This window comes from Trichoplusia ni, chromosome 22 (genome assembly GCF_003590095.1).
Source record: "Trichoplusia ni isolate ovarian cell line Hi5 chromosome 22, tn1, whole genome shotgun sequence".
NCBI classification, from domain to species: Eukaryota; Metazoa; Arthropoda; class Insecta; order Lepidoptera; family Noctuidae; genus Trichoplusia; species Trichoplusia ni.
The window spans coordinates 782,474-1,281,862 of NC_039499.1; the positions used below are offsets into that span (position 1 = coordinate 782,474).

The 499,389-nt window shown below is 35.7% G+C and overlaps 18 protein-coding genes and 1 long non-coding RNA gene across 36 annotated transcripts; 7 read left to right on the forward strand and 12 right to left on the reverse strand.

Annotated features, from left to right (window-relative positions):
* Window positions 1–1,335: 1,335 nt before the first annotated feature.
* On the reverse strand, window positions 1,336–9,967 carry LOC113504496 (intraflagellar transport protein 81 homolog). The gene is made up of 11 exons (XM_026886824.1): window positions 9,173–9,967; window positions 8,672–8,877; window positions 7,292–7,479; window positions 6,957–7,078; window positions 6,537–6,668; window positions 6,020–6,151; window positions 3,906–4,106; window positions 2,835–2,954; window positions 2,576–2,749; window positions 2,090–2,476; window positions 1,336–1,790 (listed from the first exon to the last, which is right to left on the reverse strand). The coding sequence occupies exons 1-11, from the start codon at window positions 9,317–9,319 to the stop codon at window positions 1,623–1,625; spliced, it is 1,977 nt and encodes a 658-aa protein (XP_026742625.1). The 5' UTR covers window positions 9,320–9,967; the 3' UTR covers window positions 1,336–1,622.
* Window positions 9,968–10,082: 115 nt separating this feature from the next.
* Window positions 10,083–46,265, reverse strand: LOC113504494 (trafficking kinesin-binding protein milt). 7 transcript variants are annotated; one of them, XM_026886818.1, is made up of 17 exons: window positions 46,172–46,265; window positions 44,841–44,886; window positions 43,656–43,745; window positions 42,539–42,588; window positions 38,239–38,343; window positions 32,996–33,100; window positions 21,471–21,547; window positions 20,962–21,126; window positions 20,426–20,624; window positions 17,837–17,967; window positions 15,912–16,001; window positions 15,271–15,482; window positions 13,773–13,967; window positions 13,263–13,405; window positions 12,669–12,824; window positions 12,396–12,546; window positions 10,083–12,313 (listed from the first exon to the last, which is right to left on the reverse strand). In XM_026886818.1, the coding sequence occupies exons 4-17, from the start codon at window positions 42,543–42,545 to the stop codon at window positions 11,572–11,574; spliced, it is 2,478 nt and encodes an 825-aa protein (XP_026742619.1). In that variant the 5' UTR covers window positions 42,546–42,588; window positions 43,656–43,745; window positions 44,841–44,886; window positions 46,172–46,265; the 3' UTR covers window positions 10,083–11,571. The 7 variants fall into 7 exon arrangements, with proteins under 7 accessions (XP_026742619.1, XP_026742613.1, XP_026742620.1 ...); XM_026886812.1 differs by lacking the exon at window positions 46,172–46,265 and adding an exon at window positions 45,953–46,148; XM_026886819.1 differs by lacking the exon at window positions 46,172–46,265 and adding an exon at window positions 45,913–45,942.
* LOC113504500 lies at window positions 26,195–30,725 on the reverse strand. Its single transcript, XR_003401572.1, has 2 exons — window positions 28,577–30,725; window positions 26,195–26,289 (listed from the first exon to the last, which is right to left on the reverse strand). It is a non-coding gene; the product is annotated as an uncharacterized LOC113504500 (long non-coding RNA).
* Window positions 46,266–48,127: 1,862 nt separating the features above from the next.
* LOC113504498 (DNA primase small subunit) lies at window positions 48,128–54,031 on the forward strand. Its single transcript, XM_026886825.1, has 7 exons — window positions 48,128–48,294; window positions 48,371–48,627; window positions 48,757–48,926; window positions 49,261–49,459; window positions 49,751–49,961; window positions 50,098–50,437; window positions 53,885–54,031. Exons 1-7 carry the CDS (start codon window positions 48,292–48,294, stop codon window positions 53,902–53,904), a joined length of 1,200 nt encoding a protein of 399 aa, XP_026742626.1. The 5' UTR covers window positions 48,128–48,291; the 3' UTR covers window positions 53,905–54,031.
* A 132-nt stretch (window positions 54,032–54,163) lies between these two features.
* On the reverse strand, window positions 54,164–63,102 carry LOC113504495 (peflin). 4 transcript variants are annotated; one of them, XM_026886821.1, is made up of 5 exons: window positions 63,032–63,102; window positions 62,798–62,829; window positions 55,544–55,871; window positions 55,091–55,234; window positions 54,164–54,743 (listed from the first exon to the last, which is right to left on the reverse strand). In XM_026886821.1, the coding sequence occupies exons 2-5, from the start codon at window positions 62,807–62,809 to the stop codon at window positions 54,520–54,522; spliced, it is 708 nt and encodes a 235-aa protein (XP_026742622.1). In that variant the 5' UTR covers window positions 62,810–62,829; window positions 63,032–63,102; the 3' UTR covers window positions 54,164–54,519. The 4 variants fall into 4 exon arrangements, with proteins under 4 accessions (XP_026742622.1, XP_026742621.1, XP_026742624.1 ...); XM_026886820.1 differs by lacking the exons at window positions 62,798–62,829; window positions 63,032–63,102 and adding an exon at window positions 61,021–61,605; XM_026886823.1 differs by lacking the exons at window positions 62,798–62,829; window positions 63,032–63,102 and adding an exon at window positions 56,173–56,284.
* Window positions 63,103–63,448: 346 nt separating this feature from the next.
* LOC113504499 (NECAP-like protein CG9132) lies at window positions 63,449–66,350 on the forward strand. The gene is made up of 5 exons (XM_026886826.1): window positions 63,449–63,735; window positions 63,806–64,011; window positions 64,094–64,275; window positions 64,472–64,662; window positions 65,499–66,350. The coding sequence occupies exons 1-5, from the start codon at window positions 63,650–63,652 to the stop codon at window positions 65,560–65,562; spliced, it is 729 nt and encodes a 242-aa protein (XP_026742627.1). The 5' UTR covers window positions 63,449–63,649; the 3' UTR covers window positions 65,563–66,350.
* A 22,093-nt stretch (window positions 66,351–88,443) lies between these two features.
* On the reverse strand, window positions 88,444–182,274 carry LOC113504398 (potassium voltage-gated channel subfamily H member 8-like). Of its 6 annotated transcripts, none has more exons than XM_026886655.1 (17): window positions 181,992–182,274; window positions 180,070–180,247; window positions 119,812–119,925; window positions 104,343–104,573; window positions 102,185–102,322; window positions 95,846–96,030; window positions 95,420–95,654; window positions 95,186–95,349; window positions 94,786–95,002; window positions 94,354–94,533; window positions 93,722–93,921; window positions 92,829–93,078; window positions 92,584–92,705; window positions 92,177–92,466; window positions 91,730–91,931; window positions 91,258–91,407; window positions 88,444–91,174 (listed from the first exon to the last, which is right to left on the reverse strand). In XM_026886655.1, exons 3-17 carry the CDS (start codon window positions 119,885–119,887, stop codon window positions 90,674–90,676), a joined length of 3,141 nt encoding a protein of 1,046 aa, XP_026742456.1. In that variant the 5' UTR covers window positions 119,888–119,925; window positions 180,070–180,247; window positions 181,992–182,274; the 3' UTR covers window positions 88,444–90,673. The 6 variants fall into 6 exon arrangements, with proteins under 6 accessions (XP_026742456.1, XP_026742455.1, XP_026742454.1 ...); XM_026886654.1 differs by having other exon boundaries at window positions 95,837–96,030; XM_026886653.1 differs by having other exon boundaries at window positions 88,444–91,153; window positions 95,846–96,093.
* A 13,037-nt stretch (window positions 182,275–195,311) lies between these two features.
* LOC113504465 (protein kintoun) lies at window positions 195,312–200,200 on the reverse strand. The gene is made up of 3 exons (XM_026886757.1): window positions 198,039–200,200; window positions 197,355–197,475; window positions 195,312–196,660 (listed from the first exon to the last, which is right to left on the reverse strand). The coding sequence occupies exons 1-3, from the start codon at window positions 200,057–200,059 to the stop codon at window positions 196,271–196,273; spliced, it is 2,532 nt and encodes an 843-aa protein (XP_026742558.1). The 5' UTR covers window positions 200,060–200,200; the 3' UTR covers window positions 195,312–196,270.
* Window positions 200,201–200,532: 332 nt separating this feature from the next.
* On the forward strand, window positions 200,533–204,394 carry LOC113504466 (rRNA methyltransferase 3, mitochondrial). Its single transcript, XM_026886759.1, has 5 exons — window positions 200,533–201,120; window positions 201,295–201,542; window positions 201,812–201,967; window positions 202,219–202,516; window positions 202,606–204,394. Exons 1-5 carry the CDS (start codon window positions 200,717–200,719, stop codon window positions 202,772–202,774), a joined length of 1,275 nt encoding a protein of 424 aa, XP_026742560.1. The 5' UTR covers window positions 200,533–200,716; the 3' UTR covers window positions 202,775–204,394.
* Window positions 204,395–205,689: 1,295 nt separating this feature from the next.
* LOC113504653 (transmembrane protein 132B) lies at window positions 205,690–282,483 on the forward strand. The gene is made up of 20 exons (XM_026887073.1): window positions 205,690–206,589; window positions 265,755–266,586; window positions 269,091–269,237; window positions 270,286–270,553; window positions 272,429–272,572; window positions 272,707–272,881; window positions 274,201–274,349; window positions 275,037–275,232; window positions 275,522–275,694; window positions 275,847–276,015; window positions 276,310–276,582; window positions 276,696–276,827; window positions 277,003–277,043; window positions 277,122–277,311; window positions 277,631–277,925; window positions 278,293–278,398; window positions 278,808–278,926; window positions 279,010–279,302; window positions 279,390–279,470; window positions 279,610–282,483. Exons 1-20 carry the CDS (start codon window positions 206,556–206,558, stop codon window positions 279,774–279,776), a joined length of 3,984 nt encoding a protein of 1,327 aa, XP_026742874.1. The 5' UTR covers window positions 205,690–206,555; the 3' UTR covers window positions 279,777–282,483.
* A 432-nt stretch (window positions 282,484–282,915) lies between these two features.
* On the reverse strand, window positions 282,916–284,680 carry LOC113504650 (39S ribosomal protein L16, mitochondrial). The gene is made up of 5 exons (XM_026887071.1): window positions 284,541–284,680; window positions 284,389–284,466; window positions 284,009–284,166; window positions 283,500–283,742; window positions 282,916–283,189 (listed from the first exon to the last, which is right to left on the reverse strand). The coding sequence occupies exons 1-5, from the start codon at window positions 284,569–284,571 to the stop codon at window positions 282,974–282,976; spliced, it is 726 nt and encodes a 241-aa protein (XP_026742872.1). The 5' UTR covers window positions 284,572–284,680; the 3' UTR covers window positions 282,916–282,973.
* Window positions 284,681–285,762: 1,082 nt separating this feature from the next.
* On the reverse strand, window positions 285,763–288,372 carry LOC113504651 (glycolipid transfer protein). Its single transcript, XM_026887072.1, has 5 exons — window positions 287,815–288,372; window positions 287,676–287,731; window positions 287,492–287,604; window positions 287,059–287,209; window positions 285,763–286,723 (listed from the first exon to the last, which is right to left on the reverse strand). Exons 1-5 carry the CDS (start codon window positions 287,939–287,941, stop codon window positions 286,559–286,561), a joined length of 612 nt encoding a protein of 203 aa, XP_026742873.1. The 5' UTR covers window positions 287,942–288,372; the 3' UTR covers window positions 285,763–286,558.
* LOC113504649 (putative zinc metalloproteinase YIL108W) lies at window positions 288,144–290,668 on the reverse strand. Of its 2 annotated transcripts, none has more exons than XM_026887069.1 (2): window positions 290,264–290,668; window positions 288,144–289,977 (listed from the first exon to the last, which is right to left on the reverse strand). In XM_026887069.1, exons 1-2 carry the CDS (start codon window positions 290,264–290,266, stop codon window positions 288,322–288,324), a joined length of 1,659 nt encoding a protein of 552 aa, XP_026742870.1. In that variant the 5' UTR covers window positions 290,267–290,668; the 3' UTR covers window positions 288,144–288,321. The 2 variants fall into 2 exon arrangements, with proteins under 2 accessions (XP_026742870.1, XP_026742871.1); XM_026887070.1 differs by lacking the exon at window positions 290,264–290,668 and adding an exon at window positions 290,139–290,246.
* Window positions 290,669–319,350: 28,682 nt separating this feature from the next.
* Window positions 319,351–325,018, forward strand: LOC113504576 (cell surface glycoprotein 1-like). 3 transcript variants are annotated; one of them, XM_026886946.1, is made up of 4 exons: window positions 319,351–319,385; window positions 319,475–320,607; window positions 324,289–324,666; window positions 324,799–325,018. In XM_026886946.1, the coding sequence occupies exons 2-4, from the start codon at window positions 319,498–319,500 to the stop codon at window positions 324,970–324,972; spliced, it is 1,662 nt and encodes a 553-aa protein (XP_026742747.1). In that variant the 5' UTR covers window positions 319,351–319,385; window positions 319,475–319,497; the 3' UTR covers window positions 324,973–325,018. The 3 variants fall into 3 exon arrangements, with proteins under 3 accessions (XP_026742747.1, XP_026742746.1, XP_026742748.1); XM_026886947.1 differs by having other exon boundaries at window positions 319,352–319,385; window positions 324,289–324,531; window positions 324,733–325,018; XM_026886945.1 differs by having other exon boundaries at window positions 324,289–325,018.
* An 11,107-nt stretch (window positions 325,019–336,125) lies between these two features.
* LOC113504562 (cytochrome P450 306a1) lies at window positions 336,126–342,993 on the forward strand. The gene is made up of 8 exons (XM_026886924.1): window positions 336,126–336,389; window positions 337,286–337,610; window positions 337,688–337,833; window positions 338,002–338,201; window positions 338,284–338,734; window positions 339,240–339,386; window positions 340,096–340,270; window positions 342,759–342,993. Exons 2-8 carry the CDS (start codon window positions 337,292–337,294, stop codon window positions 342,938–342,940), a joined length of 1,620 nt encoding a protein of 539 aa, XP_026742725.1. The 5' UTR covers window positions 336,126–336,389; window positions 337,286–337,291; the 3' UTR covers window positions 342,941–342,993.
* Window positions 342,994–346,170: 3,177 nt separating this feature from the next.
* LOC113504547 (cytochrome P450 18a1) lies at window positions 346,171–349,784 on the reverse strand. Its single transcript, XM_026886894.1, has 6 exons — window positions 348,936–349,784; window positions 348,467–348,588; window positions 348,150–348,374; window positions 347,831–348,035; window positions 347,457–347,721; window positions 346,171–347,374 (listed from the first exon to the last, which is right to left on the reverse strand). The coding sequence occupies exons 1-6, from the start codon at window positions 349,327–349,329 to the stop codon at window positions 346,951–346,953; spliced, it is 1,635 nt and encodes a 544-aa protein (XP_026742695.1). The 5' UTR covers window positions 349,330–349,784; the 3' UTR covers window positions 346,171–346,950.
* A 49,674-nt stretch (window positions 349,785–399,458) lies between these two features.
* LOC113504539 (serine/threonine-protein kinase fused) lies at window positions 399,459–409,916 on the reverse strand. The gene is made up of 11 exons (XM_026886884.1): window positions 409,676–409,916; window positions 409,209–409,468; window positions 408,809–408,977; window positions 408,366–408,521; window positions 408,060–408,247; window positions 407,080–407,888; window positions 406,883–406,989; window positions 406,331–406,471; window positions 405,922–406,016; window positions 405,533–405,666; window positions 399,459–404,768 (listed from the first exon to the last, which is right to left on the reverse strand). The coding sequence occupies exons 1-11, from the start codon at window positions 409,784–409,786 to the stop codon at window positions 404,416–404,418; spliced, it is 2,523 nt and encodes an 840-aa protein (XP_026742685.1). The 5' UTR covers window positions 409,787–409,916; the 3' UTR covers window positions 399,459–404,415.
* Window positions 409,917–416,385: 6,469 nt separating this feature from the next.
* On the forward strand, window positions 416,386–425,378 carry LOC113504660 (troponin C-like). The gene is made up of 6 exons (XM_026887081.1): window positions 416,386–416,464; window positions 418,466–418,496; window positions 423,698–423,841; window positions 424,151–424,270; window positions 424,393–424,524; window positions 425,085–425,378. Exons 1-6 carry the CDS (start codon window positions 416,441–416,443, stop codon window positions 425,111–425,113), a joined length of 480 nt encoding a protein of 159 aa, XP_026742882.1. The 5' UTR covers window positions 416,386–416,440; the 3' UTR covers window positions 425,114–425,378.
* A 328-nt stretch (window positions 425,379–425,706) lies between these two features.
* On the reverse strand, window positions 425,707–468,730 carry LOC113504659 (BMP-binding endothelial regulator protein). Its single transcript, XM_026887080.1, has 8 exons — window positions 468,384–468,730; window positions 452,393–452,564; window positions 447,529–447,629; window positions 433,445–433,715; window positions 429,732–429,941; window positions 429,170–429,426; window positions 427,670–428,807; window positions 425,707–427,391 (listed from the first exon to the last, which is right to left on the reverse strand). The coding sequence occupies exons 2-7, from the start codon at window positions 452,478–452,480 to the stop codon at window positions 427,722–427,724; spliced, it is 2,013 nt and encodes a 670-aa protein (XP_026742881.1). The 5' UTR covers window positions 452,481–452,564; window positions 468,384–468,730; the 3' UTR covers window positions 425,707–427,391; window positions 427,670–427,721.
* Window positions 468,731–499,389: the final 30,659 nt, after the last annotated feature.

Here is a 499,389-nt window from a genome sequence, read left to right on the forward strand (position 1 = left end):
ATTAACGAGACGTTCTGCATGACGCCGTCTTCCATCAAAGTTTTGTATTTTCCTCACGGTTATGACTTAATTTGTAATGTTTGATCTTGAGTAACAATTTAAAGCATGTAAGAAATTAGTCTTCAAATGATAATGTGGTGGCAGCTATATAAATTGTAGAACAAGAATAAGATGTGAATAAAATCAAGGATGATACACGCAATTAGTTGAAAATATGAGGATCCGACTTCGGTAACGTCCTCAAAGTATGTTACTATTAACGACATTATCTTATTAATTCCTTTTGTGAAACCATATCCGTATTTGAGGGAAATCACGAATTCTTTATTTCAATTAACTAGGTATCGTATATAAGGCGACATTGAAACAAATTGAATGCTCTGTAAAAGGAGATTAAAATAGAATGCAGAACCTTTGTTGTTAACCGCTTAGAAGTTTGAGCTCGCGAATCGAGGAAAAAAGTAAAAGCATTTTAATGGTATGTGGTGCTCGCACCTTTCATTAAAATACGTTAGCTATTCTCAGAATAGGATAGAATTGCAGTAAGTGCTTTGCAGCCGGCGTGGAAGATTCATCTGCATTGCAAATGACATCAGCATCGATGCAGCGCCGCGCCGAGCCTGCTAAATGTCATAAAGTCCTTAGAAATGAACTTTCATGAACCCACCTCATTTATTATGTACCTATCTAGTTCATTAAAAGGATTAAATAGATAATAACACGTGTAGCATGTTTACTGGAATTTAAATGTTAACAGTTTATTCGTAAATTCCAAAGTTAGGATATTTACAAGATTCTTGTTTTAATTTATAGGTATTTATTAGGAATGTAGGAATTTGACTGTGATCAAAATTCCCCTCCTTTTTATAGACCAAAAAAAATAAGTGCTCAGACATTTGTTTTGACGCGATAAATCTTATCACGAACCTTCTTGGATTAAATTGTGATAAAAGGGATGACTTTCCCCAACTACTTTGAAGATAAAAAGAAACGTGTAACTAAATGACATGTAATAAAAGTTTTGATGAAAATATCGATTAAGTTTATAAGCAGCGTAGCTTAAGTTAAATTAGTTTTTAAGTACTTATTTTTGTATTTTTTATGTTTACTAAGTTTCTTTATTTACGAAATTTAGTGGAAGCTTTTAGGCAAAAGACAACACTTGCATTATGAAACGCCGGTTTGTACAAAAAGCAGATAGTGACCGCTGCTGTTGCAAGCTGTTACAGACTTGAGTTTGAACTTGATGGTTAAATAATTTATCTGAATACAAAATAAAGTGCCAAACACTTACGACAAAACATCGTGCTTAGTTGGTAGGTAGTTAAAAACACATTCAATCGTGCGACATATTTATTTACTTGTAGCTTATGCGACAACGGCAGCTAGCTAAGTGTCTTTTCATTGTACTTCTTTTTTTAAACGACTCCTGCACTGAGGATTTTAATCCTTGTGTCGCGGAGGGTTTCACAAACATTCAAGGCGTATGCACAAAGACAGCACTTAAGGGCGATACTTAGATCAGAATGGTATCGCTTTTATACACCTCTATTTTATTAAAAAAAACAGTGTTATTATCATTATTTAAACTTTTCATATTATTTGTAATAATACACGTTTATTTATGTGAGTGTCAACATTTGTGAGTGCTGTGTGATGTGCATGCGTCCCTGTCGCGCGGCGGGCTCGTTGCGCGCGCGCATCTTACAGCGCAACAGTTGTAGAGTATTCTCCCACAGTCGAGTTTGCTCCTCCACAGCTCCTTGGCGAGAACTGATCGCTTGTTGTTCCTAAAACACATAACCTTTTTTTTCATAAGCTCATGTTAAATTTAGTCTTAATAATGATTCACGGCACTAAGTGTTCCGTGATAAAAGACTAAAAATAAATAAGTCGGCCAAAGGAAATATATTTTACAAACAATATGGTGTGAAAATTTTAACTGTCTAGCTGTCACGGTTTATGTGACACACTGGTAATGGAGGGATAGACAGACGGACAGGACAGCTGTGCCCTAGTGGTAAGTAGGTGCGGACTCTACAGAACTAATTGTGCTACTACTACTCGAAATGGAACACTGTATGCGCACCTCTTCTAACTGCTTAACAATTTGTTTCGTGTCGAAAACATTTTTCTTCAAAGCCTCCATTTTGGAGGGCTTCCTCGGGGACTGCATTGAATTTTTCATTTCAAACAATACGACTTCTTGCAAACTTTCAGCTTTTGTTATTTTTTGTCGTAAGTTTTTCCATTCATCCTCCTTGCTATTCAGGCGGTCAGTCAAATCCTTTACTTGGTTTTTAAGGGGCTCCATTTGTGAGGTAATGTTGATGGATGTGGCCTCGTATACTCTTTTCTTCTGTTCGTATTGTTGTTGGACAGTTTGAAACTCTTCCTTGACAGGCTTTATGCCGTCGGCGAGAGGTTGGATTTCTTGGCGTACTTGTGATAACTTTTGGGCTGTTTGAGCGACAAGCTAAACAGAAAAACTGGTTAAGAAATTGTTATAACATAAACTTACGCTAAACAACTTTTGTTAAGTTAACCAATTTACAAATCTAATATATTTATTTACCTGAGATAAATCATGCAAAGACTTCTTTTTTAATTCCGCTGTCTTATCAACGCTCTTGTCCATAGTTTCTTCGTCTTCTATCTTAAGTTTCTTATGGTTTAGCAGCGCCATTTCCACAGTCGGGTCAGCCGCGCTTATAATATGTAATGTTCTAGCTAGAATACCAGCCTCAACCTTTCTCGCAAACAAAACAAAATGACTGCATTAAAATAACAGCTAAGGACGAAAATAAGCTTTTTCAAACAAAATATCTACTTACTTTAAACGTTGAGAGATTGGCTCTTTGCCTTTTGTATACAGTGCTCTTTGTGCGCAGAGAATTAACGTATTTCTTTAATTCCTCTCCTCTAAGCACCGTATCCCCCAAGAGTTGTCGAACCTGAATTATTAACAATTCATTGTTTGCGTAAGTGACAGAATTTTAAATTCAAGCTTGAAAAATCACAAGACACGAAATCATAAACCAAAATATATAAACAAGAAGAAAAATATACGAAAACCAATCTAGAAATAAGATGAAAGCTGAAATATCGATCTTGAAGGGAACAGCGCATTATCTCAGTAGACAGTCTCGCTTCTCGACATAATGACCGATTTATTTGTAATGGGAAAATGTTTTATCTGAACGTTGTGTCGCATTCGAAACATTCCGACAACAGCCTTCGATTACGAGTAAATCCTGACTGACATTCACCGTCGTCCTATCAGATACGTGAAATGCCGGTCATCTATTTTTTTTTGCGGACGACGTGCGTCGTAAAAAGTAGGAATAAAAAGTTTTCTATCTTTCTACTTGAATTCTGAATAGACAGACAGGCTGACGAATCACAAAAATTTAAGGCGTGGTATTTTTTTTCCTGTGTGGTATAGTTTTGTAACGAATGATAGATAATGTACTACAAAACTGTACCAAATTATAAAAATAATTTAGTAAAACCTGTTTAAGGTACTTGTAAAGTAATTAAGTAAAAGTGACTTAAATCAAATATTCAAATGCTCAATTAACACTTTTTGCAGATCAATCAATTAATAGATAGGTTGACTGATTCGTTCACCCTTCACCGCTTCTGAAATGGCGCTAATGTTGTTAGCTCTTCACACGCCACATATCTTGCTACTAAACCACGGAACTTACTACATAGCAGGGCAAAAAATGCCTTCTTATATGATAATTATTAAATGACACACGATTTACTCTACCGTATTTATCAGTATTTCCCGAGTAGTTTCGGGACGTGGCGGAGTCGCGAGTCGAAGTGATTCCTATGTAAACGACACCGTGTATCAATACACAAAAAGGATTTATGAAAAGGAATAAATGCTTCCATACCTGAGACTGCAAGTCAGCTAGTGTGGCCTCATGGTCCTTTAACGTGGCGGCCAGTTCGTGCACCCGCGTGGCGCTGGCCTCCTTGTTGCGGCGTATCACCGCAGCCTGCTGCCTGAATGGAGCCAACTTGTCTTCTTGCGGTCCCGCCATCGCTAACTTGCGTTGCACCAGATGTTCCATCTCACTGTTCACTATTGCTATCTGTTTGAATAAGTTCCAGCTGTTAAACTAAGTTCAAATGTTTCAAAATAACAATAAGTCATATATAAACTACATCTCTTATAACGGTTACGTTAGTGAAGCGAAATTGCTACATAATTTATAATTAAAAAAGAGACTGCTTTTCCATGCACTGGCTAGTGTTTTGACAATGCTATCATTTTTGGGCAGTCTGAAATTGTGGGTTTATGTAGATGGCAGTTGTTTTTAATTAAAATCTTACAGTTTAAAAATCAAACCAGGTACTTATTTCAAATGTATATTCTACAGGAACATAAACTGACAAATAAACCGGGCCACCCTGTAACCTTGGAATACTGACTCTATTACTTCCTTTTTTTTTCAAAATATGTACTACCTACTTACATATACATATGTATAAGTTATACCTTAAAAATGACTTTACAAGTTGAAATGTATGGAAATTAATTAGCACAAATCACTTAATTAAGCGTTTATTTAGAATTTTAGAAGGAAAAGTCGTCTTGAGCCGTGTTAATTGTAAGTAACCATAAGATGGAATCAAATAAAGCAAGAAACAACAACAATAAAAAAAGGTTTTGTTTGGCTCTCCGTGCTTTCTTTCCCCCTACTCGCATTCTCCACAACTAACATTCTCCAATTGTTCGACCTCACAAGCCTCCAAGCATTCAACACCTCTTTAATTTCGATTCGCAGCTGAAGCCGAATCAGAGTCCCAAGGTAGCGGGGTGACCTGGTTTATTTGCCAGTACAGTGTAGCTGTAGGCTAAAAACATACTAGGTTAACGCTTTATATTGTTGCACTTTCTCTACCCGAGTCTGTTTCATGTCAACACAAACCAGAAACTGCGAATAAGCTTTCTTAGAAAACTTTCGTAGAGCAAGCATTTTTATATCTCTACTATGTCCTCAATTTCTTTTACTTGCTTTTCTGTTAAATATTTTTAAAATGGAAATAGCATTTTCAAAAAAAGTAATCTATTATGGCTACAGAATATTTTAATATGAAAATTCTTATTTTTAATAACACGCAGAGTTTTCTCTACTAAAAGGGTAATGTTTGTAAAGCTTCAAAGTTGATGAATTGGGCTTTTAGATTTACCTGCGAGTTGCTTACCATCATAAACCAAGCATAACTTAGGTACTCGAAAATTGAATTACTGCGTCTCCTTACAGTATAGTTTATCAATATATAGAAATAAACAATTTTATAGTATAAAGGATTTTAGTAACACTTTTTAAGACTGGAGTCCGACAAAAACCAATCAAAATCAATGAATTAAATTAAAATATAATGTTACTTTATGTTAATAGACATATTTTAGTTACTTAAATTTTTGAGCTTTTCAAACGAAAGCGCTATGTGATATGTTCTTTGATTTTGCTCATAAGTAGATATGTAGGAATGCAGTCTCTAATGCTTTCTAAAGTGAATTTTAAATAGAGCGCTGTTCGCAAAGTAGACTTAACACTACTGGCGGGTAAAGTGTACTCACCTGTACGGATATTAGGAACACGTTCGAAACATGATCGACTTACTGAGAGTACGGAAAAGTGAATCAAAGAGGAAAATGAATTACTGATTATTTCGAGTCGATTTTTGTAGCACTAGCTACCAAGTTGGCTAATGAGTCGGTTTCTGTCAGGGAGGATCTCCTTGACAGTAGGCAATGTATAGGCAGTCGCTGCATATAAAATAAAAAAGGAAAGCGATAATGGTTTCGCTGAAAAATAAGTCATGTTTTCATACATAGTGGTAGCGCGTTAAATTCTCATTTTCTTTTTACCTTGCTATCCTGTTGCAATCCTGTTCCTTATTGGATGAAGGTAAGAGAGAAGGATACTATTGCGTCGTACATGGCTACTTGTAAAAGGAGTTTATAACAGGTCTCTCATTGGGATTTATTCCTTACCTTGTCTTGTACAGCAACTAAATCAGAGCGAGTCGGATGCTGTTCAGCGGCAATAGTCTGCATTATATTCAACTCCTTTTGAAGATTAGCAGTCTCTTGAGGTAACTTCTCTTTTACAAGGTAACTGTTCAACTAGAAAAAGGGAAAACATAATAATACACAACAAAAAAGTACAAAGGACCATAAATTTATTTATTTATTAAAATAAAACTTCTCAGGCACTTGGGTATTTAATCATTCTGTCGCGAGGAGTTTCACAAACATTCAAGTCACATGGACAAAGACACCTAGACTTAAAACAAGCATTCGTGGATACCACAAACGCTTGTCCTACTCGGGGATCGTACCCGTGACACGTCTCGCACATGGTGAGCTGACCTCTGAACCACTCGCAGTCAAAATAATGAATGCTCAGAGATTTTACAATACTATTGTTCAAGTAAGTACTTAATTGGATTCATACATTCGTAATAATAAGGATATTAAAATGCATATATAGAAGTTCAAGAATATTTACCTGGACCTCTTCTTGTAAACGTTTCATAACATCAGTAACAGTTTTGGGCGTAGCACTTTGACCATGAATTACGTTTAGGTATCTTTTTAATTGATCAGACGCCATTTTTAATTGAGACTGCTGAGTATCATACTAAAATAAAAACACTTATGTCTAAGTACTTGTAGTGTAGATAGATTTAAACTTTAGAACTGTAGATAAACTTAACAAAAGCCACGACAATATATTTTTAAGACACACTTTAGAAATTATGTAGTGTCTAGGAAATTAGGTAAACAGGTCAATTTGATAATCATATAATAATAGTCTTGGTACTCGTTTGACATAACAATATTTTTATTTGTTTAATACCTGAGGTGTGACCAACTTAATTATAAACGTATAAAAGGAGTCTTGTAAAGCCCTAAGAGTGTTACTTACCTGGTTTTCCAATTCCTTAGCTTTCTCTTGCTGTACCCTGAGCGCTCTACTTATATTCAAGAGTTCTTCTTTATCACTCACATCCACTAAATTCACTTGGACATTTTCTAATCTTTTTATCACTGAAATCAGTTGTATAAAACTTACTTTTGAAGTTCGTTGGACACATTTATAACAAGTCATCTAAGTCTCATGAACGTTGAAGATTTAAATTTAACTGTCAAAAGTTTATTGTAATTACTGAAGTTGTAAAGATTCTGCATATACCTAATCTCTGTAGACTTTGTTGTTCAGTTTTGTTTCTTTGATAACTTCTTTAACATCGCTTTACTTACCGATGTCTCGTTCAACTGCCATTTCTTTGATATCATTAATGATTTCTGAGGCGTTTTCTTTTTGTAGCATCCTTGTTCGCTTGTGAACTTCTTTGAATTCGTCAATTAAATTCTGGTAGAGATCAAGTAAATCCTGAATGTTGTTATTCCGTGCGACGTCTGGCGGTATGTCGGGTAGTTTTAAATATCTAAAAATATATCATTTTTATAGTATTTTTTTAAGTAACGTTCTTTAATTAAAAAAAAATACTTTGAAAGATAACACGTTCGCATGTGCAAATAACGTGACCTAAATGTGTAAAAATATAGAGTGGGGGTTTATATTGAACACGTGTCTACTGAAAGAGACAGTGTCTACAGATATGGTAGTACGTACTTTAAGGAACCTATCTCTAAATAATAATAATAATGCGGACAACATCACATACATTGTTCTGAACCCAAAGTAAGTTGCTGAAGCACTTGTGTTATGGAATTCAGATACAACGAAGGTACCACAAACACCCATAATCCCCATAGTAAATATTTCACTTAAACCATAAATCTCATGATTTAATTTAGTTTACTTCTAGGTGTGTAGTTTAATTTTAGTTTATATTTTCTAACTAACACGAAAAGGCACGACGTTAATTTTGTGTCGGCAACGTCGCGTCGTGTAGTGACAATGATGAAGTGTTTAGATGGTACTTTCACGTTTGTTTGTTTTCCTCGAGTAATTAAAGTAAAAGTACCAAGATAGCACCTAGAGTACTGCTTTATCAATACTAGATACGTTAGATAGGTTATATTACAATTTTCGATTTGTGGTTACTGACGCGCGACCATGCCATCGCGTCAGCTCATAATTGAGGACTCCGAATTTACAAAGCTACTCGGCCTATCCCATTAATTACGTGTGGATAAGCCGATGTTGAAGAAATAATTACGTCATATATAGGTACCTATCCTGTGTTACTTCTCCGAAAAGTTATTTCTTTGAAAATAGACTTCACGTACAACGACGTAGACGTCACGTACTTAGCCTTATTTTTTATTCGCTCCAGTTAATCCTTAGCTGAACCTAATTCGTTCTTTGTTAATGAATGTCTTTGTCAAGAAAAAACAGCAATTTGGGTGATCATACGATCATTAAAGTTTTCTGAACAATTCTTAGTTGGTCAAGATGTATGTTTCCAATTATTGTTTCGTCTCTAACGACATTGTAAATAGGTATTTTGTAAATGTAGGTATGTTGATTGTATTTTGGTTGTTTCAAAGGTATTTATGTGGTATAATATGTCAAGTTTTCATGTAGGCTAGCAACAAAACGCTGCAGTCGATAAAAGTTAGCAAGTAAGAAATTCGGAAGTACATTTCCAATTTTCCTTTAGAAGAACCTACTTGGCAAGATAAGCAGTATTCTTAACTTGATCCTTGTTAGTCAGAAGCCAGTGCAAGACATGATGTACGGTTCTGGCCTCGCCTGCCAACAACTGCGCTCTAAACCGCGTAGGTTCGACGCCCGCAGGTGGTCGGTATTTAACACTTCCCAACATTTCAAGCAGGCGGAGTGAAACTGTTTCAGAGTCATCTTCGTTTACATCTAACTGGAAATTAAAAAAAAACTTATATCTGGAAGAGATCGTGGCTGCAAAACTTGATCGATCACATTCAACAGGATGAGCTACACTTGATATCGTCAGTCTATGGATGGGTGCCCGCCTATGTCATAACGAGTTCCTCCGTGTATATTCGCAGTAGTAGCGTAATTAATGCACTACAAAGCTTTACTCTTAGTAAACTTAAACAAAATAAATACCGACCAGTCTTTTATTCCCGAGAGCTAAGTCGGTTACATACTTGTATGTTATAATAATAATTATGAAGTACAACTAAAGTTACCTTTTCCCCAGCATTGAAATTGACGAGTAAATCCACAAGCAACTGTAGAAGTTGCTTCTCGTTCAACGCATCAAATTTTATTAGGTCATAGTTTCTTCCAAGGGCTGCGTTTATTTCTTTTACTATATACTTCATTTGCTCCGACATTTTATTACTATATCCTGAGCAATAAATGAACACTAGCAATTCAGTTCAATTCAATTCTGGAAAAGATCAATCCGCTTGACAATATGTTTGTTGTTCTTATACGTTGTTATGGCAACCAAACGTAGCAACCAAAAGAATACCTACCTCTGTGATTATGTCTTGTCTATGATAAGAACATAAAGGAGTAGAAAGAGAAATGTTTTTGCTATTTGTTGTTTACATGGTGATTGATTAATTTGTGAGGACTTGAGGATGGATAGCAATATAGACTAATTTGGTATCTTACTACCAGTTATTACAAATTAGATCTGTGTTATTTTCTTTTTTTAAGCATGTATGCTATTTATTTTACCTTTGATTATAGGTATTATTATTACCATTACAAAATAGTTTAACCTATAAGAGTTAGGCTGAAATATTATATCATTGTTTGCTGGTTTGTATCAAGACCAACTTTGTATGTTGTAACTTTACAGCGAAGTATTTGAGTCTATTGTATTTTTTTTTCATTTTGAGTGATAAAGTTATTTGATTTAGTAATTGGCAATTTTCGTATTACCGTCCACTTACAAACTTCTACTCCTTGTACATCATAGTAAGTGTAAAGTGGCCTTAACACATGAAGATGGATAATATTATGACCAGCGGACAGTCCATAGTTGTAAGTCGACAACCAAGTGGCAGGATGAAGGTGAGGACAAGGATATACTATAAATAAAATACCTTTCTTTTCAATAAATTATATCTCTTTACAATTCAATCATTTTCCTTTTTTCATAATCGTCAAAATATTAACAAATTTTCCTTAGACTACACAGTTTGTGCCTACCTCACTGTAGTAATTGTAATCTCAGATATTGACAACACACACGTTAACGAGTAACCATCGCACATTCAATCACCTCACAGCCGTTACATTTTACTGCCTTTTTACATGTAATGATCCTTGTAATGTTGATTAACACAAACTCAAACCCTGGCCCAGTACATGAATTATACAACTGCAAATCAAACTAATAGAATGTAATGTACGTACGAGCAGTATCTTCGCACCCAACATAGCATCACTGGCTCAAATAATAATAATCTAGCACCAATTGTAATAACCTAAGATTAATAACTTAAATCAAAGTATTAATTGGCAGCTATAACAAACAAGAAAGTTAAGATAAACCAGATTCCGTGACTACGAATGTGTATTCACATAAATAATAATTTCAAAGGAATTCAGTACTACTTATCCTATGGCATGCACCATTTTTATTTAATTCAGACCCTATGTTATTAACAATTTAAATGAAGTACCATGTTGACTATGTTAATATTGTGATTATACCAATAACATACTTATTCACACACAATACAATGGTGACGACTTCCGACCAAAGATTCGCAAATAAAAAAGAACAAGATCGACATTCATTATGAATTACACTAAATCGGATTCATTAACATAAATACTTTGTACTCTTCTAAGTTAATGGAAATTCAATTATTTACAGTAACACAATGTATAAAATTTATAACTAGAGAAATAGTAATTATCATAAGCATGAAAATACTACGCAATGAATGAGATTTGGGAATATGTAAATTATTACTCATAAAGCACCTACAAAACCTAGTGTTAAGTCTCACTATTCACCTATCCTAAGAAATATTACAACCCTTATATAATTATAATAATATAATACTACAGACTTCTGTTTCAGGATTGTTTGGTTCATATAACTACAAAATCTACAAAATCAATATCATCAATTAAGTAATAAAACATTAAAGTAACAAAAATGGGATAATTCGTGTGATGAGCCTTTTATTCCGGATTTTTAATCAATATAACTTTTCAGTTTTTCATTATAATTCAAATACCAGCCAACTATGCCCACTCTCGAAAATAAGGGAAATCTCCCAACACTATTTGATACGAAATTGTAATCAAAGAAGTGATGTCGATACTGCTATCACTTTCAATTTTGTTACAATCAGTATAGACAAGGTGATAGATTTGATTTGAATACAAGCAACTAAAGATTTTAATTTCCCCTTATTTTGTCTATTTACCGAGAGCGAAACGAATGTACACATAAATGCATTCGAGCTAATCTCGACTCGGAAAAGTAATTCCAAAATACACACGTCAAAACATAAAATATTTTTCTAAATAATTTAAGACACCAAGGAATAAAATCAAATCTGGGGACGGTGACGAGCCAGGTGCTCGATCGAAGTAGTTTCCTGCGTGAGAGCGCTCACAGCAGGCCTCCCTTGCGACCGAACAGCAGGCTCAGCGTGCCCAGCGCCGACGTGTGCCCCTCGTGTGCCGGCGCCGTCGGCGTCTGCGGCGGCACACCCGGCCCCACCGTGCCCAGGTCCGAGCGCGGGCGCGGCGCGCGGGCCCGCGGGGCGCGCCGCAGGCTGCCCGCCGCCGCGCCGCCCGCCTCCAGCGCGCCCGAGCCCGGGTGCGCCGGCACGCCCAGCGGGGCCTCCTGACTCTCCGACGCCCGGCGCTCGGCCGGCGGCGCGGCCGGGGAACGCAGCGTGCGCTTCAGACACGTGAGCTGCTCCATGGGGCTGCGGTGCACGAGGCCGGTGTAGAGCGAGCCGAGCGCGATGGGCGAGGGCGAGCCCTCCCCGCCGGGCGAGGCCAGGTAGCGGCGGCGCAGGATGGACGTGCCGCTGGCGATGAGCGCGTGCAGCGAGGGCGGGCCGTCGCCCGGGCGCGGCGAGGGCGGCGGCGTGGAGTCGGGCGAGCCCAGCAGCGGGCTGTTGGCGGGCGTGGCGGTGGGCGTGTAGTGCGCGCGCGAGGGCGGGCCGCAGACGGACTCGCGGCGCGAGTGCACGGGCGAGCCGCCGGCGGAGGAGCGGCGCGAGGTGAGGCGCGAGCTCCAGGCGCTGCCCAGCACGCTGCTGGCGAGGCTGCTCATGCCGCTGCTGCACACGGAGCTGGCGCTGCTGCCCAGCATGCTGCCGTCGTTCGGGTGAAGCACGGTGCTGCCGATACAAAAACACCATTGAAAATAATGTTTTCACTTTCATACACCACTTTGGTTATTTATGTTAAGGTAATGCTTACCTGTTGACAAATGTGTAAACGTGACTAGAGTGTGGTAGACGTGGCATGTCATCGTCTTCTTCCACGTCAGACAAACGATATAACCTCATACCGTGACCTGGAGTATTTCGCGAACCGCGAACTCCGACGCCCTCTTGTTCTTCTAATAAACCTGAAATTATAAATGATGCATTGTAGTACGCAATATTTAGAGGCAATTTAAAAGTGCATACTTCAAATATAAGTCATTTTATTCCCTGTATTAATACTATTGATATGTTATCCGGTAATTACCTGACATGGAAGGCTTGGCCAATTGTGCCCAAGTATGTAAAGTGAGTGATCCCTCCATGGGCTTGACGATCTGCAGCTTGTGCGGCGTTCGAAACCGCGCCATCCCTCCAGCTGCGCCTGCGCCCCATACGGCACTCTCCTCGCTCGGTTCTCGGTCTAAATAGTAACAACAAACAATATATATAAGTAAAAATCTTTAAACTTCCTCTGTTCTTCACCCAAACAACTGTCATATTCTCATGCTCACTTAAATGTGGAAAATAATAGATTTGACCGAGGAAAAATATTGTCATTGTAATTTTCCTTGACCGTTAATTAGCTAAAACTCGAAGAGCCCAATCGACTCTAGTAGAAAAAGCCTATTATACTTAGCCTATTATATTATATTATCAGAAGGCTGCGCGACCTACAAAGGCGAGGTGCGCTTGAGACAATACATTGACTGATAGTAATAGGAAACAGCACGTCTTCCCCGCTCCCGTTTCACGTATCTTCGTAACACAGCAGCCCGTTGGAAAATAGGTTCGGGACGTTATGTCCTCCTCTCGGAACACTGATCGCCGTGGAGTGTTGAAGTAGTGTTGTGATAGTTACCGGTGTGGCGGCGATGTCGCAACACGTGCGAGGCGGCGAGCGAGGCGCGGCGCGAGTTGATCTCCTGCGGCGTGAGGCGGCGCAGCGCCGCCGCCAGCTCCGCCGCGCCCGGCGCGCCCGGCACTCCCACGCCCGCGCCGCCGCTGTACACAACACATACATACTATATTACTCAATACTCAATCATTTACTGCATTCCATATGTTACAGAGTTGGTACAAAAAAATAACAGTTAAAAATCAATACGGACCCTGTTGGGCATGCAAAAATTTTGGAGAGAGGAAGAGAATTATTTTGATGACTATTCCACAAATATACATTCAATCACTTTTAATTTAAAAAAAAATCTGTTATAATATGAACCAATGAGAATGTTATATGTAATGGTATAATCGAGACTCAAGAAGTGTGTTAGCTATTTAAACTAGATCTGTGAAGTTATTGGTAATTAACCCTTATCTTATCACCAATTCCCCACAAAAAAAAACTTTAGATATCCATAATACTAACGGATAAAGATCATCAGAGTCAGTATCCGACGTGTCGTCAAGGAAGGAGTCGCTGGAAGGCTTGACGGGCGGGCGCAGGAAGGTGGCGGGTGCGTCGGCCACGTCCGAGCCCGGTATAGACGCGCCCGACTGGCCTGACGCGCCCGACCAACGCGATGCGCACTGCACGGTCTCAAACACTTTGTGCATGCTTGATCTATAACCAAATGAGTAAAAAAAATGAGTTTTATATTGCATTCAATTTTTACGCACATGTTGGTTCATAAAATATAGGACATATTCGTTCGAAGACGCTAATTATTTATTTGCAAGGAAAAGTAAGAATTCCAAAAAAAAACACCCTAAATCAGAATAACAACAAGTTTGAATGGAAAACTATAATTTCGCATCTACTATCATCTCCCGCAATGCTCTGATATAGAAGAGCATTTCTAAAAATAAAGTCAGAAAAAGATGGCTAATAGTGGCCAAGTCAGCTTTTTACGTCAAAATTGTTCTAGTAATTTTATTTTAAATACAAATTATGTCAACGGCTCCAAGTCATTTATCACTTTTGTTTACGTTTGGTTGGTCTACTTTTTTGCCTGTGGAGATAAAGTTATCGGCCAAGAAAATATTTTTTGTACGAAGAAGTAGAAATAGCTTTCCAATATATATAACCAGTTATTTAGACATAGACACCAACACGTTTGACATCTAAGTATTTAGTCATGTTTCAAATAATCAGTTGAGTAAAGAAAGATAAAAAAGAAAGTTGAGTAACTAAACTCTTTTTATCTCATCCATTTGTGTGAACATCATCACCATAAAAGCCATTTATAGTAAGTAGGTTATCAAGTCATGATACATCATTTATCTCTGCATGTAAATATTGTTAATTGTACTATCTTACATAATGGTGTTACTAACATAATCAAACTGTAAGGAAATGAAAGCAAATTTTACCCTTGGTTTCTTTGAAGATTGTTTATAATCCCGTGGAATTTATCTTTGACGAAACAATGGTGAAGTTAGGTATGACGATGGTTTATGTAGCTTTAATTATGGACGTGAAATATTACCAGAAAAATTTGTTAATAACGACATAAGATTTTTACGCTTTAGATGTAATTTTTTACTTTAGTCAAAATAATCAAGTTGCTGAAAACTAACCTGTCAACTGAACATAACAGTATTTCAGTCTAAAATACCTGCTTATAAGAAAGTTCAGGGTTTTGCTTTCAGGTATACTTTTTGGTGGATATGAGGAAGTAGAATAAATAATTCCTATAAAATGTCTGCTTATGGAATGCCATATTATTTGTGCATGAGATTGAACTGTTTTTGTAAACCCTTGCGACAATTTTTGTTTAATTAATGAATTTATTTTTTACGATGTTTGCGCACGCTCTTAGAAAGCCAAGCTAAGTAAATATTTATAGGATTATACCAGTGCCCTAGTCGGCTTTCACAGGTTTAACAAGAAAATATGTAATGGCAATAAGAGGTGTGGTACTGACTGTGCGAGCGGATCGCCGATGCCGGAGTCGAGGCTGAGCTCAGAGTAGATGGAGGAGTGCATCTCGCGGTGCAGACTGGGCGGCAGCAGGCCGGCGGCGGCCGCCACGCTGGGCATGAGGCCGCGCGCCGCCGCCGGCTCGCCGCGCCGCCGCAGCGCGCGCAGCTGCTCCTGCGCCTCCGCCAGGTGCGCCGCCACCTCCATGTAGCGCTCCTGCACACAAACGCATCCGTTACTACACGTGCATAAACCAAACTACAAACACGTCCAGTATAATAAAAGACACGATACAATAATAAGATTTTAGGTGTTGGTCAGTAATGTAAAACGACTAATGTGTTGAACCATTAGTTGTAGGATCGGTCCTGTGTAAGGTGTAAATCGTTTGATAATAACTTGTCTTTAATTATGTGTATTAGTCACGAAATCAAACAGTGTCAGTGACTGAAGACGGTGCCAGTAAAAACACATATCCACTGTATCGACCCAACGACCAACAACATCAGTTTGTTGTTCGTTATGTCGATTGTAGATTGTTTATATTCTTTAGCACAAACTTAATCACAATTTTCTTCGACATCCTTAGAAAAAAAAAACAAATTAAATCAGTCAAGCAAAACAATCAGTAACAAAAATAATTACCTTCGTATCCGCCAATTCCGCTGCGAGAGCATTTTGATTTTCTTTTGTTATTTCTAATATCCGTAACGTGTGTTCATGTTCTGCATTTAACTGCGAACAATTAAAAAGAAAAATAAACTTACAGATCCATAGTTACATACAGTTTACAATATAAGCTAAAATCTATATTTATAACAGAAAGTGAGGGAATTTTAAAACATACAAACGAATGAGGTTTATACTGATATTATGAATATGTTTTATTCTATAAGTCAAATTACTATAAGAATAGAAACATGATAAGGTTATATTCTTTAATATGCAGAGCTCTGCTAGATCCTCATAAATAGATATAGCATTTGCTAATATTGTAATAAGAAGCCTATGTTGTAGACTAAACTGTAGTGAATTGGATTAGGCAATAGCTAGAGCTTCACCTTTAAAATGACCTAGCTTATTGGGTTAGCAAGTATGCAAGACAGTTTAACGGATTAATGTGAACACTAGTAGACAGTTAGACAGTTCATGCCTGTGTATTATGTAAAAGATAATTCAGTTACGTGGTACATGTTTCCGGTAATTTAAGAAGGTTTTAATTTGCAAAACGAATCGAATAGTCATGCAGCGTTTTAATTTTTCTATTTTAAGATTGCTTAAAATATTAATATCAATGAACAAAAGTTTAAAATGCAACTTTTGTAATAATCTTTGTCTTTTATTTTACAAGTATGTGCTTTTGTCTTTCAACACTCGTGTCTAACACAAGTTAAGTACAAATTATATCATAAATAAATAAAACTGATCAATAACAAATATTTCGGAATTTTCCATTCATTTATTTATATATCAATAAAATTAAATCTAAGATAAGGCTTAAACAATAGCGTTGTTTAATCTATAATTCCTATAAGTACATGGTATAACATGACACATTCGTTAAAAACGTTTATCAATATCGCAAAATGATAAATATTACACACCAAATGAGCCTTCTAGAATATACATAAATATAAATGAACTAGCCTTTGTAACACTATGTACAAATTGAGTCTTAGGAAACATTAAGGCTTGTCCTTATAAAATTTCGAAACTGATATTATGTTTGATCTGTATTACACATTATTGAATGGTTAAATGTTTTTGACACGCGTGCATTCCGTCCTATCATTAATGTAAAATAAATCATTACTCGAGGATTTTTAAGTAAACCTTCCTAAAATGTATAGTCTTCGATAAACAAATACCTATTAATAAAATCAGTTTGTTTGTATTGTTCGTGTAAAACAAAATTAATACAGTCTTGTTTAATATCCGTTAACAATTGGGGCAAAGGCATGCGGCACACGCCTTGAATGTTTTCAAACAGTTTTGACATTGTTTTTGGTTACTTCAACGGCAACGCGCATGGCGTGCTCAATAAAAGGAAAATATTTACGTTGACTTTTACAAGCACGGTGAATGGAGCGAGTTAGTATTACAAGTTACATTTTTTAATGAATCATTACCTACGATGGGGTAGCCTTAAAGTCTGAATAAAAACTGAAAAAGGTTGACTTTCCTTTTTTAAAGTCTTACTAATATTTTAAATGGGAAAGTTTGTAAGGATGTTTGTACCCTTTTAATATAAAAAATACAGAACGGATTTGGTACACAGATAATCAATAACCTAGATAATACATAGCATAGATTTTATGTTTCCGTTTGGATCATCTTCGATTTTAAATGGGCGCACCCGCTAACAACCATGTATTTGTATATTTTGAGGATATCATTATCAGATAGATAGGTGGTGTAATTAGTTGGGGTTAAAAGGGGGTGGCCTATACCTAACAGTGGGAATACCGGATATGAGTAATTATAATAACGATGATTAATCACAATTTGATCAATAGATATTATAAATGATTATTTTGATCCTCAAGCCGGTTATTAAATATAACATTTACCTGTTGATAATTTCGCTCACTGACGCCCAGCCTAGCATTGATATTCTCAAGCTGTTGCTGAAGGTCCACGGAGCGCTGTCTCTCCTCAACCAGCTCCGAGCCCAATGCACTCGCTTCAGAATTTGCACTGGCTGGAAATATAATAAAACATTTAGCATACTAAATATTAATATAAAACACCATATCTATCAATAACACAGTACTAATAATTAAGACTTTTTAACAAATTATTTCTACGTCACTACATTATCATTTACAGCACACACCTTAGTTAAATCAGCAGATAAAATAAATTATAAAACACAAAACATACAATAAACTTTGAACCGTCTCATTACAAACTCATTACAGATTTGAAGATAAAATAATCTTGATTTTTTTTTCCACGACGATAAGAGACCAGTTGAAACAAGTATGGTCTGACAGGGTGCAAACCTTATGAGAAAACACGCTGCTAGGCCACCTTGTCTCACCAAGTTCATAATTCTTGAAAAAACCTTCTTTCTTCTTTAAATAACACGCGTGAATATTGGCTAAGAATAGAAAAGAAACCAGAATATAAAAAAAACTGACAAAAGCAAAAAAATACAAACATATTTATGTTTAATTAGTAAATTAAATATAATTCAAACGGGATAAATCTTTATCACCTAAGAGTAGAGTTAAGATCTAGTTAGAAGTGTTATTTTTACATTCAGACACGGCAGCATCTGCTGTACGACATTTCTGCCCTCATTAGCTGACGCACACATACATATTTATACATATATTCCTAGATAAAGTATAATTCTAATACTATCATAACAAATGTGTGTTATCACAAATTCGCATCGAATTCCTCTGATAAAATCAACATCAAAATTTTGCACCTTAAATACTGTACAGTACGCATTTTTTCCGATACCTGAAACGTGATATCTAAAGAATACAGTTATGATAAATTATTCATAAATGCTTCATCGATCATTAAGATAGTCTACATTCTAGCTAAGTAGGCTGCAAAGCCGTTGTAGGTCGTTCGTTTGACTGATAACGATAGCCGACGACCTTCTAAACACCAGACGCAACACAAACAATCAGAAAAGCAATTGTTTTGTATCGCTTAACTCGGCTGCCACTACCGGTTAACACGTGTGATAATACGTTACATAAAGTCATATCGTCAGACATAAATCCCTTGCAACATAACACAAAACAACATTTATGTTACATTACTTGTAAGGTGTTTTAAATTGCAATTATTGTTATGAAAACTTTGTAGTCAATGATTCTGTGTTGCGTACTTTACACCCTATATGTCATGACGTAATGTAATCACACTTGACAAGTTAATTACTCACGCAGTTAGCAGTTATTATGCGCATAATACACCCCCTCGGCAATTATATTTTTCTATTGTCTGACTTAGGCCCGATTTTTCAATCGTCAGATAACTTTTATCTGCGGAATAAATATGGCCGTTTGACATTTTTTCTATACAAAAGCTGTCAAAACGTCAAACATATTCGTCGAATAAAAGTTATCTGACGATTGAAAAATCGGCCCTAAGTCTGTTTGGAAATATTGCTGTAAAATTATGTTATCGACCAAGCTTTGTGATAATTGAAGTAAAATCGGTTTGACAATTATGTATTATGGTAATCGTAGTATTACAAATATTTAACACATTGGTGAGGACAACAATTCGTGATTCGCAAATAACTAGGGAACTGGATTCTGAACCATTTTTAGAGATTTTTTTTTTAATTTACACATATTAAGGCAGTCTAAAAAGCTCTAGACAAAAAAGACTTAAATTACTCCTATGATCAACAAACAGTTAAAGCACACGATTATCTAGAGTCACAACATTATCATTAATATTACAGATAATTCCAGAATATTTATAAACTATATCTGTTATTTCCTGTACTCTGTAGTGTAAAAGAACGTCGTGCGAAACCTCAGACATAATTAAAGCATGAGATCTTAGCTGCATCAACAACAGTTATGGGAAACAAAGAATTCCACTTATTTGCTGCGAACCTCTAACGCTTATCGCGGTATTATAAATGCTGCAAGCTTTAATAGTAGTCGTTAAATACTTATTTCTTATACTGTTATTTTTAAATCTAAGTTGTAGTTTCATTACCTTAATCACAAAGTATCTATTTTAGACTAAGCAGAATATTTTGTAGCCCATAAATATACATGGTATTAATTTATGTATTATCTATAAAAGTCAATATATCGCTATATATACAGACAAGTGAAGTAAATATTAAACTCGTTTACAAGATATTTTAATAGACCCCCAAGGTTTCTAATAATTAATTTAAAATTACATAAACAACTTTTCTTTAGAAAATCAATCAACGCTCAAATAAAATCAAAATTAGGTTCATACAAATTGTCAAAATTATCGTTTCTGAAGGGCCTTTTTAAAATTCAACTTAGTTTTTTAATGCCTAGATTACGATATCAAAATCTAAGCAGTGCACATCATTTAAACAACTTGTACCAGGGTTTTTTTTCTACAAGTACAGACTTTTTGTTGACAGTGAAGTTATTGGTTTGGATATTGTGTATCGTAATGTAGGTATGTCTTACCGAGCTGGTGCGCGATGTCCCTGAGCAGCTGTCGCTCGGCCAGCTCGGCGCTGTCGGCGCCGGCGGCGAGGCGCGTGGCCTCCTCGCGCAGCGCTCGGTTCTCGCGCTCCAGCGCGCCCGTGCGCTTGCGCAGCAGCGCCGCGCTAGCCGCCTCCTGCTCCGTCGGAGACGATCCCTCCTCTGTGTCATTTGTTAACACCTGCACATCGTATAATCTCTTGTTGATTCGGTTTAAAGTTCAAAATCGTATTATTCGTTAAAAAAGTAGTTTTATTTTAGGTTTTCATAGCAACCTTTTACTTGCGAAAGTATGCTGTCACTGGCAGGAAAGTTATGCACTTAGTTTTTATAATCATAAAAGCTAATAAAATCGTATTGTAAGTGCCACATTCAAACCATGACAAATGGTTCATTCTTTGAATCTCACAATTCGTTCTCAGTAGCACTTCTAAACAGTTTTTCTGCATGTTAGTTAACTCTTCATTCTAGATTGACATGGGAAAGATTTCGATTTTCATAAGTTCCAGTTTCCCTACCTGCAGTAGATCAGTTTTCGCGTTGAGGTCGTGCCTCAGCTGAGTGATATGATCTCGCGCGCTACGCAACTCCCCCTCGAGTGCGGTGACTCGCGCCTCCAATCGCCCATTAGCAGTTAGCAATTCCTTACCGATGCGAGCCGTTAGCTCCAAATCTTTTTCTTTCTGTAAGCGGTTGTAAAAATGCACTTGTACATGGAGTGTTGAGTGTCACACGAATATTAAATTAAAAGTGTTTTCTAATGAGGTACAAGAATGTTCCTACATATTAAGGTATCTAGATACGTAGCCAAAATAATAATAACAAGCGCCAAATATTGAAGCAGAAACTGAAGGGTCGTTGTCATAAATATAAAAGAGTCAAACCGTACATACAAATGCACTCTGATGGCCACGTTTGTGACCCCAGTTTATTCGGCAAACTGTGTTGTTTGCCTTGAAGTACTTGTCTCCAATTAACGTAATGTACCGTTTAAAGTGTAATTAGCAAAACACAAAACAAAACTTACTTCTTCTAAGAGCCGTGTTACCGCTTCGATGTCATTGTAGGTTTTTGTCATTTGGCTCACCCTGTTGCTGCATAGAACTGTAAAAAGAACACGACTATGTAGCGAACAGCCAACCATCTAAGTTGTTTGCAGAAGCATTTATACAAGCAAGCGAGAAAAAATATAAATACACATATAGGTTAAATATACAGGTCGATATGTACTGCTTATTGTAATATCACAGTTAATAATGCAGACGCATAATCATTCGTCATTTTAAAGTTACATTATCTTTATCAACAAAGAGATCGAACGTATCGGATTGATAAATGGTGGTGTTGCATCAAGATATAATGTTGGCGCCGAGTCTGTTACACATTTGTTAATACCCTTTGTCATACTCCGTTTTTACGGTTTTTAGACGTATTCGGTTTATCAATTTTCGAAGGTCCACGCAACTCCTTGAAAAAACATCGGTAAATAGAGAAATGAGCCTGCATACGCGCGTTTAAGAATAAAACAAGCAAGTGATAATTCCTACCCGATGAGTAACTGTGCAATAAGTTACAAAACCTACTTGGTCAATCGATTGCGAACTTTTTTCTTAACGACGAAGGTGACAGACATATTGGCAGATAAAATGTATGTATACAAATATTACATTGTGTGAACCGGTCTCGTGTAAAGATAGAATGTAAGGTGCTTATTATGATACGAATCACGACCAGATAAAGGTATCCAGATAAACCACTTTCATTAGTTTAATTAAAAACAAGATATCGGGTCTTGTTTTCTGTTGATTGCTCAGTATAGCTTGTGCTCAAGTTAAAGGGATTACTTTATGTGCTTGCAATAACGTAAAACTTTATCATACGAATGATTTGAAAGTCGCAGTACCGGAACGAAAGAAGAAGTTATTTTAACACAGTGTAATGAATGTATAATTAGTTAATATCGTTTTACAAAGTCAAATTAAATTAAGTATATATTTTTAAATTTCAGATATTTATTTATTTATAATTATTAAAAACAGAAAATATGAGACTTATGTTAATACATTGGTCCACAAAATTGTTTTGAACAGTTTGACTGTGATAGAACCCTACTTGATGACCTTATTTGATCTATATGTTGTAAATGATATTACTAAGTTTAATAGATTGTAAACGCTATTACTTCGTGACTCTGAAGAGATTGAGGGATACATTTCGTTCGTAAGGGAAGGAAAAGTGGTTAGGCGGGAATTTGGAAAAAAGAAGTTAAGGCATTCTGATCGGACACCTCGTCTAGCAATTAGAAGTGTTACTTTACGAATGTGAATTATATAACCGTTATCCGAAGTATGCAGTTTTATTAATTTCCTGAATACCAAACACGAATTGTGAGAGTTCTTCACACAAGTAAGAAAACTATTGACAAAAGCAAATTAATGATATGTTTATCCAGCTTTTACGCTTGTGCAGCCACTTCCTTTTAACCGAAAGGTGCAGGTTTTTAATTCGAATTGTTTTTCGTTTTACGCTCATTTATTTCGCTTTATTTAATCTATTCACTTATTAAGCACATGATTTATTCGCTTGTCACGATAAAATCGCCAGTATTTTATGGTTAGTATGTTTCCTTAAGTAAATTGAATGTACTAAACAAATACACGTGATGTGATCAAACATGTTACGATCTTAACGTACGTTCTGTCAACCTTCAATAACCACAGACTGCGGTTTTTACCTTAACAGGTATGAGATCATTTCGTATATGAATATTTTGTAAGTATTACAAACCTTTAAAAGATAATTTTCTAGTATTAAGTAGGTACTTGCCTACATATTACAGATAAGCTTTTAATAATGATTAAAGACTGCTTAAGCTATCAACCAAGCAAAGAATGTTAGAACATTGTTATTTTTATTCGCTGTGTCATTTCTTTTTCAAATCCGTTTTACTACGTAATGTTGGTATATTCCACGTATCGAAACCAATGTTTATAATTCTGAATAGCTCTGTCTATTCTCGGGCGATTCAACTCGGCTCAAGTCATACACATTATGAAATAGGCCACGGTCGTTCAAGATTTTATAATTAAAGGTACTAAAATAGTATCAAGTCTAAATTAATCACAAAGCTGTTTTAATTATAGTTTTATAGTTCGAAGCGGCGTCAAAGCTGTGCATACACAAAGTGTGAAAGAATGCGACATAACATTCCATGTCGAACGACAGGCAGGAATGTGTCCGCTTGTGCTTATACAACTTGATCGCTACATAATAGTAAGCCTTAGTTCAAATTATTGCGGAACAATTGATAAATGAATAAAAAGTATAACAATCAAAAGTAAAGCTGGCTGACAGAACACGCATTCACTGGAATCCATTCAATAGAACTACACATTTTTTGAGGCATTCGTTTTTTTTTCGCATTCGATAAAATGAATCGAGAATGAATGAGCTTCATAATTTAAGAACATAAATTTTAGGACATGACACCAATTATGAAATGTATACTAAAACCCACCAGTATTAGTCGAATAGGGACACCGCTTGGCAAACCCAGGCGTGGGATTTACAAAATAATGTTTAGACATAAAATGCATAGCTGCGGCCGTTTAACGATCACATGCATAATTCTCTCATTAGTCCGATACTCCACCAAACAATCACAGTAATGCACTGGCACAATAGACGGATAGTTCAATACTACACACGCACTGAAACATTTAAAGTCGTAAAATGTCGTGTAAGCGCTCACTCGACTGTAAACACCGAATAAAGTTTAGTTTCGCCGATTGTTCACTCCAATCACACTGATAAGATATCACTGCATTTTAAATTTAGCGCTATAAATATTTACCTTTTGTCTATTGTTATGACAATAGTGTGTTCTACTTGGAGAAATATCTACTAAATCTACTAACCCGGGAGTACATCATTCGTGTTCGGCTTCCGGGCGTTCATCGAACCCCTATTGTTCGATCACTAAATGCAACATTACACATGAACTCAACGATTCGCGGAATGACACTGTCTGGCTCTGGCTATAGATGTTACATCGATAAACAGCACTCTAACTAATACTTGTAACGTTGGCGACAAAGCAGCAGATACGAGCGCGAAGCTCCCGATCAACTTGGTGACTGGAGTGCGGTGCAGCGCACGCACTACGCAATGAGGTGTGGACTCAAAGTCGCTATTGCGGAGGGCGTACAAAACATAGGTACTATTCTATTGTATCAAGTCTGTGGGAACACTGAATTACAAAACAAATACACATCGAATTTTTTTATAGATAACTCAGAACTTTTAATGTACCTATCACTAAACACATTGTTTCAATTAATCACTCTCGATTCTCACGTGATTTCTTATTTCAGTGGTGGGTACAAACAAATAATTTAAGAATTAAATATTATTATGTTGACTGCCGGCACGCAATTTATCAAATTGTTAAACTACTTGAAAGATGTTTATTTGAATGTTTATTTTTGGGGAACACTTAATTTTTTTCCATGCCTATGGTTATTACTAATTTACTTAAAGTCAAGTCAATGTTTTCTTGAGTAATTCATTATGATGTCAGTTTAAACTGTAAGGAACGTACTACAAAACGTTTAAACAGCGAAGCTGCTTTCCAGATTAAAAACTTATGGGAATGTGTGGTATAATAGCTCCATTGAATGCGGAGCGAGCGCCGGTATGCGAGTTTTTCCCACTCTTACCTAACATTGCGATTACAACGGATATCGATTGTCTTCGTGGTTACATCTCTCACACGATACTGAAAGACTTTCACAGTTTTTGTTGTAAATATTTCCCGTATCAAGCATCAATCTTGCCAAATCAATCAAAGGAAATAGGTAAGTGAAATGACATTTTTTATTAATAATGTAAAGAGCCTTCGCATGGTTTTCTTATATAAATCATTAAATCATCGTTGATTTCGTATTACAAACAACCTAAGAATCGTTTTTCCAACAAGCTTCCAAATTTTACACAAACAAACTGACAAAAAGATGGTAGTTTTAAGAATTTAACAGGATGGTCAATGAATTTGTTGTTAGTATATATTATTATCATGACGTATCTACATTGTGTCACAAGCACATTAAGAATGTGATAGCTAAGAAAGAGCAATAAGTATTAATTTGTTATGGCAGGAAATTAGTATGTTCAAATTACTTTAAATACTTATAAAGGATAGCTGTGCCTTACAGCCGTAAAAAGTCGTAGTCGTAGTTTTGTTAGTCATAGGAGATAAGATATTCATGTATTTCATAAAAATTGTTAGTGATAACAGGAGCAAAGCACAACTCAGTTAAATGACTTAGGCTAATCACGGCGTGACATATATAAGAAGAAGCAACATGATGAACAGTCAACATCGGAAAAGTAATGATGTGTCCGTACCCATCTACATGATAGTATACCTCTATCAAGGAGCAATGTCCTGATGACGCGAAAGTATAGTTGTCCGAATCTGTCGCGTGCGACGTGGTACAGGAAGTCCGGGTATTCTCCGAGACACTCGCGGAGCTCCGCGTCTGGGAGGTAGCTCAGCTCTTGGAAGAGCTCGGGATCGAAGCCCGGCGGCGGCGAGGCGCGCGGCCCGCCCGCGCACCCCGCGCCCGAGCCCGCACAGCCCTCCGCCGTGACGCGCCCGAGCCGCGACCATCTGCTCCGCCCGCCTCACGCCGGCGACGACTCCCTCACGCCGAGAGACCCTCTAGTGTCCACACACTCACTAACGATATCTATGCACAATGTGTCCGTTGTAGCGTTTCATATGAACTGAACTGGCAAACCATTTTACACTTTGCTAAAACCAATATTTATAGTGACGTAACAACCTGTAAAATCACGAGAATCGTGTCGACCACTCATTTGAGTATGTAATGGAACACGTCTGACGGGATAGTGTAAGTAGCTAGTGTGCAGTGTACCTATCTTCAACACGCTCGGGTGACCATGCGAGCTGCTGTTTATATTAACTCTCTTATGAAATTCTTAAAACGCGAAGCACGATCGGCTTTAGTGTTACTAAAAGTGTTAGCAAGGGTGAGCGAACAAGGTTTTCCTACGGCGATGAACTCATCGAGTAATTTTACAAAAATGAGGTCGGCGTCAGGCGTGCCCATCTTTCCCACACCTATTTACTTAGTTATAATGGTAAATGTTATGCATAAATAATGTCGTTAGATGGTTTTGCGATTTATAATAAACCAAATTAAATATAGGAAGCTTAATGTTATTAAATAGAATAATAGCAAATTATTCATATTTTTTTAAAACTTGAATAGAAAGGAGAAAAGGACATTTAACTATAATCCTCGTAATGCTATTTGCGTCAGACATACAGAACCATAGGTAATGCTAGCGCAGAAAAGTTACATTGAAACAATAGAGAGACCATTATTATTATTAAGTTTATGTTTGTCAATCAATATAAGAGGTAGTTCACAATACATAACGTACATAACTATTGAATGCGATGATCTCAGGCCAAACTCAATGGACTGTAAATCATCAGGTGAATATTTATATCCGCAGCGTTTTCATGGTCACTTGAAAAAACAAACGCATTAACGGTGTAATTGTTTAGTAGCCTCCAATTTCCTAAGTAGCCTTAAACGATGAGCCTGAAGTGCGCTACTGGCATCGTTGAACGCACAAAAACAAAAAAAATACTAAAGTATGTCGTAATAAATTGCTTGCAAAATTTCGTTGTATTAAGTTATGTGGTTTGTCTGCTGCCATATTACAGTTTGGACTTCTGATATTGTACAGTTTACGATTTTTGTCGTTCTATGATTATATCAAGCCAGCGGTGAAGGTCGATCTGCACGTGATTTAACTGTGACGTCGAACAACCTCCGCGAAAGGCTTTACCACTACAGCCGGTAGACGATTCTATTGTTAATTAAATAACGTCACTTTACCATCGTCTTTGACCTATTCGATGCAAATTTTAATTAATGGCTAAGAACTCGCATAAATCAAGAAAACCAGCTTACGAACTACGATATGATAATTTCAAATAATTTGAATGAGAGCGCTGATTTACGGTTTTACTATGTTATTATTTTACTTTTCTTATCTCGTGGCCACGGCCATTTTTATTGGCCGTTTACCTTCGTTGGTTCCCGCTAACCTTCTGAATCTTCAGGCGGTACCTACTGGCTGACAATCTCATTTTTTTCCTTGCTCGACGTCGTCTCGCTAGAAATCGCGTGTCTTGAAATCACTAAAAAGTATATTTTGAATACTTGTAGTAATTAAAACTTCATTACATACATGTCACGGATGAGTGACCTACACGTTTTTGTGACACTCATAAGTCGAATGGACAAAATAATGAGACAACCAATCGAGCGAATCTTACTAGTTCAAGTTACCAGAGCGAGTGATTTATTGGTCTGTATAATTTTTGATATTATGTTACGTGTAAGTTCATTGGAGTTCTTAAATCAATTAACGTCATTTAACAGCACATTAATTTTGGTAGACCTATTTTATTAATTTTAAAGAAAATAGTCTTTGGCCCTGAAATTATTTGAACTGATAATTTTCTTTATGATACACAAATGTATATTTTAAGTATATTAACAACAGCTCTTCTAACAATTTAATTTATTACGTGCTTTATCATGACATTGATCTTCTATTTGTTATAAGAATTACCTTACAAAGTTTATAGCGAAACGAAAGTAGGTTAACTGAATGATGATGTAATTCTGGCCCTGTACGCACACCCGCCAGTACTCATACCAACGAGCAGACATTGTCAGACGTGTTTATGGTCAAACTTTTATAAGCAGCTCACTCAAATTATAAGTCATCATAAACATAATAGGGTGCGTCACATGAAGGGCAACTCCCCGCATACCATGCGAAACAACCATACCTAAGTGAAAGGTATTATTATAATATCACTACATCTTTTATTCGTAAACATCAATTTGTATGATCGCCGTTCCACTACCTGTACAGTTGTACACTTCACGTGATTCACTTCAAACACCGGTTGTTTTAACAAAATTATAAGACATTACATTAATAACCGATCAACTTCTAGATTAGGCCACACAATGACAATGTAAATTCCAATCTAACCACTGAAATTACACACAAAACAACCTTTATCTCAAAACAAGGCGATTTCTTTTAGTAACGGTTCTAGTGTTTGAGGCCAGTTGTAATAAACTTTCACGATCAAGTGCAGGCGTCTGCAGTACAGAGGCAGCACGCTATTTGCGCGATCACGACACATATGAACGGTATCGGAACAGATTGGCGCAGAACGAGCGACCACGTCCACTTCCGTCGATACCATACTAATAACTAAAACGATATTAGTATTCTACACTCACTTCAGAGCCATACTGACATTACGCACGAGGTTACACTACGTTATAATTAAACGCGTTATAATACTTTAAAAATTTCATCGTACCAATACAAATAAGATAAGCTGAAAGAGATAGCACGCATGATATGACAAAGACAAACAAGTGCAAATCGCCAATTAATTATATCTAAGTAAGAAAATGTTAACTACCTACAAATAATCATCAAATAATGAACAATTCGTAAAAACTATAGGCAAAGCTTAAATATCAAGCGTTATTATCAGATATAATTTATCAATAAGTAATTAAGTTATTTATAAATGAGACTTTAAATTTCACGTCGCAAAGAACGGATATTGTCGAATATTTATCTAAAACAGAAACAAATAAATAATTCACTCTTCAATTTTTGAAAGGTATCTCAATCAAAATGGTAGCCGACCCCAACATAGTTGAGAAAAGGCTAGGCCGATGATGATCTCAATCAAAACTTAAACAATGTTTTTCAACAAATCTATTTGGTCCATAGCCATACTACATATTTCTCAGTGTTCACAGAGGCTATAAGGTTAACCAATGCTGCAACAAATACTCTGTTACTGTAATTGAAATAGTAGACAGTATAATTGAATCAAAACAATAAATTACACATTACTAAAGGAAAATACGCCTCACGTTATTTATTTTTAGGATAGGTTTTTAACGTATTATTTGCTGATGCAGCATTAAAATTTATTAAGTAAATAAATTTTCAGCACCTATTTCATTTGTGTTGCAGCTTTAAGGGAATTATTGTACAATATTTCTGTGTATTGCATGTTTAGTTCGAAAGTGATTTGCACTTCATAAACTCAATCGTTGCCCGTTACGCATCATGATTTAGGTTACGATTTAATAATTCCTACTATTTCCTAGTCAGCGGTTAGGCGAAATCTAATATTTCTATAGTTGTATTGTTGCTAAACCTATTTACTTTATCGTATAAAACATGAACCAGGAATTGAGTGCAGCTACATGTTTTATATGACCTCTATAGTAAACCTGTCAACTACCTTAACTGCCTTGTCACGCAGGTTTTGTATAATAATGGTTTACACACAAATGCTATTATTGAAATTGAGTTCCATAAATATCCATTCCAAAAATATGGAAACTAATTATGTAGCGAAGGTGAACATTTCGTTGTCATGGCTGCGTGTTCTACTAATGTAAAATGTGTTTTATTATGTAAAACCACGCTTGCTTGTTTTTGTGAATAAACAAGAACAATTAAGCTGACAAAATGTCTATCTTCCGTACAATGTCTACTCCAAGTCCGAAGAATAGACAACAGTCGAAAACTTCCTAGAGCTCGATTCATGTTACTTGTGTAACAAACATTGTTAAATGACGAACATATGACTGTATTATTGAACATATTTTATATGATGTTTATAATACTCATACGAAAGAGTTTAAAAATTACTGGTTAATGCCCGTTGAATACGCATGCCCGTGATACAACTGATGCCCCTTGTGTTACGTTGGCGAAATGGTGGACCGACGGAAGCCCTTCAATTGATCAAAATTGGCATAACAAAAGGAGAAATTATATTGAGTACTGAAATATCTAATAATTAACAAATCTACGCAATATATACATAGTATACACACGAATACTTCAATTGTTATGAATAAATATAATAAAAGCCTACGTAGCGTTATCGATATGTTTATAACCTTTTATAATAAAGACATAAAACGAAGGAAAATTATAGATTATCTTAACCTAAGCCTTGTTTATTACAAAACAATAAACTTCAGAAAAGAAAACTCTGGAAAACACAGTTCACTTCAGGCTTTAAACGCTCAACTAAATGTAAATAGATAAGAAATTGCAATTACGTGAAAATTTGGAATAGTACTACATAATAAAATAATGAACATAATAATTATGCTCTCACGGTCAAGATAACAGATCTGGCTCACAGCTGTTGCGCGTTGCGACGCCGCGACGACCGTGGCGTCTCGCGTCCCCCAACTCCCGAACCACCCCAATCGATGACGCAGACTTGCCAATTTACCTTCAAAGGATTGCCCAATTTCTTGCGCTGTTACTATAGTGTCGAATACGATCTTTAACCGCGGTTTGCACTAAATAAGTAAGACCTCTTGCTCTCTTACATAAGATAAAATATCACAAATACAGAGTGTGTTGACACAAACGTGGTCAAGTAGTACTTGGTGAGCGTTCCAACGATTTCGTTGACGGCAGGACGAGTCGTTTGTTATAAACGCAATGTTAGACCGGGCGATGCAACGGTGCACCTCCACTCTCTATGTTTAGCACGGGTCGGGGCTAGGGATGCGCGATGCGCGTTGCGTGCGGCGCACGGCGGCGGGTTTCGGCGGCGCGGTATTGATCGGCACGTTGCGGCGACGATGGCGAGCACGCGTGCCGCGTGGCTACCGGCGCGACCGGCACTGGTGGACTCGAGTCTCTATGCCCGCGCAGGCGCAGTGCTGCCACAGATATGACTGGCATGCTGATACCGACCACCCGCCCGTCTACTACGTCATCCACATAAACAATGCGGTCGCTTGTGTATAATATATCTCACTGATTGAAGGGCATGGCATTTTTTTTGTATAGATAAGTTTATAGCACGAGGTTAATTAAAATAGTTAAAGTAGTCCAGATCTAAACTAGTCATATTCTGTTTCCCCGGGGTTCAATAATTATTTTTTAAATGTCTAGTTCTTTGTTCGGTTTTACCTTAAAATATGTTATGTAACCTATTTAGTATTCCATCACAAGGCAAAGGTCACCTCTATTATAATTAACTCTACAAACCTCAATTTAAACAAATAATTTTCATAAATTCTTAAAACGAAAAAATTTTTTAAAGTGACAGAATCTGCTATCAGTCTCCAAAAAAACAAATTACGCAAAAAAATCCCAACTTACTTTATGGTTATACTGCTTCAGCTTATCCTTAAATGTATAAAATCACTCGCATGCTAAGTATACAATAAATTGTCAAGAAAATTTCCCAACTACAATTTAAAATTTTAAGCGTCGTTTGACCAGGTATAATATAACTGCCAGACTAAGAACGTTCTAAAATTAAAGCAAATCATCTAGGCTATAGGTCCTATAGGTGTTAGGTGGGTGCTAAGTATGATATCGATCGAGAAACGCGCCACACCGCCCACCAAAGAGCGCAAACTGATGCAGTTTCTCTATTTTCAAATTTCCAGACGTACATCGTATTGAATAATACATGTACGTATACTGTACGCAAAAGAATTTACCGTGTGAATCAATGTGTGTAATATGTGATACAAACAGATACCATTCAATAATCATATTACGAGAAAAAACATAATCGACTTCCAGTCACGTTCAGATCTTATTCATAACATCTCTTTATGAAATTTCACATGGCCGCTACAGTCCTTGCACACTTCTTTTATTTCTTTTCACGCCTATTTCACATACACGCGCTGAGATTGTACCACGGTCATGACCGATAAGGCAAGTGAACGAGTGAACCCTTTAGATAAGTTACGTTTAGGAGTGCTAACGCAGATCGAATCGGTCAAATATATTGATAAATTTTAATAGAATATGTAGCCTAGGCTGAAATATCTTGCCTGTATTTGCCTGCGAATTTTAGTTGCCGGTTGTTTACCACACGAATGAAATTTTGGAGCCGCTCGCCGAATCGTTAGATCTGTAACTATGTTTCAAAAACGCGTACTTTAGGGCTACTAGAATTATGAAAAGAAACCATTCATTCGCGACGCATATCGGAATGAACTGTTATTCACAAACATTTCAGCGTTTCGACGTTCATTTAGTACGCTTGTAAAAACAAAAATTGTGTAATGAGCACAGACCCTCCGCCACATGGCGTCCCTTCTAAATCGTTCACTTTACTTTTAGCCGACTTCTCCTATTGTTTACGCCTTTCACTTATCCATAAGATACACTATTAACTATAGTAGATAATAAAACATAAACGATTGAATGATCATGCAACGCCTGGTTTATATTTTCAATAATCGTTTCCAATACATTAGATCCATTTGCTGAATACCAAGGGTATTGCGTTGGGCTTGCGTAACTTTTCCATAAATATAACAACGAGATTCAAGACAATGCATAGTTTATATAAGCATAGGTAATGTTGTTTAAAGCTTTATATTATTTTTGAATACTCACGGAAGTAATTGAGAGTCTCCCTGATCTGGTCAGGCGTAAGCGCTAGATCTTTGTCGCTGACAGGCAACGCAGGTGATGGTATGAACCAATCTTGGTTCTCGTATCCTGTAAGTAAATGAATAGCATTAAGACCTTATTTATTCATATTAAACTTCAACCTGGAAAGTTACTAGGCACTATGACTCGATGTATATTAAGCCTAGTCTAAATATCGTTAAAGTAAATATACAACGACAGACATGATTTTTCCTAACCTATGGTGATCCACTGCTAAGCATTTTGTAATATTGGTAAATATAATTTACCAAACGATTTTTCTAGAGATATACGTTAATTTGATCAGCTTCTCTTTACTTTTCGGTTCCGTGCCCAAAGTGTAAAAAGCAACCCTATTACTGAGGCACCGCTATTTTCTCATCAGATATAAATTTCTTTTTCCAAACGATACTAAAAATAAAGATCGAGATTAAGCAACAGTTGTTACGGTCATATTAAGTGGGTGACAAATAAATTTGTAGATTGACCTACAAATTCATTTCTTAACCTCAAGTTAAGTTAAGTTTATTTGTTACCCAACCAATTTGCTTTTTATCATATTTGTCCTGTCATTCAATAATTCACTCCAAACAGTAGATAAACGTCACAGGCTTCGTGAGTCAGAACCTCGACCGGCGTTAACCGCCTCATCCCGACACACCCAGCAGAAACCTATTCAGATCGCATCGTAATCGTAATACGCTGACTTTTAACTAAATGTCAAGAACTTCTCATGACTAAGAATACGACGATTTAATTTTACACCTGTGAGCTTCACACAGTTACTATGGAGCAATAGTAAATCACTGTTGAGCGAGAAATAATGTGCGAGGATTAGGTTCAAATTTTCCAATTCTCTTACATTCCGAATTATAAAATTGGTGGAAGGAACAGAATTATAGTTAAAAAGTAACTTTTCTCCTTAGAAATTGCTTCTTGAAGCTTTTACCTTATGTATTTTCTAAAAATAAGAATCTTGATTGATTTAACTAGCCTATAAAGTATGAATCGATCTCGTTTTGAAATTGCCTGTTCGAAATACTATATAGCACACATACACATACCTTATTACAGGTTTGTATATGTGGGCATCAAATTTTCAGATCCAGAAATAAGAAGTTCTATTTTGAACACTTTAAAAATCCAGAGCAAGTATCGTGGAATTTAATCCGAACTTTGTTCATCATATTAAAAAGGTTTTTCATCTTCAAAGACTTTTAGAATAATATTGTACATGAATAGTATAAATACACTAGCTGACCCAGCAAACGTCGTTTTGCCTGATAAATTATTTCTTTATTATAGTTGGATGTATTTTTTAATGTTACATTATAAAAAGTGAAAACAAAAAATTTCGTCCAAAAAATAAAAAAATATTTTTTTGTGTAGGCAACCCTTGTCACTTAGGGGTATGAGAAATAGATGTTGTTCTATTCTCAGTCCTACCCAGTATGTATACAAAATTTCGTAAGAATCGGTCGAACCGTTTCGGAGGAGTACGGTAACTAACATCGTGACACGGGAATTTTATATACTAGACTAGATAAACGCTAGCAGGACTAAGTAGTAGATATATATTTTATTTGATAGCAAGTAACCAATCAATAAATATGGCTCTGAACTTTAGGAATAACATTTTCTAAAGTTCACACGATAAGCAGTCTAAAAAGTACGTTGCTGCTTTACCTTTGCAAGTTACACAATAACCTGCAAATAAACAACTTGTCCGACTTAGAAGCCACTAAAGGTTCCTTATGCAGTTACAGTTGAACGTATGTAAGTAGATAGTTAGATGAAAAATGTAATTATGCGCGAGCCCTGTACCTAACGGTACTGGATCGGCAGGCTAGGTACTGGTCGGCATTCCCGAAGTGAATAGCGGTGGTCGTGAAGCTACGCAACTAAGTAGAATTGCAGCCAGTTGACAGATGGCACGCATCAGACCGGTTGGGGACGCACACTGGCCGCCGGGCGATGACTCCAACGATGAGACACCATTATTTATAGCGTTAAAGACGGCGCCGGCGCCGGAAACCGCGCCTCAAACACTTACTAACACGGAACACCACATATAGCACGCGTCAACTTTGTTTAATTCCAAGCAATGTCTACACACTATTGCTTGAAATATATTCTGTATACAGAGATTCTTAACGCTATAGACACTTATCTTACACGAAGAATAAAATAAAAATATATTTATTCAGTCACAGCAAACAGACAAAGGTGATATGAAAAATGAATCATTTTTTGAAAAAAATAAACAGATCGAGAAAGAGATACAATTGATTGTGTGAAGGGCAAAATGAAAATAAAGTGTACAATACTGTGATGGCCGATAAAAGCGGATAAGTAAGAAACAATAATGTACCAACCCATAACGATTGGGAAAAAATAAGAGCGTTTATTCACATAATACAATGTAACTATTAAAGCTGAAACAAATGAGAATGGATTTAATTATTAAAGAATAGCATTGTAATTAATATACGAATATAAATTGGGGCTGTCAAAAGTAGAAAGTGGAAGTCAAATGAACTAACATTAAAATTTCAATATATGCATTGTGCAAGCAAGCAATCGTCTTTTTGTTTTACTTTCTTACAATTTAGCTAATGTCTGTTCCAGCTAACGACTGACAATTGGTATAATAATACTAACTTTTTTTATATCTTTCGTTTATCAATTTTGCTATGCTTGGTTGCGTGTAAAATAGCTCGTATTTATTTCTACAATGCCACAAGAAATGTGTGAGAGAAATAGATTCTTTGGAAAACTCAAAACAGTTTATCTCTTTTTACAGGCATTGTAAAGAACAAGTAGAAGAAGAGTAACATTAAGATATTTAAGAGATTCCATAATAATACACTGATGTGGGCATGTGTTTAAGAAAGCAACTGGATAATTTTGTATCTCAGTAACTGAACTTCACAAAGAAAAAAGTATGTACATACCTTTTTCGCAAATTAAAAAGGCTTCTCGTTATTCGTCTTAGAAATAAGCCCATGACATATTCGGTTTTACTCTTTTGACATTTAAATAAAGTGTTGCACCTCTTATCTTGCAAAAGACCTTGCCTTTCGAAAAGATTTGCACGATGTCGTTTGTACGATCTAGAAACTGGACGTTCTAGTTCATTGGTATGTATTGAGAGTGATGCATTTAATGTTATAAGTCAACTGCGACGACTTACAATGTAACACGGCAATTACACATTTTTCTGCCTTTGTCTCATTAGTCCTAATGTTGTAAACACAAAAGTGGCTCGAAATGCCTAGATATAGGGTTGCATTTTCTCTCCTTCACTCTCAGACGGCCAAGCTTACTTTCATGAAATTAGGCAAGGACTTAGCAGGCACCATGCAACAATTCAATCTTCTGTTTTGAAGCGTTGGAGCTTGTCGCAGAGGGTAATATTTTTGCAGCTAAAAGACATTCTCGAGGGCGAAGCAGCGGAAAAAAGTAGTAAAATAGAAAAGAACTTTTAAAACAATAGCAATATTTTTTATATGTCAGCCGGAATGTCTTATGCCTACCAACAATAAATAGCCAGTAAAAAAAATCTGTATGCGCACAAGTAGGCTACGCTCTAGTTACTGAACACTGACCTGATGAAATTTACGCAGCTCTACTGAAACAAAACTAGGACGACTCTCGAGAAGAACATTTACATAAGGCTTTTCGCGTATTTTGTACGTACAATTAAAATGTCAACATACATAGATCATGTAAAGCAAAGACAGAATGACAACTAACGTAACCATGTCAATATGCCTACCTATTTGTGAAGAGTGTTAAGACCAGAATAGATTATGCGTAAGTCTGCAGCAAAATTCGGCATGTTACGACCAAGTCGTGCCTGGCACTGATATATAGCCTCAAGACTCAAGGTTTAACCAAAACCAAGGAGTCTACGTATTGAACGAACAGACAAAAAAAACGAACTTTAATAGGTGCTTTAAGGGAACTAAACTTTTTTGGAACTTCATTTCACCTTCCAAGAAAAACCCACATTTCGCGTGTGAAAGCGTCGCATGTTCTAAGTAATTTATGCTAAACACTTTTTCAGATTAGTTATTTTTATTACCACGTTTGCAAATGACGTTAACAAAACTTAAAACAAGTTTGTAATTATGCATACAGGAAAGTCTGAATAATGTTTAAGCTATGGTTTCAGGGTAATTCGTCATCATTCGTATATTTATTTATTTGTTAATATTTGAATATTACATCATCCTCAAGGGCCAAATGCAATGACTTGGTTAGCCGAGTGGTTAAGGTAATCGTGCCAAACTCACTGCGAGCAACGTATCGTGGGTTCGGTCCCGGCGTAGGAAAAGTGTTTGTGTGATTCACGATTGCTTGTCTGACATGTGAATTGAATGTTTGTAAAATAACCGCGACACAAAGATTAAATCCAGTCTGCGGGAGTCGTTTAAAATTATCATACGCTTCACAAATTACATTCAAACAAAGTTAACAGCTTGTCTGAAACATGTCTAGGCTACGTACGTAAGCGCACATATGTATGTACACTTTGGTATTCCTTGGTTCCAGCCATCAATTTTTAACTAGCAACCGAACGCCTATTGTCTATCTCGTTCCCTCCACACTGCTCTGGGTCGAGTAATCTGTCTCGGCTGAAGTGCAAAGCATCGATCCGAAGTCGATCTACTCGTTGTACGATAAAACTGATTGCTGTTCACACGATCAGAGCATAAACAGAATTTAAGTATGAGTTATAAATTGGGAATTAATTTCATAAAATACTGGACGGTTCGTCATACGTAACTTTTATCTGTATTATTTTTTAATGCGAAATAATATCTAATTTAATCCAATTCTATTTGTGCCAATTGAATACAGGCTATAATTGATTCAGTTTTTAGTTTAGCGCCTATCTATCACTGCCAATTTATCATATAGTATTTCAATATAAAGAATGCCATTCTTTAAGGCGATTTTTTTTAAACAAACCTTATAAACAATGAGGCAAAGATCTCATAAATTAGTATAGAGGCAAAAACTATCATACGTTGAAACCTAGAAAAGCAATTGTTTAAATTTTGATATGAGGCGTCTATGAATGGAACATGATAAATGAGTATTTGAACAGTTCATTTAAATTGACGCTGTTAGAGATAATGACCGTAATTAAGAATCAATTTCAAATAGTGTCAATTTAGAAAGCATAAAAAACTCTGTACCTCCAAACTGTGTGAGACTATCTGCTCTCAATCGATATTTCGGTATGTGTTCTTGTAAGAGGCTGACAATCTCTACCTCGGGCACCTCCTCGCTATTGCACACCTCTGTTGACAAAAGAAAAAACACATAAACATCTGCCATCATATCGAGAAACTCTTAAGCGTTAGTATAAATATGGATAAAGATAATTAACAGTTGGAAACTTGGAAAGCTACAAGTTTCAATGCAATGTCGTGACTAGAAAAGTTGAGCGCATTGCAGTATTTAACTATGTATACGAATGTTGTACGGAGTGTCTACTTTCCGTATTTAGCTGCGGAGCTTGCAGACAGAATCGATATTTGCCTCCGGGGCGCTCGGCGGAGGTTGACCGACCATCTGTGGGGGCATGCACTTTGGAATGCCTTTACACTAAAGCAATAGCGTACAACTCGTTCAATTTAGACATTGTTAACGCAATGAGAACAAAATGAACAGTTGTTAAGATTAAACATTAACGTTATTTCTCAGATCTCCTCACACAATGACTCATGATCCAGATGGTTAAGTACAGAAAACCAACACAATTAGATGTTCAACACAAAAATATAGGTTTAGTAAAACACATTTTAAACCTATACCTATTTATAATGGAAGAAATCATCACCGTGAAGTGTTTAAAACGGAACATAAAATGCGTTTTAAATAACTTTAACTTAAAAAATCTCTAAGAATTTTGTTAACGTAATCACATTGTCTTATGTTTTATTCATGATCAAATTCGCTGAGTCATAGGTTCTTTCCTGAACTCAATACTTTATTCGCTCGCTACAATGTACAAAGCATATTGCAAATATACAAAAAAAAACTAATTTTAATCAGTAAAGTACTTAAAAATATACTAAAAACATTGAATGTTTAGAAAATGTTGGAATAATTTGCAAGTCAAATATGCAGTACGTAACATTTTTCCAGTAAACGTTCTAAAAAATACCAACAGTCACCTCATGACTTCATCGCCACTTTGATAAAATAGCTTCTACTTCACGCTATCTCATGACCTTTATACATTTACAATTACTCTCAAGTTGTAGACAATTGGTAATTTATTTTTAGACCCTATAATTGCTGTACTTTGCGACTCTGATAACCATTGGATTATCATGCTGGCCCCCTATAATTAAAATATTAACTTGTTCATAAGTAAGTTACAGAAATAGTGTTACAAACGCTTTCCTCATACCTACTATTTATAATAATGAAATCATCTCTACCATGTGATTTGTAAGCCAAGAATATCATTTTACTTTTACTTTTGTCAATGATGCGTACTCTACCTAAATTGGCGAGATGTATAAACGTTCCTAAAAATAGAGATATTCCAATATTTATCTATAACTGGAGACGGTTTCTCCGTTTTGAAGAAATGTGGAGAAGACTGGGACCGGCTATAACAAGAGGAACTGTAACCTTTGTTAGGCAGAAATCATTACAAATCACGGAGCGACTTGGTATCATAATAAGACTTCGCGTTATGGTAGCATCATCCGTTAATACGGTTTTGAAGACTGACAATGCAATCTCGTAGAGCCAATATAATCAGTGCAGTACCATCGGAAACAACCGTATAAAATGTATTTAGTATCACTAATAGCCGTTGAAAATTCATCAGTTTCCTTCGTCGAATCATTGTTACACCGTATTGAATTCTGAATAGTACTGACATGAGTTTTGTATCAGTCAAGGCTGTGTTTTTGTCACCGTACCGGCGAGCACTAACATTTCAATGTTATCACTAGCATTCAGGGAAATTTTAATGTAGTTCTACTTTCGAAACAGATAAATATATTAAACGTGACGTCTTTTCGATAACATAGTACTTTTAGGTGTTTTATTGTAATCTTTTATTTTTAATAGTAATGCCTTGATGCCTTTATCATTTATAATAGCAATCACGCAACAAAAAATAATATGTAAATTGACTGTCAACATCAAATAAGATATTATAAATATTTTGATTCGTGTGTTAATGAGAACATAAATCTATAATATTTGTTATGAGAATTGTATTCAAAAACTCAAATTAGGTAACTCAAACGTGCCCATTCTCAATAGTTTTTATTTTCGTGTATCCGTTGGACGTTATCCAAACATCTACGGTTACGCATCTCTCAGGTGTAAACATAAACACTGTTCATTATGTGATACCGATCAATATTCCAAAACACAACCGCATCATACCAAATTTCCACTTTATTGTCTTTTGTTTGTTATATAATGCATGCATCCACTTGTAACGTAAAACCTTGCATCGAGATAAAGTAAAACAGGTGTATTAACAGATGTTTTTAGAGGACGCCGGCGATAAAAACAATAGATGATATACACTTTTAACAAAAATTTATATCATTTATATAACCAATTTTAATTTTTAAGTGAAGGCGGGAAAGTCAAGTAACGTTACCTTTCTGTAACACAATCAATGCTAAACAAACTCTAACCATTTACGTTTAACAAGTTAACACTACTAGTCTAGTAAAGCAGCTTGGTTAAAGCATTGCGTAATCAGTAGGTACTATTTGGTGTTATTTAGACTAAGATTTGTCTCACCCTCACTCCAGGCAAGCAGCAAATCCTGCTGCCTCTCGTGCAACTCATCTCGACGTCGCGGCCGCGGCCGGTGTCTCTTTTCATTCATAATCTTAGCACATGTATGCACTAACATACACAATACGAAATTTCACATCACAAGGCACAGATTTCAAGCACAGGTCACATCACTTTCACCTATATGTCTGCAGACGTGCAATATGTAACGCACTCCCAAACAATCAACGATGTAATTAGTTACAGATATGAGATAATGTATACACCGTCATAAAATCCGATAACGAACCGCGCGAACCCGATCGGTAACAGCAAGCGACTATGATCGAACAAATAAAAAAGAATAACGTGACTTATCAGCGATTAGATCCAACAATGATGTTCAATAAAATATAACAATCTCTTTGTTTCAAACCCGCAATGAAATCTCACGCTATAAGGTAACTGCATGTACCACAGCGCGAGTCTAATAGTAGACTAGAAATTGTTTGCTCCGGCACCGGTTCTCGAGGCAGAGTACATTGTACATCGATCACATGCAAATTTATCATTGCACCAGTATCCAGCGCAAGCTGCTTGACAATACATACGCGAATATTAACATCACGACACTTGATTATGTAGTTAATATCTGTGTCGCCACTATTGTCAGCATCATTGCTTAAGACTGCAATGTTTAAACTTTCAATTGACACAGAATATTTTATCTAAGATCTGCTTGCAAGTTTCACTATAATAATAAAATAAGATAATATAGTGTGGTAGCTAACGTTGGACATGATTGTATGGAATATAATTTGCATCGTGCATGCAGGTCAAGTGCGGTCTCGTCCTAATTTCCCGAGAACGGAGAAATTTTACGGGCTTTCTATTTTAGACCGATAATGGGATAAAGCGTACATTTGACATGTAAAGCCCTGTAAATAGACACAGTGCGAGGCCACACGCACAGTTCAGCGGCGGAGGCGGTACGGTCGACGCACTCATTCGAATAACCAATAAAAATAAGGATGTCGTCAATATGTTGGCATCGCTACCATGGCGGGGTCACCTCCGCCACGGGCTGCCCTGCTAACTAAGTGACGCAATTGTGTGACCTTGTCATTTACAAACATCATTCATAAGGGCCTGTGTCGGTGCCTGACATCATAATATTGTTTAATGTGTGAAAAAAACACAGCGAGTCTCCAATGATTACATAACGGCATCCTAAGGAATATTGTTTTGAATATACAATAGTAGAATACTCATTCATGACCTAGTTCAGTTCCTTCGGCGCTAACCCTGCATCCTCTAGAGATTTGATTAAGATACCGTGTGAACTTCACTAGTAAATCGATTACATAAGATTGATAGCTCAAAGCGCTGCTACGATGTATCGCCTCAATCAATACAATAGATTAATTGGTTCGTTTTCATTGACATTGTAATTTCACTTTCGATTTACTTTCGGTTTTTAGCTTTGTTATCAGATAAAATGAAAGTCCATTATCGGCTGTCGATTAAGTACTTAGTTTATTAAAATTTTATTATTGCCAGGAGAAATGCAAAATGGCGTAAATAACAAATCCTGTGTTAAGTGTCTATAAAATGTTGCAGTGATATCAAAATTGCCTTTTAAGATTAATATAAATAATAGTCTTGTTAATGTATTAAATTTTCACAACGTAAAAACATGCCATAAAAGTCAAACTTTTACGATGTTTATAATACCTTTCATTCTTGTATTAGGTAGGTTGGTTTTCAGGTTGTCATCAGTTGACCTTGATGGTAAATAAATAAAAAACACTATAATTACATCATCAACACAATAGATTGTTATAAAAACTGTGTACAGTGGGTTGATTGTTCTTAATCAGTTATGATTAGGACTGCTTATAATCCCTACTCGTCAGCACACTACATACGTCTGCACATTACATACGTCTGTATTAAAACACTGTTTATTATAAAGAACTACTATTGTTAATTACGTTACAGGTACTGATTGGCGTTTCTTTTATGCACGGTTTTGATTAAACAAAGAAATGAGGTTTGATGGCGCGGTAACTTTTTTAAAGCATATTTTTTTAATTTATTAATAAATTAAATAAAAACCGGCTGGTATTGTATGTTATGTATTGTGCGAGCTAGTTACTCGCAAACAGTTTGAAGGCGGACACGCGGCGAACGACTGGAGGTGCTCGCGCGCCGCCCGCCCGCCCAAAATAGCTGAGAACTGGCAAACAGCCAATCATGCGCCTTCATTATAATTTTACCCCATTCATAATTTTAACTTAAACCCTTTAGACAAACAACCTTAACTTTAAGTATACTGCTTGTTGTCTACCTAATTACGAAAATACGAGCTTAGTCATACCATTTAATTCACACAATTATACATGTATTTATAGAAGGGCAGATTTGAACAAAGCACAAAATTTTATTAGATCCTTTGTGTTGATACTTAATGCAGTGTGTTACTAAAATATTTATTTCACAGTCAAATCTCACAGTATATTGTTTGCTAAAGACCTCCAATCTATAGCAGTAATTAAGTAGAAAGTTTTTAATTAAAATGTAATTTTTTGATAATATCGGTAGAACGAATGGAAATACAAAACTGTTGCGCTTGTGGAAGCGAGAGGCACTACACAGTGTAAAACGGCATTTCTCTTCCACAACAGCAAGTTATACTTTAAAAGATGGTAAGATTATGATGGTAGACCTCCTTGTCTACAGACTTTCTATTCAGGCTTCTTACATATTCACCGTCATTAGCGAATCTTACTAAGAGATTGTACGTAATCATGTATTATCTATTAAAAGATTACACGTAATTAATTCATACCTGTAAGTGTGGCGACGTGGCGGTAACCGCGCGGTGCTAGCGAGGGCGCGCGAGCCACATCCTGAAGGGCCGCCAGCTTGACGAACTGCCCTACAAATATAAATTACAATTAAAAGAAGCAATCATACAGAATCTCCAAAAAAATGCATTATTAAGAAAGAGGCGAAAAACACAATCAGATTTCAAAGTAACTGCACACAATGTAAATAACGTACTGTTTTGCTATTATGTAACACAGGCTTTAGACTCGAAGTTACTTAAGTTACACTAAAGACCATTGTACATATATTATTATCCCTGAAAAATACTGCTACTTTGAGAATCTGATATGCTCATTGACTTTTGTTCCTGACTATATATACCTAACTACATAGGTAAGTAGCACTCATTAAAAGTCAATCAAATTAGTAAATGGCTCTCAAAATAGTCCATACTTCAGCACTTCCTAAGTACTCTAATTAAGGAGAAGAATTACCTGAGCAAAACTACAAGAATCATTTTCTTATATTTTACTGTATAATAATACATTTAACCCCATTGGATAATCCATGTCACATAACACAAATATGTCTATTTCAAAGTCACAAGATGCTAATGAATTGCAGTTTTAATCTTAGCTGATAACTGATTATCAAACTGCATGATTGATGGGTAGCAAACAGAGTATTGAACAAAGCACATTTTATTAAAGCACGCAGCACAGTAAAGGTGCCTTTTACATGCAGAGTTATATAAGAAAAAATACAAGGTATTACAGACTAGAGCAACTAAAATGCCAGAGTCCAGAGTAAGGACTGTGGCCCCTGATGTAATATTATGTTCGTTATTGCAATATCCTGCCAAATTAGAGAGACCCTGCTGCTTTACTCTATTACTATAGTGGATAGTATGTTAGTTCTAAGGACTCTTATTTTGTGCTTTAAAGTATTCAATAAAACTATTTATTTTTCATGTATCTTAAATCAACTGTCAAACCTTCCCCATATGGGAAGTGGTTTTTGACAGGCAATGGGGCGTTAATGGACTGAGAATCTTTAAATTTTTCATAGTCTATTAAAATTGTCTTTTAATGTTACTCCACCCTATATACAAAAATTAATGCATATGTTTGAGAAAGTAGCAATAGGACTCAGTAGATGATGGATCTATGTGTGTTTAAATATTAACTTTTATGATTTTACTCACACAATCAATTTAAAAGACTGCAGCTGGCATGCGTTAAAATTAATATCTGAAAAATAGAGAGTTGATTGAAACATTAATACTTTAGAAGATTCTTAAACCTATGTAGTGATGTTATTCGATAATATACAGCCTAACAATCTACATCTATTTGTAAACAAATTTTATATTTTCTGCAGCATTATATAGCACAAATATTATTTAGCATTATAAATATTTGTTTTACTACTTTTCCTTCCCTTCTAACATTTTGAAAACAGAAAACAATATCTTTTTTAAAGCAGGAAGTAACTAAATAATTCAAAGTTTTATTTGTTTTATTGACATATATACATATATATAGGTCATTCAATTTATTTATATGAATGATGCTTGAACATAACTAGCCCAAAAAATGCATTTTAAATGAGTATAATTTTGAAAAAAAAAATGTATCACTAATCCATTTGACGTTATGACATTATGACTAAATTATAGTAAAGATTATCATCCAGTGCAGTAATTATTATTAAAATAGTAAACAATTACTGCATTTAATGAACATTACATCAAAATTATTTTTTATGAAATAGTTAAACTTCTGCAACAGCATGTCTTCACAATCAACCTTGTAAAAACATCAATTTCATTGAAATAATGAGTTAAAACACTTATTGATTTTACTAGAAGGTAACAAAGCAAGTTCTAGAGATTAGCTTACTTCATGGGCACTAGTCATAGAATTATGAAACTAATAGCAGCTTATAATATTAGATTTTAAACCTTATTTCTTTACAGTAAGGTAAAAAAGACAATGAAACAATCCACTGAAGGAAACAACTATTTCATAACTTTTGGCAAAAAACTAGGTAGTTATTAGACATCTACAAGCCACAACAGGGAAATCATGTGATGTAAATTATAACGAAAATAAACAGCAACTTCACTTGAAATAAACTTAAGTACATGAAAATAAACAACTTCGAATATAAGATTATCATACAAAAAATATTTAAGATTTTCCCGCGATTATTAACTTTAAAGCACAATAACGCCCGACGTGTGAACTGAGCATTCGTCACACATGAACACTTACTGGAATTATGAGTAACAAACAAAATAATTGAAGCACTAACTCAGGGAACAGTGAGTAGTTATCCAAAAGTGTGAAAGACTTATTGTAGCCTGTAGAATTTCTGTATACGTTGAAGTTTCTATCATTTCGCATGTTAATTCTGATGGGGAACCTAATTTAGGTAACAATGCGATGTAACGTTGAGATCCTTACTAGAAATGACGTAATTTTTTTGGCAATATTTAAACTGTTTTAGTGAACAAAACCAGTTAAAACTTACTGTCATAATTTACATCATCGCTGCAACTGTGACCTTGCTGCCAAAAACCCCAAAGACTCCATAAATGACATTCGTCTTGTAAGTTAGTATTGCACGTTCACTGGTATATTGGCAAATTTTGTAGCACATGCTATGATAAACACATAAAACTAATAAGTTATCTAACTTGGTATCACTATTTTTATGGCGTAAATATACTACAAATTTATTTTTTGTCCCCGCGTTTCTCGATCGGTACTATCACTCAGTTCGTTCCGTTTTTTTACTCATTTTCATTCATCACATCACAATCCTTCACAAAAATTACAGACAGTTAAGATTCAGTGTTGCCATTACACGCTGATTTCAGGTTAGATATCCTGTCCTTTCTTTCTACGTTTCAATAGATATTATGAGAACCTCGCATGGTAATTACATTACTTATAAACAAAACATTAAATAAAAAACTGCATTCTATAGTGAGATTGATTTATTCAGAGATTATCATTATGGAATTTACACCATCTGCGCTGTGTTTGAAATGAAATAATTGAACATTGAAACTTAATTCGAATATAATTAAACAAACAGCACTATTTCAGAGTCTAGAAATTTAGTTTTTTCAAGTTTCAATCATAGGTAACTCGAAAGATTGGTCAATTATTGTTGTATTGTATTTAATTCCGAGTATAATCATTACAAACAAGACTACTGTAGCTATAGTCATACTAAATATGATAGCAAACACTATGAAAATCAAACCTGAAACAAAAATTTCAAATTTTAATTATATGTTTAATATTTAAGAAATGCAATGGCAAAATATGCTCTATGTTAGTCTAAATAATTGTAAACTTCTTATTGAGGAGACTACTGGAGACTCTTACCTTCTACAAGCAAAGTGATGAAAACAAAGACCAGAACTCCTAATAACGGAATGAATGCTATCGATAATACAATAATGACGAAAATCATAAAAATCGAAAATAATACCGTAGTAAGAAGAGGTTTCCTTAAAAAGAAATTAATTACATCCAAACATATATTTTCCAATTTGTCTCTCAACATTCGATACTTTAATAAACAATGACCTGAAATTGAAAACAAAATTAGTTCAAGAATATACAAATAAAACAGCTATGTATTTACGTAACATACCACAAGAGAGTTTTACTGCAATTTTAAAACCATCTTTCATATTTATATCCATTGTTATGTATTATTTTAGATTATTTTGCTGTCACGAACTGAATCTAGCGATCAAGACAATAATGAATGATGAAGGTAATTTTACATTTTACATACTCGTTTTAAAAATCACTGAAAAGGCGGGTACTTATACGTATTAGAATTTATCATAAGAAAGATAATACTTTTATTATTTTATGTGTTTGGTTTATTCCATTATTTTAATTATTTGTTTATTAATCTTCTTTAATTATTACCCAAATATTTCTAGATAGTTTTAACAAGAAGAGGTACTTGTATTGTTATGAAATATTTATTGTACAAGACTTGACTGCTTATATTTATTCAATATCAGCGTTATTCAACAATGTTTTATGATTGAGGATATTATAATTTCTTTCACTCAATGTTCATATGGTCACGATTTCTCTTAAATATTCTAGGTCTTTGTCGCTAATCATGTCCACGTAAAAGCAATCACGTTGTGAGTAATACATACGTTATTTTATTGAGAAAAAAAGCCTTAATTTAAGACCGTTTCCAGTTAAAAATATCTCAATCAATGAGACTCATTGTAGTCTAATACTCTATTTAAACGTCTGGTCGCATTGAATACGCAGGCTGTTGCTATTTCAATATAATAAATTAATCATTATTTATTGCAGTAGCCTCCTTAGTGGCTATAGCTTAGTTTTTTTTAAAGATTGTTGAAGTTATGTTGCCATGTACATTTTATTAACAAGAAAATTTGTTATTTCATTTTTTTTAAGCAACACTCGAAAACACTTTCGCGCCCAAATTTGACAATGACATGTTTCGTAATTTCAACTTTGTGTATCAACTACCAATATTTGGAGATAAATATTAATTCAATCAAAGCACTTTTCCATGTAAATAATCAAATTTACTAATAATACGCTGTGCTTTGTGATTATTTGTAAAAAGTAACCACAATGGTAAGTAAATGCTATATTATAGGTTTGATAAAACGTTTAACCATGAGGAAAATTGAATGTCTTGTTTTCTTTTCAGGTTGGGCTTTACGATGAGAGTATGCTACCGGAAATGTTGCCTATATACTATACTAGGCTATTCCCTCAGAATATATTCTGTAGATGGCTCAGTTGCGGTAGTTCTCCGCAACCTCTATCTAACAGAGAATTGTCGTTTACGTTAGCCGATGATGTGTATTTGAGATACTTATCCATTTGCAATCAAAAGGAATTGCAACTTTTATTACAGAAAAAGTGTCCTCATAAGTTGGATATAGGAGCTGTTTACAATACTAAGTAAGGTTTACCTTTTTTATCTTCATTTGTTGTTCACTAATACTTCACAGACTGGGACATAACATGGGGCGTACTGGGGTTTTCTTTAATACCTATATATCACATAATATTAAATTCATATTTTTTTAGACCCTCTATAGGCCGTCACGATGCTGTTGTGTTGTCAAGAGAGCTGGTATTTGATATTGATCTCACAGATTATGATGAAGTCAGGACATGCTGCCAGGAAGCTAAAGTTTGCGAGAAGTGTTGGAAGTTTATGGTCATAGCTTGTGAAATTATTGATAAGACACTGAAAGGTATATAATTTTTTAAATCACTTCAATGAGATAATGGTTTTGGACTTTGACTATCAACAAAAAAAATGTCCCAAAATTCAATATAAATATTTATCTACTGTGGTCTTGTATCTATATTCCAGTTTCTGCTACTTAAATTATGTTTACCTCATAATGTACTTTTTTGCCACCATAAAGATCAATGTAAACTTTTAGATATCAACTGGCACATCTGGGATTAGGTTTCATGTTTAATTCTGTTCAAGAAACACTCAATAAACAAATTTTAATTATTGTACAATCCACAATTACCTTAAATATTCTAATATATGAATGTTTTTCCATTAATTTGCAGAGGATTTTGGATTCCAAAGTATTTTGTGGGTCTTCTCTGGTAGAAGAGGTATTCATTGCTGGGTTTCAGACTATGAGGCAAGGACATTAGACAGTCCAGGCAGAGCAGCAGTTGCAGATTACCTGTGCCTTATAACAGGTGGAGACAATCAAAATAAAAAAGTAAACTTGGGCAGTGACAATCTACACACAAGCATTAGGTAAATAAAGGCAAAAATAATGGTGTAAATTAGTTATGATATTATTTAATAAGACTAGATTAGACCCGCCAGGATCACAAAGTCACATATCAGAGGTGTTTAACTAGTTCTAGAATTGAACTGACCCCTTAATCATAATCTCATATTTTATTTTTAGCAATAGTTAAAAATAAAATACTTCTCTCTTGCCACATTTCAAGATTCTGGATATTAAATGAATAATAATATTTAATAAAGACTTATCTGTAGGTGTACTGTATTATTTATGAGCACATTATATTTTCTTTTCAGGAGAGCTCTCACTGTAATTGATAAATATTTTGACCAGTTACTCAAAGATCAAGAATTCTTGAGCACAACAGACAGGCTTGATAAAATGTTGAAAATGATACCAGATGAAACTTTAAGATCACAAGTACAGAAGTCATTAGAAAGTATGCCAGAAACCTCTTTAGAGAGATGGAAAATGTTTCAGAGTGTCTATGAGAATTACAGTAGAGAAGTAAGTTTTCTTTTATTGTATATTATGAACATTTTTTTTATTTAAAACCAAAATTAATAGTCCTCTTTTAATTGAAGTCTTGGGAATATTTAATGGAAATTGGGATAGTACAAATCATAATATTATACTTTTTCAGTCAAGTAACAACAACAGAAAAATCAGATATCTAGTTGAAGAAATCAAAATACAGTACTGCTACCCTAGACTTGATGTCAATGTTACAAAAGGATTTAACCACTTGCTAAAATCCCCATTCAGTATACATCCAAAGACAGGCAAGGTATCTGTGGTTTTCAAACCTGGTAATGCAAAGAATATGAAACTGGATGAAATACCTTCAATTTACAGTTTGCTTGATGATAGTTCACCAGATAATGCTCAACATGAGGCAAATATGAGGGTAGCTGTGAAAAACTTTCAAGAAGTTGTATTCTCATTGGAAAAGGCAGAGGCAATCAGAAGAAGGAATGATGCTAGTGAGTAAATACTGTTAATGAGATAAACTTAAAAAAATAAAATACCAGACATTCATGTTCTGTATTACTTTGTTGTGGATGTGTGTTATGAAAATATACACTCACAGGCACAATTAACCGCCCACCTATATCTTTCGTCGCCCTGTTTGTTTACGTTAACTATGAGTTATCAGCTGTTTAATTTTTTGTCAAGTGGGTACTCTAGCAATAAATTAAACACTTATACCCTTATTTAATTTCTTAAATTTGTGTCGCTGAAGGGTTTTTGGAATTTAGTCGTTGTTAGACATTGTTGCCGTTACGTTACCGTGTTAACATTTCCTGTTCTTTTCTGCCATAGTGAGGGAATATTGTTTAATTTGAGTTTTGCAGTGTTCGCTTATTGTTGTGACTGTAAAAATGCCACTGGATGCAACTGATGCGGCTAGAGCAGTGGCTTTAGCTGACGCTGGGTACAGCCAACGTCGCATCGCTCGTGTACTCGGTGTACCTCGAACTACGGTACGGGATGCCATCAGACGATTTCGGGAGACAGGCCTGTACACCCGCAAGCCAGGTCAAGGCCGACATCGATGCACTTCAACTCGAGATGACCGTTTCGTTGTCAGCAGCGTATTGAGAAATGCTTTTGCACGGCTACTGAAGCTCGTAAGCGCCTTTTTGAGGTGAGAAATGTCAGTGTGAGTGAGCGTACGATTAGAAGAAGATTAGCAGAAAGAAATCTGAGGGCTTTTCGTCCAGCTCGCGCCCCACAACTGCTCCCACAACACCGTAGAGCTAGACTTGCCTTTGCGCGAGAATATGCTGATTGGACTGTGGCGGAATGGAAGGACATTCTGTTCTCAGATGAGAGCAGAATAGCCTTAAGAGGTCCAGATGGACGTCAGCGTGTCTACAGACGCCGAAATGAAAGGTTTGCTCCATGCACTGTAACAGAAACAGTGGGTTACTAGGGAGGGTCCATAATGGTTTGGGGAGGTATCTCTTACGAGGCTCGTACTGATGCAGACGACATCACTATTCTAATCAGCGGACCCTGTGAGAGCACTTTGTGCAATCTTATGAACTCTGCGTAGACCACGAGCTTTCCGTGAATCCGACTAAGACGGAACTCGTACTATTCACAAACAAACGCAAACTACCAAGACTAAAACTACCAAAACTATTTAACACCGAACTTTGTTTAACCAGTGACGTCAAATATCTGGGAGTGACCCTGGACAACAAACTGTTATGGAACAAACATGTAGAACAAAAACTCAACAAAGCCTGTATCACCTTCTGGCAATGTAAAAGACTAATGGGAAAAAAATGGGGCCTCTCACCCAAGATTACCCTATGGTTGTACACAGCCGTAATCAGGCCAATCATCACATATGGAGCGGTAGTATGGTGGCCCAGAACCAAACTAAGTACCGCCATTGACAAACTACAAAGCTTCCAGAGACTAGCATGCTGCGCCGTCACGGGATGTATGAGAACAACACCAACAGCGGCTCTGGAGGTGCTGCTTGGACTGCCGCCGCTGGACCTCTTCATACAACAAGAGGCAGCGGTAGCTGCTACAAGACTAAAACACTCGGGACTGTGGCGCGCACAATCGAGAGGTCATGGTGACATATGGCACAAAAGCCTTGAGTCCATACCAATGCTGAATGCACCATGTGACCGAATACCTAGGGTGTATGTCTTCAACAAAGCATACACAATACAAACGACAGAAAACGAACAAGATTCCTCGGGAACACACGAGGTACGCGTCTACACAGATGGCTCAAAGACGGACTCAAGCACAGGCGCAGGAGTATTCTCAATGGACCTGAACATCAACATATCAATACAACAGGTGCAGACAACTCGATCTTCCAATGCGAGTGTGTAGCCATCACCCAGGCGGCCAGAGCTATAGAAAGGAGAGGGGTCCAGGACCAAGCCATCAGGATTCTCTCCGACAGCATGGCGGTTCTTAAGGCACTGGACAACTACATCATCACGTCGTCGCTGATACAAGAGTGCCACCAAGCTCTCGAGCGCATTGCTGTGGGCAACACGGTGACCCTGCAATGGATAAAAGGCCACAGCGGATCTCTAGGAAACGACGCTGCTGATCAGCTGGCGAGGAGGGGATCGGACACGCGGATTTTTGGCCCCCGGCCATATCTGCCTGTCCCCTTTGGCCAGTGCAGGTCATGGTTAAGGCGACAGACTACTAACAACCACAACGACCGCTGGGCCACGGTAAACGGCTGCAGACAGTCAAGGGAAGCGGTCCCTATCCGCTCACCAAGACTGTCTCGCAGCCTGATTGGGCTAAAGCGAGTCGACTTACGAATAGTGGTGGGCTCGCTGACCGGGCACATTCCACTAAATAAACACCTTTTCACCATCAATGTTACAGATAGTCCACTATGTAGAGGCTGTCTTCAACATGAAGAATCAGCGGCACACGTGCTCCTGGAGTGCACGAGGGTCGCGGAATGCCGGGCAGGGATCCTCGGTTCACCGAGCTCCGTCACAGAAGCCTGCGAACGTCCCAGGAGACTTCTGCGCTTCTGGAGGGAGTTGGGAAGCTGGACTGACAGCCTCCCAAAGCCACCTGACGCACAAAGGGCCGACTTGGAGCCTACGTGCGGAAAAAGGAGCCCATCACCAGAAACCAGTAACCAGAGGCTCGTACTGATCTTGTTGTGTTCGATAGAGGCAGTGTAAACGCTCAAAGATACGTGAAGGAAGTTCTTCAAGACCACGTTATGCCTTTCGCAAATTTCATTGGTGACAACTTTAGATTAATGCATGACAATGCACGTTGCCATACCGCACTGTCCGTCACTGAGTACCTTAATGAGGTCGGGATACAAGTTTTACCATGGCTTAACCCAATCGAGCACATTTGGGACAACCTCAAAAGACGTGTCCGAGCAAGAGTACAAGCCCCAACGACCCTAGGAGAGCTCAAGAGAGCTGCGGTTGAGGAGTGGCACAATATCCCCCAATCGGATATCCAAGACATCATGGATGGATTGCCAAACCGGCTCCAAGAAGTAATAAGGGCCCGAGGTGGTAACACCCATTATTAATTTTAAGTTTTCTTTTTAAATGGACCTTTCCTTTTAAATTTAAATTGTTACATTTTCATCGAAAATTTGCACTAAATCAATTTTTGGTAAGAATCGTGTAATAAACGATTTTTTTTTCCAAGTCTTTTGTTTTTTATTTGCCTTAAAGGTAGCTTTCAATGTACCTCTCATAAAGTGTGGTCTAAATTTGAAGATTTCTGCAAATTTAAAGAAATACAAGGTGGGCGGTTAATTGTGCCTGTGAGTGTAGATAGAATAGTTTTTAATTCTAATTATATTGATGGGAGCCATTAATAGTATTTGAACAATCATGATTTAATTTCCTTCAATCTGCAATCAATTAATTCATTCCTTTTTTTGTTTGTTTCAGATATTTCACTGGAGTTTTAAGAACTATTTTACCGACAAATTATTAATTAAATCGCTGGTTCGCGTATGATTGCTAATGGCAGGAAAGTCAAGGAAATATAAAAAGCAAAATTATTAAATAAAATATCTATTTATTTCCAATACCCAAGCAATAGCTTCTCCAATTATTAATACAGACGAATAAAGTCTATCAAACACATTTTAGAAAATTTATATTGCATTTAAAATTATGAGGACAAAGTAACATTATTTAAAAATTAAAAATAAACATTATTAGAAGTTGGTTTGATGACTTTATATTTTTGCAAAACTAAAGCTTATCTCTGATATTGTGAAATGTTTTTGTGATTGCAAATATCTCAGATTGCGCTTTTGATGCCACTGCAGTAGCAACACACATAGATTGCGATAAGCTTTTAATATTTTTAAACCTAGTTTATGTCATGCGATTTTTATAAATGAAGCCACGAGCGCACGAAAACATTCATTTTCTAATAATCGAGTTATTTGTACTTAAAGATATATTTATGAGATAGTGGCAAATTAAAAATAAAGGTGGAATATATAAAATGCTTTTCTCTTCCATTTAAGGAACAGAATTGAAGAATTGCCGAACTCCGTGCAGGCGTTGGTTTTTCAGATAGAGCAACTTAGCGCTACATTGAGGAAATCTTCAAATCCAATCGTAACTGTCCCATTTTGCTGGGTGTCGCGTGCTCTAAAAGCTTCAGTAAAACGTTGAATTTGTACACACAACACAATGAAGCTGTCTACTGAAACTTTGCCTTCCTTGGGGTCGCTTCTTTTTACTAAGAAGCTGATGAAGTCCGGAGTGAATCTGAAACCCATCTGGGCCAATGCTGAAACAGAAAAAAGTTGGGATCAAACTTACAGTAATTCATTTATCAACCCGTAACCTGCTGCCTGCTGGCGCGGAATTCGGTAGAAATACTTTTTTATTATTATCATTGATGAAAAAATATTTTATAATGGTAGTTTAGTGCCAGTTTTCGAATTCCAGACGCTTTTTTAGAGGAAGCAAGCGTATTTTACAAAAATAAAGCTTCAAATCTTTTCTGGCTACTTTAAAAATAAATCCTTATATTGCTTTTATACCTAAATTTTCGCTTATACCTCCTTTCCTTGTAAATTGCAATACAAAATTCCACCTCGTGTATGATGATTCTCGATCATAGTGATAACTCACCGTTAGTAAGCTCTTTCTCCTCAATATTACCCGATTGATCAGTATCGTATGTTTTGAATACGGCAAGCCATTGATTAATGTAAGTGTAGAGCTTTTCAAATTCTTCGACATTTATGTGCCCAGTTCGATCCTTGTCAAACATGCCTGAAAAACAATTAACATAGACGTAAGCGAAAGAATACCTGTTGTTATAAGTCAGTTTTATTTGTAAATATATAAAACAGTAAGTAGGTAACTCGGTACTTGAAACCGTGCTAATTGATTAGATTGATAAAATAGTTTTCTACACAAACAATGATTTTGCATTACGTATATAATATGTTTACAACGTTTTGGTTAATTGTTCAAGCACAAACATGAAATCTACCATTACCCTGCATACATAATAAGTATACGTAATACTTCGTTGATACTTTATATCACAGCTGGGAAAAAATAATAAAAAATACGTACCCAACATCAAATTGCAAGCAGTTTCAGAAAAGGTTTGCCCTTGTGCATTGACTAATGCAGCCTTGAGTTCAGCCGCAGTAATAAATCCAGACTGGTCTTTGTCAACTGCACGAAACCATTGTTGTACTTGAGGGTTGACTCCGCCTCCCGATCCAATTGATGGATATGGCCCATGCCCCATTTCCAGTCCTTGTGGAGGCGCCCCGGGCTGGCCATATCCAGCCGGTGGACCGCCTTGTCCGGGCTGGCCATAACCAGCTGGTGCACCGTAACCAGGCTGCCCGTAGCCTGCTGGTACTCCGCCGTAACCAGGTTGACCGTATCCAGGCTGAAATAGGACAGAATGAATTTGTTTAAGAAAGCGCATAAAATAATAATCTTTTAATCTGTTGCAGACCTGTTACGCACCAATGAGTATAGATCATAGTAATTTAAATAGAATCTTAAAGACTTGCCATCCTTGGTTCTGTACTGTCCAAGTTGAGAAATTTTTCTCTAGGCTATTAGTTTAGGGTGCAATTCGACGCCTAAGTATCTCCTTTACTTCTATCTTTGAATTGTTTGAAGGTTTTTGTGCACTATGATATTTAGGGTAGGTATATCATGAACCGTGAAAACTGGTAAATTACCAAAGATGATGTTTTCTGTTAGCGCATCAACAAATCGGTTCTTTAATATATTACTTGAATATTCTGTGCATCTAGATTTAATATTTATTCCCAGTTATGATCTGTGCAAACATATTTTTTAAATCAAAATGATATATATTTCAAGTAGGCCGTTTTCCAGTCACTTTAAAAAGTTACAATGATGACTCTAGTTGCGCGGTTCCAAAGTGTCATTCTTATGGAGAAGAACCGGCAAGAATCTCAATTAAAACCGATCAAATCACTATCTAAAATGGGGTATACTACAATGAGTTATTAAGTGAGAAACAAAAAGATTTCTTAGATTATTTTATTTTCGTAATGTATATAAATAGTTACCGTATTTACACAGTATAAACAATAAAAAACTGCATTATTACTATTGACGTTTTTACAATTAGTATACCTATATTATAGTTATAATTATAAGCTGTAAGTAAATAACAAGACTGACCTACGATCAACAAAATATTGTATTAAAAATGCGAAAGTGTAAGTCACTGAATGGTTTCTACTAAAAAAAGCTGCAAATTAAAAAATAAAATGTCAATTTTAATTCTACAGTAATGTATTTTAATTATATGGCGAAAAAACTGCTTTTCGAATTGCCATTGTTACATTACCCTCTAAAATTGCCTTGGACCTTGAAAAAATAAATTCAATCGTAATAAATTAACAATCAAATAAGTTCACAAAAAATAAAGACTCATAAATACTTTTTACCACTAAATGTTAAATGGTTGCAATACCTTGTGACAAGGCGTGTTTCTAAATATGCTTGAATTGGTACCAGCCCATACAAGCATTATCAGGCCTAACAGATTAAGTTGATTTTGTATATTTTAATCTGAATGTACAACAGAATATATGAAAAACCTTAACAATAAGAAGTTTTCTGGGATAAGTCTTGTTATTTACCTACATCTATCAGATACATAAAGAACATTTGTTTGAAAATGGGCAATACTTATTTTCTTTAACTATAATGTTAAGAGTTTATCAGAGACAGTTATCTATACATTTTAATCATCCAGAAGCAGATTATTCAAAAATGCTTTAACAGAATTTATTTAATTTTGTAACAATTAACACCCAAGATCATAATTCATCATTAATCTCACTGCTTCCACACATAATGCTATCTTAACTAAATATTTTATAATAGCTAATTACTTAACCTGCTCTATACAATATAATAAATTTACTTTTTTTTATTGTTACTCATTTGTAAATCAACAAACATTTACACTCATTGGCTTAAAATAAATCAGTAGGCAGGTAGGTGGATTATATTACAGTAATACAATTTTCAGTGGTATGCCAGTAAAACTATTGTTATATTTGTAGTATATAAATATTTGCTATCATTGATTATGAAGCAGCATAAATAAATTGCAGCCAACAATATGAAGCTGAAACATTATCAATTTGTATATTTTAAGTGCACTTGAACTTGGCTATTGGCATATCTCTAAGTATAGTGGCATACCTATTAAATATTATCATGTGTTGTATGTGTATATATAATATAAAAACCTATATCAAGTTATATTTAATATTTAATAAAAAGCTGCTAGGTAAATCACATGACATAGCATCTAAAAATGTTATGAATTAACAAATTTAAAAATATTTATTGCCTATTTAATATTACAAAATAACAGTAATCATACACTTATACTTAAATGACATTCAGTCTTTTACATCAAAACCAATACTGGCAAGTTTGTTACATTTTGTACTAAGCAATCAAGTTACATAGATGCCTAACTTTATTGCCATTTCACTAACTACACAGCAATTCTACAATATTGTTTTTTTATAAATAGTTAAGTATATTGTAACTGGGAGAAGAGACACTTGTTTCTAACAATACATACTTAGACAATTTTAATCAGATACTTTAAATAGTGAAGTTGCATAAATATGCAGCCACTTCATAACAATATCTGCTTGAAATGCAAACAATTTATGAATATAATACCACTATAAACAGTAATTAGATAAAGGGCTGGCACAAAGTTGGCGGTGCACAAAGCAGGTTCTGTATGACACTCAAAAACAAGCTTTAATTCTATCCACATAAAACTCGAAAATGTTTGACCATCGGAGAAGTTTTAAAGACTATTTTAGGTGTTCTAAAGTAAAACTGCAGTGAGCCCCACCAGCTCTGCGCAGGTCCTATGTAGCAAGTACTAGTAACAGAGTGTATAAATATTAACTTATCTATATACCCTCCAATATACCTGCTTGAAGGCTTATGTTATAGATCTCAACACCTTATCAATAAACTAGGTCTGAATTAACAAAGCCACTTGAGAATATATTCTTTGTTAACATTATATTTAAAGTATATTTATTGTATTTGCAACCAATTGAACATTAGATTGAGAGAAGTAATTTTCCAAAACATTTAAATGTAATTAGTGAAACTGCAGGAAACATAGGTATTATTGTAGCTATTACTTACTATTAACTATAGAAATTTACCTTGTAAACTTAAACATTACCACTGTGACTAGAAAAACTATAAGTAGCTGGTGTTACAGATGTATTTACACACACTTGTATTGAGGGTTTAAAAGAAGATGGAAGAAGTTTATGTGCCTCTGGCACTGGAGAGTAGCTCTGGCACACAGTCTCAAAATGAACCTGTTCACTCCTATCAACAGGCACACCATCAAAGCTTGTCTGTTTAGCAGAATCACCAGTCCCACTATCTTTGCATGACGAGTGCTCTGATATATTGTCTGAAAACATTTGTGGAGAATCACTGTCACTATGCACTACATGTGTCATTTTTATACTTTCGGCGGGAAAGGTATGCACAGCACTTGCCATGCGTCTACGCGTATGATAAATAATAACCACCCAAATTATAGAAGTTCCTACAGCACAACACACAACTGTGATAATTATAATACCAGCCATATTTTCTTCATTAACCATAATAGCTACTGGGGGCAACACTCGCAATTCAGTCATATCCTTTTTAGTGCCTAATTCATTAGTAATCTCACATTCGTAACGGCCAGCATCACTGGACTCAGCTCCAATTATTATTAACAGCTGATCATCAGCTGTCAAATAATGCCTCTCAGTAGGCATCATAGGTGTTCCATCTTTAAGCCATTTTATTACTGGTTTTGGTGACCCTGATATCATGCACTGCAAAACTACAGAATCGCCTGTTGTCACTTCTTTGTTTTCCATAACCCTTACAAATGATGGTTCTTGTAGTACTGTGAGAGTAGCATTTGCTATGATAGTACCAGCAGGATTTTTAGCTGCACAACTGTAGATTCCCATGTCTGTAGTTTTAGCATTTACAATAAAGAACAAGTGATCAGTTGGCATAACATTCATTCTCCTCTCTCTAGCAGCAGGGAAATCATTTCCACCATCCTTTTTCCAAGATATTTCAGGTGTGGGATCACCTGTAGCTGCACAGTTAAGGGTGACAGTTTCTCCAGTCTTTACCGTCACATTTGTGGGAGTTTTAGTGAACCTTGGGAATGTTACTATGTTGACTTTAGCTTTTGTTGAGTAAGTTGTCCCAAAATTATTGCTAACAACACACTGATATTTCCCAGAGTCTATATGTGTAACATTAGGAATTACCAACACCGATGTTGCCCTTGGCTGGCCATTCGGTCCTATGGTAATATTTTGGTAAACAGTAGGATTGCTCACATTTGCATTGTTTTTTCTCCACAGGAATGTCATATTATTGAAAGGGTTTGATGTTGCAGAGCAGACTAAATTAGCTGACCGACCCTTTATAGCAAGGTGAGTTTTTGGATGTTCCACAACTTTAGGCTTTGGAGAATCACCACAGTTGTCTTCCTTTAACTTTGTGACAGATGTCCCCCTTACTTCAGCTGGATATGCACAGTTTGCTGTCACATATTTCTGCTCAGCCTTCTCTTTTATCCACTTCACTATCCATAGCAGGTTACAATCACAAAGAAGTGATGAAGAGTTTAAATGCAATTTTCTTAGTTTAGACATGGAATCAAACGCATGTTGCTGGATAGATGTTATATTATTTCCTTTTAAATCTAGTTCTACCAGACTTGACAGCCCATCAAAAGCTCTAGCATTAATAGATTTGATGTGATTGACTGCCAGGCTAAAACTGTTTAGATTTTGTAATTTAGAAAATGGTCCCGACATGTCTTCCACAGTCCAAGATATCTTATTATTGTTTAACTGTAGTATTTGTAATTGGGTCATGTAATTAAAAGCATCTTGTGAGATAGAGGATATATTATTATATCCCAAGTATAGAGTCCTGAGCTTAATCAAATGTTGAAATGTTCTCCCTTCAACTTCAAGTAAATGGTTATGTGATAGATCCAACACTTCCAGGTTGGTACACAGCTCCCAGCTCCCAGAATCAATTTCTGATATCAAATTGTTTGACAAAGACAAGGTTATTAATGATTCCAGTCCATACATCCAGCCTTTAGAAATATTTCTTATCCTATTATGATCTAGTTGCAACAAATTCATAGATTTGAATCCAAAAAAGGCACCATCCATTATATTGTCAATATTATTAAACCTCAGTTTGAGTGTAGTCAAGTTAGACAAACCCTGAAATAGTAGTGGACTGATCACATGTAACTTGTTGTGGTTCAGCTCCAAGGTTCGAAGGTTTGTTTGATACTTAAACAAGTGGTTAGGAAGTGATTTTATCTCATTCCTATTTAGCTTCAAAACCTCTAAATTAGTCAAATTCGTTAAAGCTGCTTCTTGAATGTATTTTATATGATTACTATTAACAATCAATACTCTGATAGAACTATACGCTGGAAAAGTACCTACGTCTATTGATCCAATATTGTTTCTATTCAAGCTCAATTCCTGTATTTGTTCATGATGTAGCAGGTTTGGTATAAAATTGAAGTTGTTCTTGTCCAATTTAAGTTCTTGTAAATTGAGTAGTTTGTCGAAAGCTTCCGTTACGTTTTCATTCAATCTATTGTAACTGAGATCCAATTGTTCCACCCACTTAGGAATTTTTGGCACAGATACGAAATTCTTCTTAGAACAATCAACGTACTGCTCCAGGCAATCACATTTGTGTGGGCATTCGATGCTTTCCGCTTTTATTGAAAAACATATCAAACGGATTAGCGCTATAAACAACAACAAATGAGAGAGTCCCATTTTCATGCATTTGTATAGCTGCCCGATAGATACAACAAACGACTATTTCTCTTCGTTCTTACATAATTCACGACACTAATGAGACACACACAAAGTCTTTATTAAAGTACACTTTTTTAATACTCATTTCTGACAATGTACGCATTGTAGTAACGATAAAAACGAACGATTTGATAAATAACTCAACATATTTACGGCGATCGACTCGACGGCCATTTTATTTTCATCGACCAGTGACGTGCATAGCCATGGTTAGACAGTTATCGGTTTTTAATAAACATCGATGTTTGGTTAAAACCGTAATTTGAGTTAATTTCATAAAAATGTGTATTGTAATTATATACTCATATAAAATTGCTTTATATGACTATATGTAAAATTTTATACATCTTAATAATTGCAGGATTCTCTTTATTTCCTATTTAAGATGAAGTGTTAACGTGTTAAAGGTTAGGCTTAGAGAACGAAGTTCAGGATTATACATTTCTAAAATTTTAATAAAAAAAGGTTTAAACTGTAAATTAATATTTGATTTAAAAAATTTAATACCTTGAAAAAAATGTATTAAGAACCTCTAAGCGGTTTATTGACCTTCCTGTTCAAACAATTTTTTCAATTTTTTTTTATGAGCGTCAGCTAATTTGGTGGAAAATGATTAAATAACGGTTGACTGCAAGAAAATCACAACATCACTAAATTTTGTCAAACCTATTAAGGTTTTCATTGTTTTAAAATTCTCAAAAAAAAACTAATACCTTACTGATGTGATTAAATTTTTACATCCAGTAATTTACATTAATCTAAGGGCACCATAAATAAAGTAGGTGTTTATCAGTTGTAAAATCAACAACAATTATATTTAGTTAGCATTTGTATAGTAGGAAATAATATAAATAATTAAAAAACACATTATTAGTCTTAAAAACAATATTTGGCGAGCTGATGTCAATATTTATGTACCATACTCCAATGGTGTAGATACTTAAAAAAAGGTAAATAATTTTGATTCAACTTGTTCTCTAAGAAGTCTTCATAAAAATAAAAAATGCTGAAAACAAATGTAAAACAACAATAAGGAATACCAAATCTAATACATTTAATAAATCAAATCCTCATTTGATTAAATACTAAAAAGTTGCTATGAAAAGGCATCAAGATTAAGATTCACTATTATAAGATTCCTTCTTAATACCTTAACTCGGGATGTTTTGTATGAGTACTGGCCCATCAGACAATTCTAAAAACTTTAAGTTGAGCATTGTTATGGAACTAGTAATTTAAATTTAGAAAGTATTTGAAAAAATGTATATGCTCTGTCTTGACTCAAGGATATACTCACAAGTTTTAATAGATCTGATTAATTCTAATTAATTAGAGTAAAAGTATGTTATATGCTAAGTCTCAATGTTATTTTTGATAAATTTGTACTTACATTGTAGGCCATTGATGCGTTTCTTTTCGAATCTAAAACAAAAACGATTGTTGTTATTTTATATGATTAAATAGATAGCCGATTATCATAGAAAACGCAGTTAATAAAAGTTTCTTACAAGAATAATTTGGTTATATTGAAAATTTAATAAAGGTTTTTATTTAATAATAAAACATTCGTTTCACTGAAGATGTACATGCGAATGCAAGGAATATTATTGTGAATTAACTGTACCTTCTGGTGATAACTTTCTTTTTTTAATTAGTAAACAAAGTGATATGAATCGAGATAGCTGTCAAAAGTGTCAAACAGTGACATTGACAATTAATGTTGTAAAATATTACAGATTACTAATGCGTATCATTATCATTTTTTGGTTTGCACAACTTTGTGAGTAGTTCATTGTTATGTAGGCCCTTTTTATTGCCAAGAAAAGTTTTTCTCATTGGCGTTGGGGGCCACAGTTTTTTCGAAATTTATGTTATATAAGAAAGAAACATTTTACAATTTATATATTTTTAAACGTCAAAGGGCCTTAAATAACTTTAATTTTAAATGAACTAAGATTTAATTGGGTCACAATTTTATGTAGATTTGTTGCAATAACAGTTGTGTTTCAATTCGAGTTACTATACATTTGTACAAGCACTACCTATTGCTTTGTTCATGATGCTGTCACAGAGTACTAATGCTAAATAAAATATTCAAAGCTGCTGTGGATGTAGATTGAAGCACTTCTGGATTTACAAATTTTTGTGCACGTCACGTCATTAACGTCAGTCAATATCTTCTATCAAAATACTTGTTTCAAATTGTAATATTTTTTCATGAGAAATTGAATTGTAATTAAACATGGAATCTTATGAAAGTGTTATACTTGTTAAGAATGAAGTGTTTGTGTTCAAAATACCTCCCAGAACTTCCAATAGAGGCTATAGGTAGGTGTATTTTTTTGTTGTCTAGCGGGTAATTGTTTAGTGGGACACGATAAAACGGTGGGTGTTTTAGGGCAGCTGATTGGAACCTACAAGAGCCGCAATGGACGGGGCGTATGAGGCTGGTTGCGAAAGCAGAGGAATTGATTATGAAATTGGAAGACAAAACGTCTGGAGAGCTGTTTGCCAAATGCCCAATAGACAAATATCCTGGGGTGGCCCTCGAGTCCGTCACTGACAGTTCGCGGTACTTCGTTGTAAGAATCCAAGACGATAATGGTAAAAAATATTCATATCAATTATATTTTTGCTAAATTAAGTTGTAGGGTAGCTAATTAAATTTATCTTTATCTGATTTCAGGGCGCAGTGCTTACATAGGTCTAGGATTTGGAGATCGATCAGACTCCTTCGACCTTAATGTTGCTCTACAAGACCATTTCAAATGGTTGAGGAAAGAGCAGGAAGGAGAGCAAGCCACTCCACAGAACCTTGATTTAGGCTTCAAAGATGGGGAGACTATCAAAATCAATATGAAAATCACGGTCAGTATCATATTACTACAGTATCTGGCATTTGTGTTGAAATAATACATTGAACATCTATATTGAAATAATACAGACACTCTTATTGTATGATTAAAATGAGTCATGTTAATTGTCACACATTTGCTATAGGTTAAATTAGATTAAACAGTATTCTCATTATAATATATGTCACATGTTTGATTATGTTTTACAGAAAAAGGATGGCAGTGAAGGCAGTCGGCCTCGTCGTGGAGGTGGTGCCGGGGCAGGGGGTGGTCTGCTACCACCCCCACCAGGTGGTTCAAGGCTTCCACCACCACCATCCCCACAGCATGTCCCATCACCATCGGCTGCTGCTGCACCTGCCCCTGCCAGTTCTGAATGGGGAGACTTTAATTCTGCCAGGTAATCTTATATTTCATTTACATGTGAGACATCAAGTCTTTGATTTTTTATTAAGAATGTAAAAGATCCACAAAAAAGCAATTTTAGAAAAGTTGTTTTCCTCATATGAAACAGCAGCCAGCAGCGAAGTAGAAAAATTCAAAGTCACATGTATCTCAGTGTTGGGTTTGTCTATTAGCATTTATAAAGTTCAATTGACCTTAAAAAGTTATCAAAGAATTAACAGGAATTGATTTACAGCTTTGAATCAAAAATTGTCAAGTCAACAGTTTTATGCTGTAACTGGGCATTTATGTCTACCGGATATCTTAACACAGGATTTTTATCATTAGTGACTTGAAACACTAGATATGAGGGCATCTCATTTAGATAAAAAACAGTATTTGTTAATAATTCAGGTGCAATGGTTCTTAAATATGAAAATTGAACATCCTCTGGACTCCAGATAAAACTGTGATGTTTTTGTGGATGATTTTGAGATGATTACATGATTAAACAAAATTTTTATACTTTATTTTCCTTGATTAATACAATTTACTTGTGCTTACTATATTAGTGTAAGTAGTGTGGATTTATAGTGTAACTAGCTGTTGCCCGCGACTCGTCCGGTTGGTTAGAAGATTCCATTGTATCTTCGCTCCTATTAGTCGCAGCGTTATGGGATATAGCCTGAAACCTTCCTTGATGAATGATCTGGTCAACACAAAAAGATTTTTTCATTTTGAACCAGTAGTTCCTGAGATTAGCGCTTTCAAACAAACAAACTCTTCAGCCTTATATTTTATGTATAGAAGTATAGATAAATAACAATGCGTAATAATGCTTTTTATTTTCAGTGCTCCAAGTCAACAACAACCACCAGTGACACCCGCCAACCAGCAGAACTGGGTGCAGTTCTGAGCTCATAGAACGCTATTGTGATTTGGTGTCTTGTAGGACGGCACTAACGTGTGTTGCACAATACTTAAAATTACTTAATTACGTAGGCATACTGTATCAATAGCTCTCGTATTTCTGTAGTAAGTTAATAAATATCATTATCATTGTAGGATATATTATATTATTGATACTTTACTGTTGGATGCCAGATCACAATATATTACGCAATAAATACTATTAACTATTGATGTACTTTACAATCTGTATATGTTGTAACACTTGTATGATTACTTAGATATGTCGTAGAATATGTTTGGCTCTATATTGTTGTTATTGTACGTTGTTGAACAATGCATGTCATAGACAGTTTCTATGTAAATAGTTGAGAATCTTTAATAACATTAATATTGTTAGTAATTATGATACATTCAAATTATCTCTTACATGTTAATGCAAGATCTGTATTTGTGTCAGGCATGATATGTATGAACTCAACGAAGGTTTAAAAGTTAAATACGAATCTATTTATTTCAAGAAGTATTAGTTATATTTTTTAAGCATAGTTACCTATGCAGTACAATACTGGTGATGAATAAAACAGGTATTTTCTTCTGACATTCCTAAATTATTGTTATTCTGTGGAATTGGCTGCTTTGAAACGAGCTCTAACTATTTATCAACATCCCTTATAACCGTCGACAGCTAATAGATTTAGGTTTTAATATATTGTACAACTTAACAAGAGATCGATAAGATATTATAATTTTAATTGTTTTAGGTTCACATTCGAATACAGACTACAAAAATAATGTTTGTTTTTCTTCCTATGTTATTACCTACGTGAAAATAAGACTTAAGTCGCTAATTAAGTTACACGCTGGAAATTGATTAGACATGTCGGAGTGTACCCATTTAGTGTTAACTTATATTGGATTATCATAACGCGATTAATACTTTTCTCAGCTGAACAAGTGAATGACACCGTTAGTGTTGACTTTCGTTCTCGGAAACTTGGTATTAAACAATCTGAAAACTACTAAAATTTAAGTTGTTATGTAAATTAGGACATTAGTGCTGTCGCAAAGCTTTCTAGAAGAATAAAAACTACCCAGTTATTACGCAATTTCTTTCTTTTCAATAACTCGACTATGAACTTGCTCTGTAATTGGGTCAACAAATGTAATGTATGTGATATTAATAGGCTCGCAGTAATTACCGAAGCTTCTCTTTTTATTCAAAGAAGTCCAGGCGACCGAGATGGCAAGTAAATTTCATTCATTATTTTCTACACAAGGTTTTCTAAGGGGCACGTCATTTAATACTTTTCGACAATTGTTTTGCGCTAACTCACACACAGAAAGTGGTTAAAATGGAGGGTATAAAAGGCCCAACCACACGCCACCCGATCTGTTCGTTAATAATTGCTTATCAGCAAGGTACCGTATTTGCCAGTAGAACCCAATATCACTGGCGTCTTATGGCAGCTAGGTACAGTACCTAGGTACCTCTGTGTAAGTATCTAAGATGTCTGGATAATAATGGACGATCATTTGCTCAGTGATAGCGAATACTAAGAGTTACTAGACCCGCGAATGTCGTTTAGTTAGGAGCTTTGTCGCGGGATATAATATCTACTTCCTAGTGTCTCATCACTGGGTAACCGCTCGTCCATTCCATAGGTACTTTTGAGGACTAGGTATATGGGAAATATCTTAACGGTTTTGATTTCCTTAGTGATATGTATATTACAGTTTTATTGCAAAGTCTTAAACACTGAGACTGAGTTTGCCATAGCTTTGAGGGACTGCACATGCACAGGCAAAAACCAGTATATATTTTTGGACGTCTATTAAGTATGGATTCTACTGATAGTCAGTCGCGGTCTTGCCCGTAAGTCGAGAAGGCCTAGACCTAGGACAAAATTTTGGCCGTTGAGGTTCTCTTCATTAATAAGTAATTTAAATTATTTGAAGGATAGTTTTCTTGTTCTAGTTCATTTAATTAATTAATTCTTAAAGTGACTAATAGATGGGGCAGCCATCTCTTGAAGGCAAAGAGCAGCTAATTTATAAAATCCACCCCTGCTTTTAGTCACACATCGATAACCTTCAGCATGTGTCCATGCACGAGAGGACTTGTGAATCTACATATTTTAAAGGATTGCGCGTGAAATAGAAATTGTCACGGAGGTCGTCCGACGAATATTTACCGAGGACGCAATAACATCATCCCGACATACACCTTTGACCCTTTTTGGGAACTGTCGGTTTTAAGTGGGATATATGGACGCTGGCAAACGTTTATTCAGTATCATAAAACTTGTAGAATAAGATATAATTTATTGAGTACTTAGACTAGCTTCTTCGATATTCAAGTTCTGATGCCAGGTTAAAAATTACGTAAACCGTTCAATTGTAATTTATTTAATTTCGGGAAACCCTACATTATCTAATAACAGTGTTCTCAATATAAACTTTGTCGGTTAGTTCTCGTAGACCGTAACATTATTACATTCTGAATGTTCCAGAATTCGCTAATCGAATGCATGGTACCTACACTATCACGACGCGTTCCGCAAAATGGATGAACGAATATTCCGAATTGTTAAGTCAGTTTTGCTATGAAATTCTGTTAGACTATCGAACTCGACTCAATATAACCAAAAACTTTGAGTTAGGTACGGTACGTTTTATAATGAATAATATTTATTCAGAGTTTCCGAACTATTCAAATTTTAGGGTTGATTGATTCTTATATTTTTGAAAATGGCTTTGTTTTCTGATATCCCGTAGACCATGGCTCTCGCACAATATGCTGATAGCGGTATTCGGAGTCCCCTCTCATTCATGCGAAAAAAGACTTGAATGAAAATTTCACCCCAATATGAATGATGGCTTTTGTGATCCAAGTACCTACTTACCTTTTGGGAATTGAAAGAAGTTGCAAAGAAAGATGGGACATTGATTGACGGACGATGGATGTAGTAATATCATTACTCCATTGACGACCGAGTAGTTATTTATTTTTCGAGGAAAGAAAATAATTTCGGCAGTTCTTTCATCCGCCGTCATGAAACATAGTGATATCCATGTATTTTACAACTGGACCTATGCACCTTCAAGTAGTTAGGGAATCATCTCGTTTTTAGTGTCTCATTTTTATCGTGAGGGCAAAGATTCCACTACAGCGTCTTCAATTGTCTGTCAGACTGGACTGTAGCACGTGATGGGAACACAGCCTTGATACAGCAATTAAAAAACCTAGGTAAGCAGGCATCTGAATATTAATTGGATTAAAAGTAACAAATAATAAGACCTAATCACATTCAAACTGGATTTCACAGAAGTAATTCTGGTTGCTGGGCATCTTGGTTGGTCCAAGTTCTACATTCTGTGGTCCAAGCCAACTAATCTTATGAAGGTATGTACTTATATTTGAGATATAGGTACATGATTTCTTAATCGAAATACCAAGTCAAAGCAAAGATTTAACTCGTTAATATTAAACAAGAGTGTTTACTTCAACGAAACACTTCTTAAATTGAGATGCGACATACAATTTCCATTATCGGCGAATAACTTATGGAAGACGAAAGTGCGCTACGAATTTTAATCGTCCTTTATAACGTCTGCTATTTATGTGGGAGTAAGATTTCACCTGGAATTAAGCTCTGTAATTTAACGGTGTTGTTATGTTTCGCTGTATTTCTTCATGTCATAAAGTGTTAAACTGCCTTCGTTATGAGCTCTTATTGTTTATATCAGTCAATAAATCTAGACTGTTCTGGGCTCATGACTGCTTAGGTAATTAAGGTACCTACCGTTTTTATGAAAAAAATCTCTTTTTGGCACTCCAGTTGTCGGATTCACATAAATGTTCTCTCAATGTAGGTTAATCAATACATTTTGTGTGCGTGTCATAGATATAATTTGCTATTTTGGCATCACTCATAGTAAAAAAAAACAAGTTAATTGTGTTTAAATAATCATTTGGGTACTGTCACTATTTGGGTGTGTATATGTACCTACCTATAAAAATGTGATGTGTGTGTAAACGCTATAGATAGATAGTATCATAGTAGATAGGGAGATAGTTGCTTAGTTATGTAGATTATATTTGTGTCACCATTAACTGCGTTTGACCTTGACATGTTTTACTTACGCGTAATATAAGTTCTGTTTTGTGTATTAAATTTAAGGCAACATCTTTTGCTTGTGCCTCCGCCTACGTTGGTTTAACGCCAGAGAAAAAAAGCAGCTTATTTGAAATGGATCTCAAGAATATCAATGCAAAGTTGATAAATAATCCTAATGTTTTTTGGTAGATAAGAATCAATTCAAAAAGAAAACTATAAGCGTATTCTATTTAAAAAGAAGCAGCTATTTAAATAAGCAGTGAACGAAAGGACAGAAAGATAGAGTTTCTCGGTGGACTGTTATTTTTACTTTCTTGGGATCGCGAAGACTTTAACTAGTCACAAAGTACAAACAAAGTATCCATAATTCCATGCTTTCTGAAAGCTCGTCCGAGTATTTTTATTTTACAGGTAGTAACAAAATAAAAAGACTTGGCCGAGCTTTCAGACTTGTTTCATAAACTACCCTCATTTAAATTGACGAATACATTTAACAGTAAAATGAACTGTAAAATGCAAATCAAGGCTTCTAACTTAATATTACAGTCCCTTTAAGAAATTGCGTTATTATATTTTTTTAAAGAGCTTTTTCCGTCTTATTAAATTTCACAACTTTTACGTAAAACAGCAGTGAGAAAACTAGATACGTATGATAAAATCTGCATGAAACGGAGCTTAAAGTAGGTATACTCCTAATAGGTACCTAGTATAGGAAGATTATGTAGATACCTAGGTGCCTACTCTATTTACTAAATAACATTCACCTATTTTCTTAAAGTAAGACAACTTTAAGAGAACTTTTATACGAAGCTATAATACCTAGGGAGAAATATGTAGGTAATTCAGATCATGTAGTACACTTTGACAGCTTGATTTTTACCCAACATTACAAATATGTTTTATTTATTTCACAGAACGACAGAATTCTACACAGCCAGACATGACAGTAAGTGCCTTCCAGAATATTTTATATTTTCGTTTAGATCCAATTTGTCACCTAATAATACCACCATTACTTAAAATCTATCAAAGGAATTCCATATATTGTTGTTGGGAAAATTCCTTCAAATGTATAGGTACAAAATTCATGCCGCAAAAAAACCCTTCCTTTTAATCAAAGCAACGTAATCCATCTAAAAGTCATTTTGTCACCAAAAATTTTGAACAACAGTGAGCCAAAGCTAGCCAAGATATTCTATATTACAGTAGGTAATATAATTTTATTAAGGTAATAACAGCTATTTAGACCCTAAGCTTTTAGGAGCCCATAAATGAGTGAATATGTGCGGCTGTATAATTCTGAAACTGAATACTATATGAATGAAGGAGGCTTTATGTAACTTGATATTATGTTATACTGTGTACAAATTTTGCTCCAAAATAGATATCGAATTTAACATAATTATACAAAAGGACTTAATGGTATTACATTGTCAGGTCCTTTCGCTAATGAACCGCAAAACACTTAGCAATATCAACCTAAATAATATTTGACTTAGGCCCTGTTTTTTGCAATTAGTAATCTAAGCAACGGTCATAAATCTTTGTCGTATCCTTCAGATGAAGTTAACAAATGAGAATTTATGTAAGTACTTATTACGTACGAAATTCCGTTATGAAATTAAAAGTTAATTTGGCGTAAAATGTTAATGCCGGTTATATTTTACACGATTTTATAAAACGTGAATTGTGTGGTTAATTAATGTTGTGATGGTCTTCTTGTTCTTTGTAGGGATTTGTAAGCAGTAGCAAGTTAGAAGGTGCAAATTGTATGCAGGTTCTTTCTTTACTTAGGCAAATTAACAATGGGACTTTTTTTGACTTAAATCAACTTTCTTATCTTATCTATCGAGGATAGTAACTCTAGACACCACTGACCACTAGGACACGGTAAAGGAAACCAAACATTTCAATCTAGAATTGCCAACCTTCACTGAGCTTGGATTTTGATCGATTTTTAAAACCTTCCCTACATGGAAAGCGGCCTGGACCTGGCAGTAAGCATTTAAAAGCTGGCTGTTATAATTATTATGTAAATGAGTGTTTCATCCCGGGGATTATTTATTTTTATTTAAGTGATAAGTCCGTATGCACACAGAAATACGGGAAATCTGCGATCATTTGCATACAGTTATGACGGGCACAATATTGATATTACGTTATGTGGGTCAACTGTTTTTACGTATAGGTTAATGAAATGGAAAATAAATTGCCGTTTTTGCAACTTCACGCTTCGTTATATATAATTCCAACTGTATGAATTTTAAGTGATTTTTAACGTTTATGATATTGTAGAGGTGTAAAATATTCATCATGGTAATGTTTATATTTTGTCTTTGTTTTTTAAAAAGAACTGTGAAAAGGAATCGGTAAGTCTTTTTTTAAATGAATTACCCCTTTGAATTTCTGTCATGATAAACCGATTTTGTTGATTTTCTAACGTGAAGTTGTATCGTTTGGTCCCATATAAATTTTATCAAGTTTTCAGATTTGGTTCAGTGGTTTTATTTGCAGTCGATTTTAAGTCTTAAATTATATTATTCGTTTGATTAATGTCGTATGTTCCTACGGTGGCAAACCTTTAAGCTTGATCTAAATCCTCTTCTCCAAGTTCCGAATACCAATGCACCCATTGCATTGGTCGCAGTAAAACTATTTCTTTACCGACTGTTAATCGTAACTCACCAAAATCCTTTTGTAATTCGGAGACGTATATGCCTTAAGATTAACTCTGCCACCTCTTACCATGTCTGCATCGGAACTTTCATTGCATACACATTCAGTATTATACTCTAATCTTGTAAGTAAATCAGGATTTAATTGGATTATTAATAAGCAAACAATTCATCGACGCAGCATGCATTATTAAACCCGTAAGCGCTAATACTGAACTAATCGCGAACAGAAAATTATGTTCGTGATTTTAGCAGCACCCGAATACAAATGACCTATATTCCGTTTATCGACAAGAAAGCTGTTGTACATTTGAACCAGTCAAGTGTGAGTCGGAAGAGTTCACGAGGGTTCCGCTCAAATAGACTAAAGAAAAAAAAATCCGGAGAAAACGGCCTCCCTTCAAATTTATTACCGCCCCAAACACCACTTAACCTCGATTTAAAATAGTACTTTTTTCTTGTAGCGACAGCAGAAATATCGATCTATAATAGTTTATTAGATGCAGCCTACTGATAGACACACTGTCACCGGAGTCTTAGCAGCAGGCTTCCATTTTTCGGTATGGCTGGCTCGCTTTCAATACTGCAACGGATTGAATACTTCATTCACTAACGTAACTTAAAGAAAACTATTCAGTTTTCGGAGTAAATTTCCACGATCGTTTGAGCTCTGGGAACTTGCCACAGTCTTTCAAATTAGGTATTATTATTGCAGTTGCGAAAAAAGACGCCGCTCTACACCACGAGTTGTAACTAGCGATTGCAACCCAGCAAAGTGATCCAACGTTAATTTAGGCTCAGTTACGACAGCCTATCACGCTGTGTTTATTTTGACGTGTTCTGCCACAAAACAATTATAGTAGATATATAAGATGATATGCCTGGCTGGTGGGGGCTGGCTAACATCACTTGCTAGTAAAAAGCATACTGGTAAGTGACGTCACATGACATTTTATTTCGCCGTATCCTCCATAGAGATAAAAGAAAAATACTTATTCAATATTATTTGGAAGTATGTCCAACGGATTATTCTAAATTTATATTATTCTCGGAATGTTTTTTAGCAAAGAGTAATCTAAATGTCAAATGCAGTAGTGTAGACTATCAGAAACCTTCGGAAAACAGTCATAATGTAACTTAATACCATTGTAAATAAAACGATGTACTGCACAAAACAAATCCAATTGTTGTGGAAATTGAAATAACGAAGCAGTGTTTTTTAAAGCTTACGTTTCTCTCTGACAAACATTGATTGTAAACATTGAACTTATTGATAAGTTTTGTACAATCTAGTGTCAACAAACTATAAAGTTATAATAGAAGCGGGTACTTCAATAAAATATCTGATTTCTTTTGAATGTCTTTATTTGTTTTTTCAAGTTCGAAAGACTGGTGATACCTCCAAGAGGGTGTTGAACCTATCTAGAATTGCTTTTATTTTATTCTGAACAGTTAACAAGAATCAATAAAGCTAACTTTAAATAAAAAACAAAAGACCCGCCTGCACGGATAACTACAATTAAAAATCAACTGAAAAGACTGAAACAAGATAAAAATTCAAAACAGAATTGCAGTCGTAACGTAAGATTACGTAACCGGATTAATTCCTTAAATGAGTTCATGTCATGTGGTTGATTTAGCAATTTTTTTTTTATTATTTATTTATCGTTCCATTTAATATTAAAAATGCAAGTTATGTACATACTTAGAATCAGGGTTTAAAATCCTTCATTTTGATACCCCACTTAGTATGCCTGGTAGATTTATTTTTATTTCCTCACATTATGGCTTCAAACAGCCGCTATCTTGTTTTTTTTATTTCACCTACCTAAGAACACTCGGGCTATTAAGACAAATCTAACGATACCTCAAATGTGAAAATCCATTTAACGGTTCTAGAGATACAAGGTAATAAAGAATATTACACAAGATACGCGCTAAACACATAACCCTCCTGGCAGTCGGGTAAAAAATGCTGTTTAGCTTTTTTTCTTTATGTGTATGATTATGGTTTAGCTCCTATTATTATTATTATTTATTTATTTATTTTTATTCGTTCGTTATGGTAAACTTTCAGCTCTAGCATCAGATTAGCTTCATAGCATACATTATCAGCTAAAAATATTTTTGAAAAATTACGGTTTAATCGGGTTGAAACTTGCAAGATTTCATTACAGACAAAGGCTTAGGTGAAATTCGTGAAACAAAATAAAAGTAAGTAAAAAGTACTTTTCAAAATCATTTTTAACATTCTTGGCAAGAAATGCGTACACACAAAGAAATCATTCCAACAATGCGTTATTTCCAAACGTCAGATTTGTGCGTAAGCTCGAGAATTGTTAATGATGTATTACGCCCTGTCTTGTCATCTACAAGGACAATATAAGCCCATTCCACTTAAGCATACTGAAAACAGTAGAACAATAATATTGTTGTTTCATTAATCAGCTTGTCTAAATAGATTTCCTAGAAAGACGAATGCTTAAACAACTTAAAACAATGTAGTTTGATAAACTTAATGTTACACTCACATTTGTACAAACACACACACACACATATATACTTAATTGTGATACACTTTGAAAACAAGTGAAAAATCCAGCTGCGTTGAACTATTGTTCGTTAAAGCTACGGGTTTTCAAATAAAAGTGGGTTAGGCAGACGATTTACTGCTAACGGGAGAGAACCGTGAATCGTTCATTTGACCGTAGTTGGAATTTACAAAATAGTACGCAGTGAAACGAACACACTATGATACAAATGCATATACAACACGATATCTACTGAACGGCTATAATAAGCTCTTGGAAGTAAGCTTAGGGTGTACAAGGCACTGCAACAATGATAAACTAAAGGTTTTCAATGTGCGGAGCTTACTCCAAAGCTGCTACGAATCACTTGAATATGCATTTTGACGTTGCGCATTATTGGAATAAAGTAACTAGTTAAAGAATATGTTGTTGAAAAGCGACAGATTAAAATTAAGAAGCGTAGGGAGCGTATTGCAAAGAGGGCGTAGTCGCAATTTCATCAGGTAGCTATCGAATAGCTATAGCTACATTGTTATTGATTGATTTTTCCCTTAGAGTTCACTGAGGCTCAGTTCCGCATCAACCGTGATAAATGATGACGAAGTGTGAACCTGTAACATCGTTAATGTTGCCACTTACGGTGGTGAGTTTCAAATATTTTCGCAGCCTCTTCAAGTTTAATGATTGTTGGTATGTTTTGTTCGGAGCTGTCGTTTCAGTTTGTAAAATGCTTGAAAAGGAGCACCGTTACACGAAGTTCTTATGTATTCTTTACGCTGCTTCGAGCGGGCGATAGTTGTTAGTTGAGTTGTGCAAGTTTCATAGGATTTTTCATCTTGTTGGCCTCGTATCTCATAAGTGTCATCTAAAGTTTAGATGACTTTCGAGTTGAGTAGGACTTGCTAAAATGTGAGGCATTGTTGTAAAATATAACGATAGGAAAGGGGAACAAATGAAAAGGTGCTTCATTATAAACGATGGTATTTTGAGTATCTCACTAGGAGCGGTTTATCCATTGTTTTTCATCACACTTCATTATATAATCCTAATCTTTTCCATGAATGATTGCAGTTTAGAATTCATTATTTGTCTGAATTACGAACCATTCTTGTCGGTAGCACTCCGCTGCTGTAGCGATGTTGTGTCAAAAAATCTTATGTAAATTCATTTCAGCTTACAATGTAGGTACAGCAATATTTTAGACGGTAAGAAAGAATACTGAATATGCTCATAACCTATGCTCGTTACGCCAAATTACGCTATAAAGTGCCAAATGGTGAGGGAATTGCGAATTCCGAGTGCTTACCTAAAGTTTGCAATGTAGACTGAAACAGTTCAAGCTTTGTTCGTTTAGCACAAATTTCGCTTGCTGCATTCATTATCAGATGACAGAATTTCGTTTGCTTTATGTTTACAACTTTAATAGAATTTATTAGAACGTTTTTTGCTGAATACGACTCTTTTTTTGTGTTTGTCCAGTGAGATTCGTTTTTCCTGGTTTTCAATGTGACTGTTTTTTGGTGCGTTAATAATTTGGCAATCAAATTGAGGAACGATTTTTAAATTCATTTATTTAATTTACGGATTGCCTTTTCAAGCTTTTCGTTTCATCAAATATTGGCGTAGTTTTTAATGTATGTAAGTGACGCAAAATATCATAATTGACATTTCAGTAGGTTAACAAAATTTACGCTAAATCAATTGTTACCGTCTACAACGCTTAGTGCTTGCACCGTTACATTACTTTGTTTTATTATTCTCCCTCTCGTGAAACAAGTGCCGATCACATTTCTCTTTTTCTGTTCGCTAAGTCGTCGAATCTCCGCCGGCATCGAATTCTCTCATCCGGTATTATGTTCGTACATACGGAACAAATGGGCTCTTACGTGCAGATGTAGATCGATAAACAGTAGCCACAGCCGCTGCATTCGCCATGTAATACGTCGCTTTTATATAGACCTGATTTTGAGAAAGTTTTTCAGTTTTCTTTTTGAGTTCAGGTTTTAGAGGGGATATAACGTCCTCTTAAAGTGGTACTGTTACTGTTGTGGAAGCGAGAGGGCACTAAACAGCGTAGAGCGGTGTCTCGCTTTAACAACTGCAAATTTTACATTAAGAGGTTGTGGTAAATCTCCAGGCTCATTGTTGCTGATTCGAAAGTTCTTGTTTTGTTTGGCTGGGCCAAAGGAGTACGTAATTTATCAGGTCATTGTGTTACGGTTTGTGATTGGAAGAAGTATAGTAGGTTGTTGGTAGAATTGTTCTGAAGGCAGATCAATTGGGTCACAGGCCAAAGCAAAAAAACAGCAAGCCTTGCAGTTGTTGTTTTGTCTAAGGAAGACTCCGATAGGGCTTATGGCAGTAGTCACTTGGAGACTATTCTCTTGATTTCCAACTATTCACCAAAACTTTATGTTATTCTTAAAATGAACTTTCATAAAGTTCGGTCTTCAAAGAACGAGGAACACTAAATTTTTAATTCCTGAAGATGTAGCTTAGTTAGTATTAAGTGGGTACAATATAACGTGTTCACATTTACTAAGTCCAGAGCAGTCCAAAACACTTTATTACCCAGACTTCCCCAATTCCGTCTTGTAATTTGGATGCAACAGAGACAATGGCAGTTAATATACAAGTGCCTACTAACACTTGGAAAACGCTTAGAACAACGCTGTTTTTATAGGCAATAGAAAACGTGATGCGACTAGCAATCCTGTGCTGGTCATGAACTAGTGAGTTGTCCTTTTCCGTGATTATACATATTTAAATTAAGTGAGAAATATTTCGGTATTTTTTTTAAGCATCTTTAGTTTCAACTGTTTTAGCTGTTGAGTGCCACTACAGGTCAAAATCATTTTACTTATTTCCAGATTTCTACAGAACCAGTTTCAGGATATTATACATATTATATAGCTTTTTTTAAATCTCTATCCATGATATCAGTTTCTTCGACGTGTCTCTAATGCTTTAAGGTACTTATACAATTAAAAAGGGTTAGTTAAAGTTGGCAATTATTCAATCTTAAATTCGCCAACCTCTATTGTTTTAATGGGACATTGATTGTTCAAGCTATTAAAACTTGTGACTGCACTCAATATTATAGAACATTTTAAACCTTTGAAATCCTCGGTACCCCGCCTACGCATACATTAGTACCCACGCATTCAGCGACATACGTAATACCAGATTGCAGTTCCACAAACGTGTCAGCCAATCAATCACGCTCCCGTACCACGTGATGTCCCTTCCCGGCGATAGTAATTATACAGCAAATAAAACTATTTGCGTAGTACCGGCAATGTTTGCAGTGTACGGTCGAAACCAAATATGGTTTAGATAGATATCGGTAATTGTGAATAGGTTGATGGATTGACGTAAGTTGGTGTAAGAGGATTGAGGATCGTATTGATCGAGTTGATACGGGGTTGAAGGTTTTCGTGATAGTTGCAAGCGTATAGTTCTGTTAAACGTTCTGATTTCTATCAGATCATTGTTATATTTTTTAATTTTCGGTTGTTAGAAGGATAAACAAAATAGGTTTGATATATATTTTATCATTATATATAAATTTCATTTGTAGTTTTTTTATTCGTTGTTATCGCTTGATACCAGACGTTAGTTTAATAATTTGTAACTCATAACCTCATTTCAGGACTGAACTGAATTAAAAATAATACATTATAGACTAATTTTCGATTACAATATTGGTTGATAAATCATTTAATATTTAAGTAGTTAAATTGTATGCGATTTAGGGTAGAATGAATTAACATAGGGTAGTAAAAGCTTGAATAAATAATCTGGTCAATATTAAAATTACACATTTGAGGGTTGAAATTATTGAATAAACAAGGTTATTTCCGACTACTCACTATACTATACCCACGACGGCATTTTATTTTAGTATCGTAAATCGAGTCAATCGATTTTATTCATGCAACATTATAACATTTTATTTTATGTCAAGTTGATATCGAAACGAAGTAAATAGAATGAGTTTTTAGTGACGGAGCTCGCTAGCGTCTGCGTAAAAAATATCTATGACAAAATGTACAGCGCCCCTAGCGGTCACTTGAAAAACTAAAATCGGTAGTATGAGTTGACAAATAAAACCTATCGAAACATTCAAAACGTCTTCGACAGCGAGTAGCGAGAGCGTAACGTTTTGCGGTGGTTTCTCTAAGAAAACGGTACCATGAGTCACAAATTTGACAGATGGTATCGACAAATACCATTACGATTGTAGTTAAGTAACTCACTTGCTAAACAAGGTGTGAAACGGTATTCGGTTTATAGTAATTGTTTAGTTTTGGGTATTTCTTGTGAGAATCATGTCAGCAAGAGAGTATTTAAAATCAAGTAGCACTAGTTAAAAGTCAATTTACATTGAATACACGCTGTCACTTTTTTACAATGAAACATACATAAATTCATTATTAAGGAAACGCTGGAAATAAGACAGCGTTCACAGAGGGCTCCATCCCAACCAATAGTTCATTAAGTAATATTAAATTATATTAAAATATACTGAATATTTTACGCTCTATGAAGTTTAAAAAGTATTAGGATTATTCAAACACTAGCTGTAGCCCAGGACTCCGTCCACGTGGACTTCAGTTTATAGCGTTCGGTGGTCTCCGTTTCCATCAGGCTATCTGTCAAATTCAATACAATCGGTTCAGTAGGATTGGCGTGAAAGCGAGACAGACAGACAGATAAATTTTCGCATTTATAATATTAGTTTCAATAGATGCACAGTTTATCGGTATATGAACAATTCTACAAAACTATCGCGATCAATCGGAAGACATAGGTACTCCCCAAAGTTGCGCCACATAACCATTCCTAGGTACCCACGACACCGCTTTCAATTTAATAATGAAAAATTACTAAAACCCAAAAGAGCAAGAAGAAAAGTGTCCATCTATTTGTGATATCAAAAGAGTTCGTATATCTACATCAACCGCATATTTAAAAAAAAAACACTTTGCGAAACTTCAACGGCAAAGATGGCGACTTGAGCGGTTTGTTTTTTGCCATCGGAATTTAACGAAATTCTCCATAATCCGAAATCTGCGGATATATGTTGTCGACTCAAAATCAATATTTTTTTATGTTTTGTTATTCATATAAGGTTTCGATCGAGTTTACCGTAGTCCTGCATGAAATTATTAATGTAGATTTGAAGCTTTTCGGGAATATATATCTTACTCTGTCTTTTAAGCAACGTTAGAAAGAAACAACTACATTAGGCGTGAAGTTAGGCACGTTCGACAACATGACAAGTATGACAACACGAATACTACAATAACAATCGAGCTCTCGATAGCGAGCGCGTCAAGGTTTTTTAAACTCATGGTATGAGTCCAATCGAAAACTATTCGATCCGCGTTTATACGCTATCGACTGTAGTAAAGTCATTGACGTTTTCGATAGCAACTCATGGTAGAGGTACAGTACCTCTACCATGAGTTTTGAGTGACCGGGCTCGCTAGCGTCTGCGTAAAAAATATCTATGACAAAATGTACAGCGCCCCTAGCGGTCACTTGACAAACTAAAATCGGTAGTATGAGTTGACAAATAAAACCTATCGAAACATTCAAAACGTCTTCGACAGCGAGTAGCGAGCGCGTAACGTTTTGCGGTGGTTTTTCTAAGAAAACGGTACCATGAGTCACAAATTTGACAGATGGTATCGACAAATACCATTACGATTGTAGTTAAGTAACTCACTTGCTAAACAAGGTGTGAAACGGTATTCGGTTTATAGTAATTGTTTAGTTATGAGTATTTCTTGTGAGAATCATGTCGGCAAGAGAGTATTTAAAATCAAGTAGACTAGTTAAAAGTAAATTTACATTGAATACACGCTCCCACTTTTTTACAATGAAACATACATCAATTCATTATTAAGGAAATGCTGGAAATAAGTCAGCGTTCACAGAGGGCTCCACCCCAACCAATAGTTCATTAAGTAATATTACATTATATTATTATATTATATAGACAGACAGGCAGAGAAATTTTCGCATTTATAATATTAGTTTCAATAGATGCACAGTTTACCGGTATATGAAACAATTCAACAAAACTATCGCGATCAATCGCAAGACATAGGTACTCCCCAAAGTTGCGCCACTCCTAGGTACCCGCGACACCGCTTTCAATTTAATAATGAAAAATTACTAAAACCCAAAAGAGCAAGAAGAAAAGTGTCCATCTATTTGTGATATCAAAAGAGTTCGTATATCTACATCAACCGCATTATTTAAAAAAAAAACACTTTGCGAAACTTCAACGGCAAAGATGGCGACTTGAGCGGTTTGTTTTTTGCCATCGGAATTTAACGAAATTCTCCATAATCCGAAATCTGCGGATATATGTTGTCGACTCAAAATCAATATTTTTTTATGTTTTGTTATTCATATAAGGTTTCGATCGAGTTTACCGTAGTCCTGCATGAAATTATTAATGTAGATTTGAAGCTTTTTCGGGAATATATATCTAACTCTGTCTTTTAAGCAACGATAGAAAGAAACAACTACATTAGGCGTGAAGTTAGGCACGTTCGACAACATGACAAGTATGACAACACGAATACTACAATAACAATCGAGCTCTCGATAGCGAGCGCGTCAAGGTTTTTTAAACTCATGGTATGAGTCCGATTGTAAACTATTCGAACCGCGTTTATACGCTATCGACTGTAGTAACGTCATTGATTTTTTCGATGGCAACTCATGGTAGAGGTACAGAGTATTCTGTTTTCAATTTGAAAGTTGTCATCGTTACAATAAATTTTAAAATGGAATCGGCTTCAAGAAAGCAAGAACGTTTTACATTTTAAAGTTGCCATCGTTTGCGAAGCATGATTGAAAAACTAACTTTGATTATATTTCAACATTGATACGTTCAATATTTGTGGTAATAATAAAACCAAGTGCAAGGCTTTTCAATCGTCATTATTCGTCGTTATTTGTCAATTTGAAAAAAATAAACCAGAGATCTAGCATAGTAGCATACTCTTCGTAATATATTTTTTTCGGCGCCACGTTCGAAAATTACTAGTTTTTTTATTTAACTATTCAAAAAAGCTCCTAAGTAGATAAAGCAAAAGATAAAATAATAACATAGCAAAATAACAATGATATTAATGATTGAAAATGAAAAGGGTTTGCTAATGGTTAGCAGATAATTAAGTATTTAACTTTAACGTGCTCAGCGGAAAATGGCGGAGAAAATTAAGATAAATTCTACCATTACCTCCTGCTCGTTTACGTACACAAAATAAAAATAAAACAAAATCAAGCTTGTTTACTAGTTTCCTTCGCTTTTCCGATACTTTCTAATTTCACTTTCTGAAATTGACAGTTGCAATGGAGGTAAATGAGATTCTTTCACGAATGGTTGAGAGAAAAGTGTACTGGGAAAGCAATGCTAGAAAAGATTTTTATTGAATTCTAACATGTTGATCAAACATCACGTTATAGGTACTCAATCTAATCGCCAAAAATGTTGATCTTGATGATAATGAAATCAAAGTGCACGTACCTCTTAAAAAAATTGGGGAAGCGAGGCACCACTTTTCGCCATATCTGTCTCGCTCTTGCGATTTAAATTTTAAAGGAATTGGTAGGCTGCTTTAATTCGTAAATCTTCATGACATTATGTTCTTTGATACTTTACAAGGTACAGGACCGTAGAGCTTTTAATAATACCGAAATATGAAGCGGTGGCTTAAAAATGAAACCCAAAATAAATCAAATAGGCTTTAACGAGAGTATATATAGGGCAGTAGTTTATAAGGACGTAGTTCGCCCGTTGCAGCGTCGGCAAATTGCATTTCACGGCTCGCGAGCCCTGAGCGCACGGTCCATGAGCCGTCGACATGGTTCATACCAAACTGGGGAATTTTAATTAAATATTTTACAAATGCCCCTTACACAAAGAACATCCTTATCTTGACTAGAAAGGATAATTAGCTAGATATTAGCTCTACAAATGAACGATAACCCGTTTTATGCTAACTATAAATTAAAAGTGCTGATGACAGTTTTTAATGAAACCCTTCATTAACTTAATAATGGATAAGTAAATTAGTTTCAGCTGTCTAGGCAAGATCTATTAAAATAAAAATCGTTGCTGTTTTAATAATTTTGTACTGAAGATTTCAATACAGCGAAAATATTCAATTTCGCTACTTCATTATTTTTTGTAAAGTTATCGTTACCCATTAAAATGTTCTGAATCTGTTTTTAAAATCATTCCGCCATTGTAAGACGTAAATTGCGATGGAGGCCATTTTTAAGTATAATTTCCTTCTTCTTTCATACAATCTATTGTTATGATCTAAGTTTGGGTGTAATAAAAAGTATTTTAATTTAAACGAAAACCTTTTTCTTATCTTAACTAGGCCAGTCTCAAGTTGGAGCAGCTTTAAGAAGATATAGATTGTCAGATTGCATTATAGTTTCAGAGATAGAGCACAAACTCTTAACATTTTAATTTAAAATAAATTCTAGGTCATAACACATAACCTAGTATTATTAAATCGGTTTCGTTGACTTATATAGGTGCTACAGATATAGTGGTGAGTAAAAACTAATTGAACAGGACTGTTCACAATACAGTTTCATTTCATTTCATTTCGACACAAAGAGCAATGATAAAAGGTAAACATGGGTCTGTGGACAGTATTCGTATTCGGAAAATTCAATACCTGTGTGTTATGGATATCGAAATGCGCATTTTATTCTGAAATTTAAATTTATAAAGTTTCACAGTAAATATTCTCGTTATGTCCATATTGCACGTAGGTATACGTCAAACAACGCTGAAATAACATAATTGAACTTTATTATTCAAAGTAAAGAGCTAATGATACCATTTTTATAAGCTTTTTAAGTAATAATAATAATCTCTTCCACACCGATATCGGTAACGGCGACTGCTTCGCCGCTGTTCTCTATTGGCGTGCGTGTGCTCTCATGTGGCTGGAGTAACCAATTTAGTGCGTAAAAGTAAGTAGGTAATAGTATGCTTTTTAATTAACATTTAACCGAATACTCAGTTTCCGATTGATCTGAAATGTAACATCAAGTAACATGCCTATGTATATTGCGTGATAATGCAATTGTATCGTGGTGAAGATTCCATGCTGAAGGTTGCAGGTGTACCGCTAGTTTAGTTTTTTTTTGGCTAATGTGTACTTTGATCTCGAAGCAAGAAAATAAGCAAATCGGTTTATCAAAAAAAGTAACACTATTCTAGTATCTAGGGCGTCTAAGTACTAGTGTAACTATATTAATTGACTATTAGTACCTGCAATTCTCGTTGGAAACAATTCTGTCTTTGTTCTGATAATTTCAACGAAATCTGAATACCAGAAATGCGCGTTTAAAAATGTTTTTCCAATAGGTACTGCGATTCAAATGCGTTGTTTAGGTATTGAAATGAAATCATTTATTCCGCAAATAGGATAGACGTCATCACTTTAAAGTGTACTTTTTTGAAAATAGCTAGATTCGACATTTCCTAGCTGGTTACCCTGAAAAGAAAGGTCGAAACAAAATCAAGGGTCATCGCCTCTTTTAAAGTCAATGTATTTTTCATAATGGGTAAATGAATGAAGTGCCTTTTCTGGAGTGGATGCGTTTCCATGGACACGGAGCTGGGTGGAATGGAGTGTAACAAATCTGATGTGCCTAATGAAAGTCTGTTCCGCATCAGAGATGATTAAAAATTCGAGTACTGTGATTCGGCAAACATGGCGCTGCGGTACGATCTACCCAGTTTCGCATCGGGGGAAACGCACTGTTATTGTACGGTATTATTTGCTGGAATTCATTACAATGGTTTTGGGACCTTGTATACTACCGTAGAATCAAACCACGCCTGACATAATTCCTAATGTAGAGAATAAAACTGTTATTCAAGAAAGAAAACTTATATTTTTGCTACGAAGAAACTGTCCGACTTTTCACGTTAATCATAAAGTAAATGATAATTCAATTATATCGATTTAATTCACATAGACTCTATGGTTAAATGAAGTGATCCTTAATAGTATTACACTTATAAATATTAAAATAAACGGTACCTACCTGGTGAAAATGAAATACGGAATACTTGGCGCGGTTTTGCGCTGCAGCAATTTCGGTAAGAGCATTGATAAGCTGTAAACAAATCCCTTTTAAATGTGTGCTGTAGTATGAGTGTATGACGAATGTGTACAGGCGCCATCATGAACTCAATAATAATGATTGTTTTGTAATCCATATATTCACTGTATACTTATATTAATGTATAATGTCTTAGGTAGTGGGTGTATTTCGACTATAGATATACTCATCATCGTCGTAGCCTTTTCACAGACTGTCAATTTCACGTGCCTTCTGAACCACTGAGGAACTCGTTATGACATCGATGGTCACCTATCCTCAGACCAAACATATAAACCTTAACTTGTGATCGAGCAACTTGTGCGTTCATGCTGAATAGCTTAGCCACGATGTCCTCATATGTCGTCAGTACAAGCCAAAATTCAAATAATTTCAATGTTCATGTCCTCGTCTACTTTGGCCTATTTTGTACTTTTGCGGTTAAAAGAACAAATTCAGTAATAAGTCAGTATCGTGAAACTGCAGGGTTTGTCGAGCGAGCAGCTCAGCAGCGGCAAATTAAAGAGGGCTCTGCCTCCGTCACGACCTACATTTACATCATTACTTACTTTATTACTCGGCGAAAGCAACAACTTGCACAGCTTTGCATTTTATGGATAACTTATTTTCCATGTTAATGGGAATTTCTGTTTCATTTCGAATGTATGATGTACTTTCATAACACGGCGTATTTTTTGCATTAGCTCTAATTAAAAAAGCTTTTGTTTTAAGTAAGCCGCTTTTGGGTACTTTTCTAAACTGTAATTCTATTTTTCCCATAACAAATTGGCGATGGTAATGAACTGGCAAAAAAAAAATCATAGTATAGCTATTTTCAAAAGTGTTTGCAGCAGAAATGTCGCTCTAAAATCATGATAATTAATTTAAGAGACTTGATTAAAGGGCTGAAGAGTGAAAACCGATGTCTTTATTCATTGTTCGAATTTCATAATTCTCTTAAGTGGCAAACACTGTTAAACATGACGGCGCTCGACAGGGTATCAGAATAACGTTCAACGTTTCACTAGTATATTACTGGGTTTAAGCTGATAGATGCATTATAATATGCCTATGTGTAACTCGAAGTCGAATTTTAAGTTATTGGGATTGGACACATCATTTCATACCTTTTTCCGGAAGGAAAATCATCCAATGGCTCCTTACGCTTTGGGTTGAGCAGAAGTGAGTCTCAGACTTCTACTGACTAAAACCCACCCGTGTTCCTTCCTCTGCCCATCATTTAGTATGGTCTAGTAGCTATGAAGTCTGGCTTTTGCCAAGGAACCCCTGCTCGATCTTCGATTCGGAAAACCTGTGAATATTGTTTCATATCTAGCTTCTAGTTTTGTCCCAAGTTGTATTGGAGGTTGGCTTGCAACTTACCAAGCACAAACATTAGTTAGGTTATAATCAAGATCAAGAGATTTAAAAAGCGCTGTAGTTATACAACCTTTTACATCACATTTTATCTGATTGTCTGTCAGTTAAATTGGCACTAGCGGTAGCGATAATATCGAATGCGGCGGAAGTTCTCTTAGTTTCAGATTTATTTTTCTTTTATTATCTTACTTGCCTATGATTATCACAAAAGTTTTTGACTTCTATGTAAATAACATTATTACTTTTTACTTGAAAAGTAGATGATCAGGTAGGTAAGGATATGGGTTTCTTTTCTACAACTCATTGTTTCACAAACATTAAAGTAGTATGTACAAAGACACCCAGACCAAGTTAAAGCATACGTGTATCACATAAATGATTGCCCTATGTGCCCTACGTGGGGATCGATCCTGCGACACCTCGCGTATGGGAGTTTGGCGTGGCGATTTCAACCACCAAGGTATCCTTCAAGTACCTCAATATAGATGTCATACAAAAATATCGTTCAAGAAATTTAATTTCTGCCAAAGTACATTTTAACAGGAAAATGGGGACAATGAAACACAATTTTGAGGAAAACGCCGAACAATACGCAGTCGTTGAGGGTGTTCATTTTTTCCTCTTTTGTATCTTTGAAAAGTGATTTCCTGCCAGTTGTTGACAAACATGCTATTCCAGTGGAATCCAGTGCATATTTGAACGTATGCCGACTTCATACGTCATTTCCGTTCAATTCGTCTGAGGAAACATTGTCCGTATTACTGACTGCCATATTACTTTTTCCAACCTATTGTAAATATTCAGGACCAAATAACTATGGTCTATTCATATTCCGGTCAAATAATTTGATTTTATTAACAATGCCGCGATTGATTTCAAGGGATGTTAGCATGGATACTAATCTTGGGAGTCCTTTCACGTATTTTTTTGTTGGGAATTAAAGGTATTTGCGTATCCAATCATATTTAGGTTTTAGAATAATGTAGTATTATAGTGTATTTTTAGTATTGTTGGAAGCCGAAACGAATTATTAGCGAAAGCAAGATTTTTGAAAAGACTGGGTTAACAATTCATGTCATTCTCAGAACATTGAAAAGGTTCCATCGTACTCACTAACTCCAAAATACAGTACTAAGTAAGCCTCTAAGATTTTTGTCCCTTAAAATAAAAATAATAGCGCGCCATATCCGTCTGAAACAACACAAGATTTGAAAAAAAAGGGGGTTGTATTCACTGAAATAGCCTCATTGTTTCCTTAAAAGGATAATACAAAACAAAAGATGCTGGCATGAATATAAGTTCGAATAAATTTTCCCTACTGAAGCTTCCTAAATGAGTTCTTGGGTAGAAGGGTGTTTGCAGTCATTATGGTACGCCCAATAATAATAGAATCAGGTGAGCCAGTATTAACTTAATACTAAAAGGGGTATATTCTACGCCCAGTTTAATAACGGTGATCAAGTTATTGTAAGTATATGTTTTCCAACATACCAGTTCCATTAACGAGGTATCTTATACCCTAATCTATTACCTATTTAAGGTATAAACCTATTTAGTTTTTTTATGAAAAACCTTCGACTTTTACAAAAAAAAACGTCTTTTGCAATAAAAAAACACAAAAGAGGTTTGATGTAGATATTTTTTTTTATGATTCCTAATTCAAATAAGGCGAAACGAATGAGGTCGGAAGCAATGAGTACTATTCTTAACGCTTCGAAACACATAATGAGGACGAATTTTCAATTATCTGTACCTGTCGTTATCGTCAAGGTCAAGATTATCTTGTTTTCGGTATTTGCGGTCCTATATTATTCAATATTCTTTTTATTTATCTTCCAGTAGTATATTGAACCGAGGTCCTGCTAATATGAAAGTACCACGCACACATTTATTTATCTAACCATTTACAACTTCCTCCCGTATGAGTTTAACCGCCAGATAACATTATTTTTCCATATCCCTAACGACCGGCTAATTACCACGTAAAATTTTATATCTTATTCTAAAAATAATAATCATATTCCAACATCAATTTGTCTTTATTAAAGTTTATGGTAACTATTACTTTGTACTACAAGATTAAGTTTCAATATGTACAAAATATTTAATACGTACACGTAATCATAACTTTTAGTAAAATAGTTTAGATTTTAATAAAAGATACAGCATTATTAAGTAAATAAATAAATAAATGAGATTTTAGGCACTGCACGTGTGTTTAACATCATATCACATTCATGGGTTCTATACAACGTACACCACATTAATTCTAGTAAGCGTTTCCGTTCTTATAACAATTATTATCAAGGATACAATTTGAATTTCATTTCTCTACAAGAATATACATTTATAAGTATATATTTTAGAAGAGCTGGCTTAACACAACATTTGATGCGTCTTTCATGCTGAAACGTTTAAAAACAAATGCCTGGTTCCAAATTCAATATGATGATAGGTTATTCAATTATGCATAAAATAAAACATTAATCAGACTAATTGCTATTTATACTTATAGAAATATCTTCGAAACAAAAACAAAGAATCATAAGAACTACAAGGTATTGCTTACAAACAGTTTATAGATAATATTTATATAACGTTGGCCATTATTGGATTTCAATTAATTAGTTATAATCTTCTTAATATCAGATTCCATCGTTATTTTTCCTCTTGTTTATAAACCGTCATATTGGGTAAACTGTGATAATGAGTTCTTGGAATAACGAAAGTTAAATTCTCATCCCATTAGGTACAAGACTTTGACATTGATTTAACGTCGAAAGGGTCGTTCAAAACTTACTTATCGAGTGTCAATGTGTTTTACGTACTGTCCCTCTAGCCAATACACTTTTCGACAATCCTTATACGATGTATGGAGATGACAGGTCTGTCACGTGATTAATGGAACTGAACTGTAATTTCCACACATTTGACCGTTTTGTCTTGACGCCAACGTTGCAGAAATGTCATTTGGCTGGAGGGCATTTTAGGGACATTATTATGTGACACACCATTCTCAAACCTCGATAAAATGCAGTAGTAACGCGTTAAGACAGTGCCTATGGAACATCTCATAGTTTTGACAAATACTTGTAAGTATCACTTACGATAAAAAGTTAATCAATGATTCTCTTCTATTCTAACTTGGTCACATTGGAGAGGGGACAAAATTTCTAATTACAAATAATATTTCCAGTAGAAAAGTAAATACTTTCGAAATTCAGTGTCTATTTATAATAGGCATTTCTAAATTGTGACAGTTACACTTTTGGCACGTAACATTTGTTTAGGGGAGACTTGGTCAAAATAAATCGAAGTCAAATGAACAATCCAGTCCAAGGTTTTACTGGTTGGAAACATTGTCAGTTCATGTGACTAAAAACTTTAAAGGAAGACTATAATGTGATTCTATGAAAAGGTTTAAAAATATACTTTGAGATCAGGGGAAACTTGGCAAATACGGATTATGTTCAGTATTGTCTTATACATAAGTATACTATTATAAACACACCGAGTTATTGGCTTTATTCTAAAAGTTTTTATAAAATAGAGAACAGTTTCGTAGACAATATAAATAAAGTGAGTGACGTAGACGTCTTCGAATCTTTACAATTTTTTTTCGAGTTTTTCAAGGGTATTTACACATACGCGTTTCTTGTATAAACGCGTTTATATTCTATTACGATCAGTGAGATATTGTTGAGTATGAGCAGAATGACAGCCCTGACATAGAGCATGCTGTAAATATAATAAGGAAATATACGATGAATAAAACGTCCAATATGATTTACAATTAACCTAGTCAGTTATTAAAATCTTCTAAACAAATTATCTAATGGTTCACAGAACAAAATAGCCAGTATGGTATTTATTAAAATGGTTCTATTTTTAAATAAACCGTCGAATCTGTCCAAGAAATAATTCCCAAAATCTCTCTCTCTTTCATTAAGCCTAACAGTGACTAGACGAAATAGTTTTATAGGCTAAGCTAACAATAAAACTTCTCGTAAACATGATATGTACAATCTTTAAGTATGTAATTGTTTAATACAACATACTAACTAGAAAATATTCGTAATAATAAAGATAGATTTCGTTGATTGAGAAGTAATATAAGTAGATGTATCTACAGAGGAAACAAACGAAATACACTTACATATAAAGTAACCGAATTTACAATTAAACTAATGGCTTTATTACTTGAAGTCTAAGGGCTAATGAGCATGTATTAACACGAAATGGAATTATGTTTAACTGTTGATGTTAAACTTGAGGCTGCGCGTGCTGGGGTGTGTGGAGCGCGTGGCGAGCAGGCGCTCGGACGCCTCGCACAGATCGCTCGCCGAGTAGCGGCTGCGGCGCAGACTCGCCGACGGACCCTCCTTCTCATTCACCTTCCTCATATCAATCTGAACTTCCAAATCCTTAACGCTATCACTTGGACTTCGGGTCTGCTCGAACTTCTCGCTGGTCGTACTTGAAGGTGTCTGGCTTCCAGTTTCTGACTCTACAATTTGTTCTAGCGTGGACGGCCGCCGGCTGCGAGCGTCGGTGTAGTAGTCCAAAGGCCCGGGCATAACGGGCGCGAGGTTCGTCATCGGCTCTATCCCTAGCAGTAGCATCACGGTGGCAGGGTGTTCCATGATATACTGCGTAACGCTGTGTAGGAATGGCTCAGTTTGTGTACTCTTATGCGTTTTTGGACGTTCTGGGGTAACCGGTCTCTCTTGCTGTTGGATACAAATTTTCAACTGTAAGTGTACAGTGCAAATTATGTTATTTGCCATTTTCTATTGCAGTATACTTATTTTATTTTAAGGAAGACGAATCTTACCTGATCCCAACAAAACACGTCAGGAGGATGGCTGCAGCTTCGCGCCAACTGGTTTGGTGGCGCGTTCCACTGCAGGTTGGGGTTGGAATGTGCCGCGTGCCAGCCAGCAGGAGCCGTCATTTCCTGCAGAGCTTGGATAGCATTCCGGACCTGTGCAAACAACTCGTAATCGAAATGTTGTTTCCAAGTATTAAAAGTTAGTCTACTTCAGAGTTTCGAGTACAGTTAAAGTCGTTGGAATATTACTGGAATTTCTAGTGTATTAAATCGCTACTGTTTAACATAAAAGTGTTACATCTTAGATAAACAGACATTGAGTGCTTTTGGATATAAAGTGATCATGAATAACGTCATGGCATAATGTTTTAAGTACTAAGATCTCAATGATGCCATTGTTTTGTGAAGGATTAGTTGCAACATCATTTCGGACGTGTTGGCTAGAGATAAAAGATGAGATCACTGTTATACTTGCCTCCATGCTGAGCGCTGCCACGTCATGGTGTAGACTAGACACCTGGGTGTCAAGCCTGTCAACAGACGATCGTGTGTTGTGTACTTCTAAATTTAGCCCTTCCAAAGAATCGGCTCTCGTAATTTTGGGCGTCGCCACCGAGCGCTGTCTTTCTATTCTCTCCCGTAACTCTCTATGAGATAGCCGCGGTTGTCCGTCCGTCCTACAAAACGTTTTAATGTTATTAAATGTTTAACACACACACACACACACACGTGTTAACATTTTAGAAATACGCAAAGCTTTACAAAATAAATATTTAATGCCAACGTTTTGCGGTAAAAGCTATGTCGAATAAGAATTTATTTTGACATTCAAAACAGACATGATGTATTATTTTAGTGTAATCCTGAAATCATTTACATTACATGTGTACAATGATAGAATTTTAAAGAGTTGGTATGGAACCTGAATTTCGTCGCGTGTCGTGGGCTGTTTGTATTGGAGGTTGGTAATTTTTTGGGTGTGAGGGCTGTGTCTTCGGCAGCATTTTCGTCATCTTCAGATATTGACGGCAGGGTCAGGGATGGGTGTCCGTTCCCGTCGGACTCCTGCTCAGCTTCGTAGCCTTCACGCAAGTTGTATGTGAGGTCGTGCTGGATGTCGTGGATGAACTCCTGCTGATACTCCGGGTATAGACGTAGAGCTTCCGCTAGGCCTCCCATGTGTATGCATTTTAGGTCACAGTATGTAAGAGCCTGATAATGTAAAAACGAAGTATTAAGGAAACTTGAAAGGGATTCAAATATTTATCTTCGTTTGAAATCTGCTCGTAGTAGAAATTTAGTAAGCAAAGACAAACATGAATAATTTACCTTAACATCGCTGCTAGATTTTACCACAACATCGGGATTATTGCCTTGTGGGTGAGACGAACCCGTACCGTTGTAAGCTTGCAAATGGGTATTCATATCGCATCCCACCAAATCTCCTTTGCCTATTTAACAAACGGTCCGTGAACGTTTTTGCATATGTCATACAACATCATAAATACTAGGTAGGTAGGTAAATACGTAAGCGCTACGAACAATGGATTCATTTGTCTGTGCGAACAACTCACCCAGTATAGCAACGACCATCTCGTTTTGCATCACTTCCATAGAACCGTTGCATATGTAGTAGATGTACGTCAGCGCGTCGCCTTTGTGCACGAGGTACTCGCCAGGGGCGCAAAAGTTGCTCCTAATGTGTAGGGACAGCAGCTTGAGACACCCCTGAGACGCGGACTCAAATATCGGAAGCGATAAGATCTCACGGTGTAGATGTAAAGACACATCCCCCCGCAACTCCTCAGGAAACTCTTTGAGGGTCTAAAAATAAACAAACCTTTTTCAGCTGAAAGAAATATTTTCTCATACGCTATTAAATTGGCGGCAACGTAAATTTACATTGATGAAACCTGGTTCGTTACATGTAGATAAGATTTTGAGAATATAATACCGGCTTACTAAAATATTATATTTTGAAAAACGTAGCGGCCAGAGTTTAGGAGATTAAGTTTATCGCATTATATTTCGTTTCCAACCCATTAAGTTCTGTTGGTTTACGGTCGAACTTCAAAGCGGTGTTATCTTATGCCCAAATCTCCATTTCATACTTTCCCGCCGACAGGAATTAAAAATAGGCACATTTATAACCGTTGTATTACGACACCTAGCTTTAATTTAGTTACGAGATAAATGTTATTTATAGTCATAGGACAAAAAAAATATTACGATTTCATTTATGTAATTTTATTTACAACTGAAACCTACCTATGGTGTAAATTTTATTCATACGCAGGTATTAGCAATAAAATACCGCAAGTGAATGGTTTGCAAATAACAATTACTCGGTTCATTAGTTGATAAAATGTATTATTATGCCAACACTTTTTAATATGCCCTTTATATTGAATTGGTGGCATTTTCATTTTCAGATCATAATTATTAAAATAAATACTTCATTAATTACCTCATGAATATCGATACCGTGGTTTAACGACCACATTGTTTGGAAGTAGTCCTGCATTCTCTGTTTCAACTCTTTCGGAACTTGATTGATGCTGAGAAAGTCTTTTAGATCACGCCACTTGCTTTGGTACATGGAGCGTCGGGAATACATCCTCTGTATAATGGCTGTTACATTACCGAACACTACGGCGTGCATCAGCGCTGGAACAGTCAACATGCAATTAACACCATATCTCGATTTTATGTAGTCATGAAGTGGTTAACGCTGTGGTTTTGCTTTATAATTGCGACCACAAAAGTTTTGCAGTCTCGTTAACTACGCACTGGTTACACAAACAAATTGTGCCACTGTTCCCATTTGGATACAACTGAGTAGTTTGTAACTAATCGGCTGGTATGCTCTATTTCATTTCTCCTTCAGTGCGTTCCAAAATAGATTTGACAGTTTTATAATAACCTGGACATTGTCGAAGATCGATCAAAGAAACAAGATTTTGTGTGATGTCGTTTAAATTTAGATTCTTCGAAATATAGTGGAGGAAATGTAACGAAACGTGTGTAGTCATATGCAAATACGGTTGGAACTCAGTGAGGAGTAATCGATGCGAGAGTGGGTGTCTTGGTAGAGGGTACCTCCAATCAACATAGTTATTATGCTGAATATCTTCTCGGCGAGCGTGTTGGCCGACACGTTGCCGAAGCCGACGCTGGTGAGCGACGAGCACGTGAAGTACAGAGCCGTCACATAACTCTCGCTGTGCGATATATTCGGTATCGGCACTTTCAGTCTCTCCGCCAGATTGTTTATCCATCCTAGAATTAAACAATTCGACTTTACCCAAACGAAGCAATAAAAAGTTTTACTTCGAAAATCTTATTGATGTATCGTAACAGCTGAAGTTTGCACAAGTTGAAAAGCGGATTCTATATTGAGAATATTTATTTAGGCCTATTTTTAGTGAACAGAGGTTATTATTATTTCAAGGACGTATACATTTTTTTATATTAGAATGACGTAAATAGCTATAATAAGCGTTGAGTAATAAGCTTCAGTAACAGCATTACCTAAGTCCCAACTTTCGTTTTTGTGAAGTTCGATTTCTTTGTCAGCTATAATGAACCAGATGCAGGCGAGCCAGTGCGCGACCAAAGTAAAAGAGAGCATTAACAATGTCAGTATCAAAGCCGAGTACTGCGAGTATCGATCCATCTTCTGTAGGAGGCGGGCCAGTCGAAGCAGTCGCGTTAATTTCACTAAATGCACGTTTCCATGTGTCGACTCCTGCACGAACAAAGTAGCAGTTTAATTACTAGAACTTTCAAAGCTAATTTCAAACAAGTTCTCGAGTCCTCTGAAGTACTAATTTAGTAAATGGGTATGCGGTACAAGGTGTAGCTTTTTCAAATTTTAAGAACAAATTATGAATAACATTGTTAAATTAATTAGGTGGCAGTGTTAACTCACCGCGCCGCTGTACACGTCGGACGCGTAAAGTAGGTCAAACGGGAGCGCCGCCAGGAGATCCACCACAAACCAGCTCCGGATGTAATTAAGGGCTATCGCCTTAGAGTCGGAGACTACTTCTCCCTTCTTACTTACGAATGTCGTCCGGAAATTAAGCACTATATCTGGAAAACGCACGTGGCTTGTAAAGTTTACCGTTATAGGAAATTAAAAAGTTATAAGTGAGTCATTTACCGATAATGAAGAGCGCTTCTACCACGACATCACTAGTTACACTAATCCTGGGGTGTCCTTCATCTACGAAACTGGCATTGTAAGGAACCACTACAGCGACATAGAACGTAGCTATAAGGATAAGCCAATCCCAAAACGTCTTAAACACCCCGTAGTGTGATATTATAAATCTTGACTTTTTTAATGCTGACGTTTTATATTCAGGAAGCGGAGGATCCGATGAGTGCAATAGATTCTGAAATAATTCCTTAATTTAGTTTCAGCTTTCGTTTCATTAATAAAATTCCCTCGTACGTAATGTGTTTGACTTACGGAAAGTTACATAAGTATCTCAGACGGGAAGATCCGCAGAGGGTACTCAGAATACCTATTATGCGTAAAACTTGAATGTGACTTTTGGTAGAAAACTAAGTTTACCTTACTAACATTGTTGAGTTTTAGTTTAGTCTTCATTTTGTCCGGTTTATAATGTCCTGAAAGCTGGTATAGTACTGCCCGAGAGCGCCGCCTGCCCATGTTGGCGGGCGACGGGGCTTCGGGGTCAAGATTGCCATTCGGGTCTGGAAGTAGGCAACTAGATTCAGCGCGGAACCGGGCGCCCAAGAGTGCCGCTGCGGGTACAAATGGGGATAACGCTAGAGTGACCACGCCAGCCGAAGGCCGCACCGCGGCTCCTGCATGCATAAACCACCCTGTTACACACTGGACCACTGGCCTCATACCAGCTACATGTATCTACTTATTGGAAGGAAAATTCGCCCCTTAAAGGATTTTCTTATAGCCGATTACAAGATATTTCTTGTTACTTATAATTAAAGTTGCCCCAAGAAAATATGTTACATGTTCTAGTCAAACAAAATTATGTTTCAAATAACGTCATATAAATTAGATAGACAGGTACAAGAAATATCTTTCTAAACTTTATATAGGAAAATCTAATAAGTAGGCAGTAATGCTGCTTTGATACAACGAAAGTTCAAAATACCGGGGAACAAAATTATCGGTATTTTCGATAATGCGGAAACTTTGATTGGATTATTATGAAGTTATGTATGGGTTTCATAATTCAATATATCAAAGTCGAGCGCCTCGGATATCTATATTAAATCTCCTGATAAATATTAATTAGCTTTAATGATGCGGTTACTGGGATTTTGAATTTTCGTGGGTGGGTATCAAAAGCAGAATGTCGCCAGAAACAAAAGTAAGCGAGTACCAAGCAGCATACGATGCGACAAATTATCAAAATTGTATTTTTTTTAACATTATTAAATAATTGTTAAAAAATAAATAACATCACATTATTTAGACGTGTAACAGGGCTAGGGTAATCAAATAAAAGTTCAAAAGCACGAGTAAGCCAAATTAAACTACTCCTAATTCGACAATCCGTTAAATTTATAGTTTCTCATTTATAACACTTACATTTTGGTTCATTATGATGGGTTTCTTTAATACTTAATAAGTTAATTTTGTTTAATATTATTTCAGTCTTTATGTTTTTAAGCCAATTGTAATTAATTTTATACCTATTATAATTTTTTTCAATGATATCAACGTATTTATTTCTTCCAGGAATTTTCTGAAGCGTGTTTTTTAAGCTATAAATATCTATACTATTGCATTCTCTTTGGTAAGTTCCAAAACTTTATCAACTGTCCGGACCTTTTCAAAATTAAACGTAACAGTTTGTAAACGGATATTTGACGTTCTACTGCCTCTGAAACTGACCCTAAAGTTAAGATTTACACTCCTTTCAATTAAGGTAAGATTTGTTTTCAACTTCTTAAAAATGATTAATTGAATATTCACGTCATAACTCCAAGAAAGAACAGGCATGTAATAGATGTGAGGGAATCGATGATTAAAAAAAACAACAAGTAGGTACCTATTAATAAATGGTGTCTATCTGTTAATATAATAGTGATAAATTACGTGTATTAGTAGAATCGGTAGCGTTTAGAGATCAGAATGACAAATGTTCCTTTTGTTAGTAACACTGCCAATAACAAAGTTACGACGTCGGGATCAAAGGAATATACAAGCAACAATATTGAGGTTAAACATTGTCTCCTATTAAATAATACGATTTATCCAAAGTTTATCTGTACTTTTTACAAAAAAGGACGATAAAACAACGGCTCGCTACATCAATTATACATCGTTCCGTTTGTTCGAGATCGCATCTCACTTAAAACTTTCCCTAATTATTACAAATTGCCGCATTTTAAGTCGTAGCCTTATTTAGTCCGGTTCCGAATCGAGTTCATTAAAAGAAAAGTTTTTACGCTTAGCCTTTCCCGTTTATCAATTCAGTTTACGGCGTTTTTCAAACGGAATCTGGTTAGGATTTTATTAGTGTTGATTTAATAGGTTTTCCTCTTTACCTTCTACGTTTTCGTTGAGAGGCCCTAAAAGCATTAGTCGGTATTAACTGCTTGGAAGCAACACATTTACCAGATTGGAAATGGACATTGGGCATGCTTTTATTGAGATTTGTAGAATTGATTTAACGGAAATTTCAGGTGTATTTTTTTGACTTCCAATTAATCTCACCTAAGGATAAGGTTCTTACGTTTTATTTCTGTAATTGTCTCTATGCGGTATAAATACAATAGAAGTGCCCAATTTGAACTGCTTTCTAAAATTAAGACGCAGTAATTGAAGTCTGTTCTTGTTAATTAGGAAAAACGTCCATACGTCATGTCGTCAGTATAAGCAAATAAGTCTTGCTTAGTCAGGTATTTCTGAAATTACGTCTGAGTAAAACGTTACGAATGTAAAGTGAACATAACCTACGTAACACGTGCTTCAATTATATAGAGCTGTTTGTTTACTCATATTCCCCATAACATATTAGGAAGTGATAGCTTTAGGTCTAGTTTGATACAACTTCCATTCCAAATAAACCAAGGAATACATTAAAATGTCACTCCACGACAAAGCCTGGCGGGTTGCCAACCACAATATTCGAGATTCGGGAGATGTTCGGCGCATTCATCAACCAAAGTGCATAAAGAGACAGGACGGAGAGAATGAATTAAAACAACCTTTTATATCTCTTTTTAGTAAACTGTTTTTCTCTTATTAAGGAACAATACCGTTCAAATACCGCTCCGTAAAGATGAGTTATGGGACTGTTTAAGTGCAGGTCGGTTCAGGGAAATTTATTGGCGTTTGTGGCTCGTCATTAAAGTTAACCGTGCTGCGGATAAAACGCTGACTACTCGGTTTATTGACTAACAATTCGGTTTATCAGATATCGAAGAATAGCAATATCAACTATTGTCAATGACGTCGTTAACTATGATAGTAATTATGAAATAAATAAGATAAAAGAATCTTGATGGAAGCGATTCATTAAAAAATCTTGTTTATTTTAATTGTTGTAATTTTGTAATAAGGGAAAATCGTCGGAATTATTTTTAACCCCGGATGAATTTAAATCATAATGATAAATTTTCAAGCTTACCGCTTTTTAACGGGTTACGTTGGGAAGTACACAATTTTCGGTAAATTGAGTGATGACGCAGATGCTGGTCGTACGGAAATAATTTCGTAGATGGTAGAGAATTAATTTTTAAATACACGTAGATATACTTATTGTACTGAAATATTTTAAGTGCAGCATTGTTTCATGCTGATAAAACAATATTTTTTATGTTAAATTAAAAGCATGCCCATATTTTAAACACATGAAGCAACATCTTTTCAGGCACCTCTTAATGAAAATAAGTTAAAATTTAGAAGGCAAAAGAAAGTATAGACCGAAAGAATATGACAGAAGAATAAAATAATATAATATAAAATGTTTAATAATTATGTTAGTTCACAATAACAGGCTACCATAGAGTGTATTAAAATCATTAAAGTACATGCGAAATATCATGCACAAAGGGTTCATAAGAAGGAGTTTAAACACAATTTATAACTGACTAGAAATTCGTTGAAGCAGACAATACAGCTGGTTAAGTATAAAAAATAAAACGATTCTTAATTTGAATTATTGCCAAGTTATTATATTCCTGTAACCTCAGTTATCATCAAATTCTGAGCCATTGAGTAATAAATATAAATATTTTATTAGTTTTAAAAGCATTTCGAGTTTACCTGACAAGTACAAAGACTAACATAATTTATTGCTATAATATACAATACTGGATAAAACACCGAACACTACTGGTAATTGTCTATAAGAACAGAACTGCTTTAACAAGTAGGAAAAACAAACACTAAAAATAAACAGGGAATTTGTTTTATCTTTAGAATGTTTGTTTTATTTAAAACATAATTCGAATCTACCGTATTCCTAAAAGGCTTTTTATGTTTTTCGTATGGAAATAAGTGGTGAGTAATTAAAATGTAAGCCTTTTATAATTTTGTAACCAAACTTTCGTGTATGATTGAAACAACTTTGTGTATTTAAAAGGGAATGTCTTTCAGCTTTCAATTTCGTGCGTACATTTTGATACGAGTAGTTTCACGGAGTTAAGAACCAAGGAGGCGCTTTACTTCGTAACGTGTTTTTTAGAACAACTACACCGAATGTAAGTGTCATTGCGACATTTCAATTTTTATTGTCATTGTACAAATGTTACTTGGCTTGACGATTTTGACAAAGTGTCTATAAATTCATTAGAATAGTGGTAGACACATGGGGTAAATTTTATTTATATAATTAATTTTAAAATTTTCTTGTGTTTGTGTTTGTACTTTCGTTTATATTATTTCGATTTTTTTTAGTTACTATGGTTCACATTTGGTTTTCTTGTTTCTTCAATTTCATTAAATGTTATTATAATTTGAATCTAGTGCTTCCGATATATGTACAGACTTATGTATATGTACTGTATATTGCAGTGTGTCTACTTCCATTGTTTGATGAGCCTTACATAATATAGTTAGTGCGGTAGTTAATGCCACTGTCCATTACTCGTATCTCGCTTAATAACATTATGCGGTAGTTTGATAGTTTCAGTTGTTTGAATTGTGTGATTGTTTCTCAAACATGAACTATATGACAGGGAAACGAAGGAAATTACGCAATGGCATGTGTGTACTTGGTTACGAAAAAAAAACGTGCTAAGGAAAAGCTCCGTGATATTGTAAATAATGCCTTGGCAATATACATGAAAATTGTCAATCTTCTTTAAGAAAAAAAAAAGAAGTTGAGTAATAAAAAGTAACGAAAAAGGTTGGACTTGTTTTTAATACTGTTTTTCCGTATGGAACTGAATAACTTTATACAAAAAGTTCTAGTCTATTACGGATAAAACTCCAAGAAATTTTCGCCCATAAAATATTTAATTATTTCTCACAATCTATCAGCCAATCTTGGTTGACTGCTGAATATACAGACATTTGATAGCCCGATGGACTGATGACCTAAAAGGTAGCTCGGATTGGATAGAGAAGGCGCAGGACTGGGTTATGGTGCAACTTTGGGAGTCCTATATCCAGTACTTAATCCCCATACAATTTTGACTAGCTGCAGACAATTTTGGATGAAAATATCCGAAATTTATTTTATAAATACTTGGAAAGGTCAATAAATATCGTATATCTAATATTTAGTTGTTGACATTAAGGTGGCAAACAAAACAAGTTTTTAGAATTGAAAACATACTCCTACGTGCCCTCGAAGGATTTTCTGTTATTATCACTCAGGTCGACATTTGTTTGTTTTAGTTAAACCAGCTGTATTGTCTTCTAGAAGAGATTTAAAGAAGAAGAAAGAAGAAATTTAGTTTTAAAACGATATGCGCAACGTATAGAATAATTGATAAACAAAACTGGCGACATATTCGTTCTATTCCCAAACTTTTAAACAAGGGATTAGTAAATCCAAGTTATTATTGTTATTCAAAAGTTAGATCGAAATACAGGGTGGTTTCAATTAATTTGATATACAAGTTTATGGTATTCAAAGGGTGTTTGAATTCTTGAGCAAACAGCCAATGCCTCAAGTTTTATTTAACGTTGGACCAACTTATCAAACCTTCCGCGAATTCAAATGCGTAATGTACAAAATTTATTCTTGTACTTCGACAATCTCTTCCGTTGTAAAAATATTTAAAGATTACCGAAAATTATGAACAATGAAAGCATGATTATCGTTAATATTAATTTTTCCGCGTAAAACTTGAAGCATTTGCTTTGTGTAATTTTATGAGTTATGAACGTTCACGTTATTTTAAATGCAGGCAGTATAATTATGGAAATTATTGTAATAAAGTGACTATAGTTAAGCTTGCTTACACCTACACTCTTTAGAAGTCCTTTGCTAATAAATAGATCAACGTTATTTTATTCCTTAACTTAAAACATGTTTAGTTTAGAGAGAATTATTGATACAAAAGAAAAACAGTTGAATCAATTTGTCTACAGATTGTTTACTTGCTAATTCTATTTCTATCTACTCAGACTTATTGCCTGTCTAGCTACAGACTAATTGTATAAATACTACACAGTGGGTACGATACAATACTCGTAAAGGAACTTTACCGTGCGGTGATGCTCGCAACTCGCTAGGCAACGGGGAGCTACGGGAGCTCAATCTAATGCTATCAATCATATAGATGTACCTATAGCACTAGAACAACGTGCTGAGTATGAGTTAATACAATGCACAACTGTTAACATCCTCAGAAAACATCATTCAGTGATCAACGCTTCAAAGAAGATTACTATTTAGAAAGTACTTGTTATTTTGAGGGTTGCTATTCGTTAAGGAGGTTCGAGTGTCGGCATTTCAAAGGCACTTACCGCTGTCGAAGTTCTCATTAGTGTTCATGGCGGCCATCTTAGTGTTGGTGATGTCCTTGAAGGAGGCGAGAAATAAAACCACTTCTCGTTTCTCATTCTTAATTGGGACGATGTCGAGCAAACACCAAAAGGGAGATCCTGTAAAGTTTAATGAATGTAAATTACTATTGAAATTCAAACGAATGAACGGGTGTCTTGTCGTTGATTATGTATGAAGCGTCCATTTTTCGCTAGAGACTTGAATGACGTGTAAAATATATTCAGAAGCAATTTCTGTGAATTTAATATAGTTTTAGTATGGCATCGTTCTTAAAAGCAATAAATGTAGGTGACGACGAACAGCTGGGTGCTTGTAAAATTTTAATTTTGTCGAATGGAATCGTAAACCCCTTATTGGTTTTGTTTACGATTGTGGCATGGACGACGTTTTGCAAAGCCTTGATTGCTATAGGATCGTGATGAGAGTATATACTATATACTTTTTTTGTTTTTTTTTTTATTTTTATTATGGAATGGATGATGACTGGGTATAAAAAGAAAAAATCTCATTAGTCCCTCAGTTAGATAATTGAAAAGTATGAGACACGTATTTTTTCCTTTTTCAGAAAAACTAGAATTGACAAAGATTAACTGCTTTAAAGTTTAGGAGAGGCGTAACGATAGAGTAAAATTTATACTCAATCGTGAAGTCACGCGTAAGTTTCATTCACTGTAATTTGGTCAATTTATGTTTGCGGGACAAATTAAAAAGTACGTATCCATTATTATACAAAAAACTACAAGACGCACGCTGCAAAAAAAATTGTCATCATCCCTATTAATTCAAATGTCATAAGAGCTTTATGATATACAAAATTGTTCAAATAGGGATATATCACACTTAATAATCCATTAAAATTGTTATAGATGGAGCCAGTTTTATCAGTCTTAAAAAAAATGAACGGTCAAAATCTAACCAAAAACATATTATACATTTTAAAACAATCAAAACGCAGCTCACGTTCGGATTTCAAAAATATAATATGGCGGTGTTACCATCGAAGCCCCGTTCTGATTACAAAAAAGCTAGCACGTATACGCGGATTTAAAGTGCAGAACTCATAATGGCGGTTTCATTGCTTTTACACGAATGCAATTCAGCTGTGAAGTTTCGCTCTGATATTGAGTTTGGCGCGCTCAATGACAATTTACTTAATGGATATTGTATTGGACATTTTGGATGGATGAACTGTTCTCGTTTGTAATTTGAGTGGTAACTACGCTATTATATTATAGTCAAAAGTGAAATTTTAAAGTAAGCATACAATGACGTAATATTGGTGGAAACGCAAGAGCTTTCAATTGGTAATTGTACTTATCATTTTAAAAAAACTTTTATCATTGAAATAACGCAATAATCGCGAAAAAAATCGAAAGCTCCATACACACATTATGGGCGCATGACTCGATAAAATGTACGGAACAGATTTTTTTTTGCGTTTACAGTATTGGTCCCATAGTAAAAGTTATTCGTAATCATGAGTAACAGCTTTTGCTTCTATTCTGTTACAAATTGTATAAGAAATACAATCCCTGATACTACTCGTTTTCAACTTTACGTACTTGCAAAAAAATATAATATCATGTATATCCATTTCGTAATTAAATAAAGCTGTTATTAAAATAATTTAGTAAAACAGGGTCAAAACAACAATTGAACTCAATTTCCTCCAAATTGAAACCATTCTTTAATTTAATGTTACGACTTTTTTAAGAACCCGCGTAATGATCGAGAATCTTTTCTCACATCGGAAAATAATGAGCTCAAACCCAGATGTTCGGAATTAAAAATCAAATTAGAAATTACTTTTTATTTTTACACGTTAAAAATTGCTATTACGAAGTGTAGGCAAACTAGACCTGATTAAGAAAAAAAATAACGTCTTTTTTAATAACAATGTTTAAAAAAAAATACCGTTCCGTCATCTTTAAATTATAGTTACTACGTGCACTTTAGACCTACTTTTTTGCATACTTATATCTTTGTTCACAACCACCTCCCCGGGTGAGGTAGCGGGCAGTTCCAAACTCTTCCTGCCTAAACCTGAACTGCTGCGCAACGGAAATACATAGCAATTCATCACATACAGTTAGAAAATTACAACTTGTAGGACCTTACCATTTTTCTTGTAGAATATGAGTTCCAGTTTAAGTTCATGTTTGGATTCCAGTGCTGCATCGATCTCATGGCGGTGTTCTTCCCTCGTATCTGGGCCATGGAGGAACTTGCACGCGCACCCCTTCTGCATAATGTGCGCGCGCGCCCAGCCTGTCAGCTCGCAGAACCCATCGGAGCAGTACACGATCGGGTAGCATGGTACCTGAGCGTTGCCCAGCACGAAGTTGCTGTCTATTGACAAAAGAAAATATTACTATTGAGTTTTAAATACAGCTTATGCTTAAAGCTGAAATCTTTCCCGTAATAATGTTACCCAGAATAGAAGGCAAGGTAAATAGCTATAAGTATGAATTCAGGTTATGCGAAGTCTGAACTAGAATTAACAGCTCAAATTAATATTATTTATATTTTTCTTGTTGCACTACCAATATGATCACGTAACACGTAACACATAACAAACAGCAGACGCATGAAGTTTTAAACCATATAACAAAAGCTAGCAATAAATTACATTGGAACACAAACAAGATTGACATTATTCAATAATGTTAAATCATTCAAAATACTCTTAGTATTAACTGTATTTCAGAGCGCATTAACGTAGAATAGAGTTGGCAGTCTGCTGAATTTGTTATAAAACAGCCAATATAATAGGCCTAAATTGAAGGTTATATTCTTTAACATCTGATCACCATGAAGTTTCTTACTTTTTTCATTTAAGGCACAAATACAAACGACTAAGTATTTGTAACTCAAAAGTGAAAATTGATATTCAATTCAGAGTTCAGATGATACAGTGTTTTTTCTTTATAAGAAATGAATACTTAAGCGTGCGTTTGTGATTAGGAGAACGGTACCTTTTTACCTTAACGTATTTTATCTTTTTTCCTATAATACGATAGAATTTCAACACATTGTTCTTAGCGTATTTACAGATGCGTAACAGTTTCACAGGCACCGATTTTAAAATGCACTGTGCCATTCTGGAAAAAGACGAACAATTGCACAAACCGGCCGTCCGTTTTTTTCCTGTACATCGGACCATAAAATAGTAAAATGCCTTGTAAGTGCACAAACGCCCGAAGCATTCTACCAGTGTTTTTCTGAACTTTTTATTATACCATGATTCAGTTTGTGGTCCGAATTCTATAACCACTCTTAGTAAGCTTCCCGTCGTAGCGCGTAACGTAGTAAATTCCTTATATTGCTCTAGATAAAGGCTATATCCGAACCGCAAAATTATGTAGAGAACCAGTAAAAACCTCGGGCTAACTGCGCCGGATAAAAACTCACATTTTGGGATCGGCATCTGGCGTACTGAATAGAAGATGGTTTTTGAAACGCCTGTTAGTTTTCCACATGAATATAGTCCGATTTGGGATTGGAATCTGTCTGTTTTCGCCTAAATTTTAGTCTGGGAACTGTAGGTAATATTGTTACGCTTTCCGGTACGTAAGCGGTGTAATCTCGGGCGTCTAGTTACTGTTGTAATTGTAATTAATTTATAAGGGAAACTAACAGTGGTCTATTTTTAGGTCGGAGTGTTTGTTGTTGCTTTGTTATTTCAGTTTACTCGTGTTTGACGTTCATTAGAAACTTGCGACACAATAGCTATTCTTTGTCATGACAAAACTACCGTGACATAAGTTTTTGAATTTTATTAATGCTATATTTAAAGCTGTATTTTTATTCCTACAGGGATTTTTTCCCAGATTTCAGTTCGTTCTATTCATAAAGCCTAGGATTAATTCGGCTGTATTCACAGGATTTTATGGAATTCGGACGTTTATAGTCGCCTCGCTTTTAAATAATTTCGAGGACTTTGGTTTTGTACCGTGGAGTATACATATGTACCATACCCCATAGAGGTTTTATAGAATCAAGGATTCAAAATATTGTAAGCGTTGAAAAGCTTTATAAATAATAAAAAAATAAATAGAAATATACTCCTATATGATCAACAGTATTTGAGCATGTGAATGGTCAAAATATATATGCAATATGCATTTTATATAAAAATAAAAATCTATTATATGTAATTCCCGTGTCATGGTGTTCGTAACGGAGCTCCTTTGAAATGGCTCGACCGATTTTGGATTGATCTGAGAATCGGGCAACAATTTTTCACAAACCCCTTCATTTAATTTTTTCCCTAGAACTCGTTGAGCCATACAAATGTATGACACAGCAATGTTTGATGGGACAGCCAGCTTTATTAAATTTTCGTGTCACGATGTTACTTCCTATCCTCCTCAGGGACAGCTGCAGCAGTGTCAATTACGTGTCACGTTGTTTGTCCGCGATAGACTCCTAAACTACTTTCTCGAATTCGATCAAATTTGTACTCCGCGTGCAATGATCCATCGAAAGACAGGATAGCTTTAATAGCTTATATCTCAATCTATAGTCGCAATATTATTTTCTTATAAATTATGTAGGTATCCCCTATACCCGGACGAAGTCGCGGGTTACTGCTAGTGTACTATACCACAAAAAGTTTGTGATGCAGAAAAGGTTAAGTTAAAGTTTTGATTGCTCTCGGTTGCCGGGAACGCCCGTCCGCTTCAACAGTTAAGCGCTGAGTGGACTATGAGCATTTAATCTCAAAACTTTGTTCATAGCGTGTTCCCTAAGTGCTTCTCACGTGAGACGCATACTTCCATTTTTGAAAGATTTAGACACCATGATAGAAAAGAGAGTTTGATAAAAGAAGTGCGTATGCTCTTTCTATGGGAAGAGGTCTTTGTATAGCAGTAGGGCAACTAATGGTGTGGTAATGATAATGATCGTAATCAAGTGAAAATAGAGCGATTATCCTGTTTACTGAATTGTCATACAGTTCCTGTTCGTGCCTTACTACTTACTAGTAAAGTAAGGTAGCGATGGATAGATAACAAAGGTCCACTAAATTAATATCCGGGTTTTTAATCATTTCATTCTGTTTATGTAATGGGATAAGGACGACTATGTCGTTTGTGGCAATGTCACTTACATTGCCAATAAATATTTTATACCATTTAGTTTAAGTAGATTCTTGAAACAAAAAGGTTTCTTAGCAATTCCTGATACTAAAGACCTTAGCAGGTTATTTTTGAATACAAATTTGAGCTGCTTTACAAACGCAGTAAGAGTTGAACGTTTATCTTCATTTAAAAGTCCTCTTAAATTTACTTCCATTAAAACTTCAGCATTTCCAAAGCTACGTTACAAAGCTATAGATATAATATGTGAGTATAAACACGAGATACCGGTATCCATCCTCAAAGTCACAAAGTTCACTCTACCGTAAACGCACATAAAGTATCGTGTAAAATTTACTCGGTGACTCGCCCCCCACGATACAGTATTTATTTACCGACTCTGGCAGTCAAACATCACATAACCTCAAAAAATATACGCTGTACGGGACGTTCGCCGTTCGCCGTATATGCCGTATACCAAGTATATGACGTACGATATATTTTCACAACACGGCGATATTGCTCGTTGGTTGTGTATGGGACTCAAATGGTATGGTTTAAGTTGAAATGGGAACTTTGAGTGAGCGTGTTTTGTTTTCAGTCTTGAGCTTGAATAAACAAATGGAGAATTGAAATAGTATTGCATGTTTCCTATGATGGCGCAGTATTGAATGACCAAGCGAAAGTTTTGTAGCGTTGTAGTCTCTTAGCGTTATAACGAAAATATTGGGTTTTTATTAGATCCCGAGTAATTTAATTGCCAACCCTGAAATAAGAAAAAGGCGAAAGCAATTAGAAGAAGATTGTATATTTTCATCAATCAATTCCCAGAAACTTCAAGGTTACCCGGATTACGATAAATTTACTCATCCAAAAGATAATAACCAAACAAAGGATCAAGAATAAATTAAAATCCAGATAAGTTATTATAATTTAAAACAAATCTCTAAAATTCGATAAATATTTAAAGTATACGTAAACAATTTGATAAGTTGATGCATATCTCATTTTGCATTTAATAAAGCTCTGTGGTTTTGCAAGATTAAACGGTTTTTTTAAATTTAGTTCGAGAAGGGTAGGAACAGAATCTTGTCACTAAGGCTCCGGTGTCTCTACTTCCGTCACCTCATGAACCTTGGTAGATATACACAGTTTATTTTGTTCACTGATGATTTATTCCAGTTGTAGCTATAACATCAAATACATAAAAGTAAAGATAAAAAGGTTAAGCGTTGCGGACATAATCTTTTTGGGTGACGAATAAATTTGTGTTTTGTTTTTTTAGCCTACACTTACGGCATCCTCGTAATATATCGAACTTTCCTTGATCGATATATAACGGAAACAGCTTTAATTTGGTGAAAATTTTAAACTAAAACCTCTTTCGCAGATAAACTAGAAGCTGTTGTGGCTTCCCAACAAACAATATAAAATGAATCAGCCCGCCTCTGATTAATTGTTTCGCCGCCCAAAAACCCGCGTCAAACTCCACACACAGTTTCTTTTAATTAAAATAATGAACGTAAATTACCTACTTACAAAACAAAGGCGGCTTATGTTTGAATAATAATAAAATTGGTCTTTATTATGTTAATCTAAGAGTTTAATTTAAAATGAAAAGTTGGAAGTTTTGTTTGACTGGTTGCTATTCACATATGTTGTAGCGATTAATCACGATGTTTATAAATACATTTAATGGTATTAATTGAGATTTGATTTGCCTCTATTTCCTTGAAAGGTTAATAACGCAAGGACTTGAAAATAAGGGTGAATGAACCTTATTTCGTTTGGCCTATTAATTCTTCAGTCAGTTGTCGGTTGACGTAAACAATTTATGGCAAGGTATTCTATTTTTTTGTTTCTAAAATAATATTTCGCGGAAATAATAATATTAAAACCAGTCTATTTGTGAAGTGGAAAGTTGGACTTACTGCGGGTTCTGTACAACTACGCGTAGGTTAACGAAAAATATGTTACCACTAGCTGACCCAGCAAACGTTGTTCTGCCGAATATTTATTTTAGTGTGAGCAACCCTTATCACTTAGAGGTATGAAAAATAGATGTTGTTCTATTCTCAGACCTACTGAATACGCATATAAAATTTGGTAAAAATCGGTTTAGCCGTTTCGGAGGAGTACGGTAACTAGCATCATGGCACGGGAATTTTATATATTAGAAGATTATATAATATTATAAATGCGAAAGTAATTCTGTCTGTCTGTTTGTTACGGTTTCACGTTTAAACCGCTGAACTGATTTTAATGAAATTTGGTGCAGAGATAGAGTTGACCTTGAGAAACAACATAGGATAGTTTTCGTATTAGATAATCGTTGTCATATTGGAAACAAAAATTTATCATCTGTGAAAATATTAAAGATGAGGTAACTGGTGACACTCGGACGGACACCAAAGCCTTATTAATTTTTATAGTGTTCCGATTATACCCCTTGTTTACAAAATCCCAAATGCCTACTGTTATATTTGTTAAAAAGGAGTATAGTATGCAATTACATATTATATTATATTATATATATTAATTAAGACTGGACGCGCCTATAACAATTCCTTGAATCAAACTTTGGTGTGGATTTTAATATTCTACAGGGTGTTCAACAAACGACGGCAGATAGATAACACGCGCATCTAGTTCATCGATTACAATTGTAGATGTTAGTTCCACGTCGTAGATTAATGAACAGATATCTTCTAGAACTCGCTGGGAATAGTTAAGCAACAAGAACTAATTGCTTAGACTTGCTAATATGGTTAAAACAATAAATTTAATGTAATTCGATTAAACCGCATTCGATTTTAAAGTGTGTGGTGTTTTTGACATAACGTTTTGTTAATAAAGACAAGAAAGTATACGGTGAGAAATTTTTAGGGTTCTTGCTAAATGGTGAGCTTTTTTTTGTATTTATCATAACTGCGGCAGCGAAAATACATCATTTATAAAAATAATCTTTCCTTTTGTCACCTTTCATGATTTACAGCATGGTCGCGGACAAACGGACAGAAAACAGAGTCACAATAATAGGGTACCCTTTGGGTATGAGAACCTCAAGATGAAGACCGAAGCTGTGTTAAAACGATGTTTTCTAGCTCTTCCTTGGGTCTACCAACACTTCCTTAAAAGTGAGATGGTTGCAGTTGTGGGAAAGAGATGCCGCTCTACATTGTAAGTTGTCTCGCTTCAACATTCTTACTTTTTGAGCCTTTGCATGGTGGTAGGTACAGGCTGGTTTTAAACAGTTTTCGTTGCTAGTGGCAATTTCTTAGTGGTCTGGACGCTCACACGCGATTCTTTTCATTTCAGTGAACGCGAGCGGCTAAAAATAGAACACACTTAGATCTTGGTTCTTTCACATTTTCTACTCCATTTTGTTGCTGTAAACAGGGCGTTGATATTGCCAAATATCTGAAATATCAATGTAGAGCTTGTGGAAGCAGTGGAATGGTAAAATTACATACATACTTTTTGGATATCTATTTGTATATTCTTATAATGCGTGAGTGGTTGCTACGCATACATATGTACGGTCTCAATTGCATACTTAGGCTAACCAACTAAGACTTGATGCTTCTTAGCGACAGTTAATGTACTTAGTGTTAAGGTGTCTATCGATGGCTGATGGATTTGGTGTCAAATTTTAAATCTCCATTACACCGCCGACTTGAATAAATACCTCTTTAAAAACAATATTTTTCTGTATCGTTTTGCCAAGTGATGGTAATCACTTTTTAATGCGAATATAAATTTTATTTTCCTTAAATTATGTTGTTGATGCGTTTGCTATACATAAATTGACCTAAATAACAATTAACTGTCATACAGCATTGATCACCAATACACCGAATATTCCAAACTTTAAATAGATTGATTAAAATTGAACCACCTAATAATTTAAGCTATCAGTTCCACTAACTTAAATGGAATTAACAATAATCGGCTTTTCCTTTCAAACAAATTAATGGGATCAACGGAAGCAAATAATTTCACGTATAGAGTTCACGGGATGAACTTCGGATGAAGGATTGACACCAGATTATTATTTCAACCCATCTCAGGCTGCCAATTATGATTAAATAATAACAATGTTTGATTTATTATCTATAATATATATTTTATTTCCTTCGGAAACTATCGGAACTACGCCGCGTTATGTTTTCATGAATTTGGTGCGGCGCGCGGCGTCTTGAAATTTTAGCGGGAAAGGTTACCTACTCATTTATTTATAGATTAGTTTTTAATATTGGGGATTTTATATAGTTTTAATTCACAAGTGTATCCTAAAACAAAACATTGTTTCCATCTAGAACTTATAATGTGCCTCAGTAGTATACCTATAGCGAACACGGGAGTCAAACAAATGCCATCTACTCTTTGACTTCAGTAGTCGCTACACCTCATCAAGATATTTATGAAATTAAGATAGCACATTTTCTAGCACATATTAATATTCATTACAAGCGACACCAAAAAACATATTACTTATTAGTCTGAAAGCTACTTATTCACCACTGAACATAGAAGGCACTAATAGCAACACATGTACCTATAAAAACAACCTACACGTAATTAAAATATTAATAGGACTGTCAAATGTTACAGTCATAATATTTAAACTACTATGGCCAGCTAGAAATAAGTTTAGTGCGGTCATGACTGCAAGTGTAGTGCACATTCGCGAATCTGTGGCTAATTTTACTGAATCGGTTCGGTCAATGCGCCGCGATCCAGGCGGAACAGAAATAACAGGCGGTTAATTGAAACTGGCGCCAATTTGGTCCGATATAATGTGCAATCAAAACTACTTCAGTCAGATGATGCACATCACAAGCTTACCTTTGGCTTACGCAATATATTACGTACGTGTGCATTCAATCATTCATAATTTGGTTGCGCTGGTAGACAATCTGATGGGAGTGAATCCGATACATCATATAACACCTACCTATGTACCTACTGATCAAATATCTCCCATAATCAAGATGTAACTGAAATTGGGGCACCGCATTACACGAGTTCCGTTATAATATTTGAAATTGTACGTCTGGGTGACCTTGTATGAAATAAATTGAGTTTGTTCAACTCCAATACAAATATTATTACTTTTTCTTGTAGATACGCTTTGAAACGTGTCTTTTGGCAAAGTTAATCCCCTGCATTCATCAGAATTTCTATAAAGCCGAACAGGGGTAAGATTATGGTTGCCTCTTGAATAGCATCTCATCCTCTTTTTACTTTTTCTCGTAGTGTTTTCTTTACCTTTATTACTTTAGGATATCGATTTTATTGAAAGTTCGGTACTTTCATTTTATGTCAGAAAACGGAATTTATAACGATTGAAATGGCTTTAGGATTCGATATTGTAATGATTTCGGTAATATCTATATTCCGCAGATCTTTTAAACTCAGTCTAAGGGGAGTGATGTTTGAAACTCTCACAGGCAAATCTATTTCGAAGTAACAGGCTAAGTGACGTGCTAAATCGAAAAAATATCTGGAAAAGTGAATGTCCTGTATCCGTTTAGGGATGATTCCAGCCTGATATGATGATGGAGAGGATATGTTAAATGTACTCAATAGCCTTTATTAACCTAATAAACAACATTAATCTTCAACCAACGACAACTAAATACCGTTTAAAGGTAATCGCGGCAATATCATAGTAAGTCTAACTGAATGAATACAACAAATTGTAACAGTAATGACGCAGCCCATTAAGTTGAGAGATAGTACATAATTACACAGCAATTTCAGAGGGCTCCAAAGTTATCTTTGATTTAACAAATTACAAGCTTAATCAGCAGATCTGAAGCACCGTATCTAGTTAAAGTGTGCGTTAAAGTAACAATGTAGATATATAATTAAATGTAAGAATTAAGCCCGAGGTTTCTCTCAGATATAAATTCGGGTTGTCTTTTTAATCTCCCAATTTACTGGCTTATCTACATTGCTGTTTTAGTCAAATTTGCTCTTTTAATATTGTTGTAGATACTTTCGTTATTAAAGAAATAATGATCGCATTTTACTACAGTTTTTGTGGTGTGGTTTATCAAAATAAGGAGCCGTTCTTAAAAAAAAAACCTTTCTTATAAAGTCGAGAAATTTTGTGGAAATAAAAGATTATAAATGTGTGAAAATACGTCTCAGTTCGTAGAAGCAAAATGCTTGATACAACAATTTTCTTTTAAGAAAAAAAAACAGACAAACACTCGCTAAAACACGTGTAAACAACTTGAAACGTACACTGCATGGGCGTGACACAGTTTAGGTAACAATTATTAAACCTCGCAAAATTGGTATCAAATTAAACAAAAGAAAACAAGAAACAGATGTTATTTTAAATGACCTTTGTTTCCATAATAGGCCGATCAAAGATAAATCCTTTTCGCTAGAGGCTATACGATTAATCAGAAAATATAATACCCATTTCATATATTTTGAATTTCAAGAGTATTGGAGTACCTGAGGGGCCGAATTCGTAGGCCCGTTTTCCTCACACGGCGAGGGAAACAATTCTATAACCTAATTGAACCGAAATCTACAATCATCTGTAGCTTTGCCGGCTGAGTAAGCAATTACCAAGTCAGCAGGTTGATAATGAAAGTGACTTTGGGATGCAATAGACACGTAGATATCGAAGCGAAATCATTTCGAGTAACGCCAGCAGCTGCAGAATGAAGTATTGAATATTATTAGTCAAAGGAAAATTTATTAATTGCATATTAAAACTCATTTTCATTATACGTGACAAAATATTTATAAAGCACAATTCTCAGAAGAGTCCTTCCCCTAAGAGTGAAACACAATAGGCAATAAAACTTTTAGTATGTCTGACAAAATTTTAAAAGTTAAAGAGAAGATTTACGTTGAATAAATATTTTCAATGATAAGTATGTTTCTATTGATATCAATAAAAGAAAAACTAAACAATGCCCTATTCAATGTTTCGGTAACCATTACAATTGATGGCGATCCACTCATCCCTTCACAAGGACTTCTGTTTTCACTTCAAGTGACATGAAAAGAAAAATGTCGTACCATAGTAAAACCTCTAAAATTAATGTGCCATAAATATAAAGAAAATATTCTTTTCGTTTTGTTACTAGTTTTAATATAGTTTCGTATATGTTCCATTGGGGGAGGCCTACGTTCAGCAGTGGACGGCGATAGGCTGAGATGATGATGATGATATGTTCCATTTATTTATTTACAATATTTGTGCACAAGAGTTTACAAAGGACATGACAACATTATAACAGTTTAGTACAAAGGTTCTTATACACTTATATATTTCTTAAAGAAATTTCGTAATAGCGTAGGGCCGTAGGTAATATGGCAAAGGATGGTAACTCATTGTAAAACTGGTACACTAATGGATCCGTTTAGACTGGAAACTGACTCCTACTGAGAAGTCACACTATGAGGAGTAACTCAAACTAACTCTGAGCAAAAGGCTGGGCAGATGATGATGTTAATAACTACCTCAGCTGAGTGATCATCCCGTTATTCATTTATTTATTCACACTCCAGACACACAATCTAATTCTCATGGGAATATAATGCAAAAGCAAACCCTCAATATTTAAGACCAACTTAGTTCTAGAAGATCATAAACTAGTAAACTTCAAAGTTTCCTCTTCCGTCAACATTAACTCAAACTTTAAGCAATTCATCGTGCAGATTATTTCACAGCCTTTATTTTCTGACAGCTAAGGTCTATTTTCGTGATGAATGTAAGTATCACGTGCCATCTGAATTTGAAGCTTATTTCGAATGAGATGGAACTATTATTACTCCGAGTCTATAACTATTGGTACTCTATACCAGTAGTATGAGCTCTTATAGTAGGACTGTGGTCTGTGTAGAAGCGAGATGGAGCACTTTTGGGTAGAATGGCATCTCGCTCCCACACCGGTCACTGTCTTACTTTAAGAACTTTTGGTAGGGTCGCAGGTTCTCTTGGATCCTATTTCAGTGTGGGTCGAGATTGCCCCAAGTATTCTTGATATTGTTATTGATTAATATATTTGTATAAGATATAAGCAGCTATGTGGGATGAGTTCACTATGAAGTTGATAATCGAATATGAAGTTCAATGAACTGCAAGTAGGTAATACTCATTTTAATTATCTTGGCTAACCTTTTATAGCTGTTCCCATTCTTTTAAGGCATAGGTCTTTTCCTATATGGGTGAGGTGTGAACATTAATCACCACGCTAGCCTTAGACGGCTTACAAAATGTATTGTTTAAATGAAAATTAGATACCTAACTTAACACTTAATCAAAATAAGTATAATATGTTTGTGCGCAATCATAACAAAGCATTACTCTTGACTCAGACAGGTAAAAACCAGGTAAACCATTTTCAGGTAATTGTAAACTTATCTTAGAAGATCACTTTCCAATCAAGACTGTTGTTACCCATCCACTCATGATGAGTCTACGAGGGTATATTATTAATGTGTTTATGGTTGTGTGTCTGTATTATATCTATGAAACTATTTGCTTCATTAATAGTTTGTGTTACGTTTATTTGCGGTTTGCGATGAAATCTCAGACAGCTATTTAGCGTCGGTTGTCTTTCGAGAAGGGTTGTGGTTACCAACATTTTCGGCGTTGGATTTTGAGTTACTGTTCTTGAATTTCGATATATGTGTGGTAGCTTAAATTTAATAAAATGTGAACATTTATTTTCTAAATTGCCTTCTATTATTATACACATTTTTATTTAACTGAATGTAAAGGAAAACTTGCAGTGTTCTCAATATTTTTGTGCAATAATTTTGTTACCGAACACAAATTGTACCTACAATAATTGCTCTTCAAAAAACACGGTTTAACATATCTTTGAGTTTCTTCGTACTAGATTTCTTAATTGTTATTTTTTACCTAGGCAGCTGAGCGAAACACCCTTAATCTTTTAAAATATTTTAAATTTCTGCCACAATTAAATCACCTGTTTTTGTTCAGCAACCAAGCGGTTATCATTTTATTCAGGACTCAGTCCTGCTGTACTACAATACAAGTTGTTAACCTACCAGCATAATTTAACATAACGTATCTTTTTCCGGGAACTGTCTAAGAATAAGAATAAGTGCGTAGTAAATATTAATAAGTTCTTACAGTTACGTGATGCTCAAGACTCCCGTGGGAAATAGAAACAAGAGCTAGCATCCTTATTGTAATATTAATGTTAATAGTTAGGAGAACGAATGTTATCAATCTTATCGTTTGGCAATTGTTGTTTTTGAATAGGGCCTTAATAGATATTTATATTAGATATGAACTAGTTGTGTCTGGCGATGTTGCCCACAGTCTTTAATAATACTCGAGCCAATTTAATTCTTGTGTTGCGGGGATTTCACAATAAGTTGTATGTGCAAATATACACTCAGGACACCCCAAAACAGATTCAGGGCAAGCATTCGGGGATCACACAAGCGATAGTCCTTCGTATTGATCTTAACCATTCGGCGTGCAGTCAGTTAAGACATTAAATTTATATTGCAACACAGTGGTTCTTATAGCAGATGCAGAACCTAATAGTACAGATCGGGAAGGTATCAATTAGCTTTGCTATTATCATATTCAAAATGGCTAACGAGAAGAGAGGATTATTAAAACATTGAAAAAATAAAATTTCCTTATTTCTTGTAATCAGCAATTCTTTAAAAGCAAGCTTTTTACCTGAAAAATATAAAGTATGTAATTCTTGTAATTTCTCGCTTGTTAGACTTAATGCATTAGTTGAAATTTATTATTTAGGTTGTTGGAATAAAATTGTTTTGTTCACATTTGCTCTAGGTATAGTAGTATTTCCAGCAATTATTTGATAGTTCCTGTCATCTCCATATGTTTAAGCATTTTTACATTAATTGCTGCGACTGGCCGGTTGGTCAAATGGTTAGTGGCCCTGACTGCTATACCGGAGGTCGTAGGTTCTATTCCCACCCAGGACAAATGCTAGTGTGATGAGCACGATCATATGTTCTTTGTCTGGGTGTAATGTCTATAATATGTATGTATTTAGAAATATATAAGTATGTTTATCAGTTTCGTACTCATAGTACAAGCTTTGCTTAGTTTTAGACTAGATAGAGTTGGAAAAAAATATATATATATATATATATTGTAATGCGACTAGAACGGCTGTCCTTTTACACACACTGTGTGTAACTACACACTACTTTTGTATTTATACACACTTAGAGTCGTACAGCTTTGTATATCTATAGAATACATTCTCTACATGAAAACTTGAATCAGAATTCAGTCGAGTTGCCTTCGAAGCCCGGAGCAACAACATGTATGCGTAGCCAAAGTTATGACTACAGTCTACACTATCCACTGCTCGACCCGTTTAATTAAACTTATGAAATTATAAACTAGTTTTATGTTTCAGTACTAATTAGAAATAAGATTCTTAATTTTGCTACGCTATACTCTGCTTTGAAAGTTCAAAACAATTGTAGTGTAATTTAAAGCAGAATTTAATTTGTAAGCTTTTTTTGTGTTCTATCAAGGGTACGCCATTCCCAAGTTGATTTGACCATCTGTCTTTCTGTTATAATAGGCTACATATCACTTAGATAGTTTATATTTACAACAGCAGATATAGGCGTTAAAAATCTATTTTAATTATTTTTTTGGCTAAGGTAATCCTTTTAAAACCGACTCGCTCTTGACCAGTTTTTTTCTTTAATGTACCTCCGAGCACTAAAGTCAGCTACCCAGGAACGCGCATCTCAATAAACTTATCATGGCTACCAGAAAAAAAAAATCGTTTGCGGTCAGATTACAAATCAAATCCCAAAAAAGTAGGGCATTGTATGAGTGCATTCATTTAAAACGGAAGAGTTCTTATAACTATAGACATTATACAATGTCGGAACATGTTTAGCTGTTGAATGTTTACTCTAGTGTAAATAATTTCCTGCGTTTAAACGAGGTCGCGTTCAAATCGTTAAACCATAACCTCCTTCGTGTCGAGAATGGAAATGTTAATTACGTTATTACATGCAGCGTCGGCGGCGGGAGATAACGATTTAGTTGCATCTGCATATGTACGCTACGTACGCTAAGTACATTACGTGCATTACGTACGTACCGTACAGTGTACACATAACCATTACTGGCTTCCATTGTCACATCGTCCTTGGTGAATTTGAAACGTTGTAAGCTCATGCTAATAATAGCATCAATCAATTCAACCGCTTCATTGCTTCTGTGGTTTCTGGTGCGTAGGTTTATGTGTTGACAGTGCGATTATCTGGTAGCTGATGTGTAAATCGGTTTACAAAACGCTTTTCGTACACAGATTGTCGTCTTTAAAGTGAAATTTCCGGCCCATCGGATATTTGTTTTTTATTATATTTTTTTTTGTAAACAAAAATACGGCAAATTGAACTATTGAAGTCAATTAACGATAGGTACTATAGGAGTAAAGAGTGAAAAAAAAACTACAACCTTCTACTAATTCCAATAAAGAATAAATCTATGGAGCTCTTCAAAAGAATGCCGAGTTCGAACAAGAATTTTTGTCCAAAGTAAACATTCTCGCTGCAAATTGGATGGGAGTTTAAGCACCATAACAAAATTACTAAGTTCGAAAACAGGAAAGAAAAGTTTGTAAAATTACGAAGGTGTTTAGATAAATCCGATAAAACCTGAAAATATGATGGTTTTCTGCGAAGATTACAGAATTATCGAGACACGGTAAACAAATTTTACTCATCTCGTCATGTATTTGACTTTTATCCACGAGTACCTACCTACACACGACATTGGGTATAAATATTCAATAGCTATTCAAGTATTACATAATGTACAGTGGAGTACAATATCTACTTCTAACTTCGCAGAAAACTCGAGTAAAGATTTATTTTTTCCTTTTAATATAAAATGGTACTTGAAAGAAATAAACGCATAAATTGTAAAACAGACAAATCCCTCACTGGGGAATGGCGGTACAAAAAGTTTAGCAAACATTTGATTTAAAGACATAAAATAGAAACAGGCTTGGACATTTTTGTGGATCGTAAATTTTGCGGACTTGACGAAATGCCCGTGAGTTTGTAGGACCAAAAGAACAGTAGCCACAGTTACACGTGGACTGGTATCCACAAGCGTGATGACTGTGACGTAATGGAAGCATCTGTGTTCTGTGAATCCAATGCGTAAGTGGATTCCTGGATTAGTCAGATGACCTATGACCTTCAGATTTAGGACGTCGATCCTTATTCAGCTGGAAGCTATGGAAATGGACTCAATATACTGCGAGTTCTATTGTGTGTGTGTGTGACATTCAGCCACACTCAAATGAGAGCTTTATCACTGTATGTTTACAAGGGTTACCCATACATTGCGGCCCGCACTAAGATAAATTGAATAGGATTGATAGACCTCATAATTATAGCCGATATGTTGTTATGGATTTCTTTGCTCTTTGTTCTATTGTGAGGAAATGCATAGAAGGTATTAATGGTGGTGTACTTACGAGTGCCATCGAAGCGAGTGGCGATGGTATCGAGGAAGGTGTTCTGGGGCGCGAGCAGCCCCTTGCGCACGGGCATCCCCCCGCGCCGCGCGCCCCGCGCTCACCACCCTCCACCTGAAACAACCAACATGTTACGTATAAAATAATTTTCTCCTTATGATATTTGTGATTTACGAGGATTACCTAAATGTTGGAGACATTTAATTAAAATCTTATTAAATGTCGAAGTTTCACACTTTTAAAGGTAACGCAGGAGACATAGTAACGGGTAAGTAAGCCGCGCAAGAATTGCGTGCTTTACGGTTGGGAAGGTACAGACATACCGTTGCAATAGGTTATCATAAACTCTCCATGCCTAGTAATATTTAGATTCTTACTTTATAGATTATTTTATTTCAATCTGTCTTCAAAGCACACGGTTAAAGAATTTTAAGTGAAAATCCCGTTGAGATAAATCGCACCTCGATATAAAACCTATTTGGACCCAGTCGCCCAAAAGCGAAAAGATTTTTCATATCTCGTATTTTACTCGCGCGATTTTCCACAGTTGCCGCTTCTGTAGATTGATGATTCAGTGGTTTTTCGACATTCGCTATTCACAAAGAGAAGCTACGTCCGTTAATGTTATATGAGATCACATTAAAGGTTTACTAAAAGTTAACAAATAATTCGTTCTGGAGTGGAGTAAAGAGGTTTAGGATAGTATCGATTTTATAAACAGCCAGTAAACGAAGTCTTTTTTGCGAGATTGTATTTCAATTAAATTTAAAAAATATTTAAGCCTAAGATTTTGTCAACAGATCGTAGTTCTTTTGCGAAAACATGCCTAATAGGTACGAAGTACTAAGTCCTGTTCTGTGTCATTTAGAATAATTGATACCATAATTAAGGCTAAACAAATAGAGGAATAATTGAAGTACTACATCTATTGACATAACGACAGTAATTACGAACGCGCTTTGTTAAAAATGCTGCATTGTACCTTTTTCATTCGTACTTAGTTTGACTCAAAGTATTCATTAAAAGCGATTCTCAAAAAGCGGCAGAACAAAAGCTTAATGAGAACAATCACCCTCTCGGATTGAGAACCGGCGAAATTTCACTGTATATAAAGCAATTTTGTCATATCCCTGGGTTCGTAGACATGTATTATGTAAATTAGGGTCAAATACATTACGTTATATGGATTAATTTAGCTGAATTTAGAGGCAGTTAAACGTTACTAATGTAAATATTTTGGAGGTATCTTCGTTACCCGGTTGTAAATAGGGTATCCTTCCTTTTGTTGAATATAGCAGGTCACCAGGGATTTTAGTAAGAGGATGAGTAGGAATGTCAACTTGATCAGTGTTCACTTCAAAAGCACACAATATTTCCCAGTGGGCTTCGGAATACTGCAGTTGTTGGGTTCGGATTTCAACTCAATCTCGCTGTTTTTATGAAAAACCATATATGTAAATGATTTACCATGTGTAAAACTCATATAATTTCGCCGTTTTGTTCACAGAAGTATTTATTCCAAGCATATTTATGTATATAGTAAATCATTATATTTTAAAAGTAATTTTCGGGATGAAATGGTTTCCTCACGCGTAGCTATTTACCGGTATTACCGGACCAGTTCGGACCCAATCGGAGTGTTTAATCGCCGAATTCCGATAAATACGCCTGAGTAAACCGTTGCACCAATTACTATTAGCAATTAATTGTTTGTCTAGTAAAATGTGCTCGGTGGACCATCGTTGCTTTAAATTACATAAATACACAATAAATCCAAGTCAACATTTCGACAAACTGTCTCAAAATAAAGACAAAGACTTTATAAAAGAGACATCAGCACGTGCCTGAAAGACATTTGCCGTTGTCAAAGAAACATGTCGTTACGTAATTTGACAGAACGTTGCAAACCCCTAATTGATTTGCGAATAGAAAGACATTTCCCGTTAGGCCTTTGAGAGACGTACAAATAAACATTTATGTCACACTAACATCTATACGTACAGCTAACAACATAAGTTCATGAATATTGAATGATACACAGGATACGTGAACACAAACTGAATATCAGAATGTCTTCATGTGTCTCAAAATAAAGTTTTTAGAAAAACCTTCCTTTTTTTCTTCTGTATTAAAGTATTCGTCAATGCTAGTCAAACAAGCCCATTTCTAGGGGGTTGTGCCGTTTTCTAGCAGTTCGCCTAGGGCCAGCCATCTAGCTCCAGCATCTGATCAGCTTCTTGTTGTCAAATTATTGTATTATGCAATTACCTAACATTGACCCAGATTGTAGGCCAATCGGAATCACAAATACTATATATATGTATAACTAGGGTCAAAACTTGGAAGTTTTTAGAAAATTATTAAAAAAATAAAAATATTTTATTCGACTTCGTTTAACTATGTACTAAATTGACACTTAAAAATTGAAACATAGCACAATGGTTGAAGATCTCCGACACCCAAGCTAATATTAAACTTGTGTTATGGTTGTCAGGGCTCTCTCACAGTAATTGACAATATTTAGCGACTGTTTTAGAACTATCATGTTGTACATAGCTTTAACTTTTTTATTACATCAAAAGAAAAATGTAGATATTAAACCTGCCTGCCTGCGTGTGCATGTGAGCGTGTGAATGGTGTGTGTGTGTGTGTGTTAGTGTGCGTGCGTGTGTGTGTGAGTGTGTGTATGCTCGCATATGTATGTATAGGATGTCCGAATATGCAATTATGTGTTAGTTTTAAGTAACTCTTCTGTCTCATCATAGGTGAGATCCATAAGCCACTTTATTAGTTTCTTTTTACACTCATATTTGCTACTCGAATAAATTTTGCAGTGTTGATTCCCGATATTATATAGTTTACTTCCGACAATGTGAAAGTGTCTTTCAGCCACACTGGTCCTACACAATCCTACATATAATATATGTACATAGGACATCAGGTGAATAAAACATTGTTATAACAAAATGCAAATAACAAGTGATGAAGCAAGAAAACAAAAAATCTTTAGCATCAGAAGTTTATTGAAAATACTGAATACTTGCATAAAGGTCACTGAACAATTGCAACTCTAGTAATTCTAACTAAGATCATCCGCTTTTGTGGCTGACTGTACCAGAAACAATTCTATCAATCTAAATTACATAGTTATGTTTTGTTCGTGAATGTTTGTGTTGATGGCTATGGGGAACCTCGAAAGGTAAGTTCAGTGATGCCTTGCGGTAATCGGTTTACATTGGGGAGACCCTTAGATGAGTTTAAAACGGTCTTGATATATGGAGCGTGAAGATAGGTGTTTATTTTTGGAGTTGTAAGGATGTTTTCTTGCAACGAACGTTTGTGTATGGGTGGGCGTAGGGAGGAAATTTAATAGGGCCTTTAAAAAGGGTTATTTTTAATGGTTAGTTGTAAGTGCCTTTAACATCTACTTGATATACGATGAACCTTATATACTTCCGATTTTAATTTCTAAGGACTGGTGCAGTCTTTTTACATAAAGACGTCGTTGTAAGCTTATTCGATCGTGAACTTGCATGTACTAATAGTACCTAATCGTTTGTTTTCAGTATAACGTGACTGTTTCAACATCATATCAATATGTATTATCTAGCTCACTGTGTCCTAATACAGGGCCTTCCCCAAATCATTCCACGATTCTCTTTTCTGGCCCACATGGAACCAGCCCAGTCGGGAAGCTTTTAAATCCTGTCACCGCTTCCCAGACCACCCACGGTGGAGTGGCCGTAGTGTAGATATTTTAAATAATTCAACAACAACAGATATGAAATAATTAATATTCTATTATGAAAATATAATTTACTACTTAACTTTGCAGCTGAATACTATAAATTATTTCATAAAAAGTAACGTTATGACGGGAATAAATAAGTTCCACTCAGTATTCGATTTCTTGTTACTGTTCTCCTGAGGCTTTTATTTTAAAGTGGCCGTTGATTTAAATCGGATCCGGCCGCGCTTTCCCGATGACCTATTGTTAACAAATAAGTATAGAGATTAAATTCCCAATAATGCGGCCATTATTTGCCAGTCTTTTGTTATTTATTTTTCTAAAAGGAGGGAGTTTTAATCGCGGGTTTCGTTTATAAAGTTTCGATGTTGCGCTTGTTACGCCTTTATTAATTTGTATTGGCTAATGGTGCTTTTTAACGATATCTCAAATTAATGTAGAGTTCGGGTAATATAATTATAATTTTTTTACTACTTTTCTGTATTTGCTTTTCTGACTGGCCATATTACTGTATTTCATAATTTATGCTTGAATGCTTCACACACAATAATTTCACCTTAACAACCCACGCTTTGTAACAATTCTTAATAAGAAGTTGCACATTCGCTTGCGAATAATTACTAGGTACCTCTATAATGTTCTATATGACTTACTTTTTCTAAAAAAAACAGTTGATATTTGAAGATCGTAATAATTGTGCTGATTCAAGGTCTTATAAAGCAAAATTGATTTTCCTCGGCGCGGACATTTTATGAATATATCTAATTGCTCAGTGGAGCATCTTCGATATCTTTTCTAAATCAATTGATCGCGAAAAATACGCGAATAAATCTGATTTGTTAGAAGGATGAATGTAATTCCAATACGTTTACCATTTAGGATTTTGAATGCTTATATTCATCATCATCATTCTAGCCTTTTGGCAACAATGTTGGGGTCGAGTTCCAGTCTCATTGGTTGCTAACACTGCTGTTTGACAGGGAGCGACTGCCTATCTGACCTCCTTAACACGGTATCCCTTAGTCAGAGTGATCGTCAGAGTTTTTAGCTTCTTACCACCGGTAACAACTACCAAATATAGCACGATAATGGCTACAGTTTAACTTGCCTTCCGAAACACGCCAGAACTCGTTACGACATAGATGGTCACTCATCCACGGAGCGCCGTATGAAGCGTAGCTTAACCTGTTATCGATCAACTTGTGCAGCTGAAGTAAATCCTCGTGCTCCTCTATTTGAATACCTATATAATCAACTTTAATACACATGATCGGCATGAATTTCATTCGTTAAGCATCCTAATTTCAAAAATATCTGACTGCGTGTTAAGTTTGCTTCAACATCGGAACGTATTAAGCAGATGCACAGCAGGTTTGGTATCATGTTCAGGGCACATTTCATTGGAATCTTTAAGCGCTATTACCCGATAGAAATACTTGTTATTCCAGTTGATCTCTTTGAAATAAGATGGTTCAGGAAATCGATAAGCTCTTTGCAGGATCTCCATGAGTCAAAGGGTTTGGCCTGCACCTTGTTGTTGGAACTACCATCAGTACTATCAGAAGTGAACATTTCAACTGAAATTCCGTAATGTAACCGTATTAGCAATACCGAGATAATTGTTATGGTATGTGAGTAGTTACCTAAGCTGAGTATTTGATAAAAATTTATAAGAGACGTCTGAGTAATTGAGGAAAACTGATCGATGTGAAGCCGTAAAAAGTCTTAAAAATAAGTTCTTTTTTCATAATTCTTAAAAAAGCCTTTGATCTAAACTGATATTTAAAAAAAAAATAACACAGCGAAACAGTTTTCTTCTTTTCGTCTTTTCATCAGGTATTCCATTAAAAATATCCCTGGTAAGCCATGGTTGACAGGTTCATTCATAAACCGCTTACATTAGAGGAAAAATATTTTGTTCCCCAGAGCAAGAAATAAAGCAACGTTACATAAATAACAGCTGTGTACAAATTGTCAAAGTTGCAGCGCGCGGTAAAAGCGAAATTACCCTTAATGCGATGCTTAAATCCCATTTATATCATAAGTTTGCGAAGCCTCACATCTATTACTTAAAGGATTTGTTTCATTCGTATTATTATGAATGATGTTCATGGAAGGCATTAGGAAAGTTCCAAGAAATGAACGTCGAAATTCCGAAGAATTGCAGTGAACTGTCACAACTCCTTGAAACACTAGATTGATGCATTTCCTAGTACACGTTCGTTCGCCTGCTACGTTCGAAAGTGATAAGTTTTCACGTCAGCGTCCACCCGCCGCTCTCATTAACCAACTGCTAATGTCTAATTAAAGCCCCATTTAAGGTGACCCATAAAACGTAGTGAACGGTGTCAGAATGCTGCAGCCTTTCTACTCTCCCATAAACTTTTTATGTTTCATAAATACCGAGGCAGTAAATATGAATTAATGGTTTTCCGAGGTTGTGTTATGCCCTTTTGCTACCCATATTCTTTCAGACGTATACCAGATATGTCGAGTTTGCAGGCCAAGAGCCATAAGTCTGCACATAAATTCCATTATAATGTTCGCTGAATAGTATTAATCGTTATTTAGGTAACGCGGTCTTGCGAAATATTAATACGTAGTAAAGCTATATAGTAAAACACACGTGTGATGATTGTATTTGTTTTGCTGTGTCAGTAACACCTAATGATCTCATTATAGGGGTATAAACTTACTAATTAAACATTAAACACGCTTCATATATTTTACCTTTTAATTATGCTGCGATGAATACAGGCATCATTAAATGAAAATGATCGTAAATAAAATCCTGTCTTTATAATTATGGAACAAAAGCTGTAAATAATATGAAGGGGGAATTTGCAGACATCTTTCAGCTGTTAATAACTGATGGACGTTTGCCAAAGGTTCATTAACATTTCTGAATTACAAATCAATGGTCTATTAAAATCGCACAAAATGTATAATTTGGTTCAAATCTCATGTTTCTTCTCCAAAAGATAAACGACTTCCGCATTCAAGAATTTGTGTCCCGGGGATTTTATAAACATTCAAGTCACATGCATAAAATACCCAGACTCGGGAAAAGCCATCGTAGATCACACAAATTCTTGCCCTACGTGGGGATCGAACCCGCGACACGTCGTGCGCAGTGTGTTTCTCGCGGTAACCGGCTATCCGTGCAGACATTATCAATCAAAATAAAAACATCTACGATATTTATAGAATCTATGAATAGCACAACTAAAGAGTACAAAAGGGGAAGTAATTGCGTCAGATCGACAGTCAATATATCAAGTCAAGGCGATAAAATGGGCTTTGGCGCGAAATTGATTCCACCAATGGAAAAACTTTTGTAATACATGTAACTTTTTCTAAACTACGTGTTGAAGGCAAAAGCCCCCTTTCATTAAAAAGTTAGTTTTTGTTTGATTGTTTGATGTTTGATGACATCAAACTTAGTAAAATGAAACTACGGTACATTCATGCATACTTGTATAGGCCCCCTTTTTTTGGTTAGGCTTTGGAATTCTATACTTTTATAATTTGGTTCTTGTACACGAACTTACTTGTGGGAAATGTCTTACTGACAAGGCCTGATGACATTGTTTAACAAAATTTTCCGCCATGGTCGAATCATAATAATGCAACATCAACTCACTGTAGTTCATCACGCACTGACTGCGGAAATAGGATCTGGATAGGTTGGAAGAATAGCCAGATTGCGGAAATAGGATCAAGATAGTTTCAAGGAAAAGCTGGGCATTTTCCCAGTTTTGATTTTTCTCTAAGTGGGCCCACATAAAGAAAAGTGGACACTTAAGTGGAAAACCTTTGCCTAGAAGTGGAACAATATACGTTAAGAGTCTATACATATAATAAAATTGTAGAAAAGTGAAAACTATACATTGAATATAAACAATACACTTTTAAACTGCAGAGTAAAGAGGAAGAAGCAACAATAGAACGATGCCAGTTTGAATATGTAAATGATGTAGTGAATGGTAGGGCATGTCTTGGAATTCAGTAGAAAAGTATGTAAGCGATCTAATCGACACTTAATACTTTGTAAATAAATGTCCATTGTCATGTAAAGGTAGGTAGGTACTTTCTAAATAAATCTGAGACGTCGCTCAAGGAAAAAACCCTAATGAACAGTCGTCTGAAATGCCAACACGCAATAAGGAAGCTTAATGATTGTTTGAGTCTATTCCGTGTGAAAAATAAATTCATGTCTGTTGTCACCTGTGTAGAGAAAGACATTCTTTGACTAACAAAAATTTATATCTCTCTCTATTGTATGAATTTATCGTGTCATGGTGAAATTGAACTCCTCCGAAACGGCTCGACAGATGCTTATGAAATTTTGTGTATGAATTCAGTAGTTCTGAGAATAGGACATCTATTTTTCATACCCATAAGAATTTTGTTTCATTCGATTTTTTTCTGCACATTCCATGGCAAAGCAAAGTTTGCTGGTTCGATAGTAATTTTGCTTTGCTATCGAAGTGCTCATCAAGACAAATCATATGAATTGTTACTTGATGAGTTGGCTTCGTTATATTATGGTGTTCCGATTGCTAGCTATAGCATCAGTTCAGAGCCACGGCATCATAATATTGGATTGCCACTCTGTATGTAAAATTTCCGCTCACCAAGAAACCAGGAAGAAGCCAAACTAAACTAGCATTTGATGACAGATATAGGGACAGGTGAAAAAATAAACGCTTTTAATAATAAAACATTGGCCTAGCGGTTACAGCTACACTAGTCGAGGGCTTGACTCCTACCCGGGACAAATGTTTTAGGATGAGCACGATCATTTGTTCAGTTTTTGGGTGTTATTTATGTATACACATGTATGTTTTTTCAGTTTTCTAGCACTTAAAATACACAAGCTTCGCTTAGTTACTTGAAGACGTTGTGTAAAAATTGTGGAGTATAATATTATATTACTATTTCTAGATAAGCAAATTTGTAGCAATTCGTAAAAGTATCGAGATCTTTAGTCATTTTTCAAATATCAGTTGTCAAACTATCATTCGGTCTGTATAGTGTCAGTTTTCAGTCCAATCAAATTGTTCTGCTGAATATTAATGTAGATAGTGAGGGTCTGTCGCTTGCTCCCACTCAATCACTTGGGGATAGCCGTTTCAGATTCTGGTTTCATGTAGACTCTATATCCAGTCAAGGTTGAATTGGAGATGGCTTGCCGAACTATTGCTAATGAAGGCAATATGATGCATGCTCAAAGTGTAGTTTACGATCTGTAGAAAGGGAATCACTAACGAGCTTTGCTTGCTTGAATTTCATTTGTTTTGGTAATGTTTTAACTAGACTTGTTGATTTGTAAACGTTTTCTTTGGTGCTAAAACTCGATTGAGGTGCTTGGTAGGGAATTTTATATTAATATATATAAAAATAGTATTCATGCTTTATTTGATACCCATATTGTACATTTTGATACACAATCGGGTAAATCTTCAAAGAATTGTCAAAGTGAATTCAAGTAAACGAGGAGACTCCAACACGCCTGTTATTTTACTTCAGTAAATGATAAAACGACTTGCTAACTTTTCCACGTTAAAGTCAGAAAGTATGGCGTCGACAGTATGTTTATATCTCGCTTTGACTATTGAGCGTTGGATCTGAGTAGCAGTTACCGTCCAACTTCCATGAGACTTACTGTCGTTTACATCAGAAAATATAAAACAAACTTTGCCATAGTAAATGTGTTTATGCTCAGCTCACGTGTCGGCAGAACGTGAGGGTTAAAACGTTATTGCTATTTCAACCCTAAGACACGTACAGCTGGATGTAGTGAGGTTTCAACACAAGACCATTTCTGAACTAATTAGGACACTCGCTCGAGGTACTTTGTGGTCGCTCCACTAGTTATTAGTGATTCAAAATGGAAGTAGAGACTGTCCTTTTGTGCTTGCATGCATATGCAATGTGGGTTGGGAGCTTTAGTGCTATTATGCCATTGTATACCGGCTCTCTCTTAATTATTGAATATTATTTTGTAGTTATACCTGCAAATATTGATTGCCCATTCCAGAACCTTTTTAAATTATTAAAGAGAAATACTTGAATATAACATTAATTTCCTCATAATTTGACGTTAATATTTTACGGTTTTTGTGAACATGCTACAATATTCCCGACAGTCGTAGCGTCAATGTCGTCCAAACCTTGCGGTTTACACAAAACAAACACGAGTTTTTATAGAAATCTATTTATATTAAAAAACCAGGAAAGATAAAGTAAATACGGCGTAACGCTAGTATTCTTGTCTTTATGATCCAATAATTTTGGATGCGAATTCCAAGAATTTACAAAGAACCGGACTGGCATGTGTGTTACGTCAAAAATATATCATGGAAGTAAAGAAATTTATATACGACGAACAGTAGAGGGAATTGTGACCGGTATAAATACTTCGAGGTACCTTGCTTCACCGTTTTCCATGTAAGGGGTAAACCACCGCCTCTCAAAGTACTTTTGTTAAATCTAATGTTTAACTGCACCGGTAGTCGAGTGGTCCAGGCAATACGCCAAACCTACAATTTCGATTACCTTTTTTTTAACGACTTGTCGTGTGTTCGATATGACGAGCATTTGTGAGATTCACGAAGGATTTTTCTGAGTCTGGGTGTCTTTATGCAAATGACTTAAATATTTTTGAAACTTCCGCGACAAAAGGTCTAAATTCTTTAGTGCGTGAAATGAGATGCCGCTCTTCTTCGAGTAGAGCACCATCTCTTTCCACAAATGCAACAATTTTATTCTAAAATGTCTTAGTAGACCCCTGACTATAAAGTTCTAGTGAGACGACACTCGTGTGTCTCCAGCTTCTAATTTATTTCAACTAAACTTACGTTACAGCGTCCGGCAGTCAAACTAAACGAGAACACCTCGTATTTTGCACAAATTGAAATATATCGCTCGCTATAAAATCTACTGGAGCTGAGTAGTCTATTTTTAAACTTTACATATATTTCGCGCATGTCATCACACAGACGTCTTTTGACATTTTATTTATCCAGCAACTGTTGTACAAATATGTCTGCCTGTCATTTATATTTCTTTACACACATGTTCCTAATGGATAGTAGCTGATGATGAATGAATTGTTATTAAAATGTATGTTTTCTTAAAACCATCATCAATAAAAATGTTGACAAAAAATTCTTACAAATTTTCTGCCACATTCATTACTTTGATGTGTGAATTTAGCATTTGACTTAAGTGATACACTTATATTAGCTAACATTTATTTCATAATAGTGGCTAAATCTCTTAGGTTTACTTATTTACTTATAAGTCTCATAATATATAAAAAACAAACATTTAAATCCCCAAATTATCACACGTATTGTTTAATAAACGTAATATGCTATTACACTGTTTGTTTCCATAATAGACTGTAATTATTATATTGCGTGGTACATAACAATAAATATAAGTACAGCAAACATGACGAGTGGTCAGCTTTCCTTTATGGTGTACAGTTCTGGAGGTGTCATTAAGATAATGTGTCCATTACTCGCGTCCTATGTCAACCAACGGCGGAGATGAAATGGTGCTATTCATTTTACGTCACTGACACGCGACTAATACAGTACCCTCTTATCGAAAAATATCAGCTGTGTATGAATGAAAGAGCTTAGGAATAAAGCCTGTTGTCTTTGTGGAAGGGAGATGCCACGATTCGCAATTTATAGCGCCGTCTCGCTTTAACAACTGGAGCTGCCTTGCTTAAAGTTTCGAGGGGCAGGGTTTTCGACTTTGTCCGGTTCGTAAAACAAAGTTTGGTATTTACTACTAAACCTATATATAACAATACCGTCGTAATATTTAGCACATCAATAGATTACAGTACGGAAAACCAGAAAACGTACTCGAAGAGGTTTATGTTATTGCGTTTGCAATTAGAAAGCCGCATTTAGATTGAAAAGTTATAAATGTGTTTGTTTCTAGCTTTTTCCTGTAGCTTTGGTGGTGTGGATGGCAGCTACAGCAGGAATAGCAGAACTCCTTCTGAAAGTGTCGAGTAAAAGCTATGCATGCCACCTAGACTGGCAGATAACTTCATACAAAATTTTATCATTTTTAATCTAGCCGTTTGTGAGTAAAGATATAACAATCACAAATAAACGCAAAAGCACTCAAATTTTCGCATTTAAAATATGAATGTGTCAACAGATCAATTTAGTTATTGCAATTTTATATCGAACTCAAACAAATTCATGAATGTTTTACATCTGTAAAGTCGTAAAACGGTAGTAATAAATTGAGACAGTCGCGTGCCACGAGTGCCAATTCTATGATTTGAGAGAGAAAGAACGGAATGTAGAGCTCAATAGAGCTGTAAAATCTCACGTGCGCTTTAAATAAAGCACTTTAAAATATTGAGTGCAATATTTCTCGCCATCCATTGATTAAATGACTACCCAAAACTAGTTATGTACGAGTCGGCATTACGACACTGATCGTTTCGGAGAAAAACGCTGAAAAAACCTTTTTTTTTTTTAAACCCATCAACTTTATGTCTATAATGATACTGCTAACGATCGATATTTTATTATAGTGGCATCAGAAATACATCATCTGAAAATTTGAACAACTGTTATGATTCTTGAGATAGTGCTTGTTGGCAGGCGGACAGATAATGGTGCACCTGTATTTAATAGGGTTTTACCATTCGTATACGGAACTCTTTAAAAAGAGTGTTATATTTTCATGGTTAATCTTCATGCATTTAATGACGTAGTTTTATTCCAACATATCTTCTAAATTACTAAAGGGTTCCCTTTCCCACAATTGACATTAATTTGGCAAATTAAGAAAAAAAAACTGTCTGTAATCGTGATTTAGTTTTTAAAATATATGCTTAGCAGATACCTATCTAAATGACCTATCTAAGTACCTAAGAGTTACAGCAAAAATAATTGCCAATTTTTAATGAAGTTACGCTCTCTTTGTTTAAAAACTAAGTTTAGAACTGCAAAGCTTCGCTCCACTGTTAATTAATTAGGTTATTTATTAAAAAGAATTGTGTAACGTTAATTAGCCCATTGTTAAGAGAATTCTTTAAATTATTTATTAAATAAGAGACATTTTTATATTAACTCGGCCAACAAAGAGGTTTTTATATATTTTATTTATTTACTTGGGTTGGCGCAGTCAGCGCTCGTTGGCGACATAAAAGTTGCAAGACAGTCTAGCAACTGTCTTCCTACTGAATTGAAACTTGCTTGATTCGGCGTAGGGATGAATGACGACTTATTGCTACGAAACAGTTTGTTTTATAAAAAGGACCAAGACCATAATCAAAAGAGGTTAGTATGACCTACTAGTAAGTTTCCATAAGAGTGTTTCAATCACATACATATACATTTTTAACAACGAAGTAGGTAGTCGCTACGTATTTACTTTATTTGTAAAGACATTCGGAGAAAGACACCGGCCTGTGATAAAAACATTAATTAATTTGTTTCTCAGAAATGTGGAATCCTGAATACCAAGAACTTTGTTAAATAACACTACATAATATGTTTTTATAGTAAACAATGAACAATGAAACACCTGCACTCACCTTTAATGGATGAAGAGGATTTTATATTAATTTTCACACGCTTTTGTAGACTCATTTTCTTGTTTGTTTGTTTGTCAACAACTCAGCAGCTGGAAATTGTCAGGGTAGCTCCAAACCCGATGACAATGCAATTTATGACTATAAAAATGTTGAATCGATTTTGATGAAGTTTGAATGGGAGTGACATTTAAAAACGTCGGTATTTAGATTTTTTAAATCTATTAATTAATAAGTTAATAATATATGACATAATCGGACATAGAAGGCCTTCATTTACGGTAGAGTTCAATTTTTTTCATAACTCTCTAAGTCTAGACTAACGACAACGCGACTACTTGAATTCTTTACACTATGGCATATTTCATTGGAGTTTAAATATGCCATAGTGTTATTGACTTTGTTGTTATTGACAGCAGATATCGCTGTGTCGTCGCTTTTGCCAGTTACATAAAACAGCTGATGGTCGTATGAAATTTGGCACGAATGAGTGCCGCACAAAGTTTTAATTGGGAGCAACTTTCCGTAGGTGTCGCACTTGACGAAACTCGACTTAATAGTACGAATGTGAGGTATATGCTTACGAAGGAGTACCTACCTAATTTAATTAGCATTTTCTTTTTAATTCTAATGTGTAGAGGCTCACAGCGAACAACTCGAAGCATTAAATTTTTCTCAAACCTATTGTATACAAAACAGCCTTTCCAATATCTGACACTAAGAGAATTTTTGAAACCATATCGATCGTCGCTTTGATATCAAAACTATTCATCTACCAAGTAGGTATCTCATTATGAAGGTATCAAAATCTAAATGTTATTTGTCGGTTCGCGGTGAGCTGTCAATATCAGGTTCCGTCTATTCAATACGCTTCGAGTTAACTTTTGATTGTTGGAAATGTAACATTATACAGACAAGTTAAAGTCTAGAAAGTCTGGTACACAAAATACTGAAACAGTCAATATGAATTATTCATTTCATTCTTCAGAGGTTTTCATGCTATGGATATTGTTTATTTTCAGAGAAATTTTAAAAAATAACCTTCAATTGTTTCATGAAACTCGTTTATTTATATTAAACCGGAATTATGCGTGAGCGTTTTTATTACTCTTTGTTAATATCTATAGTCCTATAGACTAGTTTTACTCCGAATAGTTAATAATACTTACTATTTTTTTGGTTAATGATAACTAAAAACAAAATAACTAGACAAATTGATAAATAATAAATCGTTTTCAAAAAGAGTAGATTCTCAATTCATTAGTATGAGTTTAAACTTATAGTTAAACCAAAACATGCTGTTACTTCTCACAATTGGCGCTTTAATAAAGCAACTAAACTCTACGTTAGCCTACAATAACTAGAATCCTCTTACCCCTGTTCATCCTAGAATCTAGATTAAACTATAATCCCTAAATGTTACGATGAAAATACTCCAGAGATATGAAAACATCTTAGGCATTCCAGAAATGTTCCTATTTCTATTTCAACGCTAATATATTACAATTATAACGAGCGAAATTAAACTTCAGCTAAGAACGTGGCGGGTATTTTGATATCTTAAACGAGACCACTTAGTTTCGCCCACGACTTTACTACATGATAATAATTTAGATTATATTCTTAACGTCTTCTTAAATCTTTGCGTTCGGTCTCTAATTTGTTATAAGTTATTGAAAAAATCGAAGTCAAAGTAACGAAACTAGTTTTTAAAAAGAAAAACAAGCTAGAGATAGTAATCCTCTGACAGTTCGTCTGCAAAAAAATGTTTTTTTATTGTTATTTATTCACGTTACAAAAAATTTCTTCGTCTGTAAGTTTTTTATGAATTATTAAAAAAATAGTTGAACACTACGGGCCCATTTAAACGATGCGAGAAATATGTATGTTTAAATGCATTGCTTGCGATATATATCACCTTATAACAATACATCATCTTTGCTATCCGAGCTGCGTGGCCACATAAAGTATAACAACTTGCATGATATTTCTTGCATCGTCTAAATGAGCCCTTATAGTGAAATGAGGGTAGTGGGAGGAACTTGCAGGATACGAACGCGTTTTTGAACTGTCATAAGTTAACCTTGATGGACCACTGACAACGGCAATAGCAAGTCAGCATAAAGTTTGTCGAAAATAAGTATTCATTCCTTTTAATTACATAAATGGATGGGTTATTTGCATTTTAAGCAGAGTAATCAAAAGAAAGTAAATATATCTTTATGTATTTTTTCAATTGATTGGTATTGAAAAACGATTAATCGAAGCAAACATACTTTTAAAATATGATATTAAAAATGCCTACGCCAATGAGCATTTTAAATTTAATAACTCTCATAATTTTCGGACTCTCATCTAAATGGAATCGTAATTAATTTAATGTTCTGATGGATAAGCCCAGTTGGAGTTCCACTTAATCTGTTTGTATACATTCGTATATACGATTTTATGTACGTTTACAAATCGTTAACGCTCCGAGAGTCAAAGGAAATGAATGGTTGATGGACAGAATATTATTGTGTGTGAAAATTATTGTTTCACGAGTTTCCAGACGTTACGACGCCTGTCCGGATTCTTATTGTGTAAAAATAAGAAATTTGTAATGCTATGTTGAATCTATTGAAACACACGTGCATTCTTATAGATTTCAAGTCATTTGGTTTCAGTTAGTATGTATTATATTCTTTAATATTTAGCATTTTTTATGAATAGATTATTTTTACATAAGAGGCTTGGCACTTGGCAGCCGTATTTAAGTATGAAACTGAGCAGTATGTCATCTTTGGACGTCATTTTCAAGTGACATTTTGAGACAAATATACATTTTAGTTAACAACTTCTTCACTATATTTTTTTTCTTTTAAATACTACTTCAGATAATTACCATTAAAATTTAACACTTTTAGACTAAGAATGGACCACAAGACAACCCCGCAATTCAAGAATTAACAAAACGATTAAACTCCTTAGTGTCGGAAACGTAAAGAAGAAAAAAACACAACAGGCAAAAAAAAATACATCAATACACGGTCGAAAACCTGAATACAATTTAAAAAGATAACATTATACCTATCTATTGTACTTACCACCAAGAGACAATACATTTCATAAAATATGGGTTCAAGGACATTAATAACGTTGTTATTGGTCTGGGAGTTCCACTTCACAGGCACATTCAACTCCAACTTATTCCCGTTTATGTATTCTTGATTACTCACGTTTGTTCGAAATCCTCGTTGAAAAGGATTTCCACTGGGATCCAACGGACAGGGGGTTTCATTTCAATGGAAACATTAGCTATATTGTGCGGTGACGTCTGGTAAGCTTTCACGAGTATTTTTGTCGAAGGACGTATAAAAATGGAGATTGATTGTAGAGCTATTTAAATTCCCGTTGTTATGCTATAGGTAAAAATTGAACACAGAATCATTGGAATAGGTACGCCCATTGCTGTGTAAAAAAATGGGGTTTGAAAAAAAGTAGAAACCTTTTTTTTATAACAATACTAAAAAAAAAAATTAAAATAAAAAATGACGTAGTCGACAATAACTAAACAATACGCGGCGATATTTTATTTAAATATCACAGTAAATTCAAATATTTTTCATAAGTGTTGGCTGTGCTGTACAAACGAATTCAAAGCCAGACCGATATTGAAAATTCCACTCATACATTTGAATGGAGCTCATGCGCGGGAAAGAAAACAATTGAATATGCTGAGCCATTTCTTTATTTGTTTAAAATCCTTTGGAAACGACGTCCGTGACGTTATTTTGTTTGAAGACAGTAAGAGTGTTGCAAACAAGTGTTTAAAAGCGTGAGGGTAAACAATAAAGCTACATCAAAATGTTAAAATGGATGTAATACTTCAATAACGTAATAGTCTATCGCTAGAAAATGGTCCTCCCAACTAAATTGTTTAGCTAATCAAAAAGTATAGGAGCTCCAATCATCCAGTTGACAGACTTTTAAATGGAAAACGTTATTTAAAAGAAAAAACATGCACAGATTATTCAGAATTTAACAACAGCTTTTAAAAGCACGTAGATTTTTTTTTCCTAAAAATGAATAATGTAATCCAAAAAGAAGAGAACGGAGATCACTTTTCTACATCATCTTTAATTTTGATACGAAGTTACCAATGAAAATTGGAGATCGTGTTTTGCTATTTCCCGGTGACGTCGTATAACTTGTTGTATACCCCGGGGCTACAATTAACCACTAATAATGTGACCCCAATTTTGTGAGCATTCGGAGTATATCCTTACTATTATCCGGGAACTCAACATCCCCTGCCATATACTGGGCAAAATGTAAAATGTAGACACATTTTCTTAACATCTTTAACAATTTAAGTAGGTCAAATGGAATTTACTATTTCTTAATCGAATAGTTTAACCCACGTGTACTAAAGCCATATTAAAATCATTGATATATCAATATAACAAGCCATATTCATTACAGAATCGCGTGTAAACTTCATCGAATTTAATTAATTAGTACGTATTGATTAAAGGGAATGTTTTGGAACCAGCCGACCGGTAACGCCTGTTCACCGCAGCCAATTAAAGTGGGTGCAATGCAATATAAACAATATTATACGTGGGTTGTGTTGTGGAACAAATTTCAACTAATTCTGACTTTCCACTGCTTGTACTAACTGTGAACTACTCTATACCATGAGCTCATCAAGGAACTTGTCTTTAGTAAGAGGGATGTCACTATTCTCAGCGTAGAGCATCGTTTTGCTTTCAAAACGACAAAAGCCCTACTTGAAGCTTCATGGTACAGGGGACTGAAATTTATACGGACAATTGAGCACTGACATTAGTAAGTTTTCCGACCCGGTCATAGTTTCAGTGCATGTCGGAAACAATTCCAACTTTCACTTGGTTTCCAATTATTCTACACAGCGAAGGATTATTTTACAAACTATTTTAGTATTCCAAACAAGAACGTGAGCCGTGTTAACGTTTGTCTAGCTTTTTATTAATTAAGCCGTGATCGTGTTTATTTTTGTAACATAACATAAATGTAGGCGAGAGTTATGTCGGCACAAAATAGATTGATTTCTGTTTATTCGAACGATCGATAAATCTTTGTAGTCATTAATCAATCATAGCCCAGAATCTCAGCGTATCTGAGGAACAAGAAAAGAAACAAACGAAGACGCGTATTATATGGAATATACGGAGAAAGAAATACAATGTCCTTGGACAATCCCCAGCTGGATAATACGACTAATGTAATGTCTCCGTAATACCTTTCAAGCCCATACGTCGGCGCGTACGACCCGAATCTCCCCTAATCCCTCAATGCAAGCTTTGTGAGTTTTCCATCTCATAATGTGACTAGATAACACACAGTTACTTTTATTAAGTACGCGATTCGTACTAAAGTGTAACAGGTTATGTAAAACCATGTTACGAGTAATTCAGGTAAGCGATTGGCTTGTTTTCTGAGAGCGAATTCGAGTAAATAAGTGATTATTGTTACCCCGTAAAGAGATTTCCAAATTCAATAGCCTTGTCATATAGGAACATTGTAACTTTATAATCGGTAATCAATATTGGTTAACGTTGTCTACTAAGTTATTTTGAGTACTATTGACAGGAGGTTGCCCTTAATATAATCATAAGAGATTATGGTACGTTCAAAGTAAGTGTGAAATATTTTTTTTAAATTAGTATCAGATATGGTATAAGGTATTAGTAACCTAATATATAAGAAACTTTTTTTTTTATAAAACACGATTTTAGATCGCTTTATTCACTATGAAATGAACATGGTTCATTCATACTGATTAAGGAGCCCGAACGCGAATTGTTGTTTAACAGCGAGTCTCTATTCTCCTACCTTCCAGCTCCAGCATCAGATCAGCTCAACTTCATCATAATACTGCACTGTCACGCCATAAACATATATACACAAACAAAATTCCAGTTTAATCGGAATCCGGAATTTATTTTGAACCTTTGATGACAGACAAAATGAACGGAAAAAGCATCGCAAAAAAGAGCTCGTAATATAATGTACAAATAAAAAAAAGCCAACTGTTCGAGAAATATCAAGATCCATTTCATATTAAAATTGAACAGGCCTATTAAAACCTTACGTCAAAACCTTAATTCATTCGAGGGACTATAGGAGACAGGTGAGTACAATAACGCGGATCTATTTACTCTTAGTGAGAGACAGGAAACATTGACATGGGAAGAGCATACAAGGGAGAACCAATAATTCCGACGCCGATTCCGTCGAAGCAACAAATCCTTTGTAAGTGGAAAAAACACTGGCCGTAGTAGAACAGACACACGGTTGATTTAAAGGGTCACCAATCACAGCCCATATGTATCGATTTTTTTTTTATTAGGTTTTGTATTTTCTATTTCAGTAGGATTTTAGGTTTTCTCTTTTCGGTCTGACGCTTTGACGGTACGTGAAATATGTGATAACTAGATGGGCTCCTCGGTTTTGCGTCCGTAATTTTTGTTCCCGAGGCTTTCGGTTGATTTCGTTCGTTTTGCTTCAGGTAATAAAACATATGTGTGCCGAATTTTGCCAATGCATTTAGCCAATGGCTAGCAGGACCTGAGTGCGAGCAGCCGAAGATAAATCTCGATGACTTGCAATTGGGGAGGCTCGTGCCCAGCGATGGACGAATTCAGGGTGATGATGATGATGATGGTGATGTGTTGAATTTCAATTAAATTCGTTTAACTCTTGCGGTGTGATTGAGTGACAAACAAGGATCCTTATTTACAATTTCCGCGTAATGAAAATCTAATAAGGTCATTGTCTTACAAAGAATTGATTAGCCCTAAAATGTGGTGATAAAAACTCATAAATATTTGTGAATGTTACATTACTGTGAACGATGTTTTTGTTAGCGTTCATTCTGACTTTCGTATCTCAGAGAGTGTTAGAATAATGCAAATATGCATTAGACATAGTAGAAGCTTCGGATATATGAGGAATTAATAACATGAAGTGCTTTATTCCATTCGTAAGCCGAGAACTTTACGAGAGTGGTTTTGAACACACTCGCAAAAGCTGTAGATGTTTACATGGCTCATGTTTCTGCAAAACCTGTCTTACCTGGTGCATTCCAGTTTATTATACATAATTTCATATTCGTTGTGGTATTACTCAAAGGTTAGAGACAAATGTTCATAAACAATATCAGATTTAGTCGGCTTCTCGTCAATAATGTATTACCTACTCATACTCTGAAATGAAGTATCTAAAGTACCAGATTCAACAGATAACTTGAAGAAGACCAATAAAAATATAATCGGTTTACGTTCATCGATTTTCTTTGTTAACTGTACTGTCAACAAGAGCAAATACAATAATAGATGATCTATCCTCTACTGATTTCCTTGACGTTAACAAGCGACAAGATGACAGCTGTTCTATCGCCATCGTTATGGCTGTCGATGTGCGCTTCGTAGTGCAGGGGATTGGTTGGAGTTGCAGCTGTCAATGTTTTGATTTATATACTGTTATAATTGATGTGGACTCCTTCGGCGCCTTCTATGACGTGTAATACGCTGTCACACTTTCAGAACTGTAACCAGCGAGGTTGACTGCACAGTGCACAGATAGCCGAGTGGTCGTCGTGGCCGTCACGGCAAGATCACTGCGCGCGACGTGTCGCGATTTTGATCCCCTCGCGAGGCAAGCGTTTATGTCATCCATGACTACTTGTCCTAAAGTTGGGTGTGTTTGTACATGTAACCTCAATGTATGTGAAACCCCCCGCGACACGAGGATTAAAAGCCATAGTGCAGAAAAAAACACTCGCCGGCTTCCCTTACAGTCTAATACGTTTGGTTTTCATTGCAATATAGCTAGATATGCCTTTAGGTACGTTTACATAAGTATTTTGACCTTCTATGTTCTTACGCACAGGCCATATATGTTTATATTGGATAGTAAATTTACGAACCGTGTTTTATAACCACGTAACATCTAATATTTATAGATCGAAGTCAAGGGCTGAAATGTCAAATATATTATGCCTGATGCTTCGAAAAAAGCTTAAGATATTGCCGTCATAGACTACGTTTTTGACCCTGTAATATATCTCAATTTAATGTTCATATTCGGGATGGAACCTAGATGTCACCTAGATATATGATCATGATAGATAGAAGGTGGTATTTGTCCAATATTCGATTTTTCAGGTTTGGAGTAATTAAATCTTTTTTGTTAATGTATTTCTAATGAGTCTCCGTATTGCATTACATTAACGTTACATTTCTTTAAATAGCCGGGACCCAAACTCTACTCAAAGAAATCTCTGACGCGTAATTTACACGGACGAAAGTTTACAATCACTTTCTATTGAACCCCATGACGTAGCTCATATCAAATGATGCGACAGTTCATAAAAACTTCCATTAAGAGTTTTCTTAGCCCCAATTTGAGGCGTCAAAAGTTACCACGGGAAAGGGTATTCAAAGAGGTAATATAAAAGCAAAATGTTCTAAAAGGCCGCTTAGCTGTACAAGATAGGTAACAAAGCTGTAAAGAAATAAAGAAAAATACAATTTAATGTACCTAAGTTAGGGAAAGAGTTTTACTAGATACTTCATAGCTGGTCACAAAATCACGAACCTGTTGAGCTGAAAACTAAATCCAGGGTCGGTCTGGCCACATAGCCTGGTCGTCCGAGCCCTAATCTATCAAGTCCACAGCCTGTCCCTGCTTTTCCAGCAACGACAAAAGATGCAGGATGTTTTATTGATTCAGTATGTGAGTACGTGAAAAATGTAAGCGAAAAAACGAGACAAAAACGTTAAATTTTTTGACCTGGTCTGATTCTTTTCCCATATTTTTTAAGTTTGCTGAAGATCCCAGTACGGCCCTGACTATATCAGCCTTTTAGATAGGTATACCACCACAAAGGCTAAAGGCAGCGCACAGGGTTGTAAAAACTACGACGCCGTATTTAGGTCATGTGATATGAACCTATTAGAGCACATGATGTACAGGCTCTGTCAAGAATGCTATGTCGCCCTGCGTTTATCTTGCCGCCTAACAATGAGAAGATAACGAGTAAATCACGAACGCTCATTTATTAGTTTGCCTGTCCTGGTTGAATGGATATAGGAACTAATCACATTATAAATTATAGGTATAGGTTTTGCAGGTGGATATTATGTTCGTGTGGGTGGAGTTAGGTTTTTTAGAGAATGCCGCAGTAGTTACTCTCGACTAGACTAGAATGGTAAATAGTTCATGTGGTTAAGCTGACAAAGAGTAAGGGGCTGATTGCAGCGTAACTTATATGCCCATGAATTTCTCATTCGAATTCTTAAGGAAATCAAGACATTAGTTAAAAAGTAAATTGTCATAAATTTAATCACATTCAATGTTGGGTTCTACCACCATGACTTAGTGTGGCTGTGGAAGTGTGACAGCACAATAAACGGCTTAGAGCGGCATCTTTGTTCCACAACCTGTAATAGATCCTCTGAAACATCAAAACAGTTATTGTTATTTTAGGCATATCCTACTCATGTTATAAACGCGAAAGTTTATATGTATGGATGTTTTCCTCTTTCACGCGAAAACCACTGAACGGATTTAGACGAAACTTGGTACATAGGTAGTGTTAAGTGTATAAATAGAATAACAACATAGAATAGTTTCTACTCTGATTTTATGTTCCTGTGTTATCATTTTTGTTTTGTATCGGGCGGGCTCGCGAGTTACAGCTAGTAATGTAAAAGAAATTGCGAGTATAATGAGAACTCACACTATCAAGCATTGCATAATATAATATTTCTAACAACCTACTGTAAAAGCGAGTCGAGATGTAAATAAGACTGATTCATTTAGACGTAAACAAACATAATTTCGAGTACTACAGACATTAAACAGTAGAGCAGCTGCCAGCACTGTGATGACCCATTTTCATAAGTTAAAAACCCACAACTTATGGGCCGGTAATAAACGTTATTGTACATAAAATGGTAAATGCGAAAGTAACGTTTTCTAGTATACTTTCACGGCTAAACTGCTGAAATGACGTTGATAAAAAATTGTATAGAGAAAAAATTTTTTTAATTCCCAAGCAAAACCGCGTTTAAAGTTAGGTGTCTATCTTCTAATATATAAAATTCCCGTGTCACGATGTTAGTTTCCGCACTCCTCCGAAATGTTTCGTCCGATTTTTATGAAATTTTGTATACATATTGGGTAGGTCTGAGAATAGAACAACATTTATTTTTCATATCCCTAAGTGATAAGGATTGCTCACACAAAAAAAATATATTTTATTTTTTGGCCGAAATTGTTTGTTTTTATTTTTTTATAATGTGGCATTAAAATATATACAACTAGAAAAAAAGATATTAGGCAAAACAACGTTTGCTGGGTCAGCTAGTAGTAATATAAAAATCAGAAAGGGACTACGTATATTATGCTATAACGGCTAAACCACTAAACCAATTTCGCTTAAACTTAGCATGGGGTAAACTTGTAACCTAAATTCTCGGGTCACCTTGGAGGCGGTTGGCATTAGCTTTATGATACTATACCTCGAAATATTTCATAATCTGTTTCACTTAAAACCTTCTTGTAGTAAAACTTTTTAGAAAGAGAGGGAGAAAGTTTGTAGTATATCGTTTAAAAGAAACGACTCCCGCAGTAAGGAATTTTATTCCTTGTCTCGCGGGGTGTTTCACAAACATACAAATCACATGCACAATGACACCCAGACTACTTTGTACTATTTAAAGTTATTCAAATTAAATGTGTCTATTAATAGTCAACAAGAAAATAGGACGGTGTGTACTGGGAACAATAAAATGCAGATCAGTCTCCGTATTGTTTGGCCGTACATAATTTACAGCGTAAGCTTGGCTGCGGGGCGTCCCGCTATCAGCTGCTAGCTGCCATTATTTCTTTGATCTCAACCCACCGACATACTAGCTACATGGAACAATTTTAATATTCATTCGCTATGAATCGAGCACGACCGAACGATATGCTGAGAGCCTAGAAATTGTTACATCGCATTACGAATAAAAAATTGAAATATATAAAGGTGTTATTTTTTTTGCGGCGTGTGACTTGTCTTAGGTTTGTCGGTTCAATACCTTTGCGAGATTCGATCACTGTTAACGCTCCGCGGAGAGATGTAACAAACCCTGCTAATTCCTACCCCTAGGGCCCCGAGACATTCAACTATGTTTTAGTTAAACGGTGTTTGTCGGGATCGTTTAGGCGTCCTTGAAATTAAAAAGGTCAAAGTGGGAGTCGTTCTATCGATACTGAGGGTTCCGTGTAAACAAGATCACATCAAATTTTTGACTTAAATTTTTTTAACGATTTAGAGCGGCGCTAGAAATTTATTATCTGTGAAAATTTTAACTATTTAGTGTGTGTTATATCAGTTCATAAGAAACAGCTTTTTGACAAGCGGTCAGAGGAATAGATAGCGATGACTTAGTAGCACATTGGAAAATTTCTGAAAAATATAAAATTTCTACTATCAAGCAGGCGGTTCGACAAACCTTTTCATAAAAATCAACATCATCACAATCATCCAAATAAACCGTAAAAATAAATATGATCTTATCGGACGTCATTTACACAAAAGGTCTCGCGAGTTCTCGAGTTTTTACACTCTATGGTCATAATGTGCTAATTCACTCTCCACCAAACTTGGGGTTCAGAGTTTGTTCTTATGACGTCATCATCATCAAAACTTTTGCATTACGGTCATAAGAGGGACATAAGAAAACCTCTTTGCTTACCTACTTTCAACCTTGAAACTAGTTAGTTACAGCCTATTGTTGCTCTTTAATTATGCTGACTCGTTCCGTATTTAGTAAATGTCATTTCACTCTTTTAATCTTCTAATATATAAAATTCCCGTGTCACGATGTTAGTTATCGTACTCCTCCGAAACGGCTTAACCGATTTTTACTAAATTTTATATGCGTATTCAATAGGATTAACATCTATTTAAAGAGTTAAGGGTTTCTCACACTAAAAAAAATATTTTGTTTTTTTGGACGATATTGTTTTTTTTTATGTTTTAATAATGTGGCATTAAAAAATACATGCAACTAGAAATAGTTTATTAGGCAAAACAACGTTTGCTGGGTCAGCTAGTTTATTTATAAAGAAGAATAAAAAGTCCGTGATACCCATTGAACTGCATACGAATTATAATTCAAAAATATTCATATTTACATAGTTCCATGGTAAAATTTCATTGCCAATCGTGAAATGAATACACATAGAAACACATTTTGATTTCACATACAATCACCTCACAATAACGTAATAACATCAACTTATACTTTCCATTATAATTTTAATAATCTGATAACATTTGAGTGCTACATTCCTTTGTTTAATACTAGCACTCACAACAGAGCAATATACATATAAAATCAACGAAAGTTAGCTTACATAAGTATGTTTGTTACTACAACATACTGACATTGCTTGATCATTTGAAGAAATATGTGATGGAGGTCGCTGAAATCCTAGATTACAACATGGGATTTGGAAAGACAGCATGCTGTGGTGCGGAGAGCGAGATAGAGCTGCTGTCGAGAGAAGGATGGGCGGAATAGGGTGTTGTCCAATGTCGACTGCTACTGATAATTATAATTAATAGATAAAAAAATCTGAATATTTCTTCGTTCCACGTTTTCAAATGTGCCGTTTTTATTTTTGTAAATTACATTGTCAGTGCGTTTGGTACCCCGAAATTTTCAGCCTGCTGGCTTAATGGGAAGTGCGTCAAAATTGAATTACAAACGAACAAGAAAGAGAGTTTTTAAAAATGGGAAAAAGTGCTACTAAGAAGCCTAATTTGAATAAACGATTTTTTATTTTACTTAGAAGTTTTTATAATAACTATCGTGAGACTGATTCATTAGACTCGCGATCCCGCCGCGTCTGCTCATGATTAAGGACTCCGGTTAACTAGTCGGGCACCCCCGATAAATACGCGTGAGTAAACCGTTACATCATTTAATTTTAATACTTAGAAGTTAATTCTTTCTAGCTCAGACTTACTCAAAAAACTTCAACAGCCATTAAAGTATCTAAGTCGAATGATAAAATAAACATTTATTGACTACGCAATGTTTCCTATGCGGGAATCGCACCCGCAGTAACTCGCACGATGCGAGTTTATAATACGTATTATACGAATACGTAATGTTCGACGTGGCGGTTACTTATGACATTCCGTTATGCGTGCAATCAAATTACCAATTAGCTTGTACTAGGGCGCCATATGTGGGTAATTTACAATTTTATTACATTGTAAATACATTTTATGCATAATTTAATTACTTGAAACGTTCTATAATTAGAAATTGGTGATATTAAGCAGAAATAACAGGATATTGCATGCTATTTGTGTCTCTTTGCAAGAAAAACGCGATGTAAACTCATTTGAAAAGAGTTTAAAATCACGTAACCAAATATACCTATAGTTTTTATTACTAACTGTACATCAGAAATTAATTACGAGACTTTACTCTTTGCTCTCGTTGTCAACTCTACTGTAGAAATAATTGCTTGCCAAGTACTAATGACATATTATTCTCCAGAAATGACTGCCTTATGCGTTCTCGCTATATCCTTCAACTTTATGAATGTTGTGTCACAAACTTTTCTATTTACAGACGCAAGAGAATCCAACATAAGACGTTACGATTTATTACTTATAAAGTTGTTGTTTTCACTTGCTTTCAGACTCATAGAGGTTTAAGGTAGAATTTATTGTCGTTTGTAAGCTGCCTTGTACTTACTCCAATATTTCTGAGTTGATTAATATCGATTGATAATGGTTATAGCGATGAAAATTGGGGAAGACAAAATGTTTCATCGCAATAAAATAATTCGCGTAAATGATTAGAATTTCAATTGTATAGCAATGTCACACTTTTTCCACTAGTGCCGTGATTTACTTGTCAGTTGAATCCATTTGAGCGATAGGTCAGCGTCAGCGTTCGGAACAACGCAACTTGGCTGTTGGCACTGTTCATTACATTTAATCGATTTATCAGCGTTAGAGCTTAGAGAAGTGTACAGGCTCAGAAATGTAAGCGTAGTTTTCTTTACTCTTTTGTTTTCTTTTCTGTAAAAACAGCCAGTGACTAACTTCACGAAGTCCTGCTATTGTTTTACAGCCAGTATGCTGCTAGTACTAGTTCGAAACTTTCAATTTTGAGTTTGGAATTTCGAAACTGACCGCGCTGCGAATGTGGCTAGTTTTTAGAGGAACGTACAACAGGACTCCTTTTTCAGAAACTTATTTGTGCCGCCATCTTTGTATGGATAGTTCTCTTTGGTTCAGGAGTTTGTCGTTCAGTTCCACTTTTAATAATGACATAGTAAGTTTTACTGTATTTTTTTCAAGTAGTGTTGTGCTTGTACTGTGACAACTAACAGTGTATTAAAAACTATGTTTTTCTGTATAAACTTTATCTAGAACGGAAACTATACTGAATGAAAGTCTTACTAAGTAAACGTTAAGTAAACATTGTCTAATTCATAAACACGTTATTTAACAGATGCTTTTTAAAGTGGAGTATCGACTTCCGAACTTACGAAACGATTAGTACAAGAATAGCTTCAAAATAAATACAAGTGCCAATCACATCATGAAATGTAGTATCGTGGTCAATGGTCCTGTTAATTTTTATGCGATAATATAATAATATATAGGTACTGATAGTTAAATATCTAAAAATCTTGTATAAATACTTTTAATTAATGTTTCCTGAAAATGGTGCAGTACATCATTGTTTTGTTGATATTACAAAATACCAACTTTTTAATAAGATAATTATACGTTCCAAAGCTACAAAAAAAAAAAACAAACAATAACAAAACTTGTACAATTACTGATGTAAATTCCTGGTTTTGCTTGCGTACGGTACGATCTATGTGGGACATAAGTGTGATTAATAATAAAATTTCCTTGCATTTCCAAATTCCTTGCGTCGTACCCCGCCCAAATCAAGCTTCTTCTTTACATACAGTCAGTATACAATCTGATGTCAAACTTTAAACTGTCCTTAGTTGGACTTGGCTTTACACACCATTCAAAATTATCAGGTACCTATGCAGATTTCCTCGCGATTTTCATCACCGTGAAAACGGTGACACGCAAGTGATAATAACTTTGTAATATGCATTCGAAAAGACATTGGTGGACTATCTACAAACCTTTGAGAAGGTAGACCAGCGGTCATGGTACTATACCAAGCTTAAGACTATTTAAATAAAACCTTTCTTTATATTACAGTAATTGCTCACATTTATTTTCGACTATAAGAGAGCTACCTGCTTCCCAGTTTAATTTTCGACTCGCGTTTGTTTAAATAACAGAAAAAGTTATAAATTCAAAGTTTATTTTTAAATAATCATAAATATCATTGGTACAGCTACTTTTTATATATTCAACCTTTGTAAGATGAATGGTACAAATGTTTATATCTGGGATCCTTGGATTCTGCGTGAGTATAAGCAAATATTATATGGAAATGAGTAGAAATGAGTAATGATTTTTGCAATGATGCCATTTAAACACGTTTAAATTCTGTTGTGTTACTTAATTTACATAACGTATGCGTTTTTTATTTATTTTTAATCACTGCTATAGTAAACGTAGGCACAATAGTAGTATATTACTCTACTGTGACGTAGGTATGTACGTTTGTTATTGCTTCACAATGTGTAGTATAATTTTTCTTCTTTTTACTGAATGTTACGGAAGCTATAACCGACATCTGAGAGATCGCAGTCGAGGCAAAAAGCAAGTTATTTAAATAAAAAGTACCTACTTATAATTCGCGCCAGTTACATTTTTATCATGTCTAAGATTTTTTTATTCATAACAGTCCAATTTTACGATCATAAAAACAATGATACCTAGTTACAAAAAGACAAGCAAATATAGAAATATCCATCCTACTCTATTTTCGTCTAAATGTAATATTTGTAAACATATTTCATATTTGCTGTAGTAGCGTAGGAGTATATACATACATACATACTTACAAACTGTTAATATATTCGTCTATTGTTTTCATAACAGTTCCTGCGATAACCTCGCCAGCTTAATACTAAACTAATTCTGATAATTCTATTAAAATAAACAACTCTAAATAAAGCTTGTGGTTATAAATTTCATTTCAAAATGTTGAAATCAAATAAATAAATTGTTTTATATTGTAAAACCATATAAGAATAAAAATCGATTTAAATAAATAGTTTGGTACATGGCCACAATTAGCTGTCTTTTAATAGCGATAGAAACAACCCTTGTATGGACTTTATTATTTATCGGCAACATTTGTGCAGGGCTCCGATTCCAATGCCTGATGAATGAATGGCAATTCGATTAAATAGCAGAATCGGGGCCCAGGTAGCCCGCGGTGCACAGCTCAAAACATGGTAGTAAAAATAAATAATTTTAACAGCAAGTATTGAAAAATGAAACATAACTCTTTATGATTAAAACGTATCACTAAAACATGTCCTTACATACATATCTGTACTAATATATATAGCTGAAGAGTTAGTTTGTTTGTTTGAACGCGCTTATCTCAGGAACTACTGGTCCAAATTGAAAAATTATTTTTGTGTTGAATAGACCATTCATCGAGGAAGGCTTAAGGCTATTAACCATCACGTTGCGACTAAAAGGCGCGAAAATACAATTGAAAATGTGAAAAAAACAGGGCAGGTATAAATCATAACTTATATCTTCTACCCACGAGGACGAAGTCGCGGGCAACAGCTAGTACTGAATAAGAGTAGGATAAAGGTAGATGCTACGTTAGTAATTGTACAGATGCAAATCAGAACGGTAATTAAACACTTGCTTAAATCTTAGTACGATTGAATAATAATCTAATTAATTAGCTTTTGACTTAGTAGATGAATCTATTGATGCTTTGATGGCGCATCAGTCAGCTTTGAATAAGCGGAAGAGAGAGATTTAACTAGCTTTTGCCGTGGCCTCGTCTGCGTCGATATCGGTTACAGCTGTTAAACTGACTTTCTATTACACTTGGTTATAAAGTAAGGTGTTTCTTCAGGATGACAGGTTTTTCCCAGTAGTCGGCGAAAACGTTCCCGTTTGACCGCTGATAAATGATTTCAGCAATAGAAATTAGAGTAGTATTCCGGAGGTTTTCGCCGGTAAAGACTGAGCTGAGTGTTCGCTTCCCTAAGGCAAAGAAGAAAAGAGTTGATAGGGATTTCCGTCGACCCCAATAAAAGAGGTTGTGTTTTTAAGTTACTGCCAAAATTCATCTTAATTGGTCTAACAGTTTAGAGTATCCCACTACCGTAGTAGACTAACAAAAATCCATACATCCTCATCGATTTTGCATTTACGAGTATAATATTAGTAGGGCCCTCTCGACAGAGCATATTAGTTCGTAGTTCAACAGTTTCTTTGTTGTCTGAGTGAATTACGAGAGCATTTGTTTTACGAAACGTTTTCATAGTCTTCTTATTTTGAATTAAGTTTGTTAAACTACTTTTGTTTCCTTTTAATTTTCGTATGACTAACGTTGAACGCCAGTTTTTTAATATTGTTTGCTTTTGAAGTGATAAGTGAAGGCTGTCGAAATGTCATCAATTTTTACGTAGTATAAAACAAAGTAGCTTCTCGTATACGAGTATGTCTGTTTGACCGACATAAATATAATACCCATGTTAAAGCACTGTTATTATTTTTTTATACTGAAAAACCTAAATAAATTATTTTGCATACAATACTGTTAGAAGGCGCCACTTACGATTGGCCAAATGTATATAGCACTTCTTTTTTTTACATTCATCGAATATTGTAAAGCTAGAAAGAACGTAAATGTGTAGTCTTTATACTATATGTAACCATAATACTATTATATCCAGTCTATCGATTATCTAAAATCACTTATGACAATATACGAGCGTATCCCAATTTATTGAAGCCGCGCAGACAGTGTGAGTCAACAAGGATTATCATATCACACGATACTCTACCAATATTTGTGAACTTGCTCATCATGTAGGTTTTACTCCAAGGAGGTGGCATAACCGACAGCGTGACGTTGTATTTTTAATATAAACCTTGTTTGTCGTCACGTCTTTCATACTACCGTATTTCAACTTAACTTGTACTGAAAGGGAAGTGTTTGAAAAGCTTTGTTGAAAATTTTCTAATCAACAAAGTTTTTCCATAACCGTCAGTCTACTCGGCTACATTTTGTTTGAGTTACTTCAAATGGATTTGACAAGTCGTACCCAATACGAAATTAAGAATTCAGCCAATATCATTTTGGAATTTCACTTTTGAAGTCAATCGTATTGAAATGCCAAAGGCAACCGCTAAATTCTAAAACGTTCAATTTCGTAAAAGGTGGAACGAATTGAATTTTATATAAATAACAGAATTCTCGTGAAAAAATATCTTGTATTGTGCACGTTTTAGGGTTCGGTAATCAAAGGGTTAAAATGGAACTCAATTTCTGAAGCTGTCCGTCTGTCTATCCGTCCGTTATCGGGCAGACAGATAATATATTTTACTGTCGCTGAAACAAAAATACCAAAAATTGTAGTTAAGCAATTTGTGCCGAACCCTCAGCGTCCTGTGTCCGTTTCGCACTTATCGGTTTTTATATTTCTATTGCTTTCTACACTTTCCAGATTCGCTTTGAATATGAAAATTAAGCAATAAATAACTCTAGGTCGGTTTCGCTGACAACCCGTCAGGTGTCGCTATTGTAGCCCTCCCGCCATTGACCCCGGCTAACCCCGTCTACTCCTGTTTCAATTTACTTCTAAAATATTTATGTTCATTTAGACGCACGCCACTTCCAGAGCTTCCGTTACGGAGTTTCTTTTAAATCATTTAAAGAGACGACGAATTTGGGGTATGAATTAATGAGTTTACTTCATTTATTAAAAAGCCAAGCAAAATTCTACATTTCTAGCCCTTTTTTTCTTATATCTCCTCCAAGGTTATCTTAAGAGAACGGTTTGTTATCATAAGATTTCACTACAGTACAGTTTTTTTGTCTATTATAATTATGAAACCCTGGTTTTAGCAGTAGACGAGTTGAGAATTAATGAATTTGCTTTATAAGTATAGCTAATATATACTCGAAACTAAATAGAACAAAATTCTTGCAAAGATGCTTTCACGAAGACGATCTTCTGATTTAAGTAGCTTCTGTTATTAACGGGTATTTACAAAGCTGCAAAGTTGCCAACAAAGATGAAAGACATGAGAAAGCGTTATAAATGAGCAATCCTTTGTCCATCAATTAACACAGATTGAGATCAATCCGAGTGCCAATCAAGGTGACGGTATCCATTGTCAAATTATAATAACGGTTATTGAGGAGCTGTGACCATCATGCCTGCTAACGGTAATGGGGCAATTAGAGCAATCGGGAAATTTGCAGGTAGTTACAGTGAGACTATTAGTGCTAAAGACTAGAGGGTAACCAGGAAGATTGTGCGTAAGGGTTATTGTGGCTCCGGTACACGAGGGGCAAATGAAGGAACATCGGTAGGTATCAGTCAGTAAAAGTCTGACATTCCCTCTCGCTCAACCCAAAGCGAAAAGAGTTATTAGATGATTTCCCACCTGAAAAAAAAGTTTTGCGAAATTCTGTGATCTATGTAAGACATTAGCCCTTTACTTTCTATATGGTACCGATATGTTCCTCGGTCTAGCCATCACGTCGTGTGGAAAGTTCTTTACAAGAACCTGTCGATTCAGGAAAAATGCTCTTATATGAGAGGAACAATACATTTTTTTTTGGAATAGACGGTCATAGAGCTCGGAAGTGGTATTTGACATGTTAGGTCTGTTTAAACGTGTATTCATTTTGGAGTCCGTTTGCGTAAACATCAATAATAAGTAGCCAGTAAAACTAGTGTTAACGAAACCTCCTTTTCAAAGTGAAACCTCCTTCAAGATCCTTAGTGAAACCTCTTTCGAACCTGGGATTTGACAAGCAGTCCGCTATAAAAGACGGAGCGCTCTTAGCAACGCTCTCTCCGGTGTCAGCTGGCTTCGCTGGAACATCTCCGTGACCTTCGTTGTATTTATTCAGCATAGCAGCCATATTGTTATTTCGATAATTGCCATTCATACCTATTCCTTTGCAGTAATTAGAGTTTGATGTGTTAACTTCAAGTTATCTTTGTAATTATTGGGTTTAATTATTTGTGACGTAACCGTGCTTTCTTTTTAAAAACCTGTCCTCACTTCTGGTTTCTAAGATCAGAAGTGGGATAGACCACGTGCTTTGTGCTGTTTGTGCCATCTGTTTTCAGTTAAAGTAAAGGATTTGTTGAATTTCATCTAATTACTGCAAATTTTAATTTTGACTGTGCCACGAGTATCGGTGAGCTTTTTATTTTTATTCTGCTTTTCCCGAGACATGTCCGAACGTTTGAAAAAGTGTTAAAAACCAAAACGATTCGCGTAGATCGTGTCGTAATTGTTCTCGCATGTTGAGAAGTAGATCGCTTTATCATCGCATAAACACCGTGAGTTCCGTAGTCCATGAAGTGGTCATAGACGTTGTGATAACTCATATAGCTGCCGTGATTCCACGCGTGATCGGGCCTTAGGTTGAATATTAGCTCGTTGAGGTTATGTGTAACATTTAAATAAGTTCATGACATATGCCGAAAGTTTCTTTTGCGTTTTAATACCAAAAAGGTTTGTCTGACGATCTGAAAGTTGCAATAATAGTCAGAGGTGTTACTGATACTCAAATGCGAAACTTAAAATAACAGACTTAGTTCAATTTTTGTTAGTACCTATGTGTCAAGAAGGACTTTATTTGTTGTCAAGTTTTGAGTACTGTCACGAATGCTGGTTTTTTTTCGGTTAATTTAAAAATATTTCTTTCGTAGATGCTGAAATAGATTACTTTGGATGTTTTGTTGATAATGGTCAGGAGCGGCCGAGCTCAAGAAAAATTGAGGCGCTGGTAGGCTTCTACACAAGTATCATGCTCTATAGTGTGTGACCTAACACTTGACAACCGTAACCCTAATCGAGAAGCATTTATGTCTCCAGGAGACAGCGTGCCTCAGAATTGTTTACAGACAATTAGCGGCGTCAATACGACTTCACCAAAACCAAAACAACCACAAGAATACGCTGCTGGCGACTCTGTAGAAGGCTTCGTGGAGTGCAGCAAAGCTGGACTCTGGCATGCGGGAGCCCTGTAAGTTCCTACGTGTACAGCTACATCATCGCTGCGAGCTGGAACTGCTGGCTGGTTCGGCTACGGCTGCCGGGCGTATGGTGATCTGGCGCGGCGAGTCACGCTGGACGCATGCTGTGCTGTCTTCGAGAATTCAGAGCAACAGGAAGACTTCTGTTTGGCCTGGACCTCTGGTTCACAGCTTCTGTTTGGTCTGAGCCTTTGGCTTATGGCTTCTGTATGGCCTGGACCTCTGGTTCATGGCTTCTGTTTGGCCTGAGTCTCTGGTTCATGGCTTCTGTTTGGTCTGAGCCTCTGGCTTATGGCTTCTGTTTGGCCTGGACCTTATGGTTCATGGCTTCTGTTTGGTCTGAGCCTCTGGCTTATGGCTTCTGTTTGGCCTGGACCTTATGGTTCATGGCTTCTGTTTGGTCTGAACCTCTGGCTTATGGCTTCTGTTTGGCCTGGACCTATCATGCCTTCTGATCTGGTTAAGTATATCAGCTTCAATACCATCTGTTTATCTTGGCTAGCATTCTACACAATGAAAGTTGGGAATTTCATTGCTTGGAATGTTACTAAGCTCCATTTACTTTTAATTTTAAGAATCAGATTTTGCTGTGCAGTATTTTTAAGTCTTAGCTTTTAAGTTTATTTACTTTTAAGAATCATTGATTTTGCTGTGCAATATTTTTAAGTCATAGCTTTTAAGTTTACCATTTCAATAACATTCCTGAAATCTTTCTGTTCGCTTGTTGGGTACTTGATGGTGGGAGTGCACGCTCACTATCGCGTACTTAACAAAATCACTTCAAATGGTTTCTGTTTTCCAGCTTCGACACAAGTGTCGCAAGAAAACAAATGTTTAGTATGTGTTGTTGTCATTTTGCAGATGATTATTTCTAGTCTGAGAGCGACAGCAGTCTGGTGATGCTTGAGATAGTGAAGACTCCAAGCAAGATGCGGTCGAGGACGCCTCGCTGTCAGGAACGGCCGTGTTAACGAAACCTCCTTTTCAAAGTGAAACCTCCTTCAAGATCCTTAGTGAAACCTCTTTCGAACCTGGGATTTGACAAGCAGTCCGCTATAAAAGACGGAGCGCTCTTAGCAACGCTCTCTCCGGTGTCAGCTGGCTTCGCTGGAACATCTCCGTGACCTTCGTTGTATTTATTCAGCATAGCAGCCATATTGTTATTTCGATAATTGCCATTCATACCTATTCCTTTGCAGTAATTAGAGTTTGATGTGTTAACTTCAAGTTATCTTTGTAATTATTGGGTTTAATTATTTGTGACGTAACCGTGCTTTCTTTTTAAAAACCTGTCCTCACTTCTGGTTTCTAAGACTAGAAATATTTTAAATTATAACAAAACAGTCGATGCTGGATACTTCAAAATACTTTCTTTCTTTTTTTGGCTCAAAACAAAAGAGCGCCATCCTTTTCTGTAATTACCTCAGGGATTTTTTTGTTAAAGAGTGCAGATTAAAACCGCTTGGTCATCAACAGCGCGTGCGGCCGCTGCCAATAGCTTTTGACTTGCTAATAAACCTTTGTAGAAGGTATCCATACCATCTAGTTTAACATCGCTTTGAAAATCAATCACTTTGTTCGAGTGAAGTGAAATTTGATTTCTAAATGAACGGAAAATGTATTCGAATTACAGTAGGTAGGTAGCTGAAAGCGGGCAATAAGAATAATTTATTTGAAATTGGTACCGTCATCTAATTTTAGTTTCGATTTAGATTTGTTCATTTCAGTTATTAGATGAGCAAGTCGTTCGGCTGGAACTAAGTCGTTGTTTTCGATATATAATTTTGTTAATTATACCCGAAATCGGACTAGAAGTACTTTGAATTCTGAATTTATGGAGAGAAACAACACACAGGTTAACAACTTCCTATAAAAATCCCATTCAGAAAAATACAGAATTCCACTTAAATTTTGAATAGTTGATGATAATTTTGTTTCAAAGGATATTCTGTTTTTGTTTTCACTAAGTTATTCACATTCATGTTCGGTGGAAATATTTTACTGGAGTTTTGTAAACACGTTTTTGGTTATTATATTAATAAGATTTCCTACTTATAGTATAAACGTTAGATAAAGTTTGTATGTATGGATGTTCGTTCCTCTTTCACGCAAAAACTACAGAACGTATTCAGATGAAACTTGGTACACCGATAGTTTCTAACCAGGATTGACACATGGATGACATTGAAATATGGACAGATAGATGAATTCATAAGATAGTTTTCATGTTCCTGTGGGATAATTTTTCGATTTATACTGGGCGGGCCGTCGGGCTTCAGCAAGTACAATTATAAATTTAATTATAGTGCTAAACTTGAAGATCTTGCCTAAGATTATGATGCCGACAAAAATACTCAAAGAATCATTGCCATTTCTGTTTCTTTGACATTTATTTTATTTAAGTATTGTGTAGAACTATCTCTACAGAGCACAAGTGTCGTTGACCGATTTATTTTTACATTGGTATATACAATCCCCTGTCTAGTGTCTCTGATCGAATAGAAGCTGAGACGTGAATACAATCTCAAAAAGAATGAACGAAAGAAATATATAGTCGAATAGAAAACCTCGGCCTTTTTGAAGTTGGCTCAAAACTTAGAACAATCGTCTTAAGCGTAAATATTGCACCTTATATTTGGTTTAGCATGGTAACTACAAATTCTGAAGATGTTTAGAATTCGTTTGCACAAAGTCAAAGAGTCTTAACGCCTTAATGCTTAGTAGTCAGAATGAGTGATGAGAGAAAGAGAATATTTAATGAATTGTTCACAGAATGTCTCAATAAAGCGTACCTGTGTTTTGACTCTCTGTGTAACTCTGTGTTGAGCAGTTAAACAAAAAGTATACCTTCCAAAAAGGCAATTTCGCGAGACAGGAAAACGTCTTCAGGAGGCAAAAGCGTTAGGATTATGTATGTGTATAAAAAGTAAAACCATTGATGTCATCAGCCAATAACAATGACCAAACAAAATACATTGATTATTAACACATCGACTATTAAATCCTTTAATCCCATTCTAAGAAGTGTAAGTTTTTATCTTTTAATATTCTACCTCTTCGATATTAAAACTGTCAATTAGCTTATTATTCATTACTGTCGAGTCTTCCTCGGTGAGAAGATAGAAGCAACTGACAAGTGGGTTTAAATTCTAACTTAACATGCAATACGTTACGCTGAGGATATTGCACACGTGCGCCGTGGTTTATCAACTTGGTAAGATCCTCCAAACCCTGAATGTATTACGATAAGCGCCATAATATGAAAGAACATTTATATCATAAGGTATAAGGTAGATGATAAAATACTTCAAGCTTATGTAAGATTTAAGGTACACGAAACAGTTTATAGAACTTAAACATTAATAGATAAAATCTTTTCAATGTAAAACAACTTTTTTGTACTCAGATATCGGTTTAAAAATCTCGAATTTCAATACATTGAATTCCCCAAGGTATTGAAAAACGAGACTATTTGTAGAGTTCCCAATTTCAATAGGTTTAACAACCGATATGGATTTCGCATTACAATTTCCAAAGTGACCTTGTATTTTTGAAGACATGAGCCGGCACATGACAAGACATACGTAAGTTTGTAGGCTTTCATTGATAGTATCTGAGACTGACAAGACTATCGGTAAGTCCTTTTTAATGAGCAACGAGGCGTGTGATACACATACAAACAATCTAAAAATATCTCTTCAGGCAAAACCGAGGATAGTCTTACTTTTGTCTGTTATATAACAAAATGAAAGACAGAAGGACAGTATTCTAAAATGTTTGATATTCCTAAATACCTACGACTGACTGAACCCTTTTATGGTCTTGTTTGAAACTTTCATAATTAAATAATAGTATTTTCTGACTGCGCGGGTACTACAGTGGTTGATATGACAAACATTTGTGTTATTTATTAATTATTTATAATTATTAAATACAGGACATATAAAACTTATGTAAGTACATTGGTCCACAAAACTGTTTTGAACAGTTTGACTGTGGACTCCGGTTGAGTCTCATATAGTAACGCAAAAATGTTAGTACAATCTAAGTAATCAGGTTTGTATATATAGGTATTTGTGACTCACGAATGCTTTATCAATTAGTCTGAGCTTTATTTTGTGCATTCGACTCGAATGATCGTGAAACCTATGCGACACAAGGCTTAAAACCCTTAAAGGATACCGCATAGAACCGTTTGAATAAAAATATTGTTTCTTTCGCGATAGATTCGACCTAGAATTTTTGACATTACCATACCTGTAAAGGGCAGTTTTTTATGACCAAGCACTTGCTAAGGGGTCAAAACATTTGAATTTCTAAAACGTAAATAATAAGCACCGGTATCCGTATAAAAACAACAGTATTTCAATGTCTAATCGCTTAAACCTCAGGAATACAACTGGAACGTGCTGAAATTGGATTAAAACGAAACCTTAAGGAAATAAGTCTTATCTCCGATTATCATTTTGAAATTATTTCTAATTATAATTGGCAATTTCGTTGGCGTTAAACTCGTCCTGGAAATTGTCTATTAAGATTTGACGGCGGAACCGTTAGCGTTAGCTTAACCGTATTGTTTTGGAATTTACATTAGTGTCGTAGCCATCTATTTATAAAGATAGCTTATAGTAATAGGACAATAGTGTGGGTTTGTGTTTAACGAACTTAAATCAATGAGACTATTTAAAAAATGATAAATCAGTATATAATCAATCATCTATAAATTGCTGCTGGTCGTAAATTTATTAGTATCAATACAAAAAAGTCAAACTAAAAGCATAAAAGTATAAGACGGAATAAAACGGCACAAAAATAAACATTTTAAAATTTCAACGTATAGCGGAAAGTAAGAGGAGAAAAATATTGAGCTCCATTTCGAGTCCACTCTTGAATGTGAAACCGTAATAAGCAAGGAAATAGTCGGTCAAAAGGCCACTTCTAACCGTACCTACATGGCTTTTAAAGGAAAAGCCAAACTGCCATCAGAAAACACACGAAACAAGGTCGAATATAACTCGATAGTTGTAATCAATTGCAAACGATAATTGGGTTTCCAAATTCGACTAATCTCTCACTGTTCGTCTCCGTCTTTGTAGATAAAATAATTAACTACTGTCGGTTGCGGTAGACAGATCCAGTCAGGAACTTAATCCTTTAGATAACCGCAGTGAGGCATTCATTTCCCTCCAGTCTGGCAGATAAGCTAAGGACCCTTCCAAACATTTGATTGAAGAACGTAAGACAAATGAAACCTATACATTAACCTCCTTACGTAATTTTCCGAATCGATTTTCAATGTAACGCGACGTGACAAAACTCTAACAAGGTCGGAAATATAATTGATAAAGTTTTGTTTCCGTTTGTTGTTGTCTGTATAATCTGTATAGAACAGGCAATAGGTACCTACGGGTAAGAGTTATCTTCATTGTAAAGAATTTTCATTTAAGCAAAAGCCTTAATTTTTTTTTTAAGATAATTATTTTTGCATAAATAAGTATAGTGTGTAAGGTTATAATAATCAGACCTCTGATTTTTGCAAAACATCTTAAAGTAAATTGTTGCAGGCATATAATAACTTTACGTCATATACATATGGTTGAAAATAGAACATTCATTTTTGAAGTCGTTTAAAAGCTCTAATTGTAACATAAAAAGTTTTAAACAGTCGAATAAGTCCTCTTTGTCCTGAGTAGTTAACTGCTTTAATTATAATTATACAGTGCCTAATGGTAGACTTCCTTCTCAGAATAGGCTGTGTTAGCAGCTATAATGTGAAGTAATTCTCTGTAACACATTAAGCTCACAGCTTGGCTCGAAGTATTACAAGGATATGCTCTTACTGTGTAACTGTACTATTATTCTTATTTTATTATATAACTATTCTTAATTGTCGTTCTGACCTTAAGATAAACGGATTTGTACAGACGTGGTTGCAGGGTCGAATGGTTTACTCAAATCAAAAGATACACAATCAATCAATTGGACACAACTCGCGACCCCTTGCCTCCAGCAAGCTCACGTCATGAGTTGGGACTTCGGTTATGTCTAAACTAGTCGGGTGATTCTGATAAACACTGGTAAATAAACCTTTATTACTGGAAATGGGACTTTTCTTTGATAAACGATTTGTGCGATAGTGATGGTGAAGTTAAATCTTGAGATAACGTTTTGTTTTCAAATATTATCTCAATGGGAAGAGGCCTTTGCTCGGATCAAAATAGGTAATATAATTTTAAAACTATTCTGTTCTTAAAATTATTTACTTAATGTGCCAAAACAAAACCAAACCAGTCAGTATATGTCCCACTGCTGGTAATAGGTTTGGCATAGATTTGATAGACATAGATACGAATATTTGAAAATCCAGGTATCCTTACTTGTGTCCTCTACGGTTTGTCAGTGGTATTTTAGAATAATTAAGAAAGTCCGCAACTGTGAAACTACAAACTTTGCCTGTAGGGATCGAACCGGTATCTTCACCTTTAACCTTGTCAGCCCCAAGTCCATACACTGAACCACTACACCAAGACGACATTTTATAGTACATACGATTTAATCTTATCAAAACAGATCACGTATATTATGTAGTTAGAAAATTTCCTCGTGTAGTCAAAAGGAAGGTAGAGGCCGTAATAAGCTGAAGCCTTACATCTCAACTATAGTACTTGTGTATAAGATAAGGGGATTGATAGGGAATACGAATTACATGTTATATTAATCGTCTCGAGTAACTTATATAATATATACCTATAGGTATATGTAGGTCAGGAAGTCACTCCAACTATCTATGTAATTTGCTTAGAGAATGGTGAGCGTTTGGGAATATATTTTGAAAAGTAAATTTTGAAAAAGTTGTAGCCGTAATTGTCTTTCTTTTTGTGTGGTTTATTTATATCACAAAGTCATAGTTAAAGCCACTTGTAGGCTTAAACTATGACTTTATATATTGAATGACTTTATATGTTTTCCTGTACCATTTTCAGCTAGTGAGCTGGAATCAATCAATTTATAGTTGGTCCTTTTTTTTTCTTTTAAATCAACTTTAACAAGCTGTAGCTTCGCAATTTGACTGTATTGTTTTTATTTTTTACCACAGAACTTCGGAATGGATGAAGTGAATTTGTTGATCCTTTTTTCATTTAACGTGAAATAGCTGTTATCGAGTTCGGTTAAGTCATTTTGTATTTGAAGTCAGTTACATGGTTTTTTTGTTAAAATAATGTTGTGACGTATTATTTCATATTGATAGTACCTGTAAGTAAATATGAAGCAAGTCATAATTTAGTAAAAAGAAAAACTATTCGCAGATACAGCCATTGGATATTTCATAAATTCTCTAGCTCATAAGTGGCGACAGATTGACATTTAGAAACACAGTATAATTAATTCTCGGGGGTGAGTCTCAAAATTAATAATGAACTAAAACCTTTAGAAACTCAAATTGAAATAGAATATCAGTTTAATCAAAGGTTTATGTCAACATTACTTCAAAATAATTCATTATTAAAGAAACTTTTCTACACAGATCTTATTAAATTTCAAACACGTTACACTAGCTTTTGCCGTAGCTCAGCTCTGGGGTGATTATATTTTTAAACTTCAAGCTATTCATACACCAGATTTCATCAGAATGGGTTTAGCAGTTTACGAGTGAAAGCGTAACAGCCGTATGGCGCGGACATATCGACATATTAAATGGAGTCTAAACATTCGCTCTTACTTCATTGAACTAGAATGCCGGCCGTGTCAACAATCTATTGTCTAGATATAGGCTGAAACACATGCATCCTAAAATAAAGCTCCACACGCCGCTTGTATGTCTCATAGCAATACAAATAGCTATCCAGTGCGGTGAACTGGAAGATTGTGGGATCATTTAAAAGAAAATTGTAGTAATACTCATACAAACCATAGAAACCATCAGATATGGGATAAAACAAACTTAATAATACCACTCAATCGTTATAAAGGAAAATGCAAAAAAAAACATTTCAAAAATTTGCCACCCCTGTTGAAGAGAAAAAGCAATATACATCTATCATAAATTACAGCGAAGAATGGAAGAAAAAGCGCATCAAAATCAGTTCATGTGTTTGCGAGCTTAATCTAAGATGGCTGTCACTTACATACAGTATTCACTTATTCAGATGACACCTGTAAGAAAGACGCTTCCTTTTTCTGTTTAAAAAATAAACCTTATGCCTTTGAGATAAAGCCGTTGTCGGTGTCAAACTGTCACCGCGTTTCAGTCGAGTGTAGTTCAGTCAAGTTTAATATTGCGAATATTAAAGGCTTTTACGACTCTAACCTGTAATGAAACATGCAATCGTGCTAAATATGTGACACGGATTTCTATTGTGTCAAATTGCAGTTAGCAATGTTATTAACCTGAAAAGCGCCACTGTGGATTTACGATTATAAAGGAATTTTAATATCGTTACCGCGTAACCGCCCGTAATACTTTATTATAGTAAGCTTCCGACTTTAATGAGATGTCGCAAAATCTGTATTAGAGTGATTGTCGACTGGGGCTGAGCTAAATTAAAATATATAAACTCGCAACATAAAACATCCTAAGCCTTTAATATGATGTTTTTAAAGCAAAACTATAGCCTTTGTGGAAGGGAGATGACGACTTACATTACTTATAACCGCGTCTCGCTTCTACAAAAGCAACGGACCTGTAAGAGCTCAGTGAGCACGTAGGTACAAGTCAACAAAAAACGGAAAAAACAACATATATTTTTCTTCCAAAGCCCCACGTTAGGAATTTTCCCATTACTCTAAATACCTTTCACAGACATCTCGGGTTCAGATCAAATAGCTAATACCCAAATAGGTTACACTTCAGAAATTCAATCACTTAGCCGCGGAACGTCAATTATAACAATATGTATAAGGACCAGATAATATATGACCCTCAAAGTATCAGATTAGATACTTATGTAATTCAATTACCCCGCCTTCTTTAGTAATTTATTACTGGCAATATATCAAATACGAAGAAAGGTCATAATAAGTTGGTTGGGAGCTCGTTAAAGGTATAGAAACTGTCATTCGACAATCGGCAGTAGATAACAAATGGACTTATTGGTTGACTGTTTCGATATAATTAAATGTCGAGCGTATTACGGAATGTACATTGTTATAGCAGCGTTTGTAACAAAGAACATAATAACTCTGTACTCTACTAAACATTCTATAGATGTTCAAATTATTTGACTGTTTTAGAGGAGAGTACTTTGTAATAATATTTTTTTGCTATAAAAAACAAACAACCAATTTCAAATAGGAACTGAGCTTATCAATAATGTTGGTTCAACCAGTAAGGAGTTCAGTCTGAACTCTATTCAACATCCTATAACTTGTCATTATATTCAAATTATCTGGCTGCGTTAGAGGAGAGTACTTTGTTATCATATTTTTTACGAAAAACACATACAACCAATTTCAAATAGAAACTAAGCTTATCAACAATGTTGGTTCATCCAGTACGAAGTTCTGAGGTAACAAATAAAAAAGATACCGCCGTACTGATGATGTCGGTTGGAAATAATAAGGAAAAAATCTTGGCTTGGCTTAACTTCTACAGGAGGAGCTTTGATAGTATTATAACTGTTGCAGCTGTCCAACTTACAACAGTAACTGCACGGATAAGCGAGTGGCTGAGGACACCAGGCCAAAGCCACTCTGCGCGATGTGTCGCGAGTTCGATCCCCGCGTAGGACACGTGTCGTTTTTAAAAAGAAACTCTGAGACGCGATTGTAGACCATCTTTACTTTGATACCTATTGTCAAATATTTTTATGCTTCTAACTATAGGTAACCCTGCCTGAACGTCGACCGCTGTAAAAGAACTAAGTTAACAGAAAAAATAGTAAATATCTGGATTTCCACGTATTTCTAGTATGTGAAGATTTTGTATTTATTGCTAGAAACTTTTAACAAGAGAGAATTCTCGTTTATGTGTACAGTACAAACACAATCTAACGAGCTCGTATTGGTCTTCTTAAATGTAACAAATAAAAAATTTAAACCCTGATTGCTACCCTAGGGCTGTCCAAAATTAAAGAATTTCTGGGATACAAAAATACAATGTTTTTATCATTTTACGCTTATCAATATTACTATTATAATAATACCAGATTGTAAATGGTCTCCCAACAGGCAACGACTTTCCATGTTTGAATTTGTTCAACTTTCAACAGTTTATTTCCTTTAATTAATTTGCAGCGCACTAGCACATTGACGATTGAAGTTCAATTTAAGTACATCCCAATTCCCAAAGTCGTATTTTAATTATTTTTAAATTATAATCGTAAAACCAGCCATAAAAAGATATGGCCAAAACACTCCACAGAACGTCACGCCTATAAAAGTTTAAAGTACATTAACCGCTTTTCTTTGTTTCCAGCTCATTATAAATGTGCCGTATATTTATTTTCACTTTTAAACAAATATTTCAACGAAGTAAAGTTGTTTGTTTGTAAAACTAACACCTGGAGCCATGCCTCCGATTAATAAGAAATACTTTTTTGGCACAATAATTTTTTAATGTCTGTAATGTACTTAAAACATTTTGTAAAAATATGCTTCCCTTATGGAATTCAATTCGATTCTGCAACAACCTATTCCCCTCTTTCCTTCAGAAAAACGAATAAAAAACACTCAAACGTATGTAGATATGACATTTCGTTTCGATTGGTCACGTGACATGAAACTATTAATTCCATCCATCGACCATTTTCAAACCACACCAACGTTTGCAGAAATGTCACTTGGCTAGTTAGGCCGGTGTCAAAAGCTAGTCTTCCATAAAAACTTTTATAAATAGATCTTCGGAAGTCTACATTAACTTTTGACTTTGATAAAGAGAGCTTCCTTGAGTGAGGTCTATTCGCAGCTGCGGCTGAAACTGATTGATGATAGTTTTGCATACAAGAGAGGGAACTTTGTGTCCACGACTCAACGGTATAAACTTCTCATTAACTAGTTTTACATCATCATCATCACATTCATCTTGGTGGGACTGTTAACGGGAATTCTCAATTTTCCAAACTGGGATAAGCGATTCTGCGATCATTACTATTTCAGGCTGAATTCTGATTAAGTGACTGCCAAAACCAGCAAATTATTTCCTTCCTCCTTCCTTCCTCTTTCCCCATTTTATAAGGTGCAATTACGCTATTATTTTTATAATCTCTTGCATAAATGTTCAGTCGTAATATGAAAACATTTATTTTCTGCATCTTCTTATAAAAAGGTCCAAAAATTTGCTTCGAGATAGGAGTAAAATATATTTTTTTTAATAGTTATAGCAATGAAACACATTAATAAACAACTATCTACATATTTTGCGGTTTCGTAAGATTTACAAACGTTACTTACGTACCTTTTAACTTTTCTAACACCTAAAGAAGGGATCTAATATTTTAAACGGACCATATTTTGCTTTTGAACTTTCTGAATCAAACTTATAAAGTACACGATAATCCTTGTTAAGGATTATCACGGCATTAGGATCTGACTGACGAAGCTTATTGTGAATTATTAATATGAGGGAGTTTGAGAACATTGTGTGTGTTCGTACATGTTAGTGTAAACTCAATAAATTGTAGCGTTGTGAAGGTTGCTTCGAGTTCTGTTAGCAGTTTATACTTAATGATGAATAATATCATCATTAAGTATAAACTCCTTTGTTTATATTTATGATTGTTTTCACGCAAAAAGAGAAGGATAGCGTTTAAAACTGATTTCAGTTACTTTAAAGATGCTTTTCTACTTTTACCGCACCTGAGGAGTATAATTCATCAAGGATAGGGAATATTCTTTTGTGCCTATAAAATATAAGGGTTGCAGTTACCGCAGCAACAAGATAAAATTAAAGTAGTAGTACAGTAAAAAAAATCACCCATCTCAACTTTCAAATGGCTTGACCGATTTTTATCAAATATGTCTTTGAACACTCGCACATAATTCACCTTTAAAACCAAACAAAACTTAATTGAAATCGCTCAATCCGTTCGATAGCTATAATGCCAAACGTACTTATTGCCTATGCATATCAGAATTATTAGAAAATTACATATTAAAACAGTTGCTGGAATTTAGACTTGCAACTACCTATGTGCATAATAATTCAATCTTTGAAACCCTAGTTCACATAAACACTAAATAAATTATACATAAATACTATAATAATATTAGACCTTTGTTTAGTCCTAGCTACCGCATTAGGTTAAGTTACCTGTAATGGTAGATTAGTGTGATAATTAAATAAATAAATAAATAAACACACTTTTTTTGCATCGGGTGTTTGTAAAAAGTTCCCATATTTTCTAGCAAACATTTTATTTAAGTCGGTGAATTTAAAACGTGAGACTAACGAAGTTGTCTTACGCTTCGGTGTCTCCAATTAACAGCATCCCATGTATTCCCCTGGCTTAGCAAAATCTTTATTAATATATCATACATTATAGTTAGCATTCTTGGTCAAGATTTATAACCCAAGTAATGGAACGAGACTTGGTCTTAAGGATGGTGACAGCGTTTTAAATTAAGAATTAAGGTCATAGTTTCATGAGTGTGTATTTATTATTTTTGCAGTGTAGTTATGATGTTATATATTTTTTCTCTCCATCAACAAAGGACTTGGATACTATGAACTTTAATTCTTGTGTCAAAGGAATTTAAGAAATATTTTCTAAATTAAAGCACAGCTTTCGGCGCTAAAAAGTTACTTTTTTGGGTCAGAGGTATTACAAGCATTTTTAAAATATGCTCTAAAATCACATTGATATCCCATTTCGCAAATCATTTGTCGAAAACACTAAGAAATCGGGTAACACTACTTGCTGAAAGTGTAAAGAACACAAATATAATGAAAATCCTAATAAACATATTTCAACGAACAAAAAATAATAACCTAACAACCTAATTCATTTCAAACTCTATTCAATTGCAACACAATTATTATGTTTGTTGTTACTTCACCGTATCAAAACCTCTTTATTACGACTAGAAGAGATTTCACTCTATACGCCAGCACCCACTTGTATCCACACAGATTCAGAGACAATTCTACCTAGCAAATTGGTTTTCCTACGCTTTGCGAAGCTTGGCCTCCATTTGATCCGCTTAAAACCATAACTTCCCCCTTTTTCGTTCAAATTGACTTTTTATTTGTTTGGAAGAAGGTGTGTAAGTGTAGTATAAATAATAAACTAAATAACATTATTGGATTTCTTTTTCATAAATAAATATAACCTACTGGATTCTGGAAATCTACTTCTAATTTTGAATTCTTAATTTAAAATTCAACGGGACTTTTTCGTGCAGATAAAAAATAGTAAACCAGTATTGCCACATTTTACTAGCTGGTAGTATAGTACTAGTATACTACAGTATGAAACACTAATACACGTCTAGGCAACAATAAGACAGATCTCACATCAGACGGTAAATTAGCATAATGGGCTTTCTAACAGTTTCATACAAAGCGCGACCACAATGAGCATGCTACAATAAACACGTAAACACGCTTTGTAACCTGATTCTCTCGTAACAACTAACTTGGCAATTTGTTAATTGCCGCAGTGTAATGTATAATGAATACATGCAAAAGGATGTGATGGTTCGATCACAACACACCCAATGTAGATACAATTTGTTTTTTAAAGATATATAACCTTCCTTATTAATATAATCGTAAGGGTTGGGTTACAAATATTGGAATCTAAAATCACCGATCGACAGGGAACTAGCGTGGTGATCAATGCTCAAACCTTTCCTGTAGGGGTAGAGGCTGGTACCCAGTAATGGGACGTGTATGGGTTGAATACCTGAATTTTTTTGAGAATGACCGACCCTTGATCGCACCCGCTTGCCCATGGTTTAACGATGTCCAATTCCAATATTTGCACTCTACATTTTTCTTTAACGAAACTATCTATTTTTTAATTTATAATAGATATGTCAAGCTATAAAGAAAATACTAAAATTGGCTTAAATAAAGGAATCAAAGTTTAACGTTATACCCACAGCGCCTGGTTTTGAACTTTCATTTAGCCAGCTTAAGCCAACAAATCCGATCCTTAAACCACTAGGTCACCACGACAGTATCAAATAACTAATACCATCTAAAACAACTTTAAACTAGTAAATCTGTAACCCATTTCTAGGTCGTAAATATTCAATGAATTGCAACGGACGAAGGTTAATACCTGACTTACTCAGGCGGATCAGATTAAATTTATCTGAGGGAAAGTTTTGCAAAGCTTCTTAGACAATGCCACATAAAGTTTGATCACAGTAAGATTTGAGGAGCCGCTGTTACTGATCAAGAAACTACTCGTATTACGATCAAGATTAATTTTCTGTTGATTTATATCTTCTTAAGAGACACTTTTAGTTGGCAGTTGTTTACCCTTCAGCTGTACACAATTTAGAAGGCGTGGCGTTTAATAGAAACTTCCAAGACAAAGTTCGCAAGTCTTTTATCTAGTTTGAGAAAAAACAACAGAATTAACTATTATTAACATTTTATTAAGAATTTGAAAGTAGCGGTTTTTAATTATTGACATCAAGTCATAATATAAGTAAGAAAGATAAAGGTATTTATTATACTCTGATTCAGGTAGAAAGTCTCATGGAATAACGGTGGAAAAAATAAAATTCAAACAAACAAAGAATATTTTTATAGAGTGTTTATTTGAAATTTTACAAGCTTCAAGAATTCGAAGGATTTCATCAAAATCCAGGCAGATTTATGAGAAGGACTCAGTTAACCTTTACTTTACGAATCTCTGAGAATTTAATAAAATCGAAGTTCGCTGAACAATACATTTTCAAAAACAATATATTTTTCATTGATTGATAAATATGTAGACAAAACTGTAGCTAATATAGCTATTTAACTGATCCTCTTTGAAACAATGTTTCTATGAAATACCAAATCTCAGCCTTTGGATATTGTTCGTATAAATATTTGATCGAATTGTGTTCTTTTTGATATACGTGAATAGTGAATATAGCGTATAAACCCTTTATCTCGTTTGGTGGCGTGTGGGCCGAGCGAGTACCTCGACTTGATAACAAGCCTCACTCATCTCATTATAAAAATATGCGGCTTAAAGTCGTAGTAAATTTGCTTCAACCAACAATACGTAAATATAGACCATCGTACAACTTTTTACAGAAGCGCAATTAATGTCAAAACACCTATAAAATTAAGCACGAGTACATAAATCTTGTATAGTTATCGCCAACACGCGTGCGCTGATAAAGTACTTTCATAAAAACTCTCTCGCTAAAATACGAGATAAGTATCGAGTACTGTGTGACCTATGCATGTATTATCAGATTATAGTGAGTAGCCTGTTATGCATACTGCTACCGTCCCTATACTTAGGTACAGACTCCCGCGTACATCTATTTAGGTTGTAATTATGCTAAATTTACCGTGACACCTCATCTGCGGTCCGGTGGCACTGGCGTCCGATAAACTGAAAAATTTTACGCGTAATCGTTGACAGCGATATGACGGCGTGATACACAGGGGATCTCTGTATTCACGCGAACATTGATATTTTAATACGTAAATTCTTTTGTTTTGCCACACGTTACATGTCGATTGAATGATTCGGATAGACGACGTTCCTCGTGGGAGCTCACAATTTCGAACGCGGCGAGTTCAAGCATTCGAATGCAAGTTTAACAAAATATTCGTGCGCTTGTTTGTTTTTATTTTTCACTCTATTTCGGTCAGGATTTATGCAAGGAGATGTTGTTTCTACACTGTTCAGCCGTTAATACAGCTCGCCTACGAATCTGTAAGTACCTATTTACTTGCAGTAATTATCAACTTTGCTAAATCTTTACTACTTATTTTTGAGGTATCTGGAACAAGTTCCATCTGTTTCAGAGCTATCGCATTCGACATGTAATGGGTTACCTACATACAGGCAAGAACACATTTATTACGTTCGGAAATCATTCAGTTTCGTTTCTAAACAGACGGATAAGACGCTCGCCTATTACCGTTCTACGTATACATAGCGTTGCATTGCTCACGTAATTTGTTTATTATTAAAACCTCTTTACTTCAATGTGTCTTTTTGAAGGTATGTTTGTAACGCAGGTGAATAAACTAATAAAATTAAGAGCGATGATAGATATACGATAGACTATTAACAACAAAGTGTGGTCTCATTGTTGGCGCAGTTCCAAATCTGTACAATGCAATCTGTCGATCGAGATCAGATCAAGCAGTATCTAATCTAGTATCCACTGGGTTAACACTAACAACGGAACATTGATGAACAGAAGACATCTCGCATACATACTGACAAACCTGAACCTATTTTGTATAGCATATAAGTCTATTTTAGGTTGTCGTCTCTTGTAGTTTTCTTAGTAACATAATTCTTGTAAAACAGTTCTGGGGACTGTGAGCATACTGAAATATTTTGCTCTGCTCCGAGAGTTAATAAATGTATAATAGTGAATGTTCTATTCGTAATAAATGTGCATTTCCCAATGAATTATATCTAAAATGTAATGTCATGATATAAAAATCTTGAAGCAGTTGTAGAAAGAAACGGAAGCAAGAGTATTTATTGTTTTATTGACGTGTTTACTGAAGCTATATATTTTTTATTGAGGGCTATTCCCATAATGATGGTTGGTAAAAATAGACGCAGTCGTATACAGAAGTGCCTACTGTAAAGAGAATTTCGGGATATCGTTTCATGCATTATTTGCAAGGAAACATAATTTGTGTATCTCGCCTCATAAGATTAACTTTTAAAAAGTCATAGACTTGTGTTTTATTGAAAAGCTGGCTAAATGCAAGTCAGACTCTCGAATAAAGAATGCCACCGTCATCTTTAAAAACAGCAAAAATATCACGTTTATTGTTAGGATTTTTCCCATAGAACTTTTTAAAACATTTTATGGGAACCCTAAATATATGGTCTAGATAGAAATTCAGTCAGTACCTAAAGTTACATTTAAATGCTCGCTGTATTGTGACTATCACATCGACTACCTAATTATCAATCGGTCAAGGCCATATTATAGCATCGATCCAATTGCCGATTATGATCATCGGAAGGATTTAGATAATTGGATGAACTCACTCATTATGTAGATTACTCATTTTGTAAGCCGAGGCTATATAAGGACATCGGTTTCAAGGACAGCCTTACATGTCGAAAATAAGTGTGTTATGAGCTTTCATGAAAAAAATCTAACAATGTTTAGCTTTAAAACCCCAACTATAGCAAATACATGGATAGCAAAATAATCGGCAATTATAGTCGAGAAACAGCTCAACAATCTATTGTAGATGCAGAGCTATAAAATTATAAAGATAAGAAATTTTATTCCAGTATAAATTACAAGCTTATTTTAACATCAACCTTCTTGCTTAAAGATTAATAACACCGAGGTGTTACTGATCAGATCAATCTTCGTTGTAAACATTCTGCAGAATTCTGAGCCGTGCAATTTTATATAATCTTTTTCAGTCTCAGATACTTTTCTTACAAGATTTTCTGACTATCTCAGGCGGTATAGATTCTTTGTTAGACATAATCCGATAACATGCGATAGTATTCTGATAGACGTAACATGTGCAGTGATAATGCCAGACAATACAATAAATCTAAATCAAGGACCTGATAAATACATACAAACATTAAACAGCTTGTTCTTATGCATTTCATTTTCCATTAACAAGCAAGCAAGGTAATTTTAAATGAACAAGTTCAAGAAAATAAGTGCTCCTCAAACGTTTTCAAAGGAAATGCACAGCGTCTGTACCAGGTAGTGTTAAACAAGGTGACCTATATTTTCTCCGCAGATTTCTATTAATTAGGAACCGATGCCGAGGAGCTTGGCACGTCGCCAAGATCTGGAAAACAATGCAAGCCTTGACTCATTCCTCGTTAATTGGCTTACTTTTTCGGGGGCAATAAAAATTGGTTTAAATTTGTACAATAGTGTTTATAAACTATTCCGAAACAGCTGCTGAGGTAATCACCGGTTGAAAAATATTTGCATGTTTCATGTAAAGTATTCTGTGTTCGTTCCAATTTGTGCGATGCAGAGTCGTGCTGTTGTGACTAAAGAGGCTATAAATAAATAAGCTTCAGCAACTTAACGGCGCTTAAACATTATGGCTTGGATGTATGTAGGTATATGTTGCTGACGAGGTAAAGGGGACTTTAATAGCGGCGTCGCGTCGCACCTGTCCAGTGAAGCAGACACTAACGCAGCAAAGGACGCTCGTAGACGCGAACTATAATAAGTTTACCGCCACCTCTCCGGTGTGAGCCGCTCGAACATAACTAACCGCAGCCAGCTAAAATAAACCGATAAATGCAGCAAAAATAGAGCAACTACGAATAAAAATCAGACTTTAAAGGCCAAAGTGATAGAGCAAACAGGGACGTCAATTTTTTTCTATTACATTTGGTGTCAGCCCAATTATTAGACTATCAAACTTTGAACAGTTGCCATGTGAAAAGGATGCGTTGAGTCATTTTAGTCGACAAGTATAAAATTTAATCAACAGCTTACATTTTATACCCACCTTGTCCAAGATCGTAAAACTCGAAGCGGACACAAATTACGGAACGAAATATTATAATCTCGAACAGAGGCATCCATCTCATCAGAAATTGAGGAAACGTTTATCAAAAATAAAATGCTTGCGGCAATTCCAAACAGCGCCATTTACTAGTGCGGAACGAAAGCAATCTGAAGGGACAGGATGAAAAGAAACGTACGCGCAAAGATGATACTTGACCCAATAAAATAGCAGATGTACGAGGACCGGGTCACTTCGGATATTGTTCAAATCAATTGGTAAGTGGAGCATAATTGTGACTTTTAAAAGTGAGTTCTAATTTAAAGAAGTGGGTTTTCATTCTATCTGCTAAGTGGATTTTATATATTACATATTACGTTGCTTACTAATAAGTCTGTCTTGATAGCTATCGGAGTACCTACTTACGTCACTTTAAGGGCAAATTGCACTTTTTCTATAAATTTACTAACTCAAGCTATCTACAAAATAATAATTGCTTTGCTGTAAGTTTCAAGAGCAAATGCTCTGAACAAGGTTCGAAATCAGAAATCTTCCGTACAAACAGCGATATTTCCGCCTTCCGCCCCTTCCGATGTCTGCCGCCTGAAATAACGCCCGCATCTTTACCGGGATAAATCAGGAAATATTCTTCCAAGAGTTTAAGTTACTACTTTTATATTGAATTCTGTTATGCCATATAAGAACATAGAATTTCGGCTAAGTTGAGATATAGATTCGTTGAAGTTTTTAGTAGCGGGCTTACAGCCACGTCTCAGTGTAATATATTTGCGGGTGTAGGAGAATGATGTCGATCTGCGCCATGTACTGGCTGTCACGCTTCTACAACCAATGCAATATTACTTTAAGTCGTGGTGGTTGACCCTCTGAAAGATTGACTTCAGACTCCCTGGCGAAGTGGCAAAAACATGTGGTTATTAAAATATTAATATAATAGTTAATACATTTTAACTTGGACAGCGGAGCCTTTGTTATAGGGTTCTATTTGCGAATTTTGGGAAGGAGCCCTAAAAAGGTAGTATTGAGTATACTGTATATCACGTAAGTATAGGATTCGACAAACATAAAAAGGTACATGGTGCCACGATTGACGGTCTTCTAAAAGCTATCTTCTACATGCAACCGTTGAATTGGCTTCATTGCGAAGGAGCAACATTCGTGCATATAGCCCTCGGTGCATACACATCAATCCACAAACATTATCCTGGTTAAAATCAAATTGACAGGCCGCTTGCATGAAGCTTATGCTTCGGTGGCAGAGTCCCAGCTTACGAACGATTCAATTCGGCGCTATTCCCGAAATTGACATTTTAAACAGGGCGTCCTTGTAAATGACATAAGGCTAATTCGGAAAGTCATGATCATTAGGGGGGGAGGACACTAATGCTGAGATTTTAGTTAAACGTGTTATGGTTAGAATATTATCACTAAATTATTTTGAGCTCTGATTTGTACATTGCTGTTTAAAGAATAAAATATTGCCTTGTACTGAAAAATTATGATAAGAACGAATTTATAAAAAAAAAATAGAAACTTCAATAAATCTAAAGGTAGACAATTTTTTTGTAACAATATTTTTTGGTACCAAAAAAATCCTTTTGTGTTCCATTGCCGGACAACGGCTAAATAAATTATGGTTGTAATACAATGATACACCGTAGTAAATTTCTGGATTCCAAAGGGTCTGTACACACCGATACATTCGAGGATTCGTTTCAGCGAAATAAATATCAATGACGTATGGCTTTACATAACTCTGTTCACAAAAGCTTGGCGACAAGTACTCTGATGATACAAAGAGAATGTACAAAGCAAGATTAACTAGTGTGGACCCAGCTTTATACCAATTCAGTGTTGCCAAGCTCGTTAAACGGGCGCTGCAACTGAAAAGGTTATTCAATTTGTAAATTTACGCGACGCTGACGATTGACTGGGCTAAGATTTTTACGTAGAATTTAACAATTCTGGTTCCAATTTGATAATATTTTATTAGTGCCTTAAAAATAATAAAAGTAGTTAATATATTTTTTATTGTTACTACATATTACGAATATATAACCTTTCATGACTAAATGTTTGATGAACGAATCGACGGATCTTCGAATCAAAATCCATGGCTACCTATTTCGTTCTCAATGAAAGTTATAATTGGAAAACCGTTTGCCAAAATGTTGTTTCAGTAGTTGGTAATTTCGTAGGTACTGTTGTAAAACTGATTAATAATAATAATTAATAACTTTTTGGTTTTATGTAGACAAATAAATTAAATCTGTCTGGTGATGTGTCAAGTAATCACATTTGGCTCATGTATAATATTACCTATATTAAACTAACCTAACCGAAAACCTCAATCTTAGCTTTTAAAACAATATATTTATTCTTTGATACAAATATAATTGAATTGCTTTTTTTATTAATTTTAAAAGTAATAAAAAGTCAAGTCCCAAATAACATTAAATATCTTCATTTCAGATTACAAGAATATATGAATAAATATTTTAATCTGTGCCTTAATCGGCGCAGCTTTGATACTTGCAATATACGGAAACGTTACAATCTGTTAAATCTCTGGAATAACCAAAACAATTCATTAGAACCCAGTTTGCAATAGTTTGCATTACCGTCACTCTGTTTCTCATGAATATTCCGGTCTAGGTTTTGAGGGTTCACTGTTTCCCGCAAAGATAATATTCTTAGCGCTATTAAACTCCGATAGTGGACCCAAGAAACTTCATTGTTCATTCGATTTCAGTATCTTACAAACAACCTTTTGACTGAAAAGGTTTTATTTATTTACTTATTTAAATGTATCGCTTTATTTTAGAAGAAGAATAAAGAAATAGATGCACGAAACAATCTTTTTTTTTTAGAATGCAGATTAGTATTTTTTCTACAGTTATTACTCTTACGGTAATTAAAGGACTTACGAAAAAAATACATTGTTAATTATTAGACATTACAATATATACCGTAAGATAACAGCAATATCATCGAATACTAGTACATTAGACACATCTATTTCAAACACAGCACAAATAAAATACTAACTAATTATAACCAACATTCTACCAAAATATTTGTTAATACCGAAATGCCGAAACTATTTACGTTGCTGTCAGTTGCAAACCGTACATTATTTTTTTACGTCAGAATCATAATTAATGCGATAATTTTCAACACGCGGTGACATGTACGTACAATGAATACATCTGACTGACAAAATGGTGGCACAAATTTTACGCGGGACGTCTCTCTCGAGTGACGTGTGATCTTTGCTTAATTATACCATAGGGCTGACTGTTCTTTGTTTTCTGGCCACTACGGAAAGTTAATTATATTGTTTTTCTTCAAAGGTTTTTTGAGTGAGTGTGCGTACAGGGAAAGCATTGGAAGGTATAGTTTTAACTTTTAAAGTATAATGCTGATAGACAAATATTCTATGTATGTATAATATATGAACATATCTCCCAAGTAATGAGATAAATACCTATTTCTATTAAAATAAAAAAAACAGACAGGAAAATCGGTTCACTTCGATATTAATTTTGTTATAGTACACCAGGTCTGCCTGTCTTTAAAATTCTGGACATAAAATACATAACACAAAGGTAACTCAGACATTTTTCTCAGTCGGCACTCACTAAATAAACAAAAATCTCTACGTAGCGTAAAATCCTAATAAGAGCAAAAATGTTCTAAAAGCGGCGATCCGGATAAAACATTTAAGCGAATATTATAAAGAATTCACTCTACAACATCAGCTGTTTTTGACCCTCGGAAAAACAAAATAGCGAGTTTTCCTAGCGTCCATTTTAATAAAAAGCTTTGAATTCTTGATCAAGGGAACAGTCTTTTTAACATATACAAAATCAGACTACTAAAACGTATTTTTTTTGGGTTTTTTATACCTTTTTTTCTGGTCATTTAAGGCTCGGACAAAAATAATCCCACTTCCCTGAATTTTGTGAAAGATGACTTATACTCGTGTATAGGGATAATTATTCTAAACTGTAGCCTCATTCAAGGGCGATTAATAATTAAAATAATTAATTAAAATAGTTATTAGGTTATTAATTTATTGCTTCAATAATTTAACAATTCCCCTGCCCTGGTACGGACAGCTTCAATCATGATTAACAAAAATGTGTTATTAACCTTAAAATGTGATGATATAGAAACATATGTAGTATTATGTAGGCACCAAAGCTGGACACACTTTTTTTTCGACTGTTCTTTAAAGTTTCTTAAATTGCACTCGTATATGCCTACATATTACTTATCCTTAATTACCTCACATATAAGCTTTCCAAACATCAAAAATAGTATTGGACGCATCTAACTGCATACTTCCTGTGTAAACGAGTGTTATAGTTTAGTCTGGCCTCAATTATAACAAAACTTAGATCATGATTGATGATCTGCGGAAAGTTGTGAAAACACAACTCGAACCGATATAGTCTGGCATGACTCGAACTAGACTGACACTAAGGGGATACACGTATCGGCATTAATCAAAAACTGTAAATATGATAAATAAGATTATTCGAAAGTAAGATTTTGAGGGGAAATTTAGGTTAATGTCATGTTTTTGAAATTGTTGACCTAACTGGTCAATAATTTCAATGCATGAAAGATTGAGGCATGAATTAGCTTGAAAAAATGTTAAAGGGGTGAAATAAAATACCAAAGTTAGCGAAACATCTATGAAAATAAACGAACATTTAAGACAAATAAATGATATTTAATCTCTTTAAAAACAACGGTTTAAAGAGAAGAGGGAGAGAATTATAGAACATAATCCGTAGAACAAAGGTCTTTATTCTAAATGAATCAGCCACACAACCGATATTATTGGGCCTCATGTTGAGAATAAAAAAGCATAAAACTAACCAGGAATTAACGAAGTAAAGATCCTAAGACCATTCATCAAATGATGAACTGGTATGAAAATATTCCGAAAATGGGAATTAAATTCCGAAGATCGATTCAGAGTTTAAATTTTCCCATGTTTTTTCTGTAACATTGTTTCTATAAACCAGCATGTCTGCTTAAAGCTCAACTTGACAGAAACTAAGTTATCTCACTAAATTGGTCTGTTGTCCTATTTAATTAAGTTACTAACCTAAATAAACTAACAATCGGTCAATTTGCTACAACATGGGTTAAATATATTTTCGTTGTTAGGGTTGGGCTGGTTGGACCCTTTGAAACATTTGAGTAAGTAGAATTCTAACCACAACTTTCCCTAAGTGTAAATTGATTTAAGCAAAGTAATAATAAGTTTTTATTGCCATCAATGCTTTTTCGTCGTCTTTCAAACACAATTTTCACACGCGGCAACATTCAACTGATTTAAAAAATTACAAGTTTTCCATATAATGTTAACCTCTTTCCTTCTTGAAAAAAAAACATTAATAAAATTAAACACAAACTATAGAAACTTCGTGATACGGCGCAAACTATAATTATTATGCATAAATTACTCATATTAATAATAGTTTTAAATGTCATATAACTGGTTACGTCCTGAATATTTAAAACCTTATTTGAATTTTCCATTTTGTTATGCTAAAACTATTTAGGTCAGTATGTTATTGAGGCTCCCGTAGTACGTCATGCATTGATGTATAGGCCTTGTATGAGCTAGGATTTAAAATGTGGAACTGGACTGGGAATGAAACGTAAAAATGTATTTAGCCAGAAATTAATTTGCTTGACTTAAGTAGTTTTTAAATATTTGAAATATAAACAAACTCTATCGAATATTTTTTATTCATTCACAAGATTCAATAAAATAAAAAATAAACAAAAAAAGTTTAAAGATAAACAATTTTGTTCTTAATTATTAAAAAACACCGTCACAATGTAATTTCAAGCTTTCGTTTTCGCTAGCTATTCTCAAATGCTGTTGTCAAAATTTTATAAAATTTAAGTTTATAAATCTTATATTTTAACTTCAAATATATTTTACAAAATGAGGTAGAAAATTAGCCATAAACAGACAAAAAACTGTGAAAATCTTCAGCAGAATTTATGCCTGAGCTACAAATATTTAAAAAATGTAAGATTTCGACTAAATTCTGATCCATTGGATAATTTATTAAAATCGCCATCCAATAATCTTGTAGTGTAAAAATGGTAGTATGCGAAGTATCGCAATAGCGTAGGTAGAAAAAAATGTTTTTCTTTACATTCTCTATATACTTTTGCTCCTCCAAATGTTTGGGATAAATTACGCTGAAGGTTAAGTGTACAAAAATAAGTAAATCAATACTCGTACCTACCATTCATATTTAATTCGGTTCTGTATTTATACACATCTGCCTACGCTCGAATAGCGACAGCGCGTTCCCGCAAAAAGGGTTAGCCCACTTAAGGATTTTATAAATACGTGGATTAATTATGTCTTTGAAGCCTGTCAACAATTAGTGGATTAATTGTTTTACCTGGATTTATATTTAAGCGGATAATGTTTCAAGGAAACAAAGTATCCCCAGGTATAAATAAATAACACCTGCTTTAGTGTTCGCGGTTTATGATTCCGATATTTCGGTGAAAGTGTTTTCATGTCGGCATCCGCTGCCTGTTCTAACAAACAAACACCGGATTAATTTATTGATATACGCTTTTGATTAAAGACAAACTAAGAAAACAGATTTGGCACTACTCCATTTGTACCTGTGTAAATATACCTTAGTTAGTTGTTTAATTATGAAACGCGAAACAACCGCACTACATCAAACGCGACTAAATATTAGCGAAACAGAGCAGAGATATACCATCAATATTAGAGTTGTGTAGGTATATTGTCAAACTGATCTTGTGAAGACATTTGTTGCTCCAATATCCTTTCAATAAATGCTATATCCTGGATCGCGTACAGCCGCACACCGAACGCTCAAATTTAGATACGAGTATTTCATAACAGAACATTTTGCGCACGTGCTTTGTGTTTGCATTACTCACGATATGATCGTATTTTTTATCGCGATTGAGTTTGAGTAGGCGGCTGTATGCTGAATCTCATGCGGAGTGAATGCATGTAGAGTGTAGAAGGTGGAATGCACTCACCGACGTGAGCCGCGCCGCTTTGGCGGGATCGATCTAGCGCGGCCGGGCCGAGCCGGCCATCGGAGCCCGCACACGGTACTCGCGACCGCACTACACTGCACTTGATACTTCTTTATCTTCCAACAGTCGATCACTAAACTTTCACTTGTTCACCACTAACGTCCAATCCTGTCTGGTCCTGTGTAAGTATACATAAAAAATATAGATGATCGCAAAAAATACCTATTAATTAAATATGAAAGGTATTAATGTGCTCTTTAGTCTTGTTACATAAAACTATTGAGTTGGTATGTGGTATTTATACCCAAATTATAAAAGCGTATATCGATCTAGATATCAGCAGAGATACTACGTATCTACGATAAGTTCAGGGCCTTTATGACCGCAGAATTGTCGAATGATCCCGTGTTGCTAACACAAACGGCTCAAGCAATCAGTTACCAATCAGTTACCAATCCTGTATCTATAATATTCAACACATTCATTGATTTTAAAATGCATAATACTGTTATCGCAACACATCAGCCACTGATTTTGTATTTACACCATTTATCTTTATGAGAAGTATCGGTACGATCTAATTTCATAGTTTGCTGCACGTCTGCTAGGTAATGGATGTAGTCTTGTTCCCTCAGACAACAACAACGCGTTGCGCTTTAATATCGTTTGGAAGATAGTATTTGAACTATGATGGATTGCAGTCCATCTTTAATGGATTAGACTTCCAGCACAGCTTCAGTTGGGGCGTGTACCAAGCACAATAAATAAACCGTCTGTTCACATAAATATTCCATTAGAATCAGGAATTCTTATTTATTAATTTCACTATAACCACCGCAGCTGTGCCTGTATTCATTCAAGGCGAAAATAGAAAAATCTCTGCTGAATCCGCCCAAGCCGAGGAAATTTATCGCTCAAGGTCAAAGACTTTATCGATATCACCTTGCTGAATCATTCATTACGACAAAACGCATAAATCTACATTTAGAATGTAACAATGATAAGGTTAAATGTTTTGATAAACTATTCCTGATAATGTCTACTGTTTGTTGTCGACTGTCGCTAGTTATTCAAGCTGACATAGAGCGGGATATGGCGCTTAAATCAAAAGATAATGCCCCCGGGTTCCGACGGCTGGGTTCCTTTGTGTGAATGTAAATATTGAGTGGTAAGGACCCCGCAAATCGCCGCACCGAATCCCGAAGGACAGTGATTTCCTTGCAAATTGATCCGAACGAAATATTCAAATACGTACAGCCCTACTGTCTTGTTTAAAACTTTTTTCAACACGAGGTAATAAATACAAGGGTCTTTACTTAAGACTTTTTTTATGCTTACTACAAAGTTTTTTCGAATTAAGAAATTGAATTTGTTGGAAAAGGAAAATTGAATTTGAATTTTGTGAGATACCTTGGAATGAAATGATTTTAAAATATTTAAAACAGAAACAGTAACAAACAAACTATTAATTACATTATTGGTAGAAAAAAATATTTATAATAAATTAATTAGTTTCATAGGCATCGTTAAAGAGGTATTGCTACAGCTTTCTGAAACGTATGCGCTTAAAAGCATTCTAGATTAATCTGCAAGAAGGTATTTTAAACACGAATGATTTAATTGTAAGGTATTTTAAGCTTAGCAATAATATTCATTCGGTACTTTACGTTAAAACCTAGAGTCATAATTTTTTTATCATGAATTTAATAGAGCATAAAATTAACAAATTTATTGTACCTCAATTTCTCTTTTAATGAATTTTCAGATAAGATAAGAATTTAAAGCTTATAAGATAATTTATGTTGCACTGAATTATTGAAATATTTTTGATCCAGATACCTATTAGTCGTTGTAATAATACATGTCTAGTATGTATATTGCAAATCTATTTTAAAATCTAAATTTCCTTATAATATACTTACACTAAGAAGACCAGTTTAGGGCATAATACTTAAACAAGTAATAAAAAACAAAAGACCCGCGATAATAACGAACTTAAAAGCACTTTTAAATAATTTTACGACTTCTTAAAAGAATCAGACGATTTTCAAACAAATATTTTGACTGAGAGAAATCACGAAGACGTCTTTTGTTAAAAGAAAATTTGTTTGATTGATTGATAATTAGACACGTGTTTTGAACCGGAAAAGTGTATGTGTTCGGTCGGGGGTGTGTAGAAGCGCGCGCGTGGCGGCGGCGGCGACGCGGTTACACTGACTGACGGCGGGCCGGGCGCGGGCCGCGCGGGCCGGCGCAACAGATACGCCACAGGTTGGGCCCGGGCATCCACCCGCCGCCCCGCTCCCACCAATTTACATCCTCATTATCGTCTCCTGAACACCAGTCCACCATCACATGACTTACAAGCTCACTTCTAACTTATCTCCTTCCTCCAACTAGTATCTAATAACTCTCATCATACATAATTTTTTCAGGAAAATCTAATAAAGCATTTATTTGGAAGGTTACAATTTTTCTTTGTGCCAGTTTCTTTCTTAGAGTTTATCGGATTTGTTTTGTTGCGTTGCCTCGGAATAATCTAATATAATTTTGCTTATTTAGGAAATCCCTTTGAGGGTTGAGCAGGCTACGCAGGACTCGTGTTCGTGACTCACGACCATTTGACTTTATTTACTGTCGAGAATTGGAGACATACATCTTCTAACATACCAAATAATTTGTTAGAAATGTAATGCCACTAGGTAGAAATAAATTGGCTAGTGAGTTATGTTACTGCTCCCATCATTCTGAGAGCCGGTACTTCATCATGAAGGTTTTATGTGTTATGAAACACATTAGTGTCACAACTCTTTCATTATTAGTATTTTATACACTAAATAAAATTTTTCGTGTTAGTTTTAAATGAACAAAGTGGCAGTTGTTCACAGTTAGAAGTGAAATGAGAATTGTTTTGTGTTTTCGGCGCGTTGTTTTCTCTGTGTCTACTCAAAAACTTCTAATTAATTTGACAGCGTGACTTGTTGGAAAAGTAATTTCAACTTTTAAGGTAAGAGCGGAACTGTGTGTGAATAGCTGTAATTGTCGTCATCCTTTTGATCGGTAAGTGTTACTTAAACTCTTATTTGATTCTCGTTAAAATAAGTTAAACGATAAGGTCAAGGAGAGCAAACACTAAAACCCTAATTTTAAACGGTTGTTTAAAATTTGCCGTCTTACTTTTATTAAATAACAAATAAAATATAAAAAAATGTCTTCTCGTCGTCCACTGCAGAACATTAAGAATGAAATTTTCTTTTTTCTTTCCTATCCTATTTAGAACCAAGCAGGCGTAGCAACTATCAGCCTATCGATTTATTAACCATTATCGTGCAGTATTGTTAAAGGTCATACGCAATATGGCTGTCGCGTCATCACGTTGGTAACACAGCCTACTCAGTCTGTCTGCCAGCTCTACTCTTGCAAATAATAAAACTGCAGATGTTGAAGCGGGACAGCGCTATAAATGTAGAGCGGCATCTCCCTTCCACAAAAACAATTATATTACTTTTAACTGTAGTGGTAGGTCCTCTGGAGTATTTGTCCATGATATCAGTCATAAATGTCAGACGTTAAACCCTACCTAATTGTCAGATTGTATAAACAAACATTTATGTGATAATCACTATGTGTAGCAATGGTATTGATAACAAAAAATAAGGATAGCTATCTCTTATCAACAGTTGATTTATGTTAATAGCCTGGTTTTTTGTCAATATATTTGTTAACCAATGAAAACTCAAGGATTCTTCACAAAAAGAACCTCAGTGTGATCTTTACCCAAGAAACCCAATCATAAAATATGTTTTCTTTAGATTATGTAGCTCTACATTGCAGACGAAATCTTTGCAAAGGTTTTGCATTACCCAAATTGGAGTAGCATCCCCCTAAAGACAAAACACAAAAATATTTAATTAAAAAAACTAACTAATAGCACTATAATACTAAATAGCTCAATCAGTACTGATTTTATTTCATGTCATCAAATTGTTCTCGAGAATTTCTTTATATTAGTAACGTAAAATACAGCTCCAATTAAAAATAACTAGAATTTTATTTGGTCGTTTCATTCGTAACACTAAAATGTTCGTAAACTCAAAACGAGAGCTGTTTCATACAGTTCCATACAACTATAAAGGTCCTGTGGTAGTTTCATATTAGGACCTCTTTGGTTTTGCTGTTTGGTTTACTTATAAAGGTTACGGATTGTTTTCCGTACCCTTTTGTTGGCAAGCTTGTGTGAGCATAATGCGTTGCCACTTTATGGAGTTATAAAATATTCCTTTGTTTACGTAGGTGTGACAGACGCTTATCCCAACTGAAATGAACGTGCGATATATAGGGATTTTAGGATAGTTTTAACTATTTGGGTTATTTGAAATATAGAGTACTTGTTTTTGTTGTTACAGGAAAAACAAAAAATGGGTAGAGCCATTTTAATATACATTTTTAAGACATCTTCATTTCGACCAAAGGATAAATACACAAGAAATGACGTCTATAAAGTACCTCTTATGTAAACAAGTATCTACCGTCAAAGCCCCCTATTACTAAGTACAAACTATTTTCTTGACGTTATCCAGATAAAAATAGAGCTCCCAGTAGCATGCCGAGTTTGATTAATAGCATAACAAGCGTTGTTAGAGTTTCTACGCTCACTGAAGCTTCCCTTTATGCAACGTAATAAATGTTTGTAAATATGAGCGCGAGACGTATCTGTGTATACGTAGACGGTCGTGCATGAAACGTGTTTGCATTACGTTATCTGGAAACTTTTACATGAGAAAAAAATATTTTAACCTTAAATATTTACAAATCTTGCTCCAGCTACAAAGTGTCTAAAGGTATCATTACACTATTAGACAAATTTCTCGCTCGTGGCGCAGCGAGTCGCTAACCTAGTAAAGCATAAATTATGGTAACGATAATAAGATTCGCCGTCGGCGGTATCAAATCCGAGTAACTCGAGGTCACAGCGTCGCAAATGCCTGCACCGGTCCCTCTCCACGATAAAGGCTCTACAAAATTGTGAACGTATCGATTTCCATTACGAAAACAGAGTAATAGGACCAATGCGCGAACGATAATAGAATTTATTGAAAGATTTTTGACGGAGCTTCAGAAATACGGTCTGGCGAACTACGTTAGTGTCGAGTCTTTCTGAACGAACCGAAACATGGTTTGTACGAAACGTTTCGTTGAAAGTGTGCAACTGTTGTTTTTACGTGCATCCGTGCTTGGAAAACGATAGATATTTACTACATTTTCACTGCAGAGCACTCTCCACTTTTTCATACCATTTCACACCTTTTCACAGATTCAACTTTTCTCACAGTGGATAATACGATGCTTCAGAAGTTTAGACGCTTTGTACATGATTGACATACACAAACATGGTTCCATCATATTTATGATAGCTAGTCTCATCTATATTCTTGAAAACTATTTTTAATCAGGCAATATATCTTTAAATCAGACTCTGTCAGGCGGCACAAAGTTGAAATCTCAACCCAGACTATCGTGATATAATTTACGTTGCGCCATCAACACGATTGAAGACTACCTATACTGAATTTTTATTAGCCAATCGCTTGGTAACTGCTGAACGATTTATTCTAAATACGATATAAAGGTAGAATGGCAGTATCGTTTCTTGTCCTTTCTTATCTATTTAACGTTAGGAGCTCTTGATTCGACTCTTCATAAATGTTTATGGTCGGGTATTTCGTAAATATTCCTCTTACGAACCGTTTCATACGTCTTTGAAGATTTCCCAAACTTTATTTCATACAGTCGATACTGTATAGAGACTTTTATAATTTTGGAAACCTCTCATTTATATAACGTCTTTCAGCGAACAAGCGCTACGAGTTGATTAACTTTATTTTAACAACTTGTTATAAACTGGGTACAATAAATATACAGTAAGTCACATAAACTTGGACCTAAATGTAGGTTGCGAAAGTAACTAGGTTTAGGAATAATGTTACGTTGTAAAATAGATTAAATACCTACCTACGAAAACTAAAACATAATCACAATTTCGCTATTCTTGCTAAATCGTGATTGTGCGTACGTCTCTTTCTTTAAAACTGTACTTTTTAAGGATTTGTTTCTTAATTGTAAAAATTGAACTCTATTATTCTGTTAGTGTTGTTCGTCCGTATGTCACCAGGCTATATCTCACGAACGGTGATAGTTAGACAGCTGAATTCAAAGATGTGATTTGTGAATGATTGTGATTTTTTTTTTGATGGTAGAACCGCATATTACATCGAGGTTAAGGTTACGGTTATAAATTAGATTGGTAACAAATAAATTTGTAGGTTCCTTACCTTCATGTTATCTAACCCCTTTTATTTTTGTTTCAAGTCCGCTTCTTACTTAACCTGGATTATTATTTTTCTTCTATTAAAATAATTAACTAATTTTCTTCTCTCCCTAGCTAGTTTTTTCATAAAACTATTAAACAGCTTCACTTTTTAATTACTTGTGGCTACGTCACCTGTCAGATTATTAATTAACGGTTGGCCGCAAACACAGGAAACTACAACAGCTACGTTTATCGTAGACCGTTCGTAGCACTTTTAATTCTCTTCAAGTATCATTTTTAATATTTTAATCATTTTTAGTTTGAGTTTTTCTTTTAACAAATACAAATACACGCTTTAAAAAACAGTTAAAACTGGTCTAAAATCGCTGTATACAACAACACACTTAAATAAACATGCCCAAACAATATACATGGTGTTGTTTTGTATTCTCTCCACAGTAACACAAATGTGAACGTATGAAGGACTCTACACATCATTTATCAACTCATTGTTAGAAGCACAATACTATTCAAGCATGGACCGTCCACAATTCTTTCTATAGTTTAAAACGTTGCTTTGGCGTTAAAAATAACACCCATTACACTCCATGTGACGTCATAACGTCCTTTGTTCTCGGTCATCGAAAACAGGTGGACTATTTGGGTCAAAAGTATTCACGAACCTGTAATATAAAGTCTGTGTATGTTTGGTATATTTATAGAGCAAATTACACATTTATGGGACACACTGTATACACAGTTTTGCTCTTTTTCCTTTAATTAAAAACGGTATTTATACTCATGTGTGTATGGGTACAGATATTGCGATATTGGTTCTCGGTGTTTTTCGGAGTAATTTTGCTCTACCTTGGACATTTCGTTTTGTTTTTGTGTGAGTGATGTTATGAAAACTAGTATAGTGATACTATTTTATCATCAAGACCGTTATGAAATAATTCATTATTTATAATGAAGAGAATTCATATAGTGTGATAGTGTGTAGCACTTGTGTGTTAAAACAAAAATGGGTTTTCAAGCTTAAAACTAACTTAGGTATTGCTAGCTATTTTTCATAAGAAACTAACTTCTAAAATGTTTAATTCTGGAAAATTCTGTAAAGTGGTATACAAAATTAACAGTTAACAAAATCTTTTAGAAACTAAAATTCTTCAGCCTTTCAATTCCCTTAATTTACTACTTCGTGAAAAAATAGGTTGGATCGCGTTAAGATGACGAGCTTAAATTTATCTTGGTACTTTTTGTAACAAATTGAATTTTTTGTTCAAAAAAATGTAGTTTCAGCGTTTTATTAATTCGTATACTCAAGCAATTGACCTTCTGATAATGTGATTAGACTTCGCAAGCTTTTATAATAAGATGCAGAATATTTTTCTTTTGCCCAGCGAAGGTTTCCAAGGAACATAAACGATCTTCATTAATTAATCGATTGCAGCGTAAACGTCACACACGCGATGTTAACGTAGAGTACTGAAGTGGTATCCACTAGTGGGCGGCTTGTGAACGTTTACGCAGTTGAAACGTCAGGAATACGTGAAGGGTGACGGTGTTGTTGCGACGTCTTTGCTGTGTTTGCGTTCATCAACTGCCTCCTTCAGCCAAGAGTTTCCGTGACGGAATCCTTCGAGCAAATATGTCATAACCTGTATGTAATGCGCAAGATAAAATAACATCGGACATTTTTTTAAGTGTCATCTCGTCATCTTATACATCTTATAAAACTATTTTACCTTTATAACTAAACACCTCTAAATAGAAAGCCAGAAATACTTTCAGGTCAAGGTTTTCAGGTTTTCCGAAGAAAAATCTTATTAACAGAGACTCAAAGGAAAACCAATAGAAACACAATTTTCGTAGCACAAAATCATTTCAAAAGCGAAAAAGTGAGGACTGGAAATTAATAAATCCTTATCAGACTCCAATAAATGAAAAATTGGATTTTATTAACGTGGATACGAGAAGAGGAAAACATAAAATAAACTGCTTATCTCAGAACATAAAACCGTAAAACTCGACGAAGGAAAATCATTCTTACTTGGGAGGGTGAAGGATTACTTAGTTGTTTATGGGCTCTCTGCTATTCATTGCACTATAAACTGCTTGGTACCTACTGCCTACCCCACGTCTGTAATCGTTATGTCATTGTACATAACAGAGAAAGGTTGCGCGGAAAGAAATTCAGGTGTTGTCAATTTAATATTTACAAGTTTCCGCTTGCTAGCGTAAAGGTGTGAAGCTTTTTACTACGATTTTCCGAATACTACCTACTAGACTATGCTCTTTCTGCATTTTAGTTATTTTTCAAAGCACTTCCACGCTTTTTGGATTAAAACTATAGAGGTATCTCGGAATTTCGCCCAAAAAATTGAAAAGCCATTCTACAAATATGCTTCGCTTGAGTGTTTAAATCAATGGCCACTCTTTTTCGCCTTATGCTTTTAGATGTTAGCATTTATCCTCTACTAAAACTGGAATGGTGACTTCGGAAGCACATTGAATGGCATGCATAAAATAAATACTGCCATTTTATCTTCTATAGCTCTCGTCGTCTGGAGTACTGAATGCCAATTTGGTATAGTTCACATGCTTTTAAGCACAATACTCTTAAATGGCCATTATTTTCCTCGTGTCTTGTTCGTCTTTTATTTGCTATGCGTTATTTTATTTTTGAGTCTTGTACATTGATCATTATTTTATATGATTTTTTCGTTCTTTTTAAAGGTTAGAAGAAAAACGACAATTTTTTTTCGATATCTAACTCCTTTTCTTTATACTTAACTAATTATCTCTGAAATGTAATTCTGAAGTAGAAAACCGTTATGTGCTAAATATCCAAGTGATATAAACTCAAGAAACTAAAAGTCTAGACGGTTCTAATTATTTTCGACAGCATCAAATTGTTAATGAACATTCGCGAACAAATTTAGGTGTCTGGAGCCAATGGACCCCAAAGGGCAGTTTATTACAGTTCTTTTTATTCCTCGACGACTACCTGGTAATGTTAAAATTCCGCTCTTATTTTCCAGACGGTATAAGAAAAGGTTAGACAGAGTTGTTAGAAAATTAAACTTTCAAAAATTTTGCTGATTATCTACCTGTACTATTATACCTATAGCTACGTTAGGCAGGTTTTAAGACAGTTTTTTACGGTAAGACGAAGACCCTTTTAGCTTCGAAGTTAGCAAAACATTCACAAGTTTAGAACTTTCCCTCACAAGACAGGTTAGGTATCTGTCAATAAACGGAAAATCAGTGGACTGGTTGATAAGGGTTCCCATAAAATAACCAGAAGCCAGGTAAGTTTTGATGAACCCATTACTCCTCATTTAATCCGATTCGATCCAATATTAATATGAATTACTTATGCGAATAAACGATTCATGTTTTGTTATATTTACCTTTGTGTATTATCGAATACCGGAGGAAAACTGAACAAAACATCTTATACATTATCTAAATTACATTTGAGTAACGATGAAATTGGAATAAGCTCTTATAGCTTATCTAAGATCATAATATATAGTACTTGTAATCGAATGTAGAGGTTGCAGTTATCCAATAAACAATTAGTACTGTTCCCTGCTCATTCTATATCTACTGCATGCAATTCGCTGAATCGATGCGCAACAAGCAAACCTCTGCAATCAACATGGCGGGTTTCCCAACCTCACGCCGAACCCTCAGTAGCCTGAGTACGTAATTACTCTTACCTAATTGGTTTCGCAGACAAATTAATTATTTAACGCTATAGGAATACTTTTTATTTATTTTTCAGAGACTTGGCTGCATACAAATGACTGTTAAATTAATTAGCTGTTTGTTTAACGACCTGTATTATATCCCCGCTATTATTTCTCCTTAAACGTTCTTTTCTGTAGGGAATAACGTTACAGAACTGTTTTATAATTTGTTAGATGCTCTTTGCTCGTTAATTAATTTTACAGCGTTGCAAGTTTTTCTGTCGGCTTTGGACACGACGGTAGGGGTATTTTCTACTAGGAAACTGTGCTAAGCCGGTATTTGTGTAGGTAAATAAGTGGATATAATTTCGTCGTAATAAGGACACGTTTATAAGGATTTATTATTAATTTCAGCTCCAATAATTGTACGTCGTTCCTTTTTCTAGATTCTCGTGTTACTAATCTCATCTCAGTCAGAGACAGACCCTGCGATCTACATCTGACTTGATCCCAAGTAATCGGATTAATTAATCCATCTAATGGGCCAATGGTAAAGGCAGGGAAAGGAAATAAAGTTTCTGTCGCACCGTTTCGTGGACGATGTTATACGTGTAACTATTGACCACACCCAACTTAAGACTTCGTCCGTCTTCGGGTTTTTTGTAAATTGTAGGATTTGTGGCAAAATAATATAAATATTAATAAAATTTGTTATTTACTTCTTAATAAAAAAGATTTCCAGCTAAGGAATTAAATTCTTGTGTCGCAGGCGTTTTAAAAACATTCAAGTCACATCAAGTCACATGCACCAACACAAATAGACTCAGGACAAGCATTCGTGAATTACAGAATCGTTTGTCCTAAGTGGTGATAGAACCCGCGATACGCCGCGTATGCTTGTCATGGTGACCTCAACCATTCGACTAACCAAGCAGCAGTCATTATACCCTCAATAGTATTGTTTGCTTCCTTCCAGTTGAGAAGATTAAGATTGATTAGAGGGTACACCTTGGAACTATGAAGATATATCTATCTGTTTTGGTAATTCCGAAGTTCCACTAAATTGTTTCCCAGTTGATTACAAGCAATCCAAATAACATACAATCCACAATAATGTCACTTTTCGTTTGGACTAAAATATCAAACTGTTTTAAATCATCGCTCCAAAAAAAAAAGGAAATAAGAAACGGAACCGGCCCTTGACCCTCATCGCAAATTGACGAATTAAAATCCCAAACTTTTTAACTTCTTTTCAAATCTAGTTTCCTTTGCGATGTTTTCCTTATTAATTTAGAAGGGTACGAAATGGAAATTCATGTATAAAGCAAAACTTTTACCTACTTTAAGACGTGTGCTATTTAATCTAATGCTCTCCTCTTTAAGTTTACGATCCACCTACATTTTAGCACAAGACCAAATTAGAAATAAGATGCCAGAAATAAAATTAATTAGATAGCTCTTTAGAGATGCTATAGACGAAGTTAGTTTAAGACCTGTCGTCGGCAAAGTTTCTCGTATCGTTATGAGATCTGTACCAACTAAGATAGGTCGGTAGGAACTAAGTAGTAAGTAGCTGTATCTAGTTTATGGTCTTAGTAATTACCTAAAAATTATATATCAAATTATTTTACTTTACTTAGCAAGAAGCTTCCAATAAGTATAAGATTTTGATGTGAATTTTATATAAAACTTATGTACCTATTTATGTATATGTAGACAAGTATAAAACCTTTTTTTGCTGAGCAAGGTTATCCTAATGGACACCAAACACTTTGGGGGAGAAAGCGGGTAGTGTCAAGCTCCTTCTGTCTAGACCTCAACAGCCGTGTACGGTGTAACTTTTCCAGTATTTGGTCAGCTTGCAGCATTAACAATACCTCGCACAACTAAGTATTCACCATTCTGATTAATTGCACAATACTCAATTTAGGGTCCTTTACAACTTATAGTGTGTAGGCAGAAAAATAGAAAAGCTGTTCTCCAAGATTGTGTTTCGGCACTGGTGTTAAGTACCAACGCCCACCCAATCAATTACCGATCTAATTAATACTTACTCGATTCGATTTTATGAGTTCTTTTAGTAATTACCATCCTTCACATACGGTAAAACGGGGTGAATAGAGTTTCAAGGGGTGAATAGAGAATAGTGTTTTTAGGGGGTTACATGAATATTTTCTTGCATTAAAATGCTTAGACACAGTTATTTTATGAAATACTTGTGAGTTTGCGTATAATCTTTATGTTTTGTCTAGTTAAACGTCCAAATTTTAATAAAAATTCTGTTTCTATCTACCCCAAAAAACTCTCTATTCACCCCGTTTTACGTAGGCATAAGTACTCTTCGTAATTAAAGAAAGCCGAACTGAATACAACCTCCTTTTTGAAATCGGTTTAAAAGATCTCGAAGTTCCTCTAGACTAGGTACCTAACACCTTATAATTTAACCATCATAAAGTTGCGACCCGTAACATCCTCGCTGCGGTAGTCGTCACACCTATTTGTCTGGCTCCACAGTCATTAGGAGCGCAGATAGTCATTTTGGTGTAAAATATTATACCATATATCAACGCGTAAGCGCCCACTGTTGAACATGGGTTCCCTCATAGACCGTTACAATGAAAAATTGTTCAAGCGATTAAGATTTTGATGTGAATGTTTTACTGTTTCAGATTGGTATAAACTGAAACATGTATCGAAGCATAAATTATTGTTTCGCATTGGATCTACTGTCACTAATTCTCAGGATATTTTGAAGCGTTATAGAAGTTTATGTATAGTGAAATAAAAAATGATAAATCGACGGGATTTTCAGAAATACAAAACGCAATGAGGACTTATAAAGAAGTTACTTATAGATTTCGACATACGAAAGAATACACCACATTCTACGATCTTTAAACATGTTTAAATCAAACCATCCGCATAGGTTAGCTTGCTCGGTGAGTAATTAACTACATATTAGCCACGGAGAACGTGTTATAAAAGAGCTCTTAAAACTTATGCCAAAACGGAGTTTGTTGTGCTCACTGCATACTTACACGCTTTAATCCTTAAATGGCCAAAAACTCATTTTACCCCTTCAAGAGTATACGCATATCAAATAACTGCACAGTTAATATACCACGCAATTATCCATGTAGTTACGTCAATCAAGGCCTCTATTTCAGTAAAAAATGCTAAGTGATACAAAGAAGGTTATATTATAGATCTACCGATCTATCCTTCATGCTTCAATAGGCGTATTGATATTATGATCAAAGATGAGAAACTTTCCGTGCAGTTCAGGAACGGAAAGCGAGTCTCAAGTATCTAATAGAAACTTATGGATAACTTTAAGAGATAAAGTTTTTGGAGTTCTTCTCAAGATCGTGGCATTTCTATCTGTGACGTAACTTGACGTAAGTATGTATCATGTTCTTGTATTGGTAAGTTCCTACCTTGAGTACCTACTTCTGTTGGTACTCATGGCCATAACTTTTGCAGCCTTTTACACAATTCTTTTTTATAGAATACTAGCTGACCCGGCAAACGTTGTTTTGCCGTATATATTTTTTTTTCTAGTTGTATGTATTTTTAATTCCACATTATAAAAAAAATAAAAACAAACAATTTCAACCAAAAAATAAAATACTTTTTTTTTAGTGTGAGCAACCCTTATCACTTAGGGGTATGAAAAATAGATGTTGTTCTATTCTCAGACCTACCCAATATGTATACAAAATTTCATAAAAATCGCTCGAACGGTGTCGGAGGAGTACGGTAACTAACATCGTGACACGGGAATTTTATATATTAGATTAGCTGTCCCGGCGAATTACGTAGATATCGCCTAACAGTGGATGATAACAATGCAGAAAACTATACATATTTTTGTACTTTTTCAGTTTTTTAAAACATTCCCTGGACTTTCACGAATATTTTAAGACTAAAATAAGCCATATCGGTTTAGCTGTTCCCGCATTTAAGCGGGACTAACGAGCAGCAATCATGTAAGTTCTGGGCCCAAAGATTGAAATGTGAACCTATTAGGTACTAAGATCTCAACGTCTTTTGCCCGTCAGCCTGTACCAGGCCGTACTTCAAGAACCTAAATATCTAGGCAGTTAAAATTATAAGAATACACAAATGAATTGTAGGTGCCTACGGTCTTAAATTTGACGAATGACCAATTTTAAATACTAACTTGCTTTATTTATATTAGCCATTTTGAATGAAACTCTCAGTGTTTAAAATCCGACTTCCACTAAGCAGGTTTTAATCTAATTTTGTAACTAGCGATTAGTACTAGATAGTCACATTTTATCTCAAACACACCTTTATATTTGCGATAACTAACTTGTTTCAATCATGTTTACCTTTTTATTAATTAGGATGTTGTAGAGAAGACAAAAACATAATAAAGAGTTTATACCAGTTTGACTGAGTAGGTAGACGGCAACCCACGCGAATAAAACATCTTTTTACAGAATTTTACTAGAACTCAGGTTGTTGAGGGTTACGAATCTGAAATATTTCAAGTATTTTTCGATATTTATGTAACAATAGCTGATATGTTATGATTGTCCTACGCCTACTAATTGCGCGGTGTTTTCAGTTTAATATGTGATTTGATAATACCTACTCAAAAAACAATCAGTACTTCTAAAATCAGTTGGAGTTCTTGAGATTACCAGACTGTTGAAGCCAGAGATCGTAGACCAAATCAAATATTTAGCTCTTTATAATCTTAATATACACGGTGATTTTTTAGTCGTCTTACAAAAGCACCCCAGTTCATGTATCCGACGTAAAATACCCCCAGGCGCGATTTTTTTTTATCATCAACTAAGATAATAAGTATGAAGAAAATTAAACAGGAGAAATCTGAAATAACCTCTTAATGTTTTTATCATGAACGTGTTCTAGTCATTGGATACATGAACTGGGCTGCTTTTGTAAGACGACTAAAAAATCACCGTGTAAGTATATAAATCTCGTGTCACAATGTTTGTCCTCAATGGACTCCTAAACCACTTAACCGATTATAATAAAATTCGCACACCATGTGCAGTTCGATCCAACTTGAGAGATAGGATAGTTTAAATCTCAAGTTATAGTCGCAATTTTTTCTAACCATGCGGACGAAGTCGCGGGCAACAGGTAGTATTGTATAACTTTATTGTAGTGTAGTTTCGCAAAAAGATAGCTAGGTAAAGTTGTAAATGTAAATTGAAAGGCAAAGTAAAACAACAATATCTAATCAATTCATGTATTAAACTAATTCACCAAACCACAATCATTCATTGTTAAATAAATTTGTAAACGTTACATCAAACATAACTCGCATAATTGCTCATACAATACACGCCTACGAGGTTCTTAATGAATAAAACAAAATGCATGGTTTATGACAATAGTCGACGGATACATTCCCACTGGTTATATTTTTTCGTTATTATAATACACGAAAGGCACTGATTTGAGTGTCAAATATGACAATGTTATTGTAAATTAGTAAACCAAGATTATGATTACACTCCTAAACATAATATAAATATTATTACTGTAGACATTTCCACTGTAAATTTTATACACTACAATCATGTGTTTTATTAAGTATTTGCATTGTGTAAACCTAGCAATCTATTGTTGCCGTGCAAAAGTGTTATTATCTAAATTAGGCGAGAGGTAGGCTTCATTCTCAGATAAAATCAATTCCCATCTCTTAACGAATTACAAATGACGTAAATCTAATTTGTACCATGAAATGCAGGTTGACTAATAAGTATATTGTCTAACGTGAGCAGAGTAAAATTATCAGACGTGTTTGTTGTCGAATGACTATAACTACAAACTTTAGATACTTTAAAATTTTCTAAATTTACTAAGTTCCGATTTAGTGTATACCGATTATAATTTTGAAATTTTTTAACTTGTATAAGTAATTTTGATTGTCCAAGATTAAAGACTATAAAGTATTTGATTAAATATAAAATATAGAAACCATTGCCATAAACTTAGCAAATTTGAAAATACATAATGGAAGGAACATTAACAATATACTAAATCATAAAGGAAATATAATACTAATCTAGCTAAGTATATCTAGACAAACAGAATCACTGGATATTCTAATACATTACATCTACTGGGTAAGTTATAACATTCCAAACAAGCCCTTTTTTAAAGGAAGCTGTAAAAGAGATGGTATATCTCACATGTCTAAGTCAAATATGAGATCATTTTTGAACGTAACTTCTAAGTATTGGCCCTTGTTTAACTTGTCTGGGTCATAGAAGTTGGTGTTATGTTGGATATTCTCACTGGTTATTGGTTCACGCTTTTCTGGACGTTTCGACGTCTCCGTTTCCCAGATATCGGCTTCTGCCTTATTAGTTACATTATCATTATTTCCTACTATATTTAACACGGATGTGTTTCTTTCGGAGGTTTCCTCTTCCTCATCTTTTTCGCTGTAGCCATCTTCGTGGGCAGTGTCAAAAGGTCCTTCGTCGGCAGTGTTTTTGCATTCAGATTCAGCGTCAGACGTGTCCGCGAGGCCGCTGTCACGGCGAGGCTTCAATACGGATTTCAACCTTGGCTTCTGTAACGAGACAATAACACATTAATTATATTGCACGGTCCATTATTAGATGGCTAATATTACATTATCTCTATGCCAATTTTACTAATACGTAGTGTCTGTTTTTTTACAGCGCGTTCATAGATTGATTATTCACCTTGAATTGCAAACAGGGAAATTTTTACATATACTTTGTTTTTGTTTACAATTCTTATCAATATGCAAACGAGATTTAACAAGCATGTTGACTTCGGAGGAGTTTTGCAATTTCATATAGGTTTTATATTACTCAGATAAAGAGCACAAACAACTGTTATTGATTGCTATGGTATTAACAGTTACGTAACCACAGTACAGTATTTTTTTTGTTACAGCTAGTTCAACTGTCGGTCATATCCACTCAGTCATGTTATTTATAAGATTGATGGGGTCAACGACACTACACATCGTATTGTGGCCAAGCAGTTAAATGAGATTTGTAAACAAAATGCTAAAGATTTTAGCCTAGAAATTAGTATCAATGACGTAATGTATTTTAAGTAAATATTTTGTACGTTTTTTTTATCATACGTCAATAAGACTTTTCCGATGTTTTTAAGCTAGCAGTATGATCATTGTTTGTTTTACTTTTAGAACTAAAGTGTTCGGTCTAGCATTGTTAAACCTATCTTATTTGTAACTTATGGTATTATACAAAAGTATTTATAGTATATACCTGAGGCATACTACTGATGTCATCCTCTGCTTCACTCTCGCTCTTTCTCCGGTCTTGACTACGCTTTTTACTCTTCTTCCTTTGATTTTTCTTTTTCTGGCCTTCTATAGACGAATTATACCTGCAATCATGCACATAAGCACATTGACTTGATGGAAAAATACGAAATTATTTGTTTACTATATCTTATCTGTATGCTAAGGATATTAAACCAAGCGATAGTGGTACTTAGATTACAGTTTATATAACTACAGCAGATAAGGTCTTAAGTCCAACATATTTCAGGCATACATTTGTTTTTATAGGCAGAACTATATTACTTATACACTTTATTTTTGTAATGTTACAATGATAATTGTTATCTTTTACTCTGTCATCCGCCTTTATTATTAATAACAATGCAGGGTTTCAGATAACCCACATTGATAATAAGCATCACAATATTATGATTTGAATGCTGCCAATTTACAGTTTTAGATTAATTGGTGTCAGCAGTTTGTGCAAAAGTTTTAATAGACTTTACAATCTCACTATTAATAGTGTTTAGTCATTGCTTCATAGCACTTTCTACATTAATCTCATATGAGTCAAATATCAAGGCTGTTTAATCAGTAGTTGACATGATAACAATATTATTTGATGGTGTGTATGTTATAGATACAAAATTTTTACAGTAGGGCTCACCTGTAAAATTGTTTTGCTATAACATCACTAAACCTAACAGTCTTCTTCAAGCTTGATTCTTCTGGGATACAATCTGAACTGATATAATCCATAGAAGAGGCTACATCTCCAACACTTGACTCGGAAAAGCTTCTCATCATGTTTGGTTTCCGGAGTATGCTCTTTGCACCATTCTCACAGTTACCAGAGTCAGTAAACACAATGTCCCTGTCCAAAGATGTTGGGGAATCTAAGTCATCTTCATCATATTCTATATAATTAGATGAAACAACTATGTTTGTCTCAGAGCCCAAGTTGGTTACCTCGACAACAGGAGTAACAGGCTCTTGTTCTAATTCCTCAGACTTTTCTTCTTTTGTCTTCTTTACCTGAGTCAGATCAAAATACTCACAAGTCATTGAGTCTTGACTCAACCCAATATGGAATTTCTGAGGTAAAGCTGCAGACAGTTCCAGCTGTAAAATAACATTATTGTCCCATGCCTCCCCTGTGACATTGTCAAATTTAACATCTTCATCAAATGAAATGATGGCTGCATAATGCACAGGTACAAAGCCAGCCCCAACTGATGTGAACTTAATGTAGATCTGATGGCCATCATTCTTCACCTGTACAGAGTCTGGCTCAGTGTTTTTGACATGGAATGTTAATGCTACTATATCATCCATCACATTATATGTGTATGGAGGGAGAGAGTACCCAAATGATGAGTCTAAAAATGCTTCAGAGTTATTATCACTTATGTTACAAGGCTCTGCTGGTACTGGGACAAGTTCCTGACTGACTACTTCAGCTGAGGTTGAAGACAGCTCTTCTATTAAGTTATTATGATTATCTTCATCACTATGACCTGAATTGTCCTCACTTTCCACACCACTATCCACTTTTAAAGAGTGTTCGTTACTGGTTAAGTTCTTTTTTATCACTGGTAAAGTCACTATCAACATATGTTTACTCTTATCGAACCTAGCTGTACCACATTCATCATTAACTGAATAGGGGAGAGTAATTTCGAGTTTATACTTGGCAGGTTTCTCTGAGGATAATTTAAGGTATTTCTCTTGAACATCCAGAGTGCAATCTACAGTTGATGACAGAAGTGGGAGGTATACCTCAACAACTATCTGGCTTGGTATAGCACTGTACTGTTTGCAATCTTTGTGATAAGTGTAGTCTTGAAGCTCTACATTTTTCTGCTGCTTGATGACATACTTAGGAATGGTGTATCCATTTTGAGATGAATGAATGAACTCAGAATTGCTTCTTCTTACTTTGCTAGATGTCTTTTTTGTTTCTTTAGGGATTTCTGACTTAGACTCGGTTTTATTTTCATTATAATTGCGTTGAGGGTAAAGCTTCTCCAACATTTCGGGCGATAAAGTTTCATCCTCGTCTTCCGCCGGGGGCTTATAGTCAGGATCTTCTTTCCTAATAACAGCCGCGGTACTCATCCCCTTATACTGAGACTTCGGAAAACGAAAGTTGTTACTATCTAGGTGAATGTTGTAAGTATTAGACAATCCCTCGAAGGCAGTTTTGTTTACTAATTCCCGAAATTGTTTGTTAACCTCTGCCATGCGGAGAGTGTCCGGATGGAAAACTACGTCGTAAATGACGCAACGTTGTTTATTACGGTCGTATTCTTCACGCGGCGGTATTATTGAGTATGGTATAAGCCAATTCATGCCTCTCTTCCCATCAACCACGTCAACCTTATAAGTCGGCTTATCCACTTTATCGTTGCTACAGATGTTGATGAAGGCTTTTCTGTCGCCGGCGACACTTGTTTTGATAACATAACCTCCCTTCGGATTGATAAACGTTACATCGTAACCCCGTTCTTTCTCAAGTTGGGTCATTTCTTTCTGATAAAGTTCCTGGTTAGCCGGGTCAAGTATTTCTTCGCAGTAGTCGCTAAGCAGATCTCGAAACTTCTTCGACTTCATAGCGTCTTGAATAGTCTCAATATCGTCTCTAGTGAGTCGAGGTTCATCATCACGAGGTTTTACTCCCGTTGCCATTTTGTTTAGCGTGTCTGTACTGATTTATAAATAAACACAATATACGCATCCACAAAATAATTTTCAGCTGACGATTGACGAATGATAAGATGCAATGTTGTACGGTTAAAAAAACTATGGCAATGGCCGTATGATCACAGATAATTTATCAATGTTTTATGTCAAATGGCGCTAGTAGCACCGTATAACACGTGTTGATTTTTGACTGAGAGATTTCATTTATTATTTCCAATTAAACAAAAGGGTAGGTATTTATAAACAAATATGAGCCTTTGATAAGAAGCCAGGTGCCAGGAACATGATACTTGGAGTAATATTTGCAACCATTCCACACACTGAAAGCATTAATGCAATATTTTTAGCATCGATTAGGTATTTTATATATTTTTTGTTTTACTTGGCTTAGTTGTACAATTATTCTTTTTGAAAGTAATTTAACATTAAAAAGTATCAAATATAAGCAATGTGATCAGTATGATCAGTAGCCAAAATTTATTCAAACGAAGACAGTGCCTTCGTTTATAAACGAATAATTTTTGACATTGACAGTTAGTATTCCTCAATAATTTTTGTGAGAGAAAATGAGCATTTTTTCTAATTTCTGAAAGATTAATAATATTTTAAGCCTTGTACTAAGTAGGTAACTAGATTATAGAAATGGCTAAAAATATCAATAAACTGTTCGTGAAAAAAATATTAGGACTATCGCCGGCGTTTCAATCGGTTAGGTTATATGCAAGGTGGTCACATAGATCTACGGCTAAAGTTTTGTTACCTTTTGACGAAAAATCGAAAGGAAATATTAAAAAAGAAAAGGTGATTGACCTGGATCCTTCCATCTTCAACAAGTCCAAAGCTCTCAAAGAAAGTATTACATCAGAAATAGACATAAAAAATCAAAACAAACAATCGACTTTGGCGCCTGAAAAATCTCAACAAATTAAACAAAAACGAGAAGAAAAGTTGAAAAAGCTCAAGTTTAATCTTAGCCAACAGAAAGTTTTTGATGAGAATAGCGAAATAATATATGAAAAATTGAAAGATAATGATGCGCGAGTAAGGTACGTTATTTTGTTGCCTTTTAGAAATGTGTGATTAACACCCTGATATGTGTATTATTATAGGTATTATAGATGAAAACGAACAGTTTGTTTGTCATTAATCAATTCCTTCTAAATTCAAATCCTTTCAGCTGTATGCTTCAAATAACTATAATAATCATATTTTTCTTTCAGTTCTCTTTTAGTAAAATTAAAGTCAAAGAAGGAAAGAATGCGGTCAGGACACATGCTAGTTGAAGGCTGGAGACTTATAATGGATGGTTTGGAGGCTAAGTGCCTGTTGAAATATGTATTCTTCAGTAGAATTGATGAATTGAACCGTTTACGACCATTCTTACCAAAAACTGGAGTTCAACTGTATAAAATTCCATACAAGGAGGTGACACTTTGGTCTGATCTTGAAAATAGTCCTGGTATTTTTGGTAGGTATAACCATTATGACTATAATTCTTTTTTCTTTTGATATTTCATCAATTTGTATTTAGTGACTGTGTAGTCATCTGGATATCTATCTTTAAAATATCTGTCATTTTTCTACATTTATTGTTACACATTTATAAATCCTGATTCATATAAATGGCAATGAAGGCAAAGCTAATGCCAAAAAAAATCATGCCTAACATTTTCTAACTGGCCAACCAGAACTGCCTTATTTGTTTTTTTGTAATAAATCCTCTTTTATTCATTTTAGGTGTGTTTGAGACTCCTTCAGCAGAGAATGTAAGGACACAATCAAAACCTCTGCCACTTCAGTTCATTTGTGACAACATAAGAGTTCCTGGTAACTTAGGTGCCATACTTAGAGTGGCTGTTGGTGCCGGCTGCGAGAAAGTACTGCTATCAAAAGGTAAGTAAATTAATTGTAAAACAAAAACTAACTTTTTCTTCTGACTTGATCTTCTTCTACAGCCCACATAAATCTTCTATTGGCCTCTCTTGGAAATAGTTATAAATTAGTTATTCCAGCTCATAAGTGGTCCTCAGCTGGGTAAAGGCCACTTCCTAAATAGAGAACTATAATAATTGAGAAAAACATTGTTTATGTAAGTTTATGATATTTTTCTTGTTTGTAATATAATTATTTATTTTTTATTTCAGGTTGTGTTGATGTTTGGGATCCAAAAGTGGTACGAAGTGCTGCCGGCGCGCATTTCAGACTACCTATTTATCATTCTATAGATTGGAATGAAATGCCAAACCACATGGAGGCAGATACATCATTATTTATTGCTGATAGCAACACTACACCTGTTGAAGATGCTACAGAAGCTGATGATAAGCTTGAAAGCTTACAAATGCGAGTGTTGCCATATTATGGTGTTGATTTCACAACCTTAAAACACACAACTTTGATAATTGGCGGAGAAACAGAAGGCGTTAGTTACGATAGTTATGCGTAAGTTTAATTAAATAAACATTAAATAACTTCATTAAAATAAGTACTAATAATCTAATATTTAATTAATTTATTATGTTTGTTTTCAGGCTAGCAGGAAAACATAACGGTTTACGGCTAAATATTCCTTTACAAAGAGGAGTTGACAGTTTAAATACTGGAATGGCAGCCGCTGTTATTGCATTCGAAATAAGAAAACAATTAATAAAAAAATGGACTCAAGATAAACTCGAAAGGCAATTTTCTGAATCTAAGTAGTTATGTATTATTTAACTAGTTGATAATATTGTGTAGATTAGTGTAGCTATTAGTTATTAAATCAAGTTAAATAAAAAACCGGTTTTTAAATTAATTAAAATTATGAATTTCAAACTGTAGATGCTATTCTTAACTTGCTGACATGATTAACAGATTCATTCTTATCAAAAGAAAAGCTTAGACCTACACAAATTGATTTAATTCATGTTTTATTTTCAAACAAACTGCTAATTGATGTTTTCTCCTCTGTCAATTTTTATACCAAGAATGTGATATACAACAGAAAAACAACAGTACAGTTAAAAATTGACAGATTAACACTGACCTATATTGAATGAGATGCCATGTACAGGGGAAAGCCAGTAAACAAAGTGCTAGACGAAGGATCAGAGATGGTCTTTTATTTTCAACTGCTGTCAGAGACACCTATCGAATTCCTTTGGTACTTTTACACCTTGCTTCTCACGAAAAAAAAGCTATCTGACATCGGCTGAAAGAAGTCGCTGTTATCAAATGGCTACGTGCTATTCAAATGCCATTCAAAATAATGCCACAGATATCTTTTCTTTACTTCATAGAGCAGACCAAAAGACATAGCCAATAATACGCCATAATGACGAGCGCCGTTTGGTTTAGTTTTAAATAGTAATGTTAACCGCGCCGTTCGTTTTACTCTACGGTAAGCGGAATAAAAAAATGAAAACTTTGGCGCAACAAAGATTTTAGTGCTTTTATTCCATCCTGGGCTCCTACCTTCACGTCTTAAAATGATATTGTTACGGTTATAGAAGAGAGGTGCTGCTCTATGCCATGTATTGCGTCGTCACACTTTCACAACCATGATAATATTACCTACTTTAAATTGTGTTGGTAGACTCCCAATGTTGCAAAAGGATAACATCACATTGAAGTATTATTATTAAATGGCACTGCCATGGGTACGGCTGAGTGAAGTTGTCTTTATTTCTCTTACCACACTTTCTACTACCCTGCAGCATTATTATTTTGCCCACGTATGTGTCCAGTTCTTTCTTCTCAGCATACATAGATAAATTATTCATAAATAGTTTACCTAATTTTGACACCTTTGGCTCTATACAAAAAAAGAGACAGCACCCTACGTCATGTAGCTCGCTGTCTTGCTTCCGCAACTGCAAAAATAAACTAAGAATATTAGATATTTTCGGCCCACAGATATGTTCCTTAACTTACTTATACCTACTTAACAACTATGTTTAGTCAGTAAAATAGCTTATGATAGCATTCGATACCGGCAACTGGCATTTGTTACGGACTGTGATTGTTATTTCTATCTCAGCGGCCCCGAGGCACTTACGAAGCCCTTTTGTACCCCCGGAGAGGTCGGACAGTAATTTAATATTTTATTGAAGGAAAATTGACGGAAAACTAAGGAATATTAGGTATCTGCTTAAAGTTACTTTATCAGAGAAAGGTTTTTATGTTTCGTATCTCTACTACTTACAACTATGTTTAGTCAGTTTCTGTTGCAAGAATTGGATGATATTGCGTGATGATTGTTGTTTCGGTACAAGAAATGTATTTCTTTAATGTTGAACCGTAGAAGATAAGAAAGAACTAGTAATAAGAAACTATTAAATACAACATTATTTTAATGTACTTAATCTTGTCTATCGAACCCTTAACATTAGAAAATAAGCATTTAATTATCACCAGAACATCAAACAGACATTTTAAAAGCCGACTTTTATATAAACCTACTAAGAAAGAGCGTAAAGTAACAGCGCAGAACCAATTTTAAAACGATCTCTATCTTTTTGTCTTCAACGCTCTTTCAATGTGCAATTCTGCACATCGTTATTCGTACTCCGACGAGGGGAAAATGTTTGTCAAGAGGCTCTGTGGAGTTCCGAATGTAGGAGACACTCTTTAATATTACACGGAGGCAAATCGCTTTAAGATTTGCCTTTTACGACTTCTAGGAGATTGGAAAATGCAAAAATGTGAAACAGGTCCCTATTTTCTTACATTTTACTTGACTAAAGAACCTGATGGTTTACTTCTATGCCTTAAACCTTATTATGGTTGTGGAAGCGTGACAGGGCAATACACAGCGTATAGCTCCATCTCCCTTCTACACTCTCGATAGTATTACCTTAAGACGTTTCGGTAGAACCCATGGGCCTGACGCAAAAAAAAAATACTTAAAAAAAGTTTAATATCATGTTTAATTTTCTTAAATCATAATTCTTTATAAAAGGAAAAAAGTAGCACAGGCTCCTTTTAATTTGGTAGACAGTTACGAGTATAGTCATATAAAGTACGTACATATAGTAAGTCGTGTAGCAGTTAGCATGATAAACTCGGTCTGGTTTATAGGACACAGCTTATGTCATCGTCGAGTGCGACTAGTCCAACATCCCAAGTTAATTCGCTTTGCGGGCGTCTACTCGTTGCCAACTTAGTTTGACGTCATCAACTGCGTAATAGGCTGCAGTCCAAGTAGGCTGTCGCCCAGACTAGATCAATCATGACCTTTTTATTATGTCTCCTAGACCAGACTATTCTTATTTGTTTTATATAATAGGTTTTTCTGACCCATAGATAAGTGTAAATAGTTTTTTTCTCAAGTATGGAGTTTGAACGTTTTGTTCGATTAACTAAGCATTATTTAACATATAAATTAAATACAGCGAAGACAAAAGGAAAACATTATTTTGGATGTCTTTATCGGGTAGTAATATAAAAGTCTACGTACATTATAAAAACGACGATCTAAAGTTATATATATTCGTACATAGAATATTAAAAAATAAATGTTTTAGCAAAGAGTAGTTTGTTAAGTTGGATTAAAATAATTGTAGTCTTTTTAGCAGCTCATGTTTTTATTTATAATTAATTAAAACTTTTCTACTTGTCATAAACTGGATAAAATATAGAAATAGTTCATACATATGTAAGCTTTATTGGACACTTGACTGTATTTTACAAGACATTCGATGTAAGGTTGACATTTTGGCCCGGCCGGCGGCGGCACTAACTTTGTAATATGGTTTAGAACTTTCATTACGCCTCCGGGATTAAAAATCTCGCAACCCGTAGGCAAGGACATTATAGCAAGCAATTTGGTCTAAAAGTAATTTTAAAAGTTTATTGCTTGTAAATATCAGGTTCTCTTATTTCATGGGCCATAGACGTGGCCTATCTCAATCGGAGGGATGGAATTAGGGGATTTTTCAAAGGAGAATTCGTAGTACCTAGTTAAGGATGTGAAATGTAGGAAGGAGGCGTCGTCGGTCAATACTGGAGGTGGTGCGGTGCGGGCGCGGTGCGCAGGCGTGGTCCCCCGTCCCCGCCGCGGCTGCCAGCCCACTCACGCAACTCGCGACTCAGCCGCCGTGCGCTGCGATCGCGCGCGTGAGAGCTTTCGTCGCCGCTCTGGCCATGTGTGATGTTTTCATCACAGAGAGAATCGTCGTCTAGTTTCCGCACTCGTTATTTTGCAAGATGAATGAGTAAGAGTCTAGGAGACAGCGGTTAACGCAGGACAGTTTCGTTCGAAATCCTGAAGGACAGCTTTCGCCAAGTGTCTAGTTTTTCTCGTAAGCTCGTGGCCGTTGACACTGCAGCGTGCGGATCCCGCAGTGCGCGAGTGTGTGGTTAATTGGCGAACATAATAGACGAAGACGTCAGCTGAGTCGCGTAAACATTGGCTACATAGTTGACTGACAGGACTGTTGACGATGGCTCCGGTAAACACACGCGCGTAAACGTTCCACGCTGTTCCTGTAAGCATTCCGTCATGCGGCGTTTAATTTTGCTGTTCCTACTAACAGGTAAGAATGCATGCTTCATTATTTACCATTTTATGTTTTGATCGCTTATTCTCATTTAAAATTCCATCAAATCAGTGTTAAATATTGATTTTATTACGTATTTTCTTCACTTATTTTGGTATTTTGGTTGCAGTATTTAAGTTGTTAGACAACAAACTGTTTATAGTTTAATATTCTCAATAGTTTCCTGTTAGCATTTACTTATTTCGTTCCATGTTTTATTCTATCACTTCATCAATTATTTTTTCTTCTGTTTAAAATATGTGATAAACAGTACCTACTTAGGTACCGTCTTACTATTTTCTGTTTAAAACAAATTGTTTATCGTTTGTAATATAGCCATAAAGAATGATAACTGACGTCATATAGTATGAAAAATAAGTTGTAATTCTGCTAGGGGACCCTCATCCCGGGCAATTCATGGAACAAATGGGACCGTTTGAGAAAGAGCGCTTTTTGCGTGCGCCAATCTCTTTTCTAAGAACAATTTATGGTTGTTTTTATATGAACGCTTTTTGCTCGGTAATCATTGAATACCTACTTCTTAATTTATTTATTAACAGTTAATCGTAACCTTTGACTTCATGATTGTAAGTTTTCGTGTATAGAAATCTATACATTATCTCTTTTCTATTTAATAAAAGAATACCTCTAGATCACGACGGAGATCGTTGTATTATTATTGAAAACGCACCTATTGTTGAATGGACATCTGCCGGCATTATCAATGAGAATTGCCTTTTTAAATGCGTTACATTAATCGTGATGCAGCATTCTACGTACTTTTTAGTTTCGAATACCATTGCCATTTTCAAATGTTAGTACGTGATTGAATAACGATTGCACGATTATGCGTAATTCGTTCTTGAGAAAAAGTAATGCGCTTTAGAACTAGTACATTGACAGCAAAAAGTTTTAATATATCTTGTATTTAATAAATATAAATAAGTATGTATGTATATTCAAGACATTCGTAATATACATCACTACAGCTCGGATTTATGTTCTTTATTTATATCAGCCTGCGACAGGTGTTCAATGCAGGTAGACGTGCCTCGGCCGCCCGACGGGTTTGCTTTTGTTAAAATAAAATCGCTCAATCACTGAACTAAAAATATCTGCAAGAATTTTATAATATGAGAATAGGATAGAAATACATTCTATAGTATACCTAGTTATTTGGCAACTCCGCTGTGGAATGTAGAGTCTGGTTTAATTTCTAGTTTGGATTAGCTGCCGTCATAATTCACCTATTAATATCTTTACTAATAAACTATTCTTTAGAATATCTTTAGAATAGACAAAAGATATTACAAAAACAAATGAGGGTGATGTCTTTGATATTCTGATACAGTTGGTAATACGGCAAACAAGTATGCGAAATACAATTTAGTTGCAGTATTATAGTTAAGCCAGTCTTCTTATTTTAGCGTCCTCGCCAAATGCCATAGCTAAAGATGTAGCTTTGGCAATCACTGGGGCATTATAGACGTTCCAGCAAAAGTTGCATCGCCTCGGCAGGTGCTCTACATTTGCAACTCGTCTAGACTTAATTTATAATGTCCCAATATAGTTCACGCTGGTTTTATGGGATCACATAAGACCGGCCGATCTTCAAACGCCGCCGATTAGTTTCAAGTCGTGTGCTGTCTCACTTTCCCTAAGGCGTAAAGTAGAGATGGACTATATTCATTAATACGGTTTAAGACCGTGAGAAGAGAATTGATAAAAAGACTCGCTCTACTAAAAGAGGTAGGTTTTGAGAAGAAAAGGTTACTATCACCAGAAGAAAAATAAATTCAGGAGCACCTCTCTTTTTGAATCATGTCTTAAAAGTATTAAAGAAAATTACGTCAACTCTATTCGTTCATTACTCTGTTATCGCTAAGGTCTTGGATTGCGTTACTCCAGGGGTCATCAATATATTCCGTTTGAAACAATATAAAACTGTAGATATTTCATTGAGCATTACTTTGAATAGCTCTACATTTTGTACCACTTTTTCATGGCATTAGGTACTTGTTTTTCCGTTATAGATCGATACACTAAACACGCGAATTCATGTCGAGTGGTTTATCAGACTAATAAAGGCAGAAATAATATTTATTTATTAGGAAGTAAGTGCTGGGTCGATAAATGCAGATAGGAATAGAGCATTGTTTTCGGGATAATCTCTCCCTCTTTAATTATAGAAGAATTAGCAGAACTAGTTCTAATACTGGATGACATTTACACTAATTGGCGTAACGAACTTTGGGGAACAATTCTGTAAGAGGTTTATGCCGAACCAGTACTTTAAGTAGGTACTTAATAATTTCTTTGAACTTCAAAAACCAGTACAAAAATATAGATTGATGTTTAGTTTGATATCTCTATAGAATCTTAAAATGGAAAATGCAGAAAAAAGTTATCATTTACGGAAGTCGAGCCTCAATGCATAATTGAAAATAGTTGCGGATTTCTCAAAGAAAGGTATCATTGAAAATTCTTGCTCTCCTAGAATCATTCCCCTAGTTTTATTAGAAATAGAATATGATAAATCGAAAACTTGATGGCGGGGAAGAATAGGAAAAGTTGGAAAAACTCGGGTCCTTTCCTCATCAATCTACTGTTAGGTGTATTGAATCCTCGGCTCAACTGCGTCACAATGCCACAGACAACTTCAAAGTAACGCCTCCAAACTTTTTATCAAACCTTTGCTTTTTATTGTGAACACATTAATCGTGATTACTTAGGCGGAAGTTAACACAATAGCGCCATATATCTTGGGATATCTTTTCTAAGAAATTTTGGTACCTCTATGTGCCCAATGACACGTAAACATTTTACATAGGGAAGTCGCATTTGCCTGATGTTGCTCATTCGTGTCGAATAAATAATACCTTGTACAATGAATACCTTAGAATGTTGCATACATTTGGTACGAAACGTTTTGGTCAGCGTTGTATGCATAAGTCAATCCCATATCGCGTGTGTCACTTTCCCAAGCAATAAACCTTAAAAGCACATTCAACACGAATGAACCGGTTCCCGCATTAGTCTTAGGATGCAGTTAATAACCAATTTCAATAAAAATCATACTTGATGTCGCTTCAAAGTTCGAACAAGCTATCATTTATCATGTAAATGAGTTGAACCTAGCCGTATTGTGCTTCTTTTTCAGCCATTCATTTTTCTAAGTACATTCGTTCTATCTTGTACCTATTGTTAAGAACGGCAATTTATCTGCCGATTTCAGAAATACACGACTTCTCTTTAGTTCTGAGACTTTCTCTTGTATCGAGACGATTTATTTTCTAGTTAGCAATAATAGCCAAGACGGGGTTTCGAGTAAATAAGCTGTCGGTCAACATGACACTAAGCAAGTCTTATTAATCCAGTCGGTGTCTTGTGTTGAAATCAGAATTTGCGCTACAAGATTTGATGAATAGAGTTTTGGAATTGTTTTTATAATAATTCGAGCTTATCCAGCAAACGATGTTATGGCACATAAATCGTTCCTGGCGAAGAAAAAACATTGCATACACATAAAAAAAATCTCAGATTTTCATGAGAATCGGTCGAGCCGTTTCGGGGGACTTTAAATACAAACACTGCGACACGAGAGTTTTAAATATAAGATTAAAATTTAAACGTACATATGGTAGAAAAGCCACTACCATAAATAAAGCTGGCCAAAGTGATGAACCCCTTATATTGAACATAAAAACAGATTCTGATGGCTAGTACTCCATTTCTTTAAGAGCACCCGTTTTTTTTTCTTCCCATCGGAGCGGATATGGATTGCACCTGGCCTCCGCTCATTTTTTATCAGAGTTTGAGACTGGGAATTATTTTGTATGGAAGTTTAAAATTAAATAACTTGGAGAAACTTTTAAGTAGGTACCTACATAAAAATAAAGATATAGAAAACAGTATTTGGTTTGATATACCTATCTAATTGATGACTATGATTGAATAATATCTAAAGAAATTAAATAGTGAAATTTTGCCTTGGTAGAACAGACTTCATCGACATTATTTTTTCTTCCAAACCATAAATCACAAATGCAGTACTAAAACTCTACTGCAAATGCGTGTTAGTTGTTACTAGCAAACATCATACTATGATTTTTTACAAAGTTATTAACTTATGTTTTCGGGTTTACGCGATACGAAAAGTCAACTTTTACCCAAATACGAGTCTGGTTTATTTCTGTATTAGGGTGTCGACAGAGCAGGCATAATCAAAACGGGTGCAGGAGTCGATAAGTGGCTAACGGCGGCTCCCATCGTTTCATCTTGGTGGTGTGTGTGTTTACACTCGGCCCACTGCGCCCGCGCGGTGCGGTGCGGCGTCTGTGGCCGGCGCCCGCGCACTTCGTTAACCCAAGAGGCATAGACTCGTGTGAATTATGTTTACGATCCCATTAACTTTTTCGCTAGTACTTTATTGTATTGGGTTTAAAGGGAATTTAGGTCCGCGGCTATTAGTAGTATATGTATATTTATACATTACAGTGCAGAAATATTCTGTAAATTATATTCTGCCGCGTCCTCTGTAATTTACCTTCTCTTATTCAGCTTCGAAGGTTAGAAATATTTCTGTTGTTTTTTTTTCGCACTTATGTACGAATATTGAATTTCTACAAAATAGGAAGATTCTATACCATAATCAGTATTACAGGTACACAGCTACAGATCTCTTTTTTGTAAAAAAAATGCACTCTCAAAACAGAAACTACATCTATGTCCTCAAAGAATCTCAAATCGCCAATAAGACCAATTTGAACGTTACAAGTGCACCGCAGTAAGAATTTCGTAGTACCATCGTTTGTTATTCCTTTAGAACCATCCTCGTAAGAATTTGATTTCCCAGGTGCAATTTAGGCAGCTTTAAATTTCCCCGAAGAGTCCGAGGCGACCCGCAATGCTTAATCCCTAGTATAAATAAACTTATTACAAAACTTTCCTCATTTAACGCTTATGTTAAGACTACTACAAAATGTTTGTACCAGCTTGAGGATGAATTTGCTTTCCGTAAATCTCGGAATATTTGGGATTCACAACGTTTTGCGGTAGTTAGTCATAATTCTTAATCCGCTCGTAAAGCGGCGACGTTCGTAATAGTTTGTGTTGGCTTCACGTTACACGGTTTTACAATTTTCATGTACAAATTCTTCACGTTACATTTTTATTATTCTCTTAATATGCATTATTTTTTATAAACTCTAAAATGTTCTAGTAAACCTTTCGGCTGAGATAATCAATATTATTTACCCGGCACAGATTATCATACTTAATCTTAATACACTTATATTAAATACGACGGTATGAGAACGTCGATATTTTTTAATCAAGTCAAGCCATATTTAATTAAAGTGGCGCGACGCCGGAGGCGACGAATCAATAAATATATTATATACTGTACTCATTTTATAAAATAGTTATTTTGCCTTAGATAATCTTCCTATCATCATAGTAACAGACCACGAAAGTTATTTCCCCAGCGAATATCGCTCACCAAATATCTAAGAGTTATATCATCTAACTGTTAACAACAGAGTTTGCAATTAATCTACTATCAATCTGATCAAACGGTCCATTGGGATTTGAATCTCGGCTAGATTAATAGCTTTCTTGTTCACGGTGAACTATTAGGCTAACACTTTTTACTGTCTATTCATTATAGCCTCAGTAGATAAGATAAAGCTTCTTAGAAGAACATTTTATCAATAGAAACAGAAGTTCAGAATTTATCAGCGTTAAACGACTCATCAATATTTATGAATTGTTTTTCAATGCTAACTTCTTGTAACTTTCGATTGGTACTTCAAGTAAATTACAAATGTTGAGACAAAATAATATTACGTAAAGAGAGGGTAGCGAACGCGGAACAAAAGGCTGTGCAGGCTGTAATTATCGACCTTGAAGAGCACAAGGGTGCCTGCGCAAGTCGGCACGTGCGTGGAGTAAAACGATAATGATAGAGTGGCCAGAGGGGAAGTATAATCAACTGAATAACTAATTCAAGTCATTGCGCTTTAGTTGGGATAATAGACCTTTTTGTGGCACCCTTTGACTCCTCGCTCAAGTGAAGGGTCATTTTAAACATGGTTTTATTCAAACATTTTGAAAGCCTTCAGAAAACATTGCGCCTTTTAAAATTCCTTTTCTTTTACTACTTGAATAACATTGAAGTTCTATTAAACTTTCATTAAGATGCAAAGCAAAGTAATATCTGTGAAAATATTAATTCTGACTCTTGGGAATTGCGAAAAGTAGAATTGCAGTATTGTGAAGATTGCTTTCCGCAGTAACTGAGGTAAATTAAATGAACAATGAATGAAACAGAGACATAAGCAAACAATAATGGAGATGCTCCTGATGACCTCTCAACAATATGAACTTATAATCAGAGAATCCTGGAACTGGAGCACACAATATCTGCTTATGATAACCAAGGAATGAGTGAGAACTCTGTCAGTTCACGCTTATTGATAATATTACATCTTTGTTACTTATCAAGAATGTGATCATAGTTCATATTCATAAATCGACTGAATTTAGAAGTATTTGTATCATCTGGTCGGCAAACCTGTTTCATTTGTTTCTATTCAAACTACAAGTACTCGTAGGTATAATACCATGGGGTCTAACCCTTCTTGTATTTCGCGAGATCCAAGTTCATGGTCATTTATTGTGTTATTATTAGCCATCTGTGAGCGCAGAGTTGAGGTGTAAGGGCTAAAAAGTATAATATGTTGCGCATAATTGGGTCAGAGAGGTGAAGGACGGGTTTATGGTGGCAAGGGGAGGTGCGAGCGTTATTCCACGTTGCGTACGAATGGCTATATTATTGCCCGCTATATTACAACACCACATTCCGTGCTGGAAACTTTATGGTAATGCGACTCGCGACCCTTTGGCTAAGGAAACTTGGCTACGTTTTGATTTTTCATTCGATTCATGAATTTTAATAACGGATTTTTTTGACCAAGTCTTTTAATTAAGGTTATGATGGATAGGTCTGGTTTGACACAATTTTGTGCGCCATAGTTAACTGCAAATCGATAATGAGAACCCAGTACTCGGAGTATAACATGAAGGGTCGTAGACGGTAATAAAATTTGATTAGAGTTTGATCATAAATCTTTTTTTTTTCATTATCTCGACTGGCGTGGCTGTCGGTCGGGCATCGGTGCGGGGAGAGTCAGCGCCCAAATCCCCCATGTTTTGACATACATACCCACTGTATTTATGACACAAAACGCGCTTCTACCGATCTGACATGAGATTTATGAAGTCCGCATGTGTGCTTAGGAGATTGAATTGCTTTTACGCAAAAGGAATCCATGTTTTGCGTTTTGAAATCCAGCTATCATTATTCCGAGGAATCTTTTTGTGTTGACACGGATATGTTGCGCATGAGGGATTATTTATGTCATTGGAGATTTATTTAACGTATTACGCACTACAGATTCTGCTCTATTTATGTACATTTTCCTCTTACAATTATGCCACCAATAAATGTTCTTATTTGTATGTTCACACTGCAAACAGTAGCCACTGATAAAGCAGAACAAATTAATCAATTAACTCAGGCATGTTATTTGCACTCACTTCATAACCGGACAGACATTTATTTCAACGTTTAATTCAGATCAATTAGTATTTGTGAGTATAATGTGAAACGGCGACATTCGTTTATATTTTGTATTTATTTACATGTTGCCAATTCAGAATAGAGAGAAATGTTGAAATATCGATTGTTATTTTTCTTAAAAACGATTAATTCTCAGTTCATTTGGAAGATCTTGATAAAGCAATTATGTATAGCGGTTAGGTTTGAGAATGTTTTATAATAACCGTTATATCGGCCGCTATAACATTGTATACTAACTTAAAACTTGCAAATTGACAAAAACTAGCATTTACGACTAAAACACATGCGAACCAAAAGTTATTAGCATTACAAGGCATTTATATTTTATGGGTACGACGGCGCCACAGAAAATTCTAAGCAGAGTCGTATTTTATATGATATTGTAACGTTATTTCGGAAGGGTAAGTTTTTGTATGCAAACAGAATGTTCCCATTCCCCATCGTTCCAAAAATAACGGACCCCGAACCCGCGTCTCTATAAAATCAGTCTGTGACTTACTTAAAGTGACATGTGGGACACATGACTCATCTTCTGGGAGATCCATTAGTTACAATTTGCCGACTCACGCTCGCTTTTTGAGGGCGCCTCTTATGCCAACTGTTCAATGACATAACATTATTTTTTGTAGATGTTTTTGTTACGATGAGATTTATTTACGCAAACATGATGTGATTAATAAACCGCTTGCGGTACTGGCAATTAAAAACGATTTATATTGGTTCTTAACTTGTAAGAATTTAAAATTACGTTAAAAATTATTAACAAATGGAAATGTTGACGTGACCTGAGTTAAGCGCAGCTACATCTAGTATATTACGGGGCTTTACACTTACTTCATACTTAGCAGTGTTATTAAAGCTTTATGAATGCTTATAAACTCGAAAGTCCGATAGGCTTATCGTAAAACGATCTCGCGCTTTCGCGTCCCGAGCTACAACTAACATCCTGGCTACAAGTGAAATTAATGACTCTCCGACATGGCGATTATTTATTTTCATGAAAGTTAAAATATTTGGATGCAGATAAGATGGAGTGAACGATTAGATTCCCATGTCATACTTCCGGGCCGAGCATGTAAGTGCGGGCAGCGGTCACCGCCGGATGGCTCCCAACATGGAAAGCATTTTAAGCGGTTGTCCTATAATGCGGCACGAGCTATTGTTACATTTTATTTTGGGCTCACGTATTGATTCTTTGTTTCGCTGGAGCATCGTTTTATGTTGGAGACGGTGGATTAAATGATATCTAGTAAAAGAAAGTCACTTAGCTTTGTACATTTATATTGTATTGTGTTCATATTATCGTTACATTTGTATCTAAGCAGAGACACGAAAAACATATAATAATATATAACTTTTTCTTTGATTTTTTTTTACTTTACGTAAGCAAGCTCTGTTTATCCTTGAAAATTCTTTGAGTAGCTTGTTCCCAGGCATCTAGGTAGGTAAGTGAACGGTTTGCGGCTCACGAAGCCACATAATGCGGCACCTACGTAACGGACCGGCTATCCGATACACCTCAAATCAAATGAAACTTGAAGCTCGCTAACGTCCAGTTCCCTTACAAATAGATTTTCCATACCTAGGTATTGTGTAGTAGGTACTACCTACAGTATACATACACCTAGGCAGAAACTGTATTCATTGTATCTGGTATCCGATACACGGAATTTCGGTTCGAAAATAAATGAAATGCCCATTGGAGTGTAGCGTAACGTTAATGTACTTTTATGGACAAAATTAATCGACACGAAACGAATAAGACACGCGAAGTTTTAGGGGCTTTGGGAGTCGTTCGCTCAACATTGTCACAGGCGGTGGCGCCGTTTGGGGATTAGACGCGTGGCTCCCCCATCGAATGTGTGCTTAAAGATTACTTTTCCTAAAATCTGATTACTAATGTGTCTGGGGCTTATCACCGCCGTTATGTACATGTTTGTACCCCTGAGGTCTGGCACACAGTGACACAGATAGACGTCTCGCAATGCGATGAGTATTAGAATAAAACATGAGTACAAAAGCTTTTATTCACATCAACAAAACAGGAGAGAGATAGAAGAGTAATGTGTTCGCCTTCGTTTATCATATATTTTGTGATTTCATGCCAACCACATTGTTGTTTGTTTAGTACCGCACAAAGGCTTCGGTATCATCGGACCCTCCATTTATTAATCTGGCTTGTATCTGTATATTTACCGCCCAAAAGCTACATGCTACGCTCTCTATAATATGCGGTACGGTAATTAATCTTCTATTGGGATCTGCTGGGCGTTGTTTTATGTCGAACTCTATCGTCCAATTTTGTCTTTGAGCTACTTTCCAGTTATTACTGACCGTGTTCGTATTTGGGGTAAAATAATGTGTAAATAAGGGTCGATAGCCGATGGCTGCCAAGAAAAATAATAGCTTACTTCCCCTCAGAACGTTCTCTCAATTTGTGCGGAATCAGCGCGGCACATTACGGCATGATCGCCGGTTCTCCCACAAGTGTGTCTGAGTGTACTGTATGTACCTTCCCTAGTTTGTCGGCGGTCGGGACCAGATTAAAGCGTCTAACTGTCGTAATGTAGCCGTCCCATGTATGGGCATCTGCGTCCTCAAAAGTACAGGGGTCGGTGCCCCACCCCAACTTGTTTATCTGGTTATCGATCCTACCGACGTCATCGAGAATTGCTTTAATTTCGCGTAACTTTAGGACATTCTTTACTCTACTTAAAGCTTCTTATGAGGTTACTTGAATATTAAGCGCATAGTTTTCAATCAATTATCTAATCTACTAAACTACTCTTGACATAGTTTACAAAAAAAAAATCAACGTTTTGGCATTATACATAATTATAGATACATGTCATGGGATCTCGGTAAATCCCAATCGAGATCTTATGATAGGATTTTGTATCTTTTTTACAAGTGAATGTAATGAAATATATTCCTTATTTTATATTTTTGAGATTAATTGGTAAAATCTGTACCATCTGAGCCGAGTTTGTATTTTTTTCTATAATGATGGCAATTTTTCTCCAAAATAAAAAGCATAATTGAAAGTAGGCCTTGGTCCTTTGACATAAAGGTGGTATTTGTTTATCGCATTATTGATCTACATTTAAAATATCTCGGGGCGACCGCGCGACCTCCGAACTCTCATCCTATTTTGTTTAGTCAATACTGTGAATCCCTATAGAGCACCCTTTGCCCGTTAAACTTTCCCTGAAGAGTATTCCTGCATTCTTCAAAATGGCGGCTCTTATTTGTATAATTTTGGATTTATATCCATTGCGTCTGGTTAATTTATGCTTCATTTAATAATAAATAACTTGCATGTTTTTTATCTGGCATAAATCTAACCACCCAGATAGAAAAGCAATAAAAATAAATTCACATCGTTAACTGAAGTTTGCACTCAAGTGTAGTTTCGTAGGGTTCCCAGCCGCATTGCTAAGCTATAAAGACATTCTTGCATGTTGTTTTACACGAATACTGCATATTCAGTGTCTAAATCTTAAAAGACCGCAGTACAAAGACAGTTTGATTGCTTACATTCTTAAACGATGACGTCAGCACTGTCATGTGGCGCATACGTAAACCAAAGTGCACACACACCGATATGTACGTTAATTGATGGCACTTAGCTCCCGTCCATTCATATTGAATAAATAAACCGATTGTTTTATACAAATGCAGTGACATCAAAATAAATGAGCACTAAAATAATTGCTCCAGCGAAATTGTTGTAATAATTAGTTGTTTGTTGCAATTGTTCCGATAACAGCTGATGGATGTATGTAGGTGACGGAATGATGTTTATTTCTTGATATTACATAGGCGCCTGGCCTTATCACTTACGTAGTTCTTATCAGCCTAGTTTCCTCGCTAATGTGAGCTTTCTTATCCTTTGTTCCCTTTAAACATAATTTACTTCTGTTGTGGCGAAAAAAATGTATTTATGTAAGTTGTTTACGTTTATGTTCCCTTTCTTATATCGTTTGATCTTAGGCCTGCTTCGTGGTCCCTGTGTATTTTTATGGGCCGCAAGTTATTTGCCCTCAGCGACAAAGGAAACTCCGTCGCGGACTTTTCCGTATCTGAAACTTTATTTAGTTGGGAAAATTAATGGCGCGCCACATTACTATCCCAGTTTCGTTGCGAACAATAAATATAACCTTTAAGCCTATAAAAATAAGGTTCATCCGCAATAAAATATAGTTCTTCACTACAATAACGTTGTCGAAAACGGAGAAGGCTTTTTCTATTCAGTTCTATATTTTACGGCCATGTTTTCGGGTTAAACAAACGTGGTTTTATGATAAAAACGTTTTTAGACCAGATGACATTTCAATTTTGTTTTCCTTTTCTTCGAGTACAATAACATCTTTGATAAGTGAATTTATTTTCTAAAACCTAATAAAAACATTCAAGGGATAGACGTGAGCGCTATTAAACACTGCAGTGATTTTCCATTATGTTCAAACTTACCTGTATTTCATCCATTTGTCTAGTTGTGCGCATTTGTACCTCTCTAAGGTCACAAATGACAAATAAGGTTACTTACCTCTAGGCTACATTTAAGGACGTTCTCCAGACGAGAGCGGTTAAACCTAATTAGGTTTTTGCCTCAGTCATGCTAAAGCGCTAAATGTTCTGATTTATAATTAATTTCTCTATCAACTCACAAGTGTGCTTTAATCGTGCTCGTTAGTATAATATGTAATTTCGGGTTAATAAATACTTTGCGAAAGTCACAAATGGCATGGGTTTCTATTGGTAATAGAATTTCTAATTGTACTTCGATTAGTCAGTCTTGAGATGATCACGTCACAAACTTATAAACCTTCAAACTATCACCATAAATTAGCAGAAAAATATGTATATACTATTTTCAAAAAAAAAGTGTTGGTGTTTTGCTTTCAATTCAAATCTATTTTTGATTATTTAAATTTTATTCATACAGTAGCTTATATAGATAAGAATATTCTAAAATACTTCAGCCTCAGCCCGAAAATCAATTAACTTATCTAACTTCATAATTAGATGTTTAAAGTAAATATTCATAGATATTGCAGCGGTTGGAGGTCACTTAGGTTGAATGCTGAATTAATTACGTTTCTACTTGTTTATCTGGCTGATAAAGGTCTTAACAAGTGACTTTCAAGTGTCGTAAATAATGCCAACGAGTGCTTTACATTCAATTAAAAACGCAGTAATTTTTCACCGCCGAAATAATTTCGTTGGCAGTTAAATGAAAGCCGCTTTATCTACTCGGCTTGTTAAAATATGTCGGCAAAAAGGGGTCAACTCGGCGATCTTTAAAATTCATTCCCTTTTAATTCCAGTGAAATAGTCTGGATGCACTCACACGTCTCAGTGATATAACACTGCATTTCGGTGCCCGCCGCTGATTCTACTGGCTTGCTTTTATTGCACAGCTGCGATGCAATTTTAAGCCCATTAATCTTTTCCAAGCTGTTTAGGTGCCTCACCTACGGTTCTACTACACCATATTATACGGCAATTTTGTTATTTTAGCAATTTCCAGGAAGTGGTGTTACGTAAAGTTTCATCTCTTCATTTTCGGTCTTTCCTTTGCCGGTATAGCAATTTTATTAAGCGACTCCATATTTATGTGACAGCAAAATGTTTCTTGTGTTATTAAATTTAAACAAAATACATTTTCTCTATTTTCTGGAGTAAACAGTATGAAATGTTGGCGAGAATAATATCTAAAAAGTCTTTATAACTATCGTGAGAAACGTTTTAAACGGGTATCGCAATGTGGTCTGTTTCATCTGCCTTTAATTGACCACCAATTGTAAAACAACTATAATCTGGTTTTAACCAAGACTCATAAAAAGTAGGTTCTTTTATTTTCTGTAAATTTCTCTGAATGTTTATTAACTGTTAAACATTTCCTGTTACTCAGGATTACTGAGGCGCCGGTTACCGCCTCGTTTGTGACTGTGAAGCAATAAAAAAATATTTACTTGTCAGCAGTAAAACTGTTGATTTGGAATAAAATTAAAATCTTTGAGCTCTGTTATTAGTTTTTAGTTTGTAATTATCATCATCATAAGGATTATCTGCAGATTGTTATTAGAGCAATAATGTCGGTAAGTGTCGGTCGACTGGGCAATTAAAATCCCTTTGATATTGCTTTGAAGCGTCAGTTTGTGGGAGTCTAACGGACGCCGATAAAGCTGGCCATTCATAAGATTTATAACCACGCCAAAGTTAACGACTCACCCGCCATTCAAGACACGCACTGTTGCTAACTTGTTTTTAGACGAAAAATGAAGTTTTAAAGCTTCCGAGAACAGCTGACTCGAAGTGCTTTGAAAAACGTGATGCCTCTAGCGTTGTTCTGAAAAATGGCCACTTAAGCTCGTAGAACAGAAATCAAATTATAGCTTAATGTATATGTTTAAAACATAACTGTATTTCATATTCCGCAGGTTCCTTTAACTTTTAAATCATGGCTGTATTATTATAATGTCAGAATCCAGGTCGTATCTCTATGATTTCACATTTAAACTTTGCGGTTTATGTTGCTTTAACAAGATTATTATTAATATGAAACATTACCGCGCAAATGATTCATTATATTTTATGTTTCACATTGTATGCTGAAAGTTTAATTGTCGAGTGCGAATTGTATGCAACTCTATTATCGCGGACTATAGTTAAAATATCATAACTTCAAGCTTTAATGCACTGATATGAGAATCGAGTGTGATAAAATGTACCATACTTCTATCAACAAAGTCCGGTACATAAGTATACAAAGCACGTATTGTTCTAAGTTCTCTATAAATTATATAAACGTAAAACACAGCAATGCCTGCCTACTCGTTACAATGAAATTAATCGCTTAATCGGCTAAGGAAAGCGACTCTATAATTTGTAGTGTATTTCGATTAAACCGAAACATGTCTAGAATTTCTGCGGTGCGTACGTGTGTTGATTACTTCACGATATATTTCCACGCAGGTTAATATTTCCTTTGAAATAGATATTTGGTACTTACTCTCACAAGCATAGTACCCATACTATTTTGTTTACATGTACTTCTGTGAAGGCATGTTTTGTTCCAGTTTCATCTTGCGGGAGGTCCACAACGCTGACAGGATGTTTTGAGAACCGATATCGGAGATACCTATTGCATTAATGGCTGAGAACATGTCATATCAGATTGAATGCGAACGACTTTATGGGTTTGTTTTGCGGCATTTTGCTCTATAGCTCTACATGTGTTACGTTTGTGAACAAAACTTATTCTGACGTGCATTCTGATGTTTATACCGCATTAAGAAAATAAACTCGACTTACTCCGTCCACTGCACCATTGTGACGGATTGATTTACAATAAGATTTATTTCCGTTCCTTAACATGATTTATTTTGGGTGTCCACAACATTAATCTCGTCGTCATTCCAGATCGTTTGACTAGAGATTTATATAATCGAATTACACGCATTTCAATGACACGTATCTACCTATGTGACTAATGCCGAGGATTTAAGTTTGGCCGTGAAATAAAGCCACGATTAAACCGTATCGAATGCTAGCGGTGCGTGCCGTAACATTAAACAGTTCCTTTTGTTGGTAAAGCGTTTAGCAATCAAGTCGAACGCCACGAGCATTGTGACCGCGGCTTTATGTACTTTTATATGTTCCCTGCGAAACCGGGAATGGTCAGGGTCCCCGCTGTGTACTTACCCTTATATAAATACAGTACCACAAATCTGTCTCCTTCGTTTCGAACAAGTTTCTTTTATTGTGTGGCTGCATTTGTTTTGGATGTACAATTCCCATTGGGTTTTAAATCCCAAGATATAACGGTTGGATTCCGAAAGATATTTGTAGCGTGGGAATCCGAATTTATAGCTGTCGACGAAATTCTTTAGGACTTTTGCAATACTAGATGCAAGAAAAAAAAATACCATAATAAGCAAGTCGAAATCTCGCTGAACATGTAGTCTACATCCGCAAGTCTGGCTTATTGAGTTTGTCTGTTACGCAATACTCAGGAGCTTTTTGGGTATTCCTGTATCCTCTTCATACAACAAAGGTACTGATTGCTCTATATTTCGGGCGTAGGTTTGCCACGCTCACCGCCTACCTCCGGGGAATATTTCTATCATAAAGATATATTTAATTAAGTTAGAGAACGCCTTGAGGTTTCTTTGTTACTTGATAAGGTTACCAATAAGGCACAAGTATTGATTGATAACTTGTAACTTATATTGCGTGTAGGGTTTTTAATATCGCGCGCCCACGCCGCGGTTTGATACCATCTTTAATGTTAACAACGTGGAAAACATATTGCCGATGTTTGTGGTCTGTATAAGACTTGTTACTTATTCATATTTCAATTAAAATACGTAATAGTACCTATTGTAGCATTTCTAAAGCTTTCTATCTGATAAATTATGACGGATTAAACAAAGAGGTTTTGTGACATTTCATTAATATAATATTTACGTAACAAGGTTTGCTAATAAAAGAATAGCGATTTACAACAAAGTACAATTTTCGAGGACCAATGAATAAAGAATGAAAGAACTCTTTACCCGAATTAATTTGCTTTGAAATTCAGGCTTACTTCGTTTTAATGAGGGTTGTTTTCGCCACACTCTGATTAAATGTGAATTGTTCTGAAGATGGTATATCAGAAAATTCAAAGCGAGAGCTGAGTGTGCATGAAAAACAAAATCTTTAAGAAGGTTTTATTCACTATTTTCTTAACGATCTTCCTTCTTTTTTTAAAGATCTTTAGTAGATACCAGGAGTGCAGGCTTTGACTAGCTTACTGGACTATATAAAAACTTTCGACCTTAATATTACGATATTAAGCCTGTAAATCGAAACTTTGGGAAGCTTTTAGACTATAAATAAAAGGAAAAAGCTAACGTAGAGCTCGTAAAACGTATAACTTGATAATGTTATATCGCAGGGCTATTAGCGCTGTAAAAATACAACGTAACTAAGAGGCACTAAACCGAAGGTGTCGTTTAACCTCTATAGACACTAAAGGGTCGAGTGAGGTGAGGATTTTAGCTGTAGCTATATCACCTATGTTCACATCCCTTGGTGTACTAAATAATTAATTCAGAAATAATTATATTAAAGTAAATAGGTTTAATGTTTCACACGTGTTAAACATAAAACAAATATGTATTCGTTTTAGATAATAAAGTTCCCATCAGAATCAAAAATCATTAAAATTACAAAGTATTGGGTTAAAAAAATATATACAAAATAACACGTAATAAAACCATCTTACTTGTCTCGGGCACATAAACCGATAAAAAATATACATTTACTGTTGGTTTCCAACATTATCGCTTAATCTAAGGCTTTTCGTAGACGTGGCAACGTTACTCTTCAATGCTCAACATTTTTGATATCCAAGTGACTATCACCGTATAAACTCAGAGATTTCGTCTCAAACAGGAGACTAACAGCGATATACAAGAACGATGCACAAAAACATCGACTCAGGTGTTTTCGTCATTGTTAGATGAAATGTAGAGTCTCGACAATTACATATTCAGCTAAATGTTGTTATAGCACAGCAGTAAAGTCTTCAAGAATTAGAGAATTCCGTTGCCTCGTGTACGAGCATCCTAGAGATATTGATCATTAAATGGCAGAGCAGAATATCTCGTCTTGCATTTCATCGTCAGTCTACACGCTTATTGGGTGTATCAGCAAAAATTGCCAGTCAGAAAAACGTTACTAACTGGTTTGTAAATGTCTTTCAACTTGTAAAAGTCAATTCAGTGGAACGTGCTTGTTTCATGTTCATCGGGATATACCCGTAGTCGTCTGCAACTGAGTTACTTATGCAAATTGTTGTAAACTTCTGTGTTGCGTGCCTTTTACTCCTTGCTATTTAGTCTGTGAATGTCAACATGTCTTATCACGATAACGCTGGATATCTTTGTTCTCTAAATATGAATATGAAAATATGTATGTTTGGTTGTTTGTTACTCTTTTACGCACAAACCACTTGATGGATTTAGACGAAACTTGGTGCCCAGATAGTGTATAATCCGGATTAATATATAGGATTTAGGAGGAGGTTTTTATCCCGATTTAATGGTCCCATTTCGGGTCATTTCCGATTTGTAGCGAGCAGGCCCGCGGGAAAGATCTCGTTTGTCATAAGTACATCTTACATACGAGTACATTATACACTACTTTCTGAAGAGAATATTAAAAAGAAGCCCGGTCTGGGCCAAGTCCAAAGCAGATATACAAGTGCCGCAAAATTAAAAAATAATATCAAAAGTTTAACGTATTAATTTTATAAGCTCTTTATTTCGACAACGGCCAGTTAATCTGGCTAGAAACATGATAATACAGATTACGTTCTCATGTTTTGACATATTATAAAGCTTTTGAGCTATTGAGAAATATTATATTGACTAAGTTGTGCTAAATAAATCATGTTAGTGTTAGTAGTTGGTTAGTATTTTTCCTTTTCTCGTCACAGAACTTTTTAACCAACGGCCTCTGACATGGATTTACTTCAAAAGAAAGGTCAACGACGGTTGCTAAGGACTTATAGTTGGTGATGTTTGACTAATAAATTGAAGTTAGTTAAACATTTATTTATTTCTACTGAACGTCCGACTCATACTTCACGGGTTTAATTTACGTCATAGATAAATTACATATCCACAGTACCTAAGTACTTTCAGCAGAGTAAATACTGGCATACGCACATATTCTCACGCGCTTATCACCTCAACAACTCGAAGTCTAAAATCGTTCCAGCAAATTACATGCTAGTAATAATATGTGTATTCCCTAGAAGCACGTTAATGTGGTTTCATTGTGTTGTGCACTCTGAAACATAGATAATGGCTGTAACGTGTCAGCCGGTGCATAAAATGTTCGTTGCTGACCCTACAATTTGCATTTTGTACCGCTTACTGACGGCAAAAACAACTGATTGTGGTTTATGAATTGTTTGTGTTACCTTTAATCGCAAAGGCACGGAGAATCGTAATGCGAATGTGAAGAAGAGTTTGTTTTAAACGTGATAGTTATTTGTCTTTTTAGAACAAAAGGCAAAATTTATTTTAAAACTTAGTTAATTATTCCCTGAATCTGGATATTCATTTGTACATCTTTTATGGTACTCTTCCTGTTCTACATAGGTGAGCAGAAACCGAGTGATGACCCTAACGAATGAGAAAAATATCATTCTATGCAAATATGAAATGAAAGCACCTTAAAAATATTAAGAGATCATTCTACGAATTCGTATTTATAAATTACTATTACAAATTTGTTTTTCTTTGAATGCAGTGACAGTGCCCTAATTTGTCCTAGTAGGTGTGTCAGTTGTTCCAAATATGCATGTACAGGGTGACCTAAATAGAATACTTATATTTCGAGTCGAATTCTTATTTTGAAACTTCTAAGAACTCCAGTGTTAGCCATAGCCAGAGCTATTAGATATCCGATACCCATTACCAGACAAATTAAATTCTTCAAGCACTATCGCCGATTGAATCGATCGGATGTATGGAATTGACAAGTCAAAATCTTCACTCGTGTCAATAAGGATTATCATTCCTATGTATTTAAGCAATTCATTTAGCGCTGACTTTTGTAAAAATGTAACTACATATAGTGGCTTTCTGTTAAACTTATTCTTATCGTATGGTTGATGTAAACCTACTTACAGAATTTAAATAGACGATAGGCTATTCGCATGCCTTATACCCAGAAAAAATGAAAGGTGTTTTCCTCACGATGTTCCTCTTAGAAATCTGATGTTATTACAAGGATCTTCAAAGGTACCGGTATTATGTTTTGCACCTAAACGGCACTGATTAGGTTATTAGGTCCCAATGTGAGAAGGGTTACCGTGATCCCCTTGTTGGCTCATCCCTAATGCCCGGATTAACAGATTTACGTATTCAGAATGGAATATTATATCTCGCGTCATGCTATTCAAACATTACCGAGATTGTATCGTATGGTATACAAAATACGTCTTAAAGTAATTAAAATATAGTGTGGTATGGAATATAGGGTTATAGAGGTATAAATAATTAATTCTTAAATTTAATAGAATCTTTAGTTATTTTAGTTTATGGCCTACGTCATTAAGGTAAATGGCATGATTTGAACTTTAATAAAACACTTACTTTGTGACGCTAATAATAAGCACAATTTATTATATTTCTTACTTGGGGTGACGTTGTATTATAGAGTGGCGTGAACCCAAAAGAATTTCGTTTTAATAGAAATACCGTTTTCTTTTTTTGTCCCAGAGTTGACCTGACCCGGAATTCCTTTGGAGATTTTCCTTCAGAAGTCATTTCGAATGTATTATATGAATCTTATTTACTCTGCAAGGGCAAACTTCTTTCCCTTGTAAATAAAAATATCAGGTAAGCTTAACCTTTGGACAATCCCTGCGATACCCACTACTAATGACGTCATCTGTCAAAATGGGTACCTATTAAATCATGACGCATCGCGGACGCGTGTAAAACTGTCCATCACTATGATTGACACTTGATGGTCTAAGTTTATAGTCTTACACGTGGTATTTTATGATTGTTTCGTCATCCGCGTAGATGAGGAGTTGTGTCGTACCTGTAAAACAAAAGAACATCAAGGAGAATAAAGCCAGTGGATGTGAGCTCGTTTATTTAACGCGGTTGCATTGTGGCGGTGCGGAGTCGCCGTGTCTAGCCACTCACAGACGCCGGCGGGGCTAGGCACTAGTCGTAATACCACGCAATCCTTGTTTCATTTTAGGTTACCCCTCAAATATTTTCCGCAGAATTTTCGTCTACGTTTGCAGACGTTATCGATTAGGGACACGAATTACGTTGTTGTTGTTCTTTCACTGTTTATGACGCTGAATTAGCTCAACATATATTTAGTACGCAAATATTATACTGAAAACCAGCGTAGGTACATAAATGTACGGTAAAGATAATTAAGAAAGACAGGGTGAATATGACGCGTGCGTAAAGTAAATTCTTTACTGCGGCCGCTAAATACAATTTATAGGCATACGGATGTTAAATTTTAACGTTGTTCATTTTATATCGTCACATTGTCGATAAAATTCGTGGAGTGCCGACCGATGTGGGTGTTTTATTGGATGTTCAATAATAAAATGTCGAATTCACTTAGCCAACGTTTAATTACATCTCTTTAAGTGTTATGTGCGAGCGTTCTGTTTGAGAGATCTAATCTGACGTATACGTAGCAGATAAATAGATGAGTCTCTGGTTATTTATTAGTCCGTTTGAATCAGTATATTAGGCAGAACCAACCGCCCACATACAACGAATAAAATGCGAGACACCTCCGAAGTATCTCGTAAAATGCTAATAAAGATATATTGCCAAATATTTTTTATGGATGATAAAGACGTGCGCCATAATTTATCACCGGCATTCATCAAATTTTAGTACAATCTTGCTGCATTAACTGTACACCGGATTTCCTTGTGTAGCTTCAATTTATCTTGCGGAGTATTCAACTAATCTTGTACAGTTAAAAATTACTTAGTTCGGGTCGTCTCCAGGGGATGTTTCGCTGCAGAACGGGCGTCAAGTTCCAAGCAGTTCTGGTGTTGTAGTCAAACTTTTGACGCTATTTTCTGCAAACTTCAGTTTTGATTAGGTAGGAAAACTTGAGTGTACAAGTTTCTACGAGTCAAGTCAGAAGTAAGATAAATAGCTACAACAACTTACAAATGTACATTTAAAGCAGATGTACTCTGGCTCTATATATTTACCTTCTTATTTCTTAAACTTTGTAGACGGTTACTTTGGATTTCTATTAAACGGTCAGAGCAATAAAGAGTAAGACTACATTCACTTAGAATAAGGCTCTACAAGTACAAGGCACTTTTGATTGCCTCCTCGACCCTTTAAGAGACCTTTCTCAAAGTCGGGACTCAACTTATATTGCTTTCTTGTTCCCAAAATCACTTGTTTTGCGTTTGTATATTTCTTTAAAACTAATTTCTGCATATTTTCGTTTTTGTTACAAAGCTATTGTGTGTTCTTACTTGAGGTAGAGTTGACGTTCTTGGAGCTTAAGTATGCCACTTTAATATTATTTCTTCCAAAGTAAATATTACGTAAACTGGGCTATGTGAAGTGTAGCTTAAATAAGTAGTCCTTTTAAATTTCAGTCTCACTTAACGGAGTGAAAAATCCGCGTTCTCACAAAATGTGTGAGACGTTAAGCTTTGTTGGAGTAACATATCTCAGTAATGAGGTAACATACCGTGTTACCGTGATTAAGCGGCTCAGATCACTGAGTGTTCGATCAAACGGAACCAATACTCGCAGGAGTTAACACGAGGCACGAATCACAGCTTCCAATAATAGTTTGTGATTAACAGCTTACTTTACCTCTGATCTATCCTTTAATTAATTGAGATGCGGATTGGGTGTGAAGATGAAATCTATTTAGCCCGTCCAGTAAAATAGGTAGTCGTATTTTTGGTGGTGTTTTGAATACGTATTACAATCTTATGCGTACAAATATGTATATAATAAGTTTAAAGGTTTAGGGACTTCGTGCATTACTGGGACAAAATAACATAACATAACATAACAATTAGATTTACAAAAAAAAAACTTAAAAAAAATAAGTATTATTTTTCTTTAATGCAACATTTCAACACATTCTCCTAGTTAAACAAACTTCATTATAAAACAAAGACTTTATAAAGACAAAACCAGTCTGCATCTGTGGAATCGTTATAAGAATTGAATTTCTTAAGGAAATCTTGTAGAAACTTAAGAACTTGTTCGCAGTAATATTTAAAGTTGTTCAGGAAATGCACTGCTTGAGCACTGGGAGGTACGATCTCAGAACTTTCTACGTCAGAGCCATTTAAATGATTAAATTCATTTTATTGTTCAACGTACTCAAATTAATTAAAATATTTCTGTAGACCAATGTTAGCTGAAGTTCTTAAAGCTAATTAAACTTTACTTAAATTTTCCTATTTTTAAAAGCTTCATCTCGGGATGTTAACATCACTTGAATAAGACTCTACTCTTTATAAAAAACGTTACTTTTAAAGTTTTAATATAAACCAGCATTAACGAGACTACTAATATACTTATTTGCTTTGTAATTCTTTGAGTTTCATTCCCGTTCTTGTGCATATTTATTCCTCTGCGGTCTTTAGAACCAGTTTTTAAAGACCTACTTATCAATGTCGTGGATATAAAGTTAAAAATAGTAAGAAATCCCGTCTTTTTATTGTGTTTCTAGTGGAATCCTGGTCGGGTACACAACATTGAGGTTCGCTTGGTTGGAATGTTTATTAGCTGTAGTAGAGTATTAAGCTCTGTAATTGCGGGGGAGAAATGTACAGAATAGACAACAATTTCGCTATAGAAAATTCTTCGAAGGATTTATTTTTATTCACGACAAGAAAACGAGTTGTGCTTGTGACTGAGTGTTCATTAATTAAGGATTGTAACAGAATTATAGGCTGGCGCCATTAGCACGGGGCGCTCGTAACATAAGGTGCTTCCATTATGAGACCTGTCTGTAATGGGTGCCGCGACCTAATGACTTCGAGAGCTCTTCAGGTAGAGCGCTCTTTAACTCGATATTAATAATGGAACCCTTCATTTTGATAACCCACATGAAGTTATTTAAAGCCATCCTTTGTTTCTTTCTCGTTTATGCCATGTTTTCAAATTGTTATGTTCCATTCCACATCCATTTTTGATGGTCGTCGCTATCCACTAGGTGCCGATACCAATTTTATACACTTTGTTACAAAACGAATACCCGGAACACTGGCAGTGTGTCGCATATTGAATCGATCGGCGGTGTGTGCCGCCGTTTAGAGGAATATGAATTCCAATGTCACATGTTGGCATGTAGGAACTACACTTTACTTGTAATAGACATGTGTGCATACATGGTACTTCAATAAAATTGAATATGAATATACTCACAGCGAAAAGTCATTTTAGCTCACTGCGACTCTATAGGTGCATTGGCCGCGTTGACATTTAATTAAATTGACTCGCGTCGGCTGCAAACCACTGACCCGTCTCGTACCCGGCGACTTAATATGAATTATTACTCTCTCCATATTTTCAGTAATTAAAACTGCACGAGTCTACTGTGAATTCGAGATTTATTTACCTTCGCCTACACTGTTGCAGTACCTATGTTATTGCAGATGTACACGGAAGATTCATTTCTAGCAATTTGCTATGAAAATGACTTATGGCTTCCGAGTGTCAGCACATAATTTAGGTTAACGTTAGGGTTATACAAACAGGACGCAGACGAGTAATTACTGTCAACTTGACACACCAAGGCAATACTCCATAATACCGAGAGTTAGGCGTCCAACTGTGTCATTAATTCTGCTGTACTACGGTTGTTACGTCACAAACCATCACAATATTGAATCTACGTAATTCCATTCGCTTTTCATAAATTTTATAAAAAGCTACATAAACCAGTTGTTAATAGGCCCGATTAACCTTTTCATTGCGGCAATTACTTAACTTTTAGTTTGCAAATGCTATGGTTTTATGTTCCACACTTAATTTATAGAGATATAAAACACAGTAGTATGCCTATCGCAGACTTCGCAAATGTATAAAAAATAATGGAGGCTTAATGAACGGTATTCACAGGGATTGTTCGTTAAATATTCGGTGGATTCAGTAATTGGTTTTATCGATTCTATACTTCATTATGTTTCTTTGATAACACAAGGATATTCATCAATCAAAGAAATTCGACTGTTATTAGTTTTGCTGCCATTTGCGTCGTAATTATTCTCGTAAGTCAACAAAATAACCACTAGAGTACACAATGACTTATTCAATGCAATACGTTTTCGGTCGGACATTGCGTGTTATTAAAATGTTTATAATAGTTCCCTCTGGCGCGGTAGTAAGATACAAACAGTTACCTAACAGCTGTCGGGTCGATATTGTTATTGTTGGGAAACGTGGTGCTATACACGTGAACTCGAAATGTCCCGACAAACAATACACGCCAAATTTCAGTACTCTCTGGAGCCTTCAACAATTCGCCAGTTAGTGATAATGTATTGAGTACACAAATAGGTACGTTTTATTGCTAATTGATTGTACAATTAATTGCTTTAATCGAACAACTTTACGATTCAATTAAAGCCTTATGATAAAACCCTGTCCCGTTAAGTTTCCCGCGCTTCGTGGAAGAAATACGCAAATAGACTTACGCAGTGATGTCGGTGTTCGGTGGTTTGTGTTGTCACCTCATATTCATGTCGCAGTATCGAGAACTTGTAGTTGTTTGTCATGGCCCGATCCGGGTGTTCAGGCGCAGCGTACAGAAAGCAGACGCATTCTCGAGCGGGCGCGCGGGCGCAGGGTCAACGGTCGGCCAGCGCATGCGCCTGGGAACCGCCGATAAATATTTGAATTTCAACACTTGATACATATGCTTAGCAAATTGATTATGGCATGCCCCGAACCAAGTGGTGGCAGTTGTTTATGGTGAAGATTCTGGGTCGAGTGGTAGCAGTTGCACCCGATGATAGGCCAACGGCTGGCGTATATTTTTATTATAACTAAAATAAGGTTACGGCATAATAAGAGCCGCAGCGTGTTGAGTAGGGTAGGGTTACAATGAAAAGGTCGTAAGCCAAAACCAAATCTAATCCATTTGGACCTTTGCTGTAAATCTACCCTTAATACTTTAGTAGATGTCCCTATTCGAAGAGATCAACTGGGATATGAATAAAGCACCACAGGCCTTGTTCACAAAAAGAGTCTCTTGAATAACGTGATATATCGTAAATGCTATGTAGGTAATATATTACTTTCCCGTATTAAATCTGCGACGGGTTATTAATGGTTTGCGGTCAACTAAAGCAATTTAATAGCAGCCGCTAACTACGAGACATTATAAGAAAGTAGGAATGGGTTATAAACAAGTATTCGACGTACAAAATCCATCTCCCATCGATACCAAGAAGAATTTTCACGAGAATAAGATTTTACTATCATTAGTATAGATCTACAACTATAGGTAGACTCATCCTTTTCCAAGCGAAAGTTTCTTGTGTTGGCAATGCGCCAGCGGAGGCACTTCACTTGTTTTCCGTCTTTACGTCCTTCGTTCCTTACTAGTTCTTTGAAGGAACCCATTTCTCATCACGTCACGTGTAGCCTGAGATCCCTTAATTACTGTACAAGTTTAAAGACGCGAAGCCAGGTAACAGGCGCAGTAGATCACTGAGGCGTCAGATAGACTAATTTAAGGAACTAAGAAACTAAAATTAGTCGCTTGCGAAACTCAAACGGCAGTCGGTATGCTATATACATACGTGTCAATCATGGATGAAAGGAATGAGCTCACATGAGATCCTTTATGTAGATAGGTCTTTGTGGCGGGTTCGAATAATGGTAGAAGCTAGAAGATGTATGCATAATGCATCACAGTGACGCTCAACCTAGTCCGCTATCCACAAGCAGCATTAACCTACTTCCCTAAATCGATTCGTAAAACTCACCGCTGATTACCTACAAGGATTTTTTGAACCAGCGCAAAATATACGGGGAATGCAAGTCATGTTGTTAACGACGATGTTTTCACATTTCTTGCGCTCGTAATGAATGCTCTTTAAAAATCAATATTGTAAAACGAAACGTGATTAAAGGAGTTGATAGCCGTTTCTTGCTTATTCGTTTCCAAGTATATGTTGATGAGCTAACTTTATAGAATAAATAGCGTTTGTGTGTGTTTTTGTTAAATTCATTTCCTGCTACGACTTAATAGAATATATCCTCTGTGACTCTGTTTTGCAGCGGGACTTATATAAGAAAACTAATTATTCTCGAAGGCGCATTCAGAAGCGCAGCTGTAGTCTCAAATATTACCTACACAAGATTAAATGAGATAAGAAACAGTTTTACTATTTTTTTAAGTGACAATAAACATTTTTAAATTCCGATTTGAGATAATTATAAACTCTAATAAGCGTGACTGTCGTAAAAGGATATTGAATGGGGCGTATCGGTGATACCCGGCCAGTCAAAATATATCTTTAATGATAATGTTCCAGTCATAAATATTAATGAAACATGCCTCGAAGACCAACTCGATTTACGGAACACGTCGGGTCAACATCAGAGGGCCCTTGTAAGGCATATTATGAATAAAAAAGTGTACATTTTGGAGGTTAAAAGTATATTTATTAAATTGCGTGCACCGCTGGGTTTCAATATACAATGTACGTTTTAGTCCTCGCGTGTTTCGAACAGGGCACTCAACTTACATTAATCAAAGCACCGATTTATCACTATTAACTGTTCGTATTGACAGATATAGGTATTGTGGGTTTCAATGATACATTTTAACATTTACATAAACGTATTTGGTAAATTACTCTTACATATTTTGTTATCGTGGCGGCTTTATTTTAGTTATTCTTGCAACGGGAATAACGAGCTTAGCTTTAAATAAGGTCACGTCATTATGTTCCATATTTATGACAATTTAATCTTCTGTTTCACTAGCCTCTTTAAACCGAGTTTAACTAAAAGCTTCACTTAAGCGAGCTCTACCGGTATCTGTTCGCAACGATTCAATTTCCGCCATGATATAATCAAATGTAGTCGACGCCAACCTCTAATGAAATACGACTATAAGGAAAGAGCGCCTGTGCTTGTAAAGCAAACACCAAGTTTGAAGTATATCTAGAGACAGTCTACTAGGCTAACATTTACGATTTAAAACTTCAGATGGACTGAATTTATCGATTTTAAATTCCGATTCTGAATTTAATTTTTATATATAAGTGTTTTACCATTTGCTAATCTTTCGTATTTTTTTTTATTATTATTATTAATTGAGCCAAACACCATGACTGCCAATATTGACGACTTCTCCTTTTGCGGGTCTGCTGGCAGAAGTTTCTAAAGAAATAAGCAGTACCCTTGTACATCATTTATACTTATGTTATATTGCTTTTAAGACCTCTTGTGTTTGTACATAAATGATTAAATAAATAAAATATTTTGTATAGTGGAATGTTAAACTGCAAAACTAAGCTTAGTTTAACTTACTACACAGTGAAATCGACCGTAACAAAAAGGTTATCGTACCAAAGAAAAAAAAGTTCCTTCTTCCCTTTTTTATTAAATAATGAGGTCTGGCAGTGTAATTTTTTACAAAGCTTTAGAATTTTCCTCATCCGTGTGGACACGTATCTCATATGGATTTCGTCTGGTTCTCTTCCCGTTTTGATGAAACATTGAATAGTGCTTCCTGTAAGTGCAGACGTGTCGCGAATTTGAAGATATCCCGAAGTTCTTTTTCCACTAAGAAAAGTTATTTTGACTTCTACGGGTATCGGGTCTGTTCAAGTTTACTGAAGAAAACTAGAAAAAAACCTCTTCTACTACTAAACTCGTAGTAAATTCCTTCGTACTATAAGAATGGATTCTGTTGTTGATTTTTCGGGTGTTAACTTCTATATTACAAATCTCATTATTTGCATCTATTATAATTATCGAACCTAAATCTTATGTTTTCTCTGATATATCAAATGATATTTATATGTACTGTAGAACTTTTTTATAAATGATCTAAGCTACAAACAAATTCAGTGAGTGTATCACATAAAAGTTACGCCACTATTTTTACATCAAATCGCAACCGTAAAGGAGAGACGTTGACATCAATAACAAAGGCTTACGTCGGCATTGAGGTCCTCCCCGCAATATTGATGAGGACGGAAGATGAAAACCCTTTTGTGTTTCACATCTTCACTAGAAGAAGCAAGGATAACACTGCATTGCAAAGAAACGTGAGAATACCCGGTAATGAGAGTACCGGAGTGTGCATTGAAATGAGCCTCTCCAAATTACATCTTTCCAAAATGGAGCTTTACATTCTGAACGTCTTTAACAGGGTAATATTAGGGATCGACATTGTAACATTGTATCCCTAATAGGGCATTGTCATGAACAAGGGAGGTAATTTTGACCGCGCACGTACGGAGTCATTTCTTGAAGTGTGTTAGGAATGTAATAAAACTTAGGCATACTTTTGGAGCGGATATGACCCGCGTCATGGCTATTACTTAGGGCTATTCAGACAGTTATTTTTAGATCTAGAGCAGAAATTTGCACTAATGTCTGTTCAGAGAACGTTAGACTGGCTATTTAAGTGTTTGTCACTTTAAAATTTGCAAATAGGTGTTTCAAGAAATATCTGAAATATAGAGCATATGCTGTACGCCTGCATACAGCTTGTATCAAAGTGCATATGCATGTTGAAAATAAATTGAAAAATGAACAAGCCCCAAAAGTTATATAGACATGCTAACTAGCGAGATAGATTGATGAATGAAAAAAGGGACATCGATTCCTCGCGGCCTAAAAGCAAAGCAACAAAAGTTTTGCAAAACAAGTTGATTTTCGCCATACATCATTCGTCGAGCCGCAGTATCCTTAAAAGCAAAACCATGGTGGACGGTTGTACAACTGTCGCTCAAATTCAACCAGATGGTGTCACGTGGTAGGGAGGTTGATAATGTTTATATTTTCGTTTCTATTCAAACCATTACTGAGACACATAACACTTATCTCTTTTTAATAATTGATTCGTATGGCATCGAAATAGCCTATTTACATTAAGTGGGTGCTACACTGTTGTAACAGAATAAATAAATGTATTCTCACTTGGAAATTTTTAAGTTCACCAGATGTTGCTTATCTTTGGGCATATTTATAGGGAAATAAAAGCATTAAATTATGTTATGTACAAGTAATAGACAATATCGGAACATGACGTGATAAAATTTAATCTAATTTGAGAAAGAAGTGAAACTGGTCTCTTTGTGATTGCATTTTTTTTGTGAAAGAGGTTTTCAACTATCCGTCTATCGTCAGGGTGCTGTTAGAATAAGCTTTTGTTGAAGAGATATGTTTGTTCAATGCTGTGTTCAAATATTGTCAGGAGGTGTAAGCACCTCGGGGCACCCGCCACGCTCGCTTCGCTCAGACACAGATGCTATCAAAATTGACGCTGTGTCAACAAGCCATTCAAACACAAACTTGCTTCCAAGAAATCAGAGCTCGAGAAAATGAGAATAGCCTATTAAATTAATGTACTCACATATTTGATTACACAGCCACTGCTCACTTCAAAGAGAAAAACTTTATTAATCTGTTAGAAGTTCTTGATTGTATTTATAATTGTATAAACCAACTTAAACATGTCAAGAAAACTCGAAAACGTGGAAATTGCCATTCTGAAGTATAAACTTTTTCGCTTCAACTTCATGAGTTTGATTAAACATTTTATGAGGAGGCGGAGGAAGGGAATTGTTAGAAAAATAAACAGAAGGATAAACAGATTTATCTCAAAGCGGAATGAGTTTGGACAACAAACTAATCGGGCACGGACTCCGAGCACGAAACCGATGTTAATTTCACGTCCAATTAAATACATTATTTATAATAGTTCAACGCAATATTTTGACTTTTGCGAGCGCTTGTGTTATTTGCAAATTAAGGTTTATAGCAATACCAATAGACGGGATTTGTGAGAGGAAAGATTTGAATATATAGTGTGTAATTAAAAGCTGTTGACCTTCATTACGTTGTTTTATGAATACTACTTGAGTAATGCCTTACTCGCTTATCCTGATCGATTCTGTCAGTGCTCGTAGCATTATCTTGATTGACGAAGTCTAGAATATCTGTTAGATATTTGTGTAGGTGCACTAGAAATATGACTAGATCAGATTCACTTAAGTATGCACCTCCAGGGACAGAGCCGGGCTATTTCAATCAGGTATTAAATTTGATTGAAATACCTGTTGTGGTGCTGCTGAGTTTACCATAAATTATATGTATAACCGTATAGGTCCCACCTTCATTAATGAACCATAAAATATCAAAACTAAGCATGTTAAGGCGTAGTTGTTTAAAAAAGGATACATACTAAAACACAACAAAACATCGAAAAAGTAGATTATTTTTTTCAATAGCTAGTTCACATGCCATCTTGTAATAAATATAACCTACTTAAAAACGAAATTCCAAAATCAGGAAGTCACATTTTTTTTGCAATTCCACAAAATCAAGTATCCACTGACTCCTTAAGTAATAAAGAGACCACGAATGAATTGTTTAAAGTTCAAAGGTTGAATATTCGGCGTTTCACCGCCAGCCGTCAACTTTAACATAAAACCCTCAACGCATTCCATTACAAAATAAAACAATGATATACAAAACAGCGATCAAACAAAATGAAATTCAAATTACATCGTCCAAATTATTTGATTAGTGTACCGGTGAAGTGCAGAGCTAATATTTACTGAACCCGAGCTTTGAGACCACAGGTTGCCGAATCCACTTCCACACTATCTTATATCTAAGTAGGGTTGTCACACGTACGGGCAAAGTGAAACTCAGACACACTTAGTTGCGTGTCCTGGTCAAATAAGACTTCAGTGACTGACTGAAGGAATATTTTTTTAGAATATTGAGTTTTTTCAAACGACTGCTCCACCGAGTAAGTTCTTCACAAATTGTCACAGACACAAAGACACATCAGACTCAGAACAAGCATTCATACATCACACAAATGCTTGTCCTAAACGGGGATCGCACACAGTGGATTTCTCATAGGGACCTAGCTATTCATGGTAAAAAAGTCTACTAAATATCCGACTATAATTCTGTGCCCAGCTTTCGATGTTGAGACAACCCTATGAATAGGTTACTCTCTCTGTCCCTGTTAACTCCGGTCAAATAAGTGGACGCTTACAATATGCATAAGTTTCATCAGGCGAGTAATGCTAATGCGTTTTGAAGCAGCACTCCTCCACGCCGTTGCACTCGGTCGCCCAGCCGATGAACCGTGTTTCAATAACTTATAATAATGTGTGTGTCTCAGGTATGTTATTATTACCTTTATTATGAACTTTTTGTTTGCTTTAAGTCGGTTTCAAAGGTTTGAATGTAAGACTAGTTGGATATAACATGCTTTTGTATTAAAACCCTTTCTGTATGAATCCAATCATACTGTGAAGCTTTATTTAGGTTATGCGTATACATCACTAAGGCTCCTCTGTCTGCCCATGTGTCACTAGCCTAAATCTAATTATTACGTTTAAATTTTCATAGATGATGTGTTTCTATTGCAAGGCCACAATTACATAAAAAAAAACTTAAAACATTATATCAGCGTCAAAATACCGATTACAACCTTTTTTATTGTTTAAAAGACACCTTATAAAACACATCCGAGGCCCAAAGAAAACCGTTTTCCTTAAACGACTTTTATTCCTAACTTCTTCGCTGTTTAAAGACTGTACTTGTTGAAATTTGAATTACGCAGAAGTCGAGGAAATGGAACCCAAAGTCGTCTTCGAATTTCCGAAGCAAATTGGCTAAACTTCTTTAAGCGCTACCTATCAATATCAGAAGACATTTCCAATTAAACTTTGCTGTGCTTTTACTTCGCATATTTGACTCTTTACTTCCATTCACCTTTCATCGTTCGAAATAATTTTGTAAAGCGAGTAATAATTAATTTCAAGATACGTTAAAACAGCGCGGGTCTTGTTTATATTCCAGATTGAATATTGCTGTAAAATTCGGTTTTATAATGAAAATTTGAGCCTTTGTCCACCTCGGAATCCCGCGGGCCTACGTGCCCCGGGTTTCGAATAAATTGAACGGTCGTAACCAACGTTTTATACGCATATTTATTTATACAAAAATCTGATCAAACATAAAACGTAAGCTTGTAACATTATTTACACAAAATTCCGTGCAATATTATGTTGAAAAGTGTGTACCAGCATTGCGTTCGGATATGCGGTGCTCGTTCAAAATCTATAAATACGGGAATTATGCTAAACATGCACTAGTTCCATTGATTCCGTTACAAGTCGTTCATTATCTGCCTACAATGTGCGATTATTCGATTCTGCACACTTATACAAAGCTAGGAACGTTCCATTCCGATTCGAGCGGATTATCTACTATCTGACAAAGAGTATCTGCTGTTAAACTCGCATTGAATTAGTCATACGCAGCTTAGAAATAGCCATTAATTGATACGTTCGGCATTGTAGATAGAGCACGCTCTTGTTAGTGTTCGTTAACTCAACAATGTGTAGACTTTGTGCCGCTCTGAATAGAGGATCGAGACGTCTTCAACTGCTATACAAATTGCATTCAAGTCTATTGATCTCATGTCAATCTAGTACACTTTAATTAATTGCAAAGGTATCTTGTGGGAGTGAGATAGAATTAGGATACCGTGTAGGCACAGAAAGTGCTGTTTAAATCATGACAAATTTATTTATGTAAAATTAAATATCCTGATATCGAATTTTCTTACGCTTTCGTTTAAGTGTGATTTATAGCACGCTTTGTTGCCTAACTTTTAATACTGCGTATTTTTATCTTTACCATAAAACTTCATGTTTGCATGGAGTAAAAAGGTAGAAAATAGAAGCTCGCGTTTACTAGTCAATGTCGGTAGTAAGTACAAGTAAATGGTTCTCTATATACCTACAATGAACGCTATTTTCCCATTTTGCTTGGTAATGCGATTTGGGTATAAGGATTTCAGGAGTAGGTACGATAGCAACAAATCTATTATTGAATTTGTACAAAACTTAGCCAACAATACGCACGTAGCGAGCAAACAGAATATAAAAGTTGGAAAACATGTCAATGTAGTCGTATTTCATTGAATAATTCTTCATAATTAACCTTTTATGTGACAAAAGTAAAGAAACTTTCCAACTGGCATAAAAAACGTAATATTTTAAAGAATTTGAATATGGACGCCAGCTATTTTCATATCATGAATAAAAAGTACTTATGCATAAAAGTGTAAAGTTTTAATGTATTACAGAACTTATTCTAACTTACCATCTTACCGAATGTAAAGAAAAACTTTCATTAAGTGATAAAAATACGTAAATTAGGTGAAGAGAGAATGGAACGCGAAAAACTTCATTAGCGTTGCGAGCGAGCGTGTGAAACTCTACATTCAAGGAGGGTTTACACAAGTAGATGCGTATGAATGGCCTCACGTGAATACCTGTCTTTTTTTTTAGTTTACACAACTTTTTGTTAGTCTCGCGTTACGCCATGTTGACAGCATTATTTAGTCGCTAAGGAAATAAACGCAGCGGTCCCGTTGCGAAGTGACGTCGCTCTTCGCTTCCAAGTCTAATAATTCCTTCTAAAAGAGGTTGTAAACCTAATTCTTTATTGCTGTCACGAATTTCTTCATGGATAATAAAATGTTGGCACATTAATTCTAAACTATTACACAGTTGGACAATCAAATTAAAGTTAGCGAGATTCCTTCCTAATAAAATTATAAAAATGACTATAATGTCGCCGTTGTCTTGGTACGCGGTGGCACCGTCAATACGAACTTCTCTAACTCCTGCTTCATTATGTATACGTTGCAAAGCCACTATTTTTCCACGGATTTCTAATTAGGCAGGTTGGTACGTGTTGCCAGCTTAGCCGACCAATTAGCATAGCAAACGAAGGAGCTTCACCGCGGGCGCGGAGTCAGTGTGGTTTCCATTTGGCCTCATTATAAAGGGGTCGCCTATTATACAGCTTGTGCCACAGATGGCAGACGAGCCATTCGATTGCTTTTTGAATACTGCATCTATATCCGTTTGACTACAATCTTCGGACGTGAATTTACGATATTTATCCGCGAAAATGTAGAGAAGCTATTTCGAAAACGCAAGGAAAATAATTACAGATGCTCTCTTGAGCTTTTCAGAAAGCCCGATAGAGCGTCTGTTGTATATGCGTACATATTGATTTTCAGGTAGCCCTCTTCAATTATGTAACCGAAAGTCTTTTATAGGTATTTTGTATTTTGTGTAGCTCAAAGATAATTACCATTGCATGCGCAGTACCACACGGATACAGAAGACCGATGGCCGAAGTTAATTAAATTCGTTTCAAATTACGCTTTGACACAGTCCCGAGCTAATATTTATAGTGGAGCATATTGCTTTTCGCATAATCGGCCGCCATGTATCATTGGTTGGAGCCGGATCGTCTGATATCGCTCTATTATTAAGTTCCAATCGATAGCATTCATGTTTGGCTGTGGGCGTTGAAACATTCAACTGAAATTTTATCTAGCTTATAGATCTTTGATGTGTGCTGATGAATTGAAAGATTAATTTTTCTTTGGTAATAAAAACTGAACCATTCAGCCAGTGGTTTTTGCTCTATTGCGCTTTTGTAAATATAAGGAACATAGTTAGGGTTGTAGCCGTGATTTGATTGAGAAGTCCTAGAATAACATTCAAATGTACAAATGCAGTTGAGTTTAATCAAGTAAAGGGGGATCGTGATGTCATCTATAGCTCGAAGTAACTTAGTGACTGGGGAAAAATACCGACTCTGCCGGCGGAATATTACGGAGTCCGTATGCGGGTCACGGAATGTCCGGAAACGTTTTATATCGATGCAGAGGCAGTATTGTGGACTTTCATGGCGGAGTTCAATCAAAATGATTAATTCTGTAATAAGTTGGTCCTTTGAAGGATTCGAAATATTTTGGAATAAGGATATTTGTAAGGTTGACTCGTAATTTCGTTTTACGAAATGCAGCCTGATGCTGTGTGACACAGTGCCTCAGTGATAATGTGGCGTTTTTTAGACTATGGGTACGGAAATTCAAAAAAATATGAAACGAAAGTAAACCTTTGCATTTATACTATTGGTTCACAATACACTCTAACACACACACACTGAAATCACAATAATCTCTAGCCAACAATAACTGTAAGCGCAGCAAGTACAAACTATACTACGAGAAACGCTGAATATAAAGGCACGTTTACTTACCATCATTACTTAGTAGGTACTTACGTTGCTCATTCAAAATAGAAACTGCTTAACACGAAACCCCTAATCTGAGCCCTCAGCGGAACGTGTTGAATTATCAATAGTATTAGGTACACAGTTAATAGCGCTGAAAACACCTATTCTCTGAGCAAACTGGGAGTATTTTCCAATTAAAGTTTTCCCATGAAGTTTGTTCGGCGTACGTGACGACGAAGGAATTGCTATCTCAGATGTCGATAGATACTCGTAATAAGGCTAGACTCTCCGTGACATAGTTCAAGAAGATATTTCACGGTATTATTTACGGAATCCGAATACATTACTGTTTTTCTTCTGAAACGTGGAAGTATTTTTCCTAATTGGCCCTCGATGGTTGATGTCATGAAATATTTCTTTTTGTAAGTCTGAATCCGAAAAGCCTCGTAACAATTTCGGAATACAGTCACGTCTTTGTTGTGTGAAGATTGTTGCATTTTCTGTTTGTTTGTCCTTATGAGAAAAATGTGACGTATAACAGACAATATTCGGTAATGTTTCGATATTTTTTTTGTCTTTTTTATATATTGTAGGGTACATGGATATTTCACTTCTAGTAAGAATAAATGTTACTATACGTAAGTAAATTAGGTCACAGTTAGCAAAAATAACTTGATCGATCTACTAACTATCTATTAGTCAATGTCAGACCCTCCAAAATATTAAGCACAACTAGTTTGCCTCGTTGCCTAAGCCAAAAATAATAATTAAATATTTAAATAAGTTTTAATCCGACAGTTACATTAAATCAGGTCAAGTGAAAATATCAAGGCATTCAAGGATAACATTACATTGACACAAAAAACCTTGCCCAGGAATACTAAAAGTAGTCTAAATTCCTACAACGATACATTAAATTTTCTTGTATAATGTGTATGTACATTATAAAGGAAAATGTAATCTAATGGCGACCCCTTTCACAAAGTCCGTAAAAACGCCTCTTCACTTTTAGCTCAAACTTTGTTACTTTAGGACTCCATCCTGGCTGTTTAATTAAAACTCAAAGGACAAGTATTTCCCGTTTTTCGTTTGAAATTGGCGCTTTTTCATTTCGTTCAATAGAGCTGTACCGCGACTGTAATATTAGTGTGGGAGCGCAATATCTTTAAATGAAACCTTAGTTGTTGCTTGCGAGGAAACTATTGCAAAGAGGAATTATTATAGCGCAGATACTGGCAACCTATATTTCATATAACCACTGAGTACTTACACAGATTAAAGAAATAAAGTTTAAAATTCGAACAAGTTCTATTCGCGTAGGTTTTGATATATGAATTTTGAATTAGAAATTTATGGTTTTTATGCCGGTTTTTTCCTTTTAAATAATGTTATTCTAATTGTTGCTCTGATTTTTGGGCAATATTATTATGTGCTTTAACTCGTAAATTTATATTGATAATAAAATGCAGATTATTTTAAATATGATGAAAAATGCTTTTCAGATAATACAAGAGTTACAAGTATAACTTTTAACATTAAAAGTTTTAAATGAATTAAGTCTTTGAACAAATAACTTTAAAACCGTTTACAAAACTAGTTATTTCAGATGGCTCCGTTTACACAACTGGCTAATTACGTTAACTATCGAATAGTCTTTCGTCATTAAAGTGAGCAATATCCTCGATATGTAGTTATGTGATGTAGTTTTTAATCAACGCAATAGTTACGTAAAATAGAAACTGGTACACCCCTAGAGGCGAATATGCGAACATCACTATAGTAACTGATTACTTAGAATTCCCAAGGTTCAATAAGTTGTTTGTTGTTGTTTATTACTATAGCAGTTTTAGTACAAGTATAAAGGAATAGAAACTCAGTGAAACTCAACAGGGTTGTGACATACAGTGACCCTTATAATGATTTCATTTAATTTGCCTCCTACAACTTCGCGTACAAATATTAAAAAGCTTTTCATGCGGGCTACCCGCGTGACTTTAGAATGTGGTAAATAAAGGCCTCTTGTGACCATTTGCTCGGACTAAGGCGCCATTACCGCATGTAATCCAATGAGTACATGTGTCCCTATTGTAAACATCCGGGGAAGGGTGATGTATCGTAACGTGGGAAGAACTCACACTAGATTACTAATAACTAGACTAATTAACTCAATACTCAGTTCAAAGAGAAGTGTGGGCAACTCAGATATTATGGATCTTCCCACATTGCGCCCACCCCTGATCAACGAGAACTTATCCCACAAATATAAGAAAATTAGAAGTGAATAGAACCATTCATTATAAACTTCATCTATTTGCGCATCAAGCGAACTTTTAACGATGCTGTGAAAAGTTTCGCTTACTAAGAAAACGTCTATATTTACGCGACCTACGCGTGTAGTCAATGACCTCATAGAACTGTTCAATACCGCATTGTTTAGCGAAAAATCCGTTTTTTGTGTGATGGTATCGATTATAGGGGAACACATTAGCGCGATGGTATCAAAACACTTGTCGCCTCGTGTCGCCACTCTCCGGAATGGAGGAGCGACAGCCGCGCCCCGGGGACCAAACACACGCGTCACGCTCGCCCTGATGACGACTACACAAGTACACACATTACTTGTATCAACATTTCGTGCACACATCAACAAATGAGGTTTTTTTATCACGATAAAATATCGTTTTAAATCCACCCCTGCAAATGTCACGCTTAACATACAACATAAATTGTTCCAAAATGCAATAAGCGAAAAATACAAAGCTATAAACACAACAGAAATACCTGCTGGAAAATTCCAAGCGTTATTTTAAAAAGGCACTATTTTAACACAACTTTAACCACGCTTACAATTCAAACGTAAAAAAACAGTTTGTATTGTTTGCGTTTCAGAATTAGCGTGGAAACTATCCGGCATTTATTCTATTTACGAGCTACCCGTTACCATGATCAAAGTTGTAGTTGAATCCTGTCGTCTGTCGGGCAGGCACTGTGAATAGATCGGCTAAATACGTACACCGCGCCGGGCCGCCGGAGCCTCCATTTGCATAATGGACGCAGACAACGCCCTTCGAACAAAACTTGCAAAGCAACCGACAAATCGAACGGTTTCGTGTGAAACGGAGAAGCGGATTTGTGAAACTATTTTACGTTTCACAAACACTACGTGAAAATGTTACCCTTTCACAGAGGGCAACTGAAAGACACGGCAACATGCCGACTGTTTGTCGAGTCACGCAACCGATTGAGCGATTTTGAATTAACCTACTTTCAAAAGTTCATAACGTCTTTTTAAGTAGACGTAGCTAGCTAACAACATGTTCGTACACAGTTTATTTATTTAGAATATCAGCGCCACGATTACTATGCGTGAAATATTTCGAAATTTACCTATATTGTTTAATTTTGTTGGCGCAAGTGTTAACCTAAACCGGATCAGTAAAATAATAAACAACAGCGCTACCGGGGTACTAAATACTAGTTATAAATAAAAACTAACCAATGTAGGTAACTTTGCGGTGTTTTTTTTTGGCCGGAAGTTATTTTAGTACACGCACCTAATATTGGAAATTTCTTTGACCGAAGAATTTCTTAATGAAACGATAAATTCCGTTGCTGATCAAAGTACCTAATGGTAGTCAGAGAAAGATTTATCGAATCCAATTATTTATCTGCAAACATGTTTTAAAGAAAATAGTATTTGTGTTTGTTAAGCTGAGTCTAGCTTAATTTAAATAGCATGCAATTTAAGCTCAGTATTATGTAGAATTGTGCAGTTAATTCTACCTTTGTGAAATAAAATCACGTTCTGGCTGTCGCGAATTTGCGGAGCTCAAGATAATATTTCTGTTATTTAATTAATATTTGTTTGTTTCAGGTAACGTACCAGTCGTAAATGTCTCGATTCGTCGTGGTCGGCGACGGGACGGCTGAGGTTTGAGCTGTGAGCAAACCTACGCAACGGTCTGTTCGTTCAATGTTTCCTTTGTAGACGCCAATCAAATTTCACGCCTGTCGAGGTCTCAACCCTGCCTAACATTTCTTTGTCGTTCGACTCGACGGAGACGCTCGTCCTCAGTTTTTATCGCGCTTCCTCGTGCTCCTCCCGTCATTTGCGAAGCCCTTAAGCGGCCCGGTGTCGACAATGGACTTTTTATCGACGTACCGCCTTTACTGTCGTGCACATACGCATCGTTTGACGGTCATAAAGTTCCGAGCGTCGCGGCTTGTCTACCGAGCCGTGGAATTTTGCTGCTCTCATGATGTTCCTACGGTCGTTTGCTCCAAGCATATGACCCTTGAATTTTAACCAATTTTTGCATAATATTATATTGCACGATGTGTGAAACGGGCACGCGAATTTGTTAAACGTTGTTACGGATACTAAATAGTTTTAGAGACGCTCAATTTTTTTTACTCTTTCTCGAGTTGGTGGTTCGTTACGCAGCGTAGCATTTAATAAATTACAATGAAACGGGACTTTGGAAACGGTTCCCGTAACTTCAGATAAGTCCGAGTACTCGCACAAGTCGAAGATAAAAAATAATTTACTAGTCCCGTCGTGGAGGACGTTATCTGGGGCGGGATGCGCGGCCGGTGCGGGGCTCCGGTTGCGTGTGTTTACCCGTTCGCCCTCACAAAGCAACCCAATATATCAAGTTGTCGGCTCGACTTTACCGTGAGCCGCAAGATGTTGCTACACGAGCCGCTGTTTGTCAAGTTACGCTACACGACGCCCTACCCATTATGACACAGCATTGTTCGCCTGAAAACCGTATAATATCAACAAACATTATTCATAGTTCAGCTACGGGTCATATGTTAGGCGGAACTTTTTATTAAATACATTTTTTTATAAAATATGTTACAATTTGGAACATTTTTCTACGAAACTTTTTAATCACGTTGTTATCGCATTCCAGTAAGAATTGATATGGTAGGTTCCTACTCTACCAGCTATTCGGTTGGTGTGGGAATGAAATAAAAGTGCACAAATCACGCGTGAAATTGAGTTCGATACCGAACCGTTGCTGAAGTCATTGTTCGCTTCGGAAACTGGCTGCCACTCCATTGCCCGACATATCGGCTCGGGAACACCATGCGCCGGTCGGCCCACGCCACATACAACTTTTCCCCGACAATAACATGTTTTCGAATCCCATTAAGATTTCAAATGGCGTCTAGACGCTCTTCAAATAAATTCACACACTTGATATCGGATTTCGGAAACATTATTAATACATTTAAAAATATTCGAAAGCTTCGGGAAGTGTGTTGGTTTAAGTTGACACACTGAGATTGTGTAAAAACTTGAGGGATACATAATTCAAAAGTTAGGATTCTGGGACCGTCGGTGGGCGGGCTGTGTGTACAAAGTTTCGTGTTTTCAGCCCGGACGGCACCGTCGGGACTCATTTATCTGCCAACACAAGGGAAAGAGATAATTAATTGAAATTATGCTGTCAGGCTCACGTAATTTGCACACGTCCTTAAGTCGAAATTATTTTCAAGATTCAATGTAGGTAGGTCTTAAACATAGTCATAAGACTTCAAAGCGAGCAAAGAACTCGTGCGACTCTCGCTTCCCGTAGCTATTAAAGAGACAGCTCTCATGCAGACTCATGCTTTAGTTGCATGCTCTAAATGTTTTGAGACAAAAGATGAGCTTTATGAGCGCCGGGAGGCGTCACGCTTCAATGTACGCACATACATCACATTAGCATCAAGTAGATTGCATTCCCGTTGTAAATCGAGGCAATATCGAAGTAGCGGCAGGTCGTAGTGCAGCCGTGCTTCCTCGCAGAGCGCCGGGGTCATTTCCATATTATTCGTGACACGTCCGGTTATGTAAATGGGTCCCGTGCCGAGTGCCGGGCCCGCTGCTTGCCAGTTCGCACGCTAAGCTATCCGTATCCGCGCCTCAACACGTTCGATACACCTATCACTTCATTTACCCAGTCATGTCTTGTAAATATTTCCTTTTTGTCGGAACATTTTATTAATGTAATAATCTTGCCGTTTCTCGTTGAATAAGAAGGAGTTTCTTACAGAGAAAAAAAACTAATAAAGCTCTGAATATATTAGCTTTTAGCTAACGTTAATTTGCCGATATCCCTAATTTATAAACTGTCTGGCTTTCGTCCATGTTCTTTATCTGTCTGACAGCAAATTAATGTAGGTTCAATAGTTCTTTCTACTGTAAATGCTAATACTCTCCGATGTCGAGTGTTTTGAATACAGACCATAACCTGTTTCATTCTATAAACTGCATGATGACTTTGATTAAATACAATCTCAGTTATAACCCGCAGGCATTTTATTATAATACAAAAAATAAGCAGTATCCGTTGTAGAGGCCCATAATTAAGTATGAACACGCATGTAATAGTGGTAATCAATGAAGTTTTAATTACGTTATTAGTAGGGAGCATGGTTAGAACACAAAACGCGGGGACACCGGCGTCGTGTCCATTCATCGTGCCGGTTATTATTTAGATAATGATACGTCGTGGACACGCACTGCTCATTAAATAACACTACAATATAAGTAGTACCCGCCCACCAATTGAATTTTAATTACGTATTAAGCTGGCGCAAAATAAACAAAAACAGTAAAACACGATAAAAGATTTGGTTGCGCGGCAGAAACGGTAGCACGTTGCGATATTTCTTATCTGCTACTGCATACATTCCAGCCAATAAAACACCCTACGTATTTTATTGCAGCGGGGAAAGTATATAATGTTTGTAGGGATTTAAGGCGTACAATAGAGCCCTGGTCGATTCTGCAACCACAATAGCAGCAAACATTTCGCTAAGCACTAAGCGGCTATTGTGTAATCCAAAACTATTGTATTTTACCTGCTTTATTCATTACCGTGCACGAAAGTCTATCGTTAATTATCCCAGTACTCAACGTTCAGTGGTTTCGGAACCTTGCCATAATACCCGCAGGTACCTATTCCAGATAATACCTTTATCCTGATTCCACGTCCGTCTAATCAACTCGAATTGCTATTACAAAAGAAATGGAAGAAAAATGCTACCTTTTGAAGCGAAACCCCGTAATTCCGGCTACTTTAGTATTGCATTCACGTTACATTTTTATTATTGTAGGTTTATTTATAGAAATAGCTGTGTTTTGGTGTTCGTGATATAATGGGAGTCTAATGGCCTCGCTGTGATTACATGGATATACTGAAATGCGGCGGAAAACATTTTGTAATTAAGGAATTAAGTGGATTTAAGTGTTACATTTTAAACACAATATGAATATTTATCGACATTGGCTATCGTTAATTTGTTTTTGTTGTTTAACTAACCTCTGTAGCTACATTTAAACCTAAGCAGCAGCAGGTACGATTGGTTCTCGTTACAGTCTGAATTTCACTTTCCTGATATCGAAATATAATATTTTTATGACAGTAACTTTGAGTATTCTGATGTCACATGACACGCAACATTCCCTTCCTCTATGTTATTACTGAAACTGTTTTTTACTCTGTATTTTTCCGCTGCAAAACAGACTAACAATTACCGGTCTCCTGTTTACGCAAGAGCACTGACTGAATTCACGGTGACTGTGATTTTCTCTCCAAATAAAACAGTAATACAGACGTGGTCCCAAAGTTAAAGCTCCGTTAACCACTCCATCTCTAAAACGTACTCTCCTTGATTAAATTACCGATCGGGAAATCGAGTTGTGTGCCGAAAGACGTCAAAGAGTTGCACTCACTCCCTTGAAAACATCGATTACGGAATCTACTTTAAAAATAATATGGTTCAAAAGAACGTTTGACGGGTCGAAAGCAATTTCGGCAAGGGACAAATGTTTGTGTGATCTAAATTGGTTTCTTTTACTGTTTATAAGATTTTTGCATGTAGAGACGTAGAAGGAGGAATTAAAAGTATGGCTAGCTCGAATTTTGATCTTATTTAGGCGTTTTTAAATAGTTTTTTCAAACGACTCCAAAAAGGAGGTTCTCAATTCGTCTGTATTTTGTTTTTGATTTTCATTTGTTCTCACAAAAGTTTCACTCAGCAGTTTTTTCATTTTTTTTTTACAATATTTTCAAAATATACGCAGTTTACAATTAAGCAAAATAGTATTTGTATTTTTGTTCTCTTTGCCAAGTCTCTGTTAGCGACAAAAAACTCCACCTAAAGCTCTGAAAACAGAAACATATCCAGCAACAAATGCATCGGTGCGCTAAACCATATTTTGTCCAACTTTATAACCCTTTATTTCCGCCGCCATTCTCAAAAAGGTCAGGCCGGTAATTTTCATAACTTGCCGCAAAAAATCGCAAAAAAGTTTGAATTTAAAGAATAATTATGGGGTTATTTAGATTGTCCCGTGACATTTAGCAATTTTCACCTTTCTTTGTCCACGGCTGAACAACAGCAGTGTTTATATAAGTATAGTAGGTGTGTTTATGTAAATAAATCACCCTCGCTTTATTAGGTAGGTGCAATGAATTAGAGGGTTTGATGTAGCGAGACGATAACAAATCCCTTACATTATCGCGTCTAATACATCCGTAAGTAGCTGTGACTGTGAGTATCAGGGTTTAAATAAATCACTTACAATCACGGAGGTTTAGCGCAGTGCCAATGAGCCGGGAAATTAATTGAATGTTGTCGTGTTCTATGAACTCGTTTGTTAAACGTGTAACATAATGACTGTGGTCTATTATACTTTTAATTGGAAATAATGTTAAGTAGGTACGTATTTAGCACGAACAATAGAATAATGCAACTTATAGCATTTTTATAAACTATGCTAAAATCGTTTTCTACCGCGATCCGATTGGAATTCAGGCTTTTCTGTCTCCAACGTTATTTTGTACTTAAAGTTACTGTTATTATTCTACCAAACAAAAAAAAACAATAGAGCATCTCTTGATGACGCACTTTTCGATATAAAACCTTTTTATCCATACTCCTTAACCTTCAACGTACGTTCAAAATGCCATTAGCATTATTTAACTTACACAGGTACTTACGCACATAACATCAGCAAATAATATAGAAGCTAATGCCTCGATTTGTAAGCTATTTCTTTTTATTCACAAAAATAGGCAACTAAGTAAAATGGAGGCAGCGACGGCCCGCCTGTATCGATCGATTTACAAAGTTAGGCTGCGGTGGCCGCGGTATCCCCTTATAACGGTGGCCGGTCAAAACAAATTGCAACTCTGTATCAAGACTTAAGAACATCTTAAGCTGACAGTTTGAATTGACTTACTAATTCCTTTGATACTGGCGATGAGATACATTAGTGTGATCTAGGGCTCGATAGATTACTTTGGGAAATACTTTTTTTATTTTTTTTTGCTGTTCAATAATCGACCTAAGGGAATATGATACTAAGCACACTATAAACGCGAAGTATCATATCCTACCAATATTTTAAACGTGAAAGTTTGCAAGTATGGATGTTTGTTAGTCTTTCACGCAAATACCATTGAACGGATTTGGACGTTGGACGAAATTAGACACAGATATTTTATAACCTAGATTAATACATAGGACAGCTTTATCAAGATCTAATGTTCCTGAGTGATCATTTTCGATTAGTAATAGGCGGAGCCGCTGGCAACAGCTAATTAAAGAAATAAAACTTACATCAGGCACAAAACCACCCAGACTTAGAACAACCTAGACTTTGTGGCTCCTACAAATGCTTGTCGCTTTAATATTCATCGATTGTGTTAATAAAGCACTATAGTAACTTCTCATACCTGTGTAGGTACCGATCAAAACCACGACCTTAAAGTCTCCTAATTAGTAGGCTTTAGCGTAGGCGCTAATTACTAGGCTACATAGGTAACCTTTATACATTCCCGATATTAAAATGACATTCATGGAAAATTCCTTGTAAGTACTCAGTCGAATTTAATTAAGCGTTATTACGAGAATATTTATACATTCGAAAGGTAAATAACCCGCATAGACTGAACAAAGACTAAGAAGATAACGTTACAATACCTAAAATTTACGTTTAACTTTACTGAAAACAATTTGTAGATATAATATGTCCTATTTCTTCATTATTAAAGAGAGATTAAAATTACTCTGTCTTTAACTCTGACACCTAAATGAGCTTAAAATAAATGTGTCTGGTTATAGTGCACATAGTTGACATTACGATCGGACAAATTCATTTTGTCTTCTATAAATACGTAGATATTTTTTAATAACTATTACATATATAATAACCAGTATAAATACACACGTAAAATTATTAGGATAGACCAACTAATTTATAACCTATCGTATACATAATATTCTTATTTAGCAATTTTAAAAATGGCAAAACAACTGCCGGGTCATCTAGTTATAAATTTGATCAAAAACATTAACTAAATTGTACTCTGAAATATTTTTTACTTATAATTTTATAAGCATTCATTCATGTGCTGTCACTGCACAAAACTTTAAGTTATATTTTGAATTACGTGCCTATCAACATTTCGTGAACACAATCGCTGATAATTGTGAACGAAAGTAAATAGTAAGGCACATAGCATGAAATTCTTTACATTAACAAGTGAATAACGAAGTTGAACTTTAAACAATCAATAACCATAAGTTTAGAATTGCGTGGCTGTCACCGACGACCATTTTAATTGTATTAAATGGCTTGATAAACTCCTGTTATCAGATATACAGGCTGTTGTATAAATGATAAATAATCAAAATGTCGTTATGTACGGATGTAATGAAATTTTAACGTGTATTTCGCTTGATTATGATCGTCCTTTGAAATTGTAGCTTTGTTTTATACATTGCTATTAAATTAATTAAAAAGGTCGCTTTATTTTTATGAGAAATACTCACAACCTTATTCACAGAATGAACTGTACTGAGTGATGTTATGTAATGTATATTTGTGTCAACATTTTTTTCTACTGAAAGCAGTATAAAGCAGAGAGGTGGAAACAAAACGGTAACTTCTAAATAATGAAATTAGTGAATAAGATATTAAGGTTCCGTACTCAAAATGAAATATAGAACGCTATTACTGAAGCATTCATGATAGTCCGATAGTTGTCGTTTTTCAAATGATGTAGGTATTTCTGTTGCCGCATTAATAACAAATTACGAAAAAATTAAGAAAAGTTGTGACGGTCATTAATTTGAAGGGTATGTAATTTTGTTAGTACATTTGTTTTCCTTTGTATTTTTTGCACGGTACATTACCCGCATATTCACTAGTTTGGCTTGCACTTGAAAGGATTGTTATTTACGTAAGAAAGTATAACATAGTTTTTAGTAATATCAGAACTAGTTACACGACTCAGTTGAGCTAAATCCCCACTTTCATTATACCATGCTCCAGCTCTTCATCTAGGATTTAAAATAAAACGGGGTTTTCATACCAGCAAGTCAATTTATTCCATCAAACTTCACAGCGACTAAACCGTGAAAAATAGAGCACAGAATGTAGAATATTTACATAGAGAATCTTAAAGCTAAAAATATAGTAACTTCTGTGAATACGTAGAAAATTAAAGGTCTAAATTATGAGTAAAGTTAATTAAAACGATTAAAAATATCTCCAACAACTTCTCAGAAAAGCATATTAACTTCTTAGAAGACCTTTCTAGAATTACAAAATTAATGAAACAAAAGTCGTAAGCAAATGTAATAAAGTCATATTTTAGTAATGTCTGGCAACACCCTGTACTAACAAGGGTGCCTTGTAGGTAGTCTGGCGGCATTAGATTATAGAGATAGTGATCGTGTTTCACGATACACGGTAGCGGGTAGCGGGATTCCCTTCAAAAGGGGTGAACACTGCAGCCATTCATGTTGTGATACCATACCTCACTTCAGAGTGCATTTACACGCATACAAATTTAATTACGTCTTGATATATTAAAAACTTTTGTTATGACAGGTATGGGTAGGTATGTACATATTTGTTAGTATGAGGTCCTCTACGATAATGATGACAATTCGGACGATTCTTTTTTGTTTTGCATTAATTGATTTGAATTTTTGTATGCGAAAACTGCGACACAAGAATTAAAGCCCGCGTGAGAGTAGGTTTTTTAAAGAAAAAAAGTCAATAGTAAACGAGTGTCTGTTAATTTTACTCGGAAGTGAAACAACTGCAACGCGCCAAACGATTGAAAAACAAACATGCCTCTCAATTAGAATAAAAACAATCCATCGATTGTTATGCGTTCATATTTAAATTGATAGCCATTGGTTCGCCGAACAAAACGGGCACTACTCTCAATTGAGCCAATAACGGTGGCTCCATCAATCAATAAAATGTATTTCAGTTTATATAATAAAGTGTCGTATGGACAGTATATTGCTGTGTTGTTATTAGAGTTAAAACATAAAAGTTTTATGTAGAGTCGCAGCTGTTGGCATTCAAAAATTTGGAACGTAAGAACAAGTTTTACGCGGTGAAAATGCTGCCGCCACAAAGACGAGGCCTGCAGGCAAGTTGCAGAAAGCATGGCGCTCATGTAGCGACAATATCGTTGAAAGCAAAGAGAGTGCATCACCATCTCCCCCAGCCTCATGCACTTAGCTCTGCTTCTAATGTGGCAATCTCCCTGATGGACAGATGTCGCAATTTTTACCCGTAGTTCCGAGATTGCGACTGTACTCAAGTATCTATTGGACCATGTTCAAGTTCTGTGCTTCAGATTACGTAAATATCATTTTATTGTTCGATTGTTCAGCATTCAGTTTGTCTTAGAGAGTAAAACGTTATTACCTACATGTCTGCTATCAAAGTTTTTCCAAATCAAATTGCTTTTATTTGATACAATAACGCCGCGTTTGCTTCCAAATACAATCTAATCTGTCAGATATTTGATTCTTTTGAATCCTAGGATTTTTATGATATCTTCTCGGGACGAATATTCGTAATAAACAGCTTTTTCGTAATGATATGGGATTCGAGATTCATTCTTATTAAAATCCATTGAGCTTACACAAATCTCACGTTTGTTGTTACTGCAGCTGCTATAGTGGTTAAAATATTTCCATAATGCTATTTCTATTCCTTTAACCGCGTCGTAGATTTTATACCCCGTATTTATTTTATAATCTATAAATTTCGTGAAGTTAGAGTCGGTAAGTAACATTACACAAGTGTTCCCAAGCTTGAGAAATGCAAATCACTGTCGATAGTCAATAGATATGTAATAAAATGATCATGAATAATGGCGTTCTTCATAAGGCACTTGTCTCATTGTATCGTAGGCATGCATACAGTCAGTGACGCTACCCTGCTGTGTCGGCGGCGCACGCGCAGCGGGAGGCGCGTTACTTACAGCAATTGGTCACGATTACAATTTCACTGACCGAATAAACCCTAATTTAAAATAATATAGATGATTTTTTTATGTTGGACTCAAGCTATTCCTGTCAAATCAAACGATAGTAAAAGGTCTGTTCATTTCGTTCACTCACTGAACAACAGCGTTTCCCAACTATCAAAAGAATTCGTGTCATAACGTTATGGGTTTTGAACGGAATAGTTATACCATAGGTCAAAGTAGTATATCATGGTTCATGGTAATTTGTAAGTTGATATCGTATCGAACAACAAAATTGTCGCTGCTTATGCTGAACAGATCTGAACCTATTTCTCGTCCACAAAGTAGTTACTTAACACAGTGTAGGTTACATGCTTTTACACTGGACTAGTTCGTACTTTAATCTTCTAACAAAACTATATCGTGTTTTACTCGACTATGCTTTAAAGTTGTAATTTTTAATCACTTACGTAACAAAATAGACATTCTTTAGTGCTGGGAAAGCGATAAAAGTGTAAAAAGGATGCAGTTTTAAAAGCACGGTAAAAAGAGTTTTATCTCCACTTACCTTGCCTTCAACTATACTCAAACAAGGTTTAAAATACATTTAAATGCTGAGTATTTTCATTTATTCAGAATTCCTTAGAATGAGGTTATTTATCAGAAATAATTGCCAATTATTAAATACAAAAGCTTGATAATATTTGTCTATTTACTGTCTTTTGCAACCCTTCCCAAATTAGACTATTTATTTGCTTAATGGTTCGATCAGTCACCTATCCATTTAATTCTTTTTGTTTAAATCTTTTTAATTTACGGTGTTTTTTCTGTGTAAAAAAAAAGAAGTATGAAAAACGAAAATAATTGCTTGTTATTTATCCGTCCATTCTGAGGTAAAAAATGAGGTTAAGAGCAAAAAGTTTAAGCTCCGACTAAAGCTTAAGCTTAATGCTACAACATTGTTAAATAACAGCTCCTCTTTACTATTCAGCAACAACAATTCGCTAAAAAAAACCCGAATCTAGGAACTAATTAATTGCAAGTGCACCAGTTTTTTGGAACCTTAACAAAGCTGAGAGTGGCTCCTACGAGTAGGTCAGTGGAGGCACAATTTAAATTGGTTCTGTGGGACACTGGCAGAATTAAGTTATACCTGGGCCCAGTTTGTGCTGTTCAACGTTGTTTCTGGCACACAATGCCCGCAAGCTTGTTGGCAAATTGGCAATTTTGAACCACTAACATACTGCTCCCTGCTCCCATAGGATTAATTTTCTACCCAATTGCAATTTCGGCTAAATCACTTACGGCTACACGAACACTGTGTGTAGGAATAACAGAACTTGCGTAGAAATACTTACTCAACCTAGATTCCTAAAGTGAGTTTCGAGAAGAAAAATGTCAGGAACTCGTAAAGTGCTAGCGGGTAACCTTTAGGGAACATTCAATAATGTCAAAGATAAATCATTCGAGCTCGTGGAAACAATTGTTTGAACACTTTGCGAATTTAAATTTTCTTCTTTTCTATTTTAGGAGAAAACAAAATTACTTTATTTCATATGTTGCAGAGCAGGTATTTACAATATTTGCCACAAGTTTACCACGTTAATGAATACCAGCATTATTGCGGTGACCATGTCGGACCGTAAATCATTCTATTTGAAAAAGGTATATATTCAAATATTTTTAATATTACCTTTTCAACAAAGTGTTGACAAATGAGGGATGCGCATACAAAGATCAAGGGTACGTTCCCTCCCTTTATTTGCATTTAGATGGGCGCGACAAGTTATTGTGGAGTGCGGTGACGGTGGCGGGGATCGGACGGTAGCGGGGGTTGGGGGGGGGGGCGATGAGGTCGGCCCACTTCGGGATCGCTCAGTCGCCAAGTTACCGCGCCTGTCTTACCCCAAGACTAATTACCGACACTAACAGTAAACCTAAGTAATTGGCAATTAAATGCAAATGTTCATGGGTAACGAACGAAACATCTACCACTGTAACACTTCGTGCAATCTAAATAATCTCTTTCAATATTTAATGGGAGTAGTCTAATCGATAATTGAATAAATAAACATGTAAATAACTTGTAGAATGCCACTATGCAACCAGCTTTACAAGCCATTAGGCGCATTTGCCTAATGCCTGTTCAACATATTCGGCTGAACATAAACTCGGTAAATAATGTCGCGATAATGTCGTAACTGGTACGAGATGACTAGAGAAAACTTTTTCAAGTGTTTATCAAACAGAACAGGTGATGTAGCACATCATAACCAAACAGGTGGTATCCGATGGGCCTACCGTTAGGTGACTATGACAATTTCATCGTATACTGTCTTCACATCGTCCAGCCCGAGCTTTGGTACGGCTTTTGTCAGCCTTGCCTTCGACCTTAGGATTAAATATCAATGATAAATCTATTTGCATATCCTTTCAATTAGACAGTTATTAATTCTGCCTAGAAATTATAAATTTTAAAGTCTCATCTCATTTTTCGGTCAAACCATCATTGTAACTCATCCATAAAAATCAACACGACATGACAACGTTAACGCATGATGTGGACTTACAAATAAAACTTAATTTGGGTTCACAAATATACTCATTCTACGCAAACCTACGCAATTTGTTAACAATCATTAGGAAAAGTGCATACAGCCGTCCGGTCGCACGGCACTAGAAGACGGATTGTAAACAAGGCAAGAATGTGCGGGGGCGATTCATCCACAACGAGGGATTCACGATTACTTGTTCCTTAAACCAATAAGCTGTGGAAACGGCTCCTGTTACTAATTGATCTTAATCTATTGTTCGCAAGTACCGGTAAGGGATTATCCCGGCGAGTGTGTACTTGAGAAGGCTCGGCAAATATATTAGGTAAGATTTAATCACGATTGGAATTACTAAACTGCTCGTAATAGATATTACACAATCAACAATACCTTCTGTACTATAGATATGTAACAATAAACAAAAGCTACACGTTCTGCCGAAATACACAGGGTACAATTTTATTACAAAGAGAGAAAGTTGCCTAATATGTAGAAAAGTTTGTGCGTAAACAAGAAATGGGACTCGAAAGTGTGTTATCGGGATAAATTTCCCTAGGTAGGGGTGTTGCACAACAAATATCAGAATTGATGATGTACGGTACCGTCTTTGAATTATGTAGTGAAGCGTAAATTATCTCGAAGGAACATATTGTGCGTAGGAGCTTTCATAGAAGTATACTTGAGGTCGAGAGGCGCTCAAGAGGTTGACGTCCCTAGAACGTCTCGTGGAGTGGCATGACGTGTATTGCGGTTACAGTTACATGCGGAAAGGGTTATTAAAAATAAATAACAATACCGCACACAATCGCGACTGGTTGTGCCTTGCGGCTGACGTGGGTTCAAGTGGTTTTACGCCATTGTCTAGGAAAAGTCAACAAACTAATAATTTTTGGGGTATGGGTGAAGAAATCACATTTTACTCAAACTATTTCATTTTGATTCGGAGATTTGCTATCATCGCTATCATCCACTCTGATTGTTCGTCACTTACTATTAACGGTTCTAGATATTATTTATTTAAGACTTTTCATCCTATTGTTATGTTATGTCAACACGTGCAGAAAGAAAACAAATCCCGAGTATGTCCATATTATAATTGATTTGCATAGATAGTTTCAATGGGATCAATTTTCTTGATACCTGAGAACAACCTCACAACATTCCAAAGTATTATCTCAACAAATTAAATTAAAAGATAATCCGAGTATTTCAAATGAACTACATTATTATGAAATTATGGACGTTGCATCATCATAATAACAGATTTTATCTTTTTAAAATATTGTTATGCGTTATGAATCAGCAGAAACCAATTTCTTTGTCTGCCTTGATTTAAGCGCTGATAAAATATGTAGCAATATGTAATTACTGTTTATTTTCTTTATAACATTTAGGTAGAGACTGCTAAATGAAAACACAGCTGTCGCTTACCAAGTCTTAAAACCCCAATGCGTATTGAAGACAACTAAGTAGAAAGCTTTGCAGAAAGCGGTCGTAACAAGAATAATGTCATGCGTAACTGTTCAGCTATTCGAGTTGATCACAGATATTAGTATTATGGCTGTCGTCGACGTAGACACATTCCTCAAGGAAGTCTATTTTAAACATTGTTAAATTACCATTCGTCCCGTTTTGTGAGTCAGGCGTAACATGTTCTCGGAATCTGTCGCCAGTAATAAGCTATGTACGATGACGTTGACAACTTGTGCATTCTTGCTAGTAATGCACCGTCGCCGACGCGTATTTTTCATTCACGTGACAAGACCAAGACACGTCGCAGCTAGGTCGAATACAAAAACAAAAGTACATCGCAAGTGGAAACAAACGGAGGAAATAAGATACCCTTCAGGACATTGTGATGTAACAAAGGCTTTGAAGTGCTACTAGTTGATCCTCTTTTGATCCCAACACGCTGTTAATTTGATGAAAACTTTACAGCTTTCCGGCGGTGCCAAAACTTTGTTTGATACTAGTCGAAGGAGAAAAGTCGATCCACTAAAATGGAGCTACAGCGACGATCCATCAAACTCGAGTCCACGAATCAATCCCTCGTAAACGAGTGTGTTACGTAAAAAGGAATACAATGTTGTTAGATGTGACAAGTCTGTTGTCATAAGGCCTCAGACATAAGGGCGCATACTCGTGAATAACCACGTTGTCGCAAGCCTTTCAAATCCGAAGTCGAGTTATTGATGGCACGTAATGACGCTCGTTTCGAATACATCCGTTACCGAAATAGGAATATACCTGCTCATATCGAACGCGGATAAAATGTCTTTGTTTTCAATGTATCTACTTCACTTCCTCTATGAAATGGAGCAGAAGAATGATCATGTTCTAGTTTGCGTGTATCTTCACTTTGTGTTATCTTGTTAAGTCTGGTGTGCGATGCGAAAGCAGAAATGTTTTTCGTACTTGCTTTTACTTGCGTATTTTCTGTATTCTAAATGCGCGTCTGTCTGACTTGTATTACAAAAGACACCTCATTATTTGTAATTCTTATGCTCTTGCTCTCCTTCACGTCTTTATTCTACAACTCCTGTAGAAGTAAATAAACCTGTTTGACATTTTCACGAAACCTCAGCGTCTTTCGGGCCATAACATGTCGTTACGTTGATTGTATTTGATACACCCGAGCTACGTATCGAACTCGTCGCCATACATATGTATACACGTAGAGGCTGTAACAGTGAAACGTACTGCGGATTCACTGTGAAATTGAAAAAGGCAAACAATTTATTTAGCAAGCCACCCTTGTTCGTCCGCTGAGGGTACGCCATTATTTTTTACGTTCCCTTCTTTTACCTCAATTTTTTCGAGTTTATTGTCGTTTTATACAAATTTTAGAAGCTATTCGATTCGGTTTTACTTAGCAAATATTTATTTTATGATGAGATCTAACCAAAATATTCTCGGACCCGGGTAATTTTTAATGTAGGAAATAAAAGCAATGTTTTGTTAGGTATCTTCTATCACTGCCAAGCCAAATTATTGGCAGCTGTTTATAAACTTATTTTTGTTGTGAGAAAAATAATGTTTGCGGATTTTCCTTATTTTTTATGCGGAGAAAAATCAAGTGTGTAGCTAAGTAAATCAGTAGAAAGTGTTCCCTTGGAAGGCAGGTCGTTCGTCTCCGAAAATGTATCGAAGCCGTAGATTTCTGTGGTGACACAGCGGTAATCCATCGACAGGGTCCATTAACTGCGCCATTTCGTTCCGATCACTTTTACGACTTGGACTCCAGATAAGCAGTTGAAAATATTACGACAGCTGAACTTGTGAAATTGAACTTCAGGTTTGCTGAAGTGATTGTTTTTGTGAATGATTTTTTTAAACTGTTTTTTAGCCACTGGCTAATTTCGAATATTATTAATAAAAATGTTAGGTCTCAAAAGTAAAATCTTGCAAAATTTGAACATATACTAGATGTAAATCGTACTACACTCGTTGGTAAACAGCCGCCGTGTGCTAATCAACATTCAATCTAAGTGTCAATAAACAGTACATGTTTGCACATACCAACATTTTGTGATCAGAAAAAAGAAGAATAAAATCGAAATTTGAAAAATTATTGCAATTTGCATATAGCCAGGGTAGTAACTATGATACAAGAGGGCTGAAAAATAAATATGCTAACTCATTGTTTCTAACGAAATAAATTCATATGCTGAAGGAGTGGCGTTACTTATTGTTCTGTTCATCGAAGCATCGAATGAGAAAATAAGAATCTCTTACACTATTATGACGGGCACTATCATTTTATACAAAGTCTTTTAAAAGAAACGGTAACATATTTTCATGTGTCGACTCAAATAATATGGTACCAGACAATTCTCCTCATCGCTTTATTGAAACAAATGCAGTAGCATTTCTAAAAGGAGTAAGTGAAATTAAATCACTATTATTTGTACTGTAAAATTCCATTCTAAAAGTAAGAGAATGTTTCTTTGATAAAAGACATGATTCAGGAATGAAAACATCTCGAGTTAATATAATAGACTAGTAATCATAGTTGATGGATCTCTCGTATACATAGCTATCAATAATAATATCAATTTGTAGCCAACACACAACCGCAACAATAGCCCAGATTATCATATTCCTGCCAGTCCATAGTTTACGAACAATGCCAGAGCTAGTTGCCAGATATTTACAATGCAAACAGTATGACGTGCAGCTGTCGGACCTAACATTCTGTTTTCTTTCATAACCTCATCAAACGGCAGTATCATTAGCTTACTATAAACATTACCATAAAACCAAGTCTTCATTAAAATCACGTTCAAAAGTTAATTTAAAAATTCACCGAGTATTTTTAACACGAACCTTTTAGACTGTTTGTTTAGGATTTTTATTTGAGTTACAGTAACAATCAAATATTAGGATTATTACCTACATTTATCATGCCTCGCACCCTTTTAATTGAGAAATTAGAACAACCGTAAAGTTTTTTTGCTAATGTTTATGTCGTTATTAGCGTTACAATTAATCAGCTGTGTACACAGTGAAAAACATGTTTTTTTTTATAATACATCAGTGATTTCAGCATCGTAGAAATTAGTTAATATTTTCAGAGTTCTAAAAACTAGTTGAAATATTTACTTTTAAAAATGCTCTTGTAACATTCCGCCTGCGCGCCCCAAACTAAGTAAGCTTAAAATATTCCGGAAACACGAAAACCTATGACGTCAAGTACCCTTTATCTCAAAGGCTTAGCGTTGGATGCGAGCCTAAAGCCCAGTTGACTTTTTAACGAGACAAGCTTATGCTTTTAATAAATCATTTAGTACAAAATAGGGAGCTATGTGGCGTTTATGTTAAAGCAGCGGTTGCGTCGATGTCAAAGAGCTGTCCATTGGCAACACGGCATGACAAATGAATAAATATTTACCGTTAATGGAGTCCGACACATTACCGCGTCGACTTTATTACCCTTCCATTGAGGCTTTACCTAGCATACGCTTATCGTAACGAGTATCAGCGGTTCAGTATACTGGCTTGTGTTAATTTCGAAAATGTACGGGATAATGGATTTGTAGACGGAGCCCCACTGGCTATAGAGTTTAATTTTCAGGATGAGCGAATTTTCGGAGGTTGTATAATATCATTAATATGAGTAGGTACTCAGATAGCAGTAAACCGCACATAGCGACTGAGCTTGCTCGCTGAGAGGAAGCTATTGCAGATTTGTCAGCACCGCGACATAAATAAAATAGGAGCGGGAAGCGGCTAAATTATTATATCCGGCGAAGGTAACTTCATATTGTAGCCATATAATGAATAGAACCGGCAAAGCTTAGTTTCAGCTTGGTAAAGTTAATAGGACTTTTGCTATTCAGAACAAAAGCGACAAACAATTTTGTGTTGACACTAAGGTATTTTGAAAAACCCAAAATGATTTAGCTTTGATTTGTTTCAGAGCTCAACTTTTTAAAACGATGTAATCTATCTTTTTTTTTCAATTACTCTAATGGATCTAAAGTACCCTCGAACTTTAGTCGAATTATCTCATAGCTCCAAAATATATAAAAAGATAAGTTTACCTAACTGACGCTTAGGTCAAAGAATAAAGTCACAACGTATTAGTTTGACCCCAAAGGTTACCTAGAACGAGCCAAAATGCCCAGACTATTTTATTGGATGACTTTATCAGATCCAGGGCAACATTTAGCTGAATGAAAGTGGTATTGAAATGATAGAAAGATATATTAAGGTTTTATTCGCAATCGGGTTCTTTACTATCTCCATTTACGGTCTGGGGCTAACAATAAGAGAGAAAATGAGGGCTATATTTTCGTGAAAATTATGTATGTAGCATGAATATGTATATTTAAGTGGAAGTTATTGAAGGTCAGTGTTATAAAGACTAGAGCAAGGAGTATAGTGAGCACGGTTGGGCTATATCTAAGGATTTAGTTCTGTGGCAGCTATTACAGCCGGCATCGGCCCCTCCCCTTCACCCCAACCCCCTCTCCGCCTACACTAGACCGCAATCGAGGGTGCGATCGAAAAACGCGATATCAATCGCGAAACTTCCCTTTTTGTTGCAACCATGTTCAGAGGAAATTAAAATGTATGAAAGAGTTTCGACATTTTTAACGGAATTGATTGCAGTTGTTACGTGAAAAGTCGTTCAGATAATTATTACGTTCAGTTTGGACTGATTGAGGAATAATATATGCAGTTATGCCTACTTGAAATGTGTTAGCACTTGAATCTTATTAGCTTTAACAATTCTACGTCATGTCTGTTCTTACACCGAGGAGATTGAAGATAAAAGCCGTAGATAAATTTGAAGGACAATATCTCAAACAATATTTTCCAGTGACTGCTCATTATTACGACGATAAGCCTTTTAACGAGCCATAATCAACAAATTCTAACTACATTTACGTGTTTTACATAAAAATAACTTTATCACAGATTCCGAGAGCAAAAACGTGATGGATCGTAAGTCTTCAGCTTTTAATAAAACCTTTGAATATTCATTATGTACCCAGATCAATAACACGACTGGCAAAAATCAATATGACTTTGCATAACAAACGCCTGTTTTGTACCTAGTACTCGACATAGGGTAATTAGCACTCACTTTGAGTAGAAGCCAATAAAGACCAACTCAACGCAAAACGAAACTAAAAAACGGAACTCTAATACAGTCCATGAGTGTGTAACCTTTTGACATCGAATTCGGAACACGAAAATTCCGTAGATTTTCTTTGTCCTAAGTGTGGCACATAGTCATGCTTTTCATCAGAACTTCACTCGTATGGGGATATGGATAATTTGCCGCATTACCCGTCGTTTCCTTGCAAATGAAGCAATCACTCCCTCGCATCGGACATTTCAGAGCGACTAATTAATACGCCAGTTACTGCACTCAGCTGAGCTACCGCTTTCGGTTGACATGCTTTTAATAGTAATTCTGTTTACGTAATTCCTGTAATTAAGTCTCCAAGATATTTAATCTTTAATTATTGTTTTTCCATAACGGAAGCGAACCGTTAAAATAAGTGGCCAAACCCACAAAATATAACCTACATAAATAAATTGCTTCTAGATTTACGCTATCGATATTCTGTTGTTGTTTCGTTGTTTCACAAAGAAAAACATACCGTTAAAAACACAATCTGCCCCGAATAACTTAATTATAAACGTAACAGAATATTTTGTAAGGGGCCAACCGCTGAGAATCATAAATAGGACGTAATGAATTCTGTGAAGAGCGGCCGTAAGAGGAACGTGACACAAATCCTGGCTCAATAAACGGGACGAGTGATGCCGCGCGATTCCCTGCGTGACGCGAGCGCTGTGAGCCATCCCCGCAGATACAAGAACCACTCTCTCATCCTCATACCTAATCTCCTTTATATTCCGCACTTACATATAAAATGTCTCTCTTATTACAGCTATATAACATTTTACGTACCTACACTCGCATAACCATCTTCCAAGCATGGAACAACTTACAGTAAGATTAAGCACATAAACCATGCCTGGGTGACCTGGTTTAGTATAATGGTCTTTGACATACTAAAACACAAACAACGTGATTAAGAAACCGTTATGTAAATACTATAATCGACGTAAGAATATCGATGTTTGTAAACATAAAGCTCTCGCAAATGACGTCTCGCTGCAGGATACGATTGCATTTGGCTCGACGCCAATGTTGTGCTCGAACGCCCTTTTATCTCTCATCAAAATACCAAAAATAAAACACTTATTTAACATTTTACACATGTTACGCATTCCCAAATCGATGACAAATGTTTTTTTATCCACATTTTAAAAATAGATTTCTTCTTTTCAGGGACGGTGCTCGGAGTCGAAGTGCATTTCGAAAATAAGGATAGTGGATTTTTTCTAAAACATACGGCGAGATGGAGCGGCGCCGGTCCACCGCCAGAACCCATGGGCACGGCGCTCCCCGGGGCCTTGTTATCACTTGACCGATTTACCGTACTACAAGGCTCAGCGCCAGCGTCAGTAAGGGCCACATATGGACCCTTCTCTACAAAACAGACGGTGCCAGCGCGATACGCTGTGCCCGATCCTCTAGAGCCACCAAGGAGAAATGCGACTTATACAGAGTTGCAAGACGCGACTTCACACCGCCTGGATGTGTCTGCACATTTAGTTTTCCGTGAGCTTCCTCGAGATGCTCCTGTATTACGTGTGCTTTTTCACACCGGTGGCGAAGGTGGCGCCAGACGCGCTGCGACGCGACCCCGTCGAGTGTGCATAACGTTACATGCAAGTTACGGTTCACGAACTTTAACTGCAACTTGCGGCCCGGAAGGCGAGGAGGGGGCTTGCTTAGCTGAGTTAACGGTACCAGCTGCATGGTGGCCGGCAGATGGAAAAGGCAAGCGACCGCCAAGGACCGTGCGACTAGCTTACAGCGCGGCTGAAGCCGGCAGTGGAGAGACTGGAGAAGGTGCTTGTGGCCGAGTATCCGTGCAACCAGCGTGGCCGTTAGGCTCTGTGACGTTAGCTGGCGCTCGCGCTGGGTACAGGGAAGCTAGGGCTGGCGATGCCGCACTACTCTTACCTCGAGCCCCACTGTACCCTCACTCTCGTCTGCATTTACCTTTCGTAGTGCGACGCGACACCAGCCATTCTATCTCTCACGTTGTTATAAGGTGAGTTTACATTATTTATGTTCAAGTAGATACGAAATAACAAAACTTTCCTCTAAGTTTCAGTGAAGACAATCGCAACGTCGTCGTTGTAAACAACCACCCAAGTAGTATTAAACTTTCTTAAACTCTGACACAGCGGTTTGTAAACTTACAACAGTAGAAAATCTGTCAACGAATGAGTGCTTTCACGTTTACGACGAAGTAACTTACACATCTCTGTGTTATGTCAGCCTGACTAATATTTATTGGTATTCCGTCCAACTAGACTGGTTTATTGCTTGTCAACCAAGATCTTCTATTTTGCGTGGGACGTACCGAACTTGAAATAATTAATTCCATTTTGACATCGATGTTACTTTTGTCATTTAGAAATGTGATATGACGTGGCAGAGTAAATACAGACAATTTATTGTTCGATTAACTTTTGGTTATTTTGGAGTGTACGGCCGTGGTTTGAGCATGGATAAGGTGCCAACAAAACGTGTACGAATTTGCTGTTGAAAGTCGAAAACCGGTGGTTGAACAAAGCTTAATTGAGAATTTCCGGCGTCAATGGGCCAATTAAAAGTTTGATTGTAATTCTAGTTTTTAACTCGAGTAACGAGTCCTCTTTACACGCCTATCTTTTCCCGACATCTTATTATTGGAAACGGGGTTATTTTGAAGGCAGAATTAATCCTACGTCTAGACGACTAAGAAAATAAAATATAGCTAGGAATGTATCTGCCTTAGAGGAAAAATGTCTTCTTACGGTATTTTACTGATATTCACAAAACTACAATATAAAAGATTATATCAAGGTCTTTATCAGACTATACGAAAATTAACCACAACTTTAATTCTACGAATTGTCAGTGTTGTTACAATTATACTCAAGTACCTACTTATATTCTCAATGGTTGTAACTTTGAAAAACAGTAATAAACAGTAGCAAGAACAGTGTTACGTTATGGAGCAAGTTTAGATAACGACAATAGAATATAAAGAAGTCTTCAACTTAATACGGACTTCGGAGACAAGGTTGTTTGTCTTCTTTTCCTAGAATTATTCTCACAAGGCCCTGTCATTCTTACGTAACAAATAAAATAATCAATAACAACATTTTGACTGGCCTGTTGGTCTAGATGCTAGTGACCCTGACTTCTATACTAGTAGACGTACCTTGGATCCCTAGACAAAAGTTTGTATGACCGATTATTTTGTGTCTGGGTGAACTTTATCTATAATATTTTTGTATTTAAAATTTGGTTGTCTAGTACTTACAATAGAATCTTTGCTAGTTTGAGAATAGATGGCGTTGTGTGAAAATTTTCCTTCTCCAAACCAAATATTGGAAAACGGATTATAGTAACACTGATATATGATCTACGTAGTACGAACGTGAAAACTAATGCCGTTAAAGCAACCCATGAATATTGCAATCTCTTCTACAAGCGGCAATACAATTTGCAGCCAGAATTCGAAATCCCAGTTAATTTTATTTACGACCTGCAATTTCGAATTGAAAGTTTAGATTTATAGTTTGTAATGCAACTTTGTTTTACCCAAAGATATTTTTAATTGTTCACCTTGTTAAAGTGAGTGTTGAAACAAATTCAGTATTCAATCGGTTTAGCATTAGAGATCTAAGAGGTATAGGTTTAGTTTTGATGTAAGTTGATAATGTGAATAACTTAAAGGAAAATCACACATCCAAAATCCGATCATCCCATCGTTTCAACATGAAAGTTAAAATCGTGACTAAACTGTCTATGTATGTGTGTTTTTGTTGTTGTACTAAACTCAAGAGAACTTGGTAGCAAGCCCGTCGCCTATTCTAGTTTTACGTCAAAACCTATCCAAAGAGGTTTCTCGAGGCAAAATTTCAAAAGAGTCTGTAATGTAATGTTATTATAAAATTATACAATGTAGTTGTATTGGATACTAACAATCTTATCATACAGTATCTCCAGCACCTGCTCCATAACTTCATCGCGGATACGTGAATCTGTTTCTCCGTTTGAGTTACGAGCTACCCGGCCATACGGGAATACTCGACTGCAACCAACTAAATGGAAATTTATGTCGCCTTCGGTTAAGCTATTAAAATAAATTTTACTATTCCAACAATAACGTGCGACAGTTAGCTAACTCCGGCTTTACGTGATTCCGATCCTTCCTTAGTCATGGCATTGTCAAGCTAGTTTATGTATAAGATTCAACTTTTGTAATAATGAATGAGTGAAATACGTAACAAGTTCGAAGCGGGCCCAAGCTCGGGTATAAATAAACTTCACTGAATGGTGGGAAGCCTTAGAGTTTAATACATGTTTGCTGTTAGATCTACGAGCTGGTTCTATCTGGATTGCGTCAGTAGACTGCTATAATATTCGTAGTAAAATACGAAGATTACATGAGCAATTATATATTCAAATTGTGATCACTCATATTATTAAATTTGCGATTCCTTTCGTAATTGCGGAAGGTTAGTTGTTCGGTGCCGTCATAGTTATTTTGTCCCACAGAATGAAGGTGAAGTCTGGCTTGAGGCTTGTCAGCGTAACTGCTGCCAACTCCAGGTGGGCTGTGACAGCCGAAGTGAAACCACGAGCCGCCACCGTCACAGCCACGAGGCTCGAACAACCGCTACGGGACGACGAAACACCTGACACGTATGTACATCACGCTTAGCTAGTCCTCATAACCTCAAGTTCGATTCGAATAAGTTTACAGTTAAATACTTCTCCAAGACAGCTTCGTTTATTCTCAATCTCCTTATATTACAAAGAAATTGCCTTTTGTAAAAGCTTCCGGACCGCCAAGATTAATACTAACTAGTATTTCCTGTTAAAGTACCGGATGAAAAGTAATTGTTAAATTAAACATTAAGATCGTGAAACAAGAGCTATTCAGCTCTACAAAAGAATAGAGGTAGAAAATATGACAGAGGGACATTCATTTCTAAAATAAATTCAATAAAATGGCATCTGCAATTCAACGTTCTCTCACTTAAACGATAAAATGCTATTGCAATCGGAGTGTCCGCGGATAAAGTGGGTGCCTTCCAGCCAGTCAGCTGGGCAAAGGAGATTTTATAAAATTCCATTCCTATTTCTCAAGATCTTAGAAGGATTTACGATATCTTTAAGAAGTTTAATAGATCGTGGATTTTAAATACTAGAGTTATTATTTATTTTTTTAGTTTTCGTTTTAGATGAATCTCGCTCTTTATAAATGCATAACATGAATATTCACGTCATGTGTATTCCGTATTTATGTAGATACATATTTCCCTAAACGAGTTCTGTACGTAAATGAAAACATATTCTTATTGTACGCATTTTATAACAGAATGTTTCCATTTCTCATTTCTTCGGTGGGATTTGTTCACAATTTCGCCCACGACTACTTTGCATTTTGCAAGGCCATAAATTTTGTCGGCGCTTTTCCGCTTAATGAAACTCGATGTCACTGCTAACTTTTTATTGTTTAGATAATTCCGTGTTTCCTTTGCTAAAAGTAAAGTGACAACGCCCAATGTGAGAACATGAACTTTCAGAGAAAAGTCTACATAATAGGGCTATTGATTTATTACGGCTCGCTTTACACTCACCTTCAGATGTTCGACCTCAATAAACAACCTTTACGCTAATAAAAGCTTAATATTATAGTATTAGTCCGTTTATGAAGTGAATATTGTAACAAGGTTTTATGGTATAGGGATTCGGAGGAGAGCAGTGGTGTTGGCGAGCCTGGTTGGGAGGAGATCCTCACTTGGCTGGTTGAAGTGGGAGCTGAGGGCGAAGGCGATGGTGAGGGTTCTGAAGGCGAGTCGGGACGAGGAACTGCCCGCATCAGCTGGTCTGCCAAAGTGTCTTCTGCACCTACTACTACGTCGACAACAGAAGAACCGCCTCACGAACACAGAGTTAGCACAAGACTGGACATCGAAAAGGACGACATTCAAGCCGTATTACCTATCTCCAAGGTAATTCTAAAATTTATACCCTACCTACATTTATAACATAATGTAATTATCCGAACGGAATTTATAGCTTGTTTAACACGTTTATAGAGATATTCTCGTCTTGCTCTTGATTAAAATTTTAAGGTACTTTCAGTGAAAGCATAATTCGTAAGATATATGTTCTTTTATGAACGTGCGTACCAATTTACTGTTAGCGGGTGATTAATGAAACACCTTCAAAATTGTTATGATGTTCTAGTTTTAATATGTATCTGTGGGATAAATGCGAATAGTGATTACAATCACGGACACCCACTCGATTATTCGACTATTACCGAAGCAGGTGCTCGAAATCAACAATTTATTGAGACATCGATTGTAGCGATAAATTACCCGAAAGGTATTTTCTTAGTAATTAATGGAACTAAGGGAGCCCCTTTAATTACTATAACGATATCTTTATTGGGTTCCAAAGGTTTTTATGAGAGTGACTCGTTGTGAACGACGTTGTTTTTAAGCAGAACTAAAGGAAAATGTTGAGTACGATTAATGAAGTGGACTACTTTTGGGTTTGGGAATAATTTGTTATTAAATTACTTCAAGTCAGCCTTAATATTTGTAATTTGAAACCACCAGAATAAACTGGTTATTTTACTGTTTTTAATATTAGGCATCTCTCAGTTATGAGCGTGATTGTAACAAATCACCAAGATTAACTTTTAATGGTAGACTCTTAGTATGAATGAAGTGGTGTAATGGGAGCTTTATCGTGAGCTAATGGAGGCTATGGTGGGCTGGTGCCGCCCACTGCGGCTGCTAACGTCAAGCTTCATCGCCTCCGTGAATATTTGACTAATAATTACATGATGAGTATTATAATGCGCGTATTGTGTCATTGCAGTTTTGTTTGAAATTGATCTTGCTTGTATATTTTTCTGCGTTGATAAATAATGCATTTTTAGGCAACTTAGTTTCTCAATAACTTTTTAAAATGTTCCTTTATTTACCTGGTTATGCATAAGGTAGTCTTTATATGCAACATATTCGAAAACAAATATAATTCAGTAAAAAAGTATTGTCTATATGCAATATAACAACGAATACTATATTGTTGGAATACATTAAATACTCCAACTCAAAACAACGCACGCCACTTATGAGAAATGACTCCATAGTTTCCTAATTTAATTTAAACCTTTTAATAAATCAGGGTACTGGGTTGAGAGGCAAACACTTTTGGATGGCCATTTAATTTTCATACGGCATCAACGTGTGCGGTCCCGGCGGTGCCTTTAAATGAACTTCCAGAATAATATTTATAAAGCAATTAGTTTATCTCAATATTAGCGTGGAGCTATTAGCTCGGGCCCCGGGGCTCAAGCCCCGAGCTCCGAAGTGGGCCTCTTCATATCTGCTTACTGACGGATGAACGCTCGCTCCTTGTCTGCCTCCCAACGAGATGATTAAAGCAATTAAATTACGACATGAGTGATTGAGTGTTTTAAATGCGAACACTATTGTAGATATAGACAGCTGGCTTTTGAATTAAACTAGTTTAAAAGTATTTGTGTTGCGGATAAAAGATGTAATTTAAATGCTTCGGGATTACATTAATGGAGCACTGTGAACTAATTGCTTTGATACTAATTCGCTGTGCCAGTCTAGGTTACGCTAATTTATTGCAGACATTATTTATTTGCTAATAGGTACTTTGAAAGAGGTTGGGACTGAAATAGTTTGTATAACGCTCCAATCCATAAGTCACAAGGTTACGTCTACATAGTCTACATAGGTACCTATTTATAGGTACATACATGAAGAAATCAAACTGTAGAGAGAGAGCGAAAACTATAACTGCTTACAAATATACTCAATATCAATTCTCTTTTTGTATAGAACTGGGAAGTACTAAATACGGCAGTACTGACAGGCCGTCAAGTGTCCCAAGCGATGAAGGTGCTGATTGTGTCGCAAGCGGGACAGGTCGCTGACGTCACACTGCAGAGCTCCTGTCACTCTGAAGACGAGAGCGTGCTTAAGGTAAAAAATCGATTATTTTGTACTATGGAGTTCGCATGCCAGCAGATCGATACTATGCTAACCTAATTCCCAATTGAAATTGAACTTTATGATTTATATCCTTAAGTTGAAATATCTGAAATGCGCTGCCTTAGGTATCATCATCATGCAGCTCGGTATACGTCGACGGGTCAGAGATCCGTGGTTCCTCGAACGCTTCAGTGATCGTTAAGTACGGGACCTACACCGGCCTGGCTCGCTTCACCGTCTGGATGCCTGAATACCCCTTGGAGATCGACGTCGATGACAATCGTTTGTCACAGATCAAAGGTAAATATCATCTAATCGATTTATTCACACTACAAGCTAGCTTGACTAAGTGATGACTCGTTTCAATGAACATGATCGACCAGTTTATTTATTATACTTATGTGTTATGAAGAAAAACAAGAAGCGAGACAGCGCGTTTCGCTTCAAAAGGCGTCCAATACCTACGCCGCGCAAACTTAGTGGAAAAGAATTTCTAAAATTCCTTGGATTCCAAAATTTTAAATTGAAAGTATTTTTTAATATTAGAGATAACTTTAATATCTTAGAAATTTAAAGAATCATAAGCCCAAATTTTAGTTCGACAAGTTTCTTCCTCAACATTTAACAACAATGTTTAAGAATTGTTATTAAAGTTTTTACAAAAAAATCGTTTTATGTAAGAATCTCTCATGAAATTTTATTTTTTCATGAAAACTAGGTCAAAACTATTTCGCTAAATCCGCTTAGCTGCTGAGTAAATGTTAAGACGAATATAAATTTAAGGACTTACCCTGACATAATTTTATGTCTAAAGGTTGGAATTTATCTGGATAAAGAAGTTGGAACTGACTGGTCGAAAATAAAATCTCGGTTATATAAAATATAAAAAATTCAATGTTACTGCAGAGAATACTAGAGATAATAAAGTCGGGAAGAAAACTAGGTTGTCGTTTCAATGAACTTTGCCAGCAAAATATATGTTGGCAGTTATGTTGAAAGAGATCAGAGTAATAATATTAACATGGTTCTTTTTGAAAAAGCGTTGCCTTCGTGAGGGTCAGCCACAGATCCCCAACATTGTACCGCATCTAAGTAAACATGAGAAGTAGCTTTTACAGAACCTTTTTGCCCGAACGAAGTGAATTAGAAAATGGGAAGGATGCTTCTGGGATGTCACTTCCATTTCCAATACCTGTGCTTAAACGTTTTAATTTATTTCATAGTTTAGGAACAGTTTTATCTCGTCTTTCTACAAAGCTCGTAGGCTAATTAAATTTTCCCAAGCGCTAACACAGATCGAATCACTTAATGTATTGAGTTGACAAGTCAAGTAACGTACCGAAAAAGAAGTTTTCTATTAAACTTAAATCATTTATTAAGTAGGATAGATCGTAACTTTTATTTGTTTTTGTGTTCTCTGGGCCTTATGTAATATGCAGCTGCTCTATCTCTGTGCAACTCATCTGCTTGTATCTTAAAACAAACGACGTTCGACTTATAACAGAATGTCGAAACATATTGACCGACGAAAAATTTGCCGAATCAGTAATACAATACGTACAACAATTATAGGTAGAACATTCGAAGGTACTTTAATTAATTTTCAATTATTTTAAAAGGTTGGAAAGTCCCCGATGACGCGAACACGAAGGATAGGGCCAAGCGCTCGCTGTCTGCCAGGGGTTGGGGCGGCGCCAGGCCCGACAACACTAACTCCTTGTCCGAGCAGCGATCGTGCAGGCTCAGATACCAACAAAGTAACGTTGAGGTAAGGGTGCATTATTTATTCCCCGTTTTTAAAGAGTTTGGGTAATTCCAGTACCTAAATCGCCCGTTATTAAAGTAGATTTGGGACAGTTTGGTCGATATCGCAGTTAAAAGGGTGGTCACTTTTATGGTGCTATTTATCGTCATGTTTTATGGAATAAGAAACCGTTTTTTTTTAATTAGCTCGAGCTAGTAACCTAAATATATTAAGTAAGAGGTAAAAGAAACCGACAAGTAGTTACGTTTGAGTATGATATCAAGTATGGGGATTTTGTTTTAAGTACGGTTCATAGAAACCGTAAACTTTAAGATTCGAACATTTTCTAACTCTACTTGCCAGTTCGCGTTTTGGCATACAACAACATGAATTCATTAAAATCGTTTAACGTTAATTTAGAAATTCTTTACTTCAACTTACAAAAACTTACTTTGCAAGTCTTGTTAAAATTTACTTTATAACTCATAAAAAATACAATCAATAAATTCTTTAACAAGGTTAATATTGAGCAAGCATAGCAACACACTTCTATTGTGACCGACAGGGTCCATAATGGTTCTATATCATTATATTTTTAAGAACATCATTTACATTATGTAACGCAATAAATAAATGAGTAATGAGCATTCATCGGTCACCGGTGGCCGATGTATCCTTCAACGGTTCTACTTATCTTTTGGTTCTGTGTAGGTGTACGCGCGATTTCTCGCTAAGGACCATGACTCGGGTCGCGTATCGTACTTCGTGTCTCGCCGCACTTGGCTGAAGGTGACCGAGCTGGTGCTCACTCGCGTGTCCGATCCACGCATTGCGACGCTGCGCGGGCGCGTGCTCCAAGGACGCAGTACGGGACGCACTGAGGTGCAAGTCCTATCTCCTATTACAGGTAATTATTATGCTAAGTTACAGGTATTTCAACTCTTGTTTAGGAATTTGATTTTTAGTCGATTTTATTCTGATATTTGATTCGTTGCTTAGCTGTAACAAATAAGTTTCAACTTAGGTTAAAAGGTGGGCATTGAGCAGGATGGACAAAGATGTAAAGATTTGATTTTTTAATCACTTCTCAATCGATGTTACTCGACTAAAGTTGAACTTAGCCTAATTCTCGAAAATAGCAGTACTTGCATAATTATTTTATTTAATGTGAATAAGCATTTCCGTGTTTTTTACAGGACGCGTAATTGGTCTGCGTGAAGTTCGCGTTGGAAATGACAAAGTTTCGATATCACGACTGCTGGTCCGTGTGATTTCGGGACTTCAGCTAAATATATCTCCGGACACCGCCATTGAGAATGGATACGTATCAGAAACTACGGTTACGAGGCGTCTAACAGCGCAGTACCAGGTCGGTAACTTAATTTGTTTTATTTTTAATCTTTTCTGCAGTAGTAAATAGATTGCCCAAACACTTTCCCTGTATTCAGTATAATAAGAATCTTATTCAACGGTGTTTATTCATATTTGGCAGAATAGTAACTTTCCTTTCTATATTTTCAGGAGGGCTTACTGGACATAGACCTAGACTTCTCAGACGGCAGTCACACCGCCTTACGCGACGTGGCTGTAGCAGACTACTCCCTGGTGGTGGAGAGCCTCGACCCTGAAGTCGTGGCTTCTGCTCCCATGCATGCGTCCAGGCATCCTCGCGTCATCGCCGTTGGAGAAGGTAAAGCTATCTTTTTATTGTTGATGGAGTGATCAATAAAAAGGTATCGATAGGAAGTTTTGGGAAGCTCCGAAGTCGAAGGAAGTTTTTTGATTTTTGGGGACTTCCATCGAATCACAAAAATAAAAAGGTTCTTGATAGATCTGAATTGTAAACGATTAAATCACCAAAACTAGCTGAGTAGACAACCCTTACATAGACATGAACAATCCACTAAACTACTTATCATTAGACCAACACAAACTGTTTAAAACATTTTTTTATTCTAATACAATTACAACCTTTTAATTGCAGGTAGCGGCGAACTGCTCCGAGTAACAATACTAACGCCGGAACAATGCCGCACCGGTCCTCTCCGTCGAGTTGCATTACCTGGCAAAGGCGATGCGAAGACACCAGCTAACATCAAGAACATTCCCGGGGCTATAGCTACTGCCGCTGCTGGTGTTGATGTGGACTTCAGTGGGGGTGATGCTCCTCAAAGACCGGATACGCCGCAAAACGATGATATTATGGCGAGGGGTGGAATGAGAAGTGGGATGGCTGAACTTGGAGATATTATTAAAGGTAGCTAACATATAGTCCTCACTTGTCTAAGCAACTTGGGTCATACGGCTAAATCCCTCCGTGACTTCTAAAAGCTTCAAGACGAAACTGACACAATTGATATAACTTTACAGGTTATCCATCGTTCAAGGACGAGAACAACCACGAGCCAACTATTGCGCAAGCGCAGCAGTACAACTCCATCTACCGCAACAACCCCGCACCACACTCGCAACACCAAACTGCACAAACTTCTGTCGTTATCGGTTAGTGCTGCAATGTACTGTACTGTTTACGAAAAACATCAATTTTATTCTTTAAAAATAGCATGTCGTAGAATAATTAAATAGCATTTTAATATATTTTTCCAATTGACTTTAACTGCTGCTAGTCCACCCAACCATTTGAGATTATCCTTACACTATTCGCTTTTATTTTCAGGTATCTACGTCGTACTTGGTGCATTCTGCTTCGCTATCGTGGTAAGTCACTATTCTTCAACTAATCTCTTCGTTCAGTAGTAGAGCTTGAGGTTCAAAATAACATGGCAACTGTTTTAGGTGTTCGTGGTATCGTGCGTGGTGTACGCGTCTCGGGTGAAGCCTTTAAGTGGCATTGGCCTGAGGGCCCCGAGCAGTGCGGAAGCTGGCCGCCCAGCGGGATTGACCGGTGCGACGAGAGGCCTAGCCCGCGCTCAGGACAAGGCCTCTAGGGACTCCACCACTAACGCCCACGACTGGGTCTGGCTTGGTAAGACTACGATATTTTGTGTTATGAAATCATCCATTTATTATTAGGGTCGCCACGCCAACGATTACGCTACTTGCTGCGGTTTCGATTTCCGCTTGGGATTTTGCGCTGTCTACTAAGGTACTGTTTTATCTTTGTGTGGGTGTTCTTTGTGTATGTGACATAAATGTATCTAATTTCTATACTACGTGTGGAAATCATTAAAAATAGACAGAAACTTCTCACATAATTCCGTATAAAAGTCATCATCATTATATAGTCATCGTAATCGTTGAACCACTTAATTATTGAGTCAAAAATGAAGCTTTTAACGTTCCAGGCCGGGCGACAATCGAGAGGAACGGCAACAGGCATCCAGCGAACCGAAACTCAGCACAGCAGACCGACAACAACACCGAAATGAGGATTACCTCGAACCCACTGAACTACAACTACGTGGACCCTGAGGACGCTATACATGAGAATGGGAATGTTATGGTGACGAGTTTCGATAACCCGAACTCTATTGAACTGCCGTCTCAGAATGATAAGAGAGAGAAGGTTATTGATACGACGACATACTGCAAGAAGCCGGCGCGGCATGCGAGGCATCACTCGGGAGATGGACACTGGCAGTAAGTTTTGCAAGTTTTTTAAGCTTTGTGATGTCCTTGTGATTGTCCTCGTTTTTTCTTTCTGTTTTTTCATCAGCTCTATCTTTTACTTCATTCATAATTTATATTAACCCAAAATTTAAAAATCATTTATTTAGTAAGGTTACACCACAAATGGTATATGCCATGGTTTTCTTTTTTTTTTTCGTGTCGAAACTTTAAATCCGGACTAAAAATATTTCCTTATCTATGAATGTTCAGTTTGTTACACAACAATGTCCATTTTTACTGTACTTTTTGCATGTTTGTCCTGTCCTCTGCTCTGCTTTGTAGTTTCTCTGTGCATTATGAAATAATTAGGGTATAATTTACTACATTTGGTCTACAGGATGGACGCTAACAATCCTGACGACTACCGGCCCCCCGTGCCTCCCCACAGGAACTCGTCAACCCCACAACCACAAGTGCCAGTGCCACCAAGGAACCCAGCCAAAGTAAGGAAACATACTATTATAGTCATAAAGATAGATATATTGATTTTTTTTTCTCTAGCCTACTGTGTCCCACTGCTGGGCAAAGGCCTCCCCCAAATCCTTCCACATTCCTTTTATATTGAATATAAAATTAAAAAAAATCCCCTACAATGAAACTTCACCAGAATCAAGTCGTAAAACTCTCGCACATAAATCACCTTTAAAACTGAATTTAAATCGCTTAATCCATTCGGGTGCAATGATGCCCCAGATAAACGCGTTACATTTCCTTGAAGTTGAAGGAGACGTCGTTTTGTTCTACACTTGCAGTTGCTTGTTTTTTTACTAGAACTGACGTGGTTTAAAAGTATCACTAAATCCTTAATATAATTTTGTTGTCAAGCATTAAAAAATGCAATGCAATTTTCAGATTTTGCCCGAGACAGTCATGCCACCAACACGACGAAATCATTCCCGGAATCATCAGAAGAAGCATGACCGTGACTACGAGTCCCGACGATCTCCAGAAAATGGCCGCCGCTCAGACCGGTAAAAATATTACCAATAAAACGAAATTATTTACTTATTGCAAGAGGAATAATCTTTTAATGTTAATTTTTTTTCCTTTCCAGAATTATTGATTTAAACAAACTGGACGCCCCCTACCTATTGAACCGAGACATGAAAGACTACAAACGCGATTCGAACCCGGCCCCGAACAAAAACGAACTTGAAGATAATCCAGTGGAAAAACTGACTGACGAAGGAGATTGCACACGACTATTTGAATTCGACAACGACGCCCCTCTCGTTATGGAGAACAAGGACTACAGGGAGATCGTCGGCCTCAACAGAGGCACCGACGACTCACGACGGACATTCGCTAAACCCGAAAGCCCTGACTACATGCACGACTCTGGAATCGGTCAGTTTCCCCTTTAATATCGTCTATATTATAATTCTTGACGAGCATAATTCGAACAGAGTTAATTTTTTGTTTTCTTTTTTAAAGGCCTACCAGAAGTACAAATGAGGCACAAGAATAGAGCCAAAGAATCAAAAGATTTCGTAGAATACGCCAACAGGAACAAAGGTGAGTCGAACAGTTACCGTAAAACACAGAATTATTTAAATTGCAGTTAAGGATGTAAGGTTTTCATAAATCCTGAAACCTCCAAAACACGTGATCTTGTGTTGAAGATATTTATGTAACGGAATGGTGAATGTTTTAGGGGGCAACTCCCCAGAGGTGAAGCGCGCCACGATAGTGGGCAACCCGATGTTCTCGCGCGGCGAGGAGGCCGCGGTCCGCGACGCCACGGCGGACTCGCTCGGCCTGGACGACCTGCACATGGACTACGATCAGATCATGCATTATTTCCACAACCTCAAGGTATAAACAGCCTCCACACCGTCCCACATGCTTCTAGTGTAGTGTTGCTGTGTGCTTGCATCGATACCGCTCCGTCACCGGCACGACGCGGTCCTATCATGTTGTATCGTCTCGATGTTCGATGTACCTTCTTATGAACGATAGAGCCTCAATTTTGATGCATTTAAAATGAAATTTAGGATAATATTTTATATGAGTACTTACATTTTATATGACTATACATATGAATGCCGTGCAGTATTATAACACTATTATATATTATAACTGTTAAGATTCATTTTAAGTACCTATTCATTACTTCGCAACTTACACCCTGCAGCAAATTCGATATTTCGGGTGATCGCCTAGACACAACATTCCACTTGTCACCTCTCTCAAATCATTATTTATTCTCATCAAAGTAGTATGCTAGAAAGCAGCTGACTCTTACCACTAGCATAGACAGTAGCATCTAACTTCACGGTAATATTTAGACAATCTTATGCCCTATAGATTTTGCTGCAGAATACTGACTTTTGTATTTTAAAATTTGCAGGAATCAAACGCCTGAGTAGAGCAGATCATTGCAAAGATCCGGCAGATATTGTCTACGTTTAAATATCAGCATATCATCAAAGCTCCTCCAATCGACGTATACAATGCCCCCACTGATACGTCCGGGGCAGCCGGGCTCGAGGATAGTACCATTGACACACACAACAACAACAACGCGTGCTCGAACGACGCGCATATTTACGAGAACGTAAGCAACGGGAACGCAGTCGCACCCACACAGATGCTCTGCGACTCAATCGCTCACAAAAACAATTTCATGAAAACACAATTGAAATTCTTGTTAGAGCACCTGAGCGAAGCTTACGAATAAAGTTGTTGACGTCAATGTATTACCCTCGATACAATATGTGTCCAAAAGTGGATCCTTGCAGTGATCGAAATCGAAATATACAAATGTAACTGTTTTATACATAATATTATCGTTAAACGTATTTACTCTAGTCATCTACAAAGCTGCACATATTTAAAGTACCTAATAATGATAATTGTGTGCATGTAGTTAATACTCATAATATGTCAATGAATATAATAAATTATAAATACTATTACTCACGCGAGGTTTGTCTGTATATTGATATTATATCTCCTTGTGGTAACGGGCTAATTGCTGTACACTGAAGGCCGTATATCCTTGCCTACAATTCGCGAACCTTAGGATACGCTATTGTAATATTCCCATACCAAATAAAATATAATGTTGCATTCGTTCTAGATCTGTATATATTTTTCCACTAGAAGGTAAAAACGCTACCTCACTTATGTCTTAACTTAGAGCTTAGCTAATGTACGCAAGTTAAACGTAAAAAATGCATTTATTTTATAAATCTCTGGTTGCAAAATCACTTTCATTTTCCCGCCTACCGTGTATTGGATAATGAACACAATAGTTATATTATTAAGACTGCAAATCGCCAGTTTCTAGGGAATATAGTTTGTAAGTATAGCGTAAGAGATACAGAACTAGTCAAATATATTATTCTTATAATTAATATGAGCTAATTTATTTGCTCAATTCTAAACTACTACACATTCAGAGAGGGCTTTATCGTCGACAAAAGTTTAATCAAAAATGTCTTTAATATTATAACAAGTATGGATTGTATGGAATTATTTAATTGTATGTATGTAATTGTCAGCCTAAGTAAATGTAAAATTATTTTCGATGTTTAGAAAAGCACTGATTTATTAGTTTATTTATATAACGATATCAATAGAAACTGTTTACTGTAAGGTGTTAATTAATCCCGCTGTACCAATAATAACATTTCAAAGTCTGTACTAGCAAACGGTTCGTAGTTGTGATAAAATGACTGCCAGGGATTGATTTTATACGCAGTCTATTTTATAAATAATAAAGCCATATCATATATAAATCTAACGCTTGTATGATATTGTAAACACATTATTAATTTATTGAAATGTAAATTGCATTTACTTGTAAGATAGTATGTTAGGCTTTGTAAATATTGTTATGACGTTATATAATTTATAGGTACTTATGTGGTGAGGACAATGCAGAATAGAAATTATATGTGGTAGGCGTTGCTTAACATAAAGGACAGAGTAGAATTGCACGACATCACGAGATGTTACATGTCTGTTACAAATGTACACTAAATAGTAAACGTTTTATCTTGTATTGTGTATTAATGTGACCTTAATGTAATAATAGACGTGGTCAACAAAAATGTACTGTTTGATTTTAGCGAGAGGATACATAGAGTGTTGAGGTACATGTCAGCTTGCACTTTCGTTACTTGTGTACTGTGTTGTAGCCAGCAAAAACTAACAACTGGGACTTTAAAATACGCCATAAGTCTCTTTATAATGAACCAGCTATGAACTTAGGTGGTCAATAGCACATCACAACTAGGTGTATATGTTTTACTTTTTGCTGGTTACAATATACCCTCTAAATACTAATAGCGTGTTGTTTGGCTTTTGTCGTTAGGTTAGGGACGAGTCATAAGATACTAAGTACTCTACGCTGTAGTATTTGTTACTGTAAAACATTTGTTTTTGTTGAGTTTTTGCCATAATTGTAAGAAAGGAGTTTAAAGAAATCATTATTGCTACGTTCAATACATGTATGCAAACTGAGGCTTGTCACGAAAATCCTTTCATGAAAATCAAATTTAATAAACCATTATTAATTACTGATGACTGTTTTATTTTAACTAAATGTACCCCGTACACAACCCACGGACAAAAATCCCTACACTGTGTTTTACTCAGTATATGAATATTGGTTCAAAACTTCTTTTTCTTTTTAAAACGAGTCCCGCCCGCGACGGTTACCCCCGCGAAACAATGCGTCAGTAGGTATGGCATGGCGTGGTGACCTTCATCACTGGGCTATCCGTGCAGTCAGGCAATAAACAAACAAACACATTTAAACTTGCGTTTTTGTTATGTTTGAGATAAAGATTGCATACCATCATTTTCAATATATCAGCATCAAAACATACTACTTGAGCTATTAAATGCTGTCGGGCATCGTAACATAGGATTTTTTACATCATCAAACACTTAAAGATTAAGGCTAAGGCCTTTTTTCACATCCGACTCTAAATAAAATAAAATCCCAAAATTACAATACATATTATATTTTCACTACTTAAATGCTATTTAAACTAAACTAACAATATTTACACGTATTTACCATACCAGCGATGGTCGACAGGCGACAACATCTTGTGACAGCCTCCCATATTATTCTGAATAATGTATTTCATTGTGTAATAATTCTGGTTGTTTTCTTCTAACCATTTTTCGTTTTCTGCCTTTTTCTGCAAAATTTCCAGTGAGACTGCCTCAGCCTTGAATGGTAATCTCTCGGCCACAATCTTGAGCATGGGGTAAACCTATAATATGATTTATAATATTTAAGTTTAGATTAGAAAAATTAAGATTAGAATTTACGGACAAAACCGAGCCAATTTACATAAAATGGAGAACCGAGAAATTTGTTTCGGATCTATGTTCTATAATTTTGTATAATAACAATGTCTATTCAATAAATGGAACTAAGCATCAGCATGACTCCTGAAAATGTCTATGTCTATAAAATTCACTTAGCTTGATGTCTAAGTTTTATAATTTGGAAAAAAAAATATGTAATACAAAAGCACAATTACAATAGCCATTGTACAATAATAAAATCTGTCTAAATACCTCAGCATAATCACATTTGCCGCCAACTTCCAGAATAATTCTGCCAGCTTTGATGGGAGTAACATAGTGGTCTATGGCACCTTTTCCACCACCCATTCTTTGACCTTGACCTTTTTTAGTGACGGGCTGCCATGGAGGGTCCACTCTCCAGATAGCAAACATTCTCTTCTGGTCCAACTTTCTAGCTACTACAAGACGGGCCATTTCAAAGTGTTCTGAACGCATCCTTCCTCCACCAGTTGCCTAAAAAGTACATGCAAATGTTATATATCCATATATTTGTCTCAATTGAATTTGTTCTGTAGTTAATTACTTATATTTTGTTTCAATTACAAAAGATAAACTTCAGGCTACAAGGGAACTAAACTGCCAGGTTTAAATTTAAAACAAGTAATAATTACTGCAAAATCCAACATTTCCAACATTCTTATGACTTCAGCACCCAGAATAGGATGGGAATAAAAAAATCTAAGAAAGTAATATCTATGTTTAGACATTTATAAACTTACAACAACACCATATTGCTTTAATTGTAGATTAGTGTGTAATGTTTCAGGCCCTCTCATGTACCTCAGTCGCTTTTGCATCTTAGGAGGCTTCAGGTTAGAAGGGTACATTGGCACCTTGTCGTAAATACGCAGCCTCGGACGTTCCGGTATCTCAATATCTATAAAGAAATAAAAACAATGTTTAGATGCAAGATGAGTGTATAAACTGCCAGAAGTAATTCGCGAGGAATCTTCATAAAAATATAGGTATTGCTTCATCGGCGACAGTTAAATATAGTAGATTAAGTCAGGTCAAGATTGAAGAAAAGGGAATCGTTGGCCTAGTTAACAGTGTAGGTAGCTTCTATATTAAATACGTGTAGTCAGGTGAAGATACTTACGGTCATAGTTCTTTGGTGGTGGAAAGTATTTTATACCAGCTGAAAGTACCAGTTGAGTGCTCTCAGGACGTAATAGACCTAAAAGAAATGAATTTTGTTATAATATTCATATAGGGTAAACATAGTAACATAACAAATGTAAAACAACGGACCTAGGGTTAAACGAAATGATTGAGTTAGCATTTTTAACAAGATTTCGTACACTACTTCCTAATAAATAGAATCAAAAATGCGAAAACTAAAACCTAATGTGAGGTTATGGTTATTATACGACAAATGTCAAACACTCACTCATGACAGGATTTACTGTGTTGCTGCTAGATGAGAGGTTTTGCTACCAGTTTGTGACAAAGAATGAACTTTATGTTTAGTTATTTATTATTCTAGTCTACAACTAACCAAAATATTTTCCTTTCATTTAAGATATTCTCATACTACATACTAAAAAAAAGTATAACTACTCTAGGTCAAACACGGAAGTGAACATAGGTATTTGTCAGGTTACCGACATTGTTAAAATGTCAAAGACCAAATCAAAACAATTCGTTTCCAATAACAACAAACAGAAATTGTCGGGTCAACTGCATCGGATCACAAATAAATAAAGAGAACAGAAACACTAATTCCATTCGAGGAATGGAAAGTGAAAGCCGGAAAGCAACTTCCTTACAATGGAGTACAGAACAATGCTTCGCTTACAAAAGTGTCTCTACTTTAATTTTTATTTATATTTAACCTGGGTGGTAGTTGTGGGATTTTTTCTATATTCCAAGGTAAATAACGTCCATATTGTCATTATTTAATCTCTTCAGTGGCCTGACCTGACACAAATGTGTATTGTTTTTCAGTTAAATCATCTTGGACACCTTACCAAATACCTATCACTGACTGTGTTCACTTTGTTAAATATTATTGAATCAGCTCGAATATATCTTGGTCACTATGGAAACCTTTCACGACGCGTAAGTAGAGCATACCAACATACACTAACCGTAAGTTAAATAGTACTTAGTTACTAACTTAAAATATATATTTTTTAGGTTCCTGAACTGGCTGGATTTCTTATGCTGACAGTACTTATGCAGATGCCTCTAGTCAGCTTTTTTCTTTTTAATCCATACTTGATGAGTACCCCAGTGGAAATGACACTACATACAATGTTGGCCCTTCTCACAGCTGCTGAAATTGTGTTCAGTTTTATGGCCCTCAAGCAAGCTTCAGATTTCGCAAAAAGTATCTATTTATCACAACCAAAGGACAGGTGACACTAGAAAATGTTGATAATTCGGAAATTAGATCTTTATTTAAGTATTTAAGGGATAAATAAGTTAAGAAATACATTTAAGGAATAAGTTATGAAATAAATACGTAAAATACATGAAAAGACTTTATTATGTTGTTACACAACATTAAATGCTCACTTTTTAATTAAAGACTTGAATATAAGGGTGAAAGTGTAAAAGCAAAGCTTTGGTATAATTATTAAATTAATAATAACATATCATTAATTAAATAGTAATGGATACCTATTTTATAACATAATTCTAACCTAAATTAATTATTAGGAGATGTTACATTAATATCAAAATTTAAATAGATTTCACATACATTAAAGTAAGAATTTTAATTAGTCATAATGATATCACACAAAATACTTTTGTAAATCATATTCTGAGCACCTCTATAACATACCATATTTTGGGTATTTACAGCTATTAACTGAACTATTACCTACTTTATTAAATGGTATCAAATATAACCTCTTGGTAAAACATGCATTGGGACTTATAAAATTGTTCTTTGCCCTCAATAACTCTCAAGGCACTGGACACTCTATGTTCATTTTTCTATCAATAAATGAATTATAAACAAAAAATATGAACTTACATCAAACTGCATTGCATGTACTATTTTATAAGGAATACAAAATAAATGTTTTATTCTCATCTCTTGAACCTTGAAATAGCCTCTGGCGCATCTCTAACAATACTAACACAGTATGTCATTAACATAATACATTTTTGGTATTTAATCAATACTATGTACAATTTTGCATTCAAAACATTCACTATCTCCACTCATACTAAATAAAAATAATTTACTTTTCAATTTGTTTTGAATGAAAATATATTCTTTAGTCTCTCTAGAAGTTTTTTAATTACTGGACTAGTTAATCAAACAGATTGTTATCTCTGAAAAACTCATCAATTTTACATCTAACTAGGTTTAAAGCAATGTTGAACTTTTCCAATTTCATTTCAAATTCCTTAACTTTGTTTTCAATTTCAAATGACTTCATAATTTGAGGCAGACTTGGAGACATCTTGCAGATGAACTGAAAACCAAGAAATAAATAGATCAATACATTTGAATACACTATAATTTAATTCTAGATAATACCTTTGCAATTTTGCTATGCTCTAACTAAATACTTGTAAGGCAAAAAAACTCATTTAATAGTGTAAGAGGTAGAGGCGTTTCTTTTTATTGAGGCAAGTACTCTTGTTTTACTATTTTTTTTATTATTACACTAAATTTATTTGATAAAACTGGTACTTGTACTAGGTTATTTTTTGCAGTAGAACTGTACTGGCTAAAAAAAAAAAAAAAAAGTGAACACAAGTGCTAGGTCAAAATTTAGTAAATGATTTTATAATACTGTTTACTTACAATAAATATTTGCTGAGTGACCCAGTTATGGTACTTTTTAACAGAACCTTCATAAGCCACTGTAAATATTTCCCTCATGTGCACATCATAGTTGTTGGCTTGCAAGTGACTTAGAACCTCCTTGAATATGAGCTCAAAAAATAGCAGGGCCCTGGAAAAAAATAAAAATAAATAAGATGATGATTTTTTTATATGTTTGACACAATAAACTGTGGTATGTTATTGATGTGTATTTTTTTATGGTTTCAAATAACATTATATTATTATGAGACCAATTACAAGACTTAAGATATCTAATTAAAACTCTTGTCAATAAACACACATTTCATCATCATTATGAGTCATTTACGTCCCACCCTAATTCATGAACAAGTCAATGGTCTACCTTCCCTCAAAGTTATTTACTTATAATATATATTAAAAAAATACACACCTGTTAAGCCATAACACACCTTCTGCAGCAATGGGCTTGCCTCTAGCTTTCTCATCAAGCATCAACTCGAGTAAACACGAGTCTGCATCATATTTATAAAGCTTCTTTACCTTCTGAAATGTTCACAAGCTAATCAGGAATATTGTTCACAAATAAGTTATTATTTGATAGTGATTTTACTCACATCAATATTTCCTTGCATGTCAAACTTTACGGGTGCAAACACAGTGCCTAGGCGTTCTGAAAAGATTACATAAAAACTATACACAAACAATAATGGGATTATCACTTAATTGACTTAAATAATGTTATGTATTACGTACCTACTACAGCTACTAAATCAGTCGACGCATCTAAAAACTTAACTATATTTACTTTTCCATTTTCGACGGATGGAAAATGTTTGATCGTAAGGAAAAAATAGTTTTCATCTTTAGAGGTGCTTGCCATTTTCAGTGCGGGATTATTATACGCATAAATTATTTTGCACAATGTTACTTAATACGAAGATATCACACACAATCTTTAACAGTTACTCGTTCCACAAATAGATAGTCCAACAAATTTCGTATTGTTTACAGAATCAGATGCACAAACAAACGTCACTTTTCCAGTTGGCAACTGTTGACAGGGTTACCGTTTAATAAAAATATTCACTCACTACAAATTACTTCTCATTGTTTTCGTCACTTCTTTTACATTTTAAATTGCTTATAGATTTATTTCTAGACTAAAGAATTTTATATTTCCTTCTCTATAATACTTCATGCTAATCGTTTCAAACATATTCTTCACTTTATTGTCAACTTTCCTAATACTGTTACGCCAATTTAATATGAAAATGTCTGTTTCAAAACATTTCCTAAATCATCTTCTACTACTATTGTCAAAACTTTGGTTTTAGGTGAAAAAGTGAATGGAACCAAAAATCTTTTTTCCGGCACAAGATTTGTAAACTCATATGAGTCTAAAACCATTCCATTAGATTCATCTCTGACTTCTACTATTCTAATGCCAGCAGTAGAAATTATCATCATTTTATTTTTATCGAACTTCAAATACCGCGTAATCGCCTGTCTTTCTCTTCCATATTCATTATTAAACCACCGATGGTAAGATAATAACACAGCACAATTTCTGGTCCAGTAAATAGAATCATTTCCGTTTGTTCGATTAACATTTTTCTTTGAGTCAGAAAGCCTGTTGGTTATATTTGAATAAACACTAGAGGGTCTGGTTATAGGAGTTACATTTGGACTTCTCCTTATAATATCAGATTTAGACATCGCGGCGAAATTTCCTAATGTTGTTTTACTTCTTGGTCCTAAAACCCGCAGTGGTTCCGCTACGTTCATGGTTACACTTATATTCCGTTGGAGAGAAACGGTGGAATGTTGCACTGGTTTTCCACTGAAGTTATTTTGCGTATCTTTCACCAGAGAAGATCTTTTTTCGCCTGTAACAAATACTCTGTCCAAATTATCAAAACCTCTTCCCATAATGCCGTCTTTGGTGTGTCCGAGATCAAAAGTATGGCCAAGTTCATGAAACACTGATCCTAAAGTTGTAGCAAAACATCCTCCTAGTGTTCCACGATATCCACTATCATCCATAAACCGTTTAGTGTTAACTGGCGTGGAATCTAGAAATTTGGGCACAATTTCTTCAACGCACATTGGCCAAGTATACATACAGGCCGTCCCAAACAACGCCAGTCCACCGCCTCCTAATGCGGCGTATGCTTCAGTTAGTGAAACAATTTCTTCATGGGACATGGGCTTATCAATGTCGGTTCCTTTATACCGAGTGCACGAGATGAAACCAAGGAACTTTCTTTCGTTACTGCCTAAATCAGACAGCATCAGTTCTCTTCCAAAATGTGACCATAACTCCGTCTGTTTCATTTTTCTAGCCTTATTGACATTAAGGTTACTTCTGAACACTATACATTCTGGTTTTTTAGGGTTCACTTCATGTTCCAGTTGAAAAGTTTTTCGTCCCACACCACTTTCAAATAGTTTTTCAGCTGTTAGACTTTGAATTAACTTCGCAGCTAGAGCAGTTCTGGCACAGGCACTTTCTATCGAGTTATCGATGTCCGGTGGACTTTGAAAACATCCATCATGGCCTTGACAGACGATGTAAACTGGAGTTACACGGAGATTTGTTTTCCTCGGCGTATATTCAAGCTGCAATGTTTTTCTTTGTTGTTCTGCATGTTCCAATTCAATTATATTTTCTCCTCTTCTTAGCTCAATTATCAATTTGAATTCTCCATTGTAAACGTTCCATTGCGATTTGTTTTGATAGTTCTCCCCTTTTAAAGTGCATATCACATGTTCATTGTTGTTCGAATTCCCTCTTGTTATGATACCTTTGATCAAAACAAGCGAATAATTTACAACGTCTCCATTTTGAAAATTTGTAATAAATATTGAAGAGTTGTGTTCGGTTTCGTTATCTTCGCTCACACGGTTGTCCATTACCTGAAATTTAAATAACATAACATTAGAGCGGTAACTTAAGTTACGTTAACGGCTGACCTTCACTAGGATCGGTACGCAGTTCCTCGATTTCTTTTAGTTTAATCAAACAGCACATAATTAGGTTAATGTCAGTTGGTGACGGCAATTTGTTGAATCAGCACCTCCAGGCGGCTATACCAGCTGACATTTCGTGTGATTAAATAGAGCGTGTAATTTTATTTTCATCTGTATCTAAACAGTAAAGGTCGTCGTAAATGAATAGATTCGCACTGGAGCTATGACTCACCATGATGCGGTTAGCGTGGAGCGCGCAGAGCCGGCGCGGCGGGAGGACTGCGGGTGCGGGCGGCGCGGCTCGGCGGCGACTCGGCGACCATTCGCAGTCAGCGTGCAGTGCCGTTCCTTCTCGCGTCTAACTAAACTTGGTCGAACATTTGTGCTCGGTGTGCGCATGCCCGCCGATGCAGACCGACGCGCCTCGGTAACGATTGCGCTCACTAGACAGGTACGCGACTAGCTGTCTCCACTGGCAAGAGGGAAATTTGAACAATGCAGTAAACACAGATGAGAATGCGCTACTATCATCCATCAAATCTTTGTTGTTTGTTTTGCGATGTTTGTTTTCATTACGGTAACGAGATGACAGCTGACTGTTGTAATACATTCCGTCCACATACATACGTAGTGCTACATTATTAACTTTATTGTTACCAGTTTGCTGAAGTTTTTGGAATGTTGGTAGGTATTTTTAACTTTACGTCTTGAAAAAATAGAATTAAATTTCTTTGATTATAGGATATACTTACAAATATCCTATATATATATAGGATATTTGTAAGGTAATAGTCACACGAGATTAACTTAATTAGCTAAATTAGACATTCCGGACGAGAATCAATGCCGCAATAAATATCTTAGTAGATAAAATACCTATGTAAGTCTCTAAGTCTCTTTACAAAACATAGTCGAAGCATGTTTTGGACCTAAGTAAATAATAATATGTAAGTCTTGTAAGAATTTGCACAGAAATTGACTTCACTTTTAAGTTTGTGTTTTATTGGCTTTTGTTCTGTTGTTTTTATGGACTGTTATTCCGAGCCAAATTGTAACTGTTACTAGTTACGCCCTCTATTGAGAGAGGCCGCAATCAATTTATTTGAATGTGCGCTGTTTGTAAGGCTTTAGGCAACGTAGTTGCCAGATTTTAAATCGTAATGCCAATGCCGTAGCTAACGTTTTGTGACCTTCATCGCTTCATACATTATGTTTAAGAGTTGAATCAAACAAATAGGCAATAACTTTAATAAGCCTTCTTATTTTATTTGACAAATAAAAATATTTTTCTATTTCTTCTTACAACAAAAGTTTGAATTCGCGAGGTACCACCGGGTGCCCAACATATTAAAGACTTGTTTTCTTTTCCTCAATAAAGTAGCGTTGGTGCAGAATGTAAAAGGCAATATTTTATAACATTAGCGCCATCGGGTCGATGTCTGCGGGGGTTCTGGCCAGACAACAAAGCGCCTGGTAAAACTAAGTAACGATATTTCGCGCCGCGCGCCGTCTACATGACTTTATTCACAGGCGCTGCCGCGTGTAATGTTATTCGATGGTAGTGTAACTTTTCTAAAAGGAAGAATGATATTGAATTTTCCCTGAGCATGGTTTAAGTAGTTTAATTTGTTTTTTTTCTAATGCTGGGAAATATTGTAAATGGTATTTTCGTGGGGTAAGTATTTTGGAAGTACCTACCTAACAACTTCTATGTTCAGGCAAGTCTTAAATGATTAAAGTTTGTTAAAAAGGGGGTTTTGTTACTTACTCAGTTTAAAGAAGAAAAACCATATCAAAAAAAAAATACTCTACAATATTTAAACAAAAAAGTTCCTTTTGTACAACCTATTTTGTTTCCCTGTAGGCATAATAAAAAAGCAATATTGTATGAGCGGGAGCCCCACGTCTATTCATTTGTCTTTTGGAGTAGGGTACTAATATGCTTATCCGACGGCATTCGCAAACAAATGACGCAGGCTAACAACATCACTGTGCCTTTCCACAGGCGTTTTCGCAAGTGGAATTGTGTAATTTTTAATTAACCTAAGTATTATAGTAAATTTCGTGAGATAGCTACTTGCGTATTTGACATCGCAGATGCTACGACAACGCTAGTTCATGATTAAGGACTCTTACTGGGTAAAAAACTAGTCTGTCCCTAGAAATACGCGCGAACATTACTGATAAATAATCTTCCAATATATAAAATTCCCGTGTCACGATGTTAGTTACCGGACTCCTCCGAAACGGCTTTACCAATTTTTACCAAATTTTATATACGTGTTCAGTAGGTCTGAGAATCGGCTAACATCTATTTTTCATACCCCTAAGTGATAAGGGTTGCTCATATAAAAAAAATAGATTTTATTTCTTGGACGAAATTTTTTGTCATTAAAAAATACATACAACTAGAAATAATTTATTAGGCAATACAACGTTTGCTGGGTCAGCTAGTTAAGTTATAAATAACAGTAATTCAACCTCTGTAGCATGGAAATTAATTAATAAGGCAAGATGTACGGTACGCACTTACAATTTCAATATCGAGCAAATTAAAGCAGGCTTACCTACTATAGACATTGACAGTAAATAACTTGTGTATTGTATATTACAGTAATTCTATACAAACCTCCTTGCTTATAAATAAAGTATTCGGAAATACAGTCTGACAGTCGTAGCCGAACTAAAATTTTCATAAAATTCATAACTCATAACTACGGGAGGCTAATGGACGGGTCGTTCCTCGAATATTCATGATACCAGCTTCATGAGATGACGGATGAAATATTCAAGTGTCTGCTATGAAGCACGAACGAACGTGTTGTTTCATTACTTTCATCTTGCTAACTGGGTGACAAAGTTGTTAATTTTAGATGTTGGGAGATGGATTGCGGTGTTCAGGTCGGAGTGGGTGATACAGTACCTTTTTAATTTAAAAACTTTAACCCTCCTACCAAGTGACATGTCAGCCATACTTTGCGATAATAGAAAACTACGTGCGTTTAGTTATTTTAACTTATATCTGTTATTTATATACCTTGGAGCATTTTCCATCACTGCTAATGATTGTCGAAATGGAATTTGGATACAATTTTTTTTGAAGTCTTCAAATGGATTTATTTTTACTTTCAGGTTTTGTTTAACTGTAGGTAACAAACTCTGTAATGTTTAAAGTCTTACTAATGCTATTAGGGTAGTACCCTACGTGAGGGTTAGGTACGCGGTTTTAAAAGGTTGGTAACTACTTAGGTAGTTCTGTCAGGCGCTCTAGGAAGGCTATTTAAAAGAAATGTTCTAGTCTACAAGGGAATATAACATGGCGAGATATAATTAAATAATTTAATTTTAGCTCTTCTTTTTCAACGACTTTCTGTAATACCTTATTAATCCTATGCGTATTAATTAGATAAATTTATATTTTAGTATAGTAGCTTGTAGCTTTTAGTATAGTATGCTAGACTTGAAAAATGTCAAGTCTTAACAAAAAAGAGAAATATGAAAATATACCTATTTTTATTTTATAATCAAACGAATCACGCCTCTATAGTAGATATGATAAAAAGACGATGAATTGGTTATGGTAATTAAATCATTTCGACACCTTGAAGACAGTTCATTGAACTCGCTTGTAGTATTTCCAATTCGGTCAGATGTTTATATCGATATCAAATTCGACGTAGAAGTGCTACGTTACTATCGTAGATACAAGATCGCGTGGACTCTTCATAACGATTCGTGTTTAAAGAATTAAATTTCCGTGAACATAGCAAATGTTACGATATCTCAAAATTGCTGTACTGAGTTCGTCGCCTTGTGGGAATTTAGCGGACGGAACAGTTAAATATGCACAAAATATACTACGTATATGTAAGTGATTACAGTTCACAGAAGTATCAACGCTTAATCAAAACTCATGCCAAAATAGTTCTTATAGAACACCGCACTTGAATAGAGTACCGTCGTATGCGCATCGACTAACAAGGCAGTGACGTCGCCAATGTTTGATGATGATGACCTGGATGCAGGAAACCGACAGGGCTGTCCGCAGGAGGCGGTCGTTGTCCCAGTGAACGCAGCACTTTCGCTTTTATCGGCGAACGAACCCGATCCATTACTACCTCACTCACGATGTTACACCATCACAACTTCACGAGTCGGACAATTTTGGCTGCGTGCGTCGCACTGGCATGCATACTAATAACAATTTATTTAGGGTTGTGATGTTTAGATTTCTCCACGCTACTACGAACGTACCGTTCATTGTTTTTGTATTGTTTTATTTATAAACTCGTGTATAGGTAGGCAATATTAATCATGTTACATGGCTGATAGAAGCGGCGGGTGGCAACAGTCTTAGTACGTGCGCACTTGAATTTAAGCCACGCAGGTTTTGGCTTAGATATTGCGTTATGTTTAATTACTTCCTTTACTTTTAGACTGTGTTTATGGCTTGTTTCTTGAACCTATTACAATTAATTAACATGTAAGCAATAAACCTGATAAAGCGTCTTATACTGGATGTTAACATTAGAAATTTATTACGGCTACCTATCTCGTAAAGTTTTAGCGCCAATTTAACGATAAAGCTTAAGTCAAAGAAAGACCGTAATACAAAATACTTTGTTCAGTAATAAGTTCATGAATTAGGCCTCTTTCTTAATTACTATTGTTAAGGTATTGAATAAGGTATATGTTTTTCGTATCGCCTATTGATCGCCTATTGACTACATAAGTGTATTAAATAATATTTTTACACATTGTGTTAATTGAAAGCTTTTAGCCAAATAGCAGACTTATTCGAATAATTTATTGTAATTGTTTTGGTACTTTTGGTAAATAAAAACTTGAACCATTTTTTTAATTTTCATAAATTCGTATAAATGCATACTTACAGTCTAGATAAGGACACGATTTACAATACGATCCAATTCAATCTTTATTTATGCATATTTCATTGTAACAAGTTTCGAACTTATCACGATCATTCGGAACTTGTTCTTTGCTTATAGGATTATAATGTATAATCTAATATAATAAAGCTGAGCAGTTTGTTTGTTCGATGCGCTAATCTCATAAACTACTGGCAAAATTTGGAAATTCTTTCAGTGTTAGATATACCATTTATTGGAGAGAGCTGTTATAGGATGTATATCACCACGCTATGTTAAAAGGGAACGGTAATTAAATATGTTATAAGAGAATGTTTTCAATTAAAAATACACTGCAGATGTCGCCCACAACAGCTAGTCTTTGATAGAAGAAGCAATAATATGTCCATTCGATATGTCGTCGTCATCGTTCTATGCTCAAAGTTTCATCTGTCCATCAATCTTTGGCCTTAACTGCACCTTCGTCAACAAAGCTTCAAATAGAATATCTATATTTTTATCCACTGAAACTTTTTATAAAGCTTGATATCACCTGTTTGGGATTATACAGAGTATTAAATAAATCATATTTTAATATATTGACTATAATCATTTCATTGGCCTAGCCTTTTCCCAACTATGTTGGGGTCGGCTACCAGTCCAACCGGTTTCAGCTAAGTACCAGTGTTTTACAAGGAGCGACTGCCTATCTGACCTCCTCAACCCAGTTACCTGGGCAACACAATACCCCTTGGTTAGACTGGCTGTCAGACTTTTTCAAGCTTCTGACTACCTGTAACGACTGTCAGAGATGTAGGAATAACAGCCGGGACCCACAATTTTACGTGCCTTCCGAAACACGGAGGAACTCGTTATGACAAAGATGGTCACCCATCTACGGACCAACCGCGTCAAGCATAGCTTAACCTGTGATCGAATCACTTATGCGGTTATAGCTTAGCCATGAGCTCCTCATTATAGTCAACATATTGACTATAATATCAGGTATAAATGCTTAGTTTACTAAGCAACTTAGACTTCATCTATCATTTTCTTTCAATTGTACTTTATTATAAAGGTTGAGTAAAGCTCTGAAAACAGCTGTTTCGGATTATACCTGATTAAATCAAATTGATCTCACCTTGCCAGACAGCCTAGGGCGTTGAATACGTGCAACATCACTACGTCAGCGGTGTCAGTTACATTATTTTTGAATAATTGAACAGCGTCAGTTCGAATATTCCGTGGTCATGACTTTCAAAATTCTGTAAATGCCAAAACAATTTGAAGTTCAGGCGAGCTGGTATTTTTTGTCGTGCAATACATCGCGTGTTATAACACCCAAATTAACGTCACATAATATGGTTTTTGTAGTATAAAGCTGAAATAATGAATGCTGTAAATGTTCGGGAAATTATGTCGATTTTTTTAACGTCTGAATTATGAGTACGAGACGGAGATTTGTCTTTTCTGAGGAGATCAAGTAGGTTGGTATTTTAAGATGGTTTATTGTTAATGAGAATCAGTATTCATCTGAATACGTGAAATGTTTCTAGGAAAATGAGTGTTTATTTGGTAACCTACCTATTTAAATGACTGAACTGAACTGAAAATATAATTTAAGTAAGGTCTAAATCAGAAGTTAGTCTTTCATTATTTTTGAAAATATCTATGATTGAAAACATATTACGGAGAATTACTTAAAACCTAAATAAGCTATAGACTAATTTACTTATGTATTAATGTAGTTAAAATTGTCTTCTACAGAAGCTTTTGAATGCCTATATACATACAAAAATAATTCGTTGTACCGTAACGATAAGCAAAGGCAAATAACATAGACTTCATCCCAAATAATAAATAACTTCGTTATATAGTCAAAGCTTTGACGATAAAATATGTCTTACAAGAAGTCTTCACATCTGACAAGATTTATCTTCTATGCCAAATGTCTTTTGCTTTGTCGGTATTTTTCTTTTACTTATAGTTTTACTATTTCTTATATTTTGAAAGAGAATATTTGTGATATTTCAAGATAAAGCAGCTAAAATATCACATGATTTAGAAATGTTGATGTTGTGATTATTAATCGATTAAAACGTTATTAATGTAGTGATAATAACATTCGCTTAAAACTCTTGTATAAAGTTAAACCTTATTTAAAATGTTAACCAACACCTACCCAAAAATAATCCTATTCAAAAATTTCTTAACTCAACATTTCACAGTCGCGGTACAAATTAATTTATTAGCGAAATTGTGAAATCTTTGAGCGAGGAACACGTTTTAAGTAGCTATAACTGAGTTGATGAAGTCATTTTATTGAAAGGAGCCATTAAATATTCATCTCTTGTTACATATGGCACAACGGTTGACTATTAACTGACTATAATAACCATTAGATTTTACGAGAACGAATAAGGTCCTATCGATTTTCATTTCAGTTGTTTCAGTAGATTGCTTTTCATGAAACTTTGGTAATGTAATTTGTTTGGCAATTTCTTCTGCGTCGTAGAAAAAGGGCAAAATACGGTCTGTTACTAGGTTTACTATGAAGGAAAGTTTTCCAAATTGGCCACTTAAAAGGTTCGTTAGAGGAGCGATAAAATCTAAGAGTTTTAAACTCTACCTTTGGGCTCGCCAAAACTGAAAATATTGGAATCAATATTTACACACCTACTTCATTTGTTTTGTGTAGTGTAAGTGTAGAACAATTTAAACATACATAATGTTTTCCACTCTATTTGTAACGCTGAGGGAATAGTCTATTCGATCCTCTTCATATTTCACCCAAAGCTTTTGTTGTCTCGCTTTTCCGACGTATTTCATTTAAATTCTCAGCGAATATTTAGTTTGTTCTATGCTTGTTCAGGACCATTTGGAGCTGTTGGCATTAGTACAATAAGCTTTGGCATCCAACTTAGTTTTACTTATGCAGATGTGCAATGCGAAAAATAAAAGTCACTTTTGTTACGTAATGTTATTCGTACATAAATGAAACTGATATTCAGTGAGCGCTTGTTGACAGACGATCTGTTTAACACAGGTATTAAGAATGTCGCACTTCTACGTTAAAATTGGGAACCTTGAAATTAAACTGTACAAAAGATGTAGGTAGTATAAATTCTCGTTTTTATATTTATGTAAAATGTACGTTGACAAGGCGACTCGCGAACGTAGCGTACTTGGCCGTAATATACTGAAAGTATGATACAGCGGTATGAAAGCAGCTTATGTCAATAAATCATGTTACGTATTCAGCAAGCAGAATGCGTAGAATCGTTGCGTTTGTTGTCCGTGTCATATTTCGGCTGCTTTAGGGCCCGCTACGTGCCCTACGACATTGTACGTGGTCCAATATTTCGAAACGCCGTTCTTTGTTAATAATAATGAAGATTTGCGTAGTTTCATCACAGTGCGCTCGTTGAATAATAACGTCCGGTTGAATGAACCATTGCAGTGTGTCCTTGTTTTCTGTGTTTTTCCATGGCACGTGCACGTTAGCTCTTGTGGTACTGCTCTCCACGTAAAGACGGATATCTCATTCTTCATGCAAGTTAATACAATAAATTACCAGTTGATTGCACACGGACAGATGTACAACTGCGCAGATGTATGTACTATGTTTGATCAGGCAATGTTATCTGATGCGATACGGAACGTCCATACGTGATCTGTACATTATTACACATTTAATTACTGCATGCTATGCACACAATTATTTCTTAAAAAAGTTTAACTAGTTGTTTTGCATTCCGGTTGTATGCGTATCTAGATTGTACCTTGTTTTGTTGTCAGGGGAACTCTACAGGGATGAAATTAGCTGTAGGATGTTATAGGGGTTAAATTAAGTTGATCAAATTTGATTTGTTTACATTGCTATCCTTTTCATCTAGTATACTGCTGTTGAGAATAACTTGTTTGTTTATAGAAATATCGTTTGCATTTGCCGGGAACAGTTGAACCCAGGCCTAGGTTAGCTTGCCAAATTTTATATTTTTTTTCAAGACGATTGTTGTATTCCGATTTACTATCTGTCATAAACGGCTAATTGCAAAAGGTACCTAAACAACAAAAAAAATAGTTTCCGAAATAAAACCCACTTTACTCACAGGTTCATTTGAAACAGAAAATACCATTGCGTGAGATAAGTCATCGTTTTTCAGGCAAAAATTGGTCAATTTAGTCCAATTTCACATATTGTGTACTTAACTCATTCATAACTTGGCAAACAAAAAACAATACTCCATCTCTTAATGACATGCTGACGTTAAAGCCATAAGTGTAGTTAAAATAAAAATAAAACACACCCATGAAAATACAGAAAAAAAAACGAATATCAACCCACATATCCCAAACTGCACAGTTTTAAACTTCAAAAACTCATACACGATCAAAATATGCATGGAATGAGGTCTTCACAATTGGGTTCACAAGCTGCAATGTACCCAACTGACCTACAGAAGCCGCTGCTTAAAATATTAGAAAGTTATTACTATATTTAATAGGGATAGAGTCAATTAATACATGTATGTATACAATTACGTTTCAATTCGAGTTATCGAATCGCTGCAGCCGCGGGCGTGCGCGTCGCCATGCGCTTTGTGGACCAGTAGAACACTATTCTGTTATATTTTTAATACGGTTACTTTTTCTGATGACCCTGATCATGCCCAAATTTAGGCCGTGCCCTTCGCTATCCGATCAGATAGGTACAGGCCTACCTGACAAGACGTCCGTACCATCATGTACTTTTATTTGCTTGCAAGAGATTCGTATCTTCATAGTAAACTTTGCCTTTATAGCTCCCATTATTTCGGAACACTTTATGCTGTGAGCTGTTGTTGCTGTTATATGTAACTGTATCTCTTGTAGATTTAAGACAGTAGCTGTGAATTTATTAATACTGCTGAACACGGGGTCGTTCAGAAGGTTTTACTGTTATCAAGCTAGTTTCAGGTTTGCTACTGGTTTTTTGGAAAGATGGTATGTAAAATAAAGATTTATTAGCGGATATCTGAAAAAAAAACAAAAAAATAAGAACACAAATCTTTTCTGATGACCACTCTCAGGACCACAGTAAATCAAACGAAATTGGGGTCCAACAATTTTCGAATGTCAGCTGGTTTTCTGTAGCATCTTGTTATTGTTCTCTGGTTGAACAGGCTTAATTCAATAAGGAGTCAAATGACGGGCGGCTTGGTGAAGCACTCCTACGTGGCCGCCCACGACGCTCCGCCACAATATAGGCCACATCGCCCAGCCTGACCTAATCGCAACGACCATTCACATCCGTGCAAGAAACTGACCGCACATATTGAATATGAAATGCTTGCTGTTAATGTGTCACTTTTGTCAGAAGTGAGCATTTTCGAGTACGGTCATTGACCCTAGCATTGCGTAGGCTAGCTACTTTCTCTCAGTGTTGGGGCGAGGAGGTGCGAGGCAGGCGCGGCGAGAAGGGGGTCCTGCCAAATTAAGTGCGTGAAAGGCTGCGGACAGCCGTTCCGGTAACGCAGCTCGGACGCCGCCGCTTACGCACCCTTCCTGCCACTCTAGCTGCCACCAGAATGAGCGATCAATCTCACAATTGAGCCGTTTACGGTTATTCGGCTCCGTATTAACACGGAAGATCGCTACAATGTTGACTGTCGTGAAACGTTGGCGCCAATCTGCAAAAATGTTGTATCTTCGTAGAACGGGCAGTGGGGTCATTGAACTCTGGGTAGAGCAGTGATGGTAAATCAGCAGCGTCTGATAAACTGAGCCCTGGTGATGTCGTTTGCGTGCGCAGTTAAGAGGTTGTATAAGCGCTGCGACGCTTTCTACGCCTTCTCGTTATCAGAATGAGCAGAGAAGTGACCAAAGAAATTGTCAAAATAAACGGTCCAAGTAGAAAAACAATGGAAATTAAATGTTTGGCACACTCACCTTAATCTTTTGTGTACATTGCTAGCACTGGCTTATTAATTAATCATGTAAAATATACCTAATACTTACACTCTTAAAATGTTTATACGGGCTATTTATGAGTATAGAAGTTTATTTTTGTCAAAATTTTGCAAGTCTTCTTCTGTAAGTGTTACGATTGCTTATACTTTTGTAAAGAGGCGAGTTTCACGGGTCTCAAATTATGGAAATTTATTTTAGTTTTTCTTTTTACACTTATTCATTTACATATTCACAATTTTGAAAGTTTTCGAACTTCAGACTCCAATAACATGCACTTGGCAACTCATCTCTGTGTTAAGAGTCACGTCGAAGAGTTCCCAGGGTATTGAATATGAATATTGGCATAATTTGAGATTCCACGGCTTTACTAATTACCTCGCAGTCAATAATGCATATATTTGTAATACATTTGTATAATGAATGAGTATTTTAGGAGCAGTTTGTACACGATGTGTGTGGCTGGCGCTAATGTAATGACGGCCACGTCGTGTTCGCGCGTTGCTGAACCACAAGTTACGAAAAGCACACGACGCCGCCCGCTACAGGAATACCAATCGGGCTAAATTGGGCAGCTTACAAAGGTCGAAGGCAAAATTATTTATAAAAAATTGCGAAACAACTACATAAAAAAGAGTTGGCACATTGCACGTGCTGACGACGCCACGTTCTCTCTTTTGAAGGTTACTCCGCGAAGCTGTGCGTGTACCGTTAAAACAAAACTGTCATCGTTTAGGAGAACAAGTTTAACAATTGGACAAATTAACCGTGTTTCGTGGACAGGTTCTGAATAGAGATAATGACACCTACAGGACTGTTTGCTTTGTCCCGTCATAGGAAATGGAACTACTCGTATATCCGACTCTAGAAATAATGAATGAGCGAAAACGGATTGTTTCTATATTTTCCATTTTTTATACTACGACTATGTTTAACTAACGTAACCTTGATATATTTTTAGAGAAAAAAAATATATATTTGAAAAAATAAATAAAAAAATAAGTAAATAATATTTGGTGTGTGTATCGTCGGTGCGTTGCGGAGCGGCTCGCGGCGCAGTAGACGCGCGGAGCGGGCGGCGCGCACGCAGGTTTGGCCCGCAGCATGCGGTTGCCCGGGGTCGGGTGTCGTATTTCTAGAGCATTGAACCTCTGCAACCTTGTGCGTTGAGCCCGACCGCTCTCCGCACGCTGACGCAACCGCTCCAGCCCCTTCTCTACTTCGACCGCAACCATATCGCATAATTACTCCTTTAGGGCACACCTGTTCTTAACAACGGTTACAATGGACGATTTGATGTTAGCGCTAATCGATTCATGAAAGGTTGAACTTAATTGGAGGTTGTTCGCGTTACACAATGTACGGACCAACTAGCCTTTCGAATAAATGTACGCCTAGTTGAATCACTCATTGTGATCGAGCGATGTTCAGTACTCTTCATAATGTTTAGTAAGACGATGACACGAGCGCGGCACTAACGAAGTTAGCACGTCGCCGAGGGTGCTGGGAACAATGCGGCGACTCGGTCAAGAGGTGCGACTGCGGAGCGCTAACGAACCGTTGCCGTCCGCAAATAGTCCGCGAGAAGTGCGAAACGGTCGCGGGGCTACAATTGGCGCCTGCCCCGAGAGCGTTGCGAGGTGACGCTTACGTAAACCGCTGACATAACCGAGTCGACGACCGCAGCTTGCGCAACCACCGCCGAACCCGCAACCCCACGCACCGCGCCTCCCCCTCACCACCGCCGCTCCCCACTATCCGCCGAAATTACCTAATTGTACCCAAAATGCATCAAAAGGACACTGGTCCAACGCCCGAGTTACGACACCGGCAATCATTAGTGCAACAACCTTCTGCCTAGGCAGGTGACGGACATAGCTACGACGTTTGGTTTGGTATGCGATCGTTTAACATTTAATTAAGTGGTCTGATACACTTGTTACTATTTTTACGGCTTTATTGGGTACCATTCTGCCCGGGTGATTAATGTCGACGAGTAACGAGTCACAGTTATACCAACCTAGGTCAATGTGAAACTTTTTTTAATTGGATTATCTTATGGTCTGTCGATTTGTACACGAATTAAACTTTATTAGCCAAATTAATAATAATGGCGATGTACGAAAAGATATAAAAATGTCTTCGAGGTTCATTGAGTAAAGGATGTCCGACTCAAATTTAATTGCTATAGGTTATCGATTCCTTTAGAGTTTAAAGACCCGAGAATCGTAATTGCATAGCTGGGAGTTGGTTCTCGGTTGCCTAGATACTGCGATCTTACATATTTTAGGCTGCATGTGCTATACTGCCTAAAATGTGTGACAGTTGTATTGCGTATTCTTAGCATGGTTGAGGAACCGATTGGGCCGTCAACGGAATTGTGGGCATGTACGTGACGTATATGGTACAGTTATCCTTAGTGAACGAAAGTGAAAACTAAATGCGGGCCCAGTCATCGACCCCGGCGGGTCGTCGACCGCGCCGAACTGCAAAGGCCGTTTGTGAGTGCTGAGGCCGCGCGCGCGACATTTAGCCGTGCACTGGACGCGCCTGCGCACCTATTGCACATCCTAACTATAATAATATATCATCATTCGATAATCAAGAAAGTATTATGAAAAGTGAAAGTTATTGTAAAAACATAGCGGCCGGGCTTTGACACATGAGTTAACCTAACGGAGGATCATAATATATGTTATGCCCACTAGGTGTTGTTATCATTTCGATGCATTAATTCGGGGATTTTAATTTTAAAAGCTATAACAAAAAACTGTTTCTTTCCGGGTAATAACAGTAACAATATATCTTCAGTCAACTTGTTTCTTTTTGATTCCGTATCCGAAAATACACGATTATATTTGTCTGATACATTACAGATGGGTGTTACACAAATTATTGCTACGACTCGGTTTAAGCAATAAATATCTTTAAAATAATATTAATTATAAAAAAACCTTCAGAAAAATACTGAATAAAATCATTACGGGGTAAATGCGGGTAACTACCACAATATCTTACATTGTTAGATCATAGTTTCACATATACCTAAATAGCTCGCATACTCCATTAAAATAATTTAATTCAAGTATTAACCCGAACTTAACATTTAGGGGAATAACATTTTAAAACAACTATTCGTATGCTGTCTTAAATGAATATTCAATATAGAATTGCGATGCTAAGTTCGTTGCTTTAACATCGCGCTACGCATTATGTCATCGGGAAATAGCTTTCGAGTTGTGTACCAGGTATTATGTACCATTGTGTGGGTATTTCGGGTAGAATTCGTGAGAAAAATTAGCATAAGTCGATTGCGAAGCGACGTTTCTATTATTAACAGTTTCAGCTTGCCTACGGTCTACGAGACTACGGTACTACGAGATCTGTACGTTAGGTTTGGTTATGATTTTCAGTAAGTAATTTCTTAGATTCTATACTGATATTAGATTCATTTATATTAAGGATTTGGTTGTTACATAGCCTTTTATAAAATGTTGCTCATTTATTCAGCAAACTTAAAAAATTAGATTTTGAAATATCATTGATTTTACCAAATGTAATTAAAGGTTAAATCGCTATGTAAGTAGGTATGCTTAAATAAGGTTTACAAAAAAAAGAAACAAGCTCGCTGCAAAAATATTGTAAACATTTATTCAGTTGGCAACAAACTGTTAATAACTGGCCTATTTTTAAAGCAAAACTCCAGCAGTTTTGACAGTACAAAAGTTATAGTATGTGACAGACAATAAGGCTGTCAAGATCTAGTTAAGATACGGCGGCTGTGTCCAAAGGCCGGCGTTGTAACAACAAAGAAACTGCGTTAACTCTGAAAAGAGTTAAACAACGTGTAAATTTGCGAAGTCATTGTTGACACGTATATACCAACATGAAGTACAAAGCGTTATTGAGTAACTTACATGGCTTTATTGGACAGTATTTTCCAACGACTTCAAAGGAGGATATTCTCAATCTGTTTTTTGTTTTGTCAACTTCGGTCTGGATAAACCGATTTTGTTGATTAGTTTTTCATTTGACATTAAATAATTGTCATTTGAATTTCATGAAGCTTAGTTTTTATTTAGAGGATTTATTTTTTTGTTCTTAAAAAAAAATATAGCTTCAATTGCTTACAATAAACTCAATTAAATTTTGTATTCTTCACTCGTATAATATTGTGTATTACTTACGGGTTAAAAACCTTCAATTGTTCTGCCGAAAAGTAATCAAAATATTTTTATAGTTTCATACAAACATCTCGGGTGCTTGCAAGTGAAGGCACTTTGAACTTTAATTTTAAAAGCATCGTTTTTCGTATGACTCTTAATAACAACATAAAGATTTTGAAATTGTTTTGTACTTACGTTATGGAGTCGGTAAAGACCTTAAAGCTTCGAATGTTTTTCGGTTATTGCTTTTAACTTTAAAACATCTGAAAATCTTATAGCAAAAATTGTGCAATTATAATTAGTGGACATCGAAAAAGATTTTAAAAGCTAGATGTGTTTAAATTTTGGTTACCTTCAGAGGGTAAGGCAATTTTTTTGTTTTGGTATCTTTTAGAGGTTTTTTTTTAACTCAAGCACTTGTTTGCCGACAAGTCTTTTTCATTTTATGGAAAGTTACTATTTCAGCTGATGCCTAACCACAATAGTAACGTAGTGTTTACAAAGCGGCAAGTGTCAACTGAACTCTAAACAGTTTGCCTTTGTTGTTATTGTCTTCGCTAAATGCGACACCAATCTATTTAAATAAGTGTTTTTGTGTCCCATCAAATATAATTAGCACTCGGGCCGGGGCGAAAGTAGTCGCTTTTGGGTTTGTTGTAGAGCGGGCGGCGCTATGTGGGCAAGTGGTCGTCACAACTAGGCCGCGTTTCCACCGAACGGGTCTTGACTTTTTGTTCGTGATGATGCGGAACAGAAGAGAGAAATTCGGTGAGATAAAGCAGCACTCGCTAAGGAGGACACGGTCACGAGGAGTCATCGGCTCCAAACTCGACGAATGTAGAGCAAGCGATGTTTCTCCTTGGGTCTCGGCAACCTGTCCGCGCCGGCCGCCATAAGCGCCCCGGCCCCAAATAATGATGCTCGCTACAATGTACATTTCGCGTGCAACTATTTCTAAAAAGCCTACATTTCAACACCGCCACTAAGTTTTTAGTGTTCTGAAGAAATATTATTAAGACCTTGAATAATTTTTTCATGTTTCAAGGTGTGCTAAGTCCGATTCGTGTTTAGTAACAGAAACTTTCTATAATAAGTATTCCTCCGAATGCAAAGTGTACAGTTACATGGCATCGGCAATTAAGACGTATTTTAATAGGAGTGTTTAATGTAAAGAAGAAACAGACCTCCTTGTTAAATTGGTTGTTTTATATAAGCAATATAGATAGGCCTAAATGGTCTCAATTATTGTCGTAACGAGCGACTTTCTTTTGTAACGAGCATATAGAATGCGTGACAAAGGCATTGTTTGCTTAAAAAGGCAAAAAAATCCAATAATATTTTGGAAAGCACGGCGAGTCCTTATGTAAGAGTTCAACGTGACACTTCTCGCGAGCTGTGCGCGTCCGTTCAGCGCGCCACTTTCCTTCACGAACAATATTTGGATAGCTACAGCTACCTTTGCCTATTGGCTTACATTGACCGCGTATTTTACGTCTTTAGATAAGCACTTGAGCAATTATGACTTTTGACATGATTTCACGTTTGTTTTGCAAGTTAGAGTGTTGAAGAGGCTTCGCATCGCAACTGCGTAGTGCGTAGTAACAGCTTTTTATAATTTACTCTTGATTAATCAGCTGTAAATGGGTATTTACGGTACTTGTTCATTATTAACAAGTCGGCACTATCTGTAGTAAGAGTAATAACACAACTAATGTTAACAATAGAATGACAAAAAGTAGGTAAGTAACCGTTCTATCAATATCTGTTATGTAACAAGTTTTAAGCTTCATTTGTTAAAATGTCAGAAAATAACAGCGAGTTAATTTGATAACATCAGGTATAGACTATGTAACTTTTACCTGAACACTATGAAACATTAAATTGGAAAACCAAGAACGTTCGCAAGTATATCTAATAACACCATATTCAGTGTTGAAGAACACTTCCTGACGGCAAGCAATTATTTTAAAACAAATTTAACTTTCTAATTGTTTTGTTTACTGTTCAAATGCCCTGTATCCAAATAATAAAGTTTTTATTGATTTAACAGTTATTTTATGAATTCAAAAATGTTTTGAATTAATATTACTGATATCTTATTAATATTTACAGAACGCGTTAGGATGAGTGCATTTGTTTATGCCAGCTGAGCCACGTGAGGCTTTATATCTATTATTTATAGCGGATGAACGGAGGATGTTTGCGTTTGCGCTGATGTCGGCGTGTCGAGTGTCGTTCGAAGAAGACTCTCGTGCTGACGGCTGACAGCAGCCGCACCAATGCGGGGTCATCGACCTCCAACAACACTATACATTTGGCGAACAATGATTTGGAGTGGCGAGGTGAATGAACCGCGCTCGGAGGGGCTGAGCGTGGGCAGTTATTGACCCATATTGGAGGTGAAATGTAGATCAGTGGGCGAGAGCGGCGAAATTCGCCGCAGAGTCTGCGCGCGGCGCCCGCACTGCCGCGCACTGCGGCCGCGCCGAGCGCGCGCGCACCCGCCGCCCGCCACCAGACGCTTACTATCTGTATACGCACACAGCCGCGCTCTCAATGAAACTACATGATTTGAATAATAGCCAAGCAATGCTCCCATGAATTGTAGGACAGTACCAACATACAAAATGCTTTATTGACTATTTATAGCAAAATAATAAATGCCAATCTGCATAAATTAGATTTATTATCTCGTTGAACTTATGCTAAGCTAGCTCGTTAATTTATCGATCTACAAAATATCTAGAATCTATTCTTAGATTTGGCATTCTGTAGCTGTAACATACTGTAATAAATTTTGTTTGTACCAATCGTAATAGGCGAAAGTGCCTTGGAATAAAATAATCGTTATAGAGGTCAAGTTTTATAGCCGAGCTGTGTCAGGATACGGGATGGGTCAACATGCCCGTATAAATTGATGAACAAACTGACCTGACGACTAATATTGGTTCTAGGACAACCAATGGGCCGGGAAAGCTGAATAAGCGTAATCCATTACAAGCCAGATGTGTTTAATTCGCTTTACTATCGATAAAAGTCAATTATGTCATGTTATTTTTGTCTTTAGCTTCATAGGCACAAATTGTTTTCAGCTGGCCCTGCAGCCGGATCACTTGTAAGTGTGAGTGTACTTGGACCTCGTTCCTTGTAATAATTGTATTTTATTTTATGTTTTTCACTTTAATGGAGTGATGTTTAACAGTATACGTTCGGAAATAATTATCGGAGGTATCGTGGACAGTCGTAGGTATCTCTTATTTCATTAATTAGTGTTCGTGTCGTTTACGTTGACATTTCAGCGACGGAGACGACATTTACGGGCGAAATAATGATGACTATACAAATGTATGAATTCAACTTTTATTTTATGAAATTGTACAGTTGAGAAAGGGCAGTTCAGCTTACAACAAAGCGACAACATGTAAAAACGGAACTTCAAATACTATCTACATATGTGGCTTTAATATTGTAATCGTAATAATTTTGAATTTCGATAAACTAATTGGATCAAAGTTTGAAAAGTTCGTATTTTTTATTTCCAATACGTATTATTTTATCACGTAAACAACAAATGTAAATCACAGTATCTCAATCAATACAGTGAGTTTAAATCTCGTGTGACGTCACTTACCAGTAAAAATTGTACAGATAAGTATTCTTTTCGTCCCAAACTTTGCGTTTCACCTATGTTGCGTTCCCATTCAATTTTTTATTGTTTTGATAATATGAAACAAAATCAAAAAAACTTTTTTAGAAATCTATCTGACGGCCTTAGATACCCTATTCACGTAGCTCTCTTAAAGCAAAGCTTTGTGTATCACGTGTTTGTGATACATCGACCACATTCCAACGACAGTGGCCTTCTACCACCTCAATATGACTTAATAGCCGAATGCTATCAAAAGTAGCACATGAGCTACTCTTAATGAGAGGTCAGTGTGGTAGGTGCGATGTGTGTTATTGAACCCACCTACGATAGTCGGCGCGCAGATAAATATTTTGATTTAGCATGCCTCGGTGCTAGAATTCGTAAGTTATCTGAGGCAATTTTTACGCTTCGAAGATTAGCTAAGGTAAAATTTTGGTTGGTTTTTTGTCATATTTTGATTAAGCCTATGTGTGTTGCCTCTGTATTTGAATCCGTAACTTATCTTGGGCAATTTTTAGCTTTCATAGGAAGATATGTGTTGTTCAAATTTGTTTGGTATTTTATCAAACCAATAAAAAACGCGAATATTTAAGCATCAAAGATGATGAAACGTATAGAAGTTGAGGATTATTCAATAAAAAAATAGGTATTGTAAAAAATCATTATCATTCAATCAATCATGTTAATTTGTTATATTGATAGATTTAGCAAGTACATTTTCAAGCAAGTAAACTTTTTTGCTAGCAAAAAATTAAATCTTATATAATATAACCAAATAAATAATAATTCAGCAAAATATCTGCTTATGTTGATGCGAAAATCGCTCACAGAGAGGAACTCTTGGCACTTATGTAAATATATGATCAAACAAATACAATACACTCAGAACTAAACAAAAAAAAGTGATGAAAAAGAAATGAAATGTGCCTTTGTTTGTAATGATTATTTTGATCAAATGAATTGAAGTGAAATTATTTTAAACGAAATTATTTCAACTATAACTAGTCATCTTCAGTCAAAACCATAAAAAATCGAGATGATTTGCAGAAAACACAGCGAACACTCAAAAGAATCGTAATTTTTGAATTATATAACCCAAATTACATTTTCGAGAAATAATAACTCGTGTGCGATGTAACTCAATGCGCTCCGTATAAAATGTGAGTTTAATGAGTCTATAAAATGTTCATACGTATTGGCGAGTAAAAACATTCGGCGTTCTGATCCTGTACGTGCAGACTAAACCAAGCTGGGAAATGGGTCATTGTATTCTGTGGAGACGGGTCAGTGACCTTTACAACATAAAACTTTTCATTATTACGCTTAAGGACTCAGGAAGTTACGACGAACTACAGATTACCTCGCCGTTTGTCGGATACATCCTACCTACCACGAACACTAACGACCGAGAATTGGTATCGTGAATATTAAATTAGTACAGAGGTTTTTAATTTATAAGTACTGTTCATGTCTTTTTAACACAGGTATGTGTAAATAAGCATTGATTTTCACTGATTAAATATTAGAGTCTGAACAAATTTTGGTGGTTCTATACGATACGTTGTGATCACACGAAAGGTTTAGCTGACCTAAACTCAAATTTTAACTTACCTCTGATATTGGATGCTCAATCACATCTTCTATTATTGATACACTACCAGCCAATCCAAGCTTTTGGCTACATACTTGATTTTTGAGTTTTTTATCATTATTTATTTTGAGTGAAACATTTCTTGTATCTTAGTATTATTAGTGGTATGGTTCTTTGCATACTAGAGTATCGCTGAACACAATTTTATGAACGCAATTCTTGCACTAGATTGAATACTGTTTCTTAGTCTGCACCGTCATGGCATGTAAACCAGCCGTCAACTCACACAGGGTAAGCAGCATTACCTTCAAATAAAATCAATATTCACGTTTGGTGTACTGCGACAGACCTCCACTCATTTTTATTCAACCATCAAGATAAAAACGATTCATTCCAAACGAATCGATTTACTCTTATCTTTAAATTGTATTCTTGGAGGTCCACAAATATGTCTCTTTGATGTCTTACTCGTTGTCGTTTAATTTTATTGGATTATTTCACTGCTTACACCTCGAAGGATTTAAAATAAAAGGTCAGACAACTTCCTCGTATTTTATTTAAATAAAACCTTAGCTTTGTGTATTAATAGACTGTGTAATTTTGCTCACTTGTGTTGCAAATAATTTGAAACTTGTGGTCTCCGCGGGATTTGGTTTCCTCGTTATAGCTCCAATTTTCAATATAGTAGTTAAGTTATGTATTTCTTGGTATCGAGCGATTGAAATAAAACCTACCTATTTATGAAAAAGCTCAGCTGCTTTAACTTTTTGGCTTTGTTTTTTAGGTGAAGTGAACCACAAAGAATTTGTTTCTGAAACATCATGACGTCCGCAAGAGGACTGCCAAATATGCAATGTTTAGGTTTCGCACAAATAGTTAACAAACCTTGTACTAAAAATCCCCAATTGCGACGCACTAATGTTTATTCGTAAAGTAATTAAAAATCGCTTAAGTGTTACGACTGAACGAAGCAAAATGGCGCAAATTAATATTATCTTAAACGAAAACATAACCACTATTGGACAACTTCTCTGAGAATTCGCTAAGCTATTGATTTATAGTGAATCTAGAGTTCTATTCGTTATATCCTAATGGATGAGGAAAAAGACTTAGCTTTCGTTTTAAGATATAATAATGTTAGACGTGTTTCTCTCAATTTTGGGGCAAGTCTCGTAACTACTCGTCATCATCAAGTCAATATAATCAAGAAACAAGCTTATTTACCCTCGTTCACGTCAATCCAGGAACGAATTTCGCCGACCTATTTCCACACGTGCGCGACGAAGCCAACTATAACTTTCAGAAATAAAGAAAACTTCTTTACTGCCTTCGAAACTGTTAACGGCTCTTTGTCCACGTCCAGACTCATAAAATCGCCAAATATTCGAGGGAACGCTTTATGGCATTCCGTATAACGGGACCCTTAATAGATGTTTTGGGGAAAAAATCTATAAGTTTGTACTTACAGAACTTGTCAATGAATTTTTACGTCAATGTTATTGATAAAAGATAACATTGATTAGACGTAAATTGTACGTCAGGTAGATTTACAAAAAAATAGGGATGTTCATTTCTAATATATCAATAAAAAATACGAAGATTTAACGGTGGCGAATCTTTTGTAACGTCACTTGTCAGTAAGAAGTGTACTGATAAGTGACATCACATGAGATTTCAACTTATATCCTCTATTTTGGAAATCTATCTGGCGGCTAATTAGATTTTTTTCCCAATACCCAATTACCATGACATGAGATTGGCGACAGTACATATTAATTTGTACCTGCAATAAAAGATAAATTATATTTTATGACCCTTTTTCGGTAACGGTGGATCGCGTTATCTGTCCAACGGAAACGGAATTATAAAAATATAAATTCCATTTCGCAGTGAGCTTACAAATAATTATAATAAGTCGAATTCGGGTAATTGGAGTGAATGAAAGTAGAGCCTCTGATTGGTTTTGTCCAATTTGGGCTTGTCCGTTAATCGGAGAGGCTAAAATTTATCCTCTAAATGATACAGTAGGCTTTATATAATAAACTTAATTCGGTGTAAATTACCTGCATGCTGTGTTAAGGAGAATCGAAATAACTGATCGTGATTAAACATAATTTCAGATATTTTAGTACCGGACTTGAGGAATTAAGCAAGATACGATATAATAACATAATACACGTCACGTGAAGACACTCTGCTGAGCACAATGTCTCTTTCCATACAGCGAAGGTTTTAGTTACGGTCAACACGCCAGCTCACTGCGAATTAGCGATTTTAGATTCTGATATTAGGAATCCAGGTTTCCCTTCAATAGAATAAAGACAGAAGAATAATTAAGAAAGTCCTACATAAAACTTTGAAAAATAACATTGATATTATCAGGCTCGGATCCAACCAGCATCTCGTGCATACATATCTATGAATTGATACGAATCGCCATAACGACGGTATAAAATACATTATTAAAACAAAATGATGAAGGATGCTGACTTGAGATGTCATCAAAAAACATTCTGCGCATTCCTAACATGAAATTCGCAGTGCTATCAATACCTTTGATCTGAGATAGTGCAGATCCAGCGTTTACAGTGGTATTCACATTCGCATAGTTACTTCGAGTCAGCGAGAAGAATAAATACTGAGTTAGGAATTTTAATAGCCGTAAGGAATTGCATTGTCTATCAATATACTGTTATCTGTACGATATAATACATTTTTTTCTCGATACCGATGGCTGATACAGTCGTTTGCATATCAGCGAGCAATTTATTAGAGAATTAAGGTAGATTCCCTGCGGTCTTCGTCCTCCGTTCGTTGTTGTGGTGGGTAGAAGTAATTTACTTAATGGCATTTCATTTAGTTCGATCCCGTAGAGCATTCTGATGAACCAGTGTGGACTTACAATGAAAAAGGTTTTATTTGTTGTTTATATGGTATTGTATATAAAAGGTTTTTGTTTTATGGGGGTCTAAGAGAGAAACTTCTCCTTATTCATGATTAGGTAAAAAAAACAAGCTTACGTATTGGTTTTTATAAAAAAATATTTGCCCGCTTATCGGATTAAAATTGATTATTTCTATCCACTTTTATTTCTATAATATCTTTGATTATTTCTATCTACTATGGTGGAAATTAAGACCTTGCTTTTCAAGAAATGAAAATGGGTGATTTAAGATGAAGTTCTGAGCTTAGCGCCATGCAATTTTTCTCTTCAACATAAAAACTTTTGAATACTAAATTAAGGTATTCTTTTCTTTATATAGTCCTTTATAGCTTTCATTTTGTTGAAACTAGTATTTTAATATACTAATACTAAAATAACTACATAAATACTCTTTATTGAATACTTACAACCTAGAAACAACATAGCTAATTATGCTCTATGTGCTCTACATTCTTCATTCAAACAAGCAGCGAATATCAAAACAAAACATAATCGCTAGAAGCAGACTGCATTACGGCTACAAACTGTCTGTAAGTCTGTAGTCGTAGCATTTATAGCTGATAGGGATTGACTCCGGTCAGTGAGGGCGTTGGCACCTCCTTGGCTCCACGTGCCTACCACACGTGTCTTAGACTAGTGCCAGCGAATGCAGTGATAAAGATCACAACAGTGCAAAGACCAGAATAACCTATTTCCTTCAATAGAATAGTTAAATAAGATTGGGACGTTGCGAGATTATCGTTGCAACTTTGTTAATGAAATTGATTGAAACGAAATGAAACGTTCTTTTTGTTCTGCAAGTAGGATATAACATTTCTTTGACATGTCTTTTCGGAGCTTTAGTCGACTTTTCCTATCTGCCCATACTGAGAAGAAATATGGAAACAAAGACGTCAGGGGGGACAGTCTACTAGGGGACTAGTAGGTACTGTAGCGAGTTTTACCTGTTGCCCATTTGAAATATGCATCGGTATGCTAATTACCAAGATAACTGTAAAACAATTTGATGAAAGCTTAATTTTAAAAACTGTTAAGTTTTAAAGTCAAATATAAAAGGTACTAAATCATTACTGACTAAGGTTGTCACAAAATCCAATTAGGGAGTTGAAAAATAGTTAAATAAATTTCAGTAAAAAATTCCACGCAACACCTAATTATTTTTCAAAACATAGAGAGCGTAGCAGTGTGACTGAGTAATATTTTTGTATCTGGTCAATATAATAAAAAAATAAACTGTTATGATATACATACTGAATAATTATTCTAGAGTGCCTGTAGCACCGTTTCCATTTGTGATTTGGACAATAATCGAATCCATGATTTGATTTCTGATTTTGAATAGGTTAATCTGATGTTTGCATAATTGGATGCCATTCAATCGCGAAGGCCCCATTCAACAGATTGGGTTGAATGTTGTATTGATTCTGTGCTAACATGTCATATGTCGGTCGATGATGAAGCACAATTTCTAAAAGGCAGTTTGTATTATCAGGTTACTTGTCCAGTTCTCTTGGAGAACTTTCCTTTGTTTATTTGTGACAAGCGCATGTGAGCATGAGGTCGCGATTTGGAATTCCGGGTTCAACCATATTTGACTTGACTTTTCTTTGGAAATTCTCCGTAAATTTTGAATACTTGCTCTTGTTAGAGTCGAATCTGCGACTCCTGGCTAAACGCACCAGCATGTACGTTTAGAGGGCCTTGTACCTTGTAAGATGTATTTCATGTGTCAGACTGCAAATCGTTTGATTTATTTTGTTTCAAATCTAGATACTTAACTTAGTTATTAGTAGAAAATGCTACCAACCACGTTAGCATTTTCCACCAAGGTACCAAGGTACCTGTACACCAAAACTCATCGAAAAAATATCATCATCATCATCAGCCCATATTCGATGAATGTTGGACATAGGCCTCCCTTCGGAAAATGTTCAAATTGTCCGAATTGTGTAAAAAAAAAGAGCTCTTTGACAGCCAATAAATTGATAATGCTAAGCTTGTTCTCAAAAGTACTTTGTTCTATCATGGAAAATTGTTTCTAACTGTACTAACTACAGTCACATAAACAAATCTGTTCTGATGAATATAGGTCTAGCAGGACGTTGATCTCGCCACGAGGACGTTTGTGACATGCTTTGATTTCCGCCTAATATATAAAGTCAACAACACCAGGCGAAAACTGTTGGCAGAACTAAATTTCATAACATGTTTTGTTAGATGTAGGTATGTAGCAATTGTTTAAAGGTTTGCTTGCGTGAGACATGATTCACTTGGAGGTGTGAAAAGAGTTTTGAGTACTCTTAAATCGTGGCCCTATTATAGTCTAAGTATGTACTTTTTATTGTCAAGAGTATAAAAGATGGAGATGGACGTAAGCAAAACAGTTTCGAAATACCCTAAGTCGATTATCAGCTGTTGAAAAAAATATTATCTTAACCTTCATTGGTTGGTCCATTCATATTATGTGGTAAAAAGCGGAATGACGCTGTTGATAGATCAACGTTCAAAGGTACTTTAATTCAATTCATTCATGCATCTATATTATATATACATAAACGTATTAAATTGATCTTTAAGGGCTTAAACATAGGGGTAAGTATAGATTGCCGACATTAAATGTAATTTTTAATACCTGTATCTGTAGTTTGATAAGATTTGTATTAGTAGCATGTTTCATTAGCATTTTAGACTAATATCTACCGATGTTCATTTGTCACCTTTATCTATATAATTTTATCGCAAAGCATGTATTATAAAATAATTTCCGTTGAACAAATCTAATCAAGAAATTTCGCAATTATATGCTGGTCATTTATTTGGGTTTTATAAATACGAGTACTCCTGTAAATAGATTAATTTAGAGAATTCTCTAAATTGTATAACATAATTTATGTCTATTTCATTGTTCTTTTCTATGGTGCCTGAAAGTAAACCTCTCATCTAAGACAGGCTTAAACTCATTTTCATTGAGAAACTTCGTTAAGCCGGCTATTTAATATATTTCTGATAAAAGATGTAGGTGATTTATAGACCTGAACTTTTTTCAAGGAATTGCCGTATTAAAGACGGCACTTTACTTAACAAATGCATTATTGTTTTTTTTTTCATTAGAACGAAAGCTTTATGTTTTAAAGGTTGAATAAAGAATTAGGTCGTGGTCGTAACACTGAAGATACTAAACCTAGCTATAAATTTACTGTTGAGTAATTACTATTTCATGGTAGTTTTTTTTAATAATGCCCTAAATTTATGCTAAAATAATGAACCTCTCACTCATAAGAGATCTTGAGCAAGAGTTCAAAAGCACTATGAAACGTAACAGTTAGTAGTAAAACAAAAGGATAAGCCGAGCTACCGTTAATTTCGCAGCAATAATACTGACAGAATATCATAAAGATAAGTAGGATTAATGATTAAATGTAGGCTTTGAATCATCGTAACATCCCATTGTTCCAGGCTTAATGTTACGGTGGTAACATTTCTCACGATTTTAAAGCTAGGCGGGGCTCGGTATCGATTGCCGTTCTCAGTACGCTATAAACGACCGAGAGTTCTAATTATAGTGCACGCGCCGGCGAACGCCTTATGTCACATAGTACAAGGTTACTATAGCGAGGAAATTTGTTCGAGACGAGTTTCCGAAAGCGGCTCGAAGAAAGTACTTTTACTAAGAGAAGGCGCGACGTGGCACAGTTTCCACGCTAAACGTGGCGGGAGGAGTACGCCGGCTTGCGCGGGCTTTCCAACTCACACAAATTTAACGAGCCTATCTTGCAAGGGAAATATACGGGATTTAATGTAATGTACGACTGGTTACCGGATGGGTACGATGTTTCTCGAATCTCGACTAGGCGCCAGTTTTCCGAGTTTTCCAATTCGCCGCCTGCTCATTGGCGAGATAAATTGATATGGATTTATTCAATGTAAATTTTGTTTAATGATAATTGCTGTGAAATATGGTTATGGTTTAGTATGGGTATATAAATATTATGCCAGATATGATAGTTGGTTATAATATAGAATAAGGTACTGGATTTGTGTAGGTACATAATAATAGATAAGTAAATAGGTGCAATAAATTTGAATTTACTTAATGAGCGTAAGCTCGATCTATTTTTTTTGTCTCACCAACTTTTAAACTCTCTGTTCTCTGTCTCCGTATTACAATTTAACCCCTACTAACGATGGAAAAGCGGTCACCAAGCCAAAAACCACTGCACGAAGCGACGCTGTGACCTACTGCGGGTTTTATCCTCGTATAGGGCAAATGTTTGTGTGATTCACAAATGCTTGTATGATAACCACCCGAATATGTTCTTTTCTTTGAGTTTCCCTTTGTGTAACAAGGCCGCGGAAATCCATATTCAATGGACAATTCTGCTGGTCGGCAGATATCAGCCCCTAGCTCGAGAGGCTCTAGAGCTTTATGTCATCTGCGCGTGGAGGACGTGTGGTGAGCTAAGTATTTATATCGGCGGTACTATTGTTCAATGTAACGAAAGCTTAAATAAATAATGAAGTGTTTAAAGTTCCACAAAATGCGTGACAATTGCGACTACGACTGATTGAATCAGTCTTAACATTTGACAAGATTCTGATAGCTGGCAATGCACTGGCATTTATGGAGGCATTAGAATGACACGAATTGTTAACACTTTATATGCAAATTCTATGAGAAAATGTTCATTGAGCCTTTAACACCTTAGAGTAAAGGTGGTCTTAAGTTATAGAGATTAATTTGAACCCTTATTTTACTGCAGATATATATCACGTATCACAACAAAAAGTCAGAATATGTATGGAAAATAATATTTAAACACAAAATTCGATCAAAATTCTTTGTAAAATATAAAAATACATGTGCTAGAACCTCTAGGTATGTATAGTAAGTACACTTCGGAAAAAGGAGAAATAACTTTTCTTTTTCAATTAAGAGTTGATAAGAAATTTTGATTAAAGTTCGATGTAAGCAAGAAGTTTTAATTAGAAGTTTGCCGAAGTTTGATAGCGGAAACCTAACTTTTTTGTTAGTAGAAAGACAAATTATTTTTGGTTCTAAGTATGAAAACTGTTAAAATTGTAATTATAATTTTACTTCTTTTTATGAAATCTATCCTTCACGTGCGACTTGTCATCTAGTAATTGCCAAGAGAAGGAAAAAAAGTTGCACAACATTACCATCCTTTTATCGAACCAGTTGAGGCCATTTTTCGCCTCGTTCGTTTCGTTTTACTACATGCCCGCTAACTCACCAAAATACATTATGTAAATCTGGGTGTCTTTAAGCTTATGCCTTGAAACATAAATATGGATGTCGCAATTAAAAAAAAGCTTTACACAATCTTCTTAGACTAAACAATAAATATAAAGACATTAAAATGAAAACATAACGTCATGAAATCGAAAATCGTGGCGCTTACCATAACTTCCTTAGTTTAGTTATAAATGGCATCTCACATTCATGTATTAGGAGATTTACCACCCAGCTTCGAAGCTTAGATTCCGCATTCAACAGTACATACGCCTTATTTGATCGTGATAGGTCGGTGCTGGTTCCGCGACCTTTCATTCCTACTTTCGTATTGCATTACCGTTTCGACATTTTCCCTATGTCATTCTTTTGACATGTACGAGTACCCTTATGAAAGGTTCGGTATAGGTAATTGAATAGATTTATTGAAAAGTTTTTAGGATTCCATACACATAATGTGAGAACGAAGCTATATTACCGAGGTTCTGGTGCCTGTCCGTGGTAGATTTTTCTGCCTTTGCCTTTTCGAGAAATCTCAACGTTGCGAGTAAAACCTGCATTGGGTCGGTTTTCTACGATTAGACTTACGTCCAACAGAAACCCGTCTTTTTCGCATATGACACTCGATTCGATTTTTTTAAATCCTGAGCCAAATCGAAATCATGAAACAGAACAAGAATTTCAGGATGGGTTACCTGATGATTTTATCATATAAAGAGTAACATTGGGTTTATGATATACATTGAATTGTTATAATAACTATGCATATATTTTCACAGGAAAAAACAAATAAAATAAATATTAAATTTGGTGGCGATACGCGTAATTGTGGTAGTCTGATTAAAGGTGACGTAGAATTTATGGCTTCGAAATTTGTATAAAAACTGAGTGCTAATAGCTGATTATCATAGTTCTCATTGAAGTGGTGAAAACAAGGTAAGTGATTCAATACTAAAATTAAATATTTTCCTTTATTTAATGGACACATGTACATACAATACAATGTACTTTTGGTCTTGTTTCAGTATTATAACTTGTGCCATACACAATGAAGACCATCGTAGCTCTATTAGCCCTCGTGGCTCTAGCTGTGGCTGCTCCCTTGCCCCTCGTGCAGATCATCGTTAATATCGATGCTCCTGCGAAACCCTCACTCCCACTCCCCGAGCCCTCACCCCTACCAGAACCTGAATTTCCCGAACCCGAGCCACAGCCAGAGCCTGAACCCGAGCCCGAGGTGCCCGAACCCGAGCCCCAGCCTGAGCCTGAACCCGAGCCAGAGGTCCCCGAACCCGAGCCTCAGCCTGAGCCCGAGCCCCAGCCAGAGCCTGAACCCGAGCCAGAGGTCCCCGAACCCGAGCCCCAGCCAGAACCTGAACCCGAGCCAGAGGTCCCCGAACCCGAGCCCCAGCCGGAGCCTGAACCCGAGCCAGAGGTCCCCGAACCCGAGCCCCAGCCGGAGCCTGAACCCGAGCCAGAGGTCCCCGAACCCGAGCCCCAGCCAGAGCCTGAACCCGAGCCAGAGGTCCCCGAACCCGAGCCCCAGCCAGAACCTGAACCCGAGCCAGAGGTCCCCGAACCCGAGCCCCAGCCGGAGCCTGAACCCGAGCCAGAGATGCCCGAACCCGAGCCCCAGCCAGAGCCTGAACCCGAGCCAGAGGTCCCCGAACCCAAGCCTCAGCCTGAGCCTGAACCCGAGCCAGAGGTCCCCGAACCCGAGCCCCAGCCTGAGCCTGAACCCGAGCCAGAGGTGCCCGAACCCGAGCCCCAGCCAGAGCCTGAACCCGAGCCAGAGGTGCCGGAACCCGGGCCCCAGCCAGAGCCTGAACCCGAGCCAGAGGTCAACGAACCCGAGCCCCAGCCAGAGCCGGAACCCGAGCCAGAGGTGCCTGAACCCGAGCCTCAGCCAGAGCCTGAACCCGAGCCAGAGGTGCCCGAACCCGGGCCCCAGCCAGAGCCTGAACCCGAGCCAGAGTTGCCCGAACCCGAGCCCCAGCCTGAGCCTGAACCCGAGCCAGAGGTGCCGGAACCCGAGCCCCAGCCAGAGCCTGAACCCGAGCCAGAGGTGCCGGAACCCGAGCCCCAGCCTGAGCCTGAACCCGAGCCAGAGGTCCCCGAACCCGAGCCCCAGCCTGAGCCTGAATCCGAGCCAGAGGTGCCTGAACCCGAGCCCCAGCCTGAGCCTGAACCTGAGCCGGAGGTCCCCGCAACCGAGCCCCATCCGGAGCCCGAACCTGAACCAGCAATACCCGAGTCTGAATTTCCCGAGCTGAACTGAAGCAGATGTATAACACTCTATTGATTCCACTCCTCCTAGGTACAAAATATTACAAGAAAAAAGCTTTCGCATTATTTATGCTTAAATGACTTATAAATAAACACATTAACTAAAACAAATCGTTTTCATTTATATCAACATTAAAACTAGGCCCTAAAACCTGAAGTGTTAAAAAAGTTAATTTATTATAGCATAGCAATAATAGCAAACTACTGATAGAAATATTGCAGTAGAGGCACACACACTAATATTATGGAGCTGACAGATGCGTCAGCACCAATGGGAAATGTTACGAAATGAGAAGACAATATCACCTTAATGCGTGCGCTGCATCAATGGTTAAAGTTACATAAAAGCAAAAATATCGGAACTGTGCTTAGTAAATAGTTTGACTCACTGTAATGATTTATATGGAAATAGGTACATTTTGTTCTATAACAGTGCGTTATTTCGAAGTCGTTATATAAAATGGTGTTAATTCTTTTACAAATTAATCAACAACTAAAGGGGAACCAATCTGTCCTTTACATAATTTATATTTAACTACATAATAAATTTGTAAACAGACCAAAATATTCATGTAATATTTTTGTATAGTGTACATCGTACTCCAATATTATAAAAATATCACGTCTGATAAAGATTATTATTGGGTAGTAAAACAATTACCTAGTGTCATTCTTGCTTGTGGGAAGTTAGTTGTATTATATGTTATAATATTTTTTCAACTACGAAAACGTACATCCGACGTCAATAAAATACTGAGCCAAACATAGTGAAATTGTAATGGGACTACATGACGGCTATTCCTAAAAAAAAAATCAACAAACAAACATGAAAACTACTAACAAAGAGTACTAACGAATTTAGAACCTTCTCTTTGAAGTCGGATCGGCCTAGGTCTAGACTTTTCCCAACTACGTTGGGGTCGGCTTCCAGTCTAACCGGATTCAGCTAAGTACCAGTGTTTTACAAGGAGCGACTGCCTGTCTGTCATCCTGAACCCAGTTACCTAGGCAACACGATACCCCTTGGTTAGACTGGTTGTCAGACGACTGTCAATGGTGTAGGAATAACAGCCGGGACCCACAATTCAACGTGCCTCCCGAAATACGGAGGATCTCGTTACGACAAAGATCCACCCATCTACGGACTAACCGCGTCAAGCGTAGCTTAACCTGCGATTGATTCACTTATGTTCCTATAGCTTAGCCACGAGCTTTTGAAGTCGGATATTAAATAAATTTAATTAAAATTTTGATGACTTTTATGACATAACACATCAAATCGTATAACAATTATTGTGTTAGACTACTATGGAAAAAATCATTAAAAGCATTAGTTACACTATTTGTTTTTAAAAGACTAGTATAGAAAATAGAGCAAAAAAAAAAGGAAAAACAAATTTTCCAAAAAAGCTTAGAGAAACATAGTTTGGAGAACCAAAAACTATAAGGGTATCTCAACTATAGAATTCTAGATGGCGATGTAAGTAGCATTGAGCATGTGTTGCTAAACAGCTTTCCTTCTTTATTGCAGCATGAGTGATCGAAAATTTTCGCCTTTTCGAACGTATACTAAACAAATACGTACCGGGTTGTGTACAAATAAAAAAAGACGTCACAAGTCGATGAGAGATTAGATAAAGAGTATTTTATTCATACTCATAAATACAAATATAACTTTATGACCCGTCATTTCCAATTCAAAATTAAATGCCATAATCATTAGACTTATCAATTTTATAGGCTTCGGAAGTGATATACAGGTTTATTATAATATTGAGGAAAACATAATCCTATGCAAATCTTAGGTTACTTTGAAGTACTATACTTTCTTTTCGAAGAATGTTTGTAAATGTTTACTTCGTTGTTTCCATAAACCTTGCATAGACGAATATGCTCACGTACGCTCTATGCTAACTACTATTCGATAGACAAGTTTAGTAAGACAAGTCTAACATCAACAAATATTTGTCTTAAAAGTTTCATGCCACAGAGTTTGCCACGCTTACGGTTTGACCGATTTCGTCGTTTTTATGTCCTTATTTGGTTAAGGTGATGGTAGGCTGTAGGCTATTTGAATACCTAGGGATAAACATATGTTTGCGGGAGCTAGTTTGGAAACACAACGTTAAGTAACTAGTTATAACTGTACTAGTATAGTTAAATAGTTGCTGCAAATAAGAAGTCTTGTAAATTTTATACAAAGATATCATGGGCCTAGCCTTTTCCCAACTATGTTGGGGTCGGCTATCAGTCCATCTGGTTTCAGCTGAGTACCAGTGCTTTACAAGGAGCGACTGCCTATCTGACCTCCTCAACCCAGTTACCTGGGCAACACGATAGCCCTTGGTTAGACTGGTTGTCAGACTTTTCAAGCTTCTGACTACCTGTAACGACTGTCAAAGATGTAGGAATAACAGCCGGGACCCACAATTTAACGTGCCTTCCGAAACACGGAGGAACTCGCTATGACAAAGATGGTCACCCATCTACGGATCAACAGTTTCAAGCATAGCTTAACCTGTGATCGTTTCACTTATGCGGTTATAGCTTAGCCACGAGCTAAGCTTTATAAAAAGATAGTCAGTAATATAATAAACACATCTATATACATAAAAATTCTATAAAAAAGTACCAAATCCCAAAAAGTTGTTGAACTTGAATTTGTTTCTAAGTCCTTAAAATTATTTTCATCTTTATATTATTCTTAATTTGGGACATTAGATTTTTTTTTGCTTTCGTTCCTTAAAAGGCAAACTTGACAAAGACTGTCTTTTGATTTTTGATTTTTTTCAAGATTTTGAAGATTCTAGAACGGGACCTGAGGGCCTCCCGAATTTTGTGGAAGGATTTTTTTAAGATGTACGGTGTGCTGTCACGTCCTATTACAATATCACTTTAAGATGTGGACGTAGGCCACCTGCACCCAAAAGATTCAACTACAGACCTATCATGCAATTCAATAAAGAGGCGCGTTTTACGATAATATTTTTATTACTATTATTATGAAGTCTGTATATAGTATTTCATATCTAAATAGACTTCCTGCATCACAGGATGAGAAAATAAACATTTTATTAGTAAGTTTTGTGACGATAAGAGATAGCCTGATAATTGATTTGATATGTGGCTTAAATTAGTATAAAAGCCAAGTGGAACACCAGTAGTGTACAGTTTTCATTGGACGTTGCAAAACAAGGTAAGTAGGAGCAAAATAATTAAAGGGAATTTTTTCTATTTCTTTATTCCTCAGAATTAATTGAAACGTCAGTATACGAATATTCCTTGAAGTAATAATAGATTCTAAATTGTTTCAGTACTATAGCTTGTGTCACACACAATGAGGACCATCGTGGCTCTATTGGCCGTCGTGGCTCTGGCAGTGGCCGCTCCCTTGCCCCTCGTGCAGATCATTGTTAACATCGATGCTCCTGCAAAACCCTCACTCCCACTCCCCGAGCCTTTACCCCTACCAGAGCCTGATTATCTAGAACCCGAGGTCCAGCCGGAGCCTGAACCCGAGCCAGAGATCCCCGAACCCGAGCCCCAGCCGGAACCTGAACCCGAGCCAGAGGTCCCCGAACCCGAGCCGCAGCCAGAGCCTGAACCCGAGCCAGAGGTCCCCGAACCCGAGTCCCAGCCGGAACCTGAACCCGAGCCAGAGGTCCCCGAACCCGAGCCCCAGCCAGAGCCTGAACCCGAGCCAGAGGTCCCCGAACCCGAGCCCCAGCCGGAACCTGAACCCGAGCCAGAGGTCCCTGAACCCGAGCCGCAGCCAGAGCCTGAACCCGAGCCAGAGGTCCCCGAACCCGAGCCGCAGCCGGAACCTGAACCCGAACCAGAGGTCCCCGAACCCGAGCCCCAGCCGGAACCTGAACCCGAGCCAGAGATCCCCGAACCCGAGCCCCAGCCAGAGCCTGAACCCGAGCCAGAGGTCCCCGAACCCGAACATGAGGTCCCAGAACCCGAGCCCCAGCCTGAGCCTGAACCCGAGCCAGAGGTCCCCGAACCCGAACCTGAGGTCTCTGAACCCGAGCCCCAGCCGGAGCCTGAACCCGAGCCAGAGGTCCCCGAACCCGAGCCCCAGCCAGAGCCTGAACCCGAGCCAGAGGTCCCCGAACCCGAGCCCCAGCCGGAGCTTGAACCCGAGCCAGAGGTCCCCGAACCCGAGCCCCAGCCAGAGCCTGAACCCGAGCTAGAGATCCCCGAACCCGAGCCTCAGCCTGCGCTTGAAGACTAATAACTTACTTAAACTAAGCCAATAAATTATGAGCATCTTTTTCTAATTTAAAGTTTTATCATTTAAATAAAAAAACCTTCGCCTGCTGACCACGCGTTTTTGTTTAAAAAAGAACTTTGTACATACACAACCTTCTAGGCTCAACAAATATTTTCTCTTACTTCTATTATTTATTATGATGCACTAAACCTTTATACAGAAGAGAGAGTTTTTTTTCGTATTAATCATATCTGCACATGACGAAGGGCAACGCTGGAATCGAGATTATTGGCGCCGTGTTTTGATTCGGTGGCTTAGTTTGATCAATCAAGAAAAAAAGGTATAATTTGTCTGCCGTATTGCACTTAAAATATTTTTGGTTATTCAGCTTAGCAATATAGACCTTTTTTAGAAAGCTCTTACTATGTAAGAAAAATGACACCATCTTTTAAAAAGGCAAATATTTTGGACAAAAACCCTTCTGTAGTTTTCGACGCTCTCAATTCAGAATGGTAACAACTTGAGTATAAAGTCCGCAGCAGGTAAAGGCCCTCGTATCACCTTGTTGCTAAGTACTTTTTCTTTTATTTTTAGGACAGATCCACGTTTTGAATATCCTGGATGACATCATTCGACTATGCGCGAAATCCATTTAGTCGTATCGAGACGTGCAGGTACAGACGTAACTGGTTTTTCGAACGCTCTCTCGGTTCCAAGAAGTTTGTTTTTTTTTTTGTACACCTGCTCCATTTGAACCACCATTTAATTGTGACAGTGTAGCGAATGCTGCCATCAATTACCATGACAGTCTACTTTTTGTTCCAAGTTTACTTATTGGTGTGATTAATGGAGGCCGCGATGCCACCGAAAGCTTTTAGACGATACTGACTACTTTTTTAGTAGCTCTAAATACATATCGATAATAAGTACGCTGGTACTTACGTGTATTTTAGTCACAATTATCTTAAACGTACATTGCCATTTTTAGATAAAAGTAGCTTTAAATTAATGCACTTATTTATTTTTATCGATGTTATAATTATTGAAAAAGTAATCATATCATCATGGCTTTAAGTATTCGTATGTGGTCCAAAAAAAAAAAAAAATGTCTTTATGTAATGTGTAATGTATTTTTCAAAATTTTACAGCTCTGCCTAAATGCTCTTCATTCTATCATCTCTTTAGTTTTGCTTGCTCTTATATCTAAGATAACGTCGGCCTCGCTGCAAAAACTTAATACTAATTAATGGTTTTCTAGCAATTTATTTTATCAAATTGATTGACAAAGAACTAGCAAACCTGTCATTCTTTCCAACGAGACGGCACACGTCCGGTAAGAATGTGTCGAAGTGTGCAGCTGCGGCACGTTTGTGATCCCGAGGCGATAATGAATGCAGAGGTCGCGCTATCACTCGAAGACTTCGTCCATACTGACCTTGCTCCAGATCACCCGACCTTGTTCTCTCCAACAAGCTAACAGCAACAAACGCCTATCGTGTAAAATAGCTATTCATTACTCACATTAGCAGGCCCACTGCGCTTAATTGAGCTGCATTCCCATAAGGATCAATGTCAGTCGCATTGTTGTGTTATTAATATTATCAATGCTATATATGAATTGAACATGCCAAAGAAAGAATAAACAACGTGTCGTGTTATGCTAAGATTGATTGCCAGTGTACATGTACTGTCGGCGTCAATTATGATAATGTCCGAGTAATAAGAGTAATTTTCAAGGCCGAAGAACATTTGTGTCAATAGTCATTTTAAATGGCTGGACTTGGTTACTGAATATTTGGTAAGCAATGAGTTATAGTTGTTTTTTCTTCGTGAATAAAATTAGACAAAACTTATTATTGTAGGTTCTATATTTTTGTAGATTAATATGACAACCACCATGACCATTCCTTATTTCCTTAAGTAGAGATTCTTCCACTACTAACATACGCTGCATTTAGTTCAATAAACAGTTTTAAGACCTCCACCAATATTTTCCAAACCAACTCACAATTTTCTAAAACCATGCATTCACTTATTAAACAAACATACGTGACACGTCTGCCAACAGCCTTGTACATAAAGGTTTATGTACGGAGCATTACCCGCCCATGTGCTGTGTAAGTTTTCTCAGCTTTCCGCTGCGTACCCCCACCCTGCGCGTGGGGCGTGAAAGCACCGCGGTCTTGCGCGGGCGCTGCTAAGTGTGTCACGCGGGTCGACGAACGCCGGCCTAGACCCACTTTATTGCAATTGGGGCACAATCAGCGACAGTATAGCGAGCGCGTTGACCCCGCGCGGTGAAATGCCCATCTCTCTCCTTCACACTCTTTCTCTCGACGTCGCTTGGCGACCGACGGCTTTCCCGGCTCGCCGCCGTACGTCGCCGCTCGGCACACGTGACGCTAACCACATGCATCTTTATGACTACATATTCATACGCTGCATAATTTAAACAAATTGATTGAATATATGTATAACATAAAATTATACGACACGTGAGTATCACCGGTCACGAACTGTATGTACTCGTATGTACGTGGTGTCATAGACACTGAATTTCAGATACTTGTGCATATAAACTCGACACTTGAATATGATGAGCACGTATGTCGTGTTGGATCGACAACGTTTGTATTTTCTCTCGGACTTATCGCTCGCATGTGACTATCCGAACTATTCATCGGAACTGACACAAGAATCTGTCATTAAAATATCAAGTAATAACAGAATATTGAATCTTCGATCTCTTTCTAATAGATACCTTTATTCGTATCGGAGACGTAGACGCAGGATCATGTAACAAAAACCGGCCAACGTGTATTAGATCCGCATCGGTATGTGTGGCTCGTGCGTAGCGTGATCTGCGTCTATGCACGTACTAATAATGGATATGTGTGTAATGTACAATTTTCACTTTCAGGTAAACGCTACGAAGGAAAATACTTTTGTCTCTATCTTAGAATTTCATCGTTATGTATTGCTGATTGTGTGTTTCAATAAATAAAAAAAATGTTTTATATCGTTTATTCATTTCAACTTGTCTTTATAAAACAATCATAAAAAAACTGAGTTGACAAGAATGTGTTTTTGAAACATTCTCAAGCTTACTAAAAGCTCTTATCGATTAGTATAATGTCGCTAACATCGAAAACAATTTCATAAACTTGCTTAGAAAGCTAGTTTATTGTATCGAAAACTCTAGAATCTGTTACTGTATTACAAAAAACATGAAAGCGTGTGTTTTTAATTTCGCCGAGTGTTTATATCATGTACCTAGGTTGCTATGGCGGCATGGAAGCGCAGCGAAACAAACGAATAAGAGCGAACGGAAAAGAAAGTAAAAATGAGTGCATTGATACAAGAACTAGGCAAACGTGTGGATTGTCGAGAAATGGGTGCAAGCGAGTGCAGCGCTTTCATCCAGGGAGAAAAAGTGATGGCGATCGAACTGGAAACTGCTAGATTCGGAGCGAGTGCGTATTGTTTGTAACCGCTCCGCGTTCCCGCGCCTCCGTGCACTTCTATTGCACATTTTTTCCCCTACTTCTTCACTTTCTTCTTATGTACACTTTCTAGGCTTTATGGTGAAATGTCTACGCTTTCTAACGTAACACTAGTGCAAGTTTTTCTTGCCTACTGCCATTTGTAATGAAAACGAGTTGATGCTGTCATTGATTCAATGAGTACTATCAATTTTATTTTTAACCGCCTTCCAGGGCGGCTGCACTCTCTCGCGCTGACCTGAGCGGCCGCGGTCGCGGACACGTACTATGACCGCGCTTAGTGTGGGAGCTCTACGATGTTGTCGATGCGTAAAATAAACTACCTCTCTCCACGTGTTGCTAGCTTTGTAACGTCCGTATTTAGGTCACAGTCTCTGTGAAGGCTTGCTCTGGAAATCTGCATAGACGGATGTCGGTGCTATTAGATATTGTGAGTTTCTCTATCGGAGAAACTTTCGGAGTGAGCGAAGTGTGTCGATCCGCGAGCCTCGACCACCGCCGTGGTGGTGCACCCACGGAAATGGGTCCGCGACAATAAACTAAGACATGTCTATGTGGGCCATCGCGGAGCCTTGCGAGAGTGGGATCGCCATCGCTTGTCGCTCGCTGCGCGCTATGCAAATCGCTAGGAACTTTCTTCCGGCGTGCTTGTGAGAGGCCATTGTAACGATTTCTCCTGCGGAAGCGCACGATTGTTGCCCTCCAGAAACTTTGGCCTCAATAACGCGAAGTACTTTAATGTTTATTTGACTGTTGTGCTTATTTTAAGTGCAGTCTATAAATACACTGTTTAATGACTGTATGAAATCATTTGAGTCACGCCAGTCAAAATCAAATTAGTTATTTGAGACTGCAAATCATTTAACGGAGAACCAGTGCGCCGGAGGCGAGGATGCAGTGTATCTTGAGGACCTCATTTGAGTGCATATTATTCAAATTATAATCGATTAATTATTGAGATGTGGTGTCCGTTCCGTTCTCGCGGCGGTGGATATGAGCGACCACGACCCGCGCAACACGGGCCGGCGCGCGGGCGCTGCGCCGGCGCATACGGCGCGGTGCTGCGCTAACCTACTTGCCGTGCATTGATCTCTTTGTTTGTAAACATGGCGTCGCCGTCGCCGCCGCCGCCCTCTACACCGAGTTAAGAATAAGAAACCAATCTGTGGTTCTGTATATGTTTATAATTATTTCCTATACAATGGTCACATTTTATGCTGATCGTTCATCCTAATGACATGCTCATTAAAAGTTTTTGGTAGCTGAAGATTTTTTACACCATATGGAAATTAGTTTTGGATTTTTTTGTCCGTAACGTTCCGATTGGGTTGTTCTAAGGGTATGTGATAAATAAAAGCGAATTAAGTTGGTGATTAACATTCATGCGCTATGACTCACGCGGAGGTATTTGACTTGCTGAACAAGATTTCTTACGAACTTTTACGTTAATAAAATGTCAAACGTAGTAAAGTTTGTAAACTTAATGGTTTGGGGAAGTTTTATGCTTAAGAAACAATCGAGAGTATTCGACTTAATTCTGAAAATTCAGTATCGAATGATCTTCACAGATATTTATTTTGTTTTTTTTAAACATTTTTATATCCTCGCTTTAAAAAGTCGTGTTAAAAAGGGTTTAGAGCGTTTCTCAAGTGAAACATAATTCCGCAGTGAGAAACGAGGCGCTTTCATCTCACTAAGTAGTTTTCAGCCGACAACTTGCCAGATGAGTCTTTAGAAAACCTCTTCTCTCTTGCATCCCAAACGTTTTACGAGTATTTACTCGTCGAGTAAGCAACGTGTTTTGAGACGAAATATTGACAAAAATGATTGCCTGTAAAATTTGCTCAAGTAGAATTTGCTGGCCAAATATTACACCTCATCCTCTTAACATCACAATATTCCGTGCGTACGTAAACAGTGCACGAGACCTGACCTCAATACGCAAATGTTTATTCACATGGCGATGCAGATACTCTTTAAACTTGTTGATTGGATTGTAGTACATAACTATAGGTATATATGTGGCATCTACACGTCAGTTTTCGAAAGGAAAGTTTTCTTTAGTAGTTGGTTGGTACTTCATGACCGTCAAATGGTCTCGACCCTCGCGGCTGCTGTCATTACGTAAGCCACCGCGCCTCTTGGCCTGAGAGCTGATCCCTTCACATTGTCAAAGGTTATTGAACCGGTACCATTTTGCTCTACCTCCAAAGAATGCAAGGACATCAAAGGCCCGTTGGGTGCGTATGCCACTTGTTTTGGATGAGTGAGCAGCACTTGTCTTCTTTTTCAAAGGAATGTTTGTATTCATTTTCATTATTAATAACTATAATTGTAATATCTTGGTTCCATGACTCATAAATCTGATTAATTATTAAATATCTCCAACACTCTTCTGCTATTGTTTAACATAACCAAAATATAACCTGGATAATAATCAAAATGGGAGATACTCGAAGAATACACATTATTATAATTTATTTCGACATCGAAAGAGAACAGCCACAGATATCGAAAGTTTAGTATTTTTATGCATAAATTGATCAATATTTGCTGTCGAGTTACCAATATGTCTCAGTCAGTCAGCCTATGAAACCATGTTTAATGAATATAATAACAGTTTTGGGTATACAAGCTTTTTCTCTCCAAATAATTATTGAAGCTATAACCGGTAATGATGAACTGTTTAGTTAGTACGTTCTATATTAAAAAAATAATCATGGTTACTTTACACTCAAAAACACAAGCCTGATCTCAGAATATCTCGACAAATCATAATTCTTAAACAAAAATCTCCTTTCAACATTAAAATGTATAAAGTGAATTCAAAATCTAGGTTAGATAATGTGTTTACCATTGACCCTGGTCTGAACGCTACTACAAATGCTTATAGCGCTACGTCACAATAGAAAGTCCTCGTTCAGTGCAGGCGCACTATGCTCTAACATTCTCAAATTATATACCTTAGTATAAAAGCACCTATACCTACATAGAATTTATGAACGATCTGGTTTAGGAAACGGATATGGGTAACTCCACCCAAAACCACTAAAAGGTTACCTAATTAGTCTAAATAACTGACTTGTTATTATAATCTAATTCTAAACCTAAGACCCTTATCGATCAGTCAACGTGCCCACTACAAAACGTGACTAAGCTTATCAGTATTCAATGAATATGGGAAGTTTTAATTGATTCGCAGCTATTTTTAGCATTTGCTGCGCGTTTTCCTGTCTCATGTGGATATAAATAGCTCGATCACCCATGTAGAGTAATTCCAGGAATTTCTCTATTATTGTGCAACAGCTGCACCAGCAGGGGTAAAAAGCCTCGGTTACATTGACCCCCGCCGCTAGGACTGGTCGACTACCTTTTTCGCACTAACTAAAAATAAAAGAAGGAAGACGTATACATGGGATGCAGCCATTCTAGGCTACTCGAGGGAGTAAAGGATAAAAAAGAATGTAGTCTGTTGAGTGGCCCGCGCCGGAGTGGACGACCGGAGCCGGCTGCACCCAACTGGGTGCGTTTGAAAGTAAAAGAGAATAGGGACATGCCTCGATTGAGATCTGCTCGCCGCTCATTGACAAGAGTGCCTCATTAGAGATTCCATTCAGCCGACGCCGCATGTGTACCGCACTCCGCGATGAAGTTATTGACGTTAATCAACGATGGGCATAATGAGATGAACATTCCAGTGACGCTGAGGACAAACCAGTCCGACTAGTTTTGATATCTGCACTTTTTATCGATTAACGCTCTACTTAAATGGAGTCGTAAAAATACTTTTACACGTTCGACATAGACTTTGTCATACTGATGCACAATCATACATCGAGATAGATAATTATTGATACACAGCGAGTGTACCTGCAAGGTATAAGGAAAAAGACTACATGTGTACAAGGTTGCACAAGTGTAAACTTTATATTATCTAGGAAATAACATTCTGCAGTAGGTATGCAGTTATAAAAACCATTTCGTGTGCTGTTGGTAACTGAGAAACTGATTTCGGCTCGTGGCTTGTCCTGTTTGATCGGAACGGCTCGATAAAACGTAAATGTCCTTTAAAGTGCTATGCGGGCAGCAGTACGTACGGGCGTCCACCTCATGTTAGCCTTGTATTGTGTCAGTAACACTGGCCGCGGGATAACTGTACGGTGGCTGAATGAGAATGGCAAAAAGGGCCTCGACTGCTCGACACAGCTCTGGATCTGTCACACGCTGTCTATTGTCTTCAGACCTCGTTCTACCTTATCTCTCGTATTAGATAACATCTCATTCTTTAATTACAGTTTTTTTTACCTTGATTATTCTCATTAATGCATTATTCAAATCAAATGATTATAAATTATTATCACCTCGAGAGCACCTTCGTAAACGCTGCCTCTTCCTCGTGATTTGTTATTCTACTATCGTTCCACAGTGACCTGGAACTTTGTACGTTTATAATACACGTTTGTACGTTACTAGTTCAATGCTTAAGTGTATAGTAGTTATTTATAAATATAGGTTACACTTCTATAAGGAATACCTCTCAAATGTTGTAATCGTAGTGGACATACTGTATGAGAAACGGTATCCTACTACTATTATAAAGGTGAAAGTTTGTAAGTATGGATGTATGGATGTTTGTTACTCTTTCACGTAAAAACTACTGAATGGATTTGAATGAAACTTTACCACAATATAGCTTATACATCAGAATAACATATAGGCTACAAATTTTGAGGTTTCTAATGTGAGGTCGTAAAAAAACACATTTTTTGCGCTTACATTGCAAACGCTGACTGAATCCTATAAGATAGATAGAAGGCAGGTATAAATTATAACTTATATCTTCTAACCACGCGGACGAAGTCGGGGGCAACAGCTAGTTGATAATAAATCGGTATGTTACTTAGTTGTCAATTATATAGGTATATGGCTAATTGTGAAATGCCCCTCAGAAACACTTATTTGTTTTAAGCGAGAAGTCTTTGGTCTGATTGTTAATTTAAAAATGTATGTTAACGCCATTTCTTTGAAATCGCATAAACTTTAAGACAACTTTTACGTGTGACCTAGACAACAAAGCAGCTTTTAATTTATTGAATGTCAGCAATCACGTTAATCGTTGTGTTCACATTCACAGTATCACAATTTTATTTGACCACAAACGTGCAACGAGACTCGTGGGTGTGCGTGAATAAAATTATGTATTCAAATAAAGTCGGTGAGCGTAATTGCGTCTCGTAATAATTAATAAAATCAGTGGCACGTGGTGGAGCTAATGCTTTACATAGGCGATACTAAGTGAGGTGATCGTTATGATTGGTCCGATAACAGCAGCTCGGCCGCTGACCGGCCTTCACACCTCGCGCCGCCTGCGCCCGCGCCGCCTGCGCCGCGAGCGCGCGACCTCGCCCGTCCGTCTCGCGCACCAACCTAACTCTTTTGTATATCTCCGATCTTGATATCTCATTATTTTTTATACAAATTAAAAACTGATAAAACATTGTTAAAGCGCTGTTAATTTAATTAAAGCGCTAATTAAGACATAAAATTAAAGAACGTAAACATCAAATTATTCGGGCGTTGAATTTAGCTTGCTTTGCTGAGTAACTAATGAGGATGAGAGGAATTTTGAAAGCTTTAATTAATTTTAGTTTAAAATACACGCAGACAAATTTTGGAACTTGAATATATTCGTTAATTAAATGATAAGAATGTTTTCATTGAGTTGCAAAAGAGATTGATGTTCAACTCGGCTATAATAATGTTACGATTGATTTGTGCGTACATTAGCGGGGGTCAGATGTCAGAAGATGCGTATAATGCGCTGATAGCGACTGCATCTGGTCAGACTTAGTGCCGACCTCAACAGGCTGAGGAAAGCTAGTGCGGGATGACGTTGTTTGTTATCTAAGGTTCAACATCGTCTGGCCTTGACCAGCTGACAGTTTTTAAGTCGTATTTTTTTCTAGTAGGTACTTCAGTTAGACTGTCGAGTTAAGGATTGATGATTGTTAGGTAGTAAGCAATACTTTTAAATTATCTATCATTCGAGATCAAATCTTAAATGTCATTTTATAAAGTTATCATATTTAAGGGATGTGAATAACGAATCTAGCGGTTAAAGGAAAGTAGGTTTTACATATATATATTTTTTGATACATATACACTTTAGTATCGGACACACTATAGTAGATTCGGGCGACGCCTTATCCAAAAAAGTAAAAAGAAAGACATTTCGTTTACAATTTTCTGTTACTTGATACATAAACTACAAGGAACGGAGCGGTCTTTTTTGTAACGTAGTATGTATGTTTATTTAAATATATATTTCCTTTTGCGTATTCTCTGACGTGCGTTTTTTCATTTTAAAATGCAAATTTCACACATAACGGAGACTTGTGCCTGAAGAAAATTGTCCCTCTCTTAGATTCTAGAATACTTTCTTTATTTTGATTTGGTGGACTAATGCTTATTTATCAGAATCGACTGACTAGTTCGAACCCAAACCTATGCCTTATTCATGAACTGATTCAGCGGCAGTCCGAAACTAGTCAGGCAACCTGACAAATATGCGTGAAAAACCGTAAAATTAAAATTTATTTTCCAGATAATAAAAGATACTTACTGAAGTAAAAAAAATCATACTGATATGCGTATTTACTGGAATTATTCTAGAATCGTCAGTATTATTCTTCCTAGAAAGGCTTCAATAGATCAGATTACGTAATATTAGTCAGGTACTAAGTACCTACGTTGCGTCGCATACATCTACACTATCGTATGTCATAGTCATCATGCTAATGTAACTGGAAAATAAAACTCTTTTGGTAAACATCAACAATAAATATCGGTACGTAGAACGTAATAGTAAGTGTTCTAAAAAACTAAGTATTCTTTATCAAGCTACCTGGGCCCCAATTCTGCTATTTAAAACGACCGATGAATGAATGAAATTTGGCTCAAAATGACAATTTTCGTATTTTCTTAAGCATTTTTCTACACAATAATTGTAAATTTAGTACGGGACGGTACACGGTATTGGCAAAATGCTTAAGAGGATAGGAATAATTTCAAATTTAATCCAATTGCCATTCATTCATCCGCCATTGTAAAATAGCAGAATCGGGGCCCTGTGAACGTATCTCTTTGTTTTCAATATAAATAATGAACTAATAACTAAAGATTGCGCCAGAGTCATTCCTTTAGATAAAAATAACACATTAGGATATCGATAATAATCAATACACATAATGCAGCAACACCACTTGCACATCTTAAGCAGTGATTTTTATATAAATTTTGTTCCATGAAAACATATTATAACAAACCGTACTTTTATACATTACTATCAAAATATTGAGACCTTTGAAAACTTGTGTGTACATTAATAGTAAATAAATAAAATTGTTCCACCCGAACACCGAAATATACTATGATATCGTTGTTCGGGTTGTTAAACGAAATAGCTTTGACGTCATAACTTTACAAAAATCTGGTTAAACATTGGTACTTACTCTAAATATCTCTTAACACCCATTCGTTCAAATCTAATTTTGTTATTCGGCTTTTGTCGCTGGCTGAATAATAAACAAAATTACATCCGTAAAACCGATTACCGTCAAATCACAAATGCAATTAACGATAAAAAATATAAAACATTTTTTTGTTGGCCAAGTATAAAAAAATCTTAACAGACATAATATATCTGGAAAGGTCCAACATAAATATTAACTATCTACAATTTGAAAAACAAATGATTTCTTCCAATTTAAATTCCGAATTTTGATTCCGATGACTTGATCTTGTGATGACTGGATTGAGAGCAGTCGGTAGGTGTCGGGCCACGTGACAAGACCTCTTCCGATAGTGATTGTGATTTATGCCATTAAAAAACAGTAACAGTACAGTACCACAAAACAACTTAGCTGTAAAACACCGGTAAGTAAAATAGCGAATACACAAACCTCACGACTTCGTTCCTAATCTTTTCTGATTGTTAGCATGGAAGTTTACATATAAATAATATTCTTATCGGTGCGTCACGTCATGCATTTTTTTGTTACGTTGGTAGCTGTGCCTGTCATGTGAACCACAGATTAGTTAGAGAAAGTGTTTTCATTGAGGGGAATTTTGGTATACCTTAAATCTTGTCAAAATCGTAGATTATTTTTAGTTGATAAGAAGGTGTACACTTAAAATAATTACACTTGCACTTAAAATGAAATCTTAGATTAATATGATGTCTTACTACGTATTTAGTATAAAAGTTGAGTCTTTATTTAATACAGTATTTTATTCGTTCACTGTCCGTTTTATTTTTTGGAAGAATATCAATTAAAATTTTGTCCGCTTGTATATATATCAGCTTACCCTAGGTTACAAAAGATAACCAAGCTACCAGATAAAAAAAATATTTTACTTGTTGAATGTCAACTTTCTGTTATCTACTAAATATTATGTGGTGGTTTCTATTTAAGAAACGTAACGTTCTTGCAACAGTTCCGACTCGACGCGGACGCTAAGTCTCGTTGGATAATGAATACGGCCCTGTGCGGAGCTTCATTCGTATCCTTACTTATATAACAAAGTTCAACAAACTCTTGCACACGAAATCGTTGCAAAACATTCTGCATTTCTAGAGTCCTTCCTAATGTATCAGACAACAAAGAACAAACAAAGAGTCTGCCTTAACTGCCAAACCTTTTTTTTTCAAACATTTTATTGAAAGTGTCCCATTTAACGATTCTCGAACGTTTTTTGTCAAGGTCCTCGTCTAGAACATTATACAGTATAATATAAATATACACAAATATGTTTCTTTGTCTTTGTTATAGTTCGAAATGGATTTTTTCTTTTTATGGCTGGTCACGTTCGTCGCTGGATTTTGGATTTTTAAAAAACTAAAACAATGGCAGAGTCTACCGCCTGGTCCTTGGGGCCTGCCAGTGGTCGGCTATTTGCCGTTCCTAGATCGCTATCAGCCACATTTGACTCTGACTAAACTGTCCAAGGAGTATGGCCCGATATATGGGATTGGTATGGGCAGTGTGTATGCTGTCGTGTTATCAGATCATAAGCTAGTGAGAGACGCTTTTGCTAAGGAGAACTTTTCTGGGAGAGCACCTTTGTACTTAACTCATGGGATAATGCGAGGAAACGGTGAGTAAATGAGTATCTGATATAAATTTTACATCGCATAGAAATATTTATGGTGTTAATACTTGATTTTGTTAAAGGTATTATTTGTGCGGAGGGAGCTTTATGGAAGGATCAAAGAAAGCTGATAACAACGTGGCTGAAAAGTTTCGGCATGAGTAAACACAGTGTGTCGCGGGAAAAGTTGGAAAAGCGAATCGCCTCAGGGGTCTACGAACTCTTAGAAGTAAGACTTATTAACTTCATATTATATTAACCTAGGTAAAATAAGATTTGTTGAGATTATCAAAAGTACATCAGGTACAACGAACCTCTGAAAAAAATGCCTCTACTTTTACGAGAAGGTTGTATCCATTGATCGAAAAAAAACCTTTTTAATATATTTTTGTTTTAGAATGTCGAAAAGGCTTCCGGTTCACCGATGGATCTCCCTCGAATGTTATCAAACTCTTTAGGAAATGTGATCAACGAAATTATATTCGGGTTCAAGTTCCCTCCCGAAGATAAAACATGGCACTGGTTCAGGCAAATTCAAGAAGAAGGCTGTCACGAAATGGGTGTCGCTGGCGTCGTTAACTTTTTACCTTTTATTCGGTAAGATTTAAAAGCAAATAACCAAATGATGCGAGAGAATTTTTATTTTCCATTACCGCCACTTGATGGCCCCTTGTTCTAGGTTCATTTCATCCTCAACTCGAAAAACAATGGATATTCTGACACGTGGTCAAGCGCAAACACACAGGCTATATGCAAGTATCATTGAACGACGACGTAGAATGCTTGAACTGACGCCGCCAAAGGAAGCGGCGTACGCCCTGCATGACAATCTGTTTAACGAGCATCCAGAGGGCCATATAAAATGCGTTAAGTACAGCAAGCACGCGCTTAGTAACGAAGAACATTACTTCGATCCGAAGATCTTAATCCCATCGGACGGGGATTGTATCCTTGACAATTTTCTCGCTGAACAAAAACGAAGGTTCGACAAAGGGGAGGAAGCAGCCAAGTTCATGACAGATGAACAGATGCTTTTCCTACTAGCGGACATGTTTGGGGCTGGCCTCGATACAACCTCCGTAACTCTATCATGGTTCTTATTATACATGGCCCTTTATCCAGACGAACAGGTAGGTCGTTAGGAATGAGGTTGTGCATTTCTAAAGGTATTACATTTAATCGTGTGCCAATCATAGCTGTGAATGATTGATGACGTATTCACGTCACGCAGCCGCGCCGGTGTCGTATTATTACTGAACAACATATTGACAGTCGCTTCATGTAAGCCTGTATTTCGCTTCTTACTTTAAGTACTCTTTATGAATGTTGTGAGAATTATGATTATCTTTGATACCTAGTTCGCTTGTTGCGACGTAATGTTTTTAATCCTTAAAAGAGTTTTTAGTCCCAAGTAGCTTCATATTTTGTCTTTAGAGCTGTTTAAGATATTTTTCTGTTTATTGCAACTAATTACATTATACTAAAACTAACTACGCCACACGGTACTATCGTTGTATGTATTGAAGCATACTTTAGAAGACACAATAAAACAAAAGAAGGAAAAAACTTTTTACATGAAAAGCTTTCTTATTTTTATCTATCGGAAGCTCTATCTAAGCGAAAAATGTTTTTCAGGAACTAGTACGCAAAGAAATCCTATCGGTTTACCCCGATGACGGGGAAATAGATGGATCCATGCTGCCTTACCTCAGCGCTGCGATATGCGAGACCCAACGCATACGATCGATCGTGCCCGTCGGGATTCCCCATGGATGTCTCGAAGTAACTACTCAATACTCATGCTTCGTAATGTTCGCTTTATTGATCCGCTTCTATTAAGGGCGCCTGGTACTTTAATAATAAGTTTACAAACTATACATACATATACACCGTGATTTTTTAGTCGTCTTACAAAAGCAGCCCTTTTCATGTATCCATTGACTAGAACACGTTCATGATAAAAAATATGTATTTATGAGATTTGAATAAATTTAAAATGCATTTTTTATTCAATATTATGATGCAATTCGTAGTTTTTTAGAAACACAGCTCTGTTGCGAGTGCGGTCCGAGCCTTGTAACAATGGTGAGGGGCGTGGGCGGCGGCATTTTTATCATTTTTAGAGTATTTTCAGATTTCTCTTGTTTAATTTTCTTCGTACTTACTATCTTAGTTGATGATAAAAAGAAAATAATCGCGCCTAGGGGTATTTTACGTCGGATACATGAACTGGGCTCCTTTTGTAAGACGACTAAAAAATCACCGTGTATTACTAAACATTCGATATTTGTATAAAATATTTACGAGCTACCTAAGTTTCTTTAAATATATGTGTGAGGACTAAATAAAAAAAGCCTTCTTAATAATTAATGTAAGAAAGTTTTGATCATAATAATCCAAGCTTAGAAAAATTTAAGACTAACCGATACCTTCAAATTAGTTAAAAAAAACCTTTTGTTGCAGTTCATTAACCTCGTCTTTATGATTCTAGGATACGTACATAGGAAACTACAGAATCCCAAAAGGCACAATGGTGATACCGTTACAATGGGCCATACATATGGATCCGAACGTGTGGGAGGATCCTGAAGAATTCAGGCCGAGCAGATTCCTAGCGCCTGATGGAAGCCTGATTAAACCTCCAGAATTTATACCGTTTCAGACAGGTGAAGTATTTATGCCATCAGAGAGTTTATATACAAAAACTTTTGTTTTTTTGAGAAAGGAATTATTCGATAGCTAAGCTAATTTAAAATTTTAATCTTTTAATTTTTTATAGCTGGTTTGTAAATGTTTATTTTTAGCTGGTTGGTTCCCCGCATCGCTTAGCTTCCGTAATAAAATATTAAATCACATGAAACCTTTCTCAAATATTCACCGCCGGGTAGCTCCAAGGATTAACGCGTCCAGACTCTCTATCTAAATTATAAACGTGTGCTCGGTATATTTTCTTTTTATTAAAAAATAGATATACAAAAGTGGAGGGTAGGCGGTACAGGAGGACGTCAAATTCATTCGACGTTCTTAAAATGGTGTATGGTTATCTAGAACAGATGTAATTTGATTTTGATTTTGACTATCAAGAACTTAGACATTTAGCACATCCACAGAGAAGCTTAGTAAGCCTTTGGTGACACGAATATTTAACACATTAAAGCGCTATCACTACTTAAGAAGTTTTATACCTTCATACAATTTCTTATCAAATAACTGTGCCTCGTTCCGTTACTATAAAATAAAACTGACCTCTCCAACTTTCCTGATACGGTCATGCTTTTGTACTTATAATAATACTCGAACGGGTTCTGACTTAGATACAAGTAAGTTGCGACCTTTGCCTTTAACCGTTAGGCTTTTGTCGATCTTATATATTTTATTGACCAATGAACTTTGATACTATTTAGTTCAATATATTTATCATTTAAACAATGAAAACATGCTACTGACTAAAAAAGCTACTGAGCCACGTTTGATGATTTTTTTATGGGATCGAACAATGGCTATTTCACTTTAAACAATAAAAAAACAACAAAAGCAGTACTTCCAATCCGAAGTAAAGATGTTTTTTTTTATATTAGTTAACAAATGAAAAAACAGACGTATTGACAGCCTCCTACTTCAAAATATCATATATCGTTAATTTGGATTTTGGCCAGTAATGACATCCTAAAACAATGCCAAAAATCACTTCTTCACGCGTACGGAGTCGTTGGCATATCTACTAACTTTAAATATAAAACCACGGTAGCATGTTACACTATGAAACGCAACAAAAACACGCACATATACATAGTCAAAATTAAAACACCAATATCATAAATCAATCACCAACAAAGTTACCATTACGACGATTGCATTATCAATACAAACTGTTCAAGCAAACCTATTACAATGTATGTAAAGTCACGTATTTTTAGAACAGTAATAAGTGTCTAAAAATAAAGAGGTATTTTTATAATGATTGCACGCGCCAATAGAATACGAAATGAACGTAGTAAAAGGTTGTCCGTTCGTTTACTTTCGATTTTTATAATGAATGCGAAATAAAACGCCTCTTGATGTTATTTTTCATTCATGCTAATTGTAAATGCGAAAATGAGTTTTGTTTTGTTTTTTTTTCTGCTAAACAGCTGCATCAATTTTCATGAAACTTTTAAAAGTGAATTCATAATTTTCTCACATCCTTGCTAGTCTGTTTATTTTTACACTAAGTACAGAAACTTTAATTTAACGTAAATGTAATGGAATATTCGACATAAAATAACACTAACATTAAATTTGCCCTCTGCTTTATTTAGGCTTTTGGCTACAGAATCAGGCAGGTGAGGAATATGTGTTCACGAAGCTGGCTCACAGCAGGTTGGCCTGATTCCATTATTTGGATTTTGTCAAAAAAAGTAAAAAACAATTATATAATCTACGGCCTTTTGAGTCTAGACACCAACGTCTGCGAATGCACATACGTAGTCTAAAACAAAAGAAACTCAATAATTTTAGAAGTCGTTATTTTTTAAGGAGTTCGGTTCACTCCGGTTGAAGGTTGGTTTGGGCGGTGTGAATGCCCTCCACCTCATGTTTTGTGATCCGAGTCTGGAAGCCAGAGATACCTGCATACCCAGGAAGTCGCTACGAATAAAATAGTTTTTCTAAAATCCTGTTTTTACGACCTGTCTGGAGAATGTAGAGAGGAAGTTTCCAGAGCGAAATTCTAGATTTATGAGTTTGCCAGACGTAAATAATAGGGAGGGAGTGTTTTATACGGTTTGCTGTTGCATGTCTCGTTCGATGTGGTATTGATTTTCTAGTCTTTTTAAAGATAAATTGTGAGAAATCTTTTAAGTGCAACGGAGAGGCACTTTTATTCCCGTATACAGATAAATGTATAGTATAAATGCTTTGTTATGTAGATCGAGAAAATATACAAAAACATTTAATTTATTCCTTCTTTTCACTTCTTGTGTACTGACTAGAAGTTTATTATGAGTAGAGGTTGCCCTAGCAAATACTTCATTGTATAATTATCTAACATACTAAGATCCAAAACAAAACTTCTTCTACTGTAGGTCATGAGCACTACTAGTATTATTTATTTACCATCTTAGTTTACGCAATATAATACAAAACCTAATAACAATTACTCACTTTCTTTCACAGGCAAACGCATGTGTCCCGGCGACGAGTTATCCCGAATGCTCGCGAGCGGTTTAGTCGCGCGACTATTTCGTCGCAGGCGCGTGCGGCTTGCCTCGGACCCGCCGTCCGCCGAAGACATGCGGGGTACAGTCGGAGTGACCCTCGCCCCGCCCCCGGTCCTCTTTTATTGCGACTCTGTATAATTACTTTGTGATCGGTTTTAAAGCAATTTGAGAAATTAAATGAGTATAGTGAATAAGTTGTGTTTCTTTTTGCCGTAGTTGACTATATTAACTATTGAATGTGTTTTTAAATAAGCACTGCTTACAATTTGACAGAGCTTTTGGGTTTTTTGTCGATACACCTGAGGATGAAAAAGAACTTAGTTACTAATTCACACACTTAAATATGAGTATAAATTGAATGTGATCAACCCACGATAAAGTCAGACAGATTAAATACTTCCTTACAAACTCATTGTTTTAAGGTTACAAAAAAAAAACCTTCAGACCTTTATTTGTTGACGTAGTTTCTAAAAAAATATTGTTGTTTACGTTTGTTGACTCACAGCAAGACACTGAACCACAATGGGATTAGTTAAATTAGTCATCAATGTGACCTACGGACTTACGAATAATTCAATTGTCTTAAAATGTTGCGTAACATCTGTTTTGTTCTTAAATTTACCCACTAAGGCTTACTGCCATGCTTTAAAGTCATATTACTCTTGCAAAGTTATTATGAAAGAGAGACAGCACTTTATTGTATATCACCGTCTCGCTTGTTCCTTTTCAACCGTCTTATTTCAGAAGGTGATTTGTGTGCACAGTTTTGCATGCTTTAAACCAGGTTAAACTAAATCTATCCAACATCATAACTTTATCGCGAAACAATGTAACAATCTGTATTGTTGTAACATGAACCGAGTTAAAAAGACTTACTGTAGGCTGATTATCTGAATAGCTTCGGGTAATTGAGCTTTACGTCATTCTATGAAATATTTTGTTGTACGACTGTACGCAGATTATAATAGAGACTGATGAAGTTAGGTTATACCAACTTGTCTTAGCCAGTTACATTAAACGAACAGTAATAAGGTACATATTATGTATTAATATCGGAATATGAGCTTCCTATATACAAAAGTTAATGCTAGTTAGCTATAAAACTCAGGCCAAGTTATAGTTGTTCCCAAGTAAAGGCTGTAAAAGACTTTCGAAGTCATACGTTAATATATTATTATCATCCTAGCATTTTCCCAACAATGTTGGGGTCGGTTGCCATGGATACGCAGATATAATATTATGTTTTATGTAATCTGATGAGTGCAAATTTTTTATAGATTTGGCATGAATTTTGATGCTTACTTTTCTCCCTTCATTAATCAATAGAGGTCTTTAAACTTTGAATAAAATCACTTCATTAATTACGCATAGAGCATTATGATACTTTCACAGCAACCGACATTGTTCTACAAAACATTAAAACGTGATAGCAGACAATAGTAATTGATAACATTTGCTAACATAAGATTAAATTTTGTCCTCTTTGTGACGAAAGAGGTTCATTGTCTTTTAAAACCGATTGTAATTTATGAGAATAAAAACAGGAACGATTCCCACGGTATGATACTATTTCCTATTTAAAAGAGAGTTAAGTTTTAGAACATAATAATGCACCGGTGCGTGCATAACAACTATTGTATATTTATATCTAAGTATTAATTTCACAGAAATGTTAATGAAAAAGTTTGTGAATGTTTCACAATTTCTCTATCTGGTGACATACGTAGAAACATCTATTTTGGGCTGCAAATTAAATAAAATGGTTAAAGAATAGATTTGCATGATTGCACTGTCTATGTGTAGAATTTATGAAGAATATTATTTACATTTAATGGTAAATGCAAATTGAAACGGATGGCAGAATATGAGAATTTAGCAAGAGATAGATTGCATAGATTACTATTTAACACGAACTTTTCTTATGTACATAGGTACATTGTCTTTCCAGCCATTAATTCATATTATTGCTGATCAATTTTCACGATATTTATATCAATTTTTTGTCTCGGGATCGTCGAATGAAAATTAGTTTTCAATTATATATCAATACTTTATTTGCTCTTTACTGTGTATATAAGGGTATTGTAGCACTGTTTTCTAATTCTTTTGTACTTTATAAACTGGTAAATTGGATTGACATCCCATTGAAAGGTACGTAAAAATTCTGATCAGTACCGCGTAAAATCAAAACAATCACATTTGTAAGTGATACAAACATTTATAGTTAAGAATAAATCAACTTTGTAGTTCACACATAACCTAAGTTATATTACTGTTTACGATATAAACATTAAAACAGAAATACCTACTACTTGAACAATTATGTAAGGTTTTGTTAATTTCAAATGATGAATTCCGATAACCTTTACTTTCGTAGTAGCTATTGGATTCTGAAGTGATCAATTAAAATTATTGGTGTAAAAGTCAGATTTGTTATAAAGTATAATTTATGAAATTTCCATTAAAGGAACAATCTATGTTTTATTCCGCTTCGCCTTTTTCTGATATGGTTTTTACGTCTTACATTATTTGGATGAACGCTTGAAAGAGTAACATATTACCTGTAAGCTTTTACAAACTGCATATGTTAAACTTTACGAACATAGAGAACTATGGTTTAAGTTTTAGCTAAACTGATGAATCATTAAGATCTTCTTTGGAAGGTTTTACTTTCAGAAGAACGTCAGCGTGGATAATGTTAATGAGTTTTATACGAATAAGTATTTGATTTTTTAGACCTTAAGTAACAAAGCGATCTGAGAATGACCATTTAATTTAGCATAGAATAAAAATACAACACGATAGTTTTTGCCAAAATTATTTAGTTTCGCCCATAAATGTAACAAAAGGAAATAGTTTCCGATAAATCCCTATGAGTAATGGGAAATACCGTGAGTAATACCGGGCTAGTCAATACCCCCATACATAGGACTTTTGTAACTACAGATTTACCTACGTACAATATCAGTGACGTAGTTGTCAATGGGTCATTCACCTCAAACATTACTTAATAGTGTTTATGTTCACGCAACTGCACCTTCACAAACTGGCATACCAGTTTATTTCGATTTAAATAATTTAAATGTTTTAGTTACGAAAGATCAAAAGTTCAATAAACTTTGTTTTGTAAGTTTAGAATTTTAATTCGTCAAAATTAATCTCAGAGTATATTGGTTGTGTTTTCTTAGAGTTCTATTTTTGTATGGTTTCTTAACTTGTCTTCTTTGATTTTTTTCGAAACAACAAATGTTTTTAATCTATCTTATGTATATCGATAATGTTAGCCACATTGAAGGCTTTAGAGTAATTATCATTTCTCAACTTCTTAGTTGATTTTATGTGTTTCTTAGGATATGAATGAAAGAAGGTATTTTAATCAATGTTTTCACAATAATTTTATTACTTATAAAGTACATTTTATCTTAAAATAAGAGCATATATACAAAGCATATAACCATAATTCAACAGACAACGGTGAGCTGCAATTTAACAGACTTATTCAACTGAAGTTCAGTACAGGGCAACTTGGTTGCAAACATATTGAATTTAGTACAATAGACGAACATTAAAGTTAGGCGTTACTCTATGTAGCGACGATACCGCTCTAGACTAGCTGCTGGTTGTTACACTACCATGGAATGTACTGCATACCTGATAGGCACATGATACTCTAGATATATGAACACTTACAAACTTACATCTAAAACATACTGCAATGCAACAAACATGAGATCACACACAACAAACCACATTCTCGCAATTGACACTAATAAATAATGACCTAGAATTCTACATTATTTTGGTATAGGTACTAGAACTTAGAACATAATTCTTAAATACAAATGTGAAATGGTGTGATTTGCTGAAGTTTCTAACATTCTAGTCTACCAACGAGCTAATACTGCAAACTCACACAAACGTCATTTTATAATCTCAACGATGGGAATATCAATATATCTAACGTTCGGTTTACTATTTAATTGAACACTTTAAGCACAGCCTCGAGCATCGCGGCGACGATGTCGTCACTTATATAATAAAGACTTAAATAAATGGTTGTCGATGCGCTCTAAAACGAGTGATCATTGAATACTGGTGGGTGGGTGTTCGGTGCGGCCGGTGCAACCGGTGCGACCGGTGCGCCTGCTCTAGTGCGCGCCGACGTGGCGCAGGTGCGGGTGCTCGGGCACGGGCGAAGCCACCGCCTCGGGCACCGAGCGCGGGATGAACTTAACGCGGAATGCTTGAGGAGCGATGGTGGCGCCCACCGTGCCCTCGAGGGACGGGGCGGCGTCTCCGACCGCCATCTGTACGTCGAACTGATGCATCATGCAGGCAAAGAACATGAACATCTCCATGCGCGCCAGCACGTCTCCTAGGCACATGCGACGACCAACACCGAATGGCATGAAGAACTCGGGACGCCTGATCTTTCCGGTGTCGGCATCGATGAACCGGCTGGGGTTGAACTTGTTGGGCTCGTCCCATAAATTGGGGTCCATGTGTACGCAGTTAATGAGTGGCACGACTTGTGATCCGGCGGGAATTCTGTATCCGTTGAGGTGGACATCCCTATTAAAGAAAAGTAAGAATAAGTATTCTTGTAAGATTTTTTGTTATCAAATTTAATCTAACATTTGTTTTAGATACATACCTAGTGGGAGAGTGTGTCGTTGCAAGAGGGACAATGTTCGACATGCGAAGAGTTTCCAAGATTGTAGTTTCAGTGTAGGGGAGGTTTGGCATGTCTTCGATTGTTGGTAATCGTTCCCTACTAACAACAGCATCGAGCTCTTCCTGTACTCGTCTTTTCACTTCAGGGTTTCTCAGCATAAATACCAGCATCCACAGCAGTGATGATTTAATAGTTTCCATACCGGCCGAAAATAGGTCTCCAAGAATTTGTTTCAGTTGCAGTTCTGTAAATTTATACTTCATTAGTTTAAGCCTTCGACATTTTTTATAGACGAATGGACAAAGAACCTGAGTTCTATTGTATAGTAAAAAGTGTGTTGTTGAATAACTTACCATGATCTCTGCCCTCGAACAGTTCGCCGGCTCGGCCCTCATTCTTGGCCTTCTCGATCTCGATCAGATAAACGTCGATCAGATCTCTAGCGTTATCAGCGTCGAGAGTTTCACGATGTTCGTCAATTAATGTTTGGTAGAAAGCGAACATCTCTTCACGGTTTTTCGCTACCCTTTCTTGAGCTTGAGCCTTGCCAGGAAGATACTACACAAAAAAAAAATACTTTCGTTAGTTTTGGTAAAAATGTTTTAGTTAGAAAAAAAAACACAATATTATTTTCATTTATTTATTAAATTTAATTAAATAATGATAACTTACGTTGTAAAGAGGAACATATTCGCCGTAGTGTACTTCGCCAAACAGCCTCATTCCTTCTTCGATAAGGTGGTTAAGCCGTTCAAAGCGAATATCGCCTTGACTGAAGCGCACGGACATCGTAATGCCGCAGATGACGTTAGACACGCCCAAGGCGAGTAGGGGGTTCGCGTCGATGGGGGCGCCCTCCGCGCGGTGCAGGTTTGAGATCAGCTCGTAAACTTCACTCTAATAAAAAAAATATTTCGTTAATATTTTAAAATTAAAATTAAAATTAATTTTCGATTTTTTTGTTTTTATTTATTGTAAAGCTAACAAACCTTAATTCTTCCTTCCATAATTTTCTTGCCGTTTCCCATGTAAGTCATGCCGAATTCACGAAGTTTGTCGTGTAGGAATCTGCGCTGGCTCTTCCAGAGGCGTCCCTCGCTATTGATGATACCTGCACAGAGGAAGGCGTTTTAGAGAGGACTCACGAGGTGGGCGGCGCACGCGCACCGCCAACGGGAGGGACAGCCGTGTGACGCCCACATGCACATGTGCATACAACTTTTCCCGCCGGTATGTTATGGGTCGCATTAGTAAATAGAAAATTGTTGATCATATTTTTTTGAAGTTTTGATTAAGTTAATGAACAAAAAATATTTTGAGATATTTAAAATGATTTTAGGAAATAAAATATTTAGTAGGTTTTAATAGTTTATGTCATGAAAAATATTTAAAATATGGTGCCAAAAAATGGTAGCTAGTTAAATATGGTAATTGGTCTAATTTAATTAGATAACTTACCGAGACCGTCCAGAGTGTGCATCAGCGGGGTGCTGGGGCGGCCGGTGAACTCTTCTCGCCGAAAAGCTTCTCTGATCAGTTTGTAGTCGCTTAGGACGATCGTGAGCTGGTTGCCGAGTCTTGCCGAGAAAAGAGCGCCGTAGTTGCGAGCGAGCTCGAGGAACGTCTTGTGACGGACTCCGAGGAAGGGCAGGTAGCCGACGACGGGAGGACCCCAGGGCCCGGGCGGCAGCTTGCGCATCTCCTGCACCAGCGCCACCAGCCGCAGCACCAGCAGCGCCGCGCCCGCCACCAGCAGCAGCGGCAGCGAGATACGCGACACACAATAGTTCATCACTTGCCATAGACCCCACAACAGCTTCCCCACAATAGAGTTTGTTAGCATTGTTATCATTTTTATTAATGTTTATTGTTCTTTAAAATAAATAAAATAACAGTTGTTTTACTATTTAGTTGTAAACGATACGTAACATTCGTGCGCGGACCGTAAATCGCGATATTGCGATGCCGAGAACTCAATGATTGTATATCGCGTGCGACCGACGTCTGCGCACTGGCGCGCCGCTGGCGTGGCCTTGCGAATAAATACGCGCGGGGTGGCGCAGAGGCAGGCTCGTCCCACCGACGCGTGCGCTCCTCTCTCCAATGCTTTTTCACAGACCGGTGCGCTACGAAGCCCGTAGCACTACTCTCGTAGACCACTTTTAATTTTTAAATGTGCACATTATTTAATTTGAATTTCGTGTATATTTGGGAGTAAATGTTTATTGCAAAAATATATGAGAATTTACGTTTATTTTACGGTAAGTAAAATTATGAATCAGTTATAGATATCGTGGGTACTCGTATCAACGTGTATTTGTTTGAACGATCGCAAGTTACGAGTAACTACTTAACTTATACAAACAATTTAAAGCTTCATCATTCTGTTATCACCTACGTAACTCTCACCCATTTCGAATGTTAAATAAGAATTGACTTTGGGGATGACCTCACTTACTTTACCTATTGATGTTAATGTAGGCGTTGAAATTCGGCGAGGGGTGGGAGGGGGGATCGAGGTCGTGCGGGTGCGCATGCAGATGATAAGATTAACGAATTGCGTAAGTTGGCGCGAGGCAAGGTGACGGCGGGTCGACGACTCGCGGCTGAGAGCCTTGGGCGAACTTCTACGCGACCTCTAAGCGACACTTAAATATCACTCTTAAAATTATACAACGAGATCGCATACACCATTCATTAAAATGCGCTTTTAATAACAATCGTGTCTGCTTGTTCTCACTGCACGTACGAATTATAGTTTTGAGAATTATGCATTGTGATATGACACGTATAACGATAATGACAGTGATCTTTCTTAACATTTCAAGTACTGAGTCAAAATATAAGTAAGTTCTAAAACAAAATCTAATCAGCTTTCAATATCCTTCATTTCTAATACCACAAGAGAACCTCATAAAAGATCAAATACTTTTTTCTTTAATGATACAGGTACAATACCAACAATGTATCCTGTAGTTCTTCTATTTATAGAACCTATTATTGATGACTCATGTGAGCGATTATCTGAGATGAAAATCGCATTGCTATGCACTTGTCGTAACAGGAAAACGGAAAAATATTGCACGTATATGGCAAACAGACCGATTATAATCTGCTGTAGGTAAAGACTCTTAGAAGTAGCTTTAAATGGACATTTTATCTTTAATAACTCCTTAACTACTGCTAAATGAACCGATAAATTATTTAGGGTATTTGGGTAATTAAATTCATTGGTTATTTTTGGTACATAGTCACTCTAATTTGATATTTTATATCTTTTGCCTGAACTTATTTTTTCAGTGACAAAATTACGTATAATTTAAATTATAATTATATATCAATAGAAAATGAAAACTATTTAAAAAGCCTCAAATATATATTTTTATTCCTGTCGAAACGTGCCCTGAAGGTTGGCAGCAGGCGGCGTGTAATTGAATTCTTTTTATTTATTTACTAATGTAATCAGCAAATAATGGTAAAGACATACATAATGAAAATAAATAATATTAATAATATTTATATTTTTATATTTATATGAAATAATATTTTTTACTAACTCTCTTGTCACTTTAATCCATTACACCAGGTGTCAAAAATTACACTATTTCCTTGAACTTGATTTTTTAAATTATTATTTCTGGTTTCTTCTGTTTTAATATTTATTAAATAAAAGATGTAGATGTTTTTTTATCATTAAAAAGCTTATCTTCTAATTTTCTCCAAAAATACTGCTTTCATCGTCTTCAGTTCACAATTAAGCATTGTTAAAGAAACTCGTGCTTCAGAAAAGCGACATTTCCATTTGCGAGATTAAACCGGGCCCGAAGTAGGTTGGGTTCTTTGCCTATTGAGATTCCTTCGTGACTGAGTCAGTCTGAACTGAAGTAAGTAGGCGACCGACTGACCGACCCTAACGAAGACTATTATGAGCTTTACTATGAACGAGTGTGATTGTTATGAACCAATATGACGATAATGAACGAAAGATAATGAAATTTTGGAAATTGTTGGATTTTTGTTTTTTTTTAGACTTCTGGTTTCTTTGGAAATGCCAGATAAGTAGAAATGCATATGAGCCAGTGGTACTTCTGGCACCGTATGCAAGTTTCCCTCTTTTTTGTAGTTCTTATACATGAGCATTAAAATCTTGATTAGATTTTTGAGTCATTATCTCGCTGCCACACTACAAAAAGTTTATTTTTTATGCATTCAAAAAATTTTAAGCAAAATGTAGTTTCAAATTAAGCCCATTTGGGAAACCCTCTGTAACATCTTTTGTATAAAAACCCATTGTTACAGTGTACCTACCTCTTTTCCCATTAATTTATTTATAAGTAAGCTTCTTTAAATATTACACAAATGTATATCCACCTACTTATATAATACACGAACAGTATCCGCTTAAATAAATCTTCCGCGAGGCGTGCCTATAACACACAATACGAAGATTAGTGCAAGCTAAGCTATCTTTGTGAAACAGACGGCCTTCGTACTTCTATACAGAATTTTCTTTGTTTAGAAAATCTACATAATAAACAAAATATTAACATTCAAATTAGGCCAAAAGTTAGATAATAACTTATCTTTAGTATAGTGAAATAGTTTCAAAATATAAACAATTCTTACTTGCTCTGTTTTATCGTTTATGTAAGTGAAAAGTTTATTAAAATTTATTACTTAACTCTTTAAACAGACAGATAAATTATATGAATGGAGAGTGTCGTGAGACGAGTACAATTCTTGATAAGCGTCTATTTATTTGTTGTGAAGTAAGTATTAGGCACAAAAACAATTGGAAGAGATAAGACTTAAATTCCAAGTAAACGTATTTTTTATTTAGGCCTACATATAAAAGTATGTTTAGATAATACACAAAATGGTCTTTGTCTAAAAACTTCGAAGGACGCGATGGCGAGACGAACTTTTTGAAATAAGAACACAACAATCACTTTGGCTGGGAAGAGTTTGTTTATTTTTAAACGTCTAGCTTAAAGTCCGGGACGCGTTCTAAAAAGTCTTAGTTCAAAATTAAAAAGCAAAACGAAAATAGCTTTTTATCATTTTTGGTAGAATTTGAACAATGGCCTTTTAAAACCGAAAGTCATTAAGGAGAGTGGTTAGTACATAAGTTCCTGAGTAGATGGAACACAATTGTTCCTTCAGGGACGCGTCATTCTACCAAAAACCATTACGTTTAATTTAACGCTTCAGGAAATGCGACGAAAACCAAGGCTTTGTTACCAAAATAAAATATTACTTTGGTACTTAATTGAAATACTTTGTAAAACCTTTTTAAGATGGTTTTAAAGCAAGCATTTACTACTATTGTTCATTTGCTTTTATAAATGTTCGAGATTTGCCTAAGTCGGAAGTCCTATTACATCTTATTCATGGGGTGTTTCTAAATCATAATAAAATATAATATCAGACCCACTAAAAAAGCGATGTTTCGTTATTATAACAATTCCTACGTTTCATTTCACATGACGCATTGTTATGTCTTTCCGGTGTTACCGTTTTATGTAGTTTTTATTAGTGAAAAGTTCACATGAGTTGGCGATATCCCCATTCTTCCAGGCTTGTTATTAAAACACGACTACAATTAATTAACAATTTCGAAATATGTATTGTAGAGTCTCCAATAATTTAGCTCTCTTTCGTTTCGTTTGATTTAATTAGTCTTGATAAAGTTCAGAGATAATTATTGAGATGTATCCGTCTTTTAAAGCTTAGCCATCGGCCAGGGTGACGGCGGTAGCCGCCTTCTCTTTCAAATGGTTCGACAAAATTTGATTTTGTGATTATATTTGTGAGATGAAAATTCATTTAATAATTAAAACCATTTTTTATAAAAAAAACAAGTCATACACCAAGTCCACGACAACGTCCACTGCATCTAAATCATAATTAAAAGCTAACGCTACATTTTAAAAACCTTAATTTCATAATTATTTGAGACTAAACCCAGCACTAAATTATTAAATGAGTCAATGCAAAAGGCTTTAGATATGAAATGACTATCTAAATTCCAAATCTATTCCTTATCATTGTATATGTACAATAAAACTAAAACAGTTTATTGATAAGCTGCTTAAAGGTGGGGCTATCTGACAGCGTCAGCGCCATTTGTAACCACAAGTGACATCAATTAACTTTGCTCACCATACGATACAAACGTAACGATATCTTCTACTACAATATCAGTTTTCTAAGTATAAAATTAACAAGTCACGTCGAGCCTAGGCCGAAGGTTCAACGACCCGTTTATCGTTGTTGCAACGGCTTATCAGACCTGTTATCCTGTCAATTTCCTATCAGCTGACATTGTTAGATTGTTATCTGTAGCACGTGTTGAGCCGTTGTACGATAGCTTATGTAATGGTTTCTGTGTTTGATAAGCATGGTTTTTGTAGGTTGGAGTAAAAGCGAGAGTTTTGGAACTATTCGAGAAATGCTTGGATACAGTTTTGCGTGTTTAGTACTGGAAGAACTTATACAATACGACAGATGTATGACAGGTTTATTCTGCAACCAAAACACATATTTTAATAGCATGTACATATGTATGTAGGATCAAAACATGAGACAGAAATAGAAATAGATGTAATGTATTTACTATTATTGGCATAAAAGCTAAATAAGGCAAGAATAAAAAATAATATCACTTTACTTATGACCTTCCGCAATAATAAATTTTGGTAGAGAAATGTGCCGCAGAAATTGTAATAGGAGCTCTATATCATATTGTTTTTGTTTGGCAACGTTGGAATGGGCTCGTAACATCTCAACATATACATTTCATATGTATTTGCCGTAAGTTATGATATAGCGAGAACGTATAAGAGGAAATCGGATAAAGTTTTTCACTAAGTACCACTGATCTTATCGCGATCTTTGTTTCGAAATAACTGGTCAAGAGTGAATCGAACTGAAAACTTTGAAAGAGAGAAAAGTCGATTCGAATTGAACATTGATACAATTTATGATCTTGCTAAGCATTGCTTAACATTGATGTTTATTATGACTGAAATATATAGTCTGTAAAATTTTCTACTGTCTAAACACATGGACGGATTGACGGACACACAGCGGATCATTAGCGATATAATGGTTTCGGTTTCCTCCATAAGGTATAACCCTAAAAACAATGGCTGTAGTCTACAATTTATTGAAATAAAAATAAAATATACAGCGCCGACGATGCGTTAGTACTTTTAAGACAAAATTCCTGCTGAGTCATAAAAAAACCTATTAAAATTAATGGAACTAATTTAATTTTTTTTTTACGAGAATCTTAATATAGAATCGTGCAATGTTTAATTTGATGACCGAACATCATCGTGAATAATATATGTGTATTCAATACGATTTATAAAATATAATATATGCTTTTTCATTGACCTCAATACTTTAATCATGTAAAACAAATATTATCTTACTTCCTATTACAAATATGTGATATACATACATATATTTATAGTGTTGAAGGCTTAGAATTTATCTCAAAAGAGAATCGTGATTGTGTGTGTGACTGTGTTTGTATGTGTTTCTGCTAACTGTACAATTAGTGGAAAATGTTTAGTTAAATTAATTGTTGGACGTACAAAGCATGACTCATAACATTAATTTACATATGAAACAAATGTTAAAAAAACAAATGAATATCATATTAAAATAAATATTTGAGGTAATTTATAGATAAAATAAGAATAGTAGAGAGAGAAAGAGAATAAAAATAGTAAAATCATTACGGTATCATCTCCATTACGACAAAATTTGCTTTTAAGTGAAGTATGGAAACCGAGAAAGCTTTTCAAACGCACATGTTAAAAGCTCTAATCGAAAGCACATTTAGGTAAGAAAGTTCTATTCGGATAGGAAACTTGACTTTATTTAAAAATCATTTTACTTAAATAAATAAATGACAAGATGAAATATCGTCACATAAATAAAAGTAACTAACTTATTTCCCATGGCAGAATTTACGTGATGAATTGAAATGCATTTCCATGCAGCAGACGTTGCACGGCGGTTCAGGTTTCGTCCGTAAGAGTCTGAGACAAACCACTTCCTAACCAGAGAAGATAGGTGTCCATGAGGATTACCCCGTTACTTAAAAAAACCTGGAATAGGAACTAACGTTTAATAACACTAATAGCTTCACTAATGAGTGTGGAACAAGTTTAATGGTCTTAGTATGGGAGTGTCAATGCGGCAGAGCTTTGACATCGTTATGGAGTATACTTAAAAGTTAACCTATATACATATGCAGACTTATATCCATTGCATTTTATTCTATTAGACTAGAACCAGACAAACATTATGTATTCTTCGAATACAATACAGTTCTTGAATTTAATTTTAGCTTAAATTTAATTAAAGTTTTTGTTTTGTTGACATAATGTCAGTTTTAACATTTTTTTTCAGTTTCAACATAATGTCAGTTTTAACATTTTTTTTCCGACGCCTCGGATTTATACACGGGTCTTTTAGCCCGGCATTGGCCTGTTAGAAGTTCAAGAAGCCGTTTGTTAAATAAAACAGTAGTATGTAGTGGTAGTATAAATACGCTGATTTTTACATGGCTCTTATAAAAATCAAATATAGGACAACTCAAGGTAAAAAGCTTATTTATCATTTTTCATGAAAACATAACTATTTTTACTCCAGAATACGCTTGAGAGACTTCGTTGTCACAATAATCAATAACATTTGATTTATATAATCGGAGGTCTTGATAAATTTGTTTGCTCTTTCTTATATTCAGACAACTAATGTAATTCAATCCACGCGTGGCACAAATATTTGTTCCAAGTGTCGCCGCGAAAGATTGATGTCGTTAACTGTAGAGAAAAAGCAAAAGAATGGAGCCTTAATTAAATAAAAATGAGGGATTTGATAAATTTGCCGATGGACGCTGTATTTGTATAGTGGTTTCTTAGGTTTACGCGAATGTTAGACATTGAAATGAAACTACTTTTACGGATTTTATCGCGGTTTAATGTTTGATTTTAGTTTCCGACGTTTCGACACCTTTGCAGGTATCGAGGTCACGGGCAGAAGGCTGTATTTATGTAAAAGTAAGTCGGGTAGTAACATCGTTTCAAGGAAGATTTTCACAACCCAAGGAGCGTTGACCAGATTTTTATGTACTCTGATAAAAAATACACGAAAATTATGCTTTACTTTAACTCACAACTCAAATTTTAATAAATAACCTATCATTTTTGAGTGTCTTATGCAATGAGTCATCATCGCATTTCAGCATTTATAGCTTCACAATATCTATGGAATAATTACAGTTTTTTCATCCTCCTATCCTACCGAAAGCTAGTCTTAAATAATTACTTACCTGATACGTATTTTGACTACTAAGTTAAGTACCGTCGCAAACAGGACTACAGCCGGTAGTCCCATTACACTTTAATATTACGAAGCGATTAAAAGCGGTGTACGTCAAAACGAGTACCCATTATGCGATTAATATATTTAATTAAGTGCTTATGGACAAGCAAAACCAGTTATTAACGATAGTGGGCGTGGGTACAAACATCGTGACAAACGTTCAGTCCAGGTAGATAGAGCTTTTTGTTGACCACGAGTCGCTACAATGTAAACAAGTTGATGTCCTGCAATTAATGATTAGGTGTTTTTAAATTAATCAGGAAGATTGGAAATATCAAAGTGAATAATACTAATTTTCATTAAAAACTACAAGTTTCATATATAGTAGACAACTAGGTGTTGCTAGTTGCTTCGTTACAGCTAGGCAGCTGCAAAAACATTTCATACCAAGCTTCATCGAAATCAGTCCAGCTGTTTGGCATTAAGAATATAGAAACATACTCAGTCACAAAAGTTTGGATTTACTATATTATTAGTCCGATATTAATTTAATGAATAACATTGTATACTGTGCTTGTCAAAGTTCATTTTTCATAAAAAATGGCTCCGTAAATGTTAGATTCGATTTCATAGAAAAATAGAAATTTACCATTCCCATCCAGAATCGTTTAAATTATTTATCCTGTTTTTTATTACAAATAACTTTAACACAAATAAAAGGTATAGCTTCAACATTATAATTAAATTTAAATACTTAATAATAATTACTTCATCTAGGTTATCTGCTTCGAACCGGTAAAAATATAGAGCGTAGTACTTAATTAATATAGACCTATTTAACAAAATTATTAGTCATTGGATTTTTTTCGCTAACCAATTATTAATTGGACGTTTTATCTACATTTGTAACGTAACAATAGGTTTCGACGACAGCGAACATATGCGCTTGCGCACTGTTTGTTTATCCTCGATTTTACTCCTTGACATAAATATACGTGCGATTTTTTCTCAACGACCTTTTCGGTAATACTTACATTTTGGTTATAAATCACAAGTTTATTTCATTTAGTAACATTTTATGAGAAATGGTGAAGCTTACAAACTGATGTGCCATTTTAGGGTATTTTTTTAATTTTTATTTTATTTTATTGGGACAACAAACAGTAGCATATTAAGGTTTACATTTCAAGTTCTTATTTGCTAAAATAATAAACATACTACCCACAACGCTGTCCGCAGATTACAATACTGAATAGCTGTTAATAATAACGTGTTTAAGCTGCATAGATATTTATAATTCTAAACTTACAAGTATGTAGTTAGTTACAAACTTTCTTAATTGTATCTACGGGTGTAAAGTTCAGCAAAATATTACGAAACGAAAATACTTAACATGAGTAATTTTAAGACGAACAGAAAACCTAATTAATTATCGATATGTTATGCAATATTAACAAGAAAAAAGTGAAATTAGGCAAAACGCGTGAGTGTTCTACTTATTGAGAATGTCTATACGATCTCATTTGCGAAAAAGTGATTCACCAACATTTCCTTGTAGGCGCCGCTGAGGCGTGCCCGAGAAGTCAAAACAAACGTACTATAGGGGAGGAAGGGCAAAACTAGACCTTCAATAAACATTTACATGATGATTTAAAGCCTTGTTTAGATGATACGACGAATATCGTGCGAGTTTTAATACATTGCGGAGTCACCCAACAATGATAGGTAAATTAAGTGACCTACTATCGCCGGCAATGTACACCAACTTGCATGATATTTCACGTACCGTCAAAATCTGTTTGTAGAATCGAAAAAATATAAAAAAATGACTTCATTTTATCAAAGGTTATGTATGTTTTTGTAACTGGTAGAGGCATAAAAACAAGGACTCATTAATGCAAACATTATTTTGAGATCATTTATTAAACTTACGTGCACTTTTGGTTATCATGCGGAAAACAGATGACCCTTTGCTTACATAATGAATGTTATTGCAACAAAAAATGTTTTTAAATTGAAGATAATTGTGGTAGTATTTTATAAACTTAATTTACTATACTATATTTTTTCATTACTAAATGATGCAACGGTTTACAAACGCGTATTTATCGGGATTTCCCGACCAGTTTATAAAATTATATATATATTTTTTTTATTCTTTTATTTTTTTTATTAAGAATTATATTTCTTTTTCTAAGAAAAAGAATTCTACGAAATGTTAACGTCGAAAATGAAAAAGAAAACATTATTCCTGAAAATATTTTGAGTTATTCCCTAATAATAAAATTAATTAAACCACTGAAGAGCTGCCACATTTCCCCAGTCTACCTTAAATTTCTTAACGTTGCATAGTAACGCGTACTGTCAAGTAATCAATTTAATTTTTTAGCTAATACAAACACTTGTTGTTAGGCTAACGGCATCAATTTTTATACAATATTTAGATGATTAAATTAAGTGTGGAATTCAAATCTTGCGGTTTTCTTTTGTTTCGTTTCAAAGCGCCGCCGTTACAAGCTTTAACGTTTTGTTCTAACTTTCGTTAACAGATACCGAACCGCCTTATCTCAGAGTTTTGTTAACTAACGACGAAATTAGTATGAAATATAGACCACTCGATAAACCGCGATTATATTGAAGAATTATAACAAAAAAGATAGCAATATGATTCTGACATGTCTAAATACATATCTGGTTGTCCGTGACATGAAGATCACAATAAAGATTTGACGATTAAAACATTTTTTTTAATAAAAATGGTATTTATCAGCGACCTTCAATATGCTAAAAGTAGGTGACACCATTTTCGCACTACCTATACGTCAGGGTGATAACGCGATGATAACCGGGAGCCCTACAAGAAACACGTGACAAGCGCAAGCGTCGCACAACTTTTAAATCTCGTAAATTAAAGTTTTTTTTTTCCATTATTTTTCCATCTTACATAACACTCGTACCCATAAGTGAAATACGTAATGGAAAACGAGATTATTTTGTTTTGATAATAACGAGCGGCTCGTTGTTTGTTGTTTCGAAACAGATTATAATATGACCACCCACACCAGTAAAACTATAATATTCCATTTGTTGTGTCAATTTTATCAGTGAGTAATGATAAATATTCCGTTAAATCTAAATAATTGTACGTCTTGATTTGTGCGGATTATCTATTCGTTATGTTGCGTAATATCTGTAAGTTAGAGCCAAGCCGATAATCGTTTCTCATTTGACTGCTCGTAAATTAAGTTAGATTAATTTAGCGATCTATTGTAACAACCCTTAAGTTTGCAATAGATATTAATGCGTATTTGATACAGTGTGTTTATATAAGTAAATAGGAGTGACACGGCTAAAGTGCCTGATAGGGTCATTAAACCGGATCGATGCACATTTGGCGAAATATAAGACATGTAATGAACACCTTGTTGATAATGTGTCGTATGATTAGTCTGTTCTGTGAATAAGGCAGCGATGAAATGCGCGATATATCGATGTTTCGTATTTCGGACATTGAGTCGATACTGGCAGCTGTGGAACTTTTTAAATTTTATACAGGGTAAAGACAAACAGCTGCGTTTTGTCGTGTAGTTATTTCTTTGGCATTTTCTTAATGCCCAGTTTTTAATGTTAGTTATGACTATGTGAAATTTTGCCTTTGTTATTATATATTTTAGCGATAATCGCTTATGATAATATGATGCTCTTATGAAATATAATACTGTTGTCGTGTTTGTAATGTAGAGTAAAGTCCAAACATATAATTTGTTTTGTATGAAATAAACCTGCTCCACTCATAGATCTTTTACTTTATAATTTGTGAGGGATGAATTTACTAGCGTAATATGGAATAATAAATTTAAAAAAATATATTTTTATTTGTTTTTCTCCCTCAGACAATTTAAGCTTACGTCATCTTTACATAAAATATGAGTCATTATCATTGTTAATTTACTGAAGGAGTGACTACCTCGGGAGGTGGGCAGAGTTACAAGCAAAGTCACCTTTACCCGCTGAGTAATATGTTGCATACAACACCGGATAAAATATCGGATGCTTTGGCATACAGTCATTTCTGCGATTCTTTTGTCATTGCGTATCGTTACAATATTCTGTAAGAGAATAGTTTTTTTCCTCACCATTAATTAATGTAATTGTTATTAAAAAAGTGGAAATCGTTAGGTTGTCTTTTTTTTCAAAACGTAGTTCCTACGTTTGCCTATTTAAAATACAAATTTTGCTCTGAGCTTTGTTAAACTTCTTGCATCCCAAGAACAAATTCCAACGCGAAATGAACCTTAAAAACTTTAACAAAAAAATATTAATCTAACGATTACTACTCTTTTATCCAGCAATGGACAAAATAAGTTCAAAAAAATCCAGTATTTTTACTCATTCACGTGACATTATAAAACTACCTTTTCTACAACACATTTTTTTCTTAAATAAGGCAAAAACAACTTGTCTCTAAAACAAACCGCAGCGTTTTTCGGCGGCGTTTTCTCATGCTGCCAAGTCGCACGGGGTTCGCATGTCTGTACGTGGAAGTGGCTCGGTGTGCAGTAGTGACCGTGTCGAAAACGTAATGTCTTCCCGGGATTACGACGTCACCTGAAACGCTCCTCACGTTACGTATAATGCGTAATTCGCGTTGCATTGTGTTTATTATGTAAGTTAAAGTTGTAAACATATTTACTGATGGTTGGTACCTTCATAACAGGCATTTTTAGTGTTTGTGAGTAATTTTACCTGTGTACCTTGTATATATTTGAACTATAGCACATTTTTATTCATGAAAGGATTTTTCAATTTCCAAATAATCTGAAGAATATGTTTGATGTTTTGATAGCTTTTGTATAAAGAAATATTCAAATTTATTCCTCAGATAGAAAGTTAAATGGTGATTGAAAAATCGGTCCTAAACAGAATAAACACATAAATTAAACTTTTATTAATTCCAGTAACTTTTATTTACCGTAATCTTGATTATTTTTAAATGAAATGAAAATTGCCTTTAGGTACCTGACACATAATGTCAAATTTTATTCGTTTTTAAATGATTTATTCGTCATCATGAAGTCGATCGATATTTCGGTTATTACACTAAAAGCTTTTATCTAAATCAAAATGCAAACATGTTTATAATCTGCGGTTTGCCTTTCCTGTCAAGTGCTAATTACTACGAATTCATTCAAAGTAACCAAGTGTTGTATATTTTAAAATAACCGCTTAGATCCCCTGTTGAGGTATCGAAATGATTCCTATCTAAACCATTGCCACAGTTACTTAACTGTGAAATTGTAATTGTAATATTTCATAAATCTGCGCTGTGGTTCAATGGACGAGGAGCAGTACTATCAAATTCTGGTAAATATAAAATCTCTTTTTAGGTGCTATATTATAATTTAAAGCGCGACACTGGGCTTATTGTGTTATTAAAAAAATGTAATTTACGCGCGCGTATTAAACGCTACACGCATGTAAGAACGATACTTAGGCAGGTAATATTTAAAAATATTTTTTTAACAGCTATGTGTATGAGTTTATTTATTTATGAGAGGTAGCTTCACAGCTGACACTACATTACGTAAAATCATCATACAAAACACGCCAATTATGAAGTACACAGATATGTGACGATTAGACACGAATATATGACTCAAATAGGTACTGATCAAGTGATTGTAGATACTTTCGACTGTCATGTCACGTATCATCAAAGGCAGCAAATAAAATCAAATGCAGATTAAATTAGGTATATGACTCAAATTTAATCTGTTACGTTTATAATAGCAAGTAGGAGTTATGTGTACAGCTCTGTTAGTAATCACGCCTTCCTAAAACCATTACATATTTAAATACAAATGCGATTTGTACTCATTAATTTTTATTGCAATCTTAAGATACTTAGAAATATTAATGACGAAGTCCTCACAAATAAAAGGATGCTGTCGATTTGTTAGTCCTAAATCATAAATCAAACAAATGACTACAGGGTACAGGGAATTCAACAAAAAAGGATACAAACTAAATTGAGTTGTACTGACTGCAAAAAGATACGGACCTCAGATTGCAATCTTTAGATATCATTAAGATGGTATTTAAAAAAAAAACGACTAAAACTAAGGATTTTAACCATTGTGTCGCGGTGTTCACAAACGTTCAAGTCAAATTGTGTGATACCAAGACTCAGGACAAGCATTCGTAGATCACACATATGCTTGTCCTACACGTGGATCGAACCCGCGTCACGTCGCGTAGAGTGACAAGAACCTCGGGTACCCGTGCATACAAATATTGCTAAAATAATTAATATGATTTCTGTTCAAGAAGAGGTGTCTAAGTATATCAATAAAATTAAATGATCCCCATATCTTAATCTGTTTACTATGATGCAACGTGGTGGGCGTACAACACCGGGGAGTGACGTTTAAAGAGTGGAAATCGCGATAAAGAAAGGTGTAGGAAGTGAGCATGAAAGTGCAACAGCTCGGTTGGTCCACGAGGTTTCCAAATCTACGTATTTGCGTGAATGGCTGGGGTGAATGACCTGTTTAGAGCGGAGCGAGCGCAACGCAAGCGCGGCCAATCGATAAAGACTTGCGTAAGCGACTCGCACGCCCTCCTAAGGGATTTACTATAAGGAGCAATTGCCAAAAGGTGTTTACGACGTTTTTGTACCGAGACCCCGCGCTAATGTTATGAGTAAATCTTGATTGTCTAACTTCCCTGAAGGGTCTGTTACGCCACCCCTTATCACGGCGCGGAATAAACGTACCAGTTACTACTGGTCAGTGATCTAGGAACTAGTATTGCGTACAACATTTAATTACTTTCTTAGATATCCGGCATTAGTTATATTGTAATTTGATTGGTTATTGAGCGAGGTATATAAAGCTGTTGCCGTTTGCAATACTGTAAACGGTACGCTACCAAATCACATTTTTTTTAATGCTTTTTGTTAACGCAGTAAGGAATTTAATTCCTTGTGTCCAAGGTGTTTCACAAACATACAAATCACATACACAATGTCACCCAGAGTTAGAACAAGCATACGTGGATCACACAAATGCTTGTCCTACTCGGGGATCGAACCCGCGACGCGTGTGTTTGGCTTGGTGGCCTCAATCACTCGGCTATCCGTGCAATCTATATTCTTTAGTTTTTTTCAGTAGCCTTTTATTTCTTTGATTTTTTAATTTGAGATTCTATTCTTCATAGTTTTAGTATGGCATTGTGTATGAGCCCTATTAGCGGTAGTACACGCGGCCCGTGACGTCATTCACCAAATCTATCAACGACGCACTTCTCAGGTCAACTGATAACCTACTTAATGCTTACTGGACAGTAACTGCGTTGCAAAAACTGACTATATTATTAAACTGTGCAATCACTATGACTAGATGAATATAAAAGTTAATCATTTGTTTAAGTTTGTCAATGTTTAAGACCTGTATGCAAGTTGCATTTCTCCTAACGCTGAAGATAATATACTAAACTGACAAGTTAAGTCACTTGTCGAAAAGTATCTTCATTCTAACACATTTGAAAATGTTTAATTCCGTTCCTATTTGGGCTTGTATACATTTTGAGGATCTCCGTACTGTAAAAGAGCGCATTTTTTTTCAATAAAGTGCCTTTCCTGTAGTTGATTAATTTCCGCAAACTGACCTACGATATACCATATTCGCTGTCCTCGGTAAAATTAGTTTAAGAGATTTTTCTGTTACGACTGTTTATTACATTAAAATTCATTCATATTTTACTGATCAATAAATATTAGTGCACGATTTAAAATATCTCACAGCCAAATGTATTTCAAAAACGTGCCACAAAAATAAACATTACACCCAAAAAACTTTATCGCAAGCGGAAAAAATACAATCTAGACTAAGTAAAACAAATATTTGAAGGATTTAAATGTCATTAGATTAATGTTAATACTGCGAAAATCCACGAATTATCGGTAATTTTAATAGCCGTAGATAACATATCGTTTTGGGCGAAGTTAATGTTTTGAGTGGCGCCAATCACGTTTTTCCCAATAATTACTCATTAATAGTGTCCACTTAAAGATAATACCGGTGTTTCATTCCGGGTCACCTGGACAAAATAGATAAATTAACCGCGAATCAGGTTTATGAACAGTGTTAATAATGATTAGTTAAAAATATATAGGTTAGAAGTACAAATTACTGCACAATTCCTTCGTAGGGTTTTTTCGCCGGTTTTTTGTAGGACAATCGACACTTGTTTGACTAGTCATTAGATTGACTGGCATCTTAACGATTTATGGTTCTACTTCGAAACACCAAAGTCGTGGATGTACTAAATCATTTGTTGAATATTTTATTAATTGTCTCATAAATTTAATTCGGAACAATCTTCGAAAATGTTCTCTTGCATTAATTTACAACTTTTAATAAATTAAATTAAGTCGTCGTACTATTAAATACATCCGTCCCTTCTCCGTAATATATAAAATGCAAGAGTTCTTTAACATTTGACATATTAGTTGGAAACAGGTATTAAAAGGTTAAACTTAATTAATCCGGACGAAATTCGTTCGCTAAGAAAAACAAATGAGGGAAGCTCTATATTGCATGCATTTGACCCGTGTTTAAGCATTGACAGAGACCGTGGGAAAAAGATGAAAGAGATGACCAAAAATGATTTTTTTCACCTTTTTAATGATAACTAAGTTATTTTTTTTTAGTATTATCTTTCTTGGGATGTAACATGGGATCGGGATTACTGAGCCCCAATTCCGCTATTTACAATTGCCAATCAATGAAGGTAAATTGGATTGAAATGACACTAATCGTAGTCTCCTAAGCATTTTTCCAACACAATTACTGGGAATTCAGTACGGAGCGTATTCGGGGCGTCCTATATAGGTAATAAAAAACTTAATAATTAAAATTACTATCAATAAATGAGAAAAAACCGTGTAGAAAACCCGTTGAGATAAAAAAAAAACACAATAAAAACCTGCATTAGATATCCACACTCAATACAAACAGTACAACTCGTATCTCGTCACACATTGCACTATCTTCAATTTAAAAATAACTTCTCGTCACCGATTTTTACAAGCATGCCATCAATGAAATGTTTTCATAATAATTATGCGTATTTACTCCAAAATTCTTATCGATAGTCGCTTGCTCTTTTGATATAACACTCAAATATTACGTACAACCTTGTGAATGTCAAAAGCATACCTAGAGATAAATAAAATTTATAATACAACAACAAGGTGACCCAAAATTCGGCAATTAGTATGACCTTATTGACATTAGGTTATTATTGAAATAGTGAAAGGTCACGAACTTTTAATTTCAGACCGGAATTTGTGCAAACTTGTTCATTATTTTACTACTTCACGGAATTATACATTTCGTTAAAATTTTTTTGGTGATTTGAAGTGAATTCGTTTATTTTTGTAATACCAACGAATTCAATCTTCGTGTCATTTTCAAGCATTCAAAACACAGAAACCAGCACAGAAAACACTTAGAGTCAGAACAAGCAATTATAGAGAGATTTTTATGTAAACGAAACAGTCTCACTCTACATGTAAATATATATGTGTTTGTAATATCCTCATCATACGTTTATTTCAGCAGATATATTAATATACGACAGGACTATAAACATATAAATAATGAATATGAATAGTGACATGATGAGGAAAGAGACACTAAAAAAAAAACATCTAGGTACGTTCATCATCATCAATTATAGAATCATGGTTATCACTATTACTATAAAGCACCTATAAATTATTCAAGTATACGTTAAAAATCGTACACGAAAACACTGGCGGCCATCACTTTTTTTAATAAGAAATCAGTCATAAAAAAGAGACGGCACGCTACAAGGTGTATACCAACGTCTTTCTTCCACAATTGCAAAGGAAACACTTGCTTTACTAGACATCACTTGACATCTTTTCATTGCTTTAAACTTAAAACTGTAAGGACTACAACACTATAACATATAATTTTATAACCTAAATAAATATAAATAATATTATTACAGGATGTGATTCAACTTCGTGGGTTTATTTTACGCCATCGTAGGGATTTTGAAGCAGCTAACTCATGATTCATTTCATTCATTCGTATTATTCATGGTTTATTGACATTATGTAAGTAATTTAATATTCTTGTTTATTACATTCCTTCTAAATCCTATTTCAAATGCAATAGTGCAATAACCTCTTACAAAGTAGTCAGTGTATGTACTTATGTATAACTAAGAGTCGATTCGATATATTGAAGTTAATTTAATACATTGTTGTAAACGGAACTTTTTGGTAATTGAATTATGTTTAAAGACTGTAATTATTTTGATATGTTGAATTATTAATTGATAAGCTCCGGAAACTGTTGAAACAATGTATTTTATTTTATTAACTACTAATACTGTAGTCAGGGTAAATAGTAGATAAATCTTTCTACAATTTGTATACAAAATCTTTTAATGCTAGGCTTCACCATATGTTTAAAGGATTGTTTTAAAAAAACTGTAAGCCTTCAATTCACACCTAGTTTATGAAGCTAGACGGAGACATCGAAAAAACAGCGTTCGAAATTTAATTTAATATGATTGTGTCCACATTTTTTTGTCAGTTATGATTGACCGTCACGTTTGACCGTGAGCCAAACACTTGAGGCACTCCAGGTTTTAATCTTGGTCCTACCAGCTGTCAAAGTAAGATTGACACAGTTGTGGAAGCAAGACAGCACTATAGACGGTGTAGAGCGGCATCTCTCTTACACAACTGCATAGTTGTAAGTCCCTTGAAACAAGTTGACGGGATTATATCAGCATTATTGATGGTTACATCCTTCCGAGAGCTGAGATTAAGATTGTAAAAAAACTTTTTTATCAGCTGTTCATAAGAAACCATCTGTTGTAAATTGAAAGGAAAAGTCATGCTAAAATAAGTAACGATAAACGTTGTTTTTGTTTCAATGAAAGTGATAATCACGTGGATAGTAAATTTATTGATTTATTTTTCCTATTATGATCCATTTTATTTCTGTAATTTAATGGAAGAGGTAGGTCAATTGATAACCTACTTAATATTTAAATTAAAAAAGAACAATTTTGCGTATTAAATCTGTGACGCCAGAATCGACACAAAAACGCAACTCGAATAAATCTCACGCAAAAATTCATTAATGAATGATCGAAGAAAAAAAGGTAGTTCGTTTCAACCCACATGAACAAAAACCACGAGCTTTATTAGATATTTGACCTTTAATGAGTAATGACTATCCAAACTTTGACCTCAACGTACCATTTGACTTTGTTCTACCCGATACCCGATAGCATAGATAGTGAATGTTCTTTTGTAATTGTGTAGACGCAATAATTATATGTATTGCATGTTATTAATTATGATCGATCGTGCTCTTCTAGGTATTTAACGGGTGTGAGCTAATCGAATGTCGTGTACCAGTGAGATTTGATGCGACGCTAATATACGAGATAATTATCAGTGCAGGATTTATAAATGTGGAAGATTTGCTTTTCTTTTTAACCGCCTGCCTTGATGCAAAAAAGGGGTTTTATAGTTTGAATTGTCTGTCTGCTTGTCTATTAGTTAGTAACATCATAGCTTCCGAAAGGATTAAACGATCTGGTATTTTTTTGTTTTGTGTTAAAGGTGAATTATCTATGTGTGAGTTTTCTTAGACATGTTTGATAAAAATTATGTCAGCCTTTGAAAGTTGTGAGAGCTTTAGATAGAGTTTATTATGATAAACAAAAAATGATCTAGAACTAAGGACATATTGTCGGTATGATCTCAGACTACGACCTACACTTCAGAGGCAGAGCTTGTTCTCACTGAGAATGCGCAGCTCTTCGTGATGCAAGCTTCCTACGCTACGGCTCCATAGGTCTACTAGATCTAGATCCGGAACATGACAGCAAAAGATTTACGACGAAAATAGCGGAACTAAACAAAAGACTGATTGCTCCTATACTGCTGACAACTTTTGGTAAACTCTCGAAAAAATAAAATATGTAGATAGGTATAAATATTAGGAATTCAAAAATATTTACATAAAATTTGTTTGTCATTCTCGTTCAAAATTCCTTCTGGAAGTGTTGTTTTTATCACTTCACTATGTAAATATGTAATTGCCGGCGGTATCTGAAGCTTACCGATTAACAAAATAATATATTATAAGATCCTAAAGTAACAAAATGTTGTCACCAGTGTAAATGTGCTTATGTATTTCGTAAGTGCGGAGTTTGGCGTCAAGGAAGTGCAATAAAAATCAATTTTGACCAGGCGACTGGCCTGTTGGTCTAGTGGTTAGCGACACTGATTGCTTTACCTTAGGTCATGGGTTCGATTCGAACACACGACATTTTATTTGTGGATTGTGTTTCAGGAGATCGATCGTAGGTAAGCACCGCTTGACGTGGTCGGTCAGTAGATGGGTGACTATCTATGTCTTAACGAGTACCTCCGTATTTCGGAAGGCACGTTTAATTGTGGGTCCCGGCTGATATTCATACATCTTTGACAGTCTTAACAGGTAGTCAGAGGCTAGCTAGAAAAGCTTAAAAATCTGAAACCAGTCTAAAGGGTATCGTGTTGCCCAAATAACTGGGTTGAGGAGCCCAGATATTCAGTAGCTCCCTGTAAAACACTGGTAACTGACTCCGCTAAGACTTGAAGCCGACCCCAACATAATTGGGAAAAGACTAGGAATATGATTTAATTCAAGAATTTTCTGGACTCTATTTTTAAGAACGGTAGACAAGGAACAGTAGCAATTGATTCTAATAGCCGACAGTACGGAGGTCGCTGAGTTCAGGGCCAGAAGTAGCGGGAACACGTTCATATTTATCTATACAAAATATTTAAACAATTTGTACGAACACGTGCGTCACACGATTAGCTCTCGTATCCACATTATGCTAATTGGTATAGTAGGAACAGTACTCACGGCCGTTCTACATACATAGAGTATATACTCGTATATTATTATGAATATTTATTGAGGTACATGTGACAACACTGTGATGTATAGGCGTAGTCAAACGTTAAACTTGTCGGTGGAATGTGACGGAGAACAGGGTACATCCTCTTGACGGTATTAAATATATGTTTTTTTTTTATGATAGTAGTACTGAAATCTAGCTATTGTGTAACTGAAATGGGTATTCTTAGGATTTTGTGATTAAGCAAAACGAATCGATGTTTCTAAGGTTTCGCTGTCTGCATGCTATCAGGCTGTATCTTATAAACTGTGACAGTTATATTGTTGAAATTTTCTGAGAAAATGTATTTATGTTACCGCTTTAACGAATAATTTTTTTAAAAATTCAGTTGTCAGCAACCATTAGTACCTACGGTCATGAACTAGATGGGTGATCCTGTTCTATATTTTTTTTACCGAGTCCAACTCGCACTTAACAGTTTTTATTCACAAACTTATGATAGCGCAAACACCATTCAAAGGACTGTTTTATTAATTTGATAATGTAAGTACAAATGAACTCAATTATCTTACATTTCAAACCTGACTCAATACAGTTATTTATAAATCGTTTTAGTACCTAATGATGTTATTCCTAGTTTGAGATACATCTGAACAACAAACAACAGTTTGTGACAACACTCGTATCCATTTCTCGATAACAAGTGACACAGAGTAAATACTAATTGGAAATAGTGATTCATTTGTTTATCTCAAAGTCAAGGCTACCATTGGTGTTTGCGAGAAATAGCGAGAACAATAAAATTGTATAAATCTCTACTTCTATACTAATATATAAAGCTGAAGAGTTTGTTTGTTTGAACGCGCTTAACTCAGGAACTACTGGTTTGATTGAAAAAATCTTTTCGGGCAACTGCTAGTTATCTATACTTTGAAAGGTGTTTGAATGTGATTCACTTAAATAGTTTACGTCAGTTTTAAGTCTAGTTGTAGAGGTTATGTAATAATATCAATGTAGGCAAAACATTAAGTAAAAACTCATATTATGATGATGCGGAAAAACATTTTCTTTTAATTTCGAAATTGAATAATAATAGTAAAAGAAAGGCACGAAGATTATATTCATAATCTGTTCGATGCCACACCTGCAGTTTAGTCAGTACAACAAGTTTATCATTAGGTCAAAACAATCAGTACAACAGTTTTTAATTATCCCAGATCTTGTTGCCATGCAGATTTTTTTCTAAAGCGAAATGGCCATATGACTATTAAATTCTAACGATGGTTAAATTTGGATTTTAGTGGCTCTGTTTTGTCCTATCACATCTGTTTTTTTTTATAACTAATTAGTTGATTACTTTAATTAACGCTCAAGGTATGACTTAAAGATAAGTCAGGCTCTCTATTACTATATTTTTTTCTAATATTAAGTATATAATACCAGCCCATATACGTCCTATATGGAAGGATTGAGCATTGATCACCGAGCTTACTAACTAGTGGGAAAACTAGGGCGATTACAGGGCCCCAATTCTGCTATTTACAACGGTCGATAAATGAATGAAAATTGGCTCAAAACGACACTTTTCGTATACTCTTAAGCATTTTCCTACTTTTTCCTACACAATAATTGGAAATTTATAATGGGATGGTACACTCAATACAATGAATTTTCGATTATTGTGTTGGCATAATGCTCAAGAGAGTAGGAATAATTGCAACTATATAATCGATAATTTAATCCAATTGCCAGGCATTATCGGCCATTGTAAATAACAGAATCGGGGCCCAGATTGCAATGTTCCAGGTTTCCGGACGATATTTTCCTTCAGCGCTTTTTAGAACAAGGAAACACTTTGAAAAGTCTAATTTTATTGTACATATCTAATGTTAAAGATAATTGTGGATGTTTTACGTAATAAACATTACGAAAATGCAATAAGCATCAATTGTTAGTCCACTAATAAATAATCCTAAACAACCCAACGACATTGTATAAAACTAAGAAATAAAAATCTGTCGTGAGTACATCTGTACCAGGTTCGAAGCATTAACATAAAACACAAATAAATTACACAATTTAAGACGGCACTGTCTCTAGTATATCAATAAAACACAATATATTTTAAGTTCTTAAATACTATTCAAATGCATTTTGTAGTGTAAATCTACTGTTTATGTAAATTATGTGGTTAGCTAAATTTTATGGACCATTTTTTATTGTTTTCAAACCGAATTAAAAAATACGAAAATAATGAGTTTGTTTTCAACTGGCTGTTTAAAAATATAACAAGTATTGTAAATTGTAACTAATCTATACTAATATCTATACTAATATATAAAGCTGAAGAGTTTGTTTGTTTGTTTGTTTGAACGCGCTAATCTCAGGATCTACTGGTTCGAATTGAAAAATTCTTTTTGTGTTGAATAGACCTTTTATCAAGGAAGGCTATAGGCTATATAACATCACGCTGCGACTAATAGGAGCGAAGATACAATCGATCACGTGGACGAAGTCGCGGGCAACTGCTAGTGAAACAATAAAATTATTATCTATTTAAAATTGAAACCGCATTACCTCAAAGAATTATACAGTTTTTCATAAGCAAGTCCTCAAAACGAATTTATTTAAATATTCAGAACTGGTCGTTTAAAAATAGAACGTAGTATTTTTTTTATTTCATATTAGTAGACAATCGAAATACCAGAGGGTCTACCACGACACCTTTGAATAATATTGTTGCAGTTATTAGAAAGAGATGGCGCTCTACACCATGTATTGCTCTGTCCCGCTTCAATAACATTAATTTGAGAGGTGGCAATAGGCCCCCTGAAGTATCATTTATCATTCTTGATGTCTGAAATAGGAATTTGCGTAGAATTATTCGTGGTAATGACCAGACTATGATGGCCTTCAAATATTTTTCAATAACAACTTCTAAGCCGGTTTACAACCGAAATACTACTGGCAGACGGTGTTCTTACGTATCGCACAGGTGGTCTTTACGGTAGCTGGATGATAATTTTTATATTTTTTAGTGCAGTAGTGATAAAAATATTCTTTTCCTTCTTCAGAATATCCATTAATTAGTGAAGGGTGGGCGATATGGGGTGATGTCTATATAACTTTGGGCTTATTGATTATGATTTTGATTTTCAATAATCTATACTTCAATATACCATTCATCGAGGAAGGTTTAAGGCTATATAACATGACGCTGCAACTAATAGGAACGAAGATACAATGGAACATGTGGCAAAAACGAGGAAAATATTCCTCTTCGAGGGCTTCCGTTCAAAAATTCCTTATATCTTTTAACTACGCGGACAAAGTCGCGGGCAACAGATAGTACGATATATATCTAGATACATTATCTTACATTAGATGAAAACGTAGAAAGAAAAGTAAGTGTTTTTGTAAACTGTAAGGTTTTACTTCTGGATATGAACTCAAATCCTATTCTAATAAAGTACTTGAGCTTTTTATTAAAAAAATACTTGAAAATAATGATCATAATTTCTCGTGCTCACCCTCTAATTTAACAATTAAACGAGGCCATTTAAAATGGTGTCCTAAATTTACTACATTTTTCCGTAGAGCTTGGAATATTACCAAGACGTGCAAATTTTTGTAACTGCCCCTGACACGATAACCTGTGTCAAGGAGTTCTCTGAATGAATTATTTATTTAATATTATTATTTATTCATAAATCAAGACCTTCTTTGGGAAGAAATTATTTCATTTTAAGACTAAGGAAAGTATCTAAATTATTTGCGAATGGGTAAAATATACTATATCTATATAATAGAACAATCATACCATTTTTAAACTGAAAAACTTATACTTTTTTTATAAACTATAAAAACGTTAACGCCAAACAAATGAATTTCGGTAGTCGATGATATACCATAAAGGTAAAAAAGATCAAAAACGATTATGTAATTCTATATAAGAATGCATTAGAAAAACCAGTGGAAAAATATAGGGAGATATTCCCAAAACATTTCTGAAGAAAACCCAAGTTGCATAACGATGTGACTTTGCGTGTTTGCGGTCTCATAATTAATTCTTCATCAGATTATCATTACTAAAAATCTCCATTTCATTTGGTTTTTTCCTTAACGTGACCATTTCATTTGTGTCCGTGCGCCACAGAATCAAGAAGAATAACATGGAAAAACCATAACTTTCGAATGCGTCCCTCCTTTTAACCAATCGCATATTGCATCAGACTATCGATTCAATACAAGAAAGCTAGGGAAATAACAGCTATTATGAAAATTACTAAGGGTTGCTTCGGAGTACTTTAAACTCCCTGACAGAAAGGTATTAATAATTAATTGTACAACAAGTTCTGGTCTTTGATACGCCGTCACTTAAAGACTATAATTTACGTCTAAGAATACATGAAAGAGTATACATAGTACTATGAGTAGTAAGTTTATTATGTTAGGTGATAGATCATGGCCGGTGCTCGAACCCGGCAGAGACAACATAATTACGAGTACATAGTAAACAAGATGAACCAGAAGTGATTACGCAACTTCAGTATGTTTACCAAGGTCTCCTAATCAACCAATAAATTATCGTTTAGCGGTACTTTTGGTTGGACAATAACAACGCTTGAAGGACATGGCTGAGTTCATGTAACATGCACGTGGACTATAGTTAAGGTCACTGTTTTGTTGTAGATTAATTAGCTTGTATTATTTACAGCGTAGTAAAACCAGAGTAGGTGTGTGTTAGAGTACATTCGTGTGATGTTTTGTCAGCTACGAGTATTGCGTGTTGTAGATATATTTCTTTTACCTAAATAATTTTGGAGGATTTGTAGTTCTTTAATAAGATACTAAAGACTTTCAGAGAAATCTGAGCAGATTTGCTAGTACTTCGTATTATCCATAAGGCACTTTAGGCCAGTGCCATTATGACCAAGGGCCCACCATGACTAGGGGCCTAGTTTTTTGCCCCGAGGCCTCTGAACCCGTAGATCCGGCCGTGAGTACCTATATAAAAAACGAATACAATATTTCCATCCAATTTCCTGATGTTAATACCTAGGGTTCATATAATTGCAGGTACAAAAGCCGAATCACACGAAATCTCGAAAGTTATGATTGTAAAAGCCAAATTAAGCTGTATCGTGGTCTACCGTGCCTCTACGTGCAAGCATAAATCGTTCACACTCATAATTTAGCGTGGTACCAACCGAGCCGTGGTACCGCTTTAAGCTACCAAAGTGTTACAGCCTAACTTATTTAAGTACCTATAACGGGTGTTGATTTAATGTATTTAGCGCTGAAAACGTGCCGGTAGTGTCACGTTGCTGTACTACACCCACAGCCTGTCTTGTAAGTCTTACTACCTATTTAGTTCAATTACCTTATTTTAAAGGATGATAACTAAATGAGGTTAGAGTTATTTTTTTTATTACGAAAAGGCACTACATTGTCTTTGAAAATAGTGTTAAATATGTATGGAAAGGAATCATACCAATCATTGGAAAATAAAGGCTATTGTTTAAACGTTCTGCAGCTCAAAAAAAAACTCTCTTTCCTTTAAACAGTTCAAGTTACTATTAATTAAGATACAAGGTAACTAAAAGCAACAACAATTTCCTAAATAGAGGCAAAAGCTATCTCTTATATAATAGAACACAAACAGTTCAATAATACTAACGAACAGCTACTGTAATATATCCCACACTGATATGAATCTTTATTACAGTTTATTGACCAGATATCGCGTAATTTTCCAAGACAACATAATTACTAGGAAAATTACTATCTTAGTACGTTAGTACCACTTTAAGCTGACCTAGCTCGTACGTTTGTAAATAAATCACAAAGTGTAAGTTTACATTGGCAAGGAAAAAGATGTCCAATTCGCTTCGTCGACCTTGTCGTCTGCAGTTCTGCACACCTTCGGGCTCTCTTACGCAACTCAGGTCAAGGGTGGAAAGGCGCCGGACTCATTTTTGGCTGTCTTACGAGTACCAACACATATACAATGCTAATTTTATCCTTCTCAAATAAAACACTGCATTTAAATCTTGAGTACAGTACCTACGGATTACAAATGTGTGTAGAGATACTTCAAATTATATGATTCAAATATTACGTAACACACGCAAGCTCAATTGTTACAGCGTCATTAATCAAACGACTGACGTAATAATTAGGAAAATCGTAGGAACTACGAAAGAAAACGACAAAAAAATAACCATTCAATAAAATTTTAAATAAAACATAAATATTATAAATATTAGCGAACTGACATAATATATGGATAACAGTCGTAAAGTCAATCGCCTCTTATTTCAAGCCGACACTTCATTCCGAGAAATTTAAGTGATAAACAGTCCAATAGACACCTGTGAGTCTACCAGTATGTATTAAATATTATAGTAGTTGTGCAAGCGGGACAGCGCTATACACGGCTTAGAGCGGCATCTCTTTTCCACATCCGCATCATATTACTTTAAATCGTAGTGGTAGGCCCCTGTGCGAGTGGGTGTTAGCGTTCAAAGTCGAAAAATATACATAATATAGATATTTTTCTACATAATAAGCCATTAAACACTTATGTACGTCGCATAATGGATTTGTGCAGACAAATTTATTGGTTTCGTCCGAATTTAAGAATGTGCTCGCGGCGCCAAACTGCTTTTTGTAAGGCACGACCTTGACATGTCTGATCACAGCGAAACCTGTTGTAGCGCTAAAAGTAAAAGCTTTCGCCAATCCAGTAACTATATGTGTAAGTATGACATCATTTACTTTCCATTATAAACATCACCTATTTTTTGCGGGGAACTTCCATTCAAAATTTTGTTCGACGCAACGTAACTTGGTTATCCTGTTGCAACGTTGTTTGTTTATAGGTTGCTACGATTCACTATTATTCATTTCATAAACACTGAAGTACACCCTGTATAAACATACCAGTATTCACACAATAGTACAAACCTCAAAAAGCATGAACAATTTAATCACTATCAAGATCATATAAAAACCATCATCGACTTTAAGGTACCTCTTATCAGTATATCCCTTAACAGACGTGTTTTATTACTACCAGCCATTGATTATAAATTATTCATAATAGTAAATTAATAGGATAATAACTATGAGAAAAAAATTGTATATTAGCTTAATATTTGAATAACAGGTATGCTCGTATCAACAAGAATATCATGATGTCATCTTGAATGAAAGCTTACAGCGCTTGCGCAATATTTTTTTCCTTCGGTACGTTAAGTACATACGTCCGCTCATCTATACCGGTCTGTTAATCGAAAATGAACTGTATTCCTTTGACATAAAATTCATGTTGGTTGATGTTGTATGAGCTGTGTGGTCTGGTGAACCATTAAGCTTTTTATCTTTATTGCTCGTCTGCATTACGTCTACTGCTGTAATTATTTAATTTATATTACTAGAAATAGTACTAAGAATAGATAATGTAGAGGACCTCCAACTTTTAATGTTATAATTAGCAGTTGTGGAAGATAGTTGTGCTTTACGCAGTGTTCTGCGCAGTCACACTCTACAACTATAGTAAAATAAAACTAGCAAGAGGTTGCACTAAAAAAGTTGATTCTTACTATACAGTCTCAGAAAAAACTGTATTTGAGATTAGAGCCTCCTTTTAAGAAAGTTATGTTTGTATTAGGACACCCCGATCTTCATAGGGCATTATCTAGGGCCTTGGATAGGGATTGAATGGACATTGGACCAAAATTGACACGATTCGTACACCAACCAACCAACGTATGACGGGCCTGTTGGTCTAGTGGTTAGTGACCCTGACTGCTATACCGGAGGTCGTGGGTTCGATTCCCGCCCAGGACAAATGATGTGTGATGAGCATGATCATTTGTTCTGGTGTCTGGGTGTAATTTATCTATAATATGTATGTATTTAGAAATATATAAGTAAGTTTATCAGTTGTCTGGTTACCATAACACAAGCTCTGCTTAGCTTGGGATCAGATAACCGTGTGTGAGTTGTCCCAAAAAAAAAAAAAAAAAAAAAAAAAAACCTTTTTTTTTGTTAGGCGGGGGAATCCTCATACTCCTAAGCATTTTACAAACACAATAATTGGAAATTCATTGTATTGACCGTGAGTGTTCTGTCCCGTACTGAATTTACGAAAGTGTGAATACGAATAGTGTCATTTTAATCTAATTTTCATTCTTTCGTCGGCCATTGTAAAAAGCGGAATCGGGGCCCTGAAGTAAAACATGCTATAATCCAAATACTGTGACTAATTGTGTGTCGCAGTTGCAGTAATCTGTCACTAAAACTATTACCAACTCACACACACATCTTATGACTCAGTCTGATCTTCAATAACTTTCCATGACATCTTAGAATAAGTACGCTATTGGCCATCAACGGCCCATGATAATGACACATTACAAACTACAATACTGTTTTTATCTATACACCACACCTTATAAGGCGTAGCAAATTGATATTTGTTATCTAAGTCTATTGAAACCTCTTTCAAATATTCTTAAGGCTTCATAAAATGAGTTGTGTAAATACATACGAAGAATAGTGTCGAGAAAAATGGAAACCAAGTGCGATTCAGACTCGAAAGAAAAACGAATTTTCGTCAAACATCGGCCTCTGGTCACATTTTTTGAACTGTCTAGGTACATATCACGATTCATAAGATACAGTCTGGTGTCAGACGGATGGACAGACTTTGGGACCCTACTGTAACACTTCGGTTTTACCCTATATTTAAGAATCGGACATATCTTCTGAGATAAAGAGAGCCGGTATTATTGGTAATAGTCGAGTTTTCAACAACACTGTCGGTTCCAAAAAAACAAACAAATAAAAAGTGGATAAAACGTTTATTTGTGACGTAAGAAAGAATAAAGATCTCGTTTTATCTGAACACTTCTCCGCGGGATAAACAACTTGATGAATGGTGTGTACCAACATCGATTTTTTCATTAGTCACAATCAAATAAATAATAAACTATTGGAACTTTTGGGGTTTCTGAAAGAAATTAACAGTCAAGACGTATTTTCTTAGTTAATTAAATAGAAAAAAATACATGAAAACTTTTCATAAATTGAAAGGAACGGCAAACAAATCAAATGCTTGATGAAATTCAAATAAAATTCAGAACATTTTCTTTCTGAAATGGCGTCGTCATTTTATCAGTGGCCACTTGTGTCGATATAAAACTCATATTATTCACTAGCTGCTGCCCGCGACTTCGTCCCCGTGGGTAGAAGATATAAGTTATGATTTATACCTGCCCTGCTTTTTTGACATTTTCCATTGTATCTTCGCTCCTATTAGTCGCAGCGTGATGGTTTATAGCCTAAAGCCTTCCTCGATGAATGGTCTATTCTACACAAAAATAATTTTTCAATTTGGACCAGTAGTTCCTGAGATTAGAGCGTTCAAACAAACAAACAAACAAACTCTTCAGCTTTATATATTAGTATAGATATAGATTAGTATATATGTGATGGATCATCAAAATGAATGTCAATAACATCCATTTTGTGATTGAATATCTTCTAATCATTTCCCCAATATACAAACCAAAGTCAAGTAAGCTCAATATTCATCTCAACATTACTTAAGCCACTGAAATTTAGGGACTCCGTATCCCTTAATTTGAATTACCGTTTACTTACAAAACACAATTTATATCAGTACTCAGTATTACTGTTTAGACTTTGAACTGTTCGCAACGTAGTTACGAAAAGGCTGTGAGGCTGTGACATTGAAACAGTATCAACGTTACTTTAAATAATTCATCAATTGTATTATTTCGTGACTCTAATGAACGTTGTATTGCTATTGTACACACGACATGTACCTACCCACATATGCGTGGATATAATAGGGCTCAGTAGATATAATAGGTCTGTTTGTTTTACACATCGTTACAACAAACCTTTTTTGTATTTAAAATACTTGAACCGTGTATCGTTTATCGTAGGGCTTTACATAACCATACGTTTTAATTGCTACAAGCGAAATTCAGCAAGAGTTGCGAATATGATATATTGCTAAAATAAAACATCAATTTATTTAGATCATGGACGCACATTTTCTGCAATCCACAATTCCGTTCAGCCGACATCTTTACCATCTGTTTAAAATCTTATTAATTTATCTGTTTGCCTTGATGTAAGGAATTATATTAGTGGCGTGCTCGATTTTTAACTTTTTTATGTTACGAAAGCGTGCAAAATTAGATGATGTTAGTGACCTTACGCACAGAACCGTTACGCAAAGGTCCACAACGTTACCCAATGATTGTCTTTTCTGACTGTAATTCAACTCATGTAAATAACTTTGACTGATGATTTCCACTATTCTTTTCTACGTAGTAGTGTAAGTAGTGTAAGTAGTGTAGGTAGTGAAAGTTTAGTCAATTGTACTTTTTTGTGTAAGTATATTTTTTTTTGTAAAGATTTTATTTCGATTTCCTTTAGCTTATTTCTTTCGGAACTACATCTGATATTTTCTCAATAAACATTTGGTATTCAAATATGATTCTCACGCCTATAGTCTCGTGAAGAAAGTTCCGAGCCTTTACGACTTCGGGGTATCATAAATTGTCCAGTTTTATTACATCATATAGTAGCGTCGACACTGACTATTCATACCTCGTTACTAAAGGATTGATATTCTTCGTATACGTCATCAATGGGCGTGGTTGTTACGCAAAATTTTGTCATCCAATGTTGCAGAATGTTCAAGGCAGTCTTTACCTTGCGTTACATCTTGACACAGTCCTGAATCGAACCTAGACATTGAAAACGTACCGATATGTAGAAATAAAACTAATTTAAAATATACACGTATTTGAGTTTACTTGACGACAGTTTTAAGATATTCTGTTTATGTTTCTAACCGCAATGCGGTGCGATTTGGACTAATGAAATTGCGGTATAGTTTCATCTGTTTTCACTAGAATAATATCGTTTCAAGTCTAAAGTTCACATTTTCAGGGTTGCACCCGTCTGTTATTTATTATTGATAAGTCTGGCATCAGGGTGTCTTTTGTTTGTTCTTCTTCTTTATGTCGTCAATTAACTAATAATTAAATCAAGGCTGAGTAACGGAAATTCCAGTCAAATATTGATAGATTACATTTTGTTTCAAAACAAGGTCTTTTTCACCTATTTTAACGAAATCTTCAGCGACGTGAAGCCAACTCCAAAATGAAGTTTTTTATAACTAATTAAATTTCATTATTTCCCATTAAAATAATGTATTACCTACACATAAAAACATGTTCCATAAATCAATCATTAAAATAGATAGTAAAACAATTATAGCTATGGCTTAGCGCCAGGCGACCCCGGCATTGATATTCTAACGAGGAAAACGACGCAACTAATGCACTTAGAACATTAGCAGGATATTTATCTCCGTCGCCAGATCTACATTAATAGACCTAATGAATGTGACTCTTAATCATATTAATTAGACAAGATTCGCTCGAAATTTTCCTCATATTGTTGACTCAAAATTATTATTGTTTACCGTGGAAATAACTGCGTTATGTAATGCGTTTTAAGAGACCTCTATCATACTTAATGTCTAAGTCGGGTTCCTTTTTAGGTCTTGAGTCAAACAGGCGGGTTTCCGACACTGCGTTTGCCGATTACCGGTCTACTTTACGGATGCAGAAGACGGAAGACCGAGTGTGTGTGATCGTTTCTGTGCATATTAAGTACTAAAATATTTTTTAAATAAAAAAAAAAGTACATTCTTAAGTACAATGAAAACGAGGCTGTTAATGTGAAACAAAATGTAAATATTTCCTTTGTTCATTGTTTGTTGACTAAAGAATTCTCTTTTAAGGGTTTCTTAAGCTTTACGTAAATTCCCCGAAGCCTTAATTATTAAAAGGGTGTTTGTCACTTCTGGGTTTTCCTAGTTTGTTTAGAGGGGAAGATTACTGCAATATTGAGTATTGATTACTATGGCAAGGGGAACGGTATTAGGTATATTTTAAATTTCATGTTAGGCGTGACACGACGTATTTTCCAGTGTGGAGCAAATATGCTTTACTTGCCGTAGATGTATAAATATTACTATAGGAAGTTATATACCTGCTTAATGATATGTAATATTATTTATTTCAGGCACTATTTGGGTGATTTAGGTCATGTATAGGTGACGTATAGTTTTGAAACATTATAGGTGCCTTCCGTATTTACTCAAGCGGTTCATGACTACAGATTATCATTAGTGTAAAGTATTTTCTCAAGTTTCAGAAAACGACTCAAATATACCCTATATTAAATTAATTAGGGATTCACAAAAAACAAAATCATATCACGAAGCAACCCACATTCCCGACAAGCCCCTCGTAGATCACATAATGTTCGTAGATTACCAAACAACAAAGCTTAAAACATTTAAATATCTCCTTACACTTAAACGAAAACTCGATTTGATACTTTTTAGTAAAAACAAATAAGAATGTTTATTAATAAAGCCTCACGTGCCTCTACATGTGAGAGTTCTAAACAGCAGACCAGATAAGGGACAAATCCATTGTTTATGCATACAACACACAATGGGGTCAATGTCAGTAATTATCATTAATTCATTAGTGAGATTCTCGGGTTCGGCCCCATTCAGGGATTTTCATTGCATTGCAACGCAATCTATGTACATTTTAAATTGATGTTTCTACTCTCGTTTGTGCATGAGTTTTAGATATGAAAGGTATTTCATAGACCATTGTCGACGTCAGAAGTGACGGTGATTTGTTAAAAAAAAATGAGTGGAGTGTCATATGACCAATGCCACTTAACATTTTACGAGTGTGATACTTTAAATTAATGTTTACTAAAGTATACATTTGTTTTTGTTTTATTATTTTACTCATACTCATTCTCTAACTTATCGTAATGTTTACTTTCATAGTATTTATATTTTTTCATTTGTCCCTTGTAATCGGAAAAACCTTTTTTAATTCTCGCGAATGTACTATCTGAATGCGATTTAAAAATTTGCAACCGACATACCCCAAGCTGTATTTCTAGGGTTTTCATGCCGAAATTGTAGCATGTTCACCTCTAGATTTGTTATGAATCAAAATATAATTATAAAAAACTTCAATTAAATGTAGCCAAAAGCTATCGACAAAAACAAATGTACCTATCAAATTACATAACGTATTTTTCTGTTACGTATTTAACGTACTGTATTTACGAGCTCATAAAACAATTGACTATAGCTATTACAAAATTTGTAAACACACGACCGCGTCTCGGTACAATTGATGTGCATTGAGTTGCGCCATTCGGTGACGTCACGTGGCAAGGATAATAGTTTCACCTTGACCTTAGGCTAATGTCAGCATGGCGCCTGCACTCGTCTGCGCGTGCGCGCTTATGTAACACATCGTGATAAGCTTTGTGCACAGGAAATGCAGCTGTCAGACAACAGACAGCACTACACATTTATTAACGTTGTAATTCAATTATTTTAAACGCCCATTTATTGCCCAGATTACATTTCCAACAAGTAATTATATCTCAATTTGTTTTTTATGTCTTTAAAGTTACATTTATTGCTTGCGATACATAGCTTTAATTATAAGATGGGCATAAAAAACTTGTTATGGACCCACAAATGTCAACTTTTACATGTAAAAATTATTTTTACGAGAGAAGAGGGAGAGGGATTCAATTAGGACATTTTGCAGCCCGCATCATTTTGCTTTTAAGTATGACAACGAATACATTAAATCCAGTTATTTTGTGAAATAAAATTGTATTAATTGGGTCGCTTAGTAACAGAGGAAGACTAAGTAGCAGAGTCCATAATTCACAAAAATGAATTAGAAATGTTACTAATATCGTGTTGCCCAGGTAACTGGGTTGAGTAGGTCAGAAAGGCAGTCGCTCCTTGTAAAACACTGGTACTAAAACCGACCCCAACGTAGTAGGGAAAAGGCTAGGATGGAGAAGACGACTAATCTCAACCAAGTACACAACAATTTAGTAAGAACCACAACAAAATACGGGAGTTTTTTTATTCAACCGTATCGTATCGCACGTATAAAGTATGAATATTTTTTAAAAAGGTAAGTCAGTTCTTTTTAAAGTTTTTGTACCTATTCATAAGACCAAGACTTACAATAGTCTAGTACAAAACTTAAAAAAATAGGTTTCTACAGATGACATCACAGGCGTTAATTCAATGCCTTTGACAACCGGCCATTGCCTTTTCTAGACAAAAATATTAAAAAGGTTAGATGTCACTCTATTATTCGCATACAGAAATAGACATTAAATAGCGCGTATTATTCACAAATTATATTCTGAACGAATAGATAATTAGCTCAGAATGTAAAGTTTTTTTTTGCCTGATTTTTTTGGACGTTATTTTTTTCTATAGTATAATAGGCTCAACCGTCCAGCATCAAGGCCAGTATGAATGGCTGTCAATCATTGTCGATGCGCAAGCGCAAGTCCCACGTCGTTTCATCGTTCATCCCCTTCAACCTTGGCGTTTAGTTTCGGATGACGGGTCTACACGTGGCAACTTAAAGGTACATCTCACCGTACTGTTGTTGTCGCTGTTGCATACTATGAGGAACAAAATATTGTTTGTGAGTTTGTATGTTTGTACGTCTTTCACGCGATAACTACTGAAGGGATATGTATGGGATTTAGAACAAATGTAGATTATAATCTCAAGAAACACTAAAAGTATTTTTATCCGTGTGAACGTTTGTATGAGTGACGTAGGTATCTTACTCAGTCAAGCATAAACTAGTATTGCAAATATATTAGGTAGGTATGTGATTGGTGCCTATTGATAGGTATTTCACGACACCCAGACATGCTAATGGACTATGTTTTTTATTAGATCTAAATAATTATTTTAAACAATTAGGAAGTTTTAGGATGTTGTGTTGTGACTTGAATGACCTAAGATCAAAACTATCTGTGCTTTTTTAACGTCACGTATAGGTAATCTTTATTGTTCATTAATTGCCTTCGTACTATGTACACTTACTTGGTTTATTTATAGTAGGCAGTAGGCATTTTTGATAATTCAATGATATTGAATCGCCTTCGTCATTTTATAACATTAAATAAGGTTTGATTGCCTAAATCGTACTGAAAACAAAACACAATCTGAAGATGAACGTAAAATACGCACTAAAAATTATCTCATTACCTACCCGAGATATTATTTTTGTTTATTGAAACCGAACCTTAAAGCCTTGAACTTGTATTGTAAGGTCAAGTGACACGTGATTAAAAAAACATTGAATAGGTTCCCTTCCGACCTTAGAATTTGTTTAAAATTACGAGGTCAAAATCATAAAAGGGACGGCCGGTTTTATTAAAAGGTATTATATAATCCAAACAATATTTATTTATGAGTACATAGAGCGAGTGCACACATTGGCTCTTATTACAAGAACAATAGAGGTTAGAATTGTATGCAAAACTCGTGTGATCTCTTGTTATGCAAATCTCTTGCTTAGAGTTATTCAATCCATTCAATACGCTTTTATAAAGGGAACGTTAAATACTTTTTGCTTTTATATTATAGGGCATTTACTCTATTGAATGTAGAGTAACGTCCAATTTTATTGGACAGGGTTGTCAGATTTGGTTAGGGTCATTCAGATTTGGGGTTTGCGATTTTTGTTGCCAAGTAACTCACAATGGCTATAACGGAAATTTCGGATATTGAATTGACCAGCTTGCATCTGTACAAAGCAACAAGCTCATTGAACAATGGGGAAGAAAAATATTAAACTTGTTTATTCATGTTTCAGGTTGCGCAGTAAGATTTTTGGGCCAGGAATATTAACAAAGCCGGGTGTGTATGTAAATCCCTTAGGAAATAAATCAATGACGAATTCTTGGATCCCAACTATGTTTTGATCGGCTTCCAGTCTCATCGGATGCAGCTAAGTACCAGTATTTTACAAGAAGCGCCGGCCAAATATGTATAAATAACAACCGGGGCCCACTGTATTATTATGAACATTGTACTAATCAACTGTCTCGCTCTTAAGACTAGCCTAGCGAATATATCCAGTATCAATTCGCAAATTCAGCAAATACTTGCGCCCACACAAATAAGATAATTGTGAGAAGATGACCCGAGTCTGTAAATAATGATGTTATTATCAACTTAATTAATTAATGTCACATTTGACTTGAGCCGGATGCAACCCGTCACCTGAGAGATGGACTGCAGACTTGCGACTGCCAAAGATTACCGAGGGTGAACGAACAAAGAGGTAGGCCACTACTGGACATAGGAGAGGCTTTTGCCCAGCACTGGACTGCGACGGGCTGATGATGTTGATGATGAAAACAACAAAAAAGCTCCATTCTTTTGTTACATTGTTCAAGCTAATGCGTATGGAATTACTGATGGAAGTTCAATGAAAAACTAGAGGTCACTGCCAAACAAACTGGTCTCATCAGTCATAGAAACTATAAATAGGCCTCAATAACACAACAATCCAAGGAAACATTCGTCTCAATAAAGGGCCAAGGTTCTTCATTAAAAATTGGAGCAAACCTTGATCGTCACACTAGTTAATGCGTAATAACCTTAGGTGTATCGTGTTTAATCAATGACGTCTGATGTCTGGGTATAAAAAGAATAAAATCTTTTGAAACCGGAAGAATGATTTTTTTGAATCTTTTTGCCTTTGCCATAAATTGTCAAAGATATTCTTAAAAGATTTATACTAGACAGGTTTTTTGCCTTTGTCATAGAAAAAACTGCTTCAAATTTTGCTCTAACTGGTTTGTAGAATAGAAGGCAAGTGAAGTATGGACTCCAGTAAGAGTACACTAAGAAACAAATACTTTTCTTTATCAAAAATAATATAAATCCAGAAAGCTCACGGTTTTTAGGATTACGTGAATAATATAAAACAATTGAAATTTTCACTGACGATGTATTTCTATTGCCGCTTTATCAACAAATACAAAAAAAAATGTTTTGTACTCATCCTCAAATTAATCACTCAACCGATTCGTCTTTTGTAGTCGATCTGTTATGAACTCTTAGTATTTCGAATCCAACTCGCACTTGATCGGTTTCGATATATGTATTATTTAAAATGTCTTACACAAATAACAGATAGAAAACTTCACTCCGCGACCAAGTCAGTGACACGAACATCTGTCAAAGAATAATGAAATTGTGTTAACAATACAAAAGACATTAATTAAGAGTGAATACCAATCAAAACACTAAGAAGTATTTATTTACGATCCAATCAACGCGAACAAACATGTCTCCCTTCTGTAACTCTGTACTCGATAACCCAAGCACCTAAGTTCCATTGTCTTTTAATTAAAGTTATTGCCCGAACTATATGAAAGTTTTACCTCGCCTAGATATCAATATAATACCATACACCTATATATACCTACGTATTAAGATACTTTCTTTGTTTTAATACTGTTCACGAATGAACAATTGTTTTGTTATCCAGACACGGTTTCCTAGGAAGTCTGTTGGTGAAAGTTTCTGCTAAATAACGATCTTAACTGAGATATTTGTTGAGGACTAACTTATCATGGATATTAATGGTCTGTTGGCGATTGGATGGTTTGGAGTAGAATAGCCCGTAAATTGTTGGTAGTTGTGTCTTACTCGAGGAAATAATGAGCTTTTGTAAAATGCTGATGAATAAACTTTTTATACGGACTTAAGTTTATAAAGTTTTTGAATGACGAATAAGTACTTTTCTCATTCGGTAATAATATCAGTCATGTAAAGGGTTTTTTTACAAAAACGCTAGTGAACAATGACAGTCATAAGGACAGACAGCCGAATGCTAGGCTTAATATTAAAGAAGTTCTCTACCGGTCAACCAAGAGGTGGTGCAGAGGATCAGGAAGTAGGTGTAGGTGCACCCTTTGAGATCTTAACATTAAACACCACAAGTTATAACTTGTTAAGTAAAATACAAAGCCCTACTCTGTATTTATTTGTTTTGTTATACTTAATATAATTTAATCAGTGTCATCATTGGCCTAGCCTTTTCCCAACTATGTTGGGGTCGGCTACCAGTCCAACCGGTTTCAGCTAAGCATCAGTGTTTTACAAGGAGCGACTGCCTATCTGACCTCCTTAACCCAGTTACCTGGGCAACACGATACCCCTTGGTTAGACTGGCTGTCAGACTTTTTCAAGCTTCTGACTACCTGTTTTTATCATGTAATTTAATCAGTGTAATTGACCATATCGCTCTGATTTTGCAAATAACTAGAAGCAGAAACTTTAAAATTCGTGCCAAAACTATCCACAAATATTAAACAACATTTATACAAATAATGAAGCTTACAATTATATAAATCGATTGTCGTATAAAAGCTAAAAAACATTAACATCCGAATGCATTAAATAACGTGTTGATTACAATATTGAAACCTATATTTATGTAAATGTAATAAGTAAAGTATAGGTGTTAAAGTGGCGATTACTTAGTAGGCGTAAGTCAATTACTTACGGCATTACTTGCTTATAAATCATTCGCGGCTTAAAAACAGATTATAATGTTGATCTTACGTACGCGGTATCCGTGGCATTGGTTCAGACTCCAGAGGAAGAATCATTACTGTTTTTGTATTTGTGAATATGTGTGTCTCTCACACAATTAAATATTCGTTATGTCATGTACACCCACACATATGTAGATACATATCTACACACATTTCGGAACACGTATGAAACTATCGGAGAAAAACTACCCATTGTGTCAATATTGGCTACAAACTACCTGTGTAGTTTCGTCTAAATCCGTTCAGTGTTTTTTGCGAGTAAGGTGGACAAACATCTATACGTACAAACTTTCGCTTTCAGAGCCTGAAAATTATATAGATCAATCTTTTTTAACTTTATGCAATTTATTATTTATCTTGTTCCTTCAGCTAGTCTCATAAAGATCAATTATTTTTATTACAGATCCCAATACCACATAACAGCTGCTGTCAAATTGGTTATGAAACCCAGATATTTTTCTTCCTGTTCTCGTAAAGCGTACAAGTCTGTGTTATCTTAATATCTACGGAATGACGGAATGTAATATTGGCTGAGGGAATTTCTGTGTAAGATTTTGTTATGATTTTTTCGCCCCGGCTGTGTATGACAGGCGTTACACGCAGACAATATTAAATATATTGATGTTATTGCTGCTGAAAGCCTGTTACGTCATTTTTATTAGTACCCTTAAACCAAGTTCTGTTTATTAAGTAGATATGTCTTCATGAATGTCAAAATCGCATACAAGTTGGGGATTCTGTTTGTAAGATCAAAAAGCTTTGCTTTTCTTAACGTATTTAAAACGTAGAGGTGCAATTAACAAGTTTTAACTAAACATTTTTTTTTTTGTAATTTACAAAACAATAAAATTTTCCAATTACACATTTTTGTTGCGGTTTCGTACGACTGTAGGACATTTCAAAACTTTACCTGGGATATTTTTAATTGATTTGTAAACCACTGGCATGTTAAGGATTTCCTACTTATAAATATGGCTACCTAGTTCAAAATCGTTTATATAAAACCGCAGGAAACATTACAATTCTTTTATCATGACATCATATTTAAAAAAAAAAAATATTTCCTTCATATTTACAATGTAACTTAATACAACAAATAATACGCTTTAATAACTCCGTGTTATTATAATTCAATACATTTATTACCTCACGTTATTCTACTGGTAGTTATGACAGATGGTAATAACCACTCATTAAAGTCATTGCCATTGGACCGGTTCTTATCAAAGACAAATCGTATTTGATTTGAATTCCGTTCACACCTTTATCTCTAAATGTCATCTGAATGTTTCCTGACAGAAAGATACGCGGCAAAAAAATTGAAGGTTGTTTTGAAACTGTCGCTAATAATGTAATAAACAAATAGTTGTCATATTGTGAGTAATAATGTTGATCAAGTTAAACCTAAAACTTTTTTTTATTATTTGTTGAAAACTAGTCATTACAAAAATTTGATTAATTATTGCAAGTAATTTTTTTGAAAATTTAGTGTTATGTGGTTTGGTTACAGAAAAACATTATCTGTGAAAGTTTGAACTATCATAATATACACATACATGTATTTAAAAAAGGACAGACAGTGGAGCTTTAATAGTAGGGATTCGTTAAACTAATACCCTTTGAAAAGAACTTTAAAAAAATTGAGAAATTTTGAAGGATGTAGATATAGTTTTAAGTTACAGGTGGTTTATGAAACCGTTAAATTAGGCATGTTAACATTTAGAACTAAGCCTGCAAGGATTTTTTTGCCTCAATATAAATAAAAACGAACCCCAATCAATAATCTTAGACTAAGCCCTAGGGAATGTTAATTGACAGACATGAGATAGAATCATAGAATACCTACGTGTTAGAAACACATTCGAATCGCCTCCTCCGTAACTTCAAAAACAAACCGGGCTTTAAAAGTAGCGATTAACCTGATCAAATGTAACTTTTAAGCTCGAAACTAACTGTTTTAATTAAGGCCCTTTATCGTGAAAGCAACAATATCAGTCAAGGTCATATCAAGTCAAGCCTTTATTACATACACCATGACTTTTCCTCAAGGAATAAGCAGAATTCGAAGTGCAGATGAAAAAAAACAAAAGAAAATTGTAACAGTTCATTTGATACAGAGCCTTGATACTGGGAGAAGTCATATTTAATTCCCGGGAGTTATTGAACCTTTTTTCCTCAAGCAACTATCAACTATATATACTAGCTGACTCAGCGATCTTCGTAGCGCCAAGTAACCTATCCTTCATGTTGGATCAAACTACACACGATGTGTAAATTTGATTAAAATCGGTTAAGCAGTTTAGGAGTCTTTAGGAGTTTAGGACATCGTGGATGAACAACGTGTCATGTAATTTATTTATAGATATAAAATAACATGTAATTATGTGCTAAAGATTACGATCATAGAAACGTATGACATAACACTGACATACGTTTCATTTTTTTTTTTATAAGAAGAAAAAAAAGTATTTTTAGAGCAATTAACAAGTAATAAACATAATACAAAATATGATCAATAATAAAAGGAAGTGCGAAATGTAGTTTAATTTTAAATAAAGTTTTTTTTAATGCGTTTAACAAACATACTGAAAAAATAATAGAGCAGATACATAACTGAGAATAAGACAATCATTTTATGAACACGGATAACGTGTCCCGGGTTCGATTTCTACGTATTACAACTAGTAATTACAAGTACATATTTGGATTGGATTTGGATGTACGAGGAGCTCGTGGCTAACCTATAACCGCAGAAGTGAAACGATCACAGGTTAAGCTATGCTATGTCCATAGATGGGTGACCATCTTTGTCATAAGGAGTTCCTCCGTGTTTCGGAAGGCACGTTAAATTGTGGGTCCCGGCTGTTATTCTTACATCTTTGACAGTCGTTACAGGTAGTCAGAAGCTTGAAAAGTCTGTCAACCAGTCTAACGAAGGGGTATCGTGTCGCCCAGGTAACTGGGTTGAGGAGGTCAGATAGGCACTCGCTCCTTGTAAAACACTGGTACTTAGCTGAAACCGCTTGGACTGGTAGCCGACCCCAACATAGTTGGGAAAAGGCTAGGCCAATGATGATGAATTACAAGTACATATTTGTGTGATTTTCAAATAAGTGTTCTGGGTTTGGGTAAAGATGACATTTCTATAACAGGAGAAGTAAAAAAAAACAAATGAAGAAAACCCATAGAACTTGATCAAATAATTTATCAAAGTTTCTATCATTCTCTAACTTCCCTTTCGAGATCTCTACTTCATTATTCAAAGACCTAAAGCGGAAATTTATTAAAATGCAAATGTGAAATCGATCGAACGATTTATAATTTTCTCTTAATCGCTGATTTATTAATAATCCTAGTATCACTTAAAAGCAATACGTCCAATTAGATTGCAAATATAATTAAACTGCCGAGTATTTCTAAACATCGTTATCTATCACATTTATGCATCGATTAGCCGATAACTTATTAAACTCGGCCTCAGTACAGTCAGTAACAAACATTCAGAAAGGCAATTAGATTTTCAAAAACATTGAAAGTCATGAAAGCTACTAAATTCTTTTTTTATTCTTAAAAACTTATTTTTTTTATTCAAGTCCTTCGTGATCAAATTCAGATCATTATTATATTCTATTAAAGAGCGATTATTGAATGTCGAAATACAATGAACAGTTCTCAATTTTTGTATCCAACTGTACTAGGGTACTAGAATATTGTATTATCTTATACAACGAATGTTTGATCATTGACCAACGTTGGTTCATTGACCTGTTTTGTGACATTTCTGATTACGTATTACTTATGTAAGTGTTTTGTATAATTTTATCATAATACTACGTAAGTATGCGAGTATTTTTGGTGTATAGGTATAGTTTTGACGTCGGGGGATTTCCTTGAATTATTAACGTTTGAATCAATCGTGTACTTCGTATCCCGATCCTATGTTATAGAGATCCAACAAAATAATATACGAGGAGGATTTGTGGGGTTGGTCTAAAAGAAAATTATACTTATTTTAAAGAAATATACAATTTCAAAATCTGTATAAACCTATTGACTAAGTGATTATCAGTTTTGAAGATTGGAGACAATAGTAGATTTGGGTACTTAGTACTATTAATTATTATGGAATAGATTTCACGTTTATTTATTTTTCTGTCTGGAATCTATCTGGATTTTTATTTTGTACCTCAGTCATTAATTGTTAGCTCATTATTAGTGTTATTTAAAGACGGAATGAAGTACCTACATTCACATTTAAATCTTCCGATTTTTCCATTAAAACAAACTAACATAAATCAAGCCTAAAGAAATGTAATTTTTGGGAGCTGACATTTAAAATGAAATCAACAGTTTAAAGAAAACTCTCTTGACTTAAGTGAAGACTTGGGTTTTGTGTAAAATACTTCAGCTTCGTCCAAGGAGGCTTGAAGACGACCTTGACATGATTCTGAAAATTTAAACTGACGATGATCACGTAGCAAGCTGTGTACAGTGTGACATTTCGTGTTATAATTATTCATTTATAGGGTCCCGTACTGAAAGGGTAAAAACGGAACCCTTTTACTGAAGCACCTCTGTCTATCCATTTGTCACCAGGCTTTATCTAATGAACCGTGATCACTGCTTGTTCTATGGTAACAAACATATAAAAATACAAACGAATTGAGAACCTACCTCTGCTTGACTTGGGTTTGATAAATAAATGCCAAAATGGTATATCTTCCGAATCATTGGATCAGGAATCAAAGATAATATCAATCTTACAAGTTATCGATAAAAAAAACTTATAAGTTAAATACACAGTCAACGCGTAAGTACTTAAGTTGATATAATTGTAATTCTGAAACATATAATTACGCAATTATCCATTTAAATATTCATATTCATATTTATATATTTATTTGCATCCCATATTGTTACAAAAGATGTTAATAAAAAGGCTTAAAGCTAGGCTAGCAATGTTATGGACCCTGTTAGGGCACAGCAAAAGAAGGCATTACAAATTAATCGGTATGTATCCGTATATTATTATATTTTTAGTGCTATTTATATCAATTCATATTAGGTTCCGCGGAATTTTTTTTTAAAGACTTCCGTCATTATTTAATTATCGGCTGCTGCAGAATTAGTGCCCTGCATTACATTGTCATCAGGGTTCTATAACCAAAGGGAGAAAAAGGAAAGCTATTACTGAGGCCTTGCCTATAATTTGTTAAACCACAATATTTGTTTTTGTAAAACGTGTTTTAGCGTAAGCTAATCCTTTTTTAAATACCGCTTATTTATATTATTAATACGAATTAAAAAAAAAACAATACATCTATTCTAGACCTAAAATTAAACCCTCTGAATGTGCATACATTTTAATAAGCTTATAATTTTGTATGGTTAACCCATCTTAAACATTTGCTCAATTAAAGAGAAATACTTCTTATAAACATCGAAAGCTTTGCAGAAACCACGTGTTATAAGTAAGCTTGTTTTAAAAAGCTAGTTACGATTATATCATATTTTAATCATTTTCTCCATACATTACAGTGCGCTCTGGAAAGTAGGTCAGATCTCAAGTAAAGATCTTTACTGGAATCTTCAAGCGGTATCCAACGCGTCACGTCACACATGTTTACATACAAATGACGAAACATAAACAAATAAAGGATGATAATGTTTGCTTATGCAATACAAGCCTACCTAAAAAGTGTTGCATCGCTATTACGTAGTACATAACTCCAAACAATTACTAATGTCAATACCTTCTATTGAAGGAGCATAAACTATGAAGGTCATCTCAGTACGGCATATGAAGGACTTACGTAAGCAGCTATCGAGATTGGATAACAGTTTATTGACCTTTATCGGCACAGTAGTATTCCAGGTTCAACGATCTGACAAGGACGTTCAATCGCATGTTATGCTCAGCAAATTAAACACGTGGTCGTGGCGTTAATGCAATAAATGCCTACAGCATAAACGTTAAAGCTCATTTTACTTTACATCAAAAACATCTTAATGACCACGTTTGGTTAATAGAAATTTTACAACTATAGTAATTATGATATCGGTCGTCGAACTGAGTAAATCATCTAGCATAAAATGCATTGTAATTAATGCTAGGATTTTGAACTCTAAGGTGTTTGAACTGGTATGATATTTACAAACATTGAGGTTTGACTGATCAAGGTAGGTCTTTGCACCCAGAAGTAAAGTCAATGTACGGCAAAACTAATCGAAACCCACGTCTAGGGAAACATCAAATAGATTTCGCACGCACTCGAACAAAGAAGTATTTAATTAATGTCATTACTCATTAGTTTAAAACAATAAATCGATATATATGGCGACATTTAGATTAAGCAAACAAATATTTTGTGCAAATATTTCCGTGATTGTCAGAGTACTAGAATACGTCCCATTTTATCTACTTTGCCAATACTGGGATCCAATATCAAAGCAGAGCAAATTGAACTCAATTGAATGATTCGAACATTGATGAAAATTGACGAGATAAAACTGGCAGCCGAACAAAACTTAAACCTATAAATTGATTCCCAAATTCGACAGTTGCCAAACAGTAAATTGCAATTTACTGCTAGGGAATATAAGAAGATATAAGCATTTTACGACGTGTTAAAAACACCCCTCCCATTAGATTGGGTGTGTAAACAAAATTATCATATTATCAAAATTAGTATAGAAGAATTTTATTTCTCGAATTTTTTGCGGCTTAATTCTGAGATTCATCCCAATGTTAAATTGCACTCACAAAAGCGTGCACTAAGAATTTTAAATATTACACAATCAGAACATTAAATACTAAACCATTTAAGGTTATTATCTTGTTCAATTAATAATTAATTATATTTAAATATTTATCAACAAACTAGGTCTACCTCCTTAAACATTCTGGGAATAACCACTTATTTGACGCAGTTCTAATGATTAAAACATTATGTATAACGAAGAATAAATCGGTGAGCCAGAGTGACGTAAATAAGTTAATTTGAGTACAGATGATAGTGTGTTATATACTCCTTAAAACTGCATATTATTGGGAAACCTTTGGCATTATAAATCCATATCCTTAAAAATGTCTGAATCTTTTAACACGTGGTTAACTTACCACCAGACGCGTCTGATTTCTCCAATCATGACTAGGTAATGGTCGAATCGAAAGGACACTAAATGTAAATTTTTCATTACGGTCGAATCAAGAGGACTTAAATTTTATTTTTTCTTTTTATTAAAAATGTTGGTGGCATAGTTACACAATATGAACATTATAAAATAGACTTTACATATGCTGTCTACTAAGTGTTAAATTGTACGTATCTAAAATTCGAAAATGTACAGCCCTATACTTACAGTATAACAATAAAATCACAGCGTCAGTGCGTACATCTACCTACTTCTACAAGTATTGCACCCTCTTTAGTTACTGAGATGGGCTAGAACGTGAAACAAGGCTGGAGTCGAAGAAGAAGACGCAGCGACCGCTTCAATTATTCGCTATTCCCCTAGGGCTGGTAATTAGCAGAAAATATCTGAACTGAAGGAGTTCGCATTACAAACTTTGTATACATTTACAAAATATATTAAAATAAAAAGAACATACAGAATCATTGGCGATGATTCTTTTCTAATCAAAGATCAATTTATTTGACTTCGATCAAATCTAAATCTAAAACATTGGACTATATTGTGCATTGTTCTAACTATACATTATAAACAATTTAATAAATTGTTTTAACTATACAGCCTTTAAATATTATTCTTATTTTATCATAATTGCAATAATAATAAACGAAATAATATTACCTAACTTTACGTATATAAAAAAAAAACTATTAATTGTTTAATTTTCGTTTATGTTACAAAGAATATAAAAAGTAATGAGCTAATTAAAAACGTAATAGGCTTTACAAACAAAATGAAAATAATTAAGAAAACATTAATGTTCTTTTTGTGTTTCCTACTAAGCAATCTCTGTTTCTTTATTAAACCGTAAAGTTTAGGCTCTGAATTATTAAACCGTAAAGAAAATAGGTTTCTTTTTTTACACACCAATACGCAAAAGCATAACAAGTTTTATTCTTTCTATTTATATTTCAAAAAAAAAATGATTTGAAAATCTAGTTTTTAATTGGTATCGCCACAAGCGGCGTCGCGGGGCGCTCAGCTGCTAGGTACATTTAAATTCTAGCACAGCATTAATGTAGGTCATCAATTCTCACGACTCTATTATGTTATGCCTACAAATCTGTCGAGCAAGTATTGAAGTGTCGTCGACCCCAGCTGGTACTAACCTAACCCATATTGCATACGTATATTTCGTTAGGCTATTTGCACATGATTCAGATGGTTCTTATTTGCTTTTTATTTACGTAATTCTAGCTTGCGTAATGGGTATAACACCTACTTTTTAAACAGAAGATTCTTTTGATAAAATTAATTTCATTTTAGTAGTATGTACACAGATGTATTCAAAATATTAGCCAAAAAATCTGACCGAATGTAGTTTTCAACTTTAGTATGTCACTGTTGCCCGCGACTTCGTCCCCGTGGGTAGAATATATAAGTTATGATTTATACCTGCTCTGTTCTTTTCACATTTTCCATTGTATCTTCGCTCCTATTAGTCGCAGCGTGATGGTTTATAGCATAAAGCCTTCCATGAATGGTCTATTCAACACAAAAAGAATTTTTCAATTCGGCCCAGTAGTTTCCGAGATTAGCGCGTTCAAACAAACAAACAATCAAACAAACTCTTCAGCTTTGTATATTAGTATAGATATAGATTTGTGAGCATTTAGAAAATACATTTACAGGTCCAAAATGGCGTTTTTCGATCGAACAATTAACAGTTTATTCAATTTTGATTTAACATAAAAAACCGTTTCAAAAACACTGTACAAAACTTAATTATCCTGCAAAAAATACCGTTTGACTACAACATCTGCTGTTCGCTACGAAACTACTACGAATTGTAGTTCGTCGTAGAACGGTATTCTTCACATTTCTTTCGTTCGCAATAAAACTGAATTCACGTAACTCATGTTTTTGAAAGTACGGAGATAAAAAATGTACTTTCTGGAGTCGTTAAGATATTAAAGTTAAGCCTTAAAAGCTTAAAAACATTTCCTTATTTGGCAGTGGTAAGCGTGCAGCTGTGTCGATCAGCCGGCCGTCAATAAACAAATTCGGCCATCCTAATTGTCTGTATCGGTACTTCACATTTCACTTTCGTCGGGGCGGTACTTGAGCCGCTGCAAACGGTCCGGTGTCGTTGACCCCGTGTCCTCGCGGCCGCGTGCCGATTAGATAATTTCCGCGGTGCGTTGTCAAAATACTCATGACCCAATGGTACAGTGAATGCGCGAGGTCGATGAACTCGCCGCGATCGCAAATACAGACGTGATCCGAGTTTTTAGTCGTGTTGTGGTATTATTTACGATACGAAAATCATTATCGGCCGATACTCCTTTAACCTCGAGATAATTTTGTACCTGTTCGGTGATATCTATCAAGATTATTTATCTTTTTAGCCTAATTTTACTGCGTAGTTTTTTAATAACAATTATTTTTTTATATTAAAACAATGAGAAAAAACTATAGATCTTTCTTTCCATTGTAACTGTAAGTGTAATTTCCAGCCCAATGTCTAAAGATAAATGTTTGTTTGTAGGAAATAAATACTTGAACCTATCAAAGTTCTACAACGGGATAGATTTCGTTTCCTAATAAATTTTATCTAAAGTGTGCCAGCGCGAGCCTTGGAGGCGTCGCGAAACATCAAAGAAAACGATATCATCTAGTAAAATGGCCGAGATATCGAAACTGTCCCCATTTCCCTTTATCTACTAACATAGAATTGCGAGTTTTCGTAACTTTCGATATTGGTGCGACACCCGAAATTTATTTCACTCAAGAGAAGTTTTTACAGTATTTCCTCAAGTTCCTAAAGTTTGACCAGTTTCCCATTTACGGGAAAATCGGCAAAAATGAAAAAAAAAAGTAATTTGATTTCCTTAGTTTGTTTTGCCCACAATATTGGATGGATAAATTGATAGCATTATTACTTTTGGGCTTGACTTTGAATAAACAATGATCTTACAATAAATAATGTTACTTCAATTCGTCAATTCTACAACCACTCTAAAACTTACAATCTACTTGTTCCCTGAGGGATGAAACTCTAAGCTGGAATGGAATTTGCAACAGATAGACAAACTTCAAAGGTCAATCTATCGGGTTTACTGTCAAAAGTGAAGTTAGGGTCGACTGTCCGTCTTCTAGCATATTAATTAATTGATAGGCATCGCTATTAATCGAGCTTTAGATTCCACAAATATGCTTTAGCTATTAAGCTTCTGCAATACAGACATTGCTAAGATCAAATTTGGATTTGGTTCATTGTTTTACCTATCTACTTTTTTATAAGGTTTGAATTTACAATTTACCAAGTTAATCTCAATACAGAATGCTCCATGTATGGCGTGTGGATTTTCCCCAAACCTAGATCTGGAGCGGAAATTTCCTTATGTGCGTCAAGTAAATAATAATGCGGCAGTAAATTCTGGCGAGGGAGGTTCCATGGGATGCCTAAAGCCTGTTACATAGTAAGCATACGGGTGATTATTATTCCGGAACAAATGCTTTGACGTCAATAATGCAATGGAATTGGACTAGAGTTCATCAACATACAATACAGACAAGCGGATCTCAGGCCAGGCGGTACCAACTAATCTGCAGTCGGTACCAACATCATGTGTCACAAATACCGAATACCTTGTTGCCTGGCAGTCATTTGTTTGGCGGGTCAACGAGTTATTGAGTGGCTGACTCAGGAATTGTGCGGTTACACGGAACCTATTGTTTTAAAAATGTAGGAATTGTTACTATCTAGGATCCTGACTACCAGATACCTGAACTTCTTAATTTTCAAAAGACAATTAGTGCGATTTTTTGGTCTTTTGCCGGACGACAGAGCCATATTGAAAATATGATACCAGTCTATTTTTCGTCAGGAAAGTAATCGTTTTTCCTCGTAATTCAGCCAGACATCCTATCCACTTAAGAACTGCGTTCTAAAAGTAGTTTTCGACTTCATGAACGCAATGGCCATGCCCATGCGCCATACCTGCGACTGGCAACGTGTTTTGCCCTCGGCTTACGGCTATGATCATTGCCATGGTGACTAATGTGCGGGTATAAACATTTTGCTCTACATATGTATTACTACTATACTACCAGTTTTTCGCAAAATTTATGGTAATTTGTTGTGGCTACTTCGGGTAGAAAGAGACAAAAAATAACACTCTAAAAATACGTTTTCTAATAAAAAGGCGATCTATGTGTCTACCAATCCCTAAAAATCTTCTGATAAAACAAATGATCTGCTGCAAATGACGTTTTGACGTATTTGCCTACTTAAAATCAGCATAAAACCTGTATGGAAAACCTACCCAAGTATTTGAGATAGGTTGTAAAAAATCCTCATAAACTAGATGCTTAACAAAGAGAGGAAAAAATAATACCTCTTCAATGTGAATATTATCGTTACTAATAGATAATGGGTATAATGCCTTAAAAGGCTGTGGGAAAAAATAAACAACAAAACCATGACGGTGGACATCGATACATTTACCGTACTTACCTACGCATAACAATGTAAGTAGTAGATTGCGTTATACATTCGTCATCATTGCGCCCGGTGTTAGACAGTAAACGAAATGCATCTAGCAAGTTCAACGAACCCTCAAGCGCGAAATAGAAACCTATGGAACTAAATAGGCAAGCTAGTACTAGTCATGCAAATCACGTAGACCTAAGACAATTCTTGATTAGGTAAGTGCTTTATAGCGTTCTGTATGGATGTGCTGTACTTTAGCGTTCAAGAACAATACGGAAATGCAAACTCATCAGCGTTCGTTTTGGTAAGTGCTGACGCATTTAATTAGTTGGACTTTGGCATGTATGTTAACGTTGCCGCAGACGACATCTTGAAAATTGCGTGGCGGTCGATACACCGATTGATATACAAAATGCATATTAGTTCAATTTGATCGTGCTTGTTCGGTGAATGCACGCGTGTACCGGCGCGAGGCCGGCCGATCACCTCCCTTATGTAACCTGCCATAAAGTGCACGATCTAAACAAACGATCGTAGCACGACTGGCGCCCGGGGCTTTGATCTTGGTGCGAGTGCACTAAGCCAACACCCGATAAATATTTGTTTGCATTAGTGTTTATAAATAATTGCATTCGACCGCCGAGTTCATTAACACTTAAGGAAGGTAGTATCTAATTACCGATAGGATATAAACGTTGCAATTTCTCATGATAAACATATTATTGCAACGTAAATAAACAGAAATGAAACATCTAGTAAAATATGTAGGAATTTATTTAAAAAATACATACTTTTAAATCGTAATAACATGGCACTACATCGAACAATTAAAAATAATATTCGCATTTAATGCAATTAAGTCAAGCAATCCGTTTTGGACTAATTGCTTGAACAGCTGCCGATCTCAATCTCGATAAAAATACAATTAAGTATTCATAATTTATAAGTGAATTGATATAAAAATAAGACGCGGATTGATATCAAGAAACAATCGATATATTTAGGTATTGAGTTACTTATAGCACATCGCTTGTGGACTGTCAGAAATAATTTACATAAACGAAGGCCAAGTACCTATAGTTTGAGATCATCGCTACTGGTATTAGCATATTACACATTACTGGATGAGAATAATGTCTCTAGGACATATGGTATTGTCATATACTTGTTTTATGCTTAGCACGTTACAAAGCTCTGCAATTACCAATAACGTATCAATGCGCGTCTTTAAAGCTAAACCCTGTTTCTAACAGGCAACATCATATGGCTTTTGTGTAAATAAAAACTGTAGCATATAATATGTAATACCGGATGATCGTACAAGTCTGACTATTTGAAGACCAAATGGACCTTATAATCATAAACTCATTATGCGCCGATAACGCCAAAAATTTAATGAAAATATCTAATCGACAGGAGCTTTTTAGTTTTTAGGGTAAACACGTAATCCTATTGCTCGTGAACTCTCTAGTAAACGGTGATAGAGTTGATTTTTTTAGTGATGATGTATTTCTGTTGCTATGGCAATAATTAAAATGATCATCGGTCTTATATAGGTGTCGTACTGTAAGAACACATTAGCCCCTTTCTTCTGCCTAGGCTAGTCTCAAGATCACTTGCACATACCTAGTGTGCGTATATACGAAACAAACTCCAATGGGCATTCCATATCCTCGCTATGTTTTACAGTTTTGCAGTTAGCCAGAGCATATCATCGCAAGAGTATAATATCGTCAGTTTAGTTACCTATTTCAATACTTAATATCACGACTTACTTAATTTATTGTCAAATCGAATGTAATTTATTTGTTTATGATTTCTTTAATAATATAATAAGAACCAACACCTGGTTGTAATTGATTAATTATTAATATTTTTAATGTTGCCTTTCAGAAACGGAGGTAAGACCAGCTCCACACTGCAAAGCGAATTTAAAAAGTGAACAATAAAATAACTAAAATAAAATACGTCGCTTTAACTTTTATTCAACTGAGCAGATTTATCTCAAATAGGTCTCGATTTTCTTATATATTCTAACAAGATCATGTCAGAAACATGTACTTACATTAAGTATTTTAAATAAATAATGTTTAAATTTAATTATGAAATATACACAGAAACATGTCGCAAGATACACTATTACGTGTACTTTGTGCAACAATGCTACGTGCTATTTAAATCTTTATTTCAAAAACGGATCAAAACGAAACGCATACGTAGTCGCTCAGCAGTGTGGACTAGGCCTAACGTGCAATTACATTTCAAGATAATAAATTTACTTAAATATACAATATTAAAATGATCTTTATCTTCACTATAAACTGGAACAACCAATTAAATACTTACAAATGTAAACACAATAATTACAGTCTTTTCTTGCATTTTAAAATCACAGTTTATTTTTTGAGTTTAAATTCTGTTGAGTCGTTTTGAGGCGAATTATTTTTAGAGCTGTTTACAAGTCGAGACGATACGTATATCATGAAAACGCATTGATTCAGATTTACTGTTTATTATGTCTGTGGGGCTGAAGCCACGGTTTGAAGAGATATTACTGCAGTTGTGGAAAAGAGATGCCGCTATACGCTGTGTATTGCGCTGTCACGTTCCCACATCTGCGTCAATATAAGGTGAGGATGCTCTGAATCTGTAACACTCGTTAATTGTTCTTATTTTTTAGTATTGCAGCAACTCAGTTATGCCAGTATAAAAAAGAAAATTAAAGTAGTTATATTTTTTTTCTCACCCTTTTTTTTCACGCACACGAGCCGTGTAGAAAGAGGTTCTACACGGCTCGTGTGCGTCTAGGGAATTAAATTAATAAAAAGTCGGTTCTTAATCGGGAAAAGTACAACAAAAATATAATCGAATTTTTTAACATTTTCGAAGACGAATAAAACCTCCTTAAAATTCGACATTTGTCATAACTATAAAGATAAAGTTATCTAACCTTGTGAATGGTTGATTTGTTTTTATAATTTCATACGATAATATTCGGTTCAAGGCTAATTACACTCGTGGTATGCATTTTATTTTTAATCCTCATTACAGTACTCAAGTACTATCAAATAAATACGATAAAGAAGTGGTTTTATCATTGCGAATCAAATTTGGCGTTCTAGAATACTGCACTATCTTTTGTCTCTTTTCTTCACACGCTATTTAGCTCTATTCAGCTTAAAAAAGGATTTTATTTGGAGACACGTACGCGTGCAAGAAGCTAAAAGAATGCTTTAGCTTCACCGTAAGGTAAATAATTGTCCCTAAACCACTAGACAATTTGCTAAATTTGCACCAATGAAACATAGGTTACACCTCTGTACATGAATTTCTACTTAGTTACTTAGAATTACAATAAATTATTAACTGCAGACGACGGAAGTGCGGATGCCGTGAGTACCGAAATACTTATTTTTCTCTTACTTTTAATTTTATTAGAAACGACTCCCACATTGACACATCCCCATTTTGAGTTTCTGAAAATTCCAAATCACACGCCAAGACACCTTGAATCGGAACGAGTAGTCGTGGACACGAAAATGCTTGTCCTATGCAAGGATCGAACTTGCACGACGCAAACTGTAGTTTTGGTGTGGTTACACACACTCGGCTTTCCGATCGATCAATTGAATGTACTCATTAATATTGTCTACGGAAAATGTTATTGATAAGAGAGTACATATACGAGATACCTAATTACATTTTTTTTTTAAATAAGGGTCCCTAAATATTGAATTAAAATCTATTTATTGTGTTATAATCGTTGTGCTAGGACCTATTTTGGAACTTGGGATACTTGCTTGTATTATATGAGATTCAAATTCAAGAGGACTAAATATTATTTCAAATATTTGTAACGGATATTATTCTTATTATTGCTTTAAGTCGCTTCCCCTTGAATCGTTCCTAAAGTTTTATTAGACGTAAGAAAAAGTACGTCATCATAACATTATTTTGTCTGTGTAAAGTTAACTTCTGCTTATAACTATTAAGATCAGTAAAAAAATATGAGCAGCTACCAAGAAAGCATTAGTAAATCTATTTTCTAGAAATAATTACAATATAACAATGCTCATACCTGGACAAACAAAGCTCTATATATATATAAACCTTAATCAGGCGCTACTCCCGTGCCCTTGTGAAGTAAACATGAACATGTCAATCGCCGCAACTTGACACTTGCACAATAAACTATCACGTATTGCAGGGGTGCCCAAGCGTATTCGTAATCAGGGACCACTTTTAAATTATTTTAATTACCAGGGAATATAGTTGGATAAAAAATTAAGTGCGCGAGCGACACAGGCTTCCGCACAAATAGAATTTAGAAACGTTTTTTTTTTTAAAGGCCAATTAAGAACAAAAAATGAAAAATAAAAAATCGGTGTCTGCTATACGCTGACGTATCTTATTATAGTTCAGATGCTACTAGCTAACATAAAAAGGCATATTACTGAGTTCCTTAGTAGCGAGCCGCGCTGCCCTATTCAGAGCAACATTGCAATGAGTGTGCAACGCTTCCACACTCTCAGAATCCTTCTTACTCCACTTCAACTCCATCGCCGAAGAAAACGCAGTACAAGAAAACGTGCACAATAAACTAATAAGTATACAAACTCTCATTCGCAACGCATCGCTCGGTTGTTCCAAAAGACACATGAAATTAAACGTGCGATCTTCAAAGAGTATTTTCTCGACGACGTCAGCGTGTTCCGGCAAATCTTGTAATACAGTTATGAGCAAGCCAATAATATTCAACACTATTCTCGGAGATTTTGCATCTGAAAACAAAAATAAAAATGTTCTAGTTATGTTTGAGACGGGATGTCGAAATTAATTGGTGATGTGACACCGGCCAGACATAATTCAGTGTGAATAATCATATGATTTTCGGTTGTCAGTTCATGTGAACATTTGAGATATGGGTATCATTCATCTAGACGAACGCGAGCTATGTAATTTGTTTGAAATGTGACCTCTTTAGTTCGGGACAGCTGTGACGTCACATTCTTAGAAATAAAATTAAACTGTAGCATCTCATAACCGTTATTCTGTTTTGAAATCGTAATTACTGTTTTAGGCTAAAATATAAGTGGCTATATCTTGACAGGGATAAGGATTGTTGGAACGAAACAGTTATGTGATTATAATTATTGGTTGTCTGTCTAGTTTCAGCAATACTTTGATGTTCACAATTCACTAATTGCAAGCCGCGGTGATCCGAGAATAAAAAAAATCACCACGCATCAATTTAACGAAATTAATGTTTAGTCATTTAGCCAGTAATTATGGTAAAATATCCACATTTTTTAAATATGCACCAGTCTTTAAAAAATCTCATCAGATCTTAAAGTTAAATTTAGAAAATATATCCTTAAATATACAGTCATACTCGTGTGTTATTTCATAACATTCATAACTTTGTATCTCATTTTAAATGGACTGTATATTTTCAAAAGAAATAAAATCAATTGTATGAGAAACATATTCGTATAAAACTTTCGCCTTTAGTTTATAAACTCCATATAATTAATCGTATATTTACAGTTAACAAGAAGTCTGGTAAACACAGGGGTGGCGTTGTACGCGCTGAGCGCCGCGGCGAACTGACGCACTCCCCTACACGAGCGCACGCAGAGCCACGCACATACTTCCAGCATACGGCCCACGCCTTGTAACCTGAGAAATACAAAAGAAAAAATAATTAAAAATATAGCTCATTGCTAGTGTCATTACAATTTCTAACATACTACTTTGCATAGCGACCATTCCTGATATTGACAAGTAAGCTAGTCCCGATACAGCAACCACAATTCTGACGACTTAATTGACGTATAAAACTAACTATGTAAAAGCGCATTTATGTAGATGCAAATAAGGTTGATTTTCGTAAATAGAGCACTAACAAAGTATATAAACGTATCTATAACTTACCTATCTTGAGCACCATCATCGTTGTCTTTGCTGTCTTTCATCAAAGTATTTATGGCAGCTACGAAGTTGTAAACCACTTTCGCTTCTAGATACACCTGAAAACGAACAACATAGCTTAATTTTAATATGTATGTCTTAGAAATATGTAAGTTTAAGTTTTCCTAGTTTGAAACTAGATGGCGTTGTGTGAAAGGTATGCAAAACTTTTAAGACACTATAATTGACAATCAATGCAAGCACCGTTGGGACTGGGTTCCAGCCTTGTGTAATCAACACCAATTCGTTATTAAAGAACAATCCCAACCCCTCCTCTACATGTCAACACCGCTTTGCTTGACAGGCGGACTAATGGGAAGGTTTTTCACCAAGTAGAGCTAGATTGGTGTATGGATAGAGGCAGTATCCTCACGTCCTGTATGTTGAGCAGCGTGTGTCGCGGCAGCGCGGCGGCCAGCGCGGGCAGCGCCAGCAGCGCGGCCACGGCGCCGCACACGCGCGCGCCGCCGCCCACGCGCGCCGCGCTGCCCACCACGCCCACCACCATGCTCACCTGCACACCAGACACATGGATGAAACACAAGATTTCAAATCAATTACATTTAACAACAAAAAAACGTCTGTAAGCACACTGTTGGTGTCACAAACATTCAATTCACAAGCGTATGACATGACTAGGGAATAGGTATTCGTGGATCACACAAGTGCTTTTCATGCGTTTGACGTGGTATCAGAATGGAATTATTAACACTCTGCTCACGCAAACTAATCGCTCGCTTGAATCCGCCTCACAAAACAAATATGGTAATCATTTTGTATAGCCACTGAATTATAAAAAAATCAAAAAATATTAATTGGATGTCAAAATCTGGTTCTAATTTTGCTTGCAAGATTTTATTACAGACATGCAAAGTACGGGACAGGGAAAACGAAATAAGATCTGTAATAACAGCATTCCACATACCATATTAAGTTGAGTAAGAGATTCTACATCGCCATCCATAACTTCACTTATATTTGAATTAAGGAAAGCTTCCCATTCTTCTAACTCCACAGAAGACGGTTCTTTAACTGAAAAAATGCACAAAGATTTATCAAATGCAAAAAAAGAACATGGCTTGATATGTATTTTTTAATTAAATTTGTTGAAAATTAAATTACCGTCACTTTTGTCTTCAGATCTAATCATTCTATCATTGTTAGCAATGTCTTTATCGTCAGAAGTTTCCTCAATGACTTCAGATTTCTCATCGTCTTCATCCTTTTCCTCCTTCGAGCACCTTTCCTTATCATCCATAAGACTCGGCACTTCAATTGTTGGCTCGCTTGTTCGCCTCTGGTTGTCATTTTTATTTTTATCCCAACTCCTACTAAAATGGAAGGATCTCTTGATACTTCGAGTCAACTTGTTCCCCCCACTACCGAATCTGAGGTGGTCACGTGAGAATTGTAGTATCTTCTGTTTGTAAGACGGTGGGACACTCTTGCTGAGACCAGAACTAACATCACTGCTACACTTTGTCGAACTTTTAGGATTCTCCAAACTGTGTGATGCCGTGTCTACTGACTTCGCTTTTTGTTTTATCTCCAATATTTCTTGTTTATTCTCACTGGTGCTTAGTCTTTTTTTGTCTTCTGCATGTTTTTCTTCATCTATTTTGTCCATTTTACTGAGATCTGAATGTTTTTTGTTTGCTGCCATTAGTTGGGCCATATTGTTTTCTAAGTTACACACTACGAGATTAGAATTGTTCATAACGTTGTACTCGTGGCGGAGTAGTTTAGCGTTTGCCGCTGTAATTGGGTGGGATTGGTCTTCGTCATCAGTTTTGAGGCTGTCTCGCACACTGAACGCGCTGGTGGCTCTGACGCTGTCGTCATCCGACATAGGAACACATTCCATTGCCTGCATCACTCGTACGTTACGCAAATCGTGTTCTTTTGTTTCTGGTTTAGGTTCTGGGATGGTTCTAGAAATAAAAAAATGATTATTTAAGAATTTCGTAAAAAAAATTAGACTTACTTAAAAACAAGGAAGCTTAAAATGTCTAACTCAAAAAAAAACTAAGCAAGTGAGCAGGTACTGCTGCGTATATTATGAGTGAAAATAAACTTTAATAAATAAAAAACACATGTCTCACCTAGCATGACCACTTATTTTATCCCTTTGTAACTGCTTAGCTTCTTGCTGACTGTGGGTCAAAGGTTTTGTAAATGGTGATTCACTTTGCACATCTTCTGGTAGTATAGTCACATGACCACGGATGAATGGATGTTCTAAAATCTCTGGCCAAGTCATTCTTTTCATGGGATCTTTGTGTAACAAACCCTGTAATGATAAAGGAAAATATAATGCATATACACTATCAATCTCCCATTACCGCAAATTGGGCTTCACCACCCAGTTCTTTGCCTTGGATAAATCCTTAAGTAAATTTGTTACATACCTGTAGAAAAGATCTAGCATCAGTAGTGATAAAGCTAGGCCACTGCACTGGCTTGTGTCTGATCATCCGCACAAGTTGCCATATTGACATAGTACAGAATGGTGGCTGGCCTGCAATCAGCTCATACACTATACAGCCGAGTGACCAGAGGTCTGCCTGAAATGAGTAAAGATAAATTGATTTAAGCATTCAAGTCTTGATATTCCATTAAACAGTTGGCATGTATAAACATCAAGGGTGTCTTTGTGCATGTGATTTGTATGTTTGTAAAGCCTCCTGTGACACAAGGATTCAATTCCTTAGTGCGGGAGTCGTTTCTTTAGAGAAAATAAAGAAAGAAAAGGCCTTTGAAACTGAATTTCTGATCAGGTAAGAAGTTATTTTTGAGAAACCTTAGATTTCCTAGGGAAGTAAAGTGCTAACCAAGTTAGAAGGACATTTACCTGATGATCATAAGGTTTTTCTTCAATCAATTCTGGTGCCATATACAATGGAGTCCCCTTAATAGATGTTAAAATATGTGTTGCATTGGTCATAATTCTAGCGAGGCCAAAATCACACAATTTTGCACATCCTGAACTGTCAAGTAATACGTTTTGTGGTTTTAAATCTCTGAAAAGAAAAAAATAATAAGTATAATTTTCACACAATTTAGACTTACATGAAATTAGAGAATTTGATTAAACACTCATGAACAAATTATCATAAATTGATTCATGATAATCTCAATTCTAAGCAGTTGGTTGATAATAAAACCTAGCATTTGTTTAAACAGATTATAACCTACTTAATTAATAGTAGGACCGGTGTTTTAGAATCCAGATGGCGAAGTAAAATACAAACCTGTGCAGCACTCTATGTGAATGCAAGTAGTACAAGGCAGAGACCAAGTCCCAAGTGATTTTCTTAACTTGATCCTCATTTAGGCAACCTTCTTTCGCCAGTATACTGTGTAACTCTTTCTCGGCATACTCTGTGACCACTACCAACTCCGACTCCGTGTCGAAACTATCAATCATACGAATTATATTCGGATGTTTTAATTGTCTTTGTATGTCACATTCTTGTCTTAAGTTTTTCAAATCCTTTACAGAGCGCCCTTTCTGAAATTTTTCGCAAGATAACATACACATAATTTGTAGTTTTTGAATCATTCTAAGACTGAATGTGGAGTAAATATTCACATATCAATTCGTTGATGACCCTAATAATTGACGTTTAATATGCGGTTTCAAAACAGAAATCATTGAACATTTAAGGTGAAACGACTGGGTATCGTTAGATTAGTATAATTAGTACAAAACACAAACCTTTCTTATAACTTTTAAAGCTACTACAGCGTCGGTCTCTTTATGTTTTGCTTTAAAAACACGTCCAAACGAACCTTCGCCTATAAAGGATATAACTACGTAACTTTCCATTGTGATAATATTACTGTTCGAAGTTCACACACCACTATTAAAATTTAAAAGCATATTAGTCCTTCTTTCTTTTATTATTCAATCGTAAATAGCCGAATACAAAGTAGCAAAACTACACTCCCAAACAACCAAACAAGTTTTGACAGTCAACGTCAAGGAGCATTTGTGATTTTGAAGTTGACGTTTTAATTTACCTTGCCAGTAATAAAAGATATTCGTTCCATTATGCGTAAAAATATTCTACAATAATTGAAAAACTATGTAGGCTTAAAGTTAGAAAACGTAATACTATGTCTGTGTATGAACACGTCATTAAAATAAGAATAAGTGCAATGAACAATGTACGCCTATTATAATTGCCTTAATGAAATATTTCCAAAAAGTTGCATTTGCTTATTGATACATTGATTGATAGGCAATAATAAACTAATACTATAGAACTCAATCATTAAATGTCATAACACACAAAAAAGGAACCAATAGATATGATAAATGTCCCAAATGCCTGTACACTAATGTTCGCACTAAAAACGTTGTTAATTGCTTTACAACCTAAATTTCAAACTACAGCGGTTACAAATAATACAGCTGCTTTGTATGTATATGAAGTAGGTCTATTTTCTCGGTTTTTATTTCTTTTCACCTTGAGCTTTTTAATGATACCTGATTTTACCAGCGATATTGTACGAAGCGACAACATTCTAGTTTTACGCTTTAACAGATCGGTGCATCTGATAAAAAATGTCGGGAAATTAAAGACGAGAACGAGTCTGAAAATAGAATAATTTTAATAATTTAGGACGCTCATAAAATAAGCGAGTTGGGCCGAGACTGCCACACATCGACAGCATGCCGCAGTACCCGAAACGATTGGATTTGTTGATGCTTTGTTGTCTATACGCTATTTATACACGGATTATCCGGCAACCAGCTGTACGAGATAAAACTCTGAATCGCGTACACACAATAAAACACCAAGTGGGCTAAAGTTCGGGCCGGAGCATTATTTCACGTTGAAACATATCATTCCACAGCCGTGCATAATTCTGTAAACAAATGAGACACGAGCGCGTGGGCGGATGTGTACATTAGGGATTTTTACTAACTCACAATTTGTCTAATCAATCTTTATTCATCATTTCGTAAGAATGAGAAGTAAAAACACAATATATCTGTGTGAAAGCTAAATAAAGATGCATTTACTGTTTCGACATTTTGCGCGAACTCCCATCAAACATCGAAGGCACATCTACTTACTATGTTTTGTGATCCTGTTTTATAGCTTTCATCGGGTACTTTGTTACCTTCAAAAAGTCTGCCATTATTCGTGATTAATTTAAGAATAAAAATGAAGGTGTGAACAAAATATTAATAAAAGCCTAAACGATTTAGAAACGAGATGTTAAATTTAAAATAGGTCCGTCCACAACACATTTAATATATCGTGTGTAACAGGCGATCTAAAGGGTTTGCTGTTGCCAATAAATCATTTCTGTTATTACAAGTTTTAAGTGGGTAGGCATATAATTTAAACAAGTAGGTACTGCAATAATTTCGATGATCTGTATAATAAGTCAGAGCTCGCTATTAATATTGGTATCTTTATTTTTAAATAATGGCTCTGTCCCTGTTTCTACATATTCAATTAGTTTAAAAATGAATGAGGTCAATACGAACTATTTGAGTCTCCATAACTCATAACTATTCACAACCACACCATAACTTTTTATTAGGTATCTATCTAGCTACTAAAATAAGGCAGCAACGCAATACTTTCTACTCAGATTTTAATGGGCATATTTATCTTAATGTTAATACTGTAGCTAAAGAGGTACTTACCCAAACATAAAAAAAAACTGTCTAAAAAATAAAAATTCACGAAATAATAATAATAACGTCACCTAGGCAAAATTGTGGTTTCAGAGGTGAATTATACTTTTAAGCTTACCTAAGAGTAGGTACAATAAGACAATTGGTTTTAAGATTTATTTATGAAAATTTAGGACACTTTAAGAGCTCTTTCAATCTTGCAAAGGTTGAATTGTTTTATTAGGCAGATGCCAGATTTGATGGCTTCCGAACTATTAAAACTGGTTGGTGACTACAAGCTATGAAATACCAACTGCGTAAAAAAGATTTACACCCAACTAAACATCTTGCGTCTGCCTGTTCTCATGATTACCAACACAATATTATTGTTAAAATTACACCTCCTGGTAACCTATTCGTTATTTACGAATATTTTGAATTTAAACTTCAAAGAACAAAATAATTCCAGGAAAATTTTCATAAACGCATAGTTTTGTGTGGGTTGTAAGATTGTGCCTAGAAAAGTTGGCATCAACAGATGGGTAAAAGACTACAGAAAACGGCTGATTCTTTTGATTCAAACCTTTTTCATCAGAATTATCAGAAAGTAGAGATTTAGAACAAAATTATGTCTTCTTAAAGCAAACAATAAATCCAGAAAAACATTAAATTTGTTGTTTGCTTAAACATTCAAAAAGTTTAAAAATATATAAAACCTTTTATAAGTCAGAAAATAGATCAATCGTATAAATTTCCATGTTCATTTCACAAATTCTTTGTAACATTACATGTTTAATTAGCTACAAGCGAGAAAATTACAGATTGTACAATTGCCTTTTTAACTGACTATCGCATACTCGAAATTGACTTCGCGGTCTCAGCGGAGCTTGATTTTTGATTTGAGTTTTGCGACATTTTCACAGCTCTACTTACACACCGTCTTACCAAAAATATGTCTCCAGCCAACACATTTCTAGTTTAAACACTGCCTTAGGACCACCACCTCCGAAATATTGTTCGACTATTAATTAACCTGTTTTATTTTGAAAGCTGAGCGAAAACAACATGCAACACAGACCTCGTTTTATGAATAATTCTAATAATACAGCTCCAAATTTGGATAGACTTTATTTATTGTACGCTCTTGTTAGTGATTGAAGATTACTGAATTTATGGACTGAAAGATCATTATGTATACGTCCAACATAAGAGGCAATCACCATCATTTCAGTACATTGGCTAGTTGCCTTTACGTCAGTACTTTGCTAAATACATACTTATTTATTTTGTTGTATATAATTAAATAACAATACGTTTTGTATTCTTAGAACGTATTATTTCCGTCCGTATAACAATTGGCGAGAAATAACCGTCTCCATGCGTAGCTGCACAAGAATGAGGTCTTATTAGTTTTGTTGAAAATAGGAAAATAAAATAAATGAATTGTCTAAATACTCTTGGGAGCCGTACAGCTACAATCAGGGTTGCCAATGAGTTTTCTAAGGGCTACGAGGCAGTGAACCATTTCAGGACATGATCGTGTGATACATAGTTGCATTAGACCAAAAGTTTCCACGTCCAGTTGCTGGTAGAATACATCCAGTGGTAAGCCATACATACACGTTGCAGTGATGACAAAAACATGTGTTTTGTGCATGTGGATGGTATGTTTGTGAAACACCCCGCAACACAAGGATTCAATTCCTTAGTGCGGGAGTCGTATTTAAAAAAAGAAAAGAATTGGAACCTAATTCGAGTAAACATTATTAAACAAGATTTCAATCAATTCTGTCAAACCTTAAAACCATTACTACCACAACTGGGTATCATTCCAAAAAAATGCAAATGACGAATAGGTTACCAGGAGGTGTAATTTCAACAACAATATTGTGTTGGTAATCTTGAAAACAGATAGATATATGATCTTCAGTTGGGAGTAAATTTACGTGACGTGGACATTCACGTCCTCTCATTGAACCCAAGCTTTCGTTACTGTTGTCCTGGTTCCGAATTGTTTTACGAACTGCCGACTTCATAACGTAGCCCGAAATAACCTGTCTCGAGATTTCCAGTGCTCATAAAAATGCGATTGATTTATACTCGGTACATTTGTATTGGCACCCGCCCATTACATTACCACTACTGAAGTGCCACTGAATAACGTTATTCCAACACATATAACCTATAAATTTATATAAAATAATTTAATTTCCACACCATCATGAATAAATTATGTTATCTGGATTTGAACTAGCTAAAACTTTATACAATTATTTATATGAAATGTAAATTGGAATTAATATTATATTTGCACTGTTTATAGAACTTGTCTTTTGTAAACATTACTCGTTCATAAGATGTTGGTCGGTCTGATTCTTGATAGTTTATTCCTATCTATTGATGAGAAAATAAATAAAATGTAAATCTTCGTTTCTGTTCGTTTTAAACAATCTGTCGACATAAGACTGGCAGAGTAATTGGCAACTTTCACGATACTGTGTATTTAAAAATGTAAAATGTTTAGTTTGATTGGAATAAATAAGTAAATAGGTGTGCGTCATCCGTGCCTTACACTGTAAAACTATGATGCTATGACTAACTGGATATAAGAAGGTACATAAAAAGTATCTAAACATTAAGACCTCTATAAAATGATATCTACTCGTAAATGTAGGTCGGACACACGAAATCAGCATGCTATATTATCTTTGTTATAAAACACCATGACCAAGGAACAGACGGAATTAGAAAACCTTTAAATAGTACAGCGTCTTTCATTCTTACTTCATTCGAGAGATTAACAGAATAAATGAGCTTTAATTTAATTCGTTTCTAGGTGCGACAATCCAAAGCAGATATACTTAGCGGCGAACTATCCAAGACAAGACACAAGTTAACATTGCTACAAAAAAAAATTAACATAGAAAGAAATCGCTCAATTTCGAAAAAAAAACTCCATCTGCTTTGTGACGACAAATTTATTTATAGCTTTGTATCGAAACAAAATGCAATTTGAAAATCGAAATATCAAAACAGTCACTTGTTTTTTTCTTTGTACTCTGTTTTCTCGGTTGCCAATATTGAGAGCATTGCACTAAAGTCAAAAGAACGTTTCGTTGAAAACTCATTTAGTGCCAATTTCCATTCATCCGTCATGATTAGTCTTACTTGTTTTCGTGTGATGAGAGAGAAAATAATGGGTCGAATGATTAGAGTAATATCAACGTCTGTTTCAAAACCATGCCAAGTGTCAAAAACATTTAGACATAGTCATCGTTTGTGTTGCATTTTGTGAAAAGATTAATCAATTTTAAAGAAACAACGACGATTTTAAAAGCCAGAACCTAACTTTACAGACGTGTATTAGGCACATTTTTGTACATATTTTTCTTCATATACTTTGTAAATGTGCCACACGTTTGACGCTATTTATTGTATCGCAAGCGGTTTTATTACCAAAGTCTCGGCAAAATTTCCTCTCGTCACACATACACTTGACAAAACATTGATGTACCGTGCTGAAATAAAATCAGAACTCACTGTGTGTACTGTAATGTCTTGAATCTCGAATAAAGCTTACCAAGTTTGCGTACAGAGTATCGAGTTAGTTAAGAAAAAAGAATTCCATGAAACACCAAGACCAATGAGCCTTAAAACGTATCTTTTAACACAACCTGTTCGCTAAAACAGGCAGCGATAGTCAAAACAAAAAGTATAATAAGTACTTGAAAATCGTATAAAGTAAAGCTACAGTATCTCGAACATAAATAACACTAATGCTATAAATCAAAGCACAGCGAATTTAAGATCGAATAAAGGCCCGAGCGATTTGGAGGCCTACCACCAGTCTGAACCAGTAGGTATCTGTTGAAAGTGTAGAAAAGAGACAAGGCTCTACATTGTATAATTCTATCTCGCTTTGATACCAGCAACAGTCTCTTACTTTGTGAGGCGGTGGTAGGCCCTGTGGTGACGTCACGCTGGCTCTAACCTAACCGTCCAATTTTTATGGCGCAAATCTTAATGACCTGTGAAGTACGGGCCCTAATTATTGACGCCACCTAGTAAAACAAACTGCAAGTGACGCGTTAACTCGGTTTAGATCATACACATAATTACTCACTTGCTCAATTACCAACCAATCCAACCGTAGCTTATTCGCACCGGTTGAATAAATCACATACACTTCAAAGGCCCGGTTGATACGAAATGAACATTATCAATTCAAAAAACATGTAATTTTTCATTTTATAGCTAGGAAATTCGCCAGCTCTAAGGCACACTTAGTTGCCAGATGCTAAGCTGGCACGGATACAATTTATTTCGATAATAATTAATAACGACAGCATCGATAAAAGAAAAACTGCAATTTCCTAACACCATCATAATAAACGGCCTACACACGACAAACGACTTTAAAATTATACCTAATTATTCGCATTTATGACATAGCATAGCGGGTCGCTCGGGCGGGCGGCGAGCGCCGGGGGGCGGGCGGCACATTACACGCTCCGGCATCGCACGCACCGCTTGTTTACGTTTTTCATAACCACGTTTCTACTAAAAATACTTTAGCATCCTGCCGTTTGAGGCTCACGCGATTGGTCGGCGCAAGCGCAGGAAGCAGGGGAGGACTCGGAGGCCAAAGGGGCCGCCGGCGCTCCCCCCGCCCCCCACACCGCCCGCGGGCCCCTCGTGCGCCATACACGACGCCCGGTATATATGAAAGTATCAGAAAGGCCAGCCTAACCCGTGAGCCAGCAGAAATAACCCTGAACGCTGGAAACTTCAGACTAGCGGGCAGTCGTGTTGTGCGTCTCATAGTGTTAACTAGTGACATCAAACATGGTTCTGGATACTGAAGACTGGGTAGGTTTCCAGAATATTATCGTTAAACATTTCCTATTAACCGAATTTAAAATATAAAATAATTGGGTGATTTAAATATTAATGAATAAAAAATGAAATATGACAATTATTAAAATAAATAACATAATTACGGTATGGTGAGAGATATTGAGTGGCTGCTAATAGGAGGTGCTGACATCCCTGACACGGTGTTTGTAGACGCTCACAGCTTCGCGCCTGAATGACAGCAGTTGTTAAAGTGACAACTGACTTGGCATTTATTTTAACAACATAATCCATACCGGCGTTATTGTTATTTCACAAAATTAATCATAGCTTTATGTTCCTGTCAACTTTAACACGACTCACTCTAATTGATGACATTCTCTATTGTAGTATTTGTACTCATTTTTATCTACACCTCAATTATTTATGAACATAGTACACAGAAATTAATCTATAACAAGATTTCAGTTCCAAAAACAAAGTACAATTCAAAAGTGAAAATATTTCGAGAAACCTCGAATCACAATGAGAGGAATTTCAGCAATCGGCCAATTTTAACTTTACATTCTCACTAATTAATTAAACACGCAAATTCTTCGCGAGATCTTAATTTTGCAGATATTTTTACGTTGTTCAATGGTTGACCTGTTTTAAGGGAATTGTTCATTCAAATAGTTCTCATTAATGATATTTTATTTTAATTAGATTTTTTTTCATTTTAAAACATTTATTCAGAAAATGGGCATATAATCCTTAACATTATTTTTCAGTATAAATTTTCTGAACTGAAATAATGTAGTACTAAAAAAATATAGATGCATGTAAATAAAGAAATCAAATAAAGCAGTACTTAACGTAATCAAGTCTAGAAGAAACAGAAGCAAAGTAAAAAACACGAAGTATTCTTGATTGAATTAAAATTAGAGTTTCGTCGAAAAATTACAATTACTCAGAATAAAAATACACAACTCACTTAAAAGCAGCCCTGAAACAATAAAAAAACAGTATTAGCTACATCAGTTTTGACATCGATCTGTCAGAGATATCAAATAACAAAACAAGCAAAAAACATAAAACGAATTGAGAATCTCTTGTTAGTAAAAACTACATACTTCCGCTATTAAGAAACAAAACGATTAAACGTTAAAACATTAAAATTCACAATCACAAATCAGTGGGAAACATAAACAAACATTGTTTACAACTTTGCCGGTCTGTATTTCACATCACTTTATACAATCACAAATTATCTTGTAGAAAATAAAAAAAAAGAATCATAAAGTTTTAAGTATTAAAAGTCTGCTTGAAATGAACTCCACGGCGTATGCGCATCGAACAAGTCTATTTTAGTTTCAATTGCACATAAAATAAATTTATTATGCTTTAGTAACGCAATCCTACGGAAAAGTTTCGTCTATCGAATATTTATCTGAAGAAAGCTTCGTATTATAATAAATATTCTATTCGTATTACTTTCAACAAAAATATTTTTATTTACGTACCCTTGTTAACATAAATAAGTTCACGAAACATTCCTGAAAACATCTGATGCAACGTTTAACATGTTTATACGATGCGCTTTATTTTTGAACGGAGTCGCCGAGAAATTCGAAATATTATAATTCCGTAACATACAAGAATTCAGATGGTAGCTAGGAAAATACTGTTTTACTAAAACCATTAATAATATTTTAAATACGTTCGTACCTTGTAGGCAAGCTTTAATTTTCCGACTGGATTTATTCAGCCTTAACTTAATCATCAAAAAAAACTTGAACATTCTATTGGACGCATTCAGTCTTAGGTTCTTTAAAAATTTAGTTTAATGGAAAACCTTAAGCTATTTACATTTCCTGACTATGTAACGTTCTGATTAAACTAACGCCTTTGTTTCGGTAAATTCGCAACGACTTCGAAGCGTAAACGTATTTATATGTAATACCTTATTTATTGTACCAGTGCGTGAAACAGAAATATGTACACTTTATTAATATACCCATTATCTTTGACTTTCAGGCCGATGAGCTCCCCCCAGAACAGATCGCCGGTAAGTTCACTAACCCTCACAAATCTATCGTTAACATATTTTTACATCCAACACTCGAATAAATAACATTTTAAAATTAAACATGAAAATGTAAATGTTATAATGTTTACATAAATGATGGAAAAACGCAAGCTTTGTATTGGCTAAAAGCCAACGTTACAATGGCGGATAAAGTTAATAAAGCACGCAAGAGTTTCTTGAGAAATTAATGATTTACATTTCGAATGTAGGCAATGAATGTAGGTAATTAAAAAGATAAAAATAATGACAGGATTATCTTAAGAGCTATTGCTTTGAGCAAGAGATGTGAAGTTATTTTCAAATGCGCAATAAATTAGCTATTTCGTAAATTAACTGATTACAAAGTGAAAGACGTTTTATTGACTATTACGCTTTCGTTACTGATATTAATCGGACAGCTCATAATTTTTGAAAAGCTAATAAACAAATCAACAGATCGCTAAACATTGTTTTGATGCAGTTTTTAATATTTCCAAGAAACATGCGTGGAACGTGGACGTAAATATTTTCTATTGGCCTGCTCGCTACCACAAGAATTAAAACACTTGTTTACTACAACTCTGTTGTCCATACCTAAATGCATATGTCCCACACGGCCCACACTCTACAGAACGTCTGTTTATATGCAATATTTTATCCCGAAAACCTCGAAGATATAAAGAGATGTAGGCAGTTGTAGAGTCACCAGGTACGTCAAATATAATTCTCATACTAAGTTCGAAATGTATGTAATATGTATGTAACAATGCAAACGTATATTTTTTTAGCCCTTTGGTAGTCAAAAACTACAGCAGGTATGTATTACAAAAAACTTTCTCTTTAAAACATATAACGACTTTACATACTCTTAAAAAATTACATTTTGAGAAGTATTGTTCAGTTTTAACTTCATTTCACAAAATACAAAATAATCCAAATTTTGAAGATTTTCGTTGCAAATTAACATTTCCGAAGCATTTTAGATAATGTAATCTGGGAAGGGATCGCCAGATACATTACAGCCGTGACCTCTTTTCATTTACAGTATATTTCGATCCCAAACAATTACTCACTTTACTGCACCGGCCTGCCTTATGCATGCCACATGTAATAAAAACACGCCAATTAATTAGTATAATGCAGAACATTATTTCAGTACGAGTGTGAACATGTCCGTTAGATGTTACATGCAAAGGCTAATTATTAAAATGTATCCGTGCCAACTATTAGAACATGAAACTTACTGTCGTAAAAACATAAAAAAATAATCCGCACGTTTAAATTCAGAACGGCTTACTTGTCCAGATAAATAAAAACTTTTTCGTCTATAAACTCTTGTGCGGATGTTCTGTTTACATAAGCCAAGAAAAGCAGTTCATAAGTACTTTGTTTTTCCTGAAGCACGCATATAAAAACGTGCACGCTGTTGTTAATTCGATTCTCAGAAATTTCAAGAATACACCAAATCGTTATAACTCGTATTCAAAGATTAAGAAAACTATTATTACGAAACATAGTTCTTCTATAAATTAGTTAATCGTTTCGAAATCTCGAGAAATTAGATGTTTGTTTTTTATACTTTGAAATTTACGACTCGCCGTGTGGTAATACTGTAATAATTATACGGTGATTCATAGCGGAACATTGTATGGAACTAAGGGTATTTAGGGAGGTTAGTATGAAGCACAACTTACTTTATCCCTAGCGCGAATTCGCAACGGTATCAGGTTACTATTGCGCGTGTATTTACTTCACGCCGAAATGTAAAAATATTCTATTCGTGGTTTGTTTAAATTACTCAAGGTGCATCAATTATTTACTCAGATAACGGAGTGCAAGAAAATGTTGTTTATAGACGAATCATAAAATCGACGTTGTGTTTGATGGGCAGTGGCGGGCGCGGCGAGGCGGCGTGGCAACATGCTTGGAAGCCGGCCAATCTACCGTGGAAATCAGATAGAACGTGCTATCGTCATTGTTTAACTAATATCGTGGAACCAATTCCCCAGAACTTCGGAATAACTAACTTGCACTGTTATCGATATTTCGGTTCTAAACTCGAATGATGACTAATTGAATACCTACTAACTCTGTGTACCGTCGCTCCTATGTTTATTGCTGAAATAATTTCAGTATTCACAAACAGTTACAGCTATTTCTAAAGTTTACAATAGTTTGCGATTCGTACATTATATTGTTTACATACATTGACATGACAGGATATACATACATGTTGAAAGCGGCGCGAATTTACTCGCCCGTGTTTGTTACACGTTGGTTTGAAGTCAACATAGTTTCACTAAATTTTAATGTAAACACACAAAAGATATTTCGATGAAACTTGTAATTTTATTTACGTTACACGTCACGTTAGAGATGAAGATTTTTGAGAAATCCAGAGTACAAATCAGTTCGGAAAGAGGCACTTCTTGATAAAATGTTTCTCGAAAGAATTTACTACTCTACATTTTACTTGATCCTATTTCAAAGAGCATTTACAGTTCGTAAATAAATTGCTAATACAATCAAAGCATTTTGCCGTGGATTTGTCGAAAACCGAAATTCTGAGCTTTATGAATATACTAGAATAAATCCTCTGTAAAAAGCCTTTTGTCTCTACATCAAAATCAATTTCAAATGTCTTCAACAATTCGCTTGAAACCGGAGCGTGTATTCTGTCACACGAACACCTACACGTATCCGTGTAAGTTGGATTGCTACAATAAGCCATTCGTAAATCGTTTCCACGCTATTTGCCAGCAAGCCTAAATCATACATCCCGCACTAGACGTTGAGATTACCAGCCAAATCCAAGGAATATTGTTAAGTGCAATTTGTTATAGTGATTTACAGATGTACTCACACCCATTCATACTAGCAAACTACCATTTTGAGCCCAAATCGGCGACAGTTTATCTTAATAATTTATTACAGATTATGAATCTAAGAATATTTTGGCATAGAATGTTGTAACAATTTGTAACGTTACAACAAAATACATAGAAATTCAGTAAAGTTATAATTTGTAATGTGATACGAAATATTTAAATATAGCTTAACTATCAAAGCTATAAAACCTTTTTATTCATGTTCGAAATTAAAAAATAAACTTTTGCAGTTGATTGCAGTTGCAGAGTTACGTTGGTTTTGTAGTTATTTCGCAAGAGACCGTGGGTGGGTAATTAATAAACAGCTTAAACCTAGAAAAAAATGTAATAAAACTCATGGGACTTTGAGACATCTGCCAAGAAGTCTTGACGATTAAAATTAACACGGTAACAGAAATAAAAATCATGTTTTTAAAACTATTTTGTTGCCAAAATATCATGAAACAGCTGCACAATGTTGTGAAAACTGCGCCGTTGCGGTCTGCTGATAATAAAAATGTTATTTTCTGTTTTTTTTTCTTGAGATGCATGTAATTAGGCGATTATAAAATGTATTACAGCGGCTATAATCCGTGATTCTAATTACGCTAGTCGCCGAAAGACTAACGTCACTCTGAGTAATTGCGGAAACTAAATCCGGTGAAGTGTGTCCCTGTCCACATTTTTAGATTTATTATCCGTCAGGACGGATATTACGGGTGATAAAATGTCAAAAAAGAATATTATGAATCACACTTCAGATATTTTTGGATTCATTCGAGTTTTATGCTAACGTGTTTAGCTGATACGAGTCCCGACCTACATGCAAAGAGTTTTCAAAAACAGAATTCATACAGCTATTAAGCGTTAAGTCGTTACGATACGGAACCCGGTCTATTGGAAAAGCAGTTACATGGGCAACAAAGTATCGTTGCGCTACGTTCAGTATGTCATGTCTAAAACGGTTACATATAAAATCAACCGCACACGATACGCGTCGCCGCTGAACTGATCCGTGGCGAGTTTAGTGCGCGTGTATCTCGCGCCACGAATAATACCAGAGTTACCGAATCCAACCGTATCAATCGTAAAAAAGGTGAAAAATGTTTTTATAGTACAATGAACATACTTCAATGCCTTTGTATTCTTTGAAGTGACAGATATATCCTTTACCATCATATCATGAAGACTGAATAAAAAACACCTTACAATTTATCACTCAAGCAAGTCATTAAAACTCTGAAAGAGTTTATTTCTGTGAACTACATAATGCTTTTATATATTTATATAGAATTCGATGACGCACGTTCGTTATTACGGCTATCAAACTAAAAGTCAAGAAAATTATGATGAAAAATTTATTACAGTCGTTTAGTCATGGGAAATTGTTATTACTTATGCCACTGGACATCGATGTACGTATTATCAGTTTGAAGCTTGTTTGACGTCTATATTAGATATAATTTAGGGTTGACTCAAAACCTTGGAGTTAGGTATTACTCGGTGGCGTAAATACAAAACGATAACTTTGTTATTGGACATCAAAACTAAATAAACATGTGTGAGGAAACAAGATACATTAAGGTCATTTACACTGCTCTTACGTGCAGCGGGTATCAAACAATATTTTAAAATGATCAGTTTATATAAAAGCTATCTCTGCTTCTATAAAGAATAGTTGTAAATAAATCACAGTGGCAAACTATTGTAGTAGGTACGGAGTTCAAAGCACTGTAACGTCTATAATGTAACTGTTTACAGCGAGAACAATCGACCAATCGACCCAGACTGTCTAATCAGTGAACATTTCGATGCTCTTGGAATTCTTCATTCGGAAAATAGTCATAAAAAACAACATACCTAAATCGGTATTTGATACGGCGCCTGTGCTAGCGACGTGCTGCGACGGCTATGCAGAAGACAAGCATGTTGGTGTTGTTTTTGTTATTTATTGTCGTCCTACATTCGCGCGGTGCGCCACGCGGCCACGCGCGACACGTCGGGGCCCGCCGATGCACCACGCTGATGCACCGAAATAGCTGCATTGCACAACTTATTCGCACCACATCTCAGTGCATTGAACCGATGTCCTAATCTCATCGCTAACCGCCCAGTCGAACGATCAGTTTAACTAGTTTTATTGCCAGTGCAACAACGCATTACTCTGGTCTCCAAATACGCATTTTGGAGCAAAAAGTGCAGTCTAATCTTAAGTTGTAATTGTCAAAATGTCGCACACGCTAAATATCGAAGGTAGAAACGGAGAGCGTTTCCCTGCCACATTAGTTACGTAACGCTATGGTGGATCTTTAAAGCAAGATCTGTTTGTTCCAGTCCTCCGCAAGGCGTTCGATGGCTTCGACCACAACCGCTCGGGCAGTATCCCCTGCGACTTCGTCGCTGACATCCTCCGTATGATGGGGCAGCCCTTCAATAAGAAAATCCTCGAAGAACTCATCGAGGAGGTCGATGCTGACAGTAAGTTACATTTATAATTGGAACGCAAATGTCGACGTTATAATTGGCATGACCAATACAAAACCAAACCATGGAATGCATCGATGCATTCCATGGCCAGTCTGTGACAGTGTCTTTTTGTTTTAAACTTGTCTTTTAATGCCAAATATATCCGAGACCAACATAGAGTCCTACAAGATACGACGAGAGATGGTCAGCTAAAATTAAATTAGCCATAACTGTTTATTTCCGTTTCAATTTACATTTGTGACAATTACACCTACCTTGGTTCGAAAACGAATATAAATAACACACGACTTGTGATTCCAGAGTCCGGCCGTCTTGAGTTCGGAGAGTTCGTGACGCTGGCAGCCAAGTTCATCGTTGAGGAGGACGCGGAAGCTATGCAGAAGGAACTCAGGGAAGCGTTCAGATTATACGACAAGGAAGGTGAGATATCCTAAAAAACCGCCACAAACTGGAAGAGTTGGAATTTATTTAAACTATAAAAAGACTACAAAAGAGTGAATATATCTTTGTTTTCGGTGACAATAATGAAGTATTTCTTACAGGCAACGGTTACATTCCCACATCAAGCTTGCGTGAAATCCTCCGTGAGTTGGACGAGCAGCTTACGGACGACGAGCTGGACGGCCTCATCCAGGAGATCGATACCGACGGCAGCGGTACCGTGGACTTCGATGGTGAGATATCTGGCACTTCATTCAAAGACCTCTTTGGTAAAAAACCCTTTACCAGTGGCTCTGAGAAGCGGTTATTGTTTTTGGGGTGAAAAAATGCTAATGATAATGGTACTAAAGAAATTTGTAGTTTTATCCAAATTGATTTATCAGTTTATCAGTTACTTTCCAATTTTGATAAAACTGAAGTATTGTTTCTTGATAAACCTTCTCAGTTCTAATTAAGACATCCTCTGCTCATGAGTCAGTCCATTCGAAATAAATTTATCTGACGTTAGTAGTACCTGTTTCGAACGACACATTTGTTTTCTGGCAAGTCGTTTGCAGGTCATTTGTATTTTCTAGTACCTTCTTTTTGTCAAAATCAACATACATGTTAAGCTCGTTACAAAGTCTTGCCAAAGTAATAACAACTACAATGTGAGACTATATTTGCGCTTTTAACGGTCATGAGCCAAATCGAGACTTTATTTCAAGTTGTAGGTGCATATGGGTCTGTTGTGGTTTTTTTTTTAATTTCTCGTGCAGGCATCATACTTTAGCAAATTAATCTATTGTTTCAGAGTTCATGGAGATGATGACAGGAGAATAAACTTGTACATCTGCACACTTTTATATATTTATATGAACTAATGTAAGGAATCTCTAATACATTTCGGTACTTCAACCTTTCAAATCTTGGGAACATTGGACAAGATCACTTCATGGAATGAAAACATCACATCTCTTTCATTGGTCAATCATTAAAGTATTATGTATGTATTGTACAAAATAATATTTTGTTCTTGTTTAATTGATGTGTGTGATTGCGTATAATGTTTATATCTACTTTATTTAATAAATCTTTTATTCTATTACCTATGTTTGAATGAGGTCTGCGTTGTTACCACAGCGGCCGGATTTAGATCGCAAGGCGGTTAGAACGACTAATTCTTAAAATAATATTCGTCTCGAGAATGTTGAGATATCATTTCATTTCTTAAGATTTCTATTCAAGATAAATATAATGACTCCCTGTTTTAAAGCGGACGCCAAATTGTCCTAGATAATTTTGATGACATAAAACTTTAAGATATTTGGCGGTCGGCCAGAGACAAGTAATGGGACCATTGAGATAGCATTCCGCTTTTAAGAGTTATAATTGTACCTAAACCAAACATTATTACGGGCCAAAATAAAAACACATTTCAATAATAATTATTTATTACGTAATTCTTTGTTCATCGTTTTTCTTATAACCAGAAACGCCAAGTAAGTAACTCACATCCATAACATTACTCCACCTCTGGTCAGTACTAAATATACGCTTACATCGAGGATTTTCAATATTTTATGACACATTTATAAATAGCACATTTTCACATTCTTTGACATAGACATTAAATTTATTTTTGTATGGCATTTTTATACCTACTATCATCTAAGTATTCTGTTAAGAAGATAAAATTCATATTTAAATTAAATGCAATTTTACATTATTCAATAAGATTCTTTCAAATTATTCACATGGTACAGGTGTTAAATAACATTCGGACACATTTGCAAAACATAAAATTTTCTTACAAAAATAATTATATCAAATAAATCTCTTAAATAACTTAAAAGCCTACATAAAACGTAGACCCTGCTTAATAATACGAAATAAGTTGTACGTAATAGTTATTTAGTAAAGGAGTCTTGAACTGTTATCAGAGTACGTAGAGAAACAAGCGGCTTTTTACAATCGGAACATAATAATGTAACAACTAAATAAATATTACAAGATTAAAGTATATTGTATCTATTGGCTTGTTACCAAGTCCCAGAAGCCGGTTCCGTCGCAAAGACAGAGTTCGTGCTTTATGAAACAGTGAAGCACCCTTTATACATTATATTCTGGAATATATTGAAACATTACTAGTTATTACTCACATTTGAGAGGACATCCACATACATATAATACAAAGTAAGTATATTGTATAAGTAAGCTATAGTCGTAAACAATGAGGCATTGACAGATATTATTATCACAATTTAGTGGATTTAGCCGCCTATGATGGCACTTGGCATTGCGTAAGAAACATAAAATTTGACGTCACACATGCTTATGTGCGAAGCGATAAATACCTTATAGACACACATTACATTTCTTCAGCTAAATAATTATTTTTACATACATCAAAGTCAAATATTAAAATTCATTGGTAACGTATTTAACAACTAAACTTTACAAAGAGTCTTCGATTAAAACATTACAGCTATTCTTCCTTACTGTTACAATGTTTAACGCATAACGTGTTACATATGTACATCTATACATATCTCTCACAATCTCTTTAGCATCTTGGCTTCGGATAGCTAGATTTATCTAAGATTTCGTAAAGAACTACCTACAGATGAGATCTCAATTTGAACTATGTTTAACCAAACGTCCCTCCCTTGCCTGAACATTCAAAGCTAATTATCACATTTTACAGAAACGTTTAGTATAACAGTGCAATAAATTACTAAATTTATTTTTATTAATGAAAACATAGTGTTTGCTTATCACATATTAACAACCAGCAAACAGCATGCGCTAGAGCCCGAGTGCCCTGCAATGCGATAGGTGCGAGGGGTCTACCTCCTAGCTGACATCGAGCTGCTTAGCAAACTGTATTCCGATCCAAATGGTTAAGTGTTATTCTAAGGAATGAGCGACAGAATGCTGGTCGGGTTGGCGAGGCAATAGTGAGCTATACAGGTGGTCTTACTTATTATATTCTTGTTTACCTAACTAGAAATAGTTTTATGAATACTGTTAAGTAGATAGATCTTCATTCCTTTTAAAGCTGGCTGTGTCTTTCAGACGCAACCCAAGTACAGTCCAGTTGCGAAATATTCATAATACTCTGAAAAAATAAAGATAAGTTTTAAACACTGAAATAAATTGTTTAGATTGTATATTATTATAAAAAGTTGGCAACAAGTGCAACAATGCAGATAATTTCGAAACATTTTCTATTTTAATATAAAACAAACATACAAATGTTCCAAATTGCCAGTGGAATCCAATGTTTTATAAACAAATTAATTAGTTGTAACGTTAGTCTAAATATTGGGGCTATTTTAAACTCAATAGTACAAGTTTAACATTGAAATTAAATACCAGTAGGTATAGTATAGTTACCTCACGTCGCCACACTGGCTTTTGACTAGTAGAAGCTTCGCCACGACACACATCAGTGTAGGATGGGCGGCGGCGGGCGGGAGCGGTTGTTAGGCTTGGTGACGGCGCTGGGGTCGAGCAGGCCGGTGTCGGGGCGCGCGGCGGGCCGGCCGGGGCGCTTGCGGTGGCGCCCCAGCCACGGCGGCGGCGGGCCCGCGCACCACGCGCCCCTCTCCCACTCCAGCGGCTCCGCGCCCAGGCGCGAGCACTCCCGCGCGTACGCCCGGTACGCTGCGCAGTGACAGCGCGTCCCCGAACAACTGCGAGCATCAACTTCACAAGCTTCCTGATAGTTATGAGGATTTAACTTCATGGTACAATCAGTGAAAGCCTCGTATCGCACGAATCCTCTACACAATCGTCGGGCCTTCATCAGTTTTGATTGACGATACATATTCGTGCCGGGTCGCTTCTGACGTCTTGTACACGCGCGAGTTCCACCAACTCGCCAAGAAGATCCAAACCTCCAAGTATCGTTGAGTAGCCTGCCATCACGGGTTTTCATATCGTCTCTAGCCACTGAATTGAAATTACCACAAAGACCACATAATTTTCCTTTGTACACACTTGATACTGTCACTTCCAGAAAGCCGTCACCATCCCACAGCATCTGTATGCCAATATCAGCCTTCAAGAGAACAGATCCATTACTGCGAGCTATTTCTGCTACGCCATCAATTCTGTGCGGCAAGGGCACTCTTCGGCCGTTGACTTTTATTCGCATCTTTTTCCCCATATTAATTTTGGTGGCACCTATTCTGAGAGTAGCAGTTCGAGTCCAAGACGAGTGCGAAGTATTTCGGGCATCATTAGATATCCTGATAGAAAACGTGCCGTTAGCGCAATCCGAAGCAAGTTGGTATTTACATGACCCCTGAAAACTATAGAACTTTCCGTCGAAAGTTTTATAGTGTGGGTCACCGAACACAGTACAGATTCCATCGATGTCGACGCATTTCTGGCAGCACTGTCCGGGCAGCTGACGCAGAGTCTGGTCAGGCGGACAGGTTAGCACTGGACATCGTTCCATGGCACAGCGCGGTTCACCATTGTGACATTCGCAGGACTTGCAAGCATCTAGTTGCCACGTTTCTCCATCCTGAAAAAGTTTTAATAGAAATTGTAGTCTTATATTAATAAGAAACTTTCACCATAACTTCATAGAAAATGTTCATTACGAAACGGTTGCATAGGTTGCATAGGGTATCATAGATAGTATACAGCAGCTTGGCATTCTGTACTTCAATAGATTAAAAATAATTATCAACGTTTAACTGTAAATAGTAAAAATAACCACTGACTTTTACTGTGTATAATCCTTTCACGTTTTAATATCAACTGAACTTGAACAACTCATTTTTATAAACTAGCAACACTAATCCTTTCGGATTATCTTGTGGCCTTTTAGTTCTTGATAAATTTCATACCCCATTCCCATGCAAAAACTCCATCAAAAATTACCTGATAAGTTTTCCTTCCGATAATACAAGCGGCTTTAGCTTCCTCGACTTGCGGGCACTCGGGGCAACATTTCCCCGGCGCAGGCGGCAGCGCTCTCGCCCCACACGTCAGCACCGGGCACGTGTGTCTCGTACACACCGCAGTGCCGTTCAGACACGTGCAGTCTGTGCAGGGATCCACCCGGAACGGGATCTGGTGGCGATGGTACTCCTTCCCAATGATACACGGCTTGGGCTTGAATGGTGTCGAACCTGAAGCTAGAGAAAGAGCAAAGTGAGTGTTTGGTTCTCAAAATTAAAATGAAGATGTTGGTGCCACGTAACTGTGACTGAGATGGAGCCTATTTTTGCTGTTAGAAATCACATCAAGAGTGGAATTTTTTTGGGCTGTTACAAGACCCAGAAAAGTCACAGCTCCCTTCAGACAAGACTACTTTCTACCTTTTTGAACGGGTGATTGCCAAAAAATTGTTTTGATAAAGTCAAGACTTTTCAATAGTTTTCAAATACCATCATTCTAAGGGTCTTCATTTTAACATAAGGATATGAGATCACCAACTTACTCGGTAGGATCTTATCGGACGTGGGATGAGTACAGCGGGGACAGCACTCTCCGGGCGGCGTGTGTTGCTGCGCGCGCGAGCACGGCAGCACAGGGCAGGCGCGCTTTGCGCAGGAGAGCGCGCCGTGCACGCAGCGACACGACAAGCACGGCTCCTCCGGGATGCGCACGTCGCGACCCTCCCAAACACGCTGTCCGTTTATCACGCATTCTGGATACAAAAAGAAATCAATACATAAACAATTAACTTTTCCAAGGCTATACCAAACCATAAATCAAGATTCGACTCTTTCAACATTTTATACACGAACTCATTACCATCAATTTATAGCAGCGCTAAAAGTCTTTTCGATCCCCCGGCAAATAAATGAATACAAAAGAGAATCCTTTTAGGGGAACAAACTCTGTAGATTAGCAGTAAAAGCTTAAAACAAAAATCTCTGCCATTGTTCGCTAAATGGGAATGAGGCCTCTGGCGGCGCAGTGACTACGACAAAGCGCAAACTCCATAAATTAGTGCGGGTAGACGATGAATCAATCAGGGGCTAATGAATGACGTAGCGCGGACGGCCGCACACGGCGCAGGCGCGCCCACCGCTGCGACCGCTCAGCTGCGCACGACCCGCGCCCCGGAGGTGCACACATCCTTCCACGGACCTGACGAGGCCACGATTTAATTATACATTCCTAACCAGAACATAATCTAAAACATTGCACCTCCGCAAGCTGTTTGCTTTTTACTCCAATCTTTACCGTAATGAATAATGATACCATATTTATATCTAGTTCATTTGTAAGCAGATTCCAATTACAAAGGAATAAAGGAACGGAATACATAAACCATTAAGAATTGAAATCTAATGGTAAGAGAATGTAGAGTCGCTCTCCAGCGTTGTTTTCTATTCACATAAAATCAAGTTACGCGTTGACTAACTGTGCGGTACTCAGGCCGTCACTTGAAATGATAAAGCACCGAGTTTAGAGCTTCAGTACAATATTAATATTTATTTGTCTGCCTGTTAGAATGCGTTTCATTCAACAGTCACGGACATTCGATTCAAGGCGCGGTGCTTGGGCCGCCGCGCGCCGCCTCGCCGCATATAATTGTGACAATGAAAACGGTCAAGTGTCTGTCGTAAAACTAGAGACGACTACACAAAGTAGGCTGTCCTTTTGTGGACAAACAATTAAGTATTCATCGCCAGTTTATATGAGCGATGTGCTTTGTCATACAATGTGCCCCCCAACACACGCGCTGTTGGATAATAACTTGCTTGTGTAATGTTCTGTATTCGTTAGATTTTATTGTAGCATTATAAATATGAATCGGTCTTTAGAAGTAGTTAAAAGTTTTATTTTTTTGTTAACTTTAGGTTAATTTAATCATGAGATTTTATTTGGCTCAGTATATACCTACAGAATTAATTACACCAGGAAATCGATAAATCCTTTTAAGATTCAGACGAAGTAAATACAAGACAACTCTCAAAATGATGTACTCCAAGACAAAACAAACACAGCCGTCTTTGCTCATTAAAAAGCCACCCACTTGAGATAATACTAATTCATTATCATAACCACAAGCAATTCTGAAAATATTAATAAGTTTGGAAAGCAAGGATGTGCCTGCCCACAGTTTACGGTCCCGATGCACGAACAGGCACGCCCAAACACTTAACCACGATATATTCCTCTGTATTTCGGATAACACGTTGCATGGTCATAAAGAATGTTATTTAACATTCGCGTCACGCCCCGGTTGTACTTCACAGGCTAATTATTTCAATTTCTCAGGTCGCTGTCACAGGCATACCTAATAATCCGCGGTTTAAGAAACAACGCTTGAATTTAGATGAGCTTCAATATTTCTTGAACTTTTATCTTTTCTTATTTAGTTGTGACTTTTTTTTTGTTTATAAGAGCAGTGTATTAAAAACTATTTATTTTGTGTAAAAATAAACAATTGTGTTGAAACACCTTTAATTTGTTTTCGGTCAAGCTCTCAAACGTAACGATAACTTGTAGATACACTAATCGTCACTTTTCACTTAAGCCCCATAAAAAACATTTCCCATGTTGATAAGAAAAGAATCGTGAAGAATTAACAAGTAAGAGAAAAAAATCTAATGCAGTGTTGGGATCGTAAAACAAACAAACGGAGGGCACACGTCGAGGTTCCCGCAGCCGCGCCGACGTCGGCCGCTTTGACCACCGCACAAAAACCCACCCGCCCCAACCTTTTAAGTAGGTTGTTAACTTTTTGATTTATGGACAATAATAGAGACGTAACGCCGTGGGAGACTCGCAGACCACCACAAATATAATTTTAACGAACCCCCATCGACTATAATAAGACCTTATTTCGTTGTCAATTTCTTTGTCTGTAGTTATAGAGTGGGTATCCGATAGAGGAAACGGCTTCGCGAAATGCGCGTCTCGGGTGGTCCGCGAACAAAACACAATTTCAAAATAATCCCGAACTCCATTAAGAAAGTACTTTTCAAAAATTGGTTTCTGTTTTCATTACCACTAAAAATCATCAACAATCAAAGCTTTGTGATACAACTTCGCGCTTGATCTGGGATTTTATTACATGTACGCTTTTAAATGCTTTCGTTATTTATTCAGCATCCACGTACAGTGTAATTACTCTTTGGCGCCACCTCTATGTACATACCGCATCGCATGCCTTATTGAATAGCAAATAATTGTTTAACGAGTTTTTTTTTCTTGTAATGTAACCTTCAGTATGTGATATATTAAATTACATTGAGTAGATGACTAAATTATTCTGTTGTTGTAATAGTCATCTCAGACTCGGTATGGAGCTAGAAACGGGATTGGAATTATGGCAGAGTTGTCCATTGTCTATCACGTTGCTAAGTCACGTTACACGTTATGTGGTCCGATGTCGGGTAAGTTCGTGAGGTGTGTGGGCGAATTGTCGCTACAAAGTATCTCAGTACACATGTGTGAAGAATCACGAAGAGAACAGGTGGATGGTAGAACACCTTATTAATTCCTCTATTTCCGAAGCGCGGTGCAACGTCCGATGATTCCTTGATCTCCCCGCTTAGCGACTGGCGGGTAATTAATAAAATATAAACACAGGCAATAAAACGATAGTTTGGAATGTGTCGGCAATATTCAAAAGCGATATCGAGTCGTCATCTTGTAAATTACTATTATTTGTTATGGAATTTAATAAACTTGTTAAGGTTTGGAAGCAAAGGTAAATTGCTTGCCGTTATGGTTTTATTAAGTTCGCGTGGCGGCGTGTGTTTGTTTTTGTGTGGGATCATGGTGGTTGTTTTTGCGGCGCGCGCATCTGGGTGGGCCTGTGCGCATGCGCGCCGCGAGACACGGCTGCGCCAGCGCCCCCGCGCGGCCGCACCGCTCTCCAATTATGTGAGTTGAATAACGCAGATACTCGACAATTGTGGTGGGAAAAGTTGCCGTAAAATACTTTGGAAGTTGTTAAGTCATTATCGCTGTCTAACGATTTATAAATTGTTTTTGTGGATTTAAAAATCAAGAGAACAAAAACCACCGTTTCTAACAACGTAGATAACTAAACGGACTTTTAATCGTCGAAAACTTAGCTTAAACAAAACTTTTAACTTCTTTTTTTAGAATTACTATGGGCCTCTTCTGTTCTAGTTCAAAATACAAATCGAATTTCTAAACAACTACCTTAAAGAAAATCCAACTCACCATCACAAACTGGGCAATTATAATGCGTATGCCGTTGATGTTTGGGCCTATCGCAGGGCACGTAGCACTCGGGCTTGGTGATAGTGATGACACCGGCCTCGCACCTCAGCACCCGGTTGTCCTCGTTCCAGTCGGTGTGTGACGCGTGCTCCGTGCCGTTGTACCAGCAACCCTTGCACTTCGCGCAGCAACCCTCGCGAGGCATCACCACCGCGCAGTCGTCCATCTGCCCGCACTCCTCCACACCACTCCGGCACTCCACGAAGCCGTTCTAGAAATAAGTTTGATAACTTGTTAATTTTATTTTTTTTACTGAAGGCAGCAAGGCATTATCTGCCAGTCAATCTTAGGGTCAAATGGAGAAGCAGCTGGAATGGGTGCAATTAAAAGTACTACCTAAATTTAATTGTACCAATTTTTGTTACTGTAAGGTTTAAAATGTGAAGTAGGTTTATAGGCAGCTTAAATTTAATGACTGTTGCTAATGATGATATATACGAAGTTCAAGGTGACCACATGGTAAGTAAATGCTTCGTCTCTATCAACACGAGAAACGTTTTTGGTTAGTTTTTAATACAGACTAAGCAACTGTATAAAATATTTAGTACACACTCAGCGAATCTGCAAGTCATTGATTACAGTTCGTCGTATGTTTTATTGAAAGCTCTGTTTTTATTTATCTACTCTTATCTTTCAAATTAAGAAATATTTTATACTAACATCACTCGTCTAAGTGTCTAATAGAGATATTTATTCAAATTGATGCGTAAATAAAATTGGCATTTATTTCTATAAAATCAATAAGTAATCTGCGTTTAACTGTAAGTATTCGCGTTTAAATCACGATCAAAGAGGAATAATGTAATAATAAAGTATTAGCTAATTGTAGCTCAGTATTCACATTTGTGTCGGCATCCATCACCGATGTACAATTGTAAAACCTTTACTCAAGAATTTACTGTAGGGCCGGTAAATAAATTACATAAGTCTTTACTGTCGCCAGTTACATTGACAATAGAAAATAAATTCTACGAAGTCTATGTCCATACAATAATGACCGGCAGAACACAGTAGCAAAGCTATAAAATGATAAATTTTATCACATTATTTTACCAATTATACGCTAGCTTAATTAAAATTGGCTGGCTAATGACCGGATGGTGGTATCTGGTGACGAACTAATTTTAATGTAGACATTTTTTTTGGTACAAATACGAATAACCAGCTGATTAAGCGCTGAACATACGTTGGATGAATAAATAATTTATTAGGAAATATGAATAAAAAAATCGTCGTTGACTGACGTGATCATCGTTTGGCTGTGGATGGAAAGATCGCCTTATAGCGTTCATTTTTATCAAAGTTGGTATAGTGGTTTAGCAGCTAAAGGGTAAAATAGCGAAGCAAAATTACTATGGAATATGAATGATTCGATAAGGAAAAAGTTGCATACTTTTCAGGTCCTTCCAGTTTTAATATGCACCGAATGTATTTCGGAGTTTATTGGCACTTTGTTTTGTTTATTTTTATTATTATCTTTTATGCGGTTGCTATGCTGATACGGGAATGGAAATACGCAATAAGTGTGCCAGTTACTCGTAAAGTAGTTACTAACAGAGAGATTGGTTTTACTTTATGTAGTTTTTTAATGTTCTGGGACGGGCTACGGACGGTATACGACCCTAGTATTTTAGCTATAAATGGGAGCCAATTTTCTAGATGAGAAACGTGAGTAATATAATTACTTATTGCACATGACTGTCGCGTATGTTCAGTAGTTCAATGTACGGACCTGTGTAGTCGGGTTCGTAGGATCGAATTCAGGATATTAAAAGAGAGTTTTTTTCATATGTCTCTGTATGTATGTACCTATGTGTTTTCTTTATCTTTTTATTAAAGAGATAAAAGCCTGGTGATAAAAACATTTTTAAGTAACTCTAAAAAGGAGGAGGTTCTCTCTTCGTGTCTATTATGTTTTTTTTGTATGTTTGTTTCCTCAGAACTTCGGACTGGATGAACCGATTTTATTGGCACTTTCTTTAACATGAAACAATTGTTATTTGTTCACATAAAAAGTGATCAACTTTGGCTTAGTAGATTTTATTTGAAGTTTGTATGTTTTTGTTGTTATATTTCTGGACACGTTTCACTTCATAAATATCTAAACAAAACTAATTGTAATGTCAACGCAATGTCGTGAAGCAACAAACAAAACTCAACTCATTTTACTTTCACAAAAGATGACAATACGTTTATGCAATTTTTGTAAGCAAGCTACATAATGGAGGCACGTTTGCGGTCATATTGTCTAACACTGGCAAAGGAATGCAATGATTCATCCAACATTGCACGAGAACAATAAAAAGAGTCACAGAGAATATAAAGACTGATTAGAAATACAAAACGGAACTGATATTAACAAATGTATAATTATTACATTTCAAAACAACAATTAGCGTTATCTAATACGTAACGGTAATATTATGATTAAGTACTAATAGTTCATGAAGCATGTTCGTCCATAATAAGATCAAAAAGCATTCTCGTAATTATTGTATGCGTTATTTTATGAGTCTTTGTTCTAAAACGCATTTGCATGGGCACGTGGCTGAGTCGGAGTCAATGTTAATTGCTTTTCTACATAATAACCTCTCGGTGTACGTAGGTATCGCCGGTGTATGGATGTATGTGCTTGTAGGGATCGTAACCGTTTGATATTCGTTTTAATTTGTGTCAAATGGAGCAGAACGTTACTGCTAAGGTTTGTTTGTTGATACCGTCCTTTGAATTTTAGTTAGAAGTCGTTTCTGAAAGTATGGAAAGTAATTTTTAAAAAATAAGTTATTCTGGAAGTATGGAAAGTAATTTTTAAAAAATAAGTTATTCTGCAAATAAAATAAGGTTTGAAATGTCATTTTTGAAGCTAGTTGGAATCTACATTTCTTAACTGGCTACCCTTTGAAAAAACATCGAATTAGCCCCTTTTTCTTTGTTACAAGTACAACAGTGCAGAGTTAAATAATGGCAACTGCGAATAACGATAAAAATAAGCCTCAAAACGTTGAAACGTTATGTCTCCTTTTTACCACGTCCCAAAGTGTCAAGGAAGAAACAAAAACGCTATTTGCTTCTATGTTAACGAAAATAACGCAAAAATATGCGTGCGAGGCTATGATTATGTCACTATCCCCCTACGATCGTCGCAAAGGTTGACAACTAGCAATCATCGCTGTATTTACATACTAGCAAAAGAACAAGAGAATTCCATTTAAATTTCATGAAAAAGTGCAAAATGTTAGCTTAACAGTCACTTTAAAACTCAAAAAGTTCGAGATTAATATGCATAACAGAAACTCTACAAACATATTTTAGTGAATTTAAATAATTTTCAAAAATATAAAGCATTTAAAATCATAAATCTATAATTTGTCTATACTGTTCTAGGAACTGCTAAACCGTATTGAACCATCCAAGAAGTCAAGCAACTTGTTAGCATGTAAGCTCGCAGACATGATCAATATTGGAGGCTAATATTTGCTCAAATCTGTAAACTTATCAAACGTTTTATCACCAAACATTATGGCGTCCTAATTTGTATGGTTCAAAGGACACTGTGGAGTGGAACGGGCGTATGTCATTGGGAACATAGCAACTACATGTATAAGCTATCCTCGACGCGTTGAAGAACTTCAAACTTTATTTTGAAGCTCATAAGATTTTAAATCATTTGTCTACCACACAGGAGCTAAGTTCGTGACTGTATGCCGTGTAACCAACTCCTGTCGCTATTGTGACTGGCAAACAGTCCCATGGATTAAACAATTAGAGTTTTTGTTACAACATTTTATCAAGTAAATTAATGATTTCTTTAATGGATCCTACCTCGTATCTGCCTTATCTTAATCCATCATTAAAATGAATGAACATGTTTATGAATGAGACGGAATTTAGCTATATCAGTAAGCAGAAGAACATAATAATTCTCACCTATTTATAACCTCACTATCTTGTAAATTATTATCTGAACTCAGGTAGAAAACGACAGAAAACTGCGACATAAACATCAGAAACTAATGTCTATACTATACCGCTCATACTAAAAGAAATAAATGACTCTGTTATTTTTATAGTGTAAGCAACGAGATACTTGCAATAAATGTCAGACACACAGCGTGTGCTATGTAGAGTCGTAATGTAAAGAGGATTTAACAGTTTTAATAAAAATATATTTGTACGTAAAATAGTCAACAATAAAAACATGATAAATTGTTGGACGAGCTGCAGCGAACGTGTATACAAATTAATGTTATTGCATACACCGGCTTTAATAGTCGAAGCCACTTAGACAAATGGACGGAACAAAAGAGGTTGCCCTCTTAATTTTTTAGTTCAAATAAAACGGTCTAGTACCGAGGTCGCTTCAGATACATTGTTTATTGCTTTTCAATACTTCGACCGAATTTCATGTGCGGCTCTCTTTGAAATCACCCTCAAATAGCGTAATATTTACGTTACACGTTGTATAATAACTGTTAGTCTGTCGACTGGCCATTACTTGTTATAAATAATGTGTAGGCACCGAACAAAATAGAACAGATTATGAACACAGATTTGGTTAGACAAATTGGGGTACGTAACTAAGGTGAAAATTATATACGGCTTTCTGGAATCGTTAGCACATATTTTATATATATTTTACCGAAGATTTTCTCGGAATCATATAACTCCTTTCTATTAGAAATGAGTTAATAATATAGGCTATGTTTGTATGAAATAAAGTACTTTACACTTTGAAGTCTCCGAAATAAATTATTCCTAAATCCTTAGTTAATTATACTTTTTGTTGAATGAATTAGAAAGGTTTCTCATCGTATCGTTTGAAGTGTGCACCGTGGTCAGTGTTCTTAGTGGCCAGGTGTTTATAATTAGGCTGGCAACCTGGGCAATCGCCATTACTCGTTAGTCGCTTCATTTGCAAGTTTCCGTGTGGTCTCAATTGCAAATATACTGGACGCGTGCATCATGAATAGATTACGGAGGAAGGAGGGAACGTGGGGTCTATTATGTTAAGAGACAGGCTGTTGGCGACCGCGGCATGCATTACACTCCTGACTCCACATGTGTCATGCAAATCGTATAAAATCTTGAAGAATTGTTCAAGGATATACAGAACCATATTATTTTTAAAAGCTATTAGCAGGAACTAATTCGAAACATGGGATATTTAAGTCTCCTTTCGATCGAAAAACAAATGATACTCAAGTAATTCGTGTGCAGTCTAAAGAAAGAATTTAAAGTGCTAGAAGATTGAAGTAGTTTGAAATACAAACACCACGAGTCTTATATTATTCTTAGCAATGTGTTTTTATTACCGTCTGGAAATAAGAAATAATTAATGTTGAATGTAACACCTGATTATCTTTCCGCACTAGACTTGTCGAAAGACTAGACTAAAAAATGGGTTACTGAGTTAACCGTAGGCGGGTTCAGACAACGATTCGTTTGTTTATTAAATTATTCGTTCGAAATTAACTAACTTCTACGTCACTGATTAATTGAATTACCAAAAATACTGAAAGATCCAAATAGTTTTTTATTTCTATGAAAATAAATACAGAACCAAAATTAGGTCTTGTTGAAACATCTGAAGAATGCGGATTACTTAACATTTACGTTTGTTGAGTCAGGAAGACTTTTTTATTACTTCATTTACGTCATTCGTAAGGGACCTGCCTCAATACATACCTCTGAAGTTCTTAGATATTGTATCAAAACGCTATCACAACAATTTACATTGAAATTCAAAGAAGAGTAGAAGGTCGGCCTTAATTCATGTACCCGTATTCTATTATCAGCGCACTTAGACATATTTTTGCCATGTAAATTGATCGCAAATAAGATATTTATGTCACAGATAGTATAATCAAATCAGTTAAAGTGAACACGCCGAAAACATCACTAAACACTTTATATGAAAGAAAATCTTGCAATCAAATCAATTATTTGTAACGATGATAAGGAATATATAAGTAAAATCTGATCTACGCTTAACCTATGAGCAGTTGAAGAGAACTGTGAGAAGAGCGAGATAGCGCTTCAAGTGGACGTAGCACCGTTTCACTCACACGACGCGATAAGTCGGGCTGAAGCGCTGGTAGAGTGGTAGCAGAGATAGGATCTACGACAGTGCTACGAAGTTCTACGGAATGATATCTGATTCTAAGAAAAATAAAATCATGTCACTTACGTATGTATACTTGATATTATCGTGTAAATTTTCATTTAAATTGTACTGAACACTTTTACTTGAGTTTGTAAAACAAGTTGTGGAATGCGTGTGGGTTGATAGAATGTTTCTCTGCAATAAAGGTTACCTATTTACCTGGTTTTAAGCTTGCGTTTTATTCGTGAAGTTACTTTCCTTCCCTAACTTAATTTGCAATTCTTCAAATAAGTTATTTTAATTTGATCAATTTTACTGAAACCGATTTATATTTTGCTAACAATGTAGTTAAATTTGGACTATCAATAAGGAAACAAAAGGTTTTATCTAAAAATCAAATGTATGTTATGTACTTTTAAGAATATCGCGAATCAGCAACCAAATAGGTGCTTAACATAAATTTAAACGAGAACCAGCGTGTGTTACGTCCCCGAGCAGTCTGTGTAGATCGCGACTCCATTATGTAAATTAAGAGATAAACATTTTAAATGAATGTTAACGTCCACATTTTATACAGCACATCCAGTATTTCTTGTGATATAACTACTAAGAAACTGCGGATTGAAATTATCAAGCATTTCAATGAAATTACACTTCGGCTTAATCACGTACGCACTAGGTGGCAGGTGTACACGAGTACTCGCCAATAGGAATACATTAAAGATATGCCAGCGATTATGGGCGCGAAATGTTCTTTGGAAGGCCTTTTTTATGTTTAAAATACGCCATCTTTATTGCAAACTATTCTACAGAACGAATGAAGTTATTATCGAGATAAAATATATTTTTAATTAACCACCTCTTTCTTTTATTACATTTGACTGCACGAAGAATTGAACATAAAAAATAATAAGATTGCACTTCGCCTAGAAAATTTATTTTTCGAACCGAATATGGTTTTATGGTGCAATTTTAAAGTACATGTATTAAAGATCTATTTTTATTTCATAATGGGGAAAAAAATTACAATACACTGTACAAGATTTTTACAATGAATACAACAAAATTAAAAATATAGATTTATCTTATCAAGAAAACAAAAACGATTTTTTTAAAAAGCTAATAATATCAGTCATGCGATGTCGACGCGTGCATGTTACGTGTCTACGTATAGCCAATATGTAACATCATAAAGATATGTTTAATGAGCTAGCAACTGTATATCATTATATAACTCTATTTTGTTTATTGCTAAGCATTATACCTACAGAATTCTAAACAACTAATACAGTCCTTATCTGTTGTGCTTCTTTGAGCTATTTACAATCAAAGCGTTGTAAAATTGCAATGTTTGTATGCGAGTACTGAATGCGAAAATTTTTACGTTTAAAATTTTTATGTATATTCTATTGTTTGCTGAGAATTTTGATCTTTTGGCGGCGGAATAATTTTGCGGCTTTCTTAATAAGCACGTCTAATGTAATGGCAATTTAAAATGTCTAATCCAGGGTTCTTTATGAAATATAGTTTTAGGTACACCAACCTGGGTGGGTTTTAGTGAGTTAAAAATACAACTCCCTTTCTTTCTATCCAAAGTTGGAGGAGTCGGTTAAGAAAAGGTCAGTTTTATTTTTTCTACAAAAATGATTAACTCGGTGTAAATAATTTTATTCTATTTTCCAGGAATTTCTCAGAAACTATTTAATCATTTATAATAAATTAATAGTATACCTTCATGCGTCAGTGATATTAGTATATTATTTTCCTATTCCAAGATTACAGCTGCTATTTAATATTAATTTATTTATTTGGAAAATTTCCGTACAAACGTACTACGTATTAAATAATTATGATTTGAAGGTGGCACGTGTTTCGTTGCGCAAATTTCCAGGAAGCGTTGAGGATATTTGACGCTTGCATTATCAAATGCGGGAAGTGACGTTTCAACGAAATACTGTGACATTGTACTCGAAATCCGGAGCAGAAACTCATAATAAAAAATAAAAATGATAACACGATATATTCAACTACAGGAGGAGCTCGTGGCTGAGTTACAACTGCACGAATTAATCGATCACGGGTTAAGCTAAGCTTGATAAGTACGGGCGGTCCGTGGATGGGAGACCATCTATGTTATACAGAGTTGCTTCGTGTTTCAGAAGACATGTCAAATTGTGGGTCCCGGCTGTTATTAACAAATCGCTGACAGTCGCTACAGTTAGTCAGAAGCTAGAAAGTTTGTCAACCAATCTTACTAAGGGGTATTGTGTTGCCCACTATAACCGTGTCGTAAAACACTGGTAATAATTTGCATCTGCTTAGCCTGGAAGCCAAACCCCAATAATTTGGTAAAAGGCTAGGATGATGATTTAACCATAGAATAGACAATACATTAGAATTCAAAGATATGGAACACGTGACATTAGAAGTTGATTGCAATGAAAAAGTAAATTTGAATGATTTGAGTTATACCAACATTTCGGTATCTTATTCTACGTAACACAGGATTTCATAATAATAAAGCAGGAAAACGAAACTTATCCAGTTCAAAACCCACTCAGTTGTAAAGCACGTTTGCTGTAAATAATAGTGTTGAATGACAAACGATAATATCAATACCTTTCCTAAAAAGGCAGCAAAAGCTCGCCACTGCAGCATGCCAGACAAGTGACAATCAACGCCAGTACAATCAGAACAAAATCCTTGATATAATTATTTTTATGTAGATTTACCGAGTTTAGAATGGAGTGCTAATTATACACATTTAAAGGCAGGTACTTATAAGCTGTAATTGTATCTAGGCAAGTAAGTGATCCCGGGGCGGCGCGCGCAAGGCCGCGTGTGGGTGCGCGCGCGCCGCTGTCGCGCTGGCGCCTTCACAACACCGATTTTTTGCGCGCGACACGCGCCTCGTCTCCACTTTGATATACGTACTTATTCGATTCCAACATCTTATCTATTCACTCAATAGCTAAGTAAACATTCAGTTCCTACCCATGTTTTGTTAATGTTAAATGTTTTGCTTTTGAACAAATTAAATAGGCTTATTGATTGATGTTTAACCGGTCCTTATACACGTGTATCTACTTACAAAAACGTTCGCAGCATAGGCGTTAGAAAAAGAAATTTACAAAAACCATCCGCAGATGACTCATCCTGCAACTATGCACTAAGAGCTCAGGTCATATTAATCACGGAGGTTCGACTTAGCAACTAACTGTAAATATTGATAATTAAAATAGATGCGGATATGGAACGAAAAGCTCTTCTCGATTCTTGGTATAACGGCTCAAAGTCCGTGTAAATACCTGCAACTGAATTAAACTTGATTTTTTTTTGCATCATAGCAAAACATAACAACAATGTCGATGATGTGTGGCGTGTAAAAAATACGCGTTGCTAGAAGAACCGGTGCGACCGCATACCGCGCGCGCGCTCGCGGCAAGGCCTCGTCGCCGCGGCCGCCCCGCGCCGCCACCTGCGCCCGCGCCCGCCTCAGCGCCCGCGCCCGCCTCCGCCCGCCGCCGCACACCCACTTTCACATCCAAACCCAACGTGCACTGCTACCACACGATTACGAACTCATTATCCTCGATCAACAACACGTACAGATAACATTATCTATTACCGGACTCTATCGCTCACTTAAAACTTCCAAAACATCATTATCATTGTAAATAACTTATGAATCAAACATCAGATAACAAGGTTTTTGAAATTATGAGCAATAATCTTAAAATATCTCTCGTTATTCAATACATTGTCGGGTGCCGCCGCCGTTGCTGGCTCGAATCGAACGCCGTACGATCATTACAGGTACTTGAGTTAGCAATTTACTTGTAACTATAAAATACAATTTATGAGATATTAATAGATTGCAGGGCCAGGGCAAAAATAGCCACTCGTGTAACATTACTTAATTATCAAGCAACAGTCGGAGCGACGCGTTACCCTGCCAGGCGTTTGGAATTACAGAGCAAGATTCAATTATATTGTCATGAAGGAGCTCCCGAGCTGCTATTACGCAGGATAGTATTTTACTGTTTGTTCAGAGTCCATTTTCACAGCCCTAAGGAGTGAAAACAGAATTAAGATAAACGAACCCACAGCAATGATCATAACTGTACGAAACCACTCTGAGATACCTTGAAAGCTTTTTAGGACACTTTATAATTCCAATTATTTCGGACATTGAATGCTTTAAGATATATGTTGTTCAGTGACAGCTACAACTTCGTAAACCTATTACGACAGCCAACAAACTCAGTAATTGAACAAGTTCCTTCCCTTTTTTGTACTTAATGTCTTATTGCCAACGAAGTTTGCAGGTTTAAAGCTTTTAAAATTGTACAAAATTCAACTTTCAAATGGCACACGCCTAGTAACCGTCACTTATATGTAGGTAACGTTCTTACGTCTTCAATAACACTTGCAGGTTGACGAAATACCCAGTGAAACTATTCACATAAACATAGCTTTGCAAGTTATGTAGGTAGGTACCTATCTAAAATCTCGTATGCTAATTATAAAACTGGATCACAAGCTTGGTATGTCGCTAATTTATTGACTTTTCGATCATAGTAGATGCAAAGATTAAGTTTACACACATTCTTGATGGTTCCATTTTGTTTATGGAGGCAAGGAAATTGGATTGTCTGGCGTACTTCCTAAACCATAATGATGTTAAGTTCATTGGTACGGGCGCAGCACATAATCCTCGCGTCGATAAATGGCGTGGCTCATTAAAGTAAGCGGTGCGCGGGAGCTGCGAGATGCTATCAACCGGCTACTGGTTTGTATAAAAAAGCAAGACTAATGGCACCCTCGGGTCAACATGACGCTCGCCGCTATACTGAGGCCACCTTAAATCTTAACCACACGGAATATTTACTTTGCCAATGCAACCATACAAGAAAACGCAATTAACCTTCGCTGCCTACATTTCATCAAACGTCCAAAACACGATAAATCATAAAAAATACCATCAGCGTCGATTGTGTCCCGTAGTCGCTACGTGGCGCGTGTCAAAAAACACCCATTAAGTAAGCAAATGTATATTTTAATTCAGAATAAGCGATAAATCTCGCGAGGGGCTTTCGAATTCCGCGCAAGTCATCCGACGAGGTGAGATCGGCTGGGAAATACCATTATATATCTACCTCTACGTACTCGGTGTTCCTACATACATACTGATGTCGTGTCGCCGCCAACAGCTGTGCAACGATAACGCATTTATTATGTCTTTTTATTCTTCTACGAAATACCAGTCACAAACTTTTGTTTTGGAACGTTATTGAGAAGGCGGATTTTATCGGTGATATTAGAAATAAAAATCTAAGTTGAAGAATGCGGTCGGGGATAAATAATAATGGAATGTAAGGAACAGTTGCGTCGGATTCCTGTGCCGCAGTGCTTGTCAAGAGGTTCCGCATTGTCAGTTTTTGCAGCGCGCAGACAGGCGAGGCGGCGGCCGGCAGGAGCGGGCCGTGGGCGCGTGCGCATGTCGCCCGACCACGCCGCACGCCACCACCGACATCACACATTACTCGCAATTAGCACCACATAACTAACATCTCTTTGTATAAATCATTTTAATTCAAGCCTCATATAGTTCTAAGGCATGCGTGATGATGACATGACTAAATAACTCCAAAACATGATAAAAAATCTAACCTGTTAAGCATATAGTATGGTGTAAATACTATGTAGATATAATACATATTGTATATTTAACAGGTTATTTTCCTCGTCCTTCGATAGCATGTGGAAACGTCACAGAGTTGCAGTAACAATTAGCACCGCCACACCGTACGTACAACGTAGAGTACGTAACCAGTACTATCAATTTATGAAAACATCGATTTACAACCAAACTTTACAAAGAGATAAATAACAGAAATCCCGAACAAATACGTTCTGTCAATCCTTAAATAAAAAAAAGGTGTTTACATGAATATTTAAAGATGTATTATGATAACGAAACAGTATAATAATCGCGGATGTTTCTATGTGCTTACTAACATCCTGACGCCCTGACCTCAAGTTATACCAAACAAGTTCTACATAGCCCAGAAATAAGAGACCTCCCAAAGGTATCAAAAAACCGTTTTTAAAACCATTCTAAAATACACTTCACATAATACTAAACGTTTAAAAATTCCAAGAAAAAATGTCCCCTAATCAAACGGCTAGTTATTGTCTAGGTGCGAGTTAGGCGCACGCGCGACTTTGAATTATTATTCTATACTTGGGCCGTGATAAATTGATTTGGTGACAGTGGTCGCCGGGTGAGCATACAAACGTTCGTTAAGTAAAGCACAGACAATTACGAACCCCGAGTGCTGTATTTCACACCTCGCATTTATTTAACAGCACTATCATCTAAACAAGTTACGCACATATCGATAAACGCGAACTCGTTTCTGATGTAGTGCTGTTACTAAGTACGTTTAGGGAATATGTGATATTTATCGATGATTCATCGAACCATGTATTATGTAAAAATCTTCGAAAAAGCTTCAAGTGATTTAAGTGTTACATGTTATGTTTATTATGCTAATGCTAAATATCTTAACGTACTAGCAATTTTAAATGATTAAGCTCTGTTTTATAAGATATTGGGCATACTTTTAAAGTTTATTAAGTCCGAGTGACTCTTCTAATCAATGGCCTAATCATGTAATTTTTTTTTCTCAACGATTCAAATGTCAAATGATACCGATTCCAATTACCATCCAAGTCAGATGATTAGGCTGTTGAAATACGAATATATGAATGCAAGATTGATATAAATTATAGGTACAATGTTTATTAATTTAAACACAGACCAAGCTTTACCGTATTTACCGGTTTCTTGTACAGTATACAAACTTCTCACTTTCTATGATTGATCATAAAAGTTCTCATACATTATACCTCAAGAGAATCTATTCAAGTTGCAATTTAATAAAATCTATTTCCATTCGTAAAGCACGGCTCTTATACATAAAAGATCATGTTATCAGCTTCACTAAAGCTTATCTGAAAAGCATTCAAACCGATCTAACTTGTATTTTATTGTAACCGGCTAGACAGATAAGATAAGAACTTGTATTCAATAAGCCGCGGTACACATGAGTACTGAGTACACACGTAATACACCATTCGAAGGAAGTTGAGCTGAATGTAAAATAAAGGCGTCTTTGTAGCCCAGCAGAGCACTGCTAGATTAATATGGCAGTTAGTCGGCTACTACGTCTCCCGACACTCGATTAGATTTTCCAGCACGTGTGGAACGATTAATATCGTCGTATCTGTACGCAAAACACGACTCCAATCACGTTGGAATTTGAATAAATCAAAGGTGGCAAATTGCAAATAGGTTAACCTTCGGCTTAATGGTCGTTGGTCTTTCAGACCCTTTGCGTACGTGATGAGCATTAGGATAAAAATATACTCAGGTACTAATGTTTTATGAAGCTGGTGGCGTGTTTATCCCACATGGTTTATGAGCTAACGATGGAAAACCTCCACGTGGCACGTACAGCTTAAACAACTGCATGTTACACAATGTGTGGCAAGGACAAGTGTGATTGTACTTAATGGACTACTTGTAGCCCAGTGTTTAGTGTCATGTGTGAGATAATTGAAATAAGTTTTACGACGTATTAAAAACTTGACTTCTTATACATCCCAATGAGTTTGAGTACGTTGTGTACTATAGTGCTGTGCAGAATGTAACTGGTATATTAAAATGTTTATAAGGACTTTTTCGGAAATATCTTATCATATAATTGACTTGCGATATACCGAAAGTAAACTAAAAAACACGTTGATATCTTAATAAAAACCTAACTAAATTCTTTTGCAGCTCCATCGGACTTAACACTTAAAGAGGTTAGCACAATATACCTATTTATTAATCTCAAAACAATATTCCTACCTTACAAATACAACGGAAGCAGCTACTCCAGTCCTGCTCCAGCCTGGCGTCCTGCAGCTTCACAGGCTCACCTTCGTTGGAGCACGGCGCCCGCTGACCTTCTGTAATGGCAACATAACAATATATAACATTTTATTTCTTCATAATGTCTTGTCAGTCATAGGTCGTCAATCTCTAGATTTGGTAGAAGACGAACTGTGAAATTAAGTGGAATAATTGAAAGGTCACTTAATAGGAGAATTATGAAAGCACCTGAATATGGTCATAGATAGATAGAATATTCTTTATTGCACACCACAAGACCATAAGTACAGTAGATGAAGCGAAAGGCTTCTTTAATAATACTGTTCGCTTCTGTCTGCTAAGGGTAAGAATAGAGAAGAAGCAAAGAGATAGACTCATGAGTAGATACTTCTCGTAAGGTCAAAAAACTGCTCAGTTCTGAGTACTGACATCTAAATTTGTCGAGATTGATTGTTTACTTATCACCAGTAATTGAACCTGACTTAGTATTCACAGGTTGAAGTATCGATTAAATTGTAAACGTAAGCGAAATATCAAATCAGTTTCTCAATTAAATTAGTTATGTTGTTAAAATTAGTGATTTAGACAATTAAATCGTAAAAGATCTTTACGGAGTTAGGGATCATAAAGAACACACACAGCAAACAAAGAAACAAAAAGCAAAAGACCTGAAATGATATGAAGAGAATCATAATAATTGTGAAGTAATTGCAGTTAGTGTCAGATTGGACATGCTATTGACAGGAGTGACAGGTATGAAATATAGTGAGAAGCAAAAGCAAGATACCATTCTGCCATTCATGTTGTACCTGACAAGTGTCGTACGAATGACCACGAACAGCGAGGAGGCTGCGGTTTGAGCAAAATGCGTGGGAAACGACTGTCCTATATAGCAATGCACTGCCGCACTACAATTTGCAAAACATACACCAATAGGTCACGAAATTAATCTAGTACATACAGATTTATAGAACGATTCTGATAGGCGGAACGAAAATCGAAAATGAAAAGATTGATGTTTAAAATAGGAGAGCAGAATTTGTTGAAATTAAGCAAATGATAATTAAGAAAGTAATAGTACTTTTAAAATTATAATAAGGTAAAGTAAATTCACTGACATTATGTTTACGTCAAACAAATTGATTATAATTGTAAATAATATTAATAGCAAAAGAGAGATAAATTGATAGAGCAACTTAATCAAATGTTGTCGTCCTTCATGATGCCGAATTCCAATGTAATTGGAGAGCTATTATTGAAACGCGGGAATAAAAATATTGTCTACGGAATCGGAACATATACAACGGTCACATAAAAAATAAATACAACCATAATTCTTGCATATATTATAACTCACGAAAATATACAACTGCCTAATGTTTTAACGAAGAAAACATTGTATAATTATATGCTAAATTAGGTAGGAATTTACGAGGAATGTTAAAAATAATTTCAATGAGGTTATCATAATAATTGTAATATCTGCACAAACATGTTGTTCCACAGCCTAGATGCTGATAATAAATATGGAATTTAACAGTCCCTTATAATATTTTTGTTGTTGATAATGGCGGCGCGTCAAATTTCGTACGGATGACATCGGCGTTGCGCCTCAGTGTCGATGTCGTGGCCGTCTGATCACATGTTACCTTGATTTAAATCCACGGATCCGCATTCTTATTACGTAGCCATCGCGGGCGCCACCGGTCGACTGTCCCGTGGCCGCGTCAATATTTTTGTAGGTAATTAATATGTGCTCGTCTTCGAGAATTCCTATCCAAATGTTTACTCGTGGCTAATATTTAAATTCGCTATTTTCGGACCGAATGAAACCACTTAATCCTGAACGATATTACTGCATTGTTTCTCCAATTAAATACCTACTTAATTTAGCAACAATAAAGCACCCATTCAATTCAATTGTGTGAACGACGATGGACGGCTGTGCCTTATATATTTTGTGGGCACGCAGTATATTTACATTTCATCATATCTCATAGCAACGAGCGGTTTTCAAGGTAAACGGTTTTATAAATAATTTGCTGGATTGTAAATTAACAAATTAGGTAGGTAATTCGTATTGTATAAGAAATATATATAAAGCTCTTTTATTATTATTTTACAATAAAACGTGAGATATAGTCCTAGTGTCACGTGACCGTTGTTAGTAATCTGCATTCTGGACATTCTTGTCTGGACGCTCAACCGAAAATAAATTTCTCGATGAAAATAAAAAGTGATGAAATAAGTATGACGTAGCGTGTTTATCGTCACAGCTTGGCCCTTGAATACATCCAGGTTAAACGTGATTACTCACTGTGACTCTCGCGACATTATTTGGTTCGCATAGATAAGAATTTTTAAAAGAGCGCCTTATTCGTGAATGAGTGTCGTTATTTGTCGTCGTGTGACACTGAACTTGTCCTCTAGATGTTCTGGTGCCGGGATAATTGCTCGATTGATCCACTACATCGATTGGTTAATAGAAACGATATTGTAATGCACAGATCGCCTCTCGGCCCAATTAGGAGTCGATACATTTAGTTCGAGGTCAGACGAAAAATAAACCCTTTTATACAAAACATATAACAAATTTCTACAATATACAAACACAATTACACATGATCGTAACAATATTGTGATTGTAGTACTTTCGTAGAGCTTTTACGTAATCTCGTAGTAGGTCTACGAAAATTTCTTTTGTTGTAGAACTTGCATTTTTAACACAAAATCAGTCTGTAAATAGAATACTCAATCTAGTTAGACTGGAAGCCGACCCCAACATCATTGGTAAAAGGCTAGACCGATGATGAAACAGAATCTTCAGTACGTAGTATTATAGATTTTGATATAGAAATATCGTGTTTGCAATCACCTTGATACAATTTACGTACGTATGGCAATACACCAACAACGGGACACAGATACAGATAGTTCTCGTGATTTATGTTTCTGGAGCGGCTTGATGAACAGCCTCTCTGACATCTCATCAGTATGTATCTCGTCTAAATCTACGCAAGGGCTGAGAATCGAATCTATTGAGCTAGCTAATACGTTTACAGTTCTTGGTAACTGTTTAAAGCAGTATATCTTAATATTGAAATTGAATTGTAACAAATAGGTAACATATTATGTTGACGTGTTACGGTATTTATTTGTTTACGTATTTTGTAAAATGACTGAATATCAATATGTTGTGAATTCGAATTCGGACGACAAAAGTTTCAATCTTTTATAAGCTCACAAAACCCTCAACATATGCTTTACTTACAGAGTACCCACTAAAACATTAACGGTTAAATTATATTATTATTCCGGTTAAGTGACAACAAATTATGCAAATAACGAAAATATACGGTACTTTAAACACTTTACACGCGATTTAATTGCAACGTTTCATGCATTTAAGGTATACGCGAAATATCCATAAAGCGATTACAAGATATGCACTTAACGTCCATTTCAATACCTAATGGAGGCTAGATGAGAATAATTTTTAGAAAGTTGCTCCTGCCGCCTTCGCCGATAGTAATTCTAAGCCTAGGGATAATATTATCTTAAGCACCTATTCATATAAGCCCCTGAAACCGACTATGATTATCAATTTGATCTCAATGGCTTCTGAATACAGCCTAATGAAGTCGTAGAGGCCTATTACGCAAATAATAAACTATTCATGATAAATAACCAGCAATCTTCTAACATCTCTATATCATTATTTTTCTATTTAGCCACGATTCCTTTCATTTTGTGGCTTAATTTAAATTTTTTATCAATAAATCATTGCTTCAAGATAAATCGTATACATAGGTTGTCTTGTTGCTAGGCGTTTTTACCTATATAACTGGCGTGTGTATACCTACATTTATTTTATTATTGTATAATAATTCGAGGAACGAATTCCAGACGAAATTGATACACAACTTGAACTAGTCAAACAAGTGACTGAGTATGAAGGAAAGATTAGAAGTTACTTGAAACTAAATGCTTTATTTACAATGAGTAAAAGTAGAACACCCTGGATTGAGACACTATATTATAGCATGTTTTAATAAAAACTTATTTTTAAATTATATTAAAATTCAGTCAAAATATGAATCAAAGTTTTATTCGAAGGGTTTATACATCGTGCTCTCACTACGCCCGCCATGATCGTGGCGAACGAATGTGTGAACAATGTGAGAACTAGCTGCGGCGGAGGTTTCGCAAGGAAACGATTGTCGTGCCTTGTGCAACTGATACATCGAACCTTATTGTGAGTTATATTGTAACAATCACTGCTACAGTAATTGGCTTAATTGTCACCTGTTTGTAGGATATAGTGGAACAATAAAATATGTTATGTATAGCCAATTGTTGGTCGTTAGGTAACATGTTTACTTTCATATGGCGTTATCAAATGTAGCAACGCCTTTTGATCTTATGTTTTCTTCATAGAAACTTAGAAATAATATCTTTATTAAGCGCAGTCTCATCTAAGCTAATCTGAAAACCTGCCTTTCTAAATTCTGAGGTTTAAGTATCCTATGCAAAGTATAAGTCTTTCACACTGTTCTTAAGTGTCCGGATACTTCGCATAGTCCAACAGGAATGATAATATCTGGACAAACTATCGCAACCCTGAACATCTAAGGGGCCTACGACATTATGCCAAATTGCTTGTGTGCCCTTGGAGCCTATCGCTCATATAGCCTATCCTTAGCTCACATCAATTTGGCAGTCTAGTCTTTCCCCCCGCAGAATTTGTGACTTCTCTCTTCGATTACAAGATTATTTTTAGAAAGACCGTCGTTTATAAAAAAAGAGAGTCCAAATCAAATGTTTTATATATTCAACTTACTGATGACAGCGGATGAGGCGTGTGCCGTAGTTAAAAGCGAGCAGACGATGAGGGCGGCGGCGGCGGCGCGCGCGGCTCGGCCCCGCATGGTCGCGACTACTCGCGGCGCCGGCGACCAGCGCTCCGCCCGCCGCGCATCACACTCGAGCGCCACGCCACACGACCGCAACACCTGACACAACACAACACAAACATTCATAAACTATAAAGCTATTAATGCATCCGATTTGCTTATGCATGTAAAAGACTTGTAATTTATTGGAAAAAATGTAATTTTACAATAATTCTAACTGCATGCTTCAACTCCCTCAAAATTGTAAGCAATAAAACAAGACATAGTTGGAAACACTGCTACTGTTACTACCCATCATACCTATCTGTAGACATATTTACAAATTAAGAATTTTGATTTTTAAATTAAACTAGGATATAAGTAGCCAGGACTTGAAATCTTTGAGCTCTTCTAACAGGGCATTTTTGAGAGACTGTGTTTGCTATTAAGCTGAAGCAAGGTAGAATGGAGAGAATATCCACTTCACGTCAGTAAACCAGGTAAGAATAATAAATTAAACTACGTCAGAAAAATAAAAATAAAAGAAAACATATCCTTAGACTAAATGAGCAAAATTGTCACCATTCAAGGATATTGCATACATTGGATATTGCTAAAGCTTTTGTTTACGCATTTTTATATATCTGTAGTGACATCGAGTAATCAGAATCATAATATGTATTATTTTCACAAAATCCAATAATATTTATATGCCAATGTTTTATGAAGATTGACTAATGAATATTTAGGAATTTCCTGTTAGTTATTGCTATCATAAATTATGCGTAAACATTACCTCGTAGTTTCGTACTTAATCTCCAGTCTCTACACGTACAAATTAATATAAATTATTAAAAACAATTTGAATTATTGATATAAAATAAAAATTTGTATCTAAGTTTGTTTTCTAATCTTCCCAATTCTTTTTTCCTTTTCTCGCCTTACCTTCAAATTTTCTGCTTCATAAGATCTAGTATTACAAAACTTAGCTGAGAAAATAAACTCGTATAAAATTAATCACGGCAAGCGTACATGCGAACCTTGGTCTAATTAATAATTCAAAGCTAATGAGAGAATTAATGACCCCGCGCATAGTGTAACATCGGTTCTACAGTTGATAGAAGGCTGATGTCCTTAACGCATTTTTTACAGCATTCCGCACGTACGTTGACCTCGAGTACTCGGACATATAGCATTTATTCATTAATAATAACATAGAGAAGCAAAAAGTGGTTCATATTAAGTGCGTTTACACGGCGATCGAGTGGTCCAAGTGAACCGAAGTCACTCGCAACTCACTACCTCATCGCTTTATTGTCAATTACACTAGTTCCGGTTTCAGATCCTCCTCAGTAATGTGTTTTAGGCACACTTTACAAAAAAAAACACGTAAAAACTTAATTGAATCGCTTAACACAGGCATTAGAATGCAAATAAAACGTAACTACGTTTTATTGACACGGAACAAGCTAACGAATCATAATTGAAATGATAGAGAAAACATCAAATTAAAATGAATTATAAAACCCTGCATACTTCAAGTACGTAACATAAGTTATTAACCGTCAAAACCCGACTCCTGCAGCATAAGCGAACAGAAGAAAAACAAGCTTTGAAGAAAAACTTGTCAATGGAAAAGCACATTATACAATTTAAAGTCAAGAATGAAGTAGGATTTCTTAGAAACTAGAACAAGCAGTCATCATTAATCAGCTGCTTCCTAGAAGACTTGTGGAGATCAGTCAACAAAACATGAATGGCAAGAGAGTCTCTGAGAATCTCGGATAAAAGCCGGTAGCGACCGCATACGCCACTAGTATTGTTTTATTTTTTATCGAACATGTCAATCATCCCGTTGTTAATCGAGAAAATACCGATCGGACAATAGAAGCAATAAAAAGGTTTAAGTTGATACAAGAATAACAAACACATTATTAGCATACTGTAATGTAATGTTATCGTGGACGCTTTGTTACTTAATGCCCGCTTACAATTTAACTTACATTAATCATAGATAGAACGATAAATTGTTTATGTTCGCCACTCGACTGGAGCCAACGGATTTTTGTAGAAAACGTGCACTGTTCACATGTGTTGATACTAAATGTTATGATAGTGGTACTAACTTTCAAATCTGTAGACATGGCACGTAGTGGTGTGTTGGAAAGCATCACACTGGCGGCCGACCAATCGCGCAAGACATGTGAAGGCAACTGACTGAAAGGCCGGGAGTCAACGGGTTCCCCGAAGGCGAGGCGAGTGGGCAACCGAGCGATCCTGGAAGCCCGTGCTAAGCATTTGATACAATTCGATTAGTTCATACGTGGACATTGTTCACAATGGAATGCTTCCTCGAATGCGTTGTGCAACCCGCAAACTGTTGCAAAAAGAAAGTCCCACACGACGTTCCTTGTAAATGTTTTATAACAAATATCATATTTATAACCGATCTTCATCATTGCTTTCCAGTTACAAGTAGGTACATACTGAACATAGCACATCATGAAAGCGCGTTTAAACTTAATTCACTCACCTAACTCTCATCGAAAGAAAATATTCTAAAAATGTTCGGCCTTCACCATTATAGCTATCGGTGTATTAATTATACAAAGAAATCGCATTAATAAATTATTATTTTAATTCAAGATCACTACGCGAATGCCTAAGTAGCCTATAATCACAGAGTTTACAGTTAATTGCATGTGTAATTCATGAGACCTGTTTTAACGAATAAATATAACTAATTAAAACGTTATTTTTCCACGACATTGTGCCCCTTTAAGGCAAAAACTGCGACTGAGACATTAACAAGACTTGAACTGGATAATGTGGCACCGATGATCTTTGATTAGGTATTCAATAGGAGCAATCAAGCCTCAATCACCTACTTAATAACTAGGTAAACATACAACCCTCATAACATTCTAACTAGTCGAGCAATTTTCGTAATTTAGCTAAATTATCTATCTTTAATAAAAACGATTGCGCATATTTTTCCTCAAGAATGTTCAAGTTGTCAATTATGTCTCCAATCAAGATCTCTTTTTGCAATATTAGGTACACTTTATTGCGTAGAAATGCGCAGAAGTTTGTGTTAAGTCAGCCCGATTGCTGGCAAGTAAAGGCGTCGTGGCCATGTTTTATGAACAACCTCCTATGACAGCTGCAGACGGACCATATACTTAAGCGCAGTCACATACAGGTACAAGCATACGAGAACATTTAGAAAGCCGCTTTTAAAATCGGGCGTAGGGCCCGCAAGTGGCAAGCGAGTGTGAAGACGGGTGCCACCGCAGCGGGCGTCGTGCCGTCACCTACTTTCACGGAGGCAGCATCGACAGAGCGCCCGGCGCAGGCGCTGGCGGGCCCGGCAAGCCGTGTGCGGGGCCGGCGGGGGAGGGGGGGGGAGGCTGCGTGCGCGCGACAAGGTCGCCGTGAGGCAAACCACTCGTCGACAGAATTTCTTCGGCGCAGAGACACGCGCATACCAGTCCGGGAGCGGAACGCGGTCGCAATAAAAACGCTCGGATATATTTCACGCGTGCGCAACATTATCTCGTCGCTCTCGGCTCCGATTACTTAATGCTCCGCGGCTAACTGTACAAGCGGAGAGAAACAAGATCAGGTTTTTTCTTAGCAGGTTCGATGATCGCAGGGCGACACCTCCAGGGTGCACCTCTGCGAAATTGGTCGAATGACATCACACATTACTGTAAGAAGATTAACAAACACAGGAAGCTTTGCTTGACGTCCACTGATAGACATCTTTTCCAAGCAACTCCCGGATAATTCCTCAAATGAACAACATTTTACTCTAGATTTATCATTCCTCTAATTGCGTCTATTCTGGAATTGGCAGGGATGCGCATATCTTTCCTTCTCAGCAATAAAGTTGAGCTACCTGGAGTTTCCTACTTGTAAAGGACCGACTCGACTCGTGAGTTCGAGTACAAATACCATGTTTACCTTTTTAAGCTCACTAATCCTACTTATCTCTAGACATTATTTTTGGACTTAAACCTTTACATAGTCTAACAAAAGTTTGTAATCGCATTATTTCTTAATCGCCTCCGCTTTTGGTCTAAAACAGCTATCTAAGTCATAATTCATTATTGAGGAACGGCCCTCTTTGGTTTCCACTTAATACGTGCTTATTGCAGTGCCTAGTCTGCCAAATCGGTGTGATTAAACCGATCGCGTAGATTTCCCTCCAGCCCATTGTGCCAGTAATTGGGAACAGTAGTTGTATTTGCTCAGCAGTGGTCGCTAGCGGCCTGATAACAGGGAGATAAGACACAATCACACTGAGTTATATTCATAGGCACCTAATTTACAAAGCAAACGTTCTCGTTCATGGAACCCGCAGGTAGAGGCAGTTATTTATATCATTAATACAGCGATTATCATTATGCCAGTTTGCTGCGATTTATCTCCAGCAAATATTGGAGGTGAATCCGTAATTGTCTTTTGTTTGTTAATGTAAGATAAATTCGGTTCGTAACTAAGTGCGAATCGGTATTTCCTGGCAACCATAACTATAATAGAACAGATTATACTCTGTACATTCTAATATTAGTTATTGACAGGCGATAAAATTGATTTGGTGGTTTGCTGGTTCGTTTTAAAGGGAAATACGATTTCAGGCCGAGATATCCTTTCGAATTTCCCAATTTTTTTTTTGTTATCAATTAAATGACGTGTCAAAGATTCTTCTTAGAACGGAAAGAACATGATTTATTAATCTATCTACATATGATATATCTGAATATATCGGAGTCACATCGAATATCCTTTTGATACGAAAAGAAGAAAAGCTACATACAGAAATTACCTTGAAAAGGATTTCTTTGTGACGTAAAAACAATGAGTGTCATGTTGATTGACGAGACAGCGTCGGTCTAATTGAATTAACATCGCAAACACAACATGTCCATTAAGTGGCTAACAGTGAGATGAGGCACATAGCTGGCCGGTCATCATACCGACGACATTAATCCAATACAATGACAATTAAGTAGCAGATGTCTACTGAACGGCGACAATTGAATCCGGTCTATTTTATTTAGTTCATTTGCGTACACGTTCAAGTCTCATATATGATGCCAAAAATAAAAGAACGAGTGACAGTATGAGTTATTAAAACAGGACTGTTTTAATTGTTGAAGCGGGATGGCAATACACTGTAGATAATGGCGTCTCGCTCCCCCTTGCGCAAATTGATTTTTAGGAAATCGTAGTCGTTAATAGAAAACGCTCGAATGTATGAAAATGACAGAGCTAAGGCACGTGACTTAAAGAAACGAAATTTCATGGGCTTAGTATTATTGCTAGCAACTTTGGTTATGAAATTGTAGTTGCTCATAAATCGAAATCAAAATTAGAGCCAAAATACTCATTTAATCCGGTTGTCCATCTTGAGAACAATCTCCTGATTTCAAACGTATTCTCGAATATCCCTTTTTTTCTTCGATAGAACGTGTGACAAAACACTGAAGCTTTACGTTCACATTTTGCTTTCAGTTAATTGAACAATATAAATAATTCACTGTTTATTTTAAATACACATTACAAAGCGAGACTGATACGGCGGTCACTAATTGACAACAGTAATTTTGTACGGCCAGTAATTGTTGACAGAATAAGGAACTCTAAAGTACCTGATTTATACCAGGAAACAAGACCAAGTAGTTTGTATTGTTGAGGTTAACATAAACTTACCGTTTTATGTAACAAGTCTGTTCCTAAGTACTGGCCATTGTCTACCTATATTGTAAAGAAAAATAAAAAATGGAAAAATAGGCCACATGGCGGGAAATATGGGACTAAGTCAACAGGATGACATAACATTGTATTGTGTGATAGCGAATGCCTCAACGCGTGGTGATTATACACAATCACCATTTACCAGTAGATTTTAGTAATGTATTAGTGAATATAATTACATACTTATCTTGCAACTTTGATACTATGTTATTTAGGCCCAGGAGTCGTAGAAAATAATTTTCCAAAAGACAACTAGGTACGTACGAACACGAAACCTACAGTGCGCGACGTGTCCCGGGTTGAATTCCCGCGTAGGACAAACATTTGTATGCATTATTGTTTGCTCTGAGGTTGTGTACCCGAATGTTTGCAAAATCCCTTCATTCGACAAATGGTAAGAATCTTTTGCCATTGTTAAAAAAGACATAAACGAAAATAATTTAATTATTTTCAAAATACTTAAGAAAAAATGTGGATAAATGTTGTTCATCAATTTGACTACACAAAATATGAATTTAAATAAACAAACAAAGGGAACTTCTGGTTTTACGCGGAAGCTTAATTTTAATGTTTTTAACTGGTAAATTTATTACAACAACTTGGGCGCCGCGTAGCCGGTAACATGGAATTCATGTTTGTGGTAAAAACGAGGACAAAAATCAACTTTACTGATTTGAAATGAAGGCGACATTAATGTTAATTTTTACCTCTGATGTGTGGCTGACTGTACAAAGTACAGGATGTTTACAAATAAATATTATTGCCATCAATTTATGCTTGATTTTCAAAGGTCAACTTTATTGATGTCTTTCTAAGTCATAGCTCATGATATTAGTTCTAGAATAGCTATAATTTCTGCCTACAACATCTATACAAGTATATTTTAAAATACGCGGAAATGATAATAATCTGCATAAAATAGAACTTATAATAACAAGTCTGCTCTGGTAACGAGATAAAATGTTTATCTGTTCTATCCATACGCTTTATTTTGAATAGCATCATTAAATTAATTACATTTATTGCTACTAATTTCAATTGCATATGTAAATAGCCATTTAAATATATTAGCTGTTAAAATTATAATTAAGTACATTAAGTTTTTTGTAATGTATGTCGTGTGTTTCTTATCTTTTGCGGTTTTTTTTGCCAAATAATTGGTTTAGGTTGCGGTGTAAGCTATATTGTTGGAACATGCGACGTTATGACGTGGAAGTCAAAAACAGTGAGTGAACCTAAGGGTCTTGTTAGTTTTGAGGTAGTGGGAGTGGCGGGGTGTGGGGAGGGTTGCGTTGATTGCCACGCCCTCTCACCTGGTCACGCCTACCTAGCCTATCACCTGAGATCTACATAGTCATGACTACATACATAACTATATAGTCAACAACACATTTTTATGCAAAGTCTTTATAAGGCCAACCGCCTTTGTCTCCGCTACGGCATAATTTCACAAATATGTTCCGAGATAAATGTCACGAATAGAAGTGAATAAATCCTCTTATAACCTAACACATAAATTCCAATTAATTTGAAGTGTAATCTTGGTATCATTAATTGAAAGAAAACGACCGTGAACCTTCATATCCTACAAGACGAGTCTGCGAGATTATACAAAGAGGCGAGACAGATGCGATACTGGCGAGAGCAACAAAATGTCACATCGCAGATAATTAACTCATACGGGCGCGTATAGCTAACGAATGGAAAATAATCTGGCAGAACAATAGGGTTGAGATACGAGTTGAATTATTAATAGAGTTAATGAGGCGGTCGATGATAGCGGGGTGAGCGGAGCGACCTCGCGCCGCCCGATAGTGCCCACGCAGCCTGATTGTCGCCAACTACCCGTAACCAGGGCTGCCCCGACCAGCCATGCCTCGAGTCCACGACCGAACTACGCCACGGACTTACGCACTAAAAATAGCACAGACCTTTAAGTCAAGATTTTAAATGCATTTCATTTTAAATACTCTTGTGGTGTTTTTTAAAGTGTAGCGTAATCTTATTGTCATGGTTCAGGTTTACGAACCGGTTTGCTGTAGAGGCAGACGTGCGTAATCCTAAAACAATACAGCTTTATTCTTAAACTGTATTAGACAAAGGTCGAGTTTTATACGAAAAGCTCCTCATAGTACTTACTTATCTGCGGCGAAACTCCTGCTTACATAAAAATGTATTGTCTCAAGCTGATTGGTAGCAATACTTTAATGAGACGTGAACATAAAATGCCATAGTACGTCACTCGTTATGTAAAATATGGCAAGATTAGATTAAAGCCAAATACCTAAATGCATCAACCCTGTCCTAATAACAAGACTTTGCAACAGCAGCACTAAGCACAGCGTATTAAAACACAGATTCATCTAACAGTGAACGATTATCATTTAAAACTGCGTTTACACATTTATTAGGCATGTATTTAATTGTTTCGCGTGGTAAAAAAGTAAAACATGTGCCGCCTACGACCATAAAAATGTATCAGCAAATCTGTTTTAATCGCATGCTCAGATTCAAAGATTACGTGTTAGGTGCTGATTTGTAGTATCTATAGATACTAACCTGTGCAAATATAGTTATGTTTAGACATTCGGTATGGTCTGCAGAGTTTCCCATTCGCGGCCGGACCGGTATCACTATAAATAAAGAGGAAATTTGATACCAGAAAGAGATTTGCGGCTACTAAACATATTTGCTCCAATTTCGCTTGTTTCAAGGACGCGTTTAATTTATTCTTAAGTTTGACTTTACGGCAGGTAATATCATATATTATTTTAAACATAAAAACAATGTTAAAATTTATCTCTTACTGTAGTACATTGACCTTATTGTCTTTAATTTTGATAATTAAGAAGGCGATTATAAAATACATGTATTTCTGATTTTGAGGGTATTTTAAAATAAAAGTATCGACAAGCGAAAAGTATTAAAATTCATGGAACTTATGATATCCATTTAATGATACAAGGCGCGTGCCAGAAAAACAATTGTTAGAACAGGCATAATATACACAACAAGCTGACAATTTACGCATTGGAAGCTTCGGTTAATTCCTACTTCCGCAAATCATGACTGATAAGTTCAATTGACAACTACACTGAAATAGTGATCCTCAATGAAAAAAAATAATCAATGAAATATTCCAGTATTATTATCAACGCACACATGCGCACACGCACACGGGCGAACACTTGCACAACTCTATAAACTCAGATTGAGTACAGCACTCGCCCGACTCCCCGATAACAGGGGTCGCCGACTATTCATTCAAGTTGTAGTTAAAATAAAATGAATGACTGTTCGAAATTTCTTATGAATAAAGAATATACTTAAGATACTTATTAGTCATCTACCTGAATGTTATCCTTTTTTATGTGGGTGACCGGGTTTTATCAGACGATGCAGTCATTTGTTTCTTTCTGTATTGTTTATATCTTAGCTCTTGGTATTTCTTTAAGTTTTTACGTTGAATGAAGGGGAGAAAGATCGGCTAAAGCTATATCTCTTCTTCCACCAGTCGGTCCAGTTCGGTAGCAAACGATTACTAATCGTCCCAAAATTTCAGTCTGGGTTGTCTTGCTGACGTCAAACTAAAGTTACGAAAATTTTAACTCATATTTGTACTTTTTGCTTCATTATGTGTTTCTTCCCTTCAATGTTCTCGTTCTAGGACCATATATATTTAAATTAAGACAACAGTAATAAAATAAAGCACAAAACATAGTGCGGTTTGTCATCTCATTTCCCATCCATAATTACTAAAGTCCCTGTAGCCATTTCAGTAGCTTATTCTTCAACGACTAACGATAAAATGATTTCCTTGCGATAAGTCACGTGACTATGAACTATCATATTTCCCACTCGAGCATTTTCTCTCAAAGCAAACCATTGCTGTAATATCACTTTGTCAAAGGCAGTATTATTTTAAACGATGGTAGACCCCATCTCAGTCAGTCGTACGACTTTGCACCGCCGCGCCGAGTCACTGCGCCAATCGGTGATTCCCATTAATTAATTTTAATTATTTTATATTAACCTGCGACCTGTAAGTTTATCGTAACATCCTCTTAATTTACCGACAAGCTGACATGATAGGTGTGATTTACCTACATTAGATACTCATGTACATGTGATGTTAAACTTTGAACTTTCCCTTCATATTTTGTTTACGATTTTGCAGTAGGTTGCAAATCACAGAAAAAATAAAAAGCGAAAGTTTTTGAATATGTATGTTTAGTACATCTTAACGCTCAAATAGCTTGCCTCATATTGATGAAATTTTGTATTGACTTAGTTGACCCTCGATCAACACATAAGCTGCCTTAAATCCGGCTGCGATAATAGTTTCGCAGAGGCAAGGGACATTCACATTTCAGAAAAATCTAGTCGAACTATAAAGTTAGTTGACCAGTAGGTACACTTACATACGTAATTTTACATACAAAGATAATTTAGTTGCCAAGTGTCCAGAAAATGTTGATACGAATTATGACGCTTTTAGATAAACAATACGCAGATTATATGAAGGTAGGATTATAAACAGAATGAATGAACGGTACTGAACTAAGTGACGTTCGAAAATGTATGTTTGTCTCAACATTAAACTTGATAATGACGAAGACGGCAACTATGTCTCTCGTTTGCTGTACGTTTACTGTGCATTACTGTAACTCTTTTCAGCTCTGATTGATTGAATGTCCAATATCTGTGTTCAATTATTGTTAACACAAGGTTTAAACATAAAATACTTGGTGTTACAAAGTCAGAGCCATTACAATTTAATTGATTTCAGATGAACATCATGTCCGATGTAAATTATACACCATTTGATTAAGTAGACAAGGCGTTTTGAGCTTGGATTAGTAGTTCTAATGACCATCTAAATTGATACAGCAAAGTAATTTTCAGAAGCTGTAATTATTAGCTTTATTTCTTTTTCATACAAGTCTTGATTAAACTTTTGCAAGGAAATGCTTGTAACTTTTTAATACCTTGTTTTCTCTACAAAATGGTGATTACAATCATTAAGTTTCATCTAAAAAGTGCAAAGTCCGAAACAGAAAAACTATCTTCTAACACCGCAAAAAAACATTTGTTTTTTATTCTCCCTTCCAACAAAAAAATCAAATTCATAATTCATTCTTGTGGTATAATTGAATAATTTGTTATCCAAATGTTTGTCTACCCAATTACAGGAGTTGCACATGTTATAACTGTCTATAGAGTTATGGCCGTCTGTGTTCGTCTGAAACTGGGTCACGAGGCAATATAAGAAACTTAAGGATGATTCTCAATGCGGCTCTCCTGGACCGCATGTATTTTAGTGATGCCCAAATGCTGCGGTTCAAACTGTTTAAAGTGATTTCGAGATGACTTCAGAAAGGAGGTTGGCAATTCGTCTGTTATTTTTTTATGCGTGTTAACACAGAAATATGGACTGGATGAACAGATTTTTTTTATTCTTTTAATGAGATAATTGCCATTTGGTTCCATAAGTCAACATAAGCTACTGCTTAACTGTACTGTTTGGCTCAGTTTTTCGATTAAGTAAGTCAAATAGCTACTATTTTTACCCAGTGGTTCTAAACACGTAAGCATCAATCATAATAATCTTTGAAAATAGGTAAACGAATAAAATCGGTTATAATCCTAATCTCTGGCAAAAAAAATAGTCTTTCAAGAGTAGACGAGATTATCATCGTTATTCACCTGTTTTTCTCAGTACCTTATCAGCAGATTACATCACCAGCAGACGCTATTGTATTGGAATGCAACGATAATCGATAAGCAATTAAGATATTGTAGAAAACAATCGTACTCTTCAGTCCCATCCGTGTTACTACACGATAAACACTGGATTCTTTAAACATTTACCGATTGTGATGTACAATGTACATATTATTACGTCACCGAGTGAATTCCTCGATGACGTTCACATCGGTAATCGATATTTCGCCCATTCGATTGCTGTCCGATTTCATTAGCGTATGTAATCCTTATGTTGACACAGTACGTGCGTATATTAATCCGATATCGGGTTTGATGAAAGCAGACTTAATGGCTAAATGTAGTTACGTGTTTAGTAAACATTTCAATATTTTATTACTCTTATTACATCTGCGTAAATTATATTTGCGTTTAATTCTTCAATTTAATTGATGTTTTGACCTTATATTTATTGCCGCTGCATAATAATATGACGATAGTTAATTTTACGACAGGCCAGATCCCTGAATATCAATAATGATTTATTTTCTACTGTTTCTTTTCTCACAGCTGTCCGTTTGTCACACATAAACAATATTACACTGACAGCATTAAAACAGCATTTGGTTACAAACTCTGTACGTTAACCAACGAGACATATAATTAGGATAAGACGAAAGGCGGTCAGTTAAGCAAACGGATGGCTTGAAAACCAATAATTACGGACGGCGAATGTACTCCGAGACCGAGAAACGAAAATAATTTGTACCTAGCATTTTGAAAATGTGCTTAACAAGAAAGTTGTAGACGTAGACACAACTTAAGTGCAACATAGATTTTAATATCACTTGCATACAAAGATTTATTCGTCTGGAAATTACTTGGTTAGCTGAGCTCAAAATACAATACAGATATTTTTTTCATAAATTTTAATTCATAAAAATAAATACATAAATTAAGTATACAATTATTTTCTATACAATTCAGAGAAACGAGGACAAGTTAGCCAAGAATTAAGAGCATGCTACCGTCGTGGAGTTAAATCAATTCGTACAGCAAACAGAGGTACCTATATAAAGTTAAGTACCCGAGCGGGGGTTCGTGACAACTGCTCAGTGAAATTACCCGTTTTATCTCCCAGATCAAAAGGTTATCGACGCTACACTTTGTATTAATTAAACATCCGTACTATTGTCCAGAAAAAACTACACAATACAAAAACAATTAAGGGTCTAGACAACTTCTAAAACCGTCCAGAATAATTTCGGGACATAATTAGATCAATAAATTACGAGTATGATGAAGTGTCAACTATATTACACAGTGGAACAATAGTCACTAAATCCTCTATGATATAAATAGTGTATCGTAAATGTGCTGGGATATCCAACTCTTTGTATTTAAGACAATGCCCTTACAATGACGTATCTATTAAGTTTTTACATCAAACCTTTTTTGTCGTAAATTACGGAGGATATTTTACCCGGTAGGTAATTATTTAATGATAAATACCTTTGAATAGGCATACAATTTGTTTAAGGCTGTCTTTGTTGTAGTTTGAAAAACGTTATCCGACATTGTTTTAAGCTTGTCGAAAAGTTTATTGTGTCAAATGACATCAGTAATGCCCTAATTAGTTGAGCGGTGTCTCGGGAAGGTAATAAAGCAATACAGGTAGATACGGTGCACCCGCTAAGGAAAGTTGAACAGGTATTGCACACGGCTTCAAAGTCGTTTTTATTTATTTACGAACGGTTTGTTGTTTTTGTTAATGACTCTTTCACTCGGTGTTGTCGGATTTTTTTCACTTTGTATTTTAAAGTAAAGAGGTTTTAATCATTTTGGTTTTAAGTGTTTCAGTATTATGATTAAATACTTTTTATCTTTAGTCTGTTTCATTTTTTTTTCTCGTAGAGGATGTAGGCTTCCGTAGCGTTTTTGGATACTTTACATTTCTAATTTATACCCTATTTCAATTTCCAAGAATGTACGATAAAGCGATGTTTGAAACACATTATGATTAGGTACTAACATAACGTTATCATAATCTTTTGGTATCTAGGGATCTTTAGATCAGTATCTAACACTTATCGACGTCAGCGGTATGATTTACATATGTCCCGTCTAGTGTTTTTACAAGTACCAGAGATTTAAAGACATGGCTACTGTTGATTTTTCAAGGATTTAATAGGGCATTTCACATTTTACTAGTTTTAGGAGACAGTAAAACCTTTATTTATTATTGTTGTATAAAGAATTACAGCAGAAAATTACTCATACTCATGCTAAACGTAACAAAAATACAATATCAAAATACTATACCTCCGAAAACGGAATTTGAAATAGTTGTATCTGCAAACGTAAAATTTGAAATCCTGCCAAAAGGACACATTGTTTAACAAAAACAATTACTATACTCGGCACAAAACAAAGGCTTTATTCATATATTCATACAACAACGGAAAAGTCATTGAATATTTGAAAAAATATAATGTTTACTATAAAATGTTTACTACGTTGTTGATGTCGCTGTACCATACAATACGATTAGCACTACATAGGCATACATAGATCAATGATTGCCTAGAAGAGTATATGAATGATTGCTTAGTCATACGCTCTTTCGCTGAAATGATGAAACATGTCGTCGTCATAGGGAGCACATCTAGTCGGGATTAATGCGTGTTATTGCCTCCAGTCCAGACCGTGAATCATAGATAAATAAAACGATTTTTAGAACAAAGAAGGTCAATGTATTGTGACTTATTGCTTGTAATGATTCTGATATTTTTTTAAGATTTGTACTTAGTTTATCAAATTTGAAAAACGAATGAGTAATTTTTAATTATTGCCTATGCAACCCTTAATAATTATATGTTTATGTACTTTAATCCATATTAGTATCATTGTTTTTGTTACCACATTTAATTTGACTAGAAATTGTGTGAAAAACTTTTTATTGACTTGACGTTATGTTTTGACATTTCCTTTATGGTTAAATTAGTTTAACAAGGCAATTATTTCAGTAAATGGACAACACCTTTTTCATTAAGAATAGATTTTAACTTTTGACCCTATTTTGGTTTCAAGTTAACCTTTACCAGTAGAATTAATTTTAATTTGTTTGCCTTTAATTCACATTGGTTGGCAACAAATATACTCAATTATCTTGGATTGATTCTTTTTTAAATTTAGAAGATAAATATCAATTATTTTTTTCTTTACTATAATGATGATTTAGCGGATTAGGTGCGAATCTAAAATGGCCAGACTACTTGTTGTTTCTTATACACGAATTATGTAAACAATACATTCTTCCTTATCAGTAAGGACCTTTGGACATTGATAACTGAAATATAGTTTTTAAAACTCTTATAATTTAAGTAGAAAAGGCTATGAAAATCATGTTTTAAGTCTAATTAGATGATCCTTCTCTGCAATCCGAACATAAAATGTGAAACAATGAAATCTTTTGTTTCAAAACATGATGCAACTGTTTTCTAATATATGTTCGAAGAGTATAACTATGTATATAGTTCGTTTTGGCGCTTAATAAACAACTTATCATTTTTATTAGTGATATGAGTGATTAGAAACTTTATTTATGTTTACAATTATGTCCAAGTTCCAATGTACATGCAAAGTTTTGCCAATTTTTTGGAGGAACAATTTTATTGTTATTTCTCTTATGTTACATAACAAAACAATAACACAATATTTATATATTAATATGAATGATAGACTCGCAAAATACTTAAAGATTATAAATATTATAAGCCAATTAAAAATAAATTTAATCAATTAAAGCCGGCTTGAGTTACGACTTTGTCCACGACAACTAATTTTTATTTGTTATTGACTATATTTTAATTTCTGTTGATAGCTTTCTAAATTTATTCGTGTTGTATGATAAGTGGCGTTCGACAAACTCCGTGGCAATATGCTCGTGTCGCATACCTACTTGCTGTAGTGGATGAATATCATATTGGAGTTACCACATCATTAACAGGTTATAGGCGCGTTACCTTACCAATAGTAAAGTCGCACACACGCTCGCGTCGCACTATATGTCACTATACCTTAACTTCAACGAATTTTTATATAAATTAGACAACGAAGGTTTCAAAGTTTTAAGCTGTCGTTAAGTAAGAATTCTTTATGCAGGCATAGCCCTTGTTAATGAAGCCAATTTTAATAATGATAGATTCAAATATGTATAAGATTTAAGACTCACCAAATATGTAAATGTATTTGAAGAATCGGACATTATTTAACTTGCCCCAACATAACGAGGTTACATCAACTCGAGTACATACCTACTTGCTTACTTATAGTACGTTAACTTGTTTCGTTGCTGTACAAGTGACTTTCTAATATAACATTAAATATTTTCATAATGAGCATAACACACAAACATATCCCTTTGGAGGATTCTAATAAACAAGTTATTTTGAAAAATAAAATTTATCTTACCTTAAATTGAATATTGCGATCCCTCCAGCACCTTCAAAAATAATAACTTCACTTGCGATGCACTTAAAACTCGTTAATACAAAAAATAGCACCTTCGGAAAATGTAAACAAGAGGTTGTGGCAAAACTCACGTGTTAAATTATTATCAAAGTTTAAAAAGTTCTTTATTTATTGTAACAATTATTGTAGGGAGATTGTATAGTAGTGGATTGTCGCGAGTGAGTCGGGTGTATCGGGAGCGATGTAGGAGCGTGGTGGCCGGTCGGGCGCGGGCGGTCCACGCAGGCTGGCGGCGGCGAGGCAGCGCGTGCACTGAGTGGCGAGGCTGGCCGGTGGCGCGTCGCTGCCGGCCGCCGCGAGACTCTGCCCCGCGCGTGCGCCGGACCAGTTCCGCGCAGCCTCCCGCGCGCCAGCCTGCACCGCCGCCGCCGCCGCTGCAGTGCACCACCTCCACCATGCACTTGCTCAACTATCACACGATTGCGGACATGCTGCCGAGTGCCGAGTGCCGACCAGCCACATACTTACACCTACATCCACCCAATACACCACACAAACAACCAACACCAAATATCACTTGTCAATTTATGTTACTAGGATGTCGTAAGATGGGTACCTACGTATCCACTATCGAGCCAATAAATATCCGCTAATGGGCCCTGTTGCCCTTATCTCCCAACTAGAGCAAGGAGCAAATATCAGACTGGTACTTATAAAATTAATTATGTTTACTCATTAAGGAGTTCGTTTTGTTAGGAAATTTTCTAAATGTCATATTCCAGCATTCATGATTTCCGTATTAGATAGTCTCTGGGCACTTGAATAATGAATCTGGGAGGTAGGCAGACAACCAGTCTTAGTACAACTAAATAATTTATAATGTTCAGTTCGTGTAATGTTACTGAAGACAAATGATGTTGACCATTAATTTATGTTAATCAACATCCGTGTAATACCCGGCTCGTAATTTTGACGTCAATAATATCTATTTAAACCCTTAATATTACGCAGTGTAACTAGCTACAGTGAATTTATTGAATGAAACATCTTAACATGCAAATGTGGATAATAAAGAGGAAATACCTGACAATAGTATTGTCGCATTTATATTAATGTGGCGAAGTGCGCAATAAATAATAGCTGTATTTATTATTTATTCAAACCCAAGGTGCCTCGGTGGGTTAACAAATAGTCTTTCAATTACTCTCCTACACTCTTAAATTGTTTGGCAGAGTAATGTAGGTGGACTTTCTCGTCTAACCGAATATTAACCGTTAATTCTGTTATCCTTTTTCAGTATTAGAGATCGTTTAATGTAGAGCACTGATTTTGGAGTTCTAAGTGAGCTTATGAGCTAAACAAACATGCTCAGTGATGTCAGACTTTACAAAATAAGAAAACACCAAATTTTGGAACGTGATAGAACTGTATTTTTTACAGGTGTTTATTATATTTTTTTGTATTGTCACACACTATTATTTTTGAGTAAAGACCCAATTACCAAACACTTGAATAGAACATGTTTGGACACAGCTAGATACCAGGCCGATGTTGATAAACTACGAATACTTAAGGTGACCTTTGCTCTGCATTGGCCATAATAGGTTGTTGCTATTTGCTTAATCGAAATTTTCATTATCATACGCTAATTTAATGGCTAATTGGCTGTTATTATCACTCGAATATTTAGGTCGAGCATCGCATCTAACATCTAAAAATGTTGGGAGCGAGTGACGTCACAACTTTGTGCGCTACTCTACATAATTGACCGACAAGTCTTTGTTTCTTCGATCCGTTCAAAAAGTTTCTACTAAATGTCGTTATTATTGAATAAGTCATCGATATCCTGTATAAACACACCCAGTCCCGGCATTCGGACAAAATGACATGTACTTACAATACAAATGTGTAATAACAATATAACTTGTCGCACTAAGTGTGTCTGTTACATAAACAATACGTAATCCCGTCCATATACAAAGTATCCGGGTACATATCACTCACGCAACTTATCTAGACGCTCGAACATTATGAACAATACACTAAGAATTCAAGAATTCAACAAAGGAGGAATACTGAATGAAATGCCACTTGCAGTTCAGACACCTTGATATATTTTTCCTGTTGAAGATAACAACTTCATACGAGTTGATTCAATTCCTATCAACTCCTAGCGGTAGATATGACATCAGTCAACGTCACGAGCGACGCGACTCGCCACTGACAGACAACAAACAACGACAATTACAAATCACATTGATACGTAATCAGTCTTGTGGAGTCAGTTTTTTCCATATCTGTTATGTAAAAAAATTAAAGAAATCTTGGGCTAAATTGGAAAAAGTGGGAACGATCTTGGCTGGGCTAGGCACGAACCGTAATAAGCTTACAGTATGTAGTAAGTAATTTGCAATTTTAATTCTTCCAAAAAAGTTTTTGCCTACTATCTTTGTCAGACTAAGGAGTAAAGTAGAGAGAGATAGATATTTGAGATCTTCTTAAGTTATAATATGATATTACGGTATTCAAAGGTAAGTTTCCTGTAATAAACATACAATACGCTGTACCCAACTAAAAAGGTCTGACTGCTTATGTAATATCTTCCTGAGTCTTGAAATACTTAACGACATTTCTTTGGAAATTGATCTCATATGGTATTGAATAAGGAAAACGGTAGAGTTTATCCTGGTTTATGGGTTCTTGAGCACTAAATACAAATTTACATTTAGACGTCTTAATGTAACACCACATTAAGTGGTCAAAATATTTTTATGCCTTGTCTGCGAACACAATAAACCTATACTAAATGGTAAATTCGTAGCCGTCGTAAATTTAAATCTGTTCACGGATTTACGAAACACCAAAAATAGTTTTGTCTCTAAAGTCACACTCGAATTCAGAAATTACAATATTATTTATTAATTGACTTTTTGACCTACCACGTAGCAAGCCACAGGCCCATCTGGTGATTTTAAATTAACATACTTAAGAGTCAACATTCAAATTCGTCCAAGACAATTATAGAGCACCATGTTAATTCTCATATGTAAATCTATTTTATATTAACGGTACAAAACTTGTTTCAACATCGCCCGTTTACATTAAAACAGCAATAAATTAATATTATTGTAATCTTGTGTACGTAATAGGCCTCATACATGTATATACAAGGGGCTTATTATGCTATCCATCGACATGATTCGATAAGATAGATCGAAATCGAAACGTATCGAGTATCGTTAGCATCTAATGATGCGTCAAAGATATTTGTTTGGTTAAAAAATGTGATACAATGTTCGTGAGTCATTCAGGCATAAGGGGCATGTAATCGGTTCATCGGTTTGTCATACAATGCGTGCTACTACATAGTCGAGCCACTGGGAATTGCGATCTGGGAAAGCGTGACTCATGACATTTGATTCACAACAGTTTTATTTTGTAAACGGTTACCAGTAATGGTAGTAGCCAGCATCAAAGATGTGTGTTTTGAAGTTTATGTGTTCAATGTACTACGCTTTAAATTGTATGCTGAGAATTTTAAAATAAAGAGCAAAATGCCAATTATATTTTGGACTAAAGATTTTTTGCTCATGTTGTAAATATACATAATGAATACGTCACTTTTTGTGAATCTTCCAGACATGGGCCAAATATATTTGACTAATAAGGCTAAGCGAATGACGTCACAATGTAACCCAAGTAAAATACTTGAATGGAAGGGAACCTTGAATGAACAAGGAAAAAGAAAATAATAATGAAATGGGAGATGACGAATTGGACCGATCCATTTTATTAACTGTGGTAGCCTTTTCCAGTACGTTTGAATCTATGTGGTCGTTGGTCTCATTCAAGCAAAACTTACAAACTTGGTAAATCGCCAAGTTTTTTGCTGTAGTAACATTTGCCAATTCTGAATGAAATCACTGCGATTGTCTTCTCGTTCCATGAAATTTCACGATGTAATAAAAAAGCAACTGAATTTATTTCAGAGATAAATAAGTAGGTGCACACCCACATTTAAGAGAGTATTTTACCAACAAACTTGCTAACCAAGCAATGTAAAGCTTACGGAAAAAATCATCAGCCACTTTCGTACAAAATAGGCCGTTAATGCCGATCAATATTCTTATAATTTTAGTATTCACATTTGACAATTAAAACATGGCATTATAAAAATATCCACTTAATTTAAAACAACAGTAATAGATAAGTGTATATTGATAATATAACGATGAAATTCTATAATAAAATGAGCCAACACCGATGGTTAGGTCCGAAGGCGCCATGAAGGACACTTGTGAGACGTGGCGCTGGCGCCCGCCGTCGCCCTACCTTAGCTGTAGCGTATTAGGTTTAAAGGTCACAGGGCTATATATACAACTCATTCATTATTATGACCTGTACATAATTGTGACAGAATACACACCAGCGCCAGTATCATCTATCAACGATTTGCTGTGATTTTATGAAGCTACGACTTTAATTTATGCGTCTAATGGTACTAATGTTTCGATGTAAAGACATTTCTTACGCCATCACGCAACAACTAAATGGATTTTGATGAAATCTTGAATAAAGCTAGATTATGAAGAACGATTTTACGGCATGAAAAACAGAATTTCTGTGATTATTAACTAGATTTTAATAAAATAGTTTTCTCCTTTTTCTCATAAACGTCATTCGTTATTCGCGATGATTTGGAATACACATAATTTTCGCATAAAATGAAGTTGTTTCTTTTTGCTATCTACTTATTTATTAAAATTTCTGAAGGATCAAAAATTCGTCATTAATGTATTTATTTTCATGTGTATCAATGATGGAAGATCTTATCATAATTTACCACTAAAAATTGTCGTATTTACTAATGCATAGTAATGAATCATTTCATGACTAACTGACAAACTGAAATCGATTTTGTGAATAACAGCATCTATTTCAAACAATTTGGATCAAGCGTAAAATAATATTGTTACATAATTAAATAAGTGATTAGTTTATATAATTCGTATGAAAGCCAAACCTTGTTCTTCAGAATTAAAAAATTACATTTAACACAAACAAAACAGATAAGATCATTCTTGTTTTTAAGAATTGAAAGAGATTTCTTCATAAATATGTACAGTTATAAATAGCATGTATTTGTATTGATGTGATGAATCATCACACCTTGTTTTGATCAATTATTTACGACGCTCATTGGTGTGAATGTACAATTATCCATTTATTGAGGATTTAGATTGTTTTATACAAGATCATTGCGTGATACATGCATGATTTTCACTCAATATTTGCGCGTATTAACTCAATAGAATAATAAAAACTGAGGAATTTATTTGTATATCTAAATTGCATATATAACGCCTAATAACCAATATTGGATATTGGATTTAAATCCCGATGGTGGTCTTCTTTAATGCTTAGTATTTTTTGTATAATATATAGTAGTCATAAACGAATATTCGCACTCGCGTTCGCGAATATTGAAGATAAATATTCGCAATCGCATTCTCATTCGCGAATATGAAATATCCAACATTCGTTACGTCATTATACGTATAAGTATGTTTATAAGAAAAACCCTGAAATTATCACTTTTTTTTGATAATGTCCATAGTCAATTAGAAATGATTGATGAATAAATCAATTTTAAGATATTAAGCTCGCCTCAGTAATTTCAGATTAGGCTAATCTTCTTAAGTCGGAAAAGAATTATATTGAAATCTACTAATGTATGTAATTTGTTCATGTAGGTAGTCATTCTAGGGTAATGTTGACAGTTTGTATAAAACTTCTTTTTGGAATGGACTCGGACTAAGTCGTGGGCAACAGCCAGTCTTATATATTTATATCATAATTATACTAAGTCGGATCCGCCAAGCTAAACGATGGCACCTATCTTTCTCTCTCCATATCTAGTTTCCTGCAACCTTGACCGAAACGTCATATCCCTAAAATGTTACTGGAAATCTTTTGCAAAAAATACGAAAATGCGTAAGTCCGTCCTCCTATGAGTTAGCAATAGTGGTCATAGTTTTATTAAAATGGTTTTACAGCTGTTTGCCAACCTAACTAATTTGATGAATCATTTAAATTCTTAGAATAATCTTTTAACGGTTTTAGATATGAACCATTTGCAATTAGCGCAAAAATATGAAACCCTTCAGCTGTTAATACATATTTTTGAAGGAATCTCCTATTAAATATGAACTTGGCACCTTATTCAAAACCGATTAATATAATGAATGTCAATTCTATTTGTGGGACTTTCATAACCCAATAGCATGTGAAAATATTTCGGTACTTAGGCATGTTTTCTGAAGCAAACAGATGAAAATTCTAGCAAGAAAATATTCAATTATTAAAATTATAGTTTGTATATTAAAATAAATGTGTTTTAAATATTATCATTCGACTTTAAATAATCAGAAACTGAAGTCGATTAGTTAGTTTTTCCACTAAGTTCTCCTAACAGAAGTTGAAAGATTTCGAAAATTTTATAGTTTCACAAAAAGTAAGGACTTTTCATAACTAATTTCGTACATAAGACAAATACTAAATAAAACAAAAACCCGGCGATTATGATACCTTCCTATTCCCTAAGCTTCATCGTAGAGGCTTGAACCGAAAAACAATGATAATGATACCATTACAAAACATAATATGACAACATCACATAATTTTTCCTCACAATAATAACAGCACCCGCGATTCCAATATCAGCAAATATCACTGACTCAATTATTAAGTCCAATATTATGTTTCTATGCTACATCTAGCGATAAGAATCGAAAAATTCCTCCAGTCCTTTTAAAAACATTACGGATGGCAGCTAAATCAATGTAGCTACCAATTAGTGTCAATAACTATGATATAGAAATACATAAGTGTATATATATGTTAGTTATATCAGCGACTACTGATTGCGACTGATACATAATGCATAGTCGTACATTTTTTAAATTGATTATTGCTGTCTAATGTGGGTTAGCAGATACTAATGGTTACACTAAAGTATCTAGTTTAATGATGGAGGTACGAGTCGATATTAAATTCTGGACATAAAAGTAAAGCTGCTGAATTGTGAAAGCGTGATAGAGATACACTTCGTATAGCGATGTCTCTCTTTTTGCAACTGCTAATGGTAACAATAATGTTTTTAGTAAAATGATGATGATGCAAGTCAGTGTACTAACTAGTAAAGGCTTTTCAGTAGCTTAGCAAGGTACTGTAAGTCAGTAGCTTTAAAGCGAAACTATTGCAATCATTGAAGTGACACAACGCTCTACAAAGCTATGCAATGTCTCTTTTTTGCTATTACTAATGGTAACTGTATTTAATATAATGACTCAAGTGTAAGTTCATATAATAACTCCTAAAGGAATACCAACAGTTATGTGAAGCCCGACAGGGCCCACAATGCTCCAAAACTAATGTATCTTGTGTACCTACCACCTAAGTTCACATTGTGGAATGCAATAAACGTATTAAGTATTGAGTATTGAAGTATAAAATGAAACTAAAACAGTCTTAAGCGGGAAGGCGTTCCTCACAGCGTAGAGAGTCGTTCTTTCACAACTGCAAGAGACTCATAGAGAAGCTGTTGGTAGAGCCAATGTCCCAACAAACGTCATATTCCTGCAAACGAAAACACAAAGTACGTAATAGCTACGTCCTTAGCCTATCTTATTGACGTTCTCTGACTACGTAGTAATGAATGGCAAACATTTGATTAATAATACTAATCTACTACGAAGGGAAATACGTTTGTGTATGTAAGCGCACTAATCTTGTGTAAACATTGTCTGGTATTAGAATGTACGCAAACCTAGGTTTTAATTAAGGTCCTCGATGATATCATGTTGTAAATTTCATTCATTAAGTTATTATGTCTTTTAGTTTTGATTATTTTGATATTTAATCCTGATATGATAAGTAAGTACCAATTATTTATTTTAGAATTGGTTTAAATTGACATATTTGCCATTGTCTAAGCATCCGAAACGCCTGTTCAGCACGTATTATAATTAGGTCATCTTAAAAACCTCTGAACAAAAGGGTTTTGTTTGATTGTAAAGTTGTTCAATCAATGACAATAGTTAGTACATTTGATAATTAATTGAATTGGATGTAATACAACCCAATATAAACTTCAATACAGTTTTTTTTTTGTGAAACATCACGTCTTCATATAAAATTTAAAGATAACCCGACAGAAAATCCTTCATCCCCATCAACTTTTGAATAGCTGGTCGGTTTTAATTAAACACGTCTAAGAAACGAAATTGAAATTGCTGAATCCATTTGGGAGCTATAATGCCACAGGCAGACGGACATGAGAAACTTTTAACGACCCACTTTTTGCGTCAAACCAACAAAATTGAAGTATAATCAGATCAGTATTTTTTTAAAGTATTATAAAACCACACAGAAAACTCTACATATACTATTTTTAAGTGCAATTTTCGATGTTCAAACTAATAGAAAGCGTCACATTACTTTGTCACATTTTCATCTTGAGAGATCTTGTGACGTGAGCAAAATTATTAGCTATCTCACAGATTGTTTTCTTATCCTTCAGCCGATAGCAGATAATCGAACTGTCTTGAATATATCAATAGATTATCCGGAAAATCTCAACTCGCTTTTACATACGTAATGGAGATGCGGTAACGTATGCACACGTTTCATATCTCCTAGACTACAAGACAGATGTAGGTATGTACCACAGTACCTACGTATGTTAGTACATATGCACACTTCGAGTTTGCGGTTTCTCAATTCACACTCGATCCTTGTAAGACGCAGATCATTATCTGACATTATCGATCTATGCGATTTACCAGTAAAGTGATAATGGCGCCAGTAATAACCAACACATGCTCTTGTACCAACTCGTTGAGCAAATTACCATTGTTCATACCTAACGAATCCTTGTTAAATTGTGTAAATCGATCAATAATAACACATAACGAGCACACCATACTACAATGATTTAAACAAAGTAACCCATTACCACTTATACAATACAAGCAATTACGTTAGAAAATATACACCTCGGGAGCAATCATGTCCCAACCGCTTATTAAAATAAACAAATGTTAATAGGCGGTTAATAAAAATATGCTCTGTTAAAATAGCTCGAATACGTAAACGAGGGCAATTATCCAGCAAATAGTTGTTTATTCGCAGTATCTCAACTAGCCATGTAATTTCCCGTGGTCTATCTAATATGATCGGCGCGACGCGGCGCCAGCGCCGTCGGCATCTTGTAAAGAACGTTTATGCTAATACATCAACCACTAACAACTGTCCAGTGCACACGACATTTCTCGTCTAATACAACGGCTTATAAATTATTGAATAAATTCTAATTGTGAGTATCGTATCAATCAATCAGTAGGTACGCGGCGGTTTTTGCGCGACGCGTGTCGGAATGTATGCTCGGTTTCTTTCTATAAAGAATTGATATGGCAGCTTACCTGGAATACTTTTTTAATAAACGATCCATTACTTGCGCAGTTTATGCAAATAGTTATTTAATATTTCTCAGTGGACAATGAACAGTCGTTTGTTATTGGCGACACGCAGCTATTTGTTGTATCCCGTAGCGCCACTAAAGTCGTAGGAAGATTGGAAAGCATAACGAAATTACACAAATATGTAAATTGTCCTCGTGTTTTATGAAATGATGTGAATTTAAGTAAACTGCATTGTTATACATTTCAAGGTTACATTATTTCTCTAGGAAAGCTTTTGTTACTGAAAATATTCTCAGATGTATAACCAAATCTCGTAAAGAACCTACCTATATGCATACAGACTAAACAAAGTGTTTTGCAGGTGCGTCAACAGGTGCTCACGGCCAGATTGTCCGACATATATTTGTAATACATGGCCTGGCATATGTACCACGGCAATTTGTGTGTGTCTCACATACAAAATGCCTAATAACCCCAGCGGGTGACCCGTGTGTTGCTAACCACTGCCCAAATTACATCACCCGTAGACTGCGGCATGAGTACCTGTCTGGAGTCGTATTTGGACTCAGACTGACCGAAATTCTTCAACGTATGCTCGTAAATTTTCACATGGAAGTAATTCATGCCGTGGTAATTGATCGGTCAAACTATAATTAACGGTGGGCCACCTCAGGTCTGTGTTTTGCGTTTTTTCTGAATAGTCGAAAACAAATTTAAAAGAAGTCCTAATAAAATAAATTAAGATACAGTCTGAAGGACAAAAACCTCTTAATAAGGGGAAAATAAAGATTCAAGTCAATTCGATATCTTTAAATATTAAGAGACACACAGAACCCTTTCTCTTGAAATCTTAGCGACAGTTCCTATTCGTAATGGAACTACTGAATAAGCATATTTGATTGTGTAATAAAAGCCTACATCGATCGAACTAGATCAATAAAATTAGGTATACCTCGAAGATATCTATAATACTTTGTTGTCTAGTACATTAAGCATAATCTTGATTAATGTTTGGAAATGCGTAAGCGATAACAGATCGCTACAATGCAAGAAGAAAATGGAAACAGAAAGCTTATCGCAATTTTGAGCTCTATCTTGAAACTATTAACAACTACTTTTGTTTGTAACTGTACCTAGATTTTCAGGACAATGCCCACTTTTTAAAGGTAAAGGAAAACATGTCGAATTGCATCAGCTTATTATTACGCACTTCTGTTTCACTAGATATAGAGAAAATGATAGTATCAATGAATGCTATAATTAATAAACACCCCACTGATATTTCAGATTTTCAATGTAGAGTATCTATCTACAATAATTAAAATAGAAGTAGGTATTAAATTATTCTTCTTAAGTTGCTACGGTATATTTTCTACTGTTGGAATTTTCATAAAGAAAGGGTTGAAAAGTGACGCGGATACAACGCAAAAACAAGTGAATGAATCTGATAGTTGGGCACAAACATAGTTGAAATATAGATCCTATTTTTATCTCAATGAGTGTTTCAGTATAAAGATGTTTCGGAAATGCCCGAAGAACAACGCATTTAACCTGAGTCGGGCATGAATTGACGTACATAGGTACCTACATAATGTAACTGTATGATATACACTCATCGGAATTATTAATTTCACATTGCTCTGGAATTTACTAGTTCCGACCTCTCGTTTTCCAATTTTCGATGAAAACTGTGTTTCACTTAGAGAAATACTTATATCTGAGCAACAACCCATTACCTTGATTTATCATCAAAATAGCTTTTTTTTTTACAATTTTAATATTGAAAACATGTCACTTTTATCAAATGTTTTATCAAGGTATCAGTATATTCAATAATTATCTAATACGTGCAAATATTTTGTAATGTAAATTATTTATGTCATACTTACATAAATCAGCAATTTAGATTATTTACTTCTGATTAAGCATTTCAGTGGCATTTAGTAGCTTTTTAACGAAATATTTCTGATTCGCTTTGATCGCCAAAGAAAGAAAGAAAGAAAGCTAAACTTATTTAATATTTATTAGAAGTATACACAATACATGAAAACCATAACAAAATGAGATAAACATGAAAAAAATCGATTAGTTAAAATCAAATAACAAAACGTTAAATTTTGAATTTAAGCTTTCAGTACTATGCCACGCATTGAGGGAAATTATTGACAAATGCAAGGCTTTAGTTTTTTGCTAAAACGCTAAAAAATAAGGCCTAAGGGCCTTATTTAACTTTTCAATGTATTACAAGTCATTGTAACTAATTGTTTAAATAAATATTTATCATCATAAACGAACCAACCTAAAATGAAGCAAGAAAATCATAATAATAAATTTAACTAATCTTAACAGTAAATGACAAAAGAAAATTGTTTTTTATTCATTCTTTCAACTGAAGCTTGAGTGCTAAGTTTGAGTAGGTATTAAGAACTCAAAATCTCTCAATAATGAAACAAAACACACATTCTGCAGCTACTCATAGGTTCTTTATAAAACGCCGTGTAGGAAACAGCTGCTGTTCAAAAGCTAAATACGACTGGTGACCTCGTATTTGATAAGGTACTGTCGCTAGAATAGGTTTAACATGTACCTACTGATATAAATACAAACTTACATGTGACACAGACGCATGACTCACGATCATGTTGTCTGGACTCAGGAAATACTTGTAGGGAAAAAAACTTGCGATTCAAACGCGACTTTTAAGTCCAACAACTTTTTAAATGAAGATCTGATTCATTGAGTCTGATTGATATCTGTCCTGTCTTCTTTCCGCAAGCCAGTTATTGATTTTATAAAGACATATTTGATTAACGCTGCACCAATGATTGTGAATTGTCCAAAATTATTACTTTCATAAGTTCTCAATGAAGTATTCACTTTTTTAGATGAAGCTTTCACCAGGTAAAATTAAAACAAGGAAACCTGAACTTTTCCGATAAATACAAATAAACTTATAACACCCCGCTTTTGAGTCAGTGGTCACAAAGGGATATGTTTTTTAATAATTCAATTTGATAATCTCGATGATGGTATAGGCGTACCAAAAAATCAAAACCTTACAATTAGTTATTTTAAAATTTACGGGTATCTAAGAGTTGTTAATAAGAACATTTTCAAAACTTCTAGCATCTTGACACCTTGCCCTCAAAACACCAAGCGCCACATTGACAACAGCTACAAATAACGGAAAATTACATTGGGAATAAATAACAGAGTATATAATAGGATAATAATGAGGTTATCATTACCTACACTAGACCACAGAACATAGTGCAGACAGTACTGGCTCGTTCTACTTACTCAATGAATCTCAATTATTATTTAGGGCCGGTGTTACAAGGCACACATGTTATCTATCATGTATGACACTATTAGGTTAGTTAGTTTTATGTGTATGTTGGATAAACGTAACCTGTTTTGTTTAAATACTTTATGTCTAATGTATTTCGTTAGACAAGTATGCTTGAATTCTGAAAGTTGCATTGTCGCAAACCTTTCGTAGATCCGTTTATCTGATCTTCATTTCTCTGATTGTTTAGCTTACTAGCTGTAACTGATCCAATTTCCAGGTCTATTGAAATCATGGTGTATCAAGATTGAGTGTGTATTTTTGATACTTTTAAAACAATGGTTCATGGATGATGAATTTAATGTGGCGAAAAATCCAGTATACTAAAGTCTTACTTACAAATCAGTAAAACTCAGTGTATTTTCTTACAATGTGGTTTGATATTAACTAAAACTAACCTTAATAAAACGTGTGAAAGGCAGCCAAGTACATTCATACGCCCATTTGAACAGCGCCAGGAAAATCATGAGGCATGAAGAGCTGCCAAGTTATGAAAATATTCTAGAAATGTAGCTTAAATATGAGAAAGTTTTACATAATCCCAAGAATAATAAAATTCATATGCTATAGAAAAGCGCTTCCTTTAAAACTTGGCAAGACCAAATCATAGGAATATTTATTTGGAGTAAATATTTTACCTTAAAATCTGGGCCTTTTTACCTAATGTAAAATTTTTGTCCAGTCTTCGCCAACATGTCATGAACATGCCACTGAAACCGCAAACGGGTCTATAGAAATAATTAATAATATTAACTAACAAAAAAAAAATACGGTTGAAAAGTAAAAAAGAAAAATATAAATGCAATATATTTACCTCGCAACCCAAGTATTTGCAGCCAGTACGTAATTATCAACATAATCAATTCCAAACGCACTGAAGTTCAATTTATTCACGCTATAAATTGTTTATGCGAAATATGACACAGATAAACCAACTAATATGACATAAATTTAAGAGTTAACCTAACCTACATAGCGGTTAATTAGGCACTTAGACTCACGCAAAAACTAGAGTCATTCACATGAATCGTGACTGAAGGGCATCCAAAGTCCCATTTAATTTAATATGATTAAGTTGTACAGCATCATAAAATATATGTGGCCCTGATTGCTTCAGTTTCATTTTTGCTTGGCAACCAGCCAATAGATTATTTACTCGCCTATCTGATAAGTCATTACAGCATTCATATTGGTATTATTCGGACAATCCCTTTCGTGCCTGGTTTTATGAAAATACTAATTGGTTATTTGGAGAAAATATTTGGGGAAATGTATAGTGCTTGTTCGTTGTACTGGAAACTTTAGGAGAACGTAGCCCCATCCTCCGTCGTTCCAGTCCTTTTTCAAGAAGTGGTAATGAAACTCCCTACATATCTTCTTCTCCATGTAATGTCGGTTCTTGGTTTTTTATAGGGTTTCGAATGGTTTTGAACGCCAAATGTAAAAACGGAATTCTATTAATTTCCGTCTTTTTTAATCACTATACGATGTCTCAGGAACAACAAAATTTTATAATAAACATAATTGTTTCGGTAATAAACTGGTTGAAAAATATTTTTTTTTTTGGTACAGGGACTATGTTTTTCTCTGAGCTTATTCGTCTAAAACCCTTAATATCGCTAGTGTCCGGTACGTACTTGACCGGCTATATATCTAATTCTGGCAGAGACCATAATTACCATTATTTTTCATTAGAGAGCACAATATTGCTCCTGAGTGAAAGTAAAGATCTTACGTTTTCCTTAGACTTTCACTACGTTGTTAAAGCTAATTGGGAAATCCAGGACGTCCTTTACCAAAAGAGGGTTCAATAACCAACAAACATGTTAGAACAAGACGCAACCAGTATAAAATGAGCCATGACCTACATATAAAGAATAAAGATAATTTTTATCAATATGCCAAATTCCATGATCTCTGATAACATGAAAAGACTCAGTCATCATGGCTAAGGGTAATTGCACCACAATTTTTTTTTTTAACGATGATTCAGCATGTAATTAAGTAAATACAGAACTTTATCAAAACATACTTCCGGACTCTTGAGTCAATTCAAGGTGTATTTTTTGCAAACTCAGATTTGTCAATAGCAAAAGTAGGTACCTTTATCTACGTACCTTTAAATAGAATTTTGTTGACTATTAATGATAGGGATTGTTATAAAAACCGGTCAAATGCGAATCGGACACGCGATAATGAGGGTTCTACACAAATAGGCTAAAGACGAGTTGTGTGGGTGGCTAAATCAATTTGTGGGTACCTCTGTGGCCCTCAAACCTTTTGGTCACCTACTAGAAAATTTATGATCCTAACATTCGTTGTAACTTGTAAGCTACAGCAGAAATACGTCATCTGTGAAAACTCCAACTGTCTATCACTGTTCATGAGATACATCTTTGAGTAAGGGTTTAGTTTTTGCCCTTTGGTTACGGAACTCTAAGTACTACGATAAAGATATAAAAGGGTGACTCGTTTAGATAAAAATCACTTAGATTGTCGTCATGCATATAAAATGATGAAATGATGACGCAAATTGATGAAATTCACAAAATTTTCTCATTTTTATCAGATATTCAAAGCAGGCGTCAATCAGACTAAACGATGATCAAGATTTTCGCTCAATTCTTTTTGACAGCCAACATCTTATTAGTCATACCGATATCAAATAATTCTTGCGTAACGTATGTATGTCTGTACCTACTTGCCTCCGGCAATTTTCTCCCACAAGCAAAAAAAAACATCTAAATTAGAATCACATCTCGTCTGGCGGATACCTCACGGAGCCAACCACTTACATTAAGCGGTGTATAATAAAAACAGTATTTTTATGTTATTTTCATTAAGTTATTCAGTTCGCATTTGAGATGGACGTGCGCGTACGCCGTCGTGGGGACCGTACGTGTTAGCGTCCGACACCGCGCGGACGACGGGAACGCTACCAACTCCCTAATTGCATCAATTAATACGACCACTCCAATGATATTAAATCCTACTGCTTCTGAATATCTTATAACCCATTCTCGGTAAACTTCAATTAGATGATTACAATGTTCATCTTTATTAACACATTTGAATAAACAAAGGTGGCCAACATTGTCCTTTTGTCTTAAGAATCAATTATTCTCACACGCCATTTCAATTGTAACCAATATTTTAACAACTACAGACTCCCATCAAAATCTCTCCCACCTTCTTCTCTAGAAAATTCTCTCGAAACGAAACAGAGCATTGGATTCACAATAAATCCATGAATACCAGTCTATTTCAATACAAATAACCCTTCATAAAATAAGTATTAATCGTACTTACCTAATAAATGGTTTGTCCTTATATTGGCATCTCATCCTCACCGGGTTAACAACCTTTATATGGGTCATCGTATTTAAGTAAACGTAATATAACAAATGAATACTGTCTACATAGGGATTTTATTATTCGTATCAGACATAAAGAATTGTCACAGGATCCAACATAAACTTTTGCTTATACTTCGATAAAGTTTACCGCTGTTGCATACATAGTTACATTATATAACGTTCCTGCTAGGTAAAAGACAACGAGAGAAAAAGAGAAGAGAGCGTGGCGATTATCGATAGATTAGAAAAAGGTTTCATATCTTTTTTAACTCACCACACCTATAAATACTGGAATTTCTATAAGTAAGAACAACCCACCAACCCACACATTTCAAGCAGATGTATCTCAGGGAAATGGAAAAGTAAAGTAATTATAAAAGAGTAGAAAGTATATTCCCAAAAATAGTAAAATTCTATTGACAACATCGCATACACAATACCGACACCGATTTAAAACAAGCCAAAACTGACACCTGACAACACCTCCCTTACGAATCAGAAAAAGCATTGATAACTACACATCTCTTATATTGTTTGTATACTTAGTTATAATTAATTGCGAGTTAAATCCACTCGAAGTGTTCGTATAAGCAAACAGCACAATACCATAAGTGCCTATACAGACGCCATTAAAGAGCTTTTGTCTCATTGTGCGGTGTATGCGTGGGCGCCCCTCGCCTCATTCATTTCATGTGGTCTGTTTTCTTAATGACGGAGGCTTCGAGGCGCCGAAGGGTTTTTGTGCACACTATGACTGTCGCTTACCTATTAAAACATATTCAAGGTTGCAATTCGATTATGTAGGGTAGCTTTTGTTCATAGAGCAAAATGTAGAGAGTGAAAAAGATTTGAAAATATAAATCTTTGTTTTAAGGCGCTTTCAATGGTTAGAGAGTATATTTTACAATCGTGACTAAAACCTTTCATGATATCATTATAATACAAAATCATTCAAATTTTAAAACATTCAATATATAGGAAAAAAATATAAATAGAAAAGTAGTAAAGTTGGTAATCAAAACTTACGATGATAATCTTAAACGTTTGATGATGAAAATCCTGATATTTTCAAATAAAGAAAAGTCAAAAAATCGAAATGATCAAGTGTGTAGTTCCGCACCATTATCGCTTCTAGCTTTTCTTAAACCATGGTGCGAACAATACTTGGCAACTTGATGGTCCCGCCCAATCTCTACACTAAACTCATTTAAGTTTTCGCCAGAGAAAAAGAAAAATACAGTAAAGTAGGTCGCGTATCAAGTTGCAAAGCAAAAAAAATCGCAAACTTTTCACAAAATGTAGTTTGGAATTTTTAAAGAGGTTGTAGTTATATGAATAGTATAATTTATTTAAAAACTTTTTGGAACGTTGTTCATTTGTTTTCGGGTCGGTAGCTTGGCAACCCTAGTGCGGAGGCGGCGAGAACAGAGGGCAGTAAGACGGAAAGATCTGCACCATCAGAAATTATTTTTTTATAACTAAATACGAAGGTTGAATGCCAATGAGTTTCTTGAGATGTATCTGGTATATTAGTTTTTACTACAAAAGATATAAACTGCCTTCCCTAATGATGGCGTGTAGACTGTCGACGCCAAACTATGCAAGACCCATTCAAGGATTAATATGATATTATTATGTTCATTTTTATTGCAAGTGAACTATCGTTTTTATAGGCCTTTATTTAATCTTTATTACATTTTTAATACTCTTCATTCCTTTTTAGAATAGCTAGAGAAACGTCTTAGTTCTCATCACGTGTAAACATAAACAAAGTAATAAAAAGCGATTTTATTGTAATTCAAAAGGATTTTCAACTAATAATGTCGTGGATTGAGTGGCAGTAAATCAGTCGTGTTTTAAAATACTTACAATAATAATAAGTTGGTTTTAAAATGACTAAAAAGTCAAAGCTACAATAGATAGCAGATAACACTAAATAATACTATTTTGACAATATTTTCAACACATCCCTACACCGAAAAAAGTTTCACAATAACTTACAATTAAAGTAGAAGTATGACAGCGTTTGATTTGTAGCTGAAATACACAAAGATACAAGAAAGTTCAGTAGTAATAAGCTTCACGTAATATATTCGAGAGGGGGAGATAAATTAAAAAGCAAAAAAACGTACTGGCTGAATGCCCGCAGTTACGAAAATTCATCCGAAGTATTCGAAGAGATTCGAAGCCTCTTTTTCCATTTGAATGCACAAGAAAAGAATGTTTTCCTTAATATATTGTTCGTTTGTGATTTTTTGTTTACTCACCCGCTATATTATTCTGCGGTCATTCCTGCAGATCGTTCTATAAACATCAATTTTGCTTAAATGGACCTCTTTCATAAACAAAACAGGCTATTTGGCATTCAAAATATGATGTTTTTCGTAAGGGACCTCAAATGTTTATATAGCATAGGTTAAGTTACAGGAAAGTTAATAAAAATATACCCAGGCAGATGACGTGCAATATAGATGTTGTTGAATGGAAGCAACAAATAGAAGATCGAAGTTATTTGTATGTCCAGAAGTGGGTTAAGCAAAAGCTGATGATGAGTCGCCTATACCTACAAAAATAAACGATCGAAAAAGCTCTTAAATGCGTCATTCCGAAGTTTCTTTTCGACACATGTGTATAATCTTATTTTATATAATAAACCTATATTTTCTAAGTCATAGAAAATTTCTGTCACTTGATAATCAAAGCACGAAGCAGGTACTTTTAGTGAACCAAAGTACTACAATAAACATCGACGTCATTATCTAGCTTAGCTCTTTTAATCGAAGCTTAGAGCTTACCCGCTGACGCACTACATCTATCTTCGTTCGAGAGACAAATTGCTTTTATCTAATAGTGAACGTTATATGAAAGCTATTATGTTCAGAGCAACGTGATAAAACTGACCAATGATCAATTAATCTGTTAAGAGTGTACCACGTGAGAATTGTAGAGTTCTGTACTGTTTTTTTTATTTACTTAGTTGAATGGTAGGTACTTAATTTTAAAGATATTCTGAAAAAAATATCTTTCTTTTACTGTGAAATATTGAAGAGAATTATTTAAAATGTCTTTTTATTCTAAAAATATTTATATGAGTAAGTATTATATGACCTGAAGAATATGGATTAAGGAAATATGACCCCTGCTTGCTGTCATATCTTTGAGGCATCCGCAAATGTCCGGCATGGGTGGTGCTATCATCTCAGTCATCAATAAGATTGCTTCATTATATAGGGCAGATATCACACTACATCGCATGGAATCGCAACAAAAGCATTCTATCACTTTAAAAATATACCTTCACCTCTAACTTTAAAAGCTAGTGATAGGCCCCATGATGTTCACTCTTGGTAGGCCCCCAGATCTAATTGTATTCAATGAGGTAAATACTGGACAAATACACTTTGTGTATCATAGCGATGTCGATATTAACTTGCTTGGCAGGCGCCGATGACACGCGTCTTACACACTCAATGAAGTGACGAACATAAGTAATATTTTCCTGTTCTCCAAGTGAATTGGCAAAAACTACTTTGTTGTTGTTCTATATTTAGCTAAATATACAATATACATACTTATGTAAATATTACAGAGGATAACTTCCATTCTAATACTTTAAGTTAAATATCAATTGACTATAATAAACTGTATTGTATTAATTTATTTCTTTTATACAGCTCAAATCGAATTTCGAATGCGGTATTAAAAAAAATACGTGAAAAATTTGCGTTTATTTGCGTGAGAAATACCGATTGATATTTTTTTTTTAAAGAATAGAATTCTTTTTTCTCAAGTCATTGTGCCACTGTGTACATTGCCTATGCCGGATTCATATCAAAATTATTTTTATTCAGTAGCAACACAGTAACAGTTATCCGTAACACACATTTAAGTGACAGATGGTCAGACGGACGTGTAGATATAATAAGGATTCGTTGTTCTACCGCGGAACACTGAAACTCGTGCGTCATCGCGCCGTCATACACTGAAAAGCCCTTACGGTATACGTGTCATCCAGTCACTGTAATTCCTTGTTTGTATGCGTGGGATGACGGCTAAATGTAGATTTATGCTGGAATAGACAGATAAAAAAGCTTTGCTCTTTTGATTTTTTATTTTCCCCTTAGAGTCATACTGAGTGTTTGATATGTACAGTCTGTTTGGTACGTCTATTTATCATTAAAACTGTTGTATGGAGTAACAGATGCTTTTGATTATAATACTCTTACGTCCAAAAGTAGAGTTCAAAATCATGTCTTTTTATCAATAAGTGAGTGACGCTATTTCATTTTTTGAAAATTTGGTTCCACAGTAAAACCGGCCGGCCTGTGTCCTTGAAAATACAACACAAAACACATGTGCGAAACTCCCATTCATTTGTTTTAAGTATCACGTAGTTCAGTGTCTAAGCCAAACAAAAGAATAAAAGCGAAACGCAATTCCTTATTAGAACAATGATTGTTACCTCTGACGTCAAGAGTGCATTACTTTGTTGCATCAACAGTGGAAAGTATTTGCCACTCATTTCATCAACGCACCAATGTGAAGGGCTCATTGGCTGTTAACCTTAGACCTGTGTCAGTCAACACGTAATTGAAGAGAAGCCTTGATACGTTTCAATTGTCGGGGATCGTATTACTGGCCTTTGTAAATAGGCAGTTAGTACGATAATGTTCTTCTGAGGTTGAAGTAATAGCGAGTCATCGACATGGCCGTCAATATCATTCATCGGCAGTATTTGTAGGTAATCAACGTATTTTTATGTATTTTTTCCGTATTTGTGGTATTATCGAGTAATAGGTAGAACGAAACTAATGTTTACGGTAGGTCTAATATTCATGTTTTTACGTATATTGGTATTTTGTGAGCAAATAATTTATATTTTTTTTTTATTTATAATTTCTAGGTGCTAACATTATATTCAGCTAAATATAAAAAAGACCTTTAATTCAAGTTAGGATAAAGAAGCAAGCTCTTTGAATGTCGAAAAATCATATTAAATACACCCTGTAGGGACCACCGTTCAAAAATACAACTATCTTCATAGACCCTTGAACGACAATAGGTACACCAACCAGCCATATCAGAATTCTATGTTAAAATTCTAAAACTAATAAGATCGTGATGTAAATCTGACATAATCACTTTAGGAAACAGGTGAGACCGAGACAAGTGTCAAAAGCATTAGGGCTTACCTATGTAGCACCTGATATTATAACGCAGACAAATACTAACGAAGTTGATTGAAAAAGAGGTATGTGCTTGAGCTGAAAAGTTACATACTAAAAAGGTTTTATCTGTCATCACTTTATAAAAGGAGGAAGGATTATTCATATTTTCAGTAAAATCCAATGGATTTGTATGACTGACTTTTGATTGGTTTGAACTCATTAACTCTGCCTGTGTACAAATACTTTTCATAAATCTAAAAGAGACATTTAAGGACTGGAAATTATGACAAGCATCGAATCGAACAGTATTCCTGCAACATTTAAAGCACACCTATCCTATAATATTATTTGCGAAACTTGGAAACTACAGCTAATCTCGCCTTTGGCTCATAATTCCCCACTAAAGCTAATCATGCGATTCGAAAATTAAATCATTTGCACAAAATTGCTGTAATCTTATCAATACCGAATATAATTATAGTTAAATCAGCTAACTAGGTAGTTAACGCGAAAACTGTGACACCTTAACGTGCCTTAACTGTGGTTTAAACACAAATAAGGTTATATCAAGTAACCCCAATTTGCTGATATTAAGCAGCTACTAAAACATTGTTTGTGGACCTATAAATACTAGTTGTGGCGAACATTTTCTTAGTCTATTATTGTTATGTTTGACCTCCTGAATGCGTCATAGCGCCGTATAACATGTTTAACGTTTATTTATGTAGATGTCCTTTAATAAAGATTTACGCAATGGCTACTGAATTTTATATTACAGTAAATTCTGTTCTAACTGTTCCGATACGAAATAACTCTATCAACAATTTATACTTTATCAAAATAGCTTCATCTCTTCAATTTAACAGCAAAAAATACATAAAAATAAATCGAACTCAAAATAGTGAACTATTTTTAACGCCACAGTACAGTCTAGGTCCTAATTATCTTAAATATCCTACCATTAAGTTAATCGTCTATAACACCTCACTTAGCCAGTCATAAAACAAAATAGCAATATCTAGGAAACGGTCAACTCATGCATAAACACCAAGTAATGACCCTGTATGCTTCTTAATTGCAAATATTGCTACGAAATAACCCATATTACCCATGTCAAGTGTCTTTTTAAACAATTTATTTACGTCAGACTGATTAATGAGAAGTTTTGATCTGACCTTACACTGAGTTAATATTCTAAGGCAACTGACAGAACTATATGGTTCTAAGGCTTTGTCTGTAAACAAGGCGAAACACTGTCATTAAGATAGGAACCGGTCAAGTGCGAGTAAAACTCGCGACACAGAGAAAAATTGCAAACTAAATTAGCAATCCACCAAATGATCCATCCGTCTTTGAATTTTTCAGAAACCTGGTAGCAGGCGGATAGACAGGTGGACAAATAGAAGTGCCTGAGATTTGAGATTTCATTATTCCCCTCTAAGTATATAGGTATCCCTTACAGGCAGTATCTATATCTATCTTCTGGGTCGACCCCCTACAATATTTTAAACTTTAAATTGAACCAACAAATTCAACAAAAGAAGCCGACACTTCACCACGCAACACACATTTATAAGCAAAAGCCTTGTCTGATGTGACACATATTCTTTATAGCAGATCTGATATGGTCTCTCTCTTAAGGATAAAAGTTCGTAATATAAGCACTTTGTAGTACCTAACGCAGGCCCAAAGCTGCGCAAGACATTTGAGTCAAAAGATGTGATCAACAAAGTTTTACAGCTTTATTCAAAAGTTCTTGACGAGACCACTGGTTGTAACTAATGAACTATTTGGGAAAAACCTAAAAACAGATACGATGGTTGTCAGACCGCCTAGACAAAATCGCGGTAGTTGCATTGTGTTTCTGTGGACCCAGTTTTTGGTTTCAGTCCACTGTTCAGCCGGAAACTAGCTTTTACATTTCTACCTTCCTGTATCTCGTTCACGTGGTCCCAAGTGGTAAGGAAGGGTAGAACTCACCGGTTATTTAAAAGGTAAGAGTCCGAAAGGCATACGTCTCCTTCAAAAGGGTGAAGAATTCAATGGGGATTTACTCGGATAAAAAAGGCCTAGGTGGTGCTACATGACATAAAAAAAGCTTCAAATGCTATAGAATTATGTTATATTTTCACAAGTGATGTCATTTGGTATTTAAAAAAACTGGACCGACTCCATCTGCTCCAGTGCTCGGAGGAATTTCACTTGTCTATCTGCAGGCCTAAGAATCGAGCAACTGAATCACATCAATGAATCTTATTGGACTGCTAGAACTCTACCCGCCAACCTAAAACGGTAATTCCTGTTACTCGGTCCTAGTCAAAACAAAATATTCACACCCATTATGTAGGTACTAGTGCAGACGTAGTTAATTACTTAAACAAATCAAAAAAAATGTTTGCCGTCGTAGCCGTGACGCAATAGTTGCTGCTACAAAGGGTCGTGACGTTAGCAGCCGATTAACCAAAGCAAATTGACGCACAGTGTATAGAACAAACCCCTTTAATGGACATCGCCCACACCTTCATTACATTGCACTAACACTATCGTTTAATAGGACGTCAATTGCTATACTTTACGCAGAACACTGATATCTACAAATAGTCTAAATGTTAAAGATAACCTTTGTGGTAAATGGTTTGTGTGTGGGTGGGAAGGTATGCGTGTATGTCAACTGTGAGTACTTAATAATTACATCATATTAACTACTCATAGAGTTACGGGTAAGAGCTATTCAAAATGCTGGGAGATCCTGATGTACACTCAAAAGGACTCCGGTTGGGTTGCGTCGGGCAATCCCGATAAATACCATTGCATCTTTAAAGTATGAATCACCCTTATGAAAGTTTACTACAAAAATCCTGATGTAATGTATATTATACGTACTTATGACATGTAATTGTATATTATGAAGAACTATGTATACTAAAGTAAAGCCCATATTCGTAAAGTATATAGATACTGTAACACAATTTTCACCTCGCCTCGGTCATTGAAGAATATTACTCTCGTCGTAAATCAGTATTCATAACGGAGACAGTTTCCTTTTTACGACACAATTTCGTCACTCGGCAAACAATGGATTGAGTGTTATAGCAGTGTATTATCTGTATTATCTTTTAGGTTCTGACGTAATTCGATCGTTTACTTGGCATTAGCCGAGATACACGGAGCGAGCCCACGTGTGGCCGCCACATACAAGTTGTGAAGTTCGTCTCGCGTGTCGTACATACACGATAAAGATATAAAGGCCAAAGTTTACTAGACGTATCACTGAGACTTTTTCTGACAACACTCATTCAGCTGATAACACGACATACAAGATACACAAGCATCTCGTTTCCTGTGATTTAGATCCGTTTTGCAAAGGCCAACGTCCAATCTCCATACCTCGCTAAAACCCCATTTAACTATCACTTACAATGTGGGTGTCCCATCATTAATGCAAATTATAATTATTATCTAGATACATCCGGCAAATTGCCAAAGACTATCGTACAAACTGCTACTTATCAAGACCTTTGCCACTACTTCGCTCTATACTTCAAATACGAGGGCGAAAGTAGGACTAATATTATTATGTTATTTATGACATCGCATAAATACATAATACAATATATCAAGCATTGATACAGTAGCTGGTTGTGATCAATTTATGATGTTGTAAATAAGTCTGTCAAATACGAACGTGCTGTGAGTACACACTCACTGAGCCTAACGTTTAGAAATCTTAATTAGTTAGCTTTATGAAAGTTTTATGGAAATTGAAATTTGAATCGTGAGAAACTTAAGATGTAAGACCAGCAGCCACACTCAACGTAACAGCCCTATAAATCATTCACGATGGCACAAATGAGTTTAAGTGACTATACTATTTATCGTATTGTGTGCTGTGATTGTAAACAGTTTTGATGGCCTTAATATCATCTTAAGTGTTCATATTGAGAAACGTCTTGTCAGAGGCAGGAAGGTCAAAAACCTTCATAAAATATCCTATTGTATAAATTTATTACTAAAACTGATAATACAACGAGAAGACAAACGATGCATTTTGAAGAGAACCACGAATCGATTTACCGTCATAAAGAGTATTGCCCCCACTGCAAGTCGACGCTCGACTGTGATGCAGATAATAATTTTATTATTGCATTTCGTTGTCAAGTAACGATAAACTCCTTAAGATAAAATTTCAAAAAAGTTTATCACCTAGGTGAATTTAAAAAATAATCATTTTTTTGTTCAGTTATCGTTGCCACCCAGGGGCAATACTACATTATCTAATTAATAAATACTCTTGAAACATCAGTACAATATCATACAAAAAGCAAATGCCTACAAGATATCAACCTTGAACAAATAATGAACTGTCAAAGATTAATGACTCAAATATTCAGTTTTTCTTTAGCAATGCCGTGACCGTTATTCACACAAAACGAACTCAGATAAGCGTTATTGATTTTGAGTAACAAAAGTTTCTTTCTGTCCTCTTTGCGGGCGTTAAGTGGCAACCCACCGAGCTTGCTGGGGATGGCACATTCCCCAGATAAGATAGCACTTTCCCGGACTTGCCGCCGCATTGCAATCAGCTCCGTCATCTCGCCCTCCTTCGAGCACTATTTACTCCGGTGCATCCTGTCACACTGCTTATACGACTAATTTACAGGAACACATGATAAGCTTTTGATGATTCCAAGACTTCCAGTGCCTTGTTAGTGACCGGATGCATTATTCGAAACTTATATCATCATTTCTTATATGTATATTCGACGTCTATTTAGGTCAGTGTGTGGCCGTTCTTTGTGTATAAAACACAGGTTCTACATCAATTGCAATGAATGGGACAAAAGATAATGATCACACGTAAGATTAATAAAAAATGTGGATCCCTCGTTACTTGAGCTGAAAAGTCGGGGTCAGTGCAAGTCTATAAAGATAACCGATGCAGCTGGTTGAACTCGTAAAACGACACAAGCGGACCGTTTGTGCGACCAAGTTTTATTACTCCATAATAATGAACGAGTTTATTCAATTATCGATACCGAGAACCAATGTCGCGAGATGAGTGATTTACGTCGCGTTTGTTACTTGCCACTGCGATGAGCTCAATATTGTGTGTCTATTGGAATAAGTACTTACCGAATACCCTGTACCGATTTCTGTCAACGGTGTGTATAATTAAACAGACGGATATCGTAGCTTAGCAACTAGAACAAAAGCCAGACGCCAGATCTTAGAATTGAATTAACTAATTGGAAAGGTTTCGTCGCCAGTCAATTGCCCCTGTCCGGCTAATTCGTATTTATAACTGAGGACATACGGACGCTTATTCGGGCGTTCTTTATATACATCTTACACTCGATATTGCTTGCTATATTTACAGTTGTTGATGAGGATATCGTAAAAGACAAGAGTAAAAATTTCAGACTTTAATTCTGATTTTGAAATGGTACTTATTTATTTTAGAATAACGAATCGCTGTTACCAAGAAATTAAGAATAAGTTAATCATTTCAAATGTAATGCAGTATGACAAATGAAACTAGATACAAATTATTTTTCATAAATTAATGGTTAAATATTTCATCCAACATTAACATGCCATGAGTAAACTGATCTAGATCATTTATTAGTCGAACAAGCTAGATGATTGTTGGACGTTATTTTCCGCCGTACAATTCCGAGGCTTAGCAGACTTACGTCCGTGAATAGACGTGTGAAACTAGTCCTATTCCCATGGTCTGCACTGAAACTCTAGCCATAACATTTCATTAACATTCAGACTTGCTACGTCACCGACACAGAGGCTCCGGATTTAAATTTCCTGTCGTATGGAAAATTAAATTGTGTTTAGTAGGGTTAGGTAATCTGGTAGGTTTAGTACGTCAGACTCTGCTTTAGATATGCAAGTGTAGTAGACATGGTATAGCCAGATCAAAAATTTTAATATCCAGGTAACGAAACTCTGAGTTATTCCGGGGGTACCCTGAAGTAACTTGAAAGTAATCTACCATAATCAATTCGACTGAAATATTATAATCCGGTTGCGAATTCAGTAATCAGGTTATAAGTGTACATAGATGTATTGAAAACTTTTTCGTTCAACCACCATGCGCAGTTAGACAGATATCAAAAACTTTAGACACGTATTTATTTCCTTTCTCAGTAAAATTAAAAAAATATAGAGATAAACTGCTTCAAAGTTTAGACTTCGAAAAATTATACACAAAAGTGACGTCACAAATAAGTTCTATCGCTGTTATTTGAAAGTTGTTGTAGTCAATTTATGTTTGTGGGACAAAATAATGATAAATACGTAAGTATTCATTATTAATTATTATACATTAAACTAACTAGCTTCATCCCTACTTAATTGTACAAGACAAATGCATGATACTTTTCAATTAAAAAGGAGTTTATACCGCATATCAATGCGTAATACTACTTCAATTGTTTTATAAAAGCTTCACAGAATATTGTTTTTATAAATAAATAGTTTATACTGGCCATTAACAGTTCAAAGATAATTTTATAGCAATAAAGATGTAGTAAACAAACATTAATTAATTATTATTTTAGTCATAAATAAGGGAATTTTAACTATAACCATTACTACTTTAAGATAAAGCTTAAGACAATATGTCTGTAGTAGTGTAGTTTATTGTATTGTATTTACCTACTCATAAGCGTCGTAATGAAGCTTAAATTTAAAGTGGACTTAGAAATACATTCATATTATTCCTTACAAAAGTGGTATTCGCAATCCCTCCTTACCTAATTCCACCTCCGGATTACTCCATAGACATTAATTACCAACAGGATTAAATATAACTTAAGTTATATCACCGTCCATAGACAACGCTTAAGTGTTGAAATGATATTTCGTTTTGATACGTCACGCGACTTTGACATGTCAACTCCATTCTTTCTGACGCTTTATATCACCAGGCGTTGCATGTAACAAGGCGCAGCAGCAGAGCTCTTCTCCCTCTCTCTCTCTCTATACCGTAGGAAGTTACTATAGTCTTCTGGTGTAATTTCATAAATATATTGTACGTTTACATGTGTGGTCTCCACAACTTTGCAATACCTAATTGGTTTACGCAAACAAAACCGATTCTGATTATCATTCATAAGCCAAACAAACAATACCGATATTGACGTAAGTTTCGTTGATTTGACTCTATTTTATTATCCAATGTCTCAGTTTAACGACATTCTTTCCCACAGTAATAACCCACTGGCAAACAGTACAATTTACTGCGCAGTTAAAGAAAACAACCGATGTATTCGCCAATAATTGAACCTTCGGGCTGTTTTATTGTTTGCACTAGACCGAGTAAAATTGTTTGTTTTATTCTGAAATCAATCAAAATCCTTGGAATATAGCAATAAACTCATGTGCTGATATCTCCAGCACGTACCTGCACACTTACTACTATCATAATATATGTATAACTTAGACAGCAGTTGGGGAAAAGCAACGGCGCTCTATATCGTGTATCGCGTTATCTCTTTTCTACAACTGGTTATATTCACTCTGTCCCGCATTCATCACGCCCCCTTGCGGCAGACATAGGTGGCTAATAAGAACCCCCATTTCCCATATAACGGTTTTAAGTTCTGACGTAATAGCGGCTTACAATTTTCTGAACGCAATTCTCAGCCTTAGGCGCCAAGAATTAGCTAACGATAGTTACGGTAGAAATACAGCTGTTGTCATCTCTGTTCTCAATGGTGCCTAAGTAAAATACGCACATGTTTATTGATCTAATAGTTTATGTGGGGCACACATAGCACACACTTTGTAGAAACACATTTCTAATTTTAATTACTAAAAAATGCTATGAACAAAAATGTTAAACAAACAAGCGGCACTTGCTTGTTAAAAACGGACAGGAATTTAAGGAACAACCTATTTTTATAGCTCTTTCATGGCTCGTTCAATACCAGTAACGCTGAGTCATTCCCTAATTTGCAACTGAGGTAGAAAGAGTTAAACTTCCAGTAGAAGGAAATGTAGATATTCTAGACAATTTTAATCCATATTACCAACATTTGGTGCAATAATCTGCACAGTGCGTTTGAAGGAGGTTCAATAATTTTCGTACACAAATCCTTATTGTATATGTATATATGTAGTATGTGAAATAATAGTATGTTTGTGCATGTAAGTTTAAAATAAATAGTTTATCTATTTATGTGAAAAGTAAACTAATGAAGTAGCTACACAAAATTGAATCAATGCAATTCGCAAAGTGACATAGCTTATGCGAAGCTTTTTATACAAGTTGTATCTTATAAAATCAATAAAAATAGTACATAAATATGGAGTAGCACCTTACGGATATGTGTAATTATAATTACCAGTGGCTACAGCAGCTATTCAATAGAAAAATCAAATTTATAATTACTCTGGCGCCAATGATATTGCGTGCTGTGTTTTACGCTATTTATGTTCGTAATTAATATAACCAATTAATAATGGAAATAGCATGTTTATCGCGGAGTATTCCTATAAGTTTTGTTGAGACACTACTTAGGTAAATAATTGTCAATCGTTTATGTAAATTATTTGGTTTAAATTTAATTACAGGATAACTTAAATGCCTTTTAAGTTACGTGCATTTATTTTCAACGAAACTGACAAAAGCAATTAACATTATAATAATTTGTTTCGCTGACATAATATTGTATCTATATTAATATGTTTTAATATATCAGCAGTCGTTTACCATAATTGGTTTAGACTCAGATATTTATCATAGATGCAGTCCTCTAGTTTAGTTACATTTGCTTAAGCAAATTCAAATTCATTAACCATCAATTAAAAAAAATGCTGATTTATTCATTCTCTTGGTAATCCTGAATCAAAGAAAGGTAACAAAATATTGCGCTAATGTCTGATGCAATGACGATGCTACACGTTTATAATACCTATAGTGTATTTTCACGTTTATCTCAAAGAACAGTAGGTAGATATCATCTCACAAACCACCACCTCACAAACACCCTTTAAGTTCAACTCATTTACACTCTGCTCCTAAAATACAGTCTAACTAAAACGTTTAAAAATGAGGCCCATTAAAAAAATCTGTTTAGTTTCAGTTGAACCGTGAATGAATCGCGGCGATAATGTATTTGTCACGTCTGGGGTATTAATAGACCGTACACTCATCACCCTAATGGAAACTCATTGAGTGAACTCGGCCGGCCGTCGCCGACCATATCGCACGCTCCTTCCCAGAACGCTGACGTGAACTTACCAAAGCTTCTGGGCGTCCCGGAAAACGGGTTGCTATGGAGACGATGTTGTGTCAGAAAAATAGTTCATATTATTTTAATTGTGGTTTGACAGCGTCTCGTACATAGAACCTTATTAGGGCTGTAAAGTCAATACTGAGGCTCTTTGGATCAAATAAGGCGTCTCATTTGTGAGCGGTCTTAGTACGAAGACCACAACGTGTCTGGTTAGATAGCTTTTGTTTCAACTTTCTTCATGGATTTAACTTTCTTCCAGAAATCGTATACTTACACGATCAAAATCGTATTTGGGATTATGAATTACATAAATGTTCAAAACATTCTTTAAAGTGACTATCAGATAATAAAAGTATTAGTTTTATTTATAAAAAAAATATATAGATATTAAATAAAC

Bases quoted from the DNA above. Each gene is read 5' to 3' on its own strand.
- LOC113504547 (XM_026886894.1), bottom strand. From the start codon at position 349,329: ATGATAACAATGCTAACAAACTCTATTGTGGGGAAGCTGTTGTGGGGT. The intron at 348,036-348,149 runs GTAAGTTATCAT...TTTTTTGTGTAG, and splicing joins AATATGTTCCTCTTTACAAC to TATCTTCCTGGCAAGGCTCA. The intron at 347,375-347,456 runs GTATGTATCTAA...TTTCTTTAATAG, and splicing joins ACGACACACTCTCCCACTAG to GGATGTCCACCTCAACGGAT.
- LOC113504660 (XM_026887081.1), top strand. From the start codon at position 416,441: ATGGTTCTGGATACTGAAGACTGG. The intron at 416,465-418,465 runs GTAGGTTTCCAG...TTTGACTTTCAG, and splicing joins TTCTGGATACTGAAGACTGG to GCCGATGAGCTCCCCCCAGA. The intron at 424,525-425,084 runs GTGAGATATCTG...CTATTGTTTCAG, and splicing joins CGGTACCGTGGACTTCGATG to AGTTCATGGAGATGATGACA.
- LOC113504539 (XM_026886884.1), bottom strand. From the start codon at position 409,786: ATGGAAAGTTACGTAGTTATATCCTTTATAGGCGAAGGTTCGTTTGGA. The intron at 405,667-405,921 runs GTAAGTTATAGA...TGTATTTCTCAG, and splicing joins GATGATGGTGCTCAAGATAG to GTTACAAGGCGTGGGCCGTA. The intron at 404,769-405,532 runs GTAAATATACGA...TTTTGTTTTCAG, and splicing joins TACCAGACTTCTTGTTAACT to ATGCAAAATCTCCGAGAATA.
- LOC113504650 (XM_026887071.1), bottom strand. From the start codon at position 284,571: ATGCTAACTCAATCATTTCGTTTAACCCTAG. The intron at 284,167-284,388 runs GTAAGTATCTTC...ATTTCTTTATAG, and splicing joins ACCACCAAAGAACTATGACC to ATATTGAGATACCGGAACGT. The intron at 283,190-283,499 runs GTATTTAGACAG...ATCATATTATAG, and splicing joins GCAAATGTGATTATGCTGAG to GTTTACCCCATGCTCAAGAT.
- LOC113504495 (XM_026886820.1), bottom strand. From the start codon at position 61,371: ATGAAAATGGGACTCTCTCATTTGTTGTTGTTTATAGCGCTAATCCGT. The intron at 55,235-55,543 runs GTACGTATTTTT...ATTGTTTTTCAG, and splicing joins TGCTTGCAATTTGATGTTGG to GCATGTTTGACAAGGATCGA. The intron at 54,744-55,090 runs GTGAGTTATCAC...TTTCTGTTTCAG, and splicing joins GGAGAAAGAGCTTACTAACG to CATTGGCCCAGATGGGTTTC.
- LOC113504651 (XM_026887072.1), bottom strand. From the start codon at position 287,941: ATGGCAAGCACCTCTAAAGATGAAAACTATTTTTTCCTTACGATCAAA. The intron at 287,210-287,491 runs GTGTGTATTTTT...ATTTTTTTCCAG, and splicing joins GGTGTGTTATGGCTTAACAG to GGCCCTGCTATTTTTTGAGC. The intron at 286,724-287,058 runs GTAAGTAAACAG...CTTGGTTTTCAG, and splicing joins TCACTCAGCAAATATTTATT to TTCATCTGCAAGATGTCTCC.
- LOC113504498 (XM_026886825.1), top strand. The intron at 48,927-49,260 runs GTATATAATTTT...ATTAATTTGCAG, and splicing joins TATTGATAAGACACTGAAAG to AGGATTTTGGATTCCAAAGT. The intron at 49,460-49,750 runs GTAAATAAAGGC...TTTTCTTTTCAG, and splicing joins AATCTACACACAAGCATTAG to GAGAGCTCTCACTGTAATTG.
- LOC113504562 (XM_026886924.1), top strand. From the start codon at position 337,292: ATGGATTTTTTCTTTTTATGGCTGGTCACGTTCGTCGCTGGATTTTGG. The intron at 338,202-338,283 runs GTAAGATTTAAA...CCCTTGTTCTAG, and splicing joins AACTTTTTACCTTTTATTCG to GTTCATTTCATCCTCAACTC. The intron at 340,271-342,758 runs GTGAAGTATTTA...TTTCTTTCACAG, and splicing joins ATTTATACCGTTTCAGACAG to GCAAACGCATGTGTCCCGGC.
- LOC113504398 (XM_026886650.1), bottom strand. From the start codon at position 119,887: ATGCCCGTGCGCAAGGGGCTGCTCGCGCCCCAGAACACCTTCCTCGAT. The intron at 93,079-93,721 runs GTAATTAATGAA...GTTTATTTTTAG, and splicing joins ACGGTATCGATATTCATGAG to ACCCTCAAAGAGTTTCCTGA. The intron at 91,175-91,257 runs GTAAGATTCGTC...GTACACTTACAG, and splicing joins ACGTGTTTTGTTGGGATCAG to TTGAAAATTTGTATCCAACA.
- LOC113504494 (XM_026886812.1), bottom strand. From the start codon at position 46,037: ATGATAGAAACTTCAACGTATACAGAAATTCTACAGGCTACAATAAGT. The intron at 20,625-20,961 runs GTAGGGAAACTG...TACGATGTGCAG, and splicing joins CGAAAACTGATCTACTGCAG to GTGTTAACAAATGACACAGA. The intron at 12,825-13,262 runs GTAACTATCACA...GTTACTATTTAG, and splicing joins GCGACATCGCCGCCACACCG to ACCGAGAACCGAGCGAGGAG.
- LOC113504466 (XM_026886759.1), top strand. From the start codon at position 200,717: ATGGCTAAAAATATCAATAAACTGTTCGTGAAAAAAATATTAGGACTA. The intron at 201,121-201,294 runs GTACGTTATTTT...TTTTTCTTTCAG, and splicing joins GATAATGATGCGCGAGTAAG to TTCTCTTTTAGTAAAATTAA. The intron at 201,543-201,811 runs GTAGGTATAACC...TATTCATTTTAG, and splicing joins AAATAGTCCTGGTATTTTTG to GTGTGTTTGAGACTCCTTCA.
- LOC113504465 (XM_026886757.1), bottom strand. From the start codon at position 200,059: ATGGCAACGGGAGTAAAACCTCGTGATGATGAACCTCGACTCACTAGA. The intron at 197,476-198,038 runs GTGAGCCCTACT...GCATGATTGCAG, and splicing joins ATAGCAAAACAATTTTACAG to GTATAATTCGTCTATAGAAG. The intron at 196,661-197,354 runs GTATATACTATA...GTCTCGTTACAG, and splicing joins ACATCAGTAGTATGCCTCAG to AAGCCAAGGTTGAAATCCGT.
- LOC113504653 (XM_026887073.1), top strand. From the start codon at position 206,556: ATGCGGCGTTTAATTTTGCTGTTCCTACTAACAG. The intron at 266,587-269,090 runs GTGAGTTTACAT...TTTGTCCCACAG, and splicing joins ATCTCTCACGTTGTTATAAG to AATGAAGGTGAAGTCTGGCT. The intron at 279,471-279,609 runs GTGAGTCGAACA...TGAATGTTTTAG, and splicing joins ATACGCCAACAGGAACAAAG to GGGGCAACTCCCCAGAGGTG.
- LOC113504499 (XM_026886826.1), top strand. From the start codon at position 63,650: ATGGAATCTTATGAAAGTGTTATACTTGTTAAGAATGAAGTGTTTGTG. The intron at 64,012-64,093 runs GTAAAAAATATT...ATCTGATTTCAG, and splicing joins AAGAATCCAAGACGATAATG to GGCGCAGTGCTTACATAGGT. The intron at 64,276-64,471 runs GTCAGTATCATA...TATGTTTTACAG, and splicing joins AAATCAATATGAAAATCACG to AAAAAGGATGGCAGTGAAGG.
- LOC113504496 (XM_026886824.1), bottom strand. From the start codon at position 9,319: ATGTCGGAGCAAATGAAGTATATAGTAAAAGAAATAAACGCAGCCCTT. The intron at 6,669-6,956 runs GTAAGTAACACT...TTTTTATTTTAG, and splicing joins CTAAGGAATTGGAAAACCAG to TATGATACTCAGCAGTCTCA. The intron at 6,152-6,536 runs GTAAATATTCTT...CCCTTTTTCTAG, and splicing joins GTTTACAAGAAGAGGTCCAG to TTGAACAGTTACCTTGTAAA.
- LOC113504659 (XM_026887080.1), bottom strand. From the start codon at position 452,480: ATGCGGGGCCGAGCCGCGCGCGCCGCCGCCGCCGCCCTCATCGTCTGC. The intron at 447,630-452,392 runs GTAAGTTGAATA...TTGCCATTACAG, and splicing joins CGCCTCATCCGCTGTCATCA to AAGGTCAGCGGGCGCCGTGC. The intron at 428,808-429,169 runs GTAATTTTTGAT...AAACTTTTTCAG, and splicing joins TCGGAAGGAAAACTTATCAG to GATGGAGAAACGTGGCAACT.
- LOC113504576 (XM_026886945.1), top strand. From the start codon at position 319,498: ATGAAGACCATCGTAGCTCTATTAGCCCTCGTGGCTCTAGCTGTGGCT. The intron at 320,608-324,288 runs CCTGAACCCGAG...CCCCAGCCGGAA, and splicing joins CTGAATCCGAGCCAGAGGTG to CCTGAACCCGAGCCAGAGGT.